This window comes from Cygnus atratus, chromosome 25 (assembly GCF_013377495.2).
Source record: "Cygnus atratus isolate AKBS03 ecotype Queensland, Australia chromosome 25, CAtr_DNAZoo_HiC_assembly, whole genome shotgun sequence".
In the NCBI taxonomy this organism is placed as follows: Eukaryota; Metazoa; Chordata; class Aves; order Anseriformes; family Anatidae; genus Cygnus; species Cygnus atratus.
Genome location: NC_066386.1, coordinates 3,312,185 through 3,866,981, shown reverse-complemented (window position 1 = coordinate 3,866,981; position 554,797 = coordinate 3,312,185). Strand labels below are relative to the sequence as shown.

The 554,797-nt window shown below is 47.0% G+C and overlaps 8 protein-coding genes and 1 non-coding gene across 18 annotated transcripts; 7 read left to right on the top strand and 2 right to left on the bottom strand.

The window, feature by feature from the left end:
• The first annotated feature begins 8,816 nt into the window (after positions 1–8,816).
• On the top strand, positions 8,817–53,414 carry TLK2 (tousled like kinase 2). 7 transcript variants are annotated; one of them, XM_035568007.2, is made up of 23 exons: positions 8,817–8,916; positions 11,028–11,116; positions 12,932–12,997; positions 19,676–19,747; positions 22,236–22,305; positions 23,363–23,406; positions 24,470–24,565; positions 27,244–27,411; positions 27,962–28,057; positions 31,002–31,094; positions 32,592–32,702; positions 34,082–34,218; positions 35,612–35,764; positions 39,626–39,692; positions 42,487–42,584; positions 42,882–42,963; positions 44,627–44,718; positions 45,695–45,784; positions 46,226–46,395; positions 47,888–48,026; positions 49,126–49,237; positions 50,250–50,357; positions 50,743–53,414. In XM_035568007.2, exons 2-23 carry the CDS (start codon positions 11,036–11,038, stop codon positions 50,914–50,916), a joined length of 2,319 nt encoding a protein of 772 aa, XP_035423900.1. In that variant the 5' UTR covers positions 8,817–8,916; positions 11,028–11,035; the 3' UTR covers positions 50,917–53,414. The 7 variants fall into 7 exon arrangements, with proteins under 7 accessions (XP_035423900.1, XP_035423902.1, XP_035423904.1 ...); XM_035568009.2 differs by lacking the exon at positions 12,932–12,997; XM_035568011.2 differs by lacking the exon at positions 27,244–27,411.
• A 7,040-nt stretch (positions 53,415–60,454) lies between these two features.
• On the top strand, positions 60,455–86,064 carry MRC2 (mannose receptor C type 2). The gene is made up of 30 exons (XM_035567991.2): positions 60,455–60,605; positions 69,220–69,618; positions 70,308–70,481; positions 70,653–70,817; positions 71,032–71,145; positions 71,558–71,701; positions 72,233–72,421; positions 73,093–73,247; positions 73,486–73,593; positions 75,497–75,612; positions 75,739–75,887; positions 75,990–76,207; positions 76,443–76,585; positions 76,971–77,073; positions 77,300–77,438; positions 77,758–77,793; positions 78,308–78,468; positions 78,822–78,889; positions 79,158–79,258; positions 79,366–79,511; positions 79,674–79,788; positions 79,871–80,034; positions 80,294–80,402; positions 80,844–81,082; positions 81,168–81,336; positions 81,538–81,687; positions 81,953–82,072; positions 82,369–82,548; positions 82,772–82,798; positions 83,344–86,064. The coding sequence occupies exons 1-30, from the start codon at positions 60,518–60,520 to the stop codon at positions 83,562–83,564; spliced, it is 4,410 nt and encodes a 1,469-aa protein (XP_035423884.1). The 5' UTR covers positions 60,455–60,517; the 3' UTR covers positions 83,565–86,064.
• A 7,046-nt stretch (positions 86,065–93,110) lies between these two features.
• TRNAS-GCU (transfer RNA serine (anticodon GCU)) lies at positions 93,111–93,192 on the bottom strand. The gene has a single exon. It is a non-coding gene; the product is annotated as a tRNA-Ser (tRNA).
• A 67,027-nt stretch (positions 93,193–160,219) lies between these two features.
• Positions 160,220–404,773, top strand: TANC2 (tetratricopeptide repeat, ankyrin repeat and coiled-coil containing 2). The gene is made up of 31 exons (XM_050715451.1): positions 160,220–160,330; positions 161,183–161,287; positions 193,226–193,288; positions 200,639–200,738; positions 250,028–250,099; positions 251,890–251,892; positions 256,026–256,205; positions 281,618–281,728; positions 299,418–299,566; positions 306,232–306,418; positions 317,914–318,177; positions 329,838–329,963; positions 340,158–340,439; positions 342,702–342,835; positions 354,041–354,272; positions 357,310–357,476; positions 359,496–360,103; positions 374,295–374,403; positions 379,101–379,223; positions 379,933–380,169; positions 381,812–381,997; positions 383,990–384,083; positions 389,513–389,646; positions 390,028–390,151; positions 394,186–394,361; positions 394,621–394,753; positions 395,285–395,314; positions 396,281–396,372; positions 398,023–398,169; positions 400,625–400,725; positions 402,817–404,773. Exons 4-31 carry the CDS (start codon positions 200,672–200,674, stop codon positions 404,771–404,773), a joined length of 6,225 nt encoding a protein of 2,074 aa, XP_050571408.1. The 5' UTR covers positions 160,220–160,330; positions 161,183–161,287; positions 193,226–193,288; positions 200,639–200,671.
• Positions 404,774–411,109: 6,336 nt separating this feature from the next.
• Positions 411,110–413,003, bottom strand: LOC118258900 (transmembrane ascorbate-dependent reductase CYB561). The gene is made up of 5 exons (XM_035568017.1): positions 412,802–413,003; positions 412,448–412,546; positions 412,257–412,360; positions 412,005–412,162; positions 411,110–411,305 (listed from the first exon to the last, which is right to left on the bottom strand). Exons 1-5 carry the CDS (start codon positions 413,001–413,003, stop codon positions 411,110–411,112), a joined length of 759 nt encoding a protein of 252 aa, XP_035423910.1.
• A 10,700-nt stretch (positions 413,004–423,703) lies between these two features.
• ACE (angiotensin I converting enzyme) lies at positions 423,704–439,918 on the top strand. The gene is made up of 25 exons (XM_035568014.1): positions 423,704–423,922; positions 426,810–426,977; positions 428,183–428,270; positions 428,534–428,677; positions 428,913–429,104; positions 429,231–429,328; positions 429,839–430,011; positions 430,256–430,479; positions 432,098–432,242; positions 432,533–432,631; positions 432,859–432,981; positions 433,470–433,681; positions 434,203–434,339; positions 434,613–434,771; positions 435,192–435,279; positions 435,481–435,624; positions 435,853–436,044; positions 436,265–436,362; positions 436,657–436,829; positions 437,276–437,499; positions 437,721–437,865; positions 438,072–438,170; positions 438,598–438,720; positions 439,256–439,443; positions 439,722–439,918. Exons 1-25 carry the CDS (start codon positions 423,704–423,706, stop codon positions 439,916–439,918), a joined length of 3,852 nt encoding a protein of 1,283 aa, XP_035423907.1.
• An 8,326-nt stretch (positions 439,919–448,244) lies between these two features.
• On the top strand, positions 448,245–479,543 carry KCNH6 (potassium voltage-gated channel subfamily H member 6). The gene is made up of 14 exons (XM_035568005.1): positions 448,245–448,320; positions 451,220–451,450; positions 459,118–459,273; positions 465,457–465,668; positions 470,273–470,701; positions 471,446–471,845; positions 472,079–472,278; positions 474,039–474,291; positions 474,784–474,977; positions 475,385–475,484; positions 475,771–476,058; positions 476,444–476,624; positions 477,766–477,964; positions 478,339–479,543. The coding sequence occupies exons 1-14, from the start codon at positions 448,245–448,247 to the stop codon at positions 478,624–478,626; spliced, it is 3,207 nt and encodes a 1,068-aa protein (XP_035423898.1). The 3' UTR covers positions 478,627–479,543.
• Positions 479,544–481,085: 1,542 nt separating this feature from the next.
• On the top strand, positions 481,086–499,322 carry DCAF7 (DDB1 and CUL4 associated factor 7). 2 transcript variants are annotated; one of them, XM_050715418.1, is made up of 8 exons: positions 483,507–483,538; positions 493,767–493,961; positions 494,125–494,283; positions 494,740–494,851; positions 495,936–496,054; positions 496,692–496,901; positions 497,484–497,601; positions 498,165–499,322. In XM_050715418.1, the coding sequence occupies exons 2-8, from the start codon at positions 493,926–493,928 to the stop codon at positions 498,335–498,337; spliced, it is 927 nt and encodes a 308-aa protein (XP_050571375.1). In that variant the 5' UTR covers positions 483,507–483,538; positions 493,767–493,925; the 3' UTR covers positions 498,338–499,322. The 2 variants fall into 2 exon arrangements, with proteins under 2 accessions (XP_035423912.1, XP_050571375.1); XM_035568019.2 differs by lacking the exons at positions 483,507–483,538; positions 493,767–493,961 and adding an exon at positions 481,086–481,223.
• A 12,072-nt stretch (positions 499,323–511,394) lies between these two features.
• Positions 511,395–554,461, top strand: MAP3K3 (mitogen-activated protein kinase kinase kinase 3). 3 transcript variants are annotated; one of them, XR_007709131.1, is made up of 18 exons: positions 511,544–511,670; positions 518,940–519,061; positions 519,425–519,514; positions 522,626–522,666; positions 527,428–527,527; positions 528,809–528,922; positions 532,439–532,559; positions 536,522–536,655; positions 537,319–537,392; positions 539,136–539,203; positions 539,458–539,550; positions 540,373–540,564; positions 542,429–542,577; positions 544,434–544,565; positions 545,432–545,561; positions 547,197–547,374; positions 553,126–553,258; positions 553,416–554,455. XR_007709131.1 is itself a non-coding variant. In XM_035568033.2 (17 exons), the coding sequence occupies exons 1-17, from the start codon at positions 511,667–511,669 to the stop codon at positions 550,026–550,028; spliced, it is 1,971 nt and encodes a 656-aa protein (XP_035423926.1). In that variant the 5' UTR covers positions 511,395–511,666; the 3' UTR covers positions 550,029–554,455. The 3 variants fall into 3 exon arrangements, 2 of the variants coding, with proteins under 2 accessions (XP_035423926.1, XP_050571370.1); XM_035568033.2 differs by having other exon boundaries at positions 511,395–511,670; positions 549,800–554,455; XM_050715413.1 differs by having other exon boundaries at positions 511,398–511,670; positions 537,319–537,380; positions 549,800–554,461.
• The last annotated feature ends 336 nt before the right edge of the window (positions 554,462–554,797 follow it).

The following is a 554,797-nucleotide window of genomic DNA, read 5'->3' as shown; positions in this document are numbered from 1 at the left end:
GACTTGCAGCAGCTCCTGCCATTCCCACCGCGGGCCTGCCGAGCGGGCTGGGTTGCACAACGCCTTTCTAGAATGTGCAAAGATCTCTGAATTCGCTTTCGTTACATTTCACTACTTCTTTTTTAGCACTGTAACATTCACTTTAAAGCCGTTCCGAGCGTATCTGCTCTGGTTTCGTTCCCAGCGCTCCAGTCTTGTGGTCTGCAGCTGGCAGGCCGTGCCAACGCAGCTCGTCGAACCTCCCAAGCAGCAGAGATGGTTTCATGGCCCTTCAGAGGCGCTGTCCCCGTGGTGCTGGAGCCAGACATTGTTGCACTTCAGAAAGTCTGGTCCTGGCTCTCGCCAGAGGATGGTGGATTTCCTTGGAGGTTCGGAGATTGTTTTGGCTGGAAGGGAATTTTATCATCACCTATTCTGACCCTTTGCATAACCCTTTCATGGAGGGATTATGGCATCAAGCCCGTGACTTGGGCTGAGCCTGGACCAATCCTTCAGAAAGGCTCTCAGTTTCAATCCAGCCATGATGCTGAGGGTCCCAGTGACTGGCAAGGGACCCTTTGCTTCCCTAGGTAAGTATTTCCTCTCACAGCATCTGGATTTCACAGATAAGCTTTGGAACCTGGGAAGCAGGAGGGGAACGGGACATAAAGAGAAGAGAAAGCTGAGGAGTGCTTCTGGTGTCTTCACTTCAAAAATAAATGAACTGTAAATTCCAGTGGAAATTGGAGCTTTTTCAGGATCTTCCTGGCAGCACAGGAATGTGGCAAGCAGCAATCATCCTTAGTGATTTTTCTGGTTACAACAGTAATCATCAAATGCTTCTGAGACCAGACAATTGTCTTCTCTCCCAAACGCTTTGGCTCCACCTTCTCGGGGTATGTCACCACCATTTCTAGTTGTGTAGTTACTTGTAGAGCTCCAGGATAAATGAAACCTGATTATTTTCAATAAGAGGTGTGAGCAGAAGTAACCTCCGTGTACGGGTGCCTGCGGCTCTCGGTGTTGCATTGTAGCCAAAGCTGAAAGAGCTTCCTTTGTCTTTAAGCACTGGGATGAGCCCCTGGCGGGTTCCCAGCTGGATTCCCTACAGGAATCACAGACCCAAACTGAACTCAACTGTTTTTCCTGAGCACAAATGAAAGGTGCACAGGTTTTAGTGCCTAGAAGTGTTGACAAGGCAGCAAGGACCACCTTACTGAGGGAGCTGGGGAGCATCCCTCCCTCTCTGTAAAGACAGATGCAGGGAAACTGAGCCGTGCAGGGACAAGAGGAGGTCTCTTCATTCTCATCAGTCAACGGGACAACCCCTTTGGGTTTGGTGCCATGTTAGGGAAAAATCACTCCAGAAGAGAAGATGCATGATCAGGAATTGGGAGAACGTGTCAAATGCCCAGGATCACTTCTGCCATCGTAGTTCTTCCTTCCCCCCAGACGGGTGTGTGCTTGGCACGCAGCTTTCTGCTCAGCTGTCTGTAGGACTCTCACCCGAGCAGTGTTGTCACATATGCTTCCAGGGCATGATAGAAATTATTAGAAATGCAAGGAGGAGGGAGGATTTTTTTTTTTTTTTTGGAGGAGTCTCCTGTGAAGTGAGGTGCTCGAGAGGAAAAGGAATTGTCAACTCTGTGCTTAATCAGCAAAGCTCTGGAGTTTGTGCTCGACTCTTGCTGAAGGCAGTAAGTTCCTGTGCTTAAATGCCTCGCTGAATGGGAGCTTGTATTGCAGAGAAAGTGGGACACTGCAGGAAATTACCTGTGTGGGCAACAGCGAGGGCTAATTCGAGCTAAATGGGATACAGCGACCTCTGTTACAGAGAGCGCAAGCTGGAGCACACGCAGGGAGAAGCGAGAGGTCGGCTGTGTGTGCCTCTGCTTCTGCCTCCTGCCCAAAGGTGCTGTGGTATAACTGGAGGCGTCACACCAGAGGTTTTTACTCTGGAAATACGGTCTTTGAGCCCCACTCACGTGTGACAACAGTTGGATGAGCGGGAACTGGTTGTGGCTGGAAGACATTGATGGCAGAGTTTGCTAGAAAGCACTAATGTGTCGGCACCAGCCTGGAGCTGCCAGCCTGTTGGTCCATGGCTGCTTCTGGGAAGGAAGATCATCCAAGTGAGATTTGGACCCTGCTGCTCTCAACCAAGCTCCCTTGTATGCAGTAAGCAACCTGGAGTCTTCCAGGGTGAACAGCAGCTTGATTTTGGGGTGGAGAGGAGAGCTGGCATGGCTGCTGCATTCAGGTTGTTTTAATGCCTTGTAGTCCAAAGGACTCTGGTAGCTCTCGTGTTTTCATTTTATTTGGGGTCTGGGGAGTTTTGTGGGGATTAGGGCCGGTCCTTCGTCCTGTAAAACTTTCTTTCAGTTCATGTGAAATGGAAAGTTGGTGCTTGCAGTCCAGTCCCAGGTCACGGAGGCCAGGCTCACGCCATGGGGGTGTGCAAGGGGCACACCAGGGGATCTGCCGTACTGCTGGAAGTGGAGAGGTACCCCATCACCCTCCTCCAGGGGGCACTGGATGTGGCTTTCCTCATCTGGAAGGAAAATTTGACTGATCTCCCCCCAGACCACTATTTTATCCACGGGACCTAGCGCAAGGCACTGTGCTGGGTGCCCCCCACCAGGGCAGCAGATACACCAGGCACCACCTAGACAGACAGACACGCTGCAGCCTTTAATTACACAGCTGTGTGTTTTTTCCATATTCCATGCCAAGGGTCGATCAAGGTTGCATGCAAAACTAAATCTAGCTTTTCCTTAACTTCAAGTGACTTCTTCCCTACTGAGACAACCCTTGTTGTGAAGGTTGGTATGTATTTACACACGTTCACACAGTCTGAATATACTCAGAGAAATATGCATGCAGTACCTCCAGCTTTACAATAGGATGTTGATTTAATTTTCCTCTTACACAAATCTAAGAGCAGTTTGTTTAATTGAAGCCTTCAGAAAGCCCTGTAAGGTAGGGTGTTATTATACCCGTTTTATGCAGGGGAAGAGAAGCAGGGGGCAAATCCTGCGGAGAATATTATCCTCTCGTATTCTGGGAAGCTAGCAGTGAACGAGGACAGGGGGAAGGTTTGCTGGCACGTAAAGGAAATCGCACCATTTCAGGTGCATGCAGAAGAACAAACAATGGTTTTCTCCAGAGCTTTGCGCTTTGGGGAAAGCGAATGCCTCCAGGCAGGCAGGACACACGCTGCCTTGGATCTGGGCACGGCGCTGAGGTTGTGCTTGGCTCGCTGCAAGCGTGGAGGTTGAGCGACCTGGATGCTTTCCTACTGGGTTCGGGTATCAAAGCCTCCCTAATGGGATACCTGAAGGTGTAGACAGAGGGAGGGGCAGGAACAACCTCTGAGATAAACCCCATTGTGTGGGAGGGCGGAGGCTCCGAATGGCCTCAGGAAGGAGTCAGGCGATGGCATGTTATCTCCGAGTAGCTGATACCAACTTTCTCCCTGTCTAGAAAACGAGGAGACCCTTTTACCATTCCTAGGGAGGGAAAGGCTCTGCTGGAGCCCTACCCTCGCTAGACACCAGAGAATCCACACAAGGCTAAGGTGTTCTGAATGCCCCAAGTCTAGAAAAGCCCTCAGTTGCCGCTCGTGCCTGGTTAGGTAGGACAGGCTGCTCTGCAGGCAAGGCTTGGCCTCTTCTGGATGTGATGCCTAGAGTGAGATCATCCCCCGTGCTAAATCTGTAAGAAACCTGTTGAGTGCCGAACTTGCTTTGTTTTTCTGTTGGCTTTAGAGTTTTCAGGTCTGAGATCACTGATGACAGCTCTTATGTTTTAAGGGTTCAGGCAATTTGACGCTTTCCTCAAGTCCCCAGGTCCCGGATTCCTGCTATCACCGAGGAATCTCAGCTCTCCTTTTTCTGTGTTACATCATGTCAGTACACTCCTAGACCTCATGGTTGTACAGAAACACGAGGGAAAATGCAGTTGGAATATTTTACAAGCCTGGAATGCAAAGGCAAATCACCCGTGGTGTTAAACAGATAAGGACTTTGACTTTTAATTTATCTTTTCAAAATTCAAGACAGAGAGCTTGTTACACGGCTGTGTTAAAATCTCTAAAACCTTAGCAAATTTTGTCCAAATCTAACATGGGTTAACAGTGAAGCAGTGATGCAGAGGCAGGGGTTTGCTCTCCTTTTGCTAAACATGCGGTGCTGGCTGGAGAGGAGCTCTGAGGCTGCTCCGGTACGATTCAGTGACAAAATGGCTGCGGCAGCCGAGTGGTTCTTCTCCAACACGACACGAGCACAACATGCCAAGCATATCGCTGACATCCAAGGAGAGCGATGCAAGAAGATGAGAGCTGCCACAGGGGATGTAATAGGAAGTGTTAGCGCTGGCTGATGGCAGACCTGGAGAGCAGGATGCTGTACGGGAGGGATCTGGCACCGGCGCTGGTGTAGGAGGGCTGGCTTGCCCCCACGAATGAGATAATATTTGGTCAGCCGTGCACATACTGCATTGCTCATAGCCATCCTGCCCGCCAGCTTTCAAACCAGCTCCTCTAAAAGGACCAAAGCACAGGGGCTCCAGCCTCGTATGGAGTTAAGGAAAGTGGGGGAAACAGAGGGGTTTTCACGTGCTGTGCACGTAGGGGCTGGCAGAAGGAGTTTTGCTGCGTGAGAGTTCTTGGAGATCCAAACGTTCTCTTCTTATGCTGGGCCAGGTGTTCACAAACTGAAATAGCGTGGGGAAAATCACAGTGCAATAACAATTTTGTTTTCCTTTTTTTTTTTTTTAAATTTGGATGTTTTGTATGTTTTTAAACATGGTATCTTAAAATTTCACATTAGAATTTTGGATTGAATCAGAATTTTTCTTATACAAAATGTTTAAACATTTACACCTCCCAGCCACTTTGAATTAGAAAACCTTTCCCTGTGAAAACAGAAAGTCATAAAATGATCTTTTCTTGCGAGGACATTCCGATAAGTTAGCTCTTCCTATTTAGAAAAAAAAAAATAAATGTCTGCCACTTCTCTGCTGAGTCCCAACCTGGGTTATGAAGTCCCACGGGAAGTAATGCCATAACAAAGAGCCCAGCTGTGCTGTGTCTCATCCAGGTAAATCCATTTTCACTTCGGAGACCATTGCTGTTCCAGGGCACCCGGTGTTGGCCCCCCATGGTAAGAAGGGAAGGACCAGGCAGGGGTGGATGCTGCGTCCCTGCTGAAAATGGTGTTGGGGTGGAGTATAAGACAAAAACCACTGAGATATCGGACTTACAGGCTCTGATTGGGAAATCTATCTGATAACTTACTTCCTGCAGGGGCTCAATGGCAAATTTGTCTGCAATCCCCTCGTACCTACCCAGGACTTCTCTGACAGCAAGCGATGCCCTTAAAGGCTACTCTGAATTTTTGGCTACCGCCATAAATGTGGTTGCAACTTGTTGATTCCTTTCCCCTCCACAACACCAAAAGATGAGCTGCGTCGTCCTACGTGCTGGTTTGGCATCTCGGGAAGGAAGCTGCAGCTGAGGGAGTTGCTCTGAGCTGCTCCTGGGAGGACAAAGGCAGAGGGGGCAATTGGGGTTTGCAGCAGAGAAGGGAAAGATGCAACTGTACGGCTGACCGAGGCTGAAAATAAAGGGGTTGTGAGCACTCACAGCTAGCTGAAAATCCAGGAGCGTGCTGAAGGACGTGTGCTCCAGCCACAAAACTGCACGTGAGAAGAGAAACCCTGACCCTTTTGCTAAGGGCAGAGGAATACGGGGCTGGAAGAGGGGCGAGTTACAAGAGGAGGATGGTGCAACCTCAGCTCGTCGGGTTCCTTATCAGAAGTAACCACCCGCTGCTCCACCAGCGCAGGGCGCCTTTCAGAAAACATTTCTGCCTGAAATAAATGCCCTGGGTCTCCAGGAGGCTTTTACCTCCCAGGGTCCTCATCAAAGCGACCCTACCACCCCTAAAACACAGAGACGGGGCTGATGTGATAGATCCAGCGGCACAGCATCTGTTTTCTGTTCAGCACTGAGATCACAAACCGCTCCCTACAAAGTTCGGGGCATTTTTAGGTGCAGTGGCCGGGCTCCAGAAGAGCCAGGGGGCATTGGAAGCCGGTCCCTTTCCTGGGTCTAACGCCTTCCAGATCTTCTCCCCTCTCCACCCCAAATCAAGCAGCAACTCCACAAATGAAATTTATACCTCCTCAAACAATGTTAACTGCAAATGTTACTAATTAGCGCTCCCCTAAATGGCTGTGATTAGCTTACCAGCTGATGGAATATTTACTCTAGAATTTCTTCTTTTTTTGGGGGGGGGGAGAAAAAAAAAAAAGACTAAATGCTATTTATTTATTTATTTTACAAATTCCTGCCGCTGGCCGTGCTGAAAATGTGAATCACGCAGCGGGAGCTGAAACTGGAGTGGTTCTTCTACCGAAAAACAGATTAAAGCACAGGAAACACAGCTTGCGAGAACAGGCAGGCGCTCCGAGAGCCATTTGCGACATGAAGTTAACAAATAACGTGGGGCTCCGCGGACGATAAATTAACACGTTTAAAATAATGGAACTTCCCCCATCGTGTCGCAAGAGCGATTATTCCCCCCGGAGCTGAACCTCACCAGCTCCTCCCCGCATCGTCCCCATTGCCAAACTGGTGGGCAAAGGCTCGGGGAGAGGATTTGGGCTGCCGGAGGTGCGGGACGCCCCGCTTTTGCCTGGCCGAACCCTTCCCAAAGCGCCGGCAGCCTCGCATCGCTAATCCGCGCCTGCCTCCCCTCGGACAGGCCTGGCCACTTCCCTTCCTAACACGCCGATTTTTTTTTTTTCTTTTCCTTTTCCTTTTTTTTTTTTTTTTTTCCCAATTTTCCCCCCCTGCTTGTTTGCTTTTCAGAAAGCTGATTCAGCCTTAAAGCCGAGCGGCTTGCACCGCCTGCCGCTCGGCCCCCACCGCCTGCGAGAGAGGCAAATGCGCCGCGCTGTAACCTCTCGCCGCAGCCAGGATGAGCCTTTTTTATTATTATTATTTTTATTCTTTTTTCTTTTTTTTTTTGGTCTTTATTTATTCATTTTTTTCCTCAGCGTCTCGGCACAGCCTCAGAAAGGCAGCAGTTAACGTGGTGGGGTTGTGCTTTACAGCCACGTCCCTGCTCCATCAGCCCCAAAGGACGGGGCTGCGTGAGGCGGCGGCCGGGCCTGGCTCCTGGGGGGGCTTCTTGGCTCCTGAGGGGGCTTCTTGGCTCCTGGGGGGGCTTTGGGGGTGCCCATGGTGATAGGTGGACAAGGCCAGGGGGGCACCAGGGCACCCCGGCCCCCTCCCTGTGGGGCTGAGGGCGCTTTTGGGAGTGAGGTTGCCGCTCCTGAGGAGGATGGAGCTGGGGATGGTGCCGGGGGGTGCGTGGAGACCCCCCCACATCCCCTCTCTGGGGACACCCTGGACTTCAGTGGAGGTCACCCCAGAGGGGGAAACACCCCCGGGCTGCTGTGCCCCCCCCCCCCTTGTGCCTGCAGCCCCCCCAGGCCTGTCCGCACCCTGAGGCTGGATCTGTCCCCTCATGGCTGCTTTCCCCCCCGGCCCACCCTGACCCCATAAGCTGCCCCCCCCCAACCTGCCTGACCCCTCCCAGCCTCCCTGACCCCCATAAGCTGCCTCCCCCCAGACCCCCATAACCTGCCCCCCCGGGCCTCTCTGACCCCCAGCCCCACCCTGACCCCTGTAAACTTGCCCCCCCAGGTCTTCCATGACCCCATAAGCAGCCCCCCCAGCTTCTCTGTCCCCCAGGCCCATTCTGACCCCCAAAAGCTGCCACCCCCAGCCTCCTTGACCCCCATAAGCTGCCCCCTCAGGCCCTCCATGACCCCATAAGCAGCCCCCCAGGCCCCCCCTGACCCTCAGGCCCCCCCGACCCCCCATAAGCTGACCCCCCCCACCTCCCTGTCCCCCATAAGCTGCCCCCCCACGCCCCCCAACCCCCATAAGCAGCCCCCCGGCCCCCCTGACCTTCAGCCCCCCCTGCCCCCCATAACCTGCCCCCCCCCACCCCCCGACCCCCAGCCCCCCCCACCTGTTGCCCCCCCATTACCAGCCCCCTCCCCCTCCCTCCCCCCTCCCCTCAAGCCCCTCCCCCCCGGCCGCCAGACCCCGCCCCCTCCGACCTCCCCCCTCCCCCTCCCGCGCTGACCTGCCCTTCCCCCTCCCCCCCCACCTTCCCCCCCCCGCCCCCTCCCCTCCCCTCCCTCCCCTCCCCCGCCCTCTCGCCGCGCGTGCAAATCTCGCGAGACGCGGCGCGCTTTCACCACTGTGTGTGCACCAATCGAGCCGGGCCGGGCCGGGCCGGGCCGAGCGCCGCGGGAGGGAGGGAGGGAGGGAGGGGGAGGAGGGAGCCCCGGCCCCGCACCTGCCCGCCCCCGCCCAGCCCAGCCCAGGGGTCCCCGCAACCCACCCGCACCCCCCCCCCCCCCCCTTTCAGCGACCCCCCCCTCAGCACCTGCCCGGCCGCCCGAGCCCTCCCCCGGGCCTTTGTCCTGCCGCCGGGCCTTGCCCCCCCCCCCCACCCCCCCCCCCCGCCCGGCCTAGGCTGCACGGCGGCCGGCCCAGGCTCCTACGCGAGGCCGGGGATCCGCGGCCTGCTCCGGCTCCTCCATCCCCGCCCTCGGGGCTCGCCCCTCTGGTTCTCCCCCCTCCTCTCTGCCGCCACCCCTCCGCCCTTCTCGGTGCCCGGGAGGCCGCGGAGCCGCCCCTGGCCTCCCCCCTCCCGCCCGTGCCTCCGCCGCCGCCGCCGCAGCAGCAGCAGCAGCAGCAGGTTCCCTCCCTCCTTCCTCCTCCTCCTCCTCCTCCTCCTCCTCCTCCTCCTCCTGCCCCCGGCGGCGGGAGCCGAGCGGTGCCCGGGGAGCGCTCGGCCCGGGCAGGAGGGGAGAGGAGCGGCGGGGCGGCGGCAGGAGCAGCGGCAGCGCCAGGTGAGAGAAGCCCCGAGGGGGAAAAAGCGGGGGGACAGCGGGGGAACCCCCCCCAACCCCCCCATCTCCCTTCCTCCGCCTCCCTCCCGGCCGGCAGGGCCCGAAGCAGCCCCGGGGGGCCTGGGGGAGGTCCTGGGGGGGGGGGGGTCCCGGCGGGGCTGCGAGGGGCTCCGGGGGTGTTGGAGCGCCCCCCGGGGCCGGCTGCGGCCGGGCCGAGCCGGGGTCACGGCGGAAGGGCCCGCGGCCTGCGTGCCCCGAGGCGGCGGGAGCGAGGCCTGGGCCGCGGCTGCTGGCCCCACCGCGAGGCCTGGAGGAGAGCAGAGCCGGGGGGGGGGGGGAGAAGAGGTTAAAAAAAAATAAAAAAAAAAATAAAAAAAACCGCGGGGCTCCGGCCCCAGCGGACAGAAAAATCCCCCCCAGGGGGAGGTGAAGGGGAGGCGGGCACGGCCTCCGAGGCCCCGGCCTGGGAGTTGGGGCAGCGCTGCCCCGGGTGCCGGGAGGAGGCAGGCCGAGGCGGTGCAGGCTGCTCACTCACCCATTTATTTCCTAGCGCCTCTCTTTTTTGCCAGCTTGGGGTTAGAGAGGGCTTGAAAATCGTGCCCCCCCCCGCCCTTTTTTTTTTTTTTTTTTTTTTAAAGCCGTCGGGGAAGGGCAGCCCCGCTGCTGGGAGGGAGGGAGGGAGGGAGGGAGGGCAGGGGGCGGCTGCCAGCAGTGCCCCAGCCCGGGGCATTCCCAAGGCCCCAGCAGAAGATGGGCTCCGGCCAGAGGGAGGAAAAAGGCTCGGGAACTTGTGGCGGCCCCTTCCCGGCCCAGCATCCCCGCCCCGGGCTGCCATTCCCTCCCGGATGGTGCCCCCGAAATGGGGGACGGGGCTCGGAGCACTTCGACATCTCAGCCTGCACGGCTCGTCTGTCATTTTGCTCTGCACAGATTTCCTGTTTTGAAATCTAGGCTGATAGCTCTTTTTTAGGGGGGATTGGAACAAATAGTAGAAATAAGGCTCCCTAATGACCGCATTTAGTATTCCATTAGTTTTTGAGGCTTGTTGCTGACTGGGGAGAGCTTTTGGAAGTGCCCCCAGGCTGATTCCCTTAGCCCCCCGTAACTTAGGTCTGCAGCGTTCGGAGGAAACAGCAGGGACAAAATGGACAGTTAATAAAAGGAACAATTGTATACTGCCTGTTCTAGAGGGCACTTGCTGCCCTTCAAGAACTTTCCTCATCGCATATGCTCTTTATACAGCAAATCTTTATCTTCTATCTCTTTTCTCTACCTTCGTCCGGGAAATGAAACTGGAACAGACATTTCTGGAAATGATGAACTTGATTGGTACAGTTGGGAAGATGTGATTCACAGTTAAAAATGAGCATTGAAATTTGTCCCATTTTTTCACAGTTCAGTATTTGAATTGTATATTTTGTCATTTTAACCTGTTTGTACGACTGTGCTTTTTTTTTTCTCCTCACCTGAACCCTTCAAATAATGGCATCTGCTGTGTCGGATCGCCAAGAGGTACCCCAGGTACATCCAGTATAAAGATGCAGCCCTAGAGGCATCCGATACCTTGTAAAGTAAAAGGTGTAAATGTGCATTATTTTCTTCTTACGATCCTTTTCTGTGCTTGGAAGAACCACGGCTGCTGTCAGTATTATTGTCAGTGAAATCTGGAGTTTGGGGAGACCTTGTATTTTAGGGATTGGCCAAAAATAAATTCTGGGGTGAGGAGCGTTGCTTTTTTTTTTCTCCTAGTCATGCAGCATGGATGAAAAGCTCTGAAGCCTTTAGTCATAACGCTGTAGTCCCATGTTTTCCTTTTAATAAAGCATCCAGTGGGAGAATGTGACATAATTGGTTTCTTGGATTAAGAGATCTTGAAATGGCTGGTGCTACAGATAGAAGATGAAACTCTCCAGCAGGGTTGTGGTTTAAATACAGTAATATGGTGACAAAGTCACGTTATTATGGCATGGTAATTTCGTATTTCTCTTGCAAGAAAACACTCTCTACATGGTTCTGCTGCAAAACAGACGCTTTTGAGTCTCATCAGTGGCACAGAATGTTAAATCTCTCCTTTCCTTGCATTGCATAATCTGGCTGTTGTTCTCCCGCAGCAGCAGAAATGATGGAAGAATTGCATAGCCTGGACCCACGAAGGCAGGAACTACTGGAGGCCAGGTTCACTGGAGTTGGTGTTGCCAAGGTGAGTGTAAGTACCTTCTGTAAAAGGCATGACTGCTTGTCCATCCTGCACTGCACTTTTTTTTCGTTCTACATTGATAATTTTGCTTTGCTAGCAGAATGTTTTACATTGATAGTTGTGTTTTGAGTGCTAATTTGTCTGAAGTATGTTTAAGAGGAATGAAAATGGGATCTCTATGAGCAGACACTGCTATACAGAAGATTTGGGGTCCTAATTAAGTTCTTAGGAGTTGCTCCATCTTGAGGTAGCTTGCACACCCCCAAAAACCAGACAACTTTGTCTTTGGGAATGGGAATCTCATCTGTCTCTTCCTTTCTCCAAGTTTTCATTTGAGAATTGAATTTGGCCACTTGTTAGATGTAGTTTCAAGCGTATTGTGTTTGATACAACATGTAACCGGGCTTAATATTTTCAGGAATTTGTTCATCCAGTTCTTTGTGGGTACAATGTGCTAAAATTGTGTACTCGATTGCATGGGACACACAAAAAAGTACTTGAAGGTAAACCCTCCTATATCAGTGATCCACAACCTGCTAGTAAAATCCCATCTTTGTCCTCATGTACAACTTCATAACAGTTCAGTATCTGGCTTTCCTGAGTAAGGCACCTAATAACAACATTCTGTGGTTGCTTGATGTGCTAGCATTAAGTTGTTAGCTCTCCTGATGTCGTTGGTAGCGTTAATTGATTGTCTCTCTGAGCAATGAAATGGTGGCAGAACTCATTTTAAACTAGGTCAGTGATAAGGAGTTTATTTTTGATGAAGATACCAAGTTTTGGACAACATCAAGGTAGAAGGTAAAACGATAGTTTTGCAGTGTTTGTTTTTTTTTTTTTTGAAGCATCTTAGAATTATTTTGGGAAGAAACTTTGTAGATGTTGTATTTCTTAGAAAAAGTGAAAGTAGATCAGAACTTGAAAAACAGTTTAGTTTGAGTTTACACCTTATTTCTGTACTTCCGTCTGGATTCAAACAAGGCTAAGCCCTGGAAGGGAGCATGAATAAGTAAAATATTCAGCATTCAAGTAGCGTAGTAAGGATGATTAACACTAGAAGTTCGGGGTAACTATTGCAGTTACTGAAGTAGGAGTGTGGGTTTTTTGATGTTTTTCCCACCTTTAAGACTTTTTTTTAACCTTAGGTTTTCTACAAGTATGAGTTTATGCTCCATAATGTAGTTATGATCTTGAAAGACGTTTTATACAGCATTACAACTTTTTATGTACTTTCTCATCTGTTCTTGCTTCTTTCCCCTCGCATACGTAACTTTAACATCTTTAGCAGTACCAATAAAAATAAAGCCAAATGACTTTCTAGAATAGCTAAGACTTAGAATCACAGACACTATCGTTGCTTTAAACAGTGCCAACATACTCAGTGCTCTTGAAAAATGTTAGGAATTGCTCCTTTTAAAGGAAAAGGATACGGGATAGCAAGTCTTAATTGTTTTCTATATGTTTGAGCTAGAAACAGTGTGTACCCTTCCTCTGTATAGGTGCATATTGAAAAGCCTTTTTTTTTGACTAAAGCATACCAAATAATAAGGCCTCATTTCTTGAAGATTGCACTTGGAGCAAAGCTCCTCTTTAACTGAGTTTTGTTTTTACCTGTTGTTCTGCAGTATAGTGTATTACTTTGTATTAGCCAGTAAACTGTTAAAATGCGTTACACTTCAAGCAATATATATTTATTTACTTGCATACTTGCTAATTTGCAATAGATCAGCCAACCATTGATATGAATTAGCATGACTCTACTATGTTGCAGCAAGTCTTGGTTGCAATATTAATCTCAGCTACTACATTCCCTCCCAGGTTGGTGCTTCAAATTCCCTCCCTACCCCCCCAAGTCTCCGTCCGTCATGCTCCGCACTGGCATTGGTAGGTCATTGTCTTAAAGGGAATGTATTGGGAAAGCTGTGATACGATTTGTATGATTCAACTAAGGTTTTTAGCCTTTTCCAATTAAATGTTTAAGGAAAGCTATGTCGAGTAAGTTAGTGCCATCTAGTGGGACTGGGACTGGCACATCCTCCTGGGATAGAAGGTATTCTGTTGCTGTTTATTGCATAAAAGGAAGAAATGTCATCTTAGATGCTCTCCTATTGGGTGAATGGGGCAGGCAGTTACAGCCCCGAGCTTCCTGCCTTCCACTGGCTTGTTGTATCACTTGGTGTGTTTGGCTAGGTTTCTTTAATGTTTAAAAATACAGGGTATATTTTGAGCCTGCGTAAAACTAACGTGCTAGTTTACGTCCTTGATATAAATGCAGCTTTAAAGCCCGTTTTCCCACCGTGTTTGCAAGGATATCTGTACTCGGATCTAAGAACGAACAAAAGTAAGCTGATTGAGGATAAATTTTCGGTCTAGAAACTGGAATAAAAAGCTTCTAGTCATCAGAGTCACAGGATTCTAGAAGAGCTTTCCAGTAACAGTAGTAGAGGGCAGAAATCCTAAACTGTTTTGGAAGCAGCTGTGTGCTGTCACCTCCTGTGGTAGCTGAAGGCACAACCCAATGACCGAGGTCATTTGCAGTCCCAAATGCCTCAAAATTCTGTTGCAAGACTGTGATGAATTCTCTTACTTAATAGTTGGAGAATATATTTCTCTTGAAGCTTGGAGTTTATACGTGGAATTTATGAGCAAGGAATGTTTCTAGGCAACTGTTATACTCATGTGGTTCATCCAGGTCACTAGATAGCTTCAAAAAGCCAGCAGTGCTTTAGATGTCTATTCTTGCCATATGGTAAAGTGCCATTCTTTCCCAAATTCACAAAGCCGGTCCTTGAATTAACACATGACTGTCTGACATCTACAAGTATTCTGCTTATCTAACTCCTGTTTGTGTTTGTTTATTTAGGGGAAATCTAAGCGTGTTCAGTTGAGGCGTTATTCTGACTAGTCATCTCAGGCATCTTTCCTGGGTCAGTAGGTACAGAAGACAAAAAGTAGTTTGTTTCTGGAGATAACATTGTTTAGTTTTGTCTGTTCTCATCTTCTGCCTCCCTTCCCCCTGCCTGGGTGCCGGCTTTAAGATACCACGCAGGTTAGCTCTGAAGGATTTGTCATTTCCAGAGACTTTTACTGGATAAGAATTGGAATAGGTAATTGTGCTGGATGGATTTGTTTGCACACAGCTTGCTTCAGGCCTAACCAGGGTGGATCATAGCTGCAGCATGCATTTCTTCTACAAACTTGGTCTTTAAAAGATCTTCAAACTAAGCTGCGTGCACCACTTTATTATAGCTAATCTAAAAAGGCTGAAGTATTTCTAGAGAGAGTAACTGTCTGTCTTGCTGTAGGAATGTTGTAGGTCTGGAGGACTGTGCTGGAATTGAAGTGTTGGTGGTAGCTACAGCTCTCTGCCCTCCCTCTGTGTGGTGTCACAAAGAGGGAAATGAAAATAACCTGAATAATGTCGCTTACGTCGCAGGACATCTGCCTCCAAAAAGAGGATAAATGGATCATAAAAAAGAGCATTTTTACTTGTATTATTTTGTTGTTGCCTTTTTTTGTTTGTTTTTCCCTTTTTCTGTCGCTCTAGGATGGAAAGTCTTGATTAGTTCAGTAACTACCGGTTGTTTGGTCTACTTAGCAGTGTTTTTAGCAGCAAAAGTTACTAGGTTGAGAATTAACGTATGAGCGTAATTGTATCTTCCCTGGAGGGAAGCAGTGCTGCACAGGAGTCCTTGACAGGTGTCACGTGCCACCAGAAGAACTAATTAATAAGAGTTTTGAAGCTTAGAAATGAATTTATCAGCTACCACAGAAAGTGCCAGGACTTTATGCCAGATACTTGAAAATTGCTTGGATGCTTCTTTGTGCATCACAACTTATTTCAAGCCATTGTCTGGCTGCTGGAGTTCAGGAATAGTTGTCAGATCTCAGTTCTGCTTCTGCCCCTGAGATGAGGTTCAGGGTGAGTTGCGTGACCCTTCTGTCCAGTTTGCCATCAGTAAAATAAAAATATTGTTTTTTCATTGAGGGAACTCTGGAGGTATAATGGGAGCCAAGCAAATCCTGTTGCAAATATGCTTACCCATCAGCTGTGGTGGAAGTTACCTGTGAACGTCTGATAGCAGATAACTTCCCATGGCAAAAAGACAAATCTGGAACACAGAAGTGATGTGGGGATCTCATTATTGGCCATAATGTTGCTTAACATGGGGCTTTTCTAGAAGCCCAGTTAAGAAGCAGTCTTTAATTCTCCCATGTGGAGTCAGCGGTAACTTTGAGTGGAATTAAGGACTGACTTTTTCCCTTTGAAATCTCTTGATTTGCTACAGAGTTCAGAATAATTTGGGCTGCATTGGCCTGAGGTAGTGAAGCACATCTCCGCCACTGAGTTAGCAAGAGAGTTTTGCAACGCACGTAAACCCACATGTGAGGCTCCAGCTAGGCAGCTTGGATTCCTAGAGCTCTCTTCCAGTCTGAGGAGTTGCAGAGCAGAAAATGGAGACTGGACAACAGAAGAGTTGTGGACGAGCCTGAAGGATCATTTCTGGCAGCTTGGAGAGGCTGAGGAAATGCACGAGTCATGCAAGGCAGTATTTAGGCTTGAACAGGAGGTAGGTAAGGGAGGCCTGAGTCAGACTAACTTTGTTCCAGAAGATGTGATGGGAGCTATTATCAGGTTAAGTTGTTTCTATTGAAACTGCAGCCATTGTGCCTTGTTTGTGGCCCTCCCTGGGCTCTCGCAAAGGGAGAAATGACTAACTAGCTTGTGTAAATGGACAGGTTTTTAATTCTTGCCTTTGAGTAGGAGTCTTGAAAGGGCCTGCGAACTCTTCATCCACTTCTCAACATGGAGGTGTTGTCGTGCAGAGGTAGGCCACGGACTCAAAGCAGCAGTTGAAAGGTGAATCACAAGGGAAAAGAGCACGCCAGCTTATCTCGGAAAGAAATTCCTCGCAGAGGAGGATGTGTGTGCTGTTCTTGTGCTTGTCATTTGGGTAAACACTATAGGAGCCATTAGCTTATTTCAGATGACCCACGTATTTCAAATTTTTGCAGAGCCCCATCACGGTTTCTCTTGACAGGGAATAGTGGATGAGGGGGCTGGAAGCAATACTGGAGAAATGCGGTATTATCCCGAAGTAGTCGGTGCTAGAAAAGCCAGATACCAGTGAAAATGACTTCAGGAACAAAATTCATAAGCCCTTCCCTTGTGAACTATGGCATGCTCATTCCCTACTACTACTTCCCCAGCTGTATTCTGATGTTAGTATTTCTTGCTCCTGCTTACTTGTTTTTCCCCCAAAATTCACATTCATTCCTTTAATTCCTTTTGTGTCACGACCACTTAAAATGGTATGCTAAATTAAGTACTGAACATTTATCCAGTGTCAGTTGCTGAGTTAAATATAAATAGTCAGGAATGATAAAACATAAATTTGAAGATTTTTTTTAGTCCGTGCACACACTTACTCCCTCACTGTCAGCTGAGGGGCAGATGCTGAGATGTATAGCTTCTCATATCCATTGTCTAAACCTGTTGCTACCAGCAGTGGCTAACACGAGGTTGTGTGTGAAACCAGATATGTAGCTGGATGAGCGTGAAGACTGTTGTGTTCTTCCTCCTGCGTAACTGAGAGGAGAGGTGCAGCTGAGGACTAGGCCGTGCTCCTCGAACATCCTTGATATTGCATCCTTATTGCTTCAAGTGCAGCATGTTCTAACAAACAATCTGTGTTTCCATAGCCAAAACACCTCAAAACAAGACTTTTTTGCTAACAGTTTGACTCGAGCAAGATGCTTTAGCTTCTTGCCTGTAAGATAGGCCTCATACTTTACAGTAAAAGAAGTGGAAGGCTGTCTTGAAGATAACGAAGGGAAAGAAAACTCGCTCAGTGGAAATAAGTCAAAAAGTGTCTATAGAGGGTTTTGCATTTGTTCACAGTGTCAATAAACATGGCAGTGAACTTGCTAGATATTTATAAACAACTGACAAGCTTTTCTTTCCTGACTCTGAAACTGAGTACTCGATTCCTTTCCACCCTTTCTATTCCTGTGTTAGCTTCAATTTTATGATTTTGTCACTGTAGTTTCTAGAGGAAGTTTTTAAAGTAAAGGGAAATTAGTATTTTTGCTCTTCAAGAACTTGTAATCTGAATTGAATTGCTCTTTTGCTAATATAAAAAAAAAAAGGATTTGATTCCAACTCCTCTGGAACTGCAAATCCCACGTGGAATATTACAGATAGTTGTGTATTGGAAGGAAGAAAAACGTTTTTAGGTCCTTTTCCGGCTGCTTGCGTTTCAGAACTTTATATTCTGGTGCAAATAGACGGGATTTTTTGTATAGGTGAGGTTAAACCTGTATTTCTGAAAAATCTTAGGACTGCTTCTAACTATAGATGGCTTGATCAGCTTATTACTCCAGGTTGCCCTGGAGTGCAGGTCAGCGCCATGGCCACATGCTTTCAACCACAATGTCTGTGCGAAGCTCAAATGTGGCGTTTTGGGACAGCTGTTCCTGTCACTTGCTCTCCACGTGCAAAATGGAGGCACCAAATCTTAACCAAACGTGGAAACAACTTTCATCTTGGTTATGTCAGAGCCCCAGCCTGTCCATCTGAGACCAGCAGATGCTAACTTGTTGGGATGCTTCCACACCTAATCGAGCTTTCACACTCGCACAGGAGGCTGGTGGCTTGGCCGTGCTGCTGAGGTTTCAGCGCACGAGAGGAAGCGAAGGATTTTAGAGGACGTCGCTTGTGCTGTTTGTAAACAAGCTCTGTACGTAGGTGAAAAGATCAGCTTTCTATCGCCGCTTGCCATCAGACAATACATTTATTATCAAGGAGGGCTTCATGTGGATGTAGTTAAGGTTAGTGTTGGCAGTTCTGTTAAGTTCTGTTGGCCAAGAAATAAATCTGTGACAAACGGGGGCAGTACCCTCGTGAGCCATCACAGTGGAGAGGTTCCAGGGCAGACGGAGGTGGGAGCTTGCTTCTCCGTATAAAAGGCAACTTAATTTTAATCTTTTGCCTCACCGAGGGCGCAAGGTAAAATGAGCTATTTGTGTGATGAGTTGAAGGGGAAAATAGGATGGCTTAAAGCATATCTGCAATGTCTTTTTCAGTAATTTGCGTTTGGAAGGGAATCCTGAATGTGTAGCTTCCTGAGCTGTTCAAGTGTAGGCTTTTTTTTTTTTTATTCCCTTGAAGCAACTCTGTCCTTTAAGGAGTAACAAATTTGCTAGTTAACATTCACAGAGTAACACGGGAGGTAAACAGAACTTGTGCTTGGTGCGGATGCCTGATTGGGAATGGGGTTAGTAATAGCTAGGTTGTGTCACAAGCTTAATTTGATGGTGGTGTTTGTCTTATAAATGGGGAAGGGAGAACTGCCACCCTCAAAAACAATCTGTTGTGGGATTCTTCTGTGGTATTAAAGCTTCTTCTCTACCCCTCCCGTAAGTCTTCTTTTCAAGTATATAATGAGAAGTGGCTTTGCCTTGAGGAAAGGTTGATTGGTGGGAAGTGGTTACTGCAAAAATAAGAATGCCAAAATAGAATGAATCTTTGGGAGAAGATGCTCACAAGTTATTAATGGAGAGTTGGCTTTATCATGTCATTCTTCCTGTTAATGCATTTCATCAGTAATTGTGAATCTTGTTTTTATATCTTTGTCAAATTTGTCTAGATTTCTTAAGTTAGGTCCGTGGGAGGATGCTTTTGTGTCAGAGCACTAGGCTAAAACAGTGACTTTGCATGATTCACTTTTCTTTCTTTTTAAAAACAACTTAAAGAGATTTTTAGAAAATAATTTTCAAAAGCGCCTGTGTACCTTAAATGTAGGTGTGTATCCAGCAGAGCCTGCGAAGATGCTGGACTCTTGTAGGTAACTGGATACTCTTTAGGTAAATCTGTTCCAGCCTCTTGGATTTGTGCTTTAGCGTGGCAGAAGCAGCTGCTTTATGGGCAGGTCAGCCTTGGGTCCATAAAAGAGCCTAGTGAGAGAGATTATTTTATGTGTGACAGTTCTACTGCTGTTAACACAACTTCCACGTGTTCATTTCTTTAGTGTGGGGGGAAAAAAGCATTAAATACACATTTTCAAGAAAAATCAGTGGTACTGCCAGCATCTGATAACAGCAAGGGGTGCCTTGCCAGATGGAAGATACCTTTAAACTCATAGCCCAAGGTCGAGCAGATGCTTGCCTGAAGAGCTGAGCTTTGAACTAATGCTCCTCAACAAATCCAAAGTTTTGTTTCTCGAGCCAGTTGCCTTAGACCTTTGTGAATAGTGCTTTGGCTGTTTTGTGATTGTGGTTAAATAGGACAATTAGGGTTTAAATCGACCCAGAAATACCACTCCAAAGGCCAGATCAGTACGCTGAGAAAAGACTGTCTACTGGCAGTCCAGTTTCCATCTTGCTCCAAATGGCTTCTGGAGGTTTTTAGTGCTCTAGCATGTGTCTAGGCATTTGACCCGTGTTGCTGCTGTATCCACATGGCTTAGAGCGGCGTAGTTAGCCCAGAGGTGCAGTGTGTGGTAGGGTGTGTCTGCCGTGTACGGGGATCATTTCTAACGGTCTCTGCTTGTTTTTCACTAGGGTCCATTAAATAGTGAGTCTTCCAACCAGAGCTTGTGCAGCGTGGGTTCTCTCAGTGATAAGGAACTGGAGGTAAGCAGGCACAAATACTAACGGTAATGGGGTTTTCGAAACGGAATTTTGTGAGAGCGAATGACAGTGGTGTTTGTTTGGGGTGTGAAAGGGACTAGCAGAAATACCTAGTCTCATTCTAACCCTACAGCCTTCGGACCATGCTATGAAACAATCCTTTTTGAAGCTTCCCACTGCAGCAGGCAGATTTTACCCAACCCCAAAAACACAGTAATCATAAAATTCAGCTTATGAAATTGTTTTCAGCTGCATTGTGATTTGTTTGTGGCTTTTGGCTAAAGTGTAGGCCAAATAAAAAGCCAGAGAGCGTTAATGGAAAAGTTTGCCTTGCCTATCAAATATGAGTTTGCAGAAGTCTACAAAGCTGAGCGTTTTTATGAATCACTCTGTGGAAGTATGGGGAGGTGAAAATTGGTGCTTTGTCCCTGTTTAATCTTACTGCTTTAGTGTTAACTATTTCAAAACACTTGCTAAAGCAGCTGTAAAATGAATTGCAAAGTTCATCTTTTTGCTTGAAAACTCCATGTTAATAAAATAATGTCTCAAATTAGAGTGCATTTTCTTAAGACTTTAAAGAACTTCCCACCCAATTATCAGGTAAGTTTTGGATCATATTTCCCTCCATTATATGGCAGTACTGATAACTATCTGGTGAAGCTAAGTCTGTCAAGAATGAAATACCCATACAAGTGAGTACAGCTAATAGTGAAAGATTGAGTATGAAGTCTTATTTTACTTGATTTTTGATAGGCTTGCGTGGAATGATTTAAATTGACCAAACTGATGTAATCAAATCTGCCATTCCTGGCTTTTCAGTCTATAAAAGATAACGTTGTGTGTAATTTTGGTTATATAAATGTACTTAAGTGGAAGAACAACCGAAACTGAATCTCATTAATATGCTTAGAATTCCACGGGGGCTGTGCTGGGGCCTGTGGTGTTACCGTTGCTCCAACACTGCTCGTGAATTACTCTTCGCCCAGCAGTGAGGAGGCAATTTCATTGACTTATACGCGTTCGGGAGCTGGTGCGACAAGTGTCTAGATCATTACAGAGTTTTCAGTCTCTCCATTCTGAAAAGTGCTTTGCAGACATGATGGCCACCCCTCTCTTAACATCTCCTACATCGTCATCTTACCAAAATAACGTCAGTGACCGCCCAGTTGGTGACGTGGGACCGTGGATGTCCAGCATCCACTGGGGACACAGCCAGATTTAGGTTCTGGCTGCGTCAGCTTTATTCTTTCTGCTGTTAAAGAAGGTAGATTGATTTCTGTGCTTACTGTGTGCAAGTCTTTTGGCAGAGATCTTAAACAGGGTACTTTGGACTTTGGTTTCCAAAGAGCATGAAGCTTAGGTTTGCCACAAACTTTCTGGCCATGGCTTTCCCTCCCCCAGTGTTGTTTTGCACGCTGCGGTTTTCTTTCTGCCCCTGGGCTACGGTTTAGTGGTGACTGAAGTGATTGCAGAGCTTATAGCTTGGAAATTATTTGGGACCCTTAGGGATAAGAGATGGTTTTAAAATGACATTGACGATGGGCATGACAAGATATCTTTCTCTCCAGCAGCCTTGGTAAGCTGCTTCCAGTGCTCTGCATCCTATTGTTCTCAGCAGATTGGGCCACATCAGTGACCCTGGTGGCAGGAAAGCACCATGCCAGCGTCCCCCCACTCCAGTGTGTCTCTGTTTTCAGCCTTGTACGGCTAGGCATGATGCTTCCAGAGGCTACAACCGGTGCTCTGTATTGTGTCTGCCCATAAATATATTGCTGTCCAGTTGTAAGCTGCACCTTTAGATCTTTGGCTGCTCCCAGAAGGTGCAGATGCAACTGACCCTCAGCTTCAATGAGAGCAGATGCAAAGCAAACTGAAGTTCAGATGAAATATATCTGCGGTGGCTTTCTCCTGGCTGCCTGCTTGGGGAGCTCTCCCTTTGTGCAAGGTTGCAGATGTGCACCATGGGCAGGATGGTTCCCGTAGCCAACAGCAAACAGCTTCGGGAACGAGCAGAGCTGCAGGCAAGATGAATTGTCCTGGTAGACTGAGAGTGGCCGCTGCACTGTAAATCTGGATGTCTGTACTCCAACCTCTTGTCGTTGGGGCCTGTTCTCAGCCACCTTTCACCTTTTGTGCCAGCGCTGCAGTCACCCTGAAATGGTTTATGCATTGTTTTTTTTCCAAGTGTTTGGGCTTGTTCTGTTAACTGTGTGAGGTAACTGGGCAGTAGAGGCTGGCTTACTGCAGCTGAAATAGGAAAAAAATAAAAACAAACTAATTCCTAACCACATTCTCTCCGTTCTGCAGTGCATATATCCAAAGGTAGCAGCTATTTGAGAGCTATTGTTTCTTTAAATACCAGCAGTAGAAGCGAATGCACCAGAGAACTAAAATGGCCACTGGGGATATGGAGCAGATTATTGTGTTTTGGCATTTTCTTTAAATTTTGGAATAACTGCAGAAATGTTAATTTTGAAGTATTGTTTAACAGACTCCTGAGAAAAAACAGAATGACCAGCGGAATAGGAAAAGGAAAGCAGAACCGTATGAGACCAGTCAAGGTAATCCATTCTCCTGACCCTGCTGCAGGATTTCCGAACGGTTGGTAATTTGTGCACGTTTTGCACAGTCAGTGTCCTAGGAAACTAATGGCTCTTCTCAAGGGTGTGTCAGGCAGCTTGTTATAAACTACTCCATGATGGTGTAGTTCTCTTCTGGGAGCCCTGTTGTCCTCATTGGCAGGAAAACACTCGTCTTCAGCTTATTTGCACAAACTATCCCATTTTTATGGGACAGACTGCCCAAAGGCTTAATATGGCTTCTCTGAAGTGTTGTTCTGGTCCTGTGTCACTACGTATACAGCAGCCAGACTTCAAAATACAGGCTGTACTCTCTCTCTTTCTTATTTGAGACGTATGCCTGCCTTGTTAAAGTAGGTTCTCACCATAACAAATAGAGAACAAACTGTACTCAAGTATAAAGCAAGCAGTGCCGTCTCGAAGTACTAAGAAAAACCCAGAGCATTTCAGTCCAAGTTCAGATTTTCTAGCAAATGGGTATAGGGGCAGATTTCTAGTTCTTTTATGCTTCAAAAGAAAGCAATAAGGATTGTGTTGACAGAATGGCTTTGATAATATTATAATAAGAGAAAAGGGCTGCGTTTTAATGAGCTGCTATTAAGCCACCACTAGCTATCTCTTTAACTCTTATAGGAATGCTGGTGAGAGATTTAATGTGCAGTAATTTACCCGAAGGTGAAGGAGTAAAAGTACCCCTTGTTCTGCCCTCACCTTAAAGGAAAGTTTTGGAGAACCCGTGCAACATTCAGTGAGGTTTAGTGTTTTCTAAGTCCTTCAGCGAGTACAAATGCTGTTTGATTAGATTTGACATGTTCAAAATTGATTGTTAATTGGATCGCCAACTGTAAACCCTCCCAAAACAGCACAAGAGCGGTAACCCTGGGGCAGTCTTTTGTTTTGCAGAAGCTTTTGTTACGATAGGTGGCCCACCTTTATGTGGGGAGAGGAGTGTCAAAGTGTAGAAGTCGCTTTTCAGAAAACTACTTCATAACTTCCGTACTTAAAATATCAACTCTTCATTCTTTGTTTTCCTTCTCAGGAAAAGGCACTCCTAGAGGACATAAAATTAGCGATTATTTTGAGGTAAGCATCTTTATGTCGTTTGAGAAGTCAGAATTCACATTATGCAAAATCTGAAGATGGAAGTCTGTAGCGAGACTTCTGTTACTGATCCCTCACATTAAATAGCAGCTGGGAGTCATTGATCGATGAGGTTAACCTGCAAATCTGCTTAGCTAGGGGATGTGAGACTTTTGGAAGCTGGTTTTTAAGTTGCTTTCTCTTTGAACAGTTGATAAAGGATTTTTTTAAAGAACAACCATAGTAGTTCTATGGATTGGAGGTTGACTTCCACTGAAACCTGTATCTCAGATGAGGATACTTGAGCTCTTAGTGTGCAAACCTACATTGATAAATGTCCAGCGCTGCAAAGGAATCTACCTGCAAAGTCCTGACAATTTGAGTAGGAAGTTTCTTACAGGGTTCCCTCTTTAGAGGTAGCTTGCCATGGGAAGCTGTCATGACGAAGGAAAGGGTGGAATCCCCTGTCCCCCGTCACCACTCCCCATCCACCCACCCAAAAAAAGTTTCTTTATTTTAGTGAATAGCTTGGAGTCAGAAATTAAGTGCTTATTAGTGTTATTGCTTTCCTGGCTTAAGTGTTTAAGTGTGGGGCATTGTGCGGTGCAGGAGCATACAAATTCCTGTACCAACCCGATCAGTTGTCCAGCTGATTTGCTGTCTTTGACAGTGACTGGCACAAATACTTCAGTGGAGGTGCATATTTCTTGCCACTTCTGTGCTGCAGAGTTAGACACCTCCTTACAGCAAATGGGATTCCTAATTCTGTGCAGTAAATAATTAGCGTGTAGCCAAGTATGTGAGTTTATATCATTTTTTGTCTTAAAATGAGAAATGTGCTCCATGCAAATGTGTATGTTTGTCTGAAATGCTTTTGCTGTTATTTTTGAAAACAGCAAATGAAATTTTAAGTTTTTCCTCCCAGCTTATCTTCAGTTTGTTTAAATGATCCCTAGAGCCCGTATGGCTTCATTTTTAAGATTGTGTTGGTTCTGTCTCTGTTAAATTTGCATAAATATAGCGTCTCTGTGGAATTACTGATGATCAAATATGTTGCTTTGGCCAGTTTGCTGGGGGAAGCGGCCCAGGAACCAGTCCTGGTAGAAGTGTGCCACCAGTAGCCAGATCGTCACCGCAGCATTCCTTATCCAACCCGTTACCGGTAAGCGTACTGCCTGGGGACAGTGCGGGGGGCATGGCGATGATTGGGTTGGTGGCTGTGCTTCAGACAGGTAATAAAGCGTCCTGCACAGGAAGGAAGGGTCTCTTGGTGAGTGATTTCTTGTGGTCTGTATTGTTTTTCCTTTCTTGGCTTGGTTCATTTTTCTTGTTGTTTTGGTTTTTATATCTGAAACTGGGTTCTGGCAGCAAAGCCAGATTTCTAGGACCCTGTAACAGTTTTCAGTCCAGTTGTTAATGATGTATCAGAGCTTAAAGCATGCAAGATCAATATTCTTAGCATGCTTCGTGATTACAGATAGGTTGCTGTCCTTAATAAAAGGTGGAATGGATGTATTTTCTTACCTTGTGTTCCACTAGTGCTCATGAACTTCTACGTGAAGTTGGGATTATCATGTATGTTTGTATAGCGCTACCACAATGATATCCTGATCTTGGTTGCACCCTTTGGGTGTACAGAAAAATGTGCATAACATAGTAATATTGGGAACATCCTTTACTTCTGTCTGTATGTGACTTGAGCATTAGCAAAAGCTTGCAAAGAAATGTGTATACGAGCACGTCTGTTGCTGTTCTTTGTTAAATAATTCCGTTTTGCTGCCTGAACATTTCTGCAAGATCTGAATGTGAAGGAATAACCAGTATTTTTAAGCCATTTTAGCACAAAGCAGCTAAAGAAATTTCTTTCAGCTGGTAAAGCAGTATTCAGAGGCCCTGGTGCTTGATCTCTAGTTCTGAGTGTTGCCAGTGCCCTTATGTAAAATTTTTCAGCATTTGTTGAGCCTCGCAGAAGTACAGAGTATGGGAGAGGTTTAGTTATACCAAAAACCAAATGCAAAGGCTTTTCTGATTACATTATTCTGCAGAGACCTTTGCACAGTTCATGAATGTGTACTGAACTAAATCCCACCACTCAATGCTCTGCTCAGAATTCAATATATGTTGCTAGATTTTTGGGAGCTTTGTAATGCTGCTGTAAGGGAGAGATTCAGATATGGCTTCTAGATGTTTGTGACGTTTATAAAAATTAAAATATCTGGATAATTGAACATCCTTGTCTTATTAATTCAGTAATACTCCTCCTTAAAGAAAAAGTTAATGAACGAAGTAACGTCTCTGTTGCAGATGAATGATATCCTAGGGACAGTTCTTTATTCCAGCAGATGAGCTACCCTACAAGTGTTTATAATGGGATCAATTGATTCTTCCTTTGCTTTTCTTCTCCTCCACTTGAACATATTGAGTAGGTAAACGTTTGAACAGGACGTTGCTCAGGTGGTGAAGACCGATGGTGCAGTTAGTTTGAGCTTGGTCAGTTTGTCTCTCTCCTTATGCAGGTGCTCTTTGTGTTTCTTATCTTCTGTTCTTTACTCTTGCAGCTAAACTTGCAGTGTTTGCATATTCATAACAAACTATTATATGCATTTGCAAGATCTATCCTCTTCTTACAAACTGAGTATCAACGGTTTGAGCTAAGCCCAAAAAATGGGGGGATGAGTGAAAACTGGAGAAGATGGAGTATCTTATCCATTGCAGATGTCAGTGTGGTCTAGGAAGTGAGCGGAGTGTTAAAATGTCTTTCACAGTGAGACAAACCTCCTCCAAACCCGTGAGTTAATGTGTACTGTACTGGAAATTTTCTGCAATCAGAACTTGCGGAGGAATTGTACTGGCTTCAGGTTGTTACCTCTCGTCTTCAAATCTCTTGACTGCTTTGAATTGCCTTGCTTCTCCCTTGATCGGAAGAATGATGTGCAGGTCTTCAGACTTTTTGCAAGGTCGCTCTCGTATACAAGCATTCTGTTGGGGGAAGAAAGAATGCTCTTGACATCTGTAATGCTAGCCAGAAAATATGCTGCAGGTTGCAATTTAGGTTTTGAGAGAAAGTGGAGCCTGACCTGACTGTTTACTTTCTGTGTGGCATATGTCTGGCCTGGAGTTACGGCTTGGAAGGTCTTAGATGAGTATTACCCAGGCTGCCAAGTTTTGGTGGTGTTGGGCTGGCTTTTGAAGCATGAGCAACAAGATTCTGAGTGCTATAATCAACGTAGCTCAGATAATTCTTGTTCTTACTCAACTCAATTCCCATATCACCTTTGGAAAATTAGTATACTGAATGAGAAAGGAGATGGCCTTTGCATGTGCTATGCATCTCAAAAAGATTTTTTAGAAATATGTTAGTATTTTACTTATCTTGCAAGAGGTTGGTCCCTGCTTTAATGACAGCAATGAAGCTACCATGATGTCTGGGTCCCAGACACGGTTAGGTTGCTGACGTAGCAGTTCAGTATTGGTTTAAATTTTAAAATGAGTCCTTAGTAAACAAAGTATTGTAACTTCAAGTTGCAATGTACTAAGATATTTTGCCTCTCTGGCTCCAAAATGCAAGTATTTGCAAAGGAAGGGTGTGTGTTAACTGACAAGGAATTCTGTCCTGTGTGTTCATTTGTTACGTTTTTTTTTAATTGCTAACTTCATCTACTTTTTGATGTCTGCCATTGGAACAAACATTCCAGGAATTCTGTCTGAGTTATCAGATCCTCGCCATGCTGCCTGCCCATTCCTGAGCTGCTGCTTCACTGACAACAGTTTTGGCAGAGTCAGAGAATCGCTTTTTAAAAAAAAAAAAAGTTCATTGTATTTTTTTTGACTATGTTACAGCGGCGAGTGGAGCAGCCGCTGTATGGGGTAGACGGCAGCACAGCAAAGGAACCACAGGAGGATCACTCTGCTCTGCCAACGCTGATGTCGGTGATGCTGGCGAAACAGCGGCTAGAGAATGAGCAGCTGGCACAGAGGGGAGGTGGCCTCTGCTTTACTTTTGTCTCGGTGAGCAGCTCTGGAAAGACTTGAATGCCAGGGGATGGTTCTAGTTAAGGGATGGGGCATTTGAAGCAGCTCAAGTGCAGCCTGGCTTATTGATGACCAAGTCTACCATCTTCTGGTAAGTTCATCTTCCTTGTGAAGAGTTCGAGGTCCCAGGCTATCCTTGTTTAATAAAATGAGATGAGTTTTAAGTTAACGATTCAAAAGTTTTGCGTAGATCAAAATAGTAGTATCTGAGTGACTACTCAAACGAGAAAAACAAAAAGAGCAGAGTATAGACTTGCTTTTAGAAGTGTTAGTTTTGGCCTAGCTTAATCTCAGCTGACAGAATTATATTAGGTTTTTAAAAGCTTTGTCTTTTAGCAGGTTGGGCCAGACTCTTGAGAGGAGTTGTTCTCTTGTTTTAATGAACTAAGTCTCTAGAGCATTCTTAAAACGTAAAAGTATGGTACCCAGGCCAGCCTACACCTCCCATGTAAAGATAAGTGTATCTGCATGGGCACTAGCAGTCGTTTTGAGGAGCATATAACAATACACTAACTTTCTTTTGCAGGCCCAGCAAGGCAGCCCATCTTCTACGGGATCAGGGAACACTGAGCATTCCTGCACTTCCCAAAAACAGATTTCCATCCAGCACAAACAGTCACAGGTATAGCTTACTAGATGATGCATCTCTTGGATATGAGATTTAAGCTTGACACAGCTTGTCTTCTGCATGAGAGGATGTCAATTGCAGTAGATGTAATGCCTCCAGTGAAGAAGAACTGGTAGTACCAACTCTGTCTGTAACTGTACCGATTGAAGGTGAATCACTCTGAACTTTGTTCCTTATCCTGTAAAGGATGCTTCTCAATTCTGCTACTGGAGTTTGCTTGATCTGTTACTGAAGCTTTTTCCTGTCAGTGCTGTGGGCAGCTCTTCAGCTGCGTGAGAACGTGATCGGGGAGGAGTAGCTCTGGGTTGCCCTGTCGTTTCAGTTGTGTTGTATCCTGAATGGGCTTCCTCTCCTATAAAAGTGAAGACGTGACGGAAAGCTGAATGATAGTTATGGATACCTCTAAGCACTGGCTCATGGGTGCATCCACACTGATTACAGTACAGATATCCACAGCTGCAAGTTCTTTGTCTTCTGCAGTTAAGAGTACACCTGTGGTGTAGTTTGCCCTGCGAAGGTGGAACCTGATGTGTTCCTGACAGCGCTTCTCAGCAACTTCACTGAGCTGGAGTCGAGAAGAAGAGTAGCTGTTTTGTCTGTGCCACTGTCTTCTGGTGCCTTTTATACTCTGTTAAGATTCTTCTTGTGGCTTCATGGCGAGATTTACTTTTAGCTGTATCATCTGTTTCGTGTAAGGACATTCAGCTTTATCTGCAACGCATCTTGCTCATTTCTTCTGCAAGCCTGCTCTTAGTCTTCTGATTTTCATCTCTGATTTCTCTGTGACTGACCCTTCCCTCAAGTGATTTCTAAACAATCAGTTTTGTGTCGATCATTTTCACACATCAGTCTGTGTCAGAGATGGTTTTACTGGTGGGGGAAGTTCATTCTCTGTTTCCCCAGCAGGTGGTACAAGTCTTTTGTGCATAAAGAATTGCTGGGGACACTTACTAGCTAAAGTCTCTGAGCTCTGTCGTGTCATTGGGGTCGCGTCTGTTGTCTGTATTGTTAAAATGCTGGTCTGTGAAGATCCCTGTTTCTTGCTAATGCTTGTGATAGAATGATGCCGTGGCTCAAGAACCTGCCAGAGAGACTTCTCAGATTTCAATCTTTGCTATCTCACCACCACCGTTTAAAACAGTGGCCACAGCTGTAGTGAGCAAGATGCTTTTATCCTCTCCTGTGCTCAGCGTGCTCACAGCATCCATCTTCCTTGAAAAGGGCGGCAGGTTAGCTGAGCATGCTCTCTGCCAATACTCAGCTGCGTGGTGTTTTCCACAGATGTAGCTGTAGCATATGCTTAAGACAAAGAATCCAGAAAGATGCTTGACTCTGTGTTGAGGATGTTTACATTTTTCATCTTCCCCATCTCAGCCTGTTTGTAGTTGATAGATGGAGAAAATAAAATCTTAGTGATTTCCAGCTTGAGTCGCTTTTGGCAGTGCCAAAAGCAAGTCAGCATGAGAATGATTTTCTTAGCGTTTTCAGTCAGTGCAAGGGCCTTCCTGAGTTCTGAGGCAAGGTGAGTTGTGATGAAGTAAATCATTGCGAATGTAAGAGCATGCATCCTGAAGCATGACTTCATCTGACGCAGTGCAAGCATGTGTGCATTTGACAGATGGATGTAACAGTTACCAAAGAAACTTTTTGCTGCTTGGCTGAGTGGATGCAGCCTAGCCTTTCAGCAGAGAGCCTTCTCATTGCCTTCAGTGACAAAAGTCTTTGTTCCATGTGCCTCCTGCAGGCTGTCAGGAAGCATAAACCAAGTTAAGGCCACAGTAAGGTGACCTGCCAAGCTTCCTCTTTGTCTTTTGGGATTTAGGCTCCTCTTGCTTGATGTGCAGTGCTGGCAGGTGTTCATTTTGATCTTGCCCATACAAGGGTGTATGTAGAGAAGCAACAGAGTTCAGACTGGCAAGTTTGCCTCTTACTTCATGGTGTTAGCTGCCAGGCAAGCTTGAAATTTGGAGAACAGTTATTAACAACTCCGCAGGTAAGTCTCTGCTAAATCTTCCCAGAACCAGGATAGTTGCCTGCTAGCTGTAAGTGTGAAATTTGTTTGTAGCCAGGCAGCAAGATTCCCTTGGGCTGACTTGTTTTTTCGGTTGTGTTGTTCATGTGCACACTGAGTTCTTCCCCTTTTCTTCCCCATCCATGGAGTCCTGAGATTGAAATACTCTTATTGCTACAGAATATTTCTTATTTCTTTTTTACTCTGTTCCTGGGTTATAATTCTCATTTCAAGGGGTGAATGTATTAAAGATGTGCTGCACCTTGTAAAATTTTCCAAATAAGTTTCATTCAAGAATTGTAAAGTTTCTGTCCATAGTGGATACTAACACATCAGTTTGTCAGAAGAAAGGCTTGCGCCTAAAATTCCTGCCATTAATCTGTCATTACATTTTAAAATAATGAGAACCTGCATTTTCCACCTGACAGACCACCTGAAAAACCTCATAGGTATTATGTTTTGTCTAGCAGGTGGTTGTCTATGCCCATTAATTTGTTATTCCAGCTGAGCGATGAGATTTGGTGGCTTTTTCATAAGCCTTTTTTTTCCTGTGCAGGCTATGTTGCGCTGCAGGAAAGGACACTGAATGTTAGAGACCATCAAGGGCTGGGCAGAACTCAACTATAAAAACAAAATTGGCAGGGTGTTGTAGCCTGCTATGTGTTAACAATCTGTGTTCTCCAGAGCAGAACTTCAGGCCTTTGTGCTAGCTGATTGAACCTCCTGTGTTGGAGGAGCCCATCATGCAATGAGAAAATGAAGAATTGGGAATGTTCTTCCCCAGACTGCTGGGGGATGTAGGGACTTGGTTCCTCTTTAGACCTAACTGTTCAGGTTCAAGAGGGTTACGATGTTATGCTCTGTACTGACTCCCTGAAATATCGGCTGTCCTTACTAAGTGTGGTTTACGGTGGTTTTTCTCTACAGTCGGACCTCACAATGGAAAAAATCTCTGCACTAGAAAACAGTAAGAACTCTGACTTGGAGAAAAAGGAGGGGAGGATAGACGACTTACTAAGAGTAAGTATTTAAAGTGGGAGAACTCTTCTAAAAGTTGCTATTTAAAGATATCAAGAATGTCTGTGCCAGCTGGGCTGCAGAGCAGGGGTTTGTATACTGTAACATTTGTAGAACCAACACTCCCAAGGTAAAAACAAATCCAGTCATCCCTTACTTGCTAGATAATTATCTGGTTCGTAGCAGATACTGTTTGGGCCTGCTCAAATCCACAACCAGTGCAGCAGTAGCAGTGTGGTATTTATAGTGCAGAGTCATTGTTGTAGCTAAGCACTACCTCAGGTGTCTGTGTCCTCAGCAGGGTTGGCTTTTCTTTATCTGTTGCACTCTTGGGTATTTTGGTAGCTAACCTTCAGAATTATTCCCCTCTTCTCAGTGCTGGGGAGCTGACTGCCACTTGCTCAGTAGCATGTTCTGCAGCCTCGGTAGATGGAGAGGTTTTATTCGGAAACGTTGATTTATGAGTCAGTGACACGAATAAAGATGAAGAGAGGATCTTTTGGTCAAACCTAAAGAATAAACCTTCTCCAGCTCATTAGTATTCTTCGGTAAAAGATAAATACCTTTAAATGAAGGATCTTGTCTTAATGGAGGAATTGTAATTGATCCAGCTTTCATCAGCTGGAGAGGCATCTCTTGAAGCATTGAAAAGGATTAGAAAACACACTAAAAGGAGAAGAGCAGAGGCTCTGTGTGTTTGTATATTTCTGATCTCAGTACCTAAAAGAGCTAAGGCATTCTCTTAGACATATATGGATGTACGTGTGGCTTTGTGGAAAATAGACCGTGAAGCAGGAAATAGATTTTTATCATCCACTGTTTAAACAGAAGCCAAACTATTGATTGAAAGGCGATGGTTAAATATTATTTTTTATCAATGAAAATAGTTGCAATACTGCTGTACATTTTGGTGGTTTTAAAAATACTGCTGTACATTTTGGTGGTGTTGTATTTAAAAAAAAAAAAAAAAAAAAAAACGACGACCAGCCTCTGTTACTGGGAGAAGTCTATATAGCAGGGCTGATGATAGTAACTCAAACAAGAATTTAATAGAAAGTGCAAAGGGAGTTATCCCATCCATTTCCTCTGTCAGTGTTGTGGCTAAAGGGGGAGAATAGTCCAGGGATGACTAAGCTATTTTGAGACTTGATAGCTGTGGCAAGGCCTTAATTGTTTTAAAAATAAAAAATCCTTGTGTTGAGTTCCTTTCTACTTTAGTTCCTCACTTGTAAAACAGGATGATAGCACTTCCCTGTTCTAGAGGGGTGTTACAATTTGAATGGGTTAAAAACGGCGAGCTTGGCTTGGATGTTTTGATAAGAGAAACCTAGTACTTTTTTTTCTTTTTATTATTTTTATTTTTCCCGGTCATATCCTGCTGCTTTGCTTTCTTTAATCTGATGCCTAGAGCTAGCTGGAGGAATTTCTTTCTAGGTGATGCTTAGCTTGGCTTTCATGGAGTGACTTTGTTAAAGGCTTGTCTTTTCTGTTTGCTTTTAGGCCAACTGCGATTTGAGACGGCAGATAGATGAACAACAGAAGATGCTGGAGAAGTACAAGGAGCGGTTGAATAGATGTGTAACAATGAGCAAGAAGCTCCTTATAGAAAAGGTAAGCAGGGGACTCACAGTTCATATGACTGAAAGCTTCTCTATCATTTTTTGGGCAGTGAAAACCTCTTCCTATTGCTTTAATGATAAAAGACGACTGGAATTTTGTCTTGAATTATTTCTCTGCAAATAGTAATATAATCTGAAGACTAGAAGTGTTCTTAATGTTTTGGTTTGGTTACTCTTCACTGTCTCAGTATGATCTCCCTTGCTTAAGTGAAATAGTCCGAGCTCTAAATGCAACAGGCATGATTAGGTTTGGAAGCTCACATACCCAAAAAGCACCATTGTCCAGCGCTTGCCATACAAGAGCAGTATCCCATTGTGCAGTGAAACTGCCAGATAGGCTCTGTGACATGGGCGAGCCATTTAAACCTTTCTTTCAAATGGCAAAATTGGAGATCGTTGCTTTGTTTGCACAGCACTCAAAACAACGTGTTTAAGACACTGAGAAAGTGCCAAGCTGTTGTTTACCAGCATCCAGTCTGCTTCAGTGTTGAAAGCTTTGCAGATTTCCTTTTGGTTAAACAATAAGAAGTTTTGATCACTCTTTCACCTGTTGGCCAATTACATCTATTGTTTGTGGGCACTGGATGGGCACAAATACCGGGGTGCTGGCCAGTACACGCAGTCCGTTTGACTTGCTTTTGTCACAGAGCTGATTGTTCCTGGCTGAATGGGACTCCCTTTTCTGGGAGGATTTCTAACTCTGGGCTATGTTATGTGGGCTTGGCGAACAGATAAGTCGTGTGTAGCTCCAGCGAGGAGCTTTGCTGGTTCATCTTTAATCCTAATTGACTGAAGCTTTGCTGCTCTCATCTCAGGCCTTTGAAATTTCCTTTCACTTACTGGAAATACTCTTGACAGACACCACCACCAGTTTTTATGCGTGTTGGTGTCCTAATTGAGATCGTGTCACTTCTGGGAGTAGTGCTTGTCTAGGATTGAACTGGCTGATCATTGTATCTTAGTCTTAGCAGTGATATAAGGTGCATTTTCTTCCTTCACCTCTTGTTTGAGTGAATAAGGGCCTGATCAAAACCATGCCTGGAGTCCAGCTAAGCTACTGATGCAAAGGGATGGTTTTAATCCTACTGCTGGATTGAATTTCAACTGGTGATAGAAAGGGCGAGCTGCAGAAGCAGTAATGGGCAAGGGAAGATGAGGCTGAAATGTCAGAAAAGCAGCTGTCTTAAAATGCCTGTCAGATCACAGAAGCACCATCAATAAATTTATCAGTAACGTTCAGCTGGGTTTCAGATAAGTGGCACTGGAATAGTGTGAAAGGTGATAAGGGTTAGAAGTTACTTAAAATACAGCATAACTCTGGGCTGCTGATTTATGGGTTTTATTTTAACATGTGTCTTATTTTGTTTTCAGTCAAAGCAGGAGAAGATGGCATGCAGAGATAAGAGCATGCAGGATCGATTGAGGCTAGGTCACTTCACTACGGTGCGGCATGGGGCGTCTTTCACCGAGCAGTGGACAGATGGCTATGCCTTCCAGAACCTCATCAAGTGAGGACAGAGTTATCTTTACCTTCAGAGGCAGAGAAGGAAAATCTAAGCAGTTGTGTGTGGTGTCTTGCATGTCAAAATGTGAGAATGGTGTGATCGAAGCATGGAAGGATCAGATAGGAACTCGGCTGCTGACAGTGGAGAATCTTTTAATGTTGAAATGCGAAATGTTTCCACTTAACTCCAAAGACTTAAAACTGGAATCAAATTGTTTGAGTTGGCCCCTGGGTTGGAAAGAAATCGGCTGCCCTGCTGGATATTCTCCGTGCACTTGGCTGTGCGGAGGGTGAAGGGGTAGAGCAAATCCTCACATGTATCTTGAGTCCATCAATTGGATTTGCTCTATCTGTGTGTGTTACTCCAGGAAGGCTACTTAGCTCCCTGTGTTTTTTTGGTTTGTTTTTTAAAGTAGAAAAGCTTAAAAGAGAAAATCCATACTATTTAGCTTTTTTTGCTACTGGTAACGGTGATCAAAGGGGCTGTGGAAACCTAGAAATTGAGATCAGAGACCCTTTTATGCAGGATGTTAATGGAAATATCCAGTAAATTCCCACCTGGCCTAGACCTTTAAGTAGGACTTGGCAAATTAATTGCATAGAGAGAGAGAGAGAGCTATGTGTGATCCTTTAAAATCATCTCACTTTTCTGTAGTCTGGCAGGGAGGCGCAGGTCTTGCGAGGTGTAGATTGAGTACTTTATAATTCCCCCTTAGTTTGTGCGGTACGACATGGAAGAAATACTTCTGGAATTTCTACCTGCAATCTCAGTCTATTTTTAAAATGTGAATTAAGTATGTAAATTCTCAAGTCATTTAAACTTGTAATTCCACGAATGCTTTTATCACTATAAAATAACGAGGCAGTTTTAAGACTTGGAGTCTCTCCTCCAAGACAAAAAGACTATTTTTAGAGTGAAATTGGGAATGGTGTTAGTTACACTTCAGAGAAGTAAGGATAGCTTTAACTGTACCACTGAAGTATAAGGATACTTTCTCAAACAGTGCCAGACTTCAGGAATAATTTGAACAGGAAAGTCTGAGGTTTAGAACAGAGCCTTCTAGGAAAAAGTGTGTGGAAACTTAGTGACTTACCATGGATCCCTGGGTTTTCTGTGAGGTTAGCAACTCCTTGTTTTTGGATATCCTCTGCATGAATAAAACCTTTCACTTTACTGAAAGGTTTCTGTGGGCCAGGAAAAGAATCCCCTTCTATGTGTGTGTGTATATATATATATAAAAAAGGCACATCCCCCTTTTCTGTACAGGAGTATTTTGTTACTAATCTTAAAACTGATTTGAATTCATTGCTCCCATCTGTTAAAAGCAGATGCTGAAGACAACTGAGTATATCCATTAGTTATCTGCTTCATGTTTTTTCTCCCCTCTTCTTTCCAGGCAACAGGAAAGGATAAATTCCCAGCGGGAAGAAATAGAAAGACAGCGAAAAATGTTAGCAAAACGGAAGCCACCTGCGATGGGACAGACCCCTCCAGCAAGCAATGAGCAGAAGCAGCGCAAGAACAAGACCAATGGAGCAGAAAATGAAACGTACGTTATGTGGCCTTCCTTGTGCATTGCAAAGCTGCATGCTTTGATTAGAGCACAAAATATCTACTGGGAAATGGAATCTTGCCCTTGCCTCTAGGCTTCGCTACATGCACAAATGAATAGTGTGGAATTAGCCTGGCATTCAGAAACATCTGGCTGCAGTTCTAAATAGTTTTCATTGGAGTAAAACAGGGATCATTGCTGAGTCCAGACTTTGTGTAAGCTTAACTACTTTTGAATGCAGTAAGTTTTCAAACTTGATGCAACAAGAGTGCTGAAAAAGCAGTGTCTTTCTGAAGAAAATACTTCATACTTAATTTTGGTATCACTGCAACGTGTCTCCTAAAAAAAAAAGAGTATAGCATTCAGAAGCTTTTATTTCCATTTACTTTCTGGTGAGGCTTTTCAAACAATTAATTTGGTATACTAGAAAAAGATGCTGTACAAAAACAGTGCATTAAGCATTGAACTGTGTCTCAGAAGCAGTCCTTCTCAGATACTTGAGTCAGGGAAACAGGAACATTGTTAAAGTATTACTCTTTCTTTTAAAGGAGACATTTTTCCTCTTATTTTGAAGTTACTGATACTTTGAGACTCCTGATGCACTTCAGAGAGGAAAGTTTGTCTCACAAGAGGTTTCAGACATAACTTCTTTTTTAGAATTTTTTGTGGAAATGTGAAGTCAGCCTCTCACCAGCTTGTTTCTTGTTGGAGATCATTATTAAGTAACTTTATTGTAAATAAAACTGACTCTCAACATGCTGGTAAGCCACACAGCCTAATTTTCCTTTCTTCTTTTTCTCCCCGTTCTGGGATCTCAGAACTTTCCCATAACTTCTGCAAGTCTCCTTTTCAGTCTTCATTTTATTGCTCTTAGCTAATACTGTAATTCTGGATGACACTTTTCTTTTTGCACTATTAAATCTCCTGGGTATGGCCTGACTTCAAAGTTCTTGGAGCCCTTTGAATTCCTGGTCTTTGCACTTTAAAACTGCATGTGAAGCAAAAGCTCCTGCTGCTTTTTTCAGTCACAGCAAAGAAGGCACATGACGGGTGAATTGTGGTGTTCAGAATGCTCTCACCAGCCAAGGTGGTACCTCCAAATTGGATGTTCATATCTGCTGATTAGGCATGTTTTATTGGAGTGCACTCCATGTTTTTTGCAAATACGTAGTTTGAGCAGAGAGATTTACCTCTCGCACTGGCCAGGTGAGCTTAAAAACAACTCAATACACTTTTCAAGTTGTGCTTTTGCACAGGCACGTTGGAGAAGTAAATTGAACGTCTGTGTTTGGATATTTTGAAGCGTTGCCACTCGTTGCAGGAACCTTTCATTTCTGAGGGAAGAGATAACACGTTCCCCATTTCTGTACGGATCTTTTTACCCATCAGGGTGATGCAGCTGCGTTGTGGCATGTGCTGTAGACATGGCAGCACGGGTCTTGATGTGCCTGGTACTTACGATACATGTCTGTGATACCCAGTGAGCTTCTGCCTATGGTTGTGGGCGTGCCTTGATGTTATCTGCTACTGCTACCTGAGTATGCTAGTGAGCCTTTTTGTGCTACCTGCTCTTTTTCCCTGTTTCTTGCTGGTATATCATCCTTCACTGCTGCATTTCAGGGTTTTATCTTTGTGGTTTAGAAGAGCTGCTTGTGATGTTCTCGATAAAATCGGCTTGCCAGTTCATGTGGAGTGTTTTAGGTTTGTTTTTGGTTTTGAGAGTCAGCTGAAGCAACTACACTAAGTGACTACTTGCTCAATTGTTAGTTATCCTGTAAATGCGTTTGTTGGACGTGTTTCATGTACAAAATCGTGCTGATTTTTGAGGGAAGTTATTTTTTGAATTCTTACAGAGGCTTTTGGGCAAGTTGAATCTAAATGTTTCTGAAACTTGAATGGGGAGTGGATAGCCAAATTCCTTCATTTGATTTCGGTCTCCTTAGTTTCATGGTAGTTGTTGTGTCAGAAAGGAGAGGAGGGTTCCATGATGCAAATTTAAACATACTTTCCTCCAACATTGCTCTCCTGAAAATGGTGTCTATCTTGTGAATGAAGTTATTTTATTCACAGATGCTAATCTACTGGGGATTTTTGAGGTTTGCTGGGACAGCTTGGGCAACCTTAGAGTCTTCAGCTGCACTAGAAGGAGTGTATTACAAGCCATGTTTCTGTGAAACAGGGCAGTGTTTGTCTTCAAGCCCCCTTGATTTTTATAATGCTTGCTGCAAACGTAGCTATTTTGGGCAGTGTTAGCCTGGTACTCATTACATCTCTTGCTTAATGAGTAGGCTGTTGGTGTTTAGCTTTGTATTCCTCTTGCACATAAGAAGGTTTGGAAAGTTTGTTGCTGGTTTATTCAATTGTCTTTTTGTTCCTTATAAGCAAGACCAACCAAAGACCTAAACTTCTGGGAAGGCATTTTGAATTAGCTGAATCTGATCTAAATTCAGGCTGTCATGTTTTTCTTGTGGAATAGCGTACTTTCATATGAAATGGGAAATCACATAAACATTTACAGTACCAGGTGTTTTTTGTATGTATCTTTAATTTGTAATAAGCAGTTCCTTATGACGGAGGTCCTTTCAAAGGGAGCTTGGTTTGTGAGTGTTATATCAAATTTATCCGCTAAGAACTGCTTTAGAAGTAGTTTCAGCTATGCAGGCTGCGTTATCAACAGTGGAGGGAAGTAGGGTATTTCAAGATGAGCACTTAATCAACTAAATACAATCATCTCAATTTGCTGTGCAGTGAGCTGAGAGCCCATGGCCCTGCATAGACAAAGAACTCAGTCCCCTCCTTAAACAAGGTGTGATATTGATTCTGTGGAGACCTTATATGCTAATCTTTGTACTAAGTATTATGCAGAGCGTAACTGCTGCAACAGGAATCCTCCTGGGACATGGTTTGAACTTAATTTAGGTTAAAAAAGGGTATGTATATATTTTCGTGTTTTATGTTTACAAAGTAAGCAGATGCAGTTGATGCCGACTTGATAACTTGTTCACATGCATGATGCCTTTACCAAACTCCATGTTGGCAGCCATGAGAAAATCAGTATAATGATTTGTTTTGTAACTTTAAATATCTCAGCACATCGTTCCACTTCACTAGTGATGGGATCTGTCATTATTTTAGTGTAAGGCTGTACTTTGCCACTGTTGTACACGGCACACTTTGTTTATAAAAGACGCTGAAAACATTGTGAAACTTTGCCTTTTTTTTGACCACCCACTTAGGATGGAAACTTTACACATCATTTACCATCAGTAAAAAGGGGATTGTTTCCTTTATTCCATTGTGTCTCAGCTAACTACATACAGGGTCAAAGATGAAGTGAGCTTTCCAGGGTTTCCCTGAAGCCACTTCACAGCCTGAAAGAGAAAAAAGTTCTGAATCCCAGTTCACTGCTCTGCTTGCAATGGCACGGTAGCCAGTTGTTCTGCTAGTGCTGGAGTGAACAGCTGGGGTGAACTATCATGTGCTTGCTACAAAAAATAAAAAAGGCAAGCAACAAAACAAACTCTAAATTGAAAAATAAGGTGTTGAATACTGAATACTTGTGCTTCAGTGTTCCATGTTTAGGTTGTTTTAGTGCTCTTTGTTATGATCCTGTCACTATCCTAAATAGGTGTTTTTAGGGACTTGAATTTGAAATTGATATGTGTTTCATCACGGCTTAGCTTTTGGTCTCCTTTACTTGATTGCTAGATTGCAGAGTTTACAAAACAACAAAGTCCTGCTGGGTGTTGACATACACTGTGTAGTTGTTGCTTCCATAGGCAAAGGTGTGTGCTGCAACCTGTGCACTTTACCACATGCATTGAAACTTGACACATTGGATCTGTCACTTCTATGCAGGTTGACGTTAGCAGAATACCACGAACAGGAAGAAATCTTCAAACTCCGACTAGGTCATCTTAAAAAGGTAAGAACTAACTGCAGAAAAGGTTTTTGGGTAGGTTCTTGATGGTGTTCTGCAAACAATAGCGTTTTTCTGCAGAAATCACTACTCTTTGTTTAATAAGAGGTTTTTATTGCTTGAAAAGGATGTCCGGGGTCTCGTAATCATATTTTCCAAGGCAGTAGTATTGTTCTTTACTTCAGTAAATGGATTCTGTGTTATCATAGTTATAATTTCATGCAGGGAGCACCACAGTTTCAATGCATCTTCTTCTGCCACCAAGGCCTGCCTAGTGCTGGGCTCTATATGCCTCCAGGATGGAGGACCATAAAGGAAGGAACCAAGGGAATGAAATCACTAGGACACAAAAAAAATTGCAAGCATCAGTGGCTTTCCCATTTTTTGTCATGTCAAGTAACCAGCGTTATTGCTAACAAACCATTAAAACCTCTTGGGCTTTTGAATGCTAGAAGTGTCTAGGTAGCTATAATGCGCATTTGTTTTCAAATACATTGGCTTCAGTAGGAGCTGCACCTGCAAGTGATTTTATATTTAAGTAAGCCATTGGTTACCTTTTAAAGTGATTGCAAAAATGTAGAAATAGAACTTCTAGGACGCTTCAACAGATGAAATTAAAAAGAAAAAGTTTTCTGCCATTTCCCAGTTAGCTGTGATCTCTGCTAAGGCCAAAGAGTTTTCTTTCCTGGGTGAAACAGAGAGGAAAAGTGCAAATGCACTGCTAGTCCCCCTTTTCTCAGGTGGTGTATGAACTCTACACATATTTTTCCGTGTAACCTTGATGCTTAAGTTGAATGCAAGGCCTCATTAATGCTGCTGTACCCCTCATTATTTTCAGTGGCGAGGGAAAGTTTAAGCACACATGGAATCCGCTGGCTCTCTGCCCATTGTGTTTTATTGTCCAGTGAGTAAAGATATGTGATATGGGCAGGAGTATGCTAAAGGCATACTTGCTCTACAGCTTCCGCATTGCTGGAATGGATTAATTGCAGCTCTGTCTATGCTGGCATGTAGTATGCCACCCTGGAATAGAGGAATCCATTAGGAAATGGACCTTAATGGAAAATGAAGTAATGTTCTGGGATTGTGGCATTGTCTGAAGCTGTGCTTATCCTTCTCCACTTTTGGAAACTGGCTCATTCTTCGTGCCTAAAAATAGAACAAGTTGAGAAGGGAAGGAACAGAGTCACAAGACAACTGGGTAACTATGTCCCTTGAGTCATATACACCAAATAATGCTGCTCAAGGCACATGTTTTAATTGAGGTTTGCGACTGTCCACAGTGATGTGAATTCTAGTCTTGTATTTGAGGGCACCGGAGCTTCCAGCTCTACAAACGCTATGTTGAGACTTTGACATGGCTCCTTCCTTCACAAGGGAAGGAGCAGGACCAGAGGTGCTGCACATCACAGAGATGAAGTCGTTGTATGTGTTCCTACATGAGGCGAGGGCTCTCAGCACGTGCACTTCCTCGCTTGATTGCTAGACTTAAAGTATTCCGGAACAAAGTCTTTCTAAGAACTATAAAATCTCTGTGGTCCAGAGAAAAACTCTTTGGTTTTGAGAAGTAGCAGCTGCAAGTTCTTTTGGGTCGCATGTGTCATATCAGTCACTCCTATAATACAGAAAACAGCCTCAGTTAAAACTGGAGGGTTTCAGGGGGAGGGTTCCCTGTTGGCAGCATGAGGTAGTGGCTGTTAGCCTGGTGTTGGAAGAGGTAAAGAGAAACAAGAATCCAACCAGGTACTAAGAAGCCCATTAAACTTACACTAATATGTTCTGCTGTTCATAGTAAGACCTGCTGGCCACTGCAACATGTGTTTTATGGTATTCCTGCTGTTTAACTTTAGACTGTTTATGTGGTTCAGCTTGGCGTCAGGACTTTTACTTATGTGTGAATGAGTCTTTACTTGCCTTAACTTTGTTAACCGAAGCATGCTGTCCGTTCAAATGGTGTCTTGCAACAAAAGTTTCTGACTCTAACGTCCATTTTTGTTTTAGGTGGCTTTTAAATTTCTACAGTAGAGAACCTAGGACCCTAAAATGTGTTGAAGCTTAGCATAATGTTTACGTGCTGTGATAGTTTTCAACATAATAGTCTGTCAGAGATAAAAATGGAAGCTAGTACTGGAAATCTTCTTTTCTTTAACGTTAAGTTAGAGCCGCGCACTTGCAATGTGGAAGCCAAAGCATTGAGCAGGCCACATCATCCTGCGTCCTTCAAGCATTCCTTTTTTATGGCTTTTCAAAGTCCAGAGTCTGTATTTTCTTCAGAAAAATCGCAATTAATTTTGTTATCTGCATAATTTCATGTTGAAGCCCAGCATAACAGCCTCTGTATTTAGAGCACGTCTTTGTGAAATGTCGTGCCCCATTTTTTGAAGATGCAATCTTAAAAGATTTGTCTCAGCTTACGGATTTGAGAGAGAAGGAGGGGTATTTGGCTCTGTTAATGTGCAGTCTAATATCATGGGGCCTTTTGTTATAAGGTCCCGGGTGGAATGCCTCTTAATTAATAAAATCTTAAAAACAAGAAGACACAAAGATATGTCTGCTCCTGTCCATGTATAATTTTAAACAAAACTGTCCAGTCAGTTTGCATTCCTTTCAGCTTCCACCTGACTCTTTAAGTTAACTGTGAACATCTATTTAATCTCCCCAACGAGTTATTTGCCAATAACGTCTTTACAAGTGGAGTTACGTTTGTGGTTCCATAAATCAGGCAGAAACGCTAACTGCAATATTGTAAACAGCATTGTGTTTTCCTTTTGGAAACATGTCTTTCCCTTTTCTTGTGCAGGAAGAAGCAGAGATCCAGGCAGAGTTGGAACGGCTAGAGAGGGTTAGAAATCTACATATCAGGGAATTGAAAAGGATACACAATGAAGATAATTCACAGTAAGCGCGTGGGAGTCATAAACAAGAGTGTATTGCAAATTTTGATTTGTCTCCCTCAAAAATGTCAAGTACAGCATCTTTTTTAAAATTTCTTTCACCTTAGCATGTCACTTGACTGGGGGGCTATAATCTATTATCAGTACAAAATGATCAAATATTGTCAAATCTTCTAGTCATTATGATTTTATTTTTAGACTTAATATAAAAAAATGTTTCTTCACTGTATAACAGCTGTAACTTATTGTGCAGTAGACTGCATTATTACTGTCAGTGTTCCTAAACTGTCTTTCTCACCAGATTTAAAGACCATCCAACGCTAAATGATAGATACTTGTTGCTACATCTTCTGGGTAGAGGCGGCTTCAGTGAAGTATATAAGGTAAATTTGCGGTGCTGGTCTGGTGCAATCTGAATCTGAAAGAAATGAAATGAAATACAACTATAAGCAGAACCTTGCATTCATTTTCGCAGCAGTGTGTGTGGTTGTAAAGGGAAGAAAGGAGGACAAAACAAATGTTACATCTGGCTTCTATTAGACAGCAGGCTTGAAATTTTTAGGTTCTGCTCTTGTCCTCAGAGGTCAGTTTTCCTACAAACGTATGTTTCAAGAAAACATTGCACCAAGTCGGCAAGTTCCGTAAGGACAGAGAAACAAAGCATTTGTTTCTTCAAGGGCTGCACGCACACATACCTTACGCAGCTAAGTTTTATTGAGTATGGCATAGCAAGTCTTAAGTGTCCAAAAGAGAAAATAGCTCCAATAATAAATAAAAGCAAAGCCTTCCTTTCCTGGGGGTAGAAGACTTTATTTTTATTGTCTTTGTTTTACAGTCTGAAGTAGCAGACTGTGTGTGTAGTCCTTAGAACTGAGCATTACTTTTGCGTGTCAGCACTCTAGCATGGCCAAGGCCTGTGATACTTTGGAGGTTCTTGTTGTTTGATGATTGCAACTTAGAGCCTCTCTAGTCCTTAATATTCCCCATCTGTACCTAGTATTCTTTAATTCATGTTGAACTTGGATAGGATTAACATACCTATGCCAGTGCAAATATGGGAAACATCACGGTGATTGATTTTGATGCAATGTAAGAACAGGCCTCCAAACCAGGGGGCTCAGGTAGCAAAGAGGGACAGTGATCTGCATGCAGTGCCTTTGAATTTCTCTTTGGAGTCTCTGCTGACTCGGTAGAAAACCTAGGCTCTGCAGATGAAAGGTGAAAGCAGGAGGGTATGAATGCTTCGTACCTGACTGCTTGAGAGTTCTAATTGCATTATTAAGACAACGAAATGCTTGCTTCTCTTCTCCAGGGTCTTAGCCAATCTCTTAGGCTCTAGGAGTTGAGTATCCAGCTTTTGAGCTGGACACAATTATCTTTGTTTGTTTACAGTAGGAGTCTGTCCTGTCCTGTAAATTATTAGGTGTTTCTGCTCTCAGACAAGGTAATAGACTTCATTCCTCCAAGAGCACAATTCCAGTGGTTGATTCTTTAAAGGATGCCTAAATAGCGAGAGACTGGAGGGAAAAACACAGCACAAAAATTACACGGTTCAGCCGATGAATTCTCCAGCTTCTAAATAAGCTGAAACATTTTGCTGCAAGCTGGAGAGCTGAGCTACCTGTGTGAAACAAAGTATTAAAAACTCATGTGTTTTTTGTTTTGTTTTTAACTGAGTGTAGAAAATAAGTTAGGTGGTTTGGGGCATAATGGCAGTCTTTCCCAGTGTGATTAACTGGCTATACTTTGTTAATTTGGCCTTTCTGATCCCATTGTAACTCTCATAGTAAAATGTCAGAATAAATGCAGCATTAGTTAGATCCCATAGGGAAGGGTCAGATCAAAGTACAAAATATTCAATTGTTTTCAGAGTTGCTTGGTTTCATTAGTGAAACTAATTACATCAAAATGTGGGTTTGCTCTTCACTCAGTGTGTTGTAATGCTGATTTCCTGGGTGGGGATATTGGTTTGTTAGAGCTTGTCCGCTTTTGCAGCGTTAACTTGAAGCTGTGATTCCTACTGATACTCAGCTCTTCTCTCCACAGGCATTTGATTTAACAGAACAGAGATACGTAGCTGTGAAAATACACCAGTTAAATAAAAACTGGAGAGATGAGAAGAAAGAAAACTATCACAAGTAAGTGAGGCTGTAAAGCAGACAGACATGTTTCCAAACTCCTCCTGTATTTGGTTATTCAGTGTCTGAACATGCTGCCGTTTTTTTCCTGTTTTGCCACGTTTCAAAAGCTGCTCTTGGTTTTAAAAGTTCTTTTAAAAAAAGAGTTCTTTTTAAAGTTCTGTTCATATTAGAAATGTCTTCAACATATAGAAAATCATGTGCGTGTGTACAAGCATTGTGACGCAAGGTTTTAAAACGCCAGTAACGCTCTACAAAGAAAGCTTTAAAGTGGCTTCTCCTCTGCAAAACATATAAGCTCTTGCAGAAAAAGGGTGCTGGTATCCATCTTCCAGGTACACACCTGCATTTTGCTCCCAGAAAGACTTCACTTTGTTTCCTAGAATACTTAAGCTTTTCACAGATGATTAGGAATACATTTCCATGTCCCTGGCCTAGAAGAGAGGTACAGGAGGTCTTTTAGGTACTGGTTAACTCTTGCTTCCTAATGCCATGGATTAGATAGCACTGCAGAATAGCAGCCAGGCTTTTTTTGACAGAACTGCAAAGATAAAGCTGTGATTTTACTTCCCCAACAAGTCACTGGCACAAGCTAAGCTGGAATTGAAGCTTGGAAATTGGACAGTTGAATGTCCTGGAATTTTTCTAGAACTTGCTGATTTTTGTATTCAGCTATCTTGGATCCCATAGCGATTTATTATGAGATTATTCTGTTTTGGCAAGCAGTACCGTTAATCAGGATTAGTTATTTTGTAGTACTGCCAGCACTTGAGAATCTGATGCACTTAGATTCTGTGGTTCTTCAAAATTGTTCTGAGCAGTTTCTGATTTGCTTGCCTTTTCTCAAGTTGTCTGAATAATGTGCATGGGTTTGTGATTGGACTTGGAATGCTGAGTGGTATGTCTGGGTGCTCTATCTGTGGAACTTAGAATTAAGTCACTTGTATGACTAATGCTCAGACTTTCCTACTTTCAGACATGCGTGTAGAGAGTACAGAATTCACAAAGAACTGGATCATCCTCGAATAGTTAAGCTATATGACTACTTCTCGCTGGATACTGACTCGTAAGTTGTGTTGCTGTGTCCTTTGACTCAGTTTGACCCATTCACTACAAAGCTTTTGGTCTTTCAAAAGCAGAGTCCAGAATATATCCACACCATGCAGACTGGACTGCAGAGATGTCTGAAGCAGTTTCAGTATGCACAGGTTTCCTAGAGATGCGATGCTCTACTAGTAAATCCTGCTCTTTGTTGGTCTGGGTGCATACGCCAGCGGATACAGCTTTCCCCTTCTGCTTCTAGTGCTAAATGGGGCACATCTGACCTTTGCACTGTTGAGCACTAAGGACTGTGCTCCTGGTGGCCTATTTGTAAAGAAGGATTAATAAGCTGGAGGGCTCTTAATTTGAAACTTCGATCAAATAGATGAGACTTGCAGACAAACAACAACAGCGTTCTGGTTTCTATCCGATGCCTTAATTACAACTACTCCTGTTTTGCCTCCAGGTTTTGTACAGTGTTAGAATACTGTGAGGGAAATGATCTGGACTTCTACCTGAAACAGCACAAGTTAATGTCGGAGAAGGAGGCGCGATCCATTATCATGCAGATTGTGAATGCTTTAAAATACTTAAATGAAATCAAACCTCCCATCATACACTATGACCTTAAACCAGGTATGCTATGCTGCTAGCTGATGTGCCTAAGGATGCTTAATAACTAAAGGTAATGGGTTATAAATAACATGGGAGCATTTATTTTGGTCAAACAGCGAAAAGGAGACAGTCCTGCCTGGGAAAATTAACTTGCATCAAGAGAAAACTAAAATGCATAGAACATTCTGTGAAAAGCTTATTGTCTCCCAGAATTGCAACATAAACAAGGAAGTAACATTCCAGAAAAAGCAGCCTTCTTGTTCAGAATGAGCCCTTGAACCACCAAGTGTCTGTTTGGTTTCTCAATGACCTGCTTGTGTTCTGTATTTGAGGGCTTCTGTTATTATTGCTTCATAAAGGTTCCCATAATTACTAGTGTGTTTTCTGTTCCCATTCTTCTGACTTACTCTTTCTGTAATCATCTGCCTGAAAACTTCGTGGCAGAAGCTGGCTTGGAAGTGTTCATTTTTTCATATCACATGAAAGCTCACAAAGCTGAGGATATACAGTCAAAACTGTTTGCTCAGGTCTGCCTTTTGATTTCAGTAACATCTACCAGGTCCTCTCCAAACGTAGTTGCAGCTTTCCCTTTAGCATTGGATGGAGTAGTGAGGGCAGAAGTGAAAGTGCTCCCTTTTGGGTACGGATATTGGCTACATTGCTGTTCACTAGTCCAGTAAAATTCAACCACCTCTTCAAAACGTTATCTTTGGTTTGCCTCCCTTTACTGGTGGCACTTCATCGGTAAGTATCGTGTAACTGGTATGTGATGCGGTTTATTGCATCAGCACGAGGAGTCTGTACAGGAGGTGGTGCTGTTGCTCCAGTTCTAGTGCACGCGTTTCTTCCCCCAGCTGTTGGCTGCTCTTACGGTGCAGAGCTCTGCCTACAGTTATCTAAAGTTGTGATTCATCCGCTGCCATCACACACAATTCTGCTGCTGAACCGTAGGCTTTGAGAAAAACAGCGATGATCTGAATGCTTGATCCCTGATGGATTTGTAGAAGACTCTTTGCTTAAGCAGTAATTGTCCTTTTTGAGCTTAGAAAGCCGCTGGGGAGCACTGCCAGGAAGGAGAGTGTTTCTGGCTGTTGAGAGGCCGGGGCAAGTCAGGACTCCTGGATAAAATGAGTCATAACTGTGAATGTGTGCTTCCTTCTCTCCTTAGTCCTCCTTTTTGACCTGCCCTTCCAGCAGGACCTCTGGGAGGGACCAAAACGGCACGGGCATCAAGCCGGGTTGGAGAATAGGGCTCGTAATCTTGAAGGCCCCAAGTAATGTTGGGCAACTGAGTCAGTTGCAGATGGACAAATCAGATCTAGCACTCAGTAGGAGCTGAGTTGTCTTTGAAGTTGTGTATTGTGGTAAAACATCTACCCCAGGCTGCTGCAACTCCCTGTGTTTTGCAGGTTCCGTGTTCTCTTGTGCAGAGAGACAGAGTTCAATGTCAGTTCATTCTTGCTTTTCTCTGCTAGATGTGTATCCTAAGAGCCTGTTTCCTTCCTCCGTTTAGGTAACATTCTTCTAGTCAATGGTACTGCATGTGGAGAGATAAAAATCACCGATTTTGGACTTTCCAAAATCATGGATGATGACAGCTACAACTCTGTTGATGGCATGGAACTGACATCGCAGGGGGCTGGTACTTACTGGTAAGCATTGCCTGGGGCACTGGCAACTTACAGAGCTAACACAAATCCAGAACTGTGTGTAAATTATTCTTGATCTGTATGTGCTGCCATTGTCTGTGACAGCTTGAGACGCTGGGGGTTTGAGACCCTGGAAACCACTTTTTCAGTTGACACACACAGCTTCTTTTGAGGCTGGCAGCTTTTTGCTTTTCAGTCTGTCTGTGTTTATGCATTTGAAGACCACCTCTTGTCCAAAGTGCCTGGTGAAAAATTGCACATCTGAGATAGCCAGCTCTGGAGTGGAACTTGGCTGCTATTCTACAATGCATAATGGCACAGTCTAGCAGTTCAGGGGGGAGGAGAATGCCATGCAGGTACATCAGGGAGAAGGAAAGAGTATCCTGCTGAAATAATGTGAAAATCCAGAGTGTTAGCTCTTACAAAATACGTAAGTCTCGTGGTGCTATCTAGAGCCAAAGCTTCATTTCTGAGTGTCACATGAGATGTTTCAGTAATACTTTACCCCTGATGCCAGTTGTTGGCACCGCGTCACCCGTAGCTGAGAGCAGGACCTATGGTGAGTACCTCTGAATGTGATTCTTAGAAATCACCCAAGCTGCAAACTGTCACTATGGGCAACAGTTGCCCAAACATTTTCTAAGGCCTTCTGTATTGCAAAGGTTTGCTCCTTTCCTAAAAATGACGCTAGCTGTAGTTTAAGCAAGGCTGGGTCTCTGAGACATGGCATCTGAGGTTGTGTTTCTAGAAATACGTACTTTGGCTGTGAATTTCTATTGTGGAATTGTTGGCCAAGCCTTTTTAACAATAAATGCCAGTTTCAAAGATGAAAGAAAAAGAGGCTATTTTGTGTGTTCTGCTGAAAAGAAATTGACTGTGCTGACTAGCTCAGACCATGGATGTCTGGACATCCTTGGGATCGTGGTTTCCAGGAGCTGGTGTGCAGTGGTGACCTTAACCTGAAGGTGTACAAGAACCAAGATCTGGTCCTGTGACTCCCAAGCCAACATCTGATCACAGAAGCTTGTTCCTTCCCTTCCAAAGAAAATGACTGAAAGTATTTGGAGCTATTACTAATAACTTGTCACTTCCTCCTCATCAGGTATTTGCCACCAGAATGTTTTGTAGTTGGGAAAGAACCTCCAAAGATTTCAAATAAAGTTGATGTCTGGTCAGTTGGAGTTATCTTCTATCAGTGTCTCTATGGCAGAAAGGTAAGAACGCATGTAACTCCTTTCCAAGTAGTGATTCCCAAACCTTTTGGAGGCAGCCCTGACTTCTGTTTCCTTCTTGCCTCGCTAGAAGGTGCTTCTGCCTTGTCTCCTTGCCAGCAGCTCCAAAACAGAGCCTGTGTTAATGGGGCGGGGACAATTTACTAGGTTGTGTTTTGATCTACATGACAGTTCCTTCAGGAGCAATCCTCAGAACATCTCTTTCCACTGGACATGTTTCCAGTGAGGCCCTTAAAGGCAGGACAAGTGTGTTGTTCAGGGCCAGACACCTGAGCTTCCTGGTTTGGCATTGTTTTGTGATGCTTTCCATGCGTTTTGATGTTATTCTTTTGAATGCTGAGCCTTTGTGGAGCCAGGTATTGCTCGACAGCTGCAAGTGTTTTAAAATAAAAAATAGGTACAAGGACCTCCTCTAGAAGTTTTTAGGATGCCTTTTGGAAGGGAAGAGTCTGAATCAGGAAGGGACGATTTGTCCCGAGAAGAGGCTATCATATTTTGGTTTTGACAACAAAATAAATTGATTGGGGCAGGAAGAGGATTCCATCAACACTTGTGTTCCCAAGTCCTTGGTAACCGAGTGTTGTGAAAGCCTGAGTTGCTAAACACGCTGTGTCTGCTTAGTGGTGTCAGTCAGGCAGACAGCGGAACCGGCCCAGCAGAGGTTGAAGTAGGTGAATCTCCTGGCTGCTCAGATCGCTGAAGGCCCTCTGGCATGTGCTGGTGCTGACCTATGAGGTCTGGAAGCAGATGGAGGTCCCTCCTGTCTGAGCTGGAGACACCCCAGACACGTTCCAGCTTGATGTCCCTTTTGACCAGTTTAAAAACAGGAGCAGTGTGTCCTGCTCATCTGGCAGGAATCTGCAGCACCTTCAGTAACGTTCACGGGCGTCTTGCCTGGAAAAATGCTGATGTCAAGTGATGATTAACAGAAGTGTTAAGGTTTATTTAAGGCCTGTCATCAACCTTTAACAACCCTCTTTTATTTTTTTGGTAGCCCTTTGGCCACAACCAGTCACAACAAGACATTCTGCAGGAGAACACGATTCTGAAAGCTACCGAGGTGCAGTTCCCTCCAAAGCCAGTAGTCACGCCAGAAGCAAAGGTAAGTCTTGCTGCAGATAATTTGATCACCCCGTGCATGCCGTTCAGCAAGTGGCACTGACCGTTCCTTTCGTATCGTTCTCCTAAAACTAGCAAGGAATTCTGTGTTTAATGCTTACCTCCTACAGAGTGCTCTGTGACTTTGCATCGTTGCAGTTGTCAGCCTTGGGGTTGAAGGGAGCACAGCGTGTGCCTCTACCCGTGCTTTCTACCGATAAAAGATGGGCTTTTGTCATGGGAGCTGGGCTGTCTGTGAAGTCACCGGGGAAGGAATTTCAGTGCCGGGGTTGTCAGATTGGCCCAGCTCCCAAAGAGTTATCTATCAAAGAAAGCTTCCTGATCCTGTCAGTCTACTGATTCTTGTTTCGCCTTTGGGGTATCTGCAGGCATTTATCAGACGCTGTTTGGCCTACCGAAAGGAGGATCGGATAGATGTCCAGCAGCTGGCCTGTGACCCATACTTGCTGCCTCACATCCGCAAATCTGTATCCACAAGCAGCCCAGCTGGAGCTGCGATTGCATCAACCTCTGGATCATCCAATAACAGCTCTTCAAACTGAGACAGAGTAATAGGCCAAAAACTGCTTGAGAAACCGGCAAAAAGACTTTCAGAAACAGCTTTGGAATAGAGGAATCCGCAAGGGTCTCGAGAAACCTGTACCAGGTGCTTTTTTTCTCTTGCTTTTTTCCATCCATAGAGCATGACATCAACTCTCATCAAGAAAACCTTCGGCATCTAGGCCAAGCCATGTGGATAGGAGATGGCTTGAGGTTTGTCCAGTAAATGACCGCGAAGGGTGGCTGCTCTGAGCAAGGAGGGGAAACTCAAGAAAATACAAAAGACATGGTTCTATGTACTGTGAACTTCTGAACATGCAGCCTTGGGGAATCCAGGACGCCGTGTGTGCTTCATATGAAGAATGTGGACTTTGGAAAAAGACTGGGCTAGTCCAGTGTTGATATTTAAACATTGTTCTTTTTCTTTTAATAAAGTTTAGGTAACATCTCCTGAAAAGCTCGAAGCACCAAGGTTCAGCTGGGGATGGTATATGACTCTTTGCCCTTTGGAGGGGAAAAAAGTTGATCCTGCCTGTTCATGGCACTAGAGTTAGTGTTTTACCCCTAATTAATTTCAGTTTTTTAAAAATAACAATTTTTTGGAAGAAAACAGTTTTCTGGTCTCAAAGTGAAACCCGTATTAGCAGGTCCAAGGCAGTGTCCGTTCTGCAGATGGTGCAGCTTTCTGCTCCCTTGGGGTGGCCTCTTACGAATAATCACCTTCTCAGGAGGGCCGTGGAGCCCATAGGCAGCCTGCGTAGATCTCCTGTGATCAGAGTGGATCATGCGTCAGACTGCCACTAGGTTTTCAGCTGCTGCTTCATAGATCTCACAACGGTTGGTTGCATCTTTTTAATTTATTTGAAGTGCTGTTCTTTTTGAAAACGCACCCTGACATGCTCACGACGTGCTCTCTGCTCTCGTGAGCGTGATAGCTGTTGACTGTTGAAAAGGCAGGCAGCGAACGGGAAGGAATCGGAGCACAGCTCAGGTGTGGTCTGTGCTCCTGCAGTACTGTACATATCTTGTTCACATTACAAAAATCTAAAGCTGAAGAAGGCTCTTCCCAGTTAGGTGACTTGGCAGAAAAGCTGCCTCTCCCCTTTAATGTTTTCTTTGTAAAACTTGCTGACTTTTCTAACTTGCTGTCATTGCTGTGTCAGATTACAAATAGAGGGGAAGGAGATAATGTTCTAGAAGGGAACAAACACCCGAATATTTTTGTCTCCCTTCTGTAATCTGCCCGGAGAGGTTTTACACCTTCAGCTGGAGCCTGCCTGCTGTGAAACACAAGCCTGTTGTCCCCAGTGTGCCCCCTTTCCCCCCTGCGTTGAAGGAAGACTGAAAACACACACAAAAAGCGCAGCACTTGAACATGTGGCAGCCAGGTTGGAGTGTTCCTAACATGTGGCAGGAGCTCGTAGCCAGAAAAATTTAAAGATGCAGTGTTCTCGGGAGAGAGCTGAGCCGTACACTACTTCAATCCAAGGTGTTTAAAAAACCAAACGATCGTGTGCACGCTTCCTAACCCGACACCCAGACCACCGTGTTGTGGACTGTTCTCGGTGCGGCACCTCTGGGATCAATCCTGCAGCTCCAGCAGCGCGTGGGCTGCTTTTGGGGGGCGCTCAGTACCTGAATGCTGCTCTCGTGGTAAGCAACGTTCTCCATCTCGCGCTTTGTGAGAGAACTAGCACGTGTCTGCCTTATTTGTAAGCCACCATCTGCAAACATCACGCTTAACCTGTTCAGGAACTTGAGGTTAACTGAAAATTGCAGGAGTCTGTTGAAATTGAGCAATGGACCTGGAAAGCGTGGAACTCTGTTGCTTTGATTTTTATTACTATTTTTGTAGTGACTCTTGGGCTTTTAATTGGATGTATTCACTTGCAGCTGCGTTAGGGTGGTCTCTAAACTGTAGTGTTTTAAACAAAGAAAAGAAATACTGCATCTTTAAATACTCAGCCATAATTTCTTAGCCCTTTCCATCGCTGCTGGTCTATTCCAGAAGTTAACTGTTTAGCAAGCAGTGATTCAACGTGTCTATCCAGCCTCTGTCGGGGCAAAATCAGGGTTGATGCTTCGTCCTGTTTGCTGAAACGGATGATTTGGTGTCTGTCCACATCGGGGAGAATTCTAAAAGGGTTTTTTTGTATCCCAGCCCCGTTGTTTCTTGGACATACAGTGTGTGCTATCTCTGTGGGTGTGATTAGTTTTGTGTCAGATGCATTTATTCCTGCTGTGTGACACCCATTCAGGGGCCATGGGACCGCGTTAGCCTTTTCTGGGGCTGACAGCAGTGAAGAACCCTGGTAGAATTCTAGCTGCGACACCTTCCTTGTTAATATGGGTTTCACTTCCAATAACAGACCCTATTGCCACACTGTTCATTTACTTAAAGAAAAGTGTATGAAGAATTTGTAACTTAAACCAGGCCAGACTGTTTTGGCTCTACCCAACAGATGAGACATGGATATTAAAATAAGTTTTAAGAAACTGATTTGCTTGGCTCTTTCTGTTTTTGCTCTTTGTAGCGCTGGCAGGAGCTGTTTGCACGGGCTTGGGGGGTGCTAGGACGAGGAGGAAGGATGGAGAAGGGCGGTGCTCAGCAGCTCAGAGCAGTGGGATCTCTGCATGAGCAGTGGGATCTGTGCATCAGAGGAGGGAATCGCGCCCCGCACAGGCTGTTGTTGAAAATTACCGAGTCTTGTTCAATTACTGATACCGATCTTGTTCTAGAACATGGAAGACGACAGCTTGGGTTTTATCCCTCATATCTAGCAGAGCAGTAGCTGCCTTTAGGAGCTGTTTATGTGCGGGCCACAAAGAAACCCTTTTTGTGCCTGCTGATGAAACTTAGACTCCCCCTCTGCCCTGGCTGGCGGTGCCGCGAGCTGGTGGCCACAGCCAGGCTCCAGGACTGCAACAAGAAATTCAGCTCCTTCAATTTCCGTCTCGGCAGCTTTCAAACTACACAACAGAGAAGGAAAAAAGATCTTGGCAGCTGAAGGCACCGAGTCTGCTTCACCCACTGAGTGCCAGCTCCTGTGCCCGGCTCCCCGCAGGCGCGCTGCGAGCGCTTCGCGAGGCATCCCCGCGAGGTGACGTGCCCGACCGCTGCAGGACGAGTGGTGGTGGGTGAGGATTCCTGCGCTCCTGACGAACCTGACATCACCCGCTGTGCGCTCAGGGTAAGAATGAGCTTTCGGTGAAACTGAACACCGAGAGCAGCTCGGATCCCTCTGCGCTGCTGCAGCTGATGAGGTTTTGGGCGCCTGTGCCAGCTGGGATGATGCGACGCAGATTTGGGCAGCAGGAGGTGGTGGTAGCATTTCAGCAGCAAATGCATGAGCTGAATGCAGCCGTGGCCAGGTACCCGTGGGGCGCGGGGCGTGCCCGGAGCAGGGCCGTAAGCAGCGTTGTAGGAGCTCAGCTCAAAGCCAGCAGGAATGAGGCTTCCCAAGGGGCTGCCTTGCTGGATGCTTCGCCTCATACGTTAGCGGTTAGGCGTCATGCTATGAAACGAGCTCCCTTCTGCCAAATAGGCCAGTCCCAGTTTATTTTGTGACCTGGCAAACCCTCGACGCGAGGTTTGCTACTGCTGCCAGCGTCTCCCTGGGGTTTGCTGCTGGAGGATGTTATTTTCTGGGTGCTAAAGCTTTAAACCTCGCACCACCCAGAATGGAGAGGAGGTTTTGCAGCACAGAAGCAGGGCTCTCACCCAGCACAGGGGCAACTTTCCTACTGCCTGCAGCTGCCTTTTCGCCCCGGGACCGCCCGTGGCTGTGTCGACGGTGCCCGTGGAGCATCCGTGCACCCCTGCAGCGCCCGCCCTGGGCAGGGCTGGGGGCGAGAGGCCAAGCAAACGCCGTGCTGCTCGGCCTCCCCTCGCACATTCACGCCCAGGGCCAGGCGTCCTGGCCACAAGGACGCTATTGTTTCTGCCAGGCGGGGGAGCGGGAGCCGGGGCTGGGGCTGAGAAAAGCTCCAAAAGCTCTCATTTCACGCATTAACTGTGTGGGGGCGCGAAGGCTGGGAAAAGCCGCTGGCGCGTGCTGTCTGGTGAGGAGCCGCGAGTGGCTGCCAGCGCCGCGCTCGCCTCCTTGCGTGTCTCCGGCTCCCGGCCCTGGATCTTGCCGTGGGATCGCTCGCTGCAGCCCTTCCTCTCCCTCCGTCCTTCGGCTGCAGCTCGGCCCTTTCCATCGCTCCCCATTGCCAACTGTCAGCCCGCTGCTGCAGCTGGCTCAGTGCGGGTCGATGCCGCAGGACGGGACGGCGGAGCCAACCCTCGCGCCGTGTAGCTGAGGTTACCAGCACGTCCCGGCCAGGTTTACAAGGTGCTTGGCTTCGATCCGCACTCACAGGAAGCGGAAGGCAGAGCTCTGCTCAGCCCTGTCCTCGCTTAACCGAAGCCACCGGCAGCCTGGGCACTGCAAGCACGTGTTGGCCGGGGGATAGGCCACCAGTTTGGTCATGTCCTCCCTCCTGGCCCAGCCTCAGCTTTGCCTCAAGATCAGGGCTGGAAACCTGCTTTGCTCAGCATGTCAGCTCATCCCAGCTCCTGCTAATCCTGACAATCTGCCCGCTCGCACCCAAACCCAGGAGAGCGGCCAGGGTGGTGCCAAAACCCCTCCAGGAGAGAGGAGACAGTGAGGGATGGAGGCAGAAGGGGTCGTGCCCAGGGCTACGAGGTGAGGCAGTGGTGGAGGTGGAAGAAAAGGGTCCAGGGCTGTCCATGTGGCCCCAGTTTGTGCTGCTCCCACTGGGAATGGGCACGGGACAGGGCTGGAGCCTGGTCCAGAAGATGCCGCTCGGGATGTGCCGTCCTCCGCTGCTCTCCAGCTGCCTTCCCTCCTGGCCCCATGTCCCGGTGCTGCTAACTTGTGCCTGAGTCACGAAGAGAAAGTCGTGGTTTGTTTTTTTTTCTAGAAGGCGATTTTTTTTCTAGAAGGGCTGGAAATCCATGCAGCCCCTTTCTGGGCGCCCCGGGGAGCAAGGAGCGGCCACGGGCTCGGGGGGAAGCACTCCTTCCCGGGCAGCCCCCGGCCTCGTCTCGCCCCCGCGTCGGAAGGGCAGAGACCTCGGCGCTGGCCCTCCCAGGGCTGGAGCGCCCTGAAATTCCTCGTGGCAGCTTTGAGCGAGCACATCTGGTTTTAATAAATTATTTGCAGCTTGAACTTGCCTGACTTCTAAGGGCTGCAGAAGAGAAAGCAGCGAAAGAGCCCCGGCAGAGCAGCCCCAAAGGGACTGACCTCGCTCGCAGCGAGGGGGTCCGGGGCCAGCCAAGCCCCCGGGGGACCCCTGCTCCTGGCAGAGCCCCTTCGGCTCCTTGCAGCAGCCGCGGGGCCGGCCGGCACGGAGGCAGGGAGGGGGCTGCTCTGGGCCAGGAGCCCGCTCCCTGCAGCTGGGCGTTGAGCAGAGCCAGGGCTGACGGCTGTCTTGGATGGTCCGGTGGTGTCTCGGAGATCGGGCGCGGTGCCTCCCCTGTGTCCCCGGGCTGTGCCCATGGTGCCTCCCCGGTGAGATCCCTCTCCGATGAGGTCCCTGCCCGACGTCCCTGCCTGTCCACAGCCAGGAGGGTGCAGCTGTGACCTTTGGGGACGAGCCCCTGCCCTAGCCCCGCACGGGGGGGATGCATCCAGCCCCCCAGCCCAGCCCCATGGCTGCCGACTGCTCCTTGCCACCGGCGCTGCAGAGCCCAGCGTGAGTCCTGGGGAGGACAGGGATGGGGGACCCTATCCATTGCTGGAGCAGGGGATTTCTGTAGGGTTTCCATGGGGAGCCCTGCTCCTGCCACCCCATGCCCACCCTGGCAGGCAGCTCTCAGAGCCTGCCACAAGTGCTGGGGGATGCGGGGGCTTCCTGGGATGAAGGAACAGAAGGAAAACAAACATTTCTCTTTGTGCTGCTTCCTTATCCACACCCATTTCTACCCCTGATCCCTGCGACCCCGCAGCGGCACATTCCCCAGCAGAACACCCTCTCCTTTTTCTCTTGGCTCCACCAGGCAGGGCTGCGATGCTCGTGCACAAACCCAGCGCCGCTGCGCCCTCCTTCCCTTTTTGCCCCTTCCAGGCTGGGTCTCCCCATCGCCACGGGCAGGCTGCGCCCCCCCCGCAGCCTCCGCTCCTCCCGGCGGGCGGGGAGCGACGTGGCCTTCCCCGCTGCCGGCGCGGGGGAGAGAGGAGCCAGCAGACGCCGAGACGGCCTCTTCCCTAAGCGGTGACCTCAGCGCGGCGATGCTTGCCAGGTGGGTGTTGATCTTGGCCTGGCCGGCCTCGTTTGGAGGCCAGGATGAGGCCGAGGCAGTGCGGATGGAGGCTGAGCTCGTGGCCGAGCCTGGCAGGTGCTGTCGGTCTCCGTCCCGGCTGAGATGGGCGCGGGGAACAGGAGCCCGTGGCACCGCAGCCCCTCGGTGGCTGGGCTTTGGTCCCGGGGCTGCTGTCCTGGAGCCTCGTCCTGCGGAGAGCCGGGGGCACGGGGACTCTGCCGGTTATGGACACCATCCTGGCACCACCTGGGTGGTGCAGCTCTGTCCTTCAGGGCAGCTGCCTGAGCCACCCGATGGTGCTCTCACGGTCTGTGGGCACCCTGACCCCGTCCTCTAATGCCCTTGGTGGGAGCGAATACCAACCCTGCCCTGCATCAGAGCCGAATTCAATACCCAGCTCGTGGGGCACCTCTCTGACCCCGAGCGCTTCAGCTCTGGGGTTTGTTCAATCCCTCAGGCTCCTTCAGAGCAACTCCCGGCCTCGTGGTTTTATCTGAGGTGGCTCCCCAAGCCCTAACGCCCTCGGTCTTTAACTAAACCACGTCTGAGAAACCGGCCTCCCCCTCTGCGCAGCCTGGGGCTGCCGGGCAGCCACATGGGTTGTTTTCCCATCCCAAATAGCCGGGTGACAGCTGGGTCCCACGGCTTGCTGGCGACGTTTCTTTCCCAGTCTGTGGGACGCTGAACAGCCCTGATTCCTGCCAGTATCCCCTAAAAGCCGAGGCCCCTACCCAAGGAGAGCTCACGGCACAGATTGAGCTCAGGAAATATTTTTCAACCCCTTCTGAAAAGCAACTCGGCTTTTTCACCCCGGCTGTCCTGCTGCAGCCCCTCTGCTGCGACCATTCCCTGACCAATAAGCTGCTTTTGCCAAAACCCAGCATTTATTTAAGTTTTTCCAAAGAGGGGACAGATGCAGATGCTCCGGCTGCGGGAGCCAGCAGCAGCCTGCACCTCCCGGTGCTAAGCTGGGACGAGCCCGTGGCCCCTGGTCGGTGCAAAGAGACAGCCCTGGAGCTGTCCCCGGCATGCGGCCACGTCCCCTCATCTGGCAGCAGCTCGTTAGGGCCGGAGAGGTCAGACAGCTTGGAAACGTCCCAGGGGAAGGGAAAAAGGCATTTCCTCCAGATCCGCTCCGATGAGCAGCAACTCGACTGGTACTAAACTGGATTAGATGAGCGTAAGTGCGGAGCTGCTGGCCCACGCTGGAGGAATTAATTATTAGGAAGTGCTAATTGTCTTCTAATTGCACACAGAGGAGAGGCCTCCGAGGAATGGGATGGACGAGGCCAGGAGGCGACGATGCTCTGGGAGATCCGGGGCCTTTTGGCTCTGCCGTGTTCCCTCCTGCCGATGGGATTTTGTGCAGATTTGTGCGGGTGTGGGGACCCCTTGGTGGGGCTTCGCGGCTCCTTCATGCCTGGCTGCTGGCACCTGAGGTGGGTGACACCCCTGGAGTCATCCCCATCCCATCTCCAAGGCTTAGGGATGGGACCGAGCACCCAGGTGCTGCTCTCCTGACTCCCAGGCTGCTCTTCCAGGTGCTGGCTCAATTCAAAAATAATCCATGGCTTAAAAAAAAAAACAAAAAAAAACAGTCCAGATTCTGATGTGCTTAATTGGGCCCTCCTGGAGGAGGGTTTGCATCCCCAAAGCCTCTCCTGGCACCGCTCTGCAGGTCCTTCCTGCCTCGCTGGGAAACAACGGATCCCTTTATTTTTGCAGGATTTGCCAAACCAAACGCGCTGGCTCGCGAGCATCCCTCTGCACTGGGAGAGATCCCGTGCCCGGCTTGAGGGAGCAATGCCATTCTGGTTAAAGGCATCATCTTCCCTGAACTGTGCATGGCACAGCCCATGGAGCTCCCCCTGTATCCCTGGGGACCTCGGGGAGGTGAGGCTCTGGTGGCACAGGGTCTTCATCGCTCCAGCAACAGGGGAGAGCCAGGGCCGGGGGAGCTGCTGCCTTCAGACCTCCCGGGGACTTTCTCCTCCTGGCGTTCTGGGATTTGGGGTTTTTATTGGCTTTGATCACGTTGCAAGGTTCAATCTTCTTGGGGTGCTGCAGGTGACCTGTTGCTCCAGCAAGATCCCAGGCAGGAGGCAAGCAGCTCCCCTGGTTCACCAGGTCCGTGCAGACCTCAGCGCCCCTGAGCCTCAGCTCCAACAACCCTCCTACAGCAGCACAGCCCGCCCTGCAACGTGGGGAAAATGCCAATTTCCAGCATTTTCTGCCCAAAGCCATCCCACGCAGGGGGCCTGGGGCACCCAGAGGTACACACAGAGGTCGCTGGATGTTTTAAACCCACGTGTGAACGGAACGGAGCCGCAGCAGAGCCGGGTCTCTCCTTCCCTTCCCACCTCCTCGCTCGGCTTCCCGAGGGCAGCACCTTCCTTCGCAGCCCTCTGCATGGCTTTTGGGGCTTGTGCAGCACCCACTGGAGGGGAGGCATTAAAAAAATAAAAATAAAAAAACTAAAAAGGGGTTAAAAGGGTTTCAAAAGCTTCTTGTACTCAGCTCGTGGACACAGGAACCCAAGCAGTGTGGGACGCTGTGCAATGCTCCTACTCCATGCCACACTGGGAAGCGAGTGCAGAGTGCTGCAGGGGCCTGGGGGGGGGAGCTGGCACGGGGCTGGGGGTCCCCGAGCATCTCCCGTGTACCCCAGCCACGTTTTGGGGTGAAGTGGGCACCCTGCATGGGGGGGCTCCCACATGGGACACACCACACACCGCTCCCCACCACCTCCTTAGCACCGCTCCCGACACCTTGTCCACAAACCCCCCAGAGCTCCCCAAACCCCCCAGTGCCCCCCAAACCCTCCAGATCTCCCCAACCCCTCTCCCCAGAGCTCCCCAACCCCCCCAGTGCTCCCCCAAAACCCCCAGTGCCCCCCAAGCCCCCCTCCCCAGAAGCGCTGCCGAAGCCCTGGCACTGTGCAGCGGGCCGCGGCTCCCTTCCCGGGGGGTCCCCTTCTCGGGGGGGGGGTCCCTTCATGAGGGTGTCCCTTTTTGGGGGGGGGGGGGGTCCCTTCCTTTCCCAGCCCCGGCCCCGGCCCCCCAGCCCCCCCCGGCTCTCCAGGGCCCGGCCCACCGGCGAGGGCAGCGCGGCTCCCGCTGACGCAGTGTCTGAGGCCGGCCCTGGCTCCCCCCTCCGACTTTGCTTTTTTTTTAATATATTTTTTTAACTTTTTTTTTTTTTTCCCTCCTCTTTTCGGCGTCCCTCCTCCTCCTCCTCCTCCTCCTCCTTCCTCCCGCCCCTCCGCCGTCCCCCGGCCGAGGGAAGCGGCGAGGCCCCGGCGCGGAGCGGAGCTCGGCGGGGCAGCTCCGGGCATGGGGCGCCCCCGGAGGCCGCGGCCTCTGCGAGCCTCCCTCGGCTGCCTCCTGGGCCTCCAGCTGGTGCTCGGCGCTGCGCACCCAGGTGGGACCGCGCCTCCCCACCGTCAGCTCTTGGGGTGGGGGGCCAGGAGCGATGCAGGCTCGGGGGGAGCCCCCTAAATCCCTCCCCCCCCCCCCCAAATCCTCCCTCCTCAGCCCCCGGGGCGCTGCGCGGGGGGACCCCGGCCGTGAGGGAGGGCGGGGGCCGCTGGGCTCCGGGGCGGTTTTTTGGCTTTTCCACCCCCTCGCTTTTCTTCGCTTTCCCCTCGGCTCCTTTTACTCCATCTCCCTCCGGTCGCCTTTCGGACCGCCGCGTTTTGTTTTTAGCCCCCGCCGCCGGCTTTGGTTTCGCCGCCTTTTTTTTTTTTTTTTTTTTTTTTTTTCCGATCCGCCGCCGTTTTGGGGCTTTTTTTTTTTTTTTTTTCCCCCTTCAGTTCCCCGCTCCGCACGGCCACGCAGCGCCTGGAGAGCCCGGGGGAAAAGTTTCCGAGGCTCTGGGGGGGGTTCGGGGAGGCTCCGGGACGGGACCGGGGGGTTTCGGGGCCAGGGGCTGGCAGCGGCCCCCAGCCCCGCTCCGGGCTTTTGTCTCCCCGGGGAGGGGCTGAAGGGTTTTTTTTGGGGTTCCTCCTCCTCCCACCGCGTCCCCCCCCCTAAAGTTATTAATCCCACGTCCAAGTGGGTCTTTGCAGGCTTCCCTTTTTGCAGGACTTTCACAATAAATCGTGGCTCTTGGGTGTTTTTTTTTTTCCACCCTCCGAAGACACCATGTGCCAGATGCCGGGGGCTCCTGGGGCCGCCCCCCCCGGCGAAGCCATTTCAGCCACTTCATCCCGGGACAGCCCGGTGCAGAAGCAAGGCACCGGTTTTGTTGCTCCCTTCGGTTAATTTGTCCCTATCGAGAAAACTTTTTTTTTTTTTTTTTCTTTCAAAAAAATGAAAAAAATTCGAAATTCGCTACTTCTGCCCGAACAACAACAAACGTAAACCCTTGGCCTGTTTTATTAGAGTACGCTCAGCAAATCCAAAGCAGATTTGGAAATGGCAGGATGGGAGGCGCTGCTGCCCTCCTCCCCCCGGCCCCCCGCTCTGCCCCGTGGCGTTTGCCAGCGGGAGACAAGGAGCAGGGACAGGGACGGGGGACAGGGAAGGGGGACAGGGAGCTGCCACCTTGGCCAGGGGCAGAGCGGGGTTTTCGGTCCCTTTGCGGTGCAGCCTTCGGAGGCAGCCCCATGCCAAGGGCAGGATCTGGCCCAGGAGCGTAAGCGGAGGCCCGGCTGGGAGAAACGGCCTAAAAACTGGGGAAGGGATGGGGCGATGGGGAAGAAGTCCTCATAGTGCTGGGGCACTCGGTAGAGGCTTTGCTGCTGCGTGGGGACCATCTCCGATGAACTCTCCTGAGCCAAATTCCCATTAAACCTCCTCTCGTCTCCACAAACGCCTTTTCTCGAGGTCGCAAATCCCTCCTTTTGCAGCGCTGGGGGGGCTGCTTGATTTCTGCGGGGCTCGGCTACCCGTCGGGCCCGATCCCGGCCGCTTTGCCGCTGGAAGGAGCCAGGTCTGGCGCGTTCCCCTCGCCCGCGTGACGCCGAGGACAGAGGCACCTCTGTCCCTGCGGTCGGTGGGAGCGCGGCGAGGTGGGAGCGCGGCAGCGAGCGGCGGTCCCGCGTCGGGGCCGGGGAGGAACAAGGAGGCTTTGAGCTCCCCCAGCCCAGGTTTCACTGCTGGCTGGACTGGGGTGCGCGGCTGCTGCAGGGCTGGGAACGCCGTTTATTATTATTTATTCTATAGGGGATGGGATTTAAGGGCGTTTGCCGGTCCTCCAGGGAGCCCCGCAGAGCCTGCGGGTGCTGTTTGCCTTTCTGCACCTCTCTGTCCCTCCATGCTCATTTTCCCTGGGGTCTCTCCATGCTCATTCATTTCCCTCCACCCTATTCCCTGCTTTTCTGCTGCCCTCCCCAGCATCTTCCCCCAGCTGGCACCTGGGATGGGGATGGGACGGCGCTGACGGAGCTGCCACGTCCCAGGTGCCTGCTGCGTGCAGGCAGACGCTGAGGTCTCCAGTGCCGGGCTGAGTTTGCAGCTGGGGAAGGGTCCTTGCTTGGGTTTGGGGATCAATCCCTGATGTCCCCTTGGTGAGCTCTTTTTGGAAGGATGCTCTCTGCATCCAGGTCCTTGGCAGGGGCCTCGGGGACCTCGCTGATGGCACCGCTTTTCCCCTGCCAGTGGAGCCTCCCCATTGCACTGGGAAAGGCTGAAAAAAAAATGTAAATTTTGGGAAAACTTCTCCGCCCAGCCAAACCGCGCAGCTCCCCTGCATGGGGCCAAGCGCCTGTGGCTGAAGGCAGGGGCTGCCACGGCGGCTTTGCAGGGTGGGGAGGGGACGGAAGGGACCCAGGGAAGAATTTACAGCCTTTAAAATAAACACAGCAGGCTTCGCGTGAAATTCCCCCCATTTTCCTCTTTGCAATGGAAATAGCTTATTGCACGGCAAATGTGGCTCCGAGAAATGATAACTGGGATTACTTGGGAGCAGGAAGGGGGAACGGCGGTGTCGGATTTTGGGTGAAAGCCCCGCAGGCTGGTGCTGGGCCGGGGGAAGCCTGGAGCTCGCCTGCAGCCTCAGCAGGCAGCTGGGCCGAGAGGAAGAGGCAGGCAGAAGAAGGGATTGCTTGCGCAAGAACTAAAAGAATGACAAGCAAATGAGATTTATTCCTTAATGCAAAGCTGCCCCCTGCCCCTGAAGCCACGCAGGGCCGTGCGATGCCCGGGGATATTTCCCATGTGCTCTACGTGAAGGTGCTGCCCCCATCCTGGGCTGGCTCCCATGGCGAGGGTTGGGATCAGCATTTGGGGTGACCCCGACTTGCCCCGCGCCTTCCTATGTGCAGCTTCGATTTTCTTTTAACCCGTAAACCACAAGCAGACGTTCTCGAGCCGTTATAACGTAGCTTGGCCTCGCAGCTCCTTGTGCAGTCCTTCCAATTCAAGATTTCCCGGGGGTAAAATGAGCCGTGAAATCAAAGCAAATGGCTGCTGATGGCTGGAATCGCCGCCGGTGGGATCAGCTTTTACAAACCCATAGCAGGAGACCCCAGCTCCGGTACCCTGCGGGTGCTGGGGAAGGGCAGCGGGTGCTGCTCAGGTCGGGTTTGTTGCGTGCAGCCAGCGACGATTTTGGGGTGGCGACACAGGCGCACGCGTGGCAGCCGCGCTCTGCTCCGAGGGCTGCTCCGGCGAGCCGCAGGATTCCTGCTGCTGCTCCTCACGTGCAGCCGGGGAGCAGGGTTTTAATTAATTTGAACCGTGCCGAGCCCGCGGAACATCACATTTTTCTCATTCTTCAGATTGCTTGGAGCCCAAAAGAGACCCACACAGACGCTCTTTTTCTTAAAGGACCCATCTTTAAATAATTAAGGGTTAGCAAACGATTAGTGGGTTGACTTGCAGATTCTTGAGCGAACTCTCGAGCCCGGGAGGGGAGGTATGGGTGCTTGCAGGGGGCACGAGGCACTTTTCAAACACGACGCTTCTCGTGTCCCAGTCCCAGGGAGAGCTCGGAGCTGCGTTGTGCCTTATGCTGTCACAACAGGAACACAAATGGGATGTTTCCTGTAAAACAGCATGTCTGCAGGATGGAGATGAAAATGGGAATGGGGAGATGGAGAGCTTCTGTGCTCTCTGTGTGAATCCCAGCACAGCAATGTTGTGCTCTGCAAAATGGCCCCATTAACCCCAGCACTCTCTGTGAGCATGGGCTGAGCAAATAGAAGAAAAGCTTCATTTCAAACATCTTGTCCATTTAAAAAAAGTAGATATTTCTTTGGGGCACCCGGGGTGTGATCCTTGCCGTGCAAACACGCCTTGTTTTGCTAAAATGGAGGTTAATGAGCACTGGTGGCCCAAGTTGGGGTGTTAGTGTGAGGAATGATGCTGGAGAAGCAAGGAAGGAAAAAATTGTGCATGATTATCAGTGTTTATTATTATTATGTTTATTAGTGTTGAAAAAAGTGTAACTTTTCAGCCAATTGCTACACCCCGTTTATGGGGACGTGCGTCAGGGCTCTCCTCCCCAGCCCATTGCTGGAGCCTGGAGCCGAGCTGGGGGAAATTTGGGGGGAAAATCCAGGTGCTAGGCATGGAGGGCTGATGCTGGGGCTTGTCCCCTTCCACAAGTGGGTTAAGTCGCTTGGCCTGCCCACGGGCAGCATCCCCCAGGGAACGCAGCTCTATGCTTAGGTCTGCATCCCGGGCCGGGTGCGGGGAGAACGGACCTAATGCCTGCAGGGAGCCTGGAGCGCGCTGCGTGGCCCCGATCCGACACTCCCCAAGGCAGCAGAAAATGAGCAGGGTGGTAGGTGGCCTCCTCGGGTCGCAGCCGAGTAAGGAGCTCGTCCCGGGGGGCTCTCACCCTATAAACCAACAGCGGGTGTTCGCCGCGCCGCTGCGGGCTCCGGGCGCGGGTTCTGGTGCTACACGCCCGCATCGCGAGCTTTGCTGTCATCCCTGTGACAAGAGACCTGCTCCCTGAGGTTTATTAGGATTTAAAAACCAGCAGCAGCAGCAACAGAACCCCTCTTTTATCCTGGTGCCTGGCTTCGAGCGCTCGGAGCCGCGTGCTGCTATGGCCCGGGGATGCCGTGGGCCATGGGTACCACGGCCACGTTTGTCACCGCTGTGTTCCCAGCCCTTACAGGGCTCCTTTTTTGGGCTCCCTTTGGCCAAAAATTGCTCTTCATGACCATGTTTTTGCTCTTCTCCATGCCAAAACCTTGGGGATGTCTGCAGGGGATGCCAAACTATGGCAAAACCTGGGCAAACTACTGGGGTGCAGAATGCTGGGCTTTTCTGGGCCTGTTTTTCAAAGGAAGGGGGATTTCCTCCAGAAGACCTAACCCAAATTAAGGTGGAGCTGGGGACCCTCCTGTGCCCCTAATGGGGTGAAGCTTTGGTGTCCTGCACCCCTAAATGTCACCAGGGCGTGGATTTTGGGGCTGGGTCTCTCTCCTTGTGCCTGCAGTTCCCTCCCGCCCTGCGTGTCCGTAGGTCTGCGTGCGGAGCTCTCGCTGCCGGGTGCAACCCTCCTGTGTCTGATGAGAACAGTGTGGGTTTCTTCTTTTTTTTCTTGGTTTTATTCCAGAGTTTTAGCTTCTTCGGTGCTTATCTCCCCCCTGGGCTGGGTATGTCCCCATGGATGTTATTGTGAAGGAGCTGCTGCTTCCCGCGGCTTCTCCTCCAGCTTTGCATCGTGGGTTTTGGGACCACTGCTCAGCTTTGGGCAGCAATAAAGGATGAAAAATCAGCAGTTTGGAGAAGGGGGCTTGGGGGCTGCCGTGTTGCTTCCCAGTGGGACGGCAGGGGGACAGCACGTGAGCTGGGCTGGGCTCGCCAAGCCACCCGGCACGTAATCGGGAAGCCTTCAGCCTCACCTGCGCCCCCGGGGGGGCTATGAGGGACCTGGCTCCCAGGGCTTGGAGCCGAGACCCAGCCCTGGTTGCTCCCACGGAGCCGACGTTCATCGTCGGCCCTGCTCAGGGCCACCTCCGTGGCCTCTCAGCCTGTGCTGCCCACGTCCCCAAATTGCAGGTTGCGATGCTTTCCTTAATTGCCGTGCGGTGGCAAAGCCGTCGTGGGAAGGGCTGCGCTGAGATCCTTTTGGTTTGGACTTTCTGGTGGCTAAAAGCTTGCTTTTAAAGAGGCAGGAAAACAAACAAACGGGAAAATGCCGCGGGCAGGCAGCGGGACAGGGCTGCTCTGAGCTGCCCCGCCGGGAGGATGCAGGATAAAGAGGCACAGGGGCAGCACCCAGCCCTGGCCGAATTTTGGCCGTTCCAGGCAGAGCATCAAGCAGGTGCCCTGCTCTCCAGTTCTTTCATCTCCAAAATTGGGTGCAAAAACCCACGGAGCATCTCTGAAAGGAGTCACCCATGTGGAGCTGTGGGTGAAAGGAGTCACCCATAGCTGCTCCGTCGCTGTCGAGGGTAGTGCTGGTGATTTTTGTGCACAGACTCAGAAGAGGTTTTGTCCCTGTAGTGTCCTCGTTGGACGATGATTTAAGGGCACTGGTGAAGTTGTGTTTTGCAGAAATCTTCAGTTTCACTCAAGTTTTGTTGCAGCGTGGACCAGGCTGGGGTTTTACCCCAAGAGCATTGCTCCTCCGGGGCTGACCCCTGCGAGGGCTGGGTTTATCCTGCGGGATAACGGCGTGGGAGAAGGTGTTTGGCCGGACACCTGTGCCCCATGCCCCAGGCACTCCGCCTGCGGCACCGCAGAGCACCGGGCTCCTGCTGGAGCTTTCAGCGCGTGCTGCAGTGCTCGGAGCACGATGTGCTCCCGTGCCTCTGTACAGAGCTCCTGTCCTTCATGGAAATGCAGCTCCAGCAGCTCTATTTCCAAATCAAAGATTTCAAAAAATCAAAGGTTTCAAATCAAAGATTTCAATTTTTTTTTTTCCAAAACAAAGATTTCTGGCACCAGCGAAGCTCCCTGCTCCTCCTGCGAGCCCGGGCACGAGCTCGTGACCCAAACCCGTGCCCCAGGAGGCAGCAGCTAGGCCAGAGCTCGCTCTCTGTTTCGCCCAGGTGAAAGCTCTCAGCAGCACACCCAGGACCTGTGGCTCTGAGCAGCTTTTTGCTGCACCTGCAGCATTGCTTTGGTGCCTCCAGGAGCTTGCTGAGGCCATCGCGGCGTCGCTGGGACAGAGCCTGGTGCCGGCAGGTAACGTCCTGACCTTTCTTTAGCCCCAAAGCCTTAGGCTGTAATTTCCAAACTCCACCTTGTCCCTTTTTAGAGCTTTTTTGTGCCTTTCCGGCCCCAGGCTGCCCCTAGAGTCTGGACAGCTTCCTCTGAGCCCACGCAGTGCTGCGGGTGCAGCCCTGACAGGCATGGATCCGGCACCTGGCAGCAATGGAGATGGAGATACTGGGGCACTGAGCACCCCGACACCCCTTCCCCGGGGTTTTTCCCACCCGCTATGAATTTTTGGGGCAGCTTTTTGCAGAGCCGGGTTAAGCAATAAGCGGAGGAGGGTGTCCCGTTGCTGACCCCTGCTGCTTACGGCTGCTGCGGGGCTCACGGCTTGGAGGATTTGTTCCCAGCACCAGCGGGCTGGCGTTGGGCTCCCCGCACAGTGCTGCAGCCACAGCCCGCGCCCCAGCCCCGGCAGAGCTTTTGCTTAGTTGGGAACTTGCCGGCATTTAAAAAAATCTCTTTGGAGAAGCAAACAGGCTTCTTCTTCTTCCAGTCCCTGGCTTTCGGTATCGTGCACGCACGGAGCCTGCGCCCCCCTCGCCCCCTGAGAGCTCTGCGCAAGCAGGCTCCAGTTTTGTGTGTTTGGGGCCAGCCGTTCTCTGGAGCGAGGTCGAGGTGCACAAAGCTTTGTGCTGAGCCTACCAAAAAGCCCTCTGGTCGTTTCTCCTCCTTCCTCCATTTCTTCCTCCTCGCAGAGACAAGTCAGCAGAGCTGGCTGAGCCGAGCCGCTTGCCGGAGCCGCCTGGAGCAGCGTGGCCAGGGCAGGGGGAAGCTTTGGGTGAATAGGAAACGAAAACCTTTTCAGGCCAAAAAATTCATATAGTGGCAAAAAACCAAAGCAACCAAAGCTAAATATAGCCAGGCCTGTGAGTAGGCTCTGACTTCTCGTGATGTTTGTAGCGAAAAAATTGGTTGATTAAAACAAACAAAAAAAAGAACTAAGCAAAAGTAGTGTTCTCAACGTGCTGCTGGTCACTGGGGCGTGGGGGCAAGAAGCAGGCAGAGGTTTTGGAAGCAAGGCATCAGCTGGAGCAAAGCTGCCTGGGAAGCCATGCCCCAGTGCAGAGCCCTGATGGTTTTACTGGTTTTTGTTGGTTTTGAGATGGGAAGGAATGAGGTGGCCTCGGAGATGTGTTCCTGCGAGGGAGAGCGCAGGAAAATGCCAGGGGGGTGGAAGTTTGGGCCATGGCGAGTGGGGATGGTGGCGTGGGGGTGCTGGAGGCCAGCATTCAGCACCCGGGCTGGGGTTTCGGAGGGTCCCGACACAAGGCTGCGTGTTTGCACTCAGGGCCGTGCCTGTGCGAGCGGCGGCTCCGTGTAAGTGTTGTCCATCACGTCCTGCCCATGCAGGGGGACGCCTGCCTCCCAAACCTCGATTGCTCCGCGGCTTTTTAACACATCCCCAGACACAGGTGAAGATGATGGCCGTGCTCTTATTTTCCTGCTCTGGTTTCCTTACCCGGAGCAGATGGCTGGTGCCAGAGCTGGTGGTGTGGCTCCTCTGGTGCTGGCACAGGGCTTGTTTTGAGCACCATTGCCTCGGGATGCTGCTGATGGGGTCTCAGATTTGAACAGCCCCAGTGCTGCTGCTGAAGGGGACGAGTTCTTTGTGCTGACTCTGATGCCCAAGAGCTGCTTGCTGGTGCTTTTGGGGGTGCCAGGAGGCTTCAGCTCGGTGCAAATGCCTGTCAGGGTGCCCAGAGCAGCCACCACCCCAGGACAGGCGTTGGGGTTATACCCAGAGGCAAATGGTGTCCCGCAGCCTGCTGGGTGCTGTGCGCAGGGATGCACCCCAAAACTTGCCATGTGTGGAGAGGGAACCGAGACGGGGGGGGGGCCAAGCGCGGTGCCAACCCCCTGGCCGTGCTTTAACCCTTTCCCCATGCTTTTTCCCTTCTCTTTCCCCCCAGACTCCAAAGTCTTCCTCATCTACAACGCGGGCGCTCAGGGCTGCCTGGAGACCAAGGACTCGCTGGTGCGGCTCACCAAGGGCTGCAACGCCAGCGCCCCGGCCCAGCAGTGGAAATGGGTCTCGCGCAACCGCCTCTTCAACGTGGGGGCCATGCAGTGCCTGGGGGTGTCGTGGCACGGGGCCAACGCCACGGCCGGGCTGCACCCCTTGGCCACCTACGAGTGCGACCGCGAGTCCGTCAACATGCGCTGGAGCTGCCGCAGCCTCGGCGAGCAGCTCTCGCAGCACCTCGGCGCCCGCCCGGGCAATTCCTCGCTGGACAGAGGGGACCAGGCGCGCGGCTCGCAGTGGAGGACGTACGGCACCGAGGAGGATCTGTGCTCCGTGCCCTACTCCGGTAATGCCTTACTGGGTGTCAGGCTTGCACTCCACACCCTGGGTGCTTCCCAAGCCCCCTGCTCCTCCTCCCCGTTGCCTTGGTGCTCAGACCCAGGAGGTGTTAGCAGTAGGGTTAGCCCGTAAGCAAAAGCAGCCCCAAAATGGAGGGGAGGGGAAGCAGCCCCAAATCCTGCCCAGGGAGCTTGTCCCTGGCTTGCTGGGGCTGCAAAACCAGGTGGCAGCAGGGCGATGGGATCAGCGCCGCGGGTGGGATCACGCCCAGCCAGTCCCCGAGCAGCCGCAGCCTCCCTGGGCAGCTGCCCCTGGTTTTATTGCTCAGCGTAACACCACGTGTAGAGCATCCCTTGGGCCAGTTGGGGTCAGCTCTCCTGGCTCTGTCCCCCCCCAGCTCCCTGTGCACCCCCAGCCCCTCACTGGCACCTGAAGCGGTGAAGTCCTCGGCTCAGCGTAAGCACCGCTCATCGACAGCTAAAGCATCGGGGTGTTATCAGCGTTACTTTCCTCCTAAACCCCCAATGCAGCCCCATCCCAGCTACTAGGAAGAAAAGGAACTGTCCCAGCTGAAACCAGGCCATCTGGGAATCCCAGGAGCCCCCACTGGGGTGGAAAACCCACACCCATCACCCCGACCTCCCCCCAGCTGCCCCCTGGCTGCAGCCTCAGGAGGGGGCCCCTCTTGTCCCGCAGAGATCTACACCATCCAGGGCAACTCGCACGGGAAGCCCTGCACCATCCCCTTCAAGTACGACAACCAGTGGTTCCACGAGTGCACCAGCACGGGGCGGGAGGACGGCCACCTCTGGTGCGCCACCACTCAGGACTACGGCAAGGACGAGCGATGGGGTTTCTGTCCCATAAAGAGTAAGTGGGGGCAGCGCGTCCCGTCCCTCCTCCCGGTGATGCAGGAGCATCCCCAGTGTCTCCCCAGCACCTGGGGTTTGTGGGATATGGGTTTTTTGAGTCTTTATTTTTGAAGTTTGGGGGGGGGTGGAGTGCTGGGTGCTTGCCCCTACCAACTGCTTGTCCCCGTAGGTAACGACTGCGAGACCTTTTGGGACAAGGACCACCTCACCAACAGCTGCTACCAGTTCAACTTCCAGTCCACGCTGTCCTGGCGGGAGGCTTGGAACAGCTGCGAGCAGCAGGGAGCCAACCTGCTCAGCATCACCGAGATCCACGAGCAGACCTACATCAACGGTGAGCGCGGTGGCCCCACGATGGCACCCAGGCGCTGGCTGCGCCCATGTCCTCGCCACCCGGGGCAGAGCTGGTGGCCCCGTGGCTATCAGTGGCCCCAGGCTGGGCTCTCTGTCTTGGTCGGGTGGTCTGGGGATGGTTTCGGGCTGGGGTTGAGCTTGGCCTTGCTGGAGCTGGGGGATTGATCCTGCCCCTCTCTCTGCCTTGGCCCCAGGGCTGCTGACGGGGTACAGCTCCACGCTCTGGATCGGGCTCAACGACCTGGACATCAACGGGGGCTGGCAGTGGTCGGACAACTCGCCGCTCAAGTACCTCAACTGGGAAAGCGGTGAGCCGGGGGGCTGCGTGCGGCCGGGGGGGCTGCAGTGGGGCAGGGCACGCGGTGTGGGGCAGGGGACGGGCAGGTAGCGGGGAGGTGGCCCGGGCTGCCCAGGGGACCGGGTGTCCTGGGCTGAGCATCCTTGTGCCGAGGGGCACTGCCTGCCACTGATGGGCAGGCTCGGTGCTGGAGCGGGGCGGAGGACACGGGTGGCGTTAATTTACCCGCGTCCATCTCTAACCCCAAGGGGATGCTCGGGGGGCAGAGGGACCCGCCGCAAGGCGTGCCCTGGTTGTGCCCAGTGCCGTCACCCCAAGGCACTCGTGGGGACAGAGATACCCTGGGAGGAGGGCTGGGGACAGCTGCACCCACCCTGCGAGCCCAACAGCACCCTGTCCCCCCCTCTCGGCCCCTTTTCCAGACCAGCCCGACAACCCCAGCGAGGAGAACTGCGGCGTGATCCGCACCGAGTCGTCCGGAGGGTGGCAGAACCGCGACTGCGGCATCGCCCTCCCCTACGTCTGCAAGAAGAAGCCCAACGCCACCGCTGACCCCTTCCTGACGGGTGAGCGGGGAGGTTGAGCACCCTGGCGGGGAGGCTGAACATCGCCCCACGCTCCCCAGGGAGTAAATCCAGGCAGAGAGCCCTGCTTCCCTGCCACATCCTGGCTCTGATGCGGCCAGAGGACACTGCCCATGTGCCAAGGCAGCTGGTGGAGGTGTTCAGGGTGTCCCAGGGTGGGAACAGGTTCGGAAAATCCCAGAGCAGCACCACCTCAGTGCTCGGTGCAGTCACAGGTTGGGCGTTAGGAGAGGGATCAAGCGACACGGGAGCTCTCCGGTGCTTTCCCAGATCTCCGGGCTCTGCTCTTGCATCGAATCTGTGCAAACAGAAGGGATTTGGGGTTGTTTCCAGAGCTCTAAAGCTACCGTTGCTTGCACCTTGCTTGGTTTTGGCTGTAGCTTTCCCACACCTTGGCCTCTTGTCCAGAGCACAAGGCGCTCTCTGAGCGCTCAAGCAGCCCCGTGGGACCATGGTGCCCCGCAGAGGGTTGGGGAGCGGGACGGGAGCCCTCAGCTGCTCTTCTCCTGCCAGACTCATGGTCAGAGGTGAAGGTGGACTGCGAGCCCAGCTGGCAATCCTTCCAGTCCAACTGTTACCGCCTGGTGGGGGAGAAGAAGAGCTGGCAGGATGCAAAGAAGACCTGCCTGCGGAGCGGGGGGGACCTGGTCAGCATCCACACCCTCTCCGAGCTCGAGTTCGTCACCAAGCAGATCAAGCAAGGTATGAGGAGCCCTGGTCCTGCCCAGGGGAACGCTGGCATCCTTTAAATTTTGCATTTTGCAGCACCAGAGCTTGTAGGTTTGCTGTTGGGGTATTTGGGAGAGCCAAACGTGGAGTCCAGGAGCCTTCACGCTCAGAGAGATGCATCGTGCTGTGACACAGAGGGCATCGATGTACGTGGTGTGGGTCCAGGCTCTGGTCCCAGCTCCCACACCGGTGCCCTGGGTGACTTTGGGCAGGACAGCGCCTGTCCAATCTCTGCAGCCATGCAAAGCCACTTCTGTGTAATGGAAAATTAAAATTAATTAGTGGCTGTGAACAGTGTGGAGACCCCAGGCTGAGAAGCAGTGGGTTGCTCAGGCACATTCTCCATCCAGCAGATGTAAAAGCCATTCCCAGGAGCCTGCAGCACCAGGGTGAAAATAACATGGCCCCATCACTAGTCCTCTTTGATTAATGCAGAAATAGGGGGAAAACCAAAAATTGCTGGCAAATTTAGTTCTGTTTGCCCCTTTGTGGGGATAGAGCATCCTTGCCCCTCCTGATGGCATGGGGCTGAGCCCTGCAGCCCCTGCCGGGCAAGGGTTTTGGGAGGTGTTTTGCAGCCTTTTCGGGAGGGTTTCTGCAAGATTTCAGCCAGGCGGAAGGGATTTTGCCTCCTGTTTTGGCAGATGTGGAGGAGCTCTGGATTGGCCTAAACGACCTCAAGCTGCAGATGAACTTCGAGTGGTCGGACGGGACGCCCGTGAGGTTCACCTACTGGCACCCCTTCGAGCCCAACAACTTCCGCGACAGCCTGGAGGACTGCGTGACCATCTGGGGACCGGTGAGGGCATGGGGCAGGGGACAGATCCTGCAGCTCTGCAGCATCCCCATAGGGATGGGGATGGGGCACCCGGGGGAGCCTGGGTTGAACCTGGCTCATCCCAGCTCTTGGGAGGGGAAGGATCCAGCACAGCCTGGGGGCTGCCGCAGGGAAGGGAAATCTATGGAGCATGGATTGAGCTGGGAAATTCCCTGGGCTGTCAGCTGGGCTCAATCCTGCTCTTCTCCACCCTTTCCAGGAAGGGAGGTGGAATGACAGCCCCTGCAACCAGACCCTGCCCTCTATCTGCAAAAAGCCCGGCCGGGTGAGCCAGGAGAAAGAGGAGGATGACCACGGGTGCCGAAAGGTGAGGGGGACACAGGGCTCTGCTTTCTTGGCCAATTCCTTGGAATTCCCAAACTACAGCCCCGAAGCACCCTTGGCACACCCAGAGCTGCAGGTCTGTGCCCGGGGATCTGAGCCCCTGCTTCCGGGGTTGTATGAGGCCATGGGAAGAAATTGGGGCAAAAAAATGCCTCCATCGTCCAAGATCCTCCCCCTTGGTCTGGCACGAGTTTCCAGCAAGGAAGTTTTATTTTTATTTTTTTCCTGCTTGCTCGCCTTGCCTCTCGGTGTGCCAAAACGCTGCAGCAAAGCGGCTCCATGCAGGAGCGGGATGGGACAGGGATGGGATGGGACAGGACGGGATGGGACGGGATGGAGGAACCTGGTGCATTGGTGCTGGTCACCTTCACCCCATGGCCCTGGGCTCCTGGCATCTCTCTGGGCTGGCATCAGGCTGCACCCGACGGATTCAGGGTAAAGGGAGCATCTTGGCTTTGAGATGCACAAAGCTCAGGGCTCCTGCAGGGGAACATGGTGCTACCATTGTCAGGACGGGGCCGACACTTCCTGGCCCTTACTAACACCGTTCTCGCTGCAAAACTCGTGCTCTCCGTCTCGTTTTCCCCACGTCTGTTGGGACGCGGGCATTTCGGACACAGCCACCGAGGGCTGTGCCACCCCAGCGTCTCAGCCAGCTGCGCCCTGCCTCAGTTTCCCCAGCTTGGCGGGGACGAGGCCGCGCAGCTCCCACACCTGCTGGAAGGGGCTTTTGTGCCTCCCTGCCTTTGTGCAGAGAGCCAGGCAGCGCTCGCTCGCGCCCAGCCTGGCAAACAGGCCTCGTGGTGCTGCCGGGCTGCGCGTGCGGCTTCGCCCAGACCTTTCCTCCGTCCCTGCAAAGACAAACCCCGGCAGGTGGTTGGCATCTGCGAGGGCTCGGGGCCAGGGTGGCAGCCAGGCGGGCTGGCACACCGGGCCAGGTTGGGTGGCACCGGAGCAGGAGGACCCCCAGTGTCAGCGGGAGCTGGGGAGGAGGTGCTGGTGGCGCCGTGCCACCACGCTCAGCCCTGCCGGCTCCTGACCACACGCAGTTAGAGCACGAACCCTTTATTTTTGGAACGGCCTTACAGAGGGGCCATGCTTGGCTTTGCTAACTTTGGGGAAAGGAACTCGGGACAAAAATGGGATTTGGAGTCATTTTCCTCCCACAGGCACCCTCCTGCATCCCTCCCTCTGCTTCCCTCCCCGCTGTGCTGACAGCACATGTCCCCCGATGTCACTGGGGACACAGATAAAACCCCAGGGATGCTTCCCACTGTATCAGGAGGGTCTCTGAGCTGGGGCCACCTACCTGCCCAGCCGAGCCCCTTCACCCTTCCCACCCTTTACTCTCCCACCCCGTGCGCATCCCCTCTCCCAGCGCAGCTGAGCCCCCGCGTCCCTCCCCGCGCTGCCGCCCCGCTCACTGCTCTGGCAGAAAACAGGCGCTATTGTGTCTCCGGCTCCGGAGAGGCTCCAACATCAACAAGGCGAGCGATTAAAGCAGGCTGCGGTGGGACTCGCTCTCCGTTTGGCCCCGCCGCATAAGCAGAGGATTGTGCTCCCCTCCCCGCACCCTGGCGGGGCCGAACGCTGGCGGGGAGAGCGATTTCTGCTGCTTTGAAGCTGCCCCGGGTGTTTGTTTTCCTCGCAGCCCTCTCCTTTGCGGGAGCTCTGGAGCAGAGCCGGGTCATGCCGGGTCGGCCGGGGGCAGGAGACCTCCCAGGAAAAGGCGGAGGTGGCAGCAGGGGACGTGGGACCTTGCTCCCATCCCACGTCTCCCGCAGCGGGGAGCTCAGCCCCTGCCTTTGGGGTGGTTTCTTGGAGGAGGCGTGGAGACCGGCGCAGCGGTGACCGGGTGACTGATGTCTGCTGTCTCCTGTCCCCAGGGCTGGAAGTGGCACAGCCCCTCCTGCTTCTGGCTGGGCGAGGACCGCGTCACCTACAGCGACGCCCGCAAGCTGTGCTCCGACTACGGCTCCACGCTGGTCACCATCACCAACAGGTCAGCACCGCGCCCCGGGAGCCAGCAGCCCAAGGATGGGGTTTGCCCCACGGCAGGGTTTTGTGTGGGATGGGAGCGAGGGCTGGGCAGGGCGAGGGGGCTCAGCTCCTGGCTTCTGCCCCACAGGTTCGAGCAGGCGTACGTCAGCAGCCTCATCTATGGCTGGGACGGCGAGTATTTCTGGACGGCGCTGCAGGACATCAACGAGACGGGCGCTTTCCGCTGGCTGAGCGGCGACGAGGTCATGTACACCCACTGGAACCGCGACCAGCCCGGTAAGGGGATGGCGGCGGGTGGGATGTGGGATGGGGACATCCCCTTCCCTGCTGGCTCTGCCCCAGGGAGGGGACCGGCAGTGACCCTGAGGCTGGCTCCAGGTTACAATAAGGGCGGCTGCGTGGCCCTGGCCACCGGCAGCTCCATGGGGCTGTGGGAGGTGAAGAACTGCAGCACCTTCAAGGCCAAGTACATCTGCCGGCAGAACCTGGGCACGCCGGTGAACCCCGAGCTGCCCAGCCCCTACCCCACGCCCAGCCTCACCGGCGCCTGCCCCCCCGGATGGAGCGCGGACCCCAAGCTGCGGCACTGCTACAAGGTGAGGGGTGCCAGGGGAGGCGGCGAGCCCCAGCCGTGCCCTCCCATCCTAGGAGCGTGCGTTGGGGCTTGGGTGCGTGCAAAAGGCAGCCCGGAGCCCGCTGCGGGTTGCTTAGGGGCTGGCAGCACTGGGGGGCTGCTGGCTGCGGGGTGGGGATGGCGCTCAGCTCCTCGCCCAGATCGGGGGTCTCTGAGTGGGGTCCTGGGGCTGAGCCCCCCTGCTCCTCCCTCGCCAGGTGTTTAATTTTGACAAGCTGCAAGAGAAGAAGACGTGGATCGCGGCGCAGGAGTTCTGCCGGGAGCTGGGGGCTCAGCTGCTCAGCCTGGGCAGCTACGAGGAGGAGCACTTCGTCGCCAACACCCTCAACAAGATTTTTGGGTGAGGGGCCAGCGCATCCCGCTCCGTGAATGTGCTCGGTGTGAACCCACGGGGATGGGGACCCAGCGGTGGGGCTGGCCTGCGCCTGTGGCTCTGTGCCACCGTGTGTGCAGAAAATGCATTGTTTGGGACCATCGCACCTTCTATGTGATAGAAGTGCTTGAAATCTGGGGAGGGATTTGGATTTAAAACTGTTCCAGCCCTGAGCCTGCATGCACCAGGGAGCCTGTTATCTGGGGTCTTGCCTTTAGGGGTCATGGGGATAGGAGGCTCCAAAAAACAAGCAAAAAAAGGCCAAAATATAAATATATATCAATGTACAAATATAAAAACCTCTGTTTTGGAGGTTGGGCATGTTCTCACCACTTCTCCCCGGCTCCCATAGCGAGTCAGAGCCGGAGATCCACGAGCAGCACTGGTTCTGGATTGGCCTCAACCGGCGGGACCCTGCGGGGGACCGGAGCTGGCGGTGGAGCGACGGGCTGGGGGTGAGTCGGCACAGGGCACCCCCTGCTTGGGTGCTGAGCGCCCAGCACCCACCTGGTGCAAAGCTGAAACTCAGCAGCAGCGCCGCAGGCAGCAATTAGAGCTGCCACGGGGGGATTTTGGCAATATACTGCCCCGGTTGGCATTTGGGGTGCAGGGGACAAATCCAGCGCTGGTGGAAACGCAGCGCGGGAGCCCCAACCCCACCTGTCTCTCTCGGCCCCCCAGTTCTTCTACCACAACTTTGACCGCAGCAACTACGACGACGACGACATCCGGAACTGCGCGGTGCTGGACCTGGCGTCCCTGCAGTGGATGCCGATGCAGTGCGAAGCCCAGCTGGACTGGATCTGCAAACTGCCCAAAGGTACCGCCAGGCAAGGTCAGGGATTGCAGATACGTGGGGGCCAGGGAGCAGGAACCGCGTCGGAGCATCTTTTTGGAGCAGGGGGTTGTGCAGGAGGAGGGGAGGGTTGGTGGAGCCTGCAGGGATGCCTCTCCTCTGCAAGCTGTGCTTTTGTGGCAGGATGAGCCCTAATTTGGTAGCTGGGGAGGTGAAAGGAGCTGCTGCCAGCCCTGGAGAGATTTGGGGCATCTCTGCACCATGCACACTTGGAGCAGGTGGTGTTGGTGTGGAGCATCCCAGCCCCTCATCCCGCTCACGGCCTCTCCTTTCTTTCTCCCAGGTGCTGATGTGAAGGAGCCAGAGATCACAACCCAAGGTGTGTTAGCGGCTGCCCGCGGCCATGTGTCTGTCCGGGACGCGCCGTCCTCCCCAGGCATCTCCCATCTGTAGCAAGCACAAAGCGAGCTGCGGTCGCTGCAGGGCACCGGGAAGGGGCAGCGTTATCTGGAGGAGAAGGGACCCTGTGTAGGATCGTAGGAGGGATGGGAGATGGGACAGGAACCGAGGTGTCCCCACGGCCTTGGCACTGCAGGGCATCCCTGTGCCAGGCAGAGCATGGAGGTGCTGCCAGCTCCATCCCCAAACCTGCCCTCACCTCCTTGGTGGATGCTCCATGGGGTCGGTCCCCCCAACCCAAGCTGAGCAGCAATGGGAAAGCGCTGCCTGCAAATGCACGGCAGGATCAGACCCCTGGCTGGACGCTGGCCCCCTGCGCTCGCAGGGAGGAGCCCAGAGGCCAAACCCGTGCAGGGCAAAGAGATAAAGGGACAGGGACGCAGTGGCAGCAGTGGGGGGGTCACTGCAGCATGGTGCCGGGTCCCCGCCTGCAGGCAGCAAAGAGTGGGTGAAGTACCAGGAGGCCGAGTACAAGTTCTTCGAGCACCACTCGACGTGGGTGCAGGCGCAGCGCATCTGCAGCTGGTTCCAGGCAGAGCTGGTGTCAGTGCACGGCGAGGCCGAGCTGCGCTTCCTGGGCCAGAACCTGAAGAAGGTAAGAGGTGGCGGTGACCTCCCCGGGCGCAGATGTGCTCGGCTGGGTGCTGCCTCCCGGCACTGCTCCGTGCCCGCTGCGTCCCTTCCTGGCACGGCTTCCATCCTTTGCCTGAAGGATGTTATCTGGGGACAGCCTGGCTCCAAGTTGGTGGCCGGGTTTGGTGCTCAGTGTTTCCATCGTGAAGCTTGTCACCACCAAGATGCCACCACGGGGCATTCCCAGAGCACTGCCAGCTGCAGGAGGGCTGTGCAGCCCCCACTGTCCTGCCCCGTGCTCCAAGTGGCTGTGGCTGTCCCCAGGGAGATGCACGGGGCCCTCCAGGCACTGACATCTCTGCTCTGGTCCTGCAGTTCTCCAGGGGCCAGGAGCAGCACTGGTGGATCGGGCTGCACACCTATGAGAACGACGGGAGGTTCAAGTAAGTCAGGGCCAGGCTGAGCCCCCCGTGTCCCTGTGTGTCCCCGTGCCACCAGCTCCAGCCCAGAGAGCACCACGGCTCAGCGCCTGCGGCTCAGATTGGGCCCGTCCTGGACTGGTGCTTCTGAGATGCTGGGACGGAGGCAGCTGGTTCCTCACCCAGGAGAGGGCAGTGGTGGGGCACGCTCCCAGTTCGGGCATGGGACTGGTCCCATTGCGGCCAGCTTGTAGCATTCACCAAGTCACTGCTCAGCCTCCTGCTTTCCCAGGTGGTCCGATGGGTCCCTCCTCAACTTCGTCTCCTGGGCACCTGGCAAGCCGCGTCCCATCAACAAGGACAAGAAGTGCGTCTACATGACGGCCAGCAGAGGTGAGGGGCCGGGTCCAGCGGCACTGGAGGGGCAGGGGGCTGCAGGCGGGGCTGAGGCACCTTGTCCCGATGTGATGGGGGCGTCATTGGCCTGCCTGTCCCCGCAGAGGACTGGGGGGACCAGAAGTGCCTGACGGCGCTGCCCTACATCTGCAAGCGGAGCAATGCCACCGCCGTGAAGCCCTCCCCGCCACCGATGCCCGCTCCCACAAGCGGGGGCTGTCCCCATGGCTGGTTCCCCTTCCTCAGCAAGGTACGGTGGGGCGGGATGGGGACGGACCCCGGGAAGAGGACCATCGGGGCAGGATAGGGCTGGAGAAGGTGCAGGGGGGAGATTGTGGGCTCTGGGGCCGGGAGCGAGGGCTGTGGGGCGGGAGCACCCCCAGACCATCCCATGCCCCCGGTGCCCGTGCAGTGTTTCAGCTTCAACGGCCGCGACAAAGCCGAGATCGTGAAGTGGCCGGAGGCGAAGCAGGCGTGTGAGAACCAGGGCGCCGTGCTGGCCACCATCTCCAACCCACTGGAGCAGGGTAGGTCCCCCCCGGCCACCACCGCTGCCACCAGCCCCACGGCTGCTGGGGGTGGCCCTCAGCACCTCGCCATCCCTCGTAGCTTTCATAACATCCATGCTGCCGAACATCTCCTTCGACCTCTGGATTGGCCTCCACGATGCCAAGAAGGAGTTCCAGTGGGTGGAGGGCGAGCCGCTGCGGCACGTGAGCTGGGCGCCTGGCGAGCCCTCGGGGTGCAGCGCCTCCAGCCCCAGTGACAAGCCGGTGAGCCCCCCCCCTGCTGCCCCACGCCCTGCCCCATAGCATCGCCCTGCCCTGGGAAGGAGAGAGCTTGAGGCACCTGCCACCCTGAGAAGGCCTCAGCATGGTGTCCCACTGATGGTGGGCTGAAGGTTGTAGGGTGCTGGGGTGGCTCTCCGAGGGCAGCGCAGGATCTGCAGCATGGGGGTCCCTGGGCTGGGGGGGTGGTGTAGGATGGGACACAGGCTGGGAGCAGTGCTGATCTTGGGGCTTGGCTGTGCAGACCAACTGCGTGGTGGTGTGGCACGGCTCCCCCCCACACTTCACGGGGCGCTGGGACGACCGGAGCTGCGTGGAGGAGAAGCACGGCTACATCTGCCAGCGGAGCATAGGTAGGGGGGTGTGGGGGTGACGGGGCCCCACTGAGCGGAGCTGGGGGCTGCCAGCCTCACCCCAGCATCCCACAGCGTGGGGGTGCCACAGCCAGGGAGCTCGGAGCAATGGGGTCAGCTTGGGGGGAGCATGGGGCCGTGGGAGGGGGCAGGAGGACGGGCTCAACTTGGGTGGAGCACCTGGCCCCCATGGTTTGTGGGGCACCCCCGAACCTGCACACATCAGCCTGAGTCCCACAGGGACGTGCATCCTGATGGACGGCCCCAAGGTGGGGACGGCACCTCGCCACCGAGCAGCCCCCCCTGGGGACGTGGACTCCCCAGCCAGGTGCACATGTCCCATGCATGCATGGCGCTGCCTCATGGACACCCCAGCTTGGCGAGGAGGCGACCCCCCGACATGCAGGAGCATCCTCTGACCGTGTCTCTTTACTCCCCCAGACCCGTTCCTGAGCCCCGCGCGGACGCCGTACCCTCCCTCGCCCACCGGCACCCTCTTTTACCACAACAGCACTTACCGCATCCTGCAGAAACCCCTCAGGTGGCACGAGGCCCTGCTGCTCTGCGAGACCCTCAATGCCACCCTGGCCACCATCCCCGACCCCTACAGCCAGGCCTTCCTCACCCAGGCCGTCAGCAGCCTGCGGGCCCCGCTCTGGATCGGGCTGGCTAACAACGAGGTGAGGGAATGGGGCCGGCACCCCCGGGTTGGGGGCCATGGGCGGGGTCGCAGCAGCCCCCCAGCCTCTCCCCTTGGCTCCGCAGGGAGGCCGGAGCTACTCGTGGCTGACGGAGGAGAACCTCTTCTACGCCAACTGGCAGGACGGGGAGCCCCAGCAGGTCGCCGGCTGCTCCTACATGGACGCGGACGGGAGCTGGCGCACGGCCGGCTGTGACACCAAGCTGCAGGGCGGCATCTGCCAGCTCCAGTCAGGTGCGAGGGGTCGGCCAGGGGGGCTCTGCGGGCCCCACAGCGGGAGCTGTGTGCTGTTGGAGGTGGCATCCCACCAGGGCCTTCTGCAGGAGCTCCAGCCCTGTCACTGTGGGGCTGGGTGGCCCAGGGTGCTCCGACGTGCTGTGGGACACCCAGCACCCCGTGCCCCCCACCCGAACACATTGTGTGTCCCCCCCACAGGTGCCACCCGCGCGCACAAGTGGAGCTACAGCGGCAGCTGCCCCAAGTCGCTGGAGGACTCATCGTGGATCCCCTTCCGGGACCACTGCTACACCTTCCACATGGAGATCACCCTGGGGCAGAAGGACGCCATGCGGAGGTGCCAGAAAGGTAGGGGGGGGCTGCGGGAGAAGAGAGGTCCCCAGGTTGCCCCTGGGTGCAGCACAACACCCTAGAATGGAGGCCCCAGCCCTGTACCAGGCCAGCCCTGGTCAGCCTTCGTCTCTCCCCAGCGCTGCTTTGCGTTGGGGCTCCCTGTGCACCACGAGGTTCACAGCCAGCAGCGGTTCCTCGGCTTTGTCCTCGCCATTGCCGCTGCTCCCAGGCTCTGCCCTCCAGGCCCTGGGCTTCCCTCTTACCCCCCTTTCTTCCGCAGTTGGTGGCACGGTGTTGTCCATCCAGGACGAGACAGAGAACGTCTTTGTGTGGGAGCATCTCCAGGCCTACGAGGGCCCATCCAAGGGTGCCTGGCTGGGCATGACGTTCAACCCCAAAGGTACAAAGGAAGGAGGGGGGTTTTAGACCCTCCCTGGGCAACCTCATGGATTCCCACCAGGTCTGCAGGGAGCAGAGGAAGCCCTCAGTGGTGGCACCAGCTTGGGGGGGGGTGTCGTGCCACGGTGTGACCATGAGCACCAGCGTCTCAGGCTGTGCGGGGCGTGCCACATGTGTCCTCCCCTGGCTTTGTGGGTCCTCCCCATCGCCCCCTCACACCTCCCCCTGCTTTCAGAACCGGGGCACAGACAGGGCATCCCCTTCGGCCTCCCCAGACCCAGTTCTTCCACTTCTCAGGAGGTACCTTGGTTTGGCACGACAACACCGCCGTGAACTACTCCAACTGGGGCCAGCACGACACGGGGCCCAGCATGCTGAGCCAGAACAGCTGCTACTGGATCCAGAGCAGCAACGGCGTCTGGCGCCTGGGCTCCTGCACCAACGTCACCATGGGGGTCATCTGCAAGATCCCCCGAGGTAGGGACCCCCTTGCGGAGCCTGGGCTGGTGTGGGGTGAGCCAGGGATCTGGGCACGGTGCTGTGGGGCAGGGCTCTGTCCTGCTGGCAGGGTTAGTCACGTTTTGGGGAACTCCAGTGCAGGGTGGTGGTGATGAAGTCTGCACCAGTGGTCCCAGTGGGATGGTGGGAAGAGGGGAGGGTGTCGTGGCCACGTACTCACTTCTCTGTGTTGCCTTTGCAGTGGAGGAGAGCAGCTTTTCCAGGGCAGGTGAGTGGCACCGTCAGCAGCGTCACTTCCAGCTGAGCCCAGCAGCAGGAGCATGACCTGGTCCTGTGGGGCCGTGCTGCAGCCCAAATTGCATGAATAACAAGAGGAATGGTGTTTGTGGGTGGGAAATCCCATCTGCGGGCAGCTTTCAGTCCTCCTCTGTGGAGAAATATCTGGCCAGCCCTTTGTGGGGCTCCCCTGCCTGCCCCTTCTGGAGGGGCTTGTCCAGAAGGTGCCACATCTTCTGGTGGGATCCTAAAGACCCAGCCCAGACAGCAGCAGATCCTAAAGATCCAGCCCAGGAATTCACATTCCTGATGTGAATGCACATCAGGAACAACCCAGAGAGGCTGTCCTGCTCCAGGAGCTCTGCCATGGGCATGACATCCCCAAAACGCTGCAGTTCTGTTCCTCCCTGACCCATCCTATCACCCCACCCATCCGGAGAGCCACCACCTGAAGCTCTTCGTGTGCCAGGCTGGGGCTCGAACAGGACATAGGGAAATGGCAGCCTGCATTTCACTGGCCTTTCTCCCTCCCTGCAGCTCTGCCGGAGAACACGACGGCCATCGCGGTGGTGGTGCTGTCAACGCTGGTGCTGTGCGCCCTGCTGGGCATCGCCGTCTACCTGTACAAGCGGCGGAGGAGCTCGGAGCGAGGCGCCTTTGAGAGCGCCCGCTACAGCCGCACCACCTCCAACCCCAGCGAAGCCGCCGAGAAGAACATCCTGGTGTCGGACATGGAGATGAACGAGCAGCAAGACTAACGGCAGGGGGGACGCTGGGGATGGGGGGATGGGGAGGGGGGGATGGAGAGCATCACACAGGCTATCCCCAGGGCGAGCACGGCAGGGGCAGCAGCGGGGCAAGGAGAGGGGCTGGGGTCGGGGTGTCCCAAGGGTCACTGCCGCCACCTCCGGGCTCGTCCCCGGCTGCTGGGTGTTCGTCTGCAGCAGCCACGGAGGCGGTTTCAGGGCTAAAATGTTTAGGGGAAAGTTGCCCCCTGCTTTAAGAGCTTTCCCTGAACAGGCTCCGAGACACCTTCCCCTTGGGAGAAGGCAAGCGTGGGCGTTCAGGGCCCTGCGGTGGGCTCGCTCCCCCCGGAAAACGAGCTGGTGTCTGAGAAGACATCCTCCTGGGCAAGAGGTCTCCAAAGCCAATCTACCTCCCCTTCCTGCGTGCGAGGAGGGCCAGCCCCACGACCCCGCTGGTCCTCTCCCCCTCCTCGTCCTCATCTCCCACCTCCGGCAGCAGAGACGTCGCGGTGACCCCATCAAGGACACCCCCACCCCAACCCCAACAGCTCAGTGATGCGACCCCTTCTCCTCCCCGCTGCATCCCTCGGGCTGCATCCGGCCATGGCGAGGCAGCCGCTGCTGCTTCCTGCGGGCCGGTGGCACAATCCTGCCCTGCTCGCTGCTCCGTTGGTCCCTGTCCTGGTTAGCACAGAGCAAACCTCCCCGGTGGGAGCGTCCTCGGCACCCCAGGTTTTGAGCAGATCAGAGAACTGGAAGCCCCAAGCATCCTCCTGTTGGTTAGGCGCAGCGCTGGTCGGCGGCCCCGCTCCCCGAGCCGCTCGGCACTCGGATCCCCTGAGAGATTTGGCCAGTTTCTGCCCGACTGCAAAGCGCGTGGAGGAGGGAGCAAAAAATAAAGAAAAGGCTCGGGGCCAGGCACCGAGAGCTGGAGCTGCCCTGCGTCCCCCGCGCCCACCCGCTCACCACCCTTCCTTGCAGGGCAGGGACAGCGCAGGGCTGGTTTTGCTTGTTCGGGCCAGGAGGACGAGCGTAAGGGATGTAGGGTGGGCACCAATTCGGATTTTTTTTTTGGTGGTAATTTTGGAGGTTTTTGTTTTGTTTTTTGTTTTTTTTTTTTTTTAAGGAAACGATAGCTTTTTTTGCTATACTGTATTGAGTGCGTGCTGAATATATACGTTCTTTCACACAGCTGGCTGGGGTATGTGTGGTTGCCTGTTTTACGTGTAAGGTGTAGGTGAGGAGGAGGAAGGTGCTGCATGGCTGAGCCCCCTGCTCGCTGTCGAGCTGTGCAATAAGGAGCGCGCGTGCCCCGGGGCTGAGCCGTCCTGCTCCTGCAGCAGCACCCCCGGCACTGGGGTCGGAACAGAGGATGCCCGGAGGTAGCGAGAGATGCTCAGGCCCTGCAGGGGGGTCCCTGCTGGGAACGGGACCCGAAAGAGCCCCCATAACCTCTGAAGCAAGGCGGCAGAACCCCCATAAAAAGACGTTTTCACGTAGCCCTCTGCCTCCAAGGCTCACTTTTTTTGTTGTGAAGATGAGGGTAACTAGCTAAGTTGTGTTACTCTCATTTTTGACACCTGTGTCGATTTTAAAATCTGTTGATTTCACTTAAGCTGGACATTAAGTGTTTAAGAAACTGTTGGGGGGTGGGACAGGGGAACAAGGGATCCTTTTGTTTTGTTTACTTTTTGGCAACGTCTAAAAGCCGCCACGACATTTCAGGGCGAGAGAGAGCCTGGAGCTGCCCCAGGTCCGGTTCTCGGTCTTGGCTTTGTCCACATTCATTTCTTGAGGTCCTTTCTGGCTTGGAGCTGTTGGTTTTCTTTCCTGATGTGGGTGCCGGATCCTGGAGAGCTGAGCATGAGTCCGTCCCGATCCCTGGCCCCAGCAGGCGTTCAGCTCCTCCAGCACCTGGGCTCGCAGGGGATGCTGCGCTGCACGTCCTCTGCGACTCCTCCCGCTGGTGGGAAGTCCCAAAGGAAAAGCTGAGGTCAGGTTTGGTGGGATGGAGTGGGGGAAGAGCGGTGCTGAGGGCAAGAGGTGCAGCTGGGCAGGATTGGGCTCATTTAGGGCATCGCACAGAGCCCTGGGCTCAGTGGGGCTGGCACAGCGTGGGGTTCTCCGTGCTCTGTCACAGCCCACGGCTTTCACCCAGCCCTATCCAGGAACACTTTTTTAAAGAGATTTTTCTTTTTATTTTTTTCTTGATTAATTTCCTTCTCTTTCCTCCTTCTCTACCTTCAAGCAAAGAAGTCTGTACAATATAGGGGAAATTTTGTACAAGAATAATTTTGTCAGCTGTTGGCAGTGATCAGGATTGCAGGAAAATTGCATATACGGTTAAGTGGTATCGCCTATCACCATTAGAATAATGTGAAGAATTGCTTAAAAGGACCCTGTCAATTATATATATATATATAATATATATATATATATAGTTTTGCATTTTTTTACTCTCTGTGGTGTGTAAGATCCTTTTAGAAGCTTGGAAATAAAATTTCCTTCCCCACCTATTTTCTTCCCTTTTTTTTTTTTTCTCCTTTCATTTGGGGAAAGCCAAAATTTGTCTTTCCGTGCGTCCCAAAGAAGAAGCAAAGCTGAGGTTGAAGAAGCAAAGCTGAGGTTGAAGAAGCAAAGCTGAGGTTGAAACGGCACCTACCAGCCCCAGGCGAGGGGAGTAGGTAGGTGGGCAAGGAGCATCGCTGTGCTGCACGGCCCTGGGCACGGTGGCTGGCCTTCGCTGGCTGTTTTTTGGGAAGAGTCAGCTGGAGAACGGGCAACCTTCCCTTTTGGACACCCAGCCCTCCGGAGCTCGAGGGAGACGTCAGTTTGAGCAGAGCCCTTTGAAAAGCACTGAAATTTCTGTTTCTCACTAAGGCTCAGGCTGTAATCCAGCACTTTTGGAGCACTTCACATGAGAGGTGGAAAAGAAGCCGAGGAGCTGGCAGGAAGGTTGGAGGGGGCCGCTCTCGTTAATTGCAAACAGCGGTGGAAATAATTGCGCGCGACGCAGCAGCACAGTGAGAGGACACTCGAGTCACCCTCGCTCTGGTCTCAGGGTGCCCGGTCCCGAATCCAGGTAGGCAGTTTGTCTTCAAAGGAAGCCCTGTAAAACTTGCACTGCTGACTTTAGACCATGAAGCTCACAATGTGCTTTATTTTTTAATTTAAAAGAAATGGAGCCTCTCGGGGACGTAACTGTCTGGAGTGACCGAAGGCCCTTTCTAATGGAGGCGAATGATCTCCGCCTTCTGTCAACTTTTCCCAGCTTGAATTGAGCAAACCCATTTTAAGGGAGTCGTTACAAAATTCCATGATGTCTGGTTCAGGCTGGGCTCATCTGGAAAAGGATACGAAAGAGCCTTGTTATCTTAATCCCCTTTAATTTCCCTACTGACTCCTTACGTAGCAGTAGGAAGGCAACACCTCCCGGGCTGGCAACAAGGGCTGGCTAAAATTAGTCAGCAGCCCTGTGCTTCTCGCCAGCCCCTGCTCTGCACACAAGGGGCAAAGTTTTTGGAGAAGAACTTCAGCTTGATGGTCAGAAGCATTTCACATCACGTCCAAGAACTGCGGCACATCTAGGCCCCACAGTGGGCTGCGTCTGGTCAACGGAGACGCCCAGGCTGCTTGAGGCTCCTGTTGTAAACTGAGGCAGAGGAATGGGCCTAACGTGCCCTTTTCTCTTAACTGATTAACAAACTGCCCCTGCTGGGGCAGGGAGCTGAGCTACAGCAGTCACACCGCACCGTGTCTAATATTCAGTGAGCAGAATCCGGCCCTGAGAGGCCCATTCCCTCGGGTTTGCCTGCACTGGTCAATAGAAGCAGGACCAAGCTTCTTGGGACTTGCTCCCCGCCTGCACTGAATACTTTCAGGCCAGGATCCAGAGCATGCGGGAGGGGAAATGCCCAGATCTGCTCAGGAGCCTTACTGTGCACCCTGGGCAGAAGCGGTCGGCCCGTCCTGGCTCTGTTCTGCCTGCAGGCTATGGCGAGCAGCACGCAGCCAGGGTGTGGAGTTTGCTGGGCTGAGCTGCTCTTCCCCAGGCAGCTCTGACACAGCTGCATTTGCAAAGGTCACAAATCAGCGTTAAATGATCAGGAAAAAGCAAGCATTCAGTGTATTGAGGACCGGGAATCCCTGGAGCTGCAGCATTCATGCAACGTGCAGGGGCTGTGGCCAGCGGACGCTGCCCTTTTGAAGCAAACCACAGCTGGCAGCGGTTTTCATTTCACCCCATGGTAAAAACCGCTACTCTGAAAAGAACCAGTTTGTGCAAAACAAGCGACCACAAGATCTTTGTTTCCTCATTCCCAGAATCCAGCCCTAAGTCTGACTCAGAGGTTATTAATCTTTGCTGGATAAAGGAATGCAACCTTCTGTGAATACAGCGTCTGCTTAGTAAGGGATTTTATTTCTGGATAATAACAAATCTGCTGGGTACTCCTCGCTGCAGGTGGTTATTGGTCATAGTATAATGCATAGTTCGTGTTTAATAATTCCCCCCCCCCCCCGTTTCATGCAATTATACGTAGTTTATAAGGACCAACTTGAAGACGGGTGAGCACAGCCATGCATCTAGATCAGGTTTCCAGTGACCGACAATAACCAGCATGGGGGATATTAGGCGCCTTAAAACTTGCAAAATTATACCCTCTCATCACACACAATAAAAAGAATTATCATTTATTCAGTAATATATTTCAAGTTTACATGGAACTGAGAAGTTAGGAGACGTGTTAACCGTACAAGAATTCAGAAGATTCCTGCACAAATCTGTGTATAGCCTGAAAGAATTTCTACAGCAAACTTGTGCCAGTCAGTCCAATATTCTGCTGAGCTACATCCTCCATAAATACTCCAGGCTTCTTGCTGTACTGTACGGTGAAGCCTTCAGTCTCCTCCTTACCTTCACTTCCAAACAACAGCAGTATTTACTAGTTGCTTCAGGTGGATTCAATACGGTATTTTTGCATGTCACCATTATACTCTAATTCAAGGTCTGAGTAACTGTTTTTTTCATTCTCCCTTCTAAAAGAAGGAAGGACCCTCTTTGTTCAGGCTGTGCTATTTGCTAGAGAATATTAAATATTAGAACTTTACTGAAAGCTTTATTCCAGCTGAAGGCAATGCACTTGATGGTTTGTTGTTACATGCCTTAAATCAACAGATAATAAAAGAATGCTTTGGACCTTTTGGCTGTAAGCTGTGGATAGGATCACATCACTTTATAAGCTCGAGCTCTTAGAAGAAAGCTCAGACGCACCGAATGTCAGTCTCATATGTGACTCACAACACACAGTAAAGGAACCACAGGCATCTCCATCACTTGTGATTTTAAAGGTTAAAGGAGGTCAGTTAAAAACACAACTTGCCAGCCAACTGTTTCCAATTAGGTGAGGCAGTTTTAGGACATAATCAGCAGAAATGCTATATTGACATCACTACTAGTTACCTTGACCTGTGGTCTTTTAGAGCAATTAGCAGGCAGTGTTTGGACTTTTAAAGATGGACTACAAAAAGGACTGTGTGACATAGACACTCTTGTTTTGGCTTTAATTAAAGTAGGACAGAATATAAGGGGTATAAAAGACAGGGACAAGGGTACAAAGGCTTCTTGGTGGCCTTCCAAAGTCATGAGATTTTTCTAATCTGATTTTCTCAGCAATGAAAAAAGGGTGTTTCATGATACCTTTCTTCATCAAGAAAAAACATTAACTGAATAGAACAAGGCAAAATGTCTTTGCTTTCTTTTAAATTTGGAAGTAGAGAACAATCACTGAATAATTATTTTGATTGCCTATTATCTGCACTACTAGCCTGCTCTCCTGCTCTCAAAACACCAGTGCAGCGCTTTCTGAACTCAGTTTTGCTGCCCATCTGAAGAGAAAGTTTCTCCAACATTCAAAATAAATCTATCATTTGATGCAGCCTTCAGATTTATACAGTTTCAGTTACCATGGGAAAGTATGGTAAGGCAGAAAGTATGATCCCTCCTTCTTGCATATAAACATCTTCTAAATGCTGTGGAAATCATTTGAGCTCACTGCTTCAGCATCTTTTTTTCCCAAAATGAGATTTTTTTTGTATTCCTTATAGTACTGTTGTGAAGTTTTAATAGGTGGAAGACGTGTTCAAGTCACTGGTTTTAAATCATGCAAAAACTGCAAAGTACTGCTTTCTTAATTACCTTGGTAATTTATTTATTCCAATTTATTGAAAGTACAGCTGAAAATGCAGTTTTCTCTTTTGATGGGATTGTCAAACCTACAGTATTTGAATTATTATTTAACTCTCACATATTATATAAGAAGTAAATCTATCCTGGTTAACTAGCAGATGTGTTTCTACTGGGGCATGAACTGCTGGCATGCTAGCCATATGGAGGATGATGCAAAATGTAGAAGGCATGCAAGAAGGTCTCTTTAGAAGTGATACTATATCACTAGTTAATTAAAATGGATGATTCTAAGCATGATTTTATATTGCAAGGAGTGTGTCAGCATAAGCAAGTAATTGCTGCTTCTCAGTGGTTTAGACTATGCAGCTCTGAGCACCGGCTCCGGCGAGGTGCTGGTAGTGCAAAATCCCTGCTGGGGATGAGGAATTTCTCACCGCTGGAGCCAATAGGCCAGAGAGAGGCTGGCAAAAGCAGCAGGTCGCAGAAAACCTGAACTGTAATTAGCCAAACAGTTACTAGGTGTCACTGTAGCCCCAGCTGACAGAAGTGAAAGATTCCCTCCTTGGCAAAAACCCACGGCAGTGGAAGCAAGTCCAACAAAGAAACTCAGCTCGCTCCAACTGCAAGAGGTTTGCTATGAGAATATTAGCTGTGTTATAAACACAGAGATCTGCAGTCTTCCTCTAGGATGAAATAACTCATTTGGCATTTAGCATTGTTCTCGGACATTACAAGTCTTTAAAATCTTGTTTATATGTGGTATTTTTCCTGCAACTGAAACGTTGGGGTTCAGAGAAACCTTTCTGCAGCAGCAGCAGCAGCAGCATTATGATTTCATTCCTCATCAGCATCTCCTCAGTAAACTGATCTGCAAGACAACAAATACCTGTCATTCACTGGTAAAACATGCATTTAAAATATGCATTCTCATTTTTCTATTCAGTAATCCCAGACAATGACATTGTAATAGAACTTAGAAGGTGAGGGTGAAGTGGCTGGCTTGGCCAAAGAAGGCAATTTCACGTCTCTGGAGAATATTAACATGCCAAGGTTAATAAATGATTTGCCAGAGAAAGCTTCCTTACCCTTTTATTTCCATTTTATTTCTACCTTTGAGAGAAAAACAAGTCCTTCCTATTGGCTGGGGGACAAGAGTCCCTGTTCTGTAATGGGATTTAACAAGCATTTACATCAGAAATGGGGAGTTAATCTCTTCTTAGCCCACAATCATTGTCTACACAACTTATCTAAATATGAAATGTACTTTGTTTAAATGCCCATTACACAATCAGAGTTTAAACAAAGCAAAATATCTTTGTAATGGAAAACGGATAAAATATATTTTAATGGATAGTATATCTTAGAGGTCAAAGACAAGGCTGTAGCTAGACACTTCAGAGGCAGTACTTTTACAATTACAAGGCAAAGTATAAATGTAAACTGAATTACTCTCAGCTGTGTGAATGGAATGATTTCCTAACTTACCAGGTGATAGTAAATAAATATCAACAAGTTCAAATAAGTATCTCAACTAGCTTTTAAAATTGTTCTTTCCTTCTCATTAATTCATTAAAAAAAATGTTCACAGAAGATACCCCAGGGTAGAGCTTGCTATAAACTCAGCAGTACCGTAGGATTGAAGAGGAATTTCATTATTTATTTTGACTAATGGTTGTATTTAGGAAACAGCTGCCAAGACAATATAGAGTTTGAAGGGGTGGGAGAAGGGGATACGCTTTAGAAAACTGTTCTTGTCTCTGTTGAAGAACAAAACTGCTTCAGACTGCTGAAGATGTTTTTTTTTTTAATCATTAGCGCTAGCACCTCTTTAAAATTTCTGTCCAGAGTGGACAGAAACCCTTATCTTAGTCCACTAAGATAAGAAAAATTTAACTTGGGAGTTTATTTTTTTCAGCTGGTCAGCAGAGTCCAAATTTCCTTCAGTTTCTGTTCTGATATCCTAAGCTCAGCAGGGCTGGCCACCCAAAATCCAGTGTTATAATATGGTTCTAGATCTTGAACGCTGAAACACCAGAAATAAATGCAGAAAGCTTTCTCAGAGGACTTGGCTTCATTTGCTGTTTGTTCAGACAGTGATCTGAGTCTGGAAAACAGCTTCAGGCTCCTCCTCGATACTTGATGTAGATGTACTCTTTGACATCACAGGGACCAGCTGCATGACTAAGCGCTCGCTTTTCTAACCCATAAAATCCCAGATTATTTGCAAGTAAAAGCAAAGCCTTTTCTTAGAGTTTGTGATTACATCTTAGCAAATAATCCGGTTCGTTGCCCTGTTTTACATCTGTCAGTGTCTCCCTGTTAGCATTTCTCTGTTCAGACTGGATGGGTATGTCGAATTTCCTGATCGGCTCAAAGGGAAGAGAATGCAGTGACTATGCTAAAACTAAATGAAAACAAAGGCTTTATGAAATGAATGGAGTCTTTAACCAGTAAGATGCCAACCGTCTTTTTGGATGTTTCCAGAAAGCTCATAAAAGTTCATAAATTGCTCATAAATGCAATTTAAAATCTTATTGAATCAAATTAGGAGGAAGAGTGCTAGCACACCATGGGTGTAACAAATCAGAGTTTTACAGCAACCAGCTCTTAGAGAACCGAAGGACTAAAGCCCACTGCCTAGACCTTGTACACTATGGGGTTTTTTCTTTTCACATTTTGTTGGGAGCTTCAGTTAAATATATCTACTGTACACTTGATATCATGTAAATTTTCCTAACTTCCTGAAGTTGTATTTCCTGAATTTTTTCCTCCCACTTTTTGATGTTTAATGTGTCTCTTATAACTGAGTCCCTCTTGCCAATACATGAGATCTTGCATATTTAATGAGAACAATTAAACAAGAATTTTGTAGAAGTGTTTTAAGCTCCACAGCTTACTTTCATTTTCCCCCACTCTAGGCCGCCTTGAGCACTAGGAGAAAGGCAACCAAGATTAATAAACCTTTTCTGTTTTGACACTGATTAGACATGCAATTTAATAACGCTAGAGACAGCAAGGAGCTTGTTTAAAAAAAAAAAATGAAAAAAAAATGAAAAATGCCTAAAAGCAGGAGAAGTAAGAAAATTACAGAATCACTTAATAGTTAGGGCTGCAAGGGACCTCTGGAAATCATCTGGTCCAACCCCACTGCTCATGCAGGAACTAGCCTAGAGCAGGCTGGTTTTTGAAGATCTCCAAGGAAGGAGCCACCACAGCACTAATGGGCCACCCAGACAGTAAAGAAAGCGTTTCCTGATATTTAACAGAACCTCTGAATTTCAGTCTATGCTCATTGCCTCTTGCCCTGGCACTGGGCACCACTGAAAATAGCATGGCTCCAACCTTATTTCAGGAAAGGTTTTTCTGTTTGCCGACGAGGATGGGATTCGAACCCACGCGTGCAGAGCACAATGGATTAGCAGTCCATCGCCTTAACCACTCGGCCACCTCGTCTGCTGAGTTTTAATCCTTAAAATACAGCACAACTCTGGTTTATCGTCAGTATCAAAATGATTGTAACTAGACATGGCTGTCTGAAATTTTATTCAATTTATCTATATTATACTGTATTTTTAAAGACTTATTTTATTTATGCAGCTAGTCCTAAGACTATTTATTATTTTTTATTATTATAATTATTTCAGCACTATTGATAGCATTAAGAAAGTCTACGGTTGTACCTTGGTTTTATGATGATTATCTTTTTTAAGTTTAAAGAATGATTAAATCCGTTTAAAGAGTTTCATATGGATTTAATTAGAATTTTGTGCTAATAACACTCCAAGTTTCAGAACTATGATTGAACTCAAGCCTAGGAGTAATACGTTCTTCTGAGATACATGGGGCGGAGAGTTCAGCATCTGGATTTGGTATTTTTCACTTCCAAGTCCAATCCGAATTAAGACTTTAAAAGAGAAGAGATGCAGTAACATGGCCTCTCACTGATGCAGCTCTGTGTGGTCACTTCAGCTAAAGCTCCTTGGTCTCTTCATGACACCTAGATTATGGGAAAACCTATAAACCCTGTCCCTTTGAACTTGAGTGACACTGGGGAGGGAGCAGAATATTTTTTTCAAAGCCCAAGGGTCTCACATAGCCAGAGGCTCACCCGTTGTTCCACTTGCTGTTCCCCATCCACATCGTTTTACTGCAGACCTGCATGGGAGGGAAGGTTAAACGATGCAAGCAGCCCTGCAGCAGAAAAGCACTGATGGCAAGCGTTTGAGAAAATAGCATCAAACATTTATTAATTGTCCATCACTGACGTAACATGCGCTATCTCTGAGCCACCTCTGGGGGACTGCTCCTTCAGTTTTCCGGCTCTGATCTATTTACTTCGAGCAGGCTGACTCAGCTATCGGAAAGCACACACACTTCAGAAATGAATATACGTGATGCTGTATCAAAATATTTGAGTGACTAACCAATGAATAGTAGTGAGAAGCTTCACTGAACTACTCCCAGTGGGTCTCTTGTTTTAATTCGGTATTCTCTCTGAAGTGTTTGTCTGAAAGTGGTTTCTCTTTCATGTTTGGCTGTCGCTGATAGAGTTCTTTATGAGCGCTTTTAACAAGGCCATCTGTAACCTCTGACTGCTGCAGCATTGTATAATTTGACAGTAAAGCTGTCCCTTCAGTTCCTGAAGGTTTTAGGAAAATGATGGTAAATAAAAATTTTCAGCATTTTGGGCTATTTATCCTGCTTGCAGTAAATGTCCCACATCAGATGAGCTTGGCTTCTGTTATAGGAGAGGGAGTTAGACTAATTTAGAGCACATTTGACCATGTAATGTTGGGCCATTAACAGATAATTGAGGTTGCTCAGAAACCAGAATCATTCCAGTTGTAATTCTGTCCTGCTGCTGCAGCGTGCCACAGGGACATGCCCACGTTCTGCACCTCGTTGTCTCGCCTGTTACAAGATTTGGTATCTCGCACCTGAACCCAAGTTTTCAGAAATGGAAAATTCTGCCTGTGGGTTTGCCAGTGATGTTCAATGACTCTCTTTGACTCACTCTTCCAGTAATCAGCATGAACCACTTTGACTGTGGTCTGTCTGCTCCACTTCACAGCTGCACCCTAGGTATTTATATCTAACCCAGTCATGCCTTTACAGTCCAGAGAAAAGACAGAGGTCTGGAGAGTGAAGCTCGTGTGACCAGTTTTAGGCATCTTTCCCAAGGAAAGATGAACCAGATCTCAAACTTGCCTTTTTCTCTACACAGACTGTAACAGAAGGGTGGCCAGCTGCTTCAGATGTTGCCCTTGTACTGGGAATGCCTAAAATGAGCAGAAAGTAATCCCCCCTCTCTTGCCTGAGTTTTCAAAGTGCTGAATTCTTCACTGACTTCAGCTGATGGTGCAGCTGCATCCAGCTTTCTGAATGTCAAATGGAAAGTTTTTTTTTTTCTTAATGATTCCTTACAACAGATATTCAAAATGAGAAGTAACTTGTGGAAATGCCAACTCCTGATGCACAACAGACAGGTGGTTTATGTGGTACATCTGAAAGTATTTTTATGTTTTGTTTTCTCAACCGGACTGATGATTTGTCAGGAGAAAACTGTGAGGTTACTCGGTTCTTTGGTTTGGGGTTTTCTGACTTCTTTTGTCTTGTCTTGTTTTTAATGATGTTCAGCCATAACTAAGCCAGAAATACCGACTAATTGTAAGGGTAAGCATGCCATAACAACAGCAATAAAAGACCAGGAATTATTCTTATCACTATGTCAGTATTATTTGAGACTGGACATTTCAAAATGGCAAGACTAGAAAGGAATCACAAGAATCCAGCATCCCATAGACTGGGTTCTAATTAAAATCCCTCCCAATCTCCAGAAAGTCAGGACTGAAAATCACTATTCATTTGTACAGCTTCAAGACGACTGATGAAAGACTTCAGACAAACCACGAGAGGCCACAGGATCAGTTGGTGTGACCTTTTTTTAGACCAGCTCAACTACATTCATATCGCTCCAGTGAAATGATATTCTGTGAATTTAAAAACATCAAAAATGTCATTCCAGAGAGCTTTGAAAGGTACAGAATAAAGGGATAGTTTCACATAAAGATTGTGTGACAATTAACTGGAAAGTTTCATCTGCAGCTTTGCAATTCATAACAAGCACGCCAAGACAAGGGAAATGCATTTTCATGTGACATGTCCAGAGTGCTGACTTGGTAGCAAATAGCAGTACCACAAATGTATTCTGTTTTCTGGCCTGCCTGCCTAAAATGAGTAGAATTATGAAATATCTTTAAAGATGACGGCCAGAGTATTTACCAACAGCCAAGAAAACCCTTCACGTAGATGCTTACCATAAGGAGTGCTTGCAAAAAGGCCTCATCAAAGCCCTTGTTTTAACCCTTAGTTTAATTAAGATTTCCTAACCCATTACTAGTAAAACTACTCGAAGGAGTTGGTGACTAGTTGACATCAACCAGCAAAGCTGGTGGGGATACAGTTGTAATCATTTAAGTTAGCACTGCTGAAAAACTCATTATAGTTCTCATTCCAGGTGCATTTCCAGGCATACAATCCCAATGGTTACTTAGGTCAGACACAGACACAGACACAGACACAGATTTCTAGGTTGGAAGAGACCTCAAGATCATCGAGTCCAACCTCCGACCTAACACTAAGTACTCCACTAAACCATATCACTAAGCTGTACATCTAAACGTCTTTTAAAGACCTCCAGGGATGGCGACTCCACCACCTCCCTGGGCAGCCCGTTCCAATGCTTAATAACCCTTTCGGTAAAGAAGTACTTCCTAGGTCCTCTTCTAACATTTCTTTTTTAATGCTATGACTGATGAGCAGGGCATGCACAGGTGTCTTTTGTGAAGCTGCCAAAAACACTTTGAAGATCATTTAAATAAGTGTAAGACAACAAGGAAATCAATCCCTTTGCATTAGGATGTTGAGGAGGGTATGAGGATCAGGTGTGATTATAGTCTATACCTGTAAGGAAGCACGTAAGAGAAGTCTACTGGCTGACTTTTGGAAAGGAATGGCTGTGTAAAAAAGCTTTTCTGGTTCTATGCAGATTGAAGAGCTTAAGGGCAAAAAAGGTATGTTAAGTTGTGCTGTAACAGTCAGAAGAAAGCAATGAGGATAAGGCATAGCTACAAGGTAACTGGAATCACGGCTGCTTTCAATACTTTTCTTACCCTGTTTTTGGTGACTAGGATGTCGTTCAGTCTCGTAAGTTCTGCAAAATGGTCTTTGTAAAGGTCCTGCAGTCCATGCTAGAGACTTGAATCTGTTAGTTCACATGGTGCCTATATGCACACAAATCTGTATTTTTACTGAAGTGAATTTTAATGAACTTGATAAATAGGCTAAACTACACAAAGATACTTCAACTTATTGTAGGTTTTGGCAATGTTTTAGTAGTGATAAACTGTCTAGTGGCTGGGAAGGCTGTAGAGTTTTTTATGTCTGCATTCCAGTGACTCCTCTTATGCTACTTGACTGGAAAAGCAGATGTCCTGTGGTTTTGTGCTAAGCACACATGTAAGAAGTGCTGCGTAGGTTGACCTGCCTGATGGGCAGCTAGTATGCTCCAGCAAGTGTTTGGAAAGGCATGATCAAAAGGAAGGCACACCATTAAGGGTGTATGAGTGACATTAAGTTATGGATGCGTACATATATTTCTGTCACAGCTCTGCATGTGTTGCATGATTTTGCATTTTATGTCCAGTACTGTCATGGGAATGGACTATGAAAAAAGAGGTTAGGATGGAGGGGACAACCAGAACAATTTATTTAATATGTTGCTGTTCCTTATTGATGTCTGAGGGGTTTTCAGAAAGAAGGAACCTGCATTTAAGCTGTATTCAGCCTTAAAAAAAATAAAAATAAAAATAAAAAATAGGGCTGTGGGTTGAGTATCTCAGGTTTACTGAATATAATTGATTTATTAAGTCTCACAATTAATGTTGTGTTTGCTAACCATTCTTACTAGCAGTGCTCACAGCTGCCTAGCCTGTTGTGAGGATTCAGCGCCGGTACTAAGGGAGTTAGCTTAGATTTTTGAGTCCTAGCCTACAAAAATGCAGGGTTGCCAGTTTTCCTGAAAGGATATCCTGTTACAAAGGGAAAAAATGAAGGTTTTGAATGTAGGTAACTAAAAGGTCAACGTTTAGTCTGGTCTCAAGAATAAAACTACGTAAGATGTAGCAGTGTGTGAATGTTAAGACAGCCAGTAGCTTGTTCAGAATGTACTTTAGTGAGTCCTAGGGGAAAAACGGGGTGAATCCAGAGAACATTCATAAAGATTAGTAAAGCTCACCAGGAAGAAAACAACTGTGAAGTACTGACTTGACACAAGCAATGGCAAATACCAAGCAGTAATTAAAAGGGAAAAGGATGGTGCAATTAAAACAACAGATATACTATCCAGAGCTGTGGGGTGGGGGAAATGTTTTTAGGAGTAGGTGGCTACTTTTTTTTTTTTTTTAACCTAGATAACGTAGGTAATCATAATTAGTATGAAAAACAGGGAGTGAATTTTCTGCCTTCCTAGGCAGAAGGTCTCCAAGGAAAGGCCTGGTATTGTGGGGAATCAGGTGCAGAACTAGATGGCATAACACATTCCTAAAACAGCTCATGAAACAGGGATGACCTCAAAAAGTGTCAATTCTCAGTGAATACAGCTAGAGATTTTGACCACCTGTAGGTATTGAAGATTTCATGGCATTTGTACTGTCATAAACTAAAATGCAGCATCCTGGCTGCGTTCTGCTGAGGGTAATTGATTTTGCCTCCCCAAATTTCCATTTTATAGTTCTAATTGAATATGGTTTTTTTACAGTGAATCTAATCAACCCACAGGACAAAACACTTATTTTGCTTCGCTCTTGACAAACAAGTGTTTTGTTTGCATTTTGTATCTGTAATTAAAGTACCAGCTGCCAATGGTGAAAAGAACTATAGAAATTAATAATTATTTCCCCTGTAAATACACAGTACAATATTGCTGGCATGGAAGAGTAGCCCTCATTCCAAGGCAGTATGGCTGTATTCCACTGATTAGAGACGGAAAAAAAAAAATAAAATGTGCATATATTAATGCATTTTGGGGGGGGGGGGGCTGGGGGGGAAGAGTGGTAGAGGAGGGTAAGGGATAATTGTGTGTGTGCTTCCAGAATGTACGTGCTGGATGCTGAATGTAAATCCAAGCTTGCAGTAAGCTGCCTCAATAGTGTTCCTGAAAAGTACCATTATCTTCTTTAGAAGTGTCAGCAGGAATAGGGAAGGACCAGCCAGCCTGTGAACAGAAGCAGCATTGTCCTTAACCTTGAACTGATCCTGCTCCTCAGAACTTTTATCAAAATACCTACTTTGTTTACTTGTTTGTTTTGGGGCTGGGGGTGGGTGTTTCTTCTTGTAGATCAGCTGTCCTGGTACACCTGGGAAAGGCTGTGATTGGGTTGGAGTCATCTTTGTGCTATAGTATTATGTGCTCTAGCATGTTTATAAATTCTCGTCAAACTGTTCTTTTAACCGTTGCATCTTTTTCCACTCTTTTCTCCTGCATTTCTATGGTCCTCTTAGAGATCTCAAGCCATGATGTTTTCCTTTAGGCTTCCAATAAGTGTATGACAGTCTTAGCATGAGTAAAAGGCTTCACACTCGCATCTATATACACGTATATATAGAAGTATGTATTTTACAGCATAGTGTCAAATCAATCATTTAGACAATAGCTTGCTGATGAACACTTCTGTCAAGGCATTCTGGGAAGTCGTTTACTTTTTTCTAAATGTGTTATTAAGGCCTGAAGGCATGCAGATGGGGAAATATACACTGTTTACTGCAAATAATTTGAGAAAGACACTTCTACCAGATTATCCATATTCTCCAAGTTGATAGGAAAGACTGGCATGGTAAATTATTTATTTAGGTTAGTAGAAACATTGAGAAGGGCATCTAACCATATGTTTTAGAAGCTTCTGGTGCTAGCTTCACTAGGTGGACATTACAAATAATACCCTAAAAGTACAACAGTATAATATGATATAAACCATCTCAAGGAAGCACTACAACCTATAGTCTTGATTACTGTAAACACTCTAGCAATTACCCTTGCAATTCATCCCATTTTTTTAAAATGCCTTGGGGGGGGAACACACACACACAATGAACTTGGCAGTTTCTCTTTGTGTGCAATGTGTAAGCATGATGAGCTGAATTATCAAACTAGACTCTGATACCACCATCAGTTCAAATTCTGCAAAGTACTTGAAAGCTTTAAAACTGAACTGTGTGTGTGGCGCACATGCGAGCCTTGTTCCTTGACTGCTAGTACCACAAAAGCTGTGTAGACTGGGGACTGAAACTCCTACCAGGCACTCGGAAGCAAGCCAAGACATTTGCAAGACTTCTGGAGAAGGCAACTTCTATTGTAATTAGCTAAAAGGCTGTGTCATAAGATCTTATTTACTTACAGCTTGCATAGTGGGGTTCTGTCTGTGACTTGAGCTCCCTAGGGTCATGGAAACTTGTCAATAACAATGAAGTAACAGAACTTGTGCATTAACATTCAAGAACAGTGTTTTGAAGTCTTACCAAGATAGGCTTTGGTTGCTGAGCATGTTAATCTTTTCTCAATGCTAGAAGCATCTTATGATGGAATCAATACATCATGCTTTGGCACAATTAATTCCTCAGAAAACAGGGTATTCTTGGTTATCATTAAACTAGCGGGGCTCTGTTTCAATATTTCTGACCCTCATTCCTGTATTTCTTGCTTTAAAATTGCATTTATTTATTTTTTTTTGGGGGGGGGAAGTATAACAGAGATGTTAAATTCTTCTGTGGCTTAGTTTACTAAATTTCTCATCTTACATAATGTTGCAAAGGACAAACAATGAAATCCTTGGCTGCTCTCCCTCAATCTGATTCTCTACTGTAATGTTGTATCTACACAACAAACAAGAATTTTTTCCATTGCCACACTTAATTACAGGTTTTCTCTATGCAAAGCTTCCAGATACTGAGCAGTTCTGTGAAATGTTCTGGGATTATAAAACCTAGGCCAAAGATGAATAAAGTCTCTCTACATTTCTTGAAATCTGCATAAGTAAGCATATCTCTCTTTCACAGTTTAGCAGGTTTCAGTTGATGTTGACATTTCACAACACACTGAAATATTGCAAGGCAGTAATACCAAAATAGGATTATGGACTCATATCTGAAGTGATGCAGTTTCTTACCCGTGACTTTTGGTGATTTCTGTAATATGCATTCACATTAAAATTGTCCGTATCAATTATCAAGTTCTGCTTGCACAGCTCAAAGGCTTTCACAGCCCCCAGATTAGCCCCTGCAATAAGACTAAAAATTAAGCCTTTAGCTTTAAACTACGTCATGCCTGTTATAAAACCAGAATGACACTACTTCCTATTATTACTTACTTTAAAGCCATTTTCTACAGATCTTTGTCTTTGCATTGGAATTCTGAATCATTTGAAACTATGGATTTTTTTATAAGCACATGTAATAGTGGTGATAACTGAATAATCTGTTAAATTCAGTGTGGCATGACTGCTCTGAATTTTGTTTGCTTTTAAACAATAAAATCTCTAGCTTTTAGGGAATAAAACAGGATCATGAGTGGTATTGAAATAAGATGGAGTAATTGACTTCATACATAAGTTTCTGTTGAAGGTCTTATCAATAGCAATAGAGCCAAGGAGTGCCTGGAATTGTTTATTTGCCATTTTTCCTTGCTATTTTTAAGACAACAACAAATATCGTTTGAGTGCCATAAAATGAGTGGATATACTCCTACTCTGTAAACTGATGCTGCTTTCCATTTTCTTCTAAAGGATTATGTGGAATAAAAAATTTTAAAGAGGAAAAAGCACTCCTCTCTCTGTGCATAGATGGCTTATGATTAAAAAAAAAAAGGGGAGTTTTTTTCCCCCCCCCCGTACTCTTCAACAACCAGATGCAAAACCTTTGCCTGCTAAGGTGGATTTCTTGTCATATGTGCTTCTTGGGATACTGTGCCACTTAGTTCTTTCATTGCTTAACGTACCACCTCTTGCTGAATCCCGGACTCTCGAAGAAACTCTCTTCAAACATGATCACTTCCTTGCATTCAGTCAGCTAGCTCTGAGGGGAAACTTCAATTATTCTGAGGACAGGATTCAGGGAAGGTTTGGGAAATGTGACTCACTTCCCTAAGCTGGGTGCAAGCCAGGAATCTAAATGAACAAGGCCTGGCAGGGAACCAAGTATGCAGGATTCAACTGATATATCATCCGCCTTTTAAGACTGAAGAAACAAAGCTGGCATAAGCTATTATCTTCCCACGTACAGGATCAGCATTGTACACCATCTACACCAGGTTAGGGTGTGTGTATATATCATAGACCCACTTATATCCTTTCTGGAGGTTAATTCTTTGGTTACTATCTGTTAGTGGCTTTTTTCTTTGTGTTTAAGTGCTTATTTACAAGAAGCAAGTTGGAAATTATACTATTCATTTATGAATTTCAGAAGTCAGAGTACATCCAAGTGCTTAACAAACCCTGTAGAATGTGTCTTAGAAGAAGGTACCAGGCTGTGTTGTGATTACCTTCAATCTCTCAATAAAGATATAGCCTGTATTGTGAAAATGTGCGGTTACGTTGCTGTAAGTTTAGCTTATAATGTCACTGATAATTTCTGCTCAGAATGGAACTGGTACAAGAATAATACTTGTAGGAAAAAAAGGGGTGCTGACAGAAGTCAGGCTGAAATCGAAGCTCATGCAGCAGCACTAACAGGGCTCTTTTCTAGCTGGGAGTCACCTTCCTGAATGCTACAATCTGTCCTGCCAATATTTTTTCTCCCCTCCCTATCTGAATTCTTCTAGCACTTCGCACATTTCACCTCATTTTATGGATTTGTCTTTCAAACATTTCTCTTACCTGTTAGACTTGCATGTGCAGCTTACGATCCCTACAAAATTTGATGTTCATCTGATACTACTAATTGCTGTAGATTGGCTCATTAAATCTTTCAGCACTTGACATCAAGATCTCGTTTTAATCAAAACCAAGCACTAGAAAATTGTTTTTGGTCTTGGTGATCTGCTTGCTACATACTAGTGGCCTTGTCAAGTACATGAATATGTACAGTTAATTTACTGAGAATTCTTGTTCTGAAGAAAAATACTGCCATGGTGATCAAGCTTTGAGTTAAATTTATCCTTTGAGTAAATTTAAAGATTTGACAGATTCAGCTATACTAATGGAATTAAACAAGATTAAGAGGTAAATCTGGTGAGGTATCTCAACCAAACGTTTGTGGGTTCAACCAAATATCTTGTGGGCTCCTCTCTCTCACCTGACTTTATTTCAGCTTTGAGCCTTTCTTTTAGACGTTCCTGCCAAACAAACTGCAGGCTTCCCACGCAACCACATGGCCTCAGCAGTGGATTTGTAGAACCTCCACCAACTTGACAAATATGACATTGATCTTCCTTGTCTGAATCTTCTGCCAGAAGATGATTAAGACATAACAGAAGAAATCAATAACTGCTCTTGGCGAAGTCTACAGTTGAATAATGGACAGTATCTTTGCACTAATATTCTAGGATTTGGAGAGATTTTACTAAGGACTTCTATCACGTGATGGTAACCTGAAAGTGTAACATCCAGCAGTTCAGAGTTAACGTGTACCTTAAAGCTGATAACTGTGCATAGGAAAAACCTTAGTCTCTAAATCCCCTCTTTGTTTTTGCGTAATCCAAATCCAATGTGCTGCTGGGAATTATACAGTTGCTGTCCTTTAGGAAGAATTAGTGTGTCTGAATGCAACCTATAAAGCGTGTTAGGACATATGCTTCTGTTGAATGTTCCTCTCCCTTGCATGTGTTGGCACTGCATGCATTTTAAATGTTTGTCTAAAGTGACTTGCTTTCTAGAAACCTTTCTAGATTTGCGGTGGTACGTGGAAAGTTCATTTCTTGGTTAACTGGAATGAATTTAAACTAAACAGGAAAAAAGTAATGTTACATAACACATTTTAATGCTTTTATATTTATGACTGATGGATGAAAACGTTAAGTATTTACTGATTAACAACTAGTGCTCTTTGCATGCCATCTGATGAGCAGATTGGGTTCCTGTTTAATAAATAGAATTCTAAACAAGAAAAACATTGAGACTTGGATTGAACTCTAGATTAGCTAATACTGTAAAAATAAATCTGAAAATGAAAAAGCAATTTGTGAATCTATCACTTCACACATTCGAACTTGAACCACATGGATTTACATCTCTGTCCTTAATTTTGACTGCCTACAAATACCCCTAGATGCTACACATATAATGCCTCAGAAAACCAGACTCCTCTAATTAATGTCAGCAGCAGAATGTTTGTATGTTTTTGTTCTGTGGCTTTCTCCTTCTTCCTTTTCCCATCCTATTCTAGTTGTGGTTTGGTTCGCCTAAATGTTTTGTGTTAGGAAAGAAAGACAAGGCTTTTGTCTGAAAGCAGGAATAAAATGAGACCTGATTACCCATAGAGCTTTTGGTTTATTTCTAGTCTGCACTCCAATTTCTGGCAGTTCCGCTCCCTAAACTTCTTGGACAAAACAGGTACTGTTACCAACTCCAACTAAGGTCAGCAGGAGGCGGAGGAAACTCAAGAGAAGGGAGGCTTCCTGTTGGCATAGCAGGAAGATGAATATTTACAACCTTCCAATGCAAGATAGGAAAAACCTCTGGATGTCCATTTTGTCCCTTATTTCTGAATTTCCTTAATTTTTAAAGATAAAAGTTTAGTTTTGAAGCTTCTGTCTAGATGTCTACCATGTCCCCTGGGAGAGATGACAAACTTCAAAATACAGACAGTTGGTTTATTTCCAGTAAAACTGAGAGTAGAAATGTTTTTCTTGATAGCATCTCTGAATCTAATTGCTTAAGCAGTTTCTTGAGACAGAGTGAGCAGCTTGTTGATTACAATGAGCAGCAGGGAAACCTATTGCTCCTTCATTCTGCCTTTATTTGAAAGTCTCTGCAGTCAAAGATTTTACTGCATTTAGACCACGGATAGAAAATAGGACCAGCAAACAATTAAAAATAGCTTTGACAAACAAAGCTGTGCCTCTTAAAACTTGAGCTTCTGGTTATGTTTGGAATACATAAAGAAGTTGAGCTTAAAGGGCTCAGCACTGGTTAAATGGGATCTATCCCAAAGGGAAGCCTTATAAAGGAAAGAAAGGGCAAGTTTTATGACCGTGTTATGAGCCATGTATACCAGTGCTCAAAAAGCATGCTTGTGGATTGTGGTGGATGCTGTCATGCTGAAGAATCTATTTTTTTGCCTCCAACTCTGTAACAATAAAGCCCACAAATCCCCCTCATGTCATTGCCCAAGAAGGCTTGATTAAAGCTTCAGTGGTATTTATTAATGTTTAGGAATAAAGCAAGTGAGTGTGTGACTTGTAGAAGTCTCAGGCAGCAAACATTTCCTCACTGAATGGCTTTCAGTGTCTCTAGTAGAACCTACTAAAAGTCATCTGCTGGAAGGGTAAGGATGGAGATATAGATGGAAGAACTATTAACTTATTTCAGTATGCTTCCAAACGTAGAGAAAACAGAGCCCTTCCTTTACAAAGCAAGTCAAGTATCAAATCAACCTATGATTTAAATAATAATGAAAAAACCAACCACCTTTACACGTGCATTACATGTACCTTCCATGTTGCTTAAGTTTCTCTTGATCTGCCTGCAGCCTCTGTCTTTCCTCTGTGCTTGTCTAATGAAAGGCTTTGGTCTTTGGTTTTGTAAATACCAGGAAAGTGAATGGCAACTGATCACACAAAACATAAGCCATATGGAGATTATGAGAGAATCTTGTCTGAAAAAAAGATGGGCTGGAACATTCTAGAGATGAAGATCTAGATTAATTTATTTTTTTTAAGTTTCCCCTGTCACATGAGCTGCCACTGGAAGATGAAGTTTTGTTACTGATATTACCCTCCAGAAAGCTGCTGTCTTCAGATGTATTGTTGGTAGGCAGTGAAGAATTAAAATGTTCTGCAGTAGAAAGTCCCTGTAATGTGTAAGGAACAAGGGTGTATGCTTAATGGATGTTGACCTATTGTTCAACTCCGGTGTTTGTCAAAAAGCTGTTGGTGAGCTCCAGTTTGTTGAGGTCTTAGGTTTATGTGCATGCTGAGTTGAGGATCCTGGGCTACTAGGTGCAGAACGAAGCAGTGGTCTGGGACCTGCTGAACTAATGTAAGGAAGCCACCATGATTGCAGAGAGAGGCATTCTTAGGAAAGCAATAAATGTGGGCACTAGCCCTATCTCTGGAGTTAGCTTTACTAAGTATCTTCTGAATAAATTAATTACTTGGCTTATTTTCAAGTTCAAAATGATCCCTATCTTCTATACAGTTCCCACATGGAGGGTGTAACTTGTTACTGTCCTGAGATTCTCTGATGTAGTTCTACATCAGTGACCATCGTACTGTGTTCTCTTAAAGGCCAATGGGAAGACTTACTCCCTCTTGAAGATACATTTTTTTATCATTTCCACCTCGCTCCAAGCTACGTCACTCACCTTGTGCTAAATATAATTTACTAAACTTGTTCTGTCCCAGCATACTAGCAAACTGGCTAAGGGTCTGGGAAAGACTTTTCTTTAACTGATTGTTATCTTCAGTATCTTCCATTTCTTCAAAAGAATCTTTGATAGTTAAACACTGGACAGGATAACAGCTTTTCCCTCTGGTTCTAAATGGGGCTATTTTATAGCGCAGAAGAGATGAACTGCTGAATTTGTTTGCTGTGTAAGAACCACTGGTTTCCCGGGAGGTCAGTGTGGATGACTGAATTAAAGAGGATTCAGCATGTGTCCGGACTGGAATAGTTCCTATTTTTTTTCTCTCTCAAGACCTCTGCAATCTAGACTGAGATTGGAGGACTGTGTTAAACTCCTTCCTTGAGATCACTTCCTATTCTCAAAAGCAGTTTCACTTCATTTTCTTGCACAATCCTGTGGATCTCCAAGATGTGTGTCCAGTACAAAAAGCAACTATCAAAAAAAAATTTACTTTTGTATTGAGTGTTTAGCATGTTTGGAGTGGCTTACAAATATTCTTCTGGTATTGATGTTATGGCACAGTCAGTTATTGGCAATTCTAGTTGTAGTACGCTTCTTGTTAACAATATGAATTTATTCATGAGCTTCGCTGGAACGCAGACAGAAAAATCAATATTGCTTGTCTGGTAGGACATGTGGAGGAATATGTGGCGAAAGCTAATAAATATTACTAAATGATGCAATGGCACCAGACAGACAATTAATATTTACCTTTCCCCTGAAATGCATTCTGACCCACCTTTGCTTGCTTTGTTGAACATGTAGGGTCAGAAGAAACTGCCTCTATATAAGCAACAGGAATTGCATCATCAACTTTAGTTTTTTTATTATTATTATATAATGTAAAAGATGGAGTTTTCAATTTCAAGAATTTTATCTCGCTTATTACACAGTAATATAAACTTTCAGTGAGTGCTTTGATCTGCCCCAGTTTGCAGCTCAGCTGATTTTTTAGTACATACTCTGGGGGAGGCCTGCTGTTTGTTCTAATCCTCAAGGGCACTCTGCAACAGAATTCTCTGCCTGTTAACATTTATACACAAAACCATATGTTACAGTAACAAAAAAGAAAAGTAGCTTTAGAGATTCTAATGATTATCTTGCAAAAAAAAATGTCACGTAAAACATTAGGAATTTGTTAAATTTCACGTGATGACTGCAAGTCCTGTCTTATTTGGTGCAAGAATATCAGTTGGCTGCATAAAAATCTTGAGCTATGTCCATTCTTTGGCACCACGTGAGGACTGGAGGTGCTGAGAAAAGGTGCTCATAGCTCAAAGTAGCCAGAAGGGACAGAGAACAGGGATTGGTTGACCTTTAGAAAAATAGGAAAAAATGTTTTTAAAATGCTATTACTAATCTGTATGAAGGGAAGCTATGTGCTAATAAAACACATATAAAGACAGGCCTGGAAGTCTGAACTCTCAGCAACAGAAACTTCTACTAATGACCTTGCTTGATATACCTTAGTTTCGTAAAGGTGACCCAGGTAACAACAAACTTCACCACCAGAGCTACCTGATTGCAGTGAGTGACCCTGCTGGTGTACGACTAGCTCTGTGCCACTCTGCTGTAGCACACTGTGAATGTGACATGTGTTGTGACTGATCAGAAATGCAGAGTGTGACTGGGCTAGCCGTGGTTGAGTTGTCATTTCAGGTCGTTGTATGCTGTCTGCATGCCCAGATCAGACGTGAGGTGTGTGTGTGCTGTGCTTTGTGACTAAGGCTTCACGGCAGTTGGATAGCAGCTGATGGCTCAGCTAGAAATCTTTGTGTGAGGACATTAGGAAAGAAGCAAAGTTATAGGTGTAAATTGTAACCTATAAGGAAGATGAGCCTTTTAAGAATGATTGATTAAATCAGAACGCTTTTGAGATAGGCACCTATAGGAAACTGAGTGATGAATGCCACTGTGCACTAACACTCGAGCCAGTGTCATGTGTAGATGAGGATCTTTGAATGGTCCCATTTGACATCTTGCACAATGAAAGGAATTTGCACCCACGATAAAATTTCTAGGGCATTATGCCAAAGTAATGCAAAAAGTAACATGAATGAACACAGCATACTCACATAGTATTGGTAAAACCTGACTGCATGTGCTTCACAATAGACCACTGACTTATCAACAGTGTGTCTCCTCGTGGAATTGCCTTGTGCAGTACAATCTTTAAACCACTGGAAAGATTGGACACTTACAGGTAGAAAAAGCAAGCTCTCTGTCAGACTGATTTAGCTGTGGGCTTGATCACTCAGACCTACCCTGGCAGACTGTACTACTACACTTGCTGGTGTGGGGCCTATGGGGCTCTCCCAGCAGTGCTTCTAACCTTGTCTGTTAAATGCATGTTTGTTTTTTCTCCCAAGGAGATATTTGGACTGTTGCTCTGGTTGTCCTTTCCGCTCATTCATACAGCATATTTTTTTAATTGCTTGGGGCTGTGTTATTGTATTTTTTTTCTTACTACGTGGGTGCACTTGAATGGATTTATTACCAGTTGTAATGCACGTTAAAAAATGTGTTCTGTACCTGTGGTTGCCATTCCATACTTTACTGGGGCTATATCCTTCCTTGTGTCAAGTAACCTGCTTTTACTGTGAGATGCTGGGCAGGTTTCACTAAACTTAAGAGCAGCATAAGAATTCACTAAGACATGGTGCAGCAGGTAACATTTCCCATTATATTTTTTCTTGTACTACTTTGGGTCTACTACACACTAAAATATGATCTAGATGATAAGTATTTCAACTCTAACTCCAAGGCATAATTTAAAAAACAAAAATGTAAACTGGGGCCCTAGCAATCCCATTAGTTTTGGGAAGCCTGAGTATTTCTTTTTCTTCTTCAAAACACGATGTTTACTCTCTAGGTAGCAATTTGAGAGCTCCTGAAGTTGATGAAAGTAGTAATTCCTAGCTGGTGACATCAAAGAAACAGAAATGGCTGTGTTATTTCACATAGCTGCTTTGTTGCCCATGGCCCCAGCAGAAACAGCTCTCCTAGCCTCAAACAAGTTTTGAATGGAAAGTATAATCTGTAGTCAGGACCTTCATACAGAAGATAAGATGCCTGGATTCAGTTTTGTGCTCTGCTAAAACTTCTCCTATATAAATCACTTACTATGTATTAGCTTCTCACTCAAACATAAATAAACAAGCCCAAGGGTGCTGTGAAGATAAACTCATTGAAATGGTAGAGGATAGTCAAAAACAAACTGTGAGGGGCAGATAAGTATGTAAAATAATCAGGCAAGCATGCCTGCGTGCATGTTAAGGATATCAGAAATAAAAGATATTACATATTAGGAATGTGGTGGGGAAGTACTAGAATATATCCTCAGCCTAATGCAGTTTGAAGAGAACAGACAGGAGGGCCACTGGGGTAGGGAGGCCTTTAAGATAAACTTTCCTTTGAACTACATGTTGCTGATAATTCAGAGGAAAGCCTGAGTTTTCTCCCTACAGACAAACAGTAAGTTACATGCATAAAGATACGACATAGTAATGCTGCTCTCTATTTACTCATTTTTTTTCTTGTCTGGAAGGACAGGGGAAGAAGACTGGTCCTACTCTGAATGCCTGCCTGCTTTACTCAGGAGACTCCACACTGATATAAGTGAAGCTTTGAATGTAAATAAGATTTTTGTCCTTACAAGATCAGTGCACTAGTTAATTTTGACTATATTTTTCCTCCCAAATACCTGAGGCCTATTTTCTGCTCTAAATTAAGTCAAAGACATGAAGTAACACTGATGTAAGGAGCATTACCTCAGACCTACATGAATGCATAATTGAATGGGTTTAACCTTAATTTTAAAATACTTATTTTTGCTGAATGATGTTTTTGAATAAGAAAATGCTGTTAATATGTAATAAATCAGAATTAGCAATAGATCTATCCTATTTCTTCCCTAAGACTTCAAAGGAGAAAACACATGCACACACAAAAACACACTTAGGAGTCCTGAATATTCAATGGCATTCTTAATTGTGTGGAGAGCCCTCATGTAATTATACATGTCAAGAACAACATCAAAATAGCTTTATGGTTATGCAAGCTATTTCTACAATGATATAAATTGCAAGGACAGTCGAACTGCTTCTCTGTCTGTATGGGCCTGGTTTTTGTCTCCAGAGATGTAGCTGTGTTCTCACAGTGCCTCTCAAGAAACGAGAAGCCATCCATCTGCTATGATATTTAGCGAATAATCTTTGTTCTATAAATATTTGAAGCTTTGTGCTCAAAAATGGAATATCACTTTAAAAAGCAACTTGCTGGCATACATGCTAGCTGACTTCACCGAAACAATAAACCGATTAGCTAATCCTGGCAAACTTCATATTGTTTTCTGAGAATTTACTCATACACATTGTTAGGTCGGAACTTGTTTAACGTCTGCTATTTAAATTATGGAGGATTTATTTGTCGTTTAGATACAATTAACAATGATAAGAAGTAACTTTGCTATTTTCTGTATTTTAAACTCAAATAATTTATTTTAAATTACCCTTCTTATCTCCACCAATTGCAAAGTTGCACGAAATAAAGACTTGATCCTGTGCTCATTAAAAGCCTTGTGAACATGCCTGCAAAACTTTGCCTGCGCCCTGGAGGAATAGGGAGATTAGAAGACATGCTTTATCTCTGGCCTTTGATCCCACATTTCTAAAAGGCATGTATGCATATTCTGTGATTCCTTATTCTAAAATTAATTTCAGGTGTCCTGAATAACACCACTGAGACATTTCATGTTGTTCTCAAAAACAAAGTTTATCGTTATAAGTGTAATTCCAGTTTAAAACTTTCCAGTGTGACAGTTTAAAACCAACCTAAAATGTAAGCATGAACTCTACTTTGAAAGTATATTCTTATTAAACTAATGTGTTTGTATGAAAAAAATAAGGCAAATGTCTATTCACTGCAGTAATACAAGAGTGATTAACTTACAAAGCATCCATTCAATTTGCAATGTCTAGCATCAGGACAAATTGCTCCATTCCATGTATCCAATACTCACCTGAGGTGACTTTTATTTGGGTCATGCACCCCTTTCTCTCTCTTTTTTTTTCATAGGTTATGTTGTGTTTCAACTTCTGCTTGACTGATAGGTTGTCTATAACAGGAAACTTAAGGCCAGGTTTGTTTCCAGATTTGGTGACAGATCCATGTTTCCTTCCATAACTGTTTTTTGAGGAGGTCTGGAAAAACAAAAGAGGTGACTGAACTTCACCTACTCTTAAGAAAACACACACACAAAAAAACAACTGCAATGCAAATTTATCTGTGTGTGAACACCAGAAAGAAAAGTCCAGAAAGCCCCTTTCTCCTCCTCTTCTTTGATCTCTCCCCTGAGTTGCATAACATTCTGAAGACAGATATTTCTATAGTATGTTTTTTCAAATTTTCATTTGTATTTTATTCAGAGATCTTTTTTGGAGTATGGGACTCTTCCCTACACAAATCAAGGCCTTCTCTTAAAAATCTTTGTTCTGTTTTACAGATAACTTGTCAGAGTGATCTCACTACTACAAGAATAAGACTGAAAGCTGTGATTCTATAATCTAAGAAAGTACAAACACAACATAAACAGATATGAGTGACTGTTTCCAGTTAATCTATTAACTTTTAAGTCTAATTTGGACTTGACCTTTCGCATGTTAATATCACCAGGGGAACTACAATGTGAGCCATTCAAATCACATCATGGTTGCTCAGTTATGAAACACTTTGTATGTTCCTATTCCACAAAACAATTCTACCCTCTGTGTTTTAGAGGACAGGCATGACCTTTGTCATTATGATGTTAGTGTTTTTCACTTATACGTATCCATTTACCATTCACGCTCAAATTAATTCTAGTCTTTAGAAAATCCTTGTAAAGAGATAAAACATAGTAACTTTTTATGCTAATGGATGCTCAAATATGAATAAAAATACTGAGAGCTGAAGACTGAAAATTCTAATTTTCAAATTAGACATCCCAACAATGCTTGCACAGTTCAGAGAAGGAATATAACAAGCTCTTAGAGATAATACAATTTAATTCTTGGAGTTGCTACACTTGAAGCATCAATTCTAGACTAATGTGTAAAGAAAAGCAGAGTAGCTAATTTACCAGACATTCAAATTTTGAATTTTAAAAGCTATGTTAATAAAAATGATATAAATCTGAAAATAATGTAGTAAACTTTCATGCATATCCAACTTTTTATCCCAATCACAGACAAACATGTTTACATAATTTGGCTTAACATCTTTGGATACGCAGGGAAAAGCTGAAAGAAGAGACGTCACGTGTTGAGACAAGGGCTTATTAGTGGAGTTGTGTAAATATTTAGCAGATTACGTCTGATTACATTTTCTTGCTTTGTGAGCATGACGCTTATTTGTCCAAAAAAGCTTTTATAAAGGTAGTAACCTAACATTCTCCAATATAAGCACACTTAATCTTATATTAATCAAATGCTACTGGGAACTCCTAAAGGCCTTTTTCTCATGCAGATTCAAAAAGTCTACGTATAGCACTGGTGCAAGTTTAAATTTATATTCACTTCCTAAGTGGTCACGGGTTTAAATAAAGAATTCTCTGATTGCATGTGTATGTGTGGGGAAAGAAGATCATAAAGACGACTCAATTACAGAAACTACGGTGTTAGTCTGAATTTTAAGGCAGTAAAGGGTTCCTTTCCCAACTTCTTTGAGATCTTTAGTACAGCGAGTTGGAATAAAATGTTTAAGAGGGGGATTTGGGGTTTTGTTTATGTAGAGAGAGACAAAGAAATGTAGCATGTACCAACAGATATATTAGTCACAGTCTGGCAACTTCTGTATAAATGTAATCTTTTTACATGGTATACAGAAAAGATTGCTGAACCTTCATTAGAAAGAAAGAAGGAAAACTTCCATGGAGGAAGATTAATGCCTAATGATATAGCTAGAAGGCGAGAGTATTAGCTGAGACTAATAACTAGAGAGGAACATCTTAGTGTTGGGCCACCGTCAACATGGTGATAAGTACAAAGTAGTTGCAGAATGATAATCAATATTATTGTTAACTTTTCCTGAAGTACCGTCTCCTAATACCTCTCTGAACTTATTCTGCCAAGTACTTTCCTGATTATAATTGTCTTCTGTAGTAACTTGCATACTTTAAAGAAGATAATTTCATTAAGCTGTATCACAACGGTGTTGTACATTTTACACGTTGCATCATCTGTTAGTGGTACAGCAACATTCAAATCAGAAGTAGAAATATTTTGTCATCCAACTTAGTGAACTGTTTCTGGTATGTTTTCTGAAAATGATACGACACACTGCAAAGTTCATTTTACAAGTTTAAAGTAAAAAAACAAAAACAAAAAACCCTGCAGTACAAAGGATTAGAAAGCCATTATTGTTATGAAATTAGAAACTGAGACAAATGTATATGCTTTTAGTTTAACAATTTCCATCTCACTGTATCATTGACAGGAGATAATTCCAGTTTTCTTAATAATATTCAGACATTCCTCTTGGAGTGTCTGTTTCTCCTAAGAATGAAGGGATATTATTTTATTCACCAGTTGCTGCTTGTGGGGAGGCAGCATGGCAATGGAGGAGATGACCACCTAGTCTTCTGTCCCACAGATCATCCATAGAGCTCAAAGCACTGAAGCTGAAAGCTGAGGGGACGTGTTGAAAAATATCACTCTGTAATGGCAGTAGAACCGAAATACAAAACCTGCCTGAAGTAAATGGTATTACAGCTATTGATTTCACAGTCACTGCATTCTAACTTTGCTTGTGGATTATTCATGTAGCGTGGTGTTGGTTTGCTTGGAGGATATTTATTTATGTGGAGTTTCTATGGTCTAAATATTATAACTTAGCAAGATAGTCACGTCTTAATCACATACTCTGAAAGATGATGTGTTCACATTGTTAACAACTTATTCAACTATCAGGTGCCTATCATAAAAACTTCAATTTTTTAAAAATTTTATTTTTGTAAATTAAGCTTTCAACCAATGCTCTTTGCTCTCTGGCAAATAAAAAAGCCTATCTTTACTTAGGTTCTCCATAAACTGCCATGCTAATCACAGGATCAAGCCTGGTATGTCAGTACCAGAGCAGGCCTTTAGTACACCCTACAGTAGTTTCACTCTTCTTTTTAAACACCCCAGAATAGTCTAGATGTTCACAGGTGTTTGCTATTCTACTGTGGGACTGGAGGTCTCCTTCAAAGTGTTGGATGCTGTTTCAAAGCTCAGGACAGTGTAGCTATATGTTTGAACAGTACAATTTACTGTGCTGTACGGCAAATGAGGAGCAGAGTAAGGATAAAAAAAATCCTGAAAGTTACATGTGCTCAGTTGCTATCTTGGAGTATAAGCTTGAAACAGTAAAGACAAATAATTATGTTCTGCACCCCCAGATTAGAAAATATGAGCTACGTTATTCAGTTTTAAAATGATTTAGGTTCTGTTTTTATGGGCATTATAATTTCTTTTATTTTTAACCAGATATTTTTAATATTTACTTAAGCTGACACCATAAAGTGGGTGTAATTTTCTAATCTCACAGTCCATTTTAACATACTTAGTTTCACTGTTTTAATTCCATTTGGTTTTGAATTTAGGATAAAGATCATAAACACTGTATTTCAGAATCTAAAAGCAAGACACCAAGATCTATCTTTGTGTTAGGGAGAGACTTATTTTAGTTTCAACTCCCTGGTGGCACCAAACAGAGCAGAACAAAAACTAGAGGGAGCTGTTGTTCACAAAAAAATTCTTTAAATCTCCATTATCCTTTATTTTGAAATAAATTAGAAAGATACTCTTTTCACCCGATTTAATGGAAGCATACATATTCCCTGTATCAGGGACAAAGAGAAGGAAGCAAACATGAGGATAAGTGAAAGATGAAATTTGTCTGTCCTCTGGTTTAAATGTATAGATATATTTTAGTTCAGTTAGCAATGCACAAAACAGTCTTATTTCACTTTTTAAACAAATACCTTGACATACTATACATTAGAAATTAAAAATATTACGGATTTGATAAAGAAATGATCATCTAGTAGGCTGATTAATTTTGAGGCTAGTGAATTAGCTCAATAACTACAAAAAAAAAAGCTTATTAAACAAACAGAAATGTTTCTTCTGGAAATAGCTATTAAATAATGCAAACAAACTGAATCCTCACCAAATAGTTTCAAAGTTAGATAAATCAAAATATCTGTAGGGTAAACTTGTTTTCATTAAAAGCTGCATGAATGTAAAAGAATTATCACGTAATATAATACATGACGTGTACAAGCCAAATATATTTGTTGGCACAAAAGTCATGTGGCAGATTGAAATAAAACACCCACTTATTTTAGGGGCTGCCTGGTAAGACTGTTGTGAAACTTGTCAGTCATCAAATCATTTTGGACCACTGTCTTCATTCTATTCTAATTGTAAAACAACTGTGAATTTGCTCAGTTCACCACCCTTTCCTGTGAAATACTGAGGAAACATAACATTGTATGTTGACACAGTCCTTTAGGAAAAATAGGCTTGAACTACCAGGTACTCAGCCAAGGTGGTTTCACTTGCTCGTTTCTCTAGAACTAAGTTCAGTTACACTACAATGCTTCCTCAAAGTTCTCAATCCATAGAACTCCACGAAATAGCATTTGCAAATATTTCTTTACTTCTTACTTGAGAATCTATCTTCATGAACACAAAAGAGGCTTTATAGAGATCAGTGGCCTAATTATGAAATTTGTATTTTATTAAATTGTAAAATTATCATCTTTGAACATTTATGCATTAAATATCAATTTGTTGTCAGCATGTAAATAGAACAACAAAATTGCTGCATATCCCTTCTTTGTATGCAATGTGCACAGGGCTGAAAAAATATTTCCAGTCAAGCTATATGAACAGGTGATTGGTATTTAGCAAATAATTTACGCCATGAGTGATGTTTTCCTCAATGAGCTATTGTGTGCTAAACAGACAGGTGGCCTTAATCTGTCCTACACCCAAACAAATACCAGCAATACTACGTCCCTACTTCCCAAGTAGGGAACCACCCACGTGAATTTAAACAAAATTAAGGGACTGACCAGTGGCAAGAAAAAAACATCTAGGTAAAGAGTTGTCTTGAGTTCACTTTTGTAATTGATTAATTGTCACTCAAACACACCCATAAAAACAAACAAAAGTCTTATCAAGTGCAGCTTAGGGGAGTCATTGAGAAGACAAAGGGTGCATCTGCAGTAGCATTTTGTCCAGATTTAAGACTTGTACTTTTGGAACAACTCTGTAGTCTCCACTAACTGTGGAGCAGACTGGGACAGCACATACTAAAATTCCTTTTGGATGAAGCTTGACTGGAAGACGGACTCCAGCTGGTAATTAGTATTCATCCATATGACCAGCCAAGCGATTGTCAGAAGTGGAACCTCCTAAAATGTGTATAATGTGGATGTCAGGTCCTTGGCTTCAACTCTTACTCTGCTTCTGTTGAGCTGCATTACTTCCTGATGAAGATATTAGCCAGAGAGTAGTCTGAGATGGTATAATGAACTTCCAGGAAGCTAGGGCCCATCACAAACCCTTTACTGACCTAAAAATGACACTTGAATGCACTTTTTTGACTTGGTCTTCTCTACTATGAACGTGTAGTACTACAGCTTTTGGGGAGGGGGAAAGAAAAGGTAAAACCAAAGCATGCAGTATGTTATTTTCTCACTGGAAAGATGATGGCAGAAAAAGAGAGTCAAATAATAATTGTTCATTATTTTGTTCATGTAGTACACTGATGATGGCAGTATAACAACCAGAATAGAAGTGAGGTTGGTAATTGAGCAGCATATTCAAAGTACTATCAGAAATATGCATCAAAAACTTAATATAACTATTATAAAAGCAATGTCACTTAAAAGAAAACGTGTATGGGAGAGGCATGCACACACAGCCAAAACAGTCACCCATTGCATGTTTTAATGTTTGCCAAGTTCATGGAAGATCACTTTCCTTTGTAGAATAGGAAAGCGTGAATGCAGCCAAGTCAAAGTAATATCCTCTGCATTTGCCAGTAGTGTGCATGTTAGGGAAAGTCTCTGACCTAAATGTAATGACCTGATTTGAGAACAGACCCAACCACATAATGAGAATGTTTACTCTATACACTTAATTTCACATCATAGAAGACAGATTTTTTTCCATATCTGAAACTTTGTGACTCACACCCTTCAGCCCTCTCTGGGGACAGCATCCATACTTTCTCCTATAACACAGGAAGCACAGAAGCAACATCCCATCTTTTTACTAGTACTTAGAAAGTTCACTTATGCTGTAGGAGAACTGGGTTTGTTTCCCCCTCACATGAATGCTCTAGCTACTAAACTATTGTCTCTAGTGGGAAGGTTCCTGAGGCTTTCCCACCTTCAGCATTTACTCTGCATGAGTGTGAACAAATACTGGTAAGGAGAAGTCCATGCAGTTGTGATCTTGCTGTTGGGGACTGGCAAAGTATCACAGGGACCTGAGTTAGAACGGCTCTTAGTAAAGCAGACTGGAACCAAGATTTCCTCCAACTTTTTCTGCCTCATTGAAGTTTCATCCTTGAAACTCCTTTACCCAGACGTGTAGGCTAGGGGAATATGTAGTGTCTGTAGCTCTTGAGAGTGCTTAGGCATGAGTGAGAAATCTAACTGTACTCAGTGCCTGAGATCCAGCTGGGCATGGCCAGTATTGTTTAGTTCTCCTGGGAACCTGACTAGAAGATTTAGCACTTCTTGGCGTTTATTCTCTGGATTCCTAGCTGGTAAATCAATAAATAAAATGTTGATTTCCTTTATTAAAAAACAAAAACAACCACCACCAACAAAAAAACACCTCCAAAAAAACACCTCCCTGTGTTAATATGCTTTGGCTGTTTTTCTAATGTTTAAAGTGTATCACAGAACTTTTGGGGTATTTTGGATTAAGACGAGTTCAACGGAACTACCAAATGGTGTTTTGGAAAACAGATTAACCTTTGTGATGAGCCATGTCTGTTTTGAGAAATATCATACTCTGATGAGAGATGCAGCACTATGTTTTCATGTTTAATACATTTTAACTCTGAGAATCTCCTTATGGAGATGACAGCAAATGGAAAACAGACTATGAACAGCAATAAGCACAGATATCCTGATCTCAGCATATTAAAGTTATCTGGGAAATAGCACGACAATTGCAGCAGCAGACTCTGTTCTTATGATGTTCTTAGGAAATTGGGTACCTGGTGAGATACAATCATCAGATGTGGTATGTTGTAGCTGATCATCCTACAGGTGGATTAAGCAAGTGGAAGTTTTGGCTGAGGGAGAAACAATTCAGTTTGCAACTCAACCCGTTTATAGCCGTCAAATTTTGAGATGGCGTGAACTTTTACTCATTGGGCTCCTTTGTGCATTTTCTAGCACTGGTATAAGATTCCCCTAGATTTTCTACAAGGTGAAGACTTTTCTGAGACCAGAGAATTTCCCTACCTTATTTTGAATCCCTAAGGAATCTATTTTTCTGTAATTTCTAGCCTGTGAAACATTATAAACTGGTGGCTGGGAAGACTTGCACAAAACCTGCATTAATGCACTTCTGAGTTCGGCAGCCCCCTCCACCCTCACTTGTTTTCAGTTACACTCAAACAAAAAAAGCTTGCTTTTACCTTACAGAAAGGCAAATATTAACATAGCTTAGTATGATATAATTATTGGTCTTTGCCACCTGGAAAACTCAAGAACAGCTTTTGGTGTGTGCTATACCATTGAAGAACTTTGGATTTATATATATATATTTTTAAACTAGTTTTATGAAGGAACCAGTCCTTGTGTGATCATAGTGTTTTCCTTAATGTCAATTCAGTCTTGTCCCAACTTTTGTATTATGGATGAGCAATTGTATAGGGTGGAATATTCAAAATAATTAAATTTCGATTAGTGTTGTTGCAACAGATGGCTATGGATGACTGAAAATTCATTAAAACCACACAACCAGTAGAATATCTGAGTTATCAGTGTCTTACACTAAAAATAAGTTCAAGCAAAAACATAACCAAACTTCTGATGATGATCAGTGAGATCTCACACCATGATGCAGCTATTATGAACTGCAGTTCTGGTCTGCAAGACGGTGAACAACTATTGAGTGAATAACATAATTTGGGGAGCTCTGCATCGTTACTGAATTACTGTGGTCCCTTGGACTTCTGTGAATCTAGCCATTACACAAGTACTTTTGCATCATGTAATGTACAACAGTCCCTTGTTTTACTGAGCATTAAGGGGTTTAAATGAATTTTATTTCTTCTTCATTCTGCTGTAGAAGCACAGTACAGCTTTGTCATGAACAAGAATCTGACCCCTCTGAGAAACTGAAAGATGCAGTGGGTGTAGGAACAGCTGAAAAATGTAGTTGTTAATTGAATTAATTTTTCTTAAATCAGTTCTTGTGGCTTTTTATTCTTTTTCTTTTGGATTTTTAAGGCAGGTGCTGTAAAATGGAATCTTTTGCATTGCTAGCTCTGTATGACCACAACGTAGTTACCTGTGTGATGCTTGATGGCCACGGTGTGTCATAACAACCTGTAGCAAAGATGGAACTTCAGATTTTCTCGCTTTGTTTTTCCCTTGTGTGGAGTTTTTGTTTCTTTCAGCTTGTTCTCTGTTCTGCTTCTGTAGTTTCAGACTTGCCTAAGGAGCAAAACATATTATTTGCCTGGAATTAGAGAGAATTTTCTACGTTATGCACCTGGATGAGATGATCTCATGTCTGTGTGTTCAACATTCATATTCTTTGAGGTTCATCACGTGATAAAAGAGTTAATCCACTGAATGATTAAACTCACCACTGATGGGAACAATTGTCTGACCTAGTAATGCAATAATCTTGGTAAACGTAAACAAAAAACACTGCAATGGTTAATTGCATTCAAGGATGCTCATTGCTAAACCAGAAGATAAAATCTGTAAAACGAGGGGGCTAATGTTTTCCATGGAGTTTTCTATTCCTTTCCTTACTTGTGTAGAAAACTCATCTTAGACAACAAAAAATGCTTTTATTTCTTTTCCAATTATTCTTACACCAAAATACTGCAGAAGTGCTGCTATCAATACAAGTGGTCTTGCTGTGCAACTACAGAGTGGTCTTGATGATCAGTCTGATTGCGCAGCTGTTTGTGTTTTTCTTTTTCTCTCTTTTTTTTTTTTTTGATTTTCCTATTTTAATGCCGTCATCATTAGTTTGAGCAGGTAGAATGGCCACAAACATTAGATTCACCTGCTTAAGCCTTATTCTATGAAAAAAAGGAGTCCCTGGCTACTATCAACATCATACAGCAGCCTCTATCCTCCACAAATATTTGGCATACTGGAATAAAGGGGGATAAAAGCAGCAGTGCCTTGCTGGTATACACTCTGCTGTGTATAAAGCTGTCAGAGTGGCCTATAAAACCGAACTGTTACATGCCAGAATCTGAAGCGCTGTTCTGCCAACTGTAAAAGGTGTAAAGACAGCTTCTGCTTCTGTCCTGTTAAACTTCCCCCAAGAGCTTCTTGAGCAGCCCGTAACACATGTGACTGGAAATTCAGTGCCATACGTCCCTGCTTGACACTGAGCACACTGAGAACTTGCACAGTGAACAAACATATACTTTTTCTATTACTGCGACTATCAAACCAGAGATAAGTTTTAGTGTACAATTACTAGAAAAAGTATTCTAGAAGTTAAAAACCACTGTTTCCACCAATAATCATAAAGCTAAAATACCGTTCAACTTAGAAAGCAAGCAAATTCTCATAGTTTGGGTCTTAAGGACATATATTTATATGATGCATAATTTGTTTAGCCGTTGGCCTAGGAGGACTCACAGCTGTATCCTAAAAGAAATGAATAAAAGAAAAAACTGTTTTTCTCAGCGGGTCTTTATTTGAATGTATGCTACAAAGTTTGCCCTTGTGTCATTTAGTCAGTAGTCTAGCTTCATTAGAACCAAGTGTTTCTGAAGTTATTGGAAACACTTAAATTTGATCTAAAGTCTTCAAGAAATGCTAATTCCTGCAACCCTTATTTACTTGCAAAACTTTCTGCCAAAAATTGTGCAGTCAGACTCAGATTGCAAGTCCCTTAGAGATGAGCAATTGTTTGTATAGAGTGAACAACCATGATGAAGTTGGTGGTAACAGGTACACCATCTCAAAAATATAAGTAATAGATTCACAGTCTTGTCCATAAATATTATAGTTTGCACCTGCTTGAGTGAGTAGACTTGCCTGCCAAAGAAACTATCTTAATTTATGGACTGGAGACAGATTGTATAGTGTGCTGTTTCTAACAAAAGCTCCTACGCTGCTCAGTTTTTCCCTCCTCCCTTTTAGGCTTTTAAATTATTGACAATAAGATAGCAGCTGCAAACAGATGCATTTATTTCAGGATAGCAATATCATATTCCAGCAATCTTTCTGGATATTTCCTTTATTGCTTTAGTTTTCTCATTTTAGTTAGTTTAAAAATCTATTAAATTGTAACAAGTCAATGGAGTGACTGTAGGAACAGCTTTGCAGAATTCTAAATTTACTTGCAGTGACTCCACATCAAACTGGCCCAATCTGCAAATCAACAGATGATATAACTGCCATCTTTACAAATTTCGTCTTGGCTCTAAAATTCATTATGTGATCTCTCTGCCTCTTACATAATTACCAGTAATAAAGACTAGCATTCAGAATTTAGCTGAGAATTATTCTGATGATGCATGAAGCAGAAGAGGCTCCAGATGCTCTCCTGAATAGCTATCGTTGCTTAGTAAGCAATTAGGAGTAGTCACAGTCTTTTACTGTATTTAAACAGCAAGTGGGCTACTGGGGCCTAATCCTTATAAAGGCTTGTAAGTGTTACTGAAACGTTAATAATATTCTAAAGCCAGGAGAAGAAATTCCACTTGTGCTAGTGCAGTAAGTAGACATGACTTAAGGATACATTTGAAACATATGTTAAAATATTAAAATATTATTAAGCCCTGCAGAAAATAAATGCAGAACAAAGATGCTGATGGAAATGTTGCGCATGACTCATTTTTTTTTTAAACTAATGATATAAGATAATGAAATAAAAGTTACATAATTCAGAAATAGCCATTTTAGAAGAACTACTCTCAGCCAATACAAAGAAAAAGTGGAAATAATGTTTAACATGCTGCAGTCATCTCTTGCTTTTCTATGGTTCTTTCTGGCCTACCTGAGACTGAATCTGTCCTGTGTGGCATCTCCCTCAAATATCGTGCATTGCTGACAAACTTCTGAGGCTGTGCTTCGTATCTCGCACCAGGTAACCAAAACCTGTACACAAAGCAAGTATGTTTTCTTTTTTTTCTTAGAGTTGATTCTACTAAAATGCAATGTTGCTTTGCCATTGGTGGCAAATTAAAGCTTTGACTTACCAATTCTAACTGTTGAGGTTACAAAATTCCTTACTACTTTAAATAAGTTTGGTCTATTCATTAACATGAAACTAGTGGCATTGGGATTCAACAGAGCATTAGTTTCATAGACGGGAAACTAGGAATCTGATCACAGGAAACTTCAATAACGTTAGGATATTGTCAGAATTTAAAGTACGTTATGGACAGAATTAGTGTTCTTTTCTGAGCAATCTCTAGACCCTATGGTAATTCATCAAGTTTTTACTAAAGTAATAAATCAAAACATTCTAGGATTAGTACACTAACAGATGTCTTCAGCCTCACCACAGTAACACAGGGAGCAAGCTAGGAGTACAGAGCCATAAAGACCGCTTGCTTAGACTACTGTGTTCCAGCTTTACGGGATAATCCTTCTTGTTTTTTTTTTTTTTCTCTTTACTCATTTTCACACTGTTCCTCTTCAGAGTGATAAACACAGCCTGGTATTTGTCATCCCGGACTGGATATAAAGATTGTTTTAAAAATATATTGTTATGCCAACACAATGATTTCTGTAGTTTGGTTTAATTCTACCCATAAAAGAAGTATGTGTTCTGTGCCAACTACTATTGAAAGCTAAATCTTGTCTTAACGTGTCTGAGGATGACATTACAAGGTAAGTACAATAACTGGATGACTCAATCTATGTAGAACAAAACCATGTTTCTGCCTATAGGGAAGAGTGTGGAAGACGAGAGAGAAGGTACTACCAGACATTTTCCATATGGTGGTTTGAACCATACAGAAATAGTTTGGCAACTCTGTGGTTTCTTATCATGACATCACCTGTACAGGTCACAAAATTGGTTTTAATATCCCTGATTAAATTGGGGATTTTAAAGTTGCTAATACCAAAGCACTGTCTTTATAACTGAAAAATCTGATCAACCTTAGTGCTGCTCTACCCAGCCCTCTATTTGGAGCTGCATGTTAAAGAGAGAATCCATCTCTGTCTGCTTAGAAGCTCTCCGCACAGCTGCAGATTTATTTGCTCCCCAAAACAACATGTTTGGGGGAGCAAATATTACCTTCTGTACATATCCAGAAGGTTCATCATTTGGTTTCAACTAAATCTGAAACAAAGGAGAGGTAATGTGAGAGAAGATACAGCAGCATAATCCAAGGAGCAGTATGCAAATTTCTGGTGATCCAACTGGCCTGTAAAAATAGATGTGTTCCGTGCACCAAAGGAGATAATGTGAGCTATATTCACAGAGAATTAGGGAGATAAATCAGAAGTGCTAAGAGCAAAGCTCATAGACTGTGGAGCACAAGGCAGTCTTTAAGAAAGCACCATGACAACATTTTTCTGAAAGAATCCAAGATATCTAAGGGGATGTCAAAATCAAAGTTTCTTAGATATGAAATAGATGTTCTGAGAATGTATTTCAGAAATTCGTATCACAAATTATCAAAGGAATCAAGAAAGCTGATAAAAATGTGCTAGCTACCATCCTGAACTACTTCTCCTGATGTCTTAACTACTTAGCATCTGTCAGAGAAAGCAATGAACCTTGTTATAGCCAGTGCAAACTAGAGATGAATAATAGTCAGGAATTTGATATCCAAAAATATTATATAGATTTGCCAATAACTCAACAGATTGCCAGAGAGATTGTTATGGAAAATCAAGTTACTTATTTTCAGAGAGCAAAATGTGATTAAAAAAATAAAATATAAAGGCCATAGACACTGGATCATTAATGACATACCTGCAGCTCCAGCTGTATGAAAGTCACAATTTAGTCGTAACACCTCCTTCTTCACTGAATACAGTGATCACATGCAGTCTGTGAGAATATCTCAAACACCACAACCAGTGCAAATTTTGCTTTCAAAATTTGTCATAAAAACACACAATGCACATTTGTATTTTCACTGTTCTCAAGCAATAAACTGCAACGTCACCCATGTAAAAGGCCAATGTAACATTGAAAATGTGTCAGCTAAGCAGTAGCAGACAAACAAAATACCTCTCCCTGTATGGCATAAATTGATTGTTGGCAATCTCAGGAAATGAAAACAATGATTAAGTGAGATGTGAAGAATGACCTTACGCTTTGCTTTTCATAACATGTTGGGAAGATAGCATGGGCAAAATTCCACTGATGCTGATCATGTCCTACATCTTTAATAACTGAGAAGATTTGGCGTTTTCTGCAGGACTGATATTTAAATACAAATTAATGATGACTCCAGAATTAGAGAAATGGAAAGACCTGTTTCCACGAAATGAAAATCATGCTGTCTAACCGTAAATATGTCATTTAGTGGTTATGCTGGCAATACATAACACTATTTCTGCAATTCATCAACTTCCATGTCAGAACAAAAAAATGCATTTAGAGTTGTCCATAGTGCAAGTACTGGTCCATGATGGTATTACCTACCCCCTGTAAACCAGAAGGACACAGGACATTGGAGGCTCAATGATTGCTTAAGAAGAAAGGGCAAGAGACTCTGAAGCCAGAAGCTACGATCCTTTCCTTAGACACTGTTCACGTAGGCATTTTCAGTGACTTAATATTTTAAGAACTGTGACACACCAACGCTTGAGACTATTTTCCATATCAGATAGTGTAGTTCAACCTGCTAAAGTTATTCCCCAAGGGCCAAACTCAGTCCTGTTGCATCACTAAAAGTCTGCCGTAATCTGTATGCCGGTGTTAACAAAAGGGGAGTAGAGCTCAGAAAACACAAATGCTTTCCATTTTTTCTCTTTTTTTTTAAGATGATGCTAAAGACTGTCTGGAATTTGAGAACTGTCCGTGTTTAGGCCACATCCTGCAGAACACTAAAGCATAACTTAATGATTTTAATTTGTGAACAACAGGATTAGAAGCAAGTGTTTTGCGGGATTAAGGTCTTTATTTAGGTTTTAATAATCTATTATCATATTTCTGTGGTATTTTAAGAATATCAGCTCTTAACATTTAGCATAAGTCTTCAATATTTGGCATTTTTTATTAAAGCACCTTTTATTAAGCAAGCTTTCAGTAGCTGTTTAAACCCTTCAAACAAATTTGAAAATAGGTCCTAAGAATGTCATAAGTATATCTTTAAAGATCAGAAACCATCAAGCATCATAAAAAAATATTAAAATCTCTATTTTAATGTCACGGTTATAAAGAAAATACTATGCTCATAGTACTGGGTATAAATGTATTTCCATCAAAAAAACAAAACAAACAAACAAAAAAACAAACTAAAAGCTAGGTCTGTCAGTTGCCTATGGACTTAAATAACACTTTGTATTTATATTTTTCCTTATTTATCTATTGCATTATTTCTTACAAGTGCAAATCCCACAATCCTTCTTATATGCGCACCAGTACTATACATATGGATATAAATGAAACAACTCAAAGAACACCAGAAAATAAAACAGAAGAGAATGCAGATTGTATGGGTCGTTTTGTCTCCCTCAAATGATTGTGAACTACTAGAATACGTGTTTCCACTATGCCCACTGCATGTCAAGCAGAGAATGAAGAGTGCTGTACTGAAAGAAATTAAAATCCTCTCTGTAATATGCTTCTGCCTCAAAAAATAAACAAACACAAAAACACTAAAAATGAGTATCAATTAGTTTCCCCCTTCTCTTTTGCTTTTGCAGTGAGTTGGTGAGGACAAAAGGCGACAGGACAATGTATCTGGTTTTCATCCCTTTTCTTAAAGAAGGATGTGGAAATAATAAAGGAAGTTCAAAGGAGGGCCACAGAAATGATCCAGGTCCTGGAAAACAAGCATTACTGATGTAAGGCTTAAGGAGCTTATCTTACTTAGCTTAATTGAAAAGAAGGTTAAGAGGTGACTTGATCACTGTGTGTATCTGCACACACCTTTAAAAAGCACCTGATAGTGAATGGCTTTGCAACTGTACTGACAAAAGCAGAACAAGATTTACTGCCTTGCAAAGTTGGCAGGCGAGTTTTAGAACAACCACGATCACACGATTACCTAGTGCTGAGGATAACTGAGCAGTGGAACAGCTTACCAAATGGTGAACTTGCCATCACCTGAAATATTCACAATTAGTTATCTGCTTAAAAGACACTGTTTTGTCCAGCTTCTGGGCTAAATCGCGTGGTCTGTGAATGCAAGGAGATTGATTGGGCTGGATGATTTTTGAAGCCCTTTCTGATCTCAAATCATGTGAATCTATGAGTTTTCCTGTTTGTCCTTTAATTCATGGATGTCATTAGGACAATGACATTGCCAGCAGCTGCAATCAATAGGCTCGTAACAGTTGCAGCTTTGTATTAACACAATTCAAATCTCTTGTTTCAGAGCATCATCTGTTTCAGCTATGGAACTGAGCAAGATTTATGCTGGCCTCACCCTTTAACATGTATTCTTAGGACAATTTCCCTTCTTTTTAAGCATCGAAGAGTGGCTAAAAATGAAGGGGTGGCGCAGGATGGGATGATAGAGCACAAGAAATGGCAGGCCAACTCATCTTTTTTGATGTCTGGCTAATCTTCCCACTTTGTATGATTAAGGTCAAACAGATTACCCGGTTATTTTTCTTCAGGCAGATTATTGTAGGAAGGCTTTATTCTTCCCAGGAGCACGGGGCACAGTTTCCAAGCTGGGCTCATTGGGGTATTCTCCCTAGGGGATATTATCAGCACCCCTGGCTGATTGTTTTATAACTTGTGAGGCGAATTTTCTGGAGGACCTAAATGTTTAACCCTGATGATATGAGGAAAACATATTGTCTTGCAATATCCGCATGAGGGAACAAAGCAACTTTTGTTCACCTCAGCTTTGGGTACGGCCAACTCCAATGGGGCCATGCCAACCATCACCTGTCCTGCTGCCAACTTCCCGCAGAGGTTCCTCGGCGTTAATTACCCTGTTTAATCACAGCCAGCTGTTACAACAGTCAGAGATCGGTGGCAGTTCCTAGTAGGGGGGGCTCCCCACCCTACAGCAGCTCTACCTGCCCGGGGCTGGCGGGGGGGCTCGGGGAGCACCTGAGGCAGCCACGGAGGAGGAGAAGAAGGAGGAGAAGGAGGCGCTCGTCTCCTGCCACTGGGGCTCTCCCAGCGCCGGGGAGCCGCGGGAGGAGTTACCTGGCCGAGCTGTGGAGGCCATTTCTCGGGGAGAAACGCGCCCGGGGGTGAGTGAGGGGGGTGCGGGTGGCTGGGTAGGAGCGAGAGCGCTGCGGGGGTCGCCCTTTCGCCGCCCACCCCGTTGAGGGGAGCGGCTGCCTGCCGGGAGGCGGCCCCGGGCCGGCGGTGGCCGCCTGTTGCCGCGGTAGCCGGGCCCGCTGCCCGATCTCCCCCCCCCGGCCCCGACTCCTTCCCCGCCTCGCCGGCCGCTCGGGGCGGCGCCGTCCCTGAGGAGAGCGGGGGATGGAGGCGCCATGCCCGCGCCGCAGCAGGGGCAGCCCCGGCCTATTGCCCCTGTTTTCTTCCCTCCAGTCTGCCCTTTCCCTCAGGCCCTGGGGCCGGGGGAAGGCTCCTGTAGGGTTATGCTCCCCCTGTAGTCCTAAAGCCCAGCGGTCGCAGCGTTTCCCGGTGCTGAGGAGATGGCAGTGCCTCTCTCCTCAGGCGCTGAGCGAGGGGGAAAGTCCCTTTTTTGGGTCCCGACTCTCCCACAGTGTTTGCAGGCTCTGTGGAGATGGCGGTTCCTCTCCTGTCAGGCACTGAGTGTGTGTGTGTGGGGTCCCTTCTTCCCCCCCCGGTATTGTCAGGCCCTAAGGAGATGGCAGGATGGCTCTCCCCATGGTGCCAGGGTCTGTTTTCAGGTGTTCCCAACCCTTTTCTCCGTCCCTGGGGAGCACCCAAGGGCCGGTTCCTGTGCCCTCACCTTACCCTGAGCTGCCCTGAGGGACTTGGGCCTGCTGCGGCCCCAAGGGGTCTGTGAGGGGTGGGAAGCGGCATGTCCTTGATGTCAGAGCCCATTTTGGTACTGATTTGGTGCGTGGCCATGGTCATGTCGTGGGATATTCCCGTGGCAAGCCTCCCTGAGGATGTTAGATCCATCTACGCACAAGCAAAAAGCATCAGGTGCGACTGCTGTTCACATTTCTGGCATCACGTGTTGGGTATTTTTGTTCCTGAAGAATGCTTCCTGCAAATTAACCACACAGCCGTTGTGTTTTTAATTCTAACCCAGACGTGCCTTTTGTTTGTTTGCTTTTTGTCTTGTTCATCTTCCAGAGGAAAGCAAATGTTCAATGCAACGTCAAGCTTGTGACATGCAAGCATGGATGGAACTACACATGTTCCCAAAGTCAGGTGCATGTTATTATTTTGCTATGTAGAAAGGAGTTTTATTTATATTTTGATATGCTTAAACTCTAATGACATCAGCACAACTTCTCCGGTGTTTTTATACATGTTACAGCATAGGCATCAGAGATTGCTCTGTGACTCTGCCTGGCACATACTAACATTTTGTGTTTCTGTCCTACTAACAAGGACAAAAACAGTAAATGGACAAAACAGACACTAGCAAATAAGAGTTATATTTAAAGCCTTTACTTTGCCCTTAGTTCACCCTCACTGTTCTTAATATTGTCAGGTTTCCAGAGCTCAGTGGTATCTCTTAATTTGGAATTTCCTTGTTTGTTGAGGTCAGGCTGCGAGGATTATTCTAATGATTTTCTTACTGTTCATGCAGTCTCTTATTGCAAACAGGAAAAAAACTTCAAAATGTTGGAAACTATTAATTAGAAAGACAGCGAATATTGCCCAAGAGTATCATGTTTCAGAGTAACAGAAATACCTTACTTGTGTCAGCATAGCCGTGGCTATTTCTTTCACTTAATAGGATCCTTATTCTGGTTTTGGTGCCTGTGCTGCATGTGGATTTCTGAAGTATATGAAAGTAAAGCAGTCATTGCCCTGAAGAAGTTAAAGACAGAACCTCATGAGAATCTCCACCAGCTATTGTAATATAACCTAAATAAGGGGTGTAACCTTGTTAGGCATTTCTGTAGATCCCATGTGACATGTAGTAATATGCTTAAATCCCCAAATACTGTTGTAAATCTGGCCCATAATCTATAGTGCACAAGCAGCAGGGATCTGGAAGCAACATCTGCTCAGAGTGCATATGAACTATATCTTAATATATTATGGTACTGAGTCAGGGCCCCACTCTTCCCTCCCCACTCTTCCCCCCCCGCCCCGAAATCAGACTGGCTTTAGTAATGATTTAAGCGATCACAGTCTCAGATCCATTGTGGATGTAGAACTGACCATTTAGCCATTAATTCAGTGTGTTTGGCTTCTTAAAAATTGAATCTTCAGATGCTTTTTTTCTTTTTTCATTTGACCTTACCTTCCCCTTACTGTCTGTATTGTTTCAGGAATGATTTTTTTTCAATGCTGACTTTCTTGTTAATGTAGCAATTGTGCTGGGCAAATGACAAAGGCAAAGAACTAGCAGAAGATGAAAGCCAACTGGTGTTACCCATATGATTTAAAGTTGCATTTTCTTTATATAAACAACATGCCTGAGGTTGCTGCTTCAGCTTGCTTTATCCCACCAATGAATCTCTGGATTTACATGTCAGTCTGTGTTCTGCATTATATCTTTTTTCCGTTTCTTTTTTTTTTTTTTGGTGTGTGTGTGTGATTCATTATAGTTTAGCACCATAAAGAGAATCTCTGGTGTACAACATATACAAGTCAGAGATACCATTATAAAATTGCTGTCCTGCAGTTCATGTAATCAGGGATATGCCCTGAGAGGAAGCTTTGTTGAGATGCTTTTAGAATTCTCGTGTGGCAACATTTCTCCAGCATGCCCCTGAGTGAGTGGTATCAAGTGATTTTTCAAAGCCTGGGTTTCTTGTTTTGTGCAGTTTTATTTTAGGAATAAATACTGCAAAATCCAGGGCTATGAAAATGGGAAGGTCTGAGCCTTGTCGGCCCCTTTGGAATGACATGTATTTAACATGTCATATCAGGATAGCGGTTATGAGACTCGTGACCTTGTTTGCAAGGGTGTCCTAAACAAACAGTCGACAGCACCTCACAAACAGTTACAATATTTGATTGTAAAGAGTTATCAAAGCAGTATAAAATCTTTCAGAATAGCAACAAACCTCACCTGGCTCACTGAAGTTACACATGAGTTCAGATTGTTCCTGAAGTTGAGTAGTCAGGGTGTTTCTTTTTGTTTTGTTTTTTTTTTGTTTTCTCCAAAATTACAGTGTGGCCATGACAGGAACTTGAACAAAGCTGAGAACAGTGGTATTTGGGAAAACCAGAATATCGTGCTTTTTGCAGGCCTGCAGACTGCCTAGGGGGGAAATCTGTTAAGAGCTAGACCTTCGCATGGAGATCTGGTTCCTCCCCCCACCACCATCTGGGAATTGATTATATTCTTAGAGGATCGTGAGTTGTTTGTTGTGTTCTAAAGATGGATCTTCTTGCATGAAAACTGAAGCACAGATACAGATGAGAATAGACTGACTTCAGAAAGAATGGAAATGAATGCTAAATTGAACAGTAACGCTTTGGTGTAAGACACTTTAGAATCAGGTTCTGCTGTCTAAACAAAACTACATCTTGGTGCTTTCACTGTGCTACACTTAAAAGTCAGAAACAAAGCAAAGAATAAACAATTAGAATACAAGGTGCAGTCTTTAGAAACATATTGCATGTATATCTCAAAATTCAGTGGCTCAAGTACTGATTCACTTAAATTACATTATTACAACAGTTTTTGTTCATTTTGATGAATAAATTAATGAAATGCCATCTAACTAAAATGTGGAAGTTGTTTAATGGAGGACAAAAGTATAGATAGATAGAAGAAGGGATTCTACAAGTTAGTAGACAATAGGTCCATCAGTTATTACTGAATAATACAATGGCCTTAATAGATAGATAGAAGAAGGGATTCTACAAGTTAGTAGACAATAGGTCCATAAGTTACTACTGAATAATACAATGGTCTTAATGTGACACTCAGCTCAGGAAACCTGTTAACTGGATGTTGCCAGAAGCGAGGGTGGCAGACGAGGGAGAGAATCTTTCTGCACGCTGTAGGATCTCTGCTTTCTGCAGATGTCAGTAGCTTTTGCTGCTGGCCATAAACAGGACAGCGGGCTAGGTGTGTGTGCAGGAGCCCCTCAGAGAAGCTGAAGCTGTCATAAACAGTCTTTATTTGCCAGCTCTGTATCCCTTTAACATGCTAAATGCCATTTGCCTAAGTTTGATAACACAACTCTAGTACTGTGGGATTAAAGAAGTGAAGTTTGGCGGGGGGGGGGGGGGTGTTGCTGGTTACAGCCAAAAAATGTATGTGCTTCAATTTAAATGAGTGACATCTGGCAGGTCTGAATTACACAGCTGGAGGAACTCCAGCATTCTTGGACTCCTAGATATGGGCTAGTAATTGCCTCCGGTCTGAAACTATTTTTTACCAGGCAAAGCACATAATTTGGTGCTGTTTATTATAAGCTATATTTTACTTGAAAACCACAACAATCCTTTGTCCTCCGAGGAATGTGAAGTTGCATTTGGGCCCTTTTGATGGGGTTTTCTGTTTTAGCCTTTGTTCTTGGATTTGCCGTGCAGGTTAATGTCTATTTTGTAAAGATGGGCTGGCCCCAATCACCCAACAGCCCATATTTCTGTAAACCCGACATGGGATGAGGAATCCAGCTCAGACCTTCAGTCTGTCCTCTGGTTAAAGAAAAAAAATATCTATGGTCAGCCCTCTGTAAGTAGCTATTACAACTGGAAGCTGAAATGCAGAACCATCTCTACTTCTTCCATCCTCGCTTGCCCTTGTAGGGGTCAGATGTGAAGCAGAATTTCTTCAAAGGCTATTTGCATCTCTACACTGTTTCCTGCGATGAGAATCATCGATGCAAAGAAACACTGCTGCATAGGTCAGGACCTGAGCCTTGTGGGTATAGCAAGGCCACATTAAGGAGTTAAGGATGCTGATGGTGCAAGACCAAAGTGAACTTTTTTTTTCTAAGGCCTTAAGTTATGAATTACATATTCACAATGTATATTTGAATGGCCTTGTTACCCTGCTCTGATTACTGGCAGATGCTCTACAGCTAATGGTGTCATTTCTGTTACTACATCAGTTGTTAACTGGGCCAGAAAACAGCCTTTAAGATTAAAGTTTAATCAATCCAAGTATTTGGAGAGCGAGCAAGTATAGCTTTTATTCTTCTCGAATTATATTCTACTTCTTTGAAATCCCTGGCAGAGATAGAATGTTCTGTCAGAAAATGTCTCCAGTGAGAAATAGCAGGCAAAGAATATTTTCTGTGGGATGGCATGAGCAACCTTGTACTTTAAAGCTTGTATATTAATTGCTTGTTAATGGGTAGCTTTTGGCAGAATTTCTTTCTGGTATGGCCTGAAGAATTTTAATGGAGCATCAGTCAGTGAGTGGAGAAAATACACTTTAAAAACAATAAGCAGGGCTCTCGGTGGTTGTGTCAGTTGGTGACATTGGCTAAATCAGTCATGTTCTACTTCTGGTCAGTTGTAAACTCTGCAATAACTTCATTAACAGGAGGAAGACGCGTTATATTCTTCCAACTCCAGTGCAGTATGTGTTTCTGGAGCCCCCCCTCCCCTGGCACCGGTGTTTTCAGAAGGGTTCTACGTGTCAGACAGAAATGCTAAAGCCCCTGCAGATATTATGTTAAGGAGTGCATTTTTATGTGTCATGTTCAAAGGCCTCCGAAAGTGATTCCCCAAATGTTTTCAAGCTCACTGAATATTTCGTATGCAATGTTTTCACAAGCAGGGAGGCTATTACAAGCATGAGTCTAATAGGTATACCAGCAGATATTTCCATATGTGTAAATATGCACACAGTGTCCTCTGGGGATAAGAGAGGGAGGTCTGGTTATCCTCTGCTCATGAGAAAAACAGTGCTGCTGAGGTGATTGAGCCTCTCAATTTTGATTCTTATGCTTCCTCTTCTTTTGGTGGTCATTGTCTGTAATTTCCCATAAATAGGGTATATTTCCCAGAAAAAGGGGTATTCTTCCCAGCAAAGAAGGAAGAGATTTGTTTAACAACATACCTTAAAACAGCCAAAGGTAATGTGGGAAACCTGCAAAGTGCAGGAAAAGCCTTCAGCTTACGCAGAATGCGATCTTTGGTTTGAAAAGAGGAGTGCTGTGCACCCGAAAGGTTTTGTGTACCCAGTCGCTCTTTGTGGTGTCACCTCTCTTGTTCCTGGTCACCTGGTTTGACAGGAGGAAGGGGAATTCTGAATTGCCCCTCCTTGAATGAGCTTCACATTCCACCTGGCACATTGACTGCAGTTTTGGCAGTCTGGGAACTGAAAGGGAAGGGCATGCAGCAAGCTCTCCTTGGCCGTGGTCTGACACGTTCCCTTCCTAGCTTGCTGAGCGTCATTCCCACAAAAATGTCGGGAGGAACTCCCCCTGTAGAAGAAAGGAGGGCTGGTTCTTTGCTTTCCTTGCCTTCTGTAGCTTTGCACCTCACTGCTTCTATTTCCAAGAAGTAGATGTAGTAATCGTAATTCAATGGGATGCGTGTTGTAACACAGGGATTGGCAAATTTTCCTGGGAGAGAGGAATGACTCCAGACGGTCGTCTTTTTTTCTTGTTAGATGTGTAGAGTGAAACAACAGGAGCTTAGAGGCAGCCTCTTTTGGAGAGGGAAGATGGTACCTGTCACCTTACTGATGGTTTCTTGCGTTTTGTGGAAAGCGGAATGTCCCTGCTGCTGTTAGGGTTCAATGGCAGCCAGAACACAGGAGCTGTTGCCCCTCAGAGATGGGATGCTGCACTTCCCAGGTCCTAGTCCGCCTTTTAAGGCCTTCCACATCAATGCCAAAAACTACCAGTCCTTTTTGTTCCCCTCAGTACAGCACAGAGTTTCACAGTATGGGATCAGTAGACAAAAATGTTGCGGAGCCTTTAGGACTGCTGGATCCAAAGCACAGTGATAGTAGCAAGGAACTGGAGAGTTAAACGACTCAGCAGATCCTGCTTTTCACCCTTAAATACACACCTTATTGTATAAACATAAGTACTGTACACACAGCGTGCTCTGCAACCTTGATTCTGCCGTGTCTTTGTCCTTCTGTAGACCTGTAATTGCTAGGCTGTATTTTCTTTAAGGCCAGGACCTCTGCATGCTTAGCACAGAAACTAGCTGTTGGAAGATCGGCTTTAACAAAGGTTTTCATGCGGAGTGGAGCTGAGAGAAGGTTAACATCTTCAGGCAGCAAAGATAATGCTGTAGTCAAGGCCTTAATCTGTAATGGGGATACTGCTCCCCTTGAAGAGCGTTTTAGGTATGGTCATCATCTGTGTGCGTATCCCACTCGTTCTGGGGGAGGGACACCATCAGGTTAGTGAATATACCAAATTAGTCATGCTTTTGCACAGGAGGCTTCCGTTAAACCAGTCTGTATGGCACACAAGCTTTCATTTAGAATGTGGAAAAATAACCTGAGAACAACCTGGAGCAGAATAAATCTGCTTGTTGCATTGTATCCGCTAAGGATCTTCTCCGTCTAGGTTTAATGGTTGGGAGATGTTCTTAAGTAGTGAAGAGTATGACAGGTGAGGCTAAATTTGAGCTCAAACCTGATTCAAACACCTTAAGAAAGCAATGAAGAGAGGAGGCAAAACACACAGAACCCCCCCCCCAAAAAAAGTGGAAGCGAATCCTCTATGACTAGCTGTATAAACCAAAATGGCCGTGCTACTGTTTTTATTTTGAAGTGCCATTTAAGAAGATGGCTTTAAACTCCCGAGTTACTGTTGGGTATGTCTGTAATTCAAAATTGAAAGCAAAGCATCTACCAGCCATGCCGGGGTTCGCTTCGCTCGGGCACGTCCTGTTCAATGCATCTTGTGTTGCTTTAGTCACCGTGTTCAGGTTCTTGATCCACTGCAACCTCCCTGAGGTGCGTTGAGTGCTGTCTCCCTACTCAGCACCCAACCTCCGTCAGCGGCCCAAGTCCTGTGCAGTTGATGATCCTCCACGCCCCCCATGCACACACCAGTGCTCGCTTTGTGCCTTTTCCTTTGTTCTGAGCCCTTCCACGTGCTTGGAATGGCTGTCCAGGCAGACTTCACAAAGCCTCCTGTGTTTTCCTAAAAATGATTCTGAAAATTGAACGTATTTCTTGCCCGTTTCCAACTCAGAAAGCCATACATCCTCCTGTGTACGTTTTGTATTGATTTGTGTGCTCCTTTGGTGCTGTTAGACTGCAAATTTGTGGAGCTGACTCGTATCTGTGCAAAACGTTTTCACCTAGTGCGCATTGCTCTGCTCATCTAAAGCTCTATATAAATAATGAAAATGTACAGGGCTTGCTGGCACAAGTCAGTAGAGAGCTGCGTTTCCTGAGGCTCTGCTTCAGAGCTCTGCTTTGTTTCCGGGAGCTCTGCTTAGTTTTTGGGTCTGTTGTGCAAGTATTTTACATAAAGCTTCATGCAAGTCTCGGTGCTGAGGCTCCTCTGTCTTCCACATTACGTAAAGTACACGCAGCCCTGTGTTGAACCAGTGTGTGCACAACGCAGAGAAGGCGTAAAGCCAACTTCCTTTCCACTCCCAGCTCTTCCTCAAGTGCAGAAATAACTGAGAAACCTGCCTGGAGCATGGGAGTGAATACTGCTGTCCCGAGAGCGTGCTGAGCTGCGCGAGGAAGGTGTGTCACCGACCCGCGCAACGGCTGGGCGGTTATCCCAATGGATAACGCCGCGGGAACAAGCTCCCCAGAAATACCTGCTTAGAGAGACTGGGGTTTCAACTCCAGGATATAAAGTGAACGTGGTTAAAAAAAGGTGTACGCTGATTTAGGAACACCTTAGCCGTACAGATAGTGTCTTAAGGCATGGCCAGTAGCAGTGGCCCTCCTGGGATTTGATTGAGTTATTTTTGCATTGTAAAGTATCTCTGGATAATTTTTTCTCAAGGGCACTGTATAAATAAAACAACTGCCTGATTGATTTAAAGTGAATCTCTTAGTTTTTTGGCTTCCGTTTCTACAAATTACACGTCTATATTTCCCTGCTTCACAAATTAAACCAGATATATCATGGGTGGAATGAGATCAATTTTATTACACACAATAGTTCATTAGTGAAGTAGGAGCAATTTCATGTATTTATGCACAGCCTGTCCAGGTTTTTTTTACTGCGGCTCTTTCAGATGTAAATAAAAATATAATGCTTGTTGAGTTTCTTATTAGACAGCATACAGGAATGGAAAGTGTTTGTGGGATTGTGCTGAAGGTTAGATTTTGAAATTTACAGCCTACCATTTGCACTGGGGCTGGAACCCACGAGTGATGGTTGACGTTTTGGCCAGCAGTGTGGGTTGACCAGAATAATCTCAGAAGCAAAAGGTTGGCTCGTAGTATCATAGAAAGGCTTGGGTTGGAAGGGACCTCAAAGATCATCTAGTTCCAAGCCCAACTTGCTGCACCCTACATCCAGGCTCCGTAGCGCGCTGACAAATGCCTTGCACGCACCTTGCGGGAAGCAAAAGCTGGAAGTCTGTGCTGGAAGCCCCAGGAATTCAAAGAGGAGCTGAGCCTTTGTAGCCACCGAGCACTGCGGGGGCTTCCGGAGCTGAAGGCACAGGTCTCTGTCTTTGCCATGTGCTCAAGACCCAGCGTTTGTACCCAGAATTTGCAGCAGACTGGGCACTGGACGCAGAGGAGAGCGTGGTGGTGTGTGCTGCATTAATTCACGTTGAGCGGTAGCCGTGTGTTCGTGCCTGCATACCGAAGCTTTTGCCTGTTCGAGCTGCATGATGTTTATGCGCCTGCATCTGTTTTTGTCGAGTAGGTACCATATGTGAATACACTTTTTTTTTTACGCCACAAGTAGCTTTGTACCCCAGTTTATTCCTACATACATAAAAGCAGCTGGCAGCTGGATGAGACTAGCAGACCTGTTAATGTCAATCCTGAGTCAGTCAGCAGGATCAATGTTATGAGGCAGTTCTTTCTCCCAAGCGGCTGATCACAGGAGCTGCATAGACACTTCTGCTTCTGGAACCGAATTCTTTTTTGTTATGCGGTAACATAATGTTGCAATACAATTAGAGGAGCTATTCCTAATCCTGCCTGCCTTTGCTATTATTTTCAGATCGCTATCTGCTTGATAATAAATACTTGTCGTCTTAAAAGACACGCAAATGGTGACGATGGAATTGTATATCTTCAGCTAATTACAGCACCAACCTGCACGGCTTTCTCTGGTTTGGTGCAGTTCTCGTTCTTTTCTGCTCAGAATGGTTATGACTCTGCAAGGTGACCTCTGAAGTAGTGCTGAGGCCATCAAACTCAAGTCATGTTCAGCCACAAAAGAAATTCATCTGTATGTTCAGATGTCATTACTGGTCCTGCTAATCCCTTTTGACTCAGTGGAACGCTTCTGTATGTCGTTAATAAAGTTGATTATTTTCCTTAAAAAAAAAAAAAGTATATTTAAGGAATAAAGTGGACGTTATCTTCCTAAAAGATACACCTAGGGAATGGTTAAGGCTTTTAATATCCCTAGGTGGGAATTAGGGAACAAGAATGGATGCTTTGTAAGGAATTGCTGGTTATTATTACAGACTTCTGAAAAACAGACGTGAAATTAACAGTTGTGTGTCATTTCATTACTGCTTTGGCAGTCTGCTTTCTTTTCCTTTAAGGGTAAGATGGTTGCTAGGGCTTTGTAGTGAATAACCTTTTTGTGTTCAGCTCAAGGCAGAGTATAATTATTTTATAATTTTGGTTTGTGAGGCCGTTTTAGACATTTTCAGGAAGAAAAGAGCTCAGCTTCTGCGAACCCCCCTCTTTCTCAGCTGCCCATCATTGGCATGTCACAGCAACAGGAAGGGAAGCTCTGCGTCTGCCCTCATGATTGGCACACGGTATTCGCCTGAGGACCTGGCCACCACCAGTGAGATGAATGTGGCCTTGACGTTGGTACAAGCCAGCGCTGATTGATTTTGAAAAGTGAAGTCCCCTGTCAAGGTATGTGTCCGCTGTCACGGCGTAATCGCCGTGCTGAAAGGAGGTGGTGGGCAGCAGCTGCTGGAAGTGAAGGAGCCATGCCTCAGGTTAAAGCTGATGTCTAACTCTTTGGTTTCAAGGGGCAAATTTGCTTCTAGGAGTCAACAAGCTTGCTTTTCCATGTGGTACTGGTGAACTTTGTCCCTGTTGAGAATGTTTTTTAGGACTTGACAGGTTTTTAGTCTTTTGTGTGTTGGACAGTCTGATACTGCCGCGTGCAGCGAGATGCCGTAAGGACAGGCTGGGGTCTGCAGGACCCAAAGGGGCATCTCTAACATGGACATCTCCATCTGAGCCACCTGTCCTGGATCGCTCAATAGTCCTGGAGAGCAAGTTCACAGTACATCACACAAAGCTGGGACGTGCCCCATCTGCCTGCCAGGCAGCCCTGCTTGGAGAGCCAGGCCATGCTCTGACCTCCGGGCTACGTGGGCTGTCCTTCTGCAGGCTGGAGCCGCAGCAGCGCTGTGCTCGGATGGAGACAACTCACAGGGCAGATCCCTGAGGTCGGACAGATCCCACCCTCCGACCTGCCTGCAGCAGCACGGGTGAGCCTGCAGCACCGCTGCCAAAACCTGGATTTCCTGAACTCACAGCCCCACCGCTACCAATTCCCACGGCCTTGCTGCAGTCGCGCCGCTAGACACAGCGCCCTCCTCTCTGCTTGTTAATGCACTGCGAGAGCGCACATACACGTCTGTGAACGTTCTACCTTCGTGTCTGAGGAACTGCTTGCAATTCGGTGCTGCAGCATTATCTTTTTTTCCCTGCTAATTGCTTTGCTACATGTGCAAAGCCTCAAACGATGCGAACGCCACCACCACCAAATATTAGCCTTGCTGGGAGCCATTTAGAATTGCACCCTCCGTGTGTTTAGGGGTTGGAAAATATTTAAAACGAGAGGAAACATATTCTTGCTTAAGGTGTGCCTCTAACTTGGGATCCATCACTTCTGCACGTTGCCCTGGCAACGCTGCAATAGCAAGGGAGTTCCTTTTATGGCTGATTTCCGAGCATGGCCGAGCTGGAGCCGCCAGCCTGGGTTACCAAGCAACCCCGGCCGGTGCTCCGGGAGCTAGGAAATGCAGCCGCCGCTTTTGGATAGTGCCCGTGATCGTGATCGTATGCTCATGCCGTCAACTTTGGTCTTTTTGCTGTGAAAATAATTGCTAGGGAGTCTGTCTGCATCCTGGTTCGGTGGGGTTGTTTTCCCCCACTCTTTCTCTCGCTTGAGCGTTCAATGCGGGAACGCTCAGAGGAAGGAGAATACAACAGTCCATTTATTTAGGAAAACATCAGAACGTTCTATTCAACATGTGATGCTGAAGGGTAATTAAAGTGATGCCATCTGCACAGCGTGAAGAGAGAGGCATCCTTAGCTTCCCAGGTTTGCAGCTGATCAGACGTCATGTTTGAGGACAAGCCTCACGAAATGCAGGTGTTGAATTGCGTTGTGAAAGTTTCCTCCAATTCCTGCCCTGGTACTGCTTCCTTCTGTGGTTTTATCTTCCCTGTACTTCAGAGGGTTTTTGATAATAAGCTGCCTTGTGGAGGAGGATGCGAATTAGGAGAGCTTAGGAAATCATTAAAAGACGTATGATGAAATTAAAATGTAATGTCGTGTTAAATATTTATATTCCAGCCATATCCTACCTGTGGTTGCCTGTCGGCCCCCTGCTGATAAACACCTTACAAAGGCCTGGTCCCTATTGCCAGGAACCTTGGCTCAAAAGGCGGGGAAGCTGTTTATGCAAGGGTCGACCTGAAGCACACAACCCCTCCTATGGAAGCTGAAGGACCTAGGTACCAGTTTCAAGTTAGCTTTCATGATTTTGTTTCACCAGAGACCTGTCGAGGGGTGGTGTGACAGACTGTGGATGGCGGGTGTCAGAGCAGGGGTCTCCCAGGACCCCACTGAAACGTGTCCACCAGAGGTGGGATCCCACAGATCGGGACGTGCAACAGTGCCCAGGTTCAAAGCAGCACAACAGGGCTGAGCTGGCATCAGGAGAATCGCCCCGATTTACCACTTTTGAATAATGTTGCAGATTTCTGTGTATCTCGTGGATCTTCTCAGCGCTGGCAGCTGGAGAGGAGGAAGAGAACATGGCGTGTCATCCACAGTGGTTGCGATCTGCCAGAGTCTTGTTTTGAGTCAGCTCCTAAACAGCCACGGGAAGGCTGATTGCATGCTTCTTACAACTCCTTTCATATGGAATAATGCATTCCTCCTCTTTCACAGGCAACCAGTGAGTGCTTAGGATCTTGAAAACCACAAGGGCCTGTATTTCAGCCTCTCAGTGAGGTTATTAAGCATGCGAGGTTCCAAGAAAGTAGTTAATGACCTATTGTGGTGGCAATTCTTTCCATCCTCTAAACAAGGAAAATGAGCAGCGAAGGCTTATTTGATGTATTTGGTGTTGCAGAGAAAGTGTAGCTGCTTATCTCTGGTAACCTTCCTGTAATGTATTTCAGAAGACAGCACGGAGAGGCATTCAGCGTGTGCTGCAATTTGGGTTGTGGGGTGTTTGTTGCGGAGGTCAGAGGTAGTCTGTGAGGTGCTGGATTTGGCATCGTGTCCGTCTCTTCTGGTTTGCTTCCTCTGGCACTGGTCAATGCTTTTAACCAGGGTTAAAACAGGAGGCAAACTAAACCTAAAGCATCCGTTCCAGTTTTCAAGGGCAAGTCCCCTCCTAGAAATCCCCTCCTAGCCTTGGCTGCAGTATTCATACATCCCCAAACCTTGGGATTAATTTGTACGTGTACTTCTAGAAACAGAGGCAAACGGTTTTGGTTGCAGTTTTTATTGGTTATTTTATTTTAGACAATCTATAAGAATTAATCTGGATACAGCGAGACAGATTCCCAGGTGACTTAATTTAGCATCACTCCAATGTCTTGAAACGGGCAGCACTAACTTGTTACACCAACTGTAAACGTGGCCCTTCATGTCTTGTATCAATTTTCTTTTAAATAACAATCACACCAGCCCACAGTGATATTTAGCATTACTCAATCCTTGTAAAAATGACAAACTTTACCTCCCCGCGAAGTTGCCTTCGATTAGTCACACGTGTCAGTGTTAACAAAAGATGACACTCAGAAGTGCCCCGTGTGCTTCATTTAAAGCTGTCTGTTAACGTCGGGCTGTACCTTTTCTATTCCCCCAGAATGCTTATTGTCAAGGGAAGCAATTTCACATCCTGCCTATTTAGTGAAGAGATTGTGAAAGTTATCTTTGTTGTTTTGAGAGAATAGATTTTATTGCCTTCAAAGCAACTGACCAGCATTGCCTTAATTGAGTGCACGTATCCCAGCCTTCAGTGAGGCAGGCCAGAGTCGAAGCCTTTCTATTTCATACAATTTCAGTCCAGTGTGTTGTCAGCTGTAACTGGTTCTTTTTAATCTTTTGTAGTAAATGTCAGGTGAGGAACTGACAGTTCTGAAGGTAACAATTTTCCATTTATCCACAGTCTGTGTAATACATGAGTGGATACTGACTGCCTGTGAATGACCATTGCTGTCAATCCAATTTAAAATCCGTTCTCTTATGTGCTTCTGGAGGGATTCTGCCTGTGTAATTTGTCTGTAGCTTCTAAAGGATAGAGCAGCTGCGAATTGAAGTCTGCATTCAGTTTATTAGTTGTATTTTAAATATTTGATCACAGTGAGGCTAAAAATTCACTACCAATGTAATGCGGTATGATGCCTTAAAATGACTGTAGTATTTGAGATGGATCAGACGGGGAAAAAAAAATCATTGTTTGTGAGAAAATAATTGCACGTATATCACACTTCAAGCCTAAATATCATAGATTATTTACAGTCTAGGAAAGGAATATGAGACTCCAGATAACAGGGAGAGGAGAGATTAATTTCATCTCTTTGGTAAACACCCGCAGCAGCTGGGTGAGGCATAAACAGGGGCCGTACCTGGCCAGAAGCAGCACCTGCTTTGCGGACAGACGAGGTGTGGAGACCGCAGCTGGGATCTGCGGCAGAGAATCTGCATTTCGATGTGCACCTGCCTGCGTGGCTCTTCCTTCCCTGCGTGCTGCCGATGGGATGGCAACGGCCACGCTCTTGTAACATGAAGGTACAGCTCAGGGTTGCTCTTGTACGTCAGGCTCTTCGGCTGCTGTCAGCTCTCGTTCACAGAACGAGGCTTTTAACGCTTAATTCCCTTTCTTGCTCACCTTTTTGCACGTGCATGAAGAAACAAAGCTGGAGTAAGGGCATGAAAAGGCATCCTGTAGGAAATAGGTCAGTCCTTTATTTACCGTAGTGCTTTAGCTCTGATTATGCAATGAGCTTAATGCTGCTTCAGGTAGAGTGGGGCCTTGTATTTCTATGCAACACCTGCAGCGGCGGCGTGCTCTGCCGTTCCTCTGCCCGCATTCCCATTGAATAATAAGAACCAGGTTTTGAAAAGTACGCCAAACATCTGGTAAAATCAGGGCTCTACAAGTTTATTCGAAAATATTCGTGAGTGTCACAGATTTGCCAGGTGGTGAGCACTGTTGAAAATCTGTCCCTAATTTACTATGTAAATTAGGCCATTAGGTTAAATTGATCTGCGTGTAAGTTAGCATGCTACCCAGTATGAGCTACGGGGGTAGAAGCCGTCCTGGTAAGACATACACATTTGACTAAATTGTATTTACATTCCCTGCTCTCTTTATGTGATGGTCATCCCCCTGTGAGTCATCCCAATATGCTCCAGGTTATGTGGGAATCTCGTCATGGCAAATTGTTGATTTAATGAGCTTGGAACAAGACAAACACAACATCAAAAGCCGGGACACCCAGGGAGTAAGTGACTGGAAATGAGAGTACATCATCTTAAAAACAAAAACAAACAAACAACCAGGACAAACATTTATCTGCTGTTTTGTTAAAGGACTCCTCTTCTCAGACACAAAGAAATCACTGTAAGACAAACATGCTAGCAGCTACTGTCCATGTTAGCTCCTTTTCATGCTCAGTATGTCAAGGAAAGAAAAAAAGATTTATGACTCATTGTTTTCCAAGGCTGCTGCTTCCTCTGCAGATATTTACAGGTTGGTTTTTAGAAAAACAGTTTACAAACTGCCCACTGAATTTCCATTTTTATTGCAGGGTCATATTATTACTGCCTAATCCATCATATATCACACAGGCTCTGCACTTAATGCTCGATTAAGGAAAAAAATGCATGGTTAGCTACTCCTAAATTATTGTGTCTTCTCACCATATATCTTCAAGATAATGCAGATGATACAACCTGTATGTTGGTAAGGCTTGCGTTATTCAACCCCACTGCTCACTTGGGGCCACTTTTCTCTAGGTGTTAACATCCCCTAGTGTAAACAGGCTTCTCTTTTCCGTTCTAGAAACACGGCTGTTGGTCTCAAAGAGCTCTAGAAGTCTTCTTTGGAGCAGGAACCTGAAATTTTGTAACCGTTTTTAAATAGCCTAAAAGCAGCCTCAGGGTCATACTGTCACTTTTTAAAATATCGCATTGAACATTTAACACCTGGTAAGTACTGAAAGTGTCACTTTGAAAACAGAAAGTTATTTTCATTTGGAGAATGTTCCGAAGCTTGACAGTGTTTCCCACACATTTGTACTGTCTTCCAACTGGAAAAACTTGGAAAATAGTAGTGAAGTGCATGTGTGGAAAGCTCATTCTTCAAAAGCCTGAAAACATGTTTGGAAGCAATCTTTTTCCAAGTACAGTTGAAATTAAACAGTTATTTTTCTAATATAAAAAATACTTTTGTGAAGATTTCCTGACCTCTTCAAGTTCTCCCAGCAGTGATGAAACATAGAGGAGATAGAAAAATTGCTTTTCCCATTTCCTCAAACAGCAAGCGAAAAGGCTATAGGAAGTGACAGTAAAACAGTGAACATTTCATTAGAATTGCAAAGACGTGGATTTAAACAATAGGAAATGAGGGAATTGAGGCTCCCATTTTGTTTTATTCATCACTTATGCCTCAGCTGTCTTTGCCATGGGCCCCCTTTTCTTTTGCATTGCCTATTGCACAGGTACTTACACCAAGGCAAAGTATGTGTAAAATACATAAAACATTACTGCTCTTCCTTGGAAACGTTTTAAGTTGACTGCAGAAGAGTGAGTAACTGCATAAATCTTAGGGAACAATGTGGTGGGCTCCTGTGTTCCAGCTGTTACCTTTTTTGTTGTATTTTTAACTCGTTTGCCTGCAGTTGTGTGTTTACACTGTGCTGTCAAAAGGCCCAGCAGTGGAGCAGCGACATTCTCAATGGAGCTGTGGCAGACGTAGCTAAATTACTGGTGTTGAGAACTTTTGGCTTTTTACAGTACTGAATGCATTTGTCCTGAACACTTAGCAAAAATAGCATCTGGAAGGCCAGTTGGAAGCAAGGAAGAAGGGGAGGACCTTTACTGCATGTGAATAAATTTGGTAGCTGAAAGGCAAAAATCATGTTAGATTGGCAGCTCCTACCCTCCGTGACTGTCCCAACAGCTCAGCGACACTCGTCTGCTCAGCTCTGTTCCAGAAGCCGTGGGTTTTGGTCCTGTTGTTGCTGGTGAGGTTAATGTATGGTTCGTGGTAACGGGAAGTGAGCTCTTGAATGTTCCGCAGAAGGTTTAGCATTTGTTTTCGAAATAGAGGGAAAAACAAAAGGGAATGCTGCTAAAATTATCCCTTGTATTATAAACAAATGCAAACAGCTGTGGGAGCTCTCGCTGGCTTTGCTGGCTGGTCCTAGCTTCAAAAGCGGGTTCATTCGCTCCACCCTCAACTATAGGTGTCACTGCGGCGAATTAAACAAGCTCCAGGAAATGTCAACAGCAACTGAATACACAAGCTGTGTTGGGAGCAGTGTTTGCTGAATAAATGACTAATTTAATGGCATCCACTGGAGAATGGTTTTATCGGTACCAGTAATACTCCAGTATTGCAAATAAGGGGAGTTTAGGGCTGTAGTATTAGCGTTTGTCGCTTCATGTTTTTTTCCTGTATTGAAAGGGAATATAGAAGAACCATTTTGATGCAGAACAATTAAAAGATGGTTTGCATGGCTGGGAGGCAGGTGATGGGGAATGGGTTGCGTGGTGTTGCCTTTAATCATCTGAAAAAGGCAGAACCACGTTGGGAAGTCCTGGTGCCCGACTGTAACCCATGGAGTCTCCGTCCCTCCTCCAGGAAAATCACCTCTGGGGTTTTGTGGCTAGTTGTAAATGTGGGTTTGAGAACTTACTTTAGAGAAATATCCTTAATTTTTGCAACTTGCCTGTGGGGAAAGAAATGATCTTTTATTGTATTTAGTCGTTATTAAGCCTATTTATAGGCTGGTCATTAAAGTACCCCTACCTGGTAACCAGTCGATGTTCTGAAAGCTAATTAGCTAAGTAACTAGAGCAAATCCACTATTAGGTATGCAGGGAAGGTAGCACTGACACAAATCAACAACAGGGGCCAACAATTAAGCAGATGGACAGTTCTCCAAATGACTCTGGAATTTATGGTGTGAAATGACCTTTGGAGGCAAGGGAGTTCTGCTGGTTGTTTGAATGGCACCAGGATTTCAGCTTAGCTTCTGAGGCCAACAGGGGCCATGGATGTATCTAGAGTAAGCTCTGGAAAAGCTGCAGGGTAAGACAGTGATACAAAACCCACGGAGAGAAAAGAGTTCATAGGATGCAAAGCCAGGAGACCAGGCTAAGGTAGTCTCTGCTTTGGGTCATCCACCCTTTGTTCTTGGATGGTTTTCCTTGCTCCTGTCTGAGGGTGAGGGAAAGGTTAAGCTCTGCCCTTACTGTAACGTGGCTGAAGCTACATGAGCTGTGGGAAAGGTTAATTTGAACATGATCATTCTTCTCTGCGCTGTGCTTTTTTAAAGCTTAAACACTTATTTTTAGGGTTGACAATACACAGCTCTCTTTATTGGCCCACAGAAGAGTAAAAATAGATGGATGGGGATCGTGCAGATGTATGTGAATAATTCTTGGCAAAACCTGTTATATATTCCTCAAATGCTAAATTTTAAGACATTTTACTCTTTCTTTTTTCCCCCTTTCATTTGCAGTTACATATTTTGCTGCACTTAATCTTTTTTTTAAATGAGATCATTCTCAAATATGGCAGTTTGCAAATATTTTTCATGCTGTTGGGCCTTTTTTCTTTTTTTCCTTCTCTTTTTTTAAAGCTTCTTGAATGTCATAAATATTATTTCTATAGTTGAACATCAAATGGATTGCTGGAATTAACGAGGTCTGTGTCCTCAGCCATTTGCTGCTGTTCTGCTGCTTCCTTACCTGTGGCCCGCGCAGAGCATGTCTGAGGAACGTTTTCTGCTTTAGCTTGCTCAGATATCTTTCTGTTCATATACCCAGGTTTCATAGCTGAAACTTGCAGCATGTTTTAAAGGCAGCCAAGAGGGAAGTGTAATGGCTCTCCTGGAAGTTGTTCAAAAGCCACTCCCATCAACTGCATCGGACACTTATATAAGGTGCCAAAAGCAATTTCCAGTCAAGTATAAGGTAAGGGAAAATAATTGGAATACTGTAGGCCTGTAGTAAGAACACCTTTGGAAGATGAGATTAACACTTCCATGTGTGTCTTTTTGTCATACAAGAAATGTATCTAAATCATAAATTTTTTGGGTCTGACACTCTTGTTCTTTTCTTTATTAGCTGGGGCTCCAGCATGTACTGTACCCTGCTCGGGGGCTTGCTAGAAGTTCTGGTAGCCCAGCCATTAGTTTGGATAGTCCCCTTTCCCCAGCGTGTAAGAATTCAGTCTTACACTGAATTAATAATTAAAGAAATATTTTGAACTGCACCAAAACTGGCCCTGGGCACCTCTCAGCAAATCTCTTCTCTCCCGTAAATCCAGCTTGGGCTCTCTGTAGCTCCTGCCAGGGTCTCACTGGTCCTCTTCCACCAAAGAAGAAAAGTCCTGCTGCATCAACAAATGACTAATTCCCACTAATGCCGTTCAGACACTGAGGCTTTTTTTTAACCTTTGTTTACTTTTCCTATTCTAATAATCCAACTTTGATCAATTTATCTCACCAAGCTACAAGGGTTCTCTATTTATCACCCACATGTAAGGCACAAATGGAGATAATCCTCCACCAGGGCATATTGAAATCACAGCTTATTCACTATAGGACAATTTGGTTCGTGCTCACATCTGAATTCTTCAGTGCTATTTCAGGCTTCTTCCCTTCAGGAGTACTGTAACTTTAAACTCTTGAATGGTGTGAGTTTTGGAATTGTAATTTCTCTTAAGCAAATGTCTCTCACCTTTTATTTAACTTTCAGTCTTCTGCACCCAAACTTTTTCAGCACGCAAATCCTAAAGCTGTTGTTCCAAAACCTGGCCTACAAGGTTACTTTTGCCTTCCAGGCCAGACTGTTTTGCAGGTTTATTAACAACACATCCTCGGGTACATTTAAAGAGTCAATCATTAACTTGATACTAGAACGTACGCTGCCTCTCCTGGAAATTACCATCTGAGGGTAGACAGCCTAGGAGGTAGTACAGAGGCAAACTTCAGTGGCGTTGCATGCTCTCAGATCTCTGGATGTAAGAACTCATCTCCAGTTTGGGGTGACCTTTGTCACCCACCAGCGCACCTGCTCCTGTGATGTAACGTGAGTATTTGGCGTTTCCCTAACATGGGTAGTTGAAAAAATTCCTGTTTAACCTTGCTTTGGTCTTGTGTTTCCCCTGGTTCCAGGTTCTGCCTTTGAGCTGACCATATTCTTGTGGTGGTCTTTCTTTTTGGTACAGCCAATGTTACCCAAGTATCCTAATAGTGGGTACTTGTAGTAACAACTCAGACAGTCCTCCTGCCCTTAATACCACTTGCCTGGCTGCTGTATTTCATTCAGCAGAAGTGTGAATGCTCTCCATCCTCCTATAAAAGTGAATAGAATTCAGGGTGTGGGGAAAGTGAATCTACAGGAAAAACAGGCTGTTTTCTTACTGTCTTTCTCCTGATTCTGACTAGAACAAACTAGTCAGGGGTGTTTCTTGTCTGCTTGAGCTTCAGATGAAGAAATGATGTTTGTTCTCTCTTCACACACAGCTTAGTCAAGGGAAGTGTCTTATTCTGCAAATGGCAGAGCAAAGATAATATCTTTTCATTTTGCATACAAGGAGGATCCTTGGCAGAACAGGAATTGTTTCCTTGGATAATTTTCATCTCTGTGTGCTTAAAACTCCCTTTTACTGTGTCTCATAGTCTACCCAACTCTATTGTCTCTGTGCTATATACCCTGTTGTTTCTGTGTCCTTTGCTGTGATTCTTACTATTCCAGTCCTATCTAGAAAATACTTCTTAAACTGAGAGGCCGGACTGCTGTTGCATGAGTGTTTTTTGCACCTCTGAAATGACCTCCTAGCGTCATGTGGGCTTCAAAATCGAAGGAAGCTCTTGATAATACTTTGTGCTTGTGGTCTGTCTTTATAGACCTGTAGGGTATATTTGTGCTAGCTCTTTTTACAGCTCTCCATACCTTCCTGGTCTTCTAACAACATTCTCAAGACTTGTTTTTCTCTCAGAGGCAAGAACTAAATAGATCTACAAACTGTGCTGACATTAATAGAGGAAGTAAACACTGAGCACTTCTGAAAGTATGGCCTCTCCTCTGCACCTGTGTTGTTGCTATCCACTAACTGATTCTTCCTTTCTTAAGTCTTTCTTCTTAAAAGAATTAAATCTGACTCCCTAAATTTGCTCTTTAAATCTCTATTAAATATGAAGAGCTATTCAACAGCACAAATTTTACAAGGAAGAAATTGACAATCAACTTCTTGCTTATATTAATCTGTTGTTGGACTGTTGTTGAGTGTGGTATTTGCACCAAAAGAAGAGGTGGAAAAAGTATTGTGACTTTCTGCTGCAGTCCCATGGTGTCCGACTATAGAAACGTTCTTAATACCAAACGGGAGTGGATACAAACAGCAACTCCACTCACAGAGCTTCCTTGAGGGAAGCAGTTTGCAGTATGCCCTTTCACAGGAGAGGAGAAAACCATGCCAGCATTAATTCTCTCTTCCTAGATGCTGCAACCAGTCTCATTCCTTTAGCTTATGATATCTTCGGGCAAAGTCACTTATGCCATAGTGCATTAAAGGCATTGTATGAAGGATATTGTATTACCATATTGTCATGAGTTTAGTGTGTTTTATGGCAGCATAGAGATTAAGGCAATTATTAGGAAGTTCTTAGGAAAACAACAGCTTCTGCTACACCAGGTCCAACTGACACAGCAGCAGTGTCCCTGTGGCTATGGCTGTAGTGGGAGCTATCAAATAATGGTGTCATTGTTTATGGTGTCTTTTTTTTAATACCATCTTTTTTCCCGATCTTTCTTTTTCCCCCCTCCTCCTTCATACTGGCTCTGCCAGACTGCATACTTTCAAATGCTGTCAGAACATCCAGTGTAGCAACAGTTGTTATAGGTGTAGTGATCATCCTTGATCACAGCAGTGTGTTGGAGCTATGTTTTTTTATTTTAAATGCATGCTTGAAAATGGCTTGAGTCATCAGTATGCAGACTGCTGGCGGATCACTCATTTTTTTTTTATATCACCAATAAAGTAGTCGCTTCAGTTCCCCACAACACACAAACATTTGCTGTTGCCTAAATTTCCAAAAGACATTTTGTTAGACAAAGTGTCCTCATGCTCTATATACACTCTGATTAGAGCAGTGAGTTTTGAACTCTATAATTTGTTGTCCACTCCCAGAATGTTCCAGCGATTATGCTAGTCCCTTGAGAAATGCCATTTAAGTAAACTGTTGCATAAGTAAAGTTGTATATACAGGCTACTGCCTCCTATGGGCTAGCCAAATCCAGTAGCCCAGTAGCCAGGGCTGCTGTAGCTCCCTCTTCCCAGGCCTGGTAGCCTGGAGGAGCAGGTCTGGGTACTCTGTTTCTCTGATTAGGTCACTGGGATTGTCAATTTTTCTCTGTGTTCTTTGTATGTGTGTGGAGAGGAGCGTTTTATCGCATGACCTAACTGTGGATATATGCCAAGCTTGTCGGCGTAAAGCAAAAGCACTTGCTTAGTTATTTTCTGCAATATTTAGATGTCCGTGGGCTACAAGGACTACAGAAAATGACCACAGGTTGAAAACTGGACGAAGTTGTGCTGCCAGAAAGAGTTACTAATTATCGGTCTCTTTCAACTGCACAAGTTGTTATATAACCCCTAGTGGATCTTGCCACCTTTCTGTTTAGTTATCTGATTACTTACTGAAAACACGTTGGGGAAGAAGATTTGGAAGCTGTACGTATAATTGCACATACATCTAAATATCTCGACAAAAGAGTTGTAGAGGTTAGAGTATCGATAGCAGCACCAAGTGCCCAAAGCTGACCACGCGTTTTCTGTACTTTCCTTGCTGTGCTTTGCCTGATTAATCAGGACAATTCTCTGTTAGGCATAAAATGAAAGTAAATGATTAGAATAAAGATATGCTGAGCTACTTGACAAGACTTGAGTACAGGGTACAGAATCTGTGGGTGTTTGGCACAGCCCCAGCACTGCAGATATTTTAGCTCTTGCTTATTTTTGATTCAGTTCAAATATGACTTACCTTTTAAAAAAAAAAAAAGTGATGTATCTGTGTTACACAACAGAGGCTCATAATGGAAGAAATCACATGGCAAAGCTATAGGAATGAGTTGTAGGGCGCAAGTGCTGTTCTGAATTATCTCAGCTTCAGCTTGTTTTGAAGCACTCAGGCAATAATTGGTTGCATACAGGATGGTTTGTTCTATCAAGTCACCCTCCTTCAGAGAAGAAACCCACAGGAAGGCTTCAGAGGCACGAGCCACACAGCCACACTGTCACTGGTTCTGTTCACTTTCAATCCTTTGTAGTTTCAGAAGCATCTGGGACGGGATGCTGAGGAAAGCAATAAAACAATATTTCTAGAGGGATTTACCTATGGAAGAAGTCCTTCCAAGGGACAAATCAGCAGAGCACCTCCAGTAGATCTCTTCCAGTGAAGAGCTCCCATATTCCCTGAAGTCTTTCTAAGGATCCCTACAAGATGAAATAGTGATGCAAAAACTGCGTTCTGTGTTTTTTGCTGTTAAGAGTTGCATTTACTTTAGGTGAACACCTTTCACCCACTGACTCTGCTTCTGGCTAGAAGAGTGGTGAAGGGGACTGAGAGCTGTAGCACAGAGCCCTTCCCATCCTGCCCTTCCCAGGATTTTTTTTTATGCAGATAGTTTGGAGAAATTCCTGGGATCCTTTGCCAGGAACATGCAGACAGAGAAGCCAGTGGTAGAAGAAGCAATCTGTAGCTTCCCAGGGTTGCCTAGTTAAGCTGTAAGTCCATTATCAAACTGTTTCTCAGTCGCAGGTCTAGTCTGCAGGCATCACATCTGGACCAAGAAGAAATGACTCTCATGCGTGGGCTTCTGTTAACTACCAGTGCAAAAAACAATATATAAGAAAGAGGCAAGGGTTGGCATGATAACTGCTAGCAGACGGCTGGGATCAACTGAACTAAGGAAATTGTTAAAAAGGAGTTGCAGCATCAAAGCATCATTTTTCACTTTGTAAATTCAGCTCAAGTATGTCTACCGTGTCATTTGTGCTGAAGATTTGGATTCCTGTGCTCTATCAGGGAGCGCTGATATCTGTAGCAAAGCGATCTATCACTGAACTGCAGGCATCTCCAGGGTGTAAAACAACACCAGCTTGATGGCACACGAGCAGTTCACAGAAGTGTAAGAAAGAAGTTTCAGGAGAATAACAGAGCAGTTGGGAAGGACTGTAGGAAGAACGTACAAACAAAACATAGTGTAATAGGCCAAGCAAGGTACACTTTGGTTATTTCAATGGCTTTAAGATATGTAATTCTGAAAAAAAAGTTGCCATTTAAGTGTTACTAATGAGAAGCAGGCCCCTTTTTCCCTCCTTCCCCCCCAAAAAAAAAGACAAAAAAAAAAGGCAGTATTATCCCACAGAAGCAGTATTACTACTGTACAGTAGTAACTAACACACGAGTTTTGCAGATCTTTAGACCTATTACCTTTCGACAGGGAAGCGTCATGAGAAATGCAGTAATGGTTACAGTAGAAACGGAATAGGAACAGTGAAAATGATGATCATTTTCATGAAAGGAAAGACCCACACCCCCTTTCATAATAAGAAAATCTTTTGAGTGTAGCCCACACATGTTTCAGAGGCAGCTGCTTTACTGATTATTGCAAGCCAAAATGTTATATCAGAACACACCTACTTAACAATACCAGTTGGGTTAATTAAGAGAAGGTTACATTTTAGTTCATATGCCTTTTGAAAAATGGAATAAACAACAATCTTTATTCCCTTGGGATAAAAAAAAAAAAGGTGCAGATTCTGCCAACTGGTTTGTAATATGAGAGTGCTTTACATGGTGTATTTTCACAGCTGTCTTATCAGTTTCCTAAAATGAATCAGGGTGGAGCAAACAGTTTAGGAATGTCATGAAAAAAGGATTTGGAGCTTTGCTGTGGTTCATGATAATGATGCCCTCTTGGAATAGTGTATCAGAGTTAGAAGATCCTACTGGGGATAGGAATAATGCTTTTAATATATTTTTGCACAAAACTGAGCAATTATTGTGTCTAAACTTAGATGGAGGCATCCTCTTTGCTTTTTATGATAGTTTGACTTGAAACAATTTTTGGACAGGAGGCATTTGCAGTTCTCTTGTTGTGAGATTCAGTTTTCCAAAATGGGGCAGTTTCTGCCATTGTAACTTATTTCAGTAGGAGCTGAGGAATCTTGGAACTGTGGACCTGAGTGTTTACCAGATCTTCGTTGAGTTCATCAGCTCCATGCAAACCAACCAGTAAAGGTCAGGCCTTTCACCCACTGACATGGTGGTAGAAACCAGACCGATTTCTCTGAGTTTTCAGCATCATGCACTGAAAACTGGAAATCCAGAGATGGAAGCGACTCAATGCTGTTATGTCTAGAAAGAGCTATTGTGCTGTTTCCCCTTCATCAGTGTTCAGTTAACAAAATACCTGCCCAGAACACCGCTCCCATATAGTGCTTTGGATTTTGGTGTAGGCAAGCAATAAAAAAAAAAAAAAAATCTATATAGATTTATTGTATGAATTGAGGAGGAGACATGGTCTGCTGGAGAAGAATCTGACGTTCTTTTAATGCTGCTATGGGTTAATGGAGTGTGTAGACTATTTTAGCAGTTTCTCTAAATACCTGTTATTCCATCACCACTAAGAGTTACAGTGTATTTGACAGAAACAAATTGAGTGAACCAAAGCTTTTTCCTTTCATAAAAATGACTTTGACTAAAACGGTGCTCTTTAAAATATAGCATATTAGATCAACTTATCAGACTTCTGACAGTTATTCTTTAAGTAGCCCTACTTATTTTGTTGGGTAATAAAATACTTATTACTGCTCAAGAATTGATATTTTTCTGAAGTCTGATTGTGCAGGTGAGCAGTGCTATCTTTGTTAAAGATACCTCAGGTGCTGGCTGCAAATTGTCTCAATGGCCTACAAATGTCTGCTCAACGGAAAGTGCATGATTTCCATCAACTTCAGAGTGTTTTAATGATAAAATATGTGATCCTCTGGGAGAAATCTTTAGAGTTAATAATTTTCCATTTACCTGAAAGGCTTAATATATGGTAATCTGGAAAACAGTAATTTGCAGCAGGCCTTGTGTCTTATTTCATCCTGTGCGCAAAATGCGACTGCTCCTATTCATACGTTGCATCTGCTTCCATGGGCCTACTGTGAATTCCACAAGGAATCTAAGTCATTGTTCCAGTACCCTAAGTCAGGCTCAGCTGTACCTGTTTTATGATAAATGCTTACTGTTCTTACCAGTCTCCATGGATGGAGACATCACAGTGTTTATACACAATCTATTTCAATGCTTAACAATCCCTGCAATTAGAAATTATTCCTGATTTCCAGTCAGAATCGTCCTTGCTGCATTTTAAGATCATTACCTCTTGTCCTGTTCATTTCAGTAATGGAGAACAAATGATTCCTTGCATTTCCTATTGACCTTATACACGTATGAAGGTTGTTTTCATCTTTTCTTTAGGTTAAACACGCCAAATTGCTCATCCTCTCCGTGGATAAGAGGGTAGGTGAATAAGTGGGATGGGCAGAAAATAACACAATAATTGGTGGTCTTTCTCCTGCACTTCAATTTGGACAAGGTTTTATTAGAAGAAGTCTTTTTTTAAGGCTGATTGGACTAATTAGAACCATAAAAACAAATGTTGGGAGTGTCCAACCCCTTTAACAGCAATCTTTGTCTCAACTCTGTGGAAGTAGCAGAGGATTAAAAAAATACAAAAGCTTTTCTAAATTTCCCAGCTATTCTAGTTGATCAGCCAGTTAATGTCCTGCCTGTGCATTTAAGCCATCGGGGTAAAGTACCAGTCCATGCATAACATCCTTCCAGGATGCTGGAATGTAAATTGCAAAGGGTAACGTGCTGGAGGTTTCGACTTTCGACTAATGAACACATACAGACTGAAAACGTGGTTTCTGGCTACTCTTGGTGTATCTTTATCACATGTAATCCAAAATTCGTACAGCAGTAACCAAACATATTCTATAAAGAGCTCGTGCCAAAGCCGTAGAAAATTTTGTAAAACTTTTCCTACCCAAATGAATGTTCACCTGATTGCCAGCTGCAGTCATTAGCAATCATCTTGTGAGTTCTTAAAAACTGAGCTAAGTTGGTCCTGGCGTAATAGAATGGAGAAGTACCAAAAGCTGGTGTTCTGGTTTGGTCTGGTGCACACACACATTCTGGTATCTTTTGTCTGCAGAAAGTACACTAACTCTGTAACATTAACAAATCAGAAGGTACAATTATGAAGATTTTTCTTTGTTTACAACTGAGTGCTGTTTGCTGTCTGATAGGTGTACCCCAGTGTGCCAGAGGTGCATTATTTCAGTCAAGATGTTATCTTGAATGCATGCAATCATTAAAGCTCCCGGGGTGCCTCTCAAGAGGAAAATGTTCAGATTGGTATTGTTGCCAAATTATGATCTGCATAAATACATCCTCTCTTTCAAAATTGCAATTACAGTTTTTGACATAGAAAACGCCCATTATTAAAAAAAGAATATTCTGTTAGACAAGATTCTGGACTGAGGCACGTGCGTTTGGTTGGTAGGTTCAGGCATCTCACTCAGGTACCTGTTTTGAAAAACAAAAAACAGGAGAAAGCATCAGGCATCATTGGAGAAGTTTTAGGGCAGGAGGAAGCTCTGGCTAGACAAGGGACCTATCACCCTACATGAAAGCTCTCTTTGCTTGCTGCCACCAAAACAGCGCTGTAACATCTCGTGTTATGCCCTTCTTTCGCAATGTCGTTTTTTGCAGTGTTGTTCTCTCTGAACATTTCTTGTGGACAAATGGGCAAGACCTTCTGCAAAGGGGCTCTGATCACATGGAATTAAATCCTTCTGGAGGCCAGTAATTGCCAGTTCTAACAGGCCTCCAGCACGCAGTAAAAGGCTCATCTCTTGGCCAAACACTTCTGAACTTTATCTAAGATTATGGCTTTTTTCCTTTCCTTCCATCTGCTGCAGACGGGAAACAGGAATTGCTGTGATTTGCTTCCTGCTACAGCCAAGGACTGTTTGATGTAGGTTTAATATGCCGAGGTGTATATCATCAGCCTTTTGTTTCTACGTAGCCTTTAACGTTCTCTTTCTCGGTGTTCAGGGGAGTTTTGGGGCTTGGTTATACTCATTTCTGAGGAGACAGAGCTTGGTGAGCAGAAAACGTTTTGTCTCTGTTGGCTTCTATTATTGGAAAAACTGCTGACTAGAACCAGTAGCTCTTGTATTAATTCCGAGATCTCCCAAATGTCGATCCTTTCTTGTTGTCTGGTCATCTTGCTCCTGTGCAGGTGTATACAAGAAAATAAAGCTATTTTTACTCATCCTGTTACTTGTTTCTTCTCTGAAGTTCTGTTATCAAGCCTCTATTTCAGCTGTTTCTCAGATGAAGGGTAATGGTGGTGTTAAAATGGGACACTGGTGGTAGGAGAAGGATCATAAAGCACATATTTACTTAGATTTAGACAAAATACAGTCAGTTATCCGCAGCTCAAGGTGCTCTTGCCAAAAATTGCAAAAATGAAAATGAAACAGCCAGAAAAACAGAAATCTCCCTTTCCTTCTGGAAAAAAAAAAAAAAGCAAATCTATTTGAAATCTCCCCAGGCAACAGAAATAGATATGCCTTTCATTAGTTAGTGAAGGGATGGCAGAACCTGTGTTCTTTTAGACTGCTGAAGTGTGAAGAAAATCAGTATCTCACATCTAGAGGATTACTCTGAACTATTTTCTCCATAGGCATATATTTCTTAGATAACATATTGTAAGCAATATTTATTTTTATATGGTCACACTTAATAGCATCCATCTAGGAGATTATCTGATGGTATATATGATTTGAAAGACTGAGTGTTTTTATATCTTACTGTAGGTATTCTGGCTATTTAAGAGACAACATCTTGTTTGTTACAGCCATGTTTTTTCTTTGCTGTTGTGCAAACTTCATGTCAGTTTGCAGTAAAAAAAACCTCACAAGACATAAAGAGTTGATTGAGATTTTTATGTGAATTTTTTTGGCTCCCTGGTTCACCAGAAAGATGTCTGAAGGAGTGGTTATAAGGCTCAGGGGCCAGACGCAATTAGGTGTGGATGTGACCAAAATGGAACTTGGACTGGATTTCTGGACCAAAGTCTGGAGTTGGTGATCCTGAAAATTCCCCCCTCATCCTTTAGCTAATCCTTGACCATTTTAAATGCTGTGGGTGTTTGCTGATGATATTCTTTGAATAAGGTGTTTGGTGTTGATATTCTTTGAATACCTATAGTCGTGCTTCTGTGTAGGCACAGACCAGCTCAGTCTTCTAGGTCTGGGCAGTTTGGTGCTTTATTTATACCGAAGCACAGACTTGGTGTGTTCCAATAGGATCTGTCTCCTTGGAAAATGCAAGGGAGGCTGTCCTGGGTGGAAAACAAGGATGCTTTCTTTTTTCCCTCTGCCTCAGGGACTCCAAACCCAAGTATTGACTTGAAGCAGTTCCTTGCCTATTTGAGTTCTCAGTCGGAAGGCACCCAGCCTAAATTAGTACGCTGTACACAGAGCCTGTGTGTGTAGCACAAATACTTAGGAATCACATGTGCCTCAGGAGGTCCTTCGGCCAGACTCGTTGCAGGCTGCCATAAGGCTTTGGGGAACCATTCTACATGCCTGCCTGTGCTGAAGCATCCCCTTTTGGCCACTGCTGAAGAGGATAGCGCGGAAAATGGACGCTGTATGACCGCTTGTAAATTCTCACAGGTGGCTAGCACAGCCTCTCTGGGTTGGACATAAATGACTAAATATTGAGACACTGTGGCTCCTGTATCCCTATTTGGAGCTGCTCTTTTGCCATTATCTCATACCCTTTGACTTCTCAGCTCTATACTGGAAGTGTCAGATCCTCCCTCTCTTTCACAAACCTATGTCTTGAAATCTGTTTTCTTAGTAACGATATAGCTACATATATAAAGCAGTTGACATCAGTTCTGAGAATATTTTCTTGTAGGTGGAACTATTATATCCTTGGTACTGTAACATGGAGTCAGTGATTTGCTATGCTAATAACTTGCTGAAGGAAAAATGGGAATTATTCTGACTATGTATTATTCCCCCCTAGTGTATGTCGTTTAAAAAGACTAAAGGGCAACAGAAGATAAGCAATTACAGAAAGCACTTCTGCTGGAAGTAATGAAAGAGACAGGAGGCTACAGATTTAGATGAAAATATTTCTGGAGTATTTCCTTACTATTTTTTTAAGTGCTTGTTGCTCTGTTTTATCTGTTGCCACTCTCTTATGAAAGAAAAAAGTGAGGACTGCAGTGATAGCTGATATATATCCACTTACTCTGATCCATGCTTAATTCCAGAAACGCGGCATCTGTATACCTGCTCTGCTAACAAATACACAGCAAAACCAAACACAGGGCTACCTCCATTTTTTATTAGTGCTTCCTAGGTAGGATTTTTTCCATAGGAGTTTGTTTTGTACAAGTAATTTTCTTGACTCACACCTGAAGATTACCCTGTTGCTTAATTTATTTGGTCATTCATCTGGCACTGTGGGCAGATGTGATGTAAAGCTCTCAGCCGTCCAGGGGTTAGATGGAGGCAAGCAATCTGCACCCAGAAGGTTTAACAAGGCATCCATCCCAAGGGAGTGTAGATACTCGTAATTAATTTAATTAAAGGGAACACTTTGTACTGGGACTAAAAAGATTATTTTGTTGAGTAAGGCCTAAATGTTAGTTTTCTTAAAGGGAAATAACCAGATAAAATTATGTTTACTGTGTACTTTTTGTGCAAAAACAGCTTGGATCTGTAACATTTGATGAGAAACCCCAAATTTCTGTCACTATTGTATTTCATTCAGAGTGGACAATTCAGCTGGCACACTGATTAGATTGCAGCGTGTATTTCTTGAGCTATTTGGGTAACGTGAATAAATGTCTACTAGCTTTAAAAGGTAGCGCAGCTTTTCCTGTGTACGCCCTTTGCACCTGGTCTTCAGCTGGCTGATTTTTTTGTAGGGAAAACTGACTGAAACCCTTCGGATTTCGGGTTTTGCTCCGCAATCCCCTCAGCAGGAGGCCGGGGGGGGGCGTTCGCAGGGCGAACCTGCGGCGGCGGCCGCTCCGCCCGAGCCGGGGCCAGCTTGGGCGGCTGTAACGCCTCAGCGGGAGGCTCTGCCGGAGGCCGGAGCCACCTGAGGGGGCCGCTGCGGGTCCCTCCTTGCGGGCAGAGCCCTGCCCACAGCCGGCTGTCCCCGGCCGGGCGCCCGCCGAGCGGAGCCGCCTCACAGGAGGAGCCCGCGCAGCCCCCACAGCGCGGCCCCCTCACGGGAGGAGCCCCCCCCCCCCGCAGGAGGGCAGCGGCGCATTTTGCATAGCCGCGCCCCCCCCTCATGAATATGCAACAGCCCCTCCCCGCTCACCTCCGAGCGCATCGCGCGCGAGCCCGGGGAGGGAGGGAGCGAGCCCGGGGGCGCGCACGCCGCTTCCTTTCCCCCCCCCCTTCCTCCCCCCCCCATCACGGCCGGGGGGCGAGCGCGGCCCCGCCCGCTTTCCCTGCCCCCCCATCTCCGCGCGTGCACGCGCGGCGGCGGGGGCGCGCTGCGGTCGGGAGGGAGCGGGGGGGGGCGCTGCGGGAGCCCGGGCGCCGAGCGAGCAGCCGCAGCGGCCGCCCCCCGCCCCTCGCCGTCCCCTCCCCGCCGGGAGCGCGCTCGGCTCGGCTCGGCTCGGCTCGTCCGCTCCCTCAGCCGCCCGCCCGCCGCGGCGGTGTGGGGAGAGGGAGGCGGCCCCAGCTCCTCAGGCGCGGGCGGTGCGTGTGGGGGGCGAGGGGTGTGTGTGTGTGTGTGTGTGTGTGTGTGTGTGTGTGAGGGCCGCCGCTGAGCCCCGCCGCGCCAGGTAAGGGCCAAGGGGGTGCCCCCCCCCCTCACCCCGCGGCGACAGATCGGGGGGAGGAGGCGACGCCCCGCGACGCGGCGGTGTCCCCTCAGGGCCTCCCCTCGCCCTCCTCACATCCCTCCTTATCTTCCCCCCACGTGCCCTCACCCCCTCCTTACCCCCCCCTACACCCCTCACCCCCCCTCACACACACCCCGTTACCCCTAGCCACCCCCCCGACATCCCCCTACCTCCCTCACACCCCTCCTCACTCCACCTCTCACCCCCCCACTACCCCCTCCCTTACCCCCCACCGCCCTCACACCCCCCTCATCCCCCCCTTCACCCGCCTTTACGCCCCATTACCCCCATACACCCCTCACCCCTCCTTACACCCCCTTACACCCCCTCACCCTCCCCTACCCTCATCCTCACCCCTTTACCCTCCTCTTACACCCCAGTAGCCCCCATCCTCACACCCCCGTTACCCTCCTCACGCTCCATCTCACCCTCCCTTACCCCCATCCTCACCCCCCTACCCCCCCTTACACCCCCATACCCCTGTCCTCACCCCTTTACCCCCTCACACCCCAATAACCCCCATCCTCACCCCCCCGTTACCCCCCTCACCCCCCCACGTTGGCCGCGGTTGCAGAGCTGAGGGGCGGCGGCCCTGGGGGGCTGTGGGGTGCTGTGGGGTGGTCGCCTGGCTCAGCCCAGCCGTGGCATTTGGGGGGCGCTGGGGAGGCTCGGAGCTGGCTGCGGGGGCACCTGGGCGTGAGTGGGGCTGCGGGGATCCCAAGTGGGGATCCTGAGGTGGGATCGAGCCACGCAGGAGGGATCTGCCTTGTGAACGGCCTCTCTCCTTCACAGGCACCGGGCGGCAGAGAGGATGCCCGTGAGGAGCCCCCCGCAGCCCTGCCCGATGCCTCTTGAGGAAAGCAGGGCTTGAAATCCTCCCTCCTCTTCCTCCCGGGGGTGAGTAAGGAGCGGGGAGGCTGATGACACGCAGCGGCTTTCTGTTCCAGGCGTGGGCTGGCTGTTGGGGGCTAAAATGTAAAGAAGAAAGGAGATACGGCGAGGCAGACGGCTGCGCTGGTGTATGTGTTTTGCAGGGAAGAGACGTTCTTGTCCCCGTTTGTGTCTGGAAGTTCAGGAGCGTATGGCAGACAGCAAGGTGATCTAGGGAATGGTGCATCGGTGTGGATTTTAGGCTTTTACACAGGTGGACGTGGCATAAGGGAGGAGAAATATCTGGAGAAGTTAAATCATGTTAATGATAAAGGTTGATTAGGGCTGTTGTGGAGTGTAGCATTGCTACAGGATAGTGAGCGAAGGCAAATGAATGCTGAAACTGGGAGACGAGCGAGAAGAAATAGAGCAAACGTGCGATAGAGAACAACATGGCCATGAAACCGTGCTCGCAGTGTTTCTCAGGTTGGAGCTCGGAATGATCTCTTCAGAATGCTAAAGGTTGGCTGTTGCTGATTTTTCTTATTTAAATTTCAAACCTTAGAAACCAAAACCTGAAACTGAAAGCATCCAATCTTGGTGTGTGGATTAAAACCAATATATAGTAAAATAAGTGTGTTTTGGTGACAGTGTTTTGAGGAGAATTTGCTAGCTACAGTCACGTGAGGCTTTCTTAATGGAGTGGTGAGAGACACCTTAGATCATGGATACTTTGTGTAGAGGTACGTTTACCTATGAAATACGTGATGAATGTGCAATTAAACTGTGATAGCGCAATATATTGCATTTGCAGCTTGCCGTAATCAAAATCCTTTCTTATTTGCTCTGTGAATGAACTAGTGGGGGGTAAAAATCAGGCAGCAGTGCTTAGGCAAGGAATATGTGAGCCGCTTGAGGTTTGTGGGCATTGTGACTCTGGGGCTTCTAAAAAAAAAAAAAAAAAAATAAACAAAGTGCTCCTTAAGGAGTCGTGCTGCTTTTTTCGTAGTAACTCTCACTAAGAGCATCATAAATGCAGAATGCTGTGTGCTCCAGACTTACCGCCAATTGCTCTGGCGTGGAGAGGAGCGGTAGGACTGTATCCTGTTTGGATCTAGATTGTGGTCGTAGAACACCAAGACATGCTCGCCTGCAGATTTAGACATGGAATTACAGCCTGGGTTACTGGTTACACGCTCAGTGAAACTGGATGACTGCTACATTGTCATAAAATAACCTAATTGTCAGTATTGATTGCTTTGTAGCAATTCCTCTCCTGTTCTCATCTTTCTGTCTTTTCCATTGGCTTGCCCATGATCCAATGTTTGCATGTTTTTTTTTAACTAGAAATGCATATTCTGAACAAAAAGGTGTTTTCGGAGGTGCCTAATGATTACCTTTCAACATTTCAAGTTACATACTGTAGATTTACTTTCTATTGAACCTTTGGAATATAAGTGATACATACGTTGCTGTTGAGAAATCCCTGAATGTAACTGTTATGTCCAGTGAGTTTCTAATAGATTAGTTTTTATACAATAGTACAGGCGAGCATGCCTAACTTTCTGCTTGTAAATTCTTATTTATGAATATTAACGTGTGTAAATGCAAGCTGTATTAGGTCCAGATGTGCATCACTTAAAATGTTGTCATGCACTCTCTACACTGAATTCCGTAGGCCTTGTTTGGTTTGCTTATAGCATATTTAAATTTTATAGGTATGGAATCTTACATTTTTTTAATTTCAGAATGCTCGTTCACATCAGTAATAGCGTATTTTACTTTTTTGTTAAACAGCAAAAGGAAAACAATAAGAAGGCATCCAGTAAACTCTTAAAACAAAACCAAAAACCCCACCACCAGCACCGAAAAAGCCTGGTACACAGAAAAAGAGCAATCTGCAACCCTCCTTGTGCATGGTTTGTTTTGTTTAAAAAAGAAAAGAAAAAAATGATGTTCCTCCTTATGTTTTATGTAAATGTTCCTTTTCTAGAAGTGATTGAACTTGTGATCAGCTGAGAAGCTAGCAACACCTATCCCTCCACAGTATGAAACAAAAGAAAAAAATCCGTTAGAATTTTTTCAATAATTTCCTCATTTGTGTCTTTTTGATGTACAAAGCCCTGAGTATACATATTGATTCTTTTTATTTAAACTTTTGAGCCTGAATTTTCTTTCCTGCAGCCTGATAAGGCGGGTTGACGTCCTCTGCCATCCAGACAAGCAGATGACTCTAAGTGTAGGTTTTTGGTGAGATTATGCTGATTTTAGGAACTGCTGCAAAGGCAGTGACCCCATGTCTGCCCTCGTGGCAGCAGTGGTGTGGGTGGTGGCGCAGCCCCTCTCGGCTGCGAAGTTAAGTGCTCGAGCAGCTGCTGGGTGGATGACAGCTATTTCTTCTTTCAGAGTTCATTTCTAGCAGGATCAACAAACTGGACTTGTCGTGTGGAACATCAGGGCGGTGCGTGCGAGAATGATGCGGGAGCATAACGCAGGAAAGAGTGGCTGGATCTGCCCTGCGTGGTGGCAGCGAGCTCTTGGAGCGGGTGATGCTGGTTGCAAGCCCGTGTCTGGAGTACTTGTGTGAAGCCTTAGAAAGGTCTCCAGGAATGGCACCGTTAGAGGTGTGGGGCTGCCTTTCGGTGAGGGTACATTTGGTTTATGCTTGGTGTTGTGCAGAGAATACTTACAGTCATACAGCCTTGTTGTGCAGCCACAGATTGTGGCGAGCTCGGTAATAGGTTGCCTTGCACCTTCCGATATGTTTAATACAGAGGTGCCAACCTCTCAGAACATTGGTCAGCATCCTTTGAACTTGTGAAAGCAGTGTGGTGGTGCAGGGGCTGGAGGCAGGACCTGTGAGGCCCGTGGCAGGCTACCACGCTCTGTGCTGAGAGCAGAATTGAGCCCGCGGGTGGTTTCTGATTCGTGTAATGTTAACTCTTTGTCTTGAAATGACATGTTCGTTGTAAATTCAAGGTGGAGAGTGTACCTGTTGCGTTCACTGCAGACAAATCCGTACTTAAAGCTCACTGCATCTGCAAATATTTGCAGGGGTGGAGTGAACTGGATCATTCATTTCTGGTTTATTTGCTAACTGGATTGTATGAGCTCTAAAAAGCAAATTCTAGTTATGCTACTTAGAATTATTCTGGTCCCATTATTTTATAGGTCTGAAATACAGTAGTTTGTTTTACATTCATTTAAAAAGTAATTAAAGACAAACCCTACGTTAATTAGAGAAGGTAGTGGCTTGTTTGGTGTGCTTAAGGAACGGACAAACTGGGGGCTTGGAGCCCAGTCTTGAAATTTTGGCTTTGTGCAGCCTCCCCATCTGATTTAGTTCGCTGAGGTTCAGCGTAGGAGCCCACAGCAACAGGATCCAGTTCCAGGATGAGGATGAAGGCAAACTGGAGAGGAATCTGACTTGTTGTAGCCTGGAATTGGCTGCGGGATTCCGATGGGAGAGAGAAATTGCTGTCTTGGAGTTTGAGTAAAAGTGCAGTATGTTTTGGGTGCTCTGGTAACGGCACCGTGGTGTTTCGGGTCTTCGGGAGATCTTTGGAGCCGCCCATAGCATTCGCTGACGGTCCGGTTCCCTTGTTGGCAGCGTTATTGCCTGTCTTCCTAATCTGTGTCAAACAAGTTAATTTATGCTGTGATGTGAGAGACTCCATCTTGAAAAACACTCTTTAGGAAGGCATTAGTAATGGTATCACAAAGTATGGCTTTCTTATTTGACTCAAGTTTATGTTTGTGCCACGTTGCGTGATTGCTGGAGGAAATACTGCTCGGAGTGTTTAAAGGATAGGTAACAGTTGGCCTTGCACATGTTCTGCATAAAACAAACCGTGGGGTAAGACTTGCTTACTTGGTCATTTTCACATATTTTTATGTATCTAGGTAAAGCTTTTTTCCTTGTTCCATGGGGAGCCCTTATTTGCTCAGACGTTGCTTTTTCGGCCTTTAAAATCGGAGCGGTCAGAGCGCTTTCAATTTTTCCCCTTCCTTCCCCCCACCTCCGTTGATTCATAAGAACAACGTCTGGTTTGCCACAGGCAGGCCCAGCAGCACTCAGTAGGAGCAGTTTGGTGGTCTTTTCCAACCTTAATGATTCTGTGCTCTTCATCAAACACAACTGAAGTCCCTGACCCATCCTTCTTGTCCCCATCCATCCCCCGAAGGCTACCTGCCTGAAGTCCCCTCCGACCGGGGCCAACATGGGCTTCCGTGGCCGGGAGCAGCCCCTGAAGAGCGGCGTATGTAACGTGCACGTCGGCCTTTCAGCTGTTAGTGGTGCTTATCTCTTTCTACTTTATGGAAGGAGCGTGTTGGTGACTGCAGGAATGTCTCCTGGAGTGCCCTGATAGCTCTGGTATGAAGGCTGCAGTTGCTTTTACTTTTTCCTTTGACCGGGGAGTGGTTTCTTGTTTTGTTAGAGGTCTTTCACTGTCCGAACGTGGAAATCTTGGAGCAACTTGTTGGTTGGTCGCCATTGGCTTGCCTTTAATAAGGAAGAACGGCTCATGTCCAGGGTTAAGGTCCTGGTATGTCTGAATAATCTTTTTTAACCCCACAGCCGCTTCCAGTCATGTTGCCCTATTTGACATAAGTTGTTGAGAAGTCATCTGATGAGCTTCTCCGACCTCACTGCGCTGATCAAAGCAGGGCAGGCTCAAAGCTGTGTTTGTTCCTGAGCTGAGCCGCAAGGGTATGCGGACACCGAATTTCTTTCTTCCTTTATTTAAAACTTTGCAAAGCTTGGGAGGATGGAGGCAGCCGTTCTTGCTTCTCTTTCCTCGAGGTGCTGGACCTGGAAGTTTGTGCTCTCTTTAGAGCAGGTTGCGTGTGAGGCAGCAGAGGGGTGGCTGTGGGGAGCTATCTGTCTTCACATCCCCTTTTCCATATCTTCCTTTTTTTTTCCGTTAAAAGAGGAGAGTTGGTTTTCAGCGGTGCTTTGCAGGTTTCCATTGTGTAATACTTCAAACCTGCAGCTTGTATAAATACCTCGCTGGCTAATGAAGTTCAGCTGAAGAGTTGGACTGCGTCTTCTGCACTCGGCTAAATTGGAATAGCCTGACACAGCGGATGAGGTGAAATTCCCAAATAACGGAGGTTGGTGTTTTTTTTCCAAGTCCCTCACCTTTAATGGTGAATATTCTGTTGTCTAATTCTTACGTACATCGGCTTTAATGGCTAATTAGGGTTGAATTGTAATGATCTCAGTTTTGTAGCCTCCAGTTGAAAGGGTTACATTAATGGAAAAAGTATTTTGGATAGGTGAACTCCTATTTGCAATAGCAGTCACGTTAGGAATTTGCTGTTAATTACTGAGGATGAGAAAAGAGAGAGGAAGGTGCCCCTGCTGCATGGATACAAATTAACTATTTACTCATTTTTAGATATTTTGGGGTTTTAGTTACTTCATTTTCCCCTTTGTGCCTGTAGGATTTGCAGGGCAGACAGAATACTATTTTGGCAGATTGCAGCTATTTTTCTGTACTTAGGATATTTAAGTAAAATGTATTTTAAAGTGGCCAGTAGGAAACTTCACTGTGGGAACTTTTTTTTCAGTTGTCTTAATTCGTGCGTCCCCCTTATTTTAGGCACTTCTGGCTCTTGGTCTCCAAAATTTGGGTTTCTTTCTTAGTTTGGTTGGAAATTTACTGAATGCACTTGAAGAAGAGAAACAGTTGGTGTGTATGAGAAGTATCAGAAGGAAAGACAACGCAAAATCTCTCTTCAGAACGTGAATATTTATAGAGCTCGTGGCTCCAGAAGGCAGCTGTGTATTGATTCCCATTGCTGGAAAGCACTGACTGATGTTCTCTGAAGTACCTTAATGTGCTTAACCTGGAACAATTTTGGATGGTAATCCAAAGTTCCTTGCAGGTGAATTTTCCACCCTTGAATTACCAAATATTAAGCTGATTGAGCTCGATCCTATGGGCGGTGTTTTAATAGGTGGCTTACATGTTGGTAGGCCATCTTTATGGGCTCCTGTGTCATGTTACATGTTGGTAGGCCATCTTTATGGGCTCCTGTGTCATGCTTAGCACTGTTAGTGGGCTGCTTCTCTCTGGGTTTGATTCTGTATTTCACATGAAGTTGGGGGAAAAATCCAATGAAGAATCGGGAGAAAACTGTAAGGAGAAACAAATGTGCATTACATAGCTTCCTGCTTGTGGATCTGGACTAATAACCAGAGGGATAAATGTTAGAGGGTCTGGGTTCTTTCTGCAGTTGTTAAATGGAAACTGGCTTATTGGCTTTACTGTTTTAGGGAAAAAAAAAAAGGAAAAAAAAGGCTTGCCTCTTGCTGCTCTTTGAAGGGTTTCCTACCTGTCTGTGCCACCACCCAGCTGCTGATCCCTCCCTGGTGAAAGCTGTTGGCCCCTCAGCGCTCAACTGCCTCTGAGGGGTGAGGTAAAGAAGAACAACCCCACTTTACCATTTCCCCCCCCCAGATTTCTGCCTGGTGCTGCCAGATGGGTGCGACGAGCAGGCCTGTTGTGTCCTCCTGGCCTGGCCCAGCACGTTCTGGTGGTGTCTTGTTCCATCAATGGACACGAGCTTCTGCCTTCCTCTCTTCTCAGACTGGGATCTGATCAAGTTAGAGGTTTTTGTGGAGGAATATTATTAGAAAATAAAGGAACAAAGTGCAACTGGAGTGCAGTGACCAGTGAAGTGCCCATCTTTCCTTGTCTGGGTCTTATTTCCCTCTTCAAGAGCATAGGCGTTTCCATCTCCCGTTCTCTCCTGTGGGATTATCCTACGTCAGGAAGCTATTTTTGGTAGCAGCGTGCTCTTTAATGTCCCAGGTAACAATTAGAAGAGCTCTAGTAACTAAAAGGTGAAGGTACACAGCACTTCTGATGTGTTTTTAATGTGTGAGAGACGTCAGCTGGAAAGCTTACGCCTTCTGTAGTTTGCCAGAAGTCGCGGCGTCATGGGAGGGAGGGATGGCAGCACGATGCTGGGGTCTGTAAATGAAGGAAGTCGGGCAAAATAGCCTTGTCCTTTCAGGCTGAAGCTCCCACTTGCTCGTTCTTTAGGTTTTCTTAATAGTACACAGATTTTTAGTGTCATGGCTTGGCTCCCTGCTCAGTGGTTAGCGCGTGTCTGTGAGCATGGGGAGGTCATTGGGGTAGACCCGGGCGGGCTGTCTCTTGTAGGTGCTGCAGAAGAAAGTCCTCAGCAAAGGGGAGATTAGGGGACGGATAAACAACTTGCTCTCCTCTAGAGATTGTAGGGAAGGGTTCTGAGAGAGGGGAAAAACCAAATAAAATGTCACGAGGATGGGTTTTAGTATTAACGAATGCTTGGAAAAAGGAGCCAAAAGGAAACGTGCGTCAAGCTTTTATGGCGGCTGTAAAGCCGAGCCAGTTGGAGGGATGCAAGTGTGAGTGGCTGCAGTGGTTGGAATGATCCCAGTCGGTGTTTGTGCTGGGGGATTTTGCTGGTCAGCCCCAAGCTCGCAGGCTGTGATGTTCTTCCTAGGACTTTATTTTTAAGGGTACGTGCGAAGGGACAGGGGTCCAGGCAGTAACTCTGTGCGTGTAGCTTTACCTTGCTTAATCTGTAGCTTTCTGTAGTCGTTTAAATTGGGATCTAATGCTTGTTATCTCTTTGAGCAGCATTCATATTGTGAAGTGTCTTGGTTTAATAGCTCACTTTTGTCATATGAGAGGGGGAAATCTCCCACTTGCTAATTTAATAGGTGTTTTTTCCTATTATTCAAAGAGCTCTCTGTTTCATTTTCAACATAAGATTTGTTTGGAGGACCCCAACTCATTTTTCTGCTATTTCACGCCGTTATTCGTATGAGCTACTCTGCTTCACAGTTACAACATCAGTGCTTGCTCGAAGTCTTTGTGAGCAGCTTTCCATGGGCACCAAACTTTGGCTAAGGTTTGGTTGTGCATTGAGGCATCCCTCGCTTCTTTGGCCTTCAGGATTGGGGATTTAGTCTAACAGGCGCCATGAAAGAAAGGAATATTGTTCGGTGAAGGCTACGTGTGCCCACCCGCTTTCTCTTCAGACTGGTAATATTATCCGTGTCTCGATTTTAATTTTTTTTTAATGCAATGCTGACAGCAGGCAGTGCTCCTACACCTCCTCAGCAGAGGTGGAGTATGCCATCTGTCACTATGTGGGTAGTAGTTATCCCAAAAAGTAATAACAGTGGGAGTTCTTGCCAGTTACAAGTTGTGATCACAAGCCAAATGGCGCAGTTCGAAATTAGCGTGCATTTCCAAAGAGAAAGGCACGCGTTTATTTTTGCGGACTTGCGAAGTATTTTCAGTCCCGGGGGGCTCTGCTGGGTCTCAGTTGCGAGCGTTTTAGCGCAAGTGAGAGGGGAGCAAGGCGGGAGCATGGGCTGCGATGCCTGCTAGACCAGCTTCTAGGCAGGAACAAACTTGGATTTTTCCATATTATGTAAGGCTCAAGTAGGTTATTACATGCAAGGCTGAAGCTGAGGAATTGTTTTAAGAGAGCGGTAGTGGAGTGGCGTAGAGATTTGGTTTTGGCTTTGCCCAGTGGGAGCGGAAAGATCCGGCTTCTTCATCCTTTGGTGCCACCAGCCTTGTACAAATCTCTGCTACCTGCTGGAAGACAATGAGGAACCTTTCTAGCTAGGTGAAAAACGTTAAGATCGCCTATCTGATTTTAGTAACAGTTTTGATACAGTGCCATATGGCATTCTTGTTTGAAAGGTTGGACATAGCAGAGTCAAAACTGCTGTGAAGTGGATACAGAACTGGTTAGCAAGCTGCTCAGTAGCTTGGATGGTGGAATTGAGCGTACCGCTTGAAGCCGTGAGTGACAGCAGCTTTCAAGGGGCTGCAGGGGTGAGAAGTTATGTCAATTGGGTGCTAGGGTGCTAAAAAAGGACTGAAAGGAATTGATCCAGGGTTAAATCTTTGATCTGGCACGCTCCTGCCTTTATTTGGTTTTCTTACAAGGCTGTCGAGGGTGACTGGGAGGACATTACAAAGGGAGTAATGCTACCTGGTCGTACAGAACAGCTGAATTTGCCTCATCCTCGGTAATCTGTGAAGTCCTGACCGTGCACGAACGTCAACACTGGCCAGTGGGGTGTTTGAAACGGGCGATGCTGCTGGGCACACGGTCAGCTTTAGGGCACGCCACAAGAACATCTCTTGTGTAACTGCACATTTCAGCTTCTTAAACGTGTTATAAAACTCTTAGCATTTTAGAAAAATAATAAAATCTATTTATCAATGGGTAGAATGTGTTATCAGAATTGACTAACAGTCACACTTAAATTAAGTTTTAATTAAAGAGAGACCAGAGAGAAGATGTACCATAGGCAGATAGGAAGAACTGGAACTAATGGTTTTTTGTAATTACAGAATTGAAGTGACAGAACAGGTAAAGACAGCACAGTACATCTCCTTTGGCTCCCTTTTTCTCTATAAATTTGGATCCTGACTGAGGGTAGCTATTGATTCAGCGTCACTGACGACAGTGGAAGATGACACTCATTGCTCTTCAAACAGGAACCTCTAGAGGTGGAAATATTTAAAAAAAAAAAAAAAAAAAAAAAAGAATCAAACAACCAAACAAAAACAAACCCAAACCATGACAAGTAAGACATTTAAGATTATCCTTTCCATGCGTTTTCAGTACATAAACTGTAGTGTAGGAAATAAAAAGATTCTTGGTCCATATGGCCTAAACAAGTCAGTTCTGTAAGGAACCCTGTTTAGAAGTAAGCCTTGACATGGGTAAGTTTCTGTGAACCATGCAACAAACGCAACAGATGAATTAATTCTGATTTAAGTGGAAAGGTCTGTTCAACTGTCCAGAGACAAATGTCACTTCTGTAATTTAGAAGGATGAAGGATTGTGGTAGGCAAGGCCTGTAGCTGAGGCTTTATCTCACTGACGTACCAATAACATGCACTGATATACTGAGAATGTGATGGCTCAAAAAAGTGGTATCTCTGACGAATTTGGTATTTAAGAGATGCCCATCTTTGGAAAGTGAAAGAATATTGTATATGAATTAATCTGAGTAAAAGATAGATACAGATAGCTACTCACAACAATTTATTTTGGAAGATGCCATCTGCATGAGAAAACATAAAGTGCTGACTTTACGTTTTCGAGTTGAACAGCTGATGTGTCTGAGACTTCTTCCAGTTTTTGATAGAATGCTTGAACATGAGCTCATCTGAAAGAGCAATCAATAACAGTGCAAGGAAATACCTTCTTTGAGTTTGCCTGCAGTGGCTGTACACCATTACCTCTTTCTTCCTAGTGATTAAGTCTCCTCTATACAAAATCAGCTGTCTGAAAACAGGACCAGTAGGGTTTAGAATATGCAAAGCTCCGTGCAATGTAAAACAAAACAAAAAACCCAAAGCAGCCATCCACCCTCCTCTAAATGTCACTTGCGTGCATGCACACAGAGCATGGGAAATTGAGAGTGAATTGTGGATGTCAAATCATTGCTCTGTGTGGTGGGGTGAGCTCTGCGTGGACTGAAGGGTGGGCAAAACAGGATGGGAAGAAGTGAAGACAGAAGACAAGATGCAGGTTATGTTTACTTGCAGAGAACGTCAATTCCTCTCTCTTTGTCCATACACATGTAGTTAAGCAGGCTGGAGCCTCTCCTAGCAAGAACCCTGCTCAAAACTTCTGGATTCCTTTTTTCAGCTCTGGGTTGTTAGCACAGACCTGCTCGGACCCTGGGCATACTGCGTGTCAGTGCGGACAACATCCGTGCATGGACACGGCTTTCAAAGAGCACTTTTGTTGTTCTTAAGTTATTTGGGCAGATGATTTAGCTGTGCTTATGTCAGCATACAGGGCCCGTCTGCTAGGGGTCTTTGCCAGGATCTTTTTTTCCCCCGGCATAGCTGTAACTGCAGGGGTCCTCATAAAGTAGATAAGCTTTGCGTCTGGATCTTCATTCTTTCTTTCTTTCTTTCTTTTTTTTCCCCTGCTTCTGTCTCTTGTAAATGTCTGTAAGACTGCCTAACAAATCTGGTCAATAAAGACTTTTTCCGAGCCCACTGAATGGACCCTGCAGTGAGTTAGCTTTTCATGGCGGGTTGCTGTAGTTGGGATCTTCTGAAAAGGAGCTCGGCGTTGAAGTTGGATGCATCCACAAATTCTGAAGTGAGTTAATGAGTGTGCTTTAGTGAGCACTTGAATATGCTTGTTTAATCTGTTTACCAAGCTACAGTTGAAGTGTAGTTTGAGATACATAGACTTATTTGAAATAGTTACCTCATTTAGATATTTTGTCAGAAGTTTCAGCATTCACGTAAACTAAACCATTATATGGTTTTTACTTATCCGATGTATCAGTCCGCTTCGTATTCTCTTGTGTATCTTGCTTGCAACTAAAATTTCACATTAAACAAAGCGATGATGATTAACTTCAAGCTCTTGCGCTGCGTTTTTCCTTAGAGACAAACATTTTTTCTTCCTGAAAATGAGATAAGGCACTACTATGGGCTGCATTTACCACTCCTTGTGTGAACACTTTCCTCGTGTGTCTAGTTTTGTGCTCGAGTTTTGTGCGTCTAGCTTTGTGCTTGAGCTTTTCACTCTAACACAAACAGTGCAATTCGCCGATGTGAATTAACCTCCATAAATTGGGGTGAATGAAAAATTTGTTCAGGTCTGGATAAAACCGTCTTAAAAGGGAGATTAGGTCATCTGACACAAGATTACTCAGCTAGTCATCAGTATCAGGAAACTGAGTAACTGTGAAACTCTCGCAGGCGATGAGTGTGTCTTTGCAATATCGTGCGTTACGTGAGCGTGGTTTGGCTTGGGTTTGTTCAGCAATGGTATATGCAGAGTAAAACTTGTATTCATTATTATCCATTTAGTTAAGGAGAGATTAGAGCCAACTCTGGCATATGTGGGGATTTACCCTTGTAAAGTCTCAGGTGGTACCACCTGTGTTCTTACTGAACATCGTATTGTTCCTTACTGAAATCTGCGGTTTGGGAATTCGGGCCCCTCGAGCCTACCCTTGTCAACTTGTCAGTGCTCAGATCCCTGCCTGGTGGCTGTTTGCTCGAGGTCTGGGCTCCTGCTGGAGGAGTCGGGGCTGCTTGCGTACGGGACGTCGCCTTCTGTGATGTCCGAGGAGCTTGGGGCCGAGGGCAGGAGGCCCGGCCCTGCTCTCCCTCCTCTGGTTCTGGCCTCTCCAGACCCTCAAAAAAAGCATAAACCATGACAAGCCGTTGGCTGACTGATTGCTAGAGATGTTCTGCGAGCAAATTTGAATAAATAGTAATGTCACGTGTGAGAAACGCAGCGTGGCCAGTCCTGGGCGGGGGGGGGGGGCAGTTTGGTGGAGAAGGGGCCTCGTGTCGGGCCCCTGTGTTGCTGCTCCTCAGGGGTGGAAATAACGCCCGCTAGCTGGAGCAGCTCCCAGCTGTACACATAACGTGTGTGTAAATGTATACACTTCCTTTTGACAGTGGACAGGCTTTGTCATTTATCGTTTGTTGTCACTGAGAACATCTGATTTTTGCAGGGAATGTGGATCGAGGAACAGCTTTTCATATGTAGTCCTATTTCAGAATTTTGTAGGAGCAATACCTAAAATGATGCTTTTTTAAATAAAGATTTCCAGTTTTTTTCCCCAGACACCTTTCCCATTGGAAAAATGTTTGATTTCACTTGGTTTTTGTGTAGGGACTCTATAAAACTGCATAAAGGAAGAAACCCAAGTCTTTTTGAAGGGGCTTACAAAAATGTCATTGCAACAAAACACTTCTTCCATGTCCAGGCTATTTTTGTTTGCTGAAGCTCCCCATCCACAGTAGGTGGGCTAAACTTTCAGATAGTTTCAGGGTTCTGGATGCTTTGTTGTGACACCAACCTAGGGTGAAAAACTGAGCAGGAGTTCATTTATTGTCTATTTTCCTATCCCTAATAGAACTGGTTTACAATGATTTATTTAGGCGCTTTGACACAAAAATGCTTATAAATGCCAAAGTTATAACTTGCCAGTATTAAGCCTTGATATATGCTTCGTGTTGGCAAAACACCCTGAATTTCGTAAACAACAGAGAATGAATTCTGGAGCCCTATTTAATGGTGTGCAAGGGCACAGAATCTGGCTCCAAAACTTGAGTGTGTGGAACAGCAAATGTGGCTAGACCAGCTTCAGAAGAGTTCAAAAAAAAGTTTATAATATATGTGATGTTATATGTAAAAGGCTTGGATGCATCTTCACTGGGTTTAGGGGGAAGAGCTTTTAGTTTGATGTAGTAGGTGCTTGTGGACATTAAGGCAAATAATGTTATTTTTGAGTTCTTTGGAGTGCCTGTGTAGGAATCAAAAGTTGGCTCAATCGGGATTCAGAGGAATTACATGATCTGTTACGGAGGGGCTTTTTCTGTTTCTAAGATGCTCTGTGGCACATCATTAAAACAGAACTAAAAAGTGCAGCAGAAAGTGCATGTGTGTCCGTGCTTTCTGTTGTATAAAAACCAGCATCCGAGTTTACATTCCTTCATGTTTATTCATGCTCTCGGAGTTGTTCCATATGAAATGCACATGCTAATAGAAGTTGACCTATTGTTTTTTTTTTTTACTAAAACACATATAGGAAACTAAAAATATTTGTAAAAAATGAATTATTCTTTTAAGTTTCCAAATAAGAAACGACTTAAGTTGCTGATCATTTTCTTTACGTGTGTAACGTGCCTAGTTTGGTTGAGAGGTTTGATGTTGTCGTTGGTTGCTTTTTAGGTAAAGGAAAGCAGTCTCCAGGTTGCATTTTGTTTTGTTCATATACCTTTTTGTGAATTCATTGTTTTCCTTTAGGAAATTGCTTTACCTGACTGCAAGTTGCTAGCAGGGTTTTGCTAAATGTTTAGAAATTCTGTAGGTAAAAAAATGAAATGCTCTGGAAATACTGTACGAAAGCTTGAAAGAGAACCTGGTATATTTTTTCAAGTGTGTTTTGTTTGTTTTTGCCTACCGGAGTTGTGTTTACCTCTGGTATAGATATCAGATGGTGAGCTTTTGCATATTACTCATGATAGAAACATCAGGTTGGTTTTCCTTCCTTTATTTGTTCTCTTCCTCTTCCTCCTCCTCCTCTTCCCCCCCCCCTCCCCTTCTCATCCTGCTGTTGTTTTATCTTTGCAGCAGTGTTAAATTTGCCTAGCAGGGCCAGGAATTGATCTCTCATTCCTGGAGCATACACGGGCTGTGTGCTGGCTTTCAGCAGAGTCTTGGGTAGGTCTGGTTCACAAACACCATTGATTTCTGCGCTGTTCGCATGTGGTGACTTGATGTGAGATGTTCTGAGATGAAACCTGGAGGATGAAATAGCTTTATACCCCAAACCCTTTCCACACTTAAGGAATTTTTGAGATGCTTCTCATTAGCAAGGGATTAGCAAGATTTACTTAACGGTCACGTGCACAAACACTGCTTCCCACTTCTCTTTTAGTTAAGCTTTCAGACTTTGTTCAAAAAACGCTTGCTTTATTTCGTATATCTGAAGGTAGGTTGAAAGATTGAAAGATTGCAGTGGTGTAGAAACTCCCCAGCTCCATCAGTCTGGCAGGAGCGCTTGGTGCCCCCTTCTTGCTTGGTCAGAAGCAGCCAGCCTCCAGGTGGTGTAAACCACTGCCGGGGCTGTTATGTTATTCCTGGTCTTCTGGATTAGTTGGAATCTTCTTTCACTTGTGGCACTGCTTGGATCTGGATGGTAGGTGGAGCGTCAAAATTTTGAATACGAGGTGGTGAAAGCGAAACAAGCCAGGCTGGCTGTGGTGCCATCCTCAGCGTGTTCCCGAAGGCATGGAGCAGGTCTGCGAGCTGGTGCTGCATGACCACAACTGCAGGGAGACCACAGCTTTTATCCAAAGATACGATTTGTCCCCATTATTAAATTTGCAACAACCAATCTTGCCACATGCATCGCTTCCCTCCAGGTCTTTTCCTAATGGCTCAGTGCTTTTTGCTCAGGTCTCAGGTTTTAAAAGAATGAAATATTTCTAGGCTTTCCTGGCCTTGAAATATTGGACCTTTGGCAGTGCCAGGTAGGTTGGAAGGTTACTTCTGCAAAAGACTGCCTGGCTGGCACGTCGGAGACATGCGCTTCGTTCCTGATTCATCGGTGTTGAAAGCCTGCTGTAAGCCCTCAATTCCTTAAAACAACAGGCAAACACAGACGTGAAAAAGTGTTCGTACTTGTTCTTGAGGCAATTAGTAAGTGTAGAGGAAGTCCTTCTTCTTCCAGAGCGGCAGCAGTCTTTGGTGTGTAGCATTGCAGGACCTTGAGCAGAGCACTTGCTATTTGCAGGATGTCAGGCAAAAAGCAACTTTGGCCCAAGCAAACCCGCGCTGGCTGTTCCTCTGCTGGCTGTCGGCTGCACCGCTCGGGTCTCGCGGGGAGCTGTCTGGGTAGGCACCGCCATGTCGAGGGGGGCTCCTTTCTGAGAGCTCCAGTTCCTGCAGGAACTGCATCTTTTAAAGGGTGCCGAAAGGAAATCCCTCTTTTCTGGGATGGCAGCTTGTGGTTTTTGCAGTGTCCCTTGCTAACTGTGCCGTACAAGATGCAGTAAGTCACGCGGTGAGCCCAGCTCCATGTGTGTGGGGGGGTCCAGCAGGCTGCCCGTGTGTCGTAGCTGGGTTGTGCTTCATTTCCCTTCCTCCCCAGCTGCATGGGTAACTAGCAGACTTCCAGGATCGCTTCTCTTTCTCAAAACTGGATTCTGAGGGTGAAGAAAGACGTGAAAATAAATTACTGGAGGAGAGCTGAATGAGCGCGGTGAAATTGAGAAACAGAGCAGCAGCAGCAGGATGTTTGTGAACTTGTAAATGTGCTTCCTGCATAGGTAATGGGATGTAAAGGAGTATGCAGATCGGCTGGTGGGAAGAGTAACTGGGAGATGTTGAACTTGGTAATGTATTTGGAAGAGCTGGTATGAAAAAGGCTCCCGATCTCGTAATGAAAAGGTTAGAGATAACAAAAGCTTATCTGAGGATTAAGACTGAGTTGGTTGAGTGGTTTAACAGTCAAACAGGATTTTGAGACGGTTATACCTGTGTGACTGCAAGTGACAATCAGCGTCCCTTTGAACAGGACAGATAATGGCACTTACACGGACTGCTTCTCCAACGATGGATGAGCGTGCAGCTGCCTTTTGTGCTTGGATGCATATATTTGACCCTTTCGTGACAGCAGGGATTAAAAATTTAAAAAGTAATTATTTTTTTAATATGCCATTTAAGTATTTATATCACCAGCGTTACGTATGTGGGGCGATGGGTAAGGGGAGTGGGAACGTTAGCACTAATACTGCTAGAACTGAGTATTTCAGAGAGTTTTAAGGAATGTGTTTGTGTGCTGTTTGTTTCAGGTCAGGCGAATATTGCTCCTATTACACAGGTACATTTATTTATCTGCGGGTTTGACAGACTCAAGATGGAACTGGAAAGCAAAGTGGCATTCCTCTAGAAATCCCGCAGTAAAGATTCTGTAGATCCCATTTTGCTCCGAGCAACGTCTGAGCAAGCCAGTTACTTTCAGTGGATTTTTGTTTCTCTAATTGTTAGTGGTAAAACCTCAGGACTATACTTTTTGCCGGTTGTTTTGAACTTCCTGTGTTGTTCAGGTACACCTGCGGTAAGAGCTGTAGGGACTCAGTGGCTGTGTTGGTTGCAAACATTAATGCAGAATTTTACATGATTTCCTTTTTGCTAGCAAACTGCTCTGTCTTTGCTCAGGGTTTTATATCTCTGCGTGTGTATGTAAGTATAGCCATCGCTTGTGTTTCGCTATAGCCTTGGACAATGTGGCAGGGGCACATCTAGAGAGAGGACTAAATAGTATTTCTTTAAACAGCAGCATGGAGTGGAATGAATTACCCTTCACTGTTAGCACTAATCTGTCTAATTGCTGCCTGAGTTTTCGACGTATTTCAGAGCAAACTAATAAAATGTACCCCAACACAAATATTTTTGTACAAGCAAATGTAAGAGAAGGAAAGGGTATTGCTAATAGCATTAAAATTAATTCCTCATCTTCCTCTGTTTTAATTGCTTCAGTGGTGCAGTTAGCTTAATTTGTGTAAGCAAAATTAAAATAACTGTTGAACTTTAAGCACTCCTACTGTACGTGGCAGCAAAGCACGTGTAGTTTGTAGCAGAAGCAACCTGTGAAGATGTTTTTCCTGAACCTGCCGGTAATTCTTACTTACTAATACGAACAGTGCCTTTGTAGTAATAATCGCTTTCTAGCAAGATTGGAAGTTACAGATCTATTTCTGTGCAGTCAGATGACCTAGAACTAACACCAGGTCTGTATTTCTTGCTTGTTGGTAAGCTCTTCCAAACTGCGCCGTGGAAATAGACTTCTAGGTGTTCATTGTAGCTTGTGAACCCAGCCTATGCACATCTGATGCGAGCAGAAATAATTCAAAAGTTGATTGTGCTGTTGGATTTGGTGCTACGGTTAGAGCCCGTGTATAAAAGAATAACTTCTTTGTCTTTTGCCAGAGAGATAACGCACCCGTCATGTATAAAGGCTTTGTTGTCTCCTTCCTCGGGCTGCTCCAAGTAATCTGATGGCCTGTGCCACGCTGCTGCTGAAGCTGCTGCATCCCAGTGTGTGCAGAGCTGGGCTGATTCCAAGCTCCTCTCATGCAAGTCTGAAACATCAAGCGTCTTGTGTTACTTGTTAAAAGATGATGGTCAACTTTAAAACTGTGCCTTCTAGGGTTTGGGTAGGATTCAGGCACTAATGCAGTGGCAAACTTCAGCTGCAGATGAATGGAAAGGGTTCCTTACGGATAGTTATGTCAGAAAACAGGTCGCCGTATTAAAGGAGAAAGCGGCAATATCGTACATTTAAAAACCAGAATGGGAAGCATTTGTTAGGTTTTGTGGCAGTACCATTTTTGAAACAAGCAAGCTGCCTGAATCTAAAGAACAGATAAACAGGACATGAAAGAGAAATCTGTTTTAAAGCTCGGTGTATTTATTCCATTAGTCTTTTAACGTCATTCTAAATACTGCTTTTCTCCTGCAGATAATGTCTGCAGGGATGTTTTTGGAGGATTGCCTAAGAGGACAGAATGGTGCTGTGCTGTATTGTAACCAGATAAAACTCCATGTGAACTTGACCAATGTCACAGTGTATTTCTCAGGATCTACCTCAGACGTGTGTCAGTCTTAATCTCCAGCATGCGAAAGGGAAGATGTAAGCAGAATTGGACGATACAGAAGCTAGTATGTTTTTACATCTGAAATACTATTCGTATGGGATTTTGTTGTCACTTAAAAGAGCTGAACAGTGCGTCTGTACAGTCGATAGAATAACAGAGGATGGCAGGCAGGTACCTCACATCTCCACACATCTGTCAGTCGGGAAGGGGAGGGCTGCTACGAGGGGTTTGATCAGTGGAGGTTATAGAATTACATTTTCTCGTTCTATGTAAAACGTTGTGGGCTCATATGAATAGGGATAGATGTGAAACGGGGGTTCCCTATGCTCAAGGAAAATGAGCGATGTGGTAGGTTTAGTCCTAAAAACCTCTGGGGAGTTTTGAGGACCTGCTGTGTGGCTGGTGGAGGCACCAGCAGAGGCTGTGACAGGGCTTGTGAAGGCTTGAAACCCGTAAATACAGCAACAAGGGAAGAGCAGTGTCTGTTAAAATGATTGCACATTGCGCAGAGCTGTTTGATGGGCGTAAAAAATTCCCATGATATAAGGCAAACAGGTGTACACGGCGTATGGACACGTTTCTTCAGTTCTCGTTGTGAAGTCGTTAGGTCGGGGGTTCATTAGCTCCCGCAGCCTAATAAGGAGCAAGGGCCTTGACCGTGCATCTGTTACTTGGATCTGCCTGGCTGACGTGGAGGCGTTTGGTTTGCAGAGGAGCCTCCGGCCGGGTATGCGCTTTTAGGACAGAAAAAAGCGTGATTAGCAAAGCAGATAAGCAGCTTTATTTATATATTCGTGACCTGTCAGAAACGTTCCCCGTTTCTTCCTGCGGTCAGCCCTGAGGGAGTGCCTCTGCAGGTTGCTTTCAACAAGAGGAGCGCTGCAATGTGCTCGCCATTGAGTAGGCAAAGCTTGGGAGTCCGATGGGGTTTTGTGGCATGGGAGAGGGGAATGGTGGCGTTTGACAGCGTCACACATCTCTGCAGCAGTTCTAGCTTGGTGCGGCCACAATTTCCTGCTTGCCCTGGTAAATATTGCATTACCTTTGTTATCCCCTTCCCAAAGAAAGGGCTCGACGTAGTATTGTCAGGGATTTTATTGTGACGTCCGTAGAATGCCACAGCTGAGTGTTTTCTGCCTGATGTTTTGCCTCTGGAAAACAGGATATTCAACAAAGTAAGGAAATTTGAAACTTGTTGAAAACGTTAAGCCTGTTTGATAGCCTGAGTAATCGCGATGCAGGCTCCCAGGGGGACCTGATGACTACCTGTGGTGGAGGAATCTAGCAGAGACTTGGAGAGGAGGAGCAATTAAAAAGGAAAAGATGGGGAAATGGGTACTGTAATGAGGTAGATAACAGGTGCTGTTGGTGAGGAAGGTTATTTAAATTGGTTTCACACATTACTTTTGTGTTCTTTTTAGAAAAGAAAAGTTAATCTAAGAGTATGTTAGCTGTGATGGTTAACAATTGAATTGCAAAGGATAAAAACAAAACAAATAGAATGTTGTTGCACAAGTCAATTACATTTAAAACTTGTTTTTAGGATATGTAACAACATTACAAAATGGAACACCAACTACCGAGTCTGAATTTTTAATAACTTTTATCTCAGATAGCCAGTCATTAGATTGAATGCAACTTCAAAATCTAGTATTTTAGAGTAATCCGAGTTGGTTTTTTTTTTTTTTTTTTTTTTTAAATAACAAGTTACCTGGTGTGTTTCTCAATATATCTGTGCGTTTTTTGTGCTAAGGAAAGCTGTGGTAGCATGGTGGTGGAGTTTGTTTTTAATAGGGGAGTAGTTTCCCTACTGAATTTAAAAAACGAAGCAAAACAACAACAGCAAAAAACCCCAGGACCATACCTGGGGTCGCTCTGAACCTCAGGGGAAGGGGCCACCTACCTAAGGACTGCCGGATCTGGCTTAGGCCCGCGCTTCAGGAGCACTTTGCACAGTGCAAATGTTGATGTTTGAGCTGTTTCATCTTTCGTCTTTAATGTGAAGGATTGTTCAGGAAGCCTGTTTGTTCTGCTGGAGGCGAAGCGATCCATGGTTTTCCTGAAAGCTGAGCACGGGGCCCCCAACGCAGCCTTGCTGTTTGTGCCTGCGCATCGGTGTGTTAAGGGTAATTAGCATGCACAGAGGCACACACGAATGGAATAACCTTTCAACAGGAGGGACCTCAGCTTGAAACTGAAAGAGTAATTTGAGGTTCAGTGGTGACTCAGTTGAGCTTTCCTTCTTTTTCCTGCTCCCCCTGGCTGTGTGGATATCTCCTGTAAGCGGCTGGGAGAGCAGCAGAGGAAATGATCAGACTATACCCGGAAAACCGAACGCAAACACAGCCATCAGCTCTGTGAAGTAACTAGCTGGGAGAAGGAAGATTTTCTTTTTACAAGCTTTTTTATTAGAATCTGGACTGTCTGGACAGTGGGAGCGCTTTAAAGAGGAGAGGAATAATGTCTAAGCTGGCAGTTTTCCTGTGTTTTGTCTGATAATTTTGGTGGTTTCACCTCAACTTGATTTAGAAAACTTCTGCGTTTATATTTCAGATGAAACTCGGTGTGAAAGTGTTACATTTTGTTGTTTTCCTGTGGAAAACTAAAGCAGCTCGCACCCACCTGTGACACGTGAGAACTGTATTTCCACGTGGCTCTGGCAGTGCTCAAGGTTTGCTTTTTGTAGGTTCCCCATCAGGTGGTATGAGGCAAGGCAGGCACCACCAAAGCTCGGCTCGGCGTGAGCAAGGAGGAGCTGGCTTGTTTTGGGTCTGAAGGACAGACTACAGCTCACTTCCCGGGGTGGAGTGGTGCTCTTGCTGGGGGCAGGCAGAGGAGCTCGGTGTGAGCGTCTTCTGGATGTCTCCTGATGGAATTAAGGTTTTAAACCTCTTAATCGATTTTTTTATCCAGGTGAAGACCTACATTTTTGTAACCATAGCAGGTGCTGAGGTGCCAGCTGTAATTAGCTTCAGTCCTAACACTCCCATTGCTCTGACTTGACTCACGCTGCATTGCACGCGGGAAGTGACTCGGATGCTGCAAGCCCCGGCCCTGCGAGCAGCCGGTAGGACAGCGGGTGCTGTGGCTGCAGGCTTGATAACAAATTTCTGGCTCTTTATAGTCAAGTGCTGAAAGCCTCAAAGAAACGATTCTGCATTTGTCAGGTTCTTCTGCACAGGGCGGCGTGCTCGTTAATGGACTCAAAAATGGAGTGGGCATGGATGGAAGCGGTCTCGCCGCTGGTACACGCTTGCTCAGGGCAGTAAAAGCAAGGGATGACCAAACAGCTGTGGAAAGGCCTTGCCAGCCTTCTACTGGTCGGTACCAGAATGAAACGCAGTGTAGGTGTCTCTCCTGCACACCCAGGAAATTAACTCCAAGTTTGCATAGGTAATGATGATTTGAAGCTGGACATTACTGCTGGGTAAAAACCTGGCAGTTCTGACATCGGCGTGGTGATTGGCAGCTGTTTAAAAGGAGAGCGAAATGGTAGGGATGAACAGGAAAGGAATAGTGAATAAAAAAGCGTCAGAGCCACCTTAGAAGTGTGGGGGATCTTGCAGACTGCTGTTTGGTCCGCTTGTTTTCTAAGCGCTACTTTAGAGCTGGAGAAGGTGCAGAGCAGGGCGACGAGGATGATGAGATACAGGATGATTTCTGCAGAACAGCGGCTGAGCGGAATGGAACTGCCTAGCAGGGGAAGGAGATGCCTTTTAGAAACAACCGCTTGGAAAAGAAAAAACTCAATGCAAATTTCAGATGAAATGTAGGCAAATAGCATCTCTCAGAACGCCTCCTCAGGCGCCCTTAAATCCTCATTGGCACTCGGCCCTTTGAATCACTGCTGGAAGTGCAGCGAGTGTCCCACAGTCACCTGGTGCGTGCGTGCCCACCTTCCTGCCGTGGCCACCTACCTGGGTGGTGTTGCTGAGGCAGGGAATTGCTTCGCTCGTGGGTTAATTGGGGATTTATTCGTTGGGCTTGTGATGTTTAAAGGCTAATGTATTAAGTGAAGATATCCCATAACCAGGCAGTCGAGATTATGAATACCTCTTTAATAGCAGGGTGGCAAGAGGTTCCAGAAGCCAACAGCAGTGTTCTTCATTTTCCTTGTGTGTGTTTATACAACATAAGAACTTTTTGTGGCAGTTGAGGAAATACACCTTCTTTTGGGCTCGTGGTAAGCATGTTCTTAAGTGGTTTCTGCAGTACTGTTTGCATTATTTTGCTTAAAAAGCAGTAAACTTTGAAAGATGTGATATCCATGTCTAATTTAGACTTGAGATAATCCAATCTAGCTACAACACTGTATGTTAAACTATTTTGTCTTGTTCAGACTCAATCTTGTTAAAGAAAAAAGACTTCCTGATACGGGTGGTAATACAACAGTAGATGATATTGTGTTTGCTGTAACACGTCTTGATGTCATAAATGTTTTCCTACAGAACTTGCCCGAGGAAATTTCAGGCCATTGTTTCCTAATAAACGTTGTTTCAGAGTGTAATAAAGGTGAATCAGAGGCTGGCTTTGTGCTGCAGTGAGGATGAGGATATGCTGCTTTTTACACCTAGGATGAAAGAAGCGGGGATGTATTGCAAGAGGGAGCCGTTTCCTCAAGCCCTAAACTCTGCCAACACTGGAGTTTGGTGGAAGTGGACTGTGTGTATGAGACATGTATGTATATTTTAATATAATATGCATATGCTGCTGCAGGATATATCCCCAAACAGAAACTGCCCTGCAAAGAGGAGCTCTGAACCCACGTTAACACTTACATTCCAGTCCTCTTTGCAGGCACTTGCTGTCAGGGCAGTGTTGTGGGGTGGGACGGTGCTGCAGCAGGGAGGAGGAGACGTGGGTAAGGGTAAGGCTTAAGTCCCCCTGCTCTCACCAGCAAATCTACCTAATATCCTGAGAGAACCAAAAGTTTGAGGAGGTATGGGTTATTTCTCAGCTGATTTTTTCCCTTCTTTAAGGAATATCCCGATGCTCACAGGCTTGAGAAGGAAACCCACCCAGTTATAGTTTGTTCTTTTGCTAAAAGCAAACAAAACCCCATATGGCTGTATTCAGCTCTTTTGAATTATCTTTGGCTTTGATACCCAGTTGTCAGTGCTCTCCTGAGTGTCCGTGCCTGATGGATAGAGCATGTCCTTTCCCAAAGCGAAGAAGAGCAGCACCCCAACCGCTCCAGCACTAGAGAGACTCCAAGAAGCACCGGTACCACAGCGTTGCTACCGCTCAGCTTTATGTGGCTCGCTGCGAAGCACAACTGACAGAGCAAGCAGAAGAGAAGGCAGAAGGGATACCTGATACCCTCTGAGCAGACCAAAAGAAATTTCAGTCAGGTTTTTCAGATGCTTTTGTACCAGCCTTCTGAAGGGAGTTAAGTACACGTGAGCCAAAGGGAGTGGATCGTGTGAGCTAATGTGTTTTATTTTGCAACTGGGCTAGGTTTAAGAGGATATTCAATATTCTCAGCTGGCAGGGGGGGCCTTTCTAAGCCGTGGTGACAGGGTAGATTTCAAGAGTCACATTGAAAGTAACTGAGCCATGGGCTTGGGAAATGCCTGTTCAATTTGGTGCTATAACTGTGGCTGTTCCTCTTCTCCTGGCCTGCTTTCTTTATGGACCTGTAACAGTTGGCCTCGGGTTAGCCAGTTTCTCCAGTTTAAAAATCTCATTGGGTTTTTAGCTCAAAAAACAGATCTGCAGATCTTCATATCTACGTTTTTGCTGCCCATTACAGGATGAAATCAGAAACCCGAGTTCTTAGCTGACAAGGACCAGTAGGAAACAGAGCTGGTAGATACACCATTGAATTATTTTGAAGTATACTGTACTCTGTAATTTCAAGTGTGCTCATACAATGGATTCATTTATAGCTGCTTGTAGTTTAAACACATTGTCTTAAGTACCCAGGCCTATTTTAAATACCACTTACATACTTCATAAAAGATAAAAGGTATATAAACATGCCCTTTCCTTCAAGTACTTGCTCGCGTGTGCTGCTGTGTGGGTGTGATGCACTAAGCAAGTGCTTTGCCCTAGCAATGTTCGTGCAGCGTGGAAATTTCCTCTCTTCTCACCTTGTGGTACTTTAAGGCTAACAGCTTTTATTTTGTGTGGGAATGAACGAGAACTGCACGCATGGCCAGGTACTGGAGCTTAATTTGGAGGAGTTGATAAGGTAGGAAGTCTTTAAATGTCCCAATATGATGTTACCAAGTAGCTCTCACATCCTCAAACTTGATTTATATTTTAATACTTCAGTGGTTTTTGCATTGCCTTGTTGGAAAGTTTGGAAAAGTGACTTAAAGCAGAATATCCGCTCTTGCTAAGTCTCGTTTTTCCTGCGTGGGATAGACATAGCCAGCTAACAAAGAAATGAAAGCCAAGTGGCACAAAGTAGCACTTACGTTCCCTTTTTGTTGCTGTTTTTAACTCAGAGTTTAAGGCATATTCTATGGATTTAGCAGATAAGTTAAAAACAAACAAAAAAACCACAACCACAAAATGCTGTTCTTTTTTTATGTAAGCATGGTTTCTAATTTGTGAGGTACGTTTTTTTCTTTCCAACTTTCCTCCTGTGTCATAAAGTCCAGTTTATGTATGTTAACATACATAAGTCTTAATGTTAGAAGTTATACCAAGTTTAAAAAATGTTTGAAAAAGACCTGTGACTACGATCTGTGAGTAATTGAATTTTTATAGGGACATACACCTTTCATGATGAAGACTGTTAGTAGAATGATATTGTTGTTCCATTCAGCTCTAGGTAATTCTGTCCTCGGACAATTTAAAAACGAATTAAAATTAAATTTCCAAGCAACTTACCTGTAATATATTTGTTTCAAACAAAATATGAAGCAAACAAACAAAAAAACAGAATGCCTCAATCAGCGTTGTTATTACTCTGATTCCCCCAGTTAAGTGTTCCCAGCCTGTGGTGTTTCATGTCTCTTGCTTACAGCATGAGGTTCCAGATGTTGTGTTGATGCATGCCCTGCAGTCCGTGCATCACGGTGAAAGCGTCGTGGTGTTCCTTCTCTCAGTAGCTTTGTGCACTGAATTACAGAGCTGGAATTAGGGCAGCAGGGACAGGTCTTAGTGTCGTGTGCTGGAGCTGGTGCGTGCAAGTGCACCTTTTTGTACTGCAAGTTGATTGCTTGCAAGTTTGTCCCTACGTTGTCTAACCAGAGCTTTTTTTGTTATTATTACTTGTCTTTTTTGTCCTTTATCCTTCATTTTCTGATCTTCTATGGTATTTCTACTTGGTCTCTCCTTCAGAGATGCCATTCTTTTTTCCCCCTCCTCTCCATTGTCCTTTTCCAGTTTCTTCCCATCTATGCTTCCTTTTTCTCTTTCTGGTAACTGTTTAAATTTTCATGTTTTTCCCCACCATCACGTTTTTTCCCCACTGCACGACTGAGGGGAAGAGCTGTGGTTTTACGTACTTGATTTCTGGCTCCGTGCTTCTGAATGAGCACAGGCTTGGACTTTCTTCTTTGAAATCCTCTTGTTCTGTGGGAGCTGGTTCAGGAAGCTGGAGCAGTTTTTCTGTATTTTCTGACATGAACCAGCACATCAGCAGCTCTCGCGTTCTGTCTAGGTGGGGAGCAACAGAAGGTATCCCCGGGTAGATGAAGTCCTGTGCACGTGTGCATTTTGCACTCAGAAGACAAAGGAGACCGACCTGTGAAACGGAGCATGGTTCCACCAGGAATTACAATACAGGAAGAGGGAGCAGGGGAAATCTTTCAGGTGCGTTCTGGTGGCCGTCCGCAGGAACTGCTGAGTGGGCCTGGCCTCCTTCCCCGGCCCCTGCACTGCGAGGGCTCGGCACGGCCGCTCTGCCACAGGCACCGAGCAGCTGGAGTCCTGCGTTGGGTGGCCTGGTGCCAGGGGCATTGCCAGAGTGACCTGCCTGGTTTTCAGTGCAATCCCTGGCAAAACTTCCGGCTGCACCAGGGAGAGCTTTGGGATGGCCAAAATGGCTGCTGCATCCAGCGGTTTATCAGTGTCCTGCTCTCCATGGGCTAAGAAGTGCTCACACCTATTGAAATGTCAGATAATTACACTAAGTTGCCTAACCTTGAATAGCTCTGGGAAGAAAATATTTTCCTTGGTGCATACTTCATATAACCTATCATTTTATGGTCACCTTGGCATGTGTATCATGAGCGCAGCACCCAAACCAACTAGTTAATGAACAATGACCAATCTGTAGATAGAGCAGAGGGGGTGAACAAACAGGTTGTATTTAATGTTATTAAACATGTTATGTTAATTAGCATCTGAAGGCATCAGGAGAGTGAGGGCTTTGCAGCAGTATTTGCTGCAACAACAAGACAATGACAGCTCCTGCCCCAAATCACCGCGCTAGTAGAGATGTTTGTACATGTTGATAAACATTATTAGGATGCGGAAGAATGGGATACTCCGTTAATAGCTTGAAACTGTTTGTTTGTTAGGCAGGAAATTAAATGGAAGCTCATTATAATTTTCATATAAAACCAAGAGTCTGAGTTGTTAAGATAGCAGAATGTAAATGTAATCTGTATTTAACACCCTTTTTATTTTTTTTTTTAAGGCACATGAGGTGAGCAGAAAAATCTTAATTTAAAGCATGGGCAATTTTCTGTTTTTTTTTTCATAATTCTCTTGATGTCTGGATGCTTTCCCACAGTTATTTACAGTGATAATTATGAGGAAACTGTTGCCAGCTTAGAATATGGTAGAGTGGATGCTTGCTTAATATTATTGAAAATCAGCCAGGCGGTGTCTAAATATGGACTGAAGTGTTCTGTCGTATGGTTGCGTGTGGCACTCTTGATTTATCAATGGTACACAATCCTATGCAGTGAGCTCCCTAAGTGCAGTAATTGCATATAGTAACGTGATTCAAATGTTACTTTCAGAGGAAGAAGTTGAGGAGTTGTACGCTTCATCGAGATGGAAACGTGACACTTGTTTTCCAGATGAGTCCCTAATACAGTTAGGTCAACTATAATTTGCATTACTATAATTTAAAGAACACTGCCATTTGCCTCATATTTGATTTGTTAGGTGGCGGTTGTCATTAAAACAAACACACAAAAAAGTACATTTTGTTTAAAAACGAAGTTATGTGACTTCGAACTGGAATCAAGGCTATTTTTCTGTCGGTATGTGCTTTGTTTCCAACATGTATGTATGTGCAAAGAATTTAAACTGTGATTTTATTTGATTTTAGCATACCATCCAAGCTTACTCAATTTATCAGATGAATGCCAGCTGGTGCAACTGACAGCCAAAACTAGAAAAATAACCTCGTTTAAGGATGGAAATCCCTATTCATGAGACCAGTTCAGAGAATTTCTTTCCAGCAGAACTGGTTGAGCAGCATGTTCTGATCATTGGTGTAGTGTATGGTTTTCAAAGACAGATGGTGATTCTGTTTAAAGTCTGTGTATTAATGCTCTGTTGATTAAAAAAAAAAAAAAAAAAAGTATGAGTAAGTTGTTAATTTCTCTGGGAAAATATAATTAAACTGTTGAGATCAGGGTACATGTGACCTATTCTACGTTTGTTTTAGAGGCTTCAAATTCAATTAGCTTTGCAAAATTGCCATGAAATTTTACCTGCTTAAATGCAATGTCTGCGTAGATGATGGGGAAAAAGATAGCTTTGTTTGCTCTAGGACGAACAGAAAATTAGTCTTACATTTCATCCTGTTGGAAGCTTGCTCAACAGTGGTGTTAATTATTCAAAAATATACAGTGGACGGCATTTATCTCCACGTAACAAACTTCTTAAACTTGTTTCCATGAAATCAAACCTCCTAGAACCATTTAATGCAATGCCTTTTATAGCTTTAGTCAAGCAGCTACGGAAGGCTGCTTTTTGCTCGTTATCTCTAATCTTTAAGTCATCCTCCTGTTGTGGATTTAGCTTGAAAGGAAGACATTGCAGCTGGAACCTGCATGGTTGTATCCAAACGCATTCATTCCTTGTCAGGTCCTTGTCTCATGGATTGGAACAACAGGAGAGTGCTCGATTCTGCCAGCTGAAACTCTTGACATTATGGAGATTTTTCATAAACTTGCCTCGCAGCCCGTTCCGATGATTCATTTGTTAACTGGAAGCCCTTCTGTTGGGCACTCAGGTCACTTGGCTTTTATTTCATGCTTTGGTTTCTTGGTGGACTCGTGCATTAGGTTATACGTGCCTAGAAATTGAGTTAACTTATGACCATATACCTGTATGTGTAACAGAAGATAAAAAAGCTGTTTGTTAGGGACCAATTTGAAGCTAGATGTTGGAACACGTGGTGACTGTGGGTCTTTGCTGTTTTACACCCCGGTTGTTCTTCAATGTGTTCTTCTGCAGAAGGACGTAGAACAGTTACTGCTTACACAGGTGTAACCAAGGAAATATCGGGGACTGTAAGGCTGCAGATGGGCTGCTTTGTGTCTGAATTATTTAATTACCTCATCCACTTAGCATGCTAAACCTTGATCCTTGTATTTCTTAGCTTTTCGATTACTTGGCTTTGCGATGTTTTAATAGTGTTTCCTTGTATTCTGGGGTTGGAAAGTACGTAATGTCCTTTCATTCAGCCCTGTAGGAGCAGCTCTGTTCACAAGGCATTCATTCAGAAATTGTCTGAATCAGTGAAAAGGTCCCGGATGCAGAGAATTATCAGAACTGTTTCAAAGGGAGGATTTCTGTGATCCCGGATGAAGTTGAATAAAGCGGTGGATGTACTGGAACACAGTTTGGGAAGTGTCAGGGCATTGGTACTGCTCTGGGCTCGTGGTGGTTCAAAGGAAAAGAACTCAACAGGTGGATGCAGTTGGTGGGCAAAGCAGGTTTTGGGGGTGTTTTGTGTCTTAGAACAGCTTTGTGAGTGTGTGTACGTTGTCTATGTTGGTCCTCACATCAATTACCTGATTCTGTGAACAAAAAGCACTCCTTAGAAGGACTTTTTGGCATTGTGGAACTTAGAATATTCCTATCGTAGATATATTTTGATATAGCTATGATATACCATGAATCTGGTGTATTTTGCAATATGACCTATCATAGGTTATATTTCAAATCTGCAAACTTCGATGGCAATAGGAAGGCACTGCTGTCAGCCAGCTACCCCTGCTTGGTTTTTAGCCACAGAAATCCCGGTTGGCAGTAACGGGCTGCTTCGTGGATGGCCAAAGGCAGGATGAGTGTGAGCAGTGAAGCGGTTCTGCGGTAGGTGGGACAGCGCTAGGCTCTTGGTGCCCTGTCCTGCAGATCCCCCCTGCTGCCTGTGGGGAGCACACCAGTCGGCAAAGAGCAGACAGCAGTCAGATTTTGTGTCGGGTTTGGGTGAGTAAGAGTTAAGTAGGACTGCTGCCATCTCTGCCAAGCCAAAGAGAACTGGCTTGGTGAAACTGCACCAATATAATAATCAAAAAAATCAGTTCTTTTATATTATGACTTGCAGCTGTACTGCAGGACACAGGTTTTAAACCCCCAAACTCCTACAATATCTGGAGAAATCCAGACTGTGTTGTTTGATTAAGATGTGCCATTGTTGTGATTTATGTCTTTAATCAAGAAGGAATAATTCTAAAATTGATTTTTTCCCCTATAACTGTTTGCATATTACTCCCCAAATATATTTGTTGTGATACAACATGCCAGAATTTATAACTTTCATGCAGTTAAATAGCAGAATTTACAAATATAATTAGAGGGTTAAAGGCATTAAAAGAATAAAAGCACTTTAATGACATTCAGTTTTTATTGACAACCCACTAAAATCTGCTGCATTCACATCAAGATTTCTAATGTAATAATACGAGCAGATGAAAGCTCTGCTATTTAAAAGCTCAGTGCAGAGCATATTCATCACATACGCTCCGTGAATGCAGATGGAAAGTTACTGAGCAGATTACGGGCAGTCAGCACTCATCTGTGGCTTACGCTGCACAAGCCATGTTCTGCTCTTTGTTTTTACAGGGGATCACACGAAGAGAGAGGAATTAAGAAGATAGGTGGCAGCAAACTGAAATGCAGGGAGGAGCTTTTGTTAGTTATTCCAAGACTCTCTGCATGTTTTCAGCTTTCTAGAAATTGTAACGTCACTGCTTTGGAAGGGAGAAGTTTCTCTCCCTGCACTCACTGCAAGTGTTTTCAGGTCCCAGTTCTTGACCAGTTAAAAGAATTGTGGAAAAAGGCAATCTATTTTTTTTTCATTGAAGAGCCTTCCTCTTTTATTTCTCACTGCCCCAAGGAATAGAGCATCTTTTGGGAAGCAACATCTAATAAAAATATATCTTGATTTGAACATGTTTGAGTTCGGCCTCCATATGGGCTCAGTTAAAACAAGTTCCATAACTGCAAAACTTATTTTTTATTTGTCTGCTGTGTACGGTTCAACACTCAGGGCTTTTTAGCTGGGTTTTCCTATTTTCCTAACAGTGCATTTCCTACAGAACATGGATGCTTAGCTGGTAGGACCCAGCAAAGGAGCCTGAAGGGTGAACATGGCCGTGCAGGGTGGCGGAGGGCTGGGCATCTGCCGAAGGAGCTCCTGGTTCCTTACCTGCACTTTTTACCCTGTCCCACAGAGGGTTTAAACCACCTTAGTCTGAAGCTGTCAACACACCATGGTGTTCTGGCACTTGCAGAGGTCGCAGAAGATCTCCCTCCCTGCTGTGACACGACTCATTTTCAGTGCATTTTCAGCAGCATTTGCATGTTCTCTTTGCCTGACTGATTGAAGCGGCCACGATGCTGTTGAAAGCTGTGTGCTGCTTGCTATTTTTCCACGGAAGTGAAAACTTGAAAGCAGAGAGGTAATGGCAACCCTGAGAAATAAGGTAGAGTCGCTTCATGAATTTATGGAGTGTCTGAGAGCTCTATGTACAAAACTATTCATAGAAGACCATCTAAGGACTTTCTCCTGAGCTTCTGGAGAGCAGTGCAAACCCCGAGTTAAGCTGGCGATTTACTTTTTAGTATCTTCTCGCAGTAGAAATAAAAAAATAGTGGTCAAATATTCTGTGCTTTAGAACATGCAAACTTGAGGTGGTCTCAGTTTATTTTGCTTTTGTTGTTTTACTTTGTTTTCCTTCATTTGCTCTTGTCAAACAAGATTTTCATAGAATAGGTTGCTAAAGCATGTAACATAATATTGTCAGCGCAAATGGACACCCATGGCGGTACCGAAATAGGTGCTCTGGTCTTTTTCAGTGAGCAGTAAAACACATTCATTGTGCCTCTCTGCTGGTGAACTTGTTCTGTGTACGTGGAGATAGAGCAAAGGGCCAAGCACCCGGCTCTTGATTTAGTGCTGAACGCCTTCGTGGGAGTTGTGTTTATGTAAGGATTGAGCTGAAAAAACCTAAGGACGGGTTGCAGGATTTTATCAGAAAGGCTTGATGGGTTGGAGGAGAAATATTGGAAAGCAGCGCTACCCCCTAAATGTTATATGCTACGTGATGTGTGTCAAAGGAACGCACAATCTGCTTTTCTTCTTCTCCTGTTTGAATGGTGCTGAGAGGGAAGAGTCAAGTGACCAAATGAGTATCGACTAACAGCGATCTGGAAGTGTGCACATGAGCTCTCGAATGGTGATGGTGCAGAGTGGAGGCTGTCTGATAGCTTACACAGTAACGCTCTGGAAGGAGCTGTGGGTTTATTCCTGGGATGAGATTCTTCCTGTTTAGCTCATACAGCTAGACGGCACGGGGCGCGGTAGCGTGTTGAGAAGATGCTACTAAATCGTGTTGGTTTTTATGTCTTGCAGGACTTCCGCTGCATGGAGGAAGACGCTTTTTACTAGAGATTTAACTTGCTTAAAGATATCAAGGTAGGAGATTTTTTTTCCCCCTACGTTTTCCTTACAGTAGCTGTTTAAACAGAATGGAAGTTGTGCTCTGTTCTGGTTTCTTTGTTAACCTTTGCATAGAGCATGGGCACTGTCTACCTGTGTCAATTTTACCCATTTTTTAACCTGATTGTTTCTGTGGTTAGAGAAAAAGCTGTAGTAGCTTTCATCTAGTCATGTTTGATCATTCTCTGTGTTTTCCTGCTGGAAATAATCAGCAGGAAAACAGTGATGTAATAAAAAATATTTATATAGGGTTCTATGCAATTTGTTTATATATATAAGCACATATATATATATAAGCTCATTCTAACTGCTTATTAAAACAGTTTATGCTTTTTTGTGAACAGAACATATAATAGTGACACAGCCTTCTACATAAAAAATAGTCTGTTTTAATTTTTCAAGTTGTTTTTTCATTTGTAAAATACAGAATCTTCAGTGTTCTGAGAAAGTTTTCAGTGCTTGCTAGTGAATTGAACTTCGGTCCCGTATTGAATATTCTTGAAACTTGAGCAAGTTTGCAGAATGCAATTAGGTCTGTATTTCAATGTTTTAGATAATTTAAAAATGAAGAAAATAATTCAGATTTCCTTTAATCTCTCAAAATAGCCTGGTGCTGTAACATTTCCTGCCATGTCATACACTGCCTACTTTCTGTTTTCATTTTCTGTCCTGCCGTTGTATCGTCAAAATTAACATAGGACTGGTAGGAGCATCTCAAAAAGAACGGGCACTGAGTAGCTGGTTGCAAGAGGAAGACTTTTTGGCTGCTCCATGTCACAGCTAAAAGTTGAAGTTCCCCTGGTTGCTGATGGAGGAACCCTCTGCACTTCTTCGGTCTTCCTGGTGGTTTGGGGCGGAATCAGGATTGTTGGTCCTGGCACAGCGAGGCTTGTTGATGCCAGCTGTAGGAAGTGCCCTGAAATTTCTTCCAGTTTCTTGGTTTTCAGAGGCAGACAGTTTAACTAGACTTGGCTTTGGCAAAACAGTTCCAAGTTTTCTTTCAGCTTAAATACCATGAGCTAGGTTTTTGAGGAAGGTACGACTGATACGTTGATATGATTTGCAACCAAAACAGTAATTTTAAGTTTTATGGGCAACACAGAAGAGATTAAAACTACCAAAGACGAGTTGATGAAAGTGAAGTAATCATATTTCAAACTTTTCCTCAGTATCGGTTTTCTCAGAGGCGGCGTAACTGACATTGTATACGGAGAGCGTTAGTGTCCCTTATGAATTCAGTCTGTATCATTAATCTAGAATTAGAAACCAGGTTATACAAAATGATAAAGCCCCATTCAAAATTAAATTTCCTGAATTTCAAGGTCACTACATTTCCATATTCAACAAAGAATGGTTCTGACTTTTGGCTTTCTTCTAGCGGGTGACTGCGTTGTTTCAGCAGTGTTTCCGATCTCATTTTAAATAGCTATTTAGTTTTTCTTCTGTTAAACCAGAGCGAGCTGCTACCCAGAAGAAGTTGGATGAGCGTTCATAACACACTTGTCTCATGGCTCATGCTCTACCTATATACAGGTCAGCAGTGACGATAAACACTGCAGGCTTGAAGTGAATATAATCACCACGGGCTCATCAAGAAATATGTTTGGCCTCATTCATCTTAGGGCTGTTGTTGGGAACTCAACATACCTGGGAACTTGTTTGCGGTGTTCTCGGAATTCCTTTCAGCTCTAGCATTGAAGGCTTTTTTATTTTGATAAAATGAGAGCAGGGATTGAAGCTGACTTCTGCTTCCTCACATTGAACTGCTGCACGCTTGCCCAGTGTGGATCCTCTTGGTTGTGTTTATGGATCTGTAGCTCGTCAAGGATAGCTGGAGAAGCAAAGGCGTCAGGCATATCTAGCTGCGCACAGGAGGAAAGGCCACGGCAAGTGCAGGAGTGTTGGAGTTATGGGGACTGCTGGTAGGACCTGTGGGAGGGCTGGAGGGGATGGCCAGACAGACCCTCACCTCACCTGCCCTCATCACAACGATTAATGTTCAGGCTTTCCTGAGGAAAAGTGAAATTATTGATTCTTGTTCATACTCAGTTGTCCTAAAGCCTTTTACAGGACTTTGTCCAATAAATTCTGTATTGCTTAAGAACGTGTGGCTGGCAGGTTTTAATCTAATTCTTTTTCTTTTGTTTTCCTTTTTTCCAACCAGTCCTAGAAGTTCTCAGCGTTTTTTGCTAGATTCCAACAAGCAAATTTTCATTCTTAAAGACCCTGGAAGTATTTCATACCGAATTTCTGCTCCTGTTTTTTTTAACCGTACACGGACCAGTCTTATAAATACACAGCTCTTTGACTTCAGAGTTTTATAATCAGTTCTTCACACTCCTCTTGCAAGTCGGAGCTGTTGTGTGAGGCAGGGAGTTCAACACATCTGATTGTCAGGACGTTTGTGGAGCTCCTGACATAGCTCAGCGCTCGGTTAGGGCGTATGGCAGCGCGGTCTGCCTGGCAGCGTCGGCGCACTGGTGAAATGTTCTCTTGGGGCTGGCAGCCCTCGAGATAGGCTGTCTCTCAAAACATTCTCTTGAATTTCAGGGCAATTTAAAGGAAGAGTGTAGGTTAAACTTTGAATAATTTATTTGAGGAGCGTGGAAAGTTTCAGCCTAGCAGCTGTTGGAAGGGAGCATGGAACAGATTTCTGTATACAATGTGTGTTATACAGGGAATAAATGCTTGAAAAACTTGACTGGCTTTGTGGTGTGTGTTTTCCTTTTATTTTTCAGTTTCTTTCATCTTGTGATAATTAGCTTCAGAAATCTGTCACTTCTTTAAAGAAAGGCCTCAATACCTACTCCTTGCAGTTGAAATGCTCTTAGGAAACAGTTCACAAATTTCTGAAAGCTTAGTGTTTTTTTTTATTGTTCACAAAATGTTAAGTTAGTGTTTACATGTTGTTAAATCTTGAAAACTAATATTCAGAAAGACAGTCTTGGTGTCTTAAAATACTCTTCCTATTATACACGATTCTTAATTTCTAATATAGCAGGTTCAGCTTTTCTTGTGACATGAGGTAGTCTGGTGCTACCAGGGACTTCTAAAATGGAGTAGTTTATGGGTTGTAACTGAGTGTTTATTTTACAAAGCTTTGTTTCATCTTTGATGATGAATTTCAATAGAAATGAAGTGGGAAGAAACGCTTGCCTTCTGTTATACGTCAGAGTGCTCTCGGTGTTCGTGTTTGGGTGGGACTCCACCACTACGCAATAGTGTAATGCTCCGTCCACAGGCTGGCAAAGCATTGTGTGGAGACAGGATGGCACGAGATTTGTTCATCTTATGCCCTTTTGAATTGTGGAGGTGGTTGTCATTGATAGAGGTAGTGGTTTCTCATTGAAAATGTTTCTTGATAAAAGTTTGCAAACGATTTTTTCCCCTATCTATATGCATGATTAAAAATATTCTGAATTTTTGACAATATAGCGTTCATAAACTTCTGAAGAATATTTTGAAGGTTTTGGGGGTGAATTCTGCCTTTGGAATTTTCTGCAGTATGTGCTGGTGTTTGGGGCAGAAAGAACTTGCTTTGATTTGGAAATTTCATTTTCAATGGACAATGACTTTCCTCAGAGATATCACCCAAAACATGAGTAGTTTTTGCAGCCTGTGTACAAACTGCCTTAAAATTAAGAAAACAAAGAAATAGATCTTAGTCATCCTGGGGGATGTACTGAGAGTGCAGAATTGTTTGAGTTTAACATTTGGGGTAAAGATGCAGCTCGCAGCATTCAGCTTGCCTCTCTGCTCCCTTGCCTTTGTTTTTCTTTTCTCTTTGTGCCTTACGCTATGAATTTCTGGAGCTCCAGAAACTCTGTGTACTTAATTGAAACCTAGCTTTGTTAGAAAATAAAACAACGTGTGGCGAGACTCTTTAAAAAAAAAAAAAAGCTACTTTTGTTAAGTACCATTGTTGCTATGAAACAAGGTTCATGGGGCTAATACCTTCTTACTTACCTGGTGATACCATTCGGAGACTTCTGGTGCACATCTTCACTGCATTTGATAGAGAAAGTTACAGCTAGGGTCAATGACAAGTAAAATGTCGTAGCCCTTGGTCACCTGGCTTGAAGACAGGAGCATCCCCTGGCATTGGGAGGAGCGTAAGGGATCCCCAGCTGAGCTCGGGCAGCAGCATCCTGTGTCTTCAGCTTGTGCTGACCCAGCTGCAGGGACCGGAGCAGAGAATTAACCTGGACTATAAGGTGTGTCGAGTTCACTGGGGTATGGAGAAGGGCCTGATCCAGCTCCTCCTAATACTGTAAGGCCATTTGCTGGTTAATCCTAATTCCATGAACTAGTATGACCAACAGAATTTTTAATTGAGTGGTTATTCTTATTATGTCTGGATTAGTATTAGCTAAGCAGAGGAAGAGCTGTGGCCATATTTGCTCGAAGTTGCAAAATAATGAGGTTGTGCGTGCAAAATAAAAACAGGAGTTGATTTTGGTGACCTGACCATTCTACTGCTGTATATTGATGAAACCTTGATTAATCAGGGTATAAATTCAGTGAGTATTTAGGCTTGGAATCCAACATTGTCTGTACGACACAGTGAGAAGCCACATTGGGAATTGATGCTAAACTGAGCGTACTGCCATCTCCCACCCCTGAGGGTCACCGAAGATCTAGTGGTCCTCCAAGGCTTCGAGGTGAGCTCTGAGTATGTGGAATTGGTCCTTAAGGCACCCCGGGGCTGGTAACTCAGGGTCGTAGTGCAAGACATCAGTTCTTTCTCTACCACGTGGTTCTTCAGAGCGAATTTATGGAGCCCCCCCACATGCCCTGGGCAGAGACTTAATCCAGTCTCGTTGGCAGCATGGCGGTTTTGTCATGTGAAGGCTGCAGGTAAACATCATTAGCACACTGTCGCCCCCACCTTTGGCATTGTTCAGGCTCAGTCCAGTTGGTTCCTTCAGCATAATTAGGTTAATTAAGTTATTCCTCAGCACTCCTGGCACACCTCCACTCATTTCTGGTCTCGGCAGAAGCTGACCTGGGGATAGGCCCTACGCCTCCTCCTTAATCTGTAGGAGCTTTGAAGTTTGGGGCTGTCCACTGTTAGTACAAGAATTGTGAAGATGAATTGTCCTACCAGACCTAGGTGGGATTTCAAACAGACACCCAGAGAACTTCCTTTTTCTTTTAAAATGAACAAGAAAAAAAAATTACCTGTACTCTTCTTTAGGAGGATTTTAGTAGGGCATTTCTGTTCTACCTAGCGTCACAAAGTGTTGCAAGATCTTTATTTGCCATCTTTTTACCTAAATCTGGAAAAGCAAACAGCAATTTACAATCCTCTTTTGCCCTTCCACCTGCATTGGCCAACTGCAACACGTAGTGCTGCAGCTCGGGGTCACGGAATGGCTGGGATGCTTCCTGGTGTTTGGATGAAACCTTGTGCTCCAGTTTGTGCCCAGTGCCTCTTGTCCTGGCACTGGACACCACTGGAAAGAGAATTGCACCTTCCTTTCAGGTATTTCAAAAAAATCAATAACATCCTTTCTACATTCATCAGCTTTCCTTGTAAAAATGTTCTTTGGTCATAAGGAAAAAGCTATAAACGTAAGAATTTTGTCTTAAATCAAAATTGTTGCTGCTTACTTGCTATATTTTGCCTTTTTCACATCCTCCTTTAACATGTAAATTTTTCTGTGGTGCATTTAGAATTAATCTAAAATCATTTTCAGACTTGAGCAGTTCCTCAGCTAGTAGCAGGAGGTGTTTACTGCCTTCTTGTCTTGCTCAAAGCCGAGATAAATACATTTGGATTAGTGGGATGTTGGAGGGATTATAACATTACCATGTTCCAAAATAAATAACACTTTGAGTTCAGTTGCGTTCTCTTTACATTTGACGTCTATGTCATATTTTCTCCTTCTGATGGTGCAAAGAGTGTTGCATATGAAAAAGTGTATTAATAAGGGTAATATAAACCCAGAGGCTTTCTGCCTATGCTGTGAGCTGGAACAGAACAGCCATCTAAAGAAATTAAATGAGCAGAATTCAGATTCAACACAATTGTGTTTGTGGCCAGACGGTCTTTTTTCTGTAGTCATGTAACAGTAGGATACTTGGAAGAGGGGCTTAAGCTTTGTTTGGGAGCCCTGGGAATAAGCCCAAATACTAGGTCTTTGTGCTCTTATGTCATTGTGCAAGGCTTCGGAAAGAAGCCAGGCAATATTTAAGCAATTAATAGATGCAAAGGAAATACTGGTACTGTATCTTCGTTAGTAATACTCACATGCAGACACCAAAATCTGCCATTAAATGTCAGTATCTCCCAGTAAGTGAACAGGTTATATTAAAGGGATTTCAGTGGCTTTAAATATACCTACAAAGCTTTTTGAATTAGGTATTCGGGATTACTCTATGAATATACTTCAGAATATTAGATAATGTGAAGTAACTCGAGGTAGCATTTACTGAGCAATCCTCCAAGATGGATTTTACATTGTTAAAGAAAAAATTCATGTTATATTTCTATAAGATGAATGTATTACCTTTTGAAGTATGGAATACTATGTATACAATGGAAGCAAAGTGGCATTTTATTGTATGTGCTGATCAAAGACTCTTTACTATTCTTTTGGTCTAGTTTGGAGCTGCTTTTCTTGTTGCTTTGACGCTTTACCTACTTTAATAAGAGGATGTTCCACTAGAACAAGCTGTCAGTGTGTCTGGTGAACCCAGAAACTCATTCTTTTATCTTCAGCAGCACACAGACTTTTTTGTTTGCTTGAGATGTACATAGCAAGAAAAATACATGGATAATGTTTGCTTGATTTTCTTTATCAGTTAACTTTGGTTTGAGTTGCTTTCCTCCTCATGACAATTTGTTCAATTCAGAGAAGAATCTGACAGTCAACTAACCCAGGAGCTAAAGACAATATCTTCAGCAAGTTGTTGTTAGCAAGGCTGACTTTTTCTACAGTGTGAAGGGTAGCAGCTCTTTCCAGCAGGTTTGGCCTTAATAGCGATGGGAAATGGAGGCAGAGTTGGCTAAATGCTGTGTTTTTCCCACCTTAGAGTGAGGATAATTTTCTTAAACCCTCTGACAATGTAAGTGGGTCTTGCTAGCAGTGCAGAGATTGTGTTGTCCTGGAGATAGTCTGGATGAAGGAAGGCCAACAAAATGGTAGGCTTTGTACAGGTGCTTATTCCTATTGCTAGGAAGCGTGTTCCTAAAGCAGAATTATTCTTCATTCCAGGTTTTTAATCTCATCTTTAACTCTTTCTTACAGTTTGTGTAATGTTTTCTTGTTGACCAAATCAAAGTGTTATTTGCTACAAGTAGTGTTCTCTTATTTTACACAGGTTTTGGGATACACAAAGTGGAACAGGATCGCCATGTTTCGAAACAGTCTCAAGATGCTTCTTACAGGAGGGAAGTCAAACCGCAAAAACAGGTCCAGTGGTAAGTAAATGCTCCTCATGCATATGTTTTATTGACAGTTCTTGAAAGTATTCCTTTTATGTATTGTGTTTCAGTTTTCCTGGGTCTCTTTTTCTTATTAATGAATAGAAGTATTAATTAATTAATTAATTAATTAATTAATGAATAGAAGGTCAGTTGTTGACCCTGTAGACTCAAAACATCATCGTGGGCCATTACAATAGTGTGTTGAGATTTAATATTAAAAATACTGGAGGTAAACCACATTCAATTTTCATTGCGGAGATAAGATGCAGAGAAAAATAATTTGTTGTACATTAGCAATGCTTGCAGTAATATTAGTAATTTTTTTCTTTGAAAAATGAAGTGGAGGGAGATGGAATTAAAGAAAAATTGCCCAAGTTTAGCCAGCACTTCTGCTAGTCTTTTTTCCCTGTCCCAGGACAATTGTTTGTAGTTCTGTCTGGTCCCTATGTCTTGGTCTGTTTATACAATTCCGTTTATTCCTAGGTGAGATTCTGACTGCGAAGCAAAATGTTGCAAAAATATTGCCGTGCTTAAAAAACATTTTTGTTACACTTTCATAGTTATTTCCAAGAATGGAGTGCTGGCAGTGTAAGAACTTTTAATGAGTTATTTCATTTTTCTTTTTGAAGCCATCTGGCAGTGCGTTTTGAGTATTGTGGGATATATTGTTTATTTGTGCTTGTGTGTCCATGTAAATAGTGCATCTATATATTCCATGGGAAACCATGGTGAAGATGCAGAGATACAACGGCAATAATGCAATGGAAAATAAACTTTTCCCTTGGCTGAAATGAGTTAATATGTATCTCTCTCAGTGCCAGAATATTTCCCGGTTTAGTATCTTATTACCCAAGTAGTACTGGGGAAGGAGGGGCGTTGTTTTTCAGCAGCGCAGCTTTACGTGTCCTGAAGTCGCCCGGTAGCAGCACTGACTTTGTCATTTCGGTCCTCGCACATCAGTGAGCTGCGAGCCGGGCTTCTGGTGGGAGGCCCAGCGTGTGCTGGCTGACTCTCGAGGCATTTGTCATGGAAGTTGTAGCAGTGCATCACGGTGTTGACTTCCTTGCATTTGTTATTGTAATTAGCACGTCTCTTGCAGGGGAAAAGCGTCTGTTTTGCTAAGGCTCCCTTAGTGCCGGAGCCCGAGGTAGTGGTTGTCAGTCCCTGGTTTGATGAAGCAGATTTTGTTTTCTTATCAACTCCTTAGTCTTTTGTTGCGAGAGGCAGGTACCCGCACACAAAGCCGTGTGGGTTTTGGGAAGACATGCCGGCAGATGGCTCTTGTGATTCTGTATCTCTGAAGTACTACGTTTTACAGTTTAAAGCCCAGGGATGTACAACTTGTCTCCCGATGAGACTTTCAACCTTTGGAAAACAGTACAGGAGACAAATAACCTCAAATAGTGGTTTCTGTACAAAGCCAGATCTCTGTCAGATGTTCCGTTATCACTCCTCTCTATTTCTTTTGGCTTGTCTCCCAAAGCAATGCATTGTGTCTGCACGGCTCTGCAAATGTGGGTTCCTTACTTTGTGAATGAAAAGCGTCGGTACTGAAATAACAAGATTTGATACGGCAATACTTCTGTTTTCGAGCAGAACAGAAAAAGAAATGTATTCTTGAAAAACAACGTGATGGTATTTTCTATTAGACAAAGTTTTCTCTGATGCCTAATAACTATACTGGACATTGGATATCACTTATTGCAATTCTGCCTTTGAAATAATTTCCTTTACCGAGAAATATTCTTTTTTGCTTTCCTTAAGGGAAGGGGAGGGAATTTAAAGAAAAAAAAAAGTTTTGTTATATTGACAACGTCCAAATTGAAAACATTCCTCCACTGGAAGATAATTTTTCAGATGATAAGCGTATCACAATATAACATAACCTTAGATTAATTCATTGCTGCCTAGATTTTTAATAAATGTATTTAATTCTCTAATTTCTTTGTAACGCAGAAAGGAGAAAATCAATAAATCGTTCAAGCACAATTCTATGTGGCATGGAGTATTATAAGCTTGAAATTTTATTTATTTGCTTTTCAGTTCTGGTGAAGTACAAAGTCGATGCTTTAAAAGTCGATAAAAGGGAGAGTACTTATCTAATGCTGTACAAAAACGGATGTCGTCCTGTCACTGGCGATGACGGAGCAGTCCCGCACTGGTCTAAGCAATCCGACTTTCACAGTCGTCTTGCTTGCTCTGCTTATCCTGGACTTCACATTCCCTTTCTCTTCATCTTCCCTTCTTTCTCTGTCTCTCTGTAAGCTAAGGAGAGGATCTTGAGGAATGCTTCCATCACCCTTAAATAAATGTACACATTTCACAACGAGAGCTGAGTGTTTCAGTTCGCTAAGGCTCGTACTTAGCACGTGTAAGTGTTCATCACCCACATCGTTACTGCCTTCCCAGGCCTTCGGCTTCGTGACTTTGTGAGGGCTGTTTTTGTGGAGGTATAGGTGGGAAACTAGGAGTTCTGGATTTCTTTTTTTCCAGCCAAGTGCTTTAAAAAGATTAGCTATTTGATGTTAATAATGATATTTATCATTAATGTGATTTGAAGTGCAAAACCGCTGTTGGAGACGAAGCTTTCCTGACCATTTTGGAGCTGTGATTTGCCTCCTGGTTCAGAAGCTGCTTTATCAGGGCTACGGTCTGGAGGCAGAGGCAGGGCGAGAGAGTCGCTGGGGACGCAGCGGCAGGCAGCTGTGAACAAGCTGTGCTCACCAGCAAGCCGTAGCAAGAGCTGCACCCATACCTGGGAACCTGGAGCAAACTGAGAACCCTGAGTTCTGCGTTGTGAAAGAGACTTCGGGTTTGCTTGCTGATTCACTTCCCTTGTAATGATTTTAATTGAGGTAGGTAGGTGACAGCCCGCTCTGCTCCGTGGTGTGTGTGGGTTTGGATGAAGTTGTACTGCGTGTATCTGAATTTCCTGTACTCCAGTCTTGTGCCTTTCCAGTCTGGGAATAACGCTTTGAAGCAGGGTGAAAGGTATTGTTGTTTTTTGTTCCTCGTGGAATCCAGTGAACACACTGGCCTTTGAAATTATTTCTCTTTGCAATTCTTTCATTTGCAGTAATGCAGTTAGCAAACAGGGTCAGTCAAGTCAAGCTAACAATCCCTGTATGTTATGATGTGGTTTTGATCATTCTTCATGATTAAAAGTACACCAGTAGTGGTAACAGTAAAATGCCTTCTTATTATTCCTCCTTCAGAAACTGCTGAGCAACTTCTCTGAAGAGCTGCGGTTAAAATTTATTTTGACTCAGCTGGGTTTTTTTTCTTTGGTACTCTTTATGGTCTTGCGGTTCAGGAACACACAAAATATTTATAAAAGAAGACTACCAATTAAGCGTGGATGAACGTACAGTTACATGCAGTAATGCCAATTAAAATAAATGAATTTCTACTGCAGCATCAGATTTTGTAATCTCCTGTGGTTAATTTTGTGTGTGTGTACTTTCGGAGCTGCGCTGATAGGGTTTCAGAGCAGCGCACTGTGTGCAGTGCAACTCCGGGCATGTATTTGTGCACATATTTAATATCATCGTAACAAAAATTCTCAGGTGACTCAAGGGCACTCGAGATATTTTACAGCAATGCCTTGAGGACACATCATGACTGCGGCAGTATTTTGATTAGAACGTATTTGCTTCTGCCACAGGCTGGGATTCCACAAGGCTACCAGACAAACAGCCTCTTTAAGGCCGAAATTTGGTCTGAGTATACTTAAATATTACCTGTATTTTTCTATGCTACCTTACTTTACAGAGATACAGATGTGAAAGTGTTCTTACTCACAAGTTTGTATCCAGGACTAAATTTACCTTAAGCATGTTCATTTTAAAGTGTAAAAGCACTGTGCCACGCTTCATCCTTCTCTTCCTTCTGGCAGAAGGTCCAGCACAGTCCAGCCAGGGCAGGCAGTCACATTAGAAGCTGAAGGGAGGCATCCCTGCGGGCTGCTGCTTCCCAGAAATATGATTTTCACAGCTCTGTCCCCCGAATTCAGCCCTCATGGGGCAATTCTGCTCTGTCATCTGAATCCAGAGACTACGAGGTACTCTCTTCTTTTTATCTGTTTTATCTAGGCCTGTCTTGTGTTTATTTATAGTTTGCTTGCTTATACTAAACACTCACTGATCTGGGCGTGTTTACATAGATCAATCCACTACTGTATTCATGCAATATTTTGTTAGTGAAATGGGCCTGAGTAATGGATCCAGTCTTTCCACCTATTAGAATTACCTTGTTTCATTTCCGAGCAGATGGACTATTTCCTTCTTAAATAATCACATTAAATTAATGCTCCTATAAGAGTTCAAATTCCCTTTAGAACCTGCTAAAATTGAGCTGCTAAAGTGTTCGTGTTCTACCTGTTTTTGTGTTCCTGCTCACTTCTTTGTGAGGCAGAAGCCCAGGAACTTGGACCTTATATTTCTCACAGAGGCTATGGTAGGTTCTTAACGTACTTTTGCCTTTTTTTGTATCTTAATTTTTTTTTTTTTTATCAGAGATATGTAACCTTTATTAATGTAATACAGTAGCCCAAAGGGTCTAGTTTTTTTTCTTCTGAGTGAGTTAGGAGCTGTATCTTATTTGTTCTTAACCGCTATAAAGCACATGCCGCTTATTCTGAGCGTCCAAGTTGGGAGCCTGCCTGGGTTCGTACTGGTTTTGCCATAGATGTTCCAAAACCTGTTCTGCTTTCCTCACTCGCAGGAGAGCCAATTACTTCCAACTTCCAACGTATTTATAGGCTTTTTGGAACCTGCCACGTTATATTTTAATTCCAGGACTAAAAGAGCCCCTGTCAAAAGCTCTTCTCTTTTGATTCTTGCCGTTGTAAGATGAAAAGCGTTTTGATGAAGGTCTCATCACTGCCATGCCAGAGCGCCATGCAGTTCCTTCTCTGTCTGATCTCTTGGAAATCTTAAGTGTAATTTTTACCCCAAAAGAGCTTTACGGGGTCGCAAATGCTGTTTGGATTTCATTTCCGAAAGAAATTGCTGAGTGATCAGGTCCAGCTGGTGGGCCCTATAGATGTTGGGACAACTTCATTTAGGAAGGTATTGGAAGCGAGACTGAAAGACCTATCAGAAGCACAGACTGTATTGTTGTACTGGATACTGAATGCTTCCACATGGCCAAGGTATTCCATCCAAATAATAATTCAGACATTTTCTTCTACAAAAACCTTGCTAGCCATTCATAAACTCCTTTTTAGACAAGTCTCGAGAATGTTGACAAATCCACAGCCCCCCTGACTTCAGAGAAATCCCGTCCTTGCGTTTATGAAGAAGGAACCGACCCTTCCTGCAAGCTCCTGGTACGCCCACTGTTTTCATCTCTGTAATTTAGTGTATTGCTCAGGAAGAAGTACATCAGATAGACGTGAGTACACACACGCACACCCATGCATGTGTTTTCCTTGCTAAGGAATACGTCTTTGGTCAGCAGGTGTGTCTTTCATGTACCAAGCTCTCTTTCCGGACAAACGAAAGATGTTTGGACGATGAAGTTCCTGCTTCTTCCCTGCTTGGCTCTCCTGGAGAGAACTTTAGTGGCCAGTGCCCCCCACTATTCTGACGTGTATTTCTTTACTTCTGGCCCACACATAGATCCTTTGTAACAACACAAATATTAACCTAACTTGCTTTATAGCCCATAAATCTTTCTACAGGACAGATCTGTTCAGACCTCTACTGTGTTTATAATTGTCTTAACTGACTCAATTGCTCTGCCAGAATTTATCAATGTGTGTTGTTTTGTGCTTCCGTGTGTGAGCGTTTTGGGGTGAGCAGGGGACAATCCAGCTCTGTCAGGCTGAGCCTTGCCAGTATTTTCACAAATATGACCATCACCAGCTGTAACAACAAGCGTGTTGACGAAGACTGCCTCCATCCTGTTATGTGCAACAAGCGATGAACGTTCTCACCCCACCTTTTGTCTTTTCAGAGCCCTAAAAGTGACTTTAACTGAAGCACCATTCAGCGAGCTGTGTTCCCACATCTTCTTTGTGGATTTTTCCATGCTCTCGAGCTTTAATTTATTGTTTTATTCTTCATCTTTTTTGCTTTCGTCAAATACAGATGTAATGCTAATCTTTTTCTGGAGGGCGATTTTTAATTCTTAGTGCTTCCTGCTTGTTGTCTCATGATGCTACATGGCATTTTTCAATGATTTCTGCACGTGGAGCTTTTTGGAGACATGTTTAAAGCCTTGCTCCATGCCTCAACCTCCCTTCTACCTTCCCATATTGTGCTACATGTATAAAGCTTTTCTCTTTGCCCCCATTTTCAAACTGTGTTTACTTTCCTCCTTTTTTTCAACATTTCAGTCCCCCAGAAAACTGCATTATTTCTGTAATCTGGGCTATTTCTACTTCTTTTGCTTTCTCTCAGTTAGATCATCACACAATTTTGTGGTTTTCCTTCTCAGTCTTCCTTATTTTTTGTCTTTGTTTTCTGTGAGTGATTTTGAAGAATGAAGTGTTTATTAACATCTGATATTTCTGAAATACTATATTTTGGACTCTTTAAACTTCCCCAGATTTAAACCCCATAGTAAAATCTTCCTTATTTTTTCCCCTTTTGGATGTTCTACTCTATTCGTTATGTAAAGATACGTTTGAAATGCAGGCCCTGTCTATCAGATACGTTTACTGTTTTGATACAGGTGGTGTTCCTATTACTTCATCCCTTTTCATTAAAGGAGCCTGGATCAAAAATGCTCATTCTTTTACTCCCCCCAACCAAAACAAATGCAAAAATGGAACGAGAGAATCTTTAGACTCTGCCCCACTTGTTCAAAAAAGTTAAATTTTAAAATTAGGTACGTGGGTTTGGGGAGGGGAGAGAGAAGTGCTTGATGTTTCATCTCTGCTGATTGCATTTGTTCCAAGAGTGAGAGGAAGGCATGCTCCGGGTACTGTACAGGGTCGTCCCCTTTACAGCTGCTGGGGGATGTTTTTCTTTTGCTGATTCCCTGTTTCTGATAGCTATCATTGTATCTGCAAGCACTCCTGTTTCTTTTTTGTTCCTCCAGTCATCCATGTTTTATTCTCAGATGTATTCCTACTTGCTGGTTTTTATCCAAGACTTATCTCTAGGTCACTGAGCCTATTCTCAAGGTCTTCTATACGGGCTTCAGCCCTCCTCAAGCCTGTCCCTTCATTAGCGGTTCTACAGATCTGATTGCTGAGATGAATTCACTGAAGTTCCTTCTAATACCAGGGCCGATCTGTCTCCAGCTCTGCTTTGAATGCCGTTTCCATTACAGCATCCATCTCATTCTGCCCTCCTCGCACGCTGCTCTGAGCTCCTTGACCTCCAGCGAGTTTATTCCAGGGAGGAGGAGGTTTTTTAATCGGGCCCTTTTTGCAGGCATCCATTCTGCAAACAAGGGAATTGATTTTTTTGAAATTAAAGGCCTCAGGGAGTGGTAATGTTGGCCAGTTGTGCTATTTCCCCTTCAGAGCTCTGCCCAGAGGCAGTGTGGCCTGCCTGCTGGTGCTGTGCTCCACCAGCCTTGCTCCAAACCTGCCTGAAAGCCTTTGCTGGGCACGCTTGCTTTGGAGCCATCAGAAGCGAAAGGAATAATTAATTATTTGCCTTTGACTGTCCGTAGTGCTTTCCGTTGAGCGTTGTACTGACAGAAAGCAGTATCTGACCCAAGCTCCTGGAGTTCATTGGAGTTTTGTGTAAGCTTTGCTCTCAGGCAAGGATGAGCAAGGAAATAAAACATGGGGAGCTGGGGTGGCTGGCTGGGGATCAGTTGTGTAACCTGGCTTCTTTAATGCCAGTTGAGTAGCTGCTGAATGCTGCTTAAAGAGTACAACTGGCTTTTTACTGTCCTGGTGACTGCTGGTAAGCCTTTAAATGACTTTGAACAGCCTCTTCATGCAAGGGCTATCAGCGCAATCAGTGCTGTACGAAAGCAAGGGCTATCATGCAAGGGCTATCAGTGCTGTACGAAAGCTGCAGTGAGGGTTTGAATTGGGGCTTCCTGTCACTCTCCAGATGCCTTTCGCCAGGGCTCTCCTCTGCCCTTCCTATATCTTCCCAGGAGCATGTCAGGAGCTGGAAGGTACGAAGGTATGTGCCGAGAAGCAGCGAGGTCCCTGGGGGCTGGGAGAAGGCCGGCACGGAGGGGATCTGGAGACAGGCGGGCTGGGCAGCCTCACCTCAGTCCCTGGAAAAATCCCGAAGACTTCTTTGAAGCCTTTTCCAGGCATGAAAGACAAGGCCATCAGCAAAAGCCAGCACAGATTTATCAAGTACAAGCTGTGCTCAGGCAGCCTGATGTCTTCAGTGGTGAAACAACTGGCTCTGCGACTCAGTCAGGGGTCGAGACTGGTGCCAGTACTACTTAGCATCTTTAGGAGCAACCTGGACCAGGGATGGAGCGTGTCTTCCCCACGTTTGTGGGCGATGCTTTCTTGGAGGCAGCAGGTGATGCCCTGGAGGACAGGGCTGCCGGTCTGAGGAACCTCAGCGAGCTGGGAGAACCTGGCCGAGCTCAGCGTGGCATCGTGCTTGTAGGATGGGGGAGCCCATGGACATGGGGTGTGAGGCAGCGTGATGTTTGGGTTCTTGTCCTTTTCCTGGCAGGTACTTCGTTGTTGGATGAACGGAAATAAAAGCGTGTTGGTAAGAGAAGACTGAGAAAGCAATTGCTGAACTTCTAAGGGAGTGGAGGATGGTCAGTGCTCTCGGGTGTTTTCCCTTCAGCGATTCGAGTGCCACAAACTGGTAGAAACCTTTTACATTTCCATTTGTGAAATGGGGACAATACCTCATCGCTCAACCTTACGAGTGAGCAATCTGTTTTTGTGAAACAGTTGGATGTAAAACATTCTCATGATGAATTCCGAAGAAGAGCTCACAGCGGTTAATAATTTTGTCTCAGAATCGCCTTTAGTGCGTGCAGTGTGAGTCAACACGTTGAGCTTCAAAATAAAACACTGAATAGGTGCTAAGCAAATCAAGCACCAAGCCTGTTATTAAATATAGCAGAAATTTTGGGGCTAAGGAAGAAATAGAGCATTATACTCTTACAATCAGATTGTAGGTGTGTAAAGGGGGCAGAATAAAATATGTATGTACCGTGTAATTTTGGATGTATCTGGGATTTCGTGGTGGTGCGTGCACTAGTGGGGCTGGGATAACCACCTGGAATCGCCTTGCTCTTGGTGAGCCAGCAGAGGGAGCAGAAGTTTTCTGACAAATCATGGATCCAAGACTGTGCTGGAAACATTGTGCTGATAGGCAAAGCATCTAGGTACATTGTCCATGTCAAGTGACGTTGTCCTCTCTGATTCCTTTAAAAAAAAATCTGATACACAATTCAAATGGAATAGGTACACTTCAAAAGAAAATCACACGGTTTGAGGGATTTATTAAGTCTTATTGCTGGGCGAGTGGAATGTCCTCTCCAGGATTTCTAATGAAACATTAACAATTCGCATATTTATACTAGTTTTAAAAATTCAGCTGTTTAATCCGTAAAACCAGTCAGAAAACACCAATGTCTGACAACAGATCTTTTTTTTTTTTTTTTTGAATCGGAACAAGCTGAGTTCCAGTACTTAGGTAAGCAACAGACTGTGTTCATTTTGTTTAAATCTAAGGAGTCAATCTAATCTGTAAGAATGGATTTATTTTTTTTTTTACACAAACCAGAAGTATTTTTTTTCCATTCTGGAAACTTACTGAATATCAAATGCTTATAAACAAATAGGTTCAGGATCAACACGCAAGTGTTGAACACTTGTCATTTTATGTTATTGTGTTGAATACATTCTGTTTTTCTTGTAAGCAGAACTTGGTGGGGCACAAAAATAAGCAAACGTCTTCATGTGCAGTAAAGATAATTAAAAATACAGTGGAGAAAAGCTGAACCTAAATTTCAAGCATTGTATTTTTGTTCTTTTCAGAAGTTGAAACTGCAATTTCTGTTTGCAGTGAAATGCTGCCTGCAAGGATTTCAAATAGATGTCAGTCATGGAAAACCTTAGGTAATTTCCTCTACTAATTAGCTCCTGAATTTCCATACCACGTGGCTTGGCACAATTTCAGTAAGATTTTCCAAGCAATAAATGACACCGATAGATGAACCAAGTACGTTTGTCTCACTGGTTGATGCGCTCCAGCAGGAGCGGGTGAATCTCTGGGGCAGGTGAGTTGGATTCATCTCCGCAACAAATTCAGCTCCTCGGGAAAAGGCTCTTGCAAGGTGGCTTTTCACAGCTTATAGCGCTAACTACAGCTAGCTTTTGGAAGTCCATGTTATCAAGATATTCTCTTTTCTCTTATTAATCTGTAGGAGTCGGTTCAATGAGACTAAGTGAGAATAAAATTTTGGCAACAATATGTAATATATTATAGTGTAGGTAAAACAAAAAATGTAGAACAGGAACTTTGAGTGCATGGAATGCAAATGTTACAACGTAAAAGTTGTGTTTTTTCATATTTGGCTGGGGGAAGAAAGGTTCTTCTAGGTATCCCTGGAATATGATAGAATAGTGTGGAAGGAAAACTAATTGCTGCGTGGGGTAGAGGGGCTATTTCAGAAACAGCCTGTACTCCCAGGTATAAAATCTCAGGATGCAGAGCAAACGTCTTGTCTGATGATTTCATGTTGTGTTTAAGCTTCTAAGTTTGATGAGAAAAGTCAAGATGAGACTGTATGTGAAGGGTGGAAGGTGGTGTTAACTTATAACTTCATTATTTTTCCTTTTCAGTGTTTGATTTTCCAGCTCTCCAGTTATAAAATAAGCAGCAAAGGATATAGAAAAAGATGGATGGGCTGTGCTGACAGTTGGGACGCTTGTAGTTACTGCTCTGAGAGAAGCACTAGAATGCTTTGTATGGCAGGGACCACCTCGAAGGGAGAGATTGATGAACTATTTGGCTACAAGGCAAGCAGGAGTTAGATCCCAAGGCTTTCCCAGTGTGATAGGATATGAAATGCACCTTAGAGAGCTGCTATTGTGGCAGCAGCTCGAAGAAGCTTTAGAACAGGTGCCTAAGATGACTGAAGAAGTTTCTGGGACTTCCCAGTCCTGCAGATTGTTCAATTACATATTGCAATTAAATTTAAAAAGTCTGTAAAAAGTCTCATAACCTGCCCTAGGAAGGAAAGATTTGTATGAACCTTGATCAGAGACTGCGCAGCGACTCGGTGCTCCACATGCCAAACGCTTGGGGCATACCAGGTGCTCCTGTAGTGCTGAAAGCGTTCTCTCCTACAGCAGGCTAGGAACAAAATGAAACAAAGCCTACTTTGGAATTATTTTTCACTTCTTTGAGAAGTGAAATAAGATGTGCTCTAGGTCATTGCCTTATGACTCGAGGCGGGCTGTGCCTGTTCTTCTGGTGCGTGGCTGGGTGCGTTTTGAAGAGGTTGGGTTTCCTCCGCGCTGCCTCCAGACAGCCGAACCCTTTCGCCTCCACATCTGCCATCTCTATGCCATCCCACTCCTCAGTCCTGGTGATCTGTCTTAGTCCAGGCATATCTTAGCTTAAATTTTCCACCAAAGGTGGGGGATTTTTTCCCTACAACAATTTTTTTCAGTACCTAAAGATAAATATTATTAACATTCAGTGTGACTTATCCATGGGAAGTGTTGATGGGGATTCTTGCATTTGTTTATTACATCGACAGATGTTGAAACCATCTCTCTCCATCCCAGAATTATATCCCAGGCATGATTCACATTTTTATTTTTGAGTTTTTTTGTGCGCTAAACATTGGCTTATATAAAACCTGCTGATCAGTGACTTGCTCTGGTGCCTGAAGTCCAGGAGTTGGACTTGGTCCTCGTGGGTCCCTTCCAACGTGGGATGTTCTGTAATCCTACGACATAAAATACGGTTCAGCCCTGTTCAGTAATTCGTAATCGCCTCTTCGTGTGTCTTCTTCCTAGCCTCCAGGACTTTTGGGTGGCTTTGCAAGGGTCTGTTGCAGCTCCCAGGTCAGCCTTATGTATATGAAGTTACTGGTTCTGCAGACACGTTTCACCCCGTTCCTGTAAGCATCTCTTTGATGCGCAAAGTACCCGTCACAAGTGTTGGCGAATCAGTCTGTAGTGTCATCATTAGATTTTTTTTATTGAAATTGCATTTGCTCTTCCTTGTTTCTTTATTCCTTAAGAAAGACTAAGGAATAAAGTCTAGTAAAATCTAGTAGTTACTAACATTTTTAATGGGAAAATTATTTTTCTTTATAAGAGGATTCATTTTTTTGGAAGTTATCAACTTAGAATTTTCTCCTCTTAAGACTTTCTTTTGCATACATGCAATCTTCTCTCTCAACGTGCATATGAAGACTTCTTTTTTAATATCGGATATATTTTCAGATATTTTAGATAATTTTTGCTAAAGCTTCCAATTTTAAATGACCTACTTGATGGAATTGTGGAACTTGTTGCTGCAAGATTGTACTGATGTGGAAAGATTTATTTTTCCTTTTATATCATCATTTTCTTTTTGAGGATATGATTAGTAGAGAGACTGACCCAAATTCTAAGTGTGGTATAAACTTGTCTGTACGTCTCTGCCCCTCATCCCTCCCCTCCCAGTTAGTGTATTCAGAAAAAAATCTTAAGTTTAGAACATGATTTGAATTTCCTTTTCTTACGGTTAACAGTGAGAATTGAAACAGGAATTTCTTTTCTGCTGTTCATTTGTGTTAGAACACTTTCTGTCACTGATAGTACAAGAATTAGTAGGACGTCAAAGTGATTTATTCCTTGTGCTGTTCTTGTCTGCTTTAAACAATCGACTCATCTGCTCTTTATTAAAGAAAAAGAAAACAACGAACTATTCCTTGTTCACATTTAGTTATCTCATTCTAATCACACAGTTGCTAACAGTGTTTTATTAAAAGAATAGAGGCTACAAAGAGTCTTCTTTGTTCTGTCTCTGCATTTTTTTTTAGAAATACAAGTTTAAAATGTCTATTTTAAATTAGCCTGTAACATGAACAAAACTTGTTTGCAAGTTTATAACAATAATGTTATTCAATGCAGGGATCTAGAAAGACTTGGGTAGATAAAAGTTCTAAATGTAAGAAAAACCTGAATTTGTGGTGTCTAAGCGTTCCTGCTGCCTTTTCATACTGTTGGCTGACCCACATGGCTGATGAACAATCTAGGAAATGTTGCTCTGAAGGCTGACCTGCAAGATGATAACCCACTGACCATTTAAAAGCTGATTATCCAGCTATTTTCTGTCTTCCCTTTATTGACAATTAAACCAGGCAGGAACCTTTTGCTCATCGCATACGCCCGCGATGCTTCCTTGCCATGAGATGGAGACGTGCGTCTCTGCTGGGTGCTCCTTGGAGAGGCTACAAAGTTGGCCTCTTTTCTTGGTGCATTCCCGAGGGATCATCATCGTTTTAAAGTAGATGCAAAACTGTAAAAAACTTCTTAGTTTCTTTTCTGAAGCAGCCTGGGAGGGAGCGAACTGTTTGTTCCTGCACGTTTGGCACCACGCTTGGGAAGGGCGCAAGCAGGTTCACTGCAGTAGCTGCACCTGAAAGCACTTCAAGGAAATTAGGGCACAGTGAGACAAAATTTTATCAGATGAAACAGAGGCTATGTAAGCACATAATGACACTGAAGCAGGCCTTTCTGTAATAATTTGCTTATTAATTCAAGTCAGTTTTCTTAATTTTCTTCCTGTTTCCCTGCGAAGCGTTTCCCACGCTGCGGCGCTCCCAGCGGCACGCTGAAGAGCACCGCTTGCTGCCCCCGAGCTCCTGGTCCCCCATGAATCCTTGGAGAGGGAGCGTAAGTGACAATCAGCTCACTAAAAATACTTCCTCAATCCGTATTTCACCAAAACTGTGGTGGTGGTTTTATCCACAGGGTGACAAGTTTAAAATGAAAGCGATTTTCAGTTTACCGAGCAAGTGGATCAAGTTTTTGATTGTGAAAAGTGAATTCTCTGGATGTGGGCCATTAAAAAAAAATAAAAATATTAATAACTGTACTTTTGTCAGAGTTTCTAGGAATTCTTAACTATTGAACGAGGAGTGCATAGGCTTCTCACCACTTCTGCAAGTCTGCTGTCTGATCACCTGCTCTCTTAAGTGGCTGTTGAGATGAAATGGAAATACGGCCTTCCACCCTGTTCCTTTTATATTCAATAGGGTAACAACAAAGAAAAGAGCATTCCAGAAAAATAAAAAGGTGCCTTTTTATTTAAGCATATCTAATACGTTCATCCTGTAATAGATTTGTTATCCAGTTGTTTTAGTTTTGTCAGTGGGTGTTTTGCTTGCAGGTTCTCAGGCATCATAGTTCACGGGAGGTCAAGAGAGGTTAATGTCAATTTTGACTTTCTTTCTTTCTTCTGAAGACAGAAAGCCTGTTAGGATTTTGTTAGTATACTTGGCAACAGCAATGATTTATCGCAGGGTCCTTTTTCCAAATGTGTCTCTTTAGGACACTGCCTGAAAGGAGCCCCAGCGGCTGGCCTTCCTCCAGCTCCTCCAGCAGAGAGGATGAATAGCCCAGCAGCTCGGGGCCGGAGCGCCCCGTTCATCTCCTGTGAAAGGGGGAGCGAGCTCGGGGGAGCTTGGGAGGGGAGAAGCCAGAGAGGAGACGAGCGGAGTGTCCTTGTGGCTGGTGCCGCTGCTGGCACCGTTGCCTTGGCCATGTGCTGGCGATAAACCAGCGCTGACAGCAGAGAGGAAGGCTTGGCCATCGGCGTAGCCAGAGAACACTGAACGAGCTCCTGCCTTTCATTTCCCGATTGTAAAAGCCCCTTTCAGTGCGCACGGATAAGCTTCCTTGAGTAACGCAGTGTAGCATCAAAGTTGTCCACAAATGTTGGCTGCGGATTTGATCATGGGTTAAAGAATTTCTTCTCCAAGCACGGTTTCTTTGTGCTCGTGTTTTACTTCCCACCTATTTGCAGGCGAGCAGGGGAGGATCTTCTGAAGCCTGGCTGTGAGCACCTTTAACAGAATAGCTCCTTCTGATGTTTGGACTAGAAGCGTCTGGAGAAATCTGGATTTTTAAATATACAGAAAACTGGTTTGTAAGCAGTTCTATTCTATGTAAGAGTTGTAATTAAGATGACAGTGGACCTGCTTAACTTCTATTGATGTGTGAATTAATTTCTTGTTAGGTATGAACAAAAAAATATTCAAAACTACCAAGCAACCAGCATATTCTTGACACAGAAGTTACTTTTTACACTGCCTTACCTTACATCTTACCTTATGATCTACTTATACTCTTAACTAGTGTGGATTCCATCTTCATACAGTATTTAGCATATTTGTGTTACTTTAAGTTGCAACCAACGTAAAGTAACATTGCAGAGTTCTCCAAAGTCTTAACATTTTTAATGAGTTCTAATGAAATATCCCTATTCTGAGCTCAAGTAAAACTAATCTTAAATTTTGAGTGATCCCATTAAGCAACATGAGAAGCTTGTAACAATTTATTGTGTTACCCACTCGTGTCTGCTCATCATGTGCTCTATTTGTAGTACAAACGCTCAGCCACATGAGCGGTTCTGGGGCTGGAACTGTTCTCGTGATCAGTGAGTGCTTTGTGCTGTGGTGCTTGGTTTTGGTTGGGCAGTAGCGGACAGTATCTGTAAAACAATGGCAACAAAGAGACAAGCCTGTATAAAGGATCCGTTTCACAAATGATAAAAAATCACCAGAAATCCTCTCTGAAAGTAAATCCCAACCTACATCTCCTAATTTAACCTTTACATCATAGAAAATGATGGGATGCTCAGATACTAGTGTTGACTGTAGGGCCGGGAGAATTCAGAAACCAGGAAACTCCTGCCCCAAGTGCTTGGTGTGCTGCCAGCAGGTTCGTCCTCAAAGATCCCGTTTGTTTCCTGCCCTGTAGCGTTGTGTTGGAATGGCAGTGCTTGTTGTGTGCATCCGTGACACTGGGAACGTCCATAAAACATAAAAGGTGACTTCTGTAACTTAATAGGGTGTAAATAAGGATTAAATAACACGACGCTAGTGTTATCTTCATGTGGTGCCCCAGACCTCAGCAGCTGTTGAAAAAATCTCTTCTGAGACATTTGGGGCCGTCAGCCCAAGTTAGCGGTAAAACCGATGGCAAGAGAAGGTGCCCTACAACCATAGGAGCGAGATCTGAAGAAGTTCCTGAGCTGCCAATAGGTAAAGTGCTTAATAATTGAATGTATCAGGAGACAGACCGCTGTGGTTATTTTTAAGTAGTAATTAAATCTGTAAATTTGCTAAAGTTTGTCATAAGATTTGCAGTACTGCCAAGGTATTTTGTGGGTAGCAGTGATCAATCCACAAAGCAGATAACGTTAGGGTGGTAATCAAAACTTGATTGTTTATTAACGATTTTCAGTGCAGCAGTTCCATGGATATAATTTATTTTAAAAGGGGGTAATCGCAAGCGAATATGTTCACTATACACATCAGTAAGAGCTGGGGGATAACTCGCTGCCCAGGTGAGCGTCTGCCCTCCTAACTTGGGTTGGTACAAAAGGCATCAGAGCTACACAAGTGGCTTTCTATCAGAAGGAGCTACGGAGAGCTGTGGTTCGTTCTCTGTGACGCTGGCGCTGGCTTTGTTCCCGGTTGAACCCAAGGACATAGAGCAGTGAGTGCAGGGGTGCAGGGACGGCAGCAGCCTGCCCTGGGCCTATGGGGGCCGGGCGTTGCTCTGGGGCAGAAGAAAGTGGTTTTTATCTTTGATGCGGAGACTTGTGTGTTGAAAGGGTCAAGGATCACCAACTAGTGGTTACAGGAGGGACACAGTTAATGTACATTGACGTAAGGGACCATACGCCTAACGAGCAAAGCCAATGAGCAGCACCCACTAGGTTACCTCTAAAGCGCGGGGCCAGAGACTTTTGTGTTGTGCATTTCCAGTAGGAAAGTTAAAGGCTAAACCACGCGCTCTGTTCATCAGTTCTTTGGCTGAGAAGGACAGAAAGCATCCTGGTGTGCCTGCTGCCTGGACGGCTTTGCGAGGACCTGCGTCGGAAGCCCCCGGCGCTGACGCTGCTACGTGTTTGCAGAAGCTCTGAGCAGTTTTTGGCAGTTTTTGTTTTTCCCTAATGCAACCTAGGAAGCTCTGTGCCCCTCGGTTTCCCATCCAGCTGTACAACCAGCCTCTGCGTTTGGACTTCATACGTAGGGAGTTTTAGGTTCATGAATAAAATATGCTATATAATTTCCAAATGTTATTAACAACAATTTCTGACTCAAGGTGCTCATCTTGTCATACCATCATCTTCCCACATCAAAAAAAAAAAAAGCAAAGCAAAGGGTACAGTTTCTTATTAACATTCACTTTACACAGATGTCTCCAGACAAAATAGTGATTTGCTATTAGTAGAGAGAAATCAGGGTGCCACTTTTCCCACCTGAAGTAGGCGAGAAGAATTGTAGCCTAGCTTAGGTGTACCTGTTTCCTGCCCGTGACAACGTAAGGGTTGAGATGGTTAACGTACATATCTCTGTCATCGATGTCTAAAGTTATTTAGGATTCGTTCTGTTCCAAAATAGCCCACGTGTTGGTGTTTATGACTTACTGAGAAGGTCCTGCACATCTGTAAATGCGAGGAAAAAAGCACACTTAGTGTCTGAAATTCATGAGAAGTATTCATGGCAGCGTGTCTGCTAAGAGCAGGACTTCAGCTAATAAATTTATCATGATGAGGGCTTTTTCTTACTGTGTTTTCCTAAATGCTGCCAGCGCAGTAGGACCCTAATTTCAATTCAGGCTTCCAAGCACTGCAGTAATAATAAAATAAAAAACACAACAAAACCCACAACCAGACAGACTTGCCCAATAAAAAACTCGTCTTTAATTCTGCAGTGGCTCTTCGTGAGCCTCGCAGCCGCTGCCTGAGCGAGTGATAAGCAATGGGGTTACTCCATCTAGGGCAGCTAACAAGTAGGCAGTGTACCTTTACATTTCAAGGTGAATTTATGAAGTGTGTGTACGGGCAGCCGCAGTTCCAGCAAGTGTCAATTTTTTCTTCTTTCTGATGGTGGGGCTGCAGTCAGGACGGATCCCATTAGCGCTGCGCTGGCCTCGCTGCGCTTTTCTAATGGAGCTCAAACTTCGCCGTAATCAATTCTGCTGGTAAGTGCGTTGAATTGTATCCGCAATGCAAATGAACTCAGGCTGTGCTCCTAAAGAGGTGAAGTTGTTGTCAGAAAACCGGAGCGGGAGGAGGGACAAACCCCGAAGCTGCTGAAGGGCGCAGGGACGTGGAGTGGCGCCGGGGGATGCTGCAGGTCCCTGGGGAAAGAAAACGGAGCCGTAACCCCAAGTGCCTCCCAGTGACCTTCCTCGGTAAGAGGAGCTTGGGTGATAAATGGGCGGACTTAAGCACGTTTATGAATTGCCAGGGCCTCTTAAGCCAAATTGCTATTTTGACTTCATTAATTAGAATGTCTCCATATTGCAAACGGGGCTGGTTTCACCCCCAGACAGATGGCTTGCTCCGTAGGAAAGCTAACAACGTGGAAACACCAAATGCGCTATCACTGATTAAAGTTTTACTTACGTTTGTACCCTGAATGAGTTTGCATCTCTTTTCCATTACCAAACAGGAAAAAAAATGCATCTTTTTCAATAAGGGAAGCTCAAAGAAAGCAAAACGCATGCGATAATCGCCCTGAAATGAATCTGTAAGGCGACATTTACCACCTTTAGTAAAAAAAAAAGCCACTTCCACCTTTGCTAATTTCCAAAATCACGGCTTTCTGGGGCCGCAGGGCTGCGTGCAGCGGGGAGGGATCAGGCGGTGGGAGCCGAGGCGGCCGCTGCCTGCGGCTGGAGCTTTGCGGAGGCACCTGCGGGGTCCCCGTGCTGGAGCCACCGCCTGCGGCTGCCCCCGGCTGCTGCCCCCTGACAAAACGGTGCAAGAGGCTCCGAGGTGAGAAGGGAAGAACCCGCGGCGGAACTTGGAGGTGGGTTTGGGCACTGGCTGGGTGAGGGAAGAGGAGGGGAAGCTACGGGGCTGTGGCTGGCGTAGGGTGTCTTTTGTTTCCCCGTTTGCTTCAGGATGCAGCGCTGGTTGTTTGAGCGCAGGTGTTTGGAATGAAAAGCTGGGTGGCCTTTTTTCTTCTGAGCTTAAATGTACATGAAAATGTGCGTGCCTCTGTTTAAATATTTACAGAATTTCTTGTAGAAACATTGGTTTGCATTTAGAACAGACTTACCTTTTAAGTGATTAGTTACGGCAATCAAATGCAAGGTTTTTTTCTTTTTAAAATGAATCGGGCTCTGCATCTCTCTTCCCCCTCTCTTCCTCCTCCTTTTCTTCACCTTTTTTTGCCTGTTAATTTGGTTTTGTGTGCATAATAATGCCAGAGAGTATTAATAGCGGAGCCTTAGCTGAGATGTGGAAAATCGTAGGAATGAGCACTTCATATTTTATTGATAACCACCATACGCTGTTTAGTTTGCATTGTGAATAATAAGGCTTTCAATTATTCCTGGCTTGCTTTCTCAATAAGATACTTATAAAAATGTCATTGCACAGTGTGAGGAAGGAAGTAGGGGCTGGGATGAGGGGGTCACGAGGATCCCAAGGACACAGAGGTACAAGGAGTTGGATAAAGCTGACTTTACATTGTGCTTTGCACATGTATCTATGTATATTTTAACTCTGTATTATTCAGATCATTAAGCAGCGGTAGGAATAATGTTGCTATTAAACTTATTAACAGCAAAAGCAAATATCTGTCTATTCTGCAGCCTTGGTAGGTCGCTTCTCGCCTTGTGGCATTGTTACTGAGGAGTGTTTGTTTCAGGAAGACCCAGATTTTTAAGGAGGATTTTGTATGTGGAGTGCTTGTGCTGATATATTGCTGATTCACGGGCTTTGGTCATGGGATGTTCTGAGCTGAGGGGTACAGAGGAAGGGCTCAATCCACTGGAGCAGCTGGGAGTTCCTCCGCAGGCTGCAATTGCTGCCATGCAGTCAAAATGTCCAGAGCTGTTACTGCAAGCTCTAGTGCGTTATTAGGGAAGATGAGCTGCTGGATTTGACTTGTAAACTTGGGTTTCTAGTGGGAAAATGTGTTACCTATCTAGCCAACATGCAGGGACAAACATACATACATACATATATACATATATACATATATATATATATATATATATATATATATATATATATATTTTGGAAATGCTCTTCCATTTGGGCTGCTAAACCTTGCCTCTGGAAAGGGAATAATGGAAAGAGGACTGAGGGATTCGTGGCACGAGGGTTTGTGTGTGTTTGTGAATGTAAATAATCAGAAGGGTTTTGCAATGAAAATGTTGACTGTCTCTTAGGTCTGATGATTGCATGTTTAAATATTTTTGCTTAAGTTACTGGAGTATAATAATGCCTGTATTCAGTCATTCAGTTTTGGTCTTTGGTTCATTTATCGTGCACACCCATTCCCCACCCCTTATTTATTGCAGTGTAAGCTACAGTTCAAGGAAGAAAACCTAAGTTTTAATTTAATAAAGCTGTGTAGTGCATATTTCTTGTTTCAATTAAATACTCCAAATAAAAGGAATGGCATCCCTGCTTCCTCTGTGTACCTCAACCATCGTATTTTCTAGATGCCACTTACTAGCAAGTGGCATAAAATTAGAATGATGCATCAGATCTATAGATGCTAAAAATAGTTTACAGTAATGGCAATACGTCTCTGAAGGTATCCTCTGCTGCTTGCCAGAGGTCTGCTTTCCCTTAGGCTTAGCCACTCCACGTCTCTTGTTTGCTGTAAAACTGAGATTTGCAGATGAGACAAACGAAGGCGAATTATCTCCATTGCCAAGCACAGCCAGAGGAATGAGCTTTTCTCTCATTTTGAAGAAAAGGTAACGGCAATGTTATGAATTGACTGGTTTTGTCTTATTTAAGATCTGAAAGGAAGTTTGATGGTAATGACTGCAGGTAACCATTTCCTTCAGACCGTTCCATCTCCCAGTTCTCTCATTTTTCTCACCTGAAAGCATCCTGAATATTTTCCTCGTAGCCATGAGGCATGCCCTGCACAACGCTGGCGTGCTCTGCAGGACCGGGTTTCACGAGATGTCTTCTGCAGGCTGGCTGGGTAAAGCAAAGATAAACGGGTTGAAATCTTGAAGGAAAAAAAAAGTTTCAAGTTAGCATAGTAAATGTGAGAAGATCACAGCTCCTTGTAAGTGTGGGCTGGTGAAAAGCCTTGCAGCAAAGACAGAAGGCTTCTGGAAACAGCTTTCACCATTAGTCTCAAATGTATTTAAATTTGGCTGCAGAAACTTGTCATTTTTGACTTCAGTGACACTGCCTAGGAGAACACTTTGTAATTGGCGTTCAGACAGCAGGATGTGGCAGCCAAAACAGGTGAAGGATTGTTCTCGGGCTGCTCCCTGTTGTGGACACCCTTGAAAAAGAGAGAATATTGCCTCTTCTTCGCCTTTACATGTTTATTATTCATGGTTAGACGGTCCAGTAAAATACAGCTGTAATTACTTTATCCAATACGTGCCCTCTTCCCTTTAATTGAAAGCAAAAAATAGTAATGTGCGGTGCGAGCACTTTAAGCGAGAGCATCATTCGGTTTGAAACCACAGCGTTTCTGCCCTCTTCTTAATAGTTAACTGCACAGGAAGTGTGAAAATAGCCCAGGTACATTAGCGAGGATGATTTAATAAGAAAAGAGAAATCATCGTGCTGAATCAAAGCCAGCAGAAGTGAATCAGAAAAATCAGGTAAGTCTTATCTGTACGAGTCTATCACCCGTGATAAAGACCAGCCATTACTGCTACGTATTGCTCCTGAGCTGATTTTTCTAAATTATCTGATATGCTAATAGAGAAGTGGGCTGGAGACAGCTGTTTCTTGGTGTTACATGCTGAAAACAAAATGGCTGGTACATATTAGTGCTGCGAAATTGCAGATGAAGAGCTAGCTGCAATTAAGCTATTTCTATTGAATAGAAATTAGTCAAAATACAATGATTTTGACTGGTTGTTGGGCAGCTGTTATTGGGATGGAAGAAAGGGAAGCAGACTTAAATTAAGGAAATTTGCAAACAAGTCTGCAGTTACTACTGAAAAATAAAAGTTTTTCTATTCAGAAACAGATCCTAGATGTGTTTTCAGCTATGCAATTATGGAAAGTTATTTGTGTGCTTAAACTCGTGGTGACCGAGTCTTGGAGCTCGCTGTTCTCGCAAGGAGGCTGCATACAGTATGTAGAACGAAAGCTGCAACATCACTCTCCCCCGGATTATAATTATTTCCTTTTGTGAAGCCTATAATTAGATATTTGCATGGCCTTCTGCTGGAGAACTGATTGTTTCATCCACTGGAACAGAGCGAGCATTACTGGGCTGCAATGCTGCGGGAATTGGATGATTCGGGATTAATAACTTTGCAGTACCTTTAATTGGAGGTCCTGGTCCGGGTCCGTCAGAGATGAATCTGATTTGAAATAAGAAGAGAAATCTGTTTGTTAGTCGTGTGGTGGTTGCTGCAGCTGTGAGCTCTGTCCCATACGGAGAATTTCAGTTTGTAGAAAGGCAGAGTGGGGCTGTGCTGCTAACGTGCAGCCCTGGGAGTGGCTGCGTAGAGAGCTCCGTGTGAAGGCAGCAGCAGGTAAGCTTTTCTAGAAATACTGTTCCATGATGGTTTATATACTTTTTTTTTTTTTTGGTATTGTTACTCTTTCAAACAGCAATGGTGTTCCTGCTATTTGATGCTTTTTTTTTTTTTTTTTTTTTTTTTTTTTTACAAATAGTGCATTTGTTAAACATAGAAATGATTTGGTACTTGCACATGCTTGTACACAAAACCAGGTGAACAGTCTTTTCATCCTCTTCTGAAAACACATGCGTAGTTTCCCGAAGGAGAAATGGACCAAGGTGAGAGAACCAGGGGTATGGCCATTGCAAAACAACAAGGGCACGATGCTGTACCTCTGAGGCTGAAGTGTTTCAAAGTCCAAGCATTTCAGAACAGGAGTTGTGGTGAAATGTTTTTCTTTTAAGTTTGTTTTGCCCAAAACCATGGGCACAAAATGTATGGGACTGTATAGTCACCCAGAGTGATTGAGGCTTTTGTAATAACATTTCCTATAATGGGCCCCATAATGTAAACTGTGGAAGTTCTCACAATGCCTTTGATATTTATCCCTTTTGATTTAAAAAGCACTGGCTATGCAAAGATTTTAAATTTCAAATGCTTTAATATGGCACAATCATAATATTGTAAGGTTGAATTTATTTCCAAATCCTCCGAGGGCTGTGCGTGTTTACAGGAGAAGCAGAGCTTGTTAGTACCAGGGCGTGCTGGCATCGTCTGTGAGTTGTGGGAACTATAGCACATGTAGGGAAATGGGATGCAGTTCCTTGGTATTTCCCGTGAAATATTTCAGTGCAGACCATCAGCGCAGCAAATTGTCTGTACCGTCACTCTGAGGAGTCGATTTGCTTCTTTCTGCTCGTCAAACATTTACATTTTATATGGGCAATATTTCCGAATGGTAAGTGGTAAAATAAAAAGTAGAGATTTCTGAAAGCTTGGTGATATGTGGTGAGAAATTCCAACAGGTAGGCTGCTCGGAAGGACATGGATATTTCGTGTAAAAACACCGGGCTGCACAGGACTGTCAGTGTAACACTGAGTAAATATTCAGAAGGCTGACAAATAATTTCTGAGGTCTAGCAGTAAAAGCCATTCTATGAATTTATTTTCTCTGGGAGATGCTGACTTAGTGGGATGTAAGGCCAAGAAACTCCAGTTTTGTTATAATAGTGCTGTCGCAGGGATAAATCAAGCGTAAGTCATTAAAAATAATTGCTGGCTATACCCCAATAACCGTAGTGTAAACATCCTGGTGCTTTGGTAGCAACCTGGTGGTTGTGAAATAATTGGCTAGGAAATAGCAAGACGTTCATTTTGGGTCTTAGATGTTAAAATTTATTTCCTTAGCTAGATTTTGTTGGAATAATATAGAATATATTCCTTTGAGAAATTCTGGTTTTCAGGTTGTCAGATTTAACTGATACATAGAGAAAATGGGTGTGCCCGCTTTCTTTAGGAGTCCAAAGACTGTCCTCACGTTAAAACTAAAGAAACATGGTCAGATGCTTTGTCTGGAAGTTCTTTAGCAGCTCTCTGGTCGGCGGTGTAATATTTATTACTTGATGTAGAGTTGGCAGTATGTAGAGGTAATCTTTGAAATGAGAAATTTGCCACGTAGCGTTGCTCTCATACACCGAAATGTCACCCAGCAGCTCGCGTTGTGTGCGAGCAAGGCTCTAACATTTCCGTGTAGATTAACCTTTAGCTGATTATATCTTCATAGCGTGCGTTTGCCGCTCGAGGTGACCTCTGCTTTTTTCTGGCGTTGCTCCCTGGTGTCCATGTGGCTGTGACCGCTGGTGGCACCTCTGTGTCGTCACCCCAAAACTGCCCCGTGGTGTGGATAAACCATGGCAAGCTGGGTTTGTTACCGAAATGTTCGTTGGTTTGAGTTCCTGTGATGGTTATGACTTTGCAGAGGCAGCATCCTAAAACGAAGAAGGCTGGCTGCTTCTTTTGTAACATCTGAAATGTGTTTTTAGGAAGTTTCTCTTGCATACTCCCATCGTTTCCATACGAATGTTATTGGGAACATTTTGTAGATGGCCAGTCCAACCCCGTGGGCTGGGAGGTGGGGATGTTCCGATCAAAATAAAGCTTCATGTGCCCAGTAGGGCTGTAATTAGGGTCAGCTGGGATTTGGAACAGTTTGGCCTGTAACCTGTCGCTCTGCCGGCTGCCTAAGCAGGAGGCTCACCCTACTTCTCTTCCCCGCGATGCTGCCTGAGGGCACAGACCCACAGCTGGCATCGGGGCACCCTCAGCACCCGTGGTGATCTTCTTGGGAGCTGCCCTTGGTCAGTTCGGTTCATCCAGGGCTGGGCAGAAATACAAAAAAAAAAAAAAAAAAAAAAAAAGTTTTTCAAGGCCTCTTGAAGGGGGCTCTGATCAAGATGGGATCAGGGCATGTGTATGAGCATTACTGGAGAGCTGTGGGTTTTATTTATTGTGTTTTCTGATTGTGAGTTCATCATCGAGGTGAGAATCAAAGCTTTAGCGTGGCGGTGTTGTCAGAGCTGTGGCTCAGCTTTGTGCCTCAAACAAGGCTCCAGATCGTTGTTTGACTCCCCAGAAGTGTGCCTTGGATTCATCTGTCTGACCAGTGCAAGCGCCTAACTTGGATTTGGGATCTTGCTTCCCAGGGAGCATGCCAAGATGTCATGCTTCCCTGATACTCCGGGGTGGGCTTCAACGTGAGGAATGAATGATGGTCATTTCCCGGATCATTTCCCGGATTTAACAAAGCTTTGGGTGAAGGGATTCCATCACTGTCCTTCATCTGCTGTCCCTGTATTTGATCAGTTTACATATTTTGGCTCTTTGGATTTCATGGCTGACCAGGAAGACAGCCCGCTTGCATTGCAATGCTGAATTTTGCCTAAATTTTGTACAGATGGAGGTATTTTCTCTCTCAAGAATTTTTTTGGGACTCGAATTATTTTGTTTCTCTTGTGGGAAGATCAAATCTTTGCTGAGACTTCATATTTACAGCAAATCTTAATGTATGACTGTGTTTGAGAACTCTGCAATCATCTAAACCCAAACCAAACCCAAGTTGTATGAGGACTTCCTAAAAAAGTAAAAAGTGCTGCTGAAATAAAGGAAAGCCCCTCCCTAGGCTGCTGTAAGCAAAAGGGCCGGCATCTGCTACAGCAAGAAACGAGTGTGCTTTAATCCTATGCACCAAAAGTCCGTGTTTTCGGGGTTATCACAGTCTTAAACAACTGTTAGCCCACGTGGGGATATTGCGTGTTCGTTGCTCGCTGTGCATCATCGAGGTGGCCACGCAAAGGAGGCCGTACCCCAACGGCTGGGGAAGCTCCTGCAGTGCCCCAGCCTGGGCGGTGCCTGTAGATAATTTTGAAGGTTGTGTTTTGGAGAAGTTCAAGGTCTCAGAGGTCCACGTGTATTGCTGAGGACTGCGTTCAGAATGACCTGCACCAGAAGAAAATGCCTGCGAAGGGCAGGAGAAGAGCTTCCTCCCCCATCACGGCGTTTCGTAGCGTGTCCGAGCAGGCAGCGAGCAGCAAGCCTGTACGGCAGTGCTGTCTGGGCGCTCAGGAGGATCTCTGGTAAGACCAGGCAACGCACACAAATAATCCACATCCCTTTTCCTCTGTTGGCCACGTTATCCAACTCACAGGCTACCGTTTGGCCAGCACAAGCAAGAGTGTGCAGTTTATTTTTGATGGTCCTTGTGGGTCTCTTCCAACTCAGGATATTCTATGATTTTAATGAATATTAGAAAAGGAAAAGTAGAGGGGTGTTGAGAAACACTTGCGAAACACTTGTACCCCACGCGTTAGCAGCAGCCAGGCTGGGGGAAAGGCTGGAGGCGACCGCGCTGTGGCAGCTCGGAGGAGCAGCAGTGCTCCCTTCAGAAGGGAGGAAGGGTGGGCAGCCACGCTGCCACAGCACAGCCAAAATCCCGATTATTTCTTGTAAAGAAACAGGCCAAACAGAAACGCAGCAAGCTGATAACAAAAACAAAAAGAATCAATGAACTCAGCGGAACTTATACGTATTTTGTCTGCCCTCCAGCGTAAGACTTTCTGCATCGGTTGAAGTATTTTTTTCGGTAGCTTCAAGTCTTGCAGCCATCTCTTTTCCTTCAGAAAAGAAGCGATCCTAAATAATAAAAAGCCTAAAAAGAAGCAAAACCCTGAACCATAGCATGGCCTTATAAGTTCTTAAACTTCATGTACATGTTTTAACAGGGGAATCTGGGTCTTCCCCGCTGCGGAGCCGTTCTGGCAGCGCAGATGTCTGCGCATGCTGTAGCCGTGATATATGGTGGTCAATTTTTCTTCTTTAAAAGAAATTCCCTTAAAGTAATTTATTTCAGAAAAGCCGTCTGGGCACATAGTTTTGCTGCTCTTTATGAAGATCCTCTTGCACGCCTGCGCTCTGGAGAGTATAAAAAGCATTTTTCTGGGGTGGCTGGGAGGGTGTGTGTGCAAATGCACAACCACTGCAAGAGGTGAAAGCTCCTTGCAGTGTCTCTCTGCTTTTTTTCTTTTTCACGATTCTCACCTTCTCCGATTCCAAAATCTGTTTCTTTTGGGTGGGGACCTCCGTCTTTTGTGAACAATGCATAAGTACCGGGAGATAATTAACGGAAAATGTTGTTGCTTTAACCAGAACATTGCATTTTGCGTAGTGCTTTATAAACACAAGCGTGGTAGATGCACACACCAGTTTGGGAGGAAGCTAACATGATTTCACGTCGAAGTTACAGCACAAGCACTCGTTGCACACAGTGCTTCGTGTGCAGCACTGTAAAAAATATGTATTTTTTTTTCTTATATGAGGTTCAGTTTAATATCTGTTAGCGTCTCAGCCATTAACTTCTTCCATCCACGCTTGTCAGGTGTGCCTGGGACTCCTGGGCTGCTTTTGGCACTGTGCTCAGTTACCTATTTTTGTGCTTTCTGCTGAGAGCAAAAAAAGTGATTCCTTCTTGAAAATTAAACATCTTCCTCAACCAAACTATTTCTTGGGGATTTTTACAAGTAAATCCTTTAATTTTTGTTTAAACCTGGGCTTAGTTTAAAAGGTCATGTTCTGGTGGACACAGTGTTTATGCAGGACTTTCCTGTCCTGTAAAGGCTTACGAATAAGTTCACAGAAGCCCATGTTTTGTTTTTTTACTAGATTAAAGTGAGTTGCAATTTTCAATATAGCTGTTGGAAAACTAATAATTACTGTTTTACAGGCTGTTCTACTGACACTCACTTGCTCTAGTTGTGTACCTGTGGTGGCCCAGGCACCAGCGCAGTGTGAGGTAGTGTCAGGCGCTGCACAGACCACAAAGCATTTTACTCTCAGCAGGAAAATGCTCCTTTTATTTATGTTTTCTTTGAAAAGTAGTCCACCGACGGGTTGTGAATGCAAAGATCTCTGTGCCTCTGGAATTCCCTGAGCTGCGGAGCGTTGGAAGAGCGCTCTGGGAGATGCAGGAAATGCAACAGAAAGCAGCACAAATGGAGACATGGTGGTGGTAGCTCTGAGGGCTGGTTTGCCTTCCCTTCAACGTGAAGCTGAAAGAAATCTGAAAAGATGCCCAAGGCGGGTTCAGTTAAAGCTATTGGAAGAAGATGATCATGTTTTGTTGGAACATCTTCTCTATTAAGAAACCAGCTTTAGGATGGTTCTCTGCTAATTTGCCCTTTACATTTTAGAAAGACAAAACTCTGCAGAACGTTAATCAAAAGGGAACTTGCTTGAGCTTTGAAATTTTTAAAACCCAAAACTGGTTATGTCATTTGTACAGATGTACAATGTACCGGGGCAGGCTTGACACGTAGATTATCCCCGCTGACAGTTTCAAAGATGCATTATCACCTTTTAAACTTGGGGCTGGCTATTGATGTGCGCTCGGTTTACAATTAACTGCTATCCTTGCCTGTGTTCCTGCCATTAGTCATGTAACTGTGTGTCATTAGTGACACAGAGTTACATCATGGGAACAGAAACCTTTCCTTTGAAATGGAAGTTTTCTTGGAATATAGATGAGTCCTCATTGATGGAATGCAGCTCGCTTGCCCGGGGCTGGTGCGCTCTGACTCTGGCACGCTGCGGATTATTTTCTTGCTATTGCTTCGTTGCAGGATCGGATTTGTGAAAGCCTTTGTGTTGTGTTCTGCTGTATGGATTTACCTCTGTTACGTTTTCTTACTGACTTCATCCATAAAATGATAAGGGGAATGGCAGGTGCCTAAGAAATGCTGTGACTCCATCTGCTTTATACCCATTCGGTTCATTTTGATGCAACTTCAGACATAGTGTAAAACTTTCCTTTCAACTTTGGATGACCCAGATAAAGGTGAGTCAGGCAGGTGACGGCGCGTGATCTGTGCTGCTGGCGTTACAGAAGGAGCAGCAGTGCTGAGAGCCAGGCTCTCGGTGCCCTGAGCTGCACTGGTGTTGCTTTGGGTACGGAGGGTTGGACCTGCTGCGCTCCAGAGGTCCCAGCAGAGGTTGCTTCGTGCTTCTGCACCTGGAGTGGAGGACACACAGTCCCAAAAACTTGAGTTCAGCCAAACAAAGAATAAAGTATCCCTCTTTAGGTTAAAACCAGCAGCAACAAGCATTTCTAAATTTTCCCCATTTGTGCCCCAAGAGAGGGTAAGTAGTGGTCTGCTCAATTAAAAGTGTTTTTTGCACCCTTAACGTTTTTTTTTTGGTTTTGTTTTAACCATTTGAAGGCTGGAGGTGATCTTTAGAAAAGGATTCGGGGATTGATTTGTTCTTGCTATACTACCAGGAGTAATAAGGAATCTGTAGAGAGCTATGCAGCTGGTCAGGATCCCTCCGTCCTTTGATGGAGATGAATAAAGATAATTACTGGTCTGGTAATGCCAGATGTCAATTAAGAACAAAGGATTGGATTTGGTTGTGTAACAGATTTGACTGCTCTAGCTAACCTAAATAAAAGATGCAACTATTGGAAAGACTTTATTTTCATTAGTTGCTCGAGCAGCTGTGTGACTTTCCAACTGCAAGCAGAGTTAGGTATAAGGATGATGCTATTTTTATATAAACAGATCGTACTAAGACTGAATGTCTCCGTATGGCTCATTTGTTCTTGTTATTTCCTCCCCTCCACCCCACCGAGGAGCTGAACTCGCTCAGCAGAATTAAACTTTGTGCAGAACTTAGGAACAGGATGGATCTTCCCAAACCACAGGGAAGGATTCTTCTGTCTTCAGAGAAAGAAAAGTACGTTGTGAAGTGCACTTGTACCTGGGTAGTGCTATTTGTGTGTGTTTTCTGCTAGCGGTATTTCAGTTGCAAACTGAATGTGTCGGACAGACGTTTCTGGAGCCCTTTGGGTGGAACTCCAGCAAAGGTTACTGCAAGAACAGACAGATTCCTGCACCTGAGTACCTGCAGGACCACACTGTGGTCTCCAAGAGTGTGTTGGAAGAGAAGCACTCATTGCCTGCGAGGTGGTGGTCTTTCCCTGCTGCTTTTAAATGTGAACCTCACGTGTTGGTAGACTCTTAACCCATGTTCTGACACTTCACAAGAGGGGCAAGACTGCTAAACTCACTTTGCTTCTTCCTTGTTGCTAACACAGAGCTGCAGAAGTAGCAGGAAATTTGCTTTAAAAGGCTTCGGATAATACTGCCTCTAGTTTGTTCACCGCAAAGCAAGCTCGGATGTGACCACGGCAGGTTTGCAGTGAGGCAAGGGAGGGCGTTGTGCAAGCAGCTCAGCTCCACGCAGCCGCGGGCTCTGCTTTGTCCATAACAGTCGCTGCAGGATTAGGTGTGGGAGGTCTTATCTGGACGGCACCAAGCTCTCCCAGGCAAGCGCTTGGACCGTATCGCTCCAGTAATGCAACTGGATTATGGAATAAGTTTACTGTAGAAGCAGTTTAGTTCCATTTAAAGGATTGGGATTTTTCTGTTGATCCGGGGAGAACAGCACGTTTATCATTATTTGGGGCTATTTTATTTACTCGAGATTTTGCCCAGCTTTTTGCCGCTAATGTCCACAAAGATCATGAAGGGGGTGAGTTTACATTTTAGGAGCAAAAATGGGAGTGTGCTCATGCCTTACAGTATGAACTGCTTCAGCTTTGATGGTCCGATGCCTATTTAAATTCAGAAACCCCACGAAGGGCAGAAAAGCAAGGGTTTTATTTGTCAGCCTCTGCGTTTAAGCCCTGTGCGAACAGATCAGGGATAACTAATACCGGATAACTCCAGCTCCCCCAGCCTTGCTGGGCTTTTACCACGTCTCCCTGTTTTCCTTAGGCACAGTTTGCCATTCAGCCTGCATCCTGATTAAATTTACATGTTTACCTGCAAAATAGCGTGCCCTCATGCTTTCAGCATGGCTGCAACTCTCTTTTTGGCTTAGAGGAAAGGGGACTTGTGGTGTCCCTGCGCTCTGTGCAGGCAGTGGCTATCAGGGGGCCTTCGGTTAGAAAGGAAATCAAGGCTGGTGCTGCGCCTGCCTATTTTTATTCACGTATATAATTGCATTTATATGGTGGTTAAAAAGTTATTCAAGCCATCGATGTAGTGCAAGTTGTTAACGGTTTACAGCTAAATATATTCGCTTTCCTCCACTTGTAACTTTTGCACATTGCTTTGAAGTGCCAGACTGCGTCCCTAACATGCTGCAGTTCGGGGTGCTGGAGTCGTCGGAAAAGTCGAGTTAGGAGCAGCTCCTGCATGAAGCACCTGGGAGAAAAATGCCTCAAAAACGAATGGCTTCCTCATACATGCATGGGCTGAGCGACTTTTGGTGGTGGAGGAGGTTTTGGTTTAAGTTTTATTCAGAAAGATATTAAAATGAGCCACAGCCTGAATTTAAACTAATCTCTGCAAGTCAAAATTAATGCAAAGCCTGGCTGATTATCACATGCAGTGTTTCTGCTAGGGTTGGGTAGGGATATGATTTTGATAAAATTCACAGTTTTCAAAGATTCATAATGCTTGAGCGCAAGGGAAAATAAGTTAGGGACAGGGGCTGTGAACTATTCAATCAGAGTGGGATAATTAACGCTAGCTAATCAGATTTGAGGTCATACAGACAGCTGAACGCACACACTTGCAAATGAGAAAATAATGTCTTGGGCAACAGTGGAGGCGAAAAGGTTGCATTTCCAGTTGTTCCTGTGACAGAAAGGGATAATAAAATATGTGCGTGTGAGTGCAAGAAAATCTTACGGAGGGGGAGTGAGGAGGTTTTTAAGGAAGACACCGGTGGGGTCAGTAGTGCAGTGCTGCAGCCGATGCTGACGCCAGCATTTCCAAAAAGGTGTCACAGACCTGGGGGGAACCCTGCAAGATCACGACAAGTTCTGGGGTCAAGTTTATCAGAAAGGGATATTATCACCAAGTGCTTTGGTGGTTTGAAAATATTGGGTATTTAAGTATCCAGGAGGCTACTAAATCTAATGCAGGAATACCTAAAATGTGGTATATAACCCAAGCTGAAAAGAGAATTGGAAGCGATGAAGAAAGGCAGTGTTTTAACAGCATGAATAATCAGTGAAGCTAACTGAATGGAAGTGATTTTTTGGCAGCAGAGGACCAGATAGCTTTAGTCAAACATAAATAAATGAAATTATGTGGTCTGTATGCTGCAGGAAGTCAGGCTGAATCGTCTAATGGGCCTTCCTGGATTTTGAGATTAATCTTATTTTTTTAAAAAAAGATAAGTAATTCTGAAATAGAAAAACAGCAATACATACCTGTGTATATACAGTTATGTGCATACAGACAATATATATAGATTTAAAAAAAATACCAGTGGCTTACAAGGAACTACTCCTGCAGCAAACAGCTAGCACGACCTTAAGGTGCGTTACATGCTGGACTGCTGTGCCCTCTGGTTTTGAGAGGCTTGAAAATTGCTCGCAGAAAAGAAACATTTGTTTGCATTAGCTTTGTGGTCCTCTGTAGCTACGGGAAAATAAGGTGCAGTGTTTTCTAATATTTCTATTATGATGCATAAAGCACTTGAGTTGTTATGTGGTCTTTCTTTTAAATAAGCTGGATCTATGAAGGCCTGAATAGAATTAGATGGGTAAATTCTTACCTGCCCTGAAAGCTGAAATACTTTGAAATACGATTTTGCCATTATGTATTCAGGTCAAGTTTTCCTCCTTTTGACTTCTACTCCATCTTTGCACAAACCTTTCATATTTATTACTGCTCTGTGAAATCTTGGTTTCATCTTTACCACTAAGCTAGCATTAAATGTGCATCGGTCTGTCTGGAGGCATTTCAGTTTTTTCTCTCGACCCTACAGTGTCAGTGTACAGGTCTCTGTGCTGATGGGTGACAATGCCCAGAGCTGAGGGGAGCCTGATAATATCTGCTTTTTTTTTGAGCTCGAGAAGTAAATTGGGACAGATGATTTCTCCCCCCCTGCCCCCTGACTTGTGACCTAATGTAAATTTGGAAAATGAGATACAAAGCTGGAAAACTACCCGTGCTTTGATTTCCTCAAGGACAGCTTTTTGTGCATTCCTAATTTGAGTGTTAGTGTATGCTTGCTCATTTATATTTTCAGATAAGCGAGAGTCATATATCATTAAGTACTCTTTTTTCTAAAACCTGTAGGTTACTTTGACACCAGTCCTGGTGTCAGGGTTTCTTCCGTATTTTGCATTTGGATCTCCAAACAAATAGGTTTTATTGTTATTGTTACTACAATTTTAATTACTCTTATTATTATTACTTAAGACTGAAAGTAGCAAATTGCTTTAATTCTCCTTATGATTTCACATTTGTGTAGCATGCCACGCACTTTTCTGCATTTTGTGACTTTTATGCAATTAGTCTCTCTAGCTTTTTAATAGCTGCCTGCTCGAGGAAGCTAACACGAGAACTTAGGCATAATTTATTTAATCATCAGAACATCTGTTTCACTGCAAACTTTCATTAATAAACTTCAAAGTTTGTCTATATAAATAGAATAATTTTAGCGCTAACAGGTTTCTCCGTAATCTTCTGTATAGCAGTAATTTAAAAAGTGTAATTATTTTACATAATGTAATGCTATGCAGAACTTGGCCTCATTAAATTAAATGCTCAACAATCTCAGTTTTAAATTGCCAAGCAAAACAAAGATAAGTGTAAACAATTTTTTAACAGATAATTTACACCTCATCCAGGTACTGGGACAGCATGAGGGAAGCGCAGCAGCTAGTGAAGTAGCAAGAGCAGAGACAAACGAACTGAACGGGAAGGCGCCGCTGGGCCTGCCATGGGCAGGACTGCAGACATTTAGCAATATAAATCCACACACAAGTGAAACTCCTCTCTGTGTGTGTTCTTGGTTTGGTTTAATTCCTAATCTATCGATTTGGGTTGTGTTAATGCCCTTTCAGAGGAAAAATAGTTTGGCTGCTCAGCAGTAAATCAGGCAGTACTGGCAAGCATAGCTACTCCTGCGGAAGGAGAATGTCTTCAGAAGGGTATCAGCAAATTTATTCTGGTGAAAAATGACGCCCTGTAGCCAATACAGTCATGCTGAAACAGAAGCTGGCTAGGCCTGGGATAAAAAAAAGAAAAAAAATAGAATATCAGCCAAAAACTAACCGTGTTGAATGGTCTGTTTGCAGTGCACCGAGACGGCAGCTCCAACGAGAGGAGGTTGCTGCTGGTCCTGTGTGCAGGAGAACAACAGCCAGGTAGTTCTGCACTTTGAGATTTAATCTCACTTCTGGCACTGGAAGGTGGTATCCTTGGCCAGTCTCAACTGAATTCTGAATTTCTTGGGGCTTCCCAAAACGCTGCAGTTGATTTGTTGGATAGAAGTGTGCCGGGGCCGTGCTGAGGCTTCGCTGTGAGGAACCCGTGCTAGGCCTATCAGGGTGCGAGGGCCTTCCTCACAGCCCCTTCGTGCATGTAAACGCAGGGAGGTAACTTGAAGAAAAAATGGGAATTACTTAGCCTAACCAAGCTCTCCCAGATGAAATCTTGCTGCTACCACCCCGTTCTTTCCACCTCCTAACTGTAAGTGTGAAGCTGGGTGTGAAGGAGCAGGGGGAGCTTCTGCAGTGGATACGGAGACACCCAGGAGGTTTTCCCAAGAGAAGTGCATCTCTGGTTATAGGTCTGTCATCTCTTATTAAACAGGATATGAAGCTCCAGCTAACTAGCTTTGCTGAAATGCTGTTGGATGAGCTCAGAGGCCCCAGCAGTCTTTATATGTTCAGGCATTGGTAGGCTGGTCATGCTTTCACCTAAAGGACTCTGGCCTGTGTGCCAGCCACCTCTAGTGCTGTTGTCCAGACCTTTCTGTACCAGGGAGCGTGACACGTTATTTGGCTGGTGGGCATTGCTTGCTTTGCTCCAGGTAGCGAGGAAGAAGTTTGGAAAAGAAGCAAAGGCAGAGATGTCCCATGGCCGATGGCTCTGGGTTGTCCCGTGCCATCTCCTGACTCTAAATCTTGTTTCCCATGTGAAAGGGCAGCCAGCGTTTTGGATATTTGGTAGTTCTTTGCCATGTTGTATGTATTCAGGTTAAGTGTATTACTATTTATTCTTCACGCTCTTTCAGAAGTTTGTTCATGATTCCTTATCCCTGCTGCCTGCCTGTGTGGCACTCAGGCCGTGCGATTTTTTTGCCTTTTTCTTGCAGAGTTCCCTGACATGTAAGGAATTAGCTAGCCTCTGACCTGGGTTCTGGTTTTGAATTTTGTGCCATCTGCTGTCATCAGATGCTTGCTTCCATGGTGGTAAGATAAGCACAGGCAGAGCATATGAAAACAAAGCATCAGACTGTTTTTACCGATTTTGTACTGATTTTTTTAGAAGAAAAATTACAGTGTTTTTAACATGAAGCAATTAATTTTTGCTTGCCACCATTTAAAAACCAATTTCTGTTCAGGCTATTAATTACTTACCATATAAATGCCTTCTTAATTGTTGCTGATTACATTGTCCATCTCTAGGAGTCTTTTTTGTAGCTTTGTACCTTACCTGAAAATGAGAAGGGATTTTTTGTTGCTGTACACATTAACAGCAGTACACGATCAGGGTAAACCTTTGTTTCCTTTAGGTGCTAGGTTGGTTACTGATGTGTGCCGTGCATTTGTTTGAGGAGTGGGTTTCTTCACAAAATGCTCTTTTGAATGGATAGTTTATGTAGCAAAGTTGGAAGGAATATTAATGCAAGATAAGTTCTTTGTTTCTTAAATTGTTTCTTTGACTCTGACAGCTTTCTGCCCTTCTGAATATTTGATTCTCTTTCAAAACCGATGGAGAAGGGAATGTATTCTTACTTCCTAGGCTGTGAGTAATCCACGGTGTCATTTTAATTGGCAAAGCCTGTTTATAACCCATCATGTGTGATGTGCTAGAACCAGATTGATTGTACTGCCTGGCTGATAAATAAAAAAAAATTGCTATAAAGAGCTTCTGTAATTGTATTAATTAGGGAGATTTATGTCTGGTATCTATAAAGCAGTTTATGATGTTGCGTACAACTCAACAGCAGCTCACTTAGGCTGGTTCTGCAGTGACAAGCTGACACAGCATTCTCTGGCATGGGTAAGCTTGTCCCTGGACAAACAGAGATGATGGACTGAGGCTTTGCTATTCCTCCATTTCCTCATTTAGACATTTTTGTATTGTTATGGGGTTGCTGCATTGTACAACTCAGCATTGTACAAAAGTTGAGAAGAGCCTTTCACATCGGTGCAACGATTGCTATGGAAGTTCAGTGCCATCTAACATTAGTGTAGGAATATATAGAAATAGTTCAATAAATAGGAAATCTGGTACTGATACAAAATGATGCTGCATATCTATCTATATATTGCTTTTTCTCCGCCATTTTATCTTTCATTCAGAATTTCTTGAATACTTAGTAATTGTTTAAAGTCCTGTCTGTCTTTTATTTGTAAAGCAAATATTAACTATTATTGAGTAGTAACTGGGAAATAATTATTAGAAATAATTACTCATTCTTCCAACTAAATAGAACTGTTAACCTCTTTTTATTTTAGTGTATTAAGCTTTAAATAGGCCATAAATGATGACTCCATACCTCTGTGAAATTTCTTCTGCTACAGTACAGAGCCAGAGGAGCCATAAGAAAGGTGATTCTGGAGCACATTTGGGTTGCTTAAACACTGAAGTAGTAATACTGCAGAACTTTCGAAAATGTAGATATTTGGATTCCAGGAGGTAACGGACTGGAAGAAGGATTCTGGTTGCTTTAAGTGCCTTTGATCAAAAAGTTGTAATGTGTTTCTAAAAACATTGGTAGTGCATTCAGTGGAAATGGAATGGAAGAATTAATGCGGCTTCAATGTAAGACTGCAGAATGCAACAACAGCTGATGATGGAAAATTACACCCAGTGTTACATCTGTTTTAACAAGCAGCAAAATGCTGAGAAATATCTTCCTGTATGCTTGGATGCTTCCTTCTGCTTGGGTTTAAATTTGGCATTTTGATTAAAGGTGTAGGAAGGACACGTTGGCTGCAGCAGTTCTGACTATCAAGTAGGGGGTGCTAGCATTGTACAAGAAAACATGTTTGGAGTTGTAAAAAGTAGGTTGATTTAAACATTCACCAGTACTCGAATTACTTTGCTAGTGAGTTGGTAGGCTGTGCTTCTGCTTCATTAGGGAAGCGCGTTCACATGTGGGTTGCTTTCCTGATGCCATTGGTGCCTTCTGTCTCCAGGTGTTGCAAAACAGTGAGCATATGGGGAGCTTCACCTGCTTTGAGGGCACGCTGCTCTGGTCGATTCCCAGGGAAGGGACTTGGATGGCGTTTGGATTCCCATGTGTTCAGCCAAGGCTAAAATGATATTTCTAGCACGTCGCATATGGGTTGGGGGAATTTCAGAGCCTTTCCCCTATGCACTTGGGCTTTAGATCCGTAATAAACCCATTTCGCTTTTCTCTTTGTGTCTTTGTCATTGTGCAGGGATTGCTGAGTGCTCACAGCAGACTGCCTGCTATCTCAATAACCTATTTTAAGCTCAGTCACTTCTACCAATTTCTCAACTAATTTTAGGATAGATGACCACTAAGTCATTCTAAAAATGCTGTTTCAACTTTCAATTAGAGGAAAATACAGGCACGCAAAGAAAATGTGCCCTACAAAATAGGTAGCTGCCTACAAAATAGGTAACTCTTGTTCTAGCCATTACGAAAAGCATGTGTTGTATATAGTGTTAATTGCTTTTAGTTAATTACATTTTAACATATTCAGTCAATTGGAATAATTAGTATATCTGTCGTGCTTTTTATTTGAAGATGAAAATGCTTGTGGTTGCTAAAGGTCCCAGACAGCCTTATTAAAGTCTACAAGTATTTTATAATTTACAGATGGAGAGCAGAAGCAAGCTGAGTGGGTGATGACAGGGAGGGAATTCGGAAGTTGGGCACCACCAGCCCTTCTCTCCTGCCCTGTGCTCGTCCCTGCCATGCATGTGCATCCCTACCAAGCACCAGAAGGTCCCACAAGCAGCACAGCACAGTCCGACCTTGGAATGAGTTTTTAAAAAATCAATGACTGTACTGTCTGTGTGCCGAGCTGTTCTTTGATCACCTTTTGAAAGATCCTGGTAATTTTTCTCGTATGTTTTCCTACCTCCTTCTTTTTCGCCGTTACATTTTTAGGTGTTACATTGAGGCAGATTGGAAGGTGTAACAATCCCGAAACCATTCTGTTTGTGTATGCTAACACCGGATTTAATCCTGTGAGAATTAAGATTGAAATCAAGAGCTCCTTAGCCCAAGATGGAGGAGAGCACATCTTTCAAATGGCTAGAATGGTATTTTGTTCAGGGAAAAAAAAAAAAGGAATTTGTGCTTGAGAGTAAATGTAAACGTGGTGGGTTTCTTTGGGAGGGTGCGAGCAGGTTGCCTGGAAAGGGCTGTGGATTCGCCTCCAAGCATTTCTGGTTTCCATTTCGCCGTGTTGGAGATGAAGCAGTAAGTGAGCAGCGGTACCTTGAGAGGGCGCAGGGCTGGCCTGGTCCCATCTCTGTTCCGCCCTGGGTAGTGGCTGTATTACAGCTCTGCCAGCTGCCTGCTTCCTCCCAAACACCCGACTCTGGGCATCTTTGGCGATGTTTCTTGCAACACTCAGTAATCCAGCAACAAGGAACGAGGCACTAGTGTTAACACGTTGGTTCCTTCTCCTACCGGCGCTTGTGCGCGGTGTCTGCACGGCAGATGTGGCGAGGCTGGATTCCAGAGCGTGCTCCTCAGGTCGGAGTTGCATTTTTGTCGTATGACATAATGCTCATTTACTAATGAAGGGCCTGTCATTTTTGAAAGAGAAATGCTCGGGGAAGACCCCTTGGGCTTACAGAAATTGCTCGGTTGGTGGTGGTTTAGTTTGCTTTAAAGAAAGGAAAAGTCAGGGGAAGGACAGTGGGAGTTACAGTCTGAGGAGGCAATGTCCCTCCTCTACTTGGAAACCTCGTTCATCTGCTAGGTGCTGGAGTATGTTAACAGCAGATCTTCAGCTGCTTGTTGGGACAAAAATAAAAGGGAGAAGTAAAATGCCACAAGATGCAGTATTTTGCCAGATGGCGCAATGGTGTGTTTGGGTTCAGCTGTTACTTGTGTGCCCTCTGATTTTGATAGCAAAGCAGGTATTTTGATTGTCTGAAATAAATATCTTACTGACCTTACAGTCTTCCATGTATAAGGATAAAGATGCTTATTTTAGTTTTCTCCCAGAGCAATTACCAAAATACTATTTTAAGTATTTGCTCACAAATTCTGAGAAAGACTTTCTATTTAGGTCTTGCATTCAAAAAAAAAAAATAATGCTTACATTTCATCCCACTTCATTCTTATGTGGTTCCGTAGCCTTTACTGAGTGGCTGGGTGCAATTCCATCTCTTGTACCCCATTTGTGCTTCCTTGCAATGGCTTCTGAAGAAGCGGTTGCTTCTTAATTTTCTCCTCTGTGACAGTTGTAACCGTGGCTCTTTTGTCTGCTTATCCTGGGCGATTCTGCATTGCCCCCGTAGGAGCATGAAATGTAATTTCAGAAAAATAATTATAAGTTGATGCACGTAGATTGCTGCAAATTAGTACCTTTCTGATTCAGTGACAGTAAACATTACATTCAGCTGATTACTTCCTACACTGCCCCATTAACTTTTATGTAGTTTCCAAAAAGACCAACTTTACATTAATTTAAATAGTGAACAAGCGAGGCTACAGCTCTCGTTTTTTGTAACTATGACGATTGTTCATCAAAACAGTTTTAGCGACAAGTACTGGAAATGTGAGTGCTAAACCAAAAGAAAAATTTAGAATTGAATTTTCTGAATTTTAGAAGCACCGATGTTATGAAATGTTATAAACCAACCCAAATCTCCCTGGCAGTGAATGGAACATGAGGAGTCTGAATGAGTCCAATTCTTTTGGACAATTTACCTTACCAATCAGATTTTGTATCAAGTTTGCATCCTGTCATTTTTTTTCTTGGTTTTGTTTTTAAATGATTGTGCTCTTTTTAAGGAAAAGACTTCGTGTGTACTTGGCCCATTTAGGGATGTCTTCACTAGAGGACTGAAGATTTTTGGAGAATTTTAAGTTTTATTCTGTCTGAAAGATCAGGGACATTTCAAACTCTTCATAAAAAAGTTATGGATAAAAATAAAAAGACGTCACTGAAATCTTCAGTGTGAAAATATCTGCTTCCTACGTACATTTTGGGTATCATTAGGAAGCAAATGCACAAAATTACTTGATTATACACAACTGAACGATGGCTTGCAATTTTCGAAGCAGGTTGAACAAATAGCATTGAGATTATGAATTGAACAGGGGTAGGCTGCCTTCTGCGTGATCTTTTGTTTCCACCTTGGCTATTCAGAGTCCCTGTATGCCTGCTTTTACGCCTTTTCACAGCCATTTGGACAAATTAAAGAATGATGTTTTCACTCCAGATTGCTTTCTGCTCCTTCAATTGTTCCTTAATAAGCTTGGATACAATGCAGGTATTGAGGTTAGCTAGCCTTTGTTTATAAATTTGGGTAATGTACTTATTAATGCCATTTTAAAGTGTATGAAGTATAAAAAGCAGTTACGAATAAAAATATGTAATGTAATTTCATAAGCTTTAATGGAATAACCACGCCAGCGTGTGGACCATGTTCTGGTCTGTAGGTGTACTAATGAAGTGCAGTAGCGCTGCGTTTCTGAACTCCATCATGCCCTGTTGCAGCCACGACTCCAGAAATAATTTGTAATGTTGCACGTTTTATGATGTTCAAGGTTACTTTGAACCATGCACTCACTTGGACTCGGTGCTACATACCTTGTGTCAGCAGCAACTGTTTGCTTACTGCGTGTCTATCCAGTGGGACTGCATTTAAAATACAACAGCGTAAAAACACTTATCTGTATTAAATGTATATTAATTTTCCCCTTAAAGTATTTCAGAACACACAGTGTGGCATTCCCATTTTTTGAAGTCTTAGCATTTTGTTCACAAAAAAAAAAAGGAAGAAAGTCTCCTGCTGACCCACATATTAACAGTTCCTAGACACAACCTTAGGTTTCTGAAAGCGTTCCCGTGATTTCCGTCTCCCATTGCTTTGCATAATAAACTGTACGCAGTTGAAGAGCTGGTATTGTTTTCTTCGTGTCCGGGCAGTGATGTAATTGAGGTGTGCTTCTTCCTTTTCCACACTTTGAAATTTCTCTGCTCAACCTGAAGCACGCTTGCTCTCGGTGCCTGTTCCTGACCGCTGGGTCTCAGTCTGGTGATCTGGTGAGTGTGGAAGTGTGTGCATCTGGAGGAGCTTCCGTAAAGCTTTTTCTAACAGTAATTGCAGAAAAAATAGTTCTCTGCATTTCGTATTCTTCTGTGACTTGTGTGAATTATCAAGGCTGCTCAGAAGGGACTCAGCATGTTGGAAAACGTAATGGGGAATCCATCAGTAACAGGGCTGTTCGGTTAGTGAATTAATATACTTCTTAATTGTTTTTATCATAATAATCTTTATGCTTGCCTTCTGAAGCAGAGGACCCCCTCACGAACCAGCTAAGGGAGATTTGTGGCTGATGTGTTCCTCCTTTAAGTAAGGGATCAGCCCGTTCCCCCTGGCTCAGGTTGGGTACGTTTTACCTCTTCTCAGGCATCGGTCACATCTGGGATGATCCCAGGCTGTTGCATTTCACACGTGTCATCCCTGAGCCCGGCTGGGATCCGCCGGGATTGCAGAAAAGAGGATTTGCAGCCAGCTCCCCTCTGGGGCCGGGGGCCAGCAGCGATGCCCCAAGGGGGCCGTCCTGCAGCGACCGCGGGCTGGGAACGGCGTTGTGGCAGGGTGCAGGCTGATTTTTCGGGTACTGATGTATCGGCTGTTAGGGCAGAGCACTCCGCCACATCCAATGCGGTGAGTTCTTGCAGCAGATTTCCCAGCATGCATGAAGGAGACCGACCCACCCTTTTATTTTCCTGCCTTAAGAATCGCTTTGTCAGGCAAAAGCAAGAGGGAGACCTGGGAAGGCATTGAGACACGTTGCGTGGTTTATGCACGCTTTAATCAAACAGGGGGACGGGATCGTCAGGCTGCTGGCACTTAATTTATTTAAAACTTGTTGTCTTTGCCTTTAATGCGAGCACCTGGTGGCGAGGTGGTGCTGAGCGGGGCCGTACCGCAGGCTGCTCCGCTAATTGCTGTGCGGTGCTTTGGGCAGTGGGGTTAGTCGGTGGGGCTGCTAAAACCCGTGGGATTTTCTGTTCCCTTTGGGAGCAGCGTGTTCAAAGAACGCAGTCGTTCTCTGCACCGCCGAGGGTTTGTTATTTGTCGTGTCGCTGCTTTTAAACAGGGAGCTGCCAGGAGAGGCGGGGTGCGGGGAGAGGAGCAGGCGGGGAAAAAAAGGGGAGCAGCCGCTTCTCAGACCCGTTTTGGTAGGGAAGGCTGCTCTTCTGAAGCTGTTACTAAGCATTATTATTGCAATTACTTAATCTCTTCATAATTGAGAGAGAGACTAAAGCTCCGTATGCTGTGCTTGCCATGCAGGAGCTGCTCCGTGCCCTCCCCAGGAGCCTGACCCCAGTCCCTGGTACGGCTGGGGGGTGTTCGCCCTCCGGTGTGGCAGCGTCTCACTGAAATTAAATAATGTGCAAGTCTTAATGGAACTTCTTAACATTGAGATATTCAAAAATACAGAATAACAAAAGCTTTCCTTCCTTCAATTGTTAGACACGAGAGAATACGGATCACTGACTCAGGCTTGTGCTGTGTCACTCGTTTCCCTCGGGGCGTTAGCACAGATAGCAGCTTTGTTTCTCCTGGTGACTTCTGCAGGAGGCTCCTCACCAGTTTTATCTCAGTCTCTGATTTTTCTTTAAAATTCATACAGATATCCGTGTTTCCTAGTACGGATTTCACACCCAATTTACTTGCGGTGACCTCTTTTAGCTGGCGCTTCTGAGGCTCTGTCAATAGGCGCGGTGTTTCGCTGCGTCCAGAATCCGTGGGGCAGCCGAGTTGTTTGCACTCCCCTGAGCGAAACCACTGTCTGCGTGGTGGGTGATCCCTGCCTACAGCTCCTAGGTGGTACTAACACAACGCTCCCAGCTACCTGCCTGAAACCATCCTTAAATAAACATCTGACAGCGTTGTTTGAACAGCAGCAGCCTGCCAAGTACGCAGAGGTGCGCGCTACCCAGACTGTGAGCTCGAGCACTCAGAAGTTAGGAAATGCAAGGATGAATGTTCCCTTAGCAACACTAATTTGCTCCCCCCCCTTTTTTTTTTTTTGCATGTATATTAAGATAACTCTTTAATTATGTAATTGTATGGTATTGTTCCCTAGTAACCTCGCTGCTCCCCTGCAGGGAATGGAGTGCGCTCAAAGTCTTGATTTGTAGCAGAGAGCAAGAGGAGATACTTCCATCGCTCGACCCTTAGCTGTGGGCTGCTACTTCTCTTCTTGCCACCCTCTATCTTTTCACTACACATCTGAAATCCTGCCGGTACCAGCCCTTTTCACTGGCTGACACTAATTTGTTTGTATTTACTTATATTTTTATTTTAAGTATTGATCATTTCACAGTTCTGCCTCAGAGGGAGAAGGTGCCTGCCCTGCACAGGGAGCTTGCTGGGCTTCCTCTTGCCTTTGCTTGGACGTACAGCAGCTGGGAGGGCTCAGCATGCCGCATGCTGAGTCACCACGTGTCTGGTAGCCCTCCTAAATCGACCCTGGAAGTTATTTATCTTTCTCTCCCCCCCCCCCCCCCCCCCCCCCCTCCCCTTACTACACTGTGCAACTTGCAAATTACCTGAGAACTCTCCCAAGCCGATGGTTTTTGTGCAGCAGCTCCTGTTCCTGTTGGAAATCGAGTTGTCACCATTTTGCCTCCTGCTGTCGAGTGTTCACGAGCAGTACCTCCAGCTCTGCCTGGCATCACGCTGTGCTCTCCTGCTTAATGCTTATTCTCACATAGTGAGCGAGTCTGCCTTTGTTTTTGTTCCAAATATTGCTTTTGTTATGTCCAAATGACTTCACAGGGGAGATCCTGTCCTTCCGAGTGATTTTAAATAGATTAATTCCTACTTAACCATCCAGTGTTCCAGCAGTACTGCCTCTGGTTGGTTGGTATTGCATCTCTTTTTGTTTCTTGTAAAAGTACTGTACTAGGAAGATACTTGCTTCCCTTCACTAGGGAAGCTGACTTCCCAGAGACCAAAGCCGCTCATTTGGGGCTAAAAGTCATTTGTTTTAAAATGAAGAACTTGCTCATTTGTTGGATTTATTCTGTTGTAGAAGACCCAAGGAGGATTTGGATGCCTGGTAAAGGTAGTGGGTACAAGACTTCCAAGCAGCACCTCGCGTTTATTCCTTACCGAAATAGTGTCAGCTACCTTGTTGCTCCTGTTAAGGGGGAAGCTGAGTTTTGGAGCAGCTGCAAAACACTCGGTACAAAACGCAGGCTGATGTGTTGGTACTGCTGTATCCCTATTGCTCTTCCTTTCAGAAAAGCAAGAGCCTCCCAGCTGTTCTTCCAGGCTCGGCCAAACCCCCAGTGATGCTGGCTGGAGCTGTAGGGAGCGCTCACAGGTCTGCAGTTTGCGATGTTTTATTTTTTGCTAATCCTCTGAATGCCTGGGAGGAGGAGAACGAGGATCGAGTCTGGCTGAGGCGAACAGCTCTGCGGCAGTGGCAGTGGAAACCCGGCTGGGTGAGGAGGGAGGAAAAATCCAGATTTGCAGGAGTGGGAATGGGGCTGAGCTGACACAGCACCACGCTGAGGACAGGAGGGCAGTGGATGCGTTTTGAACCAGCCCAGTTGTGCAGGAGAAACAAATTGCAGTGAGCACGGGGTCACGCTTGGTCTGTTCCTCCGTCTTCAGGAGGAACATCTCCTCCTCTCCTCCCCAGCAGCGCTGGCAGGGGAGGTCGTGCATCCCTCACTGTGATGTTGTGCTTTAAGCCCAATCTGGTCCTAAAGCCCTTTATTATTATATTTTCTTTACTTCCAGTACTCTTACATCTCTGTCGGCATATACTAGAGTTTTCGGGTATCATGTAGCTCTTTTGAGATAAATTAGAGAAAAGGTATTCTCAAGTTAACTTGGAACGTCTGTTTGCATTACTGAAAATGTGTTATTAACACCATGAAATATGAGCTGCCTTTGCTGCTCAGGAGCATTTAACTGAACTGAGAGTTAAGCTGTTGTCTGAATCTTACCGCAAAGCACTATGGAAAAAGTTTATCCTGTGAATTCAAGACAATCCTACAAACCAGCTTCATGTTACCAAACATTCCTTGGTTTTACCATCGTGTTAAAAACAAAATCACAGAATCCTTTAGGTTGGAAGAGACCTCCAAGATCACCCAGTCCAACCTCTGACCTAACACTAACAAGTCCTCCACTAAACCATATCACTAAGCTCTACATCTAAACGTCTTTTAAAGACCTCCAGGGATGGTGACTCAACCACTTCCCTGGGCAGCCCATTCCAATGCCTAACAACCCTTTCAGTAAAGAAGTTCTTCCTAATATCCAACCTAAACCTCCCCTGGCACACCTTTAGCCCATTCCCCCCCCCAAAAAAAAAAATAGCACTCACACAACCCCTAAGAATTGGCAAGAGTTGTTTATTGCCAGGACATCTCGCAGGCAAGCCTGCGGCATGTCTGTGGTGTTTGGTGGCTCCAAGCTAATGCTTGCGATGGAGCCTGAGCAACAAGTAGGGGGCTCGCCGGGCACTCCTGCGATGCTGTTGGTGCGCTCGGATGGCGGAGCACAAAGACATGCTGCGGGAGTCCCAGGTTTCTTCTGGCCGAGGTGGATCCACTTCCATCTGTTCATCCGCATCTGGTGGATCCAGCTCCATTGGCTCCACGGTGTTGGGCAGAAGGCTAAGCCAGTCTTTGCCCGGGATGCCTTCCACCCAGAATGTTCTCAGGCCAGGGTGCCGAACCAGGGGGTCGTCCAGTCCCTCGCCTTGGTCCCATGCCACTGTCGGCTTGATTTTTATGCACAGGTCCGACCGTGCTGTCTGGTTTACGGCCATTACTGGGTCCCGCGCTGTGCTCCAGACAATGGGCACGCCTCTGCTCCCTGTGGCTGTCTCTGTGATGCTCCCGTCTTCGCCCCGCATCACCGTTGCTCCCATGGAAAGGCTCAGACCCCCTGTCGTTGGATGTTTGAGGGGTCGGCCTGTTCCCTGCATCGTTGCGGTGCCAGTGGTATTGCCTGTATCTGTCTATGGGCTGGGTGCCAGAGGTCCTTTGGGCGCTGCTGTCTCTTGTGCCACCGCCACTATCCCTCCGCCCACGACACATCTCCTGGTCAGATGCATTCCCTCTTGGTGCTTTACCGGACCGCATGGCTGTCCTCGCACACCAAGAGGTCTGCTGCTCGCTTTGCACTTCTAGTGTTCTTCCTGCCGCGCAAGCTGGCAGTCAGAGGGCCTAGATGCTCAGCGAATGGTGTGCCAGCTGCAGGGGCCCTGTTTTATAGGGCCCGCAGCAAAGGTGGGGCACTGGTGGCCACTGTGACCCCAGCAAGCCTCTGTGATGGAGTGGCCCATGCGTGGCCAAAGGCAGCTGTGTTGGGACTGGCCTGGAAGATGCCCTCCCATGGACAAGGAGGAGGGTTGGTGGGGCTGAGGGCCCCTTTTCTGGGGCCGGCTCCGCCGGGCCATTTGGCTCGCCAGAGAGAAAGGCTGCCCCTCGGCCATGGGGACTGCCCTGCACCTCCCATCCTGTGCCCTGGTTCCAATAATACCAACATACTCAAGAATGTGTAGGCAGTTTTAAGACTAGTAAATAAATGAAGTCATCTTCTGGAGACTGCTACACGTGATCCAAATCTGTGTTCTGCTGTGTGCGTTTTGCTTTGGCAGATTATGGTTAAGTCTTAAACTATTTCTCTTATTGTGTCACATCTTTCTATCTTACCTAAAAAGAAGACGTGGTAGCTTCATCGCTTCTGCTTGATCAAGAAACCTGTCATATACTTCTTGACAACTGGATGTTATTTCATTTTTTCTTCCTACGTAAAGCTAGGAAAGATGCACAGTGCATGTTTTGATGTCTTATTTCAGAGGATTTCTAATGCGTCTTCACCCAACCGTTGCCAGTTTTCCTGTTTGCAGGGGACTCCCAGGTTGTCCTCAGGGTAGGACGAGGCTGTGGGGACCATCTCTGCCACTTGTCCCCATGGGGCGTGCGGCCTCCTGTTGGAAACGTCTTGCAGAGGACGGTGCAAGCAGCTCCATGCCCATGGGGACAGGTTTGCTGGGACCGGCCATAGGTTCGTGGGCAAGGCGCTCGTTTAGCAGCGCTTGTAATGACTGTAGGGATAAAGGTTTAATTTCCTTTGGTAACGATGAGGTGGCTTTTGCTAAATACAAGGTTTTCCTCCTGATTTTACTGCTGCGACTTTGTTTTTGTAGCTGTAGTCTTTTGAAACTTTCAGTCCTTACAATTGCCTTGCGCCGTGTGTTTGTGGTTGCGACTCGAACACGTTTTTATTTCCTTCGTTAACATCGAGGTTGTCCATGTGGGCATGCAGCTGGGGAGGCACAGAGATAATTTTTATATCTGCGTGCTAGGCAGTGTTCAAAACCAGCACCGTGTCTTGCAAACAGAAACACAGAGGCAGCAGCCTGTGCCCCTCAGTCACACCAGTGCTCTTCGGTGCCAGCCGGGCTGGAGGAAGGCTCCACGTAACGAACCCCAGGAGGACAGCTCTAAGCTAATGAAAGCTCCTTGAATATGTCAAAATTGCAGTCGTATTTCCAATATCACATCCTTCCTGCAGACAGAATAGTGAAGTGAGGAGGGAAAATGTCACGGGCTGTGTCCTCCTTGACACCTGGCAATTACTGTGGCTTGTTGGGGCACAAGCAATTGATGGAAAACGGGCACTTTTCGGTTGCTTTAACTTGCTGTAGGCTGACCTTTCCGTGCAGCTGTCGTATGACCAGGGAAAAAGGCAAAGGTGAGAGCAAATTGCATTGCCAGCACCCATTCAGGATGCCTGAACATGGCTTAGGTGGAACTGAGGGCTGGAAGGGTTTTGTGAAGGGAAAAGGATGCAAGAAACCCCTCCATAGTAGGGATGTGGTCGTGGTTTTGGGGGCACAGGAGGGGCTAGATGTAAATTTTTGGCCACCTGATCAGTTCTGCAGGTGTGCTCCGGCACACAACTTACCTCTCAAGTCAGACTGATGTACTCACCTGTGATGGGAGTTGGAAAAGTTGAATTATTGGTGGGCATAGGAGCTGCCCCCTCTGTGCCTGGAGACAGATCAGGGTGCAGCTCCTTCTAGTGTAACCCCAAAGTGTAAAGGCAGAAATCAGCTGTCGAGTTTTTAGGTAATACAGCTATTGAGGAATTCAGTTGTATCAAAACTAATTTCAGGCCTTGCAAAAGCTTCCCCTCCCCCTGCCATAAGGTTTAATAACCTCTGAAAAACATCCTGCATTTTGAAGGCTTGTTTTTGCTTGTTCACCATCTGCAGAGCTACACTTCTTTTTGCCTGCACAGCCCCTGTGTACTCCAACATCTATATTGATGTGCGCATCTATTGTTTCTAATCTGGTCAGTTGATCAATGAAGACCAGCATGTAATTAATTGTATAGTATTGTACACAATGTCCCTCTCTACATTTATCCAGATGGATTTGTTATTTGTTAACCATAGCTGCTTAGAAGAGGATGTAATGAGCAGTGGTTTTGTTCCTCTCTGCCTTCCCTTTTTTTTTTTTTTTGCTGACAAATAGTTTTAACGGGAAACAATTTCAAAGAGCACTTCTTTTATTTTTTTCTTCTTTTTCCTGGGCCTGTTTCATCATACACTTAATATTTTTTTTAAAAATGTTTTGATACAATGGTCCATAACGAAGGAGCTAACTGAAGATGCCCAACCTGGTTCCTATTTCATTCAAATTTCTCAGGGGTCCATAGGAGAATTTAAAATCCTGCTTTTGCTCCTGAGGACCCTCTAGACTTCGTTTGCAGCACTCAGGGGACAAACTGGAAGAAGCAGCGGAGCAGTCAGCAGCAGGGTGCCCCAGTTCCCCTTTGCACCTTCCCGTCCCAGCCCTACCCATCGCATCGCGAGCGTGAGCTCCCGTTGAGCTGCCCCCACGGCTAGGGGATGGGGCTCAAGGAAAAGTTGCGTCTGCCTGACCTGTCCACTATGATGTTCTACTTCTGCTGTTTTGGTTCTCATGCAGATGGAGGGAACGAGGAGCCACCAGACCGAAGACAGGCAAGTGTAGACTTCCGTCAGAGCCGATCTGGGCAAGGTAAACGCCAGTGTTGTTCTCCCTCGGTGACTCGTTTCTCGTTTGTTCGCCTTCTCTGTATTCGTTTTCTGTTTTTCACAGACTGTGTAATCTCTTGGAGTTATTGTATCCATCGCTATTATTCATACAGCTACGACTATTTGCTAATATTCACAAAACTGATGATCTTGTTACAGTTTGAAGGAGTTTAGGATAATTTGTGGCCTAGCGTAGGCGTACCCGTGTTGCATCTCCATTTTGCAGATGGAGGGACTGAGCTTTGTGCAAGGGCTGTTGGCAGAGGTGTAAGGAGTCTTCAGCACGTACCAGCACAAATCTAAACACCGCTTGCTTCCCTCCCTGCTTGCAAAGGGGAGCACCCAGCTGGTTCTCAATAACCAGTTTATTCTCTCCCACAACCCCCTGGATGTGAGCAGAGATGGGAAGTGGGCATTCCTGCACGGGGGGGCTCAGCAGCTGCTTCGTACGTCGTTTGCTTTGTTGTGTTGCACCCTACAAGAACAGGGCGAAAGGTCCTATGAAGAAAGTGGTAAAAATAGTGTTTACATTATTTAAATAATGATTCTACAGCCTCTTTTGTTGAGTATCCATTGTTCACAATAGGCTTGGTGGTTAAAACCAGTGCTGTGGCTGTGTAACAGGGATTGCTGTCGCTGACAGCAGTGGCTCTTATCTCTGTGCTGGCTTACATTTCCTTTGAAGTAGCTTCCTTATAAGTTTTAAGCATTTGCTCATTTGTGAGGGTTGTGAAAATGCAGGTTATCTTTATGCAGCTCGTGAGATCAATTAAAAAGCATTTGGTGGAAGCATGACTCTGGTGGGTGCTATGTGTGTTGGCTTATTTTCTGTTTCAGATTGCAGCAATAATTTTCCTTTCATTTAGGTTCAAGTCTGTTGTTGTCATGGTGTCCTAATGACTTATTATGGAGGCATTTTCTCCGGAGCATTGTTCTTTTCTGGCAGCATTCCAGTGTTGCCCAGGCAAAATTGCTGCAAGTGATTGAAGCCCGCGATCAGGATGAGGGGGATTGGAATTTACAGTTAAAGCCACGAAGCCCTGTGAAACGTCAGCAGCTGAAACCGCTTTGTTAACACAGGACCTTTGTCTTATCATTTTACAATTCTGTATTTTAAAATAGGGGAATTATCCATCCCCTCGTTAGCTGTGGGCACTCAGTGATAGCTTGCATACAAGCAGCATTGGCTGTCTCGTTTTGTTGGAGAACACAGGACGAGTGGTAGTTCTCTCCCCAGCAGTTAGTTGAGCTCAAGTTGCTGTTGGTGTTGCTTCTAAAGGCTGCGCCTTGCCCGCTTGCTTTCCCGTTGGTCTGTATGATGTTCTTTTTTTGTTTGGGTTCTGTCTGTTGGCTTGTTTTTACAAGATACAGCAGCTTGGATGGAGCTGTTCGTTTCCAGGTTGCCTGCTGGATTTCGGTGCGCTTGTTCAGACACCGTGTTCTCCCAGGTTACACGTCTGCCCGTTCAGTCAACATCTTGGCTGCTGTGGAAAAGTACTGATATTGGGCAGAGGGTGTTTTTTTTTCCAAATTCCTGCTTGCCAAAGAACAACCGACTTATTTCTGTTTGCCTCCGAGTGCAGTGCTGTAAGCGTGTAGGAGCATTCACAAGGAGCTCCCTCGTGAGCAGCCGGAGCAGTGGATGCAGGTCTGGAGCAGCAGACGGCCTCTGGTCTGTGTGCATGAGCTGCTTGGCTGCCTGCACAACGAATTTCTCATCATCATGGGTTAAGGGGTTTTGTTATGCCTAGATAAACAGCTGACTGAAATAAGGAGGTCATCTTCCTACTGGTTAAACTTTCGTGTTGCCATCCGTGATGTCCAAGTCCTAGAGTTGTTTATGAAGCTTTATTGTCTTGGAATACTTCAAGAAATAATCTATTAGTTCAAATATACACTTTATAGCAACAGTTTATTTAAGTACAGGTGATAGACAAACTGTCAAAGTTCTGGTTCAGCCATGAATGTTCCCTTATCTCAGGGTTTGATAAAGCCCAGTACTCCTTCTGACTGAAACAAATTTAAGTCTATTTCAGTGACCCTGTTTGCTTGTTGACTCTGGCCAGGGTGCGAGAGGAATTCTGACAGTGTGGAATGAAAACAATAAGTTCTGGATATGTTGCGAGTTTGCTGGTTTTCTTTTAAAGCACTTGAGAATTTTAAGAGGGAAAATATTCCTGAAAACTTGGTCAAGTTTCTGTCGTTACTTTTTTTCTACATAAGTTATTGCCCCCAGTTGCCTTCAGTTTTAGGTAAGCGGCAATCCTTGGTCAAAGATACCTTGAGCTTAAAGTGTAATAATAAAGTGTGCACTGACTTTTAGGTCTTCCCCAAAGCCTTAAGTGTAGATCATTTTTGTCGATGTCAATGCCAATTTTGGCACTAATGCCATTTGCCTTTCCTGGCACTCACGGGTGATTTGGAACAGGCTTGCAGAGTCAGCAGAGGTGTTTAGCTCAACAACTCTGGAAAAAGCAATGTCTTATGTCAAGTAAGCTATGTATGGGGCCAGTAACTAAGTTGGCAATACAGCACTGGAAGATACTAATTCTTTTTAAAGGTATATTAACAGCATTTTATCAAATTATGCCTTCCTCAAAAAAATTAGGCCCAACTCCATAATTAAGCATAGCCACTGCATCTTTTGGGCAATTACCAGAAAAAAAAACACACGAAGATGTTCATCAAAGTTCAGGTTTCGAGGTCAGCTAAGCAGCTGCTGTCCTGTGCGTTGTGTGAGCGTGAGGCTTAGGCTTGCTCCTGAGAGCACGTGCGTCTTCAGCACACCTCATCTGTCCTGTTGGCACGATGTGCTGCTTAGCACTTAATGGAAAGCGATCTGAGAAATGGCGACCTTCCACCTCTGAAGCTGTGGCCGTTGGGCCTTGCTGTGCTGGCCAAAGGTGTGCAAACGCTGGTTACAGGTGGATGTTTGTGGAATGACTGCCTGCGTCTGTGCCAAACGCTGGTGCACTGGGTGGAGCCCAGGGCACGATCCTCTTCCTAAAGCAGAACCCAAAACTGTGTCATCTTGTCCTAAACTCCACTGAAATTCCACTGAGGAGCACCTCTGCACAGCCTGCTCAGATGTAGGCAGCTCTGTTGTGGACACTAAAATGAGGTGAGAGGAAGGCAGTCTCAGCACACCAGAGTACTTCTTCCTGTGATTGAAGAGGAGCGGTGCCGTGCCTCGAAGAGGCATGTAAGCACAGGCTCGATGCCTGTGAGAGAGCGGTGCTGGCAGCAGGTTTGTTGCAGTCACCCACAGCTGCTTCACAGAATCATTAAGGTTGGAAAAGACCTTCAGGATCATCTGGTCCAACCATCCCCCTACCACCACCATCACCCACTAAACCATGTCCCTAAGCACCATGTCCAGCCTTTCCTTAAACACCCCCAGGGACGGTGACTCCACCACCTCCCTGGGCAACCTGCCTCAATGCCTGACTGCATTTTCTGAGAAGAAATGTCTCCTAATTTCTAACCTGAACCTCCCCTGGCACAACTTGAGGCCATTCCCTCTAGTCCTATCACTACTTACCTGTGAGAAGAGGCCGACCCCCAGCTCCCCACAGCTTCCTTTCAGGAGTTGTAGAGAGCAATGAGGTCTACCCTGAGCCTCCTCCAGACTAAACAACCCCAGCTCCCTCAGCCGCTCCTCATAGGACCTGTATTCCAGGCCCTTCACCAGCTTCGTAGCCCTTCTCTAGACACGTTCCAGGGTCTCAATGTCCTTCTTGTAGTGAGGGGCCCAAAGCTGAACACAGTACTTGAGGTTTGGCCTCACCAGAGCAGAGCACAGGGGGACGATCACCTCCCTGGTGATCACCTCCCTTTGCTCTGGCAGCTCATGTAGAACGAGCAGTAAGTGCGGTGGGAAGGTGGCGAGGCAGTCATTCGAGCTTTTTCTGACTACACCCAAAGATTTGATATTAAAATCTATGTTAAAAAAAACACACAAGATAATGTCAGCAACAGCATCTTTTAATACAAAATTAAAGATAAGAACAAACAATGATCCATTCCTCCCTTAAAGGGATGTGCTCTGTTAGAGCATTTGTGTGCGCACTTAATTAAAGCAGCTTGAAATGAATAGAGAAACATCAGTGTCTTGCTTGGTTTGTGGCAATAACGACAATCTCTAATGAATAAAACATATCAAACTACCGTACTTCTCTGTATCGAAGTTAAAAAAGAAAAAAAAATGAAAAAGATCTCCTCCGTAAAGAGTAGGCCTTGAACGCATTTTCAGTAAACTGTGGCAAATGCTCGGAAAGGAAGAGAGTAAAGTCATATTTTTGAACTGTCAGAACTAGCGTGTGGGTAACGCGCGTTTGTGTTTGTTTTGATTTCTTGTCGTGAGTGGTACAAAAATGCTGAGAGAGGTTCTTGAAAGTTGGCATCAGCCGTGGATGGATTGTAACCACAGTGGTGCCACCTCGTAGTGCGCTGCAGGAGCTTGTCCAAGACTTGCAACACTTCTTTCTGTGTGGCCTTCCCTTCTGCTCATATATTGTGGTGTTCACGTTGTGCTTTGGCTATCGAATGAAGTCAGTCCGTTGTCTCCTCTGCAATACCCCATATTTGAAGGCATTTACCCTTTTGTCTTCCGCCCGCTTTCGTTTGCCTGCCCGTTCCCTAGGAGCTGTGCTTCATCTTCTAACCGTGCTCTTCAAGCCCCTGAGAACCACACAAGTGTCCAGTGGAAATCCCATAATAATTGTCTTTCTGGAGGGAAAACATCAGCAGGCACTAAAAGCTAAAACCCAGCTCTTAAAGGTGTGGCACGAGCGTAATCTCATTACGGTGTGTGTAATGAAATATTAAGGGCCTTAAGAGGCTTCTGCAGCTGAATTCTGAGCCGTCTCTATTAGGTTAATGGCCTGGCTGGCTGCGGGCAGGGAACCGGCTGGTGGCGATGGAGGAGAGGAGGAGCAGGCCCCGACCGCCTGCTGCTGTGCAACACCTGCGCTTCGGTTGTCACTAATGTGCATTGCAATAATTAGCAATATGTGCATTTATTGTCAAAGATGTTCTATCCCCACCTGTCATTGTGTTACTTGGCTGTCTTCCATAGGGTCTGTAGGAACGCGGGCTCCGTCCCGGCTTTAAAGGGCGTGGGGTTTGTCTGCATGGTCATTGTGGGAGAGCTTCAGGGGGCTGCTTCGGGAGGCTTTGTTCAGTCCTTGCTCTTTCTGCCGAAGGTCCTCCGGAACAAACCTTTATTCCATCTGCCCCAGTATCTTTTACATCCCTTGCTTTTAAGCTACTTTTGCCTTCCCTGACTGTTCTCCAAGATTGTGTCTGCCCTCTCTCAGATCTCCTAGTCCCGCCAGCCCGGCATTTCCCCAGCACAACGTGCCGACCTTGATGGCCGCGCTGCCTGGCATGTGGAAGGCCAGCGTGTTTGTGGGCTTGGAAGAAGTATGAAAGCTATCTTAATCTGCAGGCCATATATAAATAAGGAATGTTAGTGAAATGTAAAGAGAAAATTTAATTCGACCTGAAGGATTTTTATTAGAAATCCACAATCTAAGCTCACAAAAAAAAATAGAGTGAAAGATTTATTGGTTTCTCTGAATTAAATTCAAAACTGGTGACTCTAGGACTCTTAAAGACAAGCGAGAAAAATCAAAATAAATATTTCATGGCTATGCTGTTCATAATCTGAAGAGCTACGCTGAGATGTTGTTACAGAAACATAATTTCTTCAAGGGAAGCACCAAGATCGTGCCAGGCAAACACAAAAAAGCAGCCGCCACTGCTATCTGCAGGGCTGAGAGAGACGTGCAGCGAAATGGCACTCCGGCTGGGCTCGCCCTGAACCAGACAGTCCTCTGTCTGGGAATGATGAAAGCAGAAGCCCGCCTTTTCTAACCAGCTCTGTTTTCTCTTTATGTTCCTCTCAGGCACCTCCACAGAGAACGACTGTGCTTTTGAACCAGACTACGCTATTCCGCCACTCCCAGTGACCGAAGGTATGCAGCACATTCGGATTATGGAGGGCATGTCCCGCTCCCTTCCATCCTCCCCCTTACTCACACATCAGTCTATCAGTGTTCGGCTCCAACCTGTGAAGAAGTTAACTGGTAAGGACTTTAAATAAAGTTCAGTAGGGCTTTTAAGGTCCTTTGGTGCAAAAATCGCTAAGAAAACTTTGAACAAGCTTCTGTATGAAAGTCATCATTTGTTTATTATGGCTTCTACTTTGGTCAAAACCAGTAGTGTTTACACAGAGTATTTAAAAGCATAGATTGGATTTCCCTCTGATGGAGAAGTCTCTCTGTTCTGAAAATGATCTTTCATTTTAACAAATATTTTCTGCTTTTCCGAGAAATGTCGAGTTTTTGGGAAATTTTATTTCCATTTTGTATTACAGTCTATGCACAATGGAAGCGTTACAGTAATTTTGAACTTTGCTAAAATTTTGAACGCTAAGAGAATACATCAGAAAAACGATAAACTTGTGCAACAAAGTGATTTTTTTTTCACAGTTTGTTTATATTTTTAAACCGTTCTATGTATCTAATCTCCTGGGATTTGGATTTGAACACCCAAAGATTTTGAAGTAGTTGAATTTTTGAAAGCAGTTGGCATCTAACAGCCGTTTAAAAGCCTGATATCTTATTCCTACTGGTAGCAGTCTTGAGAAACTTGCTTCTTGACTAAAATCGGACATACTTCCATGCCCATTTTAAAAAATGACCAGACAGGGTGCTACATTTATATTGAGAGAAATCTCCAAACCCAATTTTTAGCCACTATAATTTGACCTCTGCTTACAACAGACAAATCTAGTACACTTAGCACCTTTGTTTTCCCTGCCCACTGGTGAAAGGAGAAATTGAAAAGGACTCAGAAGTGTGAGCTAGATCCTGTGGTTTGGTTGAGGACGGTCTGTGTACCCGTGATGATGTGATGCTTCTGTGAAAGACAGGGTGAATAACTTCTTCCACCTGTGTTAAGTTGAACAGAATTTCTGTCCGTAATCAAAATCGCTCCTGTCGCTCTCAAGTTATCTCTGTGTCCTGATGGATGGGTAGAGTCTGATCTGCCATCCAGACTCTCTTGCTAGCAAGTCGTTCCTCCTTTATAACATTTTAATCAATAGCGGCATTATCTCTGACAGGTAAATGCACCAAGAGAGAAATTCCTTGGCCGTAGGTGCTGGTAAGAGGGTAGGGCACTGACATGGGTCAATGCCTGCGCTGGGCTGAATACGCAGTCAGTGGAGGGAGTGTAAAATCTAGAGTTATCTGCTTCCACTCTACATTCAGATAACCCAGTCCCCTAAAATTGCAGTCAATGAAGCTTTTAATTTTCATAAGTAATTAGGTTTATTAATGTGCAACATTGCCAGCTTACTTGACATTACACGGAATCAAGCAGTTTGCAAGTACAGATGTAGCTTTATGTACATATACTCACATCTTCCTTTAGGTTTTGAGTTACTTGCAGCAATTTTCTCTTTTGTGGTGTTTTAAAATTAACCAGTTCCATATACCTAGTGTCTTTATCTCATTCAGTGCCTTTCTGCCACCCTCATTTGACTCTATCTGTGCCGTCCCGTTGTACCTCTGAGCACCGTTACATTTATACAACTGCCCCAACAGTTCCTTGCTGTCCTGTGGGATATGGCAGAGGCTTTGAGCTGTACCCTGTTGTGGAGGGAGGCTCGCTCACCCCCCAGAGCTCCCTCCCAGCCCGCTGAGCGAGCCGCCTTGGCGTGGAGCTGCCGGCCCCTGGCTTGGCAGCAGGCATCGGCCTCCCCCCGCTTCTCCGCGTGGCACCGGCCCAGCCAAGCAGATTAAGCTCCATATATTTATAATTATCTTTTTTTCCACGTGGAAACAGATCAGACTCCATCTCCCGGCTCAGAAAGCTTTTGTTGGGTTTGGCAGGGCTGCCACTCGGAGAGTTTTACTAGCTCCTCAGAACAGCAGATACTGGAATTGCGGCAGTAGCTTTTGCAGGCAGTACTTCAAAGAAAAGGACGGGGAACCACATGAACTTCCAAGAGGCCAGGCAGTGTCCCTGCTGCCATTCTGCTTGAAATTTGCTTTCCAGCACCGGCGAGGTTATTTTGTAGAACTACGACATAGGCATTCAGCTGGTGAGAAGGCCTAGTCCCTGCCAGTCCTGTTTGGAAACTGAATGCATTGAAACGTGTCTTCTGAACATGTGTGCACACCGGTATGACACCAAGAAAACGCTGATAAGTCTTATTACTTAAAAGCTAATGAAGAAAAGTATTGCCTTTTCTTTTTGTTCGGAGGTCCATTTTGGGGTCACACACAGGAATCTATTGGAAATTGATTGGGAAGATGATTTTCTTGGGCTTCTGTACTTTTCCTTTTCCATCTGTTTTAAATATCCTGTTCCAGCTAGACCCAGTCCAATACAGCATGAAAACACATGGTGATGTTTTGCACGTGCATGTCTTGATGACTTCAGTGGAGCTCCTGAAGTACTTAGAATTCAAAGTGTGTTTCAGTGCGTTGGTGGATTAGCATGATTTTTTAAATTATTAGTTTAATTTACTGTTGATATTGTAAAAGGGAGATGTTTATTTTACATCCTTGTGCAGTCATTATAGGAATTTGTTTGCTTTCATTAAGGTAATGTGTAAAGGAACTGGGAAAGTAGCATTGTTTCACTGGTTGTTATTCAGAGTATTTATCACATTTCTTCAACTATTTCTTATTGTCTGTGCCTCATGTTTATTATTAATCTGAGAGTTTTGAAAAGCAAAAGAATCCATCAGCCGCAGAAAGAGATGGTTGTTGAATATTTGACCATTTACTATATCAGTAAATTGAAGTGTTTTTTTTTGTTTGTTTGTTTGTTTTTTTACTGGTGGACATCAATTGGCAGTTTGTAAAGACCCTCCTCAGTTTTGTTCATTATTTTACAATTAATGCTGTTTCCTTAAAAATACCTTGAAGTTATTATTAGATTTCTGAAGACAAGTTCACAGCCTTGCACTACTTTTTGATGCGTTTCTCCCAATTCCTCTCTTTAATATTCCAGGAGACTTGTAAGTGCTGTTGTAGCACACTCAAAATCTGGTAGAATTGATTTAAATAAATAAATAAAAGTTGGTTCAAGAATCCTCATGTGACTATGGGAGCTTACAGATGAAAGTAAATGGCCATTAGCCTGACAGTAAATGCATGGAGACATTTCCCCAAGTCTTGCTGGCTGGGATTCTGTTTGTTCTTTTACTTTGTCTCGTTCTTATTTCCAGTTGTTAATACTGCACAATAACAGCAGTGATTCCTTTTGGAAAAAGGATGAGGGTTATTCTGGGAAACCGGAGTATTACAAAGAGAGCCTTTTGTCCATCTGACAGTTGCCGCATGGATTTTTGAAAGCGACCTTCAGAGCATAGAAAATTGTTGAGAAATTATCCAATTGCAGGGGCTTTTTCATGCTCTTTGCTTCTTACATACATTTGTGTGTGACTAACCCATTCATGTAATAATTTCCATATCTGTGGAGTGGTCGGATAGCGGAATGATACTATTCATTAGATAAAACACTTTGTTGTCTTTATTTATTTTTTTTTCCCCTAAAGATTTAATACCTAAGACCATTTGCAACAAGACTGTACCAAATTCTTGCTTTATACTTTGTGGAGCTCTTCAGAAATGAAGATTTCAATATGAAGCACTTCTCTGGCTGTTCGCTAGATGATGCGCTCATGTTTGAGGACTGAAGTATCTTGGGTGGCTCAGGAACTGCACGCATACGTTCCAGTATAGGTAGAGTAGTTGCTGAGATATGCCCCGTGATGCCCTTGAAGAGGGGCCACAGTTCATTTAGGGTTTAATTTAACCCTTTAAAAAGGAAAGGAAGCCTGTATAGTACAGAGAAATTGGCCCAGTACAAACTGCAATGCTCTTTATTGATTTTTAATGTCATCTTTTAAAGTTCTTAACTTAGCTGATTTGTACACAGGTTGGCTTTGCTTTCACAGAACAGTTAAAATTTCCCCATTTTTTTAAAAAAACCATCATGTGGCGCGTTAGTTTTCCTTCCAGAGGAACTGAGGCTCCTTGCTGACATTTTGATATCTCTGTTTTCTGTATACAGAGACTTGGCTGGATTCAGAGGTTGATAAATATTCAGTACGGTTGCAATTTTTGCTCTGCTGAATGGTATGGTGATTAAGAAAAACTAAGGTCATTGTTGCTCCAAAGGGTGAAGTAATAGTGAGCATAAGTAATCAGCTCTCTCCCTCTCCTGCATGTACAACCTATTGTTCAGCAATGGCTAAGAACGTATTTTAGATCAGCGTGTTCAACCTCAGTTGCTGTATTTAATATATTTTTTTATAACAACAGTGGTTTATTAGCAAGTGTAACATGAAAAATATATTATAACAAACAAAAAACCCCAGACCTGCCAACCCAGGGTAAGTATGTGGAAGACACCATTTGGATTTTTCTGGAGAGAAATTAGCACTTAAAAGTTATTGTGCTTGCTGCACAAAGAGAGGAACCATTTCCGAAACCGCTGGGTGAAATATTCTACCCCACACCAGCGGCGTGTTTATCAACGGCTCAAAGCCGTGGCTGCAATGAAAATGACGCGACTGCATCGTGCACCTCCATTCAGGAAGGCATCGCTTTCCAGGAGGGTGCTTATAGAGATGAATGTATCTAAGTGCTTTCCTGAATCGAAGCCAAAAATAGGAACTGGGAGGTGTATGAGGTTAAAATTGATGCTGGGCTGCAAGATTCAGCTGCTGATGCTTTATTTCCTCAGCGTGAACCCGCCGCGTGCAAATCGTTTGCACGAAGCCCTGTGCCACACCTGACTCCTCCCTGGGAAAGGTTTCTAATTTACAGGCTGTATATTTACATGCACAGGGATGATTTTATTCGTCACTGTACGGGGCTATTTTTAATTTCCTCCTTGAATAACAGATTGGGAGCTTCAGAATTCTTTCAGAAAGTGTGTGCACGAGTCCCCATGCACGGGGGGAGGAGGGGAGTGTTGTTAAGAAATTTAGGAATTAAATCCTGTTTTTTCTAGAAGTCGCTTAGGTATTTAGGTCTGGATTCTCAGAGGCCTCATTCCTCCTGTATGCAGAGTGATGCTTCAGCGTCTTTGAAGACGTGGGCCCGAGGAATCAGCTTCGTTGCAAAGCCTCCTACTTTGAAAGCGTTCTCCCTCGTGTTTTGGAAACAGAGGAACTTCCCCTAAGAATGCACTTCACAGAAACAAGTAGGAGCGTTCCTAGTTGTATTTAGGCAATTAATAACATCCTCTTCCCCAACGAAAATGCACACCCTTCAGCTGGATCCTTTAAAGAAGCTGGGAGCGGAGTTGCGGGAGGAGGGAGGCTCGCTCAGCCCTGGTGTGGCGATGAACTCACCGGTGCTGGTCCCGATCCAGCCAGGCTGTGGGGACCCCTGGGACACCGTCACCCCCTCGCTGCTCGTGCTGGGTGATGGCAGAGCTGGGTCTTCACCCTCTTCCCGTGTCTTCCTTCCCCTCCACTGGGAGCACATGGAGGAACACCGCTTCTTCGTGCGTCTTCAGCAAGTGGTCGAATGGTCTTAGCACTGATTGTCAGTGTGGGACGAAACAAGCCGAGATTTCTGAACTTGAAATCTCTACTTGTTCCTTGTTGAATGGTGGCAAAACCAGATTAATAATCCCAGCCCTCTGGGACTATGTATTCTTTCAAAACTAAGATGCTACCGCAGTTGGGTAGGGATGTGAGAGGTGTCAAAACAGCTGGCCGAGGTGTGGGTGCTGGGGAAGAGCTGTTTGGGCCTGGATGAATTTGTTCAGATAAAATAGGGTAAGAAGTGGAAAGAATTTCTGAAAGTTTGAATTTTGTTTGCTAAGCAGGGACTTGAGAACTATGTGTCAGGTCAGCTTTCGGTGAAATAGTTGCAGCTCTCATGATTCTGGTACCTTGTCTGTCTGAGTGCATGCATTGAGTGGAAGGCATCTGACCATAGTGTAAAACAATGTGATTTTCCTCTCTGAGCTGCAGCACGGAACAGAAACCTCGGTTGTTTGATACCTTGCTGGGGCAGCCGTGTGTCCGGGTTGCCTTTCACTGCCCTGCTTTATCCAGAGATGCTCTAGGGCCCTGCCAGGCTTGGCGGCACAGCAGCGGCTGCGCTGCGGGTTGCTTTGGGGATGTGTTCCCGGCTCCAGAAGGAGTGGCTGGCTCCTGCTCGGTGCCGCTCAGGCGCTCAGCCACCTGATGGTGCTGCAGTTTGGTTCAGCTCCGGGAGCAGCTTACCTGTGCGGAGCTGCGTGGTTGCCGCGGGTCTCGTTGGCACCCTGCTCGGACGCAGGCGTTACTTGGGGTCAGCGCTAGCTCCCTGCTGTTTTCCTCCTCGTTTCAAGCAGACCCTGTGCAAACACTGAAAGTCATCTTGTTCTGCTCGGGTTTGGTACCAGGCTCCCAATGCAAGCACGCCCTGGATGGAAGCAGCCGTGCCTGCGCTGATTTGCGCCGCCCGCTTCCATCCGGAGGGTGAAGGCGGGATGCAGACGGGGAGAAGGGGATGCTGCAGCTTTAAAGCATCCAAGAGCTTACAGCCTTTTCGTGTAAATTGTTCCCAGAATCCATGTCACAACTCCTTATATGGTGCTGCTTTTTTTCTCTGAGTTGCCATGACAACAGCAGCACTGCACCATTCATCAGCTCTGGTCCTGGGCTGCATCGCCAGCCCTTCGGCTTACTCCAAAATGTTCAGGGGAGCATCGGGGAATCATTGACTCCGCTGTTCTGCGCCATTGTTTACCTATCCTTTCAGCAATTTGCTCTAAAAAAAGAGCAAATTAGATTGCGCCGGAGAAAGAAACTGTGTAAAAATACTTCATTTCCCCCCGAGGGAGGCGTACAGTCTACATTTGCTGCAGCCTTCTGGAAGGAGAGGCTCTTTAACGCTGAGAGGCTTAACGAAGAGAGAAGCTGTGCGTCTGGAAGCCTTCCCCAAATCATCCCGCAGCCTGCTCCCCAGGGACGCAGACGATGCCGAAGTGATGTTTGGCAGGGGCAGCAGGCACCGCGGGGAGAGCAGCGCTGTGCTTTTGGGAGCCGAGCTTGACATCAGCAGCGGGAGGTGGCACCTGTAACATCATCCTGACGTTGGGAGCAGCAATATGGAGCTGGCGCTAGGGAGAGGTGGGCACCAGAGCAGGATCCGGCCTGGGCTGCTGCTCCCGCGGCATCGCTACCTGTGAATTAGCAGGCTTTCGCCAGCTTCCTGCTGCAAGGCTGCATGCTCTCAGGTGGCGGGGAGCGAAAACAAAGCCTTGTGAGTATCTGGACAATTTGTCTTGCATGGACTTTGATTTAAATCGCGTTAGGCTTTTCCTGGCCTCCTTTAACTCTGCAGAAAATCAATGTAGAACGAGGGACTTGAATGCTTGTAGCTTACGAGGAAGCCATTAGAAGGTTTGTAGTCTAAGTAAAGATTATGCTGCTTTGGTTATTTTTCTTTCAGGTGTTGTTGCAATACTTTTACATAATCCCCAGTTTGTCTGCTTCTTGCAGAGATGTGCAGAATCACATGCACAAAATGTAAAATGAATGTGCAGTGCAAAAAATTCCACTTTTCCAGTATTGCTGAAATAGAACAGATCTACTGAGGAGTGAGTTGAAAAATAGCCACAGATACCAAGAATGATTTTTTTTTGATCTTAGAACTGCAGGATTGAGATGAGATTTTTCTTCAATATTGCAGAGTGACCACAAATTAGATTTGAGTGGATTATGGATCCCTTATGTGCTGGGAGGCAAAGATTTGCTTCCCACTAAAAGAGTAAGTTTCAATTTGTGCTACTAGGAAAAATTCCCGATATATAAATAATCGTTTTCAAGGCATAGTTTGAGGAAAGCTGCTTGAGCGCCTGGTGTTCATGCTGCACTTGTTTTCAAGAGGTGTTGTGGTTAAAATTGTTGGTGTCAGTGTAGACTTTTCATCGTTTCTAGGTATTTTTATATCATACTGCTGGCAGTATGTTCACATTTTCTTCTCTTGCTTTCTTTAACTGTCATTTTGTCAGCATGACATTGATCTAAAATTCATGTTTTTCATGTAGGAGTGGAGGTGGGATTGGAGGCCCACTCCTGCTCGCATTTCTGAACCACACAGTGCCGACAAGGACTGAATTATCTGTGAAGTGTGCCATTAGATTCTGTTTTTTTCAGGATGTGTAATGTGTTTTTTTTCTGGCCATCATTCACTTTCCATTTAATTTTCCCTGATGCATGGCAGTCCATGGCTATCTGGAGGTTTAACGCAACAAGAAAACTTACATAATGTCAGGAAGGAAAATTGAATCATCCCTTATAAAAAATGAAGTAGCACACCCACAGGCAACATTTCTTTGTGATTTTGGTGCCTGTGTTTTCAGTCCTGTCTTGTGCTCCAGTGTCAAACCTTCCTGCCTCCAGGAGCGAAACCTGCTGGAGAAGAAGGATCCTCTTTCATTTCCAGCGATGTATGCTGGGTATTTGTTTCCTGTTGTGTCAGTTCTTACTATGCTTTTTTCTCGGATGCTTCATCCATTGCTTTTGGACTTGTGGTTTGTTTTGACCAGGCGTACAGTTGTACAGTTAAATGGAAACCAGTTGGGCTTGCACAACTAAAACAGGCGCGTTTTTGTGCACACCTACCTGTGTACCTCTATGGTTAGTAAACAAACAGTTCTTTAGATGAAATTGGTACGTTTCCCACTTGTTTTTTAGGTCTCCAAACCCATTCCTAACATTTATATAGATAAGTACTGTGTCCATCTGCAGCTCTTTGAATTAAACCCGTAGGTGTGTTGATGACTTTTCTGTTGCTGGAGATCTGTCAAACTCGTGACACTTCTGCATTCATTTCCTGGTAGTCTGCATGTGGCTTTTATTTTATTTTCAGTGGAGGGAAGGAAAAATTGCCTTAACATATGCATTGGCTGTTGAAAGTCACAAACCAGTTTTAGCACAGATTTTCCAGAATGCTGCTCACAAGGCAAGAACCCTATTCCGACTTCTTTTGACACACGACTGCCTTCCATATTAACAGAACAGAAATCATAATGGAGTTATGCACAAAATCCCACATGCTTTTTTTGATGTTTGCCTTGCGATTGCCTGCCTGCTGGGCTGCAGGACCTTCACAGTGTGCTCCTTCCCAGGATGTTTTGTGCAGAGGATAGGTAAACATGTCATCACAACACTATGGCTGGGAAAAGGCACTAGTAGCATTTCATTTCAGGTCTGTTATACATGTTTACACCTTTAGGTTTTCCCTTTGTTTACGTTTAGTGCAGGTAACATTAAAAACAAAACAAACAAAAGAAACCCTACAAACCAAATCCAAAGAAAGGCAGAATAGCCCGAAGCCTCCGTGCCTTTTCGAAAGCTCAGAGCCAGAAGCCTGTCCTTATTTCACACTGGTGCTACACAAAATGGAGCATCTGTCACGATTACACTTCTGCTGCGTGAGAATTTTTACACATAGCTAGAAAGTTTCTGTAACCAGAGGAGGTGGTGTAGGAAGCCTTAATGTGGGGTTGAACCAGGCCATCGTTTTCCCCTTTGCATCTTTCCTCCTCCTGCTCTTAGAAAATTCCCCCAAAGATGTTCTGTGGGCAGAGGGGCCTTCGCAGCACAGCTTTTGAGCAATCCCCACCTCCAGCTGAGCTGGGGGGTTCTTACCCATCCCTACATCTATAACGATGAGCGAACCTGTGTTGTGAACTCTTCTTCCTCTGTCCTGCCCAATTGTGTTGGGTTGGGTTATTTGTCCAAAGACTGACGTTGCTTTTGCAAAAGCGATCCGTACCTGCTTGCCTGCGGTCAGGACAGACTTTGGGCAGGCTCGGCATGGCTCGCAGCGTTACTGCTAAGCCGCATGTGCGGCTCTGCTCCGTGGTGGTGTCCCGCAGTGCCCAGCCATGTGCCGGGTTTTCATCACGGATCCCCAACCCGTGCCCACGATGGACTAAGTTGAGGATTGAGGTTGATCCGTGGCCCTGGACTGCTGCTTTGGCACTTGCTCTGCAGTGACTTCCCTTGGCTGGCTGCTGCTGTTGTGTAATCCCACTCCCAATACGGGACCGATTTAACCGCATGCATGCGATTTGGGGTTGTAGCAAGGATGCCTTTGGCCCAGTATTCAAGCCATATTCCTGTATATATGCATACCTGCTGTTGACATAAACCTTCACCAATGGTTCTTGCACCTCAAAATATGCACTAGCATGATCCATCCCTCTCCTGTGCACTCAGCTAGGGAATAATGCACTGGTTGTTACCAGGATACAGCTCATGATGATTTTTCCCCAGTAGATAATGTGTGCACGCGTTTCTAAACCAGCTTCTTTCTTCTTTCAGCATCAGCTTTTTGAATCGTTTAAAAAAAGAGGCCTTTAAATATCTAGCCGGTGGTTGGACTGCAGGCACAACTGCGTGGCCTAACGTTTTGTGTTGACGTGTGCTCCATGTGGAGATGGGCTTTTTTGGCAGCAAGGATGACACATCCTACAGCTAAATGAAATGAGAAGACAACTTATCTCAAGCTATTTTCACACGATACTTCGACCAAAGTGGACCGGGGGTGGGGAATCCTAATTTCCAAAATTTACTTGGTTGTGTACCTTTATTAAACCAGGTATTTAGAGTCCTGAAACGTGCTGTGTTGTAACTGACTGCTGCTTATCACAGCCTGGTAATATTCATCTCAGAAAACTCCTTCATCACATCCCTTGGGATCCACAGGGCTGGTCCCCGTCTGTGCCCATATGGAGTCGGTAGGGGCTGACGAGGCTGCCTGGGTGTCCCTTTCCTGGGGACTTGGTCCCACCCAGCTGTTAGGAGTGGGGAGCAGCTCAACTGAAGATGACAGTAGATGTCTGGCTTCACAAGGGATTTGGCAAGGGTCACCGTTGGCTTGGTGCAAGGACTTGGTGTCTAACCACACCTGCAGATGTACGGAGCCTGGTGGCAGGCGCTACTTCAGGCCTTGATAGTCAGTTCTTTGGGGTTTTTGAAACATCATCATTTCTTTATCCCCTCCTCATAACCATGTTTCTGAATCGGTTGGGTTGTTCAGTTCAGAGGCATGGCCTCTGAACTGCTGGAATGACAATATTTTCTTTTTTTGGCCCTGGAGAAGGGAGCGCTGCGGCCCAGGACCTGTTGGCACGGCTCTGGAGCAGAGACAGCTTCTTGCCGCCCACTGCACACGCGGGCAGGTTGCATAAGGGGGTGAGAATAGCTCCACATTGTCTTCTCAGAAAGGAACTGCTGCTACGCTTTATCTTGTACCATATTTGTTAAAAGTTTATATTTGGACAGGTATAAATACATTGCTGTGCTTTGTGATGGCCAAATACCCAGCTCAGCTGTGAAGTAACCATCCCAACATTGCACACGGGTTTGTTTATACACACGAGGCTAAATTTCTGCTTTCATGTTTGCATCAAAGTGGTACTTAATACATAGCAGTGTAAGCATTATTTCAGTGACTGCGCTGTTTCATTACATGATAACCAGGCCTTCAGGACTCAGCTTCACCTCGGGTTTGTTCTAACGCTGCGGTGTCCTTTGATTTGTGTAGTCAAACACCACAAAATTTAAAGCAGAGGAAATATATTGGTCAGCTTTGGTAAACGTGGGCTGGCAGACAGGGACTAAACCCAATGTTTTTCCCTCCCAGTGCATTACAATTTCCCCCCTGAAGAAAGCAGATGTACGTACCTTTGTTTTCAGCAGTGCGTGTTTGAGTATCCTGCTAGTTCATACAGAGGGGAAGGATCTGGGCTGTTGCTTGCTCTTCTTCATTCTTCTCCTTTTGACTGTTCTATTCCTTATTCACAGCATTTCTGTGATTTTTCCCCGTAAATGCAACGTAGACAAGTTTTCTCTACAAGATTCCTGTCTCCTTTATATCTTCAAGAAGCAAAACTTGCTCTTTCTGTTCCATGGTGGCCTCTTTCAGTTCAACAGATAATTAGACAAGTTGGTTACATTCTTTATTTTTTCTATTAGGATCTCCGTTTTGCTGTTCAATGAGTATATGACTGCAGAGAATGATTGCTGAATGAATCTGAACTGCAACTTTTGTTTGCTTCTGACAACGGTTTGCATTTTTGTTTCAATACATGAAGAAAAAAAACAGCACTAGGCAGTTTGCCTTCTGCAGTTCTTCCTGGGCATGCTTTGAAATTTCTAGAAAGTAGGAAAGGGCCATTAGTTTCGACAGGTAAATAAGCTTGTTCAGCCTTTAATTCATACTGCTGTTGGTCTTATGTAATCTAAAGGAGCTATATCAAGAAGACAGTAAACTCAATCTCTTGCCAAGCTAAGCTTTTAATATAACCACATATCAGTGAACAAAGCAGCTACTTTTTTTTTAAAAAAAGAACTGATTATTTAAGATGCAAAGAAAATCCAGCTTCAATGAAAATAAACATGTCTCCCTCCAAAACCAACCCCCCAAACCCATCTGTAAATGAATTATGATAGGCACTGTCATTCTGTATGTTTAATTGTTAAATTAGTATTGGCAATGCTGTTGCTGTTGATGATGGTAATTACGGCAGGCTAGGGCAGCCTTCATGCTGCGATACCTAACCTGAAGTTTTTCAAGCAATGAATGCAAAACCCACGAGGGAATTGCTGCAGCTAAGTGCCAGGACATTGCACCAGCTGACATTAATACAGAGAAAGCCAGCACTAATAGCGGTAAGGGACACGGTAAGGAGCAAAGCAAGGGTTTGATGGTGTCTCAGCAGAGGTTTTGGAGGTTTTGCATTGGATTTCTGTCTCTTTTCCTCTTTTCTGTTTCTGTAAATTTCAAATCTGCTTAGAAGATCTGCAAGAGGACTCTCAAGGCAGCTCGTTGGCTTTCTTACCTCATTGAGATACATCAGGCTCCTCAAATAGGCAGTGGGGCAGAGGAGCGGTGGGGACTTGGGGGCTGGCTGGAAGCTGCAGGTGTTGCCTGGGGGCAACGTGGAAGGTAGGTAGGGAGAAAGGGTAGATGGAAAAAAGCCAGCTTTAACTCAGAGGGGGGAAAAGGATAAAGGTAAAAATGGGGAGATAAGGGAATGGAAAATCCAGAGAAGATGGGAGGCAGGGAAGAGTTGGAATAAGGCAGCGCTTCTGAGGCAGGTTACGAAATAAGTGCTTGCTCTGGGAGTTGCCTTTGAGGAAAACGGCATGCTAAAGAGCTTGCAGAGGAGCAAGTCTATCTTTGATCCTTCCATTGTAACATCCTATTTAAAAATTTCTATGGCAGGGAGGAGGTTGCTCAGCAGAGGGAGGAGGAGCAGCAGCTCTTCAGCCCTCAGCGCTGCACCAAGCACGGCTCTGGCATTGCAGTCAGATTTTGGTTTTCCTGCTTTCAAAATCTTTTTGGCCTGATGGGCTTGATCCTCATCTGAGGCACACGGGTGGCACATCTGGGTGCATTGCACAGGAGTAGCCAGCTGGCACGCATGCTCGACAGATGGAGCGGTCGTGCAACACCGGTGGTTGTGGTCCCGTGTGTGCAGCGAGCAGAGCAGCTTCGGGGGATTCGGCCACTTGCAGGTTGTAGAAGGTTGAAACGTGGAATTTCTCCAAGATTTTTGCTGGAAAGATCAAGCCGAGCTTAGGAGAATGACTTTTTCCAGTTATACTTCAGGTCTTTTTACCCTCTCCATCACAGAAGTAAATCTGCATGAGAAAATTGTTTCCTTTATTAAGGAAAGAATCACACAGAATGACAGAATTGTAGGGGTTGGAAGGGACCTCAAGAGATCATCGGGTCCACCCCCCCGCCAAAGCAGGTTGCCTAGAGCAGGCTGCCCAGGTAGGCATCCAGACGGGCCTTGAATATCTCCAGAGACGGAGACTCCACAACCTCCCTGGGCAGCCTGTTCCAGGGCTCCGTCACCCTCACCATGAAGAAGTCCTTTCGCATGTTGGTGCGGAGCTTCCTGTGATCCATTTTGTGGCCATTGCCCCTTGTCCTATCCCCACAAACCACTGAAAAGAGGTTGGCCAAATCCCTCCGTCTCCCACATTTCAGGTATTTATAAACACTGATTAGATCCCCTCTCAGTCTTCTCTTCTCAAGGCTGAACAGACCCAGGTCTCTCAGCCTTTCCTCACAGGGAAGATGCTCCAGGCCCTGTATCATCTTTGTGGCCCTCCACTGGACTCTTTCCAGGAGATCCCTGTCTTTTTTGTACCAGGAAGTCAGAAGTCAGATCAGAGTGTTTCTTTCAGGGAGCGGTTTCTGGCCTTGTGTGCTGTGGCTGCCACTTCAGCTTGGAAGTGGGAGCTGAGCAGCGCCTTCCCAGCAAAGTTAATGGCATTTTCACTGACAAGGTCTGGGCCTGCTGTGGAGCATCTCGCTGCTGTCACAGGATAAAAGTGCCCCAAAGGTCTGATAGGGATCGCTAGGCCTTGCATCCAGTTACACTGAGAACGTCGCTCATCTGTGCCTGAGGCATCACTGGGAGAGGGAGGTCCGGTCTGTGGGCTCTAACTGCAAATAGTCCCATGGTCATGAGACACTTCAATTAAAGCATTTAGGCATGCTATGTTTCCTTGTTCCTGTTCCTCTGTGGAGGTAGGGGTTGGTGAGCAGTTCATCTCAGCTGCATGCAGAAAGTTCTAGAAGCTCATTTCCTTCTAGAAGTACTCAATGAAAAATGTCAAGAGCAAAGAATAAATTGCTGAAAACTAAACGTGGGCAAATGGTAGCAACTTCCTCAGGTAAACAAACAAACATTGTAAACACAGCCTAATACAATTCTTTCTAACGTTTAACAAGTTCAGGTAATTCAGGCTTGTATCACTTTTGCCTCATAGAGAGCTTCATTTTAGCCATACAATAGTTCGTGTAGCTGCTGCCAGCAAAGCAATATGGATCCTAAACAGTTTGATATCAACTGAAGAATTATCCGTGCATGTCATTGTAATTAGAGGTCTGCCTTCATAAGCTAAGCCACCTAAATTAGTTTCAGCATAGCAAAATGTGAATGACTGACACATATATAAAGTCAAATCACCTTATCTATTCACATCTTTTAATTTTTTTTTAAATGCTGTTTTCAGGTAATGAATTTATATTGGCCCCTTTGCTGCACAGCCCCAGTTAAAAGCAGTGGTGCTGTAGTGAGCAACTCTGGTCACCTGTGTGCTTTAACACGGGTTTACTTGGGCTGTGAATGGCGAAATATTTTACAGTTTGCCCTTATCTAACTGGTTACGATCTCTCGGTATGATCTTAAGGACATGGTGTGGCAATGAATTAGGCTTTGTTGCCGTGCAGCTTAGCTTTGCTCCCAGCCTTGGCCCCTGCCACATCTGTTCACATTTTTTCTTTTAATTTGGCTATAATTTGATGCCTACCTTTGATCACTCCTGGCTTGTCATAAAATACTTAAATAACACACAAGTAGTCATGCTTTCTTGCATCAGTGTCTAGAGTGAATAATTCCTTTTTGCTGTTGTTCTTCAGATCCCTTGCAAGATTAGTCCAGGCTTTACTTTTTTACTGCTATGGTACTAGAGGAGCACAGGAATGCAGAGCAGCCCACTCTTGCACACAGCCGTGGAAGAGGCAGCTGCTACGGGTGTTATAGGTGCAGGCACCACGAAGACAGAGCAGCAGATCCATGGGTCTGCCTCACGTGGAGGTCGTGGTGGAGGGGTTACAGAAACAGGCAAAATGAGTCATGGCAAAGCAGGAGGACCAGAAGGTACTGGAGGATGCTGAATTGCTCTCTGTGCTGTGTAGCCTCTCATTTATAACTTCCTTAACACCTACTGGCGGAACAGTGGCTGGTAGGGCACAGCTAAGTACCAACAAGGGCTCTAAGGGAGCTGGTGCTCACCTGGATAACAATGTATTAGCAGAAGTTCACCCGGGTATTGCTTAGTGGAGTTAGGCTCTGCCAGTCTCCTGGGATTGCTTTGGCACAACCATGGGGTGGTGGGGGGGAACCAAGTCGATGGAGCTCGTTTGGGTTTTCAGAAAACAGAAACCTGGGAAGCGTTTTTTCAAACTGTGGGGCTCATTTGGAGGAAGCTGTGCTGTGAGGTGGTATGAAAGCTCAATGCCTGTTTCAGAAGGTGACAGATAAATTAATGGAAGATAAATTTGTTGGGGGCTTTGGGAGCTAATGCCTAGCTCAGAAAATCCTTGCATTGCAGCATGCTGGAGGCTGCGAAGGTTTGTGACTGTCCCCCTTTGCAAACTCTGCCCTAGGTATCTGGTGTCAACTGCTAGAGACGTGCTACTGAGCTGGACGAACCGAATGCTCTCATCCTTCTGTGAAGGACAGCAATTTACAAAGTAATAACATTTCTTTAATTCTTCTGTAGCAGCTCAAGCTCTAGAAAAAATGCTGGTGCAGTGAGAAGGTGCAGCAGTGATTCCAAACGCTTGCTGCTTTACTGCAGCTTTGCAGCTACACACTGTGATTCAGCTTTCCTGTAATCAAATCTCAGTGTAAATACGAATGGAAAGTACGACTGTACAAAACAACAGGGGAAAACATGCTCTATCAAGAAGAGTAGTTTTATTTTGGAAGCAGTTAGGCTATGCTTTCTCATTTCTTCTCTGGGAAGAATCATCAGTTAGAATCTCCTCCCCCCCCCAGTGACATGACATATCGTTAAGTTGTGTTAAATATTCAGGTAGGTTTCTACAGCCTGACTTTTTCAACACGTATAAGTTAAAAAAAAAACAACCCTAAAACAAAAGTCCCTTGTTGGAGCACTGCAGTGACACGTAACATTTGAAGAATACAGGGGAAAGCATTTGGAGAAAACTCTCAGGTTCTAAGGACTGTTGCTGAATAAGTTTTTTTTGTTTTTTTTTTTTTCTCTTTTTCTGTCCTACAGTCAACTTCATACAAAAAGAGGAAAATGTATTTGCTTCGGTAGCTTTTTAGTTAGTTTCTGGTTTCTCTCATGCAAGTTTATCTGGAAATCTGAGCATTGTGTTTGGATGATTCAGGCGTTAGGTTTAGAGAACGGTGAAGCGGTTTCTTTCCAAACAGTGAATTAACAGGATTACCCATAATTTGATTAAAGTGACCAAGCTCTTTGCTTCTTTCTTTAGAATAAATAGCCTTTACAGTACATCCAGGTTGTATTTGACAGTTCTGTATAGGGCCGGTGCAATGTTTGAGTCCCTGAATTGCTGAAAAAAGAAGTCTGTGATGGTAAGAGGCTGAATGGGAATAATGGTATCCAGCACTCGTGGTGTGGTGCATTCTCCTCTCATCTGTTTTAAGTTTAACATTTAATGAAATAAAACTGGTGGGAAAAGGGAAGTGAGGGAGGTGAGGAACGTTTTCTTCAGCCATTCTGGTTCTGCCATCCAGGAGAATTCTTTGGTTTGCTGAGCAGAACTTGTGTAGGCTTATAATGCTGATGGCGTGATATCATCCTGTAGTCCCAGGTCGTCATTCACCCCGTTTTTTTAGGTTAACCAAAGTCTGAAACTTGAAAAGGCAACTGAATGCAAGAGAAATGTCTGAAACCTGTCAGTGGGTGAATTGCTTATTTTCCTAACAAGCTGATTTGGGAGGCTGAGGTGAGTGGCACTGGCTTCCTCCTCTTTCATCCTCCCCCCGTCTGCACAGCAGTTTCTACCTTGAGTCACACATGAGGAATTTCTACTAAAAGAGGTAATTTTAAAAGACTTCAGAAGATGCTGAAAAGGAGAATTTTAGATGGGAAATGACGTCGAGAACTACTCCTGTGACACAGCTTTGAGGAGTCAGAACCGATCTCCGAAGTTTAAATGGGGAGATGAAAGCCCCATACCCTGCTCCTGCCTTGTCTGGATGTTAAATAGGTAACTTGCTTCTCCTCAGAGCTATCTCCCCTATGGGGATAAAGGTTTTTTGGCAACCCACATTGCAAATAAATTTATCAACAGGGTAAGAGATTTTTTTGTCTTTTCTGGGAGCTTTAATAGGAGCAACTTTCTTCCTAAAGGCTTGCCAGAGTTTTCGAGGCAGCAGCAGCATCATGGCCCCACGCTGGGATCCTCAGCCCGGTCTCACTGAAGGCTGAAGCATTGGGGCTGACCGAGGAGAGGGCTGCATTGCTGTCACCCCAGCCTGCTGGGAAGTTTGAGAACAAATTGCTGCTCCATTTACTCTAAATGACAGCAAATAGTTGCATGGTAATAAGAAAAATGGAAGTTGAGCTAAAATTCTGGAAGTGCAGAGTGGATATAAATTAGTATTTTAGGCAACATTATTTTCTGCCTGAGTACCCAAATTATTGCAGATATCTTTGAGCTAGTTGTTATTGAACAGTTCCCACAGAAATCTGTTGGTTTATTTTTTTTCTGCATGTAATTACAATACAAGTCTTTCGGAAACAAGTTATTTTTTCCCTTGAAAATTAATTAGGGGTGCCTATTTGTACAGAGGGAGGTTACGATCAATTATTTGTTTTTGAGAGAGGTTGCAATAATTTAAGTAAGACGACTTAAAATTTGATTTCATTTTAGAAAATCATACTCCTTTCTGATGTCATTGAACATCCTCATGTAATGCTGTGGTATGATCTTCGTTCCCCTGCCTTCTGTAGATGAGCAGAGGGATGTAAATCTTACACATCGCTGATCTGGAGGGCGAGAGAGGCTGGAATAAGTTTCTAGCAGGGCTCTGTGGTCCCCCAGGATCGCCAAACCCATTCCACAGGTTATTCCTCAGTTTTCCAAGAACAGTTTCAGGAGCAAGACTAGGCAGACCTTTCATGTCACAGAGTTCTTACAGTTTAAAGAACATTTTAATTGAGACAGTTTTTGACAGTTGTTTATTCTACCTCTCCTTTTCCCTTGCTGTTCTTCCCTTCCCAGCTTTCTGTGCTCTCTTATGCTTCCTTGCTCTCTTCCCCTTTCCACTTTAATTTCCATCCTTTTCCTTTTTTTCAGAACCTTATCTCCTAAACTAACCGTGTTTTCTGAAAGTTTTGGAACGAGAACAATGTTTCCAGACAGCACATTGTTCTCACTTCTTGTATGCTCTGCCCTGCCCATGATGCTGCGATAGCTGTGTGACGAAAGGAGACAGGCTTTTACACGTAATTTGAAAAGCTTTTATGTTCCCAAATAACAGAATAGAAAAAAGAAAAACAACAAGAACAAAAAAAGTTACTGTTACACAGTGGTATCTGTAAAATAATGCTGGGTTATCTAAAGAAGGATGTTAGTTTACAATTTCACTATTTCAATCTTGATTTTTTTTTAATCTTTGCCTAAAAATCTTAATTATTGATAGCTGGTTTATTAGTGCCATGGCAGAAATAATCAGGTGGTCTGTCATTGTCTCTTTCTATGACTCTTAGCGAAATAGTCACTGGGGATCAGAGGAGGCATTGCAAGCTACGTATCTCGTGTGTTGGGTGTAGTCCAGCTGTGTTGAGTCTGACAGTTACTCGTTCCAGGAGCTCCGTGGATCAATAGCACTGCAGCACTTAAAACATTTCAGTCCGAGGGAGACTTTATTCAATAAAGTCCACTCGCTGCAGCATTACGTAGTGTTGGGCAGCTTCCAGCACGTGAATCAGCCCTTGGCACGGCGTCTTCGTTATTAAGTAAAGATGGGGAATATCCAATGCAGAGTGGCCGCTTATATCGCCCTAAATGCGAGGTTTGGAAGTTTGCTCTTCAAACCACTGCGCGGGCTCTTCCCGTCACAGACTCAGTTGGGCAATTTTTTGTAATGAGCTGGTGCATTTGGGGGATGGCCTTCTCTCTATACATAATTTATGGGGTAATATTGTGCTCACATGTTTAAGCAATTCAGCCCCTCTTCAGCCGAATCGGGTGCAAGAGATGAGTGTGCAGCAAGCACAGATTTTCATAATTCATGGCAGTCTTTCACCTCTTTCCCTAGCCTGTGATAAAAGCAGTGTGTTTTTACACAAATAAAGATAACTTCCCTTCTAGTAGGGCAGAGGAGGGTTCAAAGCATAGCTGAAAGTCGGCAGTTCTTGGTGCGTACGGAGGGGAGAGGGCAAAAAGCTGGGCGGCGTTTGAGCCTTGCCATGGAGGAGCAAAGCGAGTGAGCTTCGGCATGTGGCCGCGTTGTGCTTGTATTCCTCCTGAATCCCGTCTGTGTGTCCCAGGAAGCTGTGGTGACTTGTGTCACTGGTCCCAGGAGAGGCTCCCAGCCTGGTCCTCGCTGCTCAGCCCGCCCTCGATGCTGTGGAGGAGCGGTTGGCCGTCCTCGTGCCCTGTCCCTGGATGGATCGGTTTGTTCTGACCCGTATGGGCGTCAACGCACACACAGGGGCAGGTATCTGCACCGCAGGCAAACCATGGAGTTAATTAGTTCAGATCTGCTGAAATGATCTGAAAAAGCGCCTGGAACACTTTGTTCAATCAGGTCAGAAGATGCTAAGAGCCCTTTTTTGTGTGTGCGCATGTGAAACGTTCATTGCAGAGCTGAGCCTGAATTCGGTTTGCTAATCCATGATAATTTCCTTTTATCAATGCTTTTTAATATAAAGAAAACCTTTTTTAATTAAAATGCTAACTCATCTATAAATTACATGACAATGAAGTGGTAACAGAGAGAATGCAATAGAATTAGGATGCTCAGTAGGCTGAAGTGGAAAACAATGCTAATAGAGATAAAATGATTACTCGGGAAGAATAAACGCACGCTGCTGGTTCTTTGTTGTGTTTTTATTTGGTAGTAGATTGGATTCTTGACACTGTTCACGGAGAGCAACAGAATTGATCCCAGGACTCATTGCAGCCGTGAAAAAAGGATGAGCCATCAGCAGCTCCTGGTACCCGAAGTGTTTTTTGGGTGCAAGAGGAAGGTGTTGGCAGCAGGCGGTGAGAGCGGCTGCATTGGGCAGTTCTCCCCTACCACTTACTCCAGCCCCAGCCCCCTGCTCCTCGGAGCTGACTTCCCCGGGTGCCCCACAGAGACTTGGTGTCTCCCAGTCTGAGCAGTATCACGGGAGGTTTCTGTTTCCCAGGTGGGCATCCTTTCAGGATACTCTGATTTTTTAGAGACTCCTATCGTGTCCATCTTCAGCCTGCTCGACTGCAGCCTCTAATAAAGTGTTTTGCCTGGTGTTAGTTTAAAAGTGCTCTACTACAGTTCTGTGCTGGTTGTAAATAAGTTTGCTTATGTGTGCTTTTTCATTTTTATTAGAAGAGCAGTTTCAAACATTTTTCCAAAAACAAGTATACAATTTTTAAATTGATTTACAGCAGCAGGCTCATGTCTGCTTTAAAGACTGATCTTCAGACGTCAGTGACAGTATTGTACTTACAGTGTCCTTGTGGATATTAAGGAGAATTAGCGTGAAAACAGAAGGAAATAATTTCTATCTTCTCCCCTCTGGAAGGTAGACCACCTGCTGCAGAAAGTGTCATAAATGAGCCATCTAATTAAACATTCTGAATGCTTACCCTGGTAATTGTTTTGCATTCCGTGGTTAATTCCTATCCTAGAAGTACCATTGCTTTCCTTCAAGAGGAAAAATTCCCGTCAAAGTCGAATGAGAATTTGATTTGCACTGAAGGAAGGCTTTTCAGCTTTGCTCTACTGACTTGGGTACCGGTGGGGATTAATTGCACTGAGAACTGCAGGAACCGGCCCCGAAAATGTGCAGTATTTGTTTTAAATAACTTCCCTAGCTATTTACGTTGGAGTTCCTACACCAGTAGTAGCAAGTCTGGTCCCATATGACACCAGTGCTATGTTTGTCGTTGAGTCCTTGGGCATAGGATGGGCCCATGGAAGGTCCATACAGAGGCTGCTCTCCTCTGCTCCCGGACACGAACATACGTTGGAGCCTGGCTGACCCAAGTGAAGGTTTTTGCAACTGAGCTACTTGTCATTGGGAAGTGTTTCTGAATTAGATGTGCATTTTGCAGTTCTGGAAGGACATCATTAGTAACTGCTGAGCCCTTCACTTAATTTGTAAATACTTACGCTGCTCCCTGCTCAAAACATCCTTTGTGTGACCAGGAAAACTGCTTCGATACTCTTTAATGCCCAGGCTCAGTCTATTTCTTACAGCAAATCTTATGGAAATAAGAGACCTAATGGACAGAGGCAGGTGTAGCATACTTCGAATAGTTTTTCCATGCTTCTGTTAGGATTTACCCTACGTGCTAAATGTTAATCCTGTGACTTTGATCACAAGGTTTCACTGTGGTCATGGGAGCACGTTCAGGACATAGGCAAAGTGCATGTCACTTTGACAAAAAAGATCAATATTCTCCTTTAACACTTGGCTAAAAATGGCAAAACAGGTTTCTGAGATGATGGCGTTGCCATTTGCTATTTCTTCCAGTAGAAAAGTAATGCCCAAATCTGAGTCTGCTAGGGTAGTCTTCCTTTGGACTGAAGACGGGAGCGCTCAACTCTTCTGTGGGGAAATCCTCCGTTGTGTAATCAGGTTACATATGAGTGAGGGCTTTTTTTTTGTCTTTTTAAGGTTAAGAATATCTGAAATGAAAGAAACTAGTGTGCTGTGGCTTTTTCCTGATACGCGGTTACCCTGAGAAGATTTTATTGACTGGAGCCTTTTAAACTCAGCTTGGTTTTGAGTCATATTGACACAGCACATCTTGTCTGCCAGTACCATGCATTTTCAAGACTTAAGTCACCGTTTTTAGGGAATAAAAACATAAGTACCGTAAATTGCCCTGTACGACTAAAGAAGTAGTACGGTGAGAATTGATCACTTTGATAATAATAGGTTCCTCATTATCCTGGAAAGAAAAATTGGTGGATCAGCTTGTAGGGTTCATGAGCTGATGGCTTGTGCTGACCTAGGTCAGGTGTTGGCTCAAGGCAGGAATTAATGGGGTGAATGCTGGGAGATGAGGGCAGCCCCTTGGTGAGGAGCACCCAGAGCAGATGCAGACGTGGGACGTGGGCGAGTTCCTTCTTGTGGATGGACCGGAGCTGCTGGGCTGCGAGCAGAGGTGCAGGAGGGTGGGCTTCCACGGCAGGAAAGGTGAAGCTTTAATTATTTACTAGGGATTACTACAAAAGACCAATCTTGAATCAACTGTATCTTAAAAGATGTACTTAAACTGAATAATTACAGCATCGCCTTGCTTTCAGTGTTAAGCTTTTATGTACTGTTTTCCTGTTCTTCAGGATAAACACCCCAAGCATGCAGATTGTGCATCTTTGGAAGCCTTCAGCTCATTTGTCTTCAGGTCCACGCAGAAATCAGTGTAGCTGGCATCGCCAGCCCTTCCCGTGTTTTTATATTTTTTCCTTCTTCTTTGGGTTAGTAACTCAAGTTTAGAGCAAAACCTTCTGGTGACAACCCCATTGCAGTCATTAACGTTTTGGCCTATGAGAACCACGTACATTGGTTATTTTGGTATTTGTTTTGAGTTGAGCGTTGCTCAAGCATCACATCAGATGGTCTGCAGTTCTAGTGTTAGCCAGAAACAATAAAGAAAGAAAAGATGAGCTATTTCCAATTTATGTGATAAAAATGACAGTAACTGGGGCCGTGATAAAACGACTGAAACAAACTTATCTGTTAGGATAATTACAAACGAAACACCAGTAAATTGGTCTGTGCAGAATTATTATTCCCAACAACTTTCGTGCCATAGTCATAATCTTCCCACTATTGATGTGTTTTCATTACATTGGTATCTGCTACAAGATCATCACAGTGAATAATTTTTCCACTGGCATTGGCCGATTTGCAAGCTGATAGGGTTTTTGTGTGTGCGTGCGTTTGTTATTTATGGGTTTGGTTTTAATCACTGGGCTGGTGGCGGTGAGCTGCGGGTTGCTTGTGCGAGCCAGGCTGGGCTGAGCAACCCTGCTCCTGCCTCCAGCACCCTGCAGCCTCGGCGCCTTCGGTGCTGCAATGGAGGCATGGGCTGGAGGCCACAGGGGGCTGCGAGCCCCCCTTATCTCCACCAGGCACTCGCATTCCTGCTGCCTGGCACGGCTCGTCTTACACCGGTCCCTGCGGAGTCTGGAGGGGAGCATGCTTTAAATATACCTAATGTTCACGCCGTGTTTTCTCGTGCAAAGTGATAGCGCGGTGCCTCTTTTCGCGTCGTGTCGGGTCACCTGGGAGAGATGCTTAGGGTAAGGGGAGCCAGGAGGGTTGTTCAGCACCTATTTTGGTACAGGGAGTGGGATCTGATACATTTTGGTACAGGGAGTGGGATCTTGATATATTCAGCCTCATACGGACTTCTGTTGACAAACCACACCATCACCTCTGTCTTCTTTTCCCCACTCTCTTTTTAAGAATTGCCCCAGTTGCTCAGGTACTGGCTCAGCAGGCGAGAGCAGGCGAGCTGTGCGCAGGCTTGCCGCTGCCCCATCGTCAGGATTGCTGATCCTTTTCCAGCTGCAGGGGACTGTTGGCTGTGTGCAGTCTCCTTAAAAGCCAGAGATTTATTGCTGCCTCAGAGGTCTTCACTTGACCTGTTGAGCTTTTATTGCAGGAGATGCATGAGAACAAACGTCCCCCCATCCTTAGGTTCAGATCCCAAATTTAATTTTCAGGACAGAGAACTATAAATATAAATTATGTAAATCGAGGCTATTATACTGAGAACCGCAGAGGCATGAAGCATACTGACCCATGATACAGTTTTTAGATCAGCTTTTCAAATTAGCCTTTCACTTTAATGGGCATGTGAGTTTAACTTTGAAATGCAATACAATAATCTCTGCATATAACTTATTCCCCAGTTCTATTTCCCTGGTCTGGCAGGAATATCTGTTTAAAAACTTAGTAATAAAGGCATTCTGGAAGTTGTTATTTTATTACAAAAGGTGCATTGAGCTTTCTTTCAGAATTCAGACCGTCCAAACATGCAGAAAAATCACATTTCTCTAGCACTAGTGCTCAATGCTGGTTTGTTACAGACAGACTTTTACCTTTTCCCTGCTCTTTCTTTAGTTCTCTTGAATCTTTTCTGGATTTGCAAGGATAAAAGTGAAGCACTTGGGTTTTGTGTTCTTGGGCAGCATTAGTTGTAGTCCGATCACTCACGCTGAATACCAAATCTGTTTGGTCAGACATTCAGGATGTTTCAAAATTGAAATTTTTTGTTCAGAGGAAACAATTACCGAAGCCAAATTTTGTGTATTCATTTTAGATATTTATAGTTAAATATCTGAAACCCTAATGGGCTCTGTTACCTCTCTGTGATCTTAGCCCTTCTGTAGTTGCTGAATGCAGGCCCATTTGCTTCCTATAAAAAATTTATTAAACAAAGTAGGAAAGAAAAAAGGAAGCGTTTAAGAGTATCAAGAACGTGCCTCGATACTCGCACGCTTTAAAGACTGTGCAGTTTGAAAGTTTTAGCAAGAGCCATCTCCTTTGTAAAGAATGCAGATAATTTTTTTCTGGCAAAAAAAAAAAAAAAAGGGTAACCTGATATGAGTCTGACAGTGTCGTTTAGTTAAGTGCTTCCATCTGTTGCTTGCTATTTCCCTTACTCATGACCTCTCTTTCTTTCTCCCCCCTCCTTCTCCTTAGCCCCTTTGAGGAAGGCAAAGTTTGTTGAGAGCCCTCGAATCCCAGAATCTGAGCTTGGCTCACCAACACTTTCTTCAGCCCAGAAACTGGACGTTGATGCATACTGCCCTGGTAAGCCGCATGCGAAGGGTCTGTGTTGCGAGGGAGAGCCGGCACTTCCAGTCCAGGAGGCTTTTAAATGGAATATGGCTCCTTTTTGTAGCTGCTTGATTGGACCTGCCCCAGCCCAATTTTGGTGACTTGGAAACCCGAATAAGTGTTAGTTTCTAAGTGATGCCCATTTTTGTTTGGTGCTTGTGGTTGTGTGCTCGTTCCAGGCTAGCCTCGTGGCCACTCTTAGAATAATGTAGAAGGTCTAGAGAGTTGGTTTTAAGTAGATAAAAATGATCCAATAAACATACTACTTTAAATTTCATTTTTAATGATGGTTTTCAGAGAGGTTGGGATAAAAACACATTTCAGAGATATCGTTCTATCAACTGATGTGAAATGGTGTAACCTTGTTTACCTACGTGCAAAAAATACTGCTTTTCTATTTTTTTAAGGAGTAGCTTCCAATTTACGTATCCTGTAGTATTTGTTCTTAAAAGCATACATCTTGGTGGAGGCCTCTGGAGAGCGCTGGTCGAAACATAAATAGAAGTGGGTCGTGGCTCTCCCTGGCTTAACCCCGTGTTTGTCTGGCTGCTCGGGCAGGCAGTTGCGTAAATATCATCAAGCCCAGACAGACCTCATGCAGATGTGCGAATGCCGTTAAATCTTTATTTGGCTGTGTCTTGCTGCGAGCTCGGTATCAAATCCCAAATTCTTCCTGGCTTGGCAAAGTGGTGGGGGAGGCTGGGAGGCTGGGGCAGAGGTGTCACACCTGGAGGAGGCCGTGCCCAGCGCTCTCAGAGCAATGGGAAGAGTTGTTTTTTTGTTTGTTTGTTTGTTTGTTTGTTTTTGCTGAATTCTGCCATTTCCTCCACAGGCTTTCACTAGTTTATGAACTAAAGGGACTCGTGTTTTGCCGTGGATAGAGGAAAAGGATGTCAAGTGTTTTGAGATGGAATTATAAATCCGTGAAATGTTCCTTTTTGGTCTGTAGCTGTGGTAGAGGAGATTGCATGAATAAATGGTTCTCTGAAATCAGGGTATCACTTATGTCTGTGCATGGTGAGTCTGAAGAGTATTAGTATTCACAGTTGGAGGAATTAATTGAATGGTGTCCAATTTTTGAGTGCAGGCTTTCTTTAATGTGTTTTGTTTGAAAGAGGGGGTATCTTAGAAAAAAGGCAGTCCCTGTGCTTGGAAATACCACCTTTGAGGCCAGAGTTGCTGTGAAAAGCTCTCTTTCTTTTCCAATGACCATGAATTACAATTACAATTTTGCTGTTGCAGCCCTTTCTTCTTTTAACTGAATAGCTTCAACTGTCATGTTTATAATCGTTAATAATTATAAACTTACTATGATTGCATCCACAGAGAATTATAATTGAATTGTAAATTTGGCTTAAAAGCATAAATTCCACATTGCCCTATCTCGTCGTACGTCTTGCAGACGTGTGTGTGTGTGTGTGTGTGCCTCTCCTCCTGCCCCCAGCTTCATTTGCCAGCATGGTTTGAAGGTGCAGGCATCCTCCCGAAGCCCACAGCCCAGCAGCAGGTGGTGACAGTGGCATCTGCTTTTTTTTTTTTGCCTTTTGATCTCCTCCTCTTTCTGACAGCATCGTGATCTTAAAGGAAAAGTGGAGTTTCCTAGTGCCTTGAAGCGTCATTAAAGAAACATGAAGCATCATTAAGAAAAAAAGAAGAGAGCAAGAGAGCGACTTGCCGCAGTAGGTGCTGGTGAGCAGCACGGACTTGGAGCAAAGGCAGAAATTTGGGCTTCCAGGAGGTTCTGCAAGGTCTGGTTGCAGGAGTGGCTGTGCAGAGCCTGGCCCCGCAGTGCCTGTGTGCTTGGCACTGAGCAGTGAAGCCGGCATTTGTTGAGGTCCAGAGGCTGCAGTTTCTGAAGAGCCACACCAGGCTGATGTTAGCGGCAACCGGCAGGTGAAGAGGGAAGAGAGGAGCCCACTGGGGAAGGATTTCTGAAGCTGTTCATGGAGAGGAGGAGGTTGGTGGGATGCACGGGTTTCCTCTTGCAGTCCTGCAGTTCATTCCTTCTTTGCCATGCCCAGCGAGGAACCTGTGAGCAGTAACTCCGTGCAGATTGGCCCTTTGCTGTGGAACAAACGGAAGGGAGCTCAGGGGATGAGACCCTCGAAGGAGGCAAGCAGCTGGGAAGGAGTCTTGTGTAAAGAAGGAAAGAAGGAACAAAAATCTGGATGACCCTGTGAGGACTTTGAGCACTGGCACAGCATCCAACTCCCGATGGGAAGGGATGAATCCCACTCGGGACTGTGGTGAAGCCAACAGGCTCTGCTTGTAATCGGCTTTCCAAGGAATTACAGCTCCTTTCTTCAAAGCTAGTCGTGCTGCAACCTTCTTCTGAGGGGTGTGTGCCCAGTGAAGGATGTTAGCAGGCAGTGCTAAATGCTGAGTGTCTCCAGGAAAAAGAAGTTGGAGGAATGATGCTCGAAGTTAAGACAAGAAAAAAAATAAAGTTGGAGATATGCTAGAGCCTAGCAATTGAGTGGAGGTGGAGTGGTTGTAAAGTGATCCCTGACAAGTAATGTAATTAATTATACACTTAAAGGCAGTTTAAAACACTAAATAGCAATGAAGAGAGAACATTATCTACTCTGCATATAGAAATGATTATTTCAATTTGAGATGCCTAGAGATGAAATTTTGCTCAATGCTAAAATGTTTATTTTAAGGCTCGAGGCACATTTCAGCACATTTCGGGGAGGTGGTTTCCTCAGCAACCATTGTTCCACCGCTTGGCCTCTCCTGCTGCTGCGGGGAATTATTTCTTTTGACATGTTGCAGTGTGAATCAGTGTACGAGATGATGCACGTTAGAGATTCAACACTCAAGGAAGGAGAGAGAATAATCAAGTGGCTGGTATTTTTGAGAGAACTTCTAGTAGGAAGGACATAGTAAAGATTTAAGCTTGTCACACGAGTTTTTAGAAAGCCATATTCTTTGGTGTGCCCAAAGAAGGCAATTCGATTCTGTAAGATGGATTTAATCTATTTACGTGAAAGCAGAAATTGCCCCACATCTTACAGTTGTTTGGTTTAAGATGATGACAAAAAACTCTACTGTGGCTTTCAGAAACACATTTCTCTCAATTACATTTCTGTAACTGCTTGTGCAATCACGGCAGTCATTTAGAGTTGAACCCTGCCCTTTTTGACGTGGGGTAGATGAGGTGGAGAAGTTGTTGCTTGTTTCTTGACTTAGCGTTGACTCTGTAAGGAGAGCCTGAGAGGTGGTGGATCCGTCCTCCCTCCCTGTTCCTGCTCAGATGTGGCAGCACCTTTGGGCAGAGCAGCTCCCATTTTCCTTCTTGTCAAACGTAGCGACGGTGGCACCACGCTCACAGCCATCACCTCTCTGCAGGCAGGACAATGTGGCAGAGCAGGAGCTGACCTTCAAACCTCTGTTACTCAGCAGTTCAGAACTTTTTTGTGATGGTCTGGTGATTCACGATTTAGTCTGTAATATTTTTATCGCATCTCACTCTGTAGAGGTGGCACAAGCAGGGAATGATGCACTGGCTACTTGGTTCTGCTTCGCTCTTCATCACAGGGCATTTTTCTTTGTGCTGCTTTTTGTTTTAACCATAGCATCTAAAACACGTGCGTGTTTTGACTTACAAGCGCTCAGGAAACCTATTGGAAGCAGTCTGAGATGGATGGTGCTTTCAGGTAATTGCTTTTTCTCTTAGATCCACATTTGCAGTTGCATTTCATGTGATTTATTACCTTGTCATTATGTTTCAAAGGCTAAGTATGTTATGACATTATCTTCTACTATGATTAAATTCTTCTTTGGAAATTTTGGGACACAAAACTGTCTGGTCAGTGGGTGTCTGCTTATTCCAGGCAAAGCTGGCAGGCATCTGCTTCCTTTCCTAAGGGAGTTAGGTACCACCACGGCGCTGCTGCCATCGCAGCGCTGTTGTTTCTGTTCATCTCGTCGCTCCTTTTTCTCCCTCTTTGGTTAAAGTATCTCTGGAGTTGACGTCTACTTGCTTCCACTTCTTTCTTTTCACCGTGTAAAGATGTCTAGTTTTCATTTTACGCGAACCACGTGCTTCTCTTAAACACCACCAGGACATATTTCAGGTGTCAGAGAAAGCCCCTCAACAGGGAATGGGTGAGGCAGAGCTGCGCTCGCATTTCTTGTGGTGAAAAGGCAATAAGCCAAAAAGAAAACCCCCAAACAAAAAGTCAGCCGGCAGGATCCTTGTCCAACCTTGGTCATATTAGGCAGTGCTGGGCTGGGAGGAAGGCCGGGGAATAATCAAACAAACCGTGGCCTGACAAATGGTTTTACTGTTGAGTCTTGGGGCTGGCCCAGCATTCTCAGGCCCACTGACCTGAAGGGAATGGGAAATCGTTGCGATCGGCCGTAGTTGCAGCAGAACGATGGCAATTCCCTGCGTCGGTTGCTATGGGAGCCATCGACTTCTCTGTGCTTCTTCTGGGAGCACAGTGCTGTTCAGAGATGGAAACGGCCTCAAAATAAACCCGGCTGCGATCCTGAGTCTGTGATAAGAATAGCGACGGCATGGTTAGGGTTCGAGGTGTGTCTCCTTGGGATCAGCCCCAGGGCGCTCGCCGTTACCTACAGATGGGCCTAGAGGGGCCTTCAGGCATGTAGGAGGCAGCAGCTTTGGGAAGAGGCCTGAGGTTGCACCTTGGGGTTTGTGGAGCCAGCCTTCTCGTCAAGGGGGCTCAAGAGTAGAGCTGGACATAACAGGAATTCCATATACTATCCCCGTATGTTTTAACTGTTCACTGTGTTCAGATAACACGGTGTTCCTGAAGCTTCCTGATGTGAAATGCAAACCATCAGCTTCCCCTTACAGCCTCAGATTTTCTTTCAGCTATCTGGGGAAAAAAAAAAAGGGGGGGAGAAAATGGCTTTAGGAGGTCCAAAATCTATTCCTGTGAAGAACTGTCCAACTTTAGAGTATCGCAGTGACTGCCAAAGCACCTTATCTACAAGGTGCTTGAAGTGTGTTTCACATCAGCTGCTCCAGCAGCGGAGTTCCCTGCAGCTCAGCACCTTGGGCTGTGCCTGTCTGGATGGATCCTGGAGTCAAACAAGTTGTTTCGCCTCGTCAGACAGGAGTGCTTCCCTTCCCTTCCTCTACTGGGAAATGATAACTTCTTTGTGCTAACACTTAGGCTTAGTGAGTATTTGTAGCTTTCTGTCTTGCCAGTAAGTAAATATGTACGCAAGCAAATTGGCCCTGTTGACTTTGAAGCCTTCGGCGATGGGCCTACAAGGATGTGTGTAAAAGCCTCGTCGATTTCACATCTGAGTAGACGTGACACTTAATATCACACTTTGCAGTAAGCAGGGAGCATCGGAGACCTTCCCCGTACTGTGAACATAACCTTTGCGTTGCTGATGGAGAAAGTCAAGGGCAGGCTCCGCATAGAACGAGCGACTCCCTGCAGGGGAATTTCCTTTTCTAGTATATTATTTCTTAAAACAAGGAACAAGGGCAGCCTGCACCGATGCTCCCAAATACCACAGCTCGGGCGGTATGGCTGTGAACCTGTGATGGCCTGCGAAGCAGAGACATCCAAGTTGTGTGGATTAGTTGAGAACGAGTCATGTCAGGAGGCTGTCGGGTGTCTTCAGCGGTGTGGGCCACTCAGTTTTGCTCCAGCGTTGTGGCCCAATGGCCATCCACGCTGCTGAGCTGTCTTTGGGTGTGGAGCATCGTGCTGTCACTGCAAGCAAAACTGAGGATTCGATAAACTCGGATTGTTCTGGTGGGTGATGTAGACGGGATGAGGTCAGGTCTTGAAGCCTCAACCCGACGTGGGCCTCCACACTGGCCCAGCAGTCCTCGCATGCTCAAATGCCCTCTTATCTGCACATGGCTCCATCTTCAGCTCCGTGGTTGGCCTGACACACACAGCTATAAAACAAAATTAGCTCTTACGGATGGGACAAAGGCGCAGCTAATAATGACATATGTCCTTGTATATTTCAGGAGGCTCACTGGACCTTATAATGAGGGAGAACTTCTTCAGAATTTCAGCCTAAAGTAAGGTACAAAAGGTACAAAGTATCCTGCCTCAAACCAAAAAATCAGTCATATTCAGAGGTTGGAGTGGAATTTTTTTTGCAGTGTAGGTAACAGGTAATGCAGGTCTCCACACTTCTCTTCTGCTTAATCTCTTTTGGACTATTTTCTACGCTTGGCCATCACAGGGATCTGTTGCCTGTATCATCCTACTGGAAACGTGAGCTGGTTGCCCAGATCCTGCTTTAGGATCGCAGTTTTGCTGACAGCAGGTACGACGTGCCTTCTGAACCTCCAGCAGGGTGCTGCTCGCTTGCTGCTGAAGACGCGGTTGTTGTCACTGCCCTCGTGAAGTGTCACAGGAGGCTGCTCGCACTCTCACTTCTATAATTATCAGCCGTATCCAAACCAAAATCTTTATCCCCAGACTGTCCTTTCTTGGGCAGAAAAGACCCGCCGATACTTGCAGTTTTGGGAAGGCACAACGTGTCAATTTAGATTTATGAAGCCATTTCAACTTTTGTTCATCTTGTGGTAATTTTGTTTCCACTCCGCATCTGTCAAACTGAATTAAATGCACACTGCCATGTGTTCGGTGTTCGCCACGAGGGCAGTGTCTGCAAGTCCCAGGGCAGTGGCGGCCCTGACCTGTCTGTGACCGTGCTGTCCTGTGTCTTCAGGGCTCCCGCCTGCAATCTGTCGGTGTCGTTACACAACCCTAATCCTTCATCTTAGCTCCTGGAGCTGCCCTCAGGAGTTATTCAGGCTGTGGTTAATTTGGAGTTAGCCTTAACCTTTGGAGTTTATGCCTGTCATAAGTGGAAATACTGGGACCCTGAGAGGAAGAAGGAAGGAAATAATGGTAGGTGGGCTTCTTGGTCATGGCTTTGTTGACTAGTCGTCCCTTTTCCTTCTGACTTGGATATTTCTTCCCAAATACTCTGCAGTCTAGAGGAAGCAATCAATAATTCTACTCTCTTTGTTTCTGATGCCAGTTTTGAGGCAATATTAGTTTGTTTCAACTTTTGTGGAGGCAAAAAGTGAATATTTGTTTTACCAGCTCCAAAGATAATAGGAGGATAGATGCATTTGTGGAAAACTGCTCAATCCTTGTAAGAGCTTGGTTCCCATGTCTTAATGGTTGTATGAATCCGATGGATGCTTTCTTTTTCCCTTAACCAAAAGGCACTTGAACATCAGGGATGCTATGGAGAGCTTCTCATAAGGGAAAATATGCAGTGCTCTGAAAGCCACACCATTACTTCTGCTCTCTTACCAGTTGCCTTGACTTCCTGTCACTCTTCGGGACTGCAGAACAAGGACTTCTTTATTCTTTTCCAGTGCGAATATTGTTCCCCTTGCTGTAATTTGTTTTGATCATCAGTATTCTCCCCATCCTATCTGTTCCTTTCTCTTGGTCAGCACAGCTGCACTTTTGTGCTGAAGAAAGGAGATCAATTTGCTCATAACCTCCCGCACTGCAGCCTGCAGGTGGATTGCCTACTGTATTAAGCAGACTTTTGGACATTTGATGTTGCTAATTATTTGAACTTCTAATCGTTTGAAAGATAATTACTTTGAATCCAAACATGAAAAATTTGGGCCAGTTGCCAGCTGGAAAGGGCAGATAACTCACAGCCTTCCTGGAAAGCAATGATTATACCACCACATCTTCAAGGCCCTCCAGAGGTCTGTCACTTACCGCAGGCTCCAAAATTGTTGTCTTTGGTCTGAAATTGCAGCAGTCTTCCTCAAACTCCTCTATTTGTTCCTGAGCTTCCTGCTGGGTTCTCTTCTCGGCACCTGTTTTGGTTGCCCGACGGGAGGAGATGCAGCAATGTGCGAGGTTACCTGGGTGCTGTCGTTCTGCCTTCCCCTGTTTGCTAACTTCAGCGTTGGACTTCCACCCAAACGACCTGTGTAAAATTGCAGCTCTTGCCCTGTGTAACTTAACTTGCTGTGAGGATGGCTGGTGGATCGGATTCTGAGTTGTGTAAGGCCTTCATTGATACGGCTTACGCTTCAGAGAAACTACAAGTATTAAATGGATCTCATCAGAATGGGCAACGGGGTCTTCCTGCTCTATTAGGTACTGAAGGGATGTTGATTAGCAGAGGCCCTGGATATTGGTTGTGTTTGAAAATAACACCAAAAAGCATGGAAAATTCTCTGTTGCATTTGCAGTTGTTACTGAAATCACCTAGTTTTGTGGAAATCCATGTGAGTCCAGGAAGCAACAGAGGTGCTTGTTGCAGTAACGAATACAGAACTGTATGGTCAGCTCATTTTGATAACTCACAGTTTACAATTCTGCCAACCTGAGTAAGTATTAATAAGTCACAATCATCCAATAATGCTTTTATACTTGATGCTCTAATAGCTGGTGATGGTAGATTATTAATCTCTGTCACAGCTTCCATACCCAAACCGCACTTTTGAAATCCCAGGAATCTAATGGCAGTAGGTTTGGGAGACTGCTGTTTATGCTCTAAAGGCTAAGGTCACGATTTGGTCTGATTAGCCTTGAATAACATTTATTCTGGAAAAGTGCTAATATATCAGCTGTAGGAAAAAGAAGGCCTTGGTGCTGCCTGTGTCTCCCCTTACTCTGTTACAAACCCACAACCTCCCATTTAACAGCAGTCAATGGCTACAGCATCTCTCCTTGATGTAACTAAAGTTGCAGCTCCCTGTACACTGTTTGTGTTTTGACCAGGCAGAGCTACCTCACAAGAAGAAAGGACACTTGTAAAAGTCCTTTTCTGCAAATTCTTTCTCCCCAAGGAGTCAAATGCTGGGACCACGGCTGGATGCGACAGAACGGATTCTCAGTGGCCTCTGCCGCCATTGCAGCAGCCGAGGGCAGAAATAAGCATGGTTTTGCAGGTGAACACCTAGATCGATTTTATGCAGTAGCAGCAATGTGTTCAGCACACACAAGTACACTTCTGAAAGTTCCCTGCCACCCTGCTTGTGCCACCTGCATGCGAGGCGCTGCTGGCCCCCGCGCAGGGACGCTTCCCGTGCAGGCGGCGGTGTTGTGCTGGGAGCTGTGCGTCTCCTCCATCCCTGCCAGAGCTGGGCAGTTCCCCAAATGGCAGGAGAAGAGGATTTGTCCAGGCTTCTGCTGGAGCTGTGTGTAGTCCAGTTAACTGTTGGCACCATTAGCTTATTTGTGCTTCATCCCCAAAATACAGCTTCTTACCAAAGCTGCCAGATAGCAAAGCCGGCTAATGCTGTTCGTTTTCTTCCCAGCAGTGGTGTGTAACGTGTTCGTGAGGTTTGTGTCAGATTTACCACGTGAAAAACTGTAAGAGAAGAGAATACGAGAGGTTTAGGGAAGCAGTTGCTGAGATTCAAAAAATATTTTGGGTGGATTACGAGAAACATGCCTGATGTAGCAAAATAAATACACAAAATAATATTTGAGTATGTTGCTCAGATTTTATCAAACATAATATTCAAAGGGAGTGGCTGTTCTTTTTTGATTGTGAATCTTAAAAAGGAAAAGCAAAAAAGCAAACAAAAACCCCCAACCAACCTGGAACATCTCCCTATCGATAGGAGTATAAGAGCTCATCCCCAAACCTGGCTGGAATAAAAGGTCATCTCAGAGAACTAAAAGCTAAATAGCAAATAACCGTATTTAGGAGTCAAGGCCTTTCTTCAGACAGTGCTTGATGGGAGGGTCTGTGTTCGGAGATGGGAGAGCAGAGCCACGTTTAGGATCAGGTGACGTGCCCAAGATAATATGCCAAAACCGTAAGGGAAGGGATAATTGCATCTCTGCTTTGCATCAGCAGAGGGCTTGCTGCCTCTGACATTTTGTCCTTGCTGCTTTAAAGAGCTCAGGAACCTGTTCAGGGATCTAAATGTAATCTTGCTTTTAGGAAATGTTCCGTATACCCAGGATCCCATTTATGGTAATTGTGGCCTTTTTAAAGGGATGTTTAGTGATTGATTGAGTGTCCTCTTATTTCCTCCGTTCTCTGTTCTTCAGGAGGTAAATGGGAGCTGAAATCCAAGAAAATTCACCCCCAAATAGGAGTACAGAGGGTTTTTTTTCAAATCTAGAGCATGAATTACATTGAAATAGATTTGATGATAGTATTGAAATTGCATTTGTTGCCTGTCTGTGGCTCAGTATGGCTTCTGATTAAAAAAAATAACTGTCGTTCTGGCAGTGTGCTTGAAGGAACACGCAAGGACATCCACAGCAGTGGGGAGAATGGGTTAGGAAGCAGTTTTTGTACGTGGTGCAGAGGAGAATTTCTCATTTGAATTTTTCAGAGCAAACATCTGTGGAACTTGTGTAAGGTGTGGAAGTAAGGTGAGAACTTTTGCAGCGAAGGAGAAAGGCAACTTGTTACGGGAAGGCTGGCAGCAAGCAGCAAGCCCCTGAAGCTGCAGAGCCGGAGCACGGCCCGGAGCAGTGCACAGAGGCTGCGGGTTGAGGCAGAGCTGCACTTGGAGCACTTTTCTACTTCAAAGGCAGTTTTTTTGGCCAGCCGGAGGTCACAGCTGAAGAGCAAGATAAATTTATAGTCCTAATTACAGAGTTATCGATTCCAGCGAAGATTTCGGTTGCCTGTTTGCTCTGTTGCATTGCAACTTCTGATGAACCAGCACAGAGGGGCAGACAGACTTCGCCTGCCGCCCGGCTGGGTACAATTTCAGTCGGTGGGAATATTTCCAATTGCTCTCTCAGAAATAACACTAAGTCTGAAAAGAGCAGCAGCACGAAAATATGCATTAAAGCAATGCATCTGATGCAGTCTTCATCCCTTATTGGTTACATTTTAAAAAATCTCTTCTTGATGTAAGCAAGAGTAATGAAAAAACCTTTCCATTAATACCGAGATTAGGGGAATATGCAGAAATGGTCAAGGGCATTTGCCAAATATAGCTCAAGTATATCCAGAATAACTTAAAGCAGATGTACATAATAATGGGACAGATTTGGGTCACATGGAGAAAGAGAAGTCTTTGGATAAAACTCTATGGTTATGTAATTGAAGATCAAAATCATAAATGGCATCATTTATTTCTGGAAGTCTATAGGTGCTCAGTCTTTGCATGCAACTGTTCTATTTTTTTCCTCACTAATTTGAGGATTTTTGATTAAGACAAATCATTCATATTCAGGCAAATTCTGTGATGGGTGCCACTAGGCGAACTGTTACCCAGTGCTTCTCGTTAGACACTCGCTGAAGTAGATTTCAGACGTAATCTCAATTATATTCAGTCTCCTTTTGAAATGAAAAGTGTAACCATTACAGCAAAACCGTTCTGTGGAGCAAAGACATTGTTAGTTTCTTGCAAGGGTGCTACCCTCTGTCATTCATCTGAAAGATTAGACGATGGTAGCTATCAAACAAGGCACAGAATTGCAAAATATATCATAAAGAAATTTCATTTGGTTTTAAGAAATTGCAGCTGAAATGTGTGGCAGATTTCATTATAGGAATTGAAAGAACTAAACAGAAACAGTATTTTAGAATGATAATGTTCAAAGCCGTGCATTTTGAATGCTTTCTTGAAAAGAGCAAACCTAATACACTGTGCTTACGAGATTATAAATTTGATTTCCAAGGAAATGTTGTGAACATTTATGAACACTTATGAACTCCCCCTGGAGAGAAAAAAACAACAAAAAAACCACCCTAACAAGAAGCAGGCCGAACGCCCCTGCTTTTGCCAGGAACGCCTCCCTTGATCAGCTCTGGCCGGGGTGGTAGCAGGACCATTTCTGAAAGAAAACGCAGGCGTGCGCGTGGCTCTCGGTGGCCTCTGGGCCGTGGGTGGCTCCCTGACCTGGCACCCTTTTCTGGGATAAAGCTAAAACCTCAGATTTTGGTAGACGGGGTTTTTCTTACATAACCGAGAGACCAGCCTGCTGCATTAGGAGAGGACTGGGCTCGAGCCCTCCAACAATACCAGAAGTGTACATAGGGAGCTGCCAGGATCCGTGCCATTGCTTCTGAAGGGTCTAAATCAGGCAGGTTCTGTGGTGGATCGCAGAGGTCCTCAGACGTAGTTGAGTTGGGTCAAATTGTTTGAAAGGAAGAATTAGAGGTGTTAAATTCCTTGACAAGCTCAGGTTATAAAGTTTTCAGTTTTTGTAGTTCAGTAAAATAATTTATTAACTTAAAGGGATGGCAGAAGTAGCTGGAGAGGATGGAGATGTGCACTTCTGAGGTTTGGTAGAACTCTGGAAGCTGAATTATTAAAGAAAAAAAGCTGTGCGTGCGCCTTAGGTACCTATGCTCTTTTTGAAGCTTCTAAATCATTGAGGGCTGGGTTTAATTATTTATTATTGTTAATTGCTTGGCTGTAATAGTTGAAAATGGTTCTCACGCTGTCAAAGCAGTTAAGAGCCCTTTGCCAGACGTGTCCCCGATGGATGCTCGGTCTCCTTGTACAGCCTCAGCTCCTTCTCTGCCCTTTCCCTCGATGCCCTGGGGGCCCTTGGTGACCTTGCTGCTGCAGCCATCGATCGCGGAGCCTGGTGCTCCATCCTCGGCCTCCCTGGCCTCTGCTGCCCTGACCTCGCCCCCGGCCTCCATGAGGGTCGACGCTGCTCAGCCCAGCGACCTTCCAGAGCCCTCATCTAATGAGCCCGCTGTTCGTCTCCTGGCCCGTCTGATCCTCTTCTGGCATCCCTTTCAGTATAATGCAATCCAGAAGTAAAATAAATAATAGTTTAATAAGTATACACACACACACATATATATAGACATACAAAAATAATATAAATAAATAAATCATAGCGTGCTCTTCATGGGCTAGAGATGACGAAAGCCATAGCTTCCATTCTCATTTCTTGTTTCTTTTACTTTGTTTTCCGGTCTCAGAGTAATTAAGCCACAATTATGTCGGATTTTCAATCTTTTCTCCATTACTGTGAAGTCCGGACTTAGCAGCGTAGTAGGGAGAACTGGTACGCATACAGAAGTCTGTGTGGCTGGTACTGGTTTGCGATTTTTCCCCTTCCCTGTGGCTTTATTGGTAAGGAATTGGAAGTTTTTGCTGGATTGATTTAATATTTTTTTCTGTTCTTTTCCACTTCTGAATCGCTCTGTGAATTCAGCAGTGTTAAGACTGCAGCACTGTGATTTATGGTTTTCAGCATTCTTCCAAGCCAGGAGATAAAAATGCCAGATAGCCTAAACACGTGTAGTATTTTAATCTAAAAGGACAAACTGTTTCACATCTCTGTGTAGGAGCCTTTATTTATTTCTGTCATATAATGCTGCCGTTACCTGTCTCTTCTGAAGATTAAGGATTAAGAGAAAGCAGTCTCCTTCAGTCTGTTTTTTTTTTTTTGTTGCTTTACTGGAAATTGGATTGCCTATTTCATGTGGCCTTCTGAATATTCTTCCTTTGCTTTCTGTTTTGAAGATATCTTTTATTTATGGAAAGGTCACTACGAAAGAATCTGAATGTCTTATTTTTGAGTTCATTTATTTTTGCAGTGTAAAGTAAGGCAGTTTGCTTACATTTTTCTTCCCCAAAACAATCCCCGTGCTGTTTGGACAAATTACCTCTCCTTCCAACTAGGCTACAGCTTTTGAGACTAATCTATCTTGGAGCTGAGGGTGTTCATGGATTTTTATTTATGTTATTAGAAATAAGCAATTCACTGCAGTGTGTTTGTGCTCTGTGGGCTGCATCTGTGATTAAAGTCCTTGGACTAGAGGCACACATCAGTAAATCTGTCTTGGTTTTGACTCTGATTTCAGTACCTGAAATGCTTACTCCAAGTTTGGAGCACTTGTTTTAAAATTACCCATGACAAAATCCAAGTGGGTAAAAGTTGCTCTATTAAGTTCCAGGCTGCAGAGGGAAATCATTTTTACTAAGATTCTGGAAAATCATTTATCATGTGGGGATCTGGTAATGCAACAGTGTGTGCAAAGACAACGTAATCAGGCGGAATTTCATGTCCAGCTAAACTTGAATACAGGTGAGGAGGCTCAGTTTAGCCAAGCACGTGCCGGTCGCGCTGGGTCCCCCCACCTTGGACCCACGGCCAGCTCAGTGCAGCTGGGCTGAGCAAGAAAAACCTCTTGCTTAAAACCAAACAAGACGTAAACGACTCAACCAGCTAACCGAAGATGTCAGCTGTCATAAAAATGCAAGTTTTGCCGTCTGATGGCCGCTGAGAGACCAGCGGGGGCCCAGGCAGGTAGGCAGAGGCGGCTGAGGAGCGCAGCAGCAGCCCAGCTCGCCCCATGCCCAGCAAGAAAGCCTTCCATTTGTTATTTGTGTGTGTATGTGTATATATCTACGTGTATATACATGAATACCCACTTTCTGTTGAACAAGGACACAAAGCTGCAGTCCCTTGAACTCCTTTGAACACTTCGGCACATCCAGTGAAGCAGGGAGTTAAGATTTTTTACTTGTTTAAAATTCCTGGCGCTGAGCATTTTAGGAAGGCTTTTAACATGACTTAATGTTTAAGCAGAAGCGTGCGACTTGATGTAGCCCAACGCAGCGGCCCTAGACCTCGAACCACACTGTGATCTCTCGAATCCGCTCCCTGATTGCCTTCAGGTTTGTGTGTGTATAGCTGAGCACCTCGCTTCTGGGTACTGAGACGCTCGTGGTCGCGTATTGGAGCTGACTGTAGGGCTTGGTTTGAGCTGCTGCGGTTCATTACAGCAGTACAGTGTCAGAAGAGCTAAAAATACCGTGGGCCAATTCTGCTCTCGACTGTGCACTCAGATTTCCCCAGTGAGGTCGGGGAACCGAATGCGCTCAAGTGTGCCTAAAATGTGGCTGCAGCATTAGCTGGATAGCGCGCGGTGCGGGGAAGAAGTTATGCCCTCTCTTTGAACTTGGAGAGCGAGTTTTAGCTCTTACTGTCAACTTTGCAAGGTAGCTTACAGCTTCTTTCCATAATACCCATTCACAGGCCTCTTGGAGCTGCTCTGTCTCTTCTTTGACACTCAATTAAACGACTGCACTTATTTTTAAAGACATAAAACCAAAAGGCATAATAATCCAGTACAGTGGTGCTTTGCTCAAGTTCAAAGTTATCTGCACTTTGAAAGCCACATTATAATAAAATAATTGATAGTTCTACACTAAATGGGATGCTCTCAGAGCTCAGCTCCTTCAGCTGCTGCTCTCCTGTCTTGTGTCTGGCCAGGGAATTAGGGCTGCAGTCACGTCTGCTACCTCTGCATGACGCTGCACCTTCTTGTGCAGGGACCTGGGATGAGCTTATAATTTTATTTTAGAAGTAAAAGACAGCTTGTGCCCCTTGGAGATACTTTAGGGATGGTGCGGACACGGTTAAACCCAGCCTCGCAGGAGCAAGTTGCACTGTTTGTTTTGAGAGCGGTTCCTGACGCTGAGCAGAATTTGGCTGGCTCTGCCCAGCCCGCCCTGATGTAGTCTGTAAATAAATCGCTCTCAAGTCTGAAATAACACATTGCAAACTGAAGACTTCAGTCCTGCCTGCTTGCTGGCCTGCTGGACATGTTCCCTGCAAGTGGCCTGGCCTGGCACGAGCCTGCACGGCGCGTCCTTGGCAAGCAGCGCAGGTCGGCCGCCTCTTCGTGAGCACCATTCCAGAAACTTGGTTTTCTTCATAAGTTTCGCAGAATCACAGAATGGAAGTATGGTTGAGGTTGGAAGGGACCTCTGGAGATAACCTGGTCCAACCCCCTGCCAAGCAGGGTCCCCTAGAGCATGCTGCACAGGATCCCAGCTGTGGCTTAGATGCAGGAACCTGTACTGAGTACTTTTCCCCATGCATTGCCACAGTGGTCGTATGTAAAAGACTGTACAGTCGGCTCTTTCCTAGTTTTAAACCAGTGCGAGTAACTGAAGGAAATTGGAGGTTGCACCAGGGCCTGCACAGAGCAGAAGGAAGTGCTCAGATGCGTGCAGCGCTACTCTGACCTTTTACTTTCTGAGGAGTAAAAGTGGTTTGAGGATCGTTAATGTGCTCTGAAACCAGCATGGGGAATGCACAAGAAACTTTTAGTAATTACGAACTAAGCCATATCCTACATGTAGATATCTAGGATAAATTCCAAAGTCGACTTTTTTTTTTAAAAAGCAAAAATAACCTTGGAAATCAGAGTCTGTATACTTTTCATTTTACGTAAATGTGTCTGTTCTGAATTTGACTCCCCGGGATGGTAAATGCCCACAGATTGAATGTGGGTGGTCAGCAGTTCAGAAAAATTGGGCCATCCATCTAAATTTGTCTCTATCTTAAATCTATCCTATTCACGTCAGTGTTGTATAAAGCAGTACAATAGGGATTCAATAACTTAGAAGACAACTTCTATTATCATACTACATAATCCACTTTCATAACAGTGAAGTCACCGTTTAAGGACTGCTTCAGATGCTGATCTGCCAAAGCTGGCAGCGCTTCTGAATGCCGACTTTGTTGCGTGAGATGCTCCAGGGTTTCTAATGTGGAGTAGTGCGGGTGAGACACCAAGAAATTCTGTAAGCTTCTGTGAGATGTACATTTGGAGGCTAAATGGGAATTTCTGGAAGCAGCTGGCTTAAATTTACTGAGGTCTTGTACATATCCCAGATTCTGTGATTTGTGGTTTTCAGTTACAGTTATCAAAAAGTTATATTTAAAGCAACATCTTTTTGCTGTAGCTCCAGGCTGAGTGCTGGAGCACCCCCGAGCCAGGACAGAGCTGGGAAGCGGAGATCGGCTCTTTTCCAGATTGTACATTATCAGATGAATAATTAACTGTAGACTAATTGCAGATCCTAATTAGTCTTCTACAACTGCGCTAAACACAGTATTGCTTCAGTGTAACGTGGAAAGAACTTGACCTTCAGGCTTTAATGATAACACTGCTGCCGGCGCAAGCAGCAAGGAACTTGACTTTCAGAACCTGACTTACCGTGGGATGCTACGGATCAAAAAACCTCCAACATTTTTTGACAGAGAAACTTCAGGAAAAAATCATCCGGAATTTTGTTTTTTGACTTATTTTTTGTACGTGATGGGGATTTGGCAGGTGGACTTTGCGTTGTGTTGTAGCCCATCCTGTGGCTGCACAAGGCGGGTTGGTCTGTGGAACCCCGTGCTTTCCACGTAACCTTGAGCATGTCAGAGCCAGCGGATGATAATGGTCGATGCACGTGGGTTTTCTGTCCTGTTCTTTGCCGTTAGACACTCGGTAGCGTGGGTTTGCTGCTGAGCATCTCGTTTAACGCTGTGGGAACAGGAGAGGTAGATGGCACGTGCAGTTTTGAATTCACTGCGGGTAACTGGAGGCAGCTTCTGTGTGAGAGGAAAGGGGAAGCGCTCTCCCTCTCGATTGTTCTTTCCAGGAAATCTTGGTTCCTGGCTGGCTGTGTTATTGCTGGTGCAGGGAAAGAGAGATGAATGTGCTTGCTTCCATATGAGATACTGCAAATACAACGAGCAATGAGAGGAGAACTAACAGACAGAGTTAGAAACACGTATTGATAGCTGGAGCAATGTAAAACCTAAATTAATGATCAATGTTAAGCATTAAGACAGACTTGAATGATGTGAATAACCTCGAAAGCCGGATGCAGAAGTTACAGTGTGAAAAGTTAGCTGAGTTTTGTTGCTAAAAACACTGAACAATAGCCAAGATCAACAATTCCTGTCTAAATCCATGTGTTCCTCTTCCTGTTTAGGTGACGCTGAGCAGGAGCTGGGACCCCCTCCATCCGTAGATGAGGCAGCAAACACACTCATGACTCGCCTGGGCTTCCTCCTCGGAGAGAAAGTCACGGAGGTACAGCCAGGGCCCCAGTACAGCATGGAGGTGCAGGACGAGAACCAGGTACAGCAGCTCCTCCACTCTTCTCCGGTTTTACAGCAGTAACTGGATGGGCTATGATCAGAATGCAGCATGGGAGATAGTGGTTATTTTCTAATTATATGGCAGCTGAGTGGCTCATAATGGTGAAATGATTGTTGTGAGGTAGAAGGTTGTATCTCCTTGTTAAACAATGAATCATCATTACACTGCAGCAGTACTTGTTTTAGGGATCAGCTGCTACTGTGTGAAACAGCTTCTGTTGTTTTTCTGTTTCTGCGAATGTTGTAGGAGTGGGCAGCGTTTCTAATCAGATTACAGTGATCAAAATAATCTGTACTTCCATGGCATCTTGTGTGCAATATTTCAAAAGCATTTGAGCAATGTTGCATAAAGACTTGCTATGTCTCTAGGAAGTACAGGTAAGTGGTAATATTATTGTACAGATAGTCAAAGATTTTGCTCTTTTCTTGCCTAGCAAGATGAGTTCATGCTTGAAAATCGATAGAGAAAGCAGATCATAAAACCTTTGTTGTGACTGAACTTGCTACATCCTCTTTGGTGGCTGCAAAGCAGAACAGCAAAAAGGTCAGGGTCATGGCTACAGTGTAAATTCTGTGGAAACTGCCTGAGTTTCTTCCTGCCCCTCCTCAACCTTGGACAATACGCCCACTTCCATCAGTGTTGATAAAATGAGAATGAAACTAGGAGACAGTTTTTTGGTTTGATTTTTCCATCAGCTAGAAGGACAGTCCAGCGTGTGGTGCAACAAGGCAAAACTCAGGAGCCCAGCTGCAATTCTCTCTTCTTTTACCAGAGTCTTTGCATGACTCTGCATGACTCTATCTCTGTTTTGGATATCCAACATAGGCACAATTCAGAGGATCCAACTGACAGTCCTGAATTCCCTAAAAGAGTCAATAACAAGTGGCAGCCATAAAGGTAGTCCTGGCATTAAAGCTCGATGCCCGTCATGGTCCTAGGAAGCTCGGTGCCCCTTGGCAGGAGGCAAGGAGCTCCCCCAAGCCCAGCACTGCTCCGAGCACAAGAGCTGGGGGAGCTCCTGGGGCTGGAGGCTTTTGGTCCCATGCCCCAGACTGAACCAAGTGATTTTGGTCTTCCATCACCTACATGGCCTAAAGGATTAATATGTAAGATGCTTGAATGCCAAGAAATGTGTTTTTGTAAATTTTTTGCCTTTGACACATTCATTAAGCTTTTAATGATTTCATTCAATTTTTTATTCAAGTTTGGTGGATTTGAAATGTACTTTACTATACATTGTGCTAGAAAATGTATTTTTAACAGGCACCTATTTGAACTGAATACTTCAAAGCCCAGCAGAGCTTTCTACTATAAATGGCTCCTTTTGTTGTTGCCTTTTGACAAAAATTAAAATCCCATCTTTTCTCTAAAGTAAAAGATGTCTTTGGAGAATAAATAAAAGAAAAATCTAAAGAGAAACAGCGGAGAGTTGTCCTCTAAAATAGATTGATATCTTGGGCTGTGTGCTAATTTTTGCATGAAAAAGTTTTGCAAGGCCTTTGAATGCTATTCATGTGCTGGAGAAGATAAAGAGAGGCCGGTTCCTCAATTACCGACTTAATTCTTTTTCTTTCTTTGTGAGCCTCTCCTGCTGTCAGCACTCGCCTTGAATCGCAGAACACTTGAGGTTGGCAGTGACCTCTGGAGGGCATCGCATCGCGCTGCCCGCTCCAAGCAGGGCTGGCTTCAAAGCCGCACCATGTTGCTCGGGGCTTGTCCAGTTGAGGCTTGAAAATCTCCATGGATGGAGACTCGACAGGCTCTCAGGGCAACCTGTTCCAGTGCTTGATGACTCCAGCTGCGAAGGGCTTTTTCCTTCTAGCTGGTAGAAAATTTCCTTGCTACAACCTGCGGCGATAGTGTGTTGTCCTTTGCAGTTCTGAGAAGAACATGGCTATCTTCTCTCTACCCCCCTGCAGACCGTGGCGGCCTGCAGCTCTCCCCAGAGGCAATTTGGCCTTCTCCAGGCTGAAGAAACCCAGCTCCTTCTGCCTCTCCTCCTGCACCCAGCAGCCTCCTGACCACTTGGCCCTGTAGGCCCCGTAGGCCCTGTGGCCTTCCTCAGGCTCTGAGTGGGGCCGAGTGGTCGCTTCTGCCCACTTCACCACTACCCTACTGCACTACAGCAGCTGGGTGCAGAGAGAACCAGCCAGTGAAATGGGCTGTGGAGAATTAAGAAAGCTGGTTTAGTTCTTCCACGACACCTGGCGGTGTGGAGGACAGGCAGCCCTGCTCGGCCTGGTGTGCCCTCACCTCCCACCGGTCCTTCAGGCCAGGACCCAGCCCAAATGTGGCCCAAACCAAAGCCACTTCGGCTTCACAGCAGATCTCCTGCAAACCTCTCTGACTCCTTCCCAGATTGATTTCTTCAGCCACCCTTCTTCAAGGAGTGTTGAAAATCATGCAGAAAGACGTTTATGGGATTTGCAAAGATTAATTCTTCCATTAATCATTGATTAATTAAAACCTGATTGACTACTAGTTTGCACTTGAATTTAGAAATGAGAACAATTTTCTGGGTTTTCATGCATTAATTTACATGGCCTGGGCAAAGAATTTTCTTTGTATAAAAAGCTGGGACTTGGCTGCTGCTTGTTATTCTAACCATGCTTTGCCTTCTGAAGCGAGAAAATAATTATTTGCAATCTCACCAGTGCTGAGCTAAAGTGAAGATAAGGAGTAGAGGTGTTTTCACTAAAACTGCCCCAATCTGTAAATCGGCACATTCCATTTTCATTCAATTGCCTTATTTTGAATATGTCAAAGGATGTATTCTCTAATCCAGATTGCTATGAAATTGCATGTTTTATGGGCTGTCTCTTTCTTAATCATGCTTTCCTTAATGAGAGATCACAAATGCCAAAGAATAAATCCTTTTTCTCCTACTTTTTGGGAAACTATTTTTCAACTGTACTGGCTGCCAGAGAAGCACAAAGGACAATGGGCCTATGACAGAACAGTTTAATTTTTCAAAGCTTAGTGAAAACGTGACAGATGAAACAGCAGCAATAATAATAATACGGAATGTTCTGTCAATGGAAATTTATATTTAAAACTAGCACAGAGGAGCATTCTTCTATATCAATACAAAAATAAAACATGTCAATCAATGCCAAGAGATATGTCTTGTTATTTAGTAATTTCCAGTTGCAAGTAGCTTGCTCCTAAGGAGCTGCATTGATAATAGTACAAATAGAAGAGCTGATAAGAATATCACTTTTGGCATTTCGTGAAACAATGATGTTATCAGCTGCAGGAAAGATGATTGTACCCCTCTTGGACTGAATTTTAATTTGCTTTGAAGAGTAATTTTTCTGTGTTTTAAGGTTAGTGGATGTTATTTTGCTAGTACTGAGACAAGTTTCAGCAAGGATTTGTTTAAAATACCGGTTGAAACGGGCATAGAAAAACCTTGCCATAAACAATTCATAGCAGTAATCATGCTTTGCATTCTGAAAGACCCCAAATGTGAACTGATTAAATTTTTAGATGCTGTAGTATCATTTAGGCTAGGAGCAGTGAAGGAGCTGAATTGCAGAGCTGGAGAACAGCTGAGGCTGAAGGCATTTCTGGAGATGTCTAACCCAACCTGCTGCCCGAGGCAGGCTTGGCTCAGAGGAGGTTGCTTGGGGCCGTCTCTAGCTGGGTTTCGAACATTTCCCTGTCTTGTATGTCGGGGGCATGGTGGCCCTTTGGCCTGCCTCCAGTCTGCTCATCTCATACAGGGGAGCCCAGCACTGCAGGAGCGGTGCCACCAATGCTGCTTCTTTCTCTGTCTGAACCTCAGAAATGATGCTACCTTATACCCGATGGAGTTTATTGTACTGTCAGTGAGTTAAAGGAAATCAACATCGGAAGACATTAACTTAATAGCTTGGGTATACCAATGGGGTCTGATCAGCTGCAATAAATCAGAAGAGACAGTCCCACGGTAGCGGATAGTTCAGTGCAAGCACCTGCTTGATTCACGAGCAGCAATCCCAAAAGTGCCCCATGTTAGGTTGCATTAAGAAAGCCATACACCCCAGCAATTTTAAGTGGAAAAAAATAATGGAATTTTTTTATTGAATACTGACACAGAAGTAGTTTTTAATTTCATCACTAGAATTAATTAGTTAGAAATAGTTTTGGAAAATTAAAAATAAATTTACAGAAATCATGCCAGCATTTAGACATTTGAAGATTGCAGCAAGGGAAAATGAAAAAGGTTCGTTGAGAGAGAAGGCACGTGGCAGGTGCTACAATGGATGCGTGCAACCAGAATGCCCAGGGAGCCAGGATTTATAGAGCAGTCAGCTTGCCGTCGGTTCCTAGAAGGCTACTGGGGGAAAAGAAAGATCTATTTATAAGTGCCTCGAACATAAAAGAAGGGAAAATAACAATAACCGTGATCCGCTAGTGGCTCTGCAAATTGGATGGGGAGAGGAGAGCATTGCTTTGTTTCTCCTGAGGACTTCAAAAGCTGGTCTGGTGGCAGCCGTCTTGCTCACTGGCGGGATGTTTTATACGGGTACCGAAGGGAGATGATAAATTTCTGGAAATACCAACACGGTTCATTTTCTACCATGATGCAGTCTCTCTGTTTAATACAAAAACCTGACGCAGAGCCATCGGGTTAGCGCTCCAGCCCTGACATATCAACGTGCTTCTTCATGCTTGGGATGAACACAGTCATGCTGGCACAAGAGTGGAGGCACAGGGAGGTGAAGGAGGGTTGGGGCATCCACGTGGTGCTGCCCCAGAAGCCCACCCTTGGCACTGGGTGCCCCTTTTTTGCCCCAGAAGCCTGGGGATGATGTTGTGAGCAAGGGTTCTTATCAGCCGTGTTGGGATTTCTTGGCCAAATTAGATTTCTTCCCAGTAACTACACGTGGGATCTGTCTTCTAATTTAAAAACCAGTGAATCCTCCACGTGTTCTACTTACAAAAGTCTGCTCCAGACACCATTTGAGCTTCAAGTATAGAATAGTGAGAAGGATGCATTGTGCAGTTTACAAGCGTGATGCTTTCTGTGGTCACCCTGGGTTCAAATGCTGTGAAAAAGGGAACATGAATCTGCCTGATTATTAGGGAAGCATTCACACGGAGTACAAGAAATCTCAGACACATTCCAAATAGGGAATTAACCTCTGCTGTTCCTTCCTTGGGACTGGAACCATTTTGCAACAGTGAAAAAAAAATCCCGTAGGCAGAGGCGGGCTGCGGAAAGCAGAAACAATGGAAGGGAGAAGTTTCCAAGCACCAGAGACGTGAAGTCATGGCCCCGCTGCCAGCCCTTCTGCACCGCCCGTGGTCTGGGGGCCCAAATCCCTCGTGCAGCGGTTCAGCGAGGCAGGGAACCCTTCCCTGGAGGAATGAGGCTGGAGGCTGACCCTGCTGTACGTGTCCTGAGTTCACCGCCGTCCCCTGTGGCCACCAGCCACTATGGGCACATTCAGAAAGACCCTACGCTGGCAGGGTGAGTTTTCCCCATAGCGCTGCTTGCTCTGAGGCAGAAAGGTAAATTTAAGGGAGGATCACGTGCTCAGGAACCCTTTTTTGTTTTAAATTCTTGCCCTGTGCATCCTTTTCTACTTGAGGGGAGACGAGCGCTGGTCGGACCCAGTATGGGGGCGCCTCCTCCTCCGAGGCACGCTGCGGGATGAATGGGAAGCGTATGCTGGGCAAAAGGGCTTGGTTTTGTGGAAGGAAAGTAAAAAGTTGTACATTTGGTAAGCTATTGGGATGACTGCTCTAAAGTACAGAGTAACGTTGATGAAGTTGCTATGTTAGGTAAACAGGAGCACCTTCCAGTGTCAGCGGGCTTTGTTGCTTACAAATATTGCAGGATATTTCTCCAGGAGGAGCTTTTGCCAGGGAAGATTGTGTATCCAGCAGCCTGCGGTTAGAACAAGGGATCTGTGTTGTATCACAGCTTGTCTCAAATCAAATTCAGGAATAATTTTGTTTTCTTAATAAACTGATCTCTGTGCACAGCATCAGATGTACAAGGTCTTTGAAGTTTCTTGCACACAGTTTCAGATGGGTTCTTTCCAAAAAAACTTTTAAACTACCAGTCTTTTTTGTGCTGCCGCATTTTTTGTTTTGTTCTGCCTTTGGAGAGCAACCTTTTCACTGGTATGGGTTGGCTTTTGGCTTTCTGGCTTTCTTTTCTTTTTTTTTTTTTTTTTTTTTTTTTTGAAAACTATGTGGTGGGGAAAGTACGCTGGTTCGGGGAAGGGCTGTCTCATATCTAGATAAGGGATTTTGAACTTCCTCTTTGCCAGGCTGTGAAACCATTGTTGCTCTTCTTGAATGAAGGAAACATTTACAGGGCAAAATAAAAATTGCAGTCCCGCTGAGATTTCTGAGCAGATGTAAATGGCACAGAGGTCTTTGTAGGATTTCCTGCATATAATGTTTCTTGCTGTAAGTGAAGGTGAGATCATGCTGTATGCTTATGACCCTCAAGATTGCTACTTAAACAGAGTCACAGACTTTATCTCACTTTATTGTGCTAGTTTATTTCTTAACTTTCAGTTCCATGTTAACAGACTGCTCAGAATTTTAATAAAGCGTGCAAGCAGGCTTTTGCTAAATGCCCCTTGCTGGATGTTTTCTGCATTGCCCATTGAATGAGGAAGCTGGAACTTGCTCTTTTCCAGACCTCCGCAGGAACGCAGCGCATAAGCCCCTGCTCCACGCTGACCAGCAGCACGGCCTCGCCGCCAGCCAGCAGCCCCTGCTCCACCCTGCCGCCCGTCAGCACCAGTGTCACCGCCAAGGACTGCACCTATGGGGCCGTCACCAGCCCCACGTCCACGCTGGAAAGCAGAGACAGCGGTATCATAGGTGAGCGTGCCATCTTTCTCCTTCTTGCTCTCTGTTAGTTCCCCTAATGCTAAGGCAGCCAGTCATCGAGTGCTTAACAAGCTTTAGTTTGGATAATATATGTGTGTTTGATAATGAACGGGGTGTTTTCATGTTACTCACGTTAATGTCTCAGTGACCAAGGTGAATTATACCCCTCTGCCTACCACTCCTGATATATAAATTCATGTAGAGTTGCTGGAAATGGGGAAGAATGTAAGTGTGAATTGTTTGATGCAAAGTTTTGGAAGTTGTTTAAATGGTAAAAGGCAGAGTTTGCCTACCTCGTTCTACTATTGTTGCTTCCCATGTGTCCCCCATCTTCTCTGATTCACATACTTAGTGCAATCTTTCTTCCCAACATTTTCTTACCTGTAATTCCAGTGAGGTTATTTCTTCTGCCAAGTTGGCTTTTTGGCCCAAGAAGTGAGACGGGGGTGGGCAGTGCCAGGCAGTGGCTGCTGCTTGGGGCTGCCGTCTTCTCCTGCTACCTCAAGTAATTTGAGGTATCTGTTTTTTCAACATTTTCCTTGTCTTAATGCTGTTTAGTCCCTAGACACTGTTCTTTGCTGTTAGGGGAAAGAGAATGGACAATGCTACTACATTCATAGTTCAAAGACTGTTGCATTTTCTGTAAAACTGTTTGGTGGGGAGGAGACTGTGAAATGTGTTCTTGTGTTACACGCGCAGTAAGTAGTTTCTCTGACTTCTACCATAGCACTGTTGAACTCATAATTTTAGAGGATTAATGAGAATAATTTTAGATTCTCGCTAGGCCCCACCTCTTCCTAATTGCCAGCGTAAAGGATCATGAGAAAATAACTTAAACAGATTAATTTGTGCTCACTAACCGTGAAGGCACAATGGGAGGAAAGAAATTGCTATGTGACATCAGGCAGAATGGTCTTAGCATGGGTGTCCTCACCAGGATTTTTTGTTGAGTGTTTCTCCAGCTAAGAATACTTTACTTTGCCAATGGTTTATATAGTGCTTAAAGAAGGAGGGAAAAAAAAAAAGGCAGGTCGATAATTCAGGGAGGTTAGTTGTACTAGTGATTAATATTTTGCTTGGCTGATCAGGAAATCTGGGCTTAGTTCAGCTCCTGTATGCCACAGAAACCTTTGTAGCACTTCTGCCTGCATGATCTTAAAATGCAAATATGTAAGCTATTCTGAGCTGCATACCAGAGTAGGCTAATGGATTCTGGGAGAGCTCTTTGCGGTGTCACACACCCTTCGGTCTCTGTTCACAATGCCCCATGAGCTGGGCTTCCTTCCCTCTGGCCAGCAACAGCCCCGCGAAGCCTGGTTGGGTTGGAGAATGATGGTGAGTAGAAGTGGACGTTTGATTTCAGCTGGGTCCTGCCTCTCAGCACACCTGTGAATTAGGTCTAAGATTGAACGAAGCAAGCAGCAGAGTTTGCAAAAATGTGCGTGCTCTGCTTTTATGAGCTGTTGTTACTGCTGTGGTCCGTTGGTGCGCTAGGCTGTCGTGTTGGGTTCGTCCCGACCTCGTGGTGGTGGGTCCGCACCTGCCACCTGAAGGCCATGAGGCTGAGCATTACTGCAGGTAGGTTTCATTTGGACCTTCTGGTTCAGGGGAAAGGCAGAGAGGTGTGGGTGGTCTCGGCGGCACACCCGTGTGTCCGAGAAGTGTCAGCACGATGCTGACTCCTGGTGGGGTCAGTCGTTGAGCCTTTTTGCTCAGACTCTCTACCATACCCTTCTGTCAGTAGGTCTATACTAGCATTTTTTTAAAGTCGAGAACATTTTTTCCCCCTCACAAGGAAGATTCTCGTAGCAATTTCTTTCAGGAGCGTAGATTTTCTGCATGGAAAAATTGGAAAGTGAAAGAAGGTGGCTTATCCCAAGGCTATGTTAATGTATCCCAGATGGAAAAGTCATGTAAAAATATATTCGTATGGAGTAGGGGAAACACTGTTTGAGGCTCCCAAAAAGCAGTGCTTTCCTCCTCTTGTATTAGCACTCAAAGGAGAACAGGAGGCTTTCTCCCCTTCTTTGCCCCCCACTTCGCTTTGACAATAATATTTTCAACATCTTCTTATTCCGGCCTTTGATAGAAGCTGGGCAGCTGTAACAAATTGTGGGGGAAACAGTCTTCTCCAGTTATACTTTCCAGCAGCAAAAAAAATGGGGATTTTTTTTTAGCCAAGCCTGTTTCCATCCCTCTGCTGTCTTCTGCAAGGCTTAAGGGCAGCGTGAGCAAGGGGAGGCAGCTTCCCCGCGGGAAGTGGACGTGGACTTTTGTCATTATGGCACAGTTTGGCTGTGAGCTGGGCGTGCAATAATTTTGTAAGGTGCTCTCTGCACGACGGCAGTTCCCTGGGATTATTGTCACTGCAGAGTACAGCAGCCACGTTGCCCACATGCAGAAAACAAACCAAAGCTCACGCGGGCTCTGCTCTCCCTTTCAGCAACACATCAGCTCCTTTGTTTCTGGAGGGTCAGGGATCAGGTTTCCCTCCCTTGCATTCCTGGTTTATTGGATACAGATCTTCTTGTGTGCATTTCCCTTGGTCGTGTTTGCTCTCGGCAACGATGACAGAACTGACATGGCTTTTGGGCTGAGGGGCTTTACACGGACCTGAAAAGTGTAAATCTACTGGAGATTTCCATGACAAAGCTACTTCAATTGTTTTTTTTCCTTGCCATTTTTGTGTAGAAAAAGATTAAACATTTCCCTGGTATTTTGTGTTTCCTGAGTTACGCTCCCTCCTGCTCCTCCCAAATCAGTGATGTAAACTGTTAGCTCATGCACCTCCGCCAAGGTGTATTTTTGTAATAGATGAGAAATGGCAAAACGAATGATAAAAGGTACAGGTATAGGGAGATCTCTTGATCTTTGTCTCCTATCTGTCAGTCCTCAGCTGCAACAAGCATCACCTCCAAATCTCAGTCGCGAATCTCCACCACAGTTTGTATTTTGAAAACAGAGAGGTTTTAAAGTGTGTCCCAGAAGGCGAGTGTGCAATTTGTGCAATATTTGAGAATTAGCAAAGGCCAGAAAACAGTTAATTAAGGTAGGAAGGCAATCCTTACACCATAACTGCATTTCCCTGTGTGTTTTTGCTTGACATAAAATGTTTTTGTACGTTTTAAGCTCATTTTACATACCCATGTTGCTAGACACAGCACAAACTTGCACGGGCAAACTAGAATGGGCATTTTTGTTCTTAAATATGGATGTGAAGCCCACGTTCCTTAAAGAGGACAAACTGAGCTAAAGAAAGCACGCTTGTGCATGTCACCTGTTCCATAATTTCAGTTATCACTGGAGAACAGACGTGTCATATCTTTAATCTGCATGGCACTGGGACCATGTCACGCTTACTGACCACTTTAATAAATGCACCACTTGGGTTGCAACAGCCTTATTTTAAATTTTAAGGTCCCTTGTTGTAAAGGAAAGTTATTTCTACTTTATTGAAAGGGTAACGATAATGTTACAAGCTCCAGATCTTCAGATTCACAGCCTTATCACCTTTCCCAGCACAAACTCCTTGCAAACTGTGTTGGGTTTCCTTCATCTCGAAGGCTCAATCTCAGTTTAGAAGCACAGTGCAAAGCAGTAGGACAGACAAGGGAAATTGCAGCTGAAGGAAAGGTGAAGGGAAATTGTATGAAAAAGGGTTAGTATTTTTTAGCTTTTATATTAGTTGCATGTTATTATAGCAGCCATCAAAAGCGGTAATAAGTGTAATCGTTAACTTACAAAAAAAATAAAGGTGGGGGAGGGTAGGAAAGAGGAGGTGAGCCAAAAGCAGAGATAGGAGCAAGTCAGTCCTTTCTCCTCAAAGCCACTAAATGGTTTTTGTGTAAAACAGAATGGCTGGTGAAAATGCTGACCTGATTTTAACCTCTGAATAGCTTCCAGGATTTTTTGGCTCTCACTGTATAAAAGCAGCCAACTGTTAATGTTCAAAATCTGCTACTGAAAAGAAAACTGGTCAAGGCATCACGTGCTCCTGCAGCGAGACTTTGTGCTTCTCGTCCCGACAGAAGTGGCCCTCTAAAGTTTTGCTGCTTGGATGCAGCAGAAAACACAAAAAGAAATCTCCAACAGTCTTAGGCAAGTCTTCAAATAAAGCAGAAAACATTTCTTGCTAGAATAGGAAGATCTCCCAAGTGCTTGTGACGTTTGAGTAGCACTTCGTATCATTTAGTAGCAGTCTCCCGAGGGTATTAAGAGAGCGGCTGCGTCCCTGTGTTGAATCTTCCCAGAGAAGTGACATTTGCAGTGCTGTGATTTACTCCCTGACGAAACGGGGCCGTGTTCCTCCTTTATGTAAACTTCTGTGCTAATCTGCAACATGTTCCCTGCTTAATGATCAGGGGGATCGTTCTGAGCGAGGAAATACAGGTATGATGCTGAGGCAGCTGGAAGGAAAGCCAGTGAGCGGTGTAAATCCTCTTGCACCACTGCTGCAGTGATGTAGGTAGGTCTAATACCATGCGGACCAGGTGGCTTCACTTAAATTTTGTGGATTTTACAAAGAAGACACATAAAGGGTCCCTGTCCCCTCCTGGAAATCTGCCCGATAGCTTTTTTATTTCCCTCCCCCCTCCTTGATGCTTTTCATTCCTCACTCGGACTCCTGACTTTTTATCAAGTTGCTGCTTTCTACAGATCTATGCGTTCGTTGGTTGAAAACAGGATTGTTAATAAATTCATCTAGACTGCACGTGAAGCAGAAAAGACGCTGCTGACAATAAAACAAGATAAATTTGTTTGCGAGTTTAACTGTTTTGAGAAGGGAACAAAGAGCAGCTCAAAAGGCACTTCAAGATAAATTTAACTCAGGTTAAATATTTTTGTGATCTTACAGCTGCTGCATTTGAATTCTGACAATCTCATCAGTATTATGAAACGTTCCGGTTAATAATGAATAAGATTTCTAACAATTGCAGCTTTTTTTTAGTCTACCCAGCTTCCATTTGGGTTCATTCCCCAAAGGAGGAGCTCCCTGAAAAATGTCTGATGTTGATGATGATGAGCTTTTGTTCGCTAATGCATCTGCATATTGCAGGTGATTGGGCTGACAGTCAGAGATGAAAAGGGAGGCTATTTATCAGGCACGTCAGCAGCTGTAGAGCAAAATTGGTGGGATCACAGAATCCCAGCCACATCAAGTACATAAAATATCGTTTCTGGATCCTGATTCATTTTTTTCTTAATTTCCTTAAAAAGGACAAATTGAGCAAAAGTAAACGTGTGCACATGTGAAGCGATTCGTGGTCAGGGTGAGGAGTGAGGAACCCAACCAGGCATGAAACATTTCTGCCTCCCCCCAGTTAAATCTCCGAGGTGTCAAGGGCTGGGTTTGCTACCAAAATCTGGCCCTTAAATACTGATAGAGAATAAGTTGGCGACAAGTGGTTGTTAGGTTTTTTTGGGGGGGATAAAAAAAAGGTGGAGGAGAGAAAGAAGTGTTTAAAGATAAAAGCAGAAGGAAGCAGCCCAGAACACGTGTTACATTAGAGCTGTGAAATCTGCTCTGGTTTACAGTCCAGCCTGGTAGATGGAAAAAAAATGGAGTGAAAAATTGAAAGAAAGACCACACTGAAAAGACCGAGCAGGAGTTAGCTAGAGGACAACTCAAGTTGCTGCTTATATATTAGATTTGGAACCTTTTTACCAGATTTCTTTAATATTCACAATAGAGGACTGTGAAAAACACTCACCACCTTGCTTCAGCAAGTGATAAACTAAGGTTTATAGAGGAAAGATTTGCTGATAAGTTTTGTTTCCCGAGCTCAGTATTTGCAGTAACTTGTGCTGTGATGCGGGGAGCGTCCCCGGGTTCTAATGCTGCTTTACCCTTACATTTCTAGTCTGCAGAGCAAGCAGGTACGAGCCCTTTCTGGCTTGGAGGCATTTATACCATTCTTCATCCTGCCTGTCAGCCATTACAGCAGGGAATTCAGATTTAGAACAGCAAGAATATAGGGTCAGCATGATGCTACTGTCAAGGTATTTTTCATTACGTTTCAAGACCTTTTGTGTGCTTACTGTGATTTATAGTAGCTTGAGGCTTGGAGCAGAAATTGGTTTACCTGGTTAATCTCTGTCTTTTCATAGGATAGTTTATGCAAATTAAGCCAATGATTTGTTTTCCCTATTTGAGACCACTGTTGTAACAGAAGTTAAACGTAGGAAGAACAAGGTGGATTTTGACCTCAAAACCAGGGCTGGTTTAAGGTTGTGGTTTGTTTGGTGTTTTTTTTTTTTTTTTTTTGCTTGGATAAGCCTTAAACTTTCCGCCTGATGGTGCCCAGTCAGGAATAACTCTCTTCCTCTGAAAGCACCCAGTGCTCCAGAGGCCACCCATGTACTGGTTGCAGTGCCCAAGGCTGCCTCCATCCCCGGGGAAGGATTTGGGCTTCTGGTTTGTGCCTGCCCAGCTTTTCTGCCTGGCAGCCAAGCTCCCGGGAGCAGTCTGGGGCGACTCGGCTATATTTAAGTGTCTCTCTCTGCAGCTGACTTTATGAAGGTTTATGTAAATTGGGGTAAAAATTTATTTTATTCCTTGTAAAGTCATACATTTTAGCTAGGACATCTCTAATGTGATAAGGCAAGTTGTATTTTATTGTGTTACTGGATGAGAGTGAAATGAGGTTAACCTGCAGTGGCTGCAAAAGTGCTTCTAGTATCCAGTTTCAGGGCAATATATGAGGCTTATTGCTCTGCTGCAGTTATTTCTTTAAGGCAACAAAATCCCTATTTCCTACTTGAGATGCATTATAAATCTCTACATATAATTAATAGCCTAGCTGTTGCTCGTCATAAAAAGGTAGCTGTAGGAAAGTGCTTTTTCCTTCAGCTCCATCTGCAACGTGAGCATAAAGGTTGACATTTTCCAGGCATGATCTCTGCCTCGAGGAGAATTGGATGGGATGGTAGAATTCCCCTCGCGTGTTTGACTCGAGACAAATGCAGTTGAAAGCCTCGTGCTCCGGGGCACAGGCCGACCTGCAACTACATTAGAAATAATATTTGCTGTCCTGTAAATACATGATATTTCTTAGCAATGCGTAGCACTGGCTTCGGTGACGTCTGGGATGCTTAGATGCACCTTGGATGCAGTTCTGCTCTTTCCCAAAGAAATAAAAATATTTTAAAACATGCTGTTGGTAAAAAGTTCTAACCAAGATGTTTCACCAAAGGAAAGGAGCCACGTCAGGGTTGGAAATTCAAAGCTTGATGCAGGCAAAGCATCAAATCCTCTGCTGAGGTAAAAGGCAAGTGTGAGTCTTGCATGCTAAAAGCGAGATAGGGTTGTAAATGGGCCGCTGGTGCATCTCTGGAGTGTCTCCCTTCCCAGCATCAAAGCACACATCCTCAAAGAAGCTGAGGCAGCGCCGCTCTCGCCGATACCGTTGGTGCTGTTACAGAGGGCGGTGTTGAAATCTTGCGGGCAGAGATAGGGCAAATCCCCCGAGAGGCGCGGCGGGGACTGCACAGGGGCGCCTCCGCGCCTTGATCCCGCAGTGAGAGGGTCTGTCTGGGCTTTAGTCACTGATGAGTGGTGCGGCGCTCTGATGCTTCACATGCCTCAAATTCTGTCCTCAGATTAAACACGGCGTGAACTGCACGCCGGCTGATTCACTGGGGATATGATATATATATATGCACCTATATTTATCTACATGTGCCATCACTGGAGTGCTGTAGAGAACCACAGACGTTTCTTCCTGGCTCTCGGGTCTCTCCTGTTCAGCACACGGCTCCCTTGGGTGCCCCCGTCCTGCTCTGTCCCTGCACGAATCCCTCCCATAAAAAAATTCCCAGCAGTGTCTGAAGGACTGTTTGGGTCTTTTATAACCCTTTCATTAAGAAAGGATTAATTCTGACATCTCCATCAGTGTGACAACTGCATTGTCATTTCCCAGTTTTCTAATTTCTGACTTTGTGGTGCTATGGGCCACCCTCAGGGACGCTGACCCTCCTCGTCCCCAGGCTGTGACATCCCTCATCCTTCAAAGCCCTGAATGTGTCCCGCACAGCTGAAGCGTTGCCAGTGATGAAAACTTCAAATACTGGGTTTCTGGTGGGTCAGTCCATAAATGTCCCTGCAGTCCCTTTTAGCGTTGGCACAATCTAAACAATGCAAAGTCAGGTTTTGGTCTGTTGGGATCTTTCGCCATTAGGACCTCCTTTTCGCAGCCCATCGGCTGGATTAGTGCCGTAGTCAGGAATTACAGAGCCACGAAATCTCCAAGGATTAGTGCTAAATACTTGCTGGTGATTTAGATCTTTAATCTAACCGAAGTAGTAATATCAGCCAGAATTTCAACATCAGAGTCAGTTTTCAGTATAATCTAATGTTCTGATGGTTTCCTTATAGCTCTGTACACCAAAATCTGCTTGAGAAATATGGCCAGTGGTGTCGTGGTGGTGCACAGTTCCTCGCCAGACAGTCTCGCCCCATCCTCTCCCCAACGCTTCACTGCTCTAAGGCGCAGAATATTTTTAACATGTAGGTAGAGTTCAGGTACATTAATGACACAGCAGCAGCCCTGTTGTGAATTTGGACAGGATTCAGCCCAGGGGTGGGTCCTCTTTCCCCATGCAACCGTCCGAAGAGCTTATTCCTGCAGAGCACAGTTAATCCCCAGCAGGGAAATGTAGGAGATTGTGCAGATGCCTGCTCGCACACCCAAATGTCTCAAGGCAGCTCCTGTCCTAGAATCCCCTCCACAGCTCTGTCCTTTGGAAATTTTCGGGTATGCAGATGGCAAACCTGCAGAAATAATAATAATTCGTAGCTTTTCTTCTGGCAACAGGTGTTTATGGGCTTGATCCCGTCTGGAACTTAAATGAAGTTCTTTCTACCCAAAAAGTCTTTGCACTTTTTTTTATACCTAAGCATGACTCACTTTTTGACCCTGGTTATCGCACCAACCTTAGTTGGTGCACGTAATGTGAATTTCGTGAGATTCAATGTTGCTCGCTCGAATGTCTGTGGCGAGGTGGTGGTTGCTGGGCTCCAGGTGCCGGGGCTAAGCCCAGCTCTGGGGTGCTGCTGGTAAGGCTTTACTTCTCCCAGGGGATGTGCTCTGCATGTTGGCTCATGTTGCCGACTTGTAGATAGCCTCACGCTTTTGCCTTTTAAATAAAATGAAAATTGTTTTGGTTTAAAATAGCTCATAGAACAGATTAAGTCCATAGAGTAATTGCTTCCAGCCTGTGTAGCCGTGCTTGTATCATGCCGGGCTGTTCAGAAGGTAAATTGATCCGCAGAGAGCAATCCGAAATACCTGATTCAATGAAGAGTTTGCACATAAACAGCCTTAGTGTAAAACAGTGAAAATTATGTTTAAAATGAACACAAATTGACAATTAGAAAAGAGACCAGCAGGGTTTATTATCATTTTTTTTGCCACTTCATTAAGAGAAATCTTATTTTGACGCATGGTTATTTTGTTTTGTCCTCAGTTTAATGTATTTGAAGATTACTGCTTTCAGCTGCTGACGTGTTTCTACCAAGATTAATTAGAAACATACTGGGGTTGTATAAATTAATGGATTTTTTTTTTTCTGTAAATGGACAACACAGTATGCTTAGCACCTCAGAGCCAGACTTTTGAAATGGAGTTTTTCTGGGAAACAGTTAAAAATCTGTGTATTGATATTAAGCAATTTAAGGGAGCAAAAGAGATCTGTGAACATCTGCTTCTTGTTTTTATCTTATTTTTCACGTTACAGTGTAAATGTGTTCACCTGACAGCACGCTGTGTTTAAATGCCAACATTTATGAAGATACCAGTTCTTATCTGTTACCTGCGTTGGTTTTAAGTTTTAAAAAATGTTACAAACAGCTAAATTTTGGAAACCTTGATGAGGTACAAAAACATTGATCTCACTTTATGGATGGGAAGCACAACCCTGAGAAATAAATAGGTCCAAAAGATAAAGGTGAAGCCGCACAGGCCGTGTTGGGGTGGACACAGAACAGGCACTTCTTTCAGGTCTTGGTGGGGTTTTTGGTGATTTTGTGAATTCAGATGAAAGCTTTAATTCTGGTTCATGTTATGGTGACATTTAACATGTATAATTAATCCAGATTGGTCCTTGGATATTGAAATGAATGGTTCTGCACTGGGGAGAGAGCCGAACAGTCGGCTTGGCACCTGTGCAAGGAGAGCAGCGTCAGCCCTGATTTTAAAGTGCCTGAAGCTGCCTGTTTTGTCAGAGGGGACAGGGCAGCTTTGTTGGGGTATTTCCAAGTCCAGTCGGATGCCTAACATCAGGCAGCACCCATCATGTGAACAACCAACTAAAATATGTAGTTCTCTGCTCCTGAATGAAGTTGGAAAAACAAACAAAGGAACCCTTGCCCACGTGCAATTAAACAGCAGCCTCCTTTAGGTGCTCTTTGCCTGGAGCCTCTTCTTGAGGCTACTCACCTTCAAAAAGTGGGCAAAGCTTTGGCAAGGCTTTAGCCTAAAAGCATGTGAATCTTGGGAGTAATTTGCTGTTTGCATTTATCAAGACAAAAATAAACACGGTGCTGGTTGCCAATGAGGCAGCAGAGCTGCAGGACTGAGCTGTTGTGCGGGCAAGGAAGGCTGCCCCTAATGAAGTGTAACAGTGGGGTTTGTGCTGCAAACAAGAGGAGATGCTGCTGTGTCCAGGGACAGATGGCAGAGAAATTAGCAGAGAATTTGGACTTGGAGAGGTATTTACCATGGCTAAGTGAAAATGACGTATTTCAGTGGATTTATGAGATAAATATTAGCGAGTACATCTACAAGCACAGTGCGCCTGGGGCTCAGGAATAGGCAGGATGGAGTTGTATTTCAGGGTCTGGAGTAGCAGTAGGAATCTGCACAGTTGTGGCAAGTGAGAGGATAGTGAGTTATATGTTAATATATCAACAATCCTACTCTTTCAAGTCAAGCAGTATGAGGGAAAATGTACGGATTACATTTAAAGCTTGATACAAACGGCTGTAAATCAAACGAGACACCGAGTTCACTTTCTGAACCGAACGAATCCGTAAAAATTAATTGTTCGTGCAAGTCAGGTGTGGGTTTGTATGTGATATTTCATTGTTACAGTGTTTATAAATTTCTGAAAGCATTCTCCGAAAAGGTTGCAACTGTGATGCAAATTGAAAGATATTTGGAGCACTGATAAAGTTTCTTCCTTAATCATTTCTAGTCTTTCTGGAATTGCGTATTCTAATACAACATTGTACATAATTTTAATACTTCTTTATAATTATAAATGGCTTTTAACAGTATGAGCCAAGACATTATAGCTTAAATGTTCTTTTAGAAGTAGTAAGCAGAAGTAGTATCATTAAACTAAATTCCATCTCTGATTTATGTGCATGTGGAAAATATGATGAGCATCATTTTTGGCGCTTGCGTTGCACAACTTCGTGTATAGCAGCATGTATGCAAGCAATTCTTTCTTTGTTAGTCATCTTGTTTGTAATTTCTTCCTTCAAGCTACTTTGACAAGCTACTCAGAAAATGTGGAACGCACGAAGTATGGAGGGGAGAGCAGTAAAGAGCTTGGATCTGGAGGAAACCTGAAACCCTGGCAGTCCCAGAAGTCCAGCATGGACTCCTGCTTGTATCGCGTGGATGAGAACATGACGGCCTCAACCTACAGCTTGAACAAGATCCCGGAAAGGAACCTGGAGACGGTCTTGTCCCAGTCAGTGCAGTCTATTCCTCTTTACCTTATGCCACGGCCAAATTCCGTAGCAGGTAAGAAATAAACATTTTTTCATTTATGTCATGTTGAAATTAGAGACACAGCATATACATGCCACAGCCTTTTTCATGTTATCGTTATCCACAGAGGAATCTCCTTTCTGTAGTCATTAAGTGTGACAAAAATCGTCTGTCCATTTGACTTATTACTTCTACATGGAAAATTCCTGTGGGAAAAACTGCTTCTGATGTAGTTTAACAGTTATTTCAGCAATCTGTGGTGTCATTTTTACAAAATTGTACAACTGTAAGATTAGCGGAGAGTATATTTATTAAAAAAAAAAAAAAGTAATTTTTTCCTATCATTACAACGCAAATATAAATATAAAATGCTCAGGTTTAAAGTACTGCATAATTCCAGGACAGTCATTTATACTCTTTTGAAGGAATCTTTGTGAGAAAAATCAAATGTCTGATCTTCTCTGATGATCAAAAGAACTTCAGAGTTAAGAGAATTATGAAAAGTTTCCTGCAGAAAAGTTGCTGTGGATCCAATCTCTTGATGGGACTTTGCCCCGCATGCATTAGCACGTGTGTGCATACACTAGTTCAGCTTTTGCAGCATCTGGGATTTGCTAATGACTGAGCTTTTTGTTTTGGCACAGTGTCAAAATTTTCTTCATTTAATTTCATAGCCACTATTTGAAAGATTCTTAAATGATGCTGTGACATAGCTTGGTAATGTCTCAACAATCTGCTAAGTTCATCCCTCAAGTTGGTAACAGCAGGAACAAGAGATAGGATCAAAGATATTAAAGCTTTACTGAAAAGCTTCTTGCCTGGAATTATTTTTCCTTGCTTTGCTGTTTTTTTCTTCCTGGGTAACTTTTTGGGGGTTAAGCATTATGTTCAGATGGTCTGTATGCCTGTCTATATAGACACATGGAGAAACCTTTGTCTTTTTGTAGAGTCCCTGCATGAGTCTCCTTAGAAATATTAGTCCAGAAAGTCTGAGCTGCAAAGACCCAGGAGAATGTTGGTTAGAATAGCATTGCTGGTCCACCCAGGCTGTGTTGCATAACTAGATTAAATTTCCTTTTTAATCCCACTTTGGAAAATCAAAGGCCTAAAAGCAATGTAGAAATGAGGTTTTTTAGATGCTAAAATACAAAGCCCCTAAGCGTGGTGGTTAAACAACACGTGCCACGTGCTTACATCTGAAAGACTAAATGCATGGGATTTCAGGTTAGAAAGAGGTGATAGAAAGTAGAAGCAGGAAACTCCACTTGCAAAGCCTCCTTACTTAGGCTTTGGGTTCACTTCTTAGAAGTGACACATCATCGACACCTGCAGAAGAAACCAGGGCTGGTTACCGTACACTTAAATACCTGGGTATACTGGTTTCAGTGACTTTGGAAGAGGTTGGCTTGCCAGGTATGTTTATAGGCAAATAGAAAAACGTGGTAGAAAACCATTTAGCAAGGTTTGGGAACAGCCTTTTCTTATGTATCTTTGTGCTTTTATTAGTATATCAGCTAGCACGCATACCCCAGGATAAACGGTTGTAGGAATAGTTATGGAAAAGAGGACAAGATTTGGCTTAACCTTTTAGCATTGACTGCCCAAGTGTTATTTCCTCTAAGTTTATTGCCCAGAGAGTCAACCTGCTCTGTCTGCAAGCTGCACCTCCTAGCACGAGCACTTGACATCGTGCAGCCGGGTGATGCTGCAGACTAATCTGACTCAAAGTTAACCCTCCAGAAAACATACACGTTAATTTTGAGCCATTAATTTTGAGTTCATTAGTGTGGGGGCAGAAGACAGAGCACCTGGCAGTGGATGGGGCAGAGAGCAGCCTGTCTTAGGGTGGTTTTCCACGTTTTAAGCTAATGATGAAGCCACACCTTTGCTAACACACACTGTTCTTCTTTGTTGTTGTTTTGCAACACAGCTGAACAGTCTATTTATACACAAACAGTCTGTTCCATTGCACGGCAGCACTTACACCTTGTGGCTTTTTTCTTTTTTCTGCAGTTTTCTTAAAATGTTCCTTATTTATCTTCCAAAACGGAACAAAAATGTTCATTTCTATGCCGGGCTTACAAATGCAATCAGTGTCATGTATGAATCCCTCCAGCTCACAAATGGAAGCCGTTCTCCCAACATGTATTGATCCAGTCTTGCACTTAGTTGCATAATACGTCTTCAGAAGCAATTAAAAGCAATTTATTGCAAACACTTTCTCTTGGAAAAACCCTGGAGTACCTTAAAATGCCAAAGCGGGATGTTTGTAGAGATGGGAGGTTTGGTAGAGCACTTCTGGGTCTTGGTAAATCACTCCAGTCCCTGGGTTGTTGTGTATGGGATGTGATTTTTTTAAGTTGTGGGAATAGTGGGAGTACTTCCTTTGCGTGAGCTCAGTTGGGGCACATATGGTGACCAATACTTAGTGAATTACTGCACGGAGTGTAAAAGTTGCTGGGCAATTTTATGGTTTGAAGTCAGAAGCAGCTGTGAAGGGCACCGCTGTTGTGCTGGGCAGCCAGCATTTCACAGGACTTAATTGAAAGAGAAAGGAGAGCTGGGGTGCGAAAGGGAGGGGGCAAATTGTCCTGAGCTCAGTAGTGGGAGAGCTGAAGGGCTTGGGGTCACACGCTACTCACAGACAATAAGGTTGCTCGCAGCTTGGCTACAAGTTAAAATACCACTAATACATTAGAAGAAAATGAAACAAAACGTGAGCATAGAGTCATAGCATTAATACCATGCTCTCAGGGGGAAAAAAAGCTAAGGAAATTCAGGGACCAGAGCTGCTGATTCTTTTCTCTTAATATCAGACATTAACAGCTCTTAGTTACGTTTTAATTATTGTCACCATACCCCAGAGCCCTGCACCGTCAGCCAGTGCAGTCCAGCCACCGGCAAGTCTTCCCTGCCTTCTGCTTCCACCAAGTCTTCTCAGAGCTAAAAATGCAGCTCAGATCCTGAAATCGGTTTCCTGCACCATTCTCAGATAAATGTGGAGAGAAACCCAGCTCTGCCTCCAGAAAGGCTGGGTATTCCTATTTGCTGCTAACAAATACCTCAATGATATGGCTCAAACCCTCTAAAATAATTTTTGTTTGTTTGGCTGTTTGTTTGTTTGACTACTGTATTATGCTGTATTAAATTAATGTTAAAAAATAAGCCAATTAAAAATGTTCTTCGTTGTAATTAGGGAAAGCCCCTTCACTTCCTACATAAGCACCGTAGGGAGTGTTTTTAGAGGTATCAGTACCTCTCCAGAGTGTGACCTTGCAGTACAAAGAAACCTGCCTCCATTCTTCCAGTATTAACAGCAATTTTTCTAGCCGTGTGGCATTCACAAAGTGTAATCGAGTAATCACCAGTTCTAATTGAAACCCCAAATCTCAAAGCTAAAAAGAAAAAAATAAAAGTTTTTTTTTTTTAAAAAAAAAAGGGAAGGAAAGGGAAAGGAACAAAGAGTGGAGCTGCATACAGAACCAGTTCAAAGTAACGAGTGAGCACGTTAGGGGTGATAAGATGTAAAAATTCTTGTTCATTGCCAAAGGATAGAAAGCTGATCTGGTTATCCTTTGCGATCAGAGTGCTGACAGCAACAGCAAATTGCCAAGGAAGTGATTGTAATCCTCTTTCTGCAGTGTTTACCTGCTCTGTAAAGTGCTCTTTACTTCTGTACGGTGCAGAGCACTTTGCCCATCTGCAGAGGTTGTGTGCTCTGTTATACTGTGGGAAATGGGAAAGGGCTGCAAGCGTCCAGAGGTTGGGATCCAAGAAAAACACCTATAAAAATAATCCCAGGTCTTCCAACAATTCTTTAAAACTCGGTTTTACAGTTCAGAGCCATGTGAATCCATTGGCTTTGCTGTTTTATTGTTCCCAGAAATTGAAAGCTGCAACTGTATTTTCCTCCTACCCTCTTCCAGGCAAATAAGCACAATAACTCATTTTATATGCTTCCAACATTTCTCATAGTAATCATCAGAAGACACTTGACATTGGAGCTGGGCATTCAGGTTTCTGAATGAACACAAAGGCCTCAGCACTGTTTGCAGCTCATGTACACGACGAGCGTCTTATTCTGCTTCTATTACCCATGAAATGAAACATGAAATCTTGAGTTATGTAGACCCTGCGCGTGGTTTACAAGGTCTGCTTCAATGTTAACAGAGAATTAAAATGACCTTTTATAATACTAGATCCTCTCTTTTTCCTCTCGGAGAATATAAAATAACAGCAAATACATTATTAGCTATTAGCTTAAACTTTCTAACGGATAAGGAATTTAATCTTTAAAGGTGAGGGCAGGGTTTGCATAAACGCCTCTCAGTGAGGTCTGTGAGAGCACAGAGAGCAGTGGTTATCTCAGGAAGCATCCTGCGTCTGGCAGCTGGTCCTCTTGGGATGCTTCTGGCAGAGACATGAGCGCACAGCAGCCCTGCCTGCGCCACGCAGGGGAAAAGCACAAACCAGGGGCACGGGAAAGTCATAAAAGCTGACTTAAACGTTTCTTAACATTGAAATACATTCATGTTTACTTCTGTTCTGTGCTGTCCCTGAAGGAGGACGGAGAGGTCTCATGAGCAGGGCGAGCATGATGCTCGGAGGGTCTGCAAAACCTCAGCGAGACCCTGGGAGACCACGCTCGGGAAGAAGCAGAGCAGAAGCTTTTTAAGAATATCTCTTGCTCCGCCCAAGGGAAAGAATTGATACCAAAATGACTCAGAAAGAAGTATGATGTTAAAGGCAACATGCTGCAACACAGGGAAAGGAAGCTCTAATTAGATCTGCTTTAGTGTGCTTGCTTTTCCACAAGCCCTGCAATGTGTTGCAGTACAGCAAAAATTTGTTCTTTTTTCACTTTCGTTATAGGGTTGGTGTTCTCTGAATTAGATAAAACTCTTCCTATGAATCATTCCAAAGAGAGAGATGAAACAAAGATGCCTCAGATAAAACCCCAAACTTTGTGTTGTCCTAATTGTGCTTGACTGTTTCTTGAAAGCTTAGGCCAGATATCTAGCCAAAAATGATGACATTAATTCTGAAGCAAATTTATTAGTACAGCTGAAAGGAGACTGATTTTGGGGTAAATGGAGAGGACCTTACCTTGCAACAGCACGCTCTGACATCAGCCACAGCAAGCTGAGTCCATTGACTCAGCTGGGAGCAGCGGCTCCCTCCCACTCTCCATTTTTACCCCAAAAGACCCAGTCCCCAAAGCCCACCGGGCATCTGGGCTGCCAAATAGAACTTCCAAGTCAGGTTGCCTTCTGTCTGTTAGTCAAAAAGTTCATTGAAGCTGAATTGTCTTCCACTAGTTGTGTGCCATTTCCTTGGAAGAATTGCATCAGCAGTACGCAAATGTTATTTTGAGGACTTTTACTTTTTTCTCCCTTGTGTCCCTTGTATCTGCAATCGCTCTGTCTTATTGCACGGAATAAACCTCATCACTGAGGGGAAGCTTTCAAGAGTTTAATATTATATTTTATAAGCTCATTTTATCTTGCATATTTTTTTGATGTACTGAAGCATATTCTCTAGAAAAATGACTTCTCGTTTCTCTGGCCGTAGGCCTCTTTAATTATTCCTCAGTTCTAAATCAGAAGGATAAATCTCAGTTCATCGGCAGGGTGGTTGCACTGACAGTTACAAGAATCAGCCATGGTAAAGCCCGAAATGGATGTGGTGTTTCACGTTAGCCACTGCTCGTGGCGTACGAGCCTCTTCAGATGTGGCTGTAGAGGATGATGATGATGAAGGTAGGAAAGAGCCTGGCTTGGGCTGCCGAGGAGGAACTCCCCAGTCCTCGTAGGAGCAGCAGTAAATCAGGCGGTTAGCCATCCCCGTGCTCTTCTCTGGCAGCGCACACCACTTAACATCTGGGCTTCGCTTGTCTCTTAATCGCCATTTCACAGACAGGATAGAGGCTGAAATGCAGACTCCCTAGATAAATAAAACAATAAAAAATGCCAGCTGGCATGCTGTTCTCCCCAGGAGATGGAACAACTGTTCTTCCAGGGAGCCGCAGGCCTATTGCAGTGCCTCGAAAAGCGCGCAGTTGTTGCTCGCTGCAGAAGCTCCTTGCTGCCCACTGGGTCACCAGGAACGCCTCGGAGCAGTGTCCTGACGTGGAGCGAAGTTAGGAGAAGGTCTCCTCCTGATTCACAGTAAAAGACTGGCTACCGTGTTTGTATAGACTTGAGTTACTGGATGAGGAACGACTGGATAGACCTGAAGTCTTCTAACCAAGATCCACATCCTAGAAAATCAGTGCAACTTTTAAAGATTTTCAGTTCTTTGCCTTAAAAAAGCTTTTTAATTACACAAGTCAGTAAGTGCTGGCGCAGTTACGTTCCTCAGAAACCGTCCAAATCCCAACATGGCTAACCATCCTTTTAGCTGCTAGCTGGTGTGATCAGAGGCCAGACACCACTGTGAAGGGACGTCCGTCTCCCAAGTCAGGCTCTGCGTTAACAACTGGGGGGAGCAGTTGTCCCTAATACAGGCTCCAAAAACCTGGCTTCATGTTGAAAACCATTTCCTATATTTAAGAAGGAAAATCCTACAGCCCAGAAGTAAGCTGTAAGGAAAGGATGGGCCTGATGCGTATGAGACACTTGGCTCTTTATCTAATAACTGTGGCTTTTATGTAGGAGATGAAATATCACCAAATTCCATTCATCTGAAGCTATGCTAAAAGCGAATATTGAGGACTTAAAAAGGAGGAAGAAAAAAAAGAAAAAAGACGAACAACAAAAAACCCTTAAAAGCGGCCTTTTCAGAACAACAAAAAAACTAAAACTGTCAATATGGCAAAGTAAAAACTATAGCAATGCTGGGTTTTAGCGTCTGTTTTACAGAAAGCAGTGTGTCGAGCAGGGAGATGCTGTGCTTGATTAGAGCAGCTGATACCATTTGGAAAACTGGGCTTGACAACCTGTGCATCTCTCAAGAATTTTCTCTTGAAGTTTTAGGTGATCACTACAATTAATGATTTAAAACTGCACATGAGTTACGAAGCTGACACTAGTTGACACTTCTGAAACAGTCAACCAAAACCGGTCCTAAGAATGTTGTGAGTCAAGTACGATTCGGGCGATACAGATTGCGTAAGGCATATGTTATGTGCCTCTTGAGAATAACAATTTGGCACTTAAAATCCTGTACAATTAGCAGGAGGCTCTATACTGTTAGTATTGCAAGTCTCAGTTCTTAGCCATGCAGCATGTTTGTAGTGTAGGATTTTCTCAGTGTGCACAAGATGGGCTTGTATGAAGGTGTTTTCCTGGAGACTGCAAGTCAAAAATAATTGCTAATAACCTATATATATACACCATACATATAGATATGGTATATACCGTATACACCATATATACCATATATATACCATAATAACCATATAATAACCAGCTTAGTGGAGGACTTGTTAGTGTTAGGTCAGAGGTTGGACTAGGCGATCTTGGAGGTCTCTTCCAATTTGGATGATTCTGTGATTCTGTATATTATAACACTGATTCTCTATTCGAGGAGAAATGTGAATTTTCAAAGGAAAAGTTGATTTTTTGTTGTTGTTGATGAATAATTGGAGAGAAAATGATTGTTGGTTTTAAGTCATTACATAAAATGGAAAAAGGAGCTTTTATCAGTGTTGCTACATCGAATGATCTTGTATAAAGAAATGAAATTACCAGGAAGACGAGTGTTTCTGGCTATCCTTGATGGCTCTGTACTTGGTAGAACAAATATGGGACTGGCACAGGGCTGAATACAGGATTTGGAGAGCGGACGTGCTGTTCTTCGGCAGCTGCTGTCCGTACGTATGTAAGAGTAGAAGGAGTTGGTGGTGAAGCACACGCACAGTTGTGCTCACTGCAGGTGCTCCGATCCCCTCGCATCACCTCCGAGTGGGGGTAGTTTTATTTTTCTTCCCTTTTCTTTTTGTTGTCTTGCCTGTCCCCAAGGAACAGGAGCAGCTTCAACAGGGTAACTTGAACTGAATTCATGAGAATGTTTAGCAGAATTTGGTAAAGGAAAAGCTTGATGCCTTCACAAAGAAACAGTGGTTCTTTCAGCCAGCAAGTTTGTTTATTGTATGCGCTGGAGCCTTGGTGCAGCAAAACTGCTGAACTGCATGTGTAAAGCATTAATAACTCCCATTCAAGTGTGGAAGATATGCCTGGGAAGTATGATAATCCTTAACTCAATTTAATGGTCTGCATAAGCTTAATGCAGTGTCATTTACAAATATAAAAGAAAAGCATTCAGACTTTGATTATTTTTTATAAAAAAAAAGTCTCCTTTGCCTGAGCATTCCCTTTCTCAGCTCTCTCAGGATCAACCAGGGTTGTTCCCGGTGTGGTTTTTCAGCACATCCGAAATGTACAAGTCAGTCTGAGTCCAGGCCAGCTGGTTTTTGTCTTGTTTGACAAGCGACTGAAGTGAAAAGGGCCTTTTATTTGGAAAGGAAGGATTATGTGCTCAGGCCCTGCCCTGCGATAGCACAGGCCGCACAAAGGTGTGGAAGATGAAGGCCGAGCTGCTCCCGGGCGAGCTCAGCCTGCTGGGGTTTTCTCCCTGTCACAGTACCCTCAAGATACGTCGGGTTTCACAGAATCACAGAATGTCAGGGATTGGAAGGGACATTGAAAGATCCTCTAGTCCAATCCCCCTGCCGGAGCAGGAACACCTAGATCAGGTCACACAGGAACACGTCCAGGCGGGTTTTGAATGTCTCCACAGAAGGAGACTCCACAACCCACCCTGGGCAGCCTGTTCCAGTGCTCTGTCACCCTCACTGTAAAAAAGTTTTTCTCATATTTAAGCGGAACCTCCTATGTTCCAGCTTGCACCCATTGCACCTTGTCCTATCATTGGGTGTCACTGGGAAGAGCCTGGCTCCATCCTCCTGACAGTCACCCTTTACATATTTATAAACATTAAAAAGGTCACCCCTCAGTCTCCTCTCCTCCAAGCTAGAGAGACCCAGCTCCCCCAGCCTTTCCTCATAAGGGAGGTGCTCCACTCCCTTAATCATCTTCGTGGCTCTGCGCTGCACTCTCTCAAGCAGCTTCCTGTCCTTCTTGAACTGAGGGGCCCAAAACTGGATGCAATATTCCAGATGTGGTCTCACCAGGGCAGAGTAGAGGGGGAGGAGAACCTCTCTTGACCTAGATTTTGCCTTTGGGGTTGCCTCAGGTTTGCCTTTGGCTCCTGTGGTAGCATCTGCTATTCCACTATAGCCACCCTGGCTCATTTACACCGCAAAAAGTGGGCATAAAGGGCACGTTTTCATCCCAAAGACATGTTCTGCTGGCCTGTGGTGCCTTAGTACAAGTGGGGTTGAACCTGCAAGCAGCTTGCGGTGGGTTCGGTGCTTACAGCACGTCGCTGGTGTCTGCTCCAAATCCACATCTTCTAAATGCAGCACTTCAGCTCCAATTGCTGCCCCACGGTGAGCATCTAATCAACCTTACAGGGGTAAAAGGGCACTAAGGACTTCTAAAACCAGACTTTGATACTTAAGCTCCTTGTTTTTTATCACTCCTGTTGTTTACCTTTTGTCCTCTCTGTCTGTCTCTTTTATTTTATTTGTTCTTAAAATCTATAAGTAAAGTTATAGGAGTTATAATCTATAAATAGAATTACAAATAATAGAGTATTATTTTAAGAACAGCATTTAAAATCGCTGCCCCTTCTCTCTACCCCGTTACAGTCTCTCAGTCTTAGTTTTCGAATGCAGCAAGATCCTGTAAAGATAGGCACGTGGTAATTAGGGATTGTGTGGAAAAAATACTTTTCTTCACTTAGAAGTATTCTGCCTTTCGGTTTTGTTCAGTTGGTGCATCCTGTGTGACAAGGAGGAAGGATTCAAAGTCCAGTGCTGAGCACTGCTCTAGGGAGCGATATCAAAATATTTACTCACTTCACAGCAAAGAATTCACATCAGCTTCACAGGCAGTCTTTGAAGAAGTCATTCAATTAATTATTTCAATTTAAAATAATAATCCTGTTCTGGTAAGCGACCAAATACTAAAGTGAATGAAATGTAAGTTGCAGTTGTTTCATTTATCGTTCACTTATTCCCACTGAGACCTTCTTTCTGCTACAAAACCATAATGAACTTATCAAAAAAGAAAAAAATAAAAGGGATCAGATATAGAGTGCTGAACAGCTGAGTACTGAGCAGAGTGATTGCCTTTGGTAAGTGTTTATTGGGAATTTTGGAAGTGGTTATCAGAACAAGGACAGACCTGCTGATCTGCAAAGACTTTTTTATTTCTAAGTTTTCTGGTTATAAATGCGCATGGTATTCCCTTGCAGTGGAGTTCTCATTCCTTCATTTTATAATATTCTGTAAATTACTTGGCTGAAAAGTGCTGTGACATGGCAAAACACTTTCTGAATAGTAGGTAAATTCATGTGCAAATGTTCTGATTTTGTTTTGTTTAAATCACGTTTTCTCCTGTCTTCCAATCATCACGTATCACTGTATAAAAAAGCAATTACTGTTTCTTGTACTGATTAATGCAGCTTGGTGGCAAATGTAATGCGAGATGTTCCCCTCTGTTACAGTCCGGAGGCATTTCTCATCAATCTGCAAGATTCCCTTTTCTATTTCTTCTATATTGAAATTTGATTTTGAAAATATTTGTAGTCATTGAGAAAAAGCGTTATGTCAAAAACAGATATGTGAAACGATCACTGTGAATGTCACATCTTGATAGGAAATGCCGTAGGTGAGGTCATGCTCGAGGCCAGGGGATTGGGAGCTAAATACCTGCAAAATCAGTTTGTTTGTACCCAGTGCTTCTCACCCGTTTGTTGGGTTTCCATGTAATGCCCTGGGGGTCGCTGCCTGTAGCCGTGTCCTGCAGCAGCAGCCTGGGCACCCGGAGGTGTGCGCCCAGCTGGCAGGTGGACGATCCGTCTGCAGTGCTTGGGCTGAAAAATGGAAGAAAAAAATCCCTTGCACTGTGTTATCTGCCAGTTTCCAAGAGGGAGAGAGAAAGTTTCTAGCTGCCATTTCTCTTCCAACTGTACTTATTCATGTAGTGATGGCACCTACAGCAGAGACCGATAAATTATGCCTGGTTAATCTAACATTGTACAGAAAACTAAATTCTCACATGAGCAAATAACTTTGGAATAGTAAAGTCATCTTCTTTAGTTCAGATAACATTTTTCTCATTTACTTGTGTGTTTTTGCTGGTCTGTTGAAGGTTTAATTTTTCCTCCACTAATTCTGGCTTTATGAACACCTAGATGCTAATATCCAAACTAAGTAGCTCTAAAATAATTGAAGGGTTTTGGACTGTGGCATAAAATGCATTATTGAGTCGTCTTTTATGTAGTAGGAAATGCTGACTATCTTTGTCAAAGTTTGCACGTGTGCAATTGAGTAAGTTTTGTGATTGGGTGAGCTTAGCTCAAACATAAGCATCTCCATTTGTCTTTTTTGTTTATGAACCTCAACAGGAGACCAAATCAGAGCAAACCCCAATGGGGCATGAGAAAACGTTACCAAAACACTTCTTTATTCCCAGCTATGGGAAATTAGACTTGCCTCCTCTCAGCTTCATTGACTAAATGTAGATATAACTGGGTATGTTTGGCTTAAAAAAAGGAAAAATGAGTGGGGCAGAAGATGGGATCTCAAAGCTGGGTGTGATGTAGTCCTTTGCTTTCTCGTGCAGCCACCAGCTCGGCCCACCTGGAGGACCTGGCATACCTGGACGAGCAGAGGCACACTCCCCTGCGGACGTCCCTCCGCATGCCGCGGCAGAGCGTGGCCGGCGCCCGTGCACAGCAGGACCTGCGAGGTAGGAGCGGGCTGGGGGCTTGTGGCCTCTGGGGGGGATCTGGGGGGGATCTCATGTTGCTGCCGCTGGATTCAATGGTTTGCAAGCGAAAATGCTGGAGTGGGGCTCTCCTGCAGTGTCTTCTTTGTCGGCGTGGCCAAATTGGGAAGAAAAATGTGTAATGAACTAAGTACTTGTGCCTTGTGTCTGGCAGTGGTTGGCTGGATGCTGCCTTGCTGTTCCTAAAACAGTGCCACGATCAGTGAAGTGCCACTGGAGGAAAGTTTTGGGGTTGTTTTTCTGGGCTTAGTAGATGTCTGGTTTGCCAGGTACACGCTTCGTGTAGCCTTGCTGTAAAGATGCATCCCCCATCACTGTCCTGCAAACACTGATGACAGAGGTCCATTCTGCCCCCCCCCCCCCCCCCCCCCGCCCCCGACATTCTCTGATTGTCCTTTGTCCTTTTTGGAAGAGCATGTGCTTTAATTTTGGAGCCCCAAACTGTGTTTCAGTTGGATTATGGAGGAATTGTTTCACTGAGTTGGCCCAAATTGTGAGCAGCCTCACTTTTGGGCAATACAAATACAAATCAATAAATTTTACTCTAAAGACAGCGTGCAGCATTGCAGCCCCACACCTCCTTCCAGAGGCGTCCTGGGGCTGGGATGCTGTTGGCTGTGCCTACAGACAGCCTGGCACTGATGCATGGCTAAGGGGAGAGGGGGGGTAAATGCATCCCCCAATCTGTATTACCCTATGCATTTAATGCTATATCACATATGGGGATTCCTGCAAAATGTCCCCAGATTCCTCTCTCTGATTGCTCCCCTAACAGTGCTCCCTGTCACTGAGCACTGGGGCTAATTCAGAGCTTTGGTAGTTTTTGAGAAATGAGAAAGCTTGATGGACTACTTCCTTTTTTTTTATTATTTTGGAACAAAAGCACAAGCTGTGGCCCCCTTTGCAATTTGTGGCGTGCCCGTGCAGTGGGAGCCCAGCGCAGTGCGTGGAGCCACCACCCCAAAGCACCCCTGCTATGGCTGCTCACAATGCTGCCATTCAGGCGGTCCTCTCGTTGCTGAAAGGCCTTTTGAGAGGGGAAAGTTTTGCGGTTCTTCCTGGCAAATTCCACAGAAAGACATTAGCAATGAGAAGAAGCACCAGGGCTGACATTTTGGGATTTTATTTCCAGACCACTCCAGTCAGATCTGGCACTGCCATAGCACTGTATGTCCTTGAGGCTTCATCCCACCGCACAGCTTCCATCCCCCGTTTAATCTGAGCACTGCCGTTGGTTTTTGTCCTCGAACAATTGTTCTGGTAACGGTGATGGCTCTGCATGTGCAGCAAATCACCAGGTTAAGGCCTCATCCCCATCAGTAAATGGCCAAGAGAGCTCAGGGCTCCTCTCTCAGACCCCCTTGGCTTCTGGTGGTCTGAGGATTGAAACTGTAAATCCTATTCCTGGCTCTTTTGGGAGAATTTTGGGTTGCAGCTGTGCCTGGGAGGCAGGGAGAGCAGTTTCTGTTGGCAGTCTGTGCAGCTCCCCCTTTCTTTGGGTCTCCTTTGGGAACGCGGCCGCTGTCCTCGGGCAAGGACATGGGAGGCAGCAGGCTGGGTTTAGCTCAGCAGCACCGCAGGCAGCACCTGGGGTAGAGTTGGGATTTCTACAAAGCACACAAGCCCCTGACCGCAAGAAAAAAATGTGGGGTTTTTTTGGTTTTGTTTTTTTTTTTGGTCGTTTTGGATTGCAGTCTGTAATGAAATCACATTGGCTGGTGAGGCAGTTATAAAAATGTATTAGCAGGCAGTAAGTGAAGAAAGCAAACTTTGACAGACAAAATTTCCATATGTTCGAGCAGAAGAGCTTGCCAAGCCTTCGTAATTTGCAGTGATTGCATCCAAAACATTAAAGTTTATTGTAGGAACAGAATCAAATTGTTTTCCAGACACACTTTTGAAAAACATGTAGCACTACATATTTTCTTTCTTCTTTTCTTAATGTTTTTTTTTTCCCCCTTTTTTTGCTAAGGTTGCATGAGAATAGCAGCAGCGTGTTAGGTTTTTGGAACTTGTTGCTGATTCTAGTTGAGGAGCTGTGCTATTTTTAAAAAGAGGTGGGGAGGGGAGAGAAGAGGATGTAAAAAAAATCAAGCCATCACTATTTGGAAATATTTTCATTTCAATGAATATCTGTGCCCCACCCACCCAATACTCAGTGGTCCAGATATTATTGTGAAATTGCATTGATCTGGGCTGTTATAATCACCAGTGCTTTGTTCCAACTGGAAATGCTAAACTTGGGCTTAACTTTAATATCTCTAGACTTGGCACTCTGCTGAAATAATGAAGCAATTACTGGCCCAGGATCTGGCGACATAGATTACAGCCCACTTATTTTGTTCCTGGTGTTTAAGAATCCCAGTGCAGAGCAATTAAATGGGGGACCGTCCTGCCTATTTGTGCCTGTTAAATCAGTTATTTTAAGCAGGGGAGGAACTTCACGGTGTAATCCCAAAGGCTATAAGAGCATTACAAGCACTTGTACTGGTGGCAGGTTTTTAATAGGATGGCGAATGCTCTTCTCGGTTTTACTATTTCGAGCCAGCGGAATCTGAAGCCATTCTGGGTTATTGTAACCTGAAGTACAAGATACTTATGATATACCTTGGAGCAGAAGCCAGATGGCAACCAAATTACATGGTATTAGAACATCCCAACTGTTGCCATCAGGATTTATTTATTTTTTCCTCCAACAGGAAAGTGTCTGTGCTGATGCAGTGGGAGAAGAATCTTGTTGGGTAGGGGAGGAGAGGCTGGTGAAAGTGTTCAAACCCAACCACTACAATGGAGAAGGACTGTTGACTAATATAGACCATATGGCAATAGCATGTTTTCCTTAAAATTTCTTTTATCATTTTCTGTGTTTTGTTTTTTCCCCTCTTGGTGTCTATTGAATGCTGTAGCCTTTTGGGTATGTTAAAAAATAGTTTAGCCTTTTCAGGCATGCAGTCCGTGAAAAATAGGTACTGCTTTCATGGTGATGGATGTAGACACTTAAGATGACACTTGAAAGAAGCTGCAGTCCAAAGGAAGGAAAGGAAATAAACATTTGACTAATTTATGGGTTCCTATTTAACGAAGGGCACGGTAGATGCTGATTGATACTGTGTTATTCAGAACCGCATTTCATTGTAATAAATAGTGAAGCGCTTCTTGCCTGGGCTTCCTCTCCACATATTGGCAATATCCACGCTATGCATCTTCATCCGGTATGGGCTTTCTTTGGACAGCAAGATACATCTTCCATTGGGGAAAGTAAAATGGCAACAGAAACGCTTCTAGAGCAAAATATCAAAGAAGTAATGAGCTGTGGATGCTGAGAACAAATCCTGTTTAAAGAGAGAAGAGTCTGTAGAAAGACATGATTTCTGAACAGGCAGTTAAGATTCTTTCCACAAGCTAAGATAAGTAAGAATTCACGTGGTGTAGCAGAGAATGACCTGCGTGTTAAAGCAGGATGGGCCTTTGTCTGACTTTGTCCCTGCTCGTCTTCAGCCCAGTGGCTTCTTTAAATCGTGCCCATAATACAGCCAGATTCACTGGGATTTAATTGATGCTTTCAAATGCAAAAAAGAGCCAGGACAGGTATGGTAGACAGCGTTTGAGCTTGGGGTTAGAATATATTGTTCGGGTTGTACCAAAGCTTGCACAGCATTTCATCAGCTGTTATACTGGTGAGGAGATTCCACGCTGCCCTACTCTACACACCAATATCTATAGGAGTAGGGGTTTAATTTACCTTAAGATATTATCTGAAGTTCTGGGTACTTCTGTGGTACTCTGGCTTAAGTTCTATTAAAATCTTTGATTAAAAATGAATATAGACCCCAGTAAGTGTTTGACAAAATTTTAGGGATGGAAAGGCAGCTTATTCACAAATGCTGAAGTCAAGTGCCTCAATACAGTCTGTCTAAAATGTGTGCACACATCCTCACCCAATAGTTCTGAACCTTCTTGTCCTCTCTTATAGCGTCCTTTCCATGGGTTTATCCTTTACTCAACTTCAGCACCAAATGCTGAAGTTACAGTGCAGCCTCCCTTCTCTCTGTGTTTCCTTCCCTCGTGATGCGTGACATGTTTCTTTACCAGTCTTTACTTTGTTCATTCCTTTGTTAGAAGCCGAGCTTTTAAGATGAAAGAATTGTTTATTCTTTTGCAAAGTGGAGCCAGTCGAGGTCGCGGCTGGGAGCTCAGCAGAGCCCCACGTTTCATCCCCTGGGAGCTGCACAGCCCTAAAGGAGCACGGCCACGTGCCTCTGCCTCGTCCTCTGCCTGGGGACCGCCGGCTGCTGAGGCTCGTAAAATAAATAGTAACAGGGGAGGGTTTTGGAGTGGTTCAGCAGACAGCATCAGGAATTAATGAGGATCTGGCACATAGCTTGCAATTAGTCAATGACAGTTTTAAATAATTCATAACCCTTTTAGACGATCCAGCTAGGAAAATGTTGATGCTGCTTTCTTCTTTCAAAGCAAACGCGTTGGCTTGAAGGTGCGGTTTGAAGCAGGTATTTGCAGGGCAGCAGCTTAAAAGAATGTGCACAGCAGCACTGAGAGCCGCTAACCCTGCTCCATGATTCAGCTCAGCACAGTCAAACAAAATATCTGGGTCTTCTCCTAGCATGTGGCCTTGATTTTGGTGGCTGGTGGCACAAGAAGCTTATTCTCAGCACTGATGTCCAAAGGAACCTGGCGCTGAGTGTTTAGTTAAAGGCAAGAGGCTTACCAACATCCCTGCCTTCGGTCAGCCCCGCGATTGCGAAGCCTGGGAGTGATAAAGGTCTCGCCAGGCTGCCAGAAGAAGGCGTTTGCTCAGTGGTGTTGGTAGGTCTGCAGGGGCAGGAAGGTTGGATATTGGCAGATGAGTGGGCGTGTCTCTTCTCCGGGTTTTGTTAAGCCTATTTTAGGACTGCATATACCAGGTGACAACCAAGGTGTATATATGCATGTCCTGTCTTTAGGATACCCTTTGTCTGCTTGGGGTGTAGCGGTCGCAGGTGTAGTTGTCACACAGCCTCATACCCATTCTCACCTCTGGAAAGAAATGAAGATTTGAATCTGTCTCCACCGTGTACAGCAGGAGCCTGTTGGATCCCACAGCTTACATATTTACTCAGTCTTGTCTTTGTATTACTCCTGGGACTGTTTGGTACCTGTTAGACATCTGGCTTGCACTAGCGTGGGCCTCCTCTGCAGTCTTTCAGAAGAAATTACCGTGTGTTTTCACTCTCTAATACAACACATCGCATATACACACGCACAAGTGAGGTAAAGCTATAGCTTACCAAGCACAAGTCTTAGCTTGATGTTTGCCAAATGGAAACTCGATTATTATTTTTATTTCATTTTCTATATATAGCATCAGTGGTGTAACGTGACCGAAAATCTCTCCCATCAGAGGCAATGCTGAAACACGTCGTTTACATCAGCCAGCCCCCTTCACCTGCTGGTCCTGGCCCCGTGCAGCGTGCCATTGCCTGTGTGCATCGTGCCGTTACCCCTGCATGTGCCGTTGCCCCTGCATCGTGCCATTGCTCCTGCATCGTGCCACCCCCTGGCATCGAGCCCCCCAGCCCGGAGCTGGGGCAGAGACACGTGCCCCTGCCAGCTGCAGCCACCCGCTGGCTCGTCCCCTCCCAGCACCAGCAGTTCCCTTCTCCAGCACCCTCCATGCCAGCACGTCCCGTGACAGCCCCCAGCGAGGGAGGCGAACCGGAGCTCCCACCTCTCCCAAGCTATCTCCACCCTAATACAAAAATCTCCGCGTTTCCTCACTGACGTAAACTTAAAGCACGCTCGTCGCTTGCAAGTGGGAATAAAACTACGGCTCCTGCCTGCAGTATTAAAAAAAGAAAAAGCAAATACTTAACAACTTAACCACAAGCTGTTTTCCATAAGGGGGTGGGTCTCAGGAGCGGGTGGGGTGGGAGCAGGGGCGAGGTGTCGGGGTGCTGGGGCAGAGGCTGCAGGGTGCGAAGGCAGAGCCTCGCAGGATGGGCAGCAGGTCCTCTGCTGCTGAAACGTGGGAGGAGGAAAGGGAGGGATGAGTCGGGGGATTCTCAAGGCAGCGAGTGCCTGGGTCATTCATAGCTTTCAGAGCAGAGCGTTGCACAGCCTGGGAGAGGATTTCACATCGGAGCACGAGGCTTGACGTAGAGCCCCAGGTTGGTCAAAAAACATGTGTTTGTATTTACAGCAAGAGCTTCAGGGTGGTAGCACAGCTCTCACCTCTCCCCGTGTAGATAAAATATCCCGCTGCTGTACCACGATACATAATTTTCAATGAGTTCAGCCTTTGGAGCTTGTTTCTCACTACAGGGGCGGGAGTGGGAGCGCTCTGCACCACGGAGTGCCTTCGGGACAGCTGGGGGCTCTGCGGGGGTTTGAACCCTTCCGTGCAGGAGGCGAGCTGCTGAAGGAATGCCCGACCTCAGCAGATGCTGAATGATGCATGGGCTTTTCTTAAGTAGCTGGGGGCCCTAAAACTTCAAAGAAACCCAACGGTCCCAACTGGAAGCATCTCGTGTAGGGGATGGGAGCGGGATTGTGCCAAGAGAGAACCCTCAGCAAAGCGAGTCCTTTACTTAAATCCTTCTGCGGCTCTGCTCGGGGGACTCCCCCTCTGCAGCTTTGCGGGGTTTGGTTTAAAATAGGCTGTGAGGACATCTAGAAGTTGTATGGTGGGTCAGTTTATCTCAAAACAAATTGAATTCAGCTTCCTGAACCACAGCTCAAATTTGCCACAGCTCATGGCATTGGCTTAAATCTCTGTATCGTACAAAAAGCAGCGTGGCTGGAAGGTGCTCAGGGCTCACACCTGGCTCTGAGGCTGAACTCATATCCTGCTCTTGCAGCTCCGGCCCCTTCAGTTAGCCTTGACTTGAGGGAATCCTGTCTCAAATAAAGAGTTTTCAGGTGAAGTTACTTGGTGGGCAGTCCTGATTCTCGCTGCCATTCAGGGGCTGTGGGGTGCAGGTGGTGGGAGCCTGAACCCCCCTTCCCAGCAGGTGCTGGTCCCCAGGATGAGGATCAGGATGAGGACGAGAGCCACATCAGTCACGCTGTGACACCATCCTCTCCCTGGGCGGCAATCTCCTGCTGTCTTTGTGGCCACTTTCTGGAAGCTTTTCATTAAGAAATCGTCTCAGCAATAAAGAAATGAAAATAAGCTGCTGCTGTGAAGAAGCAGCAACTGTCCCTGCCAGTACAAAGAGCTTCCAGCAGTTTGTTTTTTCAGGTTTCTGTGTACCACCTCCCAGTTACATGTCTTCTAGGCAGAATGAGCCATGTGAGTTAATCTTCCTAAGACCAGGTTTGCACCAGATCTGTGTGTAGTTGTTACTCTTTGTAGGTGTATGTTCCCTAGATAGCTTGTGCCAAATGGAAAGAACGGCAGATACCTTCTCCCTCCACCCCCAAGTGTTCCTGAAAAGGTTTCGAGGCTGCTTTGGTTTTAGTTTTACATATTATTATAACCTAAAGGTAGAATAAGTCCAGAACTGAGAGTTGAGCATTTCAGTGGCAGGAAGCACACAGCAATCCCCGCGAATCCCTGAATTCTTCAGGGAAGGGGAAAATGTCTTCTAGGTAAGTTATGTTCTTGAGGAGTGACACTGACCTGTCTGCTTTGAATGGCTTCACATTTTTGAACACGCCAGTAGCACAGACCAGGCTGCCGGCCAGCCGTGCCCGTCGGAGCATCCTTGTGCCTCCCTCGAGGCTCGGAAAGTGAAGCTGGAAGGGCAAAGGCAGGGGGACACAGCAAGCGTGCTCGTCCCCCTGAATACGATGAAGAAATGCTTATTTTTTGTCTTTTGTTTTTTTCCTTGTTCACACCATCAAGTAAAGCTCACAGAATATTTCTGTAGTGGCAAAAGTACGTGGTGCAGGGCAGTAGTACACAACATGGAGGCTTCTTAGGTTAGAAGTCAGGGTGGGGGACCAGCAAGATAGAAACAAAGCTTTTTAGTTCTGACTTGTGAAATTATTTTCTGAGGATTCAAAAATAACATTTCTGTGCTTTCTGTGAAATATCAACGACGTGCAGCATTTTCTGTGGTCAGTATTGTATCATGTTGTAATTTGGGATATATTATAACGCTACCAGACATAAAAGAAAGCAGTACAGTTGGGGTTTGAGGGATGATGCCTCTGTTTAGGTTCCTTAGCCCTAAATCTGCTCTGCAGGGGGACCTGAGCAAACGTCCTTGGTGCCCAGGTGCCCCCAGGCCACACAGCCAGGTACACCTTGTAAATTGTGTTTTCTGTAGGGGAACCAGGTCTTGGATTAAAGGAGAAGATGTGCAAATGTGAAAACTCTAGAAATGATCAAAGAGGCAGAGGTTTCCTGACCTCTGTCCTAACTGGGAGACAAGGGATCATTACTGTCAATGCCTTTCCCTCTGTTTTTTTTGCTCTTTTGTAATTGATTCTCTGTACAAAAGGTAGCAGTTAACTGCATTCATTGCTGGTGTGGCAATAGCCTGCAGTGGGATATGGCATATCTTCTGTTAGAAACATGCTTTTGCCGATGTAATGAAGGTGGCATGGGATGTTGTAACCTTCCTGATGAGAAGCCATTGGGAAGCTATCGGAAAAGGATGCTCATATATAGATTAATGTGAAGTCACAGCTCTCCATCTCACATATGTTTCACGTTTCAGTAAATTGTCATATATTTTATCTCCGGACATCATATAATTCCTGTTTTAGAGGCTGAGAGATGTATTCCAGCCTGGCACGGGCAGAAAAACATGAAGAAAGGTGAGCTAGAGTAAGCAGACCTGCCGACTCGAGGGCAGCTGTCTCTGGCTGGCTTGATTTTCAGGAGGCTCTGGGAGCCTATAGCATCTCAAGAAACAAATGACAGTGTTAATTTCATTATGGGAACAAACTCCAGAAGCTGAAAAGTTGTTAGGTTAAAGCAAAATAGAGCAGAATGCTTTTTTGGTACTTACTGCATCTTTTAAGTAGAGAGGAAAAGCTTTCATATAAAGTGAAGCCAGTTGTAGCCCTCTTCTGTTGCCTTCATAGGAATTAATTAACCCACAAATGCTTCTGATTTTCCTTTGATTGCCAGGGGATTGCACTTGAATTTCTCCTCCATCCCCCTCGTAGATGCTGAGGAGCTTTTCAAAAGATGAGTTTGCATACAAAAAGGGGAAAATGAACACAGCGAGCTTCTATGTTTTAGGTGGTAGCACTGCACAAGCATGCGTGGCAGGTCGGGGGCAGGCATTTCTTGCACACCTTGTTATCTTCAGGGTGCCTGTAACACTGCTTAGAGTTTGCTTTTGCATCTCCCACATGAAGCAAAATACACTTACATGTATCTAAATTGGGATAATGCATAGCCCAATTTCATCAGGCTCCTGCCCTGATATAAATCTTCCCTGCTGCCTGGGATGTGACAGGTAGATCTTCTGGGGCAGAGCTTGATGGGGCTACTGTAGGAGTAGGTGGAAGGGTTTTTTTGTATTAAGAGGTGCCATAATCAAATATTTGAAGCTGTGTTTCTATTTAGATTGAATTCTGCTGCTTTAATTTTTGCCAATTACCAGTGCTGCGGATGGTGAAGCCTGCCAGTAGAGCTTTAAAATCAGTCTGCGTTTTTAAAACATTTTCGGCATAAGGAGATTGAGTTAAATTTGGGATTTTCCTTGTGAAAAGATATATGTTCTAATTGTCATACAGGAAAATTCTGGTTTCGTTTATTGATGGTGGAAGAGTTGAGATAACTTTGCTTAGGTTGACTGAACGCTTGTAAGATTTTTGTGCTCGTTGTATTGAACAGGTGACGTTAGGCATGCAGTTCTGTGTCACAAGGGGACAAGGACAGCTGCCTTGCAGAGCTTCCTGCCCTGTGGCAGGGCCTTTAATTATGGTGACCTTGAACAAGAAATTTCATTTCTCCAGCTCCACTTTCCCCAATTGTAAACTACTTTCTCCTGTAAAATTCCCTGAACTCCTTTGATGGAAAATGCTGGGAAAGCGCCAATACTTTTAACAGCAAACCTGTGGGCAATAAACAAGCTTGTATTCTTTTCACCTTTTGCAATGAAAAGATTCCTAAGGAAGATTAAATAGTGGTTTCAGATCTATAGTTTTACTCTGGTAGCATTAACACTTACATTCTCTCCCTGTGTTTCTTTACAGTACGCTTTGCACCTTACCGACCTCCTGACATCTCTCTGAAACCACTGCTCTTTGAGGTTCCCAGCATCACCACCGAGTCCGTCTTCGTTGGCCGCGACTGGGTGTTTCACGAGATAGATGCTCAGCTGCAGAGCTCAAATGCCAGCATTAACCGAGGAGTGGTGATCGTTGGCAACATAGGCTTTGGAAAGACTGCCATCATCTCCAGGCTGGTTGCGCTCAGCTGCCATGGCACACGTATGAGACAGATCGCTTCGGATAGCCCGCACGCCTCCCCAAAACGTAAGTTCAACAGCATGCACATCTTCCAAACTCAGAGACCTTTTCCATCAACTTTTCTAACGTTTTTGCTGCAAAGATCCCTTTCCTCTTCAGACCCAAGAACTCAGTTAAACCTTTGTTGCCAAGCAAAGGAAGCACCTGCCAGCACTGTACTACTTGTGTTCCAAATCTACGTTTTGAAGAGTCAAAATAGTCTCTCTGCTTTCCCTAGCTTAGAAGCATCACAGATTGTCTCTGATCAGGAAGGCTTCAGTTTTAATTGCTCCAATTTTTTTTATTACAAATCCCTCCTGATGCATTCTCCTTCCCATACAGTTGGTTTATCTCAGTTTGTCATGGTTTGAAAGTTTAGGGTAGGTCACAAGCCCGTGTGGGCTAGGCAGCCAGGCTTGCTCTGCCTCCTGTGGGTCCCATCCAATTCACATCATTCTGCCCTGACATGTTTGCAGGTGGGGATGACAACATTTTAAAATCACTCTGCTCCCAGTAAGTGAATAAGACAGGACTAAAAATACTGAGTTAGATACCTAAAGGTATCTTTAAGGATCTAGGTCACTGTATCTCAGAGAAACTGTAGTTGAATCTGTTCACTGGAATCCAGTGCTCTTAGCCATGTAGAAATATCTGAAATGTCACCAAATGTTGGCATGTTGAGTAGTGTCACTTGTCAGAGCTAAATGAACAATGTGTAGTGAAAGGCAGGGCTTGTTTCTATATTTTAACTGTAACTCTGCGGTGCACCAACTGCATGTCTCCCCAGCTTACTTAGAGGGATAGTGGAGATTAGCAGTCTACTGTACTTAACTGTTTCCAGACTAAAGGCTTGGATATCGAGAAAGCTCCCTGTACCTTTCATACACAGAAGAAAAAGATCCCTGGTCACCTGTGTTTTAGTTCACGCTCTGATATGTCCATGAAGTTGGAAGTGGAATGATTCCTCAGTGTTAGTTACTGGGGTGGAGACCTTAGAATCAATCAACAGATTTGACTTCATTTCCTAAAGACTTGAAAAGTCCTAGTCTAGCTATAGAAGATAATAACTATTCTACTAATTTCATATGCTGGAAAAGTCTACAATGCTTACTAAAATCTACGTTTAATAACAAATGCTAGTTAGGTGACCTGACTACTCTACAGCAGTTGTGTTATCAGCATTAGCAAACTGGAATAAATACAGCCTCAAACTTTTTATTCTTGGCTCAGAAAAAACAACACAGGTGAAGGTGGTGGTGTATGCTCAAAATCAAGAATGTGCATCATTGCTAGTACATTCAGGATTTAATTATGTAGGCAGTAGTCATCCTCCTTTGCTGTTTATCATTAAATGGGTCATTGTTTCTGTTATGATTGCAAGTCAAACTCAAGGATGCATTGCTGCAATCTGTCCAGGACAACCCTCTGCTAGTAGAGTCTGTTGCTTTTAAAGTGTTCCTAAAATAAAGAAATCAGTAATTAGGCATCATCAAGTACTGCATGTCTTGATGTCATTCAATAATACTCTGTTTGAGTACCTATGGGTGTAAAAATGAGTGGTTTGAAAATCTTAACCACAAAGGTCAGGTGAATGGACTATTGTACTGGTACAGCTGATTTCTGCTTTGCCAGACAAAAGAAATGCAATAGAAACGCAGTTAAATTTGTCAGAGATGATTCCAGTATAATTCATTATTTGCTTGCAAGCCTTTTCCAGATCCTGGTGCTACTGCTGCTTCTCTCTCTCTGATAGCATTAATGGGCTCCAGATAGATATGTTAGCTGTGGCTCTCCATTTTTATATGTTATAAAATGGGCACATAATTCAGAAAAATTGTCTGTCTCCACTGAAGAAGGACTCTGAACTAAATTAACGAGCGATGGGTCATAACGAAGGAAGATCTATTGGCAGAACTGCAGAGCCCGGGGAGCATTGCACTAAAATACACCAAACTTGAAGACAGAGCGTGCTTTCAGGAACGCACAATTCATTCAATTTTTGTGATTAATTTAAATCAATGGAATTACTGTGGAGAAGACGAATAAGACAAGCTTAAAGCTTTATCTTAGCAGTCCTTCCCATGCTGCTTCCAAAAGAAAGTTCTTCAGGAGCCTCTGTCCTGGCTGGCTGGTGTCATGTTGTTCCACTGCCTGAAGTCCTGAACAAATATTTGTGGAAAGTGTAACTGCCACAAATGAACTGCTAGAAAATGCCAGCTGTGTAGTAGGTAATAGTAACATGGGTCATGCTTGTCCCATAGCCATTCATAACCTCTTTCCTCGGGACAGATGTGGATGCAAACAGAGAGCTGCCCTTAACCCAGCCGCCGTCTGCTCACTCTTCGATCGCCAGTGGGAGCTGCCCCGGGACTCCCGAAATGCGCCGGCGCCAGGAAGAGGCCATGCGGAGACTCGCTTCACAGGTATGGAAACATTTGGGATTTTTTTAGGCCTTGGAAACGTGTCGGTTTTAATGGACTCTCTTGGAAGGCCTTCTGTCTTGCATCGCTTTGTGCAATGGAAAATGTGCGCATTCAAAAGCTTACTGAGAGAGTACAGAGGATAAATTTCTGGAACAAGTTTTATTACCCTAGGAAAGTTATTTCTGTAAAATGAAATTGCCATTATATCAGATACATGTGCTTTTAACTCTGAGAGTTTCTTTTCCAGCCATCATACTTTATCATTCCAACAGTGGAAGTGTTATGAGATGACACAGCTACCAGAATAATTGTTGTTTTTCTTCAGCAGTGGAAAGAAAATTGCCAAGTGACCAGTGTTTCGTTTTGAAAGGAGCAGGTAGCATACAGCAGGTGAAGGAGCAGGCTGTGAGCATTACTGCTGGGTGGTGCACTTAGATGTTTTTTGGGGAAAGTCTACAAAACAGATCACAGCCTTTTGAGCAATACACAGATTGTTTGCTGTTACAACTAGACTGGATTGTGTATAGCAGTATTGCTTACTGTTGGTAAGCTTTACAGCTTGAGCTTTATTGTATTACTGAGATTCAGTCCTACTTTTGTGATAGTGGGAAGGTGCCATTATATTGCTTTGAAATCCAAGGAGCTTGCTCTTCCTACGCATTTTGAGAGGATGTGAGCAGTTTATGCTTTCCTGTTGCCTTGCTCCTACTATGGAGAGGAAAATATCTAGCAATGTCTTTGTTCTAAATTACTGCCAGGACGTGTTTTGCTTGGCTTTTTGTACCAGATACTGTCTTGTCCTATCTGCTTTCTGCTGCACCCAGATGGCAAGGCAGAGAGCGTGTGATGGCTGTGTTAATAAATATTAAGACTTGATTTTCTTCTCTTCCACATGGAGCTCTTGAAAGGAATGCAGTGGCCAGGCCTGCTTCCATTCAGAAAGCATTAGTCATCGTGCTCCTTGTAAATCTTCAGCATTACAGACTACCAGAAAGGCCAGTAAGCATGCTATCTCTGCTTAAAATGCCTCATCTATCTCGACTTTCTTCCCCTGAGTGCTTCAGTAATCCTGCTGGATACGTAATTGATAAATGGATACAGTTTTGGCTTCAGTTTCCCCCTGAAAAAGGTAAGGGATACGGCTTTTTCAAGCAGTGCGTCACATCCAGTGCATAGATGATGCACTGAAGCTTTTTTGCATCTCTGGTTACTGGACCAGTAAGAAAATAAAAAACAATCCTCATAGCCAAAAAGTAAGGTAAAAATGGGTAGTTATACCTACAATACCTGTAATACCTTGGCTGCACACCCCTTTAGGAAAGGCTTCTAAAGCCCCATTCATCCCATAGCCAAAAGTTTTTGTGAAACCAATCCCGTGTTTTGCTGTCAGAGCATAACAAATGAGTTAGGAAGATGTAGTACCTCTTGTGCGAGCAGCACGGTTACAGATTTTTGGTGGGATTGTTGATCTCCCAATAAATCTCAACTGCCATAAATGCAGACAGATTCCAGAAATAACTGTCACTGGCTTCCAAACATGAGGCCTTCCCGAAAAGATCAATGCCGAGGCTGATGAGTTGACCTTCGTGTTCTTGGAATCGCTTCTTTTACTCGAGTAGCTGACACAGCATGCAAAACTTCTAAAAAGCTTCACAATGTTTAGCAAACAGTTACGGGATGAGTCAGAGCAGCAGCGGCAGGGCTTGATTCAGCACTCAGAGACCTTGGGTCTATTCCCAGCTTTGCCGTTAGCCTTGCTGGGCTCCTTGGAGATCAGCATCTCATCCGCCTGCCTGTTTCCCTCCCTATTAATAGCAGAGTGATCCATGCAGCTAATGGTCCTTGGGTGTCTGACGCTGGAAGGATACGTAACAGGGTGGTATTTGGTGTTCTCAGTTCAAATCAGCAGTTGTCTTTCAGGTATGTCCTTAATGAAGCCATGCAGTGAAATTAAGCACGTGCTTAAATCCTGATTCAGAGCATCACTTCCTATCACAAAGGGACCTTTTACTGGAAGTGTAGGAGCTTTTTGGTTTGGTTGTTTTTTTTCAGCTCCATGTTCCCGCTGATGGTACTTGATCAAAAGCAACAATTTAGTTTTATTGCATCAGACCCTTTACCAGTACGGCATGTTACAAACAGTAAGCTTGATGGATTATCCAGCCTCAGGAAGGGAAATAAAGGCAAATAAAATGGGTTAGGATGTTTGTCAAATTGATAGCTGGAAGTCGTGTGCCTAGTGCACTCTTAGTAACCTCCTGAGTAGCACAACTCAGCATCGCCACTGATGAATACTTGCTGTCAACAGCAGATAAATTGATTTGCTTAGAAAGAGCCGTGCCGTGTGATGTCCTCCTAGATAAAACAAACACTGACTGTTCCAACCCAGCTGTGGTTTTTGAAGTCTCTGAGTGACATTGGGAGCAAAAGGATTACTGACCTGGCAACGTAATTGAAAATCCATTAAAATAACAGTTGGGAGCTCTTCGTGCTGCATAGGATCGCCTCATTCGGAAACTCAATCACATGTCTGTAACTTGCTTTTGAGAAATCAGGGAGATTTGTTGTTCATTTGAGGCTTTGAAGGTGTTGAAGTCTTAAAAAGAGCTACTACACTGAGTGGTCTTGGTAGACAACAGTGAAGCTAGTTGGTTAAAATAATTTAGCTGCCTAACGTGAGTGTCTGATGCCACACACTGCAGCATGCATTCTGTGGGACGGTGTCAGAAAACCCTCACACGGGTAAACTAAAGGTTGCCCAAAGTCTAATCTAAAAAAGAAAAAGGAACATCCTTTGCAGGAGAAGGGGAGAGAAGACCATATTCTTGTATCAGTAGCTGTGGAATAAAAAAACAATTCCTAATGGCCTACTTAAAGAAGTATTTGTTCAACTGGCAGCAGAAAAAAGAGCCCAAAGAAATGACAGAAGTGCCCCTTGGGTTGTTCTGGTTGGAAAAATTGTTCTTGGACGTGTGTGTTCTGTAGTTGCATTAAGGCTAGAGGCAGAAATGAAGCAGGGAAGAAAGCGTTGACAGTGATGGACAACCACAATTGTCAGGAATATTTTGGGAGATACAAAACATATGTGAGGAGACAGAGAAAGCCACGTACAGATACTCCACCTCTGCTTTCACTGAAGGGAGAAGGATGTTCTCGGGTTGTGCTGTGGTCATTGTGAGACAGAAATGCAGATCGTTATGAAAGTGGATTAATAATATACTAAAAGGCTTAAGTAATTGTTGGCACGGGCTCCAGAATGCTAGTGGGAAGCACGCCGTCCCTCTCACCCACTCCGTTCCTGCTGAAAATGTCACTTACCCCAAACTCAGAAGCTGTGTGTTTATGATGACAGAAATGAAAGGTGAACAGTTGCTTTTCCTCCTCTGGATTACTCAGGGTTGTACTTCTCTGTCTATTTTTCATGCAGTAAGTTCGTTGGGGCAAGGGTTGCTTTTAGCTCTTGTTGTCAGAGATGAGCAAATTGTTAATTTTAAAAATAAGTGACTGAAAGCTGCCTAGCAGGAGCGCTGCTCAGGCTGTCTTTTCAGCTCCCTTGCCATGCTGGAAAAGAGCATTATTTTATTGTATTCGTAGAGTAGTTTGAAGTTACCTGTGATTTCTAGTTCAGTGTCCATCAGCAAACAATTGGAGAAGAAAAATGCTTAGAAATGAGCCAATTTAGAAAACCGGTATCAGGTGTAATTTTTGTCCTGCAAAAGCTGTGCAAGGAAACAATCTGTGTCCAGCTTGTTCAGGAGTTCCCTGATGTTATCCTCGCCATGGACCCTAGGAGGACAAAAACATCACAAGGAGAGGACAAAATTCTCTTCCTCCCAGAGGCTGGTGGGCAACCACTGAGGTTTCTAGTGTCTCAGTCCCCCTCTGATGGGAAACGGAGTCTTTTGTCATATGAAAAGTGGTTGTGGTAGGAAAGGTTGGATGCTCCTCAAGGTTTGCAGTGAAGGAAAGAAAACAAGGAGCTTAAGCTTGAGGCTGGTCTGTTTGTTTTGCCATTTCCCCTCCTAACAGCCTGTCTTACTAAGATTTTGTAAATGGCAGCAGGGTGATTACTGCCTTGAAGGATTAGCAGAGAAAATGCTGGAAGTACAATGATGCTGGTGTGTAACACCACCGAGGTCTGTTCTGGCTGCCCTCCTCTCCAAGCTCCCTGTGAGAAGTTTGGGTGTGCATAGGGAGAAGATTTTCAAAAGGGAAGGTTCACTCTTGCTGTCATTCCAGGGTCGCATTCAAGGTTGTGGTTGGCATCGTGTTGAGTGCTGCTATGTAGACAGGGATGAAGAAGTGTGCCAGGAAACTGGAAGCATCAAGTGCTAAATGACTTGCCGTCCATTTCCTCACAAGGAAAATATGAAGTACATGGCAATATTAATTGCTTCTTAGCAGAGAATTCTGTGAATCAATTTCCTAATTTGTTTTTTTAAAGGTAGCTTAATCTAGCTTTCAGGAATGGAGCTGGCAAAATCCCCTTTTTCCTTTTAACTCGTAGGCTTCTCCTGCCTCAGAAGAAGAGGTGAGGCAGTGGAGCTGATAAATGCCCTGGCAGTCATGGAGAAGCTGGTGGGCTGGTTTGTCGGACCCCAGCTCCCAGCAGAGCCGTCCTTGCTGGGGAAGTTTCCCTTCCGTTTTCCCTCCACCCCATCATCTGTAGGAGTTGGTAGCATAAAGAGGCCTGCAGGGAAGAAGAACAAGAGGGATTGTCTTGCCAGATCTGGCAAACTCTCAGAAGTCATGAATAAAGCTTCTCAAATTGCAACACCCATCTTGACACTTGCAAATAAAACATTAGCATTTCTGGCAGAGTGCATTTGGTTAGCCTTTTGTTTTAATCTGTACGCATGTATTATGGAAATCAGTTTACAGGATTCCTGAACGTATTTCAAGTCAGCCCTCTGACAAAGAGCAGGCTGCCAGTTCTTCAGCAGTGCCAGTGAGTCAAGCTTCAGCTCGGCTCCTTCCCTGCAGTAGGTGCACGCCAGTTTCCTGGTGAGCTAGCCACGTATAGCTGAGTGCAGAGCTTCGTGTAACTGCTAAACTCATGTGCTGTTACTTGGTGCTTGTAAACATACTGCCTGGTATCACAGAATGACTGTAAGGTGAAACTGAAGAAAAAAAAAAAGTTGTGAATAAGAACAGCAGGGTTTTTCAAGCTAAGATCCCATACAAAAGACAGCACTCCGCACCTCTCCCATGTTGTGCCGTGTTTTTTCTTCCTTTTTTCTATTTATTCTTTCACCCATTGCAATACCCTTTGACTTAATTTCCTCTGAGCAGGGCTGGTGAGCAGCATGGCCAAGTCACCACACTGCTGTCCTTGCTGTGCTGCTTTCCTGTCTCCAAATGTTTCCGGATAATGTATAACTTGGGCTGATGTCTCTCAGCTGGAGCGTGACCTTGCTTGTCCAGCGCTGGTCCTTCACCTCAGCAAAACGAACCAAGAGGCGTTCCCACCGGTACGGAAAAATACAGAGTCACAGACATGTCCTGGGTGACCTTTGCATCTCAGTGAGGGCCACCAGCACCCCTGGGAGGTGAGAGAGCCCAAGGTGAGATGGGTTCAGCTCAAGGGAAGAAGCCCGAACGGGCTGTCCCCTCTGGTTAGGATCACCTTCGCTGTTTTCCCTGGAGGTATTCTCCGTTATTCACCCAGGATTTTTAATGGATGTGATACACAGTTTAAATAAGCCACTGAACAGCTCTATTCGTTGGCTTTCTGGCTGCTGTCTGGCTGCTCGTGGTAGCAGCACTTAAACAAATGAGCCTGAAAGCCAGTTCGGCAGCACTAATGGATTATACCCTACATAGAGCAGCTGGTTTGGGAGCTGTGCTTCCATGGCATTAGCTCACTCAGCTGATGCTGAGCACTGCTGCTGACTTCAGAGGCTCTTCCCCCGTCCTTCAAGCCATAAGCCAAAGCGTCATTGCCATTGCTGCGGGCGTATAAAAAGAACAGGAGTCCTCCTACCTTATGCAGAGGTGGAAGGCTTCGTTACTTCAGAGCCCTGATGCCCTGCGACACTAATGAGTTTCAGAGGGCATTTCCTGGCAAACTCGGCTGTGTAAAAGTAACGAATGTTCCTGATAAACTGGGTCTCCACATCTGTGCATGGTCATGTGCAATGAATAAAACCCAGCAGTGCTGATTTCCATTCGCGTTACTACAACCAGCGCTGTGCCTGGCAGATGGCCTTCTGGCAGGTAAAAGCATGGCACTGAATTTACGTGAAGCTATTTTGTATGGCTCAAATAGAGATAAAGGTTACTAGGTGCAGAAATAGGGTTAAAATGCAATGCTGAAGCGCTTTGGTAAGAGCAGGGAAGCACTGGACAGGCAGAGCAGTGCCATGGGGTAAGCGAGGTTCTTCCCTTGAGGCTGGTGGGGCTGAACAGGAGAACGGAGGCAGGACGGTCTCCTTGTCCGACACGTGCAGAAGGAAGCTGAGACATGTCACACCAGAGGCGTGATGTCAGAGGAACGCTTCTTACATGGAGGATATTATTTTTCACAAATAGTGCCAGAGAGCTGCTTAAAATTGGCCTGTCCTATTAAGTAAAAATAACTCCTTTCCCTTGAGCCATCTGCAGCCCCTTTCTCCTTTGATGTGCGCGCTGTCCTGCCGGCTGTTATCTCCTGCCCCCCAGGCCTGTCACATATTTCCCACCTCTGCCCCCTGCCCCTCCCAAGCTCTGTCTCTTTTCTCCCTCTGCACTTTCCAGGTGATGCACCACAATCTCTTTTGTGCCTCATTTCCCCCACTCTGTGCCCTTTCTGCCCTCTTCCTCCTGCTGCTTTCACGTGACTCTCCCCGTCCTGTTCCCCGGGTGTCCTCTGCTGTGCTGGGGAGAGCCGCTTTGCTTTTAGCACACACGTGTCGCCCTTTTTCTTCCAGCAGCTGCTTTCGTAGATCTGATCTATATGAGGAAATCTCCCTTTTTTTCCTGATTGCATGGAATTCTTCCTTCCTTTCTCAGCCGAAGCCAAATCCCTTTCGAATCAGGCAGATAAAGGCCTGTGCAGTACCACCCAGCCGCACCGGGTCCGGCGTCCCAGAAAGGGTGGATGGGGCTGTGACACAGGATGGAGGGGCACAAGGAGGCAACGTGAACAGTGCTGGTTATGTGAGGCTGGATAAAGAGAGAGGTGGGAAGTGGTTGTGGTGGAAAGGAGAGAGCAGGATGGCCAGCGGCAGAAAGGTTGGGAGAAGAGGCTCCGGGAGTCCTGCTGCATTTACCACCTAGAGTATATGAACGATTTCTTTCATAATTCTGCTTCAGCACTTAGGGAGATGAGCCACTGTCATTTATAGGGAGGATTCAGTGCTCCCTGACCCCACTTCAGGAGGTGACAGGGCCATGCGTGCACCGAGCGCTGGCTGCAGGCCGTGAGAGGCAGTGCTCTGCCGTCTGTGTCTGGTATTGCTCAAGCCTTGTAACACATAATTAATATTTAAAAAAAAATAAGTTGTCACAGAGCTCATGATAACTGTGTTTCTTTGGTATGCAGCCAGCCAGCTAGACTCTCCAAATTATTTTAGGAACGTAGGCCTTACAGACCGAGTCCTTGCTTTATTTTTCCTAAGAGGTGCATGAGATAAGCCGTTGTTTTGGCGCTAAGTGGGACAGAAGCAGATTTGTGTTCAAAAGAGAAGAATCTCTGCCCTCAGAACCCACGTTTGGCGTGGAGTCGCTTGCAAGCGATTTCTCTTTGCCAACTTCCAAGAGTTTTTTTACACATTTGCACATCGGGAAGGAGCACGAGGAGCACTGGCTGTGCAGCACTGCCAGCGCAGCTGGCACGCGAGGGCTGCCTGCTTGCCTGACCCCATGCTCCAGCATGTGGGATCAGTTGAGGCAAAACATGCATGATACAAGTGTGAATTATTTTTGAAACCCTCTTGCAAGCAGGAGAGGAAATGATACAAGTTTGTAACTTTTGGCATTTGATATTTAATAGAAACAGCAAAAAAGCCTTGGGTTCGCAATGTGGAGTCATTCAGCTTGCTGAAATTGCATTCTCAGCCCTTACAGGAATGGCATAAACATGTACGTGGAACGGTTGGTTCTCTTTATTTAGGTGTTACTTTTCTCATCCCTTGTAGTAATCCACGTCTTTTGCATTAGGATTGCTTATAGGCATTGTGTACTCCATGTTTGAGAAGATGATTTAAATTTAATAGAACTCCGGAGCAAGGAACTTCTCAGCTTCCAGCTTTGTAAACATCATTTAACAAACGTGAGAGCTGAAATAAAGGCTTAAAAGTATGGGAAGGCCAATCTAGTGTTTATGATGTTTTGTGCTATGTGATGACAAAGTTCAAATTGAAAATATGATTAGAAAAATTATGCTTTAAATTGTATCAGACAAAAATAACGCTTACTGGTGACAACAGCCAGGCATGCCAATATCTTTGGAAGAGCAGGCTGTCCCCTGATGATTTCCTTCATTGTAACACTCCCTAGATAAAATTAAATGTTTCACTCAAGAATTTAGTTTATGATGAGAGCTCGTTGAAACTTTCTCAACAATAGAGCAAAATTTTTTAAAGCAAAGAAATTCGGCTTATGGAAAATGAAGCTTTTACTGAGAGCACACCTTGTTCAATGCAATGTTCGTTTCCAGCCTGAACAAGTTCTTATTTTTCATTTCTTGGATGTACTTCTTGGCTTGTCCAGGTGAGTGAGAGGAGGAGGGACTAATAACACCCCTGAATTATGGCTAGTCTGAGGAGTGTTATTTCAGATGTAGAGCAAGACCTGGACATGATCTCCCACCTCTTAGCAGGGTATCTCAAGCAGTGAGATGGTGCTAAAGGCATTCACCTGCTATGGGGAGAAAGAGCAGGGTTTGAACCTGGTTGGGAATGAGCCCCTTCCACAGCAGCCCCCTGGTTGTCCTGAAGTCTCCTCCTTTCATTTTTCATGTGAAAACTGGCTTCGTTCCCAAAGGCGGAGCAAAGAAACGATTTGAAACCTTTGAAAGTTTTATAGGATGAGAAAACCATTTCCCACCCAACTCTGGTTATATAAGCAAAGAGCCTGGTTTCTAACACCAGATTCAGCTTACAGCGCTAGCTTTTGGCAGCCTCTTTTTGATTTGAAAATTGAGAAAATGTCATGGAGAATAAATAACATCAAGATGAAATTCTGGCGCAGTTGCATTTGTGAGAACATTGTAGTGCCTATCCTTTAGTTGCCTTTCCAAAATCTTCCTTGCTTACTGGTTTGTCTTCAGATCCATGTATTAAGCACTACATCTATCATACTGTTCAGGCTTTGCCAATATGTGAATAAATCCAGCCCAAGTATCAAAAATGTATGTGAAGGGGCTTCTGTGAGCTGAGTTGTAACTGCACGTATATTCCAGAAGAAGGAAGTGTGTCCCCATAAGTAGCGGTGACCGTTCTCTGCAGGGGTACTGGCTGCGTCCCCTTTTCCGTGACTTGGCTCTTTAGGTTCCTGGAAGAAGTTAGTAAGCCTCTCCTAAAGAGGAGGCCTTATTTTTGTGCCTCTATACATAGTGTGTTGGAAGTAAGAGCTCTGCATATATAGCAATTTGGTTTCTGTTACTGGGAACGTGATACATCAAAGGAGGGCTGCTCAGGACCTTCATGCTGTGGAGTCCCCAAGTTCTAATCCCCAGATAAATGATATTGCTGAAAAGAAATCACTGCCTTTATTATGACTTTACCCGGTGCTGTTCTCTAAGGGGATACATTATATTCTAACTGGCTGGTAGCAAAAATTATGTTATGAATTTGGAGATATCCATTAAAGCTTAAGCACATGTTTTAGGACTTGATGCTCCAAATAGCAGCCTAGCTTTATCATCACTGCATGCATCACACCTCGTTTTGACTGCAAAAGGAAATTATTGCATTATATCTCATTGGTAATTTCATAGATTTCTATTTAAAATGAAAAGCCAGTTCTGAGCCAGCAACGTTTGAGGACCCCCCCCAGCCTTATGTTTTGCTTTCTCAGTGCCATCTTCTGCAGCCACGTGGTCCAGAGACTGACGGATCCAGACAGCAGCCAGCAGCCCTGGCCACACTGCAGAGCTCACACAGCATCCAGAGATACCCAGCAGTATCAGATACAGATAGGCCATGCAAATCATGTCCTTGGTTAAAAAGCCCACCCTCCCCGAGTTCAGAAGTGTGTTTTATTTTGCAGTATTAGTGCTCTGTGCTGCAGCAATGGACAGCACGGGCTTCTTTTCCAGGGCAGTGGTGGCAAACTGCCCTCGCCTGCTTCACTCTGATATTTTTGGATACTGTCAGTGGCATTTGAAAAGTCAGTGAATGGGAGCAGCACTGGAGAAAAGCTTTTTTTTTTTGACCTGGCCAACGCTGGCACCAAATGGCCAGGCTGGCACCGAGGATGCTGCTCCCGGCGAAGGACGGGGTGAGCTGCTCGATGGGGTGGGACTGGAGCAGTCTGCTGAGGGCTCTGCAAGCCAAGAGAGGTCTGGGGGCCTTTTCTTATTTTGAAAAAGAAACCAAGAGAATTGTCAGATCAGACTGTGAAGATAGCACTGGTTTTCTGCAGATTTGAGAAGGCGGGCAGAATTCGGTGGGTGCTGGCAGACTTGGGAAAAGCAGGTGACCTCGGAAAAGAGGAAGGTTTCATTTTTATGTTTTTTTCTTGACTTGGTTTTCTGAATGAAGAGCTCTATCACAGCGGATGAGTAATGTATAGTAAGCCTGGCATTCCCTGTTGTTCATGGGAATCTGTCACTTGCAGATGCTACCTTGCTGCAAGGTACTCTCTTCCAGCTAGTGCCGCATGTCTGCATCTACAGAGCTTGACGTTTGCAAGCAGCAACTAAAAAGTAAGTTTAAGAAAACAATCACAAGTTATTATTGATGCCAAGTCCTTCCACGGAGCTCGGAGCACAATCCTATCGCTCGGTGCCATGCTTCTGAGATGTCAGCTACTGTCACTGTCCGTCTCCATGAGCAGCTTCAGCATAATTTCATTTATTCCCCAAGTGGCAGGTCCAGTCACTTTTCAGGATCAGTGCCTGTTTTCACCAGCCGATTCATCTGGATCCTTGTCATGGGTGGTTAACACTTGGTGTTCTCAAAGACTTCGCCTGCCAGAACACATCAGAGCCGCCGGACGCAAAACGCTGCTTTTAACTCGTGTCTGATGAAGGTGCGCTCTTGTTCCTTTCTTCTCTGTCAGGTCGTCGCCTATCACTACTGCCAAGCGGACAATGCCTACACCTGCCTGGTGCCTGAGTTCGTGCACAACGTGGCCGCGCTGCTCTGCCGCTCGCCGCAGTTTGTCGCCTACAGGGAGCAGCTCCTGCGAGAGCCCCACCTGCAGAGCATGCTCAGCCTGAGGTCCTGTGTCCAAGACCCCATGGCCTCCTTTCGGAGGGGAGTCCTGGAGCCCTTGGAGAATCTGCACAAAGGTATTGTGAATACACCCCATACACCTTTCCCTTAGCTCCCTTGCACCTTTTTTTTTTTAATATTGTGCTTAGATGCATCTGAGCATTTAAACAAAGCAATAAATTAATCCATGTTGCAGTCCAAGAGCTGCAGGCAAGAGGTGAGACCTAGAAAAGCTGAGATTATGCCATCAAGCTTGTTTGGACACAAAGGGTTAATCCCTCTTCTGGTGTGCAATTTGGGGCCACAAATGAAATGTTAATGCAAAAGTGCATTTGACTTTGCTTTCTCGGTTTCTTCCCCATCCCAAATGTGGCCTCGCAGCTCTGAAGGTGAAAACAAGCAAAAATTTCCATGCACAGCCCTGCTTATGGCAATGTGTTTTGATTTACTTATTTAGGGGGTGAGTGTTTTTCCCTTCCCCTGTCATTATTTAGTGGGCTCTTGAGAATTTGAAGCTTTCAGCAAAAGAGCTGATACCATAAAAGTCTATAGACACCCTGTCTAAAGCTTCTAGGGCAACTGGTAACAGGCCATATCCTGATTACTGATTTCAGAGCTTTTTCCAATGGAGCATTGATTTTGTCTCCTTTTCTTTCAAGATGCAACTAATTCGTTGTGACAATCGCTACCTTTAAGATCTCCGCTTGTTGCCATGAAAACTGGCAAAGCGTTGCAGAGTTCAGGGCTGTGTTGTCCTGCGAAATTGCCTTTGTCAAAATGGCACGCTCTAAGTTGTCGGCCGCAAAAATAGTTCAGATAATTTTCTGTTATGACCCTGCATATATCCCAGTGTTCGAACCGACGTGAAGTGGGTGCAGCCTCTACCAGATTCAAAGCCCCGCTGTTCAGATGAGCTCTTCAGAACAAAGCGTCCAAGCCCTGAGCTTCTGAGTCCAACTCGCGTGGTTCTACCAGGCACAAGAACATCCTGAGCCAGCACAGCTCGACAGCAGTTGATTTTCCTGGCATGGAGAAATGTCACTGTAGGAGTAGTGTGGCTACCCTTTCCAACCAACACTCCTGGCAGAAAAAGGATACGTTTAGGAACCACTGCTCTAAAGGAAAATAATCTGTGGTTATTGCAGTAACTCCTTGGGAGGCGTTCCAGCTCTTGATTTTAAAGGGTTTCAGAGGATGCTTATTTTTCCTGCCAAGCAGGTTGGCCCTCAGCTGGTCCCAAGTTCTTGGGGGGTGGAAAAATTTTCTATAAAAGTTTTGTTTCCTTTTGGGCTTGGCATTTGACGCAGCTCTGATGGAGCCAGTGATCAGGGCTCTCATCTTTCAACGTTGCTGATGGAGAGTGCTGGCAAGCTGATTTGTACCAAGTGTTTTGTGACAAAATGAACAGTGTCTGGAAATTGGTTTTAAAATACATAACACTTAAGACTCTGTAAATATATCAGCAGGTCTTTTACAAGGTGCTGTTGAAGCTTTAATGCTACTGGGGCAAAGTTATTGCATAACCATTAATGGTGAATGTCACTGAGAAACTCAGATTCATGTTTCTCAAATACATTTTTTTGAATGGCCAGGAGTCTAAATAATACATAGGAGAACAAAGTTCTGATTCTTCCCCTCTCCCTGCCTTCTTCCCTCTCCCTCAGGCTTTATGAGAAACATGAGATATGAGCATAAAACTCGTGCTCCATATTCACTCCAGGATTTCAGAGAGTCATAAAGTGTAGTTTCAAGTATATCCAATAAGCTTACTGAAAAGTTAACTGAAAAAGGATCTCTAGTGAATTTCATGCAAAATGTGTGTTCTTCGTATGGATATTAACAGCACATTCAGAAATAAATGCAACTTGGTAGCATAAGGCAAGGACAAGATGGGATTTTGGTGTTCAGCGCTACCGAAAGCAAGGTGTTTACGCGTTTCTGTCCTCCCTGGAATACCACAGACGGCTCACGTTGTCGATGAACATTTTGTGCTGGATTTTTATAGAAAATTTCCTGATGCACTTTACAGTCAAAGAGAAAAGCTGATCAGCTGTCAGGAATACTGAGCTTTTTTGTTAGCCGGGTTTATCCCTGGTACTTTACAAAGGAGAGCCAATATTATACCGATTAGAACCTGTAGTACGTCAGTAGCTTATGCCGACAGTAGCCTTGGATGTCCTATTTCCCACCCATTACTGTGTTTATTAGACAAGATTACCTTTGAGAAGATATCACTTGAGCTTAAGATCCCAGTCCACAAGAATATATATCATTAGTTCCAAAGCTCTACTCAGCTCTCAGCATCTGACCTAGAAACACTGACTTCATTGTATGCATCACTTTGGTTACTGCATTCACCCGCAGCAAAAAAAAAAAAAAGTTTAAAAAGGTCGTGACTTGCTTTTTGTGGGATCTGGTTATTCCCCCCAGCTTGTTTATAAAAGTGGTTTTGACTGCAGAGTTCTGATCAAACTCCTTTACAGTGCTGGAAACAGCCAGTGTAACCTTCAAAATGTTGTACAGCCAGCCCCACACCTGCAGAGTGATGGCTTACTCTCCTCAAATAATTGTTTTGCCTGTGAATCGGGTTTGCTTTCATTTCAAAACACTTATCCAGACCTTACTTGATCAATAAGATCAAGTGCAAAAATAAAATAAATAAATAAAGTGCAGACATCAGAATCGGAATGGTGTGGAGGTGTTGGGGAAGTGAATTTCTTGGTGAGCCTTCAAAAATTAAGAGAGGCTGACATCATTTCTGAGCTTAATACCAAAATTACAAGAACTTCTGATAATGTGCTTATTAAAACTTAACAGAAGGATCTCGATTCACATCGAATAACATTGGACTTTGTGGAAGGATATCTGTTTTACTTGTAGAATATTACATTTTGTATGTCAGAAATAAAATATGTATTTTAGAAGAATGGAAATTGTTTATGTATGAACCTACCTAGGAATTAGTGTATCATAAGAGAGGTGCTGCTGCTGCATTTTTATTTCTTCTTTAGCAGTATCTGATGACACTTTAAAACACTGCAGTGACTTTACAGTATATTGTAGTCACATGTTTAGCCTTTTAAATTAATGCCTTTTTTCTTTCTCTTATCTCAGAGAGGAAGATCCCCGATGAAGATTTCATCATATTAATTGATGGCTTAAATGAGGCAGAATTTCACAAGCCAGATTATGGAGACACCATAGTATCATTTCTCAGCAAAATGATTGGAAAATTCCCTTCCTGGCTGAAGCTGGTGGTGACAGTCAGGACAAGTCTACAGGTACACTGAGTCCAATAATTCTGATAAACTGTTGCATTGTCATGATGGGTGTTGATAAACAATGTCTTAGTGTATATAAGGATTTGTTTAAGACCCTGTATTTTAGGTTATCCCTTTGGCTTTTTTATACTTGGATTTGCATTCCTGTTCCCAGACTCTAGGGAGTTGCAAGGGTCTAGTTTGGCATCACTTGTTTATGGCCATAGATGTTCATCGTGTTCAAATGAAATGAATCATTCAAGTTCATTTCTTGTGAACTAAATTCACATGAAAAGGGGCTACTTAATCACCAAGCATATTAGGAGACTGCTTGAAAACATCCCCCCCTCCTCCTTGTGGAAGGGCCAAGGAGTGCGCATCTTCATACCACTTTGTGCGACTGCGTCAGGAGTCAATGTTGGTACAAGACATTATTCAGCTCAATTAAGAATATCTTGAGTAGGCGCTGAAGCTCTAGGCTGAATGTTGTTTGGGTTATCCATAAGTATTTTCATTTTAGTTTGCAGCTGAGCAGGTTTTCTTTTTTTTACCTTCATCCTAGCCTTAGCTGCCCGTCACCACTCCCTTTGCACAGGATTAAGCCGCCCTTGTTTTGTTGGCTCATCTGAATGGAGCAAGCTGAGAGGCAAACAAAATGACCCAGTTAGGACAGATCTGCTATTTCAACTGTTTCAAAGCAGAGCCGGTTGATTTGCAGCATCAGTTGTGGGAACACTCACACTGAGCTTTTGAGCCAGGAGCCTGGAGGAGACAGACGTCAGAGGGATGAGATGCGCTTGGGATGAGAGCTGCTCATCAGCTGGCCCAGCTGCTCCAGGGAGAAGGACGTGTCTGCAGCTCTACCTTACGCAGAACAGCACCCGTTTTTCCATGATTAGCCACTTTTCATTAGCACGGGGCTGTGCAGTTCATTTGTACCGAGGTCCATTAGGCAGTTTTACCGAGATCCGCTAATATTTATCGAGCTCCGCAGGTTGATTTACTGTGGTCTGCCTGGCAGGGAGCTGAGCGCTGGTTCCAGCTCCATCCAGGCAGCCAGCTGCTGCTCGCTGCCTTCGGAGCCGGGAGCTGCAGCTGCTCCCCGAGACACCGGGAGAGCAGGGGCTATCTGCTCTTCTGTGGCGTGCTTCTGGGTCACTCGGTAGTGGAGTAAATTAAACATCATTTCAAAGAAGTCTTTTTATAACGGTAGATAAATCGCATCTCGATGGCTTGAGTTCCTCATTTAATTAGGGCTCTTGCAGCCCTACAGTCTTCACGGCGAGCTTTAGTTTTGCACCATGGTCACCCTTTTTATTATTTTGGAGAGTTGGATGCTGCTCCTGAAACTGCCTTATCCAGCTCCATTGCGTCATTTCTCTCCCCACTTCACAGCGACAGAACCCATGACATGAGAACTCCTTTGGAGAGGCCTTTAGTGATTTTGGGGCTATCAAAAACCCAAAGCGTTGGTGAGCTTAGCAGATGAGAGATTCCCTGGCCATGGTATCTTGCAGCAGATAGACATATTTACTTTGCACTGGAAAGTACTCACTGTTATCTGCCCTCGCATTTCGGTGTTTTTCCCTGTTGATAGCAGCAGAGTAGGATAGGAGGAGGTGCTTTGCTCGGCTTCAGAGAAATTTCTTTTGGTCTCAGATCTGTCATCTGGTTGTCCACAGGTCGTTCCCTCTATCGGGCTTCTGAAATGACAGCAGGAGAGATGGCATGTCAGTACTTGGATGGGGCAGGGCAGGAGTAACAAGGGCACTGCTCTGGGGGAATTTTCCACTCCTTTCCAGGGATGCGGTGTTAGGAACCATGTCCTTCATTTTGATTTCAGTCACGTCTCACACAGAAACTACTTGATTATAGATGAGATCGTGAGGTCCTGAAGGCACAAACTGCCATTTTGTGTGCTTGCCCTGATGGAGAAGGTCTTAAAGGAGTCTCAAAGGTGTTACTGTAATATGAATTAAGTTTACTTAATGAATAATAAACATTCCTAGCATGAATATACTTCTTTTTCTTTTTTTGTAGGAAATAATTAAGCTGTTGCCCTTCCATAGAATATTTTTGGACAGACTGGAAGAGAATGAAGCCATAGACCAGGACCTGCAGGCGTACATCCTTCATCGGATACACAGCAGCTCGGAGATCCAGAACAACATCTCGCTGAATGGCAAAATGGACAACACTACGTTTGGCAAGCTCAGTTCTCACCTCAAGACTTTGAGCCAAGGGTCCTACCTGTACCTAAAACTCACTTTTGATCTCATAGAGAAAGGATACCTAGTACTAAAAAGCTCCAGCTACAAAGTAGTGCCAGTGTCTCTGTCAGAAGTTTACCTGTTGCAGTGCAATATGAAGTTCCCAACGCAGTCTTCCTTTGATCGGGTTATGCCTCTCTTGAATGTGGCAGTGGCATCTCTGCACCCATTAACAGATGAACATATTTTTCAGGCCATTAATGCAGGTAACATTGAGGGCACTTTGGAGTGGGATGACTTTCAGCAGAGGATGGAGAACCTTTCTATGTTTCTTATCAAACGTAGAGATATGACGCGAATGTTTGTTCATCCCTCTTTTCGAGAATGGCTTATTTGGAGAGAAGAAGGTGAAAAGACCAAGTTTCTCTGTGATCCTAGGTAAGCAGATACTCTGAGGAATCAGAGCTTACAAATGTGTTCGTCTCAAAAGCGTTTCGTGCTGTTATCTGAATCATTTCATTTTACAAGGTTGCACATGGGATGAGATTCATCTCACCTGACTTTGCTGTGTCTGCACTGTACATAACTACAGCTGTACTGGTCTCCTTACAACTTTGTATTGTTTGTGGAAAGAAATAAGCACTCCCTGGGCACAAAACTGACCTGGCAAATGTAATAGTCTTCGTTAGAATGAGATGAGCTGTTCTTCAGAAGGTCCCAGTTGACTAGCTCAGATACAGGCATCTGAGTCATGCTAGGGGTGGCCGCATTTTGGCAGATTAATCCTGCCAGCTCAGTCTGGAGAGGAGAATCATCCTCCGTTTCCTCAAAGGTAGCGAAACCATGTGAAGCGGAGGATAAGGAGATGAAAGATGAACAGTGTGGATACGTCTTTTGCAGTTGGCTTCTTTCTGAAGTCTTGTTCCTCGTAGTCCTGCTGTAAATGTCTTTTTGAAAGCAAAATAAGGAACAGAATCAGGCTCTTCACAGTTTTGGACTGTAAATGCATACGTAATCTCTGTAGTGATAGCAGCTGAGTTCCTGGCTTAGCTCACAGAGAACAGAATTTAATCATGGTTAGATTTATATTCTCTAAACCCAGTGATCACTATTAACAATGTTATCTTTGTTTCTGCTGAAGAGTGGAAACAGACACTGACTGTAATTCTAGTAGTTTATCCCTGTAAGCTCTGCTCCGTTTTGCTTGCCCATCTCTTAAAATAAGATTATAAAAATCAGGGAAACACTCAGATGCTCGGCTGTATCAGGGCATCTCCTAGATCCTGCGGCCAGCCTGAAGAAATACGACAGTATCTGCTGGAACCAAATAATTGATTAAAGCAGACATACCTGCTAGCGCTCTCGGAGTAATTTACCACTTTAAATTATGTTGCAAACAGGCTACAGTAGAAAAATATCATATAGCTCCTCCCAGTGGGAATCTTGGCTGGTTTAGTGGGTTCTGCGTGATAGTCCTATCAAGTGAACCCTCTGTAAAGCATCTTACAGCAGCAGGTGTCTTTATATCAATCAGTGTTGGTTATTTAATATCCTTCCGTGGAGTCATTAAGTACTCGTCACTGGGTGATACTTTTCCACCCTGTTTGCAATGCGGACACGTCAATTATGCCAATGGAGCTGAGAGCAGCCCCTCTTTCTGGCCACTTGCTCCCAGCCCTGCTGGTGTTGTCTGGCCCCTGTGGTTTTGGCCGGACAGCTGCAACGGAGATTGTCAGCAGCCGGGCGAGGACAGTTGGATAATCTGGGTGCTTTGATTCCCCAGGCCCAGAACTATTCCTCTTGATGCTCACCGAGGTGGTTATGGTCTTCGTACAAGCTCTCAGAATACCAACCTCAGAATGAAACTCAAAAGTGCTCCATTTTAGGTGATTTTGCACTGAAGTCATGCTTGCCACTGCAGGTGGTTTTTGCGCAAAGTCACAGATCAGCCCTTGTTCACTCGACGAGATGAACCATAGGATGGATCTCTGCTTGGGATTCAAGGACATCATGACCACGTTGCGCTGCCCTCAGAGCTGTAGTTTGAGCAGGGCTTGGTCTGTAGCCCTCTTGCCAAGCTGAGAGCGGGCACAGCACTGTCCTGGCGAGGAAACCGTGCGAGCTCCGTGCTCACCTGCCTGCGGAGCTGGAGCCGGGTCCTTTGCTCTTCCACTTCTTTGCGCCAAACAATTTGTCACACGCTTAGGGAGGCTCTTGGGCATCACTCGAGTCCTATATGTGCCATTTCACCTGGAATATTAATGCTGGCTTTAACCGTATGGGGAAATCTCGTGCTGTTTGCAAGAACAAAACCCCTGCAGGATTTCCGACGCTAACCAGACTCAGCTCCTTGCCAGGGGCAAGCAAAGAAGTTGCAATGCTTGTAATGGGCTCCCAGTGCTTCAAGTGCAAGTCTATACATATTGAAGGGCTAATAAATATCTCTAATGTATAATGCACACTAATTGCATTATACTCCGATGGTAGATAATGAAACAGGATACATTTTGGTGATTAATAGAGAGGACCCCCTGAGATTCTGCTGTTGTGCTCCTCAAAATCCTCCTGTCCAGCTCTCAGGGAAGTGCTGATATTGAAATGTTGAGCTCAGAGCACTGTAAACCCTTAGCAACGATTAAGATAAGTAATGATTTTTCATTTTATTCCTCTAAAAGAAGCACAGCTTGCCACTGACTGAGCTAATAGGAGTAACCTACGAAAATTTGCCTACTGTTGGTTTGTTTGCAGCAACTTTGATTTCCTTTCTGCTCGCTTGGGAATTGGGAAGACGTTATAACCGTATGGACCGCTCATCGTCTGCTGGGGCAGAAATGCGCTGTTAATGCAAAGCTCGTTGACCTCCCCATGTCGATACAGCCAAGAGTCAGGTTGCCAAGGCTGATTTTTCATAGGAGAAGAGCTTTGGAGTGAAATGTGGTTTTGTGAAGCTGCTCTTAATTGACTTACCCTGACAGGGCGTCCAGGTGTAAGGATGTTACGAAAGAAATTGGGATAATGGGCCTGGTGTCTGCAGCACTGCAGCTGGAGTAATCTTCCTCATTTCATTAATGAGAGCGAGTTCCTGTGTTCTGGGGAGTATGGAGAAGAGGGGAGAGGAAGAACACAATGTCCAGAAATTACCACATTTTTCTAGGCTTTTATGATAAGCAGCAAATCTCCATCCTCCGGATTTTCCTGTGAGCCTGGTGAGTTGCTAACCCTCTTCCTTGGATGCTCACCATGAGTTTTCTGTCTCAAGCAAGGGCTGCCTGGCATTGAGGGGAACACAGTCACCATATCCTGTCTTGCAAGAGACCCCCCAGCATCCATTTAATAACAGAGCACCAACAAAGCATTTGTCAGAGTCGAACCAGCATCGGAGTAATGACTTCCCCTGCCTGTCAGCATAACGCAATTAACTCAGTGCCTTAGTTGACAAATAACATCAAACATCTTAGGGGAAAGACCCAATCCTTTGTGACTAGTGCATGGAGAAAGTGGTGATTATTGAGTGTTCGCTCTTACACTTGTATTTCTTAACGTAAATTCTTCTCTGATGCCGTGCTGTGTTTTGCCTAGACTTAATCAGAAACTTCCATGCAATTATCTTGCATGCTTTTACAATGCTAATAAAACGTTTTATCCCTGTGCTGCTGCTGAAGGAACTGCGAGGGAGACAGACGTGATTTGCCCTGGTGAGGCAGTAAAAGAGCTGCAGCCAGATACAGACCCCCAAAGTGAAATTACTCTGTCCAGATTTAAGTATCAACATCTGCGTGGCTTGTCTAGACTTGCTTTATAGTCAGAGGAGGGAAATAAGGATGATTCATTTCATCATAAGCTAAAAGGCTAAAATAGGTCAGATGAAGAGTGCCTTCCAAGTGTCTCCTCCTGTCGATTAGTAAAGGAGCTCGGGGTGATGGGCTCACCGGGAGATGTCTCCGGTACTGACAAGTAAAACTGGGTGCGAGGAGATGAGTCCTGTCCGGTCTGCTCTTCTAACCGGTACGCAGGTTTTTAGGGTAGATCTGCAGATGTCCTTTTCTTGTTCAGGAAGCTAAGGAAGGAAAAAGCTGCTCTTTATGCTGTTGCCAGCATATGGCTCTTGTAACAGGGGCTTTTGCTTCTCAGGGTGGCACACGCACAAGCTGGTGGTATGTTCCCTGTCATCGCTTAGCAAAGTGGCTCTTTGTAGCACAGCTCAGGGACCTTCCAGCGGCAGTGGCACCTCAGCAAAACGAAGCACCGAGATCTCCACCTTCAGCATGGAGTCACCTCACCTAGCCTCCAGTGCTCGCAGTGCACGTATCTGGACCGGGGCGAGCGGGGAGGGCAGCAGGCACTGGTGTGGCGATGAGGGAGGACAGCTCCTCCTAGGGGGAATATCCCGCTGGGAATCCATCTGGGAATATCCCAGATGTGGTGTTAGTCTGAAATCCTGAATATCCGTGGTCAGGCTTCCAGAAAAGCTGAATGCTCAGGTCTGAAGAGAGCCCCTGCAGGCACTGGGAATCATTCAAACCCACTTGCTGATCCCTGGGTCGGGAGCCAGCAGTGACACCACTGGGCTGGTTTAGGGGTAAAGCTCAAGCTCAGAAATCACAGAATCCTAGAATCATTACGGTTGGAAAAGTCCTCCAAAATCATCTGGTCCAACCATCACCCTACTTCCCGTGTCACCCATGTCCCCAAGCACCACGTCCAACCTTTCCTTGAACACCCCCAGGGACGGTGACTCCACCGCCTGCCAGGGCAACCCGTCCCAACGCCTGACTGCTCTTTCTGAGAAGAAATGTCTCCTCATTTCCAACCTAAACCTCCAAATGCTAAACCTAAACCTAAACAAATGCTGTATGAGGAATCAGTATTCTGCAGTAAATGTTTCAGTGCACCAACAGTTGATCAGGGGCGCTTCCTCCTGCTCATTAACTGAATCAGAGGATGCCTGACAATTTGGGATATTGCTTAAAAAAAAGGCAGAAGTCCTGGTGTCTCTGGAGCTGAGGGTGAGGGCAGCTCCTCATCTACCCCCTCGTGTTCCACATCACGAACTGAATCTGTTCCTGTCCCTGCAGCCCTAAATAAAGGCACCTTGTGTGGCTCGGGGTGCAGCAGCAATCCAAGCAGGAGCGCGCAGCTCCATCGCAGCACGCCGAGTTGCCATGGTTTCCTGCAGAGCTGTCCTGGAATACAATACAGTGTAGGTATTTTGCATTTTCCTTTCTCTCTTGGGAGGCAAGCTGCAAGTGGAGACTTTTCCTACACAAAGTTAATATTTTTACATATTACCCAGCGGACTGATAGATTGTGAATTAGAAACAAATAAGTGTTTTTTGCACTTAATCTCATTGACAAATCAAATTAAGCTTAATCTGATCGACAAATAACAATCCCCAGTCAAAAGGGAATAAATTTAGAAAGTTTGGAGGAAAAGAAGTCAGTGAAAATCATAAAAATTCAGTGATAAAGCATACACTTAAATGGGAGGGGGGCTTTGTATTACACATCAGCTTCTTAAAACTCGTCCACAGTTAGCTCCTGAGTATCTCAACGACTTTGTCATTATAGTGCATGGTTAGTTAACTTTTTGTTTTCCTCTTTTATATTCTGAGATTCTGGAAAGCTCTTAAAATATGCTCAGATTTATTGTTAGCTTGAAAGAAAGCATTCACCAAAAGCCAGACTGTGTCTGAAGTGTTCTCTCTGCACTCACGTGGGATGGATTTCACTCCGTGAAGCAAAGGTGCTATTTGATCTCAAGGTGAAGCAAAATAATGGGTTTTATTTATTTGAATCTCTTACATACTTATGCAGAAAAATAAAAATAATGCAGTGCCCACTAGCATCTTGTGGGGAGGGAGATGGAATAAGCAGGTTTTTGTGAGTGTTCAGCAGCAGCCTCAGCTCTGGAGGTACAGCAGGGAGCTGAACGCTGCTTCTTCCATTATTATTTTGCATTACTTTGCTGCTTGAATTACCTTTCTGAAAGTGTTTTTTTTGGAGTGCCCCCAGGCGCGGGTCCGTGGCGAGCACCTGGAGGTTCAGCAGAACCCCGAGGGACGTGTTGTGATTTGTTCATTGCGCTGTGCCCAGCTGCGTGCTGCGTGCCACATGTCACCGAAATACACGAGGTCAATTCGTTCCCTAGCCAGCCTGCTGTCCGGGCATCTGTACTTGTGCAAAGCCTGCGCTGAGTTAGTGTAATTAATTACCAAATCGCCGTGGGATTTGGTGTTTTATCATCATTCCTAGAGCTCTAATTTTGGTAGAACTGTGGAGCGGGGAGGAAACGGTGGTTTACCTGTGGTTTGGAGTAGGGATTCCTCTATACCCGTAGCATAAGAATGACAGTCAAACATTTCTTGCTGGTTTAATTTCCTCATCAGGAGGAATGCAGCTGAGTTCCATATTTTTGGATCACAAAGATGAATCCATCATGATGTCCTCCACGTCATTGAATGGGCAAACACAAGCTGCTCACCAGGCAGTGGAGATCCAATGGACTGCTGACACTGAGTATACAACTTCCAGGCTTCCAGAGTAAAGTTTTCTGATCCCTGACTTGTAAATGGTGTATTTTGAAATGTAAAAAGAATGGCAATAGCTCAACCAAATGAATGTAGGAGACTTCTATATGTGAGTATCCACGTTGCCAACGTTTCTAGGTGTTAACTCTAAGCTCCTGCAGAAATACAGAGCTAAAAATGAATGATTAAAGCCATCAGTAGCAAGTCAGGCAGCTGTAATGGGGACTTCTCTGAATGTCAGAAGCAAGGATTTGTGTAATATGGAATTGAGGACAGGGTACAGAGGAGGATCTGGTGGTGGACGTAGAGGAGAGGGAGGCTTGAGCTCATTCACACTGTGGCTCTACGTGTAACGAAGCACCCACGTGCCTGAGCTGCAGGTTTTGCCTTGGAAACTTGGACAGGGATGCAGCTGTGGTGTCGATTGGAAGAGAAGAAATGGGAGACAGATTACAAATCATGACTGATGAGATGAGATGAAGAGCAGATGTGATTGCTACCACCATAAAGGACATCAGCAGAGCAGCTTGCTTTAACTGGCTCATTAGACATGCAACCTAAGCATTCAGATGTGAGGCTTTTTTGAATATATTTTGTCTTGAGTTACTGTCCTCATAAAATCTTTTTTTTTTTTTTGGACTGCAAACTTCTGTATGCTGTACCATTTTTACATCTAAATGGAAGAAAATATTCACTGAGTAATCCATTCTGTGGCACTGAGCCACCAAAAAGGGAGAAGTGGAATTAATTGGAGGCAAAATGAGTGCTTACTGAAGAAAGAAATGTTGCTTAATTTGTTCTTGTTATTTCATTCCTCAAATCTTAAGACTCACTCTCTGAGCAGAAACATCTTCCAGTGGTTTACTAGAGAGGAACCCCGACTTTATTCCACCTTCCTTCTTACAAGTTCATTTACTCCCAGTTAAATGGAAGTAGAACACTTCCAAGTCACATTCCCCATTCTTTTATCATCCTGCTTATTTGAAATTACATCGGGTGAAATGAGAACAGGAGGTGCATCACCATTCATCTTTTGAGTTCTTGTCTGCATGTTGACTGTATAGTCACCAGAGAGCTTACTGAGAGATGGTTTTTATTCATTTTACCCATCTAGCATGTTTATTAAATATGCCAGCAGTCTTTTAACACTGCTCTTGGACATCACTTATTTACTCTGAATACGAAATAATCTGTTCCTGGCAACCAGCAGATTTTCTGAAAGGCCTTATGAACTGAACTGAGACGAGGGAATTTCATCTTTACTCTCTGGATCTTGCTTTTTTAATCTCATTAAGTCAGGCTCTGTAAGGGTTCAGAAATGCTTTTTTCTCTCCTTTATTGTTCTGTATTTTTAAATTATTGCAAATATGTTTTGTTACCTTAAACCTGACGGGTGCTATCACAGTTATCTGTTTTTCCTCTGCTGCTTCTCTGGGCACTTCCTGGCACCCAACTGCCATTATTTCATGCAATTTAGTGGAGAGCTGCTCCAGGACAAAGTCCTGTTACAGGTTCAGCTGTATTATCCCAGATAAATTGCAGATGAACTCTTTCTCTGTGATAGCCAAGTATGTAACACAATCAGAGGCTTGTACTCCCCATACTTGATAAAATATGGGAGCGGCACAGTTAGTACCTATGGAATTTATAACAGACAGCCTAGAGAACAAAAAATGACAGCAGGATTGCTAGCAGATCTTCAGCATAATTTTGCTTTCAGCTGAGCTGCATCAGTGAGATCATTGCTATTAGACCTGTCAAAGTTACCTGAATAAACCAGTGACTTCCTACCTGAATGATGACGTTAATACCATGTTGGGGGGCACAGAGCTTCCCACTTCCTTCAAAGTTCGAAATCATTAAGCACAAGATGCTCTAAGACATCTCTCAGTGCTGAAGATGCTGTTAACTACTGTTTGGCTCAGTCTCACGCATGCTCAATCAGCCTGCCTTCCCTGCAGGGTATTAAGGACGTGGTGCAAGACAGTACTGGCTGCATGTGGAAGCTGTGCTCCTTGATCACGTCCCACTGATGTGCACGATATTGTAGCAGTGCGGGTGGTATTGGTTTTACTGGTGTTCAGTCGCACCGCAGCAATGAAGAAACATGCAGTGAGCCTATTGATTTGAAGTCCGCCATCACCAAGACGCTATTACTTAAATCAGTTTCTTTAGGGATAGGCCAGGTGCAGTTAAGTGATTCCATTTCTGCTGCTTCCAGTGGTCACGGAGTGGTTTGTGCAATTCTTTAGCTCTCCTTTACACCAATCACAGTTTTGCTGCTTTTACTGCTTAGACTACAAATAAGGTGGTAGGGAAGGTTACATATAAAGGGATGAAGCACTAAGAGTTGGGATGATGTCTGGATGCAGATTTTTGTGCAGAGCTCTGTCTCTGGTAAACCAGAACTCATCAGTCAAGCACTTGTAGCTGGCAGCATTGGTTGAAGTATTAAATTATGGTCGGAGATGTCTTTGAGAGACCTGTTGCAGTGAGACCAGGGGTGTTGGATGTGGTGTGTGTCTGATGGGTTGAGCCTTATCATCTGTGCTACGAAAAAGCAAGCTTAGATAATCACAGATAACCTCTTTTAGCCGGGAAATGGCATGTTTAGCACCTGGAACAGTGGGTTCCTAGTTTATGATTGAGGCCATTAGGTGTACCTGCTGTATAAGAATGGCCAGTGGTGATTATGGTATGAGCAAGCCATTGTGAATAAGAAAATTGTTGGGTGAAGAAAACAACCTGAAACCATAGTGGCGAAGGTTTCTTACCCTGCTAATCGGAATTATCTCTGCAGTTTCATAGAGCAGCAGGAACTGGTAGTGCCCTGCTGCTGTGTTCTCCGTTACTTGTAGGCAGGGTGATCCTTTCTGATCAGGTGTCCCATACTTTGTCTCTTTGCAATGAAACATGACCTAAGGGATGGGATTTTTTTTTTTTTTTTGGCTGTGAACTCTGCTGTCCCAATTAGCTTAGCAAGTTAAAGCAGTGTTTAATTCTGTAGGAAATAATACTGTGTATTTAAGAACATTCCCTGTTTTGAATTGTTTCTTGTATAACGTTAATTCCTTTAAAGTTAATTCACAATTATAGCATCAGAGGGAAACTATGCTACAAAAATCAATAAATCGCTGTTGGTGATTAAGTGATCCTTCAGCAGGAGCTGACTGTGAGCGGAGCTTGGCCTTTCCTGCAGTCTGCTGCGCTGGACAGACGTCCTTTGGAAAGCAAAGGAGGCTCCGGTCTTCGTCAGAGCAGACATTATTCTCTGCGCTGAAGTTATAAAATTGCCCTCTGCAGAGCTGAATAAAATATGAATACACGTCTGCTGGAAGACCAGATTCACTGGGCACTGTGTCAGATGTCTAGGTTTTGGAATGGTTTCATGGGATTAGCTGGAAGAAGGGAGACGGGGATGTAATGTAAATCAGGGAATTTGGACGTTGGTAGGTTCAGACGTAAAAGGGACTGATTCTCACTTCGTTTTTTGCCTGCCTGTCTTCTGTTTCATTGGTTCAATGCCTTAAGAATCGATTAACTTTATACCCTTTTAAATCTCCTTTGCTTTGTCTGAAGGATAGAAGAGTATAGATGAGGCACATATGCAGGAGCTTTTAGTATTTTCTTCTGTGTTTCCCCATGCTGCACCACAGCTCTTTGGTCACGCTAGGATTTTGTTAGTGCTGCATCGTCCCTTTCCATCTGTGGCACAAGGGATGGAGACGGAATGAGGAATGTGCTTGAGGTACCAGCTCCCTGCATCGTCTTGTTCTGCTCCCACAGCTCCGCATGCTGCAGCTTTGGGTGAATAAGGGAGCAGCCTATAACACGTATCCCATAGGTAGCATTCACTTATAGCTGCTATACGTCTGCACTGGTTCATGCTATGCAAGGATCAAGCCTCTCATCTTTATATATACGTACGTGTGCACATCCCTGGGCACAGCCCTCACCGTTATGGGAGCCTGCGTTTTGGAGCTGGCTTGCACTGCCACACGCAATCTGCGAGTGCAGACAAAGGCTTCCACAGCTGAGCTGGCAGCACTATTAATTTCTCACAAAAAGAAATCTTGCATTAAAAATAGAAAATCTCTGATGATAAACTCTGCAGTGGCGAAATTCAAAGCAAATGATTTCACTGAGCTCCTTGATGTAGAAATCATTACTGCCATCCTCTGCTGTAGTAGAAAAAAAGCAAAAAAGCCCATGCTGTTCGAGTCTGTTTTAGCATGCAATTAACGTTGACAGAACAAGTGACTGCAAGTATTTATCAACAAGCCCAAAGCCAAGGTCTGGGAAACGTTGCAGAGGTAATGTATTACTCATGAATACTGTACTTTATTCCGGAATAGTTCATACGTGCCTTATTCATAACAGCCAAAGTCATGCATATAATTAAATTTAGGTAAATACCCTACCAGCTGCAGCTGAAAAGCAATTTAGGAGCTAAGCATGGACCTTGGGCTCACGTGTCAGACAGGAACTGCACTTCATCTCTCACTGCAAAGAGAAGGCATGTCAGAAGTTTCTGGATCTTCAGTCCACGCTCGATATTAATGCAGTTACAGCTCTGTTCTGTGCCTTCCCAGACATTTGTGAAGAGTTTTCGATCAGCCGTGTTCAACAAGCAAACAAGTGGCTTTATTTCCTCCTCTGCGATGGGAAAAACAGAGGTAGAGAGAGGGTAGCTACAGCATCCCTTTGTGAGCTCGCTATCAGATCCTGGAACAGAAAGCTGCTATTAATGATTTCCAGCCCAATGCATGACTCTCCCCAGCAAGGGAATGAGCTGATGTCTCTGAATGAACATGCACCACCAACCTTTTAGTTGAGGTAAATGCATTGGCTGTTGTCCAAAATATAAGCGTAGCAACGTGAGGCTGAGGAGCTATTGAGATGTATTGAGACTATTAGAGTGATTATAGGTTTTCATAATCCGGCTGAATGGGGATGGGTAAAATCTAGCAATTGCTGCACTCCTTGACTTGCAGCTGTATCTCCATGGTTCTGTGATCACGCGAAACTCAAGCTGTGTTGCATAGTCATTTGTTTTTGTCTGCTCTGTTTCTTCTTTCCATGGGCCTTCCTAGAGGTTAATTGGTGTAATGAGCAAACGCATTTGACTTTCTCCTTTGAAAGGGTGTGAACTGGTAGGAATCTCCTCCTGCTCCAAAGGTGGGGAGCAAAGAGGGGAAGAGCAAAAGGAAGGAAATGCAGTAGGCCATAGATAACTCAGGGCGCTACAACCACTTCCAAATCCCTTCTGTTTTGCCATCTTTTTAAGTTTTGTCCCTTCTGTTAGTGCTATGTGGAAAGCTCTCCCAGCATGGCCGAATGTCAGTGGAGGCACTGCCCAGTGCACAGAGGCTTCCTTTCATTTCAAGCAGCCCACCACGGCACCTGAGCACCTCAGCCACCATCTGGAGGAACTTCTCCTTCCTTCCCCTGTGGCAAGGGAGTGTGGTGGTTGCGGGCGCCCACCACAGGGTGCTCGGTATGGTGGGACGAGCTCAGGTTGGGACAGGGCGTGAAGAGGAATGTGACAGGCCCCGCCAGCCAGGAACTTCTCTTCAGGTTCTTTCTCAGCTCAAGACGCCCAAAGCACAAAGGGTACCATCAACCAACCAAGCACTTAGACAATAGCCTGTTTTTTGCATTCACCTGAACATGAGCAAGCAGTGTGCCCAGGTGGCTAAGAAGGCCAACGGCATCCTGGCTTTTATCAGGAATAGTGTAGCCAGCAGGACCAGGGAGGTGATCGTCCCCCTGTACACAGCTCTGGTGAGGCCGCACCTCAAGTACTGTGTTCAGTTTTGGGCCCCTCACTACAAGAAGGACATCGAGACCCTGAAACATGTCCAGAGAAGGGCCACGAAGCTGGCGAAGGGCCTGGAACACAAGTCCTGTGAGGAGCAGCTGAGGGAACTGGGGGTGTTTGGTCTGGAGAAGAGGAGGCTCAGGGGAGATCTTATTGCTCTCTGCAACTACCTGAAAGGAAGTTGTGGGGAGCTGGGGGCTGGCCTCTTCTCATGGGTAACTAGTGATAGGACAAGAGGGAATGGCCTCAAGTTGTGCCGGTGGAGGTTTAGGTTAGAAATTAGGAGACATTTCTTCTCAGAAAGAGCAGTCAGGCATTGGAACAGGTTGCCCAAGGAGGTGGTGGAGTCACTGTACCTGGGGGTGTTCAAAGAATGGTTGGACGTGATGCTTAGGGACATGGTTTAGTGGGTGACATTGGTGGTAGGGAGATGGTTGGACCAGGTGATCTTGGAGGTCATTTCCAATGTTTATGATTCTATGAGGGCACCCTTATAAATTTCCTTGGCTTTTTGAGAGGACCAATGGAGTTGTTCGCCAGTGGAAGAGGTTATTTTAATATATGGGGAAGATCACCACATCACATTTTCCTAGCCAGACCTGGGGCCTCTAGGCCTGCCTTATGACAAAAGGCATTTTGTTCATCCTGCTCTTCTTTGGGCACACGTCCAACATCCTACAAGTACCACGTGGGCTGGCAAAGCGTCACTGGGCTCTGCTAAAATGAATCCGAGCATTATCAGTCTAGAAGGAGGTTCGTTGGCAGGGACTGGGAGAGACCTCGCCAAACACCTGGCTGTGGCACGCAAGTCTTCCACTTTCCTTCTGTACTTCAGCAAAAGAAGGAGCCTGGCTTTCCTTTGAGACAGGGCTAAGCATTCTCCCTGGATGGAGATCCCCACCCTTGTGAAAACATCCATCTTTTGTAATATTTACTTGCCTTTTTACCATGCTAAGTGCTTTTCTGCTTTACCAAATAGTGATGAGCTAATAACATTCCCTGTCCTTAAAAGCCCTTGTAAAGCCACAATTTATATGATGTTTGGTTTTGTTTGGCTCGGGGGGTTTTGATTGCTTTTATGTGTAGTCACATTTTTATTTTGTTCCAGAAATGAAATGGGTTAAAAAGGGCTCCCTTGAGAGTATCCAAAGGCTTACGGAAGAATCTGAACTTCCCTTTTTCTCTGCCCTTAATGTCAAGGCAAGCAGTTGCTTCGCTTGTAGCGTGCATACTTGGCTGCAGTGTAATTGTTTGTTTTTCTTTTTTTGATCTGATACACTTGGGAGACTTTGAAAAAGCCTCGTTTGCTCCTAGTTCGTTGCAAGCAGCAACAATGTCTGTGTTAGTGATCTGCATCTCCAGTTTGCAGAGGCCGTCTCCTCTTGGTTTGCTTCCTTCAGAAAATCCAGTAAATGGAAGGGTACACAAAGAGCATATTTGTAGGCAACACCAAGAAAACTGCCTGCAAGGACAAATACCAGCCATTCTCACCCCAGAACGATTGGCATTGCTTCACTTCTTTGCACCGTGTGTGTTCTGTGCACATACAGAGAATAAGCTGCTCGAGTCAAGACACAGCCATCTTAAACTTCCACTGTTTGGAGCTGGAAGTTCAAAAACCTTTAAGTACCTTTAGAAATGTCAGCGAAGACCACTGTTAGCAAAGGAAGTCAGTGTCTTTTACTGTGTTTCGCATTAAATGGGGCTCTGCATGTTGCTCAGCTACATTGTTTGGGTTGTCAACCTTGTAGGTCATTTGCCAGAAGCATCTTTGTTACTCGAAAAGCTGGAGAATATGTTTAGAAGTTTTACATGGAAATAAAGTTGCTTCAGTCTTCCCAGGAAATGTCAAAGGGTGGAGAATGTAGTTGTCATTTAAAGGCCATTTTTCAAAGTGTGGATATTTGGAATGTGTCATTTTCTAATGACTTCAGCATCGATGGCATGCTTTCAAAGTGGAGTTGCACTCTGCAAAATAACTACAAAAATAGCACCTCGGCTCTCATGAAATTGTACCTCTAGCATTTCTGAGGTTACATCTGTTTATAGAGAATGTATCATTTTATTTTTGTTATCTTCTAATGATCTTTTTTTGGTTATAAGTCGTCACCAATAATAAAAGATATGCAATTAGTTGGTGGTTTACAAATAAGAGCTAGTCCAGCTTAGTTTCCCCAAAGCTGGATTAGGTTGAAGGCTTAGCAGAAGCAAAAATTGTTTTCAAAAGTTCTTTTGTTGGTGTAACAGGCAAATACTAACGTGCTCCTCCTTCTCTTTTCAGGAGTGGCCACACATTACTTGCCTTCTGGTTTTCCCGTCAAGAAGGAAAACTAAATCGACAGCAAACTATTGAACTGGGACATCACATTCTCAAAGCACATATTTTTAAGGTAACAAAAATTAAAATGAAGACTCATGCCAGCCTCATCCCCGTCGTGTATAATCTGCCAACGCTGGCAACGTTCAGTCTCTTCTTGTTTTAGGGCTGCTGTGAGAAGTGTGATTGCTGCAGGCTGCTGAAACATGTAGAAGTTAGCTTTACAAAATTGGCAGTGGTATATAAGAAATTCTTGAAATTAAACCATCCTTCAGACAGTAAATTCAAGAGAGAGCCTCTTACCTAGAATCCCTCTCTTACCGTAAGAGGTTTCTTACCATCTAAGATGAGTTCCTGTAACAACATCTAGGAAAAATAAATCTTAAAGAATTCAAAGGCTTTGAAGAACTCAACCCAGAGTTTAGGTTGTAAAAGGAAAAAGCACTAAAATCTGATGGTTGATTCATTTTACTTCTCATACAGACGTTTAACACCTGGATAATTAAAAGGCAAGCTTGGACATGAACAGCAATGTGACCCATAAATTAAATGTTGTTCTTCTGCCTGCTGGCCCTCATACCAGGAGATGGAAATGAAAGAATGGATTTGTAAGGTCATAGGAAATACAGAATTTCTTAAAAGTATTAGGATCTGTGGGCGTGCTTAACACTGATAAAAATGAGACTATATTTTCATCTGGTCTGTATATGATTTTACAGACTTTAGAACTTATGCAGTTCTATTAGTATTTTTAGGTCAAACATTTCTGTCCTGTGTCAGTTCTGTATTTATTTGTTGGTTTCCGTCTGCTGGATTCATGATCAAGTATAGTAGTGAAGTCTCCTTGTATGGGAAAACAATGGCTATAGCCAAAGGGAAGAACCCCAGGTCAAAGCATTATCCAATCAGTGTATAATTTTCAGATTTTGGGATACAATCCCAAGGCCCAATTCAGCAGTGAATTTAGTATTCAGCTGCATTTTACATTAAAACTGCTTCCAAATCTTTTTTGTTTCACACTTCTCTGGTAGAAACAAATGGGGTTTCGGGAGCTAAACAAATGACAATTTTCATTAAGTGGAAAAGTTGCCTGTAGATTCCACATTTAATTGAGCAATATTTACAATAGTAGAAAATGTCTATTAGCATATGAAAAATGTCAGTACTGCCTTCTGTTTCTAATCACTCGGCAAAATCCCTGTTTTTGCAATGCTGCAGCAAGAATAGCATGTCCTGGTGACAGATAAGCATAACAGTATGTCATTTAAAAGGACTGTAAAGTTTTGAAAGGCTTTGGATTAACTGGATTAGAAACACTGTAAAACTTGGTCTTTTGGTTTTCCTTGAATAGATTTATTTTTATTCCTTTTTTTAACAAGTGTTTACTGAGGATTTGTGTGTTTACTGAGTGAAACAATAGATGCATTAGTTTTTGAAAGGAGACATTAAACTGGAGTATTGCAGAGCGTTTTTAAGATCTTAAACATTCTTTTAAGAAAATATTTCAGACAATACGTATGCACATTCCTGCTGTTTCTGACCATATTTGCTTCTAAACAAGCATTTTTTCCACTCAAGCCTTTCATTCTGCCTGATCTTCTAGTGAAGTCAATACAAGTAAGACGGGTTTTCTGCCAAGAGAGGAGCGTGTCAGGTCATAAATTCAGTGTGTTTTTCCTGAAATATCTCATGTTATAGCAGCGGCTTTCTGCAGACACAAAGTTTCTGATTTTGAAGGTATTTATCGAGGCTCAGTATCATTTTATTTCCAGTTTATTTACCCATCATAAAGCTTGGTGAGGATTAAAACCCTTGGTGAGGGTTAAAGCATTTTGTCCAGCCAGGTAGAAATGAGGGTTAGCTACAGAGTCAAAACTTTGATTAAACAGGGAGGAAAACATGTTTATCTGATCCCTGTCACTTCACATCCACCAGCAGTTGTGCAAAGTAACGAGGGGCCACTTGGAACTGCCGGGTGCAGCAGATGAACAAAATGCGGCCGCGAGGAGCTGGTCTGGCAGCTGGGTGCAAGGAAGCTTCTTCTCTCGGTGGCTGAGATCTGCTGGTGCTCTTTCTTAGACACAAACATCCTCAAACAGTTTGGGGAAAAAAAGTACAAATGTTTTAGTCTTTTAAAGCAATTACCAGTCTTAACAGGAGCATATGGAAACCCAGCTTGGGAAGCCTGGCATGGAATGAAAGGGCAAGAAGAGAAATGTGCAGTAATGATACGAGGAGACCTAAACTTCAAGCTAACGTATGTTTTACAAATCAACCAAAGAGAAGTCTTTAACTTGATCTTAAATTAGCTGAAATGTCAGTAATCCAGAAGTGGGTGTCCCTCGTCTCCAGATTGAGCGTGTAATGGCAATTACAGGCTGAAACACACGCTGTGACAGCTAAGGGTATGTAAAGGTGTCTGAAGGTGTCTGATGTTCCTTGAAAAACAGCCTTACAAGGAGCTCATGTTGGATTTTGCGTCAAATCCTTGACTCTGTCATAGGCCACAGACAGCAGTTGATTTCATTCCTGCTCTTCTTGGTTTTCTGTACACGTGTCACAGCAGTCGTCGTGTCACGGCACGGCTGAGACAAAGCCTTAGGGCTGTAGCAAGGTATGGATACAAGTGGAACCGATGGCCAAATAGCAGAGGAAGCAGTAAGTTAGCAGTGAAGGATGCTGACAGCTGCATACAAGAGTGCAGGACAAAAAAAAAAAAAAAACTAAGCCTGTTTGAAAATCAGGATTGTGGGTGCTTGGCAGAGTTGTTTGAATGAAACGTACACGGTCAGGCCATGCCTTCGTCCTGCCAGATGGTCTCAGCGAAATGGAAACCACTCATCCTATTTCAGTTTGATGTTGTGTCGGGCTGGGATTTGCTTTCGCTGAAGGGTTCAACCTGCTTTACAGAGAAGGGAAACAGAGAGTCAGGAAGATATTACCTGTAAAATGAGAAATAGTGCAGATTTGTTTCAGCAATGCTAACGGTGTCGAGTGTATTTATTCCATAAAGGATAAATGTCATCTTTTGTGCATTGCACTAATATCTAAGTATATATGTTCTAATAGTGGTTGAGATTTTTTATAGCGTATGTGATTATCTTCAGATGGCTATTCAGAAAATACATACTCTTTCCCTCGGTCCTGGTGGTGACTCAAACAGCTTATTTATGGGTTTGGTAGTATCATAACTATTTTTGAATTATTTTAACTGTTTATTATAAAATGGTTTTCCATTTGTCAAATGATACTGTACCGAGTTCACTGAAATTTAATATTGACCTCCAGTGTCCTGTGTTGTGTCATCTCAAAAGCAACATTTACCAGTCACTGAAATTCCTGAGTTCTTTTTCTGCCTCAAGCAGAGCAGCTATTTTTCTCTTCAGTTCCCTGAATTATGAAGAAAACAAGCTCATGCAGTTGTTAGTTATTTATAAGAGCTTGTGTAATCTTTTTGCTTTTTTTTAATTTGTGGTAAAACTGTTTTAAGTGACAAATCCGCCGATGGCTGGTGCAAAGCTTCCGAGCACCTTTCACACCTGTGTGGCAGTGATCTGTAACTGAGCCCAGCAGCGGGCTTAGACGGTGATTCCTGCACTGTGAGCATCTTCCTTGAGGTGAAACAAATCCCATCGCCTGCTGCTGGTCCTCTTCCCACAGCCCCACACCACGTGTATCAGTCCCTCGCTGCAGAGGGGTCCAAAAGTCTTTCCAAAATGTGATCCTGCCACTCTGAGCAGGTACAAACGACCACGCAGCAAGTGAGGAGGTAGGAATCGGGCTTTGCATATCAAAACAGAATTAAAGATGTCTGTACAGTTTCCATGGAAACAGCAGACTTAATGGTAAATCAATAGCAGAACAGCTACATATAGGGCATATCCACAGCACACGGCAGAGCACAACCAGCAGCAAAGCTGGCGTTCACTTGCTGTGTCCCCATTCATCACTCTGGTCTTTGGCTGGGCCATTTGCTAACTTCTGTTGGCTACAAAGCATTTGTCCCTTTGGTAGCAAGGGGGAAGCTTGCTTAACAGTGCCGTGGTCTGCTGATTAGCATTGCTGAAGGAAGATGTCATAGCTCCTGTACATTGCATGTAGCCTACTCACGTACGCCAACTGGAAAGGTTGGAGACAGTCTGGTATTAGATATGGAAATGCTGTTCGAGCCCGTGGTTAAGACTTCCTTAATTTATCTTATTGTGATCGGGTATTGTCATCTAGTTTAAGCCTGTGAATAATAAGGAAACTTTGTGAATCGCTTCTGCCAAAATAACATGTACTTTATTCAAAAAGAAGAAAAGAGGCACGCTGTGCTCCTTGGCATAACATTTTCCGGGGGAGGTGAATGGATTCGGGTTGCTCACAGTTTAATCCTGCCTTTCTTAGACTTTGGAGATGGCTGCAGAAACTTTGCAAGTTATTTCCTACAAGCTTATTAATTCAGTGCAAAGGTCGGATGTGGCAAATGATCATGTTATCTTGTGAATAAACATTAGTGTCCTGAAACTGTTTGAAGTCCTTAGACACAGGAGGGTCTGCCCAATGTAATTCAGTGTATCTATAAGCAGTCCTCCCATACTGGCACTGTTTTAGAGGTAAAAGTTAAGTTTAAGAGAGCGTGGTTACTGGGCTAATCGTGGACTACCAGCCTGGGTTTCTACTGTATAAAAGAAAGCATAATTTGTGAAGTGCTTTTACTAATGTTTTCACCCAGTAGTGAAATGAATACCCAGGGCTTGGATCAAAGTCATCTTTTCTCTTTCACAGGGGCTGAGTAAAAAAGTTGGGGTTTCTTCCTCCATCCTCCAAGGGCTTTGGATCTCCTACAGTACCGAAGGCCTTTCCATGGCATTGGCATCACTGAGAAACCTCTACACCCCAAACATCAAGGTACTGGAGGGAAAGGAGAGTTGGAGGGGTTCAGAGCTCACACGAGAAGCTTCAACTGCCACGCAGTCACCAAGTCCAGGACATTCCCTGCAGCTGCCTGGCAGCGACAGCTTTCTTACACTGGCAGCAGCTGAGCAGCCGACTGGAAACTGTGCAGGCATTGGTATAACTTGCTGAGCTGTCTGAAACAGTATTTGCCCTGTATGCTCACCCCTGTGTGAACAAGGAGAGCATGGGGTCCATCTCCACATCGTGTCCTTGCCACACTCTCCACCTTTGGGTGTAGTCTTTCCACTACTGCCACGTGCAGAGGGAGCAGAGCAAGCTGGGGAGCAGAACGGGATGACCAAAGGCAGCACTAGGAGAGGATCCCATGGGAAGGAGAAGTTTTTCTCTCTGTGTGTTTTCATTTCACACCCTCACATGAGAGACACTGTCCCCAGCTCTTGTGACCAGCTGTAGTGACTTTGGTCTAGTATGAAGTAAAACTGCACCGTTCAGAGCACATTCTTTCAGGTGAAAGTTTAAATCCTGCTACCTAAAATGGGACCGTATATTTGGCAAGTGTTTTTACTGGGAATTTTATATCCTTCACTATTTGCTTTGAAACGTGCAAAGGGCCCTGGTTTAAATTTTTGTGTTGCCTTGACGATAAACTCAGGTCTCTCCACAAAAAGCAGCTAACAGGAGCTTTGCTTTTTCTCTGTAGGTCAGTCGGTTGCTGATTCTAGGAGGTGCAAATGTGAATTACCGGACAGAAGTTCTGAACAACGCCCCGATTTTGTGTGTCCAGTCTCACCTGGGGTACACGGAGATGGTGGCTCTGCTCTTGGAGTTTGGTGCTAATGTAGATGCTGCTTCTGAAAGCGGCCTGACTCCCCTTGGATATGCTGCTGCTGCTGGATTTCTAAGTATTGTTGTGCTGCTGTGCAAGAAACGGGCCAAGGTAAGGTGATTATGTTCCTCTAACAGCTGACTTAACATATTCCATGCTTAGGCGAGGCAGAGCAGGAGCTGCAGGAAGGATATCTTGCACTTGCTAAAGAATATCCCCTATCAGATGAACACAGGATGCTGCTGCAGAGGGTTTGCTTTTCTGTTAAAAAGCTTCAAAATCTCATGTTAAAACCAAAGGCAAGTAACTCTGGAGAGTCTGTAATTAGTATTCTGGAATTCAGGTCTGGTGCAGGAACTGCCTAATCATGCTGCACTAACGGCCTGCTGAAGTATGTTCTGGAGAAGTCCTTGAACCTCACAATGTTAAAATGGCAACGTCGCTTTTGCAGCGCAGAGTGTTCTTTAAATATCTCGTTGAGACACATTTTCCAAAAATTTCTATCAGACTTGTCCTAGAAAAATACCCTTTGTTTAGCTTTGTGGTAAGTGTTTGGAGTTTTAATTGTATATAATGAGTCAAGTTTAAATATTTTGATGAAGAAGAAAATCGTACTGATATTTGAAGTGAAGCCTCCTGGAAACAATTTGTGGTTTCTCTATATGTTTAGCTTCAGTTCAAAAAGCAAAATACGGGTTTGTGTAGTTGCGGTATGAATGTCAGGATGACTGAGAGACCGTTCAGATCTTGCCATGTTGTCTGTAATACTGCAAGGACAGTAGGAAGCAAAAAAAGAATGCTGCTTTTATGGGGATATTTTGAGAGTTGGGTGAGTCCCTGTCACTTGGTGAATCTGCTCCCTCACAGAGAACAGGAATATTTGGGTTTCAAAATACAATGCAAAAGGCTCACCACCCAGGCTTTCCTTGAATATCCCTGCCTTTATTGAGGAGGTGCCCAACACCCCAATTCCAGCTGGGTTTAGTTTGGGGGCTGAGATGTTTAATGATGGCAAGCAGAAATGAAACACTGCTGTGTAAGTTTGTAAATGACAAATAATACTTTGCAGAGCATGGAAGTGGTTAATTGGCAGGAGGATGGATGGTAGCTGGTCTGCCCGTCGTGTTCTCACCGAGTTGCTGCTTTTGTGACAGGACCCAGAAATGCCAGTTGATGTATTCAGGCATCAAGTGAAAACTATGTCGTGTCCTGAAAAGCCTACCAAATAAGTTCCTGTGGGGCTGCCAAATGAAATCTCTGTTTCCTATTGACTTCTGCTTGCATTGGTTTCACATTAGGGTGTTAGACTACAAGCTGAGGCACTTCTGTCTCTCTTGAAAGAATCATGAAATGATATCTGGGAAACAAGCTGTTTTTCCCTTTGTGGATTTGGGTAAAGGAGACGACATCACGAGTCTGATTCAGTCCTCAAGAAAACATCGTTGCTGTATTTCAGGACACAAAGGGAAAAACGGTTTTGCAGCCTTTGAGCCTGAAGAAAACTGAAGCTAAAAAAAAAAAAAAAAGGCAACTTACCCAAAGTAAACACTTGTGGCCAAGAGGATGCCTAAGCCTGGGGCAGAGTTTCTTTGGGAATAGCTGTTTTCTGGTCGTGGAAGGGATAGTTTACCAGAAATATGCACATCTTGCACACGTGGCATTATTTTGAAACCGGGGTTGGAAACTCTGAAGAAAAGAAGACGCTTTGCCCAAGATGTGGCTTAATTGTGTTTTGTCGTCTTCTCTTTTCAAGGTGGATCACTTGGACAAAAACGGTCAGTGCGCTCTGGTTCACGCTGCTCTCAGGGGACACTTGGAAGTGGTGAAGTTTCTGATCCAATGCGACTGGACCATGGCTGGGCAACAGCAGGGAGTGTTTAAAAAGAGCCACGCCATCCAGCAGGCACTGATCGCTGCAGCCAGCATGGGGTACACAGAGGTAAGTCTCACCAGCCCATCACTGTCTCCGTGGGGTTTTGGGGAAGCCAAAAGTTAACGACGTTTCCTAGCCAAAACATTGAGCAAAGAGGGGCTGGGAGGTGGGGGCAGTGCCCCTTCTCTTCTTTCCCTTCCCATCCAAGGGTTCACAGATCCCTTGGCAAAGCCTGTGGTCTGGGCAGACTTCCAAGAGAGGACATGCAACAAGCCTGTAAGTTGTTGGAATAAACCTTGAAGGAAGGGTGGGTAAACAGCGTGTTGCGTACGCCACTCCTCCAGGCGCTCAGGGGAACGTGAGACCATGCAGCTTTGGTATGTTTGCTGGGGGGAGAGAAGAGCCAAAGAGCTTGCTTCTATTGTAGTGATTATGATTTGCTGATACGATAAACGTGCATTTTCCTTCCGAGAAGCTGTATGTGAGCATTTTTGAATTGGTTGATTTCTTTGCTAAATTGAGCTCCTCTCATTTACTTGACTTGAGACTTTGCTTTTGTTAAGTATAAGCCATGAAAACATAGGTAATGTGCTCAGATCAGAGGAGCTAATTAAAGAAAGCTGGGAAATTCCTATTAGCTAAGCGACTGTGAGCTGAACCGATTAGAAGCAGATGTGACTTCAAAACCAGAAAGATCTGCACGCTGAGGACATAATTTGTAACAGGGCACAGCAATTTTTGAATGAGAATTTCCCTGCAAATCATACCAGTCACCCTTATAAAAAGCAGTTTAATATTTATGTTGTACCCTACATGTACATAGCTGCTTACAGAAAATACTCCAGCTCCTTGTTTTGAGGTGCTTGTAGCCCTAGATGTAAGCTGATGATTAATTTGCTGTTTTTTCTCCAACTTCAGTGATGAAACAAGTATTTTGCATGTTTATAAAGTGATCTTAATCACTGGTGGAGACACACTGGAGTCCTTGCTGGGCTTATACTCTAGTGTAACCAGACTGAACTTTAAGCTTTAGTCAGGCAACACAAAGTCCACTAAGAGGTACAGCCCTCTGCTGGGTTCCCAGCTCCCTTCATGCCTCTGTCATTCCTGATGTCCCACGATGCATGAGAGTAGCTGGAAGACAGCAGTTGTCCCCAAAATCTCTGCCCCTCTATCAGACAACCTGTGCCCATGGGCAGCTGCACGCAGCAGAGCAGGCACAGCTTCCTCGCAAGCACTTGGCAAATGCTCCTCCTAGCCCAGACCCCAGCAGATAATTGTTTCTCCTAGACTGAGAAAAATGGTTTTGTCCTTCAGTCACGAAAGTAAAATCTCAATTTTCTTCTTAGCCTCTTGTTTTCTCATGTCGTGTGCTCCAAACACCGAAATTGCCTGCCAGTTTTCAGTCAATTAAATCCTTTAATTTACCCTGTAAAGAAGTTAGCTTGCTTCTCTGAGGTTTCAAGCATCCACAGCTGGAAGAAAAACATAGTGGAAGTCTTTTTAACGGTCTGCTTAAAGATGGTACTTAATAGAAAGGAGCTAATGGTTTCTGGAAGCAACTTCATCTTGGCTGTGGCTTAAGATAATGAAGAGGCTAATGATTATAACTGTGCCATTACATCAGTTGCCTGTCACTCGGTTTTCCAGCAGGAAAAGTGAATGGTCCCACTCATCACACCCCGCCAGGTGAGTGAGGGGCAGTACAGATGGGCAAACAGCATTTCTTCACTGGCTGCAGCATCTGTAGCTCAACCCACAGCAGAGGTGCACCCGCTGCGTGCCTCGTGGTCTGTAGCAGAGCAGACACCGATACGAGGAGCTGGTGTTACAGAGGCTCATCGTGTGCAATCCTTTCGAGACGCTTGGGGTTCTTTTGCTTTTATGGGGCAGCAGGTTGAGTGATTGATCTCCGGAAGAGTATTTACTCGAGCTAAGGGTGCCAGGCAGAGACTTTGTTCATTTTCCTCCGTGTGTTCAGAGCAGCTCGTGTTCAAATGTCAGTAGTTTATATATAACGCACCAAAGTTCGTGAGCTGACATGTCATTTTGTTTTAGATTGTCTCCTACCTGCTCGATCTTCCAGAAAAAGATGAAGAGGAGGTGGAGCGAGCACAAATCAACAGCTTTGACAGTCTTTGGGGAGAGACAGGTGATTTCTGTAGATGCTGTAGCTTTTCCTGCATGTTTGTATTTATGGTCTCATGCCACCTGACACATCCCTGATCCCTGCCTTTGTTGTGATGAAGGGGAAAAGATCAGTTCCTCTGATTTGATTTCAGGTGATTTACAGATGCCAAGGTTCAGTTTGCACTCTGCTTAAGTAAAGGGTTTGGCTTTTGAAAATCTTGAGCTTCTGCAGCTCCTGGCAGTAATTTCTCTGAAACATCTCGTCTTAAGTTAGATGGTTACAAAATTCTGCTCTTCCTCTCCTGATATTCGGCATATTTATCCAAAACACCTTCTATTTCACTCTCCCTTTCCTTGTAACATGCAGCACTGACTGTTAAATTATCCATTGATTTTCTGAAAACTCATCATTATTTAGTACCTGGTAATTAAAGAAAAAGTCCTTTTTGTGCAACACCTTTTTTGTATTGATGAATATGATGCAGAAGCCCTACTCTTCTAACTTCTACCAAGCAAAAGCAACCATTCACCCCTTTTACTTTACTTACCGCATCGTCATCTCCATTTCTTAAGATATTCAGACTTGGAGTTTCTAGCTTTTAACCCCAGTGACCTCCTAAATATTATCCACCGTCTATTGTACTCAACTCACTAATCTACTTGCATCATTGGTAATGTTCCTGTCAACTTAATACACCAAGGTAATGTTCCTGTCTGGGTAACAGAAGACTGATTTTGATTCTGTCAGCTTTGTTTAAAAGTGACATGATCCAAGGGTACAGAGACTGGCTGGCATCAGCTTTATGCGTGGTCAGGTTGTCTCTGGTCTGAAGACCGAAGAGCTGGGTTACGTTTTGAGCTGATTCCTATGCTGTAGGATTGAAAATGTAGCCGTATTATGGTGTTGTAATGAATGGAGCCTACCAGAAACTATTCCTTCTGAGCAACCTCAGCTTTAAATGACAGAGGGAGAGAGGAATGAAGCGTCCCAGCATGGAGCTGGCCACAGCAGGGCTGCTCTGGGCCATTTGCAGGGCATTAGGAAAAGCAGCAGCTCGCTGCACCCACCGAGACGGAGCAGCAGCAAGGGCATGGTGCCATTATTGGTGGAAATAAGGCCAACATATACAAACAAGCGATTTAAAAGTGCCCCTAGGGTATCACAGAAGCAAGAAGAAATTGGATATAGAATTATTCAAAGGAAATGACGGACTATTGGTAATTGGTAATAGGACAGTGGCATTTTTACCGGCAAGGCAGGTCATAACCCCAGGTCAGAGACAGCTCATTCAAAATGTGCTCTGGTATTTGGCTCCTGAGGAAACAGTCCTGCTGCGGAATAGCAGAACAAAAGGTGGTCCAGATGTCTTCAGAGTTTGATCAAAAAACACTGAAATGATGTCTTCCTGCAACGTAACCTCAGAAGCAGCATCAGCTGCTGCAGATACTCTTCTCTTCTTAGGTTCAGATAGTCCTGGGTTGTCTGGATTAACCTGGCACACCCTGGTATGGAGCCATACACATTTTCTCAGCTGTTGTGTGACTCTTCTCTTCCCTGGAGCTCTGCCTTCACAGGTCACAGCTCCCATCCTCCTCTCTCCTGTTTCAGCTGTGCTCTCTGGTCCAAAAGCTGAGCTCCATGCTCTTCTCCCTGAAAAATCCCAGCTCATCTCTGTCCTCCTGTCCTGGGCAGCTTTGCTGTTCCCAGCCTGCCTGTTGCCTTAAGGACTCTTCAGCAGAAAACATTTCCCTCTCTGTCACTCTTCCTCCCTTACCTCCCCACCGATGCCAAAAGCTGGACTCACACAGACATCGAGAAGTTCTGGGTTTCTGAGGAGATAGCTGGGAATGTGGACTTGTGATTTGCAAGTTGCACACAAACTAAGGAAGTGAGATGGGAAAATGAGCAAAACTGAGCCAACCACCAAATTCTGCAGCATTTTCTCCCATCATGGGCAAGACAGGTTTATATGGATCACAAGACTCCCTTGCACGTTGTTTTTTTATTTTCCCAAAAGTAAATAGCAAGTTTAGATACATTTGAAGAGAAATTCTGGTTCCAACCTAAAAATAGCAATCTGTTCTAAAAATCTGAATCACGTCTTTTCTCTTTGTTGATACTTGTTGCTCATGTGTCTAATCTTCTATAGAGCAGAGCTGACTGCCTGGCTTAGTGATATCAGCCTGATATCATCCAAACGGCAGTGCCAAATTACATCATAAGTTTAGGAATTGCTGACAGCACAACTCCAGATGGATTATTTACCCCTGGGACAAGACTAATAGCAAAACCCAGCCCAAAAGTATCTGAGTCACTTGCAATAACTCCACCAGGGCTGGAGGTGCAAATGCAGCAAGAGCGACTACATCAGAAAGCATTTGTCCTGCTGCCAGCCCGTGAAACAGATACACGCACCATATAGGAGCCAGGAGCATGCTGCAATTTCATGATTCCTTCTCCAGATAAAGTTGTTTTGTTTGTTTTTTTCTTTAAGAAAACAGACACGCTTTGCACAACAGGCAGGGGCAGAATGTGCCTTAGCAAATCCCTTCTGCTTGTGTGACGTCCTTACCGGTGGAGGGGTGCACGTCCACGCCTGCAGCTTGTCTGGGGTTTCGTTGAGCTGGGCCTTGAGAACTGCAGCAAGTCTTTTATGGCATTTATGCCAAGACTTTGTTATTACAGGGTGAGTTGTTCTCATGGCACCAGTCCTCATAGAAGAGTTGCAACTTGAACATTGACGTTTGCCAGCTCTGGTGGCTGCTCCTTGGCTGGGCTCAGTGGATTCATGTTCTTCACACTGGGCCATGAGTTCTCTGGCAGACAGTAGAACTTCAAACGTAACCGTTTCCATTTCTCTCACTTCCTCTCATTGCCTTCCCTTGGCTTTTCCAGTCTCTTTTGGGCAGACGAAGGCAGCACAGGGGAAGCCTTACCTTGGGCTGTGGGTTTTGTGGTGACTAGCGGCTCCTGCAGGCACATCAGAAACGGTGTGGTGATGTCAGGAGCAGGCTGATAAGAGCACCTCAGGAGTGCCAGAAGGCTTAAATAAGCTGAACTTCTGGAAGTTTTCCTGAAGTCATTTAATTGAGCTTTGGGGCTTGGACGGATGGACACAGCTGACACCACAGGACAGTGCTATGGGCTTGAGATGCCAGTGTTGGAGCCTGGAGCATGAAGATTTCAAAGGACATTTTGGCTGGAAGGCTGGAGGTAGAGGGGTGAGGCACCTGCATTCGGAGCAGCCAATATGGAGCTCATTGTAGCTGGAGGGAGCGCAGGGGTTGTCTGCCCTGACCTTCTGTTCAGAGCACAGGCACTACTGAAGTCGGGGTGTGCCTTAATGAGCCGGTACCCTGTGGTCCAGCCACATTTTGTCCTCCTTTCACCCTGCAGAGAGTTTCTCTATTTCTGAGGTCGGCTGCATAAATAGCTGTGTGTTACACAAGGCGTGCTTGGATAGGTTTGTCTCGCAGCAGGCAGCGAGCCCAGATCGTCAGTGTGGGACCGTCCTGAAGCAGCACGCTCTGGCAGCTCGGTAGCACAGAACCTTTTAAGATTCTCTTGAGTTGGAGCTGCGAAGGACAGGCTGGAGCTTCATACTCACACCACATGTTTGGACCCCAAGAAGAGAAGAGCATCAAGATACATCGATGCTGGTAGCCAGCAAAGCAGAGAGGAAGAGGGGATGGCCTGGATCAAATCATCCTGTTCCAGTGAAGTCTTTTCCAAAGTGCATTTCATGGTGAACACCGAATACTTAGGTGACTTACAGTATCTTCATTGTTGCAACCATAAGTCATTTTGACGTGAAATACCTCAAATTAACCTGCAACATTTCAAGTGCAGGCAAGTTAGAAATAGAAGCCAAAAGCCCTGCATGCCGATCCCTCTGCCGTGAACATTAGACACAGTCCTCCTTCTATATTTGTAGCTTACGTTTAAAACCCACATGGAGCTGATTATAGATTTTGCAGTATGTTCTGCTTGTGGCAGGGAGATGATTTTTCTTTTAACTCTTGGTGTCTCAACTCCGAGAGAAGAAAACTCAGCCATAATGTGGAACAGAATAGAGAATTAATTAAATCCCCCACCATTAACAGTGTTGCAGTTGGAAACCCATCAACACCTCGTAATCAGCCATCCCACAGAAATGTACTTCAAAGAAAAAAACAAGCTACGTCAGTTAGAAATAGACTCCCACCTTCTGCTCCAACTCCTACCAGAAGCAGCAGAGCCAGAGGAGCCGTGCTGAAGTGCACAGAAAGTTGGGGAGAGGAGGGAGGAACTGAAAAGTCTAAAATTAATACCAAAGACGAGCCAAAGGCAGGTCCTGCCCTTGGAACTATTGTCAGGCTGAAGGTGTCGTTCCTAACCCAACGGTACTTGGAGTTAGCAGAGCCTATTTTGACAGCGGGAGAGGTGTCAGGTGTTCCTTTTTCCCAGAGCACCTGGAATACTGAAGCTGAGGGGTAATTCGGGTTTTGCACAAGGACCCTTGCAGGTAGGATCGGTCCTGGCCAGAAACAAAGGCTGGAATTGGGGTTGTGCCTAGAGAACGTGTGAGCACATACGTGCAGCTCTGGCTTTCTGGTTGTTTCAGAGATGCACAGGCTAAAGTGGGGTATTACAAATAGAAATCCTCCATCTCAGTGATGCTGCTCTGTGCTAATTCTAACAGGAAAAGCCCCAAAGCCCCTTGACTTCCTGTGGTGGGCAGGAATCTGACCGTGCCTCCAGCTCGGTCCTGCACTTCACAGAATCACAGAATCCTTTAGGTTGGAAGAGACCTCCAGGATCACCCAGTCCAACGTCTGACCTAACACTAACAAGTCCTCCACTAAACCATATCACTAAGCTCTACATCTAAACGTCTTTTAAATACCTCCAGGGATGGTGACTCAACCACTTCCCTGGGCAGCCCATTCCAATGCCTAACAACCCTTTCGGTAAAGAAGGTTTTTCCTAATACCCAACCTAAACCTCCCCTGGCTTTCGCAAAGATCTCGCGTAGTCAGGATCTTGGTGAAAATAGTCAAGGGCAGGTTGCGAAAGGTCTTGTCAAGGAAGCACGTAGCCAAAGATCTGTGTTTTCTCTGGAAGTTGTGCCTGTGCTAAAACACACTGAATCCTACAGTCTGTGGCTTTTGCTGGCTTTTTGTGGGAGACTGCAGGAGGCACGAGGGGGAACGGTGAAGGTTCCCTGTGCCACAGCCCAGCATTCCTCTGCTACAGCGCCATGAACTTGAGTTACATGGGCCTGAAATAAACCAAACTGACCAGTGAAAGCTAGAGCTGCTCTGGCCCGTCCCATTTTTGTGGTTCGTTTTGCTTCTTGGGGTGTGCAAGTGGGTATGTGTGGCATTTTGGGCACCCTCATGTTGGTATCCAGAAGAAAGGGTTGGAAGAAGTGCCCTGGCGAACGCTCACCCCTCTCCTCTCCCCTGCAGCTCTGACGGCGGCGGCGGGCCGAGGGAAGCTGGACGTCTGCCGGCTGCTCCTGGAGCAGGGCGCCGCCGTGGCGCAGCCCAACCGGCGCGGGGTGGTCCCGCTCTTCAGCGCGGTCAGACAGGGCCACTGGCAGGTGAGCTGGCCTCGCGCGGCTTCCAACCGACCCCTGATGAAGTAGAGAAAAAACCACAGCTCTTCTGGGGATTATAATAATGAAAAGAAGAGCTTTTGCCATTTTAAACACCCCGAGTTCCTGCGCTCTGCAGACAGCTTTTGTTTATGTGCTGTGTTATCACACCGTTTGGCACACAAACAGAATGCACTTGACTTAAAGGGTTATTTTTCCCTTTACCTGTCTTGCTTCTTCCGTGACCTAACGCTGCAGCAGTAATCCCAGGGGGCGACACGCAACCTGGGGCTGCGATTTCAAGATGTGGAGATCCCCCTGCTCCTTCTCAGCCCTTACTTCTTTCCAGCAGCCTCTCTAGGTGTGTCCCCGCTTTGTGTGTTGCAGATCGTAGATCTCTTACTCACCCACGGTGCTGATGTGAACATGGCAGACAAGCAGGGGCGGACGCCGCTGATGATGGCTGCATCCGAGGGACATCTGGGCACGGTGGAGTTTCTGCTTGCACAAGGTCAGTGCTTGGAAGCGTGGTGGAGGCTGGCCACGGCGAGTCCTGCTGCTGTGTCCTGCACAGCTGGAGTTCATAGTATCAGGGGGGATTGTGACCCCGTTGCTGTATGGGGCACTGGGAAAGGTTCTCAACATCTTACCCGGGTTTTTGGAGAGCAAGGTTAGAGTAGGCAGAGTATTCATCTGGGCTATCCGCTTTGTTTCCTGTTTGACGCTCACAGCCTCAAAACCCCACATTTGGGTTAGTAATTAACATGGCAGAGTAGGACAGGTGCTTTGAGCAAAGAGTTAAGAATATGTTCTAGAACAATCAACAAGACAAAAATCAACAAGTGCTGCAAGTGAACCACCAATGCTATGGACCAGACAAGTGAGACTCAACTACAGGGTTTGGGGCACATTTTAACACTCCCATTTTTAGCACTAGTATTGTTACCCACAGTTTTGACACCCACATCAGCAGGAGGGTAAGGCCCTGACACGGGCAAGGATTTGGTATATTGGGTGAAAACAATACAGGATTGTTTCAAAAATAGTCTGCCCGTCAGTTTTGCACTCACAGATTCACTTTGCTCGGTACTTTCAGTGTCTCATAACTCCTCTTCGCTAGGAGTTACTCAGTCAACAAGAATGTCTTCCAGTTTTACTCATTTCTGATGTAAATGTTTGAGGTGAGTCAGAACAACACAGTCTGCAACCTGTGCAAACGTGATTATTACTTATTCTGTAGCTCCCTAGATCCTTTTTTTTTTGACTGATAGCCAATGTTTGTTTGGTTTGTTTGGGTAATTTTCCATTATTTTTGGCTAGACATAGCATTTAATTCTTGTATCGTTATTTGATATTTTTATTTCAGGTAAGATCCCTGTTTGGGAAAGGGATATTTTCTTCATATCGTAAGCGACTGTGTCTGACCTCGTAGCCAGAACGCGAGACACTTGAACATTTTACATAGTAGTTGTAAAAACATTCTTTTTTTTCCACTGTAAAATTGCCAGGCTTCCAAGTGCAAGTTTCTCCTTGCCTGTCTGTTCTGAGCCACAGGCCTGCAGGGTCCTTGCTGTTCAGGGCTGTAACCTGCAAAGGGATGTGACAAAGATCATTTTGAGGCATCAAGTTTTTTATGAATTAATTCAATTAATTCTCCTCTGTTTTGCTTTAAAAAAAAAATCAAATCGTGGGTTTTGGCAAACTTGAGAACTGTGCACGTTGCTGAAGACTGGGTCAGTGAAGGATGAAGATAGCAGATAATCCGATCCTGACTTTGGGTGGCCAACAAATGTGCATAATGCTTCCCTGGTTGTTTGGACACCAAGGGCGCAAGAAGTCAAATTCGTGGAAATCTTTTCACTTGAAAAGGATCATCCTTCTGAATAAACTCCACTGAATATGCTCTAGCACATGGTCCTGAAAAGTTAGCTCAAGCCTGGGCAGAGTACAGTGATATATGGTGGATTTTAATTAAAATGGCTTTGACAATCCTGTTCAATGTTTCATTAAAATCAAAGTGTGTGAATCATAAGCCATAAGCATTAATTAGTGTGTTGCAAAGCAAATCTCATTTGACTGTACTTGATTAACACAGTCAGCATTTGTAAACACTTTTTATTAACAGAGTTGCAGTCATCAATCAATTTGAAATCCAAATTTCTGGAGTTACCTGTTGCTCTCGCTTAGTACCCAGAAGGAATGGACATGTGAACCGGGAAAACTTTCCTGGCTGCAGCTCTGCCAGAGCGGGTATTTGTACAAATCCATGTCAGACAAAGCAAATTGGTCTTGATAAGTGTTCAGTTTGGAGAAACCTTGATTCTCAATCTCATTTCCCTGCAAAAACCAATCCCTGATGTTTTTACTACCTTGAGGTATTTGGTACGTGGGGTTTCTGCTCCTCACTGGACATCTTGTGCCTGTGACTCACAGACAGAGCTGAGCCTCATCCCCACAGAGATGTGACCTGCATGGGCATCTTTGGATGTGTCCTCTGTACTGAAAGGATTTGACCAGCCTGGCCCCTTCCTGCTTCTTTTTGATGCTCCAACAGCATCGATTGAGTTTATTTTTTCTCTCGCTGGCTCCCCATCTCACTGTTTTATGCTTTAGTTAACTTTTTTAAGGCAGGAGCAGCCCAGCCCCTCTCAGAAGAAAGCTGGTTTACCCAGACAAAATCCCACTGCAGCAGGGATCAGTCCCATGAGCTCACCTTAAGCCACTTGACCTCAAAGCCATCAGCTTGTTTCACGTCCGACTGCCTTGGTGCTAAGGAGGCTGGAGATGCCCCGAGGAGCGAAGTATGACTTGTGGTGCAGTCACAGGGAGGTTCTGGGAGCCACAGCTGCAAAGGGACCTTGGCTCTTCTGTGGACGTCATGCCCAGCATGCACAGGAGCAGCGGTTTGGCATTTTCGAAGCAGTTTGCATTGTCCTCTCATGGAGTCCTTCGGCTTGCATTGCTGCCCTGAGACCCTGAAGTCTTCATGTGTCAGCCTGAGGTATGGTGGCTCTTCCACTGGACTGGGAAAAGAGTGGGAAGGCTGAGCAATGATGAGGCTTTCCAGCCTTCCCTCTTCCTGTGGGAGCTTTCTCACCTGCTCCAGAAGAGTCGGGAGAAAAACACTAGAAGACTTTGACTGCAAGAAAGGAACAAATAAGAAGGGATGAAATGAGGTTTGTCCTCTTTTACTGAGCAGAAGGTGGCCTCAGTTAGCTGAGGGTCATCTCGAGAGCTTTCAGAGAGCTTCAGAAGGGTTCCTGGTGCCACGTGGGGCACCATTAGAGGAGTTTGTCATAGATTTGAGCTGTCCTGCAGCCAGTGTACCACCTTGGCACGCCAGATCACCCCAGCCACTTGCTTGGCACCCACCTCGCTGGCGTTGTGCGCTGCTGTTTGGAGGCAAGCAGCAGGCAGGATGCCGTGGCTGTGCTGAAAGCTCTAGATGGAGCTTTCTGAACATTATCTCCAGCAAATATTCCTGTGTTTTGCTCCTCCGCAAACAAGAAGTTGTGCAAGCTGGAAGACACAGCAGCTCGCTATCGCCTTGGTAATGTGTGCTAACCAGGGGATATGTCAGCTGGGATGAATGGGAAGGTTCAGGAAATTCACATTACTCCCCCACTTGCTAAGCTTTCTGGAGCCAGTGAAGAACACACGGTGGGTGGTTTCGAGTTTACCTACAGGAGAAGAATACTGCAGCAGCAATTCAGCCCAGCCTGCTGGCAGGAGCATCCTGCAGGTAGCCACAGTTCCTCGGAGGAGCAGAGCTGATACACGTCTCTTCTGCACACTCAAGAGCGAGAGCCCTGCCTGTGCCATGGCAACAGGACTTGTCTTCATGCCACGAAGAGGAGTGTTCACTTAATGCTGCTGTTCAGATCTCGTATGCGTACCCATATGCCGTATGAAGCAACACTGACCCGTTGGTATGGCAGCACAATTTCTTCATCCAAGAAGATGTCAAGTCCCCCTTTCCTTGGCTTGCAGTTGGCAGTAGTTTATCCCACAATGTTGTATTTATGTTGGGTAAAGTTCAGGGAGAAATACTGCTGGAAATTGTGTCGATTCGGTTAAAGGGGAGGGAGTGAGGAGGGGGAAATATGTGCTTTTTTAGAAGAAATGAGCTGAGTTGACTTAGTTCCCCTGGTACACTGTGACCTGCTGAAACAGCAAAACAGCCTTCATCCCTGACTCACACAGGCTGGAATGGGTTTAGATGAAAAACAGTTAAAAAGGAAGATTGATGTCTCAGATGAGGGATGTCAAATCCACCCTGCTGCTCAGAAGATGTTTGCCAGGACAGCCTACAGAGCCACATGTGAAAAAGTTTGCAGCTTGGTGTGAATAAACTCACTTGCCACGGTTCCCATCAGCACATTTGAAGTAGTGATGGAGGGTGGGATACACGGTGGGAGAAATGTTAATAAAGTAATTAATAATCGTATACATAGCGCTCTAAGCTGTCATTGCTACGTGGATGGTTTGTTGTATCGTACTGCTCAATGACAGAGCTCCCAGGTGGACTGACGCTTGTTCTTTCAGGTGCCTCCATCTCTCTGATGGACAAGGAGGGCTTGACAGCGCTCAGCTGGGCTTGTCTGAAGGGCCACCTGTCTGTGGTGCGTTCTCTGGTGGAGAACGGGGCTGCCACTGACCATGCCGATAAAAACGGACGCACTCCACTGGACCTGGCTGCTTTTTACGGCGATGCAGAGGTGGTAAGTGGCCTGTAGTGCATGCAGAACAAAAAATGCTACAGAATGGTACAGCATGGCTTGAAGTAGCAGCAAGCATCGTGCTTCCCCTCTGCACGTGCTTCCACAGGGGCAGTGCATGCCAGGGATGAAACCTCAGCCCCGCAGAGGTGGTTCTGGCACAAGCAGTGGAGCAGAGCAAGCTTTGGCTGCTCGGACTTCACACCAGCAGCGCACAGAGGTCCCTCCGGAGCAGAACTGACTGTTGCCTTTGCTGTTGCAGGTTCAGTTTCTGGTGGACCATGGGGCCATGATCGAGCACGTCGACTACAGCGGGATGCGGCCCCTCGACAGGGCAGTGGGGTGCCGCAACACCTCGGTGGTCGTCACCCTCCTGAAGAAAGGAGCGAAGATAGGTAGGGACCAGGGGAGGATGCGCCGTCGGCTCTGTACTCAGGCAGGACTTGGAGCAGGGACTTCCTAGTGAGCAGAAACCTAGCGTGGAGGTAGCCCCAGCCCCAGCTGCTGCTTCGTACTCCGAAAGCAGCCAGCGAGTCATGACTGCCTTGTCCTCTTGATTAAATTGGGATTGTTTTTGCTGTCGTATTACTTAGAAAAAGTTAATAAACAACTGTTTCTTTGGCAAGGTCTTTCCTCCGGTAAAGCTTTTTCTATCTTTACTAGTCTGAGTCGACCAATATACTATGTTCGTGCATTGCTGTGAGCTGCTGCATTCACTTGCTCTGTGTATGCTTTCAGATTTTAGTGTTACCTGCACTGCGCCACACAGCTGCTCACGTTACATTTTCCTGTGAAAGGGGATTTTGCTGGTGCATTGGCTTCTTTGCTGCCTGCCTCTCACAGCTGCTTTTTTCCTTTCTTTTTTTCACCTTCATCCATTTTTTCCCCTCTCTCCTACAACTTTTTGTTTTCTCCTTTCTTTGAAGGTTGTCAGACGTTACCGAGTCGCCCACGAGGTATATCTCATTGCTGTCAGCATCAGCCTCGATCTGATAGCTTTGTCAGCCTTGCTTTCTCCTGTTTGATTTAGCCTGCATGCGTCCCCAACACCTCTAATCTTTTAATTTACCTCACCTTCAAATAATTTTTTTAAATGACTGTTGCAGAGAATAACTTGAACTCAAAAACTAACCCCCTCCCCCCAAAACGTACTGAATCTACTTACGCAATACTGTTGACTTATTCTTCCCCCACACTAATGAGTTGTCCCCAAATTTTTGCCGCCCCTGCCTCCCAAGTATCAGGCCTTGAGATAACAACTGGCTCTGCATGGGCGGACCCTGCGCTGGCCAAAGCCAGACGCTGCTGTCCCGCAGCATTCACCTGCCCAGAGCCAAGGTTGTCCCCAGCCCAGCACGGATCCTTCGGCACGAGCTGTGCTGAGACATGGCCTTGCCTTTGTAACATCCTCCAACTGTTTGGATTTTCTGCTCTCGTATTTCACACCTTGTGAAGTTGGAAATCAAAATCCAATTAAAAGCAAAATGCCTACCGACAGTCAAACTGCAGATTTCCTAGGACACCATATATATTTTAATTTACAAGTGCTCTTTATGTAACCACTTTGATTTTCCTTTCAAACCCGGCTTACTTCCCGACCACGCTGCCTTCCCCCCCCCCAGCTGGTTCTGCAAACAGCACTGCCCTCTCGTGGAAATGGCTCCCAGCATTTCCCTGATGCGGCGGTGGTGATTAGCGTTAGCCTTAATGACTGCCAAGGAAAAAACGTTGCAATGTGGATGACGTTCATTTAAGTGCAAGAGGAATTGTCAGCTCAATCCTTTGGAGCACTCTGCTCTTTGACCATGCCAAGTTGTTCTCTCCAGCAGAAATTCCCACCCCAGGATATTTTTTCCACCCAGCTTCCTACCACCCTTGCATTGTATGAGTTTTTTACCCATCATGCATCCTGTACACTACAGGTCCAGCAACATGGGCGATGGCAACCTCCAAACCAGACATCATGATCATCCTGTTGAGCAAGCTGATGGAAGAGGGAGACATGTTTTATAAGGTGAGAAGAGCTTTTTAAGAGAAATTGAAAAAATGCCGCTTACAGCATACATTTCTACAAGGTTTTGGTCTTCCTTTGGTAGCTCAGTGAGCAACGCTGCTGTCTTAAGCCATGGCAAGCAAACACTGCTGCTTGTGGGATCCCACGTGTTGCAGACTGTTTGGTTTTGGTTAGTGGGGTTGGGGAAGGGGGCGGGGTTGATTACCAAAATCTATAACAAGGCTGAAGCACAGCCAAGTCTGTCTGCATGCTGGCTTTCAGCCAACACTTCATTTCCTCCTTGGAAACACCAGGACCTAAGTGTTTTGCAGAGATCCTCAGTGCCGATGCCATTGCGTCAGGTCTGGCAGTGTTGTCATTACCTAGCTGGCTCTCTGCTGTGAAGCAAGGCAACGAGACAGTATAGCCCAGGAAAACTAGTGAAAGAAAGTTTTTGTAACGAAAACAGATTGTCAGGACACGGATGGCTTTGTCATGTCCTTTAGCCCATGGGATATGTTCCACCACTACAGTTAGAGTCTTTTTTGTTCTGTGTTTATTTTAAGCCGATCTTTAAAACCTGGAGATTTGCACACACACACAAAAATGTGCAAGTACAACAATGATTCACTGTTATGCTCCAAGGGTAAAGCAGGAAATATGCAAAGCTGGCATTGTAACTGGAGTTATCTGCCAGAGATACGTGATACAACTGAGAAACCTGAGTCTGAAAGGTTTTAAAGCTTACTGTTCGTAGCTGCAAAATTTATGTCTGGGTCGTCGTGAATTGCATGTGTCCTAGATCCCATTTTGCCCTCTTTCTTTCACCCTAGCAGCCATGGCTGCCCACCTCCAGGGCGCAGATCATCCCATCCCAAAAATAGGTGCCCAAAATAGCAAGGCTGAGTCACCCTTTGAAGGTGACTGTTGCGTCCCAATAACTATAAAAGGAACCCAGTTGACAGCCTTAGATGTAGACACCTAATTTCTAGACATCTAAAGTCTGGGGAAAGAATCCCAATCCATTTGTCCAACATCAGAGCCACATTGGTGCCACAATGCTGATCTTTGCTATTGCAGAGGCTTCTCGGAGCCCCAGGATCTCTACCCAAAGCCCAAGGCTTTTTATTTCTCACCTTCCCTAGTGCTTCTTAAGCTTTGAGTTAGACTTAAATGATGTGAAATGCTCGTTCCCAGTGACCAGCTCCTCAGCACGGCCTGTGAAGTCGCGCTGCAAGTGCACGCTGTGTGGCTGCTGGGGCTCTCGCACAGGATCAGCCCCCGAGCTGTTAGCAGGGTGTGAAGGCTGCACCTTCCCATAGGAGGGATGTGGGGTCCTCTCCAGGAATGGGGTAAGGATCACCCAGCTCAACAGACCATTTACCCAGACACCAGATGGAGTTGTATCGAGTCAATTTAACAATTTCTGCGGTTTCCCACTGTAGTTTGACAACGCTGTGTGACATGGGAGAGCTCAGCTTGCACAAGGCAGCTGCATTCCCTGATCAAATGTTCCCTTGATCAAATGGTCTGGCTTTCCTTCCTAGAAAAGAACTAAATAGTGATGTCATGTTACTTTAACCACACAAAGCATTCTTGGGGCTGTCGAGTTCTCTGCAGTGAAGTAAACTCAACCAAAGGATGTGTTTTGACCCTTTCTCCTTCTATTAGAAAGGTAAAGTGAAAGAGGCTGCCCAGCGCTACCAGTACGCTCTCAAGAAGTTTCCCAGGGAAGGGTTTGGAGAAGACCTGAAAACCTTCCGTGAGCTGAAGGTGTCGCTCCTTCTCAACCTCTCCCGATGTCGAAGGAAAATGAATGTAAGTCTCCCCGCTCTCCATGGCCTTATGAGCAAGCTGCCAGCTTCCTGCCTGTGCATAAAGACATGTCCATCCTGTAATTGTGCTTTGACCTCTGAGATCTCTCCGCTGGGTAACCTGGTTGTCCTTCACAGCGCGCTGACGTTTTATAATTCAAAAGAAGTAATGATTTAATATGCATTTCTGATTATTAAAAATTCATTGCTATGTTTATAGCTTTTTGAATTTTTTATTACTCCCTTTTGATGATTATGTGAATTGGGGGTGGAGGCATTTTCCAGATTTCTAGGGCAGTGGTGAGGGAGGAGCCAGGAGATGTGCTCCTTTGAATACTAATTAATTTAAAATGAAGGAGCATATGCTTAGGGGGCTAGCACTTCCCCAGGGCAGTGACTCATCCAGAAACACCCCCACATCCTCCCTCTCTTCCCAGAACTGCCATATCACTGTCACTCTCCCTGCTCCAAACTAGCAGCATCTAGCAACAAACTTCTGCAGCATGTCTGTTCTTCCAGCAGACAAGTGCCACCTCCCCCTTGCTCTGCGTTCAGCAACTTTCACCTCTACAACTTTAAAGTCTCTGTAGGCTCAAAAAAGTGAAATCCTCCGCCAAGGCTATGAGCCAGCAATGATTACACTGGAAGGGAGGATGGGATTTTGTGACACGTTCATTTTTTTTTAAGCTATGAAGGAGACAGATGAAAAGCAATGGAAATAAAATCTTAACACTGGTGAACAAACAGCACAGTTTTCAGAAAAAGTGTGAATCTTTTCCTTAAACAAGCCAACTCCCTGCTAAGTCTGCACTTTAAGGACAAGATTCCCAGCTTACTGTTAACAGGGGAATCCCAGGTTTTGTGATAGGGAATCTCAGGGGGCTGTAGTTGCTTCTGCATTTTTTGCACCTATAAGCTAGACCGTAAAGGTACCTACCACTTGACTACGTTTAGTTATTAGACAGTGTCTCTTCAGTAACTGCTACTGAAGATACAAACAGAAGTATTTGCCTACAGACCAGACTTACAAATTTTCCCCTGTAGATTCAGAAGCAAAAAACTTCTTACTGAAGACTTTTACATATTCAAAACAGATTTCTACTAAACAGCAAAGTGGCAGGTTATGGCATGTGCCTCAGAATTTGACAAAATCACCCAGGACGAGGCACGGTGCTGTTCTGTGGCCTTTTGTGCTTTGGAGGCGTCACCTGGCCCTCCTCCATCTCCCGGTGGGAGTCCAAGCGGAGGCAGTGCCAGGTAGCTCCCACCCCCGTAGCACCCAGGGAGCTGCAGGCAGCGCAGTCCTCACTGCAATTCGTTTCTTCCTACAGCAGACACCGCAGTTTGCTCAGATGAATCACGCTGCGAGCTGTTCCAGGCAGGCTGTCCAGATAGCAAACTCCAGCACGGGCACCTTAGGGGAGATTAAACTTCACTCGGGGTTTCGCTGGGTTATGGATGACCTTACTTGTTCCTGCACTTCTGCTCGGTGCAGGCCAAGTGGCCATGGTGCGCTCACAAACTTCACTTCTAGCCTGGTGGAGTTTGCTTACTAAGTTTGTGAATGAATAAGGAATATTTTTAGGCTCTTTAGCCCTGAGCAGTTCTGGTAGAGAGCCCAAGTCAAGCAGTCCAAAGCTGTGAGTATTTGGATGGGAAATGAAAACCCCTCCACTGGGAGATCTCCTTCACAGGTGCTCGGCTGAGCTCAGCAGTACATGTAGCATTCAGGACGAGGGCAAGGGAGGACAGCTGGCATGGTTTGAACCATAGCTGCTGGCCTGACCTCATGGCACTTCCACTCGACAGCACCCAAAGCAGTCTCCCAAAGCAATCTCCATCCCATGCTGTCACCCTCTTCCTCCCCACTCCAAACAAATCTCTCAAGTGTAGGGGACAGGCAAGGGAACCGTGAAATGGGTGGCAGAGGTAGGAGACCTTTGCCAGGCAAGTCCTGTTTGTAGCTACCAAGGTATCGATAGTCTCATGTAGAGTTTTATTCAGCCCCTCTGAAGTATGTCAGTGTTGCAGAGTGGGAAGCAGAGGGCGTGGGAAAGGTTTCCTATTGCTTTTGACTGTGGAAAAAAGTTCTTCATGAGATTACATTCCAGGCTCTGCAAGACCAGATGTTTCCTCAAGACTGGAGGTTGTTGGACAGGGATTGCATGCACTTGTTGGGGACACAATCAATGAGAACGGAGCCAGTGGCACACTGGCCTCCGGTGGGTGCTGACAGCATCTGGCGTTACGGAGAGAGCTTTGAGTCTTTGGGCATGCCATCATAGCACTCTGATCGTAAATGATGTGGAATCCATGTGAAACATTCCAGTACCATCAAGTTTTCCAAGTTAACGTGCAAAAAAAAAAGTCCACATTAAGTTTGTTTTCTTCCCAGATTGTATATATTTTTATTTCTCTATCTGTCCAATTACTTATCTCCACACCTATTGTAATGACAGGATTTTGGAATGGCGGAGGAATTTGCCACTAAAGCACTGGAGCTGAAACCGAAATCTTACGAAGCTTACTATGCAAGAGCAAGGGCCAAGCGCAGCAGCAGGTGAGGACAGAGAGACCAGTGAGAGGGGCTGGGCTCTTCAAGCCTGGCCGCACCGGTGTGGGCATTCACCATGCAACTTTGTGCAAGTGTCCCCGTGTGAGGAAGTGTCAAAGAAACGTTCATTAATAAGATTACAAAACTCCAAAGTAATACTCTCCCTCATTCGGTAATTTCTGCAGACAGCTGAATGTGAATGTTTCTGAACTGTTCATCCTAGCTGAACTTTGTCTGAACACCTTACTGCACTGGAAACCTTTACACCAAGCGTGGGTTTTCATTTAAAAATACCCTTTAGTTCAACCACAACTTGGACTCGAAGCAAAATATGATTCATGGAAACCCTGTGGCCTGTGCTGTGCAAGAGGGCAGACTCTGTTCATCACAGTGATTTCTTCTGGCCTTCAAATCTATGAATCTCTCTGTCCTGCAGCACACATTGCAAGGCAGTGCTGATGACTAGCCGTGCAGTGCCTGTGCAGGTCATGCCAGCCACTGTGATCCAGCCATAGTTTGGGCTCAGAGCACTGCAGGCAGCTCCTGGGGCGATGCAGCGCTGGCATTTCTCTGCAGCTCAGACAGAGCCCAGGGGGTGCCCTCATTCACTGCCCCAAAAGCTGAAAATAGGAGATTTTATTCATTTCAAAACTGATCAGTGCTGTTCCTAAATGGGCAGGAGGGCTTGGAGTCCTGCCCTCGAGGGCTGGGCATGCTGTCATTGCACGAGTCCCAGTTTTAAACGGGACACTTTGCACGGCAGTGCAGAGAGTCGCCTGCAGCCGGAGGTTTGTGAAGCCCACCTGTGTACACACGGCAGCCCAGCGGGCAAGGCCACGGTGTGACCTTCCATGCTGGAGCCAACACGTGTAACGGGGCTGCTGGCTGACTTGAGGCCGTGCTGCCAGGTCCACCGGGTCTTGGTGTGGGAGGTGAAGCCGTGACCTTGTGTTCTGCAGAGAAGTCCTGCTGGCTGAGCTGTGCTGACCTCATGCCTTTCCTTTAATGGTTTTCCTCTCCATTGTTTCCAAATTGCTTTAAGGAAGCGTAAAAACTGGGTCGCTTTCCAGATGATATCAGCCTCCACACATACAAGCAGCCTTTTCTCCCCAGGTCTCTCCACCAGAAACCGTTATCACTTTGGCCTTTCTTATTTATTTCCCTGTTTGTGCACAGCAGCACCCCTGAGGTCAGCGCAGTCGGGGGAATGTGGCTTTTCCTTCTTGCCCAGGGTTTTGAATGGGTTCTGCAAAAGCTTGAGCTGGTGTTGGGAGGTGCTGGAGAGTTTTTCTTTGTGACAGAGCAGCAAAGCAGGGTGTCTGCACGTTCAGCCCAAGGCAGGGGATCATCCCCCAGATCACGCTCACCTACAAACAGATGGTTTTGCTCAGAAGCGAACAGTGTCCCTGTAAACAACAACCTCCTTCCCTGAATCCCCACCTTCCTTTACTCCTCACAGGCTAGCCTTGCCATTGCAAAGCTGGCCCAGGGGGGCTTGCAGGCTTGCTAGCATTGCTTGGCTCCTTTGTTCTGAAGAAGTTAGCCAAATCCCTTGCAAAATTGTGGAGACAGCCTTGCCTAAAGTGCTGACCCACGGGAACCCTGGCTCCTGGAGCCAGCCGTGACGCTGTGTGGTCTTGGCGGCAGTCACAAGCTAAATTTTCACTGCTGTAAGCAGTTGCAACAAAAGCTGCACTTGTTTACAGCGATGGTGAGCTGGACTGCTAGTTACTGGTGTGTTGGTTTCCCCTTTGCTAACACAAGGGCAGAGCTCACGGTGGTGCTGTGAGGAGTAATTAATAAGCCTGTAACATGCACTACACAGGACAGGCATTTTTGCTAGTCTGGGTTGTGCCATCTCAGAACTGTATTCCCCTTTTCCCCCAGAATGGCTGGCGGTATTTTCCTTCAGTTTGGCTAAAATAAATCCAAGGGAGGCACGTAAGGCAGAGTTGCAGAGAGGCATCCAGCTGTAGCGGTCGCAGCCGTCTCCCTCAGTAAAACAGACAAGCCACTTAACCCTCGGTAGCCTCCGAGAACAGCTCTGTTCAAATCCAGAGTAATTTCAGTTCTCATTTCTGTCCCTTTGTCAAGCAGGCAGTTTTCAGCAGCCCTGGAGGACCTGAACGAGGCCATCAAGCTGTGTCCAAACAACCGTGAGATCCAGCGGCTGCTGATGCGGGTGGAAGAGGAGTGCAGGCAGGTGCAGCAGCAGCAGCAGCAGCAGCAGCAGCCACCGCTCCCGGTGGAGCCCGAACCCGAAGCCCAGCACGAAGAGCTGTATTCCGTGCAGGATATCTTTGAGGAGGAATACCTTGAGCAGGATGTCGAAAATGTTTCCATTGGCCTGCAGACAGAGTCCAGGCCAAACCAAGGGCTGCCCATCATCCAGAGCCCACCGCCGTCCCCTGCACACAGGGACTCTGCCTATATTTCTGGCTCGCCTCTTGGCTCTCATCAGGTCTTTGATTTCAGGTCCAATAGCTCCGTGGGTTCGCCGACCAGGCAAGGGTACCAGTCCACATCTCCTGCTCTGTCTCCAACACACCAAAACTCCCATTACAGACCTAGTCCTCCGCACACTTCTCCTGCGCACCAGGGTTCCTCTTACCGCTTCAGCCCACCTCCCGCTGGAAGCCAAGGGAAAGAATATCAAAGCCCACCACCTTCTCCTCTCCGCAGAGGCCCTCAGTACCGTGCCAGCCCCCCTGCAGAAAGCATGAGCGTCTATAGGTCCCAGTCCGGTTCCCCAGTCCGTTATCAGCAAGAACCTAGCGGCGTCAGCCAGCTCCCCGGTCGGCCAAAGTCTCCCTTGTCCAAAATGACCCAGCGATCCTTCCAGATGCCCCAGATGCCCGTGGCAGTGCCACAGCAGGGCCTGAGGCTGCAGCCAGCGAAGGCCCAGATCGTCCGGAGCAACCAGCCCAGCTCTGCCGTGCATTCGAGTACTGTAATTCCGACCGGCGCTTACAGCCAGGTGGCCCACTCGATGGCCAGCAAATACCAGTCGGCGTCAGGGGAGATGGGGGTTAGTCAGAGCAGGTTGGTCTACCAGGGCTCCATCGGGGGGATCGTGGGTGACAGCAGACCCGTGCAGCACGTTCAGGCCAGTCTCAGCGCAGGAGCCATCTGTCAGCATGGAGGCCTGGCTAAAGAAGATCTTCCCCAGAGGCCGTCCTCGGCTTACAGGGGGGGTATGAGATACAGCCAGACACCCCAGATTGGGCGAAGTCAGTCTGCTTCCTACTACCCGGTGTGTCACTCGAAGCTTGACCTGGAGCGGACCTCCATTCCCGCCAGCCAGCTTGGCTCTCCGGACGTGTCTCACCTCATTAGAAGGCCCATTACGGTTAACCCCAGTGAAATAAAGCCTCACCCACCGACTCCGAGGCCGCTGCTTCATTCCCAAAGCGTTGGCCTCCGCTTCTCTCCTTCCAGCAATAGCATTTCATCCACCTCCAACCTGACTCCCAACTTCCGCCCATCTGCTTCGATCCAGCAAATGGAGATCCCTCTCAAGCCAGCCTATGACAGGTCGTGCGATGAACTTTCTCCGGTCTCTCCCACGCAGGGGGGCTACCCCAACGAGCCAGCACGTTCCCGGACCACACCGTTCATGGGAATCATAGATAAAACCGCTCGGACTCAGCAGTACCCCCACCTCCATCAGCAGAACCGGACCTGGGCTGTGTCGTCTGTGGATACTGTAATTAGTCCTACGTCTCCTGGCAATCTCCCCCAGCCAGAATCATTTAGCCCACCCTCGTCGATCAGCAACATTGCCTTTTATAACAAAACCAACAATGCACAGAATGGCCATTTGCTAGAGGAAGACTATTACAGCCCCCATGGGATGCTGGCCAATGGGTCCCGGGGAGACCTCCTGGAGAGAGTCACCCAAGCCTCCTCGTACCCCGACGTCAAGGTGGCAAGGACACTGCCTGTAGCGCAGGCCTACCAGGACAACCTGTACAGGCAGCTCTCCAGGGACTCCAGGCAAGGGCAGACGTCCCCAATCAAACCAAAGAGACCATTTGTGGAGTCTAATGTGTAAAAGACGCTTGTTGGAGTAAGACCCTTATGTTTTCAGCACACACTTCCAAGCTTGATTTCCATGCATATTATTATTACTATTATTTTTGTTTCTCTTTGGTAGCTACATGATCAAGTTTCTCCGGTACTTTCTGTGTGGTGGTCAAACAGCCATGCACGTGCTCCAGCCCTTCTGTTACCCAGCTGACTGTGAAGCCAACATCAGCCAAGCCAGTATCATTTGCCCAATTCCAGCTAAGTTCCCTCAGTTTTCAGCTGTCAACCAGGATATTTTAGTACGTGGTGTGGGGTAGTCCAGAAATAACCCCTACGCAGTGGGAGGTAACCAGCTCTTTTTCAAGAGACAATCGCGTTTCAATTTAAATTGGTTTCTTTTGTCTCAATGAGCTCTTACACAATTCTGATGAAAATTCCTAGTGGGAACAGAGCAGGGATCCCAGGAGCCTTTTCAGAGGCCGCGTCCGCAGGTCCCCGTGCCAGCCGGGTCGTTTCTCTGCCCGTTTGTCTCTTTGCCGACGAAGAGCGAATGACCCGCGCAGAGCAGGGCGTCGTTTGCTCTAACGCGAAGTAGCTATGCACAGTCACCATCCTGCTTCACCTGGTTTGTAGAATTTTAATCGGAATTGTATTTGTTATTTCACCGCGTAATCTGCCCCAAGGGGTGGGGATCACGAGATGCTTTGCTACTTTGCAGTTTACCTTCCAGGTGCCCCAACGTTGATTTGCTCTGGGGGCATTTTACAGGTTTGCAGAGATTAAAGCTGGCCCTTTGTACGTGTTTTGAGCAGCCAAGGGAGTTGGCTAGAAGCCTCTCGTGGACTGGGATTGCAACAACTTCGTCACACCAGTAGCAGATGACTGCACCTCACACATACAACACTGCGTTTTCACCAGGACAGTTTTAATGTTGGGGTTTCCGTTTGGTTTTGGTGTTTTTGTGGGGTTTTGGTTTGTTTGGTTTTAGTTCGGGGGAATTTTTTGGCTCACGAGGAAAAAAAAAATCGACTAGGAAATCCTGTTCAAGGAGGAAAACTGCAGTTTATTTTTCTGTTTTGATGGGATGCGTAACATGGCATCGTGGCCCGAGACGGGAAGGGTCCGAGGAGGTAACGGTGGCCAAGTCCTTCGGCAGCATCACTTCCCCTCCGCGTGCTCCTGCTCTGGGACACCGTGCCGGAGCGGGGCTGCGCCCCTCTAAGGGAAATGCTGCTTCCTTGGAGCTGCAGGATCCGTTCTCAAAATCCTGGAAAGCAATTGCCCTGTTCCGTACCTGCAAGTGGTACAGAGGATGTTTTGCTCCTTAAGGACCTGTAGTTGAAAGAGAGATATTTATAATTTATTTATGCACTCTGTTTCAGGACATTTGGGGGGTTTGGCTGGTTTTCTCTTATTTTTTTTAAATCAAATGCAAATCACGTCAAGACAGCGTGAAAAGCAGGGGACGCTTCCAAAAACCTTTTTACTGAATTTTTGAGTTATTCTCTGGAATTTGGGGGGGGGCTGGAGGGATGCTTCATTTACTGCTGGTTGTTTTGTAATCTGCCTTTTTCAGTTACCAAGGGCGAACGGTCAGACGAGCTGGGGGGAGAGCGATAAACGTGTAGCTTGTTTTAAAGCGAAAATAGTGCCTGTTGCCCAGTGCTGAATGAATCTCAGCCATATCAACTCCTAACAGCAAAAGGGATTTGGTGCTGAGCAGGAAGAGCGAGCGATACCTTTCGGTGTTTCCAAAGGGCTATGCGAACCCAGCCGTAGATTGAAAAATTCCTTGAACCAAACTGCAGAGCCCAGCCTCAGCTGGTGTAGACGAGTGACGCTGATTTACACCAGCTGAGGACATGGCTCGAAGCTCTAAGCAAACCCTGGCTGTGGTCGGGCTGTCCTGCGCATGGATCAGCACATCTCGTCGTTATCTCACCGCCTCATTTGCTCAGACCAACCCGGGACGCGCATACCTTGGGATGATGGGGGCTTGTGTCTCATAGACACGTTGCGAGTATTCAGGGGGGTTTTCCTCTTCAGGCTTTGGAGATGCTTGTGCTGTTTTGGCTATTTTGTATTTGTCCAAGCCAGTATTTGTATTGAGGTTGGCGTTTTCCTTCTCAAGTGCAGCTCGGCTCTGACCTTTGTTTTCTTACAGGGCTGTAGAGCAGGCTGTAGACTCAGAGACCCCTCAGGAGCGCGGGTCCCGCGGCCGTGCCGCCGGTGCACGCCCTGCTGCTCTCCTTGGAAGGGATGCGATGGTTTTTGTTCCTCTTTTGGAAGTGGTGTGTTCTGCTTTGCAAGGAATAACTGATTTCTTTCCCTCCGTGTACAGCACGCCTAGCTAGCTAGCAACATGCATCCGTGGGTCTGCAGCAGCATCAGTCGTTTTGCTCAAAGCCTCGCTGCCTCTGCTTTCCCAAAGAGTGAGTGGCTTTCTGCCTTGAGTTGCTTCTTTGCAAGGGAAAAGTAACCAAATTCAGCCCCGTTGCTATTTTGTACGGTGGAGTGAGACATGCTACGGCTATAAGCCGGCGTTCTCAGCTGAGATGCCAACGGGACGGTCTGTGTTGAGGAGAGCGTTGTAAGAACTGCCTGTGCTTTGCTTTGCTATTCACTGCCATGTGGTTCCAGTACTGTACTCCCGAGATGTCCCCTAGCAGCACTTCTGTGTGTAACTTTGGGTTCGTGAAGGTGTTTTAAGGGAACAACGAAACAGCTCACACTTTTACCACTAAGATGAATGAATGCTGAAATACTGCAGCATGCAGGTTTTTTCACAAGACCACGTGTTACATTTTCACAGGATTCTTGCACTAATGGTTTACCATCTGTTCTCTCTGTAAATGGGTGCACTTTACTGTTTGAATTTGTTACTATGATAAATACTGGATATTTAAGCGTGAGTAGTGTCTTCATTAGAAAATAGCAAAACAACTCTTGTCTCTTAGTGTATTTTTCAAAAAAGAAAAAAGCAATGAATCATAACATTTATAGCACAAGAACTGACTCTTGTATATAAGCATCAACAGATGGAGTAATTTTTAAACACAAAATTATTTGCAGTGGTTTTAAAGCGCTTCCCCAGCAATTCTCTTAGGGACAGCTGAGGCTTGATTGCTGCTGTAGTCACCGGGCGGGCGAGGAGCACACCTCTCCCTGGAAAAGCTGCTCCTTTTGCAGTCCCATGTGTCCTCAACGTCACGATTCAGGTTTGGCATGGACAAAAGCAGAGGTCATTTCATATTTGCAGTCGTGCGTGGTCCTGTTGTAAAGTGCCCTGATTTCACCCGACGTCCCTTTGCTGTGTCATCTTAGACGTAGACCTTAAAGACACTGCGCTGTATCGGCCGTCCGTGCTATGCCTTTAGCCTCTTTGAATAATTAACATTTGGGATGCTGCTGCCAGTCGGTGCCTCCATCCCCTCCCCTGGCTGCCCTGGTGCCACCCGCGAGCCCCTGCCTTGGCAGCGAGTGGGACTCGTGGGGTACACCAAGTAAACCAGATTGTTGGTGATGCTGAAACCCTCCAGATTTGGTTCTTGGGGCGTATTCGGTAGGCGATGCTGGAGCGAACACCTGTATTTAGCCGCAGTACCCACCAGATGTCCCTCACACTCCGCACACGGTTGCTCGGCACTGGATGTGCCGCAGAGCTGAAATATCTGCCAGCTCGGGGCATCGGTGTCTGCTGCATCGCGGTGTGGCTTCTCCGGTTCTGGTTTGTGTCCCAGGGGGAAAGATGCTCCTGTCCTGGAGGCAGGGAGCCCTGCTGGGTGGGGAGGTTGTGCTGCTCTCCGTACCAGCCAGCTTAGGAATGGCATTAAGGGCTTTGAAAATAGTCGAGAGATCATTATAAAGTGCTTGGAAAAGGAAAAATTTTCCAAAGATGAGGCCCTTGGAGGCTGTCTCCGAAGGTAAAGGCGCAATGCAGCTGGTGCCACTGCCTCGGTGCTGCTGCTTTGATTCGATGCACGGGAGGGCGAAGGCTGCTGCTGGGTACCTGCGGTGCAGGGGCTTCATCCGAGCGCTGACCTTTGTGTTCTTCTTTAGCGTGGCTGTAAAGAAAACTGCTTATCTAGTGTAAACGTGTGTGTGCATATAACAAATACCCAAGCCATAGTTGGGTTAGGTCCTGAACCAGGGTGGCTATGAAATTTGCAGCGATTCAGTCCCCCCGTACCAAGGTTGTTCTCTATTCAGGGTTACCCAGAAGAAGTCTAGCTAAAACCGAAGTGCCAGCTCCGCCTTATCTCGAGAAACAAGCAAGCCAGCGTGCCTGCTCGTGCTCCACCTTCATTGCAAAGGTGGGTCCTGGGTCATCTGTTGCAAGGTCTTTGGTGGTTGTACTTTGATTCGTCTTTGGGGGGGTTCCAGACGACTCCTCTGCTGGGATTAACAGTGTTTAAACAAGGGCTTAGGGTAAGAGCTATTGTCCCTGCTGCAGCACGGCACGGCGCGGTGCGGGGACCTCAGCAGATAAATGCCTTTGCTCCCTTCTGGTTGCTCGACGTGAAGTCTGGTGGGGTGCATTTGGACACAAGCACAATGGTGAAAGTCAATCTGCTTTTTTCAGATTTGCTTGGATAATTGCTGGATTTTCACTCAATCAAACTCTTTTTCTAATTCTAAACCACTAAGGGCTCAATTATTTAGCAAGATGCGTTCGTGTCCAACTCCTGACTGCAGCTGGATCTCACTGGGACTGTTACAGATCCACCCAAGAGAAAACAAAGCTAACACGATCGTCACCACTAAAGCGAACGGACACCAAACAGATCCGCCGTACCCTTCCCTCCTGCTAAGTTTCTAGCTGTCGCGGTACTGGGGAGTCAGCAGCCGGGTCCTGTCCGCCACCATTGCGTCCTGGTCTCTATAGTCCCGCAAGCTTTGCAAGAAAGACTTTGTCCCTTCTGGGTGACGCTCTCCAGGGAGGCAGGTAGGCTCCAGGTGGTCCCCCCCCGGAGGTTTAGCACGCGGGGGCTTATTCAGTTGGGTGGGGAAGCCTCAGGCACAGGAAATTCGCTCGCTTCACCTTTGCCTTGCCGTGTGCACTGATTCTCCAGACACCATTAGCAAGCCGAGAGCAGCGCCGTGTGCGTTACGTCCATTTTGTCGCTGCACCGCTAACCCAGAGACTCGTGTGGACTCTTCCAGCACCGCAGGTGTCATTCCTGTCCAGCGTTTTCTTTCCCATAGTGTTGCATTCAGCGTTTTGTCTCTGTTCTGTCTTCACTTCCAAGAGGATCTGAGTTGGTACAAACATGTACAGTATACACACTTTGTGATTTGTACAATTCCCTGGTTGCCATCCTTGAAGACACTTGCTGGGAAGATCTTTAAGACACTTAATTTTCCTTTAGCTTTTCTATAATTCTGATGTAAAGGACTTTCTCTGTACAGTATATTATTCAATGCATGTTCTGTTCTCTCTACTGATATATTGAACACCACACAGTTGTGATATTGTGCAGTGGGGAGAGCAACCCCTGCCAACAGCGGAGGCCTTCGCCTCTCATGTATAAGGAAAGAAGAAAACATATTTTTTCCTTTGCTGTATTTGCTTGAGCAGAGTTTTCTTGTCTGTACATGTGAGCTGTGAGATAGATGTGAAAAGTTCAAAAGAATGCATTTCCCCCCGCCCCAATGTATACAGATTGTAATCTGTACAATGAAAACTGTATGTATGAAAAAAAAAAAATGTACTTATTTATAAATGGTTAACACTTGGAAGCTGCCTGCGGACTGGTGTTTTTCCCACCCTGCTGCCCAAAATGTCTCAGCCTTGCAGCTCCTGGGGGGCAGAGGGGCTAATCCAACACCCCAGGTACCCAAAATGATGAGCACAGATGGGAGCCGGGCAGGGTTAGCTGCAAATATTTATTAGGTCAGGAGCATCCACTCTGCAGACAACACATTGCACAAGAAGGGAACACAAACCCATTAAAGTTGCACCGATGTTGCTCTGGGAACCTTTGGTGGCCTCAGCCCCGGCACGTGGCCACACTGGAGGGGTGCAGGCTGAAAACAAGTAAAAAATCTTCGTGATCGGCACCGTCCGATCCGTTTGGCGTAAAGAAATGGGGATGGGCTTTGGGCTTTGGAGCTTCACGGCAGGGAAATGCAGGCTGTGAGCCTGAGGTCACCAGGGCAGAGCCTGGGGACCCTGTGTGCAGCGGCAACTCCATCCCCACGCAGGTCAGGGGATGCTCGAGGTGCACGGGGGGGGGGGTCCTGGGAGCTGCACAGAGCCCCGAGCAAAGGCTCTGCCCACCGGCACCGGGCACGAAGATGGGTGGCGGGGCGCAGGGACATCCGACACCCACCCCTGCTGGGGACAGGGGAGCTGGGGCTGTCACTGGCTGCCACCGGGGCTCTCGCCCTCCGTGAGGGTCTTGAAGTCCATGGAGAGGGCCAGCTCCTCGGCCAGCGGCGGGCGCTTCCACTCGTCCCGCGTCAGCACGTAGCCCACCACCAGCCCGAAGGCCACCAGCAGCAGCCCCACGGTGTTGGCCAGGACACCCTCGGGCACGAATTGGCTGTAGGAGTCCCTGCGGGCACGGAGAGGGATGCTCGAGCCTTGGGGCGTGGGTGGCCTGGCCCTGCCCTGGCTGGGACCCCTTCCATCCTCATCCTCATCCTCCTGGAGGAAGGTGGGGTGGCCCCAAAGCTGAGCACAGGCACCGGGAAATGTCCCCTGCCCCCAAATCTGAGCAAGAAGTGAGGCTGCTGCTTGCTTTGGGTGATAGCAGGGAGAAGGGGGGCACAGTCCTACAGACCCGGCCATGGGCAGCCCAGAGCCCCCCCACCAGCTGAGCTCCCCCGTCCACAGGGAGGGGGCTCCTGGGGACGCCCCGTGGCCGTGTCCCCACACTGCTGGGGCAAGGGGGGACCCCAGCCTGCAGCCCGATGGGCAGTGGGCTTTCAGGGGACAGGGACATCCCCGTGTCCTCCAGCCAAGCTTCCCAGGGGTTTCTGCAAACACCTGGCAGCAGAGAGGCGGCAGCGCTTGCTGCGTTCCCCACCAGGAGCAAAGAAGAAGCTGAGCAGTATGCGGCCCCCGTTAAGCATCATCTGGAAGTGACTCAGCAGCAGCAGAACTGAAACCCTCGGGGGGGATCAGAGCCACAGAACCTCAGCCCGGGCAGGGGCCAGGCTCTGCCCTGCGGGGCTGGGGCTGGAGCAGCATTTTGGGGGGGGGGGGGCTGGGGGCTATTAACACCCCACCCCCCCCTAAGTCGTTCACCCACCTGATGTTGAAGAGCAGCATCTCGGTGATGCCCAGCAAGCAGGTGGCGATGGAGAGGGCAAAGAGGGCGATGCCGAAGAAGATGTGCTGGGGCTTGTAGCGGCTGCGCAGCGAGAAGGACACGCCGGGGGCCAGGAAGAAACCGCACCCCAGGAGCCACTGCGGGGTGCAGGAGTGTCAGGGGGTGCTGGGGGCCCTGTACCTGCCCCTCCCCCTCCCCCCCCCAGGGGTGCCGGGGCTCCCCATCCCTCACCTGCACAAGGTAGAGCACGAAGGCGGCCATCCCGCACCAGCTGTGCAGGCTGTACATGTCGGCGATGCCCTTGGCGCGGTGGGACTCGAAGACCGCGACGATGCCTGCAGAAAGGAGCCCGTTACACCGCCGGGGCCGGATCCAGTTCCCCCCTCCCCCCCCCCCCCATCACCCCCAGCCTCAGCACCCACCCACGAGGGCGATCACCAGCGCCAGGCCGTGGAGCAGAGCGTGCAGGGTCTTGGTGGAGCGCTTGGCTTCGTTCCTGAACACCCGGTAGACCAGAAGAGCTGACGGGGAGAGGGTGGGTGAGCGCTGGGGCAGCACCTGAGGGTCCCCCCAACTTCGCTGGGACACCCCCATCTCCCTGGGGTGCTGCACACAGGTGTGGGGCTGGCCAGAGCGTCTCCCCAACTTCATTTACCACCACTCTGCCCCCTTCGCCCCCCCATCCCAGTGGCACCGGGGGGGCTGCACCTCAGGGGGCTTTGAAGGCTGCCGGAGGACGAGGATGGCCGAGCGCCCTCCCCGCGGCCCCTGCTCACCGTCACCTTGGAGGAAAACCATGCCAAGCACCATGCAGAGTGGGTGGACGTTGAACTGCAGCTGGCCCTGCCAGGCCACGCCGCCCCGGTAGCTGCCCAGCCACGCTCCCGTGGCCGCCAGCAGCGTCAGGCCCAGCAGCTGCGACACGGCCACGTATGCCGAGAGCCCAGCGGGGCTGGCGGATGGCGGAGCCCCGTCCATGCCGGCCTGTGGGGATAGAGACGGAAGGCAGCGAAGCCACGGGCCGGTGGCCGCGGTGCCCACCCTGGTGGCTGTGGTGCCCACCCCGCAGCAGCAGCACCCACCCGGCCCTCACCTGCCACGGGGCCCCCGACGCTTCCTGGTGCCGCTGCGTCACCTGCGCCCGGGGGTGGCTCCCGGCTGCCGCGGCACGCCCGGCCCTGAGCTGCTGGCTCCTGTCCCCTCCTGTCCCCTCCTGCTGCCCTCCTGGCCTTCAGACCCTGTCCCTGCTCTCCTGTCCCCTCCCCGCGCTCCCAGCCCTGCTTCTGCCCCAGCCCCCCTGGCCCTGCACAGCTGCTCCTGCCCCCAGCGTCCCTGTGCTCATGCCCCATCTGTTCTGCCCCCTTCCTCCTGCCCCAGCCATCCAACTGCACTGTCCCTCCCATCCCATCCCCACCCCTACATCCCCATCCCTCTCACCCCCATCCCATCCCTCCATCCTCATCTCTATATCCCCATCCTTCCCCCCATCTCCCCATCCCCATCCTTCCCCCCATCTCCCCATCCCCATCCTTCCACCCCATCTCCCCATCCCCATCCTTCCACCCCATCTCCCTATCCCTCCATCCACATCCTCCCCCCATCCCTCCCTCCCCATCTTCCCATTCCCATCCTTTCCCCCATCTCCCCATCCCTCCATCACCATCCTTCCCCCTATCTCTCCATCCCCATCTCCCCATCCCCATCCCCCCATCTCCCCATCCCCATGCTTCCCCCCCATCCCCATCTCCCCATCCCCATGCTTCCCCCCCATCCCTGTCTCCCCGTCCCCATCCTTCCCCCCATCCCTCCATCCCCATCCTTCCCCCCCATCCCCATCTCCCCATCCCCATCCTTCCCCCATCTCCCCACCCTCCATCCCCATCACAGCACCCTCCCAAACCCCTATTACAGAAAAGCAGCACAGGGACCAGCGATGCTGCTCAGGGCCCCACAGGCCCCCAAAGCGGTGGCCCTTGGGGACAGGAGGCTGAGCAAGCCCCAGTGCCAGTGGACACCACAGATCTGCCCCCCCAGGACCCCATGACCCACCTGCACCCTCTTTGTCTTGGGTTATCCCACAGGGATCTGAGCCGCTTCCACCAGCACGGCCACCACTCCTGCTGCCCGTCCGTGGGGGCCACCAAGTCGCAGCCCCACGGCCACCTCTGTCCCCGTCCCTGCTGCCACTGCCTCTGGGGGCCGGGCTGCGACAGAGAGCACTGCCAGGACCGGGGGCACAGGGGGGACGGAGGGGGGGGGGGGATGCATTAAGACCACGCACACACTTTATTCCCAGCCACCTTTATTGGATCAGCCGGCTAAGTGGGTTAGGGGAATTGGTTTATCCCATTAGGTTTCACTGCAAATGTCGCCTGCCAGCGTCCAGCCCCAGCGCCCGGGGCCACCAAGGCTCTGCGGGACACGCCAAGGGAGCAGGGCAGGGTGGGGGGGACCACAGGAGGCAGGGCCCCCTCCCTGTCACACAGTGGGACCCCAAAATCCTCACCGCTGCCGGTGGCACCCTTGGGGCCCCGTCCTGCCCCGTTTGGCCTCGAGGCTGGCAGAAGAGCACCCATGTCCCAGAGAGCAGCCTCAAGCACCAGCTTCAAACATCGGGGTGCTGCTGGCATGCTGCAAGGGGACAGCCCCGTCCCCAGCCCCCTTTGGACCAGCAGCGGCCCCTTAGCCCCCAAAATGACCTGTCCTCAGCCCACAAAACAACCCCGAGCATCAGCAGAGCCAGAGGTGAGCAGACACCCCCCCGCCCCCCCCAACCCCCCCGCCGAAGCAACAGGTCAGTGGCACGGCAGGTAACCCCCCCCCCCCCCCCCCCAGAAAATGCTGCCCCCTCCCTGTGTCCTCCCCCCGTGATGGGGACCTGCCTGTCCCCGTGCCATGGGGTCCCCTTGCAGCCACCCAGGGCAGCCCCCAATCCTCCCCCAAAGCCCCCTTATTCGGGGGGGGGGGGGGGGGTGTCTTTGCTTAACCCCCCCCCCCCCCATGTTGTACTGGGGGTGGAGACATCACACAGCCCAGCAGCCCCTCACTGTGGCCTCTGGCTGAGGTCCCCCCCAAAATCCCTGTTTGGGGCAGGGTCCCCACAACAGTTTCATTCAGGGGAGGGAGGAGTGATGCTTTGGGGAAGGTTTTTTGGGGGGAGACACCCAAACTCCATGGCACAGCCCCCACCCCTGTGCCCCCCCCAAGCCCTACCTGCAGGTGCCGGGTGCTGCCAGGCCCAGTGGTGACAGCGGCTGAGCGAGGGACAACGCCAGCACCGCGTTGGCAAGGCAACGGAGCGATGGCAAGGGGGGGGCGGGGGGGGGGGGGGGGGGGCTGCCCCCCCCCCCCAGCCCCCCCCCAGCCTGGCTGCAGAAGGAGGGTGCCGTGGCACCGCCAGCGGGCTGGGGAGGCTGCAGGAACTGGGGGAGAGGGGGGGGGGCTGCAAAATGGCGGGGATGGTCCCCAAGGCTCTGAGTCACAGCCAGGGTGTGCTGGTGGCTGCGTGCCCACTCCCCCCGCCCCCCCCCATGAGCTGTGCCAGGGCTTGTGTCCCCACCCCCATTGCTCCTCAGGTGATGCAGCCACCCCTGGGGAGCCCCCAAATGACCCCCCAAAAATTCTGGGATCCCCTCCCAACACCCAGCCCCAGAACCTGGCATCAGCCCCCACCCAGCCCAGGCCCCCACCCCAGTTTTATGACCGTCATTTTTTTAATTCGAGCAGCACTAATGAGGGACTTGATGTAATTAACTCCCGTTCATCGCTTGCGCCCACATCAGCAGCATCAGGGGGGATGTTTAAGGGCTTGTGTGGGGCCCTCGGCAGGGCTTCGGGTGATGGCTTGGGGGGGGGGGTGGACGTGTCCCTGACCACCCCCCTCTGCTCCCCCGGGAGCCCCTCGGGCACAAGTGGCCGCATCCTGCGGTCCCCTTGGGACACCCCCGGGAGAGAAAAGCCCTGGGAGGGGAAGAGGCAGTGGGGTGGGAGGGGGGTGGGGGGGGGGGAGCATCCCATAACCCCCCCCCAGCCCAATTTTTGTGTGGGGTGTGCGTGTGTCACACGGTGCCACTAGGTGTCACCAGGAGCCCGCGGTGCGCAGCGCCCTGGGACCTGGAGCCTCTGCTGAGACCTGGAGCACCCCTGGGAGCTGGAGCGCCCCGGGGACATGGCGCACCCCTAGGACATGGAGCACCCTGCAGCACCCTCAGATCTGGAGCACCCTGGACCCTGGCGCACCTCAGGACGTGGAACACCCATGGGAGCCAGAGCACCCTGGGCGCTGGAGCACCCCTGGGACCTGGAGCACCTACCTGGGGCATGCCGGGTCCTGGAGCAGCCGGTGGGACCTGGCCCTGCAGCTCAGGGACAGGGCTGTCCCACACAAGCCCCTTCCCTCAGAAAGGGGCTGGGGGCTCCTGCAGGGCTGCTCCTACCCACCCGGCCTGCAAAGACCCCTCCCCAGAGCCCCCAGCTCCACACCAGCTTCCCCCTAGCATCGGGCACTCATCCACCTGGGGTGGTGCCAGCCACCATCACCACCAAGTGAAATCCCTGTCCCTGGTGGAGACCCAGCACCCTGAGAGCCAAGTCTGGTCCCTGCACCACAGCAGAGCCCCAGCTGCAGGAGCCCCAAACCCTCATCCTTGCAGAAATGCAGCCGGGGAGCTGCTGCGACCTGAGACCAGGTGTTATCACAGCCAAATTCCTACTGATGGAATCGACCGGGTCAGCTGGAAGGGCCCTATAAACATCACCAGGTCCTACTGATGCCCACTTCAGGGCAAACCAACAGCCAGGGCCCATTATTACACGCGTTATCTTGAACACTGCCAGGCACAGGGCACCAACCACCTTGCTAGGAAGCCTGTGTGCGTGTCTCACCACCCTCACGGTGTAGATATTTTTCCTAAACTCTGGTCTGACCCTCCCTGGTGCAGCCTTGTACCATACCCACGTGTCCTGTTATCGGTGCCGAGGGAGCGAAGACTGGTGACAAGGGGGCAGAGACCGGTGATGGGGCAGAGAACAGTGACAAGGTGTCAGAGAACAGTGACAAAGGGGCAGAGACTGGTGACAAGGGGACAGAAACCGACACCTGCCCCCCATTTCCCTCCCCAAGGAGCAGCGAGGGCACCTCGCAGCCCCCTTTTCCCCAGGCCAGACAGCCCAAGCGTCCTCACAGGATGTGCCCTCGCACCAGCTTTGTTGCCCTCCTCTGGACCCTTTCAAGGCCCTCCACACCCTTTTTGTATTGTGGAAGCCCGAGCTGGAGGCACTATTCAAGGTGAGGCTACACCAGCATTAAATATAGCAGGAGAATCCCCTCTTCTGACCAGCCGGGGATTCCTGCACCCCAACACGGCGTTTGTCCCCTTGGGTGCCAGGGCACCCAGGTCCCCCCTTGGGCCCCACTGCCTAGCCAGCTCCTCACCCACCTTTCTCACAGCGGGGCCATGTGTCCAGAAGGATGCTGTGAGGGACGGTACCAAAACCTTACCAAAATCCAGCCCCATCGCACCCACCAACTGCCCTCCCTCCACCACGGGGGTGACTTTGTCATGGACAGAGATAAAATTGCCAAGGCAGGCTTTTCCCTTCCCTGTCTATGCCTGCCAAGAGCTTTGTTCTCTAAATGCCTCCCGCTATCCCCCAGGACAATTTTCTCCACAACTTTTCCAGGGACTGGGCCAGGGTAACGTAACGGGTCTGCAGCTCCCTGGGTCTTGCCTCGTGCCCGTTTTGTAGCTGGGCATAGTCCTGACTTGCCTCCAGCTGGCAGGATCCTCCCTGAACTCCCAAGACCTTTGGTAAATTGTTTGGTAAATGGTTTACCAGAGCTAATCTAAGCCATAAAACCTGCCATAAACTGCAAACCTTTAGCCGCTGGGCTGCACACCATGGCAGGGGTCAGCCGTGTTTGGGGTCAGAGCAGAGGGAGGATTTCCCCTCTGTGGCTGGGCTGGGACCCTCAGAAAACCCTCCAAGGGGATGAGCTTGGGATCTTCTTTTAGGATATTTCCAAATGTTTGCCAACGGGCCCCTAAACCTGCTGGGCACAAGGGGATGCGGCGGTGGCCAATGTGGGGACAACCCAGACCCTGCCACCACGGTAGGCATGCTCCTCTCCCCAGGGCTAGCCAGCGATTTGTAACCAGCTCTTTAATTAGCGACGTTGTCGGGGACATAATGGGTTTATTAAATCTGCCTGTGGCTGGTGGTAATGAAATCCTCCCTGCGATGCTGGGAGCAGAGCCGGTGCTGGTGGTGGCCGTTCCCAGCTGTCCCCTCTGCGTAACACCCCCGGCTCTCCTGGGGCTTCTTTGTTTTTTTTTTCTGGGGGTCCTGGCACATGCTGGGGATGCTGAGCACCCACAGACCGATAGGAGCCCACTAAATCGGTAATCCTTCATAAAACCAGCAGTTCCTGCCCTTCCCCAGCTGCTGGCCCCTTCCCCTGCCTCTGCCTGAGCTTATCAAATTACCATTCTGCTGATCTAACCCGTCACTTCTGTGTTTTTTTCCTTTCTCCCCCTCAATGAAGTTTTTATTGCTAAGAAATGCTAATTTGCAGGATGCCTCCCCAGAGGAGTGTTTCAAGAGCCCAGCTGGCAAAGTCGGACTCATTGGGGGTGGGGACAGTGCTCCCAGACCCACCCTGGGCTCCCTGGGGGAACTGAGCTGCCCAACACCCCAGCCACAGCAGTTCCCCAGCAAAACCCCAAACCCGGGTCAAAATTACAATTTTCTGACAAATGCAAGGAAAAAAAGCTCTGCTTGAAGGCTCTGTGGCTGCCAGTGGGGCTGTTGGGTGCAGCTTAGGGCCCCAAGGGATGACCTCTTTGCACACCTCTGGCTGATTCCCCCAGCAGGGATTTGGTTTTTAGGGGACTGCAGCACGCCCAGCATGGCCGGATCTGGCCCCGTCCCTGTGCCAAAGGCAGCACCCGGGGCCTCGGTTTCCCCAGGGTTGGTTCCAGTTGCCCCAGGCTTGGTCCCAGTTGCCCCAAGGTTGGTCCCAGTTGCCTGGGATCCTACAAAGGCTGGACAAGGGGTGATTCCCATTGGGACAAACCCATCCCAGTCGGGTTCCCCCAAAGCAGGGATTGGAGCAGCCCAGCTGGAAAAGGGCACAGCTCCCTGTTTTTCTCCTGGCACCAATTAATCCGCCTTCTCCTCCTTGCTGGGAACAGAGCTCAGCTGAGGACGGCTGGCGATAAGATCGGCGCAGCAAGTGCAAACACTTCATCACTTTCCGAAGAGGCTGAAGGCTCATTTATGGCCATTTTAATAGCTGCTTGGATAAACACCAGTGATAACCTGCGCTGGACGTGCAGCAGATGATTAATGCACCCACAGCAGTCACGCTCGCTCGCCTTGAGGCTGGGATTGTTTTCTGTTATTAAGGAAGGATAAAAAATAAATAAATAAAAGGAAAAGCGTGGACTTTGTCATATATTTGAGGGTTGATGCATGATTGTGGAGAGAACATGCTGGGCTCTTCCATCACCCTGCAGCAGCTGGAGAGAAAGGGTAGGTGGAAGGTGAGGAATGGGGGATGGAGAACATGGGATGAGGGATGGAGGACAAGGGATAACTGATGGAGGACAAAGGATAAGTGATGGAGGACAAGGGGTAAGTGATGGAGGACAAGGGATGATTTCTGGCTCTCACTTCTCCCCTCTGGTGCTCCTGGCCACGTGCCCTGCACTGGTCTCATCTCCTGCACTGCATCCAGGGAACTCCCCAGGGGCTAACCTCTGGGGTCTTGCTTTTATTTACAACCCTTCCAAGACACTGCTGTCATTTAAGGGCCCTGAGCCGACGGCTGCCCCCTGCGTGCCACTTTCTGGGGGACTTGCAATGTCACAGCGCGTCCTTGGGCTGTTGGCGCTGCTCCCAGACAGAGCTGGAGGAGCTCCCATGGTGAAATCCAACCGCCATCCCTTTCCCATCTCCATCCCTTTCCCATCTCCACCCAGCCCCACCAACCTGCTTGGTGCCACGAGGGCAGGGACACACACAGTCATGCTGGCATGTCCCCTTCTCCTGCCACTGACCATAAACCCCTGTCCTATGGCTCTGTGAGAGGCGTTTCCCAGGGCAGGGCTGAAATCTCACTGATAAGGAGCATTTCTGCTGCGTTCAGCCCCAGCAAGAGCTGAGTGTGCTCTTTTGGTGATAAGTAGGTGCTACGGGGTGGCTTTAACGATGGGGGCAAGCTCCCTGCCACGCACTGCACCCCAGTCCAGGGAGGGGCTTTAAATGGCACTTTTAGGCAAGAAATGACCAAAAAAACCCCTCAATGAATCTATTTTTTTGCAGCCAGCAGTGCACAGAGCGAGAGCTCCTGTCCCCAAGCCCAAGTAACAGAGGGGGCTGCACGGTCACCCCATGACACCGCATCCACTCAAATCCCACTGGACTGGGTTTACTCTTATTGCTGTTGTTGTTGCTGCCTTGCACTGGCCACAGCAGTTATTCTAATAGTTTGTAATTATTTTAGCACCTGCAGGTCTGAAATGAACTGCCACTTTGCTTGGGTTGCTTCATTTCTTTTTTTTGCAGGATGAGAAAAGAGCTGTTTAGATGAAAAATCTGGAGCAGAGACATGTTTTCCTCTCCCTCATGGCAACGTCACAGCATCTGGGAAAGCAGCTTAGTGAATTATGCGCTATGATAATTGATTGAATTCATCAGTAAATAAAGCAGCATCATTTAGAATCGTGGTCCAGAGAGCGAGGAAAAATTTCCCATGCAGGGATTTTACGAGCTGGTGCAGAAGCCATTGTGCCCACAAAACCACAGCAATGGGGAAAATTAACGGACGAGGGGGCACACCCCCCAAAAAAGCTCTTTTTGTAGGATAAACCCTCAGCAAACCCTTTCTCTCATCTCCAGACGCTCCCTGGTTGCTCAAAGAGAGGGATGGGTCAGGCAGGAGTTTTGAAGCACCCTTGAATGCTTTGAGAAATAGGATGGGAATGTTAAAATGTGGATTTTAATGAAAGAAAAGGAAAACTGGCTCGAGCATTCACAGCCAGAGGTTGTAAGGTGGGCTTGCACCTGGCAAAACCCCCAAATCTTCTCATCTAGCACCTGGGTTATCCCTAAATAATCTGCTCCATCACACACCTCCCTGCTCACCTTAAGCCCTCTCCAATCACACCACTGTCACGGCAGATACCTTACAAATCTTCTGAGAAGTATTTGGTGTTAAACTCCTTATTTCTGCCTGATTTGGGGGTCTCCGGGTCCACGGGCTCATCTCCCATGTCCTTCACTCCGTGGGGCCGTGGGCTGGGAGATTTGGTGGGTCTGGCAAGCCAAGGAGCTTGTTAAAGACGAGGAAAGCAATCTGCACTTCACAAGCAGCGTCCTGCCATGGCTATCCTTGCTGCAGGACATTTGGGGTTTATCTGAGCAGTTCTGGTCCCTTTTCTTCCATCGGGCTCCAGGGCTCTCGCTCTGATGCCGGGAGCTGGCTGCGGTAACTGTCCGGCACAGCACACGTGTCCGTGCACACGTGCTCTGGGGGGGGGGGGGGAGGGCGGCAGGGGGGAGGCTGTTTTGCTGCAGCTTTTGATGGAAATGCGAACGGATGGGAAGCATCCTCCCGGCTGGGGCAGCCGCCGGGGACACCACGGCTCACCCAGGAGCCCACGTCACCCCGCAGCCCCGCGGCCGCTCTCGGTTCAGCATCCGTCTCCGTGGCAACGCATCCTTCACGTCCTTGTTGCCTCCGGTCTGCATCGCCGGCAGCCCTGGGTACTCCCCAGCTGGGTCCCCTGCCCTCCATCACCCACCCCGGCACCCCCAAATTGCATTGTATGGGGAGAGGGAGTGTGGGGACTGGTCGGTTTTGCACCCGTGGGTGTCTCTGGGCCCATCCTTGGCTGGTGTTTGGGAATGTCGTGGCTTCGGGGCAGCACAGAGGCACCAACGCGCGTCTTCAGGCTTGCAGACATCTCACCTGCCTTCCTGGACCTCAGCTGCTTCACCTGACAGCACTGTCCCACGTGTAGGTGGCTTTTCAGTCTTCTCCCAGCTGGGGATATTTAGGATGGGATGCCACCAAGCTGCGGGCATCCTTGGGAATGCAGCCACCAAGAGGACCCCTGCCCAACACAAAGTCCTGCAGCACCATCAGCGTCTTGAAGGATGCTCAGATGCATTGACTGTGGGCACCCCAGTGCACTGTTCCCCTTGGAAAAGGGCCCCAAACTGCCCTCGTTGGGGTCACTGCATACCAACACCACGCTGAGATTGCAGAGCCCATTTTGGCCACACTGCTCTCCTGAGACTCTGGCCCAGGAGCCGGGAAAACCCCTCCCCGGAGCAGCTGGGAACACGGGGCTGGCGCTCCGCAGGAAATCTCCATTCATCGGCCCTTGGTCGCTGGCCAAATTGGAGCCAAACCAACCATTTTTCCAACTTCCCAGGGAAGTTTCCAGGGACCTGTGGCTGCTGGGGAGAGGGGATGGCAAGGGGGTGCCGTGGTGTCTGGGTTTGGAAGCAGTGCCGGTGCCGTTTACACCACGGTACGTGCTCGGTGAGGGGTGGGAAGGTTTTTTTTGGGTGTTCCTGATAGGAGCACATCCTGATAGGGTGTGCTGCGGGAAGCTGTGATTTTTGGAGGGGAATTAATTGATGCTAGGAGATTGCAGGCTCTTAAATGCCTCCTTTCTCTTCTGGAAATGGTTCTCTGCATGCTGTAGGGTTCCCAGCCCTACTGGGAGGACTCGTTCCTTGTTGGGGGCTGTGTTGTCCCATGTGCTCACACCATGGGGCCATGGCAGTGCCCAGCCATGCTGCAAGGCAAACAAGTCAAGGGATTTCCCCTGTCCTCCACCCTAAAAAAGCACACACACCCCTCCTCCCCCCATGGTGCGTGCCTGCTGTGTCCCCATGGGGTGGTTTTGGGGATGACAGGGCCAGCAGGACGTGGTGAGCCCTGAGCCTGAGCTCAGCCTGGGCACTGCTCCCAGGGCTGGGGCTGGACCCTGGGGAAAAGGGATTTATTTAATTAAAAAACCAAACAAAACAAAACACAAAAGAAGCTATCAAGCCCACCAAAACGAGTCTGGTTTTCATTTGGAAGGAACTTTTTGTTGCTCATTTGTCATCAGACCAATTCCTCAAAGTCCAGACACTTTGTGGGACAGGATGGGGTTTCCTTCCCCACCAGAAGGAACACGCCGTTTCTCTGAAAAACGAGTTATGCCCAGGGGCACGACTGTGCCGAGAAGCTGCAGAACGTGTCAGGGACATCCTGCTCTCGCGATGAGGTCCCCCTGCCACCGAGCCAGGAGGGGACCGGGGACAGAGCCCAGCATGGGACAAGTCCTGCAGCCGCCCACCCCACACTCCCAGCCTTCCTCCCGCTGTATTTCTTTTTCCGCCCTTCCCTCGATTCTTCTCCTTCTTCCCTCCCTCCCTTCCCAGCCCTTTCCCCTTCCCTGCCGGCGCAGCTGGGCACCGAGGGGACTTTGCCCCCCCAAGGCTGAGCTTTCTCCCCGCAGCCTGGAGCAGCTGAAGGACGAGCGAAAATGCTCCGGTCTTATCTGCGAGGGGAGGCAGGCGCGGTGGGCAGGGTTTGCGTGAAGGCTGCTGGCTTATAAGCAGCCGGCCGCGGAGGGAAGCTCCCTCGCGAGGCTCCGAGCACAGCTCCCACCGCGATGCCCGTGGCGCTGGGGCTGCTGCTGCTGCTGCTGGTGCTGAGCCCGGTGGGCACCCTGCAGCCGGGGCTCGAGCCCCCCAACCTTGATGCCACCGAGGCAGGGGCCGTCCTCTTCGCTGATGCCTACAACAGCACGGCCGAGATCGTCCTCTTCAAGAGCGTCTCGGCCAGCTGGGATTACTACACCAACCTGACGGCCACCAACGGTGCCCTGCAGGTGGGTGCTGGCACGGGGTGCTGCTGGGGGGGCTCCGGCAGGGTGGGGAGGGCTGGCGGGGTCCCCTTCCTCCCCACAGGTTCCTTTCGAAGCACCCCAAGGTGCTGTCCCGGGACTCAGATGCATAGCTTGGGAACGGTTTTGCCCCCAAAATTGGCTCTCCGGAGAGCCCCTGCCCCAGTGCAACAGCCCTGGCCCGGCAGCAGAGCCTGGGTTTATTTTTAGAGGTGTTTCCCTCTGCCCAGAACCTTCCACTTTCTTTCCCCCCCTTCCCAGGATGGGGTCAGGTGTCAAGTGTCCCTGTCCCTGCTCGGCACCACGTCCCTGGCACTGTGCCATGCCCCAGCCCCACGGGAGCCCCAAGCGTGAAGGAGAAGCGGGGTGGCACCGGGGCACTTCAGCTCATGGGGACAAGCTGGCTGGGGGGAGGTTGTACATTTTGGGGTGGACTGGAGCTGCTCTCGGTTACACAAGCCTGACCCCTGCCCTGCATGAATGCTCCCCCAGCCCTTGTCATACCTGGGGGGCTGGCACAGCCACGGCGTGGGGACACGTGTCCATGGGGACATGGCCACGGCGCTGTGTGCGGCTCGGAGCCATGCACCCTACCCCATATAGCTTATGGTGCACGGGGTCAGGAGAACATATATGTGACCAGCGTGTGTTTGGGAACCTGAGTGTCACCTCCACACCCCAAATAATGTCACGCAGCCCCCCAGAGCCCGGCCAGGAGCCTGCGGGCAGGAGGCACATGGTGCAATGCACGTCTGTCCGTGCGGGACGCAGCAGGGACCGGCTGGGGCGGCAGGGGATGAATGCTGCCAACTTGGCAGGACACCCGGCATGCCCCTCCAGCCTTTTTCGGCCAGCTGACACTGTCCAGGCACACACCCAGCCGCTGTCTTTGCAGATGTCATGGCGGGGCCGGGGACCTCTGGGTGCTGCAGGAGCATCCCGGCCTCAGCAGGCTGCGGGGAGGGGCCGGGGCACACCTTGCGTGGATTTTGCTCAGGAACATTCCCAGACCAGCCCACTTTCCCATGTTAATAAATACCTGAGGATCACGGCTGGGCGCTCGCTGTGATCTCAAGGCTTCTTGGGCCACCCTGCTCCCCTCCCAGCAGCTCCATGATAGTTTTGGGAACAAGGGGGGAAGAGGGAGAGGACTTTCCTGGCCACTCTGCCCAAAGATCTGCCCACTTCGAGAAATGCTCAGAGCACCCTGCAGGGCTGAAAGCACCCCGGTGGTGCCCAGCACACTATTTGCCTGAGCCTGACACAGTTGGAGAGGGAGAGGAGGGGATCTGGCCCCTGAAATCAGCCTGTCAAAGGGGCAGCAGAGATGTGTGCTGTGCAATGGGGAGGCAGTGAGAACTAAAGGGTTAACAGAGCTCGAGGTGGCCAGCAGGACCCTGAAGGCTGAATCTGGGGGATTTGGTGAACCTTTGGCCAGGCAAACCCTGCTCAGGTCTATAGCACAGAGGGTCTGAGCCAGGCCAGCCCACAGGCGTGGTCTCCCCCAGGACCTGTCCCCAAAGATGTAGCCAGGGGTCAAAGTGACAAGGGGGGCAGCAGGCCAAAGGCAGGGCAGCAGCCCCTGGCCTTGTGGAGATGGACAGAGGGACGCTGGAATGACAGACAGGCGGGCACGGCTGCAGCAAGGGGTCTGGGGCAGAGCCTCCGGCCTCAGCTCGCTCCACCGGAGCTGTCAGGAGAGTTTAGGGCACAATTCGCCTGACCTAACACAGGCGTCCGTTCAAGAAGAAGACGAAACACAGCTGGACTCTGCCTCCTACAGCTCCCTGGCTCAGAAACGGGGTCTGGGAAGGGATAAAACATCCCTCGTGGGCCTCCACGCTTCGTGGGTGACTCCCATCGATACAAGGGCATCTTGCTCCAGGGTGGGGGCTGACACATGCTGGTGGGATGGGGAGCCAGGGCCGGATGGTATGGGGGTGAGGCTGGAGGTGCTGGGATGCTCAAGGGGGGTGGTGGGCACCCAGCTCTGCTTTAGGCATCTCCCCTCCATGTCCCCGAGCAACCTCTGGCCACACCATGCTGTAACTCCCTTCCCTCCCACGAGAATGTGATGATTAAAATAAAACAACCCAGGCTTGTTGGAACCAGGCTGGAAACGCCACGAATTACAGCTAATGAGCTCCATAAATCACGCTGGGACGGCACGGGCAGCGAGCAGGCATTCTGCCTGTTCTCACTGCGCACTGCCCAGGCTGATACACTCCCAAAAAATCAACATTTCCTCCCTGGCCACAAGGATGCTACCGCCTGCGATGTGCCTCGTCCCAAAATCGTGGCTGCCGGCTGCAGCTCCAGCTGCCTAAATAACCCCTGCAGCGCAGGCTGCTCCCACTGTCCCACGGTCCTGGGAAGCGAGGTCGGGGCTGGCAGTGCTGGATAAGGGTAATGGGGCACCCAAAACTGGGGGCATCTCCAGAGGTTTGCATATCTGGGGTAAATGGGTACCCCCCCTGCAAGGCAAAACCCAGAGATGGGGTTTATAGGGCACAGAGCAGGGGGGTGCAGCTAAATGTTGCTCGAGCATGGGTATAATGGTGCTGGCACAATGGCCCACAAGCACCCAACACCCTGCCCATGGGGTCCCAGTGTCCCCATCCCACCCAGGGCACAACACCGCTTCCAAAACAGCCTCAAACGCCACTTCTCAGGTGTTCTGCAAGGTGAGCGGGGGCTGCAGATGTTGCCTCTTTGGCTGGACACTGTTGTCTCTTTCTATAAATGTCATGGCTCGGGGACAGCCCTGCCTGCCACTGTGTGTCCCCTGCTCTCTGGCTCGCACAAACCCCATGACTCTGAGCGTGGTGGCACCTCACGGCACTTGTCTCCACGTCCCCCTCTCACCGTGCAGGTCGAGGCATCGCTGGAGGAGCAAAACTTCACAGAGGCATGGGGCAAGAAAGCCAAGGAGCTCTACGGCAGCATCTGGAGCAACTTCAGTGACCCGCAGCTGAAGAAAATCATTGGCTCCATCCAGACCCTGGGGCCCTCCAACCTGCCCCTGGACAAGCGACAGCAGGTAGGCCAGGTGGTGGTGAAGCCCTGGGAGATGCTTGGGTGCTGCGATTCCCCCTCAAAGCCTTTTTTCCTGAGCACACAGACTCCACTGCTGGCCCGATGCCCCTCGGCTGCATTTTGTAGGGTCTCCCTGGAGGCTGCAAATTGGGGAAAAGTGGTGGAAGGGAGGAGACAGGAGCTGGGGTCCCAGCTTGGGGGGACACGCGGCCAGGATCCATCCCTTACGTCAATGCAGAGCTACCTGCAAGCGGGGGCTGGAGATTTCCTGCTTACATTGAGTGGCCTTGGGCGTTCCCTGGATGCCAGCCAGGCAGTGCCCATGGCTGGGGGCCAGCTGGCTTGAGCCCCCGGGGACACAGCCCAGCAAACAGGAGGGCTGCGGCAGCCAAATGGCTCCCTGCGTGCCCGGAGCGGCTGTGACTGGTGGCGCAACCCAGCAGCAGAGACATCAGGACAGCCTTCCCCATCACAGTCCTGAGCTTGCAGGGTCCTTTAATTAAATGCAAGCAAAATGCTTGAGGCAGCGATCCCTGCACATCTCTGGTGGTTCTCGGGGCATCTCCCCACCAAAACCCTGCTTGGCTTGCGAGCCCGGTGATACAATCCTCACTGGAGCAGTTGTGGCCTCAGTTCCTTCCCGGAAACCTGTCCCTGATAACAGAAAGCATCCCATCTCCTCCCCACACATCACCTACGTTTCTTCCCTCCCTGCCCGCAGCCACCGCCGTCCCCTCCGGAGCAGAGGAATGGGAGCAAAGAGAGGGACGGCATGGGGGAATTTCCGTTCCTGGGAATGGGCTCCCCGAGCAGGTTCCAGGAAACCTCCCATCGCTATTGTTTGCTGTTGTTGAAGTTCACAGAAATAAATACCCTCCCCTCCTCCTGTGTTTTTTTTTTTTTTTTTGCCCGCTTAGATAAACAGTCTGTGCTGCAGCCCTTCTGACTAAGGGTGTTATAAATAGCCGTGCTCTGGGACACGGACAGGGCTCGGTGAGCAGCAGTGCGTGGGCTGTCTGTCCCAAAGTGCGCCGGGTGCAGAAACAACGGGTGATAACACACACCTCACCCCAAAAAAAGCACTATATAAACACCCTGATCCTCCTTCAGACACATGCACGTGCTCCAGAGATAGGAAGTCTTTATAAATCCCTCCTCAACAGCCCTTCCCACCGTCTTCCAGCCCCAATGCCTTTTCCCTCCCTGCAGTACAACACCATCCTGAGCGACATGGACAAAATCTACTCCACGGCCAAGGTGTGCCCGGCCAACGATACCTGCTGGGAGCTGGAGCCAGGTGCGGTCATGTCCCCAACCCCGTCCCCATCCCCGTCCCCGTCCCCCTCCCCTGCTTAGAGGTTGCTCCTGATGAGCACCCCCAGGCCGTGACTTTGCCCTGGTCCCCGAATTCCCATTGGGACGGGGTTGGCAGGGTCCTTGTCCACCTTCATAGGGTTGTCCTGGGGTGAGGATGGGTCGATTTGGGTTGATTTTGTGCCCCGCTCCTGTGTCTCCTTTCCACTTGGATGTCTCACGTCCCACGTGTCTCTTTTGTCGCAGACCTCTCGGACATCATGGCCACCTCCCGCAGCTACAAGAAGCTCCTGTATGCCTGGGAGGGCTGGCACAACGCCGCAGGAAACCCACTGCGTACCAAGTACGAGGAGTTTGTGCAGCTGAGCAATGAGGCGTACCAGATGGACGGTGCGAGCGGGATGGGGACGTGGTGGGTCAGGGATTGGGGCGGGAAGTGGGGCAATGCGGTGTCCTGCTCTCCCCATCCTGCATGCATCCAGCCTCCACTTCCCCTCTGCCCTAGTATTGACACCCTGGGGAAGGTGCAAAAATCCTACTGGTGCCCAACAGGCCCAGCTCTTGGGGCTGGATGTGGGGCAGCCCCTTGGGGCTGGAGCCAGGGGTCATCACTGTCTCCCTGCAGGCTTTGAGGACACAGGCAGCTACTGGCGCTCCTGGTATGACTCAGCCTCCTTCGAGGAAGACCTGGAGCATCTCTACAACCAGCTGGAGCCACTCTACCTCAACCTGCATGCCTTTGTCCGGAGGAAGCTGTACGACCGCTACGGCCCCAAATACATCAACCTGAAGGGCCCCATCCCTGCCCACCTCCTGGGTAAGAGCCAGGGGTTCTGGTGGGGCTGGAGAGCTGTGGTGGGATGGTGGGTGGTCCCGCTTATTTCTGTGTTTCTCTTCCTCTTGACTCACCCCTGGGTCTACTTTGTCTGCTTTCTCTCCTCAGGCAACATGTGGGCTCAGCAGTGGAACAACATCTATGACCTGATGGTCCCCTACCCCGAGAAGCCCAACCTCGATGTGACGAGCACCATGGTGAAGCAGGTAATGGGCTGGGGGAGCTGCTAGGGCACCACTGGGAAAAAAAGGGGGATGCATTGGCCAGGGCTTCTCCATAACTTTGAGCCTATGGAAGTGCTTGCCCATATTTACACATGGGACAGCAGAAAAAACATGTTTGGGAAGGGTAGAGACAGAGAAATGGCCCCGCTCCCACTCCAGCAATGGCCAAAGAGGCAGCAGGTAGGAAAAGAGGCTGGTGCGGTGGGAGCAGTACTGGTCCTTAGTCTGGGGGCTGCATCCACACCATCACTCATCTCTGAGCCCTCCTGGGACACCTGCCCTGCTCCTCTCTCCTGTCCGTTCTGGGCACCAGCACTGCTGCTCGGTGCTGTTTAGGGATGTTTACCCCATTTCTGGAGATGGAGCTTCCCATCAGGGTGAGAGGGGCAGGAGCCTTCCTCCTCCCTACGGTGCTGTGAGAGTATCAGAGGCGATGCCCGAGGCATGGGTAGTCCTTTCCTTGGCTGTAACCTTCTGTCTCCTGCCTTCCAGGGCTGGAACGCCACCCACATGTTCCGGGTCTCGGAGGAGTTCTTCACATCCCTGGGGTTGCTGGAGATGCCCCCAGAGTTTTGGGACAAGTCCATGCTGGAGAAGCCAACAGATGGGCGGGAGGTGGTGTGTCATGCCTCGGCCTGGGACTTCTACAACCGCAAGGACTTCAGGTGCGTGGGCCACGCAGGGGCCCAGGGCTACAGGACAAGAGCCTCCTCCACCCCCCTTGGAGGTCACTATTTTGGGTACCCCATCGCCTTCTGGGGTAAGGTTTCAGGGCACCACATTGCTCTGCCTTCCCCTCCACTGGGTCTTTCCTCCTTCCCATGGGGTGCTGCCACCCTCTAAGGGTCCTTCCCACTGGGGATGTGCGTGGGCAGACCTCACCCAGCTCAGGCATCGCTGCTTTCACAGGATCAAGCAGTGCACAGCGGTGACCATGGAGCAGCTGTTCACGGTGCACCACGAGATGGGCCACGTGCAGTACTACCTGCAGTACAAGGACCAGCCCGTCTCCTTCCGCAGCGGGGCCAACCCTGGCTTCCACGAGGCCATTGGCGATGTCATGTCCCTGTCTGTCTCCACCCCCAGCCACCTCCAGAAAATCGGGCTCCTCAGCAGTGCCACCGAGGATGCAGGTATGACCCTATGGTTGACAAAAGCCTTTCATCCATCCTTGGTTCCATGGACCTTTACTCTACAATTACCTTAAAGGTGGCTGTAGCAAGGTGGGGGTCGGTCTCTCCTCCCAAGCACCAAGTGATAAGACAAGCGGAAATGGGCTTAATTTGCATCAGGGGAAGCTTAGGTTGGATATTAGGAAACATTTCTTCACTGAAAGGGTTGTGAAGTGTTGGAACAGGCTGCCCAGGAAAGTGGTTGAATCACCATCCCTGGAGGTCTTCAAAAAACTTGGAGATGTAGAGCTTAGTGGTTGAATGGTGGGCTTGGCAGTGCTAGGTTAGATTGGACGAGGTGATCTTGGAAATCTTTTCCAACTTAAATGATTCCATAATTCTGATTCTTGTTGCCATGGGTCCATGCACAGACCCCTCCTTGGCTCTATGCATGGCCCCTTCTGGGCTCTGTGGACAACTCCTTCTTGGCTCCATCCTCTTCACCACCATGAGCAGCAGCAATGCTCCCCGGAGCCTTGTCTGTTCACTTCCCCTCCCCAGCGGAGTCTCAAACTGAAAGCAGCACCTCTGGGGTTTATTGGTTTTGACATTTCCAGCGTCTCCCCTTCCTGTCCACCCAGGAGCTCACTGCGTAGCTCTGCAGAGGTGGCACTGAGCGCTTGCTCAGATAACCCGCCCGGTCACAAGGACAGGCAGCGGGTGGCACGTCCGCCTGCCAGCCAGTGCAGAGGAGGAGGAGTTGTCGCTGCAGGATGTTTCCCGGCTTGGCAAGGGTCTGCACACCCCCCCACACCCCCCAGCCAACACGTCAAACCAGACGGCGGCAGAGGAAACCAAGCATTCGCAGAGCCCTGCCGCAGGCGGCTGCTTTGCGGAGGAGGGCCAGTCCTGGGTCCTCCAGCCTTGTCGTTAAATCTGTTTCATGATGGGGAAGCCGTCACAGCAGCCAAAATTGTTGGGCCGATGCTGCACAAACATCACGGAGCAGATGGTCGCTGCCTCAAGGCATCGCTGCTTGACTTGGCGGCCGCGCCACCACCGTGGTGGCAGCCAGCAGCCTGTCGGGGCAGTGCTGCCAACCCCTTTCCGACCCTACAGCTGCAGCTGGGTCTCCAGCTGGTCCTTCTTCAGCCTTGCTTTGCTCGAGGTGAAGGGGAAAGCAGATGTCACCATCCCCTGTGCTCTGCATGGTATGGTGGTGACTGCCCCAAGTTTGAAACCGGGTCTGGATCCAAACCGTGGCAGCCTTTGCTTTGGTGTGCCAGCCATGGAGACCAAATCCCTTTCACCCTGAAGCCCCTGTAGGGTGAACATGTTAACAGGGCACCCTTAGAGTTACCCTCACCAGAGACTTCTCCAGGCTTCAGGCAAGGGGACACCGGGCTTGTCACTCCCATTGCTCCCACTCAGTAGAAAGACATGTTGCCCCAAGCAGGAGCTGCAGCCAGAAAAACCTTGTGTCCCATGCACAAATTTCTAAGGATCACAATTATATGTTGAAATGTTGTTCCAACTTCTCATCCAGCTCTCCTCACCCCACTGCCAACAAAAACCCAGTGACCATAGTGCCATCCGCCAGGGCTCCTTCCCAACCTCATTCGGGCTCTGTTTCATGCAGAGAGCAACATCAACTACCTGCTGAAGATGGCCTTGGAGAAGATTGCCTTCCTGCCCTTTGGCTACCTCATCGACCAGTGGCGCTGGAACGTGTTCAATGGCCACACGCCCCCCAGTCGTTACAACTACGACTGGTGGTATCTGAGGTAGGGGACAGTCATGGAGGGTGGATACGCGCATGGAAGATGAGGGTGTGCAAGGAAGGAGGGTGGGAAGGAAGGAGAAAGTGGCCACTGAGGTGGCTGGAGAAAGATGGATGGATGGAGGGATGGAGGGAGGGATGGATGCATAGGAGGGTGGGCTGAGGAATGGAAAAACATGGAAGGACACTGATTGTGCAGATCTCTTTAGCACTATGCCTTCCTTTCCTGTTTCCTGCCTTGGTTCACCTGGCTTCCTCTTTCCAGCTCATGCTCTTGTTCTCTGTTGCCTACAGAACTAAATACCAGGGTATTTGTGCTCCGATTTCGAGGAACGAAAGCAACTTTGATCCTGGTGCAAAGTACCACATCCCTGGGAACACCCCTTACATCAGGTAGAGGAGGTGCTGGGAAGGGGACGGAGGCTTGGGGCAGGGGGTGTGGGGACCCCAGCTCTTCAGGCAGGGACTGGGATGCATTGCTCCTGCTCAAGACACAGACACCATCCAATGCTTGGGAGTACAAATGGTGGGGAGCAGATGGGTGGCAAGGTGCCTTTGGCCATGCCCTGGGACTCACCTGCTTTGTCCCCGGTGCTCACCTTCACGGGCTTCCTCGGCAGGTACTTTGTGAGCTTCATCCTCCAGTTCCAGTTTCACAAGGCGCTGTGCCAGGCAGCCCACCACACCGGTCCCCTACACACCTGTGACATCTATATGTCCAAAGAGGCTGGAGCCAAACTCAGGTGGGGACAGAGGAGGGTCGGGACAATCGCCATGGGCAGATGTGTGCGTGGAAGCTGATGGTGTGCAAGGAAGAAAGGAAGGAAAGAAGAAAGGAAGGAAGGAAAAAGTGGCCATGGAGATGGCTGGAGAAATAGCTTTGCAGATGGATGGATGGATAGATGGAAATACAAGGAAACACTGGGGTGGGGTGAGTGGTCCTCACCACAGTCCTGCTATTGTCCCTGTCACTAGCTCCCACCCAGACAAGAGGTCACTAAAGCATGTTTGGTTTCTGTTGACTCCCTGGGCATTGAATGCATGAGAATGTGGTGGAAAGTCTTCAGCCCCCAAGCACAGGATAGCTGGGGGGCTTCAGAGGCAGTTTCCAGGCTCATGTCCCTCTCAGGCAGAGCATCTTCAACCCTTGTGAAGCAGAGGCATCACCACTGCTTTTCTCCTGTCCATCCTCCGACCTAATGCTGGCTCTTGCTGTCCCACTCCTCTGCAGGGAGGTGCTGAAAGCTGGGTCTTCCAAGTCATGGCAGGAAATCCTGTTCAACCTCACTGGCACGGATAAGATGGACGCTGGGGCCCTCCTGGAGTACTTCAGCCCTGTCACCACCTGGCTTGAGGAGCAGAACAACAAGACCAATGAGGTGCTGGGCTGGCCAGAGTTCGACTGGCGTCCCCCTGTCCCCGAAGGCTACCCCGAAGGCATTGGTAAGGCTGTGGCACCAGGAGGGGCAGGAAGAGTTCTCCCCGGGGCCACCACCAACCCCTAGGCAGGACAGTTCTGGGGGAGGTCTCTGCTGTAGATGGGTGAGGTCTCCATGCCAGGAAAGAGAGGAATAACCACCTCCATGTGAAGTCCCATAGGGTCCCATTTCCTGGGTGGTCACATCTTCCTTTGAAGCAGGTGCCATGAGCCAGCCCCTTGACGTACCTTTGTGTGGAGCTGTGGCCCTGCCACTGTAGTAGTGCCATCAGTCCTGGTGTGACAGGTCATCTGCTTTCAGCTGCATCCTTTCTGCCCAGCTGGAAGGGTTTAGGGCAGGCAGCTTGTCCTGCGATCCCATCCCCTGTCCCGTGGGACACCTCCACCTTCAGCATGCTCCCAGACATCCTTCAGCAGACCTGCAGCTCTGGGATGTGTTCAAGCATGGTTTCTCCATGGAGAAACCTCTTGAGAGTCCTCTTGTAAAAAGGACTTCCCCTTTCTTTCCTCTTATCTCTTCCTCTAGACAAAATAGCAGATGAGGCACAAGCTAAAGAGTTCTTGTCCGAGTACAACAGCACGGCTGAGGAGGTGTGGTATGCCTACACTGAGGCGTCCTGGGCCTACAACACCAACATCACCGACCACAACAAAGAGATCATGGTATGGAAATAACCCAGGCAACAGCCACGGCAGGCTGCTGGTTCCCATTGCAAATGAGCTCTGAAAACCAGGGCAGGCTCTGCTTCTAGCAGTGATGTAGATGAGAACTACATTCTCATCCAGAAGGTGCCTTGTCCATGAAAAGTGATGCCATGAGGTACCCCCCAGGGAAGCCATGGGGAGGTTGTCAGCCATGGCAGGGCAGGTGGTGGTTCTGGTGAAGGCCTACGTCTCAGGGAGCTCCCTCAGGTAACTCCTCTCCTGCCTTTGCAGCTGGAGAAGAACTTGGCCATGTCCAAGCACACCCTTGAGTACGGGATGAGAGCCAGGCAGTTCGATGCCTCTGACTTCCAGGACCAAACTGTCACACGCATCCTCAAGAAGCTGAGCATCATTGAGAGGGCAGCCCTGCCTGAGGATGAGCTGAAGGAGGTGAGCTGCAACGGGGCAGGACAGGACAGGCAGTCCTTTGCCACTACCCTGTGGGAAGACACAGGCTTCGCCCAGCTTTTAGGAAATGGTCCTGGGCAGCTGCCCCTGCCCCTGCAGAAGGTGATAGTTTTGTACCTTCTGCACAAAGGCAATACCCTCACCTCCAGGATTTCGCACCCAAAGGTTGCCTGTCCCAGCCTGCTGTGGGTCCCAGCTGCTTGGGTGGCAATGGCACGTTGTATGCTGGCCCCATACTTCCCAGAGTGACTTGGCTTTGCTTCCTTCTGGGGTCGTACTTGACTTGCCAGGACAGTGTGGAAGGGGCCAGAGGAATACTCTGGGAACATCCCAATGGGCTGTGTTCTTCCCCAAGAGCAGGAGCAAGGCTAACGAGCTCATGTGATGCGATTTCCTTTGCAGTACAACACCCTTCTCTCAGATATGGAGACCACATACAGCATAGCCAAGGTCTGCAGGGAGAACAAAACCTGTCACCCCCTGGATCCTGGTAAGACCTGGCAGGGTGCTCAGCGAGTCATCTGCAGCAGGCCCAGGAAGGAGGGATTCTTCATAGGGACATGGAGAAGGGTCATGAAGGGGCCTTTCCACCTTCTCGGTGATGGCCCCTGAGCAGTATATTGGGTCTAGCATCGTTGCATCAGGCCAGCCCAGCCAATGTCATCATCTGGCTTCATTGCTCTCTCGTTAGACCTCACAGACATCCTGGCCACCTCAAGGGACTACGATGAGCTCCTCTTTGTCTGGAAGGGCTGGCGGGATGCTTCTGGGAAGAAAATGAGGAACAACTACAAGCGATACGTGGAACTGAGCAACAAGGCAGCTGTGCTCAACGGTCAGTGTCCTGCTCCTTCAGAGACCCACCAATGTCTCAGCACCCCGTGAGCAGAGAATTGAGTTGATCATCCAACTCAGAGCCAATATCTTGAGGGCATAGAGGTCCCACCAACTGTCATTAGGTCTCCTGTCTCATAGGCATGGAGGGATCTGGGGTGTCTGAGTGGCAAGACAGACTCTTGCCCAAGAAGGGAAGTGTCTGACAGCTCCTTTTGCCCTACCTCAGGCTACACAGACAATGGGGCTTACTGGAGATCCCTGTATGAGACATCCACCTTCGAGGAAGATCTGGATAAGTTGTACCTGCAGCTTCAGCCCCTGTACCTCAACCTGCATGCCTATGTACGCCGGGCCCTATACAAAAAGTATGGAGCTGAGCACATAAACCTGAAGGGTCCCATCCCTGCTCACCTGCTAGGTAAGGGCTTTGTGGGGGCCTCGAGCAGAGCTGTGTCTCCCAGCAGGCATAGCTTGCTACAAGTCATGCCAGGACCTTGTGCTTGCATTGCCCTTGTGCAGGCGGTGCAGGGACCAGTGACCGCGCACCCCAGCCACAGACAGGGTGGCCCATCCTGAAAAGTGGGGAGTAACAGGTTGTCTTTGTTCTTCTCTCCCCATCTTCCTCCTGTTCTTCCCAGGCAACATGTGGGCCCAGTCATGGTCCAACATTTTCAACCTGGTTGTGCCCTACCCAGATGCCACCAAGGTGGATGCCACCCCAGCCATGAAAGAACAGGTCAGTGCTTTTACAGTCTGCTCTGGAGAAGTCCCCTGGGACCCAGCACCCTCTGGCCACTGCCAACACCCCCATTGCTAAATGCTTTGATGCTGCCAAAAGCTTCCATGACATGCCCCTATTATTTCCCAATCCGGATATACCAAGGGCTGGACCCAACAGTAGTCGCCACCAAAGACCTCCCAAGCCCAGCGGGACAAGACTGTTCCCAGCCTCCCATCCTTCCCACAGCCTCCAGTACCCGCACGAGTACCTATTGCCCCTCACCAGGTCCTCTGTCTGCTCTCTCCCCAGGGCTGGACACCCAAGATGATGTTTGAAGAGTCGGACCGTTTCTTTACCTCCCTGGGCCTCATCCCCATGCCGCAGGAGTTCTGGGACAAGTCCATGATCGAGAAGCCGACGGATGGGCGGGAGGTGGTGTGTCATGCCTCGGCCTGGGACTTCTACAACCGCAAGGACTTCAGGTGCCTGCAGGGAACGAGCAGTGCCCCTGGCTCATATGGTGCTGGGGCAGCATCTTGGTGGGATAAGGGCACATAGGATGGTGCCACCGCGGTACCTCTTGCCCAGTGGCTGTGGCAGCCCCTCTCTGGCACTGCCACTGGTACTCAAGATGCTGGCATTGATGGCAGGAGTCCCCATAGCAGGGGGAGGGCAACTTATGCCTTCCCTGAGCTGCCCAGAGGATGGAAAAGCTTACAAACATGGACAGGGAATGGGCAGGGGCAGCAGGAGAGGCAGGAAGACAGCCAGAGGCCAACCCCATGGAGCAGGACCAGCATCAGACCTGGGGAGGGGACACGTGGAAAGAGACCAGAGGAAAACACAGCTTAATGGGGTATGGTCATTCCTGGAGACTTTCACCCCAGCTCTGCCCTTTGTTTTCTCCCCACCCCATGTCCTCATCCAGGATCAAGCAGTGCACTGTGGTGAACATGGATGACCTGATCACGGTGCACCACGAGATGGGCCACGTCCAGTACTTCCTGCAGTACATGGACCAGCCCATCTCATTCCGCGATGGAGCCAATCCTGGCTTCCACGAGGCCATTGGGGATGTTATGGCCTTGTCTGTCTCCACCCCCAAACATCTGCACAGCATCAAGCTGCTGGACCAAGTCACAGAAAATGAAGGTGAGCTGGCATGGGGGCACCCCAGGGCACAGGTGGGGGCAGCTGGGGGTGCAGAGGGTCAGGATGGGCTGGGAAAGGTAGAAGAGGACATGCATGGTGGCTTGGTATGCATGGAAGGGACAGCACCTGATGGGGACACTCTGCCCTTGGGCAGAATGACCTGCACAGGGTGGAGAGGTGGGCGCAGTACCCCCTTGCTCACACCTTCCCACTCCGGGCAGAAAGTGATATTAACTACCTGATGAGCATCGCCCTGGACAAAATCGCCTTCCTGCCCTTCGGGTACCTCATGGACCAGTGGCGCTGGAAGGTGTTTGACGGGCGGATCAAGGAGGACGAGTACAACCAGCAGTGGTGGAACCTCAGGTGTGCTCAAGCTCAGACCTCTCTTTGTTGCAAGGTCCTTGGCCATCGTCCCCCTTCATGTTTTCTCCCTCTGGCCCAGGTGGCTGCAGTGGGACACGATGGGATAACACAACCCCTTACCCTGTCCCCACACCCCACTGCATCCCCTCCTGGCTTAGCCCACCTTCTCCTTCCCATGCTGGGCTAATTCTCCCTCTCTGGCCCAGGCTGAAGTACCAGGGCTTGTGCCCACCAACACCAAGGTCTGAAGATGACTTCGACCCTGGAGCAAAGTTTCACATCCCTGCCAATGTCCCCTACATCAGGTGAGCAAGCAGGGCTGGGGCAGGGGGGGACACCGCTGGGACAGGTGAGCCCATGCTGAAGCAGGGACCTCTGATTCAGATGCCAGCAATGGCACCTTGTTCCATGGCTGGTGGGACACCTGGTGGTGCCCATCCCAAGATGCTGCATATGTATCAACAGAACCTTAGAGGGAAGGGCTTAGAGGGGAATTTTCTCTTTGTCCAAGGAAGGTGGGCTCCGCCACCCAGGTAGCTATAAAATGCACATTAAAAGGAAAAAATGACATCAGCATATTGGACCAAATTGATGCAGGTGGAGCTCCAAAGCCAGTGATACTCCTCCAGGCTGGGATTCTGCACCTGGGGGATAGGGGGGAGCACATCCTCCCCCTGCACAGCCACTAGCAGGGTCTGTCCCCGTGGCCTCACCCCTCTGTGGCCCCTCCAGGTACTTTGTCAGCTTCGTGATCCAGTTCCAGTTCCACCAGGCTCTCTGCACCGCAGCCGGGCACACGGGGCCTCTTCACAAGTGTGACATCTACCAGTCCAAGGAGGCCGGGAAGCTCTTGGGGTAAGTGCGGGCAGGGCACAGCCAAGACCTTTATGACCCCAAATACCTTGAAGTCAGGTCACAGCTCCGCAGGACAGCAGAGCCCCTGGTGCTCCATCCTCTCCCTGCCCCAGCAATGCTCCAGTCCCTGGCCCTGGTGGACCCTGGGCTGGGTGCTGCAGCTGTGATTGCAAAAGCAGCCACTAGATGGTAGCTGGGCCCCTGTCAGGTGGAAGGCTCCCTCCCTCCCTCCTCTTCCTCCTCCGCAGCCCCCTGTTCCTTAGGGAAAAGAGCCCTTATGCTTCAAGGGAAGCACCTGTAAAATTAACCCTTTCACCCATAAACTGATCTGCATCAGGCTGGATGCACTGGAAGGCTTTAGGCATGTAAAGCCCCATATCCCACATGCAAAACCTTTTTCCCCATGCTCTTGGCTCACAGATGCCAGAAGGCAGAGACCGTGCCCCAGGGCTGTGGGCACCCCAAGCCCTGAAGACAAGGGCTGGTGGCAAAGGGGGCAATGGGGAACCCCCTGGAGCTGATTTTTCCCTCACAGGGAGGCCATGAAGCTGGGTTTCAGCAAGCCGTGGCCTGAAGCCATGCAGCTCATCACAGGGCAGCCCAACATGTCAGCCGAGGCCCTGATGAGCTACTTCGAGCCCCTCATGACGTGGCTGGTGAAGGAGAACGAGAAGAACGGGGAGGTCCTGGGCTGGCCCGAGTACAACTGGACTCCTTACACAGGTACATGGGAATGGGCTGAACACAGTGGGTCCTTGATGGGGGAGAGTTTGGTCCTCTCCGGGGTGGGGATGGGGCTCATAGCGGACATGGAGCTGCCCTGGTGCCGCTTGGCCACCCCAAAAACCACAGGAGTTTTGGATGCTCCTCCTTGACTTCCCAGCAAGCTGAGTCTAAAGTAGACAAGTCACCCAAGACCAGCAAAGGGGAAGCTGGTGACCCACCACACCCAGCCCAGAGCCACCAGCACTAACCACGTCCCTCATTTCTCCATTTTATAGCTGCTCAAAGCCAAGCTGGCTCCGACCGAACCGATTTCCTGGGCATGTCCCTGAGCAGCAAACAAGCCGCTGCAGGTGGCTGGGTACTGCTCGCCCTGGCGCTCGTCTTTGTGATCACCACCATCTTCTTGGGCGTCAAGTTGTCCTCAGCAAGGAGAAAGGCCTTCAAATCCAGCTCAGAAATGGAACTGAAATAAGGCGGACACTGATGGGGGAGCACAGACAGGGTGTGAGCGCAGGCACTCGGGCAGGCTGACGGCAATGCTGCGGGCACGTTCGCCCACAAAGCCATGGGTTTCCACAGCCCAGGACTCCTCTCTCCAATCAGGTCGGACATTTTTTTTTTCCACTATGCAAGATCCAAAGCAGAAAAGACCTATTTATTTGTCAGCGTCTGCATAAGGGGAAGAGAAATTCAGGCACCGGCAGGCACGGAGCCATCACGGACTGCCCCCATGCCTGGGGGGTGCAGGTCCAGCCCAGGCACCCACCATCAATCTCCGACCCCTGTGCCAGGGTGGCCAAAGCCATGGGGGCTTCAAGTGACAGAGGGCAGGCTTGGGAAGGATAGAGCATATTTGTGTCCTCTGTCCATCCCTGGTTTGCCCACTGCTGGGCTGTTCGCTTGCATGGATGAAAAATAAACCCATGTCTTGTTACCCCCAGCGCAGCAGCTCGGCTCCTTCTTGTGGGTGGTATCTCTATGCGATGCTGGGCTGGTGAGAATACAATTTCCTAGGGGTTGGTGCGGCTTTTGGGGTCTTCTCCATCCCCATCATGAAAGCTCAGCATCCCTCCATGGCAGCACCATCATCCCCTAAACACTGTCTCCCATTGCAGCTGCCATCTCAGGGTTTCTCCATAGCGCATATATCTAACTGAGGGGCTGCATTAGGGCCAGAAAACCCCAGCCAAGAAGTGGGTTTCCAGAAAAGTCCAAGCCTGAGCAGTAATGAGGGTTGGGGGTCACCAAATCCAAGCAGGGACAGGGCTCAAGCTCAAGCACAGGGACGATGCACATTTACGTAAGGGCCGGGGGGGCTCTAAGGTCAGCGATCGCCTCCCGCTCCCCAGCTCTGATTATCTTGGGATCAGCCGTGCTTGAGGCTTTTTTTCCCGTCTTTCTTCTGCTTCTGTAAATAAAACTTCGTATTTGTTCTGTGGTGATTAGGTGTAAAACTAATCCCAGGCCAGGGATTATTGCAGCCTTAAAGAGCTGCGATCTGCTGCAGCCCCAAGCAGGAAGGGAAATGAGGGGACGCAGGGCAGATCGTGCCATCCCTCTCACCCGATGGCCTCCACCCTCAGTCATGTCTTACAGGGGGAAATCGAGATCCAAGAGGAGCAGAAGGCAGGTGTCTGCCCGCCCACGCTCGGGTTTGTGTTTGTTTGCTTCCATCTCCTCCATGCACAGCACGCCCACGGGGAGGTGAAGCTGCCAGTCGTGCATCTTCCTGCTGTGGTCCCAGGGCTGGGGGAGCAGCTGCCCCAAATGCCTGCACCCCACAGCAGCACCATCCCTGCTCTGCCTTCCCAGCCACGCGATGCCCTTGGATCAGAGACCTTGCAAAGCGAGGGCTGGGTTGGAAGCCAAGTTTGATTTCAGCCCCAGAAGGCAGGCTGGTGCAGGTGTGCTCCATCAAGCTCAGCTCCCCACTGGTAATTTTTAGCCCTGTGGCTGCTTTCTGCACCATTAACGGAGGTCTCCAAGGTCATCAAGGTCCTGCCAGCTTCGGGAAGATTGCTTTCTGGAGAGAAGAGAGCCACACTGAGCACTGCATTCAGGGACTGCGATACATGTTCAGCCCTAACTCACCATCAGAGCCCACACGGGAGCTGCTGGTGTCCTGGAAGAGGCCACGGCTAAGTGGTGGGTGATGGAAGCACTGAGCTGCAGCCTCCTGCTCAGGGACAGATAGGCAACCCAAGGCAAAAGTCCATCCAGGAGATGCAGGAGGACACCAGGTTACCTCCAGCACAGGTCCAAAGCCATTCAAGGGATGATGCAGGACACGAGGTTACCTCCAACACAGCTCCAAGCTCCATCCAGGAGCAGGACAGAACACCCTGCTACCTGCAGCCCAGCTCAAGATGAAATGAAAGTCCTGAGCTGAGCTTAACTGGAGCTGCTGAGCCATGGGTGGGGGAACAGGTGAAGCTTTTCAGGGCAATTAAGACCTGCTGGTGCCCTCAGGGCTCTGCTAACCACCACCACCGTTTTACAAGTTACCTTTAAAATGAGGATGCTTCACCTCCCCTGTTGTGACAACATCTGGAGAGATTTTGCTGCCTTCTGGCTTCTGCATCACGCTTCCTGCTGAAATTAGGAGGCTTAGCAAAATTACTCCCTAGGAAAAAGAGAAAAGGAAAAAAAAAAAAAAAAAGGAAAAGAGCAGAGAAAGAGGAGATTCCCTTTCAATTCACAGAGCCCCTCTAAGGGCAGCTCAGAAAGCAGCACCCCAGGCCTGCGGGGGCTGTGCTGGGGATGCCTGTGCACAAGGCTCCTAGAGAGCAGATTTGCTTTAAAATCACACAAATCAAAAGCAAGAACCACGCTGGGTTCCCTTCACCAGCCTGGAGACCCTTTGGGCAGAGCAGAAACCTATTTTCCTTTTTTTTTATGCTCATTATCCACACCCACCAAGCTGGGGGAAGGTGACTGGTGGGGGGGACCCCACGTCCCCAGCGGCTGGTGGGGGCCCAGCCAAGCCGGGTCTATTCTTAGCTGGTAGGTGGCCGGGCAGGAGCAGGCAGGGCGCACGGGGCCGCGTTCCTCGCATTCCCCTTCCCCGGGGACAAGGAGCGCCTGGAAAAATGCAGCCGCAGCTTGGCAGCACCCGGCACCCAGGGGCCAGAAGCAGGGGCCAACCCCGGGCAGGGGTCATCGGTGGGGGGGATGTGGCACGGGGGGCATCCTGTGGGTGTGGTGGGCTAAGGTAGGGTCACCAGACCCCAAATCCTTGCCTGCACACCCACCCTCCTAATGCCCCCTCCATCAGCCATCGAGCAGGGACATGCTTCGCCCAGGGTGGCCCCTGAGGGTGTTCCCCCTAATTCTGGGATGCTGCTTTCTGTCCCCTTCCCTCCTGGGGAGCGGCAGTGCCACCATGGGCTCAGGGCAGCGATGGCATGGGCAGGTGAGCCCCAGGCACGCAGGATCCCAGGGAGGACAGGGAGGCAGCCAGAGATGCAGGAAAGCATCGGGCACCCACACGGGTACCCCACACCTGGAGGCACCTCCGTGGGGCTGAGCGGTGCTGACCCCAGCCCCACGGAGCCCCCAGCCTGCATGGGCAGCACCCCCCCTCCTGATTCCTTGGGGTGTCCCAGCAGGACCCCAAGGCAGGCTCAGCACCAGCCCAACGAGGCACCAACTGCCCCCCGTCCCTGTGCCCACCATCTCAGCGCACGCGGGACAAAGGGGACGGTCCCCAACCCTCCTGCTTGAGCCAACATTTTCCCCACCAAGCAGGGAGGGAATTGCTGCCAGCTGGAAGCGATTCGGCCCTGAGCGATGGTGGAGCACCTCGCCAAGCCCCCAGTGCTTGGCTCTCCTCTCCCCAAGCCAAGGAGGGTTTTCAACCAAGCAGCCGCACTGCAGCCGCCACCAGCAGTCTCGTGGCAGCCGCGACATGCGGCCGCATCCTGCCCTTCCCCTGCTGTCCCTGCAGCATCGCTCTGAGCTAGTGCAGCCACCCCCTTGCCCCATCCATCCTCCCACTCTCCTCATCCATCCTCCCGCTCTCCCCATCCATCCTCCTAACCCCAAGGATGGTGAGGGAGTCACGAGCCTGCCCCATGCCTCAGTTTCTCCTTCTGTGCAACAAGGACATGTGGGATGGTGGTGAACCAAGCATGCCACATCCTGGAGCTGAGCTCCCATGTCTTCTCATCCCTCTGCTGAATGGGATTTGGCCCCTCTTGGGAAATAACACCCTAAGACTTGGTTTAGTGTCACTGAGACCTTCCCAGGTTTCCAGCCTCCCTTTGGGCCTCCCCCAGAATGGCACTGAGGAGAGCGCAGGGTTAATTTTGGCTGCACATCTGACTGGTTTTGTGATTTATTTTTTGTATTTAGCTAACAAACAGTGTCACTGGGAAAGCTTGGGAAAAAAAAAAGTCCAGATTTGGAGGGGTGGGGTGGAGGAGGTCGAGGATGACCCAAAATCCACCCATGCCCCTTCCCCAGCTGTCCCCGGGGGCCACGACTCCAGCTCCGTCTCCTCCCTCTGGAGCTTCTTCCAAAAACCAAGGGCACGAGGGGTGCCAGGCAGGGGGGACCCCTGTGCCCATTTGGGGACAGCCCCAGTGGCCGCCAGCAGCTTTGGGGACTGCGGAAGTCCCGTATCTCTGTCCTCAGCCTCGCTCTCCCGCTGTGCCTGCAGCCCAGCTCTAATTACCGAAAGGTGGAGAAACGCTGGCTCGCGGCTGGCAAACATTTCTCCCGGCAGGCATCAGCCACAGCCGCCGCATTGGGATTCGGGTGGGTGCCGAGCCCCTCGTCCTCATCCAGCCACCCCAAATCCGCAGCCCCTTCCGTGGCTGTACCCCCCCATCTGACACAGCCGCCCCTGCCCAACAGCCGTGGGTGGGTTATAATTCACTGCACAGCGCAAATATTTTACTTCCTGGCCTTATCCCGCAGAGTCCCCTGGTTCCCCACCTGCCTGGCAAAAACCAAACATGCCCCGGTTGAACCTGAGCTCTGCAGGCACAGATGGCTTGTGGCGAATTGATGGGGAGGGACCAGGAGGGGAGGGCACCCTTGGTAGCACCCAGCACGTTTTTTCCCTGGAAATCAGGTGCTTTCCCATTGATTGCCTGGGGTGTGGGAAGGAAAGAACGAAGGGGAAAGGAGCAAAACCTCCAAAACGCTCTCTGAGGAGGAGGAAAGAACTGAGCGAGGGAGGAGGAGGAGGAGGGGAGCAGGGCAGGGAGGGGATTACTGCTCGTTGAATTAGAGGGAGCCCTTCAGCTGCCTTGAACAGCAGGAGAATTTGCCCGGAGACCCCAATTCTTCCTATTTGGGATAGGCTGTAAGCACGGGATTAACTGCAAGCATATGCTTAAGTCCCAGAGAAGCCCAGGGAACTGAAAGGAGTCTGGGCACAAGGCACTCCTGAGGAGAGCACGGACCCAGCCTCACAGATCAGCCAGCTCTTCTGGGATGCTCTGGGGGCACTGGGAGAGCCATGGGGGCACTGAGAGAGCTGTAGGGGCACTGGGAAAGCTATGGGGGCACTGGATGAGCTGTAGGGGGAATGGGAGAGCCATGGGGGCACTGGGAGAGCTATGGGGGCACTGGGAGAGCCATAGGGGGACTGGGAGAGCCAAAAGGGGATTGGGGGAGCCGTGGGGGCAGTGGGAGAGCCACAGGGGGACTGTGACAGTTGTGGGGGCAGTGTGGGAGCCACGGGGGGATTGGAAGAGCTATGGGGGCACAGGGAGGCCGTAGGGAGATTGGGAGAGCCATGGGGGCAGTGGGAGAGCCATGGGGGGATTGAGAGAGCCATGGGGGCACTGGGAGAGCTATGGGAGCACTGGGAGAGCTATGGGAGCACTGGGAGGCCCCTGGAGCTCAGTCCAGAGAAAGGGGGACTGAAGCTGTCCCACTGCCATGGCCGGAGGGGGACAAGACTTCCCAGGCTCGTCCCACAGACCCCAGCGTGGCAGAGGGGCTGGAGGGGCTGTTCCTGTGCCCTGCCCCATGCCCAGAGCCACCCCCGGTGACCCCACACTCCCCTATGGGGACCTGATCAGCTCCGGGGAGGGCTGTGAGCCGTCACGCGCCCACACCACTGGGCACATCCGGAGCCACGTGCCGTGCCCATGAACAGCCCGGGCTGATTTATGGGATGAGAGGAGGGCTGGAGGCCAACCTTAAATCCTGACTGCCCGGTGATTAATAATCATAATTATCATCGTATTAGCCATAATAATAATAGTTTTCTTTTCCCCGCGGAGCTGGACATCCAGGAATCTCAGAGCGGTTTCATAAGGCGGAGTGACCGACGTCCCTATTTTCTGGCGAGGAAATTGCGGCACAGAGCTGTCTCCCTCGAGTCACCCAGTATATCAACAAGAAAACAGAGAAGGCAGGAGCCTGGACTCTGTGTCCCTCTCCCTCCCCCATGCTATTAAGCTGCATCTGTGTAATATAGAGCAAAATATCCTCCACGACTCGCAGTAAATCACGGCAGAGGCAGTGTGCGGAGTGGATGGGGGGGAAGATAATGGGTTTTTCACCCTCTTCAACAATAGAATAAGTTTTTCTCTGCTGGGGGAAGACTGACTTCTCTGACAGGTGGAGATAAAAGCAGCGGCAGGGCTCTGAAATGGGCTCTGCGAGCACCTGCCGTTGCCCACCCACTCTTGGTGCTGGCCCTGGGGGCAGGAGGCAGCTCCGGTGGGTGCCGCCGCGGTTCGGGTGCCCCCCGGGCAGGGCCTGGTCCCCGTAAGTATTCCTGAGGTGCAGCGGAATATTAATTGAAAATCCCAGCAAAACACTCCTGCTGATGCTAATGGCCCATAATCCTCTTAGTCCAATTTCATGCCTGAAAAATTGTGCGTGGCAAACTAACAACGGAGAGCCCCTCGCTGCCCTGAGCGGTGGGCCTGGGGGAAGGAGGGCTGGGAGAAAAGGGAGAAGGACCCCTTGGAGGTACGGAGAGGTGGCAGGATTGGTGCTGAGCCTGGGGCTCTGTCCGAGCATCTCCTCTGCCAGGGCAGCCTGGGCCCCCTGTGCCCTCCTGGTCTCCCCCGAACCCCAAACCCATGAGGCTGGATGACCTGGACCCCAAACATGACCCCAAAGGCCTCTGCCCCCCTTGGACCCTCCACATCCCATGGAGTCCCCGTGTCCCCCGTGTCCCCAGGCCCCAAAGGTGCCCCCCCAGTGCCGAGCGCACCCCCGGAGCCCGGCCCTTCAGCACCTCGCAAGTGGACAGCGCCGGGCGCGGGGCCCCGCCCGCACCGGGACCCCCCCGAACCCCCCCGGACCCCCCCTCCTGGGATCCCCCAGGAACCCCCGACACCTTCCCTGCACCCCCAGCCTTGCCCCCATCCCCCTGCCGCCCTGCACCCCACGTCCCACTGCACCCGCCCCCCCCAGCTCTCCAGCTCCCTCTCCCCTTTTTTTGGGCACCCCAGCACCCCCCCCCCGCACCCCCCACTTCTCGCCCCCCCCGGCTCTGCCCCCGCACCCTTGCAGCCCTACAACTCCTCCTCTGCCCCTGCACCCCCCCCTCCACCCCCTGCATCCCCTCCTCTGCCACCCCAGGCACTCCAGCGCCCACCATCACCAGCCCCACCGCCCCCTGCACCCCATCACCAGCCTCCTGCACCCTCCCCAGCCCCCAGGCCCCCCCAGCACCTCCTCCTCCACCAGTCCCGTGCCTCAGCACCCCCATCACCCGGCACCCACACTCCCACCAACCCCCGTGCCTGCAGCATATCCTATTCCAACACCCCAATCTCCCAGTGCCCCCCCGCCTCAGCACCCAAAGAACCCCACGTCCAGCACCCTCCAGGACCCCCCCGTCCCATCACCCCAAGGACTCCATCTCCACCATTCCTGTCCCAGCACCCCAAGGACCTCACCTCCAGCTCCCCAGCACCCTAAGAACCCCACCTCCAGCACCCTCCAGCACCCCCCTGCCCCAGCACCCTGAGGATCCCACACCCAGCACCCTGCAGCCCTCCAAAGACCCCACCTCCAGCATCCCCATCACCCCCATCACTTCCAGCACCCCACATCCAGCACCCCAAGGACCTCACATCCAACACCCTCCAGCGCCCCAAAGACCCCACCTCCACCCCCTCCAGCACCCCAAGGACCCTTCTCCAGCACCCCAGCACCCCAGGAACCCTCCTCCAGCACGCCAGCACCCCAAGGACCCCACCTCCAGCACCCCAGCACCCACCTGCTCCCCCCACCCCAGCACTCCATCCCGGAGCCCACCGGGGCTGCAGGGCTGCTGCCGGCAAGTGCTGTGCCGGGGGTACCGGGGGGCACCGGGGGACACCGGGGGGGACCAGGGGGGGCCGGGGGGGGCAGCTCCCCATCTTCCCTCTGGTGCTGTCGACAGCCACCCGGGAACCTCCCGGCGGGCCGGGACAGCGGTGACTAAGCACTTTGGGGATTTCTACTCTTAGAATTTTATTCTCTTCTTTTCTCCCCCTTTCAAGCGGAGCCTCCCCCCTTCCTCCACACACCCCCCCTCCACCTCCCACCCTCCTCCTCCTCCTCCTCCCCTCCATCCTCATCCTCCCCGGCCGCCCCCGCCCGGGGCCGGGCGCGGCAGGGCGGGCGGTGGGGTTCCCCCTTCCGGCCGCCGGGAGCACGGGAGCCCCGGGCCGGCTCGGCTCCAGAGCTCGGCCAGCCCTGGGGTGAGGCGGAGCGGGGCCGTGCCGTGCCGAGCCGGGCCGTGCTGAGCCGAGCCGAGCCGCTCCGGGCCGGGCCGAGCTCCCCGCCGCCCCCGTGGGAAGTTGCGCTGCGCCCAGGGCGCACCGGGCGGCGGGGAGATGCCGGTGCGCAGGGGCCATGTGGCCCCCCAAAACACCTACCTGGACACCATCATCCGCAAATTTGAAGGGCAAAGTGAGTACCGTACCCCCCCACCCCCGCCCCGCTCCCTGCTCCCGGTCCCCGCTCCCGGTCCCGGTGTCGTTCCCCCCCCCCCCCCCCCGCGGCCCCCAAACTTCGGGGCGCGGCGAGGAGCAGAGGGGGAACCGGAGGGAGGCCACCGGCAGGGTGTCCCCGGGGAAATAAAGGCTCCTCCGTGACCCCCCCCAGGGAGGGGAGAGGCGGAGGGGTGGGTGACAGCCAGGCACTGTCCCCGCGGGTATTTATAGACAGGGCGACACAAGGGGACGAGCGGTGCCGGGGGAGGGGGACACCGGGGACCCCCGCGCCCCTCCGGCCTGGGAGGGGGTCCCCGGGGTGGCGGGGAGGGAGCCCGGCCGGCAGCCGGGTGTCCGGCGGCACAGGCGGGCTCGCTGCTTGTTTGCCTTCAACTCCGCGCTGCTCCGAGGCAGCCGTCCCTGGTGAAACGTTGCCATTTGCTGTTGCTCGGAGTAATCCCTTTATATGATTTTTTTTTTTTGGCTGCTTTTTGTGTCAAATATAGCAAAGAGTTCGGGCGCCTCGGGGAGCTCGGGGGTTTGCACGCCATCGGTCAGGGGCCACGGGGGGAGGCAGCAGGGGGCTGCGCTCACCCTGTCCAGGCACCCCGATGGGACTGGTTTGTCCCTATGGGGCTGGGGACAAGGGGAGGGGAGCGGGGTTACCCCCCCTTTTGTATTTGGGTCTCTACCGTGGGGTGCTGGGGCCGTGCACCCCCCAGCGCCACATCTCCCTGAGCTTTGTCCCTGGTATCCGAGTTTTCCAGCTGGGCGACCGTCCCTGTGGGATCTGCCGTGGCAGTGAGTGACGTGACCCCGGGGACGGGAAGTGAGAAAAAACTGTCCCTGGTTCCTATCAGCCCCCGCTGGGACGCGGCGGCTGGAGGGCAGCGGGGGCAGGCGGCGAGGCGTGCCAGCAGGGAGGCAGCCAGGCCCCCTTGGCCCCGCGGACTCCCTGCCTGCGTGCTGCCAGCAGGGCCAGGCACACACCAAAATATTCCCCCCTCACTCCCCTGGGGCAGCTCCGTGTGTAACAGGTGTTGGGAGAGACTAAAACGAGCCCCCCCGGGCCACTTCGCCCTCCTTTGTTTGTGGGTGCCGCCACCCTGCCCTGCAGCCCCCGTGGGTGCCGCAGCACCCGGAGCTGGAGAGCCCAGGGCACCCTCCCTGCCAAGCACAAGGGCAAGGGCAAACCTGCAGGTGAGGGCAGGGCAGAAAGCAAATTTGGGGCAAAAACACCCGCAAGGAGACCTGGCTCCCCAGCTCGTCCCCACGCTGGCCTTGGGCATATCCCTGTGCTTGGTGTGGCGCGCTGCCAGCACCATCAATTCTGTCCTGCGCCAGCACGGCCCCGATTCGGCCCACGGGGCTGGCACTGCATGGGGAGATGTTTATCGCAGGTGGTGCGCAGGGTTTGGGGGGATCCCTTCCCTGTGCTGCCAGAGCGATTGGGACAGAGCGGGATGGGGCAGGGGAGGCAACTTGGGAACGCTTGGATGTGGGTTTTGTGCTCTTTGCGGTGAAAACCCCACGCCAGCGTGTGTCCGTCCTACGTGGGAAAGGAGCCGAGGGTGGGAGCCCCCCATGAGGGGCCACCAAGGGCTGACGCAGGAGACCACGATGCCGGCATCCCCGCTCCCCCAGGGACTCCGGAGGTGACATTAAGGGGAGCCCGATGTGCCAGGGGGGCCCCCACCCCGCCAGGTCCTGGTGCTGCAGCCGTGCCGAGGTTTCTCCGCGTTGGAGTGAAGCCGGCACTCGGCTCGGGAGAGCAGCGGGGCTCTGGAGCACGCGCACACTGCAGATGCCATTCCTGGGTAATCCGGGAGATTATTTGGGGTCTGGGCTGGGAAGCAGCCTCCAAAGGGACCCTCTGCTCTGACCTGCCTCCAGCTCCAGCCCGGGAGGATGCCAAAGGCTGGGGGAGTGCTGCAGGGGGTGGACGCAGCCTTTTCCGTCAGTGCACATAGACCCCGCTGCCACATCCTAACAAAACCTCTCCTGGTGCCCAGCACCCCCCGATCTTGAAGAAAAGCAAAAAAAAAAAAAAGAAAAAAAAAAGAAAAACTTGAGGCTGGGTTTCCCCTAGGAAAAGGGGCGAAGGGGCTTCTTCCAGGCTGGACACCCCAGGCTCGGCAGCGCTGCAAGTCACCACGGCATGACACCAGCTTGGCTGCAGCCCAGCGATGCGGACATGCCGCTCCCTGCCTCAGTTTCCTCTTTCCTCCACCTGAGCCCCAGCCTTCTCGAGCACGTGGGCCACGCAGCGCAGCGGGGTCTGCGTTTCAGCTCCAGCCTGGAGGCACAATTATCCCATAAAACATTCGGAGGATCATTAGTGCGGCAGGTTTCAGCCTGGCTTCCCGCAGAAGCCGAGCTCACGCCTCCTCTTACCTCTTGCCTGACTTGAGTCAAATCTGAGCAAGGGTGGGAAGTGTCTGAGATATCTCGGGTCCCCGGTGAGCTCCTGGGCTGAGATAGGCTCTGCAGCTCTTCCCCATGCCTGCTGGGGACAAATTTCCCATGTTTCAGACAGCAGCGAGTCCTCATGCGTGAGCAGGGAGAGGTGGCTCAGGGCTGTGCAGTGGCATTTTAGCAGGGACCCTTGTTTGGGGGTCCCCACGGCCACCAATTTGCAGGAAATTAGGGGGATTTTCTCTCTCTGAAGAGCAGGGCAGCACCCAGAGTGGTGTGGGCTGGTGCCAGCGATCGTCCTAAGCACCTCTCACTGGTGTCACTGGGGAGCCCGTCCCTGCACAAGCCCCGGGGTGCCCCACAGCGGGTGGCACCAAAAAGCCCCAGCACCCCCCATCCAGCCGGGCCCCCTGCGTGTCCCCACGTCCCCCTAAGCCCCGTGCTCTGCTGTGTCCCTGCAGACCGCAAGTTCCTCATCGCCAACGCCCAGATGGAGAACTGCGCCATCATCTACTGCAACGACGGCTTCTGCGAGATGTTTGGCTACTCGCGCGTGGAGGTGATGCAGCGGCCCTGCACCTGCGACTTCCTCACCGGCCCCGACACCACCAAGAGCTCCATCGCGCAGCTCACGCAGGCGCTGCTCGGCTCCGAGGAGTGCAAGCTGGAGATCCTCTACTACCGCAAAGACAGTAAGAGATGCTTTCGGCACGCGCGGGGCGAACCGGTGTCCTTAGGTGGGGACTGTGGTTGTGGTGGTGTCACCCGTCTGGGCTTGAGATGAACCACAGCACGGGGTGGGGTGGGAGGGACCCTAAAGTTCGTCCCATTCCACCCCCTGCCATGGGCAGGGACCCTTCCCACCAACCTTTTGGTTGCCCAAGGCCCCATCCAACCTGGCCTTGGGCACCTCCAGGGATGGGGCACCCGCAGCTTCTCTTCTTCTTTCAGCTCTTTGAAGCTGGGGCTGGGTGGCAGAGGGAGTCTGATGGCACCAGGGCTTTGGGATTGGACCCAGGACTAGGGTTTTGCCACAGGATATGGGAGTGGGGTGACCCCATGGTGGGTCCTTGCTGGATAGACCCAGCTTGGCCATAATTTGGGCTCTGGTGGTGGTGGCACCTCAAGCAACAGAAAGGAGCTGCTGGATTATTTGGGAATGGGGTTTGCAAGCCCTCAGTGACGGCTCAGAGCCATGGGACCACTCGCAGCATCCCTATGGCTTGAATGAGGATCCCACGGGGTGCCCACGGAGGAGATGGGGTGGGACTGCGGCTGCGTGTCAGGGTGAGCCTGCCACCCATCTCATCCCAAAGCCGGCTGCGGGCACTGGTACGGCGTCGGAGCCGCCCCTCCAGCCAGCAGGATGTGGCTGCGTGCGCACAGATGGAATTACACTAAGATGAAAATGAAGCTTTGATGGAAAATACTAGTGATTAGTTCTAATACTGCAGGAAGTTAAATAAATATTTAGTGCTTGATGCTGCCAAGCAGCGTTGGCCGGGACTGGCAGAAGCAGGGGGAATTCAGAAGATCAGGCGCTCGCTAGAGGTAGAAAACATTAAGTATTTCCTTTTTTTTTTCAACCTGCGGCGCCTTCCCATCGCTTTAGATTATATTGCTGGGGGCTGGGCTTGAGAAAGGGGCTGCACCTCGCTGTTGTCAGCTCCGAGCGTGCCGGGATGGAGGAGAAACAACCGGGAAGGGAACATGGAGGCAGGAGCCTTGGCTCCCGGCCCGCACCCTATCTCCCAGGCAGGGACCCGGGTGTCCTGGCCTCCCTCCCAGCCCCTATCTCCTGGGCTGGCATCCAGGTGGGGCTGCGCGTCCCCCTCCCGAGCCGCCGTGGGTTGAAGGGGTCTGGCCGGAGCCCAGCGTGGCTGGGAAGGCACGAGGAGGAGCGGGCACACGCCGTCCCCCTGCTCCCTGCAGCGTGTGGCCGTGGCAAGGACAGGGCATGCGGCTCCGCGTCCCCTCCCCAGTACAAGGATGGTGGCACAGGATGAGCAGGGAGAGAAAGCAGCCCCCAGAACCCAGCGCCGAAAAACTGGGGACAGTCCTGGCCCCCGCAGTCATGGGGAGCTGGAGGTGGTGGCTCCCAAAAGGCCGTTTGGGATCTTGGTCCCTGGGGACTGCTCGATCCCACTGGCAGCAGGATCCAGCCCCGTCCTTCCATGCTTGAAGAGCTCCCGACAGCTCGTGGGATGCTCGCCACTCTCCGCAGAGCCCTGCTCTTCCTCCAGGCCACGGAAATGCTCTGAGCTGCTTTCTTCTCCTTTTTTATTAAAAAAAAAAAAAAAGGGTAAAAAAAAAAAAACCACGCACACACACAACAAAGCCTAGAAGAAAGCCCTTCGTGGCTATTTTTAAACCCCAGCCCCACCAGCAATATGCTCTCCAATTGTCTCCCCCCAGCACTCAGCCTGCGATCGCTCAGCCCATTATAAATGGGCCTTATCGGCGAAGAAAAGGCCCTCGCATTACGGGGAGCTGCTGCTTAATTAGACCGCGGAGGCTCCGAACCCGCCCGTCCTCCTTTTCATCACGGCGGCTCCAATCTCCAGGCTCGACCTGCTGTTTATTACTGCGGTACTCCCGGCTCTGCAGCTCGCCTGGTTCTTTCCTGGCTTTTGTGGTTTGCCAGAGCTGATGTTCTCCCCCCCAAAACCTGCCTCCCTGAGCCCCCCAGCAGGGTAAGGGAGGATGAATGGAGGGGACTGGGGCGGGACAGGGTGCCCGGGGCACCCATGGGTGTCAGGGCAGGTGGCTGTGCCCATGTCCAGGCAAGTTCCCATGGGGGTTGTTGCTTTGGGGCCAGCACGTCCCTGGGGACAACATCACACCCATGCTGTCATTAGCGTGCCGCTGATTATAAAAGGAGATGAAATGGAGCCAATAAGCACCGGGGGGGGGGAAAGCAGGACCGGACCATTGTCCCTCCCCACCGCAGCAGCCCCAAATCAGCCTCGGGAAGAGGGCAGAGCCCGGCCGTGGTGCGGGTGGGCTCCAACCCTCCGGCCAAAGCCGGCGGCTCAGCCTGAAGTTCATTTCCTCGCAAGACACTGCCCAGCTGGACCTGCCCGGGGCCGGGATCAACCCCACATCAATGAGGAGCACGTGGGGTCACGGTCCCCACCACGGCCAGCTGGTCCAGAGGGGCTGGGGGTCCCCTAAAGGTGGCCGGTGAGAGCCCGCAGGGCCCCCCGAGCGGGGCCGGTGGCCGCAGGTGCTGGGCACAGTGGCGCTGGCACAGGCGGCGCGGCAGCAGCTGGCACCGAGCGCCTGGCTCTTAATCTGCGTGGATGCGATGGTTATGAATCTGAAAGGGGAGACGTGGGGACGAGACAGCTGGAGGGACAGCCACCTGCTGGCAGCCCCTCCGTCCCCGTCCCTGTGTCCCCCCCAGCGACAGTGTCCAGAGCCCGGGGTTTGTCCCCTCGAGCACAGACCGTTCATGCCAGTCCCCCGAGGGTTAGGGGCAGGGATGAGCCCGGCAGATGCCTCGTGCCATGCCGTGGCTGGGATTTCCTCGGGGACTCAGGAGGTAGCAGAGCCGTCGGGGACCCAGTGTCACCACGGATGTCCCCCGCAGCTCCCCGTGGGGCTGGTGGCTACGGGGTGTCACCGCAGGCAGCGTGTCTCCTCCTTCCCCATATGGGGCACGTTTGCAGCACAGCCATGGGCTTCTCTCCATCAGCTGCTGCCAGAAGCCCACGCGAAGGCAGACAGGGACGGATCTGGCCACGTTTACTCCGCACAGCCATACAGATGACAACATGCAGCGTGCTGCCCCTTGGTGTGGAGCAGGCAGGACCCAGGGGACCTCCCGGGTGGCAGGGGACAGCAGGGAGGCACGGCAGGCTGACAAAGCCCAACCCCAGCTCGATCCGTTCGCTTTTACAAAAACTTGTGGTTTTTGCGCCGAGCCAGGGCAGCTCACCCCGTGTTTCTTTAAGGGTCGGGCTTGGCAGAGCTGAGCCCTGACCTCGGGAAGGGGACAGACACCGCGGCCCGACTCCAGATGGGGACTTATAAACATCCCTGGCTTGCAATGACAAACACTCCGCTCCCGGGGGTCTGGCGCTGCAGGGCCACGTCCGTCCTCCTTGGCACGGCCGTGCTGCGCCTCGAGCTCTGCCCCGGGGACGGCACGGTCAGGGTACAGGGCTGGAAGGGACACATCTCCACCCTCTGCAGCTCCTTGGGTGCTGTGCGCCTGGACCAGGCATCCCATGAATGGAGAGACAGGCCCAGAGCATCCCCAGCACCCCGGGGGTGCTTCCCATGGAGGGTTTTCCTGAAATCCCTGCCCCGGCACTGATTCTCACCCTAATCCCCCCACCCTCACCGGCTGCTGTGTCCCCGGTGGGAGGTGGCACCGTGTGGCACCAGGACAGAGCCCTCCGGGTGCCCGCACAGCCCCGGGAGATGTCAGTGCTGCAGCTTTGGCCACACAGCCCCGTGCTAAGCTGGGCTAATTCCTGCGGCCAGCGGGGATTTAGCGAGGGAAGGGCCACCGGAGCATCCTGCCACCCGCATCCCGAAATGCCCCACCAGGCTGGGTGGCATCCTCATGGCCACCTCGTGCTGGAGGCTCCCCGGTGTCCTCAGCTGCTCCGTGCTCCTACTCCTTCCCCTCCTGTCGTCCCCAACCCATGAGCAGAAATCCCCGGTGCGGGGCTGCCTCTATCCCACCTCCCTTAGTAAGGTCGTTTTGGTTGTAGGGGCTTGCCCCAAGCAGTATTTTTGCTGGTCCCATGTTGCAGCCAGTTTCAATAGGATAGGAGCAGGCATCCCTCAGCACCACCCTCGTGGTGCACATGGGGCCACCCCTCCCAGTGCAGGGGGACGTGGTCCCACGGCGCTCCCCAGCCCCCATAGCCACCCCCCAGCAGACAGACCCTATGGGACACCCACTTCCCAAGGGCTCAGCCTCCCAGCATTTTCCATCCTGCCTCAATGGCTTGATTTAGGGTCTCGGAGCAATCTGCACAGCCCTTTGAAGTTTCCACCGGGGCCCTAGCGCTGATTTCTCCCCGGACAGGAGCAAGGCTCAGCCCTGTGCGCGTCTCGGGGGCGCGAGACGGCCCCGTCCCCGCCATGCCCTTCCCACCCTTTTTCCTCCGCTCCGTTATATAATGCCACTATAGATTTAGCCACTCTGCCATGAGACCCTGCAGATTAAATCTGCCGGCCGGGGGAGGGAAGGACTCAGTAAGAGCTCCCAGGGCAGATTAATAGCTTGCTTTTTTAATATTCATAACAATACAGTTTTGTGTCCAGCTCTCGGAAACCCCCGTGTCCCGTTGATTAGTTTAATGCCGATGATACGGGCAAAAGCAGTCACCGCTCGTGGCTGCGGAGGATAAGAGGGCTGGGGAGGGAGGGGCCCCACGATGACATTTTTAATGTTATTAAGTGCTCATTTTCATCAAGGTCAGAAGACGAGATGGGTCAGAAGCACAAAGCCTCTGACCTCTCGGTTTCAGGGAGATGCTGGGTGATGGGAGGATCGAACCCAGCCCGGGGTTTGGGGGAACGAGCTGTTTTCCAGCCCACGCAAACCCATCAAGTCTTGGAGGATGAGTGTGGGACTCTCCAAAGCAGCACCCTCATTGCTAACAGCCAGATCAGTGCGGGGACACCCCCCGGTGCTGGGACACCCCCTGTTTCCTGGGAGAGCCCTCGCTGATGCCCCAGGGACCGCTCGGCTGCCAGGCAGGAGGGAAGATGCCAAAAGCCTGTGCTGGGGAAGGGAAAAGAAATTCCAGCAGAGTCCCCAGGACCACCACTCCCTGCCCCAGCCCACTGGGAGCCACTCGGTCCCGTTCCTGTGCCGTGTCCCCCCTGCCATCCCTTTTTGTGGGCAGCCCCACGGGCGGGGGCGAAGCACAGAGAGGTTGCGAATGCCCCCAGGACTCCTCCAGGAGATCATTTGGCGGCTAGATAAAATTAGACGGATGGAGACAGATTAGCTGAACAGCTGAAGGGAAGAGACGGGCAGATGGATGGGGACAGGCGATCGAGGAACAAGGACGGCAGCGCAGGGCTGGGGGCTCAGCCCACCCACACCGGGCACCGCAGCAGCTCCAGGGTGCCCAAGTACCCCACACCCCGCTGCCCAAAACCCCAAATCTTTGAGGATTTGGCTGCATCTCAAGGGAAGGTGCTGAGCCATCCTCTCCATCCCCAATGCCCTGTCCTCCCATCTAAGGCACAGGTCCAAGCCAGGCACCGAGCTCCCTGCACGCAGGATGGGTCCTGCCCCAGCCGGGGCAATTCCCCGGGGACCAGTGGGGGGTATCGGACCAGTGCCTGGATTTGTGGGATCACACCAGGCGCCAGCTGCCTCCCAGCTCCAACCCGAGCCCCAGCCTTCACCCAGCTGCTCCTCACATCCCCAGTCTTCAGCTGTTTGACATTGGCCTGGGATTAACCCCTTGTGGGCACGCTGGCCCTTCCAGCATCCGGCCCCCACAAGGTGTGCGGCGGCTCAGAGGCTCCCAGCACCGCGGAGGAGCTTAGGAAGGAAAAAAATGAAGCAGTGAAAGGGAAGCGTGCAGCAGGGCAGAGCACGTGAGCCAGGATCAGGCCATCTGGATCGGGATGCCATTGCATGGAAAAGCACAGAGCTGACGGCTGCCACGCTAACCTGCCAGTTTTCTGGTCCTTTCGAAGTTGGTGATGCTTCAAAATAACCTGCAGGAAAATAATAATAACAACAACAACAACAACAACAACAACAACAATAATAATAATAATAATAAAATTTATAGCACAGAGAAGGAGAAAGCATCCCACAGCCAACCCTACCACTCACACGCGTGTGCCAGCAGAGCTGCAGCATCCCAGGGCTGCCACACCATCCTCCGTGCCCGTGCCACCACCTGAGGACACCCGCTCGCCTCTCGGGCCCCGCAGAAATACCTACAAAAGGTGGAAAAAAGGGTTCATTTCTCTCCATCCCCAGTATCACGGCACGCGGGTCGGTGCGGTGTGCCCGTGCGTCCCTTCCAAATGACTTTATCTGCCGAAAATCCCCCCCCCACACCGCCTCCTCCCCACCTCCTGCTTTTAAGTGGATTTCCCCTCTGTGTGGTGAACAACGATGAAATCAAGAAAGGAAAGGAATAATCCTGGCTGCCGGTCCCTTTAAACGGATTTCACCCTATCCATTTCTTTCCCCTTCTTGTGCATGTGTGTGTGCGCGCCACTGACGTCAGGGCAGATTTGGAAGTTGCCCGATGCCGGCCATCTGCTCCTGATTACGGGAGGCCCTGAGCTCTTTAAAATTACACGCAGAAAGGCCGACGGGCCCCGAGCGTGGCCGCGCATCCCCGCGCTGCCGGCCCCGCTAATCCCCCGCTCGCAGGGCGCCGGCCCCTTTAATCACTGTGTCCAGGGACGGAGGGAAGATTTGGGTGGTTTTGCAGGGGCTGATGCTTGTTGAAATGGCCAAAATTGCCCCAAAGTGTTGAGGGGGTTATCCTGTCACCCAGCAGGTACCTCTGCAGCAGTACCCCGCTGCCCTGTTGCTTCTAGGGGACCTGGGGGGATTTTCGGGGGGATTTCACCAGCAGGGATGTGGTCGGTGCCAAAGCAACAGGAGGCAGCTCAAGGAAGGGCTCCGCATTGATTGTACCCTTGGGAATGGCTTTTTTAGGCTTATTGTGGGAATGAAGGGTGGTGGGAAGCCCTCTGCGTCCTCCCTTTGGGGAAAGGGCTGCAGGGAATTTGGGGATCCCCTGCTGCAGGCTGGCACCTGCCTGCGGCTCAAGCAGGACCGTGGGGTCAAGTCGTGCATCCAGCGGGCAAATCTGCATGGCCCCGTGCCCTGGTACCACACTGGGGGTTGTCCCCGCAGCCCCCCTGCTCCCAGGTCACTGCACCCATCCCTATGTCCCCCCCAGTGCCTCAGTTTCCCCGAGGTGCTGCCCCCACCCACGGCCTGCACCCGGGACGGGAGAAGGCCGAAACTAGCCCCCCCCCAAACTGGTTGGCGATTGCAGGACAATTAGCGGCGGTTTGATTACAAGCAGCACACTTAATGAGGTTGAACTGCTACCTGGAAACTTTCGGAGTTCTTAATTACCCACACCGTAATTGCTAGTCTAAAGTACATTAATATAAATGACTGTCTGGGACAAAAAAATAAAATATAAAGGCAAGATGCGGTCTGCGGGAGCTGGGATGTGGCAGGGCGACGGAGCTTTCCAGGGCCTTCCAAATTCCCCACTGCTCACCCTTGGGAATTGCATCCCTTAAAAAATACGGTTCTGCCAAAATCGTTTTATGGCACGGGGGGGCCGGGGAAGAGCCCCCCGCATCCCCCCCCTGACTTCTCCCTCTCTCCGCGCAGCCTCCTGTTTCCGGTGCCTGGTGGACGTGGTGCCGGTGAAGAACGAGGACGGCGTCGTCATCATGTTCATCCTCAACTTCGAGGACCTGGCGCAGCTCATCGCCAAGAGCGCCAGCCGGAGCCTGCACCAGCGGCTGTCGCAGAGCTGGCGCGCAGGTGGGTGGCGCTGGGGACACCGGGGACATCGGGGGGGAGGCAGGGCTGCGTCCTCCGGGGGCTGCGTTTCTGCAAAGCCGCAGCTCTGCCGGGTCGGGGAATTGAGGCACTTGAAAAGAAAACGAGTGAAAAAAGGGCTTTTTTTGCCCTTCGCGTGCACGCCCAGGCACACCGTGTGCCGCGCACCTCCTGATTCACCTGGGGACCTCAGGACAGGGTGGGGACGGACCCCGGGCACAGGAGGGTGCAAATTTAAGGAGACGGCATCTCGCCACGAGTGGAGCCGTCGAGCCCCTCTGCACACCCCCTTCTTTGCTGCCAGCCTTTTGATAGTTCATGCTGCGAGGGGTTTGTGGCAGCCCCTCGGGTCCCTGCTGCAGGCAGGCAGCACTGCGTTGGCCGGGACAGAGGGCGCTGGCGTGGGACAGGAGCCACGTGTGGATATTTTGGGGCAGCTGGGGGATATTTGGTGTCACCAACAGCAGGGCTGTGCCACGGGGTTGTCACTGCACGAGGGATGCATTGGGATGGCCCCGAACTTGCTCCAGCTTTGGGCTGTTACCCACAGTCCCAGGCTTATCCCAGGGCTTTGCAGGGCTTTTGGGGGCAGTGGAAAATCCAATCGCAATTTTTTGGGGAGCTGGATCAAAGGGAGAGCTATGGCGAGGCCCTGCAGGGGGTGCGGGTACCAAAAGATACCGATGTTGGACCAGACCATGGGAAGCTGGGGTGGAGCTTCCAAATACTCTCCTGCTATAGGGTCCTCTGTGTCAGCCACCTGTATTCTAAGTGGGTAAATAATCTTACGTAGATCTTCCTATAAACACTACCTGGGGTGCGGGGCGCTACAGGGAGGCTTGCGTCAGGACATTTGGGGACCAGGCTAAAGCTGTGGGAGCAGCCCAGGTCTGTCCCCACATGGCACTGGGGGTGGCACAGTAGGACTGGGACCACAGCCAGGGCTGGGGCCGCTCCGGGGACTGACGGGGCCCCTTCACGCTGCCCTTTGTGTAGTGTAACGTGTTTTAAATGCATTCACGCTCGGTGCACGGACACAGCCCGGTGCCACGAAGGGGTTCGCGTGCGCGGCTGCAGGTCCTGGTGGGGATGCTGTGTGTGGTTTCGGGTTTTGTGCATCCTCAGGCCAGGCATACGCACAGGGCTATGCGGTGGATGTATGTAAGTCCTGCTATGTCTGTGAAGTGGCGAGGTTTATATTTCTGGTGCATTGCGACAATAGCAGTTAGCCTCTGTGCATGAACTGCTGAGGACGTCCTAAATACCAGCACCGGTGTTGCCTTGCAGCCCTCCCAGATCTCATATGTACGTCTCGACATATGATGTGTTCCTGTCCTGTTGAACATACTCCGAGGTGTGGGTTTGGCTGCGGAAGGTGCCCAAACAGATCCAGCACCGAGTGATTTCCCTGCGCACCCCGTATTGTGCTGCGCACCCCAAGGAGCCTTGTCGGGAAAGGCTGGGGCCAGCCTGGACCAGCATCTTGTGCGTGGGTTTTATGACTCCGAGCAACTCGGCAGTGTGTTGGGGTTAAGTGAGGGGAGGCAAATTCTGCCAAAACCCACCAGGTCCACAATATGCTGCCTTCTCCCAGAGGACGATGCCTTTCTGGAGCTTATGGTGCATCCCACTTCCCTGTGCCAAGAGGTATTGCTGCTAGTGGAGGGATGAGACACAGGGAAAGTCAGCCAGAGGCTCATCTAACGGTGGATTTAGGCTGCTTTGTTTTTAACGTAGGGTGAAGCCAAGCTGGTCCAAGCCTTGTCCAGCTCCTGGCCCTGCTGCCGGGGTTTGTCTGGGGAAGGTTTTGGTCCTGGTCACGAGTGTGGTCCTGTGGGTCATGGTCTGCTCCGCAAAGCAGCCGCAGAGGAGGACAAGCGATTTTGTGCTGGGCATCACAACCAGGGACATCAGGTCCTCCTGTGGCTGCTGCTGGTCCCTCTCTGCATCCACCCCTTCCCCTCCTCACCTTCTTCTGCTGCTCCTTGCAGCCCCAGCTGCTCTCATCTCAGTCCTGGGCTGCAGCGAGGTGGTGCCCTTGTCCCCAGGGGTAACCCCAACACTTCGTTCCAGCACTGGACAAAATGGCTGGAAGTACTCTTCCTAATTGTTAACTTATAGGATTTTTTTGCACTTTTTTTTTTTCCCTGAGTCCCACCAAGGAGATTTAGAGGCTCAATTTCCTCCAGGTCCAAATCCCCTAAGTGACTTTAAGCAGCTTAGAGACGCTCCGCACCTTTCCCGTCTTGCATCCTCAGTGGCAGGGGTCTCCCGCAGCCCCGCCGTGCTTTCTGCTGGCTCAGGGTCTGCTCTGAGCGCACGGCGCTGCGGGAATAGCGAGCACCGCAGGAGGAAGGCCCACGCATGTCCCCCAAAACCACTCGAAATCCTTCGCAGCCCACTCCCCTGCCACTGCCCCGACCTGCCTCACTGCAGCCATCCCGTGCAGCTAGGTTACATCTGTGTCTCTTGTGTTTTGTCTGTGTTTTTCTTTTTAACAAGGTCAAGGTAGGCGGTTGAAGTTTAGTCTCCCGTCCCTGCGGCGACTCAAAGTCCAGCGGAAATCTCTGCCCACCAGTGAGTTTGATGGAGTAGCCATTGACTATGGAAAGGTAACCGCAGCCTTTGTCTGATACGAGCCCGTGCCTCAGGCCAGGACCCAGCGCTCTTCCTCGCTCTCCCCACCCCGCTCCCCCTCAGTTGCTGTGGCTCGGGCCGTACCCGGTGCTGGGGGGCTCCGGCCCCGGTAGCGTTGCTTCGGTGGCATGGGACCGTGCTGCTCCGCAGGGCCAGCCGTGGCTCACGGGGGGAGCGGGAGATGTGCCGAGCTGGGAGGAAGGTCCAGCTCTGTAGTGCGAGTTGTTTGGGATGGCGGAGGTCAGGGGAGATGTCTCCTCCGTGGAGATACTGGTGGCAGCTGGAGAAGGTGTGGTATGAGCAGGGAGCACAGCTGGCAGGGCTTGCAGGCAAAAACCTCGAAACGGTACATTTCCCCCCATTTTCCTGGCTGGGACCAGCCCAGGCAGCTCTGGCTTCTCAGTCCTCCTGCAAAGACTGTGATGGAGGGTGATGCTCACTGCTGATGTGATGAGATCGGGGAGGTACCGGAGGAACCTCCTTAGAACTTGCTCTTCTCAGTGTCTTCTTGGCTGTCGGAAGTGCTCAAGGTACCTCTGGGCAAAGGCGTGTTGTTTTCTGAAACCCTCCAGCTCGAGGCACAGGGCTGTGGGCAGGAGGCTTTCGCTCTGCTGAGGCATCCCCAGGCACGAGGTCGTTGCTGCGCTGGGTGTATCCAGACAGCCTGGATACAGCTGCTTCCCAAAGTCACAGCTTGGGTAAGGCGGGAGGTGCATGTCTTCTCAGAGGTTGTGCTTGTGGCGAGCTGAAGGCATCCGTAGTGCTGTCAGCTGCTCTGGGTACGTTGGTCCCACACCCACCAGTGCTGCTAAAGGCTCTGGGTGCCCCACGTTGAAGCTGCGTGGTGCACTGCAGCGTTTCGGGGGCACACACGTGGAAGATGCGCACTGAGGACGTCCTGACGATCCACCGCTCTGGTGGAGCCTGGTCCAAGTGGGGAGAGCCTGGCAGGAGCAGGGACAGCCAGCCCCACTGGTCACCACGTCCTGCAACCCACAGTATAGTGAGAAGTGCTGCATCGTGCCTTGGGCACACGCTCAAAGCCCCAGTCTCAGCCATGGACATGACTGCATAGACCCGGAGGATTCTGCCCCAGAAGGTGGTGGCTTTGTGCTCCTCGCTGCAGAAGCCGTTAAAGGCTGGAAACCCCTTAGGTCCCCAGGGAGCAACCTTTAGCAATGGCCAAGGGGCGCTGGAGGAGAGGGAGGACCTCATATGGCTGAATTTGCAAACCCAGCAGCATCTCTGGTGCTTCCTGGTGCAGAGCACATCACTTCCCAGGGACAGCAGCACAGGACCCCGGGCACCCACCCGCCGTGGTGGCCTGATCAAGGGGCAAGGGAAAGGCAGGACTGGTGGTGGGACATGGGGACACCTCAGGAAAGAGCGCTGCAGGGCAGGTGCTCCAGGCAAACCCACCGTTAGGGTCTCCTCTTCTCTTCTTGCTCTGCCTGCTTCCAGCTACGCCTTGCAAACAGCCCCGCGGCCGTGCGAGCCGGCTCCTGGCACCGTCCCGGGGCTGCCACGTCCCCGAGGGCTTGGTCACCCCCACCGCAAAGCACCCTCGGTTCTGGTCCAAGCTGGAGCTGAACGGGGGAACCGCAGCGCTTCCCAGCCCCCTGCCCCTCCTCTTACCTCCCCAGCTCCCTCCTTCCCCCCAGCACGCGAGGACTCCTTCTAATAAAACCCTTTCTCCCGGCTGTCTTAAAGCCTGGTGGTGACTCCCTGATTTTGAGGGACTTGAAGACATCGCCCAAGGAGAACTGTGTGCAGTCAGAGACCGAATCCCTCCTGGAAAAGGAGAGGAGGCCGAGCCTGGAGGCCGACCCCACCTTACAACACTCGTCCCCGAAACAAGAGCCTCCCTCGCTGGGCCCGCGAGGGCCGTACTCTGCGTGGGGTTTCATTCGGTCTCGCCCCAGGGGCAGCTTCCACAGCCTCCGCAGGGTCTCCTCCTTGGACAACTTTGAGGCTGCGAGGTCTGAGTTCCAGAGAAAATTCAGGGAAAGGAGGGCAAACTCAGGTAGGGGAAAAACCCCGGAGTTTTCGGTCCTACTGCGGGAGCGACGGCCCCAGGGGCCACTGGCACGTCTCGGGGGGGGAGGTCTCTTACCTTGCACTGCTTTTTCCTCTGCAAAGCGGAGATAAAGTGGGGTCTTCTCCCTCAAACCCGCTGGTCTCGGCGTGCTTCCCTGCGTAGGCAGGTCCTGCTCTTGGGTAGAGCATCGGTGGCGTCACATGTGGGTCGTGAGACTGCGTGAGGTTGCGTTTGGCTGCCTCGGGTGAGAGGCGTCTCGATGCCGTCCCACCACGCCAGGAGGGAGGGAAGGGGTCAGCAGGCAGTGCGATGCCCCCGTGAGCGATGTCCCCACGTTGAAGGTGGAGGGGACAGCGGCCAGGCCGCCTCTGTAGGATGGGAGGAAACGCGCCTCCACCCTGGTGTTCACGTTCAGACCTCTTGTTCCTGTAGAGACATGACAATAAATAAGATGGAGGTCAGGCAAGGGAAGCTGCAACAACTGGGGATGGGGAGAGATCAGCATGCAGTGTTTGGCTTGAGAAAACAGGGTGGGGGATCGTGGTCCTCAAATAGTCACAAGTTACAGACCTCGGGAGGGGACACAGCACAGAGGGAGGGAAGGGGCTGAGCGGGCAGGAGAAGGGTGGCAGCAGGAGGGCACCTTCACAGGGTCTTCGGCACCTCCTGCCCATGACACCTGTTGGGGTGATGTCAGAATGTAAGGGATAGAAGGGGTAATAAACTGAAAAAATAACCCAGCCCTGCCTGTAGGAGATAGAGGGGGTGGGACACACTGGTTGTGGTGCTTGGGGATGTTCCTGAACCCCCAGGTGTGGGCACGAGCACCTCTGTGGGCACACATTGCCATGAGCCAGACCAAGCTGGTGCCTCTGGGACTTCTTCCCCGGTCCTGCACCAGGGCGAGGCAGGGAGGAAAACCAGGTGGGATCCAACCCCCGCAGCACTGTGACCCCAACCCCGCTACAGCTCTTCTTCGGGAGAATTGAGGGTGGAGGATATGTCTGGGTAGGGACATTGCCCATCTCCTGGCTCACTTTGGTGGCCACGAGCCAAGGCGAGGAACTGAGGAGCTGTGTTGGTCATGCTGGAGTATGCAAGGGTGGAGGAGGCCCACCTTCCCCTTCTGCTTTCATATCAGCTCCTGACATCCCTCCCTGGTGGGTCTCGTTGGGACCGGTCCCTAACCCACCACAATCTTCAGGGGTAGCACAGCACGTTGGGTGCCTCTGTATTTTGGCATCCCATCCGAGCCCCCTGAAGGAGGTTTAATGGTGAGAAGATGGGTGATGTGCCTGAAAAGCAGCCCCCCTCGGGTGTCTTGGGTTGGGCATCCCATGTCAGAAGCCACCCTGAAGAAGCCAAGCCTTTATGGCCTGGTCAGTGCCTTCTGGTGGCACCCTGTGGTGGTCCTGCACCAAGGTTAGAGCTCTGCAAATCAGCTCCTGCTCTCGCCACCCTCCTCAACGCTCCTCTCCATCCTGTTTCAGAGGCTTCCCATGTCAAACCCAACCCCCCGAACTCCACCTCGGACTCGGACCTGATGAAGTACCGGACCATCAGCCAGATCCCCCAGTTCACGCTCAACTTCGTGGAGTTCAACCTGGAGAAGCACCGCTCGGGCTCCACCACCGAGATCGAGATAATCGCGCCCCACAAGGTGATGGAGCGCACGCAGAATGTCACCGAGAAGGTCACGCAGGTACGTGGGCGCTGAGACAGTGGTGGCATGGTGGCACTGCCACCAGGTTGTGGTCACGGCCATTCCTGTGGCTTTGGGAGGAGAGGGCAGCGATACCTGGAGTTTCCACCCTGGGCAATGCCAGCATCTCAGCATTTGATTTTCATCTTTTCTTCTGAATGTTTGATATACTTACTTTTTTTTTTCTTGAATCATTTTTTTTATGGGTAATTTGTGCCCAGGGGGACATGGGCATTAACTGCTGGTGGTGTGATGATGGCCATGAAGGGGACACACGCGTGTGCCTGCATGTGCCTGTGGTTCATTTGCAGGGGAGGCTCTGGCTGTCCCCAGGGCACCGGTGGCCCTCGTGTGCTCAGCTGGGGACCCCACGGATCCCCTGGGAGACAGCAGGTGGCACTGCACTGTCACCGAACTGGACACTCGTGGCACCGCGCTGTCACCAACACGTGTGATGCTGCGCTGTCACTGCAGGGGACACGCATGACACTGCGCTGTCACCGTGGTGAACACACATGGCATCACCCTGTCACCACAGGGGACACGCGTGTCCCTGTACTGTCACCACAAGGCAAACACATGGCACCATCCTGTCCCCAGAGGGACCAAGTTCCCTGGTGGCCCTGGCCATGGGACGCGGTGGCACAGGTGTGAGGAGGAAGAGGACGCCAAGTGGCAAGGACCAACCCTGCTGTCACCTGCCCACGGTGCCTGTGACCCAGGGGCAGAGAGGGGACATTGCCCACAGCTGCCTGCCCTCCTTCTATGCACAGGAAGGGAAATATTTTTAAATCACCATTGGGAAATAATGACTTTGGGACAGCGAGTTAATTAAAAGGCCATGGGAGATGCCAAGGCATGGCGCGAGCAGGGAGAGGGGCATTTCGCTGCACATGGGAGGTGCTGCTGCGTCCCACAGCCCTGGTCAGGATCTGTTACCACTGGGGAAACTGAGGCATGGGGGAGCCGTGATGTGCAAAAAACATCCAATACATCCCACCATTGCTAGGAGCAGCCGAGGGCAAATTTAACAAAAAAGCAGCCATCTGAGCCCAGAAAAGCCCCAGGGTTTGGCAGTTTGCTCCTTCAGAGCTGGAATTCCCTCCCAGGAGCTTGGTGCCAGGAACCTTCCAGCTCGTGTCCTCCGTGCGGGGTGGACGGGCTCTCCCCAAATAGCATGGGATGGTTTTTAGGTTTGTTCCCTGCTTTGGCTTGACCCCGTCAGCCCACACCCCTCTGATCTGGGGGACCAGCCCCGAATGCTGCAGCAGGACGGCGAGTGGCCTCCGTGTCCTCATCCTGGGGGAAAACCCACATGCTGGGGACCACTGCAGTGCACTGGGGTGATTTTGGCATGGTGGCACCAGCCACACGGTGCCGGGTCTCTAGCTGGTGGTGGGGTGAGGGGATCAGAGCTGATGGGTTTTGGCTACAGGCAGGCACGGGGCTCTGCGGTGCAGCCCCCAAAATGGTTGACCTTCCCTTTACACATCTCCAGGTGGGATGGGATGGGATGGGATGGGATGGAACTGGACGGGATGGGACTGGACGGGATGGGACTGGACGGGATGGGACGGGACAGACTTCTCCCCATTGCATCTCCCTATGGCTTCAGGGACCCCAAGCATCCTGCCCATCCTCACCCCATGCCTCCCACCACGCCACAGCTCCTTGCTCCTGCCCACTAAATAATTCACAGCGAGGCAGAGACAGAGGCGAGACATGGCTGACAGCATCTAAAAATACCGGCTGGCAGCAGGGAGAGGCAGGCAGCGGCTGCTCGGGGCGCTCTGGCACCGCAGTGAGCAGGCGGGACGGTCGGTCACAAGTGCAACGAGTGCGCCAGGCTCAGCCTGCTCAAGGGTGCTGCGGGGTCAGCACCACCAGCTCGGGGTCTTGTTTCGTGGGTGGCACTTCTCTGGGTCCCCAGGGAAGGGGGAAGTTTGTGGAGGTGGTCAGGGGGGTGATGGGGAAGAGGGGTGGGGGTGCTGAGCGGTGTCAGGATTTGGACCAGAGGGTAAACAACAGAGAGGGGGGAAAGGCCAGTGCCTGCCTGCAGCCAGCACCATGGGCCTGAGTCTCTTTGCTTGAGGGTCTCCTGGTGGCTCTGGTGTGTCCCCCTCCCCAGCTTGGTGTCCCCATCCCCCTGCATGGGGCAAAGAGAGAAGGAGGGGGGCTACATCTGCTCTGCTCTGAGCCCCATGGGGAGCAAGCAGTGGCCTGGGTCAGCCGAGGCCATCAGGGCCCCCCCTCCATCACCCACAGCCCACACGCACCCTGCTCCCTCCCCCCCCTCCTCCTCCTCCCTCCCGCAGCCGCCTCGCTCACCCAGCACCCAGCACCGGCACCCTGCACCCCGCACCATGAGCCTGCGGCTGCAGCTGAAGCCAGTAAGTGCAGGGGAAGGGGGACAGGGGAAGGCGCACCCAGTGGAGTCACCATGGGGGACACCCGGCACTGGCACCCTTGCAGACTCCTGGAGCCACCCAGGCCACCGATGGGTGCCGCCCGCATCCCTTGGGTACAAGGCTGAAGGCATTCCCTACCTCTGGGTTGCTATAGATGCTCTTTTGGACGTTGTTTCTTTTCCCTTTTCTGCCTCAAATCTTTGTGGTTGTCCTTTTTTTTTTTAATCCCTGCCTGGAAACCAAGGGGGCTCAACTCACTCTTGCTCCAGCCGCAGGAGCCAGGTGCCAGGAGCAGGGGTGCACAGCAGGCATCTGAGCACAGGGAACAACATTTGAGGTGCTCAAATTTGGGACTGGCCTTGCCGAGCTGCTCCCAGCCAGGCAGGACAGGGCAATTTTGCTACAAGGGTGGCAGCATCGCCGGCTTTCCCAGACACAAGGCGTAGGAGCCCGTTTGGGGTCTGCAGGACACATCTTAGCTTGGGGACCAAAAATTTCAGCAGCATCACTTTGTCCCCACGGGAACCGGTCCCCAAGCCCGCCCGGTGCCTCATTCCCCTCCACAACGATTGCATTTCAGTCACTTTTTCCTATCCCTCCCTCTCCATCCACCGGCGACGTCGGCAGCTCCCGCGGCCCCATTGGTGCTCTCGTCCCCACGGGGGCCCCAGCATCGATTGGGTTTGATTAATCCACGCCAGGCTCCCGAATGCCCTTCGCAGCCGTATGCCTCCCGCCCGCCTGGCCGAGCGCGTGCGTGCCTGCGCGGGCGATGCCGCGGCCCCGGTCCTGCGCCCCCCGCGCCGGTCGCTGCGTGGGCGCCTGGGGCTGGGGACCCCCATGGGGGACACCCGGACCTCGCCACGGGTCAGCTGCCACCCAGGGCGCCGGGCAAGCCGCAGGCAGGTAGGAGCTGAGGACGTGGTGGGATGGGGCTGTGGGGCCGGATCTGTGCGGGGTCAGAGCAGCAGGAGCCCTCGGGTAGCCCTTGAAGCCTTGAAGGAGATGGGCACCAGTGCAGGAAGGATCCGGCCCTTCCTCCGGAGCTGTTGGCAGAGTCATGGTGGTGCCCATCACTGTGGCCTCAGGGTATATGGGGCTGCTGGTGGGATGTGGGATCTGCATGGGTCCTACTCTCTCCTTGGGGACAGATACCACAGCCTCGCACCGAATTGCACCCGTTTTGCTGGGGCCTCCATGCGGGGATGCCCCTTGTTCTCCTCTATGGGTGGCACGGGTGGTGGGCACTGCGGGGACACCCAGGGGACAATGGAGTGGCAGGGGCAGGCAGGGAGGATCTGGCTGCCCCCAGCTCCAAATAACCCCCTTCATGCCACTGTCTCAGCATCCAAAGTAGGACAGCCCCAGCCCTCTCGGTCCCCAGAGCCTTGCTTCGTGTCCCCATGGTGGCTTCAGAGCTCACCAGGAGCTGGCGGTGGTCCTAGAGGGGGGAACTGGGACATGGGGGGACTCACCGGTGCTGTGGGATTGTGTCCCCAGGAGGAAAGACAAATCCAGGGCATGTGACAATGCGGCAGGCTGGCTGTGCATGTGAGATGGTGTGTGCCCCTTGGTGGTCACAGGCTGTCCCCTCCTTGAGGATGCTCAGATGGGAAATGGGCATTGCCCGAGGCCAGGCTTTGCTGCGGGTGGCCCCGGCTGTCCCCTCTGTCCCAGGATAGCTGTCCCAGAGCGACATCGAGGAGAAGGTCCTGCTGTGACCAAGAAAGGCACCATGCAAGGCTTGCAGGATGTCTAACATGCCATCGCCCTTGGGGCCACAGTCACGGGACTGCATCTCCAGGCTTGCTGTCCCCTGTGGTGGGGACACCCAGCAGCTCCTGGGCTGGTGGCACAGAGCTGAGGGCACAAGGAGGCATGATAGGAGGCACTGTCCTCCCTGCCAGTGTGGGTCTCAAGGGTGTAAAGTGGATAAATGCCTGCCGCGAGGGTCCTTCAGCCATCAGAGCTGGCCAAGGAGCTGGGAAGACCTTGGTGCCAGCCACAGTGGTCACCTCACCTTGTGGCCTCCTGGACAGACATACATGAAGGCAACAGCAGTGAAATAGATGTAGAAACCCAATTGAATGCTCCCTGCTACCCTACTGGGACAGATAGTAGCCTCTCACCTGGCTCCTGGCCTTGTCCAACCTCCTTCCTGGTCTCCATGTCCTTCTCATGCCCATCTCCTTGCAGGTGCTGTCCCTGGGGGCCGACGTCCTTCCTGAGTACAAGCTACAGGCACCGCGCATCCACCGATGGACCATCCTGCACTACAGTCCCTTCAAGGCCGTGTGGGACTGGCTCATCCTGCTGCTGGTCATCTACACGGCCGTCTTTACCCCCTACTCGGCCGCCTTTCTGCTCAACGAGGAGCAGGTGGAGGAGAAGCACTGGAACTGCAGTTACTCCTGCGACCCGCTCAACATCATCGACCTCATCGTGGACATCATGTTCATCGTGGACATTGTCATCAACTTCCGCACCACCTACGTCAACATCAACGACGAGGTGGTGAGCCACCCCGGCAAGATCGCCATCCACTACTTCAAGGGCTGGTTCCTCATCGACATGGTGGCCGCCATCCCCTTTGACTTGCTCATCTTCCGCTCCGGCTCTGACGAGGTCAGGAGAGGACTCGTGGACAGATGGGGAGAGGGATTTAGGGGAGAGAACAAGAGGGGTATGGATGGGTTAATGTAAGCGGTGGGTGGCTAGATCTGCAAGGAGTTCGTCAGAGGGATGAGCAAGGATGTTATTACAGGTTTTTATTAAGCAGCTGGAACCTGGAGTTTTATTTGAAAAGGGTCAGGCAGCCACGCAGACCCTACTATAAGCTAAGATAATGTCCAACTGGACCCACTCTCCTTGCAGGGGAGACAGCCCGAGGCTAACCCAGCACAGCAGGCTGGGAGCTCAGTTTAGGGACCGGCCTCACACATCAGCAAGGATGAATTTGGGCTTGCATTTCCAGCCAGACTCAAAATGTAGGCAGTGGGATGGGTCTGTTGTTATTGTACTACCTGGAGGCCCCACCATGGCTCAGAGCCCATGGGATGGGGTGAAAGGCAGTCATTCTGGGATCTATGCAAGGTGAGGACCCATCAGGAAACACGAGATTGTCCTTGGCTCCTCTCACTTGCTCGCCTGTAATCCCAGGGCTCCTTCCCTTCCCAGTCAGTGGAGGGAAGCCATCCATTTTGTGTCATGATTCACCTAGCCTCTTTCAGGTGTCACCTCCAGGACAAGTGATTCATGTTCTAGAAGTGCCCTTTTAGCCTTCAGAGCTGGCATGGTTAGACTGGAGACATGCCTTTGGCCACATTTATCCCCTGCTTGTCCCTGAGCTGTCTCTGCTCTGCCCTGCAGACCACCACCCTCATCGGCCTCCTGAAGACCGCCCGGCTGCTGCGCCTGGTCCGCGTGGCCCGCAAGCTGGACCGCTACTCCGAGTACGGGGCGGCCGTGCTCTTCCTGCTCATGTGCACCTTCGCCCTCATTGCCCACTGGCTGGCCTGCATCTGGTACGCCATCGGCAACGTGGAGCGGCCCTACATGGAGCACAAGATTGGCTGGCTGGACAACCTGGGCGACCAGATCGGCAAACGCTACAATGACAGCGACCTCTCCTCCGGCCCGTCCATCAAGGATAAATACGTCACTGCCCTCTACTTCACCTTCAGCAGCCTCACCAGCGTGGGGTTCGGCAACGTCTCACCCAACACCAACTCGGAGAAGATCTTCTCCATCTGTGTCATGCTCATCGGCTGTGAGTGCCTGGCCCTGGCCCTGCCCCGGAGGTTGGAGGGGCTGCTGTGGGGAGAAGCGGGGGGACAGCCACCATGCTGTGGCACGTGGAGAGGATCTCCCTCCCTCTGTGCCTCTTCTGCACAGAGGATGAGGGGATAGAAATAGGGGATTTGGGAACCTGCTGGTTGCAGGTCCGTGATGGTTGGGTATGCATCTCCCCGTGGCCCCCTGAGTCCTGCCCTCTTGTTGCAGCTCTGATGTATGCCAGCATCTTCGGCAACGTCTCCGCCATCATCCAGCGGCTGTACTCGGGCACGGCCCGCTACCACACACAGATGCTGCGGGTGAAGGAGTTCATCCGCTTCCACCAGATCCCCAACCCCCTGCGCCAGCGCCTGGAGGAGTATTTCCAGCACGCCTGGTCCTACACCAACGGCATCGACATGAACGCGGTGAGTGCAGCGGGGGAGGCCCCCGATTCGTGCAGCACCTCATCCTGAAGTCTGGGAGCCCACCCAAATGTGTCCACCCTTTTGACCAGGTTGGAGAGGAGGCAGGAGATTTGGGAGGCTGAAGAGAGTCTGTCAGCCCTCTTTCCCTAATTTTCCCCTTTCTCCTTCTCCCCCCCAATCTATCCATACCTCCACATCTGTCCAGCCACTTCAGGACCACGATAACATTTCTCCCCCCCCCAACTATCCAACCCTCCACATCTATCCGGCCGTTCCAGGACCACGATAACATTTCTCGGCTGGAGGGTGGCTTTGGTGCCAGCGAGGAGCTCAGAGCCCCCGTCGGCGCCAAGCGCTTTCAGGACGGTGTCTGCTGGTGCCGCAGAGCCGGGATCGATCCAGCTCCTCTTCATGCTGCCGGTTGCTAAGCAAAGTGCATCCTGCTCTCGGCGGCAGGGAAAGGAGGGCATTTAAATAAACCTCAATCCATTTTAATTAGAGCCCAGAGAGGCAGCTGTTTGTTAGCAAAGGGGGGATCAATGGGGGAGCCACGCTGGAGAGGCGCCGGGGCTCCGAGCCTGGTGGGGTGGCTTGGATGGCACCAAGGCACCGTGGGGCACGGGGGGGCTCAGCCTGGGGTGGTCTCGGGGTGGTCTCGGGGTGGCAGGACTTAACTAATGGCCATGGGGTCCTGTGCACAAACGTGCTGGCCCAGCCAGCTGCAAGGCAGAGAGGAATGAGAAGGGGCAAGGCAAGGAGAGAGGTGGCACCTGGTGCTCCCCAGCTTGCAGCCCTCGCCAGGCTGCTAACCCGCTCGTTCCCAGCTCATCCTCCCTTTTTTTCTGCAAAGACTTGATCCTCCTCCATCCTTGAGTACTACCAGGGGACAGATTTGCATTAATTCAACAGCTGCTGCCTCAATAAACTGGGCAGCACTGGGAGCTTTGCTGCTGGGATAGCCTGAGGTTACCCCCTCTCCCATGGAGGGAACACCCTGAGCTGGACATTGGTGGCAATAGCTGGAAGCGAAGCCACAGCACCCCGCAAAGCACAGGGCCTGGCACAAATCCCCTGTGACGAGCTGAGCTTGGACGTGCCTCTGCTCACACCAGCTCCTGCTGGATGCTGCTAAGACACAATACACTCTGATCAATCATCCCACGTCCCGATCGAAGTGTCCGCCCCCGATTTCCCAGTAGGTAAACTAAGGCATCCTAACTAGGCATCCAAACTAAGGCATCCAGACTAGGCATCCGAAGCCCTTGGTGGCAGTGGCTTTCTCCGTGTCGCCAGTTTTACCTTGATTTCACCTTCAGGTTCAGCTTCTGTTCGAGGAGAGGTGTTTGCCACGGGTATATTTAGCTGTTGCTGCACACAACTGGCCTGTGCTGCTTCTTGGCGTTCAGGCAGGTGCTGTTTAATTAGGACAGCACCTCGTTACCAGTTTGCGCTCTCATTTAGCCAAGATTAGTGGGTGGAAAGATGAAAGGGGGATATGCCACCAGCAGGTATAAATAGATTAATTTGGTTATTATTATTATTTATTGCTCAGGAGTGCTTTCATCCCCAGCACAGGTGGTACAAGCCAGGGACAGCAGGCGTCCACCAAGGGAAGCTCAGAAGATGCCCCCAGCTTTGGGATTTGGCTATTTGGGGGCTCCCCATTCGGCCACAACATGCAGCACCCCGGGGTGGGCAGGACCGTGGCTGTCCTTCCCGGGGACAGCGGTGTGAGGGCATCTCTCCCTTGCTCTCTGCAGGTGCTGAAGGGCTTCCCCGACTGCCTGCAGGCAGACATCTGCCTCCACCTCAACCGCACGCTGCTGCAGAACTGCAAGGCTTTCCGGGGGGCCAGCAAAGGCTGCCTGCGAGCCCTGGCCATGAAGTTCAAGACAACCCACGCGCCGCCCGGAGACACCCTGGTGCACTACGGGGACGTCCTCACCACGCTCTACTTCATCTCCCGGGGCTCCATTGAGATCCTCCGGGAAGACATTGTGGTGGCCATCCTAGGTGGAGAAGTCCTTCCTTCTGGGAGAGCGAGGGGCGCTGGGCAAGGGGTGAAGGGTGATGGGTGAAGGGCAATGGGCAATGGACAAGGAATGCTAGGTAAAAGGTGATGAGCAATGGACAAAGGGCGGCAGGTGAGGGGCAGAGGACTTCTCCAAGTCCTGGAGAAGGAAAATTTGATCCTCATCATCCGGCTGGTCACCATACCAGTGGACATAGGGTGGAGGATTGCCTGGAGATGATGGGGAGAGGCCCCAAAGGACTGAAGATAGATAGCAGGGCATGGTTCAGCAGTCCCCAGCTGTTACTGATGACCCACCGCCCTGGCTTGGTCACCCCATCAGTGGTGGCTTTCATGGTGTAACCCCCACATCCACAGTCAAGGTCGGGGTTTCTGGGCACCCCCTTCTCCCCAAGCCCCAGAGTGAGGTCTCTTGGTCCAGCAGAGCTGGAGTGGGCCCCCATCTCTCCCTAACGAGCTGTCTGTTGGCACAGGGAAGAATGACATCTTCGGGGAGCCCATCAGCCTCTATGCCCGCCCAGGGAAGTCGAATGCCGACGTGAGGGCCCTGACCTACTGCGACTTGCACAAGATCCAGCGGGAGGACCTGCTGGAGGTTTTGGACATGTACCCGGCCTTCTCCAACAACTTCTGGAGCAACTTAGAAATCACCTTCAACCTGCGAGATGTGAGTGCTAGGGTTGTCCAGGGGATGGGTCGGTCAATGCCTTAAATTTGGCCAGTGGGAGGGCTGAAGTGAGGACATCAGGCTGTGCTCCTCGCTCAGTCTCTGTGCTCTCAGGCCAGCCCTTAGGGTCCCTTGAGCTCTGACACCAGCCCAGGAGTTGCTGTGTGGGATGGGGAAGTGAGGAAGAGCCAGAGGAGACCAGCCCTAGAAGGATGGTGGTTGGGTGGTGGCACCTATGGATGGGACATGGCACCCATAGATGGGAAATAGCACCCATGGATGGGACATGGCACCCATGGATGGACTGTGACACCCATGGATGAGACATGGCACCCATGGATGGGCCGCGGTACCCACGGGTGGGCCATGGCACCTTGTCCTGGTGACCAGCCCCTCTTGTCCCTTAGGCAGACAGCGTTCCCCGCACACCGCTCAGCGAGGAGTACGACTGCACCTACCGGCGGGTGCGCCGACGCAAGCACTCCCTTTGCCAGCCCAACAAGCCCGGTGAGTCCCCTGCCTCCCTCGCCGTGCCCCGGCCATTCCCGGTCCCGTGCCAGCTCTGCAGCCCGAAGCATTGGCAGAGCCAGGGAGCAGGATTTGCCATTCAATCGCTGCCCTGGCAGGCACCCCAAAGCGGTGCTTCTGTCCCAGTACGTCCCCACACTGACAGGCGTGCTGCCTGCCCTCCTTCTCCTTAGGATGCCCCAACCCTACAGGCACCCTAGAGGGGGTGGGGGCTGATTTTACCACTGTGCCACTCCCCGAATTAACCTGTTGTGCTGCCCCACAGACCCAGACACGGGCACCTCTGATGCTGAGCAGTATCACACCTACTCAGAGCTCACCAACCCGCAGGACCCGCTGAGTAAGGACCAGTGGGATGACCTGGGCAGCAGCACCACCCCCTGCTCCCAGACCAGCGACGACGAGGCCAAGCCCAGCAGCCCCACGAAAGCTGAGCCCTTCCCCGCATCCAAAAAGGATGATTTTGCTTTGCCCACGCTCAGCCTCATCACTGCCAACGCCAGCAGCACGGAGGTCGGCAAGCAGGCGGCGGAGAGCAGCCAGTCCTACACAGGTAGCCCATCTGCAGCTGGTAGGAGGGTGGAAGAAAGGATACTAGGAGTAACGCCGGTGCCATGGGGTTTCTCCTAGCACCCAGGGACCCCTCTGGAGCTGTCCCAAGGGGCCAGATCTGTGCTGGGCCACACAGGAGGTAGCAGCTTCCATAAGTGTGGTGGGTGCCACTGTGGTGGACTGCCCATGAGCAACTTGGGTGCCAAGGGTGATGGATCCCCATAAGCACCTCAGCTGCCAGGGTGCTGGACTCTCCATATATGACCTCCATATATGTCAGGGGTGGCTTTCCGTGAGCACGTAGGGTGGTGGGTCTTGGAGCATCTCCATGCCAGGAAGCTGGGGAACACAAGTCAGAGGTGCTGAGGGGTCTCCTCTCCTTCCAGCCACGCCCCTGGACATCCCCAACATGTTCACCTTCTGGGAGGACCGAAGGCCGAACCACCACCCGGAGCCCCTGCAGCACGTCTCCATGGTGCACAGCTCACAGGACATCCCCCTGCACAGCGACTACAGGCCAGGGCAGATCGAGTCCAGGCTGGAGCTCCTGCAGGCCCAGCTCAGCAGGTGGGCAGGGCACAGGGTTGGAGAGAACCTGGGGGAGAGAACTCTGGGCCATCACCTTCTCCGGCTCTCCAAGGGTCGCTGCACCAGGCTCTGTGTGCAGCAGATGCCACCTCCTGACCCCCTGGGACACTGCAGTCCTTGGGGAGGAGGTGGAGGTAATGCAGCAGCTTCTCAAAGTGCAAGTCTCAGCCCTGGCTGCAGCCCAGCACCTCGTCTCTGCCATCCCATCACCACTGGCATCTGCTCTGCCACTGCCTCTGGGCTTGATACAACCACGGACGTGAAAGCACCCCCAGGCTCACAGCCTGAGCCCTTTGCAGGCCTCCTCTTCCTCTTGCAAAGAGCCGCAAAATTCCTCTTGCTCAGGCCTCATGCACATCGCTGCCTTCTAAATAAGAAAAAGGACAAGATTTTTGAATAAAAAGGAAGAGACTGCACTGGAAACACGGGTTTAAAGGCCCCAGGCAGCACCCACACGAGCAGCCAGCTCTCCCACTCATGGTGCTGCACGTGTTAATCTCACTTCACCCCAGTGCCCGTGCACATATTTCGGTGTCTCACCAAGGTGCCAGTCCCAGCAATGGGAGCCAGACCTCCCATCTGCTCTGATAGCACTACCGGGGCTATTGCCTGCAAGAAGAGCTGTGCCCACTGCTGCCAGAGCTGCTCGTTTCACCTAAGGTTAGGACAAGGAAGAAGGAAGGGGCTTATTCTGCTTTCCCTTTTCCTTCTATTACTCCATTCAAAAAGGTTGGCACCAACCCATCTTGCTCCCATTTGTCAGCACAGGCAGCTGGCCTGCAGAATTGATCCAGGTTAAAACTAACCACTGCGTTTTTCCCCCCCTCCGGGGTAGTTTTAACTTTGCTCAGTTCCCTGCTCCAGATCCTGGTTTGGCTCCACAGAAAAATAAAACTGGGCAGGGGAAAATTGAGTGTGGCAGGAGAGAGGCGGCAGGACTGATCTCTCTGTGGCAGCACCGGCTTGAAGCTCTGCTAAAAATCTCCCCAAGCAGCACCAGGCAGAGCAGCATCACCCGCAGGCAGCCGAATCAGCACCTCCTCCCCGCCCAGCCATGGGTCCGGCTCTCACGGGGTGCAGTGGGACGCACTGCGCTAACGCTGGGCTGCTCTGTCCCCAGGCTGGAGTCCAGGATGTCGTCAGACATTAATATAATCCTCCAGCTCCTGCAGCGCCAGCTGTCCCAAGTGCCGCCCGCGTACAGCCCCATCTCGCCGTCCTCGCACAACCTGGCCATGTACGGCATCGTCCCGCGGAGCCTGGAGCCGCTCACCCCCTGCGCACCCCTGGAGGATGAGGAGCGGACAGCCCTGGGGCAGGTAAGGCCACCCTGTCCTGGCTCAGCACCCACCGAGCTTCCTTCTGCCCCCAGATGAAGGGCCCTGGAGGGCCAGCAGTTCTCTCCAGCCTCCCTGCATGCAAAACACAGCTAAGTTTGTTGGGGTTCAGACAAAGCCCAGGAGTCATGAAACTGGAGAGGATCTACTTTGGGGATGCTTCTGCCACTGATCTGTGGGCACAGCGCTATCAGGTTTCCCAGTCAGTAGGGAACAGGGTAGGTTCCTCTCCTCTGAGGCTTCCCCAAGCCAAAAATAACATTTTTGGGGGGTTAAGGCCTGATGGGGTGAGGAGAAAGCATGACTACTTTGTTTTGCTTTTGCCATAACCCACCTGGTTCCTCCTTTCCCACCAGAATCCGAGCTACACGGAGGTAGAAAAGTTCCACTTGAAATCCAGGGACTCCTTGTCAAGCGGGATGCACCTCACCGTGGCATCCGATGAAACCATGACGGTCTACTCCGAACAGGAGCACCATTCCCCACCTCTCCCAAACCCAGAGCCTCCCCACCAAAGGGCACCAAATACCCAGGGACTCTTGCGGGGCTCTCGTTTCCCTTCGCTCCCTGAGCACTTGGAGGCATCTTCCGAGCACCAGGACATTCAGAGACACCTCTCCGACCCAGGGCTTCCTGGAAGTTAGAGATGTGGGGGCTGCGAAGCAAGTCAAGAGGAACCTCAACTGTGAGCTCGGTCAGTTGATGTTGATTTTGACTGCAGGGGTAAGACGGAGGACAATGCCGTTGGCTCAGGGGTATAATTTGTAGCTGTCTTCTGCCACCGTGAAAGGAAGAGTAGAGTGGCTGGCTTCCAAGATCAACGTTTTCCAGCGGTTTCCATAGAGTAGATTTCATTTGCACATTCTAGTGAACCCAGAGCAGTTCTTTCTTACAGCCACCAACAGGCTGGCTAGGCCAAACAGCACCCACCGCCTCTTCCTTGCCAAGGCTTCCTCTCGAGAGCAGCACAAGCCGAGTGAGCCACAGCGACTGGAGGGGAGCAAATCTGTGGCTCTCAGCTGCGAGGGCGCTTTGCTGTCAGCTCTTCGGAGCCGGGACCATTGCGTTGGTACTGGGCTTAGCCCAGCGGAGCCAGTGGGCACCACGAAAAGGGGAGTCAACCAGAGGAGGAGGAGATCTCCACAGTGCGGTACTGGGGGGAGCTGCAGGTGGGAAGCCCAGGACAAGGACAGAGGACAGAAGCTATCCCTGTCCTACCTGCTGGCCACTGAGACACTAAGAGCCAACAACCCCCGCCACTTCAGCATGCTTCAGCACGAGTCCTAGGGCACTGACTTCTCCAGCAAGGCCAACCGCGCCTTGCAAACCCCAACACGCATCTCACAAATCCCTGTAGGAACCCAGCTGGTCACCGGCCTGGACATAAAGCACAAAACTCAAAAGCACAAACCCAGAAAGGCGAAAAGTCCCAGACACCTCATCTCCAGCCCTTCCTCCCAGCTTCTCTCTTTTGATAAAGGTTTGATAGATGCTTCCAACTCCTCAGCCCTTTCCCTGGCAGACTCCCACAGCATCCCCCGTAGGAGAAGCCCACTTAGCACTGCCGCCTCGCTGTTCGGTTAGATGCTGTGACAGTCCTAGGCCGCCTGCTCAAGTAATGTATTGAGCTCCCTTTGAGAGTAGTAAAACTGTGAGCGTCTCTTTCTCTGGAGTTTTAGTGTACACTTTGCTAATAAAGATGTTTTTGGCACCTAATGTGGATTACAGCTGTGGTTGTTGGGAGTATATATAAATTCACCCCTGGCAGTACAGAGGAAGCTGCTGATCTGTAAAGATCCCTGGAAAGGTTGTGGTGAAATCACAAAGCTCTTCTTTTCCAGGGAGTGCGGGGCTAATGGAGGCCACTTGCAGATCCTGCAGATCAAGGACAGATCAAGGCTGGTTGGCAATTCATTCCCAGTAGGATGCAGCTCAGTCTCAGCAACACCGGGGAAAGCTCTTTGACTTTTACCAGCGTGCTGCTGTACCCCTGTGTATGTGAAATGATGCAGCAAACACACCTCAGGCAGAGATCGCACCAAGAGCTCTTGGTGCAAGCTGGATTTCAGGATAACGTAGCGCTACCTGGAACCCAGCGCGCATCCCCTGAGGAAGGCAGGGCCCGGGGTTCAGACCTGCCTCCCCCGCTGATCTCTGCCATGGGGGCTGCTCCCAGCCTGTTTTTCGCCCTGCCCTGGCCGTGTCCCACAAAGCCACCATCTGTAGCCAGGCCAGCTCAGCTTTGGGCTCGCGGCATTTGGGCACCTCTGCTCCCTGCCATCCTCCAGGAAGCACCTGAGCACCCGGAGAGCACCAAGGGAGCACCCCAGGGAGCACCCGCACCCTGGGCTGGGTCCCCAGGCACCACCTGCCCCGCCATGAGGGGCTCAAGCCAGGCCTCAGCCTGCCCGGCTCCAGGCAGGAGCTTCCTGGGAAGCAGGCGCACAGCCGGGCTCCTTGGCGTTACTGAACGTAAAGCCCCGTAATTAAACGCCGGCTAATTGCAGGCCCGCCCACCCCCGCCCGCCCCTCGGCGGAGGCGGGATTCGAACTCGCGACACCAGGGAGCGCCTGAAGGGGGCCTCGGGCTGGGGTGACAGACAGCGCTTCCAGCCAATCGGCTGTCAATAAGGGCTCAAGAGCCCGCCTCGCGCCGCTGCAACCCCTAGCAGCCAATGAGATGCCGAGAACGAGCGTGGCCTCCCTCTAGGGCGGGACCAACCTCCGCGGTAGGTTATCCCGGCAAGGGAAGGGCAAACCAACCAATAAAATGCCGCGCAGCGCCAAACGGACGTGAAAAACACCCAATAGCCAGCCGCCGAGCTAATTGACACCAGAGGCGCCCAACCCGCGCTCAGAGGGCGGGCCTCCGCGCGCGGCTTCCGCTCCCGTTGTGTGAGGGGCCCGAATCCCAACCGGCCGCCGCCGGGCGTGTGAGGCCGGGCCTGGGGGCGCCGCGGCCTCCCCCACTCCCCGCCGCCTCCTCGGCCGGGCCCAGCGCCTGCCCCGGCCCCTTCCCCTCAGCAGGGCCCAGCGCCCCCCCCCCCCCCCCCGCCTTAGCCCAGCGCGGGGTCCCCGGTCCCCCCCCCCCCCCGGCCCCGCCATGTCGCTGCACGGCAAGCGGAAGGAGATCTACAAGTACGAGGCGCCATGGACCGTGTACGCCATGAACTGGAGCGTGCGGCCGGACAAACGGTTCCGCCTGGCGCTGGGCAGCTTCGTGGAGGAGTACAACAACAAGGTGGGCGCGGGCACGGCCCCCCCCTCCCCCCCCCCAAGGGCCCCGGGTGGGTTTTTTGGGGGTCCCCCCCCCCCCCCGCCCCAGGCACCACCCCCGCGGGCTGGGGGCGCTGCGGGGGTCCCGTGCTTCGGCCCCGGCTCTAGGAGCCAGGCGGGGCCTCCCCTGGGTGCTCCCCCCCCGGTTGGGTCTTTCCCTGTGGGGTTTGGGGTGCCGGGAGGCCGAGGGGTCGGGGTGGGGGTGCTGCTGCTCACAGAGAGGTCTCCTCGCTGGCCTCAACCCCCCCCCCTCGGCGTGCCCGGCTTTTGTGCAGAAAGTTTTCGGCGAGGACCCAAGTCTGGGAGTGTGCGAGCTGGGGTGAGGCTCCGTCAGAAGCGTTACGCCTTTTTTACCGTTCTTTCTCCTCGTGGAAGGCTGCTGTGGGGGCTTTTTCACGAGGCTGTAATCCCTCAGTGCCTTTACTCCTCTCTGAGGGCAATGCTGACACGAAACGCGGGGTCGTATCCTCAGCATTCCCTCCAGATCGAAGCAGGGAACCTTGTGCAGGTAGCAGAGATGTGCCCGCCTCTTCAGACATTTCACCCTTCATCTCTCAACAGCCGTTAATGCACCCGTCTGGGGTGATGAACGCATACAAGCAGGGGAGAGATGAGGAAATAAACCCAGCTATAGAGCATCCAGAAACTAGTGTGAAACTGAAGCTGTCGCAAATAGAGCGTTGTGTTTATAGCATGTGTGTTTTCTAGCTTTGTCAAGCTGCTTAATGGAGAAAATAAGGCCACAAGTTGGTGTCGGGGACTGGGCTTTGGGAAGGATGTCATGAGATGTGATCAGAAGGGGCAGGGTGACATCTCAGAGCGGTTAAATCACTCCACCTGCAGCAGTCCTGGCATGATGCTCACGGAGCGTGCTGTAGTCCAGCCGCTGATCCGGCTACGAGTGAGTTGTGCCCTCCCACCGCTGAGCACCGTCGGGGTGCTGGGGATTGCAGCTCACTGAGCTCGAAAACTTTCCGTTCGTTTAAAGGCCAAATCACCAACCTGTGAATATTTTTTTTTTTCTTGTTTAGAGGTGGTAGAGTTGGTTAATAAGGGACATGGTTCTGGTGCTTTTCAGTTTGGGTCATTCCCCGGGGATTATTGTCCCCAATTACAGTGTTATCAAGCCTGCTTTTCAGTTCAGGCTTCAACCATAAAGGCAGTTGAGTCAGCCACTTTTTTTTATCCTTTTACACTTGGTTGTTGCAGACAGAAGCTGTGTAGGACTATGTAAATTACCGCTGTCTGTAAACATCCCCCAGAGCTTCTCCTGACCTCGGCGATTCAGGGCTAACAATCCTGTTGACTCCAGTCCCTGTGAGCACCTCGTTCTGTATTTATGCAGCACGGTGTGAGTAGCAGGAAAGTAGTTGTACGAGGATGAGGTGCCAGTCTGGAAGTGAAGAAAATGTGTGATTAAAAATTCAGTTTGTACAATAACACCGCGGCCTTCGCTTTGTTGAGATGTTTTGCTGTGATACCTAAAGGGTTCTGGTTTTTTTGTGTGGTGAGGGGTGGGGTTTTGTTTGTTTGTTTGTTTGTTTTAAGGTGCTTTCAGTACAGTTTTCTGCTGTAGGTAGGTGATAATAGGTAGAGCCCTCCTGGATAAAGGCAAGTGGTGTTATTGCGCCGAGTATTGGCGTTGTCTTTCCTTTGGAGACCAGAGGGAGCTTGGGAGTGCTCGGTTATTTGCACGCTCTTAGCGGTGTCTCTCTGAGACTCTCAGCGCTCTGCTGAAACTTTTAGAGGATGCTCAAACCCTCGGGGGGCGGCTTCGGGCTCCAGGTTGGGAGCTCTAGGACAGACCCTGTCGGTCGCGCGGGGTGCACGCTAGCTGTGAGTTCTTTCAGCTCCAGCCTCTGTCCGTGTGTGTGGTAAAACTGAAGTTGTCCTAAGTAGTCCGTAATGTTGTGCTTACAGCAGGTTTTTTTCGACCCGAGTTCTGAGATAAGTGGAAATTTAAGGCTTTTCAGGCATGTGTGAAGTCTTTGTCCTCTTGCCTAAGTCGCCCTGCACAGTTGAGATGTTTTACGTTGCCAACTTCGGACATCAAAATACACTTGCAGGTGGAACCAATCAAAAGGCTAACGAAAACTCGCTTTCATTTCAGCTTTCTCCTTGCACTCAGATATCTTTGGAGGCTTTTGACAAGCACCGAACGTTTCTGTTCCTGTCGCTGCGGTGTTTTGTTCTAAATAACCGACTTCCTTCCTTCCCCCTAGTGCACCAAAGCCCAGATCGGAATAGCAATTCTGGCTTGCTGAAAACGTAACCAAATAGGTCAATATATCTTTTCCCTGTTACTCTCCTGTTTTATTTATTTTTGAAAGGTGCTTTTAAAAAGATTTAATGCACCAAACGTTCATTGTAGCAGCAGTTTCTGCTGGGGCTGGAATTGCAGGGAGAGGAAGAGGACAGATTCTTGTCTCCTTCATTTCAGAGAGTTTCCATTTCTGTAGTAATTACCAGAGCTCCGAGTACTTGTGGCTACATGTATAAAAGGTCTCTCTGCACCTCTAATTTGTGGGGGATTCAATTCTGCTGACTGCAAAACCCCAATTTCCTGCTGTCCCCAATTCCCAGACTCTTCTAACCGCTGTCACTCCCCAACTACTAATGAGCTGTAGGGCATAGGAGGAAGCTGATTGCCAGGATCTCTCTGAACCCCCAGGGAGTTTTGGTTCGGCTCCTACACCTGCACTGATCAGCTCCCTGGTATGAGACGGATGACTTTGCTCCAGTGGGAAGAGCTGAAATTATTTAGGCTGGCTTTTCCTGAACGCCGCGGATTAGCAAACTGCTGTTAGGCTTTAGAACGTGTCGCGGATCGCTGGCACGACGGGAGGCAGCTGCGGGCTCCTGAGCGTGCCTTCGGGGATCAGGAGCGATCCGTGGAAAACGGCAGGAAGGCTGATTTCAGGACGTGCCTTTAAGACAGAGGTGAAATGGGAGGTAGAAAGCGGGAGGAGGTGGTGCTGTGCGCTGCTGGCTCCCATCGCAGGAGCAGACGGACAGGTTGTGACCGCGCATTTCCCAGACTGCCACCTTCTCCTGCACAGCGCCTCAGATCGGAGAGCGTTCCCAGTGGCTGCTGTACCAGAAGGCTGTGTTTTTTATTTTTCTGTAAGGTTTAGGGTTGCAAAGATAAGTCCATCACGTGTTGAAGACCAAACAGCGCCGTGTCTGACCCTAAAATAACTGTGAAACGTCATTCTTCTTTTGGACCGTGTTGAAGAGGGAATTTTTGGGAAGTTAATGAATGCTGATGGAAGGCACTTGTTTGCTCAGATGCAGTGTTGCAAATAAGCCTCAGGTAAATAAAAGCTTGGGCTGCGACAGGAAAACGCCCAGCCAATTGCAGCGTATCCTGGTGTATGGGAGAAATAAAATAACCATGTAGCCTTCCTGGCTGCCATCGTAGCATAATCGCAAAACTAATGGAGATTGAACCCCCTTGTCCTCATTCTCCCACCGGAACGAGTTACAGGTAGATGCAGAAAGGTTCAGATTGTCTCCTGACTGACGATTACTTTGGTTTTAGCATCTCCTCAGGCTTTTCTGGCCTAGGCTTCAGGCACTGCTTCGTGCGGTGGTCGACAGCAGCAAATCTCGCCTCGCTTGCAGGAGGGAGAGACGGGGCTCTCGTACAGGCAGCATCCTGAAAATAACTCCGTCGTCCTCCGCAGCCTGCGCCAAGAGGATGGACGGAGGGATTCGGTAGTCTCTGCGTGTGATCGGGTCCAAAGGGAAGAGTCAGACCTTCGAATATGCTGAGCTAGGAGAGAACAGAGCTCCTCAAGCGGTATTTTCTGCTGCTGTCTCTGGGCAGACCAGTGCCTCCTGCTCAGAACTACCCTGGGCTGCTGCCGGCTCTGACAATCAGCGGCAGACACCTGCTCCTCAGCAGGTGCCAGGACATCTTGTGCCCTTACTGGGCTTTTTGTTCTCCAACCTGGCCTGAACCTAAAAACATCAAAGGTCACAAAGGGGTTGGCTTGCTACGACGTAGTCGCTGCTTTTTCTGCAGAGGGGTTGAACACGATTATGCAGGGCGGGGATCTGTCAGTTGACACCAGGAAAGCGAGTCCTCCGCTGTCCGAGATCCGCTGCTGGTTGGGGAATGTTGATTGCTTTGCACAGGCTGAATGCCCTCACGTTGAGCTGCAAACAGCGTAAGCAAAGGGAAAGAAATGGTTAGAAGTCATTTGTCTTCTGATTCTGACCTTGCCACGAGATTTTCTGTGACCAAGGACAACTCGCTTCCTTTGTGAAATCCGCTTAGCGTTTCTGATCCCTGAAGGAGTGTTGTGGTTTAGCCCGGCTGGCAGCCAAACACCACACAGCCGTTCGCTCACCCTCCCCCCTCCCTCTCCGGGATGGGGGAGAGAAACGGGAAAGTGAAGCCTGTGAGTTGAGATAAGGACAGTTTATTAAGACAGGGAAAATAATAACAATAACAATAATAATAATAATAATAATAATAATAATAGTAATAATGTGTACAAAGTGATGCACAATGCAATTGCTCACCACCCGTTGACCGATGCCCAGCCTATCCCCGAGCAGCCGGCCCCCCCACCCCGGCTAGCCACCCCTATATATTGTCCAGCATGACGTCAGATGGTATGGAATACCCCTTTGGCCAGTTTGGGTCAGCTGTCCTGGGTCTGTCCCCTCCCAGCTCCTGCTGCACCCCCAGCCTGCTCGCTAGCAGGACAGAGCGAGAAGCTGAAAAGTCCTTGGCTTGGTGTAAGCATTGCTCTACAACAATTAAAACATCGGCATGTTATCAGCGCTCTTCTCATCCTAATCCAAAACATAGCACCCTGCCAGCTACTAGGAGGAAAATTAACTCTGTCCTACCTGAAACCAGGACAGATATCCACCCCTTATTCCATACCATTTATGTCATGCTCAGGTTACACTCTTTCCAATACCTTCTAATTAGTCACCATTTTCATCTATGATATATAGCAACCATGGTAGTGATGACATACAGTGTTATATGATAATTAACATACTACAATTCAACTCATGGGCTATTCTCACCCAGTATTAGGTCCCCTTGAGGTACACACCGAACCTCCCCATTCTTTTGCATTACCCACCAAGTGCATCCAGGTCCCTGGGCAAAAGCAATCCCACGAATGGGCTTGCCTTTTCCTGAGGCAGGAGTAGCCCAGACTGTCTTACCCAGCATGTTTCTTACGTGCACTACAGGAACTTTATCCCCTTCTACAGTGCGTAACAGGTTTGATTGGGCAGGTCCAGCTCGGTTGGCAGATCCTCTAGTATTGACTAACCAGGTGGCCTTTGCCAAATGTGTTTCCCAATTTTTGAATGTCCCAGCACCCATCGCTTTCAGTGTAGTCTTTAACAGTCCATTGTATCGTTCAACTTTCCCGGAGGCTGGTGCATGATAAGGGATGTGATACACCCACTCAATACCATGTTCTTTGGCCCAAGTGTCTATAAGGTTGTTTCGGAAATGAGTCCCATTGTCTGACTCAATTCTTTCTGGGGTGCCATGTCGCCATAGGACTTGCTTTTCAAGGCCCAGGATAGTGTTCCGGGCGGTGGCATGGGGCACAGGATATGTTTCCAGCCATCCGGTGGTTGCTTCCACCATTGTAAGTACGTGGCGCTTGCCGTTGCGGGTTTGGGGGAGTGTGATGTAATCAATCTGCCAGGCCTCTCCATATTTGTATTTCAGCCATCGTCCTCCATACCAGAGAGGCTTTGACCGTTTGGCTTGTTTAATTGCAGCACATGTTTCACAATCATGAATAACCTGTGCTATAGTGTCCATGGTCAGGTCCACCCCTCGGTCACGAGCCCATCTGTATGTTGCATCTCTACCTTGATGGCCTGAGGTGTCATGGGCCCATCGGGCTATAAATAATTCACCTTTATGTTGCCAGTCCAGGTCCACCTGAGCCACTTCAATCTTAGCAGCCTGATCCACCTGCTGGTTGTTTTGATGTTCTTCAGTAGCCCGATTCTTGGGCACATGAGCATCTACATGGCGTACCTTTACAACCAGGTTCTCTACCCGGGCAGCAATATCTTGCCACAATGCAGCAGCCCAGATGGGTTTGCCCCGGCGTTCCCAGTTGTTCTGCTTCCATTGCTGTAGCCACCCCCACAGGGCATTTGCTACCATCCATGAATCAGTGTAGAGATAGAGAACTGGCCACTTTTCTCGTTCAGCAATATCTAAGGCCAGCTGAACGGCTTTCACTTCTGCAAACTGACTCGATTCACCTTCTCCCTCAGCAGCTTCTGCAACTCGTCGTGTAGGACTCCATACAGCAGCTTTCCATCTCCGATGCTTTCCCACCATACGACAGGACCCATCAGTGAACAGGGCGTATTTCTTCTCATTTTCTGGTAGCTTGTTGTACAGTGGGGCTTCTTCAGCACGGACCACCTCCTCCTCTGCTGATATCCCAAAGTACTTGCCTTCTGGCCAGTCCATAATCACTTCCAGGATTCCTGGGCGACTGGGGTTTCCTATTCGAGCCCGCTGAGTAATCAGTGCAACCCACTTGCTCCATGTAGCATCTGTTGCATGATGTGTAGAGGGGACCCTTCCTTTGAACATCCAACCCAGTACCGGCAGTCGGGGTGCCAGAAGGAGCTGCGCTTCAGTACCGATCACTTCCGAAGCAGATCGAACTCCCTCATATGCTGCCAATATCTCCTTTTCGGTTGGAGTATAGCGGGCCTCAGATCCTCTGTATCCCCGACTCCAAAACCCCAGGGGTCGACCTCGAGTTTCCCCAGGTTCTTTCTGCCAGAGGCTCCAGGTGGGACCATTCTCCCCGGCTGCGGTGTAGAGCACATTCTTTACGTCTGGTCCTGTTCGGACTGGCCCAAGGGCTACTGCATGAACTATTTCCTGCTTAATTTGTTCAAAGGCTTGTCGTTGCTCAGGGCCCCATTCAAAAGCATTCTTCTTACGAGTTACTTGGTAGAGTGGGTTTACAATCAGACTGTAATTTGGAATATGCATTCTCCAAAACCCCACGACACCTAGGAAAGTTTGTGTTTCCTTTTTGCTAGTTGGTGGAGACATAGCTGTTATTTTGTTGATCACATCCATTGGGATTTGACGACGTCCATCTTGCCATTTTATTCCTAAAAACTGGATCTCTCGTGCAGGTCCTTTGACTTTATTTTGTTTTATGGCAAAACCGGCCTTCAGAAGGATTTGGACTATTTTCTTCCCTTTCTCGAAAACTTCTTCTGCCGTGTCACCCCACACAATGATGTCATCGATGTACTGCAGGTGTTCAGGAGCCTCCCCCTGCTCCAGCGCAGACTGGATCAGTCCATGGCAAATGGTAGGGCTATGTTTCCACCCCTGGGGCAGCCGATTCCACGTATATTGGACTCCCCTCCAAGTGAAAGCAAACTGTGGCCTGCACTCTGCTGCTAGAGGGATGGAGAAAAATGCATTAGCAATATCAATTGTGGCATACCACTTGGCTGCCTTTGATTCCAGTTCGTACTGGAGTTCTAGCATGTCCGGCACTGCAGCACTCAGTGGTGGCGTGACTTCGTTCAGGCCACGATAGTCCACTGTTAGTCTCCACTCACCATTAGACTTTCGCACTGGCCATATGGGACTATTAAAAGGTGAATGGGTCTTGCTGATCACTCCTTGGCTCTCCAGTTGACGAATTAGCTCGTGGATGGGAATCAGGGAGTCTCGGTTGGTGCGATATTGCCGCCGGTGCACAGTTGTGGTAGCGATTGGCACTTGCTGTTCTTCAACCCTCAGCAGCCCCACAACAGAAGGGTCCTCTGAGAGACCGGGCAAGGTAGACAACTGTTTAATGTCCTCTGTCTCTAAGGCAGCTATGCCAAAAGCCCAGCGGAACCCTTTTGGGTCCTTGAAATATCCTCTTCTAAGATAGTCTATGCCAAGGATGCACGGAGCATCCGGGCCAGTCACAATACGGTGCTTTTGCCACTCATTTCCAGTTAGACTCACTTCAGCTTCCAATACAGTTAACTGCTGGGATCCCCCTGTCACGCCATAAATACAGATGGGCTCTGGCCCTTTACAGCTTGATGGCATTAGAGTACATTGTGCACCGGTGTCTACTAAAGCCTTATACTTCTGTGCGTCAGACGTGCCAGGCCATCGAATCCACACAGTCCAATAAACTCGGTTGTCCCTTTCCTCCCCCTGGCTGGAGGCAGGGCCCCTCTAGTCCTGGTCAGAATCTTCGTTTCTGTGTTTAAAAGACTGCCTGCTAGAAGTTGGAGCAGCAAACTTTTCAGAGAAACCCTTTCTCCCGATTGTTTTCTTTTGTAACTCACGTACCCGTGCCTCTAGGGTCTCAGTAGATTTTCCATCCCATTTTCTCATGTCCTCTCCATGGTCACGTAGGTAGAACCACAGGGTGGCGCGGGGTGTGTACCCACCATATTGTCTTCTTTGCACGGATGCGCGTTTACCCCTAATAGCCGAGACGCTGGTTCGTACAGGTGGGGAAGAAAATACACTCTCTTTAAGTTGGTGGACCTCTTCAAAAAGTTTCTCCAAAGTATTCTCTTTTAGTTGGTGGCCACTGGTTTGTTCAGGTGGGGGGGAAGATAAATTCTCTTTAAGTTGGTGGAACTCTTCAGAGAGTTTCTCCACAGCCGAGACGCAGGCCTGTAGGGAAGAGGAGAGATTTCCTTCGTACTGCCGGAGTTGTTTAGCCATGTCACCCACTGTGGGATCTTCACCGTCTTTCCAGGATATTATTGCCAATGTGCTGGCCCATGTTGATGGTGCATTATGTACAAACTTCCGCCATATGGGTCGAGTACACTGGACGTCATCTGGATCTGTGGATGTTTGTGCGTCGTCTAGGTCCTTATAAATTACTTCCCGTACGGCTAATTCCCTCAGGTACTGGATTCCCTTCTCCATGGTGGTCCACTTGACTGGTAGACATACAAGTTCTTCCTTGTAGGGATACCTTCCCTTCACAGCTAACAGGAGACGCCTCCAGAGGCTGTGAGATCGTGCTCCATCTCCAATTGCTTTGTCAATGCTTGCATCTCTAGCAAGGGATCCCAACCGCTTGGCTTCCCTGCCCTCTAATTCCACACCATTGGCTCCAGTGTCCCAGCACCGGAGCAGCCAGGTGACAAGCTGTTCACCTATACAGCGACCAAAATCTTTTCGCACATCTCGTAGCTCACGCTGGTATAGGGTTCGGGTAGTTACTGTTGATTTGTCAACATCCTCATCCTCATCGTCATCCTCCTGCACACTTGATGGCCCAGCCTCGTCTTCTCCACGCCCAGACTTAGCAGAAGACTTTCTGCGTTCTAAACGACCTGAGTCTCTATACCATTTTTTCACCTTTTCTACAGGGGCAACTTGCACTGCTACAGCTCGCCTCTCCGACCCAGCCACAGGGTCTGCCACAGGGGTTGGAATACCCTCTGCAGGGGCAACTTGCACTGCTACAGTTCGTTTCTCCGACCCAGCCACAGGGTCTGCCACAGGGGTTGGAGTACCCTCTGCAGGGGCAACTTGCACTGCTACAGTTCGTTTCTCTGACCCAGCCACAGGAGTGGGAACGGCTGCGGGAGCTGGAACGGCTGTGGGTGCCGGGACGGCTGCGGGAGCTGGAGCTGGAACGGCTACGGGAGCTGGAACGGCTACGGGAGCTGGAACGGCTGCGGGAGCTGGAGCTGGAACAGCTGCGGGAGCTGGAACGGCTGCGGGAGCTGGAACCGGGACGGCTGCGGGAGCTGGAGCTGGAACGGCTGCGGGAGCTGGAGCTGGAACGGCTGCGGGAGCTGGAGCTGGAACGGCTGCGGGAGCTGGAACGGCTGCGGGAGCTGGAGCTGGAACGGCTACGGGAGCTGGAACGGCTGCGGGAGCTGGAACGGCTGTGGGAGCTGGAACCGGGATGGCTGCGGGAGCTGGAGCTGGAACGGCTGCGGGAGCTGGAACGGCTGCAGGAGCCGAAACCGGGACGGCTGCGGCTGCGGGAGCTGGAACGGCTGCGGGAGCTGGAACGGCTGTGGGAGCTGGAACCGGGACGGCTGCGGGAGCTGGAACCGGGACGGCTGCGGGAGCTGGAGCTGGAACGGCTGCGGGAGCTGTCACTAGGTTGATAGTAGCATCAATTGCAGCTCGATAGGCACAGGCCAGACCCCAGCACGCCACAGTGATTTGTGTCACTTCGGAACTGCCGGAGTCATGACACCTTTTTTTCAAGCATTCTACCAGTTTTTTAGGATTTTGCAGTTGTTCAGGGGTGAACGTCCAAAACACTGGAGGTGCCCACTGCCCTAGAAACCTGCCCATATCCTCCCACACTCCCTGCCACTCGCAAATATCCCGCCTCAAGACAGATCTCCGGATGAGATTCCTAAGTAGTTGTTTAACCTTAAACAAAACCTGAAGCGCATTCAGGAGACATAACAACAAGAACATGCTGGTCTGAGTATCCCAAGGATATTCAACATCTTGGAGAGCTACCGTAACTAGCTCGGGGGATAAGAGGGTGGTGAAGGAGGAAGGGAGAGTGAACAGGTAGGAGAAAATATCTTCCCCTGTCCCCTCCAGAGATTGACTCCCTGATGAAAAAAGGCAATAGGTGTAATTGCTAATAGTTTCTGAGATATGGTTTCCGAAGTATAGAGTCGACGACAGTGCTGAGTACAAATACCAGGTTAGAGTCATGACCAGATATCTCATCATTTCATAAGCCATCGTTACACCACACAGTACCATAACAATCTTGAACCAGGGCCCGGAAAGGATAAACAGCACGACAGGGAGCACATACAGAAAGTAACTTGCTATAAAACTCAATCTGGGAAACAGGTACAGCAGACTTGAGATGAAAGCAATCAACATTGTGACTAGCAACTATTAAGCAGGTCGAATACTTATACCAATTTTAGTTTAACACACTCGGGTCAAATCTGTCGATATCTCAACCCTTCGTGCCCCACGTTGGGCGCCAAATTGGCTGTTGTGGTTTAGCCCGGCTGGCAGCCAAACACCACACAGCCGTTCGCTCACCCTCCCCCCTCCCTCTCCGGGATGGGGGAGAGAAACGGGAAAGTGAAGCCTGTGAGTTGAGATAAGGACAGTTTATTAAGACAGGGAAAATAATAACAATAACAATAATAATAATAATAATAATAATAATAATAGTAATAATGTGTACAAAGTGATGCACAATGCAATTGCTCACCACCCGTTGACCGATGCCCAGCCTATCCCCGAGCAGCCGGCCCCCCCACCCCGGCTAGCCACCCCTATATATTGTCCAGCATGACGTCAGATGGTATGGAATACCCCTTTGGCCAGTTTGGGTCAGCTGTCCTGGGTCTGTCCCCTCCCAGCTCCTGCTGCACCCCCAGCCTGCTCGCTAGCAGGACAGAGCGAGAAGCTGAAAAGTCCTTGGCTTGGTGTAAGCATTGCTCTACAACAATTAAAACATCGGCATGTTATCAGCGCTCTTCTCATCCTAATCCAAAACATAGCACCCTGCCAGCTACTAGGAGGAAAATTAACTCTGTCCTACCTGAAACCAGGACAAGGAGTCAGAGGGCTTTTTGTCAATCGCTTCAGAAGACCGGGAGATTCGGGGCTGGTTCGTGGGGGAGTGTGAAGTGGAGTAGCTGCAGCGAGGGGAGTGCGAGGCAGAGGTAGCCTGGTTTTAGAGGCTTATTTTGATGTCTTCTGGGGTCTGTTACAGGGTGGAAAGGATGGATCTTCAGTTTGACAAGCGGCAAGGGTTGCGTTTGTTAGGAGCGTGTCTAAATGGACTCGTAACTGGACTGTGGAGGGGTGGTGTTGTGTGTTTGGGGGGAGCTATGGTGATTTCCAGTCTACTTTAAATGCGTAGTTCATTAACCAAATTGCATATGTGAATATTTAGGAATTGTCCAGATAAACGTCTTAGAGTAAGTCCGTTAAGCCGCCGTTTCCAGGAGGAAGCTGCAGTGTGGAAAGTATTAGGAAGTTCCTACTGTGAGCAGCTTACAAACTGCTTGCAATGAGTTGTCCTCGCTGTGTTTGTGTTCGAGCAGCGTTTAGCACAGCGGGGCTCTCATCCTGTTTAGGTCTTGTAGGCACTGCTAGGTAAACACATCCTCCCAGCACCATATTGTTCTCTGAGCGCTTTCTGACATGTCAATATTTTTCTAATAACATAATGTCTGGGACTACCAGCATTACTTCAGGTGTTGTCATGACCGAGCTATGTGGAGATAGCTTCTTGTCTGCTCTGTCTTGCTTTACTTTAACAACTGGGCAAGTTAGCCCTTCCCTTCATCGCATTACCGTGGGAAGAAAAATACTGATTTGGAGATCAGCTACCTAAAATCTGTTTCAGCAGGCCTGCTTTCTTGGTCTTCACACGAAACAGTTGAATAATTTTGTCAACGTTTTCTTTTCCCCCTCCTTTTTTCAAGTTTGAATTGTCTTTACTTTCTGACACCAGGTGGGATTAATCTGTGTTCTCCTTTGGTGCAGTTGTGGCAGGCCGTGTTAGCTACTGTGACACCGAGAACAGCTCGAGAGTTGGCTGGTGCGATCTGTTGCAGCGTGTGGAAGAGAAGGGTGGGCTTTAGTCCTTTAGGCTTGGATTTTGCTTCACTTGAGATCGTGTCTTCAAAGTACAGCACTGTGGTGATGATGGGCACTTCGCTTTGCTTCCCAGCTGGGCATGTAAGCGCAGCTTTGAAGATTTCTCATTCCGTTGCCATGATGGTCCTTTGCAATCGTCCTTGAGGTTACAGAAGGCATCCTTCTGAAATACGCCGTCCTATTGCGCTAATTATAAATGATTATTTGATAAAAATGCTTTCTTTTTAAATATGGTTTCTTACAGGTGCAGCTTGTTGGTTTGGATGAAGAGAGCTCAGAGTTCATTTGCAGGAACACCTTTGATCACCCCTACCCTACCACGAAGCTTATGTGGATCCCAGACACCAAGGGAGTCTACCCAGACCTGTTGGCAACCAGCGGTGACTACCTGCGTGTGTGGAGGGTGAGTAAATCCTCCCTGGGGAGAGACAACTCGGATATTAACTGCTGCGTATTTATCTCCTTTTTACTTGAGACCAGATTTTTCTCTTTCCTTTCAGGGTGTCTTGTGCTTGCTGCAGTGTGAAGGTTAAGACACAAAACGAAGGCAGAGCACTTTTTCTTAACTGCAGTAACTGCTTAACTGCAGTAACTTAACTGCTTTTCAAAGGCGGAGAACTTTTTCTTAACTGCAATAATAATGCTACTAAATACGAAGACTATAGGAGAGGCAGAATTGTGGTGGTAGTTGCTGTTTTAATCACCTGGTTGAAGATGGAGGTGGTGATTGTGTTTTCCAGACATTTAGGTTGTAAAGCTGAGGGAAGGAAACCCGGGATTAGCACTCGGTGTTGGAAGTACAAGCGGAATGAGTCGCGTGGTGTTTCTATTTCAGTCAGATGTTTTGTTTTTTCTAAAGGTGGGTGAAACAGAGACCCGGCTGGAGTGTTTGCTGAACAATAACAAGAACTCTGATTTCTGTGCTCCGCTAACATCATTTGATTGGAATGAAGTGGATCCGTACCTCCTAGGTGAGACTGACAAAACGCTGCGGTTTTTGGCGTGAAAAAGACAGGCTTCTGAATTCAGTCTGGTGAAATCCCAGATGTGCCTGGCTGCTGTCACTGCAATCAGCAGTCTGGTAACTAACAAGCAGACAAATTTGTACGTCAGAGAAACTGCCGTTGTCTTGGGTTTCAAAAGAAAGCCAGCTCGTGGAGACTCTTTTGTATTGAAAGGTGGCCCCTCCAGCACGGAGCGGGTCACTGAGGTTGGGTTAGGGGCGTTCCTTTGCTGCCCCAGTTGTTCCTACCTTGCAGATAGGAGCTATCAGCCTTCAGGGCTGGTGAGCTGGTGTTCCAGTGCTGAGTAAAAGCGGACGTGAACTCCTGTGACTTATTCAGTGTGTTCTGGACTGGTTAGAAAACTCCGTACTGGGCTTTTTATTTCTGAAAGTCATTTCAGTAGCAGGAGTAAAGGCAGGAACCCTGAAATCAGTTGGAGGAGGGCGCTGAATGCTTAAGGCTTAATTTTAGCCTTTGGGACAAATTGTCAATCCGTGATGACTGATTCAGCAGAGGTTTGTTTTCCAGAAGAGGACAGCCGCGTCAGGGGGATTTGCCCAGAGATTAACACTGATAATGTGTCTTAGTAATTATTTACTACATGATTTATTTTTCTGTGTTGCATTGCTCCTCTCTTACAAGCTTTACTGCTAGCCCCACCTTCAGTCCACAGAAGCAATCAGTTAATAACGATGTGCTATTGCAATTCTAGGATTAGGCTTTGGTTTTGACATGTGCGTGAGACTTAAAGGATGGGGAAGTTCATCTCAGAGCTGCATCAGGCTTCTGCATAGATTGAAGCAGACATGAGCTATTTACACTTTGTTCCTGTGTGAAAGACTCTTTCTGCAGCTAAAGGGTTTGGGTCATTTAAATGCATGGCAGCCAGCTGGCTGGTTGACATCCTTGACTTTAATTGTATGCTCTTGTAGCTATTCTGATCTGTAGATGTCAGCAGCTATTACACTAATGGAGTAAGTCATTAGCAAAATTCTCACAAATTATCGTATTAAGAATATTCATTTTGCTAACAGAAGCCTCTTTGTTTCAGGTACTTCTAGTATTGACACGACCTGCACTATCTGGGGTCTGGAGACAGGACAGGTTCTTGGAAGAGTAAATCTGGTCTCTGGCCATGTTAAGACCCAACTTATTGCACATGACAAAGAGGTGATGGCTTTTTTTGGTTGTTTACATTGTATATTTTTAAAGCAGCAGACAAGGAAATGGACTTTTCTGTTTTGTTTTTTTTTTTGAGAAATCTGGTTATCCAAAAATTTAATGTATTTAAAATATAAGATTGATGGCTTTGATATGCATTAGTTATAGCTAAGATATACAGGTTTTATACATTACAAACTGATTCAAGCTGTACTGTTGGCTACCAGAACTGCTCTGTTTACTCGTCATAAAATCTGGGCTTGAGAATATGTTTGTCTTACTAGATTATGCTCTAGAATATTTTAGAAAAATGAGATAAAGCATCAAACTAGAATTGTAATCAACTGCATATCAAAGGCAATAAACAGCTTACAGGATTCTTTCATTTTAACAAAATCTGAGTCTGGAAAACAAATATGTTCAGGTTCAGTGAATAATCCTGTAATGACATGACTAGTTGTTGTTTTTTCCCCTCCCTTTGGCGAATGTAGTGACTTAAAAACTAGCTAGGAACCCCAAGCATTTAACAGAAAATGTCACTACTAGTTCTGTTATCCATATGGAAAAATCCATTTTGCTGTGAATTAGGAGGCAGTACGCTCACTAAAACTGAGGTTGTGTTTTTCTCTGCCCTGATGCCGAGCAGGTGTATGACATAGCATTTAGCCGTGCAGGTGGTGGAAGAGATATGTTCGCTTCAGTTGGTGCAGATGGCTCTGTGAGGATGTTCGATCTCCGTCATCTGGAACATAGCACCATAATTTATGAAGACCCACAGCACCATCCATTGCTGCGTCTTTGCTGGAACAAGCAGGATCCCAACTATCTTGCTACAATGGCTATGGATGGCATGGAGGTGAGGCACTAGCTCTCCTGGGGGTGCTAGTGGCTGTGATTTTTGGGAGGTTGCTCAGCTCTTAATCCTTTTTGAAGGAAGGGGGCAATGTCGTTATGTGGAGTATGATTAAGTACCGCTTCTTACTGTAGCAATTTCAGTAGGAGCTAAACATAACTGGCATTATAAACTTGGAGATCTCTGGGGCTCCTAAATATTTTAGCTGATTTTTTAAGAGGGGTCTGTGAGCCAGCTGGGCAACAGCTTTCACATAAAATCATAAATGCAAGTATTTTAGTCGTCCTGTTCTTTCTCAGTTCATTGCATAAGGCAATGTACCTCAGTTTGTCGCCTGTGCTGCTTCAGGGGAGCATAATTCATTTGCCATTTTTTCATAACTCACAAGCCCTCCTGGTGAGGCCTGACTCTTTTTGAGATACACACAATTTGCTGACCAGCTAGAAACTATTTTTTGAGAACAGTGTGTGCTTGCCAGATGCACCTTTTAGGAAAGTCTTTACAGCTGTAGTCCAAATCTTTTTGTTTTCTGGAGGAAAACATAAACAAATGCAAATTATTAACTTAGTTGTTTTGTTTCTGAAGGTTGTGATTCTAGATGTCAGAGTTCCCTGCACTCCTGTTGCCAGGTTAAACAACCACAGAGCATGCGTAAATGGAATTGCTTGGGCGCCTCATTCTTCCTGCCATATTTGTACAGCAGGTAGGTGTGGAAAGAGATTCCAGATCAATCTCTTGCTGTCTGTGTTAGTGAATCTCTGCTTGGGAGCTTTCCATTACATTTGCAAAATCCTCTCTTCCAAAAAGTCAATGCACTTCTCTTACTGCCTTTTGCTAAAGATTACCTGAAATTTAGAAGCCTTTTATCAGAGACTTTCCTAAAAAGTTTTTGGAGATAGACACCTGCTTATTGGGTGGCAGTAGTGAGCACAGTGCCCAAACTGTGCATCTCTGTTGGCTAAGCTATTTTATTTTCCACGCTGCTTAATGTTTTTTTGCAAGCTAGTTCTTAAATGTTTTCAATTGGAGTTCCCCTGATTGTTTGGTTTATAACTGTCCTGGATAACGCGTAATTATCCAGAGATGTGTGCAGGTTTTGTTGGAGAACAGCCGCATCACTCACTGTATCTCCATCCTGATTTCTTATCTGGACTGCAACAGCCATATTCTATCTAGCTGCTTCTACTACACCCCTTCTAGGGAGATCCCTTGTAGGGAGATCCCATAATACTTCAATTCTACTTACTGTTTTGTTTTCTTGTGCAGCGGATGACCATCAGGCTCTCATCTGGGACATCCAGCAAATGCCTCGTGCCATTGAGGACCCTATCTTGGCCTATACAGCAGAGGGAGAAATCAACAATGTACAGTGGGCATCAACTCAGCCAGACTGGATAGCTATCTGCTACAACAACTGCCTGGAGATTTTGAGAGTGTAACATTACTGTTTCATGCCAAATTGAGGCAAGGCCGTATAATTTCCCCTCCCCTCTAAAGTAAGAACAACACAAGTCAAGTGGCCAGTATCTGTTGTTGCTTTGCATCTACTGTTCCAAGAAACTCTTACAAGAATCAAGGACAGGTGTTTCCTGTCCCCAAGACTCTAAAATGCAGAGACATGCTGAGCCTCTTGGACCTTTTGGGTTCTGGTTTTCTTTTTTTTTTTTCTTCAGTTAAAGTTCTGTATATTTGTTTTGACTGTGTTAATAAGCTTGCAGGCTTTAAGTTGCTGCGTATGTCCACGTGTTTGTCAGCCAGCTGGGGCAGCACATCTAACTAGTTCAATAGATGCAAGTGCAAAACAAGGTGGGGAAAAAGACGGTGATGTTAACAGCCACCTTGGCAGGAATCTTTATCATTCCTGTTGTTGCTGCCTCTCAACTGTTTAAACATTTGTATGTTTTTTATATATTGGGCTAACTTTCTATTGAGTAAGGCTTTTCTCCCGAATTCTTACTTTTGATATGTGATCCACTTCCATAGGCCCAAAGCAGGATATATTTGTTGATACAAGTCACAATAACACTGCAGGCTCCCTGGCAGTAAAGGCCTGCCAGAATTAACTGTTGCCTTGGCTCTCAATACCTGGTTACCTGGGCAGAATTTTCTGGTGCTGTGAAGTATAAGTACTTGTTGCACAATTTCCTTACACTTTTCTGATGCTAGAGGCAGTTGCTACTATGGTAGGCCTTATTTTTAAATTATAACTGAATTTATTGTGTGTCTCCTGCAGTTGTGTTAGCTAACAGAATGGTAATAGGTTTCAGAAAGAAGATACTTGCATGACTTGAGCTCCCTCTGAGGTAAATGACTTCTCAAAAAAATGTTATTTGTAATGGACTTTGGATTGACATTTCCAATGAAATGATTTCCCCTTAGAGGGCTTACTATCTGAACCAAAATAAAATGGTTTCACACTTTGTAGCTTGCTTGATTGGCAAATAATATGACCAAGATTTTGTGGTTAACCTGTACCTTGGAGCTTCTTTGCATTTGGCCTATGTTCCTGGGAGTTCTTGAAAGGAGTGCAAAGCAATCTTTTTTTCCCAAATGTATTTGCTTTGTGCTGTCAGGTCTTGTTGAATGAGGAGATGAGTTGGAAGAGCTGGTCTGCTATCCAAATGAAAGCTGTTTCTCTGAAAGAAAGAATTCCCTAATGTAATGCACAGAAGATGGGTTTCAAATGAAAGAAACAGTGCCACAGAGGCTATGGTTTGGCACTTGTCATCCTCATGTCTTTTTGGGATGTGTCCAGGGGCATCTGTTTCTGTTTTGAATAGTGGAATGCTCTACAGTAATACTTTGCAATCAAAGCTGAGTGGATTAGGCAAGATAAAAATCTTCAGTGAAGTCTTAATATAACACAGCTATTCAGATCGATGTTCCACAGTGCTCTCCCAACGAAGACATGACAACCGTAGCTGGGCTCTGAGGCTATACCAGCCGAGTTTTGATGTAAACGTCAGAAATTATCAAAATCAGCCTTCCACCTAATGTATATTCACCTACAACTCCAGGCAGCATTATAAATAGTAGGACGCTGGCAAACTTGAATTTTGTTGGTTTATGCAGCCAAAGGCAAGTTGGGAAAAGAGATTGCTGAGAAACAGTAAAACTGACGCTGAAAGTGCTGTCACGTACAGAACAGACTGAAAAGTTTTGTCATTCTGGACATGGAGAAATATTTTTCTACAGATTACTTTTCAGCATGAGCACAGAAAAGCACAGCCTTGTGAATTTGTTTGCAATTCATTAGAAACAGCATTATTATTCCATCACCCCTTTTAATTGCAGAGCCAAGAAACTCTAACACAGTTTAAGCTCGTGGTTTGTCAATGGCATTCTGTGTTCAGTTGTGGCATTTTTTGACGGAGGGCTCCATTTGACTTGAAGGTCGGTTTTCCTTACTAGCTGTGGTGCTGAGAGTAGTGTGTTCCACAGATTTGATCTAGGTATCAGAACGGTGTTAGCCAGACAGTTGGGTTCTAACTCTTTTAAATAGTGCTTCCTCTTAAATTGGAAAATACTCAGAATTAAATGAAAATTAGGATTTTCTTAGTAGCAGCGTATAATTACGTGCAGAGCTTTAGAAACTCATAAAAATATGCACATACTTGTAATGTGCTGTTTAATTACAAACAGTGGATATTATGCCCTGTGTCACTAAGGGATTTTAACTTTGGCTTGGAGTGCAAAGTCAGTTGTTACCAGACAAGCTTTTAATTTAACTTGTGGTTTGGGGAATGGCAGGAACTACCTGTAACGTTAGTACTTCAGAAGTCCCCTCTGTGCTTTGAAGTCTCATTCTTAAATAGATGGCATGAGTAAAGGATGAATGTGCCTGTTGCTTAGCTTAAGAACAGATCTTTTGCAACTGTCGAATTGTGCTTTAAAAAAGACATAAGCTAATTTAGTTGAAAATAAAGTCACCGAAAGACTCCATTGGCTATACTAAATCACAAATACAGCCTGCTTCTCTAGGAATAGAATCTCTATTTGTACTGGGATGATGAAAAGAGCACGCGTGAAGGGGCTAATAGTCAAATAACCAGGTAGCTTTTGCTAGTGTTAGAGTACAATTCTGTTGTGAACCTGGAGCGTCAGCCCTTCCATTCATAAAACCGATGGAAGTTTGTTTGTGGTATTGGATTCTCATTCCAAACTCTTCAAAGGCAAGTGAAGGAATTTTGTGGACTCCAGTGGATTCTAAATAAAACTCATATCCTGTTTGTTTAGCCAGTTGGGCTACCTTCTAGGTCTATAACACGTTGCTTTGGGCATAATCTGTTGTCATTCTTCGTATGAAATTACATTCAAAATCACCAGAGGCTGTTCTGGAACAGGGAAATGCTACTTAAAATAGCTTTTTTTCAAAGAAGTCGCTTGAAAGGTTAATGACTGAAAAGACATGAAAATCCTCATGGGTGAGATGTTCTGTAGTGCAAATGGCACTTCCATCTAGAGAGGAAGTGAGAGACTTCGGTGCCCTTTTGCCAGCACCTGCTGACACAGTGGCAGCAAGCTATCTACTTGCTGGTTCAAGTTTATTTGCAAGATAAAATAAAACCCTGAGACTTGCTACTGTACCCTGTGAATCAGAAGATAGGGTTTATCGCATTTTACTGGCTTAACATTCAATTATGTTGGGTATGAAACCCCCATAAGCATTATTTTTTTTTTCTAAGTTCATGGATATAAATACTTCAGCATTTGATCTTGATTATTTTGTGCTTGCTGGAGGGTGCAGAGCAACTGCTTTCAAATGCCTGGTATCCCTTGAGTATGCAGTAACATTAAGGGAGAAGTCTGAGCATCAGTGAGGTTAGAAAAGCAGAAAATCGCAGCCTATTTTGGTACAGGCAAGGCCTTGATTCTGGTACAGAAATGTCATTTTTCTCTGGCTTCGGTAGTTGTGTAGCACTCAGTTGATTAATTCCAGATATTATGCTATTGTCTGGTTGTTATGTTCCGTTTAAACCAAGCTTTCCACAGATTTCTACTATTATGTGGGCAACCGGTTGCTAGTATATGGGCTTTCAACCAGGAGATTTCAATTGTGTAATACCTCGTTAGTGAGGGGAAAACATCCAGAATACAAGTTGGATGTTGAATTAGTGTGTAGTATGCTAACCCTTAATTGTCTAAATGAAACGGCCTATGGTAGGTTGCGTATACTGGACTTGTGCTTCTGTGTGCAGGGATTTAAAAGGCAAGGATGTGAGTGCTTTGACAATCTATTTAGAAAGGAAACGGTGGTTTCAAAGAGCGATAGGACAGGAGACTGATAATACAGGTTGTTCCGTATGGAACCTTGAAATGTACTTAAAAGGGGGAGGCACTGCCTCTCATAAGTCAAAGTTAATGATCCTTTCAAAACTTAGCTGTAATTACTCTCCTGAATGTTCTGGATAATAGTAAAAGGATCTATTTTTGCCTGGTGTCACACTGAGAAAGCTGCATCAGGCTCGACTGTAGATCATTGCCTACCAGGGACTAGGTGAGGGGAGAAGTCCAATATACCGGAATTCACAGATGCTCTTGTGCTTGTTTTAAATGTAAATTAAGAAAGCTGAGTGTCTGTTTTGTTCTCTTGCAGATGGCACTTTAACAAGTATATTTTTGGTAAGATTAGGAGGAGAGTCATCTTTTCCTCAGCCTTTTTATGGTAGGTGTTTGTGTTTTTTATGAAATGTTAAATACAACAGTCACTGAAATCCTCAACTGGCTATGGCTGTCAGTATCTAGTGGACCCCTCATCTGTTTCTACTAAACACCAAAACCATGAGCACTTGACAATACTGTTTATGTTAAACTGAAGCTCTGCATTCAGAGAATGACACAACCTTGCAAGGTCACCCCAAGTAATTTAGCGCAGCTTGTCACCCAGAGAGTCCCTTTTGCTTTATTTAGGAACTTGGCGGTGTTTGGCAATCTCTCTTCTACTGTTTGACGGCAGTAGTGGCAGGTTGGTGGTGTACAGATCTAGCTGGATTCTTTGGGTAACGTTTTTGTGATAGAAAAATTGCTGCTGCTGTCTGTAAATTCACGCAGCCTAAATTCTGGAGCTTGTCAGTTCCTCGTGTTTAATGGTGTTTTGTCTCTTTCAGAACATCCTCAAAAGGATGAATGGCAGCAGGGGTAAGCTATTGGCTCAATGGATTGCAGAGTTACAGTTCCATCAAAATCCTGAAATGGTTAGTCTTCCCATTGCAGGTTAGCAAAATGGCCCTCCCACCTCACATCCATACGGTTATCTTACCAGTTAATACAGGTTATCTCTGCACATTTATTGCTTTCTACTGTCAGACCAATATTCCAGAGCAGGCCTGTATTTATTGTGCAGTGGACATTAAAAACAAGGTGTCCAAAACCTGTTCTGGAATGGGCAAGGTACTGTCAACTGTGTCCCTGTTTCTCTTGATCTTTGCGGAGAATCCGGGGATTTATTTGTATGTGGCACTTAACGAGCACTTTCTCATGCTTACTTAGAGAGGCAGCTGTATTTCACCCTACTTACCTGGGAAGAGTCGGAAATGTTTTATTGTTGAGGATATTGAGAGGAATTCAGCATGCCCCGACTCTTCTTTTAGGAAGAGATTTCCAGAACTGTTGGTCAGCAGCATTCACCAGCACTAAAAAGCAGTAATTAAAAATGCAGCTAAACACCGGTTACTGAATGCTCGTCATTTGTGGCAGACTCCAGAGACAAAGGCACTTGTGAGACTTGCTCGCTGCTGTCTAATTTCAGAAGATAACTTTATCTGCCATGTATCTCAGTGGCCTTTTGTGCAGCCTTTGATACTCAGCATCAAGCTAGGGTTTTCATACTCATAAAAAAAAAAATCTGTATGACTTTCTGTATGACATCAAATTTACTCCTTTTCAGAAAATCTAACAAAAAGATTATTTCCCGAAAAATATCGCTGCAAAGGGTAGCTGTAAGCCCATATTCCAGCTCTCATTGATAGCCACAAGTCAACATCCCTTGGAGTTTGCTCTCACGATTGTAAAACGTGTGACTCTCAAGTCTCCCCTGTTAGAGACGACAGTCGGTCTGTCGAATCTGAACAAAGGCAGAAATGCGAGAACTAGTGAAAGTCATAGTACAGCTGTGAAGCAATGTGTTGCTTTTCTGACAACCTGGTGAATATGAATTATGAAATCTACTATTTAAAAGGAACCTTTTTTTAAAACTTGGGTTGCTAGCAGTGAAAAATGTAATTTAAATCTGTTGCGCCGAAGCATTTTTGTTACCGATAGTCAGTAGGAGATGTTTACTTTTGTGTGTTTTTTCCCTTCTGCTCTTTCCATTCACAGTCCCGTTGTGGTAATTTCCTGAAGGTGTAATCTTTGTAGCATGATTGTACAAACATTCATATGAAACTCCCGACTTCTTGTTCTCACTAAAATATGTTAAAGCAATAGTAGTTTTACTTCTGTCCTTCTTTTCTCCACCTTCCATATTGAGATTTGCAACTTTGCTACTATACTGTCCTAGAGAATCCTAGTATCCTGCTATTCAACAGACATATGTTGTTGACATGGATAACTGCAGTGTCCCTATACTCCTTTATTTTTATGGAGAAAATGCAAAAGGTTTTGTTACGATGGATTTTAACGCCTGAGTCATGGAACCATACTGTTGAAACTCTGTAAATTTTAAGGCAATTTTCTGAAGTCGCTTGAAAGTGGAATGTTGCATCCTTTTATGCTATTTCCTGCTTCCTATGTAGTTTTATTCAGATTTTTTAACCTTCTTTCTAAGTTTCAGCCTCCTGTGTATTAGGTACAGTATTTTCTGCCTTTCATACTTTGTAATAAAAATGGAACACTTGTAGATTGACTGCAGTTCACTGTGTGGTGAGTTGAAACTGGTCCCTGTGGGACTAGCAGGGAAATATTTAAAATAGGTTTCATGTATCCTGCGTGAAGTTCATTGCTGTGAAAGGGAGGGTGATCGTTTTATCTTCTCTGCTTTACAAAGCTGGTGAGATGTATTAATCTCTTATCCTACTGATAACGAAACTAACTTAATATTTCTAGCTACAATAAGTTACAGGTTGCTCCAAATAATTATATTGTTAGGAAACCAGTCACAAGACAACTTGAACAGAATGGTTAATATTTAAAGTACACCCACATTTACTTTTTTTTTTAAACAAATGTATCACGTGTTGTCTGTGCTCGTGTTTTCTGACTTCCTTGCATAGTACTTCTTCCCTACAGAACAAATAGTAATTATCTGCCTGCATGTTTCTGGTACTTAAGATGAGGGGAAGAGGGATTTTCTAATACAAATAATTGGTCTCTAAGGCTTTTTGAATACAGGCAAATTGAAGACAAAGCAATTAGGCCCTTATTTAGCTACTAAGTCTTATGTATAGGTGACCTCTGTTAAAGGGCATTTTCTTTACAGGCTCTGTCACTGGTGTCATTGTTGCTGGAACTGGGACCTAGAGGGGAATAGGGTGGCAGAACTTGGAAATCTGTTTTTAACCTTAAAACTTGGTGAGCAGGACTGATTTCAGTAAGTATTTAGGTTATCTCTGGTTCAACTAAACTGTTGTCTGAAAACTAGTGTACTTTTGGATTCTTCTCTAATTCTTTGTATACTGGCTTTGAAATGAAAGCTTTTTAAGCTTCATGACCACAGTGGAAAGAGTTGCCTATAAAGATGCACTGTTTAAGCTATATATGGACTTTGTTCCAGTAATCCATATTTGGAAAAGATGCCTTCCTTCTAAGAATTGTCTTTTTACACTAGAAATGTATTTACGTCCTCCTAGATTCTTTTTCCTGGATCTGTGCTTCAGAATTCTCCAAAGAAGGTTTCTCCGCTTCCATTCTAGCGGAAGAAGGCAAGAAATTTAAATTTCTGTATGCCAAATCCCAGCAACTGTTTTCAATATTGAGACATACTGCACCAGCTTCCCACTTGGAGAACGGGCTTTCTTCTTTATAGAGGTAAATAACAATATGTATTCAAATGGCATCAAACTTGCATTTGCTTGAAATCAATTTATGCAGAAATCTTAAGTGACAATCTTCAAATATTTAATGCCAGAATTCAAAGATGCCAAGCACTACCTGTCGTATTTTTAGTAACTTTCAACTGAGAAGAAAATCCCCATCTCTGTAGGGAAGCAACTAAAACAGAAAAGTAACATTCATTGTAAAGCCAAATTATTGTTCTTTTGGTTAACTTTGCTTACAATCTAAATTAAATCTGTCCTTTCCATTTGACATAACTGAGTTTTAAACTTCTCCTTACCCAGTATGGTATTATGGGGAGTGCAACAAAAATAGGATCGGTGGCTATTGGAGGTAGGTCACCTTCCAGCTGAGGGAGCTCAACCTGTCTTCCCATCCCTTCCCTTCATTAAGGACCAGTAGGATGCAGAAATGTGTCGGGTGGGTAGGAGGTGGGGGCTAGCTCAGCAGTAACCCCACAGATCTACCTGTTTCTATAGGCATCCTGTCTCTTTAGTGATGAAGACTAGAAGTCTATAAAATACAGCTGGAAGCAACCAGTTTGTGCCCTAATTAAGTCCTGTGGGAAAGGCTGTGATGACAACTTCTGCAAATTGGACCTACTAGTGCAAAAAGTCAGGAGCTGGTAGATGATGAGAGAAACAGACTGCTTGTCAGTGTAGCAAAACAAGTGCCGTTAAGTCCTGTAGAGGAATATGCGTAGAAAAAGAAACAGCGAGAGGTTCTCTTCCCTTTGTAAATATTAAGAAACAGCTGACATCTGGTGTGGCTGGCTGGCTTGCTTGCTGTGTGACCCTGGGAAAGTCACTTCTTTCATAGCAGCTGTAAGTGAAAAGCACGCAATTCATCGCTGATCAGTAAGTGGCTGGAAAATACTTGAAAGTTAAAGATGTCCAGCAATAACGCGCACTAGTTACAGTAATGCAGTGACTTTAACAAACTTATGCCTTAATCTTGGGCTTTTTTTTTTGGTGCTGCTCCATAAGCGGTCCAGATTGCCAGCTCAGAAGCAAGTAATGATCTGAAAGCATGCAATATTTCTAACATCCTTCCTCCTCTTCCTTTTCTCTTCGGTTCAGCCCACCACAAGCAGGAGAATGGCTCCTATTTTTTTAAACAGACAGCTTCAGAGCCCCCTCTACTGGAGTGCTGACAGCAGTAGGCCAGAGTTTGGCCAGCAGAATAGGACAGGTACCAGCTGTTCTTCTGGGGCTGGGGAATGAATGCTACACTCATGCATTTTGAGGAGATGGTTCACATGGTTGACGTGCTCTGGTGGTGGTGAGGTAAGGTTTGGCCCTTCCATGTTGTGCCACGCTCTCCTGAAGTTGGATTACAATGACAGTTCTCTTAGTTTTCCATCACAAAAACCTGCCTGCAACGTTAAAGCTGAGAACACCAAGAGAGAGTGTTAGCAGAGCCAGAACTGCCTGGAACCAGCGTGATTGCTCTTCTCAGATCTGCAGAAGAGAGTGCAGAACGCTTTCATGCGTTGTCTGAAGATTCATGGAGTTTCTTTTCCACTACCAACCCCCTTCCCCCCAGTTTTTTTTTTCTTTGCACAGCTCCCAGTACAGTGTCTCTGGCTGTGGAGTCTGAGAGGTTGAATAAGGAAGTTTTGGCATGGGACAAGGCTCAGCCTGGAGACTGCTAAGCTCCCCAGGAAGGATGTGTGTACCTAAACAAGAAGGGAAACAGGAAGGAAAGAAGAAATAGTACATCTGATAGCAAGGAGAAGAGGCTCTTTGAGTCAGACAGGTATGCTACAGAAAACGGAAATACTACCAGAATAGAAAATATGATGGCATAGCAATTAAGAGACTGGGAAAAGATGCCAGGAGTTAAATCCCAAAGGCCTACTCCAGACTTCCTGTGTAACTTTTAACAAGTCACTGGCTCTCTGTGCAACGCTCTTTAATCCCTAAAATAGGGATTACATTTCCTTTTCTTGCTTCATGCTGTGTGACGGCATTAAACAATTAGGCCTCTGTAAAGTTCCTTTAAAACAAATGAGCTGACTATAAACACAATAGCTCCTGTAGAGTCTTGGTGAATATCTGTACTGATGATTTTACATAAAACGGCTTCAAACAATCTGAATAGCTTTAAGCTGAAGTATTAAGTATGTTTTATAGTTGTTATTTACAGAAATTCTGCTGCTTTTCTGGAAAGCAGCAGCTTTAAAAGGATGTGGGCAATCAGGGTGGAAAACCACAGAATATCAGTTTGTATCATAGTGTTATTAGTAAAATGAATAACCTGATTCTTTTGTTCAGTATTAGTACATCATTAAGTAGACAGTAAAAGTGGAAAAAAACCTTTTTTTTCCCCTGAAGATATACAAAATAGGGTCATCTGCTAAATTTTCATGGTAGAAACTGTAACTGCAGTCCAGGAAGGGTGTACCAGCTTGTCTAGAAAATAAAATATCAGGTGGGAAGTCTACAATGGGCCAAAAAGGTCTAATGGCACTTGGGTATAAAGAGGGTCATGATAATGTCTCCAAAAAAGAACAGAACTGCAAATCAGCAGACACAACTTGCTGTCTTGCACATCAGGCTTGATAGGTACGTGAAGTAATGAACCATCAAGGACAAATCATTCTATTTTCAGAGGAGGAGGAATAAAAACTTCAGGGAAATCCAGACTTTCTGGGCAATTGGAGATGGAAAGAGCACATTTTACCAGGGTGGCTGTCTCCTACCATCTGCTGGGGGCTCCTCATTCATTGTCAGAATTGATGACTAGCAAGCCTGGTGTCTCTTTGGTTTAAATAAGCCCACTTTCCACACAAAGGACTTGTAATAGGTTTCATGTAACAGGACTTCAACTGAGAATTTCATTCAAAACCATGTAAGAACTGGAAGACAGACAAAAATACCAAAGGGAGAGGTGACATAGTGTTTTGACATCAGAGCTGGCACAGTGGGGAGTTAATACTGAATTTCTCCAGTTCTAGTCCCAGGAGTAATCTCATTAAAACCTTCTTATAATGTCCTTGGCACAAAAAGCAAGCATGATAATTAAATTTGGTGATGAACAAAAGAGGGAGGCTTCAATAATACGAGGGAACTAGAATATCTTAAAGAATTGATGACTTTGAAGAGTGAGAAATAGAAGTGAGATGAAATGTAGCCGTGGAAAGTGCAAAGCTGTGAATTTAGGGGCAAAGAGAAATTTGCAAAGGATGCTAATAGTTTATTACTTGGAAATTAGTGCGGAAAGGAAGTTGGTTTTACTAGTTGATAAAGGATAGCGATGAGCTACTGTGAAGCTGTGAAAATGCATGTAGAAAGTTGGTCTAGCAGCGATGAAGATACTGTCATTGAGAGAGAGGAATCAAATTGGAATGGGGGCAGAAAAGGCTGCCAGGAAGATACTGCAAATACAAAGCTTGTATTATAAGAGTTAGAGTGGCTTACTCATCTATTAAAATGAAGCCTGGAAGGGGATATGATTATCTTCTTGAAGTATTTAGAGAGAAAACACCAGGGAAGAGGAAAAGATTATTTAAATAAAAGGATAATCTTGACATGAAAACAAATGGCTATAAGCTGGGCATGAATATGAGACGGAATATACAGGAAAAGCAATTCAAGAGATACTAAAAAGCCTAAACACTGACAGCATTAGACTTGGTTTTGGGTGGGAACTTCAAGGTGAGATCTGGAGAAGCCATCTAGTCCAACCCCCCTGCTCAACGCAGGCTGACTTCAAAGTGAGATTATTAGCTTTGTGCAGAGCTTCGTGCCCTAGAGAGGCCAGATCTATTGATCTAAGCATTCCTTTACTGATTAATTTGTCTATAGTATGGCATTGCAAGATCTTTTCATTATCCCAAGTACTTTACCAAAAAAAAAAAAAGACATCACAGATACTGTCATCATGCTTTGGGTAAATCCTAAATTCTTCCTGCTGTGTGGGGTCTGGATTCCTGCACTTGCCCACGCTTCTGAGAAACTTTCTTTTCCAGTCTAGTTTTCTTCTTCGTGTGGCTCGTCCAGTTGATGCAACCCCTTTGACATTGCCGTGTTGCTTGTGAGCAAAAACATTTAGAAAACAATGCACTTGCTGCTAGATGGCTGCCAGATTGAAAAGCAGCTGCTGACACCATCTGCACGAGGTGGGTTTCCCAGCAGCAGGGTGGCCAGTGCAGCAACAAGGAAGGAGAGCTGTAGTTGTTCATTAAAATAAAATAATAAAAATAACATAAACACACCCCCCGCTGTCCCTTGTGCAGGAAAAAAAAAAAAAAGCACTGTCAAAATACCATCCCACAGGTGGAATGGAAACAGAAGCAAGGAAAGAGCAGCTGAAGCCTGGACGTCATTTTAAAAGGTATGAGTTGATTTATGAAGTGAGATGAAATTACTGGGTTAAATGGGACAACCGCAGTAGTCCTCCTTCGCCCTAAAACCGCTGCAAATTCCCTGCGTGGTGTGTCTGCTTTGTTTTGGGGTGATCCCTCTCACAGTTTTTTATGTTTAGTGGCACTGAGTTTTTCAGCAAGAATGTGTTCTGCTTCTGGGCCGTCTGTTGGAGGTGGCCTGGCAGACAAGGCTGCTAAAACAGGAGGAGGAAAAAATTGTCATCGAGTGTCTACAGGTGAGCGAATGTAGCAGGTGAGCAGTTCCACTTCCACCACCAAAAACACTTTCTCGTTAAGACAGACCACTAAATGAAAGGGAGGAAATGCTGAGCTTTAAGTCCCCGAGGCTAGAGTGCACTCCCGTGCATTAAATCCACGTGAATTTACTTTCATGTCGAGTAACTTTAATAAATATATGATGACCTAGAAACATTGGGGTTGTGGAGAGTATGAAATGTGCTTTTGCAGGCTTAAAGAATGAGGGAATTAAGCTGTTACGTGCACATTTGTCCCTTATTGCGCTGTGGGGGGGCCGTGGGGTACCTGTGAGGCTCAGGGGACACGGGCAAGGCTTGGTCATGCCACAGCTTTTGGTTAGAGCAGCCCCTGAGTGAGATCTCTTCCCTCAGGTGGCCTCGGTCATGCTGGGGTGGCGAGTGGGGGCATTGTCCAATGCTTTTTTTTCCTTTGAAAACAAACAAAAAAAATCCCGTTTTTGCGGCTTTGAGGCTCTATTCCATTATGGAACTGTGTTCTTTTTCAAGAAAAAGAAGCCCTTTCTTAAAAAAAAAAGTAAAATAAAAAGGATTTTGAAGCAGACACTTAACCTCACTGCCACCCTCCCTGTGTGACGGGAGCGAACCCCCAGGGCCCAACGCGGCCCCCGCGCGGCGGCCCCTAGGACCCAGGGCCGAGCCCACGGCGGCCGGGGGCGGGCCCTGGGCGCCGCCCGTCACCCTGATTGGCAGCCACCAGAGGGCGGGCTCCCCGCTCACCCCCCCCCTGTAGCGGGACGGAGGGGCGGACCCACCAGCATCCCCATCCAGCTTGCGGCGCGCTGATTGGCGGGCCGAGCCGTCGGCTGGCGGGCCGCGCGGCGCTGATTGGCTGCCGCCGGCGGGCCGGCCCCTGTGATTGGCAGGCGGCGGCGGGTGCGCGGCGGCGGCCGAGCCGTTTGTTTTGCTCCCGGCGGCGGCGGCGGCGGGGAACGATCGGCACCGCCCCAACCCCCCCCCTCCCCCTCCCTCCCCCGGTCCCCCCCCTCCCTCCCTCCCCTCCCGGGGCCGCCGGAAGGAGCCCGGCAATGTGGCGGCGGCGGCCCTGAGCCCTCCCCCCTCGGCCCGGCCGCCATGGAGCCGCGGCGGTGACAGCCCCGGAGCGCAGCCCAACGCCGCCGCCGCCCGCCGCCATGGGTGAGAGACGGGGGGCGCGGGGGGGGGGGGGTCCCGTTGTAGTGGGGGCTGGGCCGCGTTACGGGGCTGGGGGTGGAGCCTGAGGGGGAGAAGGGGGGACCGGGGGAGCTTGGGGGGAACCGGGGGGTGTGGGGGGAACCGGCACTTGATGGAGCCGAGGAGGGCGGGGGGGGACCGGGGGCTGTAGGGGGGAACCGGGAGGGGATGGAGCCGGGGGGGCCTGGGGGTGTGGAGGGGACCGGGGGGGGACCCAGGGGTGTAGGGGGGCCGGGGGGACTCGTCCCGGTCCCTGGGTTTTGCTCCGGGGCTGAGGGGCCCTCTGGCGAAGAGCGAGGCCGCCGGGCAGCCCGTGCTTGTGAGGCTATTTGTTTTAATTTTTTTCGTAAAAATTTTGCGTTGGTGTGGCGGAACATGGGCGCGTTGGCGGGTGGTTTGGGTTGAAATTGGCTGGAGGTCAGCACGGGCACCCTGTAGGCCCCCAGGACCCCGTACGGGGCTGCTCTGGGGGTGGCTGCCGGTGGCCTCCAGCTGGGCTGCGACGGGGCCGGTGGGGTGGCCGCGGGGCCAGCCGGTGTCTGTGGGGCTGGCCAGACATCTGTGGGGCCAGCGAGGTGTCCGTGGGGCCAGCCGGCTGTTTGTCCGTCACGTTGGTCACAGGCCTGTCAAGGCACCGCTTCCTCTGGGGAGCTTCCATTGAACGCTTGCTTGCTGTATTTATCTCAGAGAATAGCGCACAGACCTACGTAAAGGAGTTAGGTGAACTCTTTCTAGACTAAAAAGTTGGTCTTGAAAGTTGGCATAACTGAATTTGGATGATTAACGTGTATTTTTTTTGAAGTTATGTCTTCTGTAAAGAACTGGTTACGTTCTTGGGTTTTGCTTTTGTTTGTTTGTTTTGTTGCCTCATTTCCTTTTTAGTTTAAAGAGATGTCTCTTATGTAAGAGAATAAAAAATTTAACTTCTCTAAACCCAAACTTACCCCTACTTATATATCAGCAGGGGAATTATCCCCTCTAAGGTGCTCTAGGCGACCCTGCTTGAGCAGGGAGGTTGGACTGGAGGGTCCCTGGAGGTCCCCTCCATCCTCCCCCATTCTGTGAATTTCTGAGCGGATTCTGTGAATTTCTGTTTTTATCTGCAGCACAGAATTGGGTTGCTTTGTGGGCTGCAGCTTGTTCCTTTCCTCCAGCTAAGTTTGCTGTTCTGAGGCTCACCTGCACTATTTAGTCCCTGTGCATAATCAGGTCTTTTATTTATACTGTAACTTCATAAAGCATTGCAAACCTTGCTCAAAGCCAAAGTAAAGCAAGTTCGCTTCCTTTGTGGCCCTGGACAATCCTAGCTACAGCAGCACTTACCTAAAACAAGCTTGTAACTTGCTTTGATTTTGTAAATACAACAAATGTGCACATCCACAAGTAGGTTTCTGTCTTATAAAGAGAGGCATGGTATTGTTCGGTCCGTATCTTCCCTAAAGGAACCAACCTGATGGTACGCAGGCTTAAAATAGTTGAGAAGGACGGAGCTGGATTTCCACGGAAGCATTTTCCAGCAGCTTTGGGATGCCTGTTTGCAAACAGCTGGGTGCAGAACGACGACAAGCAGTTCATGGAGCGCTCCTCCATAGCGCTGTACGCCTGCACGGAGTAATTATGGTACAGCTGCGAGCAGATTGCTCCTGATAGGAAAGATCTTATCTAAATTAACGCGGCATTCGTTATCAAGTCTTTTAATAAGGCTGGTGGATAACGGGCTGCGTGATTCTCTAGTTTGCTTCCCTCGTGTTTTTCGGAAGCTGGTCTGAGCTAAGGGGAGGGGGTGATGACGAGAGGTTAGTGTCGCAGGTTTTGGGGCTCCGTCGATACGAATGAGGCTCACTGATGGTGGATCTCTGGCACATCACAGAAAGGGCTACAACTGAGGTTTATTTCCAAACGGAAAGCTCCTCAACAGCATTTAAAGTAAATATATGCATAACCAGATCTTTTATTTATGTCGTAACTTCATAAAGCATTGCAAACGTTGCTCAAAGCCAAAGTAAAGCAAGTTCATTTCGTAGATTTACATTTCATAGTAAAGCTGTGGTTACTTGCTGCTCATCCAGAGAAATGCACGTGTACGTGGGACACGGGAGAGCGGCCTTTGGGCCGAGTGGCCTGTGCAAGGCCTAGGATGAAATGCTCATTGCAGGCCCAGCTGCAGTCGAGTCTTTCCCTCGATCTGCTCTTTTTTTCCTGCCTGTGTCACTTCCTTCCCTTGGCTCGCAGCTTGCCCGTAGCCAGCTCCTGGGTTTCGCTGCGGTGACAGCCCCTGCGGCGTCGGGGGGGGGAAGGGAGGGGGCCAAGGCTGCAGGTCAGGGCCGAATCCTGCTGGGGGGCTCTGTCGGTGAGAAGAGGGACCCCAAACACACACCGCATGTGTCAGGTTCATGGACACGCTCTGATTTCTCTCTTAAATTACAAACCAAGTCACTCGTGATTTCCAAAACATTCTGGCGAAAGAGCATTTTGCTGAGACGGTGTTGCAGAATACCCAGCGCTTCGTTCAGGGCAATGCTGCGAAGGGCTCAGAATTAAAATTTTTCGAAGAAATACTTGAAAGCTCTGAAAACACGCTTGAATTTCTCTCCCTAACTTGTGATACTTACTCATTGCCCCTGCATCTGCTGATGGTTTGTGCGAGCAATCGGCTTTGCTGTTGTTGGGGGGAGATAACAAACAACCCCTTGTTTGTTCGCTTTTCTTCTTTTTTCTTAAGCAGCTGCAGCATCATGCCTTCTATTATCACACTATATAAAACAGCATCTTGGTTTATAGGGCTTTACAGACTTCCTGTTTTTACCAGCGTGCAGATACTTTTACTCTGTTTGAACTTCGTGATTATTTTTTTTTTGCAAAACTCTATTTTCTGCCATTGCAAACACGCTGACTTGCTCGGACCCGTGTAGTAAGCCGTGTATGAGCTGAAATAAACGCTTTATGCAGAGGAACAGCTTTCTTCATGAGCAGCAGTTCCCCTTTATCGATGTTATAAAAATCCTTGAGTGTAGTTTTTAAAACATGAAAAGCATTTCCTGGACAACATCTTTCCCGCACAAAGCAGAACTGTGTTTCCCAGACCTAGTGGAGACCTAGCAAAACAGGGTCTCTCAGTGAGCTTCAAAAATTGCTTATTTTTCATTTGTAATAACTTTTGCATTGTGTGATTAATGCGATGCTGCTGCACGTACTTCCTTAAAGCCAGCCGATGGAAATCATCTATTTTGATGGAAATAAAGGAGTATTCATCCTCCTCAACGCTAAGTCTATCACAGGGTTGTCCGAAATGGAAACATTTTTTCCATACATTACATTCAAATCAATATTTGGCCTTCGTTTTATGTTAGGAAATGGATTTCTCTTTTTATCTCACCAACATAGGAATGAATTATAGGATATGGTTTGGTACTAGGGTCCTAACCCTAACCCAACCCTAGTTACTAGGGGTCTGACAGCCTGCTGTGAGACTACTAAAATGTATAATCGCATAAGATTCAGATTCACCTGCAGTTGTTCCATCAGCCTGCCGCGTTCCAGCGCGTTCCTTTTTGCCTGGATGGAAGATTTCAGCATTGGAGATGAAGCCCAGGTTACAGTAAGCGTCGCGCAGACCTCGCGGCGCACCACCTAGGGTTTAGCTGCTGCCCGTAGGAGCTTAATATCTTTCTTGTGAATCCACGGGTTGAATTATAATCTATATCAAGAGATGGATAGGTGGTTAAATGCCCGTCCTCTTTGCCCGCTTCCTTGTACAAATAAGAGACGGAAAATGAGCTGGGGCTTTGGCACCCGACACCTCCAGCCCGTGATCCCCTTGTAACTGCTGATCTTGGTTTCTGAGTGACGTGCCGTACTGTTTAGATGCAGTCCCTCGTTCACTGATGGGTTCCTTGATTGATTTGATTCCTTGTCATGAGTGCTCAGTTACGAGCTGTTTTCATAGCTGTTGCGCTTGCCCAAAGGAGCCCTGACTGGCTGCCAAGACAAGCTCTTCTTCCTCCTCCTGGTATCTGGCCAAACCCCAAGTGCACTGTAGTGGAAAACTTGTGTCCCTGCTCCTGGAAAACTTGTGTCCCCGCTCCTCGCGGCGTGCTTTGGGTGGCAGGCGCTCCAGGGACGTGCCAGTCCCTAATTCGTAGCATCTTGCTGTGCAGTTACAGTCTTCGTTGGCCAGGTTACTCAGAGGTTATGCTTAACATCAACCAAGATTAAAGAAGAGGAGAAAACTGGAGACACTCCAGTAAGGTAAAAGGTTAAACATTCGATGTAGAGTTGGAAACAATTTAAAAAAAAAAAAAGCTGTGCTGTCAGCTACCTGGAACTTGAACTTCATTCACGTGTTTTTTCACATTTTCCTCGCACAAGGGTTTACTTAGTGCTGAGATAGGGATAGCAGTTATTTCCTTTGGCTGTGTGCTTCCCAAAAAGCACCCTCTTGCTTTGGTTGGGTTGCTTACGGTTGGGTTACTTATCCCCTGGTTCCTTGAGTGTGCAGATGGAAACTCAAGGAACACTCTCCCTTCTACACTGCCACAATGTAGTTATCGTCTCATCTGGCTTGTCTTGGAAAATTGCGATTTGGTGCATTTTAAATTTTTTAACTTTGTTTGCTGCGCTCTGCTTATTTTGAAGGGTTTTGTTCCAAGTTAACACCTCCTGCAGGTGACCTGGGGAGAGCTCCTTCCCTTCCCCTCTCTTGCCTGGCCGAGGCGCGATGCTTCTGTTCCACTTATAACACGTGATCAGATTTGTCTTAATAATTGATACAACACCTCATTAAAATCCAAATAATCCTTTTCTTGGTGGTGCTGGGAGAGCAGTGGGATGAATGCATGGTCTGAGAGCGGGATGCTAACCCTCCAAAATTGCCCTCAAGCTACCAGAGGAGCTCCGTGTTGCGTTTATCGATTCTTGATGCAATCAAAATCCTAGAAACAATTAATTTGTTTGTCAGTGGTTCCTAGCAAACACCGAAGCTAAGTAACCTTGGTAGGAAATGCCCCCGGTTGTTTGCAGGGTACCTGCTCAGCGCGTCGAAGGACTGCCGAGGTCTACGGCTATTGACCAGGTTTAAATGAACTGGAAAAAGTTTAATGGGGAATATGGTCCAGATTTTGTAGCGGTTAAACGATCGCTCTTGTTTTGGGGGGATGCATAAAGCTGCCTCTCAAGAAAAGAAGGTAAAACGAGAGCTTACATCACCTTACCAGCACGTACTGCAGCCCGGGGTGGAAATATTTCTGCTCTACCATTCGGTCCTGCCAGGGAGGCGAAACAGACCTGGGCAGGAACCAGGGGCTGGAACAGAGATAATGGTAGTGTGGCTTCTGTTCCAGCGGGGACTGGTTTAGATGCTGCCCCCGTACAAGTAGGTGCGTTTTCCTCCTTTTTGCTCCCAAGTGTTGGTGGTATTTGTTCCCTGTGTGCTTTAGAAGCTGGACGCGTCCTGCATTTGTCAGCTTTAAGCAGGGCAAAAATCTGTTGTTCAGGCATTGCTTAATTCTGAAGGCAGTCTCCTGCATAAAACAGAAGCCAGCTTTATGGAGAGACACTCCTGGACAAAAGCGTAACGTGAAACTGAAGAAACGATTGCTCCCAATGAGTCCCCTTCACAGGGAAATGCAGGTGCACACCAGTCCGTCATTTAACCTACAGCTGGTCCCAGGACACCACTTCCCACTGTAAGCCTGCACCCATCCAAATCAGCACCTTGGCTTGTGAGTAAAGGTGTAGCCCTGCTGGATTTATAAAAGAACTTCTCAGTTATTTACACATCACCCTCAGAAACGCTCGGTTCAATTCATGTCAAACCGATGTTTAAGGACCTTGGGGAGCAAGGAGGAACCTGATATCTCCAAACCTGCATACCTGACACGCTTCGTACGAGTGTGGGTGTCGTCTGTGCCTTTGTTGTGTAACAGCACTTTCAGATTTTCCTACTCCCCCAAAAAAACCATAAAGCATAGCTTTGCATCCCGAACTGCTGGTGAAGTCCAACCAGACTCTTAGAAAGGGCAGATTGTCCTTCTGGGCGTGCTTAGAGCTGATCTGATCACTGGTTCACATTTCATGCATCCATTATCCGTCAATATCAGGAAGGATTGAACTGGACGCGTTATTTGCCGAGGAAACAACGCTTTGTCCCCCAAAACACCGAGTCCATATGTGAAACCGCAGCCCAGCAGTGCGGTAGGCAGGAGCGTGCCGGTAACGGGTCATCTCGGTGGTGGCATCTGATGCTGCTTTGTTGCACGGATGGCACAGCACCTAGGAGCAAAGACACTAGCCCAGTCCCATTTTGAACCAAATTTCAATTTTTTTCCCCCTTTTGCAATGCATCGAATAATTTAGGATTTTTATGCTTTCAGAAGCAAAGGATTCTTTTCAGTAGCTGCTAAACACCTTCCTTTGTGCTAGCATCCATCACAGCCCGGCTACTATGCATTTCTCAGTAGAAGAACACCTTAAATTGGTCACATCAGGCGTCTTAGCATCAGAAAAGTTTTAGTCTAGCGTACATAAGAAATATTTCTCTGTGTATTTTTGTTTTTCTGCATTTGCAAGTAAGCCTTGACGAGAATCTGCTGCACTGTGTGCTGGCAGCAGAGAGTTCTTAGTTCTGTTCGGTTTGAATCTGAATAGGTCTTGAAGCTTCATAAGATATTTTGAACTCTCTTCTTTGGGGGAAGAGAGAACGGTTTGGGGAGATACCAGTACAAATGGGTTTGAATTGAGATATTCTAAGATGGCTCACCGTCCAGATTTTCGTTTTCTTTCTGCTGGCTGTGGTTTGCTCCACTGGCAAGCAAGAATTGTAAGGTAACAGGATATAGGATTGGAAGGAAGAGATTCTCACTGGGTTTTCCTTGGCAGGAGCACATCAGTTTGCTCTTCCTAAGTGACCTGTGGTGATCTAGCAAATCTTTCCAAGTCGCGCTGTTTGTTCTGAAGCCATCTTAACAGAACCAGAGGCTGGGGATGTTTGTTCTGAACCTTCCTATGGCCTGATCCTTCTGTGACATTGGGCAAGCGGCTTAAAACTTGTCTATTTACTACTTCGTGATGTTAGGTTGAGTTTGGGCTTTTATGACTCAGTGAAATGTCAGAGTATTTATTTACAAAGATCTCTCAAAGGATTGCGTTTCTATGAGCCAGCAGAAAACACGTGCGGAAGTGTTACAGCTGATGCTCACCCAGGCAACTCACCGCTAAAATCCTTGTCCGTGGCAGATGAACAAGAGGCCTTGAACTCCATCATGAAGGACCTGGTAGCACTCCAGATGAGCCGACGGCACAGGCTGACTGGATTTGATACCATGAAGAACAAAGACACCGCTCACTCCAACAAACAGGTAATAGGCTGGGTAACGGGTACCTGAAATTGCTGCCTGGAGTCAAGAGGGGCACGCTGGGTTGGCAGTGGGTCTGCTGCCTGTCTTCTGTCCTGTGCTTCCGGCCTGGCAGCTGAAGCATCACCGCTGGATTAGCTCCCTCTTCTTGCTCGGGCTGTGTTTTTTTCACTTATTGACCTTCATGGACTAAGGAGGATGCAGTTTGGGTATCTCAGCGCTCCGTCTTCATCCCACGTGTGGTTTTGATGGTATTTGATCTGTGTAGATTAGCTAAAAAGTTTACCAAGTAAACTTTTCTTGTTTTGCAGTCCCTATCGTCTTTTTTTTTTTTAATTACTACTTTTTTTTTTATAATTCTTAAAGAAAAAACACAATGCCAGCAGTCCACCCCTCTTGGGCAGCCCTGCAATAACAAACCAGTGTGCCTCTGCAGTGGAAGAAAAAAAAATTCCGGTAAGAGAGCTTGCTTCCTATTCACCGTTAACAATTACAAATTAGGAGCGTGTTTTTAAATTGCGCGTGGCAGCATTTACAGAATTCACTTAAGCAGGTGCAGGAGGCCAGGAGTGCTTTTCGTTACTAACTCTGTCATATGGCAGTAGCATGCACTTCTCCTTGTAGTGGAAATAATCCTTAAATTCAGAGGGAAGCAGAGAACTGAGAAGCGGTAATGATGAAAAGGAAACGAGTATTTCAATTTCTGATTCAAAAGAAGGTCACTGCAGTTCAAAGTTGCATAAAGCAGTCTGTTGGGTAATGAACTAATGCTGGTCTTCATCTTCACATGATTCAGACTGCATATGAATACAGGGTGAGGATCCTGATGAAAGTGAGTCAAACTGAAGTTGGTTCAAGTACAGTGAAGGGGATTATCTGAAAGGGCTGGCTTTAGTGAAACCGTAATAAATCTTGCCTCTGTGAAAGAGGAAACAGCCATTTACAGGTGTCTGCATGCAGCCAGCATCCTTAGTGGGGAGGATTGGCTGGAGTTACCCATCCTGTGTCACATGAAGAGGGGAATGAAGCTCACCCTTATTTGAGTATGGGGATGTAAAATCCATTCTCCAAATGGAATACTTTTTCCAAGGTAATGAGTGGCAGGGTCAATACTTTAAAATTTCTCTTTTGTGTCGATAGAGACTTTTTTTTTTTTGTAGAGAAAACTATTGCATTGACTTTCTGGCAGAAAGAAAGGACAGAATAATATAGCTCTGGCACTATATGCCACGTATCATTTGAATTAAATACTTCAGTGCAGAATTAACAGTTTCAGTCAAGAACTGTTTGTCCATTACTGTCTTAAAGAATTAAATCAAGTTGCTTGTAATTAGATTGAAGTTAACATGAGAAGTTGCTGATACCAGTAAAATCATTCTTTCCAGTTATATGCTTGTTACAGGCATAAGCTTGCTGGAGCAGGCTTTAAAGTTCATGTTTGTCTCTTCCTTGTGCTTTGTCTGCTCATAATCTACTTGTTCAGCTGGGATCTGGGATTTCCTTGAATGTGCTGGACAAATCCATAGAAGGAGTAGTACAGAACCCTTTCCAAATCATTTTGAAATGTAAATTCAGTGAAGTCTTAAATCACAATCTGTAATCAGTCTTTATGATACCTCATCACAGAGCTGGAACACTAAAGCCCCAAACTTGGATTTGTTTTCTTACTCATCTCTTAGGACAGTTTATGTGAGTCACTTTGAAAAGCAGTTTGTATAGGAGATAAATTTGCTGTACTTTCAAAGGAAACGAGAAGTGCTATAGTTTAACTCTTGTAGGTTCTGCCTGAAACACTAAGATGATTTTGAATTCCTTGAAATGGCCAGTGTCTGATCCTTTTGGAAAAATTATCAGGAGGTAGATGCCGAATTATGTCAGTACCCATGATCACTTTTCCCCCTTTCTCTTTGTTACAAATCAGATGTTTGAAAGGGTACAACAGAGTTGAGAAAGAGGTATTTTAGTTTTTTTCAGGTAACAGCAAGTTGAAGAATGGTTTCTGTAAAGCCCTGAAGATTTTTTTTTTGATCTTACTAGTTAAAATAATGAAACCTAAAATGTCTAAACCTAAAATTCATCTTGAGGTCAGAAATTTAATCTGTACAACTACGGTCACTTAATTTCATCCAAATGGTCCTGTTTAGCTCACTTAGACTGGATTACCTAGAATAGTATAGGAAAATAAAAAATCTAGAGCTTTCCTTCCCAGAAAATCATAATATTAAGGGATCGTTTCTCTATCCATCTGTATCCATCTGTTTCATCAATAGTTGGCTGGTGCACATCCTTTATAGCTTATTATTCCTATTCTGTTTGTTGCATTTTTCTTTTACTGTTCTGTTAAAATGACTTCTCTAAAATTTGCTTTGTTTTGGTGTCTTTCTAGAGTAAATTCCTTTTCTTCCCACATCTAAGAAACTGTCTGTGGTAAAGTTGATGTGTAAACTACCCACCTGCAGCTTATTGTTGCTCTGATTGGGAAGCTCAATTGGGATCAATTATGTACCTACAGTAGTGCTGCAGGAATACTGTGTACTCGCAGTGATTGCATGGGTCCCTTTGAACTGCATTCTTGACCACTAGGCCTGCCAGATATTTCCTCTAGCTAAAGAGCATTTCCTGGCCACATTTTTTTTGAAGTTCCTAGATGTATGATTGCCTATTGTCTAAGGCTTTCACAGATGGCTTAATCTACTCCAATCACATAAATTGTGCAGCAGAAATGATGGAGGCTTATCAGAGCAGATTTTTCCCTTTTATTTTTATCTTTGTGACCTAAATTGGGATTTGAACTTTGATCTCCAGAGTTGAAAGTTCAGCATGTTGACTCTTCCGTGTCATCTAGCATCTTCTGAGTTTACAGGGAAATGCACAGGTTGTGCAGTTAGTGCTATTAACCATCTGCCAGATATGGATGATAACCCTTTGCACTTTCCAAGGTGACATAATAGTTAACGTGTTTTTATTCTCATAATTTGAGTTTCAGGGACTGAGTTTTTGCAAAAGCAGAGACTTTGTCTGTGTCTGAAGAGTGAATAATGTGGTGTGTTCTCTGTTTGTCTCTTTTCTACCATGGAGAAAGACATGCTTTGAGGATTCATAAAGAAAATCAGTTTCAGTTCGCATGAATATGCAGTTGGACACAATTTCAGGCTTCTGCCATGCAGTGTTGAAGATGGACTGATGTTCTTTATAACTAAATACGTCCTCTGTTTAAATGGCAATTAATACATTTAAATAAAATAAAATAAATAATTAATACAAATTACAACTTAGTTTCTACCCCCTTTCCTTCTCTTTCTCCCTTAGCGGTTTCTCCATTGCACATGGTGCTGTGCTCACATGCCATCCTCTTAATTGTCCACAGTTGACTTTCTCCATGGAAGCTCAAGCACTCAGCTTTGTTGTGTTCTGGTTAGCCTTTTGAGGAGTTGGTACCTCCTGCATGCACAGAATTGCCTGCTTTGTGTTTGGGCCTTAAAATCATTATGTGGTCCATTCATTTGCTTTATTCTGTGTATGTCAAAGTTTTCATTGTGAGCTAACCTTTTGTTCTTTTTTATGCAGAATGATGTAAGGATAAAGTTTGAATATAACGGAGAAAGGCGGTAAGTCTGTCTTCGCTACTTCAGTATTTTGCCCAGTAGAATACTTTAGTCAGGTTAAATATCTTGTTGGCTTCACTTTCCTTGATGCTGAGTGAAAAACACAGTAGTGAGAAATGTTGTCATTAAAGGCAGATTATACACAACTTTTTTTTTTTAGAAAATCACTTTCCTCTTATTTATTTCCATAATATCTCTTTGTTAGTGAATTGCAGTAATATTAAGTAAGCTATCCAGCCTGAGTCTTTTTATCTCAGATATGTTTCACTTTTGTTTCATTTAACTAAAACCAAATGAAGCGAATCAAACTAGCTTCATTCTTTTATAGTTTCTCACTTCCTGATGACCTATCACTATTGCTGGCCTGCTGTGACTGAACAACATACACAGCAAGGGAAGATGTTTCATTGGTCTCTGTTTCCTTCTTATTTCCTCTGATACATGGTATTGAGATGCTTTCTTTAAAAAAAAAAATTAACTGAATGAACATTTTTTGTTTACAATATTGTTTCCAGTGAGTAAAATTTAGTCAGGTCTTTCATTCCCTGCTCTTCTGCATACGTGAGTTTTTCTTGCTGAAATAAAATTTCTCACACAAGTAAATTTTACTCATTTTGTAAATCTCATGACTTTGTGTACACAGAAGGTCAATATTGAGGTTTAAGACCACCTTACGCACACTCTTAAAATACTAATGCATCATATAATTCCTTCATTTTTCTTGTCGAAGGAGCTCAGGTGTGATTAGTACACACATTCTCTGTCACAAGTTGATTTTGCACTTCTCATGCTCATTGTTAAAGGGTCACTAACCGCTGCTTTTCAGAGGAAGTTATTGATGTGTTCTTTGGCACTTTTGTCTCCGTGTTTGGTTGTTGCAGGAGGTTATAAAATATACCTTAATTTTGGAGAACCCTACAACCTGCATTGGTTGATTACACACATCGTTGATGTGCCAGTCAAACCCTCACAGAGGTCTCGTAAAAACGCATCTTGTGCTTATGCATTTATCACCAGAAGGGGTTTAGAGAGAAGGGATGTATCTAATTTAGTACATCAAGTTAAACCTTGACTGCTCATTGATAGTGTCTGGATATAAAATAATAAAGCTATCAACACATTGTTAATTATGGCTTAAAACTTTCCCCTGTTGTTCATAGTTCATTTTTCACATCGAGGCCTCAATTTGAGATTATTTTAATGAATGTTCTCCATGATGCTTCGTGTTTGGTCCAGTTTGGACCACAATGCTGGAGCCGGTTATAGCTCAGCATATTGGAGCAGCCAACAGAGTGCAAATGCTGTACCAGTGGGAACTCCTGGAAGATGTAATGGTTGCCTAGAACTTTCAAAAGCTGGTCTCAAAAAGGCCCTAATTTGTCCCCTATTTGAGAGGACCTCTCGATACCGTCATAGCTGTTCAGTGGCCATGTGAATGTACAGGAAGGCGCCAAGCTTGCTTGCAGCCTCTTTGAGAGTCCTCTTGAGCTTCCACTGAGGAAGAAAAGGGATCTTGATGTTATTTATGTTCCAGCTTCCTTTTTCTGAAGAAATCAATTGGATTGTAAGCATGAATTTGTACGCTACTCCTTACAGGTATCCTATAGAAATCCTTTGGTTCCTTCCATTCCAGGCAGTATTTTCAACATGAAGTGGTTCGTGATTTTTACCATCATGATTTGATGGTAAAACACAAATTTAAGAAAACATTTTTATATGTTTGGTAGTACCTCAGTACAAGTTGTGTACAGAGATCCTAACAGCCTGTTACTAGCAAAGGTTACCGACTGGGCTGCTTAAACTCTTCTTCAAGTGTCATCCTTTGTCAAATGTAGGTATTTTTGTTAAAAGAGGAAAACAGTCATTTTTGTTGACAAAGCAAACAGTAAAGAATAACTTAAATTTTTCCTCAAAAATTGAACGGTTACATTCACCTTAGCCCTACATGGTGAATTCTATGACTAAAAAAACGATTTTGGACACTCTGCTCTGTCAGAGACATTGTGGGGACTACAACAGAGCTGCTGTGCAAGGTGTCGCAGCTTGTCGCGATAGCGTGTCATGACAAGGCGCCTCGGAAGCGAACTCCTGTCACCATAGTCCCGTCACCTTCCATGTCTCCTGCCTGAGTGCATTTAGGATGGCACAGAGCTCAGGGGAGAAGGAAGGTTTTCCTGAAGTAACATTAAAATGAAAAGGTTGATTGTGTGTTAGTCTAATTATGCAGTTACGCTTGCCTGAATTCCCCATTCCCAGAGCGGTATGCAGTTACAGACAGCGAGCTTGCCCCGAGAATGTAAGTGTGTGTGCTGGGTTTCAGAGGAGCTGCCAGATCTGACCACAAATATTTAAGGTGGTCAGGCAGGAATGGGCTCCTTAAACCATGCAGTCCATGATTTTGTGTTAGAAGAGTGCACGGAGTTTTTTACACTAATAGAATTTGCGGCACCTGAGAACAGCTCTGCTTTTCAATGCCGTGAGCACAGAATGGAAGCCTTTATAAGGGACTTCAGTTCATCTGAGAGCTAAATTACATTTGTACGGTGCCAGAGTGCTATAATTTCATGGACGGCTTTCTTAGTAATATGTAGAAAATGTTATTGTAGGCTGTGTTTTTAGCAAGGACAATTATTTCTAAATTGCTGAACGTTGTAGGTCTGGTAGCAAGATGAACCCTTCCTGGGAAGTGGCTGAGGAAGCCAACTAACTCTAGAACTATTTAAAACAAAGGCTGCATGTAGAGAGAGGACACTGAGTGTTGGCAAAGCGTGCTGGATGGACATTTTGGAAATTGAGCCTGCTATCTTGAGGTCAGGTTCAACACAAAATTGTGTGATTGTCCCCAGGGACGATTCAGGGTTTCACCAAGCTGCAAGAAAGATGGATCTCGAGCATCCGTGATCCGTTCAGGTAGTCCGTGCTCTTCTCGATGGCAGAATTGCCGAGCAGTGCGAACAGCCAAGTTTTTGTGGCAGTGTTTCAGCTCGGCAGAAGCAGAGTTGTTTGAAGTCGCTATCTCAGAGCTTTCTGATAGCTCCCCGCACGGCAGTGCCACATCCCAGAGCTGTTTGTTGGACGTGCAGTCGGGAGGCAGCCTGGTCTCGTGGCCCGTGGCAGCAGATGGCGAGGAGTCTGCTTGCAGGAGCCCGAAGGCAGGAACAACCAACTAAATGGATTTCTGGGCGGTCGGCATCCTTGGTTCACCAAAATAAGGTCTGACAAGCTGAAAGCTATAGTTTACATTTGAATCCTCCAGTTCTTGACCCAGCCCATTTTACTGGCTGATTATTCTTCCGAGAGAGGTAAAATCATCTTTTTCCATGGCCGTCAAGGTAGCAACTTTCTGAGTACTTGGCAACTTCCTGCAGCAGAATGTTCCAGCAAAATAAACAGTTTTAGGTGCTTTGCTGGAACTTCATTTTACCACTGTGTCTAAAGCATTATCGCTTCTATCCTCATGGAGGCAAAACGGTAATAAATACCTAACAAAGAAATCTATACTGCACTTTTCTTAAAAGCATGCTTGGCTGTGGCGTGCACCAGGGTTCCCCTAGGACAGCTGTGCCTGTTGCCATTTCGGATTTCTAGAGGCCATTGATGTGTATCGGCCTAGAACGCTCTGCCATTCAGCTGGCAAGGAAACGGCTGGATGTTAGGACAAGCATTTTAGTGGGCCACAAAGTCTGGGCTCATAGATAGCGATCAGAAAAATTTATATCTCTGCATATTTTAATTGTCAATTGGTGGATATGCCCAGAGTTGCATTACATGTAAGCACACAAGAAAAATACTTGTTTTATTTAAATATGCCTCTTCTACTAAAGTAGGGAGGACACATGAGATTAGGAGATTGATCTGTTGTATATGAATATTTTGAATTACAAGTCAAATGTTGTTACAGCTGAAGCAGTATTTAAGTTTTGATATATTACACCTCTGTAATTAAAAGAGAGAGTAAACCAAAATTAAAAGAAAAAAAGCCATGAGTGACCAACAGTTGCACGTGAGTTAGGTTTGACCTCAACTCCTGAGAAAGCCGCTGCTTGTTGCATCGGATTTGAGGTAGAACTACGGAAACAGGGTGGTGAGTCTGTGTTTCGGGTGTTTGGAGATGTTTGACTCGAATTTGCGGAGGGTGAATGTGGAGCTAATGTCCCAGATCACCCTTGGGATTGAGGGCTTTGAGGTTCCTTTGTGTCTTCCTGCCAATACCTTTCCTCAGGAGTCCAGGCCTAACTTGCTGTGGGAAAGTTTGTTGAAACCTTTCAATTGGAACACGTTTTGGAAAATATTAAGAACTGAGTTTTTTGTTCAGATATCAGAGTATTTAAACTAAAATGCTTTTTTGTTCTTTGGGCCTTTTGCTGCATAACTCTCACTAAATGTGTGTGTTTAGTACCTGAGGCAGTATTCTTTAAGCCAACATACGTAGTAGATTTTTGTCCTCTTACATGGAAGAAATTTATTCACTAAAGGATACTTTTCTATCCAGGAGTAAGGGCATTCTATTTGAAATCTTTAGCTGAATAATTCTGAGGTTGAATATTGCATTTTGGTGAACCATTTGCAAATGCACCAGAGATCAACAATTCCTTGCTAAAATAAATAACATCAATTCAAGTTAAAAAGATAATTACCTATTTGAGGATGAAAGGAAAACATTTGTGTTCTGTTTTTGTTTTTTAATGATTCAACCATCTAATTTGATTACGTTATCAGGTATATGTCTGAATTCAATAAGTAATTTTTTTATTGTTTTTCCAGAATTATCCCATTTGTCCGTCCTGTGCGCTATGAAGATGTGCAACAGAAAGTGAAAACAGCCTTTGGCCAGCCCCTGGACCTCCACTACATGAACAATGAGGTACAGAGCATTTTTGTCAGTGCCCAAAACATGCAACAATCTCTCTAGATGACACTTCCTTTTTCCATCCCAAATTCTGTGCCTTTAAATTTAATTTTCAATTTTTCACTCTAATATGGACCATGATTGAATCTCTCTGCTCCAGAGGAAGACGTGCTGATAAGGACAGAACATTACACTGATGTCTATATTGTAGACATCATCATCTTACTTCTTCCTACTGGTGTTATTTGGGAGACTCTCTTGGGGAAGTAAAAACAAGTTAATTGAAGTATTTTGACTGCTGAAACCAACTATCACAGGCCAGTAGATTTGCAGTCTGCAGACTACAGGCAGTCCCCACATCATTTCTTCAGCTGGCCAAGAACAGATTTAAAAGTGTCTTAATTTGACTGCCTACCAGCAGCAGCCATCCAAGCATTTGTAACACATTTACTTCTTGCTGGCTGTGACCCTTCTGCTTATTGCTCAGCTCGCAGGCAAACAACATGAGTGAGGGAACAGGGAACGCTATCGAGTGGCTGTGAGGGGATTATGGGCACTATAGTTGATAAAAGAAAGTGACCTGGGGAGTATGCACTTGTCTCTGAGGAACTGGGTAGTCTGTGTTAATAATCTAAAGTATTTTTTGGCTTTCTCACTGGGCATCCTGGCTTTTGCTGTTTTTTTTTTGTTGTTGTTGTGGTGTTGCCCTTGTGTTGTTAGAGACTGCATCCCTATGAAAGAGATGTAAAACACCATTCATCAGTAGAAGTCCAACAAAATGAAAGTATTTCTTCAGTGTTAGTAACATCCACGTGTCGAGCTGTGAGGGAGCTGTAGATTAGAAGGTGTCTGAGAGCAAATTTTTAAATTCTTCTTTGATTCCCTCTTTCAGAGCATAGATCTTCCCTGTGTTTGTCTCTTTGCAGAAACCTAGTTTTCATTTGATTGCTAGGTCTGGATTAATAAATATTCTGAGACAATGTTCTCATCAGGGAGTCAGCCTGTCTCTGACTTGTTCTTAGCAAGCAATGAATTCAGGTAGCAATTAGTATTTTGTGGATGCTGACTTAGGGAGTTTTGCATGGGGTCAACCGCTTTTCTGATGGTATTGAAGGAAAGCTCTGTATAAAAAGACAGTAAGACAATATTGTGATGAAAACTTGTGGCATAATTGAGCAATCAGAATCCTATATTTTGATTTTACTTTTATTTTTTACATCTTGTTTAAATTCTTGTTACAGAAGTAGACTCTTTTCTGTTCTTTCTAATGATTTTTTTTTGTTCTGTATTTTGCAGCTATCGATTCCTCTGAAAAACCAAGATGACCTGGATAAAGCAGTAGATCTCTTAGACCGAAGCTCTAATGTGAAAAGCCTTAGAATATTACTGCTGTCTCAGGACAGGAACCATGTACGTAACAACTTCTGTGACTGCAGCAAAATGTAGTCGTAATGGTAATTTTATCCAAGCATAATAGGAATTTGTAAAATTTCTGTGCTTCACAGACACACATGAATATGTTTATCCTCTTTGTTTTGGCTTACCTATAGGGTTTGATTTGTTATTCTTTTTTTTTTTTCCGGCTGCAGCAGGTGTTTAGGGACTAAAATATTGAAAAGAGGTTTTCAAGCTGTAATTACAAAGGATGTTTTATGTGGAGTACCCAATGACAGTATGCAGAAAACTCTTGATGAGTTTGGTTCGTAGAGAGCTTTTTTTTAAGTTTCGATTAGTAGCACAGTGTCAAAACTGCACATAATTATCTTGTCTTTAAGAAAGCACAAGTTGTTCTTGAAGACAAGCTATTAGCACTTTTTTTTTTTCTGGATTTTTTTTGTGGATGGAATGCCTCAGGACATACCTGGTGCTTTTCCAGTTCTGTGGCTTACTGCTTTGAATCCAGTCTTACTGTGTAGGAACTGAGTTGCTTTTAGCTAATAATGGCACATACACACCTAAGATGAATTTGACTGTCTTGGTTCACTGTCCATCATAAGGGGCTGTGGCAGTCAGTGACTATCAATGTAGTTTGCACTTTTCAGCAGAAAAGACCGTAACGTAAGAAGTAAGTCAAGTTCCCAAAGACACCTATTTTAGACAGTGAATTGAAATATGAACCGAGGAGGGCAAAAAATGTCAGAAGTTTCTTATACTGCTGGTCTGCACGTGAACTCTGTTCACTCAGGCGTTAAACCAGTGCTTTTGGGGTGATTTTTTTGGTGATTTTTTTTCTTTTTAGAATAAAAGTCATCCAGCTTTCAAAGCCAAAGATGCCTGGTAGCTTAGATATTTTATTTGCAAATTACTAAATTTTCTTGAACAGTGTGACACAAAAAGCTATCCTATCTTGAAATCTCTGTTGATTGTAGCTTGTCAATCTTGAATGTTCATCCTTGTTCAAGTTCTGCAGGCTGTGAGCTCCGGCTCTTGGAATAATCACTCCTCTAATTCTTAGAGCTGTCAGAGGAACTTAAATATACTCCGTACTATTTTTGAAATTGATAATCTATGGTAATAGACAAATAAACACCTTCAGGTGTATTAACAGCAGTTTCTCAAACGTGCCAAAAGCTGGAAGGGTATTGGGGGAGCGATGATGTTCTTTGTCCTATGCCCTGTCCCTAAGCATTTGTTACTGGCCGTTCTGAAGACAATACTTGGCAAGAAGGCCTTTGGTCTGACCTAGTGTAGTCAGACTTTGTTCTGTGTGGTCAGGAAACGGTCTGGAAAAGGTGGCCTCTACTTTTGGTATTACACAGTAAAACAATTGTCTTTTACAACCCTCTTAATTCCAGTGTCTTGAGGCTACAAACCAGATGTTATATGATACTATCTAAACTTTACGTAAGCCCCCAAAACCTTCCTAGAGTAAACACTCGGTAAGTCTCATCCCTACACTAGCCAGTAGCCAGTACTGTGGTGGTGTCCTTTTATTAGCTGTTTTTTCCTCTTTTGCTCAAAGCAGAAACAAACAGCAAAGTCTTCAGTAAGTGCCACTGTTTCCCCCCTCTCCTCTGACTTCCTCTTCATCTCTGAGTTGCCTGACAGGAGAGCCCTACATGTGATAAAGCAAAAGCCCACGAGGCTGAAGGAGGTTTCTTGGCTGCATGATCTCATCTCACTGAGGGAGCGGGAAGCATTATTTTTCCTGAAGTACAGGATGCAGATTTTGTTTTAGTTGTGCTCTTTTTCTTTTTCTGGGGATGGAAAGGTAATGCCGTGACTTTGGCACTAATATGTGTATAAAGCAACTTAACTTTCCAGCAGTAGCTCTGTGACTAGTACTGAGCCTGTCTTTGTGGATATTGTTTTTATTAATTTCCTTGTGCCTCTTACTGTGGCTCACTTGTTGTGCTCTTTGTTTTATCAAGAAACTCACTCCTGTCGTCCCTTCTTTCTCTTCAGAAACTAATGGGAAAAACTGGTTAAGTTGAACACCTAGAGTACTAAAGGCAGACTGTCCACATAACTGGTGTGACCTCTGCATCCGTTATTCAGCTCCCATGAATGTATTCATGATGGAGTTTCTGCAATTTAAACCAGTCTCCCTCCTTGCTTGGTGCAAAGGATTTTCCCTTTTAAATGACCAGCTATTTGATGGTTTTACTTTTTTGATTCTATGGCCTCACACCTTGTTTGTCAGTCCTGTTCAAATAAAATTCAGAAGAGAGGATTCATTTCCTTGGCGTCCCTTTGGTTCTGTTCATCTCGGTAAAATCAGTGCTTTGCAAGCATTCAATTCTGTAACAGATGAGAGGGAGGGCCTATCATATCCTCTTGTAAAACTAGGTACTTTGGGAGAAGACAATCGAAATCAAAAATATCCACTGGTCCTGAGCACCTGCTTTGTCATGCATAATATCTCATTTGCTCGGGGGAGGTTGCCAGTCCACAATATTTCATATGTTTGGACCCTAGTGCAGCCTCCTCAGATAACTGGTGCCCAGGATCTGTATTCACAGCAAAGCTCAGTTCCATGTTAAGAGCCCACGTTACCTGTACAGTCCCCAGGGAGTGCACAGAGGGGTTAACTCGCTGGAGCTGCAGTCTGAACGTTCACGAGTGAGCACCTTAAGGAGTCTGATTTCAGCATTTAAGCCTTGCAGTTTCTCTGTGAGAGCTCTGCGTAACTGTCGCACAAGGAGGACGACAAATTTCCTGGGCAGCTTTTTACTGCACTGAATTGCAAAACCGTCCTGCGGTTTCTCTTTCTACAAAGCATACTCGAGTTACCCCTTCTGTCTTCCTCAGCAAATGCAGGAGAAGTCCTGTGGCACGTCTCCTTTCACTGCTCTTTCTGCTTTGAATGAAAGGAAGGCACTGTGGAAAAAGGATCTTTAATTCGATTACATCCATGTAAGTGCAGGGAAGGCTGAGTAAAAGCAACGCAGGCAGCATTCATCTTGTAATCTCCCAAGTCTTTGTGCTTTCAGATTCTAGGATTTATTTTTGCTTAGACTGATTAGTCAGCTCTCTTAAAAATTGTGGGGAATCAAGTTGCTAGCTAACCCTGTCTGAAAGAGTGCAAGATTCATAATTTATCGCTGCTGGCCAAAGTGGCTGGCAAAACTGCAGGTTCTTCCGTGGTCTGATATCGGAGGGTGATCTGAGCCCCTTTCCTGTTAGCTTCACAGGTAGCTGCTAAAGGAAGACAAACACTGAGACCAGTAAATCCTGCATTTGATTTGAGGCTGGAGGGAAGCATGCTCTAGTTGTTTGACTCCTGTTCTACAAAATAATCGCAAAGCTTCCTCTTTTGCTGCCTTTATTGTTTGTGTTCTTTGAAGTAATAAGACATCAGGCTGTAGGGTTGGTTTTCAGCTACTTTCTTGCTACTAAACATAATGATATTTTTGAAACTGTGGCCAGATTGCTTGAGCTCCTCAGTCTCATTTTGTTTTATTTCATTTTCGTTTTACCCAACAGACAAGTTCTTCACCCCATTCTGGACTGCCCAAACAAGTCAGGATTAAAACCTCCCAATCTGTGGGGGATGTGAACACACCCTATCAGCAGCCAGAACCCAGAAGTAGGCATCTGTCTGTCAGTGAGTATTTTTGCCACTTCTGCTTGTCTTTATTTTGTGAAAATTACCTTTTGGGCACTAGGATTTATGGTATAGAGTTTATGAAAGCCATGAGAAATTGAAAGGTTATTCTAGGACAAGGCTGTTCATTTTCAAAAGCTCTTAGTATGTTTATAATAGAATGTTTCAAAGTTCCTTACTAAGTTGTTGAACAGCTGAGGAGCTGCTAAAAGGGATGTGCTAAAGCCAGATTCATTGAGGTTAGAAGTTTGGAAAGCTTACGTGAGTCCATTAAGCTTTTTTATTTAGATTGGCAATTTCACTTCATGAAATCTAGATTTGATTTTTTTTATTATTATTATTTTTTTGTGTTAAGTTTTGGAATTGGTGCTTGCTCCCGTAATCAAGCATTTTATGGGTAGCACAGGAATTGCCACTGCATGTCTAACCACTGCCCTACATACAGAGTTCCCTTACTTTCCACTCTTGTAATTACCAATTGGTGGAGCACCGGGCAAATATGGTAGGTGACTGGCACAGCTGCACAGAAAATAATGAAAAAAAGTCAGAGTAATATGTAACTTTGTCTCACTGCCTTTGTGTTTGTTAGCTTAGTGAATACATACTCAGTGAGAAGGTCCATGTAAGACCCCAGTAACGCAAATAATCTAAACCTGTAAGTTGCCAAGTATTATCAATTCTCACAACCTCTAAAAGTTAGTGTGCAAAGTTTTCGAGGAAGAACTCACTGACCATATGTGCACGTTACAGAACATATGATGCATCATAGTGCATTGATTTAGAGCATCCACAAGCACGCATTTCATCTGCATGGTTTCTACCTGTGGTAGGTTTGGCTCAGTCATCCCAGTTTCTCATGATATCCCCCTGTATAACTATAAAGTACTGTTGAAAGATGCTCAAAGCTGTTAAGATTTTTATATAAAAAATAAATGTATGAAGTTCCTTCAAAGATTTTTGGGTCAAAAAAAAAAGCTCCGTGGTTTAGAATCTAGCTCCTTTGTGTGAAACCTCAGCCAGCTGTGAAAGAGCAGGAAGAAGGTGAAGGTGATAATAGGGATCTGCAGCCTGAAGGCTACATACAGCCTGAGATGGCGTTCCACGTAAATGACTTTTGCTTTAAAAGTGAGAAAAGCTGAAATTTGCTGGAAACAGAAGCAGAGGATAGTTGTGTTTGCTTTAGCAGCTATTTTAGGGCTTGTCAGACCCAATGCTTCAGCTGACAGGTGCTGCAAATCACAAGGGCAGCACTGGGGGCTGCGAATGTCAGAGTTGTTTTGTTTCCAAGTTCTAAACCAGCTCTCTCTGTGGAAGAGGAGTGCTTCAGGTTCATTAAGTGTAAACTTGAGGCGTAATCGTAACCATATTTTATTTAACAGTATTTGCAAAGCAATCCTGGTGTCAAATCACAAATCTGATTAAATTAGTGCAGATGGTCCCATACTGGGGGCCCTAAACCAGAGTCAGATCTGCACTGCCTGACTGAAGCTTATTGGGAGAGGAAGCTCAGTAGAGAAGGACTTGAGAACTGGACCAGCAGTTCTCTAAATTAGACTCATCTAGCAAGTCTGCTGTATCTTTTCTAGAGTCTGCTGATCCCCTTTTATACAGTTTGCGTTTGTGAAGTAGCAAACAAAAACAAAAAAGTGCTATAAGGTGAAGTATGTCTGGGACTGGTACAGAAGGGGTTTACCCATCCATTCCAGTTTGAAGTTAACATGCATAAAAAGAGCAGCATTCCTTGGTCCTATAAGGAAAGCAGTGATATCCACGCTTGTCTGAACACCATGTTTCTTTTTTTCAGACAGATTCGTTGCCAAAAATATTTTATTTTAAAAAAATCTTTCTCTTTTGTTGGCATTTGAAGGTATCCAAACCATGATGCCAAAGCTAACAGACTGTACCGAGTGTCTGTCATGGGTAAGCGGTACAGTAATAAGGGGCCCCTTCTGTAACCCTGTTGCACAGACTCTCTCCTCTTATCCTGGCTTACGAACATTTTCTGATTAGCCTGTCATCAATCATAAAGGCATTAGTTTTATTTTCTGAACGTGTCAAAGTTTCAGGCTGCTACCTTATTAAGAGGTCCAGAAGGATTCCAGTTTTTCAGGAGGTCTGATAGTAAGCTGGCAATAGCTTAGCACTAAATCTGCTCCCTCTTCCTCCTCTTTTCCTATCTTTGATTTTGGAAACAGAGCGTACCCTTGTTAGCTAGCATTTCAGGCACAGAAACTTCCCTGTTCATAACACGTCGTGAGATGGAAGTCGAAAGCAGTGTAGAACAGAAGTTGTTTGCAGGAGATATGTCCGTGTAGTTCCTGTCTTCTGAAACAGCCAGGCCTCGAGCCCGCTGTCACTAATTCAGAGGAAGTAAAGATAAGTTTTATTTAAAAAAAAAAAAAAAAAAAAAGAGAGAGAAAAAAAAAGTTGCTAAGCATTCTGGCAGCACTTGTGTTTTTTCCACTCACTTCCTTTGATATGCATTGATTTAGTGCCGACTTCCTTTTCCTGCCCAGCGCTGGTGGCCTTTCCACAATAGCGGCTGGGCTGCTGCCAGCAGGACTCGGGCTGCCTTCGGCCAGCCGTGGTGGCATTGTCTCGGAAAGAGTGAAAGTGTGCTCCCCTGACTCACTCGGTGCAGCCACGAAGCACACTCGCTTGTTTATCCCTGCTGCAGTTGGCTCGTGCCATCACGTGAGCTCCGCAGAGCTGCTTGGAAAATCAGGTAGTAGCTCTCAGCAAATTTTTTTGCATGCAGTCCACCTCCCCACCGCCTGCTCTAAACCATGCCAGTGGAGGCTTTTTTTTCTGCTCCGCAGCCCTCTGAAAGGTGTACGTGCTGGTTTTCGGCTAGCTTCTGCCAATGTTTGCCTTCACTCTTTATTACAATAATTACTGTAGAAAATATTTTCCTTGGGAGAGGATTTGCTGATCTTTACCCATCTTTCATAGCACCTGAGTACACACAGTTAATTAAAGACAGTGTTGTGAAGAGCACAGCTTGAGAGCTGATCTTAAAACTCTGTCTCTGACTTCATGGGTGACCTTGAGCAGATCGGTGGACCACAGCATTTCTTGGAGCTCACGGATTAACTTGGTGGGAGCTGCAGGTGGATAGGTCACTGCAGAAAAGGATTTTATTCCTTCCTGTTTCTCAAGTATCATCTTTGAGATCAGCAAAGAAAAAGCAAATCCCAGGGGTTGAGCTTTTCTAAGTGGCACAACAGAAACTCCTTAGGCAGTACCAGAACAGATGAGTAAAATGTTTTTGTCATTGTTTTCTTTTGGCCCCTAAACATACACACTCTGGCCATTTACCTGTCTCATAAATGAAAATTGCAGAATTGACCTCCGTGTGTTTTTGCCCAAGCTAACCGTACAACTTTAATTTCACACAGCAGAACAAATTTTGGGGTTGTTCACAGAGTTACCAGTCTTCCCACTGAATACTAAAAATTGTTCAGTATCGGTACGATCAGCTGATGATAACTAGCAGGGATAGTGTTCTCACTCAAGGTAGATGACACTGATTGAGGCAAAGTTACAGCCAAGGCAAAAGATTGGTTGCTCTGACCAGAGTTTTGTCTAGTGATTAGCAGTGTAGTCAAGTTCGTGCCCCTGTTAGAAAGCCAGGAATTCCTGAAGTCCTCTGCCTTCCCCAAGATAACAAAGTTATGCCCAGAGGATTGAGCAGAAGAGGTTAGAGACAGGTGACATCTCCTTTAGGAGCTTTGCCAGCAATTTTCTTGTAGCAGCTTAAATGGAGGCACAGGTGCTCACTCAACAATTTGCTTTTTTACATCGCACCTCCTGGTTCCACTCCAGACTATAAGGCTTACTCCAGCGTTGCTGTGATCATAGAGGTCTAATGTTAGAGGTGAATATTCGGATTTTGTGTGCGTGCACGTGCAGTCTTGTTTCAGTAAGCATCAGTCTCAAAGATGTCCTTCTCTCTGGCTCAGGTTCCCAGAACACAGGCCGAAGTTCACCACCCCCTGGGTACGTTCCAGAGAGGCAGCAGCGCATTGCTCGGCAGGGTTCCTACACCAGCATCAATAGCGAAGGCGAATTCATCCCGGAAACCAATGAACAGTGTGTAAGTATGAACATCAGGGTAAAGAAAAGGAAGTCCAGCAGTTAAGGAATTTGCTGCTGCTGTCTGGGCCCTCACTTTCACTCCAGAATAATCAGTAGTTGTAGCTGTGTTAGCAGCTACTAGTGTTGCCTTGTTCGTTTAAGCCATGCTTCAAACCTCAGTGCCTTTGTTGGGCTGCCAGAAGCTGTTGCCGTGCATATTGGGCACTGTCTCTCCACCTCTGAATGAACCCTGCAGTTCTGGTGGCATTACACGTGTATGCTCAGGTTTCCTATTGACCCTCTTGCATTTGAAACTGCGGTTTCCATTGAAAAAAGTAGGAAGTAAGGCCAAAGGGCAACCTGCAGGTGGGGACAGCAATGCAGTAGCACCAGCAGAGACTGTTCCTGAAATCACTTGGGATCAAACCCAGCACACTGGTTGATTTACTTTTAATCGTCACAGCAAAGTCCAGCATCACCCAAAGCAAAGCAGTGGCTCAAATTCCGTATGTGCTTAATAGTTTATGTGGGAGATGTAGGAAAAATGTACGCTCTAAATAGCTTTAGACTCTCCTCATCCTCTGGACATCCTCCAGGCAAGCAGTAGTGGACTCTGATCCTCTTGTGCAGCCTCTTTTAGGCATCAGACTGATGTTGCTGTGTGACTTCTTTTGTGTTGCAGATGCTGGACCCTTTAAGCAGTGCTGAGAACTCGGTGTCAGGAAGCTGTCAGTCCTTGGACAGGTCAGCAGACAGGTATAGGCTGGTAGGAACTTACATGCTCAAATCAAAATACCAGTTGTACTTACGCAAAAGTCTATTTTCCATCTCAAATTTTCTTGGAGAGAAAGAGGAACTTACTTCCTACCTATATCCCAATATATTTCTTAGAGAGAATTAACTGCATCTTAAGGCTGTTTTATTTTCTGGCAAAACCATACACCAACAAACTGGTGCTTCAGTAGCTCTGTGTTATAAATACAAAGTTCTAAAGTGTGCCGTCTGTGTGGAGCCTGGGCTCAGAACATCTGGCTGCAGGGTATTTAAATCTTTTAGACAAGGCTCTACTTGTTCATTTAAAAAAAAGAAAAAACAACAACCTATTCTAAGGTTACACAAATACATCATTACACCAGATTCCTGTGCCCTGCAAGATACTGTATTAATTCCTCAGGTAAATGGGGGGGCTCTTCCTTTGGTGAATTTAGTCATAGTCTGATGGTCTAGATCTTTCTCTTCCCTTCCTTTGCTGGTGGTGGTGCCCATCTCCCGCAGGTATTAGGATCAGTGCTGCCTTTGAACATCTAAAGTGTGTGTGAGAAAGGCTGTGATTTTTTAAGTGCTTCCCATGTAAAATCAATAATTTGAAATAACCTAAAATTCATAAACTGAAATGCCCCATTTAAGGTTATGTATGGACCCTCCCAGAAAGACTATTCTTTTACAAAGACAAGTCCTTTTCTCAATTAAAGGAATCTAGAAGCTACAACATTGATTTCTTCGCCTGCAGGCTTTGATTTGGGGGAGAAGGAAGGGCGCACATGCCTTGAGGTGTCAATAGACAACTGTAGGTCCTATTAACTTGAGTAACAGCTATAGCTTCCCATATGGGCTTCAGCTTGTTTTTAAGGTTCTTCCAAGCTCGTTCCTATAGGTAGTGTAAGCTTTTAGGTTGAGCACTTGAGGTTTGGTTTTGTGGCCGTCTGCTTCTTCCACACAGTTTGAGTCACAAACAAGCAGTTAAATTAACCTCTGTGTGTGCACACTTTTATTTATTTATTTATTTATTTAGTGTTTTCTTACCTGTCCTCTCGCCTTGTTCCTTGCTGGTGTGGGTATCATCTGGGAAAATTGTTGTTCTCCTTCTACACTGGTTTAAAAATAAAAAAGTGTAGGTAACACGGCTTTGGTACAGATGAAGTTAGCATAATCTCTTTAGAGATGTTAGAGGCGTTCTGCCAAGCAAGGAGCCATACTTAGGCTTGCTTTGGGGAGTCCTGCTTATTGGGGAGAAATGTGAGGTATCAGTGGTGTAAGCAATGTTTGTGGTTGGGCTCATCTGCTGCTGGTAGAGAGGAAAGGGAACAGAAGTTTTCAGGACAGGAACTCTTAAACCTCACAGTGAACCTCTTCGGGCAGTGGTCCCGGTTCTCTTCTGCCCTGTGAGCAGTGTGCTACAAGCAGTGTCCTGTTTTGCTCTTCCTCTCAGCCTTGGATTTAAGCTTCCATTTCACGTAGCTGCAGGAAGCACTCGGTTTCAAACCATGGTCTGGGGAACCACTGAATGAGTGGCACAAACTGAACAGAAAGGATGCCTGCCCGTGCTGGGAAATAGTCTGGGGCTAAGCCTGACTTTGTTTTAGCATTAAATTATTGTAGGGACACCGACTTGAGAATCACCGTTACTGATGTGCAAATATATTAGCTTGTATTTTAAAGTCCTTGTAGGTTTCTCTCCAGTAGCTAGCAAAACTTACTCTTGCCTTCTTTCTTTAATAGTCCTTCTTTTCGGAAGTCACGGATGTCAAGGGCACAAAGCTTTCCTGATAATAGACAGGAGTTCTCAGGTATGTCAGTGTCCAGTATAAAGAGTTCTTGATCCAGACATTTCTGCTGTTTGCTGGCTAGCCTCCATGTTTGCTGGGATGATAAAAATAGAGGAACTGGGGATATGTTGATTGAAAAGTGCTGAAGTTATTTATTTCTTACATCTTCCTAAATATAAAAAAAAATAAAAATCTGCTGTATCAGGATAATTCTGTCCTTAGAAAACGTGTGCTTTTTGAAGGAGCCTCACTTCTGTCTTTGCATCTACTTCCAGACCGCGAGAATCAGATCTATGACAAAGCCGGGAAAGGTGGAACCTACCCTCGGCGCTACAACGTCTCCATGCAGCACAAAGACTACAATGATGGTGAGTTGTGTTCAGACCTTCATTCCAGGCTTGAAAAAGAAACTGAAGCAGTGGCAACCTCCAGGGACCCGCATAACTCTTCAGGAGCCTCGCAATACCCTGGTCCATGCAGTTAGTGCCCAAGTTGCTGCTACTGTGCATGATGCTGCACATGATGCTTGTCCCTTTTCAAAGGGACACAAGATTTCTTTCATTACTTCGCCCTTTCTGCATATATCCAGGCTGATCTGTGAGTGGTAAGGTTGAGTGCTGGACATGTTTATTCCTACCTGAAGGATTCATCATGCTTCGCTAATTCACAATGCAAACTTGCTTCTGTGTATCTTAAAATAAGATAGCAGGGGCGCAGGCACAGCTCTGCTAGGCAGGCTTTAAGGAAATTGATTTCTCCAAGTTCCATAAGAGGCGCAAATTCTCGTAGTCTTTGTATGTGTTTTTTATTTGCAAGTCCAGGCACGTTATTTAGAAAGTCATTCTGTCTGTGTGGTTGTTAACAAGCTTTGGAGCTTGTGTGGTAGCTTGTAAACCAAATTTTGCTCTGGAAGGCAAGTTCTGTTTAGATCTTGATAGAAGCACAACAGCTCTGAGGACATTACAAAGTGTTCTCTCCCCTCAGCCTTGGGAGTCATCCAAAGCTGTGCTGAACTCAACATCAGCCCTGCGCTGTTACATTTTTGCATATTGTCTGTTTGGTAGTAGGTTATATTTCATGGGAAAAGAACACAACATATTTTTTCTGTCCCTTCTCTTCAGTGCTTAACTTCCAGCCATTACCTCCCAGCTGTAAGGAAGTCATCTAGAAATTTCACCATTTTTCTCCAGGTCGGAGGACGTTTCCCCGGATACGGCGTCACCAAGGGAATCTTTTCACTTTGGTGCCTTCAAGTCGTTCCTTAAGCACTAACGGGGAAAACCTGGGCCTGGCGTTGCAGTACCTGGACCCCCGGGGGCGCCTGCGGAGTGCTGACAGTGAAAATGCCCTCGCTGTGCAGGAGAGGAACATTCCCACTAAATGTAAGTGGTCACATTGATGCTGGAGAAAGGCTTCCTGGGGTTATGGGCAGGAAAGGCTGTTAGAGATGAACTCCAGATCCAATTTAGACGATAGCTTGACTTTTAACAAGCCGTTCCAAACCACATAATCACGTGGGTGTGTTTTGCGACCAGTCTGTCTCACCAATGAGGTCCTTTTTTTCCCTCAGTTGAGCTGGTTTGGAAGCTGGTGATAATCTTTGGTCAAACAACAGTCCAGGAAGGCAAGTGCTGCTTGTAAAGCATTTTTAGATCTGTATAACCAGCTGTTTTCTACCGCCTCCTATTTTGGTAGTAAGGTTTAGCAAGTCATATTATAGTCCACAGTAACATGACTGTGTAAAAAGATTTTAGGAGTTTTTTGGGCTTGAAATAGTTTGGTAGTTATTAAGTAATGGTACGTAGCCCTGCATTGTGAGATGGCCTTTCCTTTAGAAAGCATTGGAAATTCAGCTAAGAATTTTTTTTAAAGAAAAGTGGAAGTTGATTGAATCTAGATGATGTACAGGATTCTTAAACCAGTCAGACAAGCTTATTTTCTTGATACATTAACATTTATGGTCAGGCTTGTGGATTAGTTATTTTACAGTTAAGGACTGTTTATTTTACTTGCTCCTTAGTAGAAAGATTTACTTCTGTATTAGTAACATCCCTGAGTTGTTTTTTTGGGAACATTTTATTGTTTAAAAAAAGGGGGAAAGAAATAGAGCATCAGTCATTAATAATGAACTTCAGCGATCCCGTACAGTAATTTAGGGATCAAAATAAAGACATTAAGCCAGCAGAGCAAGCAACACTAAAACACAGACTGGCAGTAAATCTGATTAAATTAGACATGGCAAAGCTAATCTCTGAGCTCTTCTGTATTTTCACACTGTCCAGATGGCTGGTTCCTGTCTGTGTTTTTACAATTTCTTGTTAGATGCAACATAATTGGATGCATCGCACTGCGTGTGTCTGGTAGTGTCCTTTTCAAAGTTAGAGTTAAAGCACTGCTCTTTGAGTAATGTTCTGTGGTATTAAGTGCAATCTGGAAAACTGGGCTCAGGACTTTCTGGGTCAGGAGGCTGCCACTTGTACAATGAGCTGGCCAGCACAGTAGAACAATGAGAACTCGTAATTCCCTGCTGATGTAACCTCCTGCTGGGGGTGTTGGAGCTAGCTGCTTTAGCTGGTTCTCATGTATATTTTTTAGTCTTAATCGTTCAGCAGGTGATGAAGATACCTTCACTGTTCTCACATTATGGTCCCTACCATACAGGTTTCTAGTAGGGAATTTTTCTGCTGTAGAAATAGCCTTGCAGTAAAATCCTTCATGCAGGAGAAGGAACCCCAAAATAACTACTAGTTGGCAAAGAACTCAGAAATCGTGTCCTACGGGTTGTCCCAGAAGCTTAACACTCATTCTTAGCTGGGTGGGATTGATTTAGCAAGGCTGATCTAGCTCTTCTTCATCTGATGTGTGTAGTAACTACATACCGAGGGTCAGAAGGTCCTGTTTAATTGCTGCCCCATCTCTTTAAGATCGTTATGTTGTAGAATGCTCCCTGCTGGCAGAATGAAATTCCACCAGCCTCATTGAATAACTTAAAACTTGTCTACAGCGTATCTTTATGAAATGTTGCACAGTTTCCTTTTGATGGGATGCTGTGGCCTGGGAGTCTGGATGGCTGAATTCTGTTCAGAGTTCTGCCACTAACTGGTACTCTGAGAGTCCCTTTCACGTCTGTTTCTTCATCTGCAAAATACATGCTTCAGTCTTGCTATGATAGGAATTGATCTCTGAAAAGCTCACCATTATCTTTAAATAGCAGAGCCAAAAAGGAGAATTATTGCTGTTTTTTAGCTCCGAGTGCTCCAATAAACTGGCGACGAGGAAAACTGCTGGGCCAGGGTGCCTTTGGCCGTGTGTATTTGTGCTACGATGTGGACACGGGCAGAGAGCTCGCAGCTAAGCAGGTCCAGTTTGACCCAGAGAGTCCTGAAACGAGCAAGGTAATTGTCTTTGCAGCTACTAAACTTTGCCCTGCAGACTTTGAGATCCTGTAATTTGCCTGTATCTGTCTGTCCTCGAAAGCTGGCATCATTAGTTTGTACTAGGGTTTCAAATCATGTGGAGAGGAATAGGAGTCATTTAAAAATTGCTTTTCCGTATTACTGACTTCAGTCTGAAACTAAAATCCATTTTCTGGCTTCATTTTTGGCTGTCTGTTCTCAACTTTTTGGTTTGTTGCCAGGTTACTTGAGGAATACTAGACTGCCCTGTATTCCTGGTTAGACAAGGATGTGAGTGAAACTAGACCCAGAGAGAGCAGGACTTTTTTTTTTTCTTTTTTAAATTAAGAAAAAAGGAGGAAAAAAAGCTTCATGCACTTGCAAAACCCATCTTCTGGGCTTTTATGGCTTTCTGGGCCCTATATCGAGTGTATTGATTGTTGCCTGTTTCCACTACTGAATTCTCTTTATCCTCAAGATAGACTGAACTGTGGTGTGTAAATTAATCAAGAACGTGACAGCACAGTAGAAATGGTGGCAATGGGAAGGGGTACCTTGAAACTGTACAAAGCAAGTAATTCCCTCACAGTGAATGCAGATGGATTGACTGTTAGATTTTTGCTAGTATTTGAACAATGAACTGATTTCCCGATATTAAACAAATCCACTTTGAGCTGAAATAACTGATCCATGAAGATTTAATTATTCTGACTTTATGTGGAACGTTGGTGCCAAGAGCAGGCCTAACTTGGTACGTCGTAAGTTGTACCATGTCTCTGCTGTAAATCAGGCAGTAAATCTGAGCCAAGGAAGAACAGGCTGGAACAGATTTCAAAGGCACTGAAACTCCAAACCTTAAACTATCAGTTGGCCCCATTGAGCTCCTTCCTCTGGTTCCGTGCATCTCTGCAGCAGCCAGGTCCCTGCTCTCGAAGAGCTGTATCCTCTCCTCAAGTGAGAGAAGCAAATCTGGCAGCTTCCAGTGGCAGGGGCAGAGAGAGTTAAGTGGGACTAATTTGGGGGAAACCATCATTCCTTTTTACATAAATCCTCGTGCTCCAGTGCCTTTGATGTTCAGCCTGTTCATTCCCTGGATTCAGCAAGAAGCTGATACTTTTCCTGGGCAACAAACATCTCCAATTCAGTCTGAAACTGTTGGATAGCCTTTTTGCCTGTGCACTATGATACCCTGTTGTCTGTGCCAGGCATAAAGCAGAGAATTAGTTTCACGTGCGTAGCTGCAGATTCTTTGAAGTAAATAAGAGGAAACTGTTTCTAAGGTTGATCCAAGTAAAATCATCAACGTGAATCAGAGCAGGACTACATGAGAAAAGAAGTTGGAACTTTTAGCTCCTGTAATCTAGATATCTAAGGGATTGGGGTTCCTGCAGAAAGATTCCTGGCCATTCTGTAGCAGTGTATTCAGACCTTTTTCATAACTGAAATTAAAGCGCACTGCCATCAGCTTAGTGCTGAGGAGTAAGGCTATTGCTGTATTGTGTGCAAATAATTCCTTCCATCAACTTAGCTGAAGCTATTGAATAAATAGGTGACAGAATCAAGGCAACAAAGGTATTTTGTTTGTTTTGTTGTTGTTTTTTTCTGGTACTAAATTCGTATTTGATACCTCCTCTGTTCTGTTTCTAACATCTGCACTGCTACTACCAACTATACAGGAAGGATTGACTTGAGGCATTGGTGAATGTTTGCCTTTCCCAAGAGCTAGTTGAGCCAATGCCACGGATTAGACTGCATCAGTGTAGTAGTGGTCTCATCCTGACAGTGACAAGGATGGATTTATTAGGATGGAATATTTCCTGAAGCCAGAACCTTATTTTCTCCTTCAACATCCATAGGAAGTGAGTGCCCTGGAGTGTGAAATTCAGCTGCTGAAGAATCTCCAGCACGAGCGTATTGTTCAGTATTACGGCTGCCTACGGGATCGGGCAGAGAAGACCTTGACCATCTTCATGGAGTACATGCCAGGGGTAAGAGCTGAAACAAACTGAGATGGGTGGTTTTGTTGATCGGGACTAAACTTTTGTTTCAGCTATGTACTCTGTCAAACACTGGAACAGGCTTTCTAGTGATGCGGTTGATGCCCCCGTGCCTGTCAGTGTTCAAGAGGCATTTGGATAATGCTCCTAATCGTATGCTTTATCTGTTAGTTAGCCCTAAAGTGGTCTGGCAGTTGGATTTGGTGATGTTTGTAGGTCCCTTCCAACTTAACTATTGTATATTTCTATGTTGTGTCCTGTTAGGTATGTTCCCTTCTCATACTGTGTTACAGTGCCACTGCTTGCTTTTTATTCATGCCCAGATCACCTCTTTGTTTTTTTTCCTAAGGTGTCTTGTAGTTGAAATACATTCTGTTCATTCGTCACTAAAGCTAATTCTTTCCTTCAGTCTAAATTTGTTCTGCCAAAGTACTTGAAAGAGCTTGGGCCAACTTGTAAATTGGGCTAACTGAATTAGCAGAGTCATACAGTGCAGCAAATTAGCTTAAAAATGACCCTGCAAAAAAGGGAAACCTTTGACCCGGATCTGTCTGCTGAACTAGTTTATTGCTTGCATCCACAGACAGTTGTATCAACACAGCTAGAGGATGGAGGAAGCGCAAAGAACCTCCTCAAGCTATTTCTGCTGTAAAGCACTGTCTTTGCTTTTCTCAAAAGGGGCTTCATAGGGCAAGAAGTTCTGAGAGCCTCACAAAAAGGCTTTAGAAGAGGCCAGAATTCATTACTTGTGCTGGTCGGGTATATAACACAGTTGCAGCTCTGGGAATTTAATGGAGACTTCAAGATTTGTGGTTTGTCATTTCTTTGCCAATCTGTTCTGTTTGTTTTTGGTGCAGGGGTCAGTGAAAGACCAGCTGAAGGCGTATGGTGCTCTCACGGAAAACGTAACCCGGAAATATACTCGCCAGATTCTTGAAGGAGTCTCGTACCTTCACAGCAACATGATTGTGCACAGGGACATAAAGGGTGAGATCAGCTGGTGATTTATGTATATATGCCACGTGCTGAAGGAATTCTGGGGAAAAGAAGCCAAATGTTAAATATTCAGTATCCTGGTTGTGGCTTCTTAATATTGCTTTGCTCAGATATCCCTTTTTGTCTTACATCCTGTCCAGGTCTTAGGGATGGAGATATTCTGGGCTGGGCAAGGGAAGTTGGGCTGTTCTCTCTACAGGACCTGGGAGTGTGGCAGTTGGTGTTTGTAGTAAGGAAGACTGGAAGCCTCTAATTCTTAGGACTACTGAGCTATAACTCCACCCTGGTAAAATGAGGTTAAGTTGCCACCTGACTTTCACTGCCCCCGTAACACATGTTCATTTCCCTGTTGATTCCCTTCTAATTTCCTCTCTGACCAAAATGCCATTTCTCAGCTGTTAAGCATACCAATTGCTGTAAGAGCTTAATGCCTGCTTTTGACAGTTCTGCTTACCTCAGGCTCTTGTGACTTCTTTCCTGCTCTGTGCAAGGAACCTTTCTGACTTTCCATATACAGCTTGCGTGATCAGCCTTTAGTTGTCCTCTTCCCAATGTAACCCCATGGAGCCAGGCAGTCTCCTTAAGAGTTAATGTCAACAGATGTGGCAGACACCACACACGTTTTTCTGTGCTCTAGAGGGACAGGAGCATTGCTCACTGTAAGAAAAATGTCTTCTTGTTCCTGCCTATAAATCTTCATTGCCTCCCCTCTAGGGTTGGCAAAGGAAAATGAGCTGCTTATTCTTGAATAACACCTTGTATATTGCTCTTGTGGTGCTCTTTACCAAATGATCTGCTACCGATGGATTATTCACTAGTCTTCACCCATCTTCCAGACCAAACTGTTCATTTGTCCCTAGGGTGCTGGATGACCAGACTTGCTATTCCGAATTCAGCTCTCCCACTGGGGAAGTGGAGTGGTAAAGCACAGATGCATTTTACTGGGGGGCAGAAGGAGTTCACATAGGCATATACCAAATAATGGCAACAAAGGGTTCTTGAGCTTATTGCAGCTTTGGAGGAAGAATTGTTTTTGGTGTCTAAGCCTTAGCTTGTATCCACACACAAGCTATCCTCTAAGTTTGCTTTTTTTTTTCCTCTGTGTTTCATGTTCAGGACCTCTGACCAAGTGAAGTGGAGATTGACTTGTTTATTGTAGGAGTTCAAAGTGGTTTAATTAGGTACATCTGTTAACCATCGCTTTCTGGTCAGCTGGGTATATTCACCAAAGTAGTATCCAAATAAAATCCTTTTCTACACAGCTATGAACTATCTGAGACATTGGCCTAGGGGCCCTGTATAGGCTGTCTGAGCTGTTTACAGGCGCTGTTAACAATGACAGTGCTGACTCAGCTCTCATTTCCCCTCCCCCTTTGCTTCCTTGTGTTTTTCCCCTGAAGTTTTTCCCATTTGCAGCCATTAGCAGTTGGATTGTCTACAGCCTGAAATAAAGAAATGATGTTTAGCAGGTCACCTGAGGCTTAACGTGTTGAAAGCCATACCATGAGCATGGGTATTTCTGGGTTGAATATCAGCTTCGTAGGCTGCAGATCCAACAGCTGGATTGCATGAAAACATCTGTCTCGATTCATTTTTTTTTTTCCCCCTTCTTTTTTTTTTGTCCAGGAGCCAATATTCTCCGTGACTCTGCTGGGAATGTGAAGCTTGGGGACTTTGGGGCCAGCAAACGGCTGCAGACAATCTGTATGTCTGGAACAGGCATCCGCTCTGTCACTGGCACACCGTACTGGATGAGCCCAGAGGTGATCAGCGGAGAGGGCTATGGAAGAAAAGCAGACGTATGGTGAGGGATCGACTTTCTGTCTGTCAATCAATTTAGAGCTTTTCTGGAGTGAGATAATAGAGATATGTATGTTATCCCTAAGATAGTAGACATACACGTTCTGTTATCCCTATATATCCAAATTCAGATATAATCTGGATCAAAAGTGAGAGCAGTTAAAGGTGAACTTAAGTAGTTGGTTTGAACTTAAGACATGACCTGCTGCAGGCTGAGCTGTGCAGTGTCAACACACAAGTGCCCATTTAGTGTTTCAGTAACAATTTCCATTCGTTCCTCCCTCAAACTGATAGGCAGTTCTCTAACTTTCTGGTGCGAGGTTTCCACCCTTCTTATATCCCTGATGTTGATAAGAGACCGAAGTTTGTTTGGGGAGAGTCCATTCATTTTGTTTTAAAATGAGAGGTATGCTTATAACACTGGAAACGAACAGAATTTGAGTATGTTGACAAAGCTTTAAAGGAAAGATGCCCGAACCTGGAATAACACACAAGGTACAGGTCAGATCAGAGGTGATCTGAAGCATGCATGAGTGGAAACTGTAGCCATGCTATTATTGGCATAGCCAAGAAACAGCCTATTTCGAAAGGAAAAAGAAAATGGTCCTGTGTCAAAATGTTAGTTTTGGAGGCCTTAAAAAGGTGAGATTATAAAACCAAGCTAAATGACAACAACAAAAGGTATGTTTGTGTCTCAGCAGTAAAGAAAGGTCTGTGCTATTTCCCATACAAGCAGCAAGTGGAAACAGAGCTGAAATTTTCTCATATGCAAAGAGTTAAGTTTTGCATAGTCTCCCAGTTGGGATGCTTTGGGAGAGAACGGAGCACGTGCCCTTCCCCCTGGATTGCTGCAGTTGTGGATTTCCTCTTGGTGCTGACATCGGTCCATTCCCATCAAAGAGACACTGCCGTTGGCTGGGCTCCAGTTCCTACAATCCCCATCGTTATTTAGGGGGGTCAGAATTTTCCAGTGCAACGTTAGTCCCAGGGTGGATGCGTATGGCCAAGAGGCTCAAAGACGTAACAAATCTAGCCACCTGGCTTTCTGCCACTGCTGCAGGCCCCTCTCCAATTTTCTTTTTCCTAAATAGCAGAATATGTGAGCTATTTGTTATTGCTGGAGTGACTTGACATGAAAAACATTCCTGCTGTTTGCTGAATATCTTAAAGAAACCGGATCTGCTTAAACGGTATAAATCAGTCTAAACAATAATATATCCCTGCTTGCTCTTGAGCAAACCCCCAGCATTTCAGCACACATGGTTTGCATTTTCTGTACTCTCTTCGAGTAAGACTTAAATGGCTGGAAACCAGTGTAAAATTTTCACGTTGGAGTTTTAAACCTTGTCAAGAAGTCATTTCTTGCATATTCACTGGATTTAATTCCTTTCCTTCCTTGTCTTGGCAATTGTTGCAAGTCTGCCTCTGAAAATGTCTTCTCTTTGCATTTCACTTCAAAAGAAGGTGTAGTTTAAAGGTAGAAGAAACAATTTTGCTCTTTCAATGGAACAATGTGATCAGAACACAAAACTGGATGTTTGAATTTCACTACCTTTGCTTAATCTGTGGCCTTGAGGAAGCAATCAATCCTTTTTGAACAAAGAAATGGTCACTGCTGTACTACAGAAACCTGTGAAAGTATCGGTGTCACACTCACTTCAGAAAGGTGGCTAAGCCGTGTCTGTCCTCATAATCACGTTCTCGCCTTGAATTACCCCGCAGAGCCCCATAACTTCACTAGTTGTTTTTCCCTAACGTATTGATGCATCTGCCCTACTGGCGTCTTAATTTGCTGCCTTCTCAGTTTGGAGCTGTTAAGATTTTAATTACTTTTTGACTGTGGTGGATGCTTGGTGTCTTATGGAGATAGGAGTTTTCTCACATGGTTATTCTGAGGAAGTGCAATGAAAAGGGGTTTTGCCAAAATGGCTTTGTGGTGTCGACCAGCTGTGATTCACTGGACCTTAGCTCAAAGTCAGTTTTCTACCCTGCAACCCAGCAAGTGCATTTGAGATAGCAGCAGCAGGACCTGAAATACCACTGAGGTCCAACAACAACTTCAGGGGCATCTTGTGTGCAGCTCTTGTCCCCCGTTGTTAATACAAACATTTACTGAGAGTAGAATTTGGGCGAAGGAGAGCCGGACAGATGGCGCTTTGCAGTTCTCAGTGCAGCGAGAACCCCGGTGGAAACCAGCCTCCCCGTCTCAGCACTTTATTGCTAGCCTGACAGCGGTAAAAGCAGCGATGTTGGCAGATCTGGCTCAGGATCTGTGCACACATGGCATTTACTGAGCACAAAGCCATTTTATAGCTGTTTTCAGGGCAGAGCTGTACCTTGGTGCTGCCTGTTTGGAAGTTCTCTCTGAACACTGTGCGTTATTGTGTCAGTTGGTTCTCACTTCTTTTTTTTCCTGTCTGCTTTTCCAGGAGCCTCGCTTGTACTGTTGTGGAAATGCTGACAGAGAAACCACCCTGGGCAGAGTACGAAGCCATGGCAGCCATTTTCAAAATTGCCACCCAGCCAACCAACCCCCAGCTCCCTTCCCACATATCAGAACATTGCCGGGACTTTCTAAAGCAAATCTTTGTGGAAGCCAGGCACAGACCCTCTGCTGAAGAGCTGCTCAGACATCAGTTTGCACAGCTCCAGTACTGAATTACCTCCCTCGCTCGCAGCTCCTGCTGGGCTTTCGGTGCCCCGCCTGGTCTAGTTGCAACTGCCCGTCGTGGTGCTGCATCTTCAAAATGCCAACTCAGCTGTCCTAGTCCTTTGGGGAATTTATGCCAGGGAACCTAGGGTCTGCCCTTGTGCCTGATACCTTTGTTTGCTGGACTAATGTTTGTTCTACCGACAGCTGTCCGAACAGAGCTGCATTTTTGCCCTAGTTACCTTGATGTGAAGCTGTAGCTGGCTGCATGTTTTCTGCAGGCCCAAGAATGGGAATCTATGAAGTGTCTCGCCGGTTGAACCTAGAAGAAATCTGAACCAAAGTGGGAACTGGAAGAGCTACACTATTCAGAAACGTGCAATGGCTACCCAGGCCAGCTTTCTCCAAGTGGCTACTCATGTGGGTCACTGCTTTCCAGACTTCTAGGGCTTTAGAGGCATCTATAGTACGTGAATCCAGCAAAAAGCCATGTGTCATTGAGCATGCGCTCACTATATTATATATTTTTCTTCTTAAGTATTCAGCATCTGAAGGTGTTCAGAAAATATTGATTCAAAAGTATGTGAATAGTGTTATTTTATAATGAAACCGTGGATTTGGGGGTGGGGGTGAGGGAGGTCTTTCTAGCTAAATGTCAGGATAATCAGAAAAGTTTCAGCAGAATGCAATCACTCTAGGGTCTAGGATAAGGGCTCTCCCACTGACATTAGAAAAATCCAGAGCTTGATTTCCAAGGCTTGATCTGTCCTAGCATTGAGACAGTGTTGGTTAGCTTGTGTCCTCATAGCCAACAAATCTGCGTCCCATGTTCATCTCCCTGAGACTGTTGGGTCTAAACAAATCCCTTCTGGAAGGGAGTTGTGCAGAACAGCTTTGTGTTGTACCTATCTTTTTGGCAGGTAACTTTTTACCATCCCTTAAACCAAAGATAGTTTACCTGGCGCCCAGGAATTTACTTCAGGAAAAGCTTACAAGTTTCTTTGATGGCCTGGCCTGATGGAAAATTAAGAAAATAGGTTGCTGTTTTTTCACGGGGAGAATTTGCTGGACACTAGTTTTACTTGTGCACAGTAAGCTAGAGTCAAGCTCAACCCTTCAGCAAGTGTTTTGTTTTACAGGTGTGCAAGTGTTCATTTAAGGTTTCCATAAAATATTTTGGTCCTATTTAAATAAGCTTTTGTACAAATTAAGTCAAACAGTGAAACAAAGAGAACACTTGTAATGGTAGCATATTTGTAAAACTATCTGGCCAACAAGAGAGTTGCAGAAATCCCCAGGCAGGTACCAGCAAGATCTATCCAAGTCATTTTGCATTTGAAGTGTTCATGTCTGATATCAGATTTCCTGATGGCTCGCTGGCCTCAAACACTGTATGTTGATTGCGGCACCCACAGTCCTCGTTTCACGCAGAAGAGCAGCAGTTTTTAAGTGCTGGGGATCCTTGGCTAATTATACGATTTCTGTGTGAAATTAAACTAAGAGAAGAAAGCACGTTACTAGCTAAAATATTGCTTTATAGAGCAACATCAGAGGTGTTCTGCTCTTGTATTGGAAACCATATTAATGGTCCACATGCCTCCCCTCCCCCTCCTAAAAAAAAAAAGAAAATCACTTTCATAATGCAGTAAAATTAACAGGAGTTCATTTGTTCATTTTAAGTGAAAGCTCTTAGCAGGATAAGGCAAGTTTTAATGAAACCAAGCTCCTTGAACACCCAACAAATAATATGTGAAATTAGAAGAGGGAACAAAAAAGAAGAAAGGCCCTGAAAGGCTTTAACAATCTGACGTGTTTTTTCTGTGCCAAACTCAGAGCAATGTGTAATCAGTGAAAGAAAGCTAGTGTTGGTTTCCCTTTTGGCTCTCCTGCACCACTACAAGGATGCACTGTTTAGGGTGCAGGCACTTAGGGGGATTTATTTTTTCTTTTTTTATGAAAGCCCTTGTTCCATAATTTATTTAATTCTAGTGAGAGCACTTCTATTGATCTCTTTAAAATCTGGAACTTGACTCCAAATTGTCCGGACACATGGCCTGACTTTTGGCCTGCACTTCACTGTCGCTTGCACCAGAGGGAAGTGAGGGCGTAACACTACTATTCTGTTTTGGGGAGTCATTTACACCACTTTGCTGTGGCGTAAATGGCTGCGTATGCTGCAGAGGGATGTGAAATCATTCCCGTAGTCTCGACAGAAGTAGGGTGGTCAGCACTCCTGTGGGGCCCGGTAGCACTCTTCAAGCCTTGCAACTAGCACCTGAACATACCAAAGATTGGAATCTTTTATTTTCACACTTGAACCCACAGGCATAAAGCAGCGACCTAGACTGCAGTGATCCTGTCCGTGTAGGTTTCTCTGTACCCTCGGCTTGTCCTCACCAAATCGAGACCTCCTTCCGTGGTCTTTCCTTGCCATCCCACACATTGTGTCTTGGGAGAATAGGGCATGAGGAAATGGTGTAACTTTTAGTGTTTCAAAGCAACTAAATCCTCAGGATCTGTTGTGGCTTTTACCTCATACGCGGCATGGAAGGCTGTGCCAGAGCAGAGCAAAGAGCGTCGTGGGCTGATGGGCTCAGTCCTTTCCCCGTCAGAGCTTCTGGGCCTTCCCACCACCTATGCTGAGATGTGCCTACTCTGTATACACTTGTATTCCAGTCTGTAGTAAGGAAAGTCAATAGCAATTGTACGGTGACAAGAGAACATGGGGTGCCAGCTTGGACTTCTTGTATTCCAGTACCTGACCCAATGCCACCCGTTCGGCACAGGAACAAGCCAAAGCATTACTTGTATGTTTGGAGATGCACTTTTATGAATGTAGTTTATATCGCTCTTTTTTAGCTCTTTTTACATCATGTAAACGGTGATGCCTCATACTTTTTTTTTTTATTTATATCGTAAAAGATCATATTTGGTGATTTTTATATATATCGACTCGACTGTTACGGGGTAGGGGGGAGGATGGGAAATTAATTTGACGCCTTTATGAATTTAAAAAGGAAAAAAAGCAGCTGGTTTTGCAGAGAATTTGCTGATGGTTTATAACAAGTAGAGCCAAGCCAAAATGCATTCTTTGTTTCCTCACAGCCTTCTTGATTATGGAAAAGGAAGATCAGGATTCCTAAGTCCACTGCTACAATGAATAAACATGGGGCCAGCATTTATACTACAGTCTCTTTATACAACCCTGACATCAAAAAACTTTCAAGTGGACATAAATGTAATTATACCTCTAAATTGAATTACATCTGGCCTCTTTATCCTGGCAGAATTGGAAAAAAAATGGGGATAAACTTGTTTAGGGGAGAGCGGAGGAGAGAGTGCCAGGCTAACAAAAAGCTGTTGTGTCCATTTCAAATGTCATTTTGTGTTTTCAGCTCTTCCTTCCTGGGAGGCAGATACGGTGAATATTTAGTATTGGGATTCTTCATGGAAGGTGCTGCAAAAGTGGAGAAAATTCTGTCTGAAGAAAAATATCTTATAGGAGTATTATTATCCTGAAACAGTTGTGAGTCTGAGCAGGAAAATGTCTGATTCCCATCAGAGAGGAGCTTGGGGGAATGGGGACTTTGGCTATCCATGAGCTTGTTAGGAAGCAAACTATTGGCATTTTGGTCTTGGTGTGACGATTCTGTGTATTCCAGGTTACTAGCTTCTTCTCCACTAAATCTGGTCTTTGCCTATTCTAATTGCTGTAGGTTGCAGCACTTTGGATTTTTTCACATTTTTGGAGTGGTATTCCAAAGAACTTGAAGATGCTCCAAAGAGAGGTTCCTTTGCCATTAATTACCAAAACAAATTAACCCAAAGGGAAATTGGTACCTGCTCAGGTGACACACGTTATTTCCAAGTGCCAAGAGAGCCAGGATAACTTGTGAAACCTCAGTAACTCTATCCCTGCTGTACAGGCTTTCACTGGTAGGCAAAGGCACATTTAAAGCTGTGCAGGGGCAGCTGAATGAGATCCCAGTGACTGGTTATTAGGTTCATAGCTGCTGGGTGGAAAGGTTTTATGTATTTGATTATGTAGGCCTGTGGCTGTCACCTTGGTACCTGCCCTTGGAGCTGGGAGTATTCAGTCTGTCTAATATTCAGAGGAAAGATTGGTGTTGTCTGTGGTTTAATGGCGTTTGGGCTTCAGCTCTCTAAACCCCAACCTTGTTCAGGAGCAAATCTCACCAAGCAGCTCTGAATTCCCCAGTTAGAAAAGGCAGATGCCTAGGAGGCGGTTTAGAAAAGGACATCGTTGTGTGTTAACACCTGTCTGACATAAACCATGCAGAGCAGGGAGAAATTGCTTTAACCTGGATTGTGCAGAAGACCTTGAACCAGTAGTCTATATATACCGACCGGGGGCTTGCAGTGCAAAGCCAGGCCAATGTATCGTTTTATTTACAATAAAATTATCATTTATATGAAAGTCTTTCTGGTGGTTGTTTGCAATGTAGTGTCTGTTGCTTCCCATGTAAATGATGCTTCTGGATAAGTAGATAAGGTAACAAGTTTTCCTCCTAACTGAGGACCTTAACTGAAGGAAGAAATCTTTCATTTCAGGAATTTATATTTTGGGACAGATGGAGGAGTGTCCTATTTGTGAAGCATTGCTTCTTGGATCGGGTAAGTGTGTGTCATCTACAAGGCTGCCTCTCATGAAGGTTACATTCATCCATTGTCTCTCTTCAGAGAGGTAGAATGGCTCTGTCTAGGTATTTGTATATAAACCACAACACCACTGCCCCTGTTGTAGAGTGTAAAAATA

Excerpts from the sequence above, each read along its gene's own strand:
- TLK2 (XM_035568007.2), top strand. The coding sequence starts at position 11,036 with ATGATGGAAGAATTGCATAGCCTGGACCCACGAAGGCAGGAACTACTG. Across the intron at positions 12,998-19,675 it reads CATGCTCCGCACTGGCATTG|GGTCCATTAAATAGTGAGTC; the intron begins GTAGGTCATTGT and ends GTTTTTCACTAG. Across the intron at positions 45,785-46,225 it reads TTCTCGCTGGATACTGACTC|GTTTTGTACAGTGTTAGAAT; the intron begins GTAAGTTGTGTT and ends TTTTGCCTCCAG.
- MRC2 (XM_035567991.2), top strand. The coding sequence starts at position 60,518 with ATGGGGCGCCCCCGGAGGCCGCGGCCTCTGCGAGCCTCCCTCGGCTGC. Across the intron at positions 77,074-77,299 it reads GGTGGAGCGACGGGCTGGGG|TTCTTCTACCACAACTTTGA; the intron begins GTGAGTCGGCAC and ends TCGGCCCCCCAG. Across the intron at positions 80,035-80,293 it reads CCAGCCCCAGTGACAAGCCG|ACCAACTGCGTGGTGGTGTG; the intron begins GTGAGCCCCCCC and ends TTGGCTGTGCAG.
- TANC2 (XM_050715451.1), top strand. The coding sequence starts at position 200,672 with ATGTTTCGAAACAGTCTCAAGATGCTTCTTACAGGAGGGAAGTCAAAC. Across the intron at positions 306,419-317,913 it reads CAGAGACAGCGGTATCATAG|CTACTTTGACAAGCTACTCA; the intron begins GTGAGCGTGCCA and ends TCTTCCTTCAAG. Across the intron at positions 357,477-359,495 it reads CAGTCAGGACAAGTCTACAG|GAAATAATTAAGCTGTTGCC; the intron begins GTACACTGAGTC and ends CTTTTTTTGTAG.
- LOC118258900 (XM_035568017.1), bottom strand. The coding sequence starts at position 413,003 with ATGGACGGGGCTCCGCCATCCGCCAGCCCCGCTGGGCTCTCGGCATAC. Across the intron at positions 412,361-412,447 it reads GCTGGTGATCGCCCTCGTGG|GCATCGTCGCGGTCTTCGAG; the intron begins GTGGGTGCTGAG and ends TCCTTTCTGCAG. Across the intron at positions 412,163-412,256 it reads TCGTGCTCTACCTTGTGCAG|TGGCTCCTGGGGTGCGGTTT; the intron begins GTGAGGGATGGG and ends TGCACCCCGCAG.
- ACE (XM_035568014.1), top strand. The coding sequence starts at position 423,704 with ATGCCCGTGGCGCTGGGGCTGCTGCTGCTGCTGCTGGTGCTGAGCCCG. Across the intron at positions 423,923-426,809 it reads CCACCAACGGTGCCCTGCAG|GTCGAGGCATCGCTGGAGGA; the intron begins GTGGGTGCTGGC and ends CTCACCGTGCAG. Across the intron at positions 435,280-435,480 it reads CTGTCACCCCCTGGATCCTG|ACCTCACAGACATCCTGGCC; the intron begins GTAAGACCTGGC and ends CTCTCTCGTTAG.
- KCNH6 (XM_035568005.1), top strand. The coding sequence starts at position 448,245 with ATGCCGGTGCGCAGGGGCCATGTGGCCCCCCAAAACACCTACCTGGAC. Across the intron at positions 472,279-474,038 it reads ACGGCATCGACATGAACGCG|GTGCTGAAGGGCTTCCCCGA; the intron begins GTGAGTGCAGCG and ends TGCTCTCTGCAG. Across the intron at positions 476,059-476,443 it reads GAGCAGCCAGTCCTACACAG|CCACGCCCCTGGACATCCCC; the intron begins GTAGCCCATCTG and ends CTCTCCTTCCAG.
- DCAF7 (XM_035568019.2), top strand. The coding sequence starts at position 481,086 with ATGTCGCTGCACGGCAAGCGGAAGGAGATCTACAAGTACGAGGCGCCA. Across the intron at positions 481,224-494,124 it reads TGGAGGAGTACAACAACAAG|GTGCAGCTTGTTGGTTTGGA; the intron begins GTGGGCGCGGGC and ends GGTTTCTTACAG. Across the intron at positions 494,852-495,935 it reads AGTGGATCCGTACCTCCTAG|GTACTTCTAGTATTGACACG; the intron begins GTGAGACTGACA and ends TCTTTGTTTCAG.
- MAP3K3 (XM_035568033.2), top strand. Across the intron at positions 532,560-536,521 it reads AAGTAGGCATCTGTCTGTCA|GTTCCCAGAACACAGGCCGA; the intron begins GTGAGTATTTTT and ends TCTCTGGCTCAG. Across the intron at positions 544,566-545,431 it reads TCATGGAGTACATGCCAGGG|GGGTCAGTGAAAGACCAGCT; the intron begins GTAAGAGCTGAA and ends TTTTTGGTGCAG.